The sequence below is a fragment of the Adelges cooleyi genome, unplaced genomic scaffold (genome assembly GCF_023614345.1).
Source record: "Adelges cooleyi isolate 19-005CV unplaced genomic scaffold, UGA_ACOO_1.1 ACOO_flye_CR_arks_rails_tigmint_CR_PRNA_108, whole genome shotgun sequence".
Taxonomy (NCBI): Eukaryota; Metazoa; Arthropoda; class Insecta; order Hemiptera; family Adelgidae; genus Adelges; species Adelges cooleyi.
The window spans coordinates 15,268,372-15,838,737 of NW_026095761.1; the positions used below are offsets into that span (position 1 = coordinate 15,268,372).

Here is a 570,366-nt window from a genome sequence, read left to right on the forward strand (position 1 = left end):
TTTGTTCATGGCACTTTTTATAAATAAATTAATTTTGATAGTAAAATATGTAATAGACACATAAGTAGATATTAAATAAATATCGCTGCTCTACTGTCAAAAAAAAAAATATAATTTTAATTGTTATGGTTATGACCAGATTATAAGACACAAATTTGGGAATTTGGGGCAATTTTTGACGAAATTCCATCAATGCAGCATTTTTTGCCAATGTAAAACGATTAAGCATATTACATAGCTGTTTTACAGCTATTGTTGTCAGCATACGCCCGTTATACAGTGTTATCGGTCCAGACCAGTGTAACTGGGTGCAAAGTGCCTAAATGATCTATACGATTTTTGTTTGTAGGTAGGTAGGAATCGGGCGATTAGATTAGAGTACGAGACGGGTATGCGCACGTTGAATTGGAATTGTACGTTTGTGTAACAAGAGCGAGTCTGTGTGAAATATTTAGATGGGGACAAAATATTGAACTTTGTGCACAATAAAGGCGATGACGAATAATGACGCCGTTGTATATAAATTACGAGCCCTACACACACACACACACTTGAACAGTTTAAATTATCATAATCTCTTAACAATCCTTAATTGGACGGAACTGTTTAGAGCCGACAGAGGCGACACGAAATTATTATACAGCATTGGCATACGATCTCGCGTACCCGTCGTACACACATTACTGTGGTGGTCCCTTAAAATTGTTGGTTATTATTTATTTACTTTACTCGAGTGATCGAGCGCTCAAACTAAGCGATTCGTGTGATTGTTTTTTTCTTTGTGGTCATTAATTTTACTTGAGCAAAGACGGTAGAGTACAAAAAGTAGCCCTTAATATACACAATGCTGCGCGAAATTATGCTGTTGTGTTTGTGCTACGGTTTGTTGGACCGCACGTCCGCCGAAGAGTCAACCGCGGGTTCCTTTCCTTCGGTGTACGAACACTGTGGCAATTTACAAGTACAAGAGCACATCCAATTGAGAATGGTAAGTACACTGTACAGGTAACATAAATATAGTGAGGTCGACCATGGAAAAAAAAAAATTTTAAAACAAATAACCGGCTCTAAAATTAACTAAACAAGATTACTATTCAAAGATACGATAAACTACAATGCAATGTAATATTATGCAAAATAAAAATTATGAGAAATCATATACGAAAAGTATTATATAAAGTTAAAATAACCGTGTTGGCTTTTTCAGTATTTCACAAAATTAAATTAAATTTCAAAGTATTTATAAGTATTTATAGTAACACTTTAAGACTTTTTAAGATATCAGCGGGTTTTCAACTTTTAAATTAATCAGTTACGATGAATAGATGTTTTGATAACGACAAAGTTCCAAAAAAAAATGTCGATTTTACACTGTCGTCGCCAAAAATGCGCAATTAATAAACAATTATTACTGGCAATTGCTTGGCGGATTCGAAAATACCAAATACTACTTTAGTTATTAATACTTGAACATTTTAAACGTTCATATTGTATTTTACTTACACATTTTTGTAAATTTGATCTTTTTTTTGTAACAAAAACCAAATACATTTTTTTTAAATGTTTATACTTTAGACTTTAATGAAAATTATTGTTGCCAACATGATTTGATTTTTCCCTATCATAATTCATTAACTACCATTATACTATTTCATTTAGATTGCTGGCACATGGTATGTAATCGAAATTTTACAACACAAGACGGACGTTAAGTTATACAGAGGCGACACGATAGACATGGAGTCGTGTCCCCACGTGTACATGGAGTTCGATGGACTGGCCACTGAACTAAAAATGTTTTGGTATGAAGAAGCAGTCGACGTAGAATATACATTTAAAATATATGACAGAATGGCATCTCCCGGTTACTGGGTATCTGCCGGAGCCCAAAACGGTAAAAAATAATTATTTTATAATTAAACATAGCGATTTAAAGAAGTACAAAATACTAGACAAATATTGTATATACAATTAAAAAAACGTATGAGAGAGCGCCAAGAAAGGTGTTTTGGACAGTACTGGTAAAAACAGTTCCCCAAGAATGTATGTAAAAAATAATAAATGTTTGTGTGAAGGAACGAATATGAGTATAAAGAGTGTATGTGATGGAACAGAAGAATTTTCAGTGATTTAGAGTTTAACAAGGGTCAACATTAAGCCCATTTTCTTTTTTTACTTAGTAATTGGACTTAAACGAGTTAAGAAATATTGACTGATAGGGATTTGTGAAAAGAGATGATTTATATGTTATGTATGTAGTATGATATATGTTTTATATCGTAATACTATCTTATATAACATAACATTATATGAAAAACTTTAAATGTTTAAAATGTCTATGTTTTGCTTCATTCTATTACTAAGGTACACAATTACCTATTGAAATATTTCCAATTATTACTATAAGATATTAAAAAAACAGCGTAAAACTTAACATTTTGAACAACTGCCGTTTACTCTTTGTTTATATGAACCAAACTGCCGAATTAACTAGATAAATCCGTCTTAACGCATTGACGACTCCACTAAAACGTGGTTGTAGTTATGTTGATTTTTGACCACCCAGACTCAGCATAATTTATTATTAATCTATATTGTTGATTGTCAAAAACGGGTTTTAAAATGTTATTTAACGCAATAATATCATTAAAAATTATGATCAATGTGACTTTTATACGATTATCTATATGAACTACAATAGGTGCCTATAACATTTGTATTATTCAAGTTTTTTGATATAAAGATATCTAGAGATGGGCGAAAACTAGGTACCTATAAAATACAAAATAGCATGATGACACATACCTGAGTAGGTACAAACTACAAAATACACAATACCCAACTATTTAAATAAAAATTATAAAATACGTATACAATACAAAAAAAAATTTAAGTAAATTTCTTCAAACTAAATTGTTTTTATTATATTCCAAATATTTTACTCTTAACGGTAAACCCGAATGAATTTCAAACTGCACATATAACTTATCTACATAATTTTGATGTATATAATATTTTCAGTGTCTCTAAAAGAAAACGGAAAATACAACCAGTTTGCAGGGTCGGTCCACGTCAGGAAAGCAGTTAGCGACCACTTGGTTTTGACCTTTTGTTCGCCCAACAGTGAACTGTACAGTGTGATCTTGGCCAGAGAAAAATGGCTGCACATCAACGACCTGAGAAGTATTACAAACCAAATGAACAGACTTAAGCTGCCAATCACACAGACAAAGAGAGCTTGCCGCAACTCCTCTTCGACAATTCAAAGTGCATTCTGGCTAATGGCGGCTTTTGGTTTAGGTCATTTCCTCATTAACCGCTTCAAACAACTCGTCTGAATTTTTTTCTTTAATTTTACAACAACAATAAAAATAGTTTGTCAGTTATTTTTCTTATGATATAAAAAGTCTTCATATCCTACTTAACGATAACATAAAACTCTTAGGTTTATAATATTGTCGACTGCAACCTATGTTTTGGTTTAAACATGAGCAATAATCGAATAATTCAATAAAAATAATCGAAAAAGGATAACTTTATGTGCTTGTCCATTATTCAAGGCTTTTTTCTTAACCTTCTATCAGTCGCACGGTTTCCAGCCACTCTTAAATTAAGTGTATTTTTCACGTGAGTCACACAAACTACATAATGTGACTGGTGTAGTGTGTACACTTTTACCTCAATTAAAGATTAAACCACCCAAGTATTCTTGGTAGCCTGCCGGGTCTTCAGTATTCTTTAGAAGAAATTTAAGTACATTTTGATGAGGAAAAAATTAATTTCAACAATATTTCGTGTTCTACAATCAAAAACCACCTAGAAAAACAATGTCGCTTACTTTTTTTGGCCTAGTATCATCAAAATGAACCGTTCACGTATGTCATTTTTACACGAGTATAACTTCTTATGTTTCCATTTCTTTGAACGGCCAATGCAGACAAGCAAATATCGTTACCTATCTTTAAGAATATGCGATTATGTTTTATTACCAACCCAGCAATAATACATAATTATTTTTGGAAAAGCTTTTGTTTTTTAATTTCCCCTTACCAAAACAACAAATTTTCTCTTAAACAATTTAGATTTTAAGTACCTACCTAACTGATTTATTTTTTTCGAATATAATTTTATTGTATACCTATGTATGTATAGAGAACAAAATATATACTTTTGCTTAATTTTCTAGATCTCTGTAATTTTTAAATAGCAATAACGCTATATCGCATAATATGCAATTATTGTTCATACTCAAAATAGTTTTACGTTAGAACGATGGCGTGATTTTCGCATGTTCGTTTTAAAAAAAATGTCTTATCTTTTTAAATGTATAAAACAATGATTAAGCCTAAGGAAAAAATCAAAATGTGTATTGTATTATAATAATATATTATTGTTTGTGTGTTTTGAAACAAACCTACTTTATAAAATCATAAATCTATTTTTGCAAATATACTTATAATTTCTTTAATAACACTTATGTGTAAATGGCTGCAATGGTTTCTCGTGATCAAATCAAAACTTACATAAATTTATGTACGCTAAATAAATATAGCAGGTAAAATTCGTTTTAATTAGGTACATCTTCAAAATTAATTTTAGAATTTTTTTGCTACACATGTATGAAAATGGCCTAATCCTAATTATTAAAATAATTTATTTTAGTTCTCGTTAAAAAATATTGTTATATTGTAATTATTGACATTAGACCCATTATTTACCTTCAAATTCATCTACAGCAAAACGTCAAGGTATCTACAGTTAGATCTAAAATAATTTGTAACACAAAAATATCTACCTACTCGTATGATGTAGGATCTTAAAATGCGCGTAAAGACGATATTTCAAAAAATACTTCAATTAACTTTAATGGTAAGATCTAGTTGATATTTTATAGACATTTAGTAAGTATACTACTATTATAAACGGTAAAACAAAAAATAAATTCCCCTTTCAAAAATAAGAAAATTGACGGTTTTTTGTGTTTAGGTCTGAAATTTGCACTTGTGGTATAACTTATTTAAACATAATATTATGTACAATAGTATTTAGGATATTTGGAATTATTAGGTCCCCTTTCCTTTGCAAGACTCTAGGCAACTGGGTAAAATATATATAATTAAATAACGAATAACAATTGAAAACATTTCAACAACAAATTTCTTGAAATTAAAAGATCAATTTTTTTTCTAATAACTTGTTTTTGATAGTTATGAGATAAATTCTTTTACATCTCCGCCATACACTTCCAACTACATGGGGTCATCCATAGTAATCAGATAAAATTATTCGAAATGTATAAGTTCCTAGAAATAAAAGTTCCATAACAACAATCATTTAAAAGTTATCAGAAATAAAATTCCTGTTCGAATTTGCATTTTCTTATAATTAAGATAATTGTTTACCAAAATCTAGGCATTTAAATAATAAATTATTTTAAACAGTTCATTATTTATAATTTCAAATCATCTTTTATATAAATACATTTTTATTTGACTATTTTAAATAATTTTTAAAATAAAAATCGTTTTTATTTGTATTTAAATACAAAACTGTTTTAAGTATTATTAAATTTAAAATGTGTCTAAATTGATTTTAACCTTTTTTTTTACATATTTGTTTAAGTAAAAATAGAATTGTATTTATTATTCGAGTTCATATTTAAATAAAAAAACATTCGAACAGAAAGTTAATACAAAAATAAATTATTTGAATAAAAAAATAATTTGAAGAATTCGAGTTTAATTAAATGTTTACCTAACATCTTTTTAAGTGCTTTTATTGTTATAATATATCTAATTATTAACCAATAGGAAATGGTGAAATTTAAAATTTCTAAGTTACAATTTAAATTTATCGAATAACATTGTTAGAGATTTATTTGTATAATTTATAATATTTTTAATAGCGAATAGGCAATATTTTAATTGAATAATTCATTAAAATAACACACAACTCTAAAACTCGACTGTACAATAGTTAGGTGCATACAATTAGTATAATTCATATTACAAAATCAGTTTGTGAAAATAATCATTTCTATATATTTTTTTTATAATTTACAAAATTAACTATACCAATCAAAAACAATTTACAGTTATAATATATTATTAAATAATGTTATACTGATTAATAATGAGCTTGGCGAGCTCGGTAGGTACTTAGTCTTTGTATTGCCTGACCAGGGGTGGTACGACAATGGCGATGAGATAACTGATTAACGCCCATATGGGCACGAACACGTAGTGCATGGGCAAATTGAGATGCGGGTTTTCTAGTTTGTAGCATAACGTTTTAATGGCGATGATTTTCATCAGGCAAATGACGAATATTATGCATCTCCTGCTGCCGCAGAACACAGGCATTTCCGTCATGGACTGACAGGATTTGCTGCTCACGCACGAGCACATTATGAACAGGGCGGTGAGCAGGTCATCCAGCCAGATGGGCATGAATATCAGATACCAGTTCTGTTTGGTTCTGGTCTGGAGCTGAATGGTTAGCAGCACCAGAAAAATCACCATGGAAGCCCAAGTGGTTAACGCCCTCTGAGTCAACGCCATTCTAAAAAACAAATAAACAAACATAACTGTCGTAACTGTTAATGTACAAATAAATGTCAGCGTTTTTTAACAAAAATAGAGCGACCTTCCCATTCGAGTAAACATTCTACATTGTTTCTAGACAATTAACACTTAATTTTACAAGGGCAACTTTTAAATATTAAAAAAATAAGAAACAAAAATAATCACACTTATTTAGTTGGTCGTGAAAAATTATGTTTAAACGTAGGTATGTATCTTAAAGTATACGCTGTCAAGTTTAGGGTAATAGGTCAAAAAATCCGACCATACTATAAAAAAAAATTAACTTTTTTTAAAATATCAATATTTTATAATAACGACGTTTTGGGACGAAATTTAATGTTTTATTAACGTTATGAAAATATTGAAATTTATTTACTGTGTGGGAAACTTAGGTACGAACTGCTTACACTAATGATACGTAAAACGTGCATAGCACTTATAAAACCGTACAATTTTGCTGTCATATTAGCTTTAGTATAATAAACATTTATGATAACTGTTGCATTAATACAATGCTTCATTTTGCAGTCATTAATAGAGTCACTTATATGTTTTCTTTGCCTATTAAAAAGACCACTAGTACAGCTATATTAGTATGTCTATTTCCAATCACCTTAAGGCGAGTGTCATTAGTAATTGTTTTTTAACAAGACTCATGGGCCAAGTCTATAAAAACGGACATGATCCTGAGTCGATTACCGCGCAAATGTTGCCACGAGTAGGACATTAAGAACGACTTTTCAAATGTATAAATAAACTTTAATATTACAGTATAAAAAACGAATAAAAAAAAAGTACAAAAAATAAAATATAATACAAATGACAAACAAGTTCAATTGAATAGGAAAACAATAAGGACCAGAACTTAAAAAAACGCTTATTAAATTAAAGGACATTTATAATGGTGACCGTCCTTGCAGCAATACTCTCGACCAGCTGACAGATTAGTGTTGACCCATAAGTCGTTGCAGTTTTTCACAAAGAGATGGGCCTGAAATTATAATTTTTTATTATAAAAATAATAAGGTATTTTATTTTATAATAATGATTCAAATAATATTATATAACTCACTCTTTCTTTGTACACGTCGCGGTCGACCGAACCGCAAATGATAGCCGAGCTGTTAGGCAAGTACTTGGCAATCTTAAACGAAAAAAAGCAACATTAATTTATTTTCTATACAAACCAGTCGCTTACATTTAAATAATTTTGAAGTCAAAACATCCATAGCCTCCCTCGCGCTTATGATATTAAGTATCGCAAAACTTGGTAAACTGGTTGTAATATTTACAATAATAATTTGAAAATAATTTGGAACGCACATTTTATACTACAAGTGATCCATTTCATATAAGACACTCATTTCTTCTCAAAATAATTGCTATTTTAAGATTTCTTTTTAAAAGAAAGGTTTGTTACATAAAATTACTAAATATTTCCGTTTTTTACTTTTTTGGAAAGCTTTAGTAACTTTTGAAACTAAAATGATAACGTAACTGGTCGATAACCAGTTTTGGATAATTACTTTTTAAGTTAATAAAGCTTAAAATAATTTTCCAAAACTTCAAAAGGAAAAGTATATTATTTTTTCCAAAAAGTATAACATATAGAGCTTATAAAAAATATTTTAATAACAATTTTTCGTAAAATTAAAAAAAAAATATTATTATTTATTGTTTATTGTTATTTTTTAAAAAGTGGCTTCTTAAAAGAATTAAATTAAACTTTATGTAAAATATTACACTTTACAATAAATTAATAACTTTACGTTTCTGAATGTTTTACATTTACATTTTGCATCTATACATACTGTATTTATTTACAGGTTTACAAGGTTTTATTATTCAAATACTTTGAATTAAGGGGCTTGGTGCTTTAACCCGATTTCACAATTTTGACATTTATCAGGTCAAAACAAATAAAATTCTATATTTGCTAAAAATAATGGGATTTAACTGATTGCTGCAATTGGATATAGATAATTGTTTTGTACAGACGGGTATGCGTTTTCCCCAAACGTTATTTCATGAAAAAATATTTTTTAAAACATGGATTTTTCCGGTTGTCGTTATTACTTTCTCACTTAAAAATATTTTTTCAGATTTTCTGGAAAATTTCAGAGGAGGAGTGCATATTATATACTTACAATGTCCAAACATCTGTTGGTGCAGGTCTTGATGCCCAACGCGTTGCAAGTGGCCGGCTCGTCCTGTTCGTGCATCAAGGCCGCGTATCCGCTGGGCTGTTTTCCACTGCCCTTGGTGAACTGACTGCTGAGGAACACGCCGCAAGTGCATGGAGTTATGGTGGCCGTCACGGGAACCTGAGACGAAGGTGCTTGCAGAGACTGTGCGTTTTGCCCGTGGGACAACAGGTCGTTGAGCTTTCTCGAGGATTTCGTTTCCGGCAGGTCCAACGCCGTGCTGACAATTTGTTATTTATTTTTTATACATAAATGAAGATAAAAAAAAAAACTTATGGTAGATCCACGAGTGACTTATATAGGTACTCACCACATAACGAGCGATCCGACGGCGGCGACGACGACAGCTACTGGTAACGACATGGTGGTGTATAAAACGAAAACTTTAAAAAATTAAAAAAAAATTGCTCCGAATTCGACCGTGCGGTTAAGTATAAGACGGCGTCGGTACAATAAGTCGGTCCGGGTCGGGGCCACGGTATATATACGGGCCGGCCGAGACTTCCTCAAACTAGGTTGTTTAGTAAACACAACACACGTTGTGGAATCTGCGCCGTGTCGTCGGGATGGAAGCGAAGAGTAGCTGATGTTTTCCATTTTGCTAAGAAAACCGCACGTCGGGAAACACGTTCGTTGCACTCGTTTTGTAAACACTCGAAAAAACGGTAATAAGAAATACGAAAAAACTGTTCAACAACAATACTGCCGCGAACATCGGTCGTCTCCACAATATACCTACTATATATACTTGTATACTATAAACAATACTTCCATTATTAATCGACTTGTGTTATTTATTATTAAAATAATACAATGTAGTGTATATTTGTAACAACCTCACCGAGAAACGGACATCTCGAGCGATCTCGGTATAATTGCCGCCGAATAGAAAATGCATATGATTTAGATTTTAGAGTATGATAAACAAGAACTGTGCGTGCTACGAGGAAATATCCGATTACCGATCAACTGTAATTGATATTTACCCAGACTATGTACAAAGTTTAAATTTAATCAGGATTTGAAATGGGGCAGAACTTCTTTAAAATCTTAAATTTTAATAGTTATTCAAGAAAACGAACGGAAAGAGCTAAATTAGAATAAAAATGCGTTGTCACTTATCACGATATCTACCAAACCACCGATTTCAAAACATTGTACCTAATTTTCTAGAAAATTTGTTTGGTTTTAGTTTCAAAAAATTAACCAGAAAATTACTTCTATCAAATTTTTGTCATCTTAAAAATAAATTTCAAAATAATGTAACACATGTCTAATATGTTTATTTACTACAAATATTCTATACTTATACGGTATACTTCAATTGGATGAATTAGATGTAGAATTAAATAATTTATTAATAAGAATGATTATAATTTATAAAAAAATATATTAATTATAAAATTTTACAATATATTTTATATATCGTAACATAAAATGGTTAACCTCCTTCTTAAAGGAGGCAGCATTTGCCATAAATGGTTGTTAAACTAATAAACCAAATATGTATATGTTTTTAAATATACACATAATACTAGATTATTCTATAATTTAAATAAAAATGATATAATAAAAGAGATTGAGAGATTAAGACAAAATATAATGTTCATAGGAATTATGAGTAATGATTGCGGCTGCAGCGGGTAATAAAATATGAAGAGGACGACATGTGAAAGCTTAAAGATAGCTACAATAAAAATTAAAAACCTTTATTAGGTATCAATTTTAAAGTTTATATTTAAGTAAATTTTACATTTTTTATACTATTTTAATTAAATTTTTTTTTTACTAAATAATCTAACATAATTCAAATTTAAATTTAAACACAGCACATAACGGCAATAAGTTTATCATAGTTTAATTCAAGACTTATTCTTGTAGACAACATTGGCCGTTCCTTCCATAACTATTCTTTCGCCGACAGAACACCAAAAACCGCAAGTTATCAATTTTCTAATACTTTGAATTTCAACTTCGATTTTAACCTCGTCGTTGGCGTAACACGCGTTTGGAAACCTTAAGGTCTTAGATACTAGCAGCGTACCATATCCCGGTAATCGGGTTCCGATAACTCCAGACACTAAGCCCGCCAAATAAATACCATGGACTAAAGGACGTTCGCTAAAATGTACAGGGTTAATGTCCCCAGACAAACGAGCAAAATCTATAATGTCGGTTGTGGCAATTTTTTTTGTGATAACAACACGGTCGCCAACTTTTAAGATATTGGAAGAGAACATTCTACTTAAAACTAACATTATGATGGTAATAAGTGATATATTATTTATTATTTACTAGGTTTTCAGGTGGGCAAAGGTATGCTGTATGTGTTAGCTGTTTGTATATCTTTTTCAGTGCAAAAGTCTTCTAAAAATATTTTAGCCACATTTCTCAGTCTCGGATTTTCGCTTTGTGCATAATGCAAAACACAGCCAACAATTGATGGATTTATGATATCTGAAAAACGATACAACAAAATAATAATAAAAAAATATAATAAACTAATTCCTAGATATATTATTAAGATGTGATAATAATAAATTTTAATTAAGAAATACAAAGCTCAAAACAAAAGGTGGTGTGTTTTATTCAAGTACAACAATCAATAACAATCATTGGAAAAAAATTAGTTATTTATAAATACATTATTAGTAACTGTGTCAAATATATTTTTATTTAAAACAATTTAATATCAAATACAAAATTATTTCAATTTTCTTTAATTCTCTTTTTTATTAAAAAATGATTTGGAATAAAAATTTTAAAATTATTTAAATAATTTAAGTCTTATTTAAATTCGTTCAAAGAAAAATAATATACTTTTTTTTTATTTTAAATATTTATTTGAATTGTTACTTAATTAAATAATGACCAGGTTTACTTGAAATAAAATGTATATAATTTACAATTTGAAAAAAAAATGTATGGGATTTGTTGATTATGCCTCATAGTATTAGTAAGCCTATTTTCAACGCAACATTTTTTTTTATAACTATTATTAATATTAAAAACTCAATCAATATCTTCTAAAAATTAAATTGATGTACTTGAACATTTAAAGTTATTAAATGTATATTGAATAAAATTTAGATAATCTATAATAATTATAAAAAATGTTATTTGAAATAATAAAAAGAAGACAAACTGATAATAATTTTCATTTAAATAAAAAAAATATTAAATAAATTTTATCTTATTTCGTCAAATATGAAGGTGAGTGGTTTTAGATATTCTTCCTTCTAAAGAGCCAAACAATTTAAATCTATTTTTTGGTCAGTTTAGGATAAATTTGTTTCGAGCGGCCATCAAAGTAATAATATAAATACATATTTTTTCACTTATATTTCATAATAGTATACAACATTGTTAAAATAGGCAGATATTATTTTAATACATCAAAACATAAACGGCATTAAAAATACACTAACTGAATGTATCACAGAAATTTTAATCAATAAATTGAAACTATAGCAAAATGTTATGTAACATTATCTAAATATGTATCTAACATGAATTTTAAGATTGATGAATTAAAACTCATTTTAATGTTTCCACCAATTCGGTATAAAGGTTTTAAAACTGTATCCGCCGACTACTAAATTCTTGGCTTTTAAACACTCATCAATCCTCAAATTCGCTATGCCAACATTATCGCACAGCCCCCTTAATTTGCCCAATGGTCTCTTAGCATCAGGATTATCTTTATCGTAAATATCAGCATTCAACTCCAACGCCGAAGGTATTTCTTTATCAAATATGATTGGCATGATTCTTTTCCTTATCACGCCCGTATGATGTGTCCTGGCCGTTAGCTCTTGACCAATGTAGCAACCCTTATGAAAACTTATTCCGTTTAAATAATCACAGTTCATTTCCAATGGAAATGATTGGCTACTTAATAATTCTACACCTTCAGCTACTCCATTGGAATATCTCCATTTTTTATAAGAACATTTGTTTTCACCCTCGTCCAACACAATTTGTTCTTTTATGTGAGAAATGTTGTCAGATAATATTCTTTGACCTAAAATTGGCAAACGTGGATCGTCAAAAACACTTGTAGAATTATCCACCACGTTTACAGGCGATGGGCTAAATAAAACCCAAATACTGGCATCGTCGACAATATCAATTTCAATCTTTTTTCTTAACGCATAAGTTTTTAAATGTTTGCACAAACTACTTGCTGCCACTTTGTCACACTCGATTAGCAAGTGATCCTCAACTTTGTACAATAAACAGTCGTACATTACTCGGCCTTTGGAGTTCAACAAGGTTGTGTAAAGACACTTTTCCGTATTAAGACGAAATATATCATTGGTCATAAGTCTCTGGCAATAATCGAGGAGTCCTTGGCCTTTCATTTTTAATAAACATCGGTGACTAAGCAGTTCCAATTTGGGTTTGTATGACGACGTAGAAAAAAAACGCATATATTGAATTGGTACTCTCATCATTTAATCAACCTTAGGAAAAATAATTGACGTAAAAACTTTGATTTAAATAAGAAACAAAAAATGCCTTGTAGTATGCGGACTTTAATTAATTTTAAGTTTAAATTAAAGTTTTAACACACAAAACAAGACATTTTTAAACTCAAATTTGAAATAAATACATTGTTTTTTTTTTAAATAAAAAAACCAGCATACTACACAAATTGAACAATCGATGATTTCAAATTGAAATAAATTAAGTTCGAGTTAGTACAAATTAACACATATTAAAATGTTATTTATCAATTACTGTCATCATATATTGGATATAATTAAAAAATAAGTCTTAACACTAAGTTAACCTATTATGTCCTCGCGTACCCATATGGTACTATTGTTAACATTCTTGTTGCTATTGTTACTATTCTAACATTAAGTTAGAAAGAAGTCAATACTTAAAATAGGGTACAAAAAAAAAACTGAACGCATATGGGTTAAGTACGTAAAAAACATACAATTTAATAAGTATAACAATTAAAAATGTATTTGGATTATACTTAAATATCATAACAGACACATTTTCTTAAAAAGAAATTTAGTTTTTAATTTTTTCCTTTTAAAAAATGATTAATTTGAAAATGTAACAACCTAATATTAAGCATTTTGTAAAGGTTTCAAAATAAAACGTTTTCAATAAAACTACTTAGTTATTGCAGAGGTGTTTCAAATGAATTTATTTAAAGTCAATCACAATACTGTGGTATCAGATGTTTCAACATATTTTAAGTAAAATTTGTATGTAAGTAGTGCTCAAACGAAAATGTGTCTAGAAAGCAAATGTTATATAACATAGAGTGGGTTCAAAATGTACAGTAATCATTTTTCTAAAGATAATAAAAAGTATTTAAAAAAAAAACATTATTATGAATTGATTAAAATACTTATTATTAACAAAATTTTGATTTGCTCTAATAGATAAAAAATAAAACTGATTAAAGGCCGCATACAACATAGTCAAAATATTTATTTCACTTTGTTTATTATAATAAAGTCCATATTACCTGTCTTTATTTCCGGAGTGTACAAATACATAAGAGTCGTAACAACAGATAGTGTAATCTCTTCTTCACTTAGTCGCAAACACTGCTCGAGACGTTGAATACCTCCGTTTCCGATGATGTAGTCTTTGTTTGCCGGATCTTTAAACATAGACATAATATTAATAATTAATTAAAATCATCAAATTAATTACATCAAGTTGTTGTCGATGACCATACCGTTAGCTAAATTACACAGTCCAGCAGAGGCAAACCGTACTAAATCCTTTTCCGACGAATCTAGTTGTTCCAATAACAAATCAATAACCTTAGCTGACCGTATGTAAACGTAATTAACTGGATCGTAAGCAAAGTTGGCTAAGTTTGCCAACACTTGTCTCTTGGCCTCTAAAAAAAAAACATTTATGTAAAAAATAATATATAACCGCATACATTTTATTTGTTTTTAAAATATGATAAAATGTTAAAGTAAATTATATTCCAACAATTTTTTTCATTTTTTAGGTTTTGAACGTCGGAGAAATTTGAGTGATAGTGTTTTTTTTTTTAATAGTACTAACAATATAGTTTTACATATTACCTACATTATAACACCGACATCCACAGATAGAAACAATAATAAGGTCTCAACCCTTTTTGTAGCAATCAATAATTATTATTTACCAGACTTTTAGCTGACCCTAGCTAATTTTTTTGATTAATAAAGTTTTTTCTAATTTAATCTTTTTTTGTTAAATGAAATGTTGAATGGCCAGAACCCACCTTAACTGTTTGCGTTATAATAACGTTTGAAAAAAAAAAGTTTTAAAGCCATACAATTATAGATCAAAATTTTTAGATAAATTATCAAACACACATTTCGTTACAAGAAAAGTGTTACCCTTTTTTTGATTATTGTGGATATATTTAACACATTTTATCGGTAACGAGAAGTGTAGTCAAAGGCAATCGAATAATTAATAATACACTTATTTGGCAAAATGAAAAATATTTTTAAAAATTCGGACTCCAGCATACCAGCGCTGTGAGTTTTACGAAACTCCTGGACGAGCTGTTTGAGAAACTCGGGTCGGTTCACTCCATCGACCGGTGTGCGCTTGATCAACTCCTGCGGTTTGTGAAACATATAAAAACAATACTGGACGCAAAATACGAGACGAATAATTTCTTAAGTAACAGCTTTATGTGTAAACGGATGAACCGAAAGTCGAAACGGCAATATGAGATATCGTTTCAATTATTCAATCACACGATAATAAGAATCATCTGCTCGTTGTCTTATCACAGTGTTGGTATCACGCGACACCAATAGATACATAGATAGATGGCGCGACGGTCGTCCACCACTTCCGTTGCCGACGGCCAACCCGCATCGTCCATCGAAAGTTCACCGTTCATTTTCGCTACGCCGTCAGACGTGCGCACTCGCCGCACAAATTTCTAAACCGTTAAGAGTGGCACGGCTAATCCGTCTTTTCCCCTTTTTAAATATTACTTATTTTGTTTAAATCTTTATTTGTTTATTAAATCGCTTCATCTTTACGTGCTTCTTTCACACGATCGAGTGTTTTTTGTTTTAATATCATTTTTATCCATTGATTATTATGTTTTGAAATTTATTAGCATATCATATTATATTTAATTATTGTTTACTCATCCCCCTCCGATTGTCGTCGTCAAGGAGTTACTCACTAACCATCGCCATCGTCGTCGGATCGTACAGAACTGCTGCTAATGGACCCGGCAAAAACGCATCGCTACTGAGGTAGGTTTATTTTTTTTTTTTTGTAAACTGGGAAGTTCAAAGGTCGTTTTGGTATTAAAATTAACCACCGAGAACAATGATCTACTAGGCTGCCGTAAAAATGCTTAAAGGACTGAAAAAACCTGTTGCGACGATTTTGAATTATCTTAATTCGATTGCAATTGCTGTTATCGGCGACAATATTATTAGACATCCGGTGGTGGGCAGGCAAGGGTTGGTGGGCGACCGGACGGAATGGGTTATTTTTAGACGTGTCCGTACACGATCCAACCGGGTTTCACCCCTCAAGACGCCGGTGATTGTGTGTTAATATGGGCCACCGGACCGTAACTTCGGTTCGGGTAGCCGCCGCCGCGCCGGTGGACGCTTTTCGCAAAGGTCCGACACCCTCGTCGGCCACTGGCCACGACGGCCGTCGTCCGCGCGCACGTGTCCTCCGCCCGGTCGGTTCACCCTATGACGGTTTATTTTTAAACCGGCAACACTGCCAAAACGGAAGGCGACATTTTCGAAAATTTCTACAGCCAGCTAAACGTTTTTCTTTAAATCCAATCGACAATAATATAATATATTCATATATAAATGTAATGTATAATGGTAAATATTCCCTCAGTAACGTAATCAGAAATGATGGGGGGATTTGCAAGTGACGAAAAGTTACTGCCTCACTTGAAGAAGTAGGTACCTAATAGTTTTCATGATTGATTTAACAATTTGTCAACAAGTCTACTCTTGACACTAAACAGTCGCAATAACTTGGTATTTATTTTAGCAACGGTCAAACATGTACCTCGTCTGCTATTTAGGAAACCGTGGTAAATGTTATTATTATCGATGTCGTAATGGCATTCTTCCCTCGACTAGTTTTGTAATTACTATATTACATCCAAGCGAATTCGCACGCTAACGACAGTCATTATATTTTGTTTTCGGAATCGTGGACGCGCACATCCCTGGTAAACCCCCCAAGGTGGTCGACCACTTGGAAGTCGCCGGGGGCGATTCATTTAGCCCAAAACTGTGACGCGCTTGTGTCCCCAGCCCTTCGGTTCATTTCTGATGATAATTATCGCGCGTTATCGCTTTGTCCGCCTTACAGTTTACACAATAACGACAATGATAATGATTATCAATTAACGGCCTAATGACGGCCTGCGCATACCCTTAACGCGCGTGTAACGGTTTGGTGAAACGTTCACAGAAACGTGTCAGTTATCGCGCCGGACGACCTCTATCTCGTTCACTGCAATATTGCACACGAATCGGTTCTATTACTCCCCAAACGGGTAGATAAGATTACACTGTATCATATATAATATAACCTAATAAGGCGCTCGTCCGGGGGAAACGTGGCCTCAACAACGCACTTTGGACGTGTCCTTTCCGTCCATATTTTATAAAAAAAAAATCTAATATTTCTGTCCGAAACCGAACTTGTACCGTGTGACGTATTCGGTATTCAGTAACAGCAACGCCGTTATTCGTCGTGCGCCACATGAACTTGTTTTGATGGGCGGCTTGAAAGATTACCGAACGGCCGTTTTGTTCTGGTCACGGACAAACGCCCAACGAGGGGAGGGGTATAGCTCGCCCTTCCAAAATAAAAATACCCACACGTTCCAAATAAAAAACGGCCTTCTCTAGTAGGCACTTAGGCACAGTTTGCGATGTTATTCCGTTCGATCGACCCCGCACAACAATTTTTTGTTACATTTATTAGATTTTTGTTGTAAAAATTTTGATTTTCCATTAACAGTTTTTACCCGAACACAAGTGGTGCGATCGTCGTGCTGTTATCGCCTCTATGAGTATTTGATGTCTGTCTGTGTGTGTAATAGACTCAATAAAAAAAAAAATTATAATAATATTATATTATGCACTGCGTCGCCGCCATTCCCCGATAGGGCAGCGGCTGGTCAAAGTGCACGACTATTATTATTATTGTTAAATATTATTACTATTAGATATATATACGTTGTATGTATGGATGAGTATACTATAAATATACATATTACTAGATATATGCGTGAGACTTCTCTGTGTACGCACTGGTTGTGTGTTTTATATTATTATTATTATAGGGGAGAGGCTCATACGCGTTTTACCGCGTTGCCACATCGGCGTGCCCGGGCTAGCCTATTTACTATTGGACCTTGACGCTATTGCTATGTTCACAGTATTCTCGGTGTGCTTCAAAGCGACGTTCCGTGTGTGCCTGGAGCATCGCGTCACACTGTACAATGCGCCTTGCATACGCGCTGTGGGACGACGACAACGTTTTCACCGTCCCAAGTTTACTACACCCGCTTCGATCGCCCACCAAATAACAATAATGCGCACTGATAATCATTTCTGTTTCAAATAGTTTTTCAGGTATAACCCTTTTTGCCCATGTACTTACCTTCCCCTTGGGAGGTAGGGGCCTCTCCCTCCTACGGCCCCTCCTTAAACCGCTGACGTCCATCGGATCGTGACCGACAATATTACATACCGTAAAAGTCGACACGCCTCGGTTTTCAGAAATCACATACTTTTTGTGTAGTTACAGTGTAAAATTTGGGACTAACATTATAAGCTTCAAAATTATTTTTCTTGAGGAGAAAAATAGAGATGTCTAATATTACAAAATAGCTAATTTTTTTGATTATACAACCTTATAGTGTTCTACAATATATTATAGCTTTAAAGAAAATCGTAGATGTTACAATATAATAAACTGCAAAAATTACCGAACGAGTAAGTGAAGCACTTAATCATTTTTGTCAAATTGATAATATAGTGGTATATTTGCACTCTCTTTTTTGGCTCTCTAAGTGCATTTATACGAGTATCTTGTAAAATTATATGCTTGTCGTAAATTAGTATAAAACAGTATAACTCGGTTTGGAATAATTTTTTCACGGTTTGGAATAATTTTTTTTACCAAAATATTAAACGTCACGATTTATAATTTTCCATAATTTTACTATTAGGTAAATTATATTTCTAAAGCTATAAATCATCATTTTTCCCAACCTCCAAAAATGTTAAAACTCTTTAAGTATAGCTATAGCCTATACTTTGATTTAAACGTTTACATTCTAAAATGATAAATACTTGGATTGTAAATAAATAAAAATTAAATTACATTTGAAAAAACTATTTTAATAGTACTTTGTAAAAAAAAATCGGTCTTAAAGCAAAAATCAAAATTTACAAAATTTTAGGTTGGCCTTAGATATTTTGTCCTAAATTGTCTCGTTCTTCAGTGGCACCTCAAATAATATGGTTAATCGGGGGGTAAGCTGTGAACAGTGAATACTAAGTAATTATTAATGTATATTATATATTGAAGTTAATATAATATGTATCATATAAATATCAAAATCGCAACTACGTAGTAAAAATACCTGCTGGATATAACAGGAAAAATATTGATTTTTATTTCATTGATTTACAAACCTGTTTGCGAAATGCGCCGTTTTTTTACACAATTCGATTCCAGGTGTATAGAGTCCAAGCTATATGTACTGAACACTTTGGCACGTGACATGAAAAAAAATCATCATGTATTTACATATTTTTTTTTTTTATTATTTGACATTTTGCTGTCTGATCTAAATTTGAAAACGCCGTGTAATCAGTTATCAGTTATTCGAATTATTTTTAGAATACGGTTTAAAAAGCGCACGCACCTATGCTTTTCAAAATATGTTTTGTTGTTCCGTCTAACTAGTGGCAGTCTTCGGCACTTTGTCGCCATTTTTTTCTTCGAGACCGTATTGATATTTTGTATACACACTCAAGTCATCAAAATGTGTTGGAGTAAACAGTGACAAACAGGTGTGATGTTTTTCTAAAGATTTACTACTGTTATGTTTCGTATTGGATTTTTGAAGTTGCTATATCTTAAGTACGCGGTGCGTTTTATTCGTCCCTATTTATTTAAACGAAAACGTTTGTATTATTATTTGTTTTTTTTTTTTACAACAGACGTACAAAACAAAATATGTTCTGCAATCCACTCGATTTCGATAAACGCGCTACAGCCCAACGAAAATTTATAACTATTTTTTTTCTGGTCACAATAGATTCAAGGAGGAAAATAATTTTTTTTAAAGAGTGATACAAATATATATATTATATACTTCACGCCGTGTTGACTGCGGCTGTTAATTTCTAGTTAACACACTTACCGACTGTTAGCCGCATTTTTTCCCTCGAGTCGTGCTGCTATCATAATATTATAACCACTGCTAGTACTACTTGTACTTTATTCATGATTCAAGTTTTGATTTTGGCTTTTGTCCAAGTAAATGAAATCACCAGCTCTCTAATTTGAATTTGTGTAATTGTCGGTGGTATAAGAAAAAATAATAATAAAAACTCCCGCCCCGAAGTGTAGTGAACGATGGGAACCACAGGCCGTGTATAACGTGGGAACAGGTTTCTGGTGGCACCTGTTTGATGTACTGGAGGGGGTGGTGGTGGAAGCTATGCCGGACAAGGGTGGTTTTGTACTAGCGTGCGAGGTTAAAGACCCCCTTGGCTTGGACGTACACAATATGTAATAGGGTGCGCTGGCCCTCAACCAGCGGCCGCATATTGTTCCTGTATCGGAATCATCCCACCACCCGTTTCCATTGTTTAGGGTCATTTTACACCTGTTGTTTTCCCGTTTATATATTATGCATGTATTATAGTGCAACCCTAAACATCTTCCTGCTCGTGTTTGGGGGGATTTTTTTAACTGTTTCACATAGGTTGACCCTAACAGGAAACGACGCGTTCGGGGTGAATATTTTTAGCCGGTGTATGTGTGTATAATATATTTGTGTAAATCACTGGTGCTTAAAACATTTTTAATTTAACGCTTCGGAAACGCACTCCACATAAACACTTGCGTGTACAGGTAGTTGGCTACCAGGGGGAGTCGTTAATAGTTTCCCAAAAATCGCCGACTATCGTGTTCTGTTGGGATAACCTCAACGGGTATTTCACTAATTCATTCCAAACGGACAGTCACGGTTTCCTGGGCGGCCCATAGTGTCTTGACTCTATTTTGTATCTATAACACTGAATGCAACACAATACCATATAATATAGCGGCGGTATCCCGAGTCGGGGGAAAAACGAGCTGGATAATTTGCATTTCAATCGCGGTCGATAATTAACAAAAATATGCCGTTTTGTTCCCACTTCTTTCGTTCGTTGGGCCGTTCCGTGAACGCGCCTGGTCAAGAGGATAAAACACCTCCCGTGTAAAAAATATATAATATGTAAATGCACAATGTACGGTTTTTGTTTACACCGCGATTTTGTGGTGATTTCTTTTTTTTTTCCCTGCTCGTCCTCAACACCGCGGCGTCGTTGTACGGTTTACAAGCCGTAGCGCCGGCATAAGGTTATTATTATTATTATTTCTTTCCAGGGGAAAGTAGGTTTTACGGTGACGACCATATGCAGGTTGTTTTGTATGGGTGTGTGTGTGTGTGTGAGTGAAGTTCACGGTGAAGTGATGCTCGCTCAACAGGTACGCATATATACACGCACACGCAGCAGAAGCACTTGTAATTACTGGCCGCACCGAACCAACACACACAACGGCGGCGAAAGGGTGAATGCCCTATGATACGAACCAACCCCGTTTCCAATGTGTGCGGGTCATTCACCCTGTACGTACACACACATAATAATAATATAAAGTTATTCTTTCTTTCTTTCTTTCTTTTTTTTCTAAACGCCTCGCTATAGTGTGTGAGGATGGATGGGTGAGAGAGAGATGGATACCATACGGGGATAGCCCACATGCCAAACACACAATGCCACTTGTCGCGCGTTGATAATATATATATATATATATTTATTATATTGTTACCGAATTACTTTTTTTTTGTCATGGCCGAGAGTTTTATTTAAAATACAAATCTATAATAAAAGTCTTTTGGAATAATAATAATAATAATAATACATTTTATATCCCAAATATTATTATCAAAGATACGCAGATTGCAACAACAAAAAAAAAACCCAAACCCTAGCAAACGTTTGGTATTTAAAAATATACATAAGGGATAAAGAATAACCAAATTATATTCACTGGGTCGAGGTTTAAAAAAATCCACAGGTTATTGTCAACTCCGATGCTGTTCATACGGTAAACGGAAAGGCGCCGCGTACCGCTTGATGTTCTGGTTTGAACACTTGTTGTATTGCTTATTTGCGATTCAGGATTATTAATAAAAATTCATGGAAAACGTATCATCGGTACCCGCATCAGACGTGGTCCGTTGCCCATACGAGTTTCCGGTAAAATGCAGTTTCTAATAACGTTCTTGCATTTAGTTAGGTCAACGTTCTGTTGTCAATATAGATCTTGGTAATACACATTACGGTAATTTTGGGTATTGTTTTATCCAGATTTAAACCAAAATTAATTCAAATAGTATGTATTATTTTTAAAAAAACTTCGACCCGGTTAAATTGCTTAAACCCGCGCTAGGGTCTTTAGGATTTTTTTACAATTCTGGCTTAACTCCAGTTTTTGATTTACCTTACAATATAATTTTCTGTTCGATATTATACCGTTAAAAAATACTGTTGTTCAGTTTTGCAAAGGGGAAAAACGCTGCTTGGCACTGCCCTGCTTACATAATCATTTTTTTTTTTTACTGGTGCCAATGGTCTTATGGTTTTTTTTTAAATTATACTAATAACGTTAGCGTGTGTATGCAAAGCACACGGCCGTTGCGTCTATAATGTTAAAAAAAAATCTAAGCACCTCCGACAACTTATGATACTGTGGTACGCTTTAGAATTTTGTTGTCATTCCACCTGTTGCGTGTGCGTTATCAATTCGTCACGTACGTGCTATTACGGGCTATTTTGCCCGACTTATATATGCTGGCGCGCTAAAACAGTAATTATTATTATCATTTATCTACAATATACATTTTGGAAACTCGTCGGCGAGGGCAGCCGGCCGTGGTTCGGCTACGCCGAGTTCCTATGGTATACACACGACACGTTTAATTGACCAGAATAAGCCGTGAGCGCTTTCCATATAGCACAGAAAAAAGTTTTTTGTATAGTTTCAAATATTATGTTTAGGATATTTTGTTACTTCTTGTTAACTTTGAACTTTGCTACACACCGACAACGGATTATACAATTGCAGGAGTGCGAGTGAGCAAGAAGGGGAGAGGCGTAACGAAAATTAACAAATGTTGTCGAGGGCAGAAACTTGGGAACCCCGCGTCCGTTATGTTATACACATAATATGATGTATACGACATTATGATGATGATGAACATATAATATACGGGTAGGAGATTATTGTTTCATTTTTAGTGCCAAACGCCCACTCCCCCCTAATATAACAACACGCGTACGGTGCGGTATGGTGTGCTGTGAGGCCACTAAATTTTCTGAAGGGGCACCACACCCTTCTTTGCTATAACTGCATTCGTTCTCGTTTCGTTGTTGTTAAAATTTATATATAAAATATACTGGCTGCTGCGTTGCGCTGTTGCTTGGTGAACGCGTGCATTTAAAGCGTCTTCATCTGTTCTGTGCCCCAAGAATATTGGCGCCGAGCCACCGCACAATGTTATTAACTCGGGAAAATATTATCATTTCCCTTGTGTGTGTTCTTTGTTAGTTAAGTAGGTGTTAATAATAATAAAGTAAACGGAGAGTGAAGATTTTCGTTAAAATATGAGGAGAAAAAATACTGGAAAAAATATTATGTATATATATATATATAAGTATTATAAATATTCCGTGGTTTTTAAACGCTGAGATTTACAGTTATCTCTAGAACATTTATCACACAACTGAAATTACTCAACCGTCATATTATCACAGAGCGTTTGTATGCTGCTCATAATCCGGGTCTTCGACCCCGAAAGTCACAAACCACGCGAGTGGTAGCACTGAAACGTCGTCGTTTGTTCGTTTCTACCGTTGTGCCCCTTCACGACGACCGAGAGTGTGTGAGAGAGAGAAACGAAAACGGCATAGGAAAACTAACAGCACAAGATTATACAGCGCGGTTAAAAAAAAAACATGTACGCCTTAATATTAATAGTTTTTGAGTTGGCTTGACAGCAAAAACAAACCCCCCGGGTGGGTGTTTTGGTATTTAACAAAAAGTTTGGATTTTTTTTTAATTCGGGATTTTTCTTGGCAATTCAATAGTCTAGGAGTAAAACCACTTAACAGCAATTTTTCTTGTATTTTGATTTTGTAAAACATGTTATTTACTATGCTATCCTATAAACAACTTTTACTATTTAAATAAAATTTGTCCAAAGTTTTTGGTGGATAAACTTTTTAAACATTTACATAAAAACTTTTAATTTGGTATTGAAGTTTTGCTCTGGAAAGTGGTTTTGCCCCTGGACCCTTCAATTACTATTTGTCAAAAACGCAATAAATAAATGGTATTCAATCATAAGTATGAGGTATTTTTTGGGAAGGGCGGGTGGGTTATGTATTTATAAAAAAAAGGTTTTTCTCAATTCGGTTCCACGAGCAAAGGTCAGCCGTGTCCCGCATGAACATGAACGAAGTCCAAAAGAAATATAATGTATGTACCGTGTGCCGTCCGAGTGTATGCCTGTGTGTTGCTGCTATCACTAATAATAATATATACTACTACTACTACTACACCTCTCACGTTTCGGTTATGTGTGTGCCGTGGTGTGCTCTGCCCGGCGGGTCAACGTCCTCATTCCATATACTAAAAACATAATATCCACCGTATAGCCGTGGTGCGACCCGATGCGCGTATGTGTTACAGTGTTGTTTCGAAAACAATTTCAAACGAAAATTTGTAAACTTCTTGTCGTCGCTTCCCGAATGGTGCCCCGTGTGTGTATCTCCTCTGCCCGGTCAAGGGACTTTATCAACAAAACAAAAAACAAATGTCTCTATGACAATACATAAAACGCGGTAGAATTTCCGTTTGCCTAGTCATGTTTCAAGTGTGTGTTCATTTCCTTTTTAATATCACCATTATTGGCTTTATAAAATAAAGCCGTGATTAGATTTTGATTATTAAATAGCAGTTATTAGTTACCATGCCGTGATTAATTATTACTAATCGACAGCAAATCTATAATGTCTTGGACGCTTGAATTTGAACTTAATCTCAAAGCGTTTTATCATATCATTCTCTATACACTACAACAATAAAATATACTACACTATATATATATATTAATATTATGTAGTGTCGTCGGTAATACCTAATATTTTGTATATATTATGTATTACTGGTCTCCCAGGCAGTGTTCATTACCAAGACTAGTTTATTTTACATAACTAAAAAATACAGTATTTCCCTATAATTACAGCAAATTGATTACTTCTTGTACTGTAGACAATTTGAAATGTTTTATTTTCTTAAAAATGTATCTATTAAAAAGCCCTCAAACTACTTTTATTAGTTAAAAAAAACGGTCATATTATTCGTTCTGTACGATTGAACAGCACTACTGAAAGACACGCAAGCTAAAAAATGTATTTTACCCTCGAAAATAGCAGACTTCGTTTTGGCGATCACAACCACTAATCAAGCTATTCAATTGTCCTTTAATAAAAATCGGTTAACGTACAATATTATATTCTTTTTTTGTACCCCTCATAACACACGTGCCTGGGTTGGGTTTTTTTCCATTAATTGGTACAAGTAGCGAACACATAATAATATCATGAGGGTGGATTATATAAATTATTATAGGATCGGCGTCCGGAGGAGCTATTCTCTCCCGTCTACTAATAAGTATAATAAACTTTAATAGGGGTTGTGTTAAAAATAAAACTATGTATTGTGCACTCTGTTTGTCCGAAGAGAAGAGGCATGCTTTAAAAAGCTTACAATATAATAGTTTTATTAAAGGCGGGGCTCGACACCACCATAGTAGTTAATCCGGTTGGCGACACGTGTTGGCGATTTTAACGTGTACCGAACATACAAAAAAATTTTGTTTCTAATAATATACGTCTTACTTATTATATGCTTATATGTGGATCAGTTCCACAAAAGCCGAGCGCAATGGTGTGAGTGATGTTTTTATATTAGCCCATTTAAATGCTATGGGAGAACATCTGAAAAAAAGTGGTTGGTAATCTTTTAAACTCGTGTCCAATTAGCGTGTTAATCATCGTGGACCAATTTTTTAGATTAATTATAAAAAAATTATTGGCGTTATTATGTAACGTAATAAATGTTTATTTGAAAACGTACACTAAACGAGACGCGACCGCATTTACCTACTTGTTCCTTTCTCCCCCTACTTGCCCCGTCGCATCCGATAACATGTTTTTTTCCCTCTAGTTGATACCAGAGTTGCGCTTTTAAGTTTATAAACTGGTTCCAAAGATTACATTTTCTTATACATTTTTTTTTTAATAGGGTTGACATATATTTTTTTATTAATATAGAACTCGCTTACGTTTGATAAAACCATTATTCGATGGTTTAAGCGTTACGTATTGTCGGTTTAGTAGTTACTTCTTAAGTCATTATTTGCTTTTGACTATTACTTCTCGACCGTCGCACTTAAGTAGTATAAATATATTTTTGTTTTAATGTACTATAAAGGCTAAACGCTATTTATTTTAGTGTACTAATCAAACAGAATTTTAACCGTCAGAATATGTTTCAAAAATCACATAACTAATAAAAATGCCAATAATTAACACAATTGCGGACACCTATTAGTCAACTACAAGTGTGCGCATATTAGTGTTTATTATTGTTATTATTCTATACTCCTTTTGTTTGGTTTTATTTTTCGTTGTTAGAAGACGGTTATTTTTTTTTATACCAAGAAATGGCTGACGTCGTGCATTTTCTTACCTGGGGGAAAAATAAAATAAAATGCCATTATTGTCAGTATTTATTATTCAATCATGTTTTTTCGCAGTATTCCCCTCTGCCCCTATGCTGCACATATAGCTTTCTAAAAATGCCTTATCTGCCTTCACCAACATAAAAAAGATGCTACTGAAGTTTATTTTGTTTGTGTTCATTTACTATTCCAAACTTTTGGTTGTATTCTAACGTTATAGCTATATACTACATTATACCTACTTTTTTTACAGCGTTATAGTTTCTCCTATACCGCATTATCAACTCCTACCTACGAAGTGATGATAATACAAATAAGATAATGCATGTCGATGGCGTAGTACACAGGTGGTAAATATTTTTTTTATAAGAGCGGTGTTTGAAAATTCAAAATGCCGTATTGTTACTTGTATTTAAACTTCTACCAACACCAAAACTACGAATTTCTGATTTTCTATATTTGTACGCGATATGAAGGAGGTTAATACTTTTAATACAAGTACTTGTACTTTATACAACTCATTTTCTCCACAAAAAAACAATGCACTTGGACCCCCTTGGACTGTGCGCCAGCGATAATATTTGCATTTCATTATTATAATGACTTATTTAAATTGTTTAGTCAGACCTGTTCCCTGATCGCACCTTAAATAACGAAAAAATACCTAGTTTTTGTTTTATAGAAAACAATAACGTGTATTTTTTTCTATTTTACTTTGGCCGAGTGTGTGTCTGAGAGGGGGAGAGCAAAGAAAAATCGCCACTTGTTGGACGTCGGTAGGAACGACAACAAGATGTTATGAAAACACCCTGTATAAACTGACAAAGCTGAATAGGGCGGTGCGGTGACCTTGATTCAAACGCGCTGGCCGATCTGTTACGCATTGTTGCCAGTGCGTCCCCCACCCCGTGCGTACAGGCGGTTATATGCCTGTGACCGAGCGTGGCGCGTGTATGCAACGAACGTGTGTGTGTGTGTGTGTGTTTGCCGCTCCCGCGCTATTGCCACCGCCCGCCCGCCCGCACTTATTCTGTCCGTCAGGGGTAGTGGTAGCGGTGGAGGTGGTGCGTGTGTGAGTGCGCGCGCCTAATGGCGGTGGAGGGCGAGTGGCGAGGGGGTCGGAGTTAAGGACGCGTTGCGCGCGTACATCGCGGTCCGCTTCGGGAAGGCCGAACGCGGTTCCACGTGTCGCCACCAGCGCTCTCTCTCCCCTCCGCCACTGCAAGCCGCCCGCGTACCAAACCCGCCCCCCGCACCGACGCGCCCGTCCGCCTCCTCTTAGGCTGTTGTAGTCGTCGCCGACCACAGCATGACCCCAAAACTATTTAGGATATTTTCGGTGAGAAAAGAAGAAGAGCCGTTCGTCGAGCAAAGAATCGTAGAAAAAAGGGTTTGGAAGTATTTGCATAATGTAGTAGTATAGTATCATCAGCGTATATGCGCCTCGTACGATATATTTTATCGTGTTTCTCCGCAGAGAATAATAATAACGACACGCAGCTTAATAAATATACGTATAGTTATTCGTTACACGGTACTTCGGGGACGGGGCTATCCTTGTTTTTTTTTTTTTTTGTACTAAAAAAATATTGTTATGGGTGTTTGCTCCGTACTGAAGAAAAATGTAAAATATATTGTATATACATGACGAGAACTAGATAATGGTGCATTGTGCGTGCGTATGAATAGCGCGAAGGACGGAGCTTGAAAGTTGAGTGAGAAGTGGAGGGGTAAAGAGGGTACGTGAGTGTGCGCGGTGCGCGCGTGTGTGTTATCGCCGTCGCTGTTTCGATGCACCCACTTGTTGGCCTCGCACACTGTTGCCGCGGCGGCGCATCTCGATTGCACGGCGGCGGCTTTTTTTCCACCCTGTTGCAATATCATCATCGCCGGGACCCCACCCACCGTGTTGGCGGCTGCGGCCATGTGGCAAAGACAACCTCGCCGCCGACACGGGCCCCGCTTCTGCGCACAAAAACGGCTACGATAATAATAATAATAATACATAGTCGGGCGGCCGCGCGTGATTTTCACATTATGTTTTCCCCGTGAACGGTGTATTTGCGCGGCCGCCCGCCCGTCGACCACCGCGCCGGGCCAGGACGATTCATACCGTGATTCGCCGCCACCGCCGTACCGCTACAGCACTGTCGCACGGCCTTGATGTCATGTTTTACGTTCATGATCACCCCGACGGTTTTCATCATGTTTTTGTTATGCGCCTCGCCCAATGACGTTGTCGTATTGTGAAAATGGCGTTATTGCTCAATTCTGACATATTTGTCGTTTTTTTTTTATATAATTAATAATAGTACCTATTACATCCTTTTTATATGTACCACCCGGTCATAGTTTACATAGAAAGCTTGTTGGTCCATTTCTCGTGCCTCTAACAATGACCGAGTTTGTAAAACTTTCCGTTTTTTTTTTTAATTTGGTTTTGATAAGCGCGACATAGTTTGGATTTCATTTTTGTTTCAATAAAGTAAAGCAGAGTTGGTAAAAAAAGTCTGTCAAATATTTAGTGTTTACCTAAAAACCGATGGTTTATGAATGGTAAAAACGTAATAGTCAATTTTTATTTAGAAGTTCTAGGGCAGCTAGAAGCTCTATTTTGGTAGTTGATTTATTTTTTGGACTATCACAGCACCCTTGAAAGTGATTTAAAAATGTTTTTTCATCTCTACTTGTTTAACCAGACTGAAAATAACTCGCTTAATTTTGGATTTAGAGTTAAAGCACCCATTATAAAACTAAAAGAGAACAATATTTTGGAGGGCAAGAAGGTGCGTTTTTTTCATTATTCTAAGTATAGCGCTCAATACATAGTTTTGAAAAAACGACTATTTTAACATTTTTAAATGACTGTAACTTTTCAAAAAATAAATTTTTTTTTTTTTAAAAACGCACCGTCTTGCCCTCCGGAATATTTTCTATTTTAATTTTATAATGGGTGCTTTTACTCTGAAACCAAAATTAAGCGAGTTATTTTCAGTCTGGTTAAACATGTTTTTACCACTGAAAATCACCGGTGCGACGCTCTCTAAATATACAATATTCAAATACCAAAACAAACCGTTAACGCGAAAAACCGTTTATACGGTAATGTGATAATGATCTGTCTAGAATCATTAATACCGTAAATATTATTATGAATACAAACGAATTCATTTTGTCACCGATATTAATTATTTATGTATAACATTGGTGATATTTGCAGTCCTTAACTCAATAGTTGACCATTGACCATATAAATTAATATATTTTTTTATGCAATTTTTAAAATTTGGTTCTTTACCTTGCAAGTATTTACTATAGCTAAGTATAAAGTTAAATTTTTAAATACAAATATTGTTTCTATTTGTGGCAAAAGCGACTGAGTAGTCGGCTAATATGTATAGAATAGTTGACGCGTTGTTGTTATTATGTAATTTTTCTGGCTGTTCTGAGTGCCGAGCAGTATCTCAAAATAATTTATCCATAAACTAAGAGTCCATAGATCCATTTACGCCTTCAAATAATCGTACGTCCTATCTAAGGGCGTTAAAATGTGTGTATAATTTACACACGATCGAAAACATTTTACTTTGGAGTAGCGCGATAACGGTAGCGGAAATGTCCTCATAATAATAATATTTTATAATATTAATTTTTGGTACACACAAGCGAAAAAAACTAAATTATTACACTGGTTCGTGACTAAGAAACCACTCGAATGTGTGTGCTTAATCGGCGAAAACCTTAAGCCAACCAATAACTATATGTATTTGTATTATAATTGTTATAGTTATTGTTAACCTAAATAAAATGAAAATAAAGTATCAACCAAAATAGATAACAACAATTTTCTTCCGCGGTTACAAATAAAATAATAATATGCGGAAAATTTTAAATCGCCACCACGTTCACAATAATAATTTCCATTGTTAATTATAATTTATAATAATATGGTCAATGTTGTTTATTAAGAGCAACGTAGTTAATATTACCTAATCAATCGCAAAACCTTAGCGCAAGCAATAGCTTATGCATCTCTTCGACTATAACAAATATGTTCATAAGAATTTTTTTTAAATGTACCTCAATATATTTGTTTACAATGTATTTTAATGAACCTGTACAATTTTCATTGACCGCATCGATGCAAACATGCGCGCTGAAAAATAATGGCATGCATATTCTATAAACAAATATGCTGTGTATTATATTATACTTTAACCCTTGGAGATTATCGGTAATCCATTCTAAATGGCGTGTATTATTATTATTAGTATTATTATTATTCAGTAGATACGCCATTACTTATAATATTAGGTGCGCAGTGTGAATTTATTTATGAAATCGTATTCCACACAAACATCTACAACTGTAGTGCTGCCTAGATAGGAAAGCTTTCGGTCAAAAATAAGAATCACCAAATATATATCAAATTCATTACAATTTAATGCAGCTAATTTATTAATTGTAAAAAAAAATGTTAGTATTAAAATTAAGTTTAAACAATTTAGTTACTCTAATTATGATTATAATTCAATAGTAATTTTATTAAAATAATAAACTATTAACTATTTTATTCAATATCTATACAATATCTTTTTCATAAATTTGTAAGGTTTTATGATGTTATATACAAATTGTGTACAATTTTAAATTATAGTTATCTAATTTTATTATTTACCGTTAAAAAATAGTACGTTATATTTAAATTGTAGATATTTAAATAAAATCGTGTTATCGAAAATTAACATGTTATATTTCATTTCATAATAAATAATTGAGGGAGACGTTTTTTTTAGATGTAAGGTTTTTGTATGGAATGTCCCAAGGGTCTTTATTTAAACGCAATTTTAAACGGTTTTCACATTTTAGACTGTATAGTAGTGCTTGTTTTAGAAATTGATAATCTAATAGAGTGTACAGTTCTAAAACTTCAATGTATTTTAATTCCTTATATACCTTTTGAATTTTTTTTTTTATAGTTATTAAATCCCAAAGCATTAAATACTGCGCGCGCTAGCGTGTACGGGTGTAATTTAGGTCACATGCTTGTGTATAAATTGTATTTTACCCCGGCCTGGAAGTTCATATCGACTACCTCTACATAGTTATAGTAAATCGCATTCATTTGCAACTGGTCAAACAGAGAATTTTTTTTTTTTGCAATTGTTTATTAGTCATTACCTTTTTTTCTTTTTGTAAAAAAAAACCTTACTTGTTTATTATGACGTTAATTGTCTGACATTAAAAACAAAGTAGTAGGCACTCTTCGAAGAATAAATTACATTTTAAAACGGAAGGATTATGAAATTTCTTTAAACGCTTTTTAATGTTTATTACTCCATATATATATATATATATATATATATATATACTTACCTTGTATACCCGACAGTTAAGTTATAAAACTTCTGTAAGTTTTTGAAATTTGTGTTTTATCCGGCTTAATTTTGCTTGATAATATATATTACTTAATATAATATACTTAATACATGTACTTAATATATTACTTAATTAAATATATCTTGTTATACTTAGAACTTTTCCAATTATTTTTGAATCTTATTTAGATTTTCACACAGAACTATTACCAACATTAATTTTTATTGATTTTTTCAGTTATAGCTACTAAATAATTATCAGATTTCTTTAGGAAAACGGCTTTACACTACTAATAATATTTTTTTTAAATCTAAGTTTGTTGTAAAATTTATAAAATGAGCATTACTTAAAAAAGTGAACTAACTAAATAATTAACAGTTACATTACGGTTAAATTATGAGGAAGGGTTAAAAAAAATACAATTAAAATCCCATACAACACTTTGATTCTTATCAGTTTAAAAACATATACTAATTACACCATTATATAAGTTAATATTTATACATGGTAACTAAATTATTACTACGATAATGGCCCTAGTAAATACATTACTGTTATAAATCGTTGAATGATAAAATTTAAACTATATCTTATGTCATTAATAGTATGACTACGGACATTTAACAAAGAATCTTTTTAAATATTCACTTAGATTAATAATCTAAATTTTCAGATAAAATCTTACATATATTTACATGTAAAACACATGTCTCAGAAGATAAACTTTTCAGAGGAACTTAGTATTTTTATCGTACAAAAGTATGTTTCTCCTAAATTAAAGATCAACAATTAAGACTTGTCAGTACTTGTTAAAAAGCTTCTAGTATATTACAAAACTGTCTGTTTTATTTAAAAAAACTCATTCGTATTTACTTTATTTGTTTACCCATAGTTGTCTTATAGAAATTCTACCTATCTTAAAAGTAACTTGTGTTGTTTTTATCCCACCTAAAATATATAATCTCTTCGTGTTAATGTAGTGCACTAAAGCAAGTTAAGGATTTTATATTATGTCTGTTTAATAGTTTCTTTTTATGGAAAATCGAACATACAGGCTTGTGAAGACCTACACTATTTTATTATGTAATAAATTGTTGTAGGTAATAATGGGCTTGTGTAGCACTAACAACATTGTACTCTCGGCCGCCTTTTTATCTTTATTTTGGTGACTTTTTAGCTGCCAAAAGCGCTTTAAAACAAGAACCTTAAATGTTTTGAAAATTACTTTATCCGTTCGGGTTACAGAAAGGAACTCTAAACAACGTCGTTGTTGTGTTTGACTAGGATAGTGCGTGTTTTGCCCTTCCTTAATGCAATCTCAGATATTTTCTTAGTAACACATGTATTTATTTGTTGTTTACTCTGCTCCGCTTAAACACATGCAAAATAATTGTTTTATTACTATTATACAATAACATTCTGCTGAGTACTCGCGATACATCTTCTCGCAAAGCAAATGTTCGTTTCGTTTTACACCACACGATTGAAAATATTATAACTTTGATTAAATTAATTAGGATTAAATTCAGTTTAGATTGTATTACTATAATATATACATACTTAATACTGCTGTACACTTTGTTTGGGAAAATTGACCCTTTACTACTGATTGCATTTTTTTTAAAAAAACATGTTAATGTAGGTACATTAAAAATATGTACACACTACATAATAAACTTTCAGTAAAACGTTAAGGCTCAATTCTAAAAACAACACCTAACGAACAGAATGTTTTCACCCCTTCTGAGGGAAAATATTACTGATATTTTTTTTGTAATCTCCATTTAGTAGTTAAAATTTAAAATGTGGATTTTACAACAATATTTTTTCTTACTAAAGCCAATAACTTATTTTTCCATTGCAACGCTGCTGCGCTCGCTGATTTCTTATAGGCACAATCTAATTTAAAAAACCTGTGGTGTTATCGGCCACCCTCTTGGTTTAATTCGGGAATATTTGTATACCAAGTAGAGTATACATACAATAATGCCTAGATATTTTACAAACCTCCGTCGTTTTTCTTCAAATCGTTAAAGAGCAGCACACGAGTAACGATATTTATGCCGGGGTTAAGTATCTGAGTTGACTTAAAACCCAGCTGTTTTTTTTTTGTTTAAGCCCAGGAAATCTGTTGACCCAAAAAAAAATTATTTAATCATAATCAAAAAAAAAAACTGCGTCGTAGTTATTTTAAACCCCGTTTTTACCAACTGTAAACTATGGTCGATATTTGACACATTTTAATTTTATACATTTGTTTAACTATGTAAATTTATTTAAAAGCAAGTGGATATTATTATTGTTTTTTTTTTCAAAACATTTGTAACCAACACCAAAACTTTTGTTTTTTTTTTATAAATTTTACATACGGTTGAAACTGTGTGTAGTTTATTATTGACTAAAACAATTAGTACAGCGGTTTGCCCATTGGGTGGAACACTGTGATGGTGTGTGTGAAGGCGCAGGTAAAGCGGTGTATTCAGCCATTTTGTCGTCGGGCTTAGGGTGGGTTGTAGTTGAAAAGGGTATACCGCAAAAATATGTGGTGTGTAAAAACAGACCCACTCGGTGAGCACCCAGCTGTCGGCCAATGGGAAGGGCTCGTCATGGGATTCGCCTAAAGGGTGCGACGGCGCAGATCAGCATGTCCACAACCCTTATTCGCGTTAACGCCTCCTTTTTCGCATCGTTGTTGTACGGTTTTATCATTCACACCTCCCAAGGTGCTAGCCTAGGTACTTTCAATGAAATGTAAATTCCAAAAGAGTGAACAACTTTTTCAAAATCTAGTTCTTGATCATCATATGTATAGTTTGTCGAAAATACCCTTTTCTATCAGTATTTATTTTATAATTTTTCTTAACAAATTTTGTAAATCAACACATTGCTCTCCTTCTTCCGCAGTCGAGTTAAAAAGTTATTGTTGAGTAAAACAGTTTGTATTTTGCCTGTATCCTTTTAGTTGTATAACTGGAAATATCGGATACAAGTTGAAACTAGAATATAATTTGTTCAACCAATGTGTAGATAATATTTTTCTTTTTGTGTAAAGCTGATGAGAGAATTATTTTTCACTCTACCCTGTTTAATCAATATATTAGACCGTCCATACTTGTTATCACTGTTTCCCAGTTATCCTTATGCAAAACAGAAGCTTTATATATATATATATTTTTTTTTTTTTTAGATAATAATAGAGGATTGCGTTCTTACACGTGTAGTACTGTGGTGTTTCTCGTTATCGCCCGTTTTCTGCTTAAATATATCATTATTTATATGCATTGAGTAACTGTAAAGAATATTATCACAGACGAGGCGCACATAATGTTATAATCGTGCAGCAGAATTTCGCATTTCACTCGAATTCGTTTGGTTGAGTGCGACCAGTGTGTGTGTGTGTGTGTATGTAGTAATATAATTACTGATAAATCGCGCCCACCCCACTAGTTGTTTTATGAGTTATTTACCAGCCATTAAAAGAGAGAAGTACATAATACAATAATAATACATAAAACGGTTTTAAACACTTCAACGGAGACTATGTTGCGAAAGTCGCGTTATGGCCGGCACCTAACGTTTTGTAAAATATATTCTAATATATTATATATCACAAAAACATGTACATATACACAAATGGGTGTAGGCAAATGTGTAGGTACAACGCCGAGATGACTGATAACCGGTGTCGCGCTTCATTAATGGATATTTTTTTTTACATATTCATTTTGAAGTTTTAAATCTCCTTTGAAGAAACGGATGATTTTTAAGGGAAGGGCTCGTATAAAAATATATTACACTTGTTAACCGGTAAAATATATTTTTTTATTATACAGCAAAACGACGTCGCCCCACACATTTACTCCTCTACCCCTCCTTGTTGCACATATTTATGTATAGTTAAATCCGCACCTGCGGTAATCCACCAAATGTGCACTTTAGGAACCCTGGGCTTTCCAAGGTTTTTTTTTATACCATTATGATTTTGCCCACCGCATATTATTATTATTTTCCTGATGCATGTATGTTCTCCACTCAATTACACGGTTTGTGTCGGTACAGTGGAAATGTATTTCCCATGGAAAGATCCTCAAACGGAAAACGGGCGTTGAGAAATATTTCTTTTTTTCTTAAACAAAGTCTGTCCCTAAGTCCCAAAATATAATGTGTCTTGAATTTCCAATAAATATTTAGGTCATATTCCGCCTCGTGCGATATTAATGTAAAATTATTATTTTTGTTATTGTTATTATTATTCTTGTGTTTTGCGATCGGTGCCCTTGTAATGTACAGAAATGTAAAAAAAAAAAAGACAATATTCCAACAATTGTTTAAACAGTTCAGACGCGTTCAAGCGTAGATGTTGTGCCAATGTTTCAATACGTTATTTTTGTTTTCGGCTACTTAAAATGTCTTAAATTTTTGACAATTTTATGCATTTACAAGAACTAAAAATTACACGATTCTTGCCTTGTGTATATTGAGCTACTTTCATTTACTGTAATGGGCAGTTTAGAATTGCCTTGAATTTAGTTTTAAGCCTTATAAAAAATAACACTTTAAATCTATTTGGCCTAAAGACCCAAAGTGCATGCACTCGTTCGTTCTAATAGTATCCAACAATTTCACTGATCCTAGTAGTGATCGGTTGTGGGTTTTGATTGTAATTTTTTTTTATAAAAAAAAAAACCGTTAAACGTTTTCTTTAAAGTAACAAATTCGAAAAATACATATTTTTTAGGCGTCTACTCAATAACGTATGTCGTTTGTGTTTGATTAAAGCCGTTATTATTATTTTCCAGTCTACTAAAAATTATAAAGACAATTTTTCGTCGAATACTTAACCAATCGTTCTGGGACTTGTTTTTAAATATTATTGACGCCTGTGCTTGTAGAAAACATAACGTTTTAACGCAACGGTAACGCGGGCCTGTCGAGTGTCGACTGCGGCTGCGGACAACTATCATACCACCTATGTGAATACTTTTCCACATCATACCACCTACAGTGACATACACCGTTATGGGCTTACGATGATTTTTTTTTTAGTGGATTCCCTCAGGGGGAGATGGCATATGAACGTGGTCGTTGCTATATAGCGGTGCGGCTACAAAGCCGTTGTTTTACAATGTACACCAAGAATTCCTTCATCGGGTCCACCCATTTTTTTTTTGTTGTTTAAGGCCATCGAATAGAGGCTTTACCTACCCCTTTGCTGCTGCTAGAATAAACTGTGATACTATCGTTGACCTCGTTTCGGTTTGATAATGAAAAAAAAAACATCCTGTACAAAATAATAATAATAACAATGTTTTCTGTCGGAAAACTCCTGGGAAACGTTTCTACGTACAGGCGAGGCCATTTAGATGTAATCCAACGGAAACGCACAATATTATTGTTTAAAATTGTGTGTTTTCTATGTACATTTTTTATCAAGACGTAATAAGTCTAGGTTCGGAAAAGAACATTTTTGTATAGAAAAAAAACGAGTTGTTAACTACGTCATGTGTGTGGAATAATATTATTGTTTACGGTAAAAACTTAAATTAAATATTTACTACTAAATACTGAAAAATCTAACCATTAATTGCTTACAACTGTGATTACTTTTTGTGATCACCTTGAAATCTGAACTGTCCATCGTTTGTGAATTGGGCCCACGTCGGTTAAAATACATAATATTGTGTTTAAAATTAAATTACCTATATTATATTGATAATAATATGTATTATTTGAAGTTTCATAAAATAATAATAAAACAAACTGATCTATATGTTAATATATTTCAACAACATAACAGTCAATATCATTATGTTTCCAGCTATAAAGTTATAACTAATTGTCGACTAATAATTTGATCACTAATATTGTTATAAGAACTTTCATTAATTTAACCATTTCAGTCATTGTATTTTCATACATGGGACGTCTACTTTTTGTTTTTACTTTATTGATAAGATTTTTATTTATTTTAAAATTTTAAATTTAGTTGCCGAAAGGGTTAAATCATCATTAAACTGGCCAGATAAAGTTTTTTTGTATTATATTGTTTTATATTATGCATAAAATTGCAGTTTTACAACCAAAAAAAAATCAGGTGTTTCTGAGTAAGTTTTTCATCCGGAAAATGTTTGACAGATGGTTCGATTTTTCCTGTACCCAATGCATAATATAACATACAATTATTGTTGTGTTGTGCGATGTGACGGTCAGATGGTATATTATTACATGTTTACTATTATACTATCATATTGTACTATAGTACAGAAATCATACGGAAAGGGCCCACACTCGTACGGGCTGGCGGCTTGCACTCGCGCGTGCGTGAGTTGTGCGCGAGGGTAACACGTGTGCCCATTTCGCCATCAGAGTCATTTGACGTTTGTTAACTCGTTAGCGGGTCCCGCGGTGAGCTCCGGCCGTCGCCGCCGTGTATACAAAGCAGACGTTCCCCTCAGTTGAAAGGGGTGGGGGACGCCGCCGCACCCTTCCCCTTCGCCGTTTGTATTCGCCACGCCGCTGCCCTAGCGAGCCCCACCACCACCACCGCCGCCGCCGAGCCAAGCCCACGGGAAGGCGCGCGTATACAGTTCCGTGGCGGCGGAGTGCGGGGGCTAAACGCTCTCAACGTGGCCGCCGCCGTCGCCACTTCACTCTGCGACCACCAGTGTGTACTGTACGCCGCCGCCGTACGTATACCAGCCAGTCATGGCCGCCACCTGACCACAACCCCACCGCGCGCGCGTTCGGTTCAGTGAAAAAATCAAAAAAATATATATGTATATTTATTTTAAAAAATTAATCGTCGTTAAGTTGAGTTTTTGGTTTTTTTTTTTTTAAAGTTAAAACTACCGTATATTACCACCGCGCAGTGTACGTCAGATGCGATTTGCTCGGCCACCGGATACACGGATTAACCGCCGCGGCGCATGTATAATAATAAACGTAAGTCGCTCTCGCACACCAACGGGGTCGATGACTCTGCAGCTCCTTTAACCCCTTTTTCTTAAATTTAATTCTTCTTCCGTACGGCCGCATTAAAATAATATACATGCTCAATCAAATTCCACCTTCGGTTATTTTTACATGCAACCGGAGAAGTTTTAAATGGGTGGAAATTGATGGAGAGATTTTTTTTTATTGCCGCCTTCAAGAAAAGAGAAGAGGCCTTAAAGCAAAAAATCGGAGTTGGCATTAAAACCTAGCGGGTTACAGCAAATGATTTTGGTATTCACCCAAAAATATATAGGAGGGTTTAGCATACCCTATAAAAAACGGGCTATTGCCAACTCTAAAAAAAATTATAATACCTCCTCCGATTTTAGCAGCCACCGTGATGAAGAGGAGGGTGCGGGGGAAGGGAGAGACCCGCCCGGTCGTGGAGGGGCGGCAACGCTTTAAGGGAAAAAAATGGCAACACTGCCGGTGCAGAATGTGTTTCGCCACAATATTATTAATAAATACAGCATAATATTTTACAGTACACTTCCCCGTGGGCAATTTTTCCCCCTTCGGGGAGTCTAGCATGTGTCATTGGTGAAAAAAAAATTATTTATATTTTTGTACAGATTATTCCCAACAACCACGACACAACCCATAAATAGTGTATAGTGTAATGTACATTTTTTTAATATATTATTTAACGGTACTCGGCTCGACTGTTGGGAACAACCTCCACGCATACACACACACATACAATATTATAATAGGCTCTTGGTGTAGTAGTACGATATTGTATACTTAAAATATAATGTATACACGGTTGTGGTTTTTACGGCGAACGACGATATGATAATACACACTCACACGGTGTATTATTATAGTGTCTATTGAACGCCATCGAATTGACGCCCAAATCGGAAGCAGCAGCAACGTTTGGCAATTAAAAAAATATATATATATTTATAATAACAGTTATCATGACTCTTAAACCAGTCAGATAATATAATGCAAATGCGACTTAATATTATTATTGTTGTTAAATTTAATATAAAAATCATCATCAAATCCAAATGGCATATTATATATTTCATACCACATATTATTATAAAGATTATATTTGCCGTTTCCGCATTTAGCCTACTTGTTAAGTGTTTTTTACCCTGAGTTGGCCAAAACCGGGATCGGTTTTATTTTATTTTAGTAAAGCCTAAGTATGATAACGTTAGTCTGACTGTCGAACACCAAACATTGGCTAATTCCGGTTAAAACTCTCGGTAAGCAAGTCGTCAGAAATTCGGCTTTTTTCCAGGCCTATATTCGTTTGTGGTGTAAGTTTTTAAAATGCTAACAAAATTCAAGGGGATTTTTCAAACAGCACAATGGCTGTGTATAGTTGTCCGTCAACAACCGTTTTTTATTTTGTTGTTTAAACAAAACGCTTAGAAAACGCAAAACATTATCATTTACACTATTCACTATTGTTATTATTATTGTTGTTGTTAAATGTATATGATTTCGTTGAGCGAAGTTGTTTGATTTTTTTTAACTTCTGTTTTCCATTTAATATTTTAGCGTGTTGTTCCCGGAATTAATTGCGTTTTTTATTTTATATTTTTAACATTAAACAATGACGATTATCCCAGGTCTAAAAGAATTATAATATAATATAATAACATTATATTACACTGCTTTAGAGCGTATCCTAAGCTCAACCTGTCACCCCAAACCAGTTTGAGAGATTGCGATTTTTGTGTCCTAAACTTGTATAATGAAAAATAATTCTTCCTTCAAATAAACGCATCGTCTTTTCGAAAAATGTTATTTATTGTATGCTCGTTATTAAATCATGTTTACCCATTGCTTAAAATCGTGGTCAATCGTTAATGTTCGTATTTGATTGGTCTGGAAGTGAAATATCACCGTTACTGGTCAAAGAGAAACTTGTGTTTTTAAATAAAGACTTTTCATTGGCACTTTAAATGTCCCCTGAAATACGTGCAAAACGTTCTATAATAATATGTTTTGTGGTAAAAATGAAAAATAATAATAAAAATATGTGGTAACATGGGTATGACTTTTGGACTTTTAGTGTAAGTGTGTAAATAACAATGCTAACATTAATAACGTAAGGCTAATCCTGGTATGGATAATAATAATGTCATTGTCCTGTTGCTTATCTAAGCGGTGGTGGATAGTACATAGATAAAATAATTTATTTATGAGATATATGTGGTATTTAATAGGGAAAAAACTGTCACGTCTCTGTGATGTGTAACCGGGAACGGGCTAGTAATTAGTATTCTATCCTCTCCTAAGCACAGAAATATTATTATAAATTATAATGGTATACTCGGTGCGGGTATTAATTGGATATATATTTTAATAGGATAAAACCTTTGTGGAATAAATCGTATAGTGGTTTGTCGTATCTATTTTTTTTTTTTTGTGTTCGTTCTGAGGGTTTCTGTGATGAGATAAGACCCGACGGGTTTCGTGGTCTCTGGCAAACCAGCCGAAATGCAGTTCTCATTCCTTTTTTATCTACTCTATGAACTTTGAATGGACCGGTCTGGTCGCCTTATCGGTCGGGTTACATAATCACATGTATAATATATAAATAATAATACTGTAATATAGTATGTGTTAGATTACATGTTTTATTATTATAATTTCATTATTCGAAAACCGCCACTTGCGGCCGACTGGATTTCGCCCATCCCCGCGATAAGTCCTTATCTTGAGTGGCCCAGATAAGATATAATATATATATGTATAAATTAACGTCGTTTCTCAGCAGCAGCCGATCCCCACCCCTCTTATTCAAATTGTATCGGACAGAAGATGTATGTACATCCACATAATATAATACATACAATATGCCTCTTAACTTAGCGAGAGGTATCAAAAAATCATTAACACTAATATAATATCATCGGTATCAGCTGTTGATGATAAATTAATCTGTTATTAGAATTCGAATATTTAAATCGTCGGATTCATAATGGTTGTCAACATATTATTTTGTTTTTCAATGTTAAAAAAAGCGAATTAATTCTCCGTCAAACTGTCGACGGTCATCAACGTGGTGGTATAATTTAAAGGCTATTATATTATATTATAATCGGATAGTGTAAAATGAAAACTAATGCCGATAAAATTTTTTTTTAAAAATGAACGCATTATTTTTGGTTTTGTTTCAGAGTTCACCTACCCCGTTAATCGCTTTGTTTAGACTAGTTGTTTTGTCTTTGTCTTACTCCGAGTATGTAAAATACTGTCACCGTTTTTAAATTATAAATTAACGAGAGAAAAAATATCAACAAAACTTAGTTCTTTACTCGAGTTGGCCAGTTACCAAAAACGCATTTCGCGTTAAAATCGTAAAAGATTATATGTTTTCCGTTTAAATCTACACATACCATCTCCGTGGATTCCGGTCGGTAATTTTAATTTAAAAAATAGGGTTAAGGCCAGGAGGTCCACAATAAAAATGCCAATACGTTGTACAAAATAAATATAATATATTATAATGTCTACCTTATCTACAAATAATAAGTCTATCATTGAAAATACCTCCTTAAAAAAAATTTATATGAAATAAACTAACATTTTTTTCAATGTATATTTTCAGTCCATGGACAATTTCTTATAAATATTATATAATTTCTCCTCTTTCTTTATATGACTGGTAATTATCAACCATTCTCGCTGAATTGAGATAATTTTGACTGCCTACGATTTTTTACTCTATTGTAGTATTCGTAGAAGAACTTGCATTTCTGGCATCAATACAATCTTAGTTTCTTACTGCGGCCTATCCTTCTTGCACGATTGCCGTGGCTGGTGGTAGTTTATTAGGAAATTCAGCCGACTGTTTATTAATTATTAATACAAGAGCCGAGGCTCTTCTTACTTCAACTCCTGCTTGTGGATTTTGATGGGACCTTTTCGTTATATGTACCGAATAATTACAGACATACAAGTAGACTTAAACAATTATAGCCTTATTAAAGTAGATCTACTGTCTGTCAGTAGACCTCATAACCGTGTACCACAAAATTATATAAATAAATATAGCGTGAAAACAATATTAATAATAATCTATGTCAAACAAATTCTCTATAAAATAGTAGTAGAAACCTATGAAACCAAACCACCATCGTACAGTGGTTTTTTTATTTATTGCGTTTTAAATAATTATATTTTAATTTTTATCAATACTAATAAGGGTCATTAACCCACTTGCTCTGCCCAGCTATAACAATACAAATATTTTTTCTTATTTTCACATTTTTTTCCTCCTTTATAGTTTCTTGTTATCACCGCCGCAGCTGTTGTGGCCGTTGTTAAAAAAATGTTTTAAAAAGTTAACCTACTCAAGTCTTATTCTATTATACGTCTTGCGTATAACTATAATATATTCTACACGTTTTTTGTATACGCTTATCGTGAATTTTTAATTGAATTCTACACTTTTTTATAGACTCTTGCGTTGCCCTGGCAATGCTCGATCGGACCTTAGATTATTATAATAAAACGTTTAATAGTTAAAATGTGTTTTGTTTATTTTCAAAATATAATCGTAAATTAATTGTATCCTGTTTTTTCTTTAATACCAGATTCGTCACAAGTATAGAACTACTCGCTCGTTTGGTTTGTACGTTTAACTTTATTCTTTATAGTGAAAACTTTAATTTAAGACTAATGGATCTAATTTCTAAATCCCTTTTAAAATAACCTTAACAATCTAAACTTCAACTAATTATGCACTATATATTATAAACATCGTAGTATACATTTATCATTTATGTATATTAGACATTTTTTCAGCCTTCCATTGATTAGCTGTATTTTTGTTTTGTATCTCGATATTATATATATCGTTAGCTTAAACAAAATATGTAGCTAGTACATACAATATAATCATTTTATAGGAGAGCAGCTAAACGTTTTTCCTTTACAATTAATGTATGTTAACGCCGCCTTCTGGCGGTTGGAATTTAGACTATTTAATTTACCTCGTTTTTTCAAAGAAGATCTATTCTATTCTTTATCTGATTATACGATAAAGTCATTTTGGCCAAAATAGTATTTATGATATCTTTTTGTGCACTTTCCATATTCTTGTGTATACAATTTTGGTCAAACGCACCTTGAGCTTGTTTACAAAACTAACACTTGTACACAACATCTATAATGTAAATTATAATATATTATACCATTTTGTAAAAATGACGACGGGTCCGTTTTTTCTGAGGCATATTTGTGCAACGCTATAGTTTAAACGAGTGGTTAATGTTTATTATCGGTGTTTAAGTAAACTACTCTGCTACTAGGCCGGTACCCTCTGAGTAGTTAACGAGGGTTTGATGACCCGGTATAAATTATACAATTATTACAAACTGAATTCCCTATCGCGGTGTACTTGCCCTATGTACCTACCGTGTTATTATTCAATAAAATATGCACTGTAACGATGCTCTATTAGTGTGTGCAATTGTACAGTAGTAGTATTACTTGTACTTGTACCAATAATTAATAATAACAATAATAGTTTTAAACGTTTAATATCCTATTTCGTAACTGTATACTCGGTCGCCTCGTGCGATATAAGGTTACTCTTGCTTATTATTTGCTTATAAAATTATATTGTACTTAGTAACCGTCAAAACATGACGAAGGTGAATAATTTTTGCAAATGATCCGATTGCCACGCGAGTCACGACTCGTCTATTCGCCGAATATTCGGTATTCGTGTATATTCGCCATGATTCGTGTGTACTCGTTATTCGGTATCCGTCCTTTTCCCGCGGATTATCGGTAAATGCGACACGAGTCAAAGGGATACCAAATGTACTCGCTATACATTCGGCGAATACACGAGTCGTGGGAATCCGGCTTGACGGCTTAGGGTATCATAATAACTATAATTTTATTTCATATAATCGAAAAAAGACCTAAGTTAATTAACGGTAGTATAACACACATATTAATAAGTGAGATCTCTTGTTATATTAAGGATAAAAACGTTTTCTCTTAAATTACTCGCTCCGTTAATCACACCACGTGTACATTTATTTGGTCTATGTAAAATCGTTCTCGTTGGTTGCATTTTGAATTATTTTCTTCAATTATAGAAGGTATCTATCGATTTATGACGATCCTTTTTTGGAATTCGAAAACATAATTCTGAATATTTTTTGGAGTTATTTTTAACCTTGACTTCATTCATCATGTTCAATCAAACGAATGAAAGATTTTATAAAAATTTTCACAGATGCTTACATATTTTATGACATTTTCCTGTAAAGTATTACAACAAAAATTTAAAATCCAATTATGAAAATGTATTTTTTTATTACATAATAATTGTTTTAAAGGTATTGAGCAGAGCTATGGATTAAAGCGCGTAAGATAGATAGTATTCGACATAATTTAATTTGATCCAGCAGGTATTTTCTAGTATGACAACGAATTAAATGGAAGTTACTGTAATTTTTTTTGTTTTACATTATTTTTAATTAATTTTTTTATGAGTTATAGCGAACGTTTGTCAGAAGCCGTTTCCCGGTGTATTCTAAATGGAAAACTTAAAACTTACATTGTCTGTATTTTTTTATGAAAATAATAACTTGTTTTGCATTTATACCTAACATTTTTTTTTTTTTATTAGACGTTGTTTAGGAAACAACTTCCTAGTCTCTTCTTAGTGATTATGTTGTGTAAGACGTGAAGTAGAATTTTTTTTTAACTGCATCAGGATGCGATAATTAGAGAAAAAGTTTTACGGCATTAGCGTGTGAGTGAAGTGTAAACCCATTTTAAGAAATGTATCAAGCATCATTAATACTTGAGCAGTTAACCGTAACTAGGCCAAACGCATGGAAAGAGCTTCGTTGTTTACGGACATTACTCATAATAATTAGGGATTGGATTAGAGATTTGAACTAAACCAAAATACACCGAGATCCTTATATTGGAGGGTGGGCGACCGTGTGATGTTTTTAGTTTATTGTTAAATTGTTATTTGAATTATGTTTCCTAAAAAAAACCTCTAGGAGGGAAAAACACTTGTTGTAGGCCCCTCTATGTAATGTGCGTTTAAGTCGATAATGACATAAAGCTATAAAACAAACACATATGGGGGTTGAAAACTGTCAAAATTATTTTTAATTTATTATTAAACGTTTCCCCTATATCTGTTACGACTGATATGTGAATAGAGTAAGACTAAAAAAACAATTCAAATAAAGCATGTTCTCTCCTCGACGTTTTATTATGGGGTTTTTTTTACGGTCGTCAACGACGCCGTTAATTGCATTAAATATATATTTTTTTTTACCTCTTTAGGTGGATGGGGGAATAAAGTTCAGGCCGAGAAATTACATTTAATCCAGAACATTAAAAATAGTTTTGATTTAAACTAAAACTTTAAAGATAAAAATAAGTTTTAAGATAATAAATTTTTGTGTTGTCAAATTTGATTAATAAACGATGCATTATAACTATGTGAGATATTAAATGTACTCTGCATAAGTGATATGGGCAAGTTATTGTTTTATACCATTTTATTTTTAACACAAAATATGTGTATTATGTAGGTCAATAAGTTATTTAGCTTTATGCCACAAGAACCAAAGATTTGTATTTTTCGCTAAACCCGAAAGTGGCATCTTAATATTAATCCCTCAATTTCGGATTCAACATACAAAAAAGGAATATACAACATAAAATATATTAACATTTTATACTTTAATATTGAGTCAACTAAAAACTAAAAATGTTACAAACTTATTTGTTATAAGTCAGTTTGAGCGGCGTATCAATTAAAATTTCCCCAACCCTATTTTAATGACCACTCTTAATGTATATATGCATGTTAACAGTTGTAATATTAACGTTATTTTTTTTGTTTTTGTCCTATTCAGATGATACTTCATGTTATGATGAAATTCTGATACGCTAACGTGAAGACTACCCCCAGTTAGATACTGTTGAAGAACAGCACCTTATATAACTGCTGCCGTTGTTTACATACTATCGCAAACATGTCTCAGAACAACGGACAATCGCAGAGGTTCTGTCTCAGATGGAACAACCATCAATCCAACTTGCTGGCCGTTTTCGATCAGCTGCTGACCAGCGAAGCGTTTGTAGATGTCACGTTGGCCGTCGAAGGGCAAATGCTTCGAGCACACAAAATGGTCCTTTCGGCGTGTAGCCCATATTTTCAAGTACTAGTCTTTTTATACCTATCTGTAGCTTTTAGATCTCCTCACTTTAAAAAAAAAAAAATGATCCTTTAGTAACTTTTTTCGTTCATGGTAACCTATCTCACTTTTTTGAAATCATTGGAAGCCTTTTTGTGGCTAAAAAAATATTTAGAAAAATCTGCGATGCTAACATCAAATTGTAGTTCTCTTTGGTAAGAGGTACCAATTATCATTTATGTTATATACATATATAATAATTTATAGTTTATTAAGGTATTTTTGGTTAATTATTTAATTTTAAAAATTTTGATATTACAATAAAAAAAGAACTTGTTTTTTTTTTTTTTTTTTCTTATTAATGAAATTAACATAAAATTTGGTCACTATCTGGCCAGTGATAATAACCGAGTGCTGATTATTTATACATTTCCCTTGTTTAATATTGTTTTTTATTTTGTTTTTCCCCGTATAGACCCTCTTTGTTGGACATCCCGACAGACATCCGATTGTGATACTCAAAGATGTACCTTTGGTCGATATGAGATCTCTGTTAGACTTTATGTACAGAGGCGAAGTAAGTAACCGAGTTTTTCTACACAATGGACTAATTTAGACTAATATTATTTTTATTCTTCAGGTCAGCGTCGATCAAGACCGATTGGCCGCCTTTCTCAAAGTTGCTGAATCATTACGGATCAAAGGGCTAACCGAAGTGAACGAAGACCGCGGTGACCTGCCTTCGTTGGCTTCTTCTCTACTGCAATCTCACTCGTCCTCTCCGTCCTCTTCGCCCAGCCACAACAACCAGATGGGTCACGTGCCCCAACTGCAACGCATCCACAACCTCAACCCCATGTCGTTGAAAAGGCCTCTGCCGTCACATCCCCTACACGATCAACAGCGTCAACAACTTTCATACCCGATGAACCCGCTGTTAGGGTCAGCGTTGACGGCTCCAAAAAGAAAACGTGGACGTCCCAGGAAACTGTCTACAGGAAGCAATTCACCTTCTCGACCTAATGATAACAACAACGACGATAGCAGAGCATCCACACCAATTGGCACCAGTGCAGGTGAGTCTATCCAACATAATCTATATTCAGTGGCGCCGTAGTGAAAAATACTGTTTTACAACATGAACAGATAAATGTCCTGTAAACGGGTTGGCTTTATCGATCTTACATTTTTGTTAAATACAAATTATTCATGCGTCTTATTCATGAATAATTGTTTCATTAGTCTTTGTTATTGTTCATTCGGTTGGCCATGATTAAAAAACGAATAATTAGTTATTTAAGACTTTTAATTCATTATTGGATTGGTTTTTGCACATCTCTGCTCGTAGAAAATTAAACTACGGCGCCGCCTTGCTACTTGTAAGTTCTCGATGTAGAATGGTTAGTTAAGTAAAAGTATTAGATAATTTAGGAAGTGGCCGTGATCCACCAGATTTACTGGAATTGAATATGTCGGAAGAATCGGAATCAGCTGCGGCTGCACCAAAATATTATGACTCTCCCAAAGAAGAAAACACACTAGAGGGCGAAGACTTGGAAGAGGAATATGCAGAAACAGAAAACGGAGTGGAGATCAAACAAGAACCTTGTGATCCGATGCCAGGCACTTCCCAAGGTAGACTTTCTGTTTATCCTTAGAAATAATTTGTAAGTCACGTTAATGTTTTAATTTACAGATTTAAGTACATCAAAGACAGACCACGATTCTAGTATGCAGTTAGACCAAAGCGCATTTGGTGAGTTTTTTTAATTTTTCAAAGATTTCCACCAAAATCATTGTTGTTTGAATTTTCATAGCTTAAAGCTTTTGACGAAAAAGTTAAAATTTTAGTCGAACATATTAATATCGGCCATAATGTAATGTTCGGTTCGAATAACGTGTGATAATTTAGCGCTAGTAAATTAACAATCAGATGGGACACCTTCCTCTTTGTTTTTAAAATATTAATTTTCAACTTCATGATAATATTTATTAAAATTTATTTTATGTTTTTAAATCAAATTTCTTTTGGTGGATAAAAAAAATAATGTTTTGCAAGAGAAAGGTTTCGCATCTGGTTTTTCTGGTCTGTGCGTTAAAATGTATTTTTTGTTATCTACTGTGAGAGTAATAAATTTTAAAGAAATTTTCTTAAAAAGGACATTAATTTTGAGTGACAAGCAGGTAAGTAGTATTTCCTTAAATATATATATTTTTTTTAAGTAGTTTTTAAATAATGGAGGAAAGTGACCCATCATTTTGTTAAGTTTCTTTTCAGGATGGGAAGATAAAAATGTTTTATGATTTTTATTAACAATTTTAAATCATATTTTTGCAGTTCAATTAAAATTTATTTTTAACTGAAGTACAAAATCATTAATTTTTTTTTTCATTGTTTGTTCATTAATTAATTACATTGAACTATATTCACAAAACTAAACTTTTGATCCGCCCATCCTTTTTTTTTCTAAAGCTTAAAATTAGAGTTAACACCAAGGGTCCAAAGTTAATGCCTATTCGACTGCTATCTCCAGTAATGTTCTGGGACAATAAAAATGTATTCATTCCTAAAGTTAATCATTTTGAAACAAATAAATATTATTTGTTTATTTTTAAATATTAAAATATTTTATTTGCTTCTGAATGGGAAAAAATTGTTTCAGAACAACTAATTTAAGGAATAAATAGATTTTTATTGCCTTGGATATTTTGTTTTGTTCAAAACGAAAAGTCAAATAGGCATCAACTCTGTAACACTAGTAAACATTATTAACTCTGCAGAACACTTTTCTAGGTATAATAAAAACCGATCAAACTCCACGTAGACTTTCGATCGACACGAATGGGAAAAGCGACTCTGACAACACGGTCATAAGCGCCAGTAGACCGATAATGGACAAATATTCTGTGCGCCAATTTTGCACCCAAGAATCCAGCAATCTTTTCAGATGTAATTTGTGCCGTAAAACATACACGCACATCAGTAATTTCTGTCGGCACTTCCTGTCATCTCATCACGGAGTGAGGCAAGAGATCCCGTGTCCCGTCTGCTTCAGAATGTTCACCCGAAGGGACAACATGTTGACACACATGAAACAAGTGCACAGAGTGACCACTCCAAAAGTGTACACAACAAACAACAACGGAGGGCCCAGATTCGAGTTTAACAGCTTGTGATATTTATGGACACACGCACGCTATACTTTTGTTATTTAATATATATATATATTTTTATCACGCCGACTGTTTAATCAGTATTGGAGAAGAGAATTGATTATACTGAAAGAATAAAAGCAAGCAAATGTCTGTTTCCCATATGTATATAAAAATTATTCATCATGTGCCAAAGTGAAGAAACTCAAGTGGAATAGTATATTATAAACGTCATTAATGTTCGAAAGAAAATATATATTTGATTTTTATGTACTTAAGACTTAAGTCATTAATAACTAAACCGGTAGATTAACAAACATTGTTATGGAGTTTGTTTTGTTGTATACAGTTTTTATTTTGTTGTCATTCTTAATATGTATTAATTTTTTTTTTTTGCCTCTGTTGAACTCCTTCCACACTAACCCGTCCAATTTTATCTTATTTAAAACTTAAACTATTATTTTGGGTTGTTATAATAGTTTTTAATTTTTAATTGTTATTGTTTTTTTTTTCTTATAATAATAAAGGGTGGAAACTGATCAGTGAGAGTTTTTGGCCTTTTCGACTGTATGAAAATAATTTTAAAAAAATATATATTATTTCTTTTAAAGAATGGCCAAAAACTAATTTTTCCCCTTAGCGATCTTTATCGAGTTACTTGTGAATGACGCTAAAAATGTATTTGGATAAAAAGTTTAAGGTTGTGTTTGAAAGCTCCGTTATTTGCTTGCAATTTTGTAATCTTAATTTTCATTATTAGATTTTATTCATTCAAGGCCATCGAAATTTGCTGTGTTATATTTTATCGGTAATATTTACTGTGCGGAATTAATTATTGAAAACTTTACAAGGGAAAAACTTGCAAGAAACTATTAAATAATTTTTAAAAAAAATTGTACATTGTTGTTTTTGTTGATACCTAATTTTTAAGTCGGGCTGTGTGTTTTCTTAGTCAATTTGTTATTCATTATGCCTTGCCATTATGTATAGTTAGGTTTTTTAAGAATATTTAAATTGTTGTTACTTTTGAACTTGATAATAAATTGTTAACGTTTATACACACATATTATTATATTTACTATTTATTATTTATATAATTATAATTATTATTATTTTTATCCATATAGACTGCTAGACAGGGTGTATTTAGCAATTAAATTAGTTTAGTGAACAATGGTGCTTTGTTTAACTTTTTGGGGAAATAACGAGTATTTATTATTTTTTTTTTTAGTAATATCAAAAACGCCCATTACTAATTTCGAATCGGCTGTGAAGGCTAAAATTTTAGTTACATTTTTTGTTTTATTTGTTTTTTTTTTTGGTTTGTTACATCGAATTTAATAAATGACTGAATTTAATTAAGTACCTAACTTCAAATATTAGAATTGTTTTTTTTTTTTTTTCGTTAACTCATTAATTACAGACACACATAGTACATTAAATGATTTTTTTCAAGGTATACAATTTATAGATGGCGTTTTTTCTAATTATTTAATGTGCCAATGTTTTGTTAGATATTTTGGTGATATTAATTTATGTAATAATATGTGAAATTTTCTGAAATAAAAAAAGTGATATTTAATTATTTGTTTTTTTGTCTTAGAAATCTTACTAATATATTACTAATAAATTTTTTTTATTATTATTAATCTTTCTTTAAGCATGTCTTTTAAATCCGAATGTTGTCTTAGGAACGACAAAAATCTACTGAAATGGTGGCTGTAACAGGTGATACACTGTACTTATATTTAAGTAACATAAAAAGCATGATGTGATATTTGATGGTATTTTTTGTTAGTTTTGATGTTGAATCTCATTTTGGGTAACATTTAGCTTAATTTTATTATACTGTTCATGTTTGATATTATAGATATTAGATAGTATTAGATATTTTGTTAGCTTATATTTTAGTTTCAATTAATAATTATAATTGGGTTTTCTATTCGATTAATAGAAATAATAATTCTTGTTTTCATTGAAAAATAATTGTATTTCAAATGTTTTTAAAACAAACTTACTGTAAATTTATGTCGAATATTACCTAATTTTCTCTAAAACTTAAATAATTAAAATTAAATAAAAACATTTATTTTGCATGCAAAACACTACAGTATTCCAGTGGCATATTTACAGAGGGTAGATCCCCCTTGATCTGTAGTCTTCTCGTTGACTATAGATCAATGAAATATTTGCTAATAATTAAATCCTAATTACGTCACTTCGGTAGTCAGTAGTGTATGATGTTTGTTGAAGCACATAATGTACTCATAGTTCTTTTAGCAACAGTCGAAAGTATAATGTAACGTGAACACACAATTTTTTATAATTATTACTTTATAAGGTATATAATGAGGTTGAGATAATTTGTGAGCGTTCCAACTCGCCTCTTCCCTCTTATACAATTGCCATCCAGCTGTACACAGACAACCTAATCGCCTATATCATAATATCCTTGTTACACCTATGCTCGATTGAGCATCTGTACCTTTATTATTCTACAAGCAACTTGGTCCTATCTATGTATTTGTGTATGTTAATCTAGTAGCCAACTGCCAAAGAGAAAACAATGAGGAAATCGCTTCATGACTCGTGACTATTATCCATGGTTAATTTTTAATTAAATTTTTACTGCCACCGTCTAAAATTAATCTAAGTAGCATTAAATTGACCATAAGTTTGAGAAGTTTGATCAAGTTTAAAAGCTCGGTAATGTGTAGGAATTTTTTTTTGTATTAAATAAAACACGGTAACTAAAAGATAAATTTGTCATGATTAAACATTTATTTTTTACACATGATTAAAAATAAAACCGATAAACTTTTAATTTTAATATAATATATTACCCGACATTGGATTGCTGTATGGATAATATTTTATACTCGTGACGTTGTCATGAAAAATCAAATAATTTATTCAGCGACCATCTCGGTTTTAAATTCAAAATCATAGCCATCACGTCTAAGTGAAGGCGGTCGGTCTTAAAAAGGATAGGTAATGTAATATATCACATAATCCTTTTCCCTCAAGCACAAGCGTTCGCTTTTGGACACAAAAAAAACCTTGACCGATCATCAGAGTAGTAGTACATCATTTTTATAATCACCATAACGTATTTAAGACAATGTTCTCACCGTTTTTCAAATATATATATGTATTATTGTTATTATTTTTAGAATAATGGCACAAAATTAGACGCTATCAATTGTATGTTTGTGTGTATACAGCGGGTTTCGAAAAACGCCATATTCAATTATATTTGCATGATTAGTCACGCTACTCTAGTGGCGTGTTGTGACCTAAAAAAAGCCAACCCAAATTAAACCCTTTTACCACCACCCTCTCGTTGTCTCGGGGCTTATTGATGAGTAATTAAACCGATAAGCGCCTCGACAACTTTAGTATAGATATTGCATCACCTCAACCGCACATGTTGCACGTCACACCTATGATGACACCTCAATCCTTCCTGTCCGCCACCAAAGCTCTAGAACACACAGTTTCCTTTTTCCTAACAAGGGCGTTTGCAGAACAAAAAAAAATTTATGAAACGTTGAAAAAACAAACTATAAATCATGAGCTACGTGGGAGCTAAATTTCGGGTAGGGTAGAGCGGGGATACATTTGTTTTTTTTTGTGAACGCCCTTGTTACCACGTGTAAAGTTGACTCTCTAACCAGTGACGTATCCAAAAAGATTAAGCGCCCATCCCTTTCCGGACTTTTTAAAAAGTAATATTAAACATGACTACTTTGTTTGGTTTTTCGTAATTAACTCGACTTAAACTATTTGTTTTTAAAGTTTTTGATACTTAAAAATTAGTTTCTCTAATTTTTAGTATTATAATTTATAATGAATGTTCGGCCTCTGTCAGCTTGGTAATTCGGTATACAAATTAATGCTTGACCCAAAAATTAGAAATGGTTTTAAATGTATACTTGAAAATTTGTATAAGTCCACACAAATACATAATACGTTGGAAATTCTAATAAATTACTTAAATATTTTTTTTAATGTATTAAAGAAGTATTTTATTTATTTAAAAATAGAAAAAATTAATATGAATCAATTAACCAACTTAAGCTGTTAGAGAGATATTAACAAAAACCGCTACATATTATGTACGTTGTATAATAGAGTTATCAAAAACGTGCAGCCTCTACAAAGAAAAACCATTTAAGAAATAGCTAGTTTTTACTTTTAACACACAAAATTACATCCTTTTAATAATAATAAAATATTAAACATTTAATATAGTATATCATCCAAAAAAAATATTCCTGGATACGCCACTGTGCCTTTTAGTATACCCTCACCTTCTCTGCCGACAATTTGCACCTGTCTCGTTTCCAGGAACTTGTTTATTATATTAGTTGCGCCTATGCTCATTGAAATCGTTAAAAAAAAACCTAAACAAAATTTGCTTTAATCAATCTAATATTGTCATTGAAAATATTTTCAGACATTCACAACGCCAACATGCTTAAGTTGTTAACACGTACCGTTCACGACCAGGCGGACGGCGACCGAGACAACAACAACGACGCTAGACTGACGTTGGCCAACTGGACGGCAGCCGCTATGGCCGATCAAAAGTCCAAGTTCTCGTTGGTCGTGTCCCAGCACACGTCCAGTTACAAATTACAGTTACAGACGGCACTGGACGAAGAAAAACGACAGATACACGAATCCTCTCAAAACCAACAACAACAGCAGCAGCATCAACAACAACAACAGTCGTCCGCGTCAACAAGGGCGCCGGTGAAGAGGCGGATACGTCGAAGGGCAACGTCGTCGAGCGATCCGGCAGAACAGTTGACGGAGATGTCCGTCCGCGGTCTCAACCTGTTTCGGTACGCCACTGTGTCTGAAGGCATTTACAAGTGCCTGGAGTGCGCCAAGACGGACATATTGAAAACGTTCAAAAACAAGTACAGCTTCCAGAGGCACGCGTTCCTGTACCATGAAGGCCATCAGCGCAAAGTGTTCCCGTGTCCTGTGTGCGCCAAGGAGTTCTCCAGGCCGGACAAGATGAAGAACCACATGAAGACTGTGCACGAGTGTTATATGCCCAAAGCGATAGACTATCCACAGGTGCCGTTCTTATTGCCACCCTGATCGTGCATGGTTCATCGGTCGTCGATCGCCCTAGCAGCCCTGTTACCGTTTAACCACCACCACCGTCGTTGATTGTTGCCACCAAAAAAATCGTGTTTATAGTGACCAATAAAATTCCTTAATGTTACTTACTTATTGTCCATCCACGATATTGCGGTTAAAAAGTTTGGCGTTTATATATAAAAATATTTTGTATATCAAGTAGAATTTGTTGTGCAATGGCTGTCGGTCTCTTCTAAAAGTCTTCCAAATAATAATAATAATAAAAAATAACAACCGATGGACGTAACCTATGGGATATTTTATTTCATTCTTTATTAAAACTTGTTGACCAATTTACTACGTTATTTCATTATATTTTTATAACTTGGCAGATAATGAAGTCATGTTTGATTACCTGTTCATTTTTATGTATCGTTTATATCTGTTGACTTTTAGTTTTTTTTTTCTTAATAAAATACTATTATACTGTACATTTGATTAATAACAAGTTATTCAAATTTATATCTATGTATATATACCTATTATATATATTACAAATTTAAAAATATTTACTTACGAGGTGTCAATTTAAAGCAAATAAATTACTATAATAAGTCAAATACCTCAAAACATGGAGTATTGTTGACAGTAATTGGTAGGAAAACATTTTATTTCTTTAAAAAAAAAATCTAAAATATCCAGCATTTTTAACTTCAATTGGTTTTCATTATTTATTTGCAAATTAATAATAATAAAAAAAATTTCGGTGCTGATTAATTAATTTGATTTAGATAAATATTTAAATGAGATTTTTTTTTGGTAAGTAGATAATTGGATTGTTTAGGTAGGCGGTATTGTGCAATATGTTTCCAGAAATTAACCAATTAAAAAAAAAACACGCTAATGGTTTTTTACCAAAATATTATTTTATAGATTTTTAAAGAAAATTAAAATAATGGTCTGCAAAATCATGCAATTAATTGAAAACGATCACGACTGAAAAAGTTAATTATTATTATATTTTTTAACTCCATAAAGGCCAGTTAGTTATTGAGACTGAATATATACTATAGTAATAATAATAAAAAGAAAGAACATAGGTTAAACTCTCGTCGTTCTAAATAATAACTGCGATTTATTTATTTTCTATTGTAAAATAAATATTAAATTATGTGTACGAATTGAAATACAATAATTATCAAAATATTAATATTATTATTGTTTACTTTATTGTAATTATACTTGCTTCAGTTTTGTGTAAAAAAAATACAAAATTAAAAGATTATTTATTGAAACATTACTCGATTTTTACTAAATAAAAAAAAAAAAAATAAGTAATACTTTACAATAATATTGTATAATTTGTACAAAATATATTAACGTTTTGATTTTAATATTTATGTAAAAATATATTATATACAAACACACATAAATGTGTGTGTGTGTGTGTTAATAATTATTTATTTTTGTTATATATACATAGAAGGGTACAATGTAGACAATTAGTTATTATTATTAATTTTTTTATTATTATTTTGATTAATTTTATTCAACCGTGCAATTCACACATATTATATTATTATGTTTATAATTTAATTAATTTAAAAAAATATATTTATAATTAATTATTCATGATTAAATCAATTAACCACGTTTTTTTTTGTGGATTATTAATTAAACATATTCGTTATTTTACCATTTTTAAACAAATATATATTTATATTCTTTTTTTTTTTCTTAGATTATTTTAATAAATGATGTTTAAACATGTAACATTGTATATTACATATTATTTAAATTTGTTAATATTGATTAACCACTGTTAGACATAGAGCTATTAATTATTTATACATAATAATTTAAATGTTTTATTTTAGTTTATAAATACGTGTTTAAACAATTTTTTACAAATTCATCTCAAAAACAAAAAAAAAACAAAAATTGTTGCGTTATGTTGTTTCCATTATTTCATAATATATTAGTTTAAAAATTATTACAATAATTATTTGTAATATGTCTTCGAAATTTAAAAATAATTTTGTGTTGACATTTTGTTGTTGCTTTTATAGTAGATGTATATTAATGCTGTGTGTATTTTTCTATTAGTCATTTTGATTTTGTTATGTTTTCCTAAGCAATAACACTTTTTTATTATTTTTTTTTTCATTCCTATATTATGTTCTGTTTTTTATCTAAAGTCACTAAGAAGTTATATTTTTTTTCTTTTTTTAAGGTGAGGGATTAGGCAAATATTTCAATAATATATGTCTGTAAAAGCAAAATCACACAACTTTTGTAAAATTATTAGTTAATTAAAACTTAATAATAAAATAAAAATCATTAATTTATGTAATAACTGAATATGTTAATTTTAATTCAATAAGCAATAAATTAACGATATTTGTAAATTTGTTTTTTTTTTCTGGATCCATTTTAGTTACTATCATTGATCTTACCCCTAAGTCTACTCAGGTTAATTGTAATATTTTTACAGTTGAAAAAAAAATTGTTGTTTTTATACATATAATCAAGAAAAAACGCCAACAACTTTTTCAGTAATTTATTGACTTGACAAATAAAGAAAGTATAATAAGAATATAATTGTCAATTTCTTTTTAAAATATTTAATAATATTGTATACAGATAAACAAAAATTATGTTCGAATTAAAAATAGAAAAAAAAACTTGTTACATAACTGCTTAGAAACATAACAATTAAACTTAATAAAAACAAAAACTGCTTTTCAAAACCGTGTTTACTTAAAAAAAAAAAAAATAAGGCAAATGAATAAAAGTATCCATTTTTTCTTGTTATTAAAAAAAAAAAGTATAAATTATAATGATAGGTCACCTTCACTATCAATAAAAACAATACTTGCCATCGACGGTTCTTGTACAGAACCACTTTCTACAAATGTAGAATCTAACAAAACTGACGGCTCCTAATATATAAAAAAAATGTATATTTATGATTTATAAAAAATATTTTTATGTGGTTGTTTATATAATCACTTACTATATTTGTTGTAGAGATAATCGTTTTTTTAATGGCCTAAAACAAACATAAATTAATTTAGCTAAGACTATAATAACATAGCAGTAACACATACTTGAAAATATTGGAGCAACTAAATAAACATCAAGAAATACTGTATAAAACAAACCGAATAAATAAATAATTTATTCATTCAAAATCAATTTTTTTTTTCAATCATAATTTATTTAAGTAGAAAAAAATCATTACTTTTGTTTTTACACATGGTATTAATAAAAATAACCCAAAAAGCAAAAAATTAAAATATAAAAATGTGATTTAGTTATTACAGATATGTTCAAAACATTTATACGATATTTCATAAATAACATTTTTGGAACATTGAAACAATATTACAACATAATATTAAAAAAATTTAAAAACATAATTGACAGAATTTTGAAAATATGGAAAATAATTACTTATTTTTATCGCCCAACAAAATGTACAACTATATAACATATCAAAATTGTCAAAGTTAAAAAAAAAATTGAACCTTATTTTGAGATGCCAACATATTTTCAAAACAAGCATTTTGATCGATCAAGTCTTGCTTTAGACGTTCTTGACTTTCGATTAAATACATTTTGAGATCGATATCTGTACAAGACTTCATCCATCTCTGAAATATATCTTAACAGGATTAATTATTGAAAAATATGATTACATACCAGTAGATTTATTGACCACTTATATTTATACATAGTTAAACACAAGGAAACTCACATCTCTATCCATAGTGACAGGTTCGTTTGTATACCATAAATCATTCAACGCATTATTAGTCTTCATAATAATGGCTTTTTGTTCAATAACTTCATCTATTAGCTGTTTATTGTTTGACACCATCTCAGTTACTTCATTTATCGAGTTGTTTATAATGTCTTCTAATTTTGAAATACGCTCAAATAACGAGTTAACTAAATCCTAAAAAATATTTATAAGTAATAAATTATAAATTTACTATCAAAAACAATAAGTCGTAGCCGAATGAAACATTCAAAATATTTAGAATTTATTTTGTGTTGTAACAAATGTAAACAATAATGATGTTAATTATTTAAATATTTTGAGTTTAAATTTTCAATTACAACAGCAACAAACTATTGAAATTCTAAATAAAAATTATAGCACAATAATAAAATAATTGTAAAACAACCTGAGAAACATATTGTTTCAAATTGGTTTTTGAATTTTCTTCCAATATAGTTGAAGCGCACATGCAGTCATTTTTATGGATAAAACGGATAGGACGACTCTTTCCATATATCTACTCGATAGTAAATTTTAACAGCTTGAATATAAAATAAATAATAATAATTTAAATATATATATTACCTCCTTATATCTATTTCCATAAACAAATTCATATTTAGTGTTGCATTTTACATTCTTCATCTCAATAGCATAAAAAATAGTGTAATATAAACCGTTTTTAGTCGGCGAGTGACTTTGTAAATCCATTTCAATGGCAACAAAGTCTTCTATATTTGTTTCCTTACTAGACGCGTACAATCCAATCCAATCTGTATACTTTGGTTTCAAAGACTGGAAAAATGATAAATATGTCTATTTAATGTCCCTATTGTACCTAATTAAAACTGAATATCAAACATTTGTTTATAGCACAGGCTTTTACCCGTTAGGTTCATTTTTTTTTTCAAACATTTTTAGGTGCATACATTTTTAAAATATGAACAAACAAAGTTGTTTTTAAAAAAGTTAGACTATTTTTTTACTTACCTTATTATTAAATTTGTAGAAAACCTCAATATTATCTTCTAAAAAATACTTTTTATTCATTATAAATGAAACACAATCGTCTTTAGTTTCCATATTAAACATCCAATAGATGACACACTGGAAACCATATGAAATATATTATTCCTCAAAACACAAGGGTACAATTTATTTTTATGCTTTCAGGTTAATATTTTTAAAATATATTAAATTAAATAAACATTAAGTATTAAGTTGAGATAAACATTAGTTTATAGTCATTCAAGATAGTTTTATCAAATTTTCTTAAAACATAATCGCTTAAGTGTATAAAACATTTGACAAAAATAACTATTTTAAATAGTGTAAAAAGAAGTATTGATAAACGAAACAAGTTCTGTTATACTTATACAATAAAAGAATCAACTGCGACATCGTTATTGTATATGAAATATGTAAAAACTAATAATGGTGTTAGAGAATTTGATACACTTTAGTATCATATTTTTAACATTCATTTTAGTTTTTAGTTTTTATTCTATTAATACATCATTGATGACAAACTAATTATTTACTTCATGTAAAGACTACAAAAAGGAATTGATCTTGAGCTTCAATTTTGAACAACTCTATCTTACTATTTCAACCTTATTAAGAAAATGTCTTGTAAATAGGGTTTCTAAATTTTCAAAATTGAATTGTACTATTTATAGCATCAAAATGATTTATCATTTATCATAAATCATAATCATTATATTATTTTAAGGCAATTTTTGCATATTAATGATAAATAAATAATGATAATTTTTTAGTTCCTATATTGTCTTGTTTATTTGCAAAGGCAAGACTTATAAATGAGGGCTCAATTAATATTGAATACATGATAGACTGAGAATTATTAAGCCTACAATAAAAGAGGAGGGCCTTCGATTCATAATAAAAAATTTATTAAAGATTTGTGAAAAGCGTTATTAAAAATAAAAATTTACCTTTGTATTTTACAACTATATAAATGTGAATTGACGTTATCAAATCTTAATTAAATTCTTTAAATCAAATTTAACTAGTTAGTTTAAGTTGCAGCTTATGAACTTAACATACAAATTATCATTATGTAATTTAAGAATTACACAACACACATTATTTAAAAATTATAAATTGTTTAAGCTTTATTGTTTGTGTGATTTGTCAACCAAGAAGCGTTCAGACTTGGAAAGTATGTCAGCTTATCAAAAATTTAACGGATATGAACAAAAATATCCTTGCTTGAGAAACATTAACCAGTTACATGGTCTATGGTAAAGTATAAATTTTTTTTTTTTATTATTTTGTAATTTGTATTATACATTTTTTTTTTGATTTTCGTTGATAGACTACAGTTTAGTGTTTACACTTTACTGTTAAATGTTTATAACGTAATACCTACGTTTAGAGCGTTGGCCGTTGATCATTTTGCAACAATTCTCACACGTATTCTTGTCTATAACTTAAATGATAAAACTCATAAAAAATATTTATTTAAATTTTAAACTGGTAATCGACCTGTCATTATTTCTTTATTGTTTAAATATGTAGTTTGTATAACTATTTACATACATGTTATACATAATGATTTTATAAGTTACCCTTTTGTCTGCTCTTCATAATTTTTTATTAAATTTCAAACTTTAATCTAAGCAACTCCGGGGTCTGCAAAAAATACCAAGTATAAAGTATTGACTATCATCGAGTTAAAAAATTTTTGTTCTGGTCAGCAAAACCGATTACCCAAAAATTGGATAGTATTTTAAAATTGACAAGACGTTTCTAAAAAAACCAAAAAGTCCCTATAGGTAGTTTTATACTTCAAGAAAAAAAAATGATTTTATAACATATATTTGAATTAAAATTTTTTAATTATTGAAAACGTTTATGTCAGGACACGCCATTCATCTTTCCTGTTTTTCTAATATAAAATCTTCTGTTTCCTACAAAATTGTGTCATACCTTTCAATAAATTCAATCAATTATAAACAAATTCAGGATATACTGACCATGCGCCAAAAATATTGATGCATATCTTTTTTTTTTTTTAGATTAAGTATTGTATATTTGAACAGGTTAAGTTAGGTAACAATGTTGTGAATAAAAATAACTTTTTTTTTTCATTAGGTACATAATAATAATACTATATTTGAACTAAAATGTAAAATCAGTAACAGGAACCATAACTAAGTCGATAAAAAACAGGTAGATACAACAAAAAAACATTAACCATAACAATCACTAGCAGTTTTTTTTAAATTAGTATAATCGACAAATTTAACTAATGGCGCAGGAGTAGATTGAATATTAAACTTTTTCACATGAATAATAGCTTTCACATCGTCAGTTTCACAGGTCTCGTTTTCATGCTTTTTAATTGGTTCTTCCTTTAAAAAAAATATACTACTTAATATATGAAAAATAAAGACTTGAATAATATTCAATAACATCATTTTTGATTATGTTAAATAAAATAGATTTCAAACTCACATTATATAGTGTAAGTTGTGTTCTTAATTCATTATTGACGTTTTGTAATTTTTGCAACGCTTGTTCTTGTGTATTAATTATTGCTGTCAAGTAAACATCATTTCTGACAGTTTTAGTTGATATCATATGGTCTCTGATTTCGTTACTACGCATGCGTTTAATCCAGCGCTATAAAACAGAATAACATGTTAGTTATAAAATTATGTTTAAAATATATTTACCAATTATAAATAAATAATGTTGACATTGGATGAATAAATACATTTTATAAATATTAATGACTCATAAAGTTGTTTAAAAACAACAAAAAAATAAATTTTAGGCCATATTTGTATAGTAGCTTTGTTTAAATAAATGACCATTTCCATAAAGTCATTTCCAAAAATGACTTTAAGGAACTCAAAACGTTATGTAATTTTTAATGGCTAATAATTATCTGACAAGATAACTTAATTTTAAAAACTAATATGCTACTTTAAGTAAGTGATAGAATAAAATTAATATATACCAAAACTTTAAAACTTACAGCGTATCCATTAGAGTTTGTTAGTTTAACAGGTTTTCCTTGATCAAGCGCACTATATAAGCCATCAATGAACTTTTCACCCCTTGATCGTAGCATTTCACATTCCTTTAATTTTTCTACCAACTGCTCATTTAATAGCATTACGTTCTTTTTTCCTTCTTCATAATCACGTAGTCGAGCTTCTAGACATTTTAATTGTTGGTATACTGAATCCACGTCCTAAATTAGTAACATATTATAATTTGACTAACAAGTCAAAAAAACAAAGTAAAAATTGTATCAAACCTGTCCAATTTTTAATTGTTCCATCAAGTTTGTAGGAGTTAGTGCAATGTTACAACTACAATCATTTTTATGGACAAACTCAACGGGGTTACTGGTGGCAATAATCTGTAAATCATAATAAATGTACGTCAATTTCATTAACCTAATATAGTAAAAAAACCATTTTCTAAGATGTAGTAGATAACATAAAATTAGTTTTAACTTTACCTTGAAATAAGAATTGACATAGATAAAACGATATTTGCCAGAACAATGTATGTACTTAGCGAATAGTTGCGAGACAAATTTGATTTTAAAACATTCTCCTTCTATTCTCCGGTGATCCATGACATATTCGAACATCAACGGTTCGTCGAGTTGTACATTTTCATCGCATGGGTATAATCCAACCCAATCTCTGAGCATTGGCCTTATTCTCTAATAAAAAAATTAATATAATTTTATGCGTGAAGGGGTAGTATTATACATTAATTCAATATGACCACATTAAGACCTAAGAAGCAGAGACTGCTACTGTATTTCGAGTAAGAACTAAAACATATAACATAATAATAAATCATCATCATGTAGCTTAACGGGCCTAGTAGGCTCAACGCTGCCATCATGAGAAATGGTCTCATAAAATATACCTTATGGTCAAAGATACAGTCAACGAATAGAAACTTGTCTTCGATGAAATAACGCTTGTTTGTCGCCAATATTACGGTCGGTGTTTCCATATTGACTTTAAAAATAATCCACTATTAATTACACAAAAATTGTTTACAAAACAGAAACGCTATATAGGTAAATAAAACAAAAAAAAAAGATGTTGGAAGAAAAATAAATGGGTTAATAATTAGAACGGACTAGAAGAGCTATCAACACATTTCAGCGTTCAAATGGGTTCAACTCGACTGACGGAAATCATAGTTTAATATTTTTAACAGTATCGACTGAAGATGCAAACAGCAACGGACTCACACAAATCACAATAAATTCTTTTAGCGCTAAAAGCAATGTCATATATATAGAAATATGATATATATATATATATATGGCATATACCTAGTATTTTAAACTATGATAATAAACGCTAACGGTTTATATCTTATCTCGGAAAACGGACAAATGACAATATTCTTTTTTTATCCACGTTATTACTCATTATGGATAAATTAACGCTACAAAACGACTAATATCTTTTATAGTGTTTCAAATTGTTCATTGTCGTTATTTTGATAAGTAGGCAGTAGGCATAGTGTCGAAATTCGAATTTCGATCATTACGGTATTGTATTTTAATGTGGTACGACTTCTGTACTTATCATCTCCATAATCTTTATTATTATAAATTATAATATTATATCCCCTGGTTTTACATTTTTGCGCTATTAGGTTTACAATTTAAAGTTATCGTTTATCGGATTATGCATAGCAATTATTAATGTATTAATGCACTAAATCGAATTTGATTATTAAATCTATTCTGTGTACTTAGTACGGAAACGACAAGTGATAACGACATAATATTATTGTTATGAAATAATTTTATAACACACAACAAAATATTATTTAGGTATTGGTGTATGAACACTACACTGTATTATACAAATTATAAATTTTAGTTAATTAATCATAATATTTAAATTTTAATACTGATACTTACTAGTTTATTATAATGCACTGGGACGCTTAGCGAATGATATTTTTAATAACATTAGTAGTTTATAAAATGCTTATTCTGGCAGTCAAAGGAAGCCGCCATTAAATAAAAATCCATTATAAATTTGATCAGGACACAAAAAACCTTAACAGTTCAAACCAGCACAGTCCAAACCAAGTACAGTATAAATCAAGAGAAACATTCTGTAGAGAAGAAGTTAGCAAAATTGGGTCAATGCAATAATTAAATCTAAAAGCGATTCCATCACAGTCAAACGCTTTGATGCGATTCTGCGAATACAGTAATATAATACAGCATAACCTATAAGTTTAAGCCAGCACATTAAGAAGTAACAAAAGTTGGGCAAAGTTATCCACAGCGGTACGCCACAGGAAGACAATTATTGTGTTTCTTGTCACAAAAAGCACATTGCTATAAAACCAATACGGAATACCCTACACAGGTCTGCATGGAAGCAAAAACAATATAGGTACGTTTTATAATAATCCTTTAAATTCAATGAATTGTGTTAACACCTGACGAGGCGAGCCGCGAGGTAGACGGATAAAATAATATATCATTTAGCAATGACGTATATAGGTATAGGAGAAGATTTTGGGGGTTCAACCCCCTCCCCTCGAAATTTATGGTTGATAGGACACACGTGCGAATTAATTTAATCTATGTAGAAAGTAAAACCCAACGGCGCAGCACAGGAAAAATTTAAATTTCAGGCATATAATAAATTTTTTTTTCACGTGTTTAAGTTATTTGTGTGTGTGTATGTATTATTATTATAGTCGGGATTTCTATGAAGTTGGTTAACACTTAACGAGTAACGACGGACCGTCGTCGATGGTCGTTTAAACGGTCAGTTAAATTATCGATAAAAACATAATACCTTTATAAAATAAAATAATTTGATTGGCTGACCCTTACGCTGCCATTTTATTTTTATCATAGAAAATTTCGATGGAGAGAGGTAGAGATGCAAAACTTTTACAATATTAACTAGTTGCCCGCCACGAGTTTCGTACTCGATGTGGTTTGTTCAAATACAAAATTTGGATTTTGGTACTCAGGTTAGTGCGTGTCGCGTGTGTATTATTACGAAAGATATAATTTATCTGAATGTTGTAAAAACGATACAAATTGTATACAACTCTTATCTTCTTACTACATAAATGCAAAAAGCAAAAATATAATTGTGTGGCTGGTACTATACAAATTGCAAAATAATCTCTTCGTTAGCCTATGTGATACGAATGTCTCAATCCCACCCTGCGAAAGCGCAAGTATGTAAAGTCAACGTGACGTAATTGGAATATTCAATATATCCATTTGTAGTTCCTTTACTCGACTTAAAACTGTAAGATAACTTTGAGTCCATGGGCACAAAACGTTCACTGCTGCGGTGCCCATCCAAAATAACCACCAAGATATAATGACACAAAATATTAACGCCTTCGTTCAATTAGTAAATGTGCTTTAGCATTACAATTTGCTTATAATTTAAGTATTCATTTTTCAGAAACCATTCAGTATAAATAGTTAGAAAAAGACCTTTTTTTTTTATTTATTTAATACCAAACACATTTTTTTTTCTTCTTGACAAGTATGTTTTTCTCTTTTTTCCCGAAAAAAAATGTTAGTGACAAAAAATGTTTAAATTAAATAATATTCGATATGTAAACTTAGTATAAACTATAAGCTCAGTATATAAATTAAATTGCAAATTATTTTATCTATAATTGGCTTAAAAATGTATAATTTTTTACTTTCTAGAAGTTTTTAAAATTAAAAAAAAACATTTACAAAATAATATATTTCACTGTGACTAGTCTCTGGCACGCCTGTGACAATTATTTTATGCTTTTTTTTTTTGTAATTGATTTAACAATAACTTTAACGATCGACCTTTATGAACATTTCATTGTGTTTTTTTTTAATTTTTCAATGTAGTTAACCATAATTATATAATTTTAAATATGTTTACAGTTTTTACATTATAATTAATATTTATTATATATATGGATAATAATTTATCTATGGTGTGTAAACGTTTATTTCCGTTAATATATGCGTACGCGTTTAAACACAAATAATTACTGTTATTGAAATTTAAAATTTCAACTATTACAATGTAAAACTCAGTGTAGGTACATTTCTTTATTACCAATATCTATTACTACGTCGTAGTGTAATTCCCTGAGATTGCGTATATAAATACACATCTCGTCTTCTCCGGGTTTGTTTTGATTTTCAATATCCTTGTTGTACAGTATCCACTTTCTGAGATGGGTGGCAAAGACGTATATAGAAGTTTTCAATAACATTGCTGTAGCAATTACTTCATTTTCGGTTCCCCATTGACCTAAAAAATAGCCGTTATACAATAACAGCTAGTCATATTAAGGTGCTATAAAATAATAGGTAATATCGTCGACAATGCCCGAATTTCACTTCAGTTATTTGGATAAGTAAATAGTTTCGCCGTTATAAAAACTACAGAGGAGGACTTTATTTTGAAAAAAAATATTTATGCTTTTATATTTTTAGCTGGTTTTATTACATCAATAACCAAATTTAGTTCGATTCCAGAAAGTAAAATAGAACTTGAAAAAATAACATACCACCTTTAGCCATCATAGTTTCACTTAAATACCTGTCCCTTTTGGTAGGTCCATTAAAATATTTTTTTATTCTTTTGTTCGTTTTCATAAACTGAAAAAAGTTATTGAACTATTAAAAAGTGCAAAAATTAGTAACTAAAAAGACTAAAATCAAGCTTTTAATTAACTATATATTTTCGTAGCCAGTGCCTAGTAAATGTTTGATTTTAGAAAATATTTTTCATTTTTTGTTTAAGTAATTAGATATGAATTTATTACATCAACTATAAGCTTCCGCATTTTCCTGTGATGGACTTCCGAGCCGGTAACCCAATAGGATAGCGACCTGAACAAACAGTTGCCGTCACCTGCGATAGTTTTGATGATAGGATAAGAATTGAGCTTTTTTTTCTCAATGATATCGTGTGGTTCAAAATGTTTAAAGGGTAATTTTAATTTAATGATCCACTTTTGCTGCCAGTTGGCGTTCACAGGATTGAACCATCTGTCTGTTTCGATATCCTCTGCACTTGTTTCGGTCGACACATCACTCTTATCATGGCAGATGGCTCGACTATAACTGCAGAGGGCAGGATTTTTAAAATACTCCACCTCGCTAAGTTCCTTAGTGCCGCTATTGCTCGTTTTTTCCACATTTGTCGATAACTGCTTCCCTGGTTCTTTGTACGGACTATCAGGCAAGTAACTCATAATATCATCTTGTATGTGCATTCGTTTAAAACTGTCCGTTCTATCAATTTCATAAATCTAATTGCAAAACACCACAAAGTATAAATTTATTTATGCTATATGATTCATATTATGAGCCGGTACTAATTTTCTAGAGATTTTCTTAGGGTCTGAAAGTGGGACTGTTAATATAACCAATATTTATTTTTTTCCTATGAAATTAAAATTAAGGACTTACAATTTTTTTTTAAGGATAAACTAAAAAATATAATAGTGGAACTATAATAATAATATGCATTTGACTTGCTTTTCGAATAAATAAATTAAATGAAAGTAGATATAAATAAATGGGATTAAACGTATTTTTATTTTTTATTGCAGCAAGTTTCGTCAAAAGATAAGTAGGACTTTCATACATATATGAGACACATAACGTTAGAAAAGCTTAACCTACAAAGAAATACATTTCGTTTTATTATAGTAAAAATTTTAGCATAACCAAACTGACCCAAACCTAAAAAAATATGATCAACTAAATGACAGAACTTAAATTGTTTGGACTTTTTGATTTTTTTCAACTACACATCGTTATTTTAATTCATGACACAAATAGTTAAAACATTAAACATTGTAGGACAAAATAAATATTATAATTATGAAAACTGAATAAGGTACATTGTGTTATATTTTGGATGCTCTACAAGTGTTTTGTAATATATTTTTATTTTTTTAATTTAAATTTAACATATTTGACGTAAATACGTTTATTACTATAATACATTGCATAAAACAAATATGATAACGAAATCTGCTAATACAGTTTCACATTGTAGTTAAAAAAGTATTGGTTATGCTGTAATTCTACCAGAAAAAAAGATTTGAGCTTTTCAATTTTCACTTGGCAGGAATTGTAATGTCACGCGCTTCGAATTTAGGATTTACGTTTCGGGTTCATTTTATTATATCGTTTATTGTATAAAACATTTGCAGTTGTGGTTCCTTTTTAAAGAATGGATGTTTAAAATAAACGAATTTCAATTAACCTATGGAATAAACATTTGATATGTAAATACTTTTAATTGTTATATAATATAAAATGTATGAATAGACCCATTGTCACCTTATATTCGTGAAAGAACCAAGTGAAAATACACAGAGCATCAAAACCATAATCAAGTGATGTCCTTCAAACTCTTTTTGGGAGAGTTCAGCGATGTTTCGGAACAAAAGATACCCCCCCCCCCCCCCGAGACAGGAGACTTAGGGTATTTTTATAACTTACGTCTCTCTTAGGACTAAGATATTTGTACACACAATCCACCAACACTATTATACTTACTTTTTCTGTAAAATTAAATCGACCGTCTTCATGCCACAAGCTTTTGCTCAACCATGGATCATGAGTGTTTATTTTATCAGCCTGTAATGGACCCACCGCGGACCATTTTATCTCCCGTGGATCTATCGGTTTTTTTTTCGGTAGATCCACCGTCATAGCTATTTGTATGCATAATAAAATAATAAAAGCACTCATCATAAAAATTAAAAAAATTGTAAAATGTAAAATCGAATGCAACTATAAAACAACCATATGGAATAAATCTACTGTAAAAGACACATTACACTAAGCACACTGTACATACAGTGCAAAATTCGTATAAAACAACAGTAAGTTGCCATATTTTTAGGTGTGCTTCAATTGTTTATGTTAAATTATGTCTATTATTTGCAACCGAATGTATATTAGTATTTCACAAACAATACGTAGACTAAATAGGTTTTATAGATAAAGCATAATATGTCGTAAATTCCTTTTGTTAGTACGACACAGGCAACCAAAAATACTTTTTGTTCAAAACAATCTTATATTTATGGTAATATATTTTTAAAAAAATGTGCATAAATATAATAAAACAAATATTTGAATTAAAGAAGTTTCATATTTTGTTCCTTTCTTCGTACTGTTCTGCAACAACATATTTGATAGCAACACCGCCGAAACTATTTCTTCTTTTTCTCGATTTTACGCCCATACAATAAAGATTCGAATTTAAAACACAACTGTGTGTTACATCTTATAAACGCTTAAATTAAAATTTTCTCTTCAACTATAAGAGATAGAAAATTGATTTTAAGCTTATTAGAAAAGAGCTTGTCAAGAAGATACAAAATATGAATTGAACAATTCAAGTCCAAATAAAATTATGAAATATATGTAACACATTATGACAGGACTATGCATACGGGCATTATGTAGTATTAATTGTATTAAGTGTAGAGTTAGACACAGTCTAGCCACCCGTTTGTTAGGATACACTGATTTAACTCTATCTTCAGCTTAGCCTAGCCAACAAGCGAAGCAGACACATTACGAGTATACCTAACGTTGTTGTATTATTATTATAATATTATGTGAATAAGTTTGACATTCTCAAACTACCAGCATATGATTGTAGAAGTAAGCTAGGTTAGTCGATAAATAATAATTTCACCGTTTATTATTTATTATTAATTTTCTTAACAAGTGGTTTTAATAATGACAATGGACAAATAAACGAAATAATCGCACGATACAGCAGGAAGTCGTCGACAGGTCAACTAACACAGTGAACAGCAATAATTCATAAAATAATACAGGTATAATGTACACACACAAACAGCGAGCGGCCGCAGACACACTTATAGTACTTAATAGGTATAGATATTACAACTGTATTCTGAAAATATAATGATGTGTTGTACACACGAAATCGGAGAAAAATTAAATATTACCACATGGTTCTGTGTAAAATGTTAAAATACAGTAGTCGTTATTACAATTTTAAATACATATTTTTGACTACTTTAAATTTCCTAAAAGAACATCTTTATCTTGAACGTCAATTACTACGTCGTAGTGTGACTGATACCAATTGCGTATATAAAGACACATCTCATCTTCCCCGGCATCGTCTAGAATTGTAAAATCCTTTTTGTACAGTGTCCACTCATGACGAGGGGTGAATACGTATATTGAAGTTTCTAGGAGAGCTGCTGCGGCAATAATTTCTCTGTCGGTTCCCCATTGACCTAAAAAAAAATAGCAATTATAATATAGGTAAGTAAACAGTTTTACCGACATAAAAACTATAAAGGAGGACTTTCTTATAAAAAAAAAATTTGGTAAACAGTTTTACCGACATAAAAAATGCAAAGGAGAACTTTCTTTTAAAAAAAAAATTTGAAGTTAATTGCGCCACTAGACTTTACAAAAAATAAACTCTCAAGTAGAATTTGCCTAAGCAAATCCTAAGCCCGGCTTAGGACGCTAAAACGTAAAAACCTAAAAACTTAAAATTAGTGTTTTTCAAAATACCTACATTTATTTTTTAGTGAGCGATTTGTTGAAATAGGAAAAAATGTTGATAAATTTTAAGGTTTTTAGAAGCCCAAGTCCCGCCGCCAAATCTCCGCCCGTGTATGGGAAGAACGCTGAGCTGACATAATATTTTCAGAATTGAGTCTGCACATTAATGTTGTATTTCTAATAACTAACCCAAGCTCGGTGTTGGTGAATTGCGGCCACATAATAATTACCACTTTTTATTAAATGTTTTATGAAGCTGAATTGGTAAACTTCGTAGATAATAAGTGGCTTCGATCAGTGGCGTAATTTGGTTTATTTTTTTGTATGTATACCATTGTGATATATATATATATATATATAACGTCAAGGGGGGGATACGACACCCAAATCCCCCCCGTAATTACGCCACTGGCTTCGATGTTTTAGTATTAACCAAATTCATTATCATGTGAGCAAGTACAATGTTGTCTTAGACCTGACAGTGAAAATGTAAAATATATAATAAATATTTTGCGTCCGAACTATCGTGTAATAATTAATTAATAATATCCGTTTGCTGTTTCATTTTATCAGACACCAGCGTTTTAGTGTGGTGGTCTTTAAATAATTATGCACATTATAATAATACAACCACAGAATAGATGAATCAGAATTACTCAACATATTAGGCTTGATATATCAAGGCACTCTAGCATAGGCAATGGGAAAAATTACTCCGCCATACTTCTTTATAGTGTAATTATTGTAATTTATTATATCATTAACTTACCATTTTCAGCCATCATAGTTTCATTTAAATAGGCGTCGACTTTCTCAGCACCAAGAGCAAATTCCATTTGTGTGTCATTCTTCATAAACTTTAAAAGTAAAATAATTATTAAAAGTTGTCCTTCTCGAGTTATTAAATTATTATAATTCTGTGTAATAAAACGATTTTTATTGCTTCCTCGAAGAGTTATCTACGTTTCTCTGGGGGAAAAAAATTCTTGGGATTGGATTAAGACCATAATATGTATCTTTATCAAAAATTGAATAACTTTGTGTTTTGTCCGTGTGTTATGTGCCCGTATTCTGTACAACATATTTCTTATGATTTGTACTGTACTTGGTTTAAACGGTTCCGTTTTTTTTATTTTTGTGTCTGGACACCCACGATTACCTCCTAAGCTACTAAACCGATTTTTTCATACCAGAAATCGTACCTAAAACGTGCTTTATTGAGCAAAAATTTCAAAAATTAATTTCTTCTAATTAAAGATTTAGACAAACACCCTGAATATTATTTTTATTTTATGTATATAAATAATTAAATATGTATTTCAATAAAATACACCATTTTTTCTCAATTAAAATGGGAACGCAATACTAACTAATAACTAAAAAGTTCTTTATTTCTGTGTCACGGTGTGCGTGTGTGTGTGTGTGCAAAAATTAAATAAGTAACCCACTCTTTGACACTATTTTTACTTTGTGTGGCCTATAACTTTTTATTCACCTAGGTTAAATAAGAACTTTGTAAAATTATTTATAAACTACCTTTTTGCGTCCATCAGTTTTCCACCCAATTTAAAATTGCAAAAATTAAGGGGTAAAATGAAGACTACAAAAAATAAAAAATAAGTTTAAAAATCACGCTTTTATTTAACTCTCCCCTATATTTTTTCGTGGCCAATAACGAGCAAAAGCGTGATTTTAGGAAATATTTTTTATAATTTGGTTTATTACTTAAAAATGTGTTTATTACATCAACTATACACTTCCGCATTATGTTGTAATGTTCTTCCGAGCCGGTAACCCAATAGGATAGCGCCCTGAACAAACAGTTTCCATCACCTCTAATACTCTTGGTGATAATATAAGGATTGAGGTTTTTTTTGCCTACTTCATCGCGTACTTTTGTTAAAGGTATTTTTAATTTATTGGTCATCCTTATTTGCCAGTCAGAATTTACAGGATAGAACCATTTGTTTGTTTCGAAATCCTCTGGTGACGGATTTATACTTTTGGGTATCAATTTATTTTTCATCATATTATCGTATTCATAGGAAGATGCCTCCCACCTCTCTTTTCTTTTACCGTTAAGGCCTGGCATATTTTCCGAATAACGTTCTCCCCATACTTTTTCTCCAAAAGGTCGTTGACCAAAATTCGACCGTTCGTGCATTTCCATTTCAAAATTAAATTCCATTTCTTCTTTCTAAGTGCAAAATGTAATAATTAAAATTTGCAATACTATGTTTTTAGACGTAGTAGCTACTGATTTAAATAGTTTGTTATAAATCTTTTTTTTAATCATATATTATCAATCATTAATTTTGCGCTTAATTTATATGTGTTTGGTAAAATACTGGTATATATAAAATGATCGGTAATCTTGGTATTTTTTTTTTTTAGTTTATTTTTTTTAAAAATATATTATATTTTAGCTTGCTGATAAGACTGATAACAAACTATCCTACATCAATATTTTTTGCGGTTTACACCGGACGAAGTATTCGTTTTTTTTTATCAGTATTGCCAATATATTCAAACGTTAGGTATTGGATAATGTCATTCCCTAGGCTCAATAAATTTAAACAATATACTTACTACGTCCACCACTATTTCAAAATGCGTCTCATTATCAAGTCTTAAATAAATACAGTGCTCTTTGTCTCCAATTATCTTTTTATTTACATTTTTATAGTACGCCTTCCAAATACTCCCAAATTGATCGACCAAATTGAACACCATTATAGTAGTTCTTAGAAAAAATGCTGCGCATTGTAACTCTTTCTTGACTATATTCATGGCATAATCATCTTAAACGTATAATAATATTGTGAATAACAAGGTAAATTTCAAATAGAATACTAAGTTACTAACGGAGGCAAGCATGAAGAACAGACGCGTATATTTAATTTTAGGTAAACGCTGGTATTGAAACTAAATGGTGACATGGTGATTGTAATATTAATAGTCAGATTTTCGGTGATTTTAAAAAATAAAAAAGATTTATTTAGAATTATTTTTTATTGGAATTGAAAGTAAAAATGGGTCGAGTACGTTTATTATTATGTATTATCGGGAATAGTAAAAAATACGTTTTCATGATTAGTGTACATTTTTTTGGGGGCCAATACTTGTTTTTTGAAGGCAAAGAAAAACACTAAACAATTTAAGAAACTTGAGTCTTACATTGGTCAGCTTTTTCTCTATCGTCTAGAAAGGACTTGCGTTTTTTCTCAGTTTTAAAATATCTCCCCACATCTGCATCGACTTCTATAAACTTGAAAAATAAAAACAGCACAATTTGTAATGATAATGATACTTCAGTCAAACATTATTTTTATATTGGAATTTTCACTGTTTGACTGTGATCAAAAATGTAATTACTTTTTTGAATATTTCCCTTAATTTTTTGTCATAGATTTCCGAGCCAGTCACCCACCATGACAACGTCTTGAACAAAGATTCGGTGTCCTCACCAACGAAACCTTTGCATGCGACTTCTTCGGTCAGTGGTTTCCCCATTACTTCAGACCAATTGTGTTTTTCTACAATCTTAATCACATCACATATATTATTGGTCGATAAATTTGGTTCTTCTTCAATCTTAACGTCATCACATATCTTATTGGTAGATAAATTGGATTCTTCTTCAATCTTAACGTCATCACATATCTTATTGGTAGATAAATTGGATTCTTCTTCAATCTTAACGTCATCACATATCTTATTGGTAGATAAATTGTGTTCTTCTTCATCTTAACCTCGTCACATATATTATTGGTCGATAAATTGTGTTCTTCTTCGATCTTAACTTCGTCACATATATTATTGGTCGATAAATTGTGTTCTTCTTCGATCTTAACCTCATCTCTTATATTATTGGTCGATTCTTCCTGCGTCGTGGAATATTCGAGTGTTAAGCTATCGTTATGAAACATATCACGATATTCTTCACATAACCGTTTGGTAGTTGTTTCCTGCCACGTTGAATCAACGGGTAAGAATTGCGTACCTTCAAAAAGGTCCACTTCGACAGAGCCCGACGAGTCCGACGAGTCATACATAACATCATCAGAATCTTCGAAAACATCTTCGTCCTGTGAGTAAACAACACCATTGTTATTAAATCAACAGCATAAACAACCAAAACATTATTTAAAGTCGCAAAAGCAGCTTTTTGCGCTCGGAGATATACTAAGGGGACACTAAAAATAAAAATTAAATATACCACAACAAACTTTTTACATTAATATCAAATGTCTGTTTGTAATGTACCCTATTTGCCAATAGCTTATTGATTGTTTTATACGACTAACTAGTCATAAGTCATTAAACATACATAAGTACTAACGTTAAAATAATTACTCTTATTGTTTATGGTAAAATTTGTCGATCAATATTATGAAACTTACACTTGAAGGTACAAAAAACCGTCGTTTCTTCAATAATGATTCTTTTAGCATTGAGTTCTTCAATTTGTAATCACTGTAATTGTAATCGATCATAGACGCATCTGTCATCTCACTCGGCGAAGTATGAGTTTTTAATAGATCCTGCGGGTAAACAACACTAGTGTAATCAAATCAAAAGCATAAACAACTTAAACATAATTTAAAGTCGAAAATCCTATATTTTAACCATCGGAGATGTAGGTACTATGAGAAAGCACTACAACTAAAATTTGTTTAATCAATTATTTTTTTAGTTGTTCTCAAAAAAAAATATAAGTAATAACGAACATGTTAAAATAACATCGTAATTACATTTACTTAGATTTTGAACAATTATACACGTTAAAGCCTCTATGCTTGAATACAGCTTTGACTATCTTGAGAAACATATTTTAATGCGAAAAATACCAATTAGGTAATAATAAAATATTTTTAATAGAATATAATATTATATTACTTTTTTTAGCTTCGATGCGGAGCTGAGAAGGTATTGTTTTTACAATGATGTGTTTTTTTTATTTTTATTTATTTTTTTTTTTGTCTGGACCCACGATATCTCGTAAATCGCTGAACCGATTTCTTCGTGTAGCAACTCTATAGATCAGAAATCGTACCTGGAAGGTACTTTAACAGGCCAAAAATTTTAAAAAGTCACCACTTCCCCATCAAAATCGAGAAAAACACTTAAAAAATGTACAAATTTTTCAACTTAAAATTACGATGTTCTATAACTTTTTTAAAAATAGTCGAAAATATTCCAAATTTATATGAATTGTTCTTCAAACACAGTACTATCGATAAACATTAACAAACCAAAAGAAATATCATAAACCCTTTTCCTTAGAAGGGATAGAATTTTTTTCTTTATTTCACTTTTTCAAGAAAAGTTTTAGAGATTTAGATCTGAAAATTAGATCAAAGGTAGATCTAAAATGGAACTATAACATATACAATTTTCTCAAAAATCTGTAGTCAAGTTTTTTTTTATTAAGGAAAAACCCCAAAAATAGGGTAAATTTACACTTTAACCGTAGTCAGTTTGTAGGTTGCTATGTGTGTGTGACACAACAGTCAACAGGTAATGAAAATATTTTCATTATATTGTTAATTACGATACATAGGTAACTATGACAGAACATTTTTATAGACAGACGATCAACCCTTATCGTATCCATCCTGCACAAGACTAAATATTAAATTTTAAGTACATTTTTGCTGGTCCCACGATATCTTCTAAACCACTATAACTAGTTTGAACATACTATCCACAGATTCGCATCGAAGCGTTAATTTAAAAGTGATTTAATCACTTTCAGTTATAATAAAATCTGTAGACCTGTGACCTCTCCGTCCACACTATGCCCCGACCCCACTGTACTGGCTTTTTTTATATTTTTGGCCATGTTTCCAATTTTCAAAAATCTAGTTCAAAACCTAGTTTAAAAATTAAAAAGTAAATGTGATATTTTATGTATTATCATTTATCACACATACCTAAAAAAGAAAATACAATAATATACATACAATATTGTACGTACATTTTGGTATACTAATAAACATTTGTTGCCAATGGGTAAATAAAAATGTGATTTAATGCGATATTTTTTTACGTCTACCTACGTAGCTAATATTAAAATCAATACTGTTGAAACATTTGAATAGATTTGTAGACAATAAATAACATTTCAGATTAATATAGTATGTATCAAAATGTTTATTATATATTATTTAGAAGGAAAATTTAAATGTAGTTAGGATCAAGTATCAACATGAAAGTTCTGCCAAGTATTAATTATTTATTCAAAGTATATTTTACACGTTATAACTACCCTGTTCGCCAATAAATAATTGATTGCTCTATACGACCTACGAGTCATAAATCATTGTACTTAAACTAACGTTAGTATACTTTTACTCATTTGTTATGTAAAGTTTGAGAACCCATATTTATTATCTTACGTTTTTTGGATAATTAAAAAAATTATTTTCCATCCATAACATATCTTTTAGGTTTGTAACCGCCAAATGCTTGTTTGCCGCATCGGTCATTTCACTTAACGTTGTATTATCTGTTTGCGATAAATCCATCCCACAAGAATTCGTCTCCTGTAGATCCGTTGAATCACTAGTCGTTAAATCTTCTTGTGATACATCTATCGTCCACAATTTCTTTCCAGGTAGATCCGTCGAATCACTCGGCGGTTGATCTTTCGGTGATGGATCTGTCATCCAAAAATCTGTCTCCGGTAGAACCATTGGCTCATTCAGTAGTAGATCTTTTTGTAATAAATCTGTTGCCCCCGAATCCGGTGGAACCATTGGATCACTATTTTGTGATGAATCAATCGCACATAAATCCGGTGTCTTGATTTGCTCAGTCGGTGAAGAAACTGGCTGCGGTAAATTCATCGCTATTGCGGAAAGACGAATTTGAATACATAAACACATAATAAGAATACATAGTTTTGAACTCATCTTGAAAATTAAAAAAAATAATCGTATGAAACTATAATACAACTATACGGAAGGAAATCTACTGTTAAACTATTTGACATTATATTTAGTACACTGTAAAATGTATGTTATAATTTACAGTATAGTCAGTTACCATGTTTTTACTTGTTTTTTAACTATTTTTGTTTAAGTATGCTATATGTATTTTATTTGCATTAATCGCAACCAAATATGTTATTCAAAATAACTAAAAAATAACACGTAAACCAATTGTATTTTTTGAATCAAACCTAATTCCCTTAGTACGACGTCAGAAAAACACACTTTTTGTGAAAAACAACAATCTGTTTTATGGCAAAGTTTCTTAGAACAAATTCTGTAAATAAAATAAAAAACGATTTCGGATTGTATGCTCTGTTTAATACATTTTTCAGCAGCAAAACAATTTTCCTAAAATGACTATTTTAATCCCCTTAAAATATTTATAATAATTCTATAAATATTTTGTTTTTCAACCGCTATTATTATGACAACTTGTAGCCTAAAAAAATATTAGTTTTTTATAACTGTATCCTTTTAGAATAGGTACAGTTTGAGAACTCCAAAATTTAGGACCGGATGTTAAAGAACCGCGAGCCTCTCCAACTATAACAAAAAACTAATACCTATTGATTATGGGTTAGTGAACATATTACAAAAACAATAAATTAGACAATTAAAAAAAGTATTTAAAATTATAAATGTATTTCATAACTGTAATAATGTTTAATTGTTTTCTCCGGGAAGTCATCGGTAGGCGGTTTCTTACTTAAATAAAAAATGCTATTGTAAATAACAATATCAAATATACTACTATGTAAATATAGATTGTATATATCAAATAAAAATACAATTTTTTTCCCCCACATAATTGTCTAAATAATACATCATTTATTAATTAATATTGAAGCGCATATCATTTAAACATTTAAAAAGGTAATATATTTAATATAATATAAAACTAATACTTCATATTTATTTATATTATATAGTAATATAAAAACCTGCTCCCTTGTTTTTTTAAAATTATTTTAATTCAATTAATTTATTTTAATTATAATTTTATTTCTATCCTATTCCTATCAACTCTAATACCAAAAATACATTTTTGAGCACATTATTGTTAATAGGTACAATTATATTTTCGATATTTGTATTTCTACAAATTCGCATTTAAGCGTTTTATTAAAAGTGGTTTTATCAGTTGTAATAATATAGACTTGTGACCTCCCCCGTCCCAACATGCTCTGTCCCCGTTCTCCCCCCGACTTCACTGTACTAGTTTTTTAATGTAAAATTATATTTTAATTCTGATTTTAATTTTGAGAAACAATTCTTTACTAGTGTAGTCTTAAAATACCTAACAAGTTAATCTTTGGTTTTATGTAGAATATCTTAATTATAACCTTAATATCTATATTATGTTTATTCAAATCAATATTACATTTTTTTTTTAAGTTTACATATAAGATTATACAACATACATTTACAATAGCATTAGCCATTAGATAAACTGCATTGTTCACAAATTTAGAATCGATTTATAAAAAATGTGTTATGCAAAATCTTAGCTAGATTTGGAATTGGCAAAAAACCTACAATTGTATTTTGATCCAGGTTCCAATAAAGGAATAATTTAGCTACTTAACACAAAAATTAAAATACATATTTATTTCGCTAAATTCGAATCATTCTAGCATTTCTAGTTATTTTTTCTATCGCCTATAAAAATTGTAAAAAAAACATCGATTTGTGGTATTTTCATCTTATTCTGTACGTTTGAATATTTGTTTAAGTCTACCTTCTAAAATCTAAATATCAAGTATCTTATGTTTTTCAAAAATAGTTAAAGTTTTAATGCCCACTTTTGTTTATAAAATACCTACTATATTACTGTATAGTCAAACCTCAATATAGATTAATCAATCCACTTTATGTACAATATTAAATAAGATAATTTATAAGAATTAAGATGAAATCATTTAATATTAACTTGTTATTATGTTAAGCCTATAACAAATAAAAAACGCTCAGGTTTCAATTTCCAAACCAGACCGTTTTGAAATCATGCTTAAGTCATCAGAATCTATATCATTATCACGATATTTTACAAGACGGTGGTCTTATATTATGTCCATGGTAAGGTGGATTCACAAATCTATCTCGGCCACAGCTTGATCCAAGATGATTACCTTAATTGATAATTCAAGGTTCACCGTTCAAGATTTGATTAAAATTGATAACAGGCACCAGCTGATATGAACAGTAATCAATGCAGCTGCGGTTGCAGTGTCTGAACGCGTTTCTCATGAGAGAAGCGAGAGAAATTTTTGTCGCTCACGGATGGCTAACCTGCACTCCAATGTTTATCTGCTATTGCCAGTGTGCTGTGGCGAGCGCCGTGATCCTTTTTCGAAACGTCGCTATTCGAACTCGTCCGGCATAGTGTGAAAACAAAATGGTAAGTTTTCATCCGTTTTAATCCGCTTTTCCAAGTGGTTAACTCATAATTTTATTAATGCATTTGTATTCCTTAGGGTATCGACATCGATCATAAACGAGGGCACAAGGCCAAGCGGACTGCGCCTAAGTCCAAAGATGTGTATCTGTTATTGTTGGTTAAGGTATGTACGAATAAGTGTTGATTTTACCTTTTGGATGTATCAAATGCGGAGTTGACCATAACTTGTTTTGTTTTGAAACCCCCGACCCATATAATTTTTTTTCATTTCTGTATATCCAAAACTATATTTTTGGGTAAATACTTAACGTTTTCTGGGCTGGAAACCACTGGGATTTTTGGGATTGGGTTCTTACTGCCAACCCGTTCATTACAAATTAAAATATTTGGTGTGTTAATAATGTAAATTATACAATTTTAGTTGTACCGTTACTTGGCTCGCCGTACCCGTTCTCATTTCAATAAAATCATATTGAGACGTCTGTTTATGTCGCGTATCAACAGGCCACCAATATCATTGACAGCTATCGCAAAGAAGATGAACAAGATCAATGATGAAAAGCGTATTGTTGTTGTGGTCGGCACCATCGTTGATGACAAGCGATTAATGAAAACACCTAAACTCACAGTATGTGTCATGACAAAATAAGTAGGCCTGATTGCTAGATTACAAAATTTTCCTATCGTCGCACATTTGCCTCAGTCATAGAATATTTTATAAATTGTAATCAGAAATTAACATTAAAAAAATACTTATTTTTTCAAGTGCGGGGCAATTTTCTTGCACAATATTATCTAGCAATCGTGCTTGTTTATTTTAATCACAGTATGTGTTATAATTGCATACATTCAAACACTACGCAATTGTTTTTGGTAATTGTAGAAAATATGTCTTATTTGTTGTTTAGGTTTGTGCACTACGTGTCACGGCTGGAGCTAGAGCTCGTATTTTGAAAGCTGGTGGTAAAATCATGACTTTCGATCAATTAGCTTTGAAAGCCCCTACTGGAAAAAATACAGTTTTGTTACAAGGTGAATATTCATTTTTAATTTTAATTTTGTAATTGCTAAGAGAAGGCTACACATACGTAATAAACTATTTTTTAGTAATTAAAAAAATTTAATTAGGTATAGGCAATTTTTTTTTTTAAAAACCTTAATTTAAAACTTAAACTGTAATGTGTAAATATTAGTTTAGTAATTAGGACTCACGTTGTTAGTTAATTTATTTTTCAAACTATCCCAGCATCCTGAACAGTAATTTTTTCTATCTAAAACATATCTGTGAAAATGCATTATACTAGGTCCATGGTTGTTTTAAAACAAAAAACGTAATATGAAATTTTAAAATAACAACATTTTGGAGGCAATGTGATATCCGATTTTAAATAATATAACATGAAAAAAGTTACAGATATTAAAAAAAAAAAAAAAGCGGTTAATCTTAAAAATGATATGACATTGTCTCCAAAATAAATGTTTTCTTCATAGGTCTTTTTTTTCAAAAATCATAATGCAAAAACGCATCTTGTATGGACATATTTTTACACTGAAAAATTGTGTGTATAACGTCCTCTTAAACTTAGTCTGAAATTAGATTGGTGCTTACACAGCTATATTGTTGCTTATTAATACTTATTGTACAAGTGTTTGGGTGTACTTGAATTAATTGTGCTTTCAACGCATTTTTGAATAAATTAAAACTAGTTATTATTGATGTGATCTGCCTTTTTTTGAACAGAACTTGATGCTTACGTCCTTTTGCCTTTGAAGCTATAATATAAACTAAAATAAATGACTTGGGTGTTATCTTTAAAAACTACTATTTAATTATTTTAAATTTAAATTCTTGTTATAAATTTACTCACTTGATTTTATATAATTCATGCAGTAAAAATTATAGACAAATGATTATTTAAAATTAAGATGTATTTAAATCATTTATTAATAAATAGCTAAAATAACTTATACATATAGTAATAAATGATCAAGTAAACTAATTTGTTTTTAATAAATCATTTTATTTAACAAATTTTTTGAATCTATAAATAATAATATATTTCAAATAAATATAAATGTTTTCGATGAATTTTATTTCTAGTAGTAAAAAAATGTTCAAGTGAAACCTAGGTATTATTAGCTTTGCAAGGTTTTTAGTTTCTTTTAAAGATAACTAGTTGCTTGTTATCTATTTTCTTTATTTTTAGTTTTAACCTGTCGTTCGTCACATTCTTTTTTTTCTATGTCAGTGGTGACGTGTGGTGAGATTCTCACTCTTTTTTTACATGCAACCTTAAATTTTAATAATTACCCAAAGATATATACTATAAACATATTCTATATATTATTCAAAATGTATATTCATGCGAAATCAGTAGTAAAATAAAAATAAAAAGTTGCTTAGTTTTGAATAGAGAACTCTCACGTATTGTGCACAAACTGAAGATTATTACTAATCAGTTCAACGGTTACTGACAATAAATGGTTAATTTTTTTTTGTATATATAATTCTTTACTTAGACTAAATTGTATTGATAAGGTTAGGGATAAAACAAGACAATAATAAAACATAATAGCCTATAGTGATGAACATTATCTTATGGTGAGAAAGTCTCACCATGCGACCAACGGCGGGTTAAAGGGGTTGGACATGATGATTAGTTGGGAATGGACGGGTTACTGAATGAATACACAGACCAACTTTTATAGTGTCTCACTCCCAAAGGTGAGCCTTAAAAATGATATGATATTCTAAATTATAAACAATTAATTTCTTTCCAAATTATTATTAATTATATTATTTGAATACGTTTTTAAAGACCCCGTCAAACGAACTGGCAGTTGGTGACACCGCCCACAGACTCCACTAATCAATCAAAAGGATATATTTTAGGTTTTATCTAAATATGTACCCTTTCGATTGCTTTGTGGTGTCTGGGGGGTTCGAGTGACCACCGACCGCCAGTTAGTTTAAAGTGGACTCTAGTGGAACGTTTGGTTGATTAGGGTAGCAGTATTTCCCTTACTTAGTATTCAGCTATAATGTTTTTAATATTAATATTATAATGATTTGTTTTTATAGGAAAACGCAACTCTCGTGAATCATGCAGACACTTTGGTCCAGCTCCAGGTGTACCTCACAGTCACACTAAGCCTTACGTTCGCTCTAAAGGACGCAAGTTTGAACGTGCTCGTGGTAGAAGGCGTGGTTGTGGTTTCAAGAAATGATCACCCTATCTTTTTACTCTATTATATTTTTATTATATACTGTGAAAATAAAGGGACTTTTGTTGTCGACAAATACACTTTACGAGATGCAATTTAAATTTTATTTTGAAAACAAAAAATAGTATTCTAAAATGGTATTTAAAAAGTTCACAAAAACTGAGAAAACCACAATAATTATAATACAATAGGAAAAGAAATTACAATAGGAGGAAACACCACAATAAGCTTAAATTTAAAAACAAACATATTATAAGCAACATTATTCATTCATAAAAACACCTTTACAATGAATGCGTATTAAATATAGACTAGAATAAAAATAGTAAAACCGACATGTTTAATTTAAAATTAGTAAATACAATTATTACAGCTTAGCAACCAATTTGATCACAATTTCTTCAATTTAAACTTTGAAGTCTGGCCAATAATTGATTTGATAACGTGTAGTGCTACCCTCGAACAACCTATCCAACCACATGGGTAATCCGTCTAGTAAATTTTCAAGATGTATGTCTTCTTCCTTTTCCTAGTCCAAGTACATAAATAACATTAATTATACACATATAATATAGTAATATCAACCGACAACCACTGAATAATACTTTAATTTTTAGTACCTTTAAAATTGGTTTAAATCCAACTGCACTTTCTTCGTCTTCATCAAAACTTAAAGGTTCCTCTTCGGATTGTTCGTCGAAACCCCAAAACTCTTTACCATTTTTTGGTGGTCTCATTCCAACTCTTCTCCACTTATCGTTTTTCTGAGTAGAAAATAAATATATATTTTTTAAAAATGTTCTATTATTCATTTGTTATGTTAAGCATTATAATGAAATAAAATGGTTCGCCTTATATATAATATTAAACTTAATTACACAAAAAAAAAAACCAAAACTATTGTTTGCTTTTATATATTGCTTAATTTTCCAGTAAGTTATAAACGAATAGAAAATTTTTCTAAATTCCTTTTTAGAAATTAAAGATTAAAAACATGTGTTATCACTTATCATAATATAATGGGATTTTCAGAAATAATGTTTTTTTTTTTAACAGTTGATTAATAAAAAATATTTGGCTCAACAACTAATGTAAAGTTACATTATTAGTAATAATATGATTTTAAGTGACAATATAAAATACGAGAAAACAAAACAATAAGAAAAAAAACAATCGGAGAGTGCGTAAAACTAAATAACATTGATATAAACTTAAAACTTAAATTAAATTGAGAAGCTCTTTAGAAAGGAAAGAATTTGAAAAAATGGATGTAATTTAGAAGAAAAGGATATATTTAAGTAAGGAATAAAAAAGGAACAGCCTGCCAAATTGGCTGATACCGAACCGACTGTGTTTATAATACGTGTATTAGAAAACGAAGAGGAGATATAATCGGAAAAGAGATTGTGAAAGGGGGGAGAGAACATAGGTTTTTAACGTGGAGGCCGAGAAAACTAGTGTTGAAGAAAACAATGGGTTTAAAAGTGAGGGAATTAAATGGGCACATATGTTTGGGGATATAATATTTATATTGTTATTTTACTTTTAAAAGTTATCTTTAAAAACAATATTTGAATTGGAACATTGGTTATAAATTATTTTTGATTATTTAACTTAAAAGTAATTATTTCAATTGGAATTACTTTTATCTAAAATAAATATGTCATCAATAATTGTGAACTACTATACACACAGTGACAATTTTAAAATTAAGTACAACTACTTACATGTCGTGAAGATTCTGGATGTTTAGCGTGATACATGCAATAGTATTTTTTCAAAGAACACAAAGATAGAACTGTGCCGACACAGTTTTTCGTATTAATATGAATACGTTTATCTGTCTCTGCGAGACTTAGTGACAGTAACTCACGATACCATTCTCTGGACGGCAAGCGATCCAAATTTAAATATCCAAACATCAGCGATTTATTCCTTTTAAACAATAAAAGTCAAATTTGAATTGTACATACATATTAATAATATACTAAATTAAAACTTACTTTCTATAAGGCCAGACTATACCGTAAAACTGTCTAACTAATACTGTAGCACTGTTGGAGTCTATCAACAGTATAATTGTACGACATCCTGGCTTGATTAAACGTACCAACCCGTTATAGGTTTCGGCTCTTAATTCGTGAAGTTTGAGTTCGCGGTGTTTGGACACTTGACTCGATTTCTGTTTGGCTTGTTTACCAAACTTTTCATTAACATCTTTTATTTCTTTTTCACTATAATAAAATGAAATTAAAATTATAAATATAATACATTGATGGTAGGGTGGAGAAATAAAATTAGATATTTTATACAAACACATAATCATACAAGTAGAAGGAAAACCACGTCACTGTAATCATTATCAAAGCTGTGATCATAAAAGAAACGCCGTTGTTTAGAATTGCATTAGTAATAACGAAAAAAATTGTATTGATGTGCTGATGAGCTCTGGCAATAATGCGCATCAAAAGACTCTGACTGTGTTCGTCTAACACGGCACCGATATGAGCTTCACTACTTAAAGTCCACGTGGTTTCACTATCGAGCAACGCGTTCAATACTCCCGTCAATCTCTCCTATAAAGAAAACATTATTTTAGCCTTGCAAATTCCAAATAAGTGAATAATTTTTTAAAATTTCACTTCTTACTTTGGTCAGCTCATAGTTAGCCCAGTCATTGAAATTTTCTCCCAACAACCATTTATAGCTGACCATAATTTCGTTAAGACGAGTTAATAATACAATGTGCAATAATGGTTCACTCGGACTCTCGTCACCTTGTATCAGTGAATTAATAAAATGCGGTTGCCTTTCTCTAAAGATGTACATAAATGCAAGCCGATCATCATCAGGATATAATGTTCTAGCTTCTTGCGCAAAACGTCTAATGGATTGTCTATGAGCATCGTGATTTGGTGAGTTACGGGATACTAGTACGACACAAAAACGATTTTGATCGACGGGGCAAAGGGTGTCAAATACGTCTTGCGAGGAAAGCCTAGGCAATATCAAATACTTATTGCTTTCTATAAGAGTACGCAATCCAACTATCGGTATACTAGTCATAGACATATGAGCGGCGGGGAGCCTAATATTTTCTTTTAAGATCAACAGTGTATCTTGATTGTGCGATACTTTGTATCGATCACGTGTTGAAAGGCACTCGTATAGGCCGATATTCATAAAACTGTAAAAAAATCCAACAATTAAAAACTGATGAAATACACATAACTATGATAATACACGTTTCTATTACCCAAAATTTATGTGGTCTCTATACTCGAGGGCAATTATAGCGTAACGCAACTTCAGCGGTGATTTTGGTTGCATGACTAATGCTCGTACGCGGTTATCAGATGACCAAGCATTTAAGAACTTATCTATATTGATGTCATTAAATTCAGGAACGAGATTAACTGGAAAGCTTTTGCGAACAAAATCTAAAAAAAAAAAAAAAAATTAAGAACTTTTTTTAACTATTCCTTATAACTTCAATATTTACCGATAATACTGTCAGAACTTAGAATATTTTCTCGGAAAACCATAACATTTGCATCTACAATAGAGACTAAGTGCGGAACAGAAACTCCACTGGTCTTCCAGTAAGCATAAGTTTCCACATCTTTATTCATTGTTTTAAAATCAACACCTGAATACAAAACAAGTAAATTATGATTTTGCTCTAAAACTGTCATAGACATAGTAAATAAATTAAAGAATATAACTTATTTAAAACAAAGTTTCTGACTTACCAATAAGTGTTAAGTCTTCAATTACTTTTTTAAGCATTGACTGTACTTTTAAAAAATTTAAAGAAAACTCTGAATAAAATAATATCAGAGTAAGTTTTTTGCTTTTTTCTGTATCCTTTAATAAATTGAATTCACTAAAATAATTACAATTTTAACATTATAAATTTGAATAAAATATTTTTTTTATGTGCTATTTTTTTACTGTTACTCACTCAACGTTGATCTGGAGTTTACGAAAAAAATCGAAATTATGTCGTTGGTGCATGTTGTCAAAGAAGTTATCCATATCAAAGTCGAAAAATTGATTAAAACTACTTGTGTAACTATTTGTTTGGGCCTGTTTATCTTTATTTGTTAACATCTAAATTATAAAAATTGATCATTAGCAATATCATCTACTATAGTTTTTAGTAATTTATAAAACATAATACAAATTTGTAAACTTTAAGGCTAGTATTTATCGCATTATAATCGACAATAAATATGCATTTTTAATTCACTTTTAGCTTCTTGATAACCTTTCACTTTCTTTTAAAATTTTTAGCTTTTACATAAAATTATTTACTTCATAAGCTCTAGTGATTTCGATAAATTTTGTGGCAGCTTCGGGATTGTCATTTTTATCCGGGTGCCTGAAATACAACATGAGCAACATTTATTATGTAAAAATAACTATACCTCTTAAATAAATATAAATAGTACCATTTCTTCACTAAACTACGGTAAGCCGATTTTATATCGTTTATTGAAGCCGTTCTCGGAATGCCAAGAACCGAATACGGGTCCTGGGCGGAAAGCTCCACCGTAAGAATAATCACAAACAGCACGGTTGAAATCAACCGCCATTTCATTTTTACGGAGATTTCTTTGACATAGACTCAAGACATGTTGTAAATCACCACGAAATACACATACTTAATCTTGTTTGTTACATTGCTAATTGTTTTAGAAATTAATAAATATTACAAATTTTGTTCTAAATAATTATTTCTCTGCATACCTAGTATATTATCATATAAGAGTGTAAACGTATTGATAAAAAATATTAACAATGTTGGCCAACCTGATAATAATAACCTGAGTATTTAAACTGTTGGTACAATACACAGATATATAAATCATATAATATAATATGAAACATTGTTTTCTACGTCTGTGGTACAATATTATTAATGTCATAGGCCATAGCCACAAAATGATAAGGTCAACCTAACAAGTTTACTTCTATTTAGTAATGGTCATTTATAAAAAGATAAATCACAGAATAGATTAAATCTAGTCAGACTCATGACAAAATAAATCTATTTTGTCATGGTTAGACTAAACCTTGTTGTATTGGTGGTCAATGGTCATGGTCTACGGATTACGCAGCAATCGGTATTTTCTTACAGAAGATTAAAGAACTTAGAACGATACACCTATAAAGAAAGGGACTGCGCCTTCCACACTCCCTACCCATTTGGCCGCGAAATAATGTTTGAAAAAGACAGAGCATTGTAATTAGCATGGTTATTAGATAAAATTGTATTATCATACTTTATCAAAAATAACCACAGATCCCCGGATATTTTATGCGAAGCTGAGAAGGTATTGTATTTACAATGATGTTTTAATTTTTGTGTCTAGACCCACGGTATCTTATAAACCGCTGCTCTGATTTATTTTTATATAGCAACTGTATAGATCAGAAATCGTACCTAAAAGGTACTTAAGTGGGCCAAAAATTAAAAAATTCACCCCTTTCCCTTCAAAATCGAGAAAAACATCCAAAAAATGTACATGTTTTTCATCTTAAAATTACGATAGTCTATAACTTTTTTTTAAAAATAGTAGAATTAGTTCCAAATTTGTATGGAACATTCTTTAAACATAGTGCCACCGATAAATATTGACAAACCGAAAAAAATCATTAACCCTTAACCCCTAGAAGGGGCAGAAATAATAATTTAAATTGTCTTGAAATTCTGATGAAGCATTAAGAGTTTTTATAGAAACTAAACTTCCCCGCCTCTTCTTCTTTCCCTCTAGTTGTGCCAATCAACTACTTAATTATATTAACTAATTTTACTATAAAATTCTGTAACTAGATGTTGACAAAATTTTTCGAACATTTCTTTAATTTTAATTGTTTTAAATCATAATAGGTATGAGAGTGCAGAAGTCAAATTAATAGTGCAACTATACTTTAGCCCATCTATATTCATGGTTTTGTCAAAACTTATAGTGGTAAAAAATGAGCTGAACGACCAGAACTTCACGAACGAAATTCTTTAACAATAAACAACACGTTGATCATATAGTTATTTTGTAATTAAAATTAATAACAATAAATTCATAAAGATGTGGCAAATTACATAATAACATAAATAATAGAATATAGCACGACGTATTAATAGCTAAAAGTATACATATTAAAAAGCTAAAAAAGAGATACAATAATTCGTTTACAAGAGAAGTACAACAAGACATAAATAGAAAAGTATTAGATATTTTACAATATTTATCTCTACAGATTATATAGGAGGTATACTATTTATATTTCAATGTAGACACTAATTTTTACCTGACTAGAACATAGTACATACTATCATTTTAATTATAAATGTGTTCGCTATTATTTTTTACATCAATCTACTATTCAAATACGTTATAATATTTTACTGTTTATATATTTAGCAAGTGAGGTACAGAAGTCCATTTCCATATTTTTTTAAATAAATTAAAATAAAAGCAAATTGTTTAACGATGTATTGTTCTAACAAAGATGTATTGTTTTAAAATTAAAAAGTATGAGTATAGTTAAATAAAATGGGGTGGGTCGGTTTTGTAGACAAACCATAGTTGACTGAATTATTTGTACTTTACATTGGATACACCCACAATAGTCATCATAAATTAAATATATAAACTGTGGTAGCTACTTCTCTACCTATTATGCGCTTATATGTATGAAAAATAAATTAAAATAATATGGTAATTTGAGAATTCGTTACATTTTTTTGGAAGTAATTACATATACACGCGTATAGATTATATACATATACAGTTAAATATATTATATTAATTATATTAATATTAAAAAAATTAAACCATCTTAATTAAAACTAAATAAAGTACAAATAATTTTATAAATAGACAATAGTACCCATCACCAAAAATTGACACGAGTAACGCGATTGTTACAATAACTTGTAAGTTGTACTTAAAAAAACCTAAGCGTAATGTAATTACTATTTGTACATTTTAGTTGGCCACTACTGGAACTTTTTATTTTGACATTTCAACGAGCGATATCATTTTATAAACGCTACACAAATCGAATCGAAAGCGTTTAAAATATGATTTAGGAATTTTATTCTGTTTTATGTATTTTGGGAAAATTAAATTATTTTATTTTCGATTTAGTCGAGTATAATTTAATTTTTTATTGGGTTTATTTATCTATTAAACAAATTTAAATACAGCAAGGTCAGATAAGTCAAATTTAAAAATATGTAAAAAATATTTATATTTTTATAAATGCGACTAATAGGGGAATTATTAACCTTTTTTTAAAATTTAAATTGAAAAAAGAAAGTAAGGATACCTATGTACCAATTTAAATATAAACCTGTGCATGATGATATTAGACGTGTAGTATTATACGTTATATTATAATTATTAAATTATTTAAACTTTTAGAACACGATAAAGGATAACGAGTGGTTATAATTATTTTTAATATCCATTTAAATAATATTATAAAAACTTAATACAAATAGGTATTATAGAGAGACACAAGCAGAGTTAGGTAAATAAATAATAATTATATCATAGAAATTAGAATTACTAAAAATCTCATCACTCAGAACATAATATAAAAAGTAATTTTGGAAAATTCCCACTAAGGCCATAATTTTATGTATAATTATACGTAATTGGCATTATGACAAAAAAATGTCATATTTAATGGACCTTTTATTATATCTATTAATGTAGTTTTTCGAAATGGTTTAGAATAAGTTTGTACCTACGAAGCTCATAGGCGTGCGCAACATATTTGATACTGGTGCTAACATAGTGTAACATCGTATAGGTAACTTCAGATTAGAGTTATTTCGGCTCTTTAAAATATATTCATCTTGCCTAAATATTAAAATATAATCGTTATCTTATTAATATTACATATTCGGTCATTTCAACAGCTGATTTGTGATATATATAGATAATATGTATTTTGAGTTATGATTGACCAATTCGATTTAACACTCGAATGGCCATCATAATTTGTTATGAATGCAAATTTGTGTTTTTTGTGAAGTAAATAACAAAACAAAAACCGTTACATATTTAGGCAAGAGCGCACGCCTATGAACTTGGGGTTCTTTCGGATCAGGTTTTGTCAGACCCCACTAGATCGCTGGATCCAATGGAGCTGATTGTCGAGCTGGAGCCGTGGTGCGTACCCGAACTCTGCATCGACATAGTCCTTTCGGTCGTCACCGTGCCAATTGTGCTGCTGATACCCATAAGCCCATGAATGTTACCCATTCTCAAGGCCCTCTTCAGTTTGTCGGGATCGACACAGGAGGGGTCTGCCTAGAACAATAACATCATGAGCACTCGCTCCAGAGACTAAAAATGTTATGGTATTCAAATTGAGCTCTTCCGAACGTGCGAAGTGTATAATGTAATATTGTAATATGTTCAGTACTTATTGGAATTATCTGTCGCACCTGATATGCTAACGAAGTCATGATCACCTCGTATGGTACTATTTTCAGAGGTTCTACTTCGTTCATTAACACGTTGGCCGGTATTTTATGATACTGAATGGACGACATGAAGTTCTCAACGAACACTTCCTTCCAGTCGACGTTTGAGTTTGTATCTCCGTACTTCATTGTCCACATGAGGGCAGCCTGTGTGTAATGTATATATATATATATATAAGATATTAATGTTCGAGGTATCGATATGTTGTAGGTTCAATTAAAAATTTTCACCTGGAATTTGGTGAATTCGTCGGCTTTTAGCTCGTCTCTGCTCAGTATCAATCGGACAACGTGCAGCGGCAACAAAGCGAACGAGCCCAAGTTCAGCACTTCGTTACCGTGTTCGTCGACAAACTCCAACACCTATAACACGAGTTAAATTTATTTGTGATACACTGATATTTACATAAAGAGTAGCCGTTAATTTTCAACCTTTTGAACAAGGCTTTTGGTGCACTTGTATTGTATGTAACGTTCGGCCGACGAAAGCAAGGCGCAAACCGTGTCCACGTTTATGCAACATTGAACAAAACCTGTGCACGCTTTTCGGAGATCTTCCAACCCGTAGTAATCAGCTGCATTTAACACGCCTATGGCAAAACAACCAAATAAGCTTAGTTAAGTTTCCCGCTAAACCTAATCTGTGGGTATACTATACTATAACGTCCCGTCTCTTCTCTCCGGTGTCATTTTTCGCGTTCCCTATCGATCGATTCTCTCTCCTACCCCTCACTTATGTCCCTAATGTATTGACAACAAAATGCCCCCGTTGTAATCATCTTATGGATAGAATGAGGTCACTTGCTAACAAGGATCCTTCACTTAATTTTTTATTTAACACGCACATTGTATTTCTTTGAGAAATTACTGTATTGTCCTACATGTATGTAATATTTAGACTTAACAATAAACAGTTACCATTCAGCAGCATCCATTGAAACCTAAGGACAAAGGAGAGGAATTTAAGAAAATCCTTCCTTAGTGTGCCTGGGCGTCCTCAAAAGCCATTAAATACCAAATTTAAACTTCCTGTGTATAGTGGTCTAGGCTGTGCGTTGATAAAGCATTTATAAGACACTTTCTTTTGTATACAGATTAATCGTTTTTGATATTACCCTACTATACTCTAGGGGTTTACCCGTGATGGGGTTTAAGTAAACGTAGAGCATGAATCGATTTATTATTTTTCTAAAAAGTTTTTCGCTCACCCAACAAAGTCCTAGGTTGCAAAGTAACACAACCGGTGTGTATGTATTCGATTAGTTGACGGAACACGTCAGGCTCGAATTCGTCGACCACGACAGTTTGATGCTGATTGGCCTGTGTCTGCACAAACAAACCAAAACGGGAATAAATATTGTAAACAAACATATCCCCGGCTCCTTAATAAATTTCCAATGCAACGACATGTACTTGTGTGTTGGCATTTTTCACGTTCAATAGCGGTTCGCTGCTCCGCTTCAGGAACGTCGGCCGTCTGAGTTTAGTCGTCTCTTTCGGCACCGTTTCTTTCTTTCTTTGCGGACTCGGCGGTTGATATAGCATCTTATGAAACACCCTGCCGCCGTAAAAGAACAACAATGTAAGTTATAGTGTATCCCGAGAAGCGACCATCTCTGGGTAGGTATAATTTTACCTGCTTCTGGCGGCCAAAACGGCTTTCACAGCGCACACTGGTTCTCGGGTTTCGCCGACCAAAAACGTGACGTCACAAAGCTCCGGCATGCTGGCCAAGAACGCCATGTCTTCGGCGAGGCCATTTTTGTTTTCAAATACGCTCTGGTCAAGCTCGTCGTCAGTGGATTCCATTTCTCCTTGAAGGCGCATCACTCAGCACATCCCTGCTGAAAACACAAGCCTTAAAATGTGTTCACCTAGCATGATCCAGCTATTTATTCTAAAGACTAATAATAAACAAATTTGTTGATGGTTTGTATACTCGTTGGCAGATTTGAATCAAATTTTCAATTCAGTACTCCTTTTATTTAGCTTCAATAAGGAGTTAAAATGATTTTAGTTTTACAATGCTGTGTTTTTTTTAATATTTTTGTGGGTGGACCAACGATATTTTTTAAACCACTGGACCTAATTACTATTAATAGTAGCAAGTTTATAAATAAAAAACAACGTGCTTAAAAAATACTTTAAAGAGCGAAAAATGAAAAAAAATACTCCCTCTCTTAAGAATTGTGAAAAACACCATAAAGTTTTACACGTTTCAAACTTAAAATAACGCAACATAAACTTTTTGAAAAATAGTCGATTCTTAGGTACAATTTTTTCAAAAATCTGTACTCACTTTATTATCAAGGAAAAACTAAAACCGTGATTACAAAAACATTTTAATTCTTATAAAGTTTAATATTTTTATCTGTTGATATTTAATTATTGCTTATAATTACTTGTTGCGACACTGGGCCATTTTATTTTTCGGAAATACCAAATAGTAATTTTGCAGATTTATTTATTGGTTTTGTATTAATCTTACGTGAATACATGATCAAAACATAATAATAAAATGTAATTTTTCTAGACCGCGTGGGCCATTTTCTGCTTACAGACAAATCTTTCCTTTGCGGCATTGTCGTATTTTATATTATTTTACACCGAAACCTATTGTTTATTTTTATCTTCTTTTCCTTTTCGCTATTATAGGTAATGCGTTTTTTTTATCTCATTCGTTGGACGTGAAATAAAATATGCCTTTGTCATTATATCTATCTTGCAATAATGCTCCTTTACAATCCCAAAAGCAAACACGATTCGCTATCTTTTAAAAGTTTTCTCTGTACCCGCTCAAAAGCTTAAAGGATTTAGAAAGCCACATCCACACTAATATAATACATGTTTGCAGCAATCGTACAATCAAACTTGGTAAGTATTCCCATTTCGGCACCAATATAATATCCACATTCCTAGATTGTCGAAATTCGATAGGAACTAGCAAATAAATCATTAACGTTCCATTCTATTTAATCATTATAGTCTGTAGACTATTTGATTTATATATTATTATTTATTATGATTTAATCTCACAAAGTTGACAAACGACTAATGCATGAAATACAAATTACAAACTAAGAAGTAACAACTATACATTCGAATAACTTTTGGTTACTGATTGAAACGTTAATATTATGATGAAACTTTAACAATCAGCACAACACCTGGGGGAGCACGTGAATTTCGTATTGTAAATAATTAATACGTTCGTCTTTGAATGGTTGCAATTATTATTCTTGTAAAAATATACCTGCCTAACATAAGCATGAAGATTAATTAATTACCCACTATTTGTTTATACTTGAACACGGTTATATCATTTAATTGACATTATAACAAATAACAATTTACCGTTACCTAGTTTACATTTTGTTCAAACCTCTCATTTACCGTTTCGACAAACTTAATCAATTCTACGCTAACGACTATTAAGTGTTTACCATTATTCTTGTCACTTCCTCCCGTAAGACTTCCCTACTAGCTACATAATACATTAATTCAGTCTTGGGCTTCCTATTATAGCATAGTATACATAGTGTACATATTATAGCAATTAAATTACTTTGGAGTAAATCGTAATGAACTAAAACTGAAGTCTAGGAAAGTTGGGGTTTTCTTAGTATCCTCATAATGTAACAAAAAACAATTATTTCACGATATTTCTTGCTAAATTTTTTTGCAAAATTATACACACCGACACACGTCATTTAAAATTTAGGTATTTCCAAAAATGTTGCACCTTTCAAGCAATTTTTAAATTTCAAATTTCTTTTTACCAAATAATATTTTGTACTGCGCAATAAAAAAATGTAATTTTTACATATTTCTTGTTTGTTAATATGGTCACACTGTATATTTCAAACAAGAATGATACCATGATTTGACAACTCCTACGATACGGTAGTTGATAAGTATTATGAATAATATTCCTATCATATTTACTATTATTGTTGTTGATTACTTGAATGTCGTCGTTAGTCATCAGACAAATATTACATTGTTGTTAATCGCATCGTCTATGGACTGTGTTAGATAGGTGGACACGGTTATTTATTTTCCTTCAAAAAATGTCTATAATATAATATACTTCCTACTGCTATACATGAATACATTGAGTAAGTAAAAAAATTAAGCATTATTATTTATTGCAAATTAGGTCATTGAAATTGATTAAAATGTAATTTTTGTTAACGCTATTTGTTAAATTTGTCTAAAACAATTATTAACTGCCTATATTATGCATGATGTAAAAAAAATATATAGGTGTATTCGTATACCTATATAATAATATATTTAATGTTGACATGATATTATTACATTGTTTTGTATTTTATTCCTATACAAAAACACTAACTTAAAAATTAAATGCCCTCACATTTGGTTTGGTTATGGCTGTTTGCACCAGCTGTTCTTAAATTTCAAGCATAAGTAGTTGAAGCAAATGGTCATTAAAGGATTAATTTAATAATTATTTTATTAGAGCCTACTTGAGTAGCTGTTTTAATTGAACTTGTTTAAATATAATTTTTTTAAACTATTTTATTGATTTGGTAAGGTTTTTTTTTTATTGCATATTGGTACTTTTGTTTTATAAGTGAATTCAATTTTCACAAAATCATAAGGGATATTCATTAAATGTTAATCTGTTTAAAATATTTTTAACAAGTGTCCGTTTGAAAATTTTAATTGCTTAACCAGATACGGATATTATGACCAATTGAATTCCTCATTTTAAATTTCCTTTTGAACTTTACTCTAGATATTTATATCAGCATGAATGCTTTTATCAGTTAATTATTGTAAAATAACATTAAAATAATAACATCCTAATTCTTGTTATTCCATAAATTTTAACGTTTGCTTATGGTTTTTTTTTTAATGATAATTCATTGGCATTTTAATTGTTTAGTACTTCTAATCTTGTATGAAATGTATTGAAAGGTTTTAAGTATATAAATATATTTCTCCCCACCTTTTACAATAATTATGTTGTAATATCTATGTGTACTTATTATAAAAATTATTTTGTTCTTGCAGCTCATATTTACCACAACTATGGCACAAACTACTACAGTAGAAACTATTACCATCACAAGACCATTAAAAGTAAGTTCTTATTTTTATATGCTGTAGTCGGGATGAGTCTAACGCTGCCCTCACACGATCATTATTATTGATAGTATTTTAGATACTGACAGTAATATTGATTGTGTAATAATCATACTAATGGTTTTTTTTTAAAGTAAATGTGTTAGTAATAATAATAATAAGTATGTAGGATGGCTTGAATGGCTTGATGAGGGAGTGATCCGTTGGCCACACCTCTAACTGATGGAGTTACAGTATACAAATTTGATATTGATAACTGATGAAAAAACTGGATATCGAGCCTTCAGTATTTATTTACTGATAGTGATATTGACCGTGTGTAGAAGATAATGACAATTCATTAGTATAATTTTCGCAGCCATGGGTAACGAAAGCTGAAATAAGGGTACGCAAGATAGACAAATTCTGCACGATTTTATTGTTGAATATAAACAGTTACCGGAATTATGGGATGTGCGTAGTAAAGATACTCTCTAGCATGTTGATGTTCATTTTAGTGCTCAATGATGCAACCATACTTAAAAGTTGATTTTGTAGTTATCAATAAATTTCGGAAATAATTATGGAAGCTTTTGGGTCTAAAAGTCGCACCTTGTTTAAAAGATTTAAATGAGTATACTATCTTCGTTTAGCAATCCACTCTATCACCCATCTTTTTCATTTTTTTGAAACTCGTTTATTTCAAATGGAAGAAGGTAATATAATTGCCAAACATGCTTTTTGATAATCATCTATATTCAAATATAATTATTTTATTAAATAAAATAAAAATATTAAAAAACGTAGATCAACAGTTTAACAATCAAACAAAAGTGTCAACATTTGAGTTGACACTATTTGTATTGATCATATTGTCAATAAGAATGATCGTGTGAGGGCTGCATTATACTTCAATATTTGTGTACAAGTCTTATCCATTATAATATATATTAAAAAAAAGTTTATAGACATTGTTTTATTGCCTCCTAAGTTGCTTAGCCACTATTTAAAAATATGTTGGTTATAATTTCTTAGGATAAAATTTAACCATTCAATTTAAAAGATTCTTTCAGATGTTTCTATTTACTCATTTTAAAATTAAGTTTTATCTTTTTGTAATGCATTGGAATTATTTCAGCTAAACAGAAATACATTAGGTAAAATTTAAAAAAATGGATACTTAAAAGGACATTATTTTATTCAGCTGTAAAAGTAAATAGATAAAATGTAAAATATTGTTATTGCTTTATTATTAATTCTTTTATAACCTTACTACAAAATGGTTTTCTTGTTTTGAAAATTAGAATTATTATGAAATTAAAGATAATTAAATAATTATTTAAGTAATGTAAGAAGTAAATATTTTGTCGGAATTTTTTTTTTTTTTAGTTAAAAAAATTTATTTGATTTTAGTGAACTGTATTTCACGTTTCCTTTTAAAAGCTTTAAAACATTTTGAAGGTTTTGAATATTCGAAAAACCCTCGAGTAAATCGTAAATAGAAGAAAAAACCCAATACTAGCAGAAACTCTTAACTTCAAAACTTGTTGAATTGTTTAAAATTATGCAAAATATGTATTTTTAATTAATGAATTTTAGCTTTAGATGTTTTAAAAAAATATGTATGTCAATGTTATTGTACAAAAGAACATAATATTTATAGTAACACATATTGTACATCAATATTAGTGTAGTGTAATCTAGTGTAGTTTAACTATTAATCAGTATAATAGTATATTGTTGTGAGCTTTCTTTCCTTATCCCCCTCCTCTTGGCTTTTTATAGCTGAATTCATAAAGGGGCCTACTGGGATAATCCTGATTTCTTGGTGGTCATGGCCATTTTTATGCTTATTATATTAACTAATGTATTTTTTTAATTAGAAAAAGCTTAGTAACATTTAAAAAACAAATAACTAATGTTTCATTAAATATTAGTTACATTCTAAAGTAATCTTTAGTAAGCTCGACGTTGGTTTTAATTTACAAATATTGTTATTATTCGCAGACCGCAGTTGAACTTTTAACTAGAATCATTTATTAACTAACTATGGTTACTTAACTCGTGAATCAAGAATGTTTATGCAATAAACTGTGACGTTGCACATTTGCGTTTAGTTGCTAGTTAATGCGTATACGAAAACTGCGTTAAGAATTATTTTTTTCATTTAGTTTTTATCTATCAATATTTTATTTATATTATCCATCAAATGATCGATGATATTTTTTTTGTTAGTGCATAGTACGAATTTGTTATGTATTAAATACAACGAAGCTATGACGTGGTCTATATAAGTCGTATTCATTCAGACATTTATTTCTGATATAAACATTTATACTCATTGTATTAATATTGTAATATTGTATTGTAATCAGTAGCAAAATGGTCAAACTGGTATTTATTTTTAACTAATACCCCATAAAAAATAAAACGATTTAAAACACTTCTTTTTTTAAAGATTTGTTCCAATAATAATGAAATGTTATAGTGCCATGCTAAATCTACCTTCAGTTTTTAGACGTTAAGAACTAAAATCAAAAGCATATTGTAAAAACAATAGCTTCTCAGCTCCGCATTGAACCTATAATTAAAACAACATACACACTTACAAAATGTATATACTATTTATATATGAACTTATATAGCCGTTCAGCATTAATGACAACATGGAAAAAAATATTATTTGTCTAAACGCTATGATATTGGACTGAAATTTAAATAAATTCATACAATTTTTTGTGTGAGTATGGTTTGCGGTACGCGCCCATGCGCTCATTCAACTGGTCGCCGCCGTCTGGCCACTAACGCATGCATATACAATATACATATGCACAATACCGTAAAATATAACGTTACCAGACACCAATAAAATATATTTAAATGAAATAAGGTTTGAAGTATTTTCAAACGGGACACTGCAGACGGCAAGATTGATTCATAAGTATTTTATAAATTAATGAGAATATATTATAGAAAGCATCGAAATCTGTATTCATTTAGTGAGATTTTTTCCAATGTGTGATTTTATACCAACTATAAAATACTCAAGATTCAGTCTTTAACCGCTATCTCCTCGTACACAAAACAATGACGTGTCGGCGCTTATGCGATAGCTGTACATACGTTAATATAATAGTTAGTATATAATATACTTTACTAACTTTTGTAACACCAAACTATTGTTTTTCTTCCCGTGGACGACGAACGCCTCCAAACTGTTGAATTTTTTAGACGGATTTTCTCGCGTTTACTCGGATACTGCTGAGCTCTTCTGTGGGCGAAGTGGCGGGCTTTGGGCGTGAAAACTATTGCAATTTAATAACACTCGGTGTGTGGTGTTTGTGAGGAGACGTCGCTGTAGGTTCTCTCTCGAGTGGTAAAGCGCACAATAGAGGGTCGGTCTGTGTGTGTGTTGAAGTTTCGGCGGCGCTTAAAAATGTCAGGCGCGACCATCATCGATCGGAGTCCGCCCACACCGCCACCAAACCTACATTGAGAACTTTAAGGGCTGGTGGCTGTAGAGGGTGGGAGATAAGGGTTTTCGGATAGCCCCGGATGCGCGTGCGGCAAAACGTGACGGCGTAGTACTGTGCAGGAACTGTATAATATACTACTGGTGGTGTATCGACAGCGAACGACGACCGCGATCGGGCAGCATAGTGCGTTTTTCCTCTGTTCGTGTATACAACACCGTATTATCAATTAATAACGAGACTAAATCGTATCGCTTCTGTGCCCGTTAAGAAAAACAAGTTCCTTTTTTTTTCGTTTCCCAATTGAGTTCGTCGCTTGAATAACATAAGTACTTATAATATACATATCTCCTACCGGCGGCAAGCCAAGTACACTGTCGACACTTCAAAACGGCGGCGGTTTCAGCAAATTTCGTCGGCGCAGTGGGTGGACGGTACGCCGGCAAACTGATTCAGACACGGGCGTCCACAGACGCCTGGCAGCGGCGCCAAGAACTGTCGCTTTATCCGGCGACAGGCGCCACAGCCGCTGTCGGTGGAGTCGTGGACGCTGAAGATTGGAGAGGACAGGGCGGTAGATCGCAAACCATGCATCCAGACAAAGGGTCGGGAGCCCAGGTAACAGCTATGGCTTTGTATAGTAGGTTCAGAGGAGACATGCCAAAGAAAAGACGCTCATGTCGATTATTTTAGAAAGGTTTATAAGCTGTGATTCTCAATAGCAGGTTCAAGTGGCAATTCATTGTATAGAAACTCGAATCAGCTGACAAAAAGAGAAAATTGTCGGACTCGGAAAGTGTCTACTATCGATCATAGACACTATTTGGGAGAGTTTAGCGCACCTTTAGTTTAGGGATTAACACCCTCGAAATGATTTGTGTTCTATACCTTAAGCTGTTTAAAACATTCTGAAGCTCCTCTGATTTTTTTTTAGTAAAATCGTGCCCTCGCTATGAATAATAAGAGAATAGACCATGCGTCCAAAGAAAATGATGAATGTTAAATTATTAAAATAAACGAGGAACCGTCTTTTTCTCTCTTTACCGTATCACGTTTTACAACTGTCAAATACACATTTGTTTTCGATGAAATACGATTTCAGCGTTTTAAAGGCTGTTCGTGTTTTCGCGGTATCATTTATTATGTTAAACGGATAGCGTAACCGCCAAATCAAATCTGACATATTATATTATTAATGTGTTGTTTGGGTAAAAAATGGATGTCTTATCATTTTTCTCGTCAGCTTGACTTAGCGTTTAATAGTATAGATAGTCTATAATTTCAATATTGATAAATTATAAAGTTTTTATTTTTAAGCTGAACTATTTAGAACGGACATAAAAAAATGACTTTTGTAAAATTGAATTAATTAAAGCCATTAAGACTTTTGAAACTCGTAATCAAGTACAAACAACATAATAAACAATTAATAATAATGCTAATTTTTACCAAACCATTTTTTAAATTAAAACCTCAGGTTTCGATTTATTCTTAATATAAGATAAAATATATATTTGATTTTCCGTTTTTGAAATGTCTAATACACAAAAAGGGCAAATAAAGGGGTGAAGTAGATGGGTAAAGTGGGATAAAAGAGCAATGTTTTTTTACTAGGTTAACAAAGTAAAATTAAATTGCTTCTATACCGCCCTCTTATTCGTTGATAGTAATTACTAATTACAATAATACCAAAACCATTCGAATAGAAAACAATTTTTGAACGCAATCAATTTACTAAAAAAAAACTATATTATAATATATTACTTATTACAAGTGCATAATATTTTATTTTTAACTACTGCCACTGGATTTGTCTTCTGTATTTTTATTTTTGTTTTATGATTAAACTGATATTTGTTTAAAGTTTATAAACGTTAAGCTCTTACATTCCTCCAGTGTATCCAATCGTAAAACTCGCCGATTACATTATACATAAATCGGGTATTATGTTGATTTTGTTCGTAGGATAGACAATAGTATTTTTAAAGTTATAAGGTGGGCCTGAAGCATAGACTTATGTGGGCTGATTGTATCAAGAGCTTAATTAATATTGTTTGTGTTTTGATATTTAATTCGCGAGTATTTGCATTTCCGTCGAAAGTTAGTTTAAATTATTTTGACATTTTATAAATATAAATAGATTAATTAATATCACTTTTTATGCTATTAAACAAAGTCTGAAAAGTTCTCATTATTCTTAGCAAATAAAAGAACAAAAACTTGATTTAAAATGTAATGCCTGTTCGTAGTATGTATACTAAAATATTTTTATGGTTTTTCATTAATTATAAGTACTTTTAAGTGTCCACAGCATAATAATACAATGAAGTCTTGTCTGAACAAAGCAACAGCGGTCGATGTAATAATTTAAAAGTCATTATAAACCAATGGCGTCAATCGGTCAATGATATACATTGTTTTTTTTATCGTGACTTTAAATATGTTAATATAGACCTTGCTGGTATAGATATTAAAAAAAAGTTATATTATACGTTTAAAGTAGACGCGTTATTTTGCCGACGCTATTTTGTATCCTTTTCGAGCTGGGAGGCTAACTGCTAAGGCTAAAGCATGTTCCATGCTAAAATCGTATTATTTAAACAATGTTAACTCTGGTCTATTATTTTTAACTTGGTTTATATTTAAAATTTAAACTAATATTACACTATAGTTTTAAAAAACAGATTTATTTAAATACTTGCTTAACGCATTGATCAAAGTACTTTTTTAATTTGCGTCATTGTTAACATGATAAAATCTTTAAAATTTGCAATTTTCAAAAATGAATACATAATTATTCAACAAAAAACTATTTTAAAATTGTGACACGAACGATGCCTTGTATATGTTTTAAGGAATTCATTATTAAAATGTTCTTCAAAACTTAAATGGAGTATTCTTAGAACCGTACTGTTAGAATTAGAATCCTATGTTTTAGAACTGTTATACATTTTTCAACGCGTGACTACTCTTGTTATAGCAAATAGTGCGTCCGATGAAAATAATAAAACGTATTCTTTTTAAAGCATCCTATAAATCTATTTCACATATTTTTTTTTAACACACAATTTGTTTTAATAGGTTTATTTAATTTTTTTTTTTTTATTATTATATAGATATTAATTATTATAGATTAATTATAAAGATGTGCCTTGAAAATATGTAACCGACAATTTTTAGTTCGAGTATATTTTGTTGTCTACTACTAGCAGTTTCTTGTCATCACAACTTTTTTGGATTTGTTCCAAAAAGTAATTACATTTCTACTGGTGTTCTTGTTCTTAAGGGTTTGTTCTTATCCAGCTCTGCCTTTAATTAAAAATAATTACCTTAGTTTTTCTTATTATTTTAAGTTGTAATTCAAGTTTTTATCAATAAAAGTTGGCAAAAACAATTTGAGCTTGGGTTTCTTTTGCCAACGTTAATTAATAAGTAATTGGGTGTTATGTAAATAAATAAATATTAAAGATAATAAATTATAATATTTAATACTTATTTTTAACTATTGATTTGCAGGTTATTGCATTCATATGTGGCCTAATAGTAATTGTCTTGATGCTGTTGGCTTTGACCTCCACTGATTGGCTATTATCTGCTGGCTGGCGACAAGGCTTGTTCTCACATTGCATAGCTCCCGGTGCTCCAACGCCATTACCCTTTAATGTGCCTAATAATGGTCCAGATTGTTATCCAACACGAGAAGTCGGTAAGTTACATGTTTATCACTATTGTATTTAACATTTTGTATTCTTTAGTTAATTACATTTTTTGCACTTAATATTACAGGTTACATACGAGTAGCTGCAGCATTGTGCATAGTAACATTAATAGCGGACATAGTAGCTACGCTATTGACCGGGCTAGGACTAAGAAGCAAAGACCAGCGAAACAAGTACAAGTTTTACAGAGTGGCGGTTTATGTCATGTTACTAGCGTGTACGTATTACAGAACGCAAATTAAAATGGGGTTAAATTTGGAGAAAAATTATTGTTTAGTATTATTAAATTTTAAAACATTATTTGGATTTAACATTTAACGTTATTAATTTTTAAAATGTTATTTAATTTTATTGTCCCAATGTTGATAGGTAACATTATTTACAAAAAATGTTGTTGAGTAAAAACGAGATTTTGGAACAATTTGGTTCCTTTTGTTTTTGTTATTTATTCATTTATCATTGATAAGATATAAAAGGGGGGATTGGCACATTTGTGGTCATTTTCTTTTTGGTGGCACTTGCAGTCACTTGTTTTTTTTTATTACTTAAACACTGGTTTTACAGGTTGGGATGGTCTGAATAAAAAAAAAAAGTTATTTTAAGGGTCGTATGAGAACCAAAAATGGTGAAATTACTGATTTCTGTTCCATTATAATAACAAAAATATAAATTTTTTTTTTATTTAATACATTTTGAGTTTTTTGCATTTTTAAAAATAAATAATGACGTAAATAAAAATACTCCTGGATATTTCCTGCAAAACCTCGAACATTAAGATGGCAAAAAAAATGTTGATTTTTTTAGATGTTAATTGACATATTAATTTGTAAGAAGATTTTGGAGCAAATATCGTGGAATAATTGATTTTTTTGTCAAAATCAAAATTAATACTGATATTTTGTTGGGTGGTCTATTTTTTATTCTCTGAACCAATTTGGGGGTTGCACCCAATAAAATTTCACTTAACTCAATAAATAAGGACTACTCAGTATAATGTGTTTTAGGTTTACTGATACTTTAAGATTTTTAAAAATTTATATTTATGTTTTTCTGATTTTCAATTTCCTTTCATTTGGACAAATTTTCGTTTTAAATTTTATCAATAACGTAATCAAGCCCTGATTAATGAAAATATCACTAAATAAAATTAATTGCAAATATGTGTTTATCTTTTTTTTACAGTACTCTCTTTGCTAATAGCGTTGATCGTGTACCCAGTATGTTTTGCCGCTGAACTCAATTTAGGTATAGAAAACTACTTTATTTGTATACTATCTTACAACTATTATTATTATTTTTACTTATTATTTCTAATATTTGTATTTTTTTTGTTATTTAGGAAACCGCAACGTTTGGGAGTTTGGTTGGGCGTACGGTATCGGATGGGGTGCGGGAATATTCTTGTTTGGAGCTGTGGTGTTGTTGTTGTGCAACAAGGAATCAGAAGAAATTTATTATAAAGAACGAAAAGTGACATCGTCTGCCTAGTGTGCGGCGCCCCTGCCCGACGTAGTACTATAGTGACCTTCTGCCGTTGGCCGACGACGGGTAGGGTGCTCTTATTATTGTAACGTTATGATAAGGCAAACTTAATTTATAATTATTAACGTACACGTCACAATTATGTTGATACACAATGTTGGTCGACTAAGAACTAAAACTACAAGGTGGGGGAAATATTTGCATAGCGCACAGTAAATAAAAATCCTTTCATTAAATTGTAATCAAATATTAGGATTAGGTGTTTATATAGTGTTAGGTCGATTCGTTTGTGTATTTTGTTATTCATGGGTTAGTTGACAGATTGAAATCAATCAAACATGTCGAAAAGATACTTCCATTTTGTATAGTTCAACTATCATAGACAAATGGTATCTACTATAACAAAATATTGTTTACAACACAAATATGTAATCTAAATCTATGTGTCTTGTCGTCGAACATTTTTGTAAACTGTTTTTCATTTCTCAAACGTTCCCAGGTTGTGTATAATACTTGTCTAACGAAAATTCATATCTATAATATTAACTATATATATAAATTTAGAATGTAATAGATAAATACTAAATAATAATTATTATGTACGCGTGTAAATAATAGTATAAAATATTAAACTTTTTGTGATCAGTGATTTTTTCCCACCCAAAGAAAAGAAAATCTTGCCCCTCTGAAACATACATTCCTATTCAGGTATTTTTTTTTGTATATATAATAATATAGTTGATTTTTCTTTAGACATTCCTATTCTTGTTGAATACTATCCCGTTATTAATTTATCAATATTTATTTTCACGTTAGTATTTTGGATATATTATTATTATTTATTATTCTTACCCTATAGTTATTGATTTTTATTCATTAGTTTAACTGTTAGCACCACTGCAGATTTTATAACTGAACATTTTGTGCTTATTTGATACCTATGTGAAAAATCTCGTAAACAATTGTTATTATTATTTTGATTTTTATACTTAACATTTTTTAACTATATTAATATTAAAATAGATATAAATTGTAATTATAATTGAACTTTTGAAAATTTTTATAGTTATCTGACATAACATATCTTAAGCAACCAGCGCTTGATAGTGCACGTTTTACTTTATTTATTTGTTTAATTGTAAGTTTAAACAGTGAAACCGTCCAACTAAAAATATGTTTGCCATCAGCATACAATTTTTTTCATAAGTGTTTGTTATTGGTTACTATGTGGATAACTTTCTGTAATTATTATTATTACATTTCTTTATATACATTAGTCTTATTTTTAATTTACCCAAACACAATTATTATCTATTAATACACTGTCTGTATTTCAAACTCCAATATTTGTCTTATAATATTAACACTTATTCTCTTCCAAGATAAATTTGTATATATAATTATAATAAAGTAAATATAAAACCTATTAATAAATTAGTTTTGCTTTTATTATTTTGTACGTACAATGATTAATATATTTTTTATAACTGAAGTGGTCAAAACATTTGAGTTTATTTCGATTCATTGACGATTTTTTAAACATAGTTATAAACGTATTATGTATTGGTATTTAATTAAGATTTTGTATACTTTTTCTAACGGTTATTTGGGGAAGTCCCCAAGTGGTGTGTCAATTAATGACTTATTACGTATGAAAATGTTAAACTAATTTATGCTATTAACTGCACATCGGTTTCATTGTTATGGATAGAATCTAATCATCAATTTGTCATAACTCATATCACTGATTAATTAATCAGCAATAAATTAAAGATAATATGGTAATAGGAAATGACTATTTATAATTCAATTTATGAAGAAACATTACTTTTCTGAAAGTCTGAAAGATTGTCGTGAGCATTATGTTATTTCAAATGTCATCAGTTCATTTAGTATCAATTTTAATTATATATATATATATATATATATATATATAATTTTTATATATTCTTAATTTATTTAATTACTAATACATTGATTATATTCGATTATGTCTGTTTAGATATTAAACTTGATTACATTTGTAACATACTTTCACGCACTCGACGATTGTGCGTTTATTGAATTATTATCTGACGATTAAAAATATAATAATATATGTCATATACATCAACGGTGGTAATTACTTATTGGCGTTTTGAGCTGGCTTAATTGCTAATATATTGGGTCGGAAATTTCACAACTATCCTCGTACTCACGTCGATAGGAATTTTTACAATTTCTGATTAGGAAACAAAAAAAATGTGGACACTATAAATGCGAAAATGAATTACTTATTTTATTATTTACACCAAAAGTTAACATTTAATACATACATACATTTATGTATATTTGGTTAATTAATCAACGACGCGACATGCCCAGCTAATTATTGTAGCTTGTATCTGCCGCTTTTGAATTTGAGGGAATTATTTCACAGTAATACATAATCAGTACATATAAGTAAAACATGGTGTAATATAATTAATGTTAAACATATATTATACATAACACACTATATATCATAACAAAAACTATTTAAGAGAAGAATAACTTGGTGGTTTCACGTTGTGATGTATATGTGCAGCTGACGCAACGAGTCCCAGAAGACCATACTCAACATTAAATGTGGCCCGAGCCTCATGTAACACGGCAGGATTCCTTTGTAGAGTCCTTGGACGCCTTCTTGTGTGAATGTTTTGGTCATACAGTCTAAGTACGAATGGTACATGAGCCCTCGACCTTTGACGTCGACGGCTAATGGACAATAGAAAAACGATGTTAGCAGAGCTTACGATAATACAACAAAAGTACAAAATATGAATATTAGTTATTGGTAAATTATTAGTCTGTCATACACAATTATTACACAGATATGCAGATATATAGTTATTACACAATCTGTCATTGATTCTCAAAGCTATTCTATATTATGATTTTGATAACCTAATTTAAATTGAAAAACACATTGTAAAATATTTGTCTTTTTAGTTCCACGTCGAAAAAAGTTACAGTCTACTTAAAGCCTAACGGCTAAAAATTATAAAACATGGAACATGCTTTAGCCTGCTGGCTCCTGAAGACCACGGTCCACTGGGTGTGTGAGATAGACTATTTCGTGTCGTTTTCGAGCTGGAAGGCTGAAGCATGTTCCATGCTAAAATTAAATTCCTCCTAGGAGACTTACTTATCTCCTTACATAGTACTAGACTTCTAGTAGTAAGTCCTGCTGAGTCCGGACGTCACTAGGACTATTCATTTTTTATTTGTTTAAAGATTTTTTTTTTTTTTTTTTATTACATAATCTATACAATTTTTATGCACAATAAGCGTAAATGATAAAATAGACATAATATAATTTTTCACTTGATGGCTTGATAGGAGAAGACACCCAGTGGTGGTACTCCGGTTATTTAAAGATTAGAGCTTTAATAAGCAAAATCAACGAGGTTTTTCATAGGGTAGAAAGGTTAATAGGTACAGGAATGAATTATTATCACAGTAAGTCGTACTAACGAACCATGACTCCAGTTCAACATTTGCCAATTAGGATTTTTCGCAATTTGGGATTCCTCCGGATAGTCATTCGACTACTACAGGGGAAACAAAGTAGGACTTCCCAAGGACATTATGTAGTGTCCAGAGACGATGTTGTCAACTGGACGGTCGAAGGACTCTCAGTGCTTTTAAGGTGAAGTACCAGAGGATTATCTAAAACATTTTATTGGACATCTGTAACTGGGGGAGTCTCTGCATTCCCAATTCAGACTCCTGATAATGTTTTCTTGGAGTATTGGTGCTGTTACGGTTACCGTGTAATGGTAAGTCGGGAACTCACTATCGTTTAGGAATCTCTAACCGCGATAACCCTCAGCATGAGGAGTCACTCTCACCTTGATTGTAGAGTCGCGTCGACACCAGATCGAACGGCGCCATCACAAAGGCAATGAACACGCCACCCAGCATGCTTGATATGAACGTGGCCATAATTTTCTGTTCTTTCCTGAGTATTTCGTTTTTGACAAACGCTTCGGTCAACAGGCTCATCGTGCTCAGTTGGACCGACGAACCGACGCTTATGCGCACCATCGCCCCGGTCGCGCCACGCCACAGCCCTCGGACCACCCCGTAGTCTTTGTATATTGACCAGAGGCCGCTCAGAGTGCCTCTGGTTTTGTGCTGGTGTCCCACCGCAATGCTCTTGGCCGACAACGATTGCAAATGGACTTTGACCTGTCGAAAGCCATATGATCGACTATTATACCTAAATATCATTTGCATGATCAATGCAGTGTGGTTCCCAAACGATTTTTACAATATCCCTCTCCCGTCCCAAAACAAATAATTGTTGTTATTCCATGTTTGATGTATACATTTTTGAAAACGAAAAATGGTCATACTTACTTTGAAAGTTTCGGATCTAAAATAAATATTTAAATAAAAAATAAATGTTTAGTACTTATTTTGGTATATTTTATTAAATTTTTTGAGCATGCGAATGCATGACGTATATTGCAGTTGTCTTAAGAACTTCTGGGTTCTAGTAATAATATTTTTGTAAAACTAGCGAAAATGTAATAGGCGTTTGATTATACGTTATAATTTAAAAGTAAGTACGATTTTCAATTTTTGTCTAAAAATTGATATATTGAAGTCAATTCCGCCAGACTAAATCTGACTTAACTATAGTTTGTTATCAAAAAAATTTACATATAATTGAAAAAATCGCTTGGGAGCCAAACGGCATTTGTTTCATAATGCTTTACCAGGAATAAGGGGCTGCCCACGAAGCCCCCCAATGTGCCGGCCGCCGCACCGATACCCACAGACTTGGCCAACGATACCGAGCCGTCTTCTTTGAGCAACCACTTGCGCTTCTCGGCCACGTCGTAAATACCGAACCTGGTGCCGTTCAACAACACCTGGTGTCCCATGGCCGGCAGCAGCCCCTTTTGTAGGGCAATGAACCCTTCGTTTTTGGCCACCACATAGAATGCATGGAAGAAGTTTCGGTAGTGCACCGTGTATTTTCCAGCTTTCATAAGCTCTCCCTGCAACTGGAATCTGGTTTTGATCACTTCCAACGGGTTGGTAAAGCATACGGCACAGCTTGCGGCCGTCGCGCCAAGTATGAATTCCATCTTATGTCATACCTAGATTCACAGACAAATACACCAGAATACGCCGTCAGACATGATTCGCAGTAGCGGTGGAACTTTCAAAATCCACATTTACAAAAAAAAAACAACAAGATAAACGCTACTGTTATTTTGAATTTTGAAAAAAATGCAGCATTACAAAAAAAAAAAAGTGTAAAATGGGTATGTAGTTTTTATATGACCAGAAAAGTAGATTCAGTTTTTAACGATCTAGTTTTTTTACGTGTGAGTATTGAGTAATTAATATTAAAATTCTTACCAGAGTTGGGCAAAGTATAGCATGTAGTAGATATAATTGATGAAAGTAAAATGACAAAGGAAGAAAGGCTCTTTATGTGTATCTAATGATGAGTAATAATTCGGTATCAAAATTTGATAATACTAACGAAAAGATCTAATATTTTATAGCATAATTGTGACTTAAATGAGTATAATACTATTGGTATTATATACATTAATACATCGTTGTTCGACATTTGTAAAGATAAGGGTTTCACTATCGTAAGACATTTAATCAAAATTATTAGCCAATAATTCTAAATATGCAACTTAAAATGTAAATTAAAATTTTTTTTTTAGTGAATTTGTAATCTCTTTGTAATAATGATGTGCTATCTTTCGACAATTAGACAAATTAACTGGCGATAATATTCATTATAGATGTTTGGTATAGATATTATTATAAATGATTTTGTTTAATTTAATAATACAAAATTATAGATATTTTGTTAGGTCAACCTAATCTAACCCGATTTTAAGATTTTTGCCAAGAACATGTATTTTAACTAGAGGTGCATTATAAATGTGCATCATGTAAAATTTAGTGTCTCGTTTAATTTCTGATTTTTTTTTTTTGTACAACCAAGCTGTTGCTATGTTTCTATGTGTATATGTACTTCTATACATCAATCTGACTACCTTTTTTATCGTTTTCGATATCTTAATTGACCTCCTCACACTATACATTATTTTCTACAGTAAAAGAATATGATTTTATTATTTTCGTTGTTATATTTATTTGAATAATTTTATAATGTAACATTGTGGAGATTAACTTAAGTATTTATTATGAGCTAATTTATAATGGTGTTTAATACTCGAGACTTTGAGATAAACATTTGGTATTGAACTGTAAAAATAAGGCAAAAAAAATTATTGTATGTAGTAAATCAATTTTGCGAGCATGATTTCTTTTCGTATGTCACTTATGACCGCGAACTGCCCTTTTTAGGCTTAATAAACAAAAATTTGGGCTTTTTTTTATTCTGTCTATTTTCAAAATTTTTTAACAACTGGATTTTTCTTATGCAACAAGAATTTTCGAACATAAAAATATGGCACGCTTTATCTTTCCGAATTTACAACTAAAATAATTCTGAAATTATTTGAAGTATCCTTCCGATCAAAAGCGAAAAAATATCTTTATACAACCCTTTTATTTTAAGAATTGTTGGAAACTATTACTTTATGTAGTTTTTTGAAATAGTTTTAAGACTCGAATAGGAACAATTTATGTAGTCTATACTTTAAATAGGCAAACGGGTTTTTTTGGTCATAATTTATTTAAATTTTAAACGTATCTTATATAATGGTATTTATATAATACTCAATAGTTGGCTTGTTTGGAACATTCATAATCAGATAAGATTATGAATTAATTATTAAATTAATACAGTATACATATTACATACGTCAATGTAAACTGTAATAGATTTAATATAACTTTAAAATATGTCGGATTACCATAAGTAGATATTTTTTAATAATGTATTGTTTAATATAATGCTGTAAATATGTATTATTGATAAAAAGCTTTCATTAATGACTTAATAAAGATATTATTAATATATTAAGATTATCTACATAATACATTATTTGGTAATTTTTAATTCTATCCTTGTCGTTAAGTTAAGTAGGTACGTTCATAAGGGTCCATAATAAAAGTCGAGTTCTGCTATAATAACTCAGATTGTTAATAAAACAAATTAGAAATATTTACATGGGGTTTGACTTTTAAGCCACATTTTAGTTTGGTGTTCTGTAATCGTTGGATAAGCCCCTTAGTCTTTCTTAAAAAAAAATATTATGTAAGTTTATTAGGTGTATTAAAGTGTACGTGATACAACTGAAATTTATTTTAATAGATAGATTTGTTTTAGTTATTATAGAAAAAACACATCGGGTGTTGTTTGCAAAGTAATAAAACTATAAAATTACAAATTTATTAATTATTGTAGATATAAGTTAAACAGTTCTTATTTTAATTTTCAAGCAGTATTGACCTCATATACAGGGTGATCAACTTATCACGAACCACTCAATATCTTATTTGGTTTAATTAATAATTAAATTTTTTTTTCCCATTATGTTTTTATACAATGTGATCAAGACACGTAGTTGTATAATATAATATGTTAATTGACATTTTTAATTTGGCAATCATTATTAAAATATTTGTATTACCCTATTATCTTTTATAATATATATTAGATGGTTCGTTATTCGTTGGTAGAAATTTGAGGTGGGAATCTTCAAACATTTTACTTGTGTAATTAAACAAAATAAAAAAAAATTACTCATAATATAATACCTAAATACTGAATTTAGTAGTATAAATTTATTTTTTATAACCACGATCGTCCTCTGTTTTTTTTTGTGTCTGTAAATTATTGTATATACTACTCTCACAAGGTTTTTTTAATTGTTTAAGTAGGTTCTTTTTTATAATTTCTTTCAAAATTACCAATTTTATGAATATTGTCAAACACAATTTTAATAATATGTTTAATTACCATTATTAAATAGAATAGGTAGTTAGAATTCATTGTATTTGTATTCAGTGTTTAGTTCCAAGAGTAATTTAAATACAAACAAATTATGACTATTATTATCATGTATAGTTAAATGGAGTAATTTTTTTATTAAAACAACTTTTATACCGTTTTGTAACATTCAGCGTGACTCCGATGGATGTGGCCACTAACACCGCGTACGAGACCGTTGACGAAAACTCATTCACTCACTCACTTACTGCGACTGTCGTTAACAGTCATTGACGGATATTACTAGAGGCTAGAGCCCGGACTGCGGACACGAGGCTATCGCACATTTACAGTGGCAGCCAGTGAGAAGCTCCGATCAGCTGTTAATAGTGATTCGGGCGGTCCCGCATAATATTATAGTAACCTTCAAACGCCGTGTTTTATTCTCAGAATAACATCTTACATTATAATATTTACATGGTTCATTTTAAATTGTATTTACAGTAAACACACGCCATTCACGGTAGTTTAAAGGAATCATTAACAGTACCGGTGTCTCATTTTTTTGCCAGGAGAGAATATTCTTCGTTTATTATTGTTCACTGATTATATTACCTACATTTGTGGGTCCAGTACTTAACGAGGGTCAATTTTTTTGCAAAGTTTACGAAGTAGTTTTATGTGCAGACTTTTTTTCGTTCGTCATAACGCTCATTTTCTACAATTTTATAGTTTTTCTTTTTGAAAAACGTTTTACTTACGTTATCGTAAAACATTCTAAAATTAACAAATGCATTTTTTTGATAATTTCCAGATTACCACGATTTCGCAACAAAAAAAAAACCCTTTTATCTATTCTTTGACAAATTATATAGCAGACACATTTTTGCCAAACATTTACTCATAAGATATTTATTAAGCCATCGTTTTATTGAATCTATTATTCGCACGCGGTGTACGGCTAACGCTGAACACCGAACAGGTATCCGATACGGAAATAAGATCAAACTAGAATACGAGTATAAACTAGAATACATTATACATATTATGGCTGATATCCTTCATACTATGAACACCAATTGAATTGTAAAAAAAAAAAACTAATTGCTGTTAAGCTTATAGACACGTGATTCGTGAACACGTTTTCTGTCCAATGAACTTTATCTCTCGGTAATGTCTAATGATAGTGTCAAAATGATTATTCTACGTGCGACGTTGTTCGCGTTGTGCAGTAACGGTTTTGACAATTACTTATTTTACTTAGGTATTTATTATTTATCCTAAGAAATTGTAGTTTATTTTTTAACACAAAAAAAAAAATACTTCAGAATTTTGTCGTGTAAGTTTTTTACTTTAGCGATTTAAACCAAAGATCAGATGCAAAAAAAAAATGTATGCGCTTTTATTCTACCAAAAATATCAAATTGTGTTGTTCAGTGTAATAACCAGTTAAATAATTTATATAGATAGGTATTAAAGGCTGTACATATTAAATATTGCTACAAACTTTTATATTCGTTCTGCAAACAACAATAGGATCTTGTACAGAATCAATAGCGGAAATCGAAAAACGGCCGAGTCCTCTCAAAATATTAATTATTTACGTACAGATTCTTTTTTGAAATTTTGTGATCGGGTTAATAATATTCTTTTTACGCTCCGTTAAAACATAACGTGTACATAACTACTTATAGTTTTTTTTTAAACCCACCCAAATACGTTTTTTTTTTTGGTATACCCAAACACAATAAAACCCATATATTTGGTTAAATACTAAAAAGGTATATTGAGCATAAATATAAAAAAAAGCGCTGAATTTTTGTCAACTCCGATTTGAAAAAATTCTTAGACCGCATCGACGTCGTTTAATGACTCAGTTAATTGTTAGAGTTACAATTATTGGATATTGATAGCGCCAGAAAAAATGATTAGAGTATAGCTGACGATCTTAGATTATAGGTCTGTATCAATGTTTGATAAATGATAATCATTTAGGTTGCGACAAATGGAATTTGAAGTAGCTGTGTATTAGGACAGTTATTTAATTATCCCGGTCCCTATTCAACATATCCCAAGTATATGTGCATTAATTACATTAACCGAAAATAATTGGCTAACGCGATAGTTGGATTATTTTTTTAATTGGATATTCTAAGAATTCTAAGATCACAAGTAAAAATTCAGTTCAGTGGAACACACCTTTGACTAGTTTTTCCCTCTTTCAAATACTTCGGATTACAAGATTTCATTAAAAAATTATTAGTTTTTCTTGTTCGTTATTAAAACAAATAACTTTTCATATTTTGAAAATAACGTTATTTGAAGTTATTTATTATTTATTTACTTCAAATAATCTTCTTCTCCTTTGTCTCATTTATCGTATTTGTCCACACCATTTATAACTTCAAATTTTATTTTATTTAAATGTATTTTTATTCGACTGTTACAAATAACCTGTTATTTTTCTTCTTCTAACACCGACTTCCGAGGAAGGTTGGCGAACATATTGGCTATTCTTAATTTAAATATGCTGGTCAGTTTATGTTGTATTATACAATTTTCTTTTACGATTCCCAACTATAATATCTATCCGTCTTCTGCCAACGCTTCTCATTCCTTGAATATTTCCCCATATTATTAGTAAGGTTATAAATGATATTTATCGCTTCTCAGGTATTTTAGTTTTCGACATTTTACTGTACATCATTGATCTTTATCCCGTCTGTTTAAGGAATAGGAACGAAGCATTCGCCGGTATATCCACATTTTGAACGACTGTCTTTTTATAGTCTTTTCAGTCATAGCATCGAACTACGCAGACCCGCAATTTGAGGCCTAAATGTGAGCTTTTTCATTTTAATGATGACAGTCCTGGCTTACTATATTTTTGCTGGTGATCTACTTGATTGTTGACCAACTATCCAAGCACTTAAAATGATTTAGGTACTTGCTGTATTGGTGCATTATTGTCTATTGAGCGTAATATTAGCTTGTTTTCAGGTTCTGTTAATAACCGTCACTGTAATTTTTAATAAATATTTATTTAAATTTATTATTTAACATTTTCATTTTATTTTAGTTATTATTTTAATTTAAATGTTTTTATTCAAATTCTATAAAATAAAAATGTATTAGAAATTATTATTCAGAAAATCTAGTTGTTCAAGTATAAAGTTATTAAAGATTTATTATTGGAGATTTTATTAAAACACAGTTTTAGTTTAAATAATTGTTTAAGATTTTATTTAAATAGAAAAATTAATTAAATGATTGTCAAATCTAGGTGAAAAAAATTGCAACAGATAAAATTGAAATACTTTATATTAACACATACTTACACAATAAATTTGTATACTTATAAAAACATTACAATTTACATATTTACAAAATAAATTTATTGACATACATATTTTTATTCTTAAATGGTAAGACAGTAATTTTCATATTCTTTGTACATTATTCATTGTTTGTTTTAATTTTTTTGTTGGTATTTTTGCAAAAGACTTTTTACATAAGTGCATTGCATAAGTTATTTTAAAATTGTATTAAAACTTAATAATATAGGTAGGTACTTGGTATTTTATTGCTTTTTCTGAAAGACGGCCACCATTTTTTAAGAAGTCTCAATATTACAAAATACGAATTTAAGAGTAATATTAGTAGCCACGAGCACAATCAAAACATAACATAAATTAATTTTTTACTAATACACTTGATTAGAGTTATTTGCAACGAATACATAGAATTAAAATTTTAAAAACAATAAGTATCAAAATAATATCTTATGACATAAATAACGGCAAGGACTACAACATAATATAAATATAATTTTTTTAAAAAGATTGCTATGGTTTAAATTTTTAATAATTTTTCACAATGGGTATTTTTATTAATGTTTTAACAAACGCATTTATTCTAATGTTTCATACAAATTGTGATATTAATAATATTTATTAACCCATAATAAATTATTAAGTTAATTATGACAATATAATTTATTTACTGTTGGACAAACAATTACTTGTTTTAAAAATTACTACAGAAATTACTAGTAATTAAAATACTTCTTGTTGAAGTAACAAAATAACTTTTATTGAACTTTGGTTATTATTTAATTTTATAGTTATAGTAAAACGTATATTATCAGAGTATTTAAATCACAGTTTGTTGGCATTGAATTTACATTAAGTACAAAACGATAATATTATTATTTAATCATTGACATATATGTTAGAATGTAACACATTTTCAAACTTATCAGTTTACAATTTATTACTTTTACATGAATTTATAAAAAAACTTTTGAAATTTATTTCAACCATCTATTTTAGAGATAAATACAAAAACTTCAAGGCGATAATAATGTATTGTGGATCATGCTTTTTTCATATACCGTTATTGTTATTAACGAAAATACCAATTAAAAATAAAAGTAATTCGGTTTTAATCAAATTGAATAAGTTAAAAAGTATCTAAAGTATGACTTTTGAATACAATTTAATGGAAAACAATTGAATAGTAAGTTGGATGCCCTCAGTCTGTCCATTATAAAATCCAACAAAAAAACAAAAGTTTCTTGATGATATTAAGACTTAAGTTTTGTTAAGCAATTTTTAACTCAAAACAAAAACAGATCTTCTATACGCTATTAGTGCTACAGTGGCATTAAGATAAAGTGGTAGGGTAAATGGTGTGTCAACTTCTACATTTCTGAGTACAGTACTTTGAAAATCTGCAGATACCATACATACATAGACGAGTGGAAAGTGAGTACACACAGCATATACCCTCACGACCAAACCACCTGAACTAATCCTCATCGAACAATAATATGCAAGTATTGGAGGAAAAAAAACATAATTAATAACAATCATTTCTTAGATTAAATAAAGTTATTTATATAATAGTAGGACAATCATCCTGGTTGTATTTGTCTATTTTATACAAATGTAAAATTGACTTGATTAATTTTTTACATTGGTAAAACAGAGCTACACTAAACGTACCGTAACATTAACATTTTCAGTACATCTTAAGTAATATACCTTACTCTACTAAAGTGTTAGTATTGCAAAGTACATATTACTGATAACAGCGACTAGAACCTTACAAGATTAGTTTTTACGTATCTATAAAAAGTAAAAACACAAAAAGAGTAATCATCGTTTTTATAGACATAGTAAGTCTATAAACTTAAATTAAAATGTTCTCTCTTTTTTTTTTTTAACAATATTTAGTTTACAATTACATAAATTTGTCTCACAACACTCAGGAAAAAAATTGTATTACCGTTTACAAAATGAAAGAAAATTAATTTATTATTAAATTACAAATATCTTAAGTCAATTTGGATGTATTATTTTTTCGTATATATATATGACTGAAAAAGTGAAAAAGGTCAAAAACTATTTATCGAAAAGAAATTTTCTAGTGTGTTACCGACACGATCATTGCCACATATTGTGGTTGTGTAAATTTCTACTAAGAACACTACGCACATCGTCCGTGAACCGTAACGCATCTAACATGGGTAAAAGGTTCAACAATGCCGTGTCTGACGTATCCGAGAACCACGATTTAATTGGAATTGCATTGTCTAAAAAAACCAGTGTTATTATTTTATAAACAACTTGAAAAAATGTAAATAAATGAGTAATATTACCAGGAAATGCTCGATACGCTGCGGGTGAATTGTCAAGAATGAATACACTAGATAGATCACTAGAAACCGACGTCAGATCTTTAGTATAGGAACCCATCTCGGGTGTGCAGTGTTGTCTGTAAAATCGTCTTTTTAATATTCCTCTACGGTTGTCTAGCTTATCGGCAACTGCTGCGCCATATATTTGCATACTAGCCGTAAATACTACCAACTCGTACCATTTTGAAACCTACATTTAATAAGACACACAAATAGAAATTCAAACAGTTATACAAGATTATAATAGCTAAATATCATTCAAACATAACTTTTTGATTAAATTTATGTATAAAATAATAATTAAATTAAATTATAATAATATTTGAATGAGTTAATTAATTCTTCTTCTTCTTTATCTTCGCCTTACACTCCCAACTACATGGGGTTGGCCACCCTAGTCCTATACCTCCATAGAGCTCGATCTTCTACATCTCGTTCAATCACCCCCGCTATCATCATATCACTCTGTATTCCGTCCACCCATCTTTTCTTTGGTTTTCCTCTTCCCCTTTTCCCCTCTACATTCATCTTCATTACACCTCTCACTGTCTCTGCCTCATCTCTTCTCATAACATGACCAATGAGTTAATTAATTAATAAGCTAATTAAAAAAAAAAAATTAAAATACTTACAACATCTAAGAAAAAATCTACATGCGGCCTTTTGTGAACATAAAATCGTACTGGATGCCGCTCAATGGTAACTTTTAAAATAAAATCTGGTGGCATTTCAGGTTTGGACGGATGTCGTAAAACACCTTCGTGGTGAGAATGAATTAATGTTTCGTCTAAATCTAGCACCAAAACTTTTCGTTTAACCATACCTGAAACAATAATAAAAAAAAGATTTTGTAATGAAAATCCTAAATTCTAAACATAATGGTTTTCATTACATTTAGAAATTCAAAAATAGGTAACGAGAAAAAAAATTATATTAAAAACTATTTCTTTTCTTAATAGTATAACACAATACTTTATACATCAAAGCCAGTTACGAAAACTAATACGTTTCGAAAAGTAGTATGCTTTGTTTTAATGCCAATCAAGATATTTGTGTCTGTAATGACGAGAACAAATGAGTTTTAATTTTGGGCTTCAAAGTAATATTTTTCAGCCATTTAAACCCATGTGAAACCGAATGTATTTATATTTATTTTGGTTACAAACAGTGAAAAATATTAGTCTGTAACGGTCATCAATATAATGTCAGGTATTTTTTTAGTTGTCACTTACTTAATCTATGCCTGGACAATGGCAAAAGAGGAAATACTCCATATTTAACCGGCTGATATTGTCGAACCTGTAGAACAAATATTATTAATGAATAATTATTGATTTCATTTTAAATTAAGTTGAGTATAGATTTTTTGTTTCTCTAGCTATTCGAAGATCATAGACTATAAAAACATTTATTTATCTTGTTATTGTTGTTACAAATTTTACTACTTTTACTATATGTAAAGGCCGAAGACTTAAGTCAAAATGAAAATTATTAAGTAATGTAATTTGTTAATAACAAAATGTATTTTACAAAGTAGCTTTCTAATTGAATTTTTAGAGTTATATTTATAATTGCTGTACGCTTATTAAATGTTCGTTTAAACAAGATAAACATAGAATTGTTTATTGGTAGTTTACATCTATATACGACGTAATAATATAATCAGTGTAAGTAAAGCATATTTTTTATTTAACTATGGGTATTTATTATCGTTTTCTCATTGTAAATTATAAATTTTGATTTAGATAGACGTATAAATGTTCAAGTGTTTTTACTTAATTTATATTATGTGAGAATCAACAAATTTTTTTTTATAATAATATAATTTACCAGTACAAAATGTAAAATTCACTTTTGCAATTTGATTAAAATTTTAAATCTTTACAAATTATAAAAAGTGACACTTACAGTTTTTATTTGACGTTTGATGAGGAAACATATACAAGCCCACACCTTCGAAGCTAAAGCCATAAAAGCTTGAATGCTCATCTGTATGACTTTCAACATTTGTGTGGTGATATCTATTGCTGCTGCCACATAACTTAATAGGCCCGAGTTGATAATTGGCAAATTTAACTGCAACTCGTAAGTCTACAAACCATTTCAAATTGTCATATATGTAAGGTATCCCGTATCCTTGAGTATGAAAAAACGTTTTTAATACTTACCAAATATGCATTTAGTAAAACTTTAGGATTACATTAAGCGTTTCGACAAATGTATTTTGCCATGAAAACGATATTTCGTTAAGGTGATAATTATTATTGATTCTTGTTAATGGTGTTTTATTAATATTCAATACTATAAAATTAACAAGGAGATCAAATTGAATACAGAAGAAATAACTTTTTAAAATTATTTGTCTACTTTGATTTTATTACACCTGTAATCAATTATTTCTAAACAACAACACTCTGTGATAAGAATGTCACGCCATCATGGACGATTCCAAAGAGATTACACAAACGAACGTATAAGCTTCGAAACGAATCCGAGAGAGTGTACTGTCCGGTCTTATAATTTGTATTTTCTTTAGGCTGGTTGAGCAATAAGTTTGTATATTAGAAATAATAATAATATGATAAATGATTATTCGTTATAATTTATATAGTATACATTTCAATAAAAAAATTAAATTTCACTCCCAATATCCCGACAGAAACTGATGTCTGATTATTATTAAAAAATGCCATGAATTTTACAAGCCCAAAACTGGTGTAATTATTATTTAAGTTGTATAATAATAGTTAGCTTGAAATAACAAAATTCGTTTATGCCTAACTAGGTTCTTTGCATTGAAAATAGATAATTGAGTCTATTTTTAATTTAGCCAGTAACCGGTATTTCTAATTAAGAATTTACGAGGCATCGATCGTAGAATTCTAATTAAAGGCTTAAGCCATCGATAACATATTATTATAATTTTTACCTAGTCTCTACTTAATCACTATTCTGGGATTTCCAAAATCCAGATTTACAATAAATCGATACAAGTATTGTAAAAATGCTACATTAATAAACAACGTCCAAGTATAAATATATAGGTAGTACAAACAAAATATTTAAAAACAATACCGAATAAGCAAATCGATTTAATTCTCGAATTATTTTGATGTTATCGATTTTTTCAGCAAATATTTATAATTTGTGAGTCAAATTACTCAAGACCTTTTGTAGCTACAACGGTTTTTGTGAAAATTCGAATTTTTGTGGTGCCACCCACACATGTCTACAGTTGGACAAAATTGAAATAAGATAACGGATAACATATTTATCGGCGAATATTAGCTAATATTTTGTAATTTGTGAACAACGTTATTTGTAATTCAAGAAGTCAAGTATAATTCGTCTATTTATTATTTATACATAAGTTATTAACGCAGGTTTCAAATTTATTTCAAATACATTTTTATAAATAAAAAAATGTGTATATATTTAATTATTATTGTTTGCCTTAGAATGTTTAAGAATTAATTATTTGAAGAAATACAATTATCCGTATAGTGCCAAACTCTAGTTCTAATAATTATGGCTCGCGTTGGTGCAAAGGCATGGACTGCATAAACCGTACCCACGCCCATGAGTGTAATATTTTCAGTGGTACAGTATATTATATGCAAATCAGTAAACATCGAATTCGACATGTTTTGTGCCCAGATATAGCCTACCGGCCTTATCTTGTAGCTACCACAGATAACAAAATGTCGACAATACCATCCAAACTAAAAGCAGACTAGATAGCAGCCGTGAGCCGTCACAGCTCACAACAAACAGGCGACATCAACTACTCAAATAATACAGCGCAAAAAATCATACATATAGTTTACCCAAATATATCCAAATTTATGTTGTCTGAAGAATATAATGTATCTTTTTAAACCCTCGCATTAATGTCAAAATCCAAACAAACTTTTAACATTTAAATATCATATTATGATGTCGTCGGCGTGTATTCCAATCAAATTTCATATCTATGTTGGTGGTCCTTTCATACGTCTAAATTAGATTACTCTGTGTTCCATGTTTGGTTGTTAACCTATACCAATATAAATGTCACATTTGGCGCGACGTTAGATTAATCGATAATCCGACCTCAGCAAATTTTCAGTTGCAGTTGATTATATTCGTGCTGAAAATAGCATGCGCGAACACTTCAAGCGCCGGTATAAGCTAGAATATAGCTTATATATTATATTATATTAGTCCATTTTAATATTAATTTACAACTTTTTTAAAAAAAATATATACATTTACCAACGTAATGTATTACAAAACAGTTTGACAAAAGTCCGACAAGCACGGACATCCTTGACTAATGTGCAGAATCAAATGATCAAATCCTCTATCTATATAACTTGTAATGTGTCCCTACTGTATGCTGACTCGGCCAGAGGCGCCATTTTAACCCATGAATATAACTATTTTTTTTAAAATTTTATATATAGTGCGGACTCAAATTACTCAATTGTGTTTCATTTTAATAACAACTAATAAGTAGACGGTGAAAAAAAATGCTGGGTTGTCCGATCGATTGTCTAATCTTGCGACCGATATAATACATGAATAGCAGTTCTTAGGTATGACGAATTATCTAACCTCCGGCATTGTTTTTTTTCTTTTGCCGCTGAAAATCATTACTTTGTAAGTCATGTATGCACATTTTGTAAACCATTACAAGGTTAATTGCCGCATTTATATACATCGTCGCGGCCGCAGAACGTATATATTATACCGTTACACTTATCTATCATCTGTGTGCCCATCATCTATCTAATGTGTAATTATTTCGAGATAGTAGACTCAAAAGAAAACGTATACTACTTAAGTGTGATTTGATGTTTACACACGATAATAACGACCGTTTTAATTGCAAGCCAATTGGCGACAGGGGCGGCCAACATTAAGTGATGCTAAAACAACGCAAATAAGCGTTGTTTACCTATACCTACTCTAAACGTTAGCCATTTATTACTTGTTATCGTTTGTTGGTACACATTCCAGACTTACAGGATTTACAGGTGCATTTTGGTTTCGTTCACCGCGCGTACCCTTGACCCAGACATGTCGGCTGCATCCGAAAAGGTCACTTAATGGCTACACAGCATAATACAGCAAACGGTGGTCATAAATCACGGGTCGAGCCACCGACGCCGACGGTCATTAGGTTTGGGAAAGAAAAAAGAAGTGTCATAGAAAGCACCATCGCCGGGGCTATGCCGGTGTCCGCGCAACAAGAACTCTATAGTTGGTGGCGGGGACCAACATAAAAAAAGTGAAAATAAACAAAATGAAAAAAATATATATAATATCAAAGGGGAGAGACGCGCACAATACGTGGGCTCCACTTGTTGAAACCATCGTCATTTATTATCGTCGTGAATTTCGGTTAGGAGAGAAGGCCGGCCGGGAGTTGATCCATTCATGTGTTTGGTCGTTCCCTTTAATTATTTGTTCCAAGGTGTTAGATTTTTTTTCTCTCCCGCCGTGGAATTACGGCGTATAGACTTCCCATTCATGCGGTATCCGTGTGCTGAGCATAGGGCCAAATACCTATATGTACGCTATACCGTGTTCTAACGTGTGTCCGGATGCGACTGATGACGATTTCATTTGGAACCATAAATCAGCACATCGGGTTTATTATGGTAATCCTCCGTTTTCACGTCAACAAAGCCGAGACGTGGGAAATTCACTCTGGTACTTGGAAATTGTTTTCTACCCTCAAACACGTCTTCGTATAAAACGACATAATCCTATAAGACCACTGCTTAGATAAAGAATAATGCGCGCAATGATAAAACTAACAGCCGTTTTGTAAAAAAATTGTAACTGTAAACTTAAAAGCAGCACCGTATTTATTTACCCAGGCGCTATTGGTAAAAATAGTATTTTTTAAAATAAAATAGCTTCTAAAAAATTACTGTTAGTCAAAAAGTAAAAAATTTGTACGAAATTAAAATGAACTCAAATAAATATAATTAGTACTAATGAAAATCGGCAATGTTCATCACAAGCATAACTTTACAAGAACATTATGATAGGTCTTTGTTTGCGAAAATTTGAACACAAACATGGAATTAACAATATTCTGTACACTCGTTTGTATGCATAAAGTCGCGAAGAAGAAAAACTAGTGTTTATTGTTATACATAAAAAAAAAAACAATTTATAATATGCTTATGATTGTACTTTTAGTGAGAAGTAGATACTTTTAGGGTTAATCGTATGTCTATAAAAATGTGTTGCCGTTGTTTCCATACAACGTAGTTAACAACATTCTATAGGTCATATAATGAGGGGAATATTATAGACGTTAATTGTATAAGTCAATAGATACTTATTACACCGAATTCACGGGTTATCAATAGTTATAACACTATTTTAGTCTATTAAATAAATGTCGGCGCTGAAATTACCTTCTCGGCCACTTGAATAGATATTACAGTGACCTAAGGCGTAGACCCCGAAATTCCTGTACAGTCGCCGCGGCCATCGCGTCGCGTTGGCCGGCTTGCTTGAAAAAATCCATTCTTTCACTGCGAGTGCGTTTAAACGGTTTTTCTTATATTTTGTATTATTGTTATTATTATTTTTTATTATTATCGTGGTAAATACATATACATGAGTAATACAAGTAGCCAATACACAATCGGATAGCGTTGAGAACAAAAGACCCTGGCGTTGACCTGCGGCTTATTAACGGGCGCGGCGGCGGCGGCGGCGGCTTGCAAAGAGGCGCATACTCTGGGCCTATATCTGCTGCTGTTGCCGCCGCTGCCATTTGCCGGGTTTCCATAAATGGTCGGGTTTTATTATTATGCTCTCGGCCGAGGTTAAAATGTCACCAGTTATATGTAAATTGCGCAGGGGGCATATTATATTATATATGCGAGGACGAATATGTGCTGTGTTCACGTGCTCATTATAGAGTGAACCTCTACCGCAACTATTGGTCCCCGTCAAGGGCGCGGTGGACTTGCATCTTCACACACGCGGAGGTGCACATACGTATAAATGCACTCTATAAGACACTAGCACAACAAAACAAAACCCGCGTCGCATCTTTGTGTACAATCTTTAAATACCGCCGGTCATTTTATTCACTCGCAATGTAACACAGCAGCCGCTTTGCTATTTTACCTATACAGTACCTATGTATAAAGGTGTATACATTAGTTATAAATCGTTTTGCATTTTAAATGGTAATACTAATGACTAATAATAAGTGTTAGGCCGCAGGCGACTGTATTCAAATTTACAAGCGTCCCTACTAAAAGTATAGCGAGTTGTGAAGTGGTTTGACCGTCAAGAAGATCACTTGTAACAATTATTAACAGTTTTACGTGCTTTAAATATATAAAATACATTATATACATTGTATGATCCCTAAAATCAAAAAGTCCACACCGAAAATTGCATGCATGTGCTCTAATATAAATAGGCAATTTAAATTATATGTAATATTTTAACTGCGCGCATTATTCAACAGCACTCCACCTTCCATCCTATAATTTCAATTCTTATAACTTTGTAATGTTTTATCATTACAAAGTTTACAATTATTAAATTATAACTAAAATAATGATTCAAAACTGGTTATCGACCAATCAACATTTTCTGCAAGTTATTCTTAACTTAGAAAACGAATTAAATGTATACATTGCCGTTTAAGCTTCACAAGTTACCACCTCAGTCTAGCTTCCAATTGAAAAGAATACAAAAGCTTTAAATTATTATTGTTTAATTTTATTAAATGTAATTTTTTCAACATTTAAAAAAATTAGGCGTTACGTATAATTCTGAATATATTGAATAGTTTTCCATTGTTAATTTTAATCAATGTTTCTCCATTTTTATTACAGTAGTACTTAAGCAAAACAAATTACATAATTATTCAAGTAATACTAAACCATATATCTTTAATTTACCTGAAACCAGAGTTGTGCATTATTCGAATAAAATCTAAATAACATATTATTCAAGTAAAATTTATTTGAATTATTCAAATATTTGTTTTATTAATATAACATATCTAGAAAAAACTTAGAAATACTTGTGGTTTTATATATATATATATATATATATATATATATAACGTGAAATAATTATTCGAATAAGAATTTGCACAACTCTTCTTGCAACATACCAACAAGTTTGTTTTACAAATAAAAGTTTGTTAGATAATACTCGGTAAATTAATAAATAATAAATCGTGTTACTCAATTATATAATATTAAATATAATTAATCAAAATACGGTCCAGTCCTAGAAGCTAGAAGCTACTCCCAAACTAGAAATCAAATAAGCTCAGCTCTATAATTAGAATTAAGTATTTAAAGACAAATTGAAATTATCTCACATTGCTCGATGTCTGGTTCCATGTATTTTGTTAACATTAGAAGTTTGAATCAAATTACTTAATAAAAATATAGAACACGAACTCGTGATTTTTAATTTATGAAGACGCTTTAAATTGTTTAAAGCCACTAAATATAATTAATATATTGATTTCAGATCAATTTTTGATTTACCCTGTAACAAACTATACATTATAGCTTTATGTAGGATTTTAATTATTTGCCTTAGGTATTATCTGTAACAACTGTGAATAAGTGTGTAAGTCAATTTCAGTGATTTTACAGGGGAGCGATTTTAAACTTTGACCAGCTGCCATAAATCTCTACTTAGCCAATAACTCACATCTCTCTCAAGGTTTTCTTGTTGGTCCAACGAGTTAGACATTTATTCAAGGTTTGCTAGATGCCCTGGACTACATCCTAGCGTACTTAGTCAAATGTGACCAAAATTCAACTTACACACTTATTCACAGTTGTTACAGATATTATAATAATTGGGGTTTTAAGTCATAAAATTTGTAAGTTGGCTGTTATAATATAGGTTTATATAATGAAGTATTTGGTAGCTTATTAGCTAAGTGAATAGTAGGATATATTCCATCTTTATTTTCGTTTAGAAAAGAGATTTTGTACGAATAGCTGTGTTGTGATTAACATATTTATGTAAATTGCAACCACAACATAATGCTATTGTGGTATGAAAAATAAAAAAGGTTAGCCCCGTGTATCAACTTTGATCAGTATAGATGAGTACAGGTATTGTGTCTATCGCGAGTGGTCACAAAAACAAATTGTTGTATCGATTATCAGAATTGACCTTACGGCGAATATCATTCCAGAAGAGGCAATTTTTTTTAACAATTTATCATACCTGGGAAAACTTTAACATTGTGTCTATATGTGTATGTTACTCATGTATTATTATAATAAAGGTTGTCAGTATTTCTTTATATCGTGTATTGGTTGCGTTTAATTTCGGTTAGTCAGCAATTCTTTGTACTCTGACAAAATTACATTCCTTCACGGTGGCGGGTGAACAAAAATCCATCCTCGGTTACTGTTTATTAACCGGAGTCGTTTTCGAACCACACAGCCGATCATAGGAATTAAAATTAAAAATTGTGTGTGTTTGACTTGTTTTTATTCGTTCAATATCTCGGCAGACACTAATCAAAACAGAAACGTTGCAACAAAATCATTTCGTTTAAAAACGTTGTCGACCACTCAATAGCGGATTCATGGCTATATATTATAAGTATAGTCAACATAATACTAATACCGTTTTGATGATAAAAGGTGCAATTCCCTGGTACCCCCTCTCCCAAAGGAATTATGAACAAACTGTTATTATACTCGCACGTTTGACGTTGATCAAAAAAAGCGTTTTGAATTTAAGTGCTAATTACCGATTATAATAAAATATAATGCACAGGGATCGCGCCACGCGATTGACAAGTAGCTTAAGACAACCGTGCTGTGCTCTGAACTTCGAGAGAGGGCGTCGCACTTGTGATTTTCAGTGGTAAAAACATGTTTACGCCAGCTGAAAATAACTCGCTTAATTTTGGTTTTAGAGTAAAAGCACCCATTATAAAATTAAAAGAAAACAATATTCTGGAGGGCACCAAGGTGCGTTTTTTAAAAAAAAATGAATTTTTTGAAAAGTTACAGTCATTTAAAAATGTTGAAATAGTTGTTATTTCTAAACGATGTATTGAGCGTTATACTTGAAATAATGTAAAAAACGCACCGCGGTGCTCTCCGTAATATTGTTCTTTTTTAATTTTATTATGGGTGGTTTTACTTTAAAACCAAAATTAAGCGAGTTATTTTCAGTCTGCTTAAACATGTAGAGATTAAAAAACATTTTTAAATCACTTTCAAGGATACTGTGATAGTCCGAAAAATAAATTAACTACCAAAACAGAGTCCTAGTTATTGAACTAATAATTACTGCACATCAAAGTTTAACCTTTAAATTAAGATTTTGTAAAAAATGGGCGGCGCGACGCCCTCTTTAGCCGATATTTATGACTTCTGTACCTCGTTGGGAGAGTAAATAGTAATCATTTTGAGGTGTGCATTCGTGGCTGTAACAATAACAGAAAAATCCACCATTTGTCGTATCGTGTAAACTGTGATCCATGAATGTAACGTAACTATTTAGTAAGCTCTGTAGCTTCAGTATACATACCAAACACGGGACATTGACCTTCGTGATCGCGCAAAATAATTAATAAATATACAAACCTCCATGCACATCATATATTTTATGCAATAAACGTCTTGTGTAATAATTTCATATTTGTATCATAATTATTATCCCCATAATATATACTTACAGCTTAGTCGGTACGTGTCGACTTTCGCAATTTAATATTGTTAAGTGGTTAATCACACTGCGGGGGCTCAGTACAAATTATATTATAATCGTAAATAGTTAGTTTTCCAGTTAAAATCAAAAGCCATTTACATTTTTTTTGTTGTTTAAGATTTATAATGTAGTCAATTGGGGAATGTTATTCATATTTTAAGAAATATAATCATTATTATTAACATTATAATATTAGCTCTGTGTCATTTTAAAAATTAATCAATGGGATGGAAAAACGTATTTACAACGGAAAATTGGCAATGATGAAACCTGAAGTAAATTACATTATATCTACCGTTCTTCTGATTTCCGACAATTAATAGGGCGTTTTTACCGATGATGTGTTATTAAGTAATAACACACTTATAAGGAAACTCAAATTACCAAATTTCACAAAAATAAAAGAAAAACAACATACGACGTTGAAAGACCTCTGTGTTGAGTATTGAACAAGAAAGATAAAAGGAAAACTGAAGTAACTAAAATGAGAATGTTGATGAAATGTGCGTGGCAAAACAAAATGCGGTTAGTTTTGGACTGTAGTAGAATTCTATAAAAGTCACAACCTTTTTGGACTTTATTTTTCAGTATTGCTGGATGCAGTTATAGCATTGATAGCTATAACATTTATTAAAGTACACTAAATTTAATACTTAAAATAGGTAATTATTAGGAAATTTCCTATTACAGCACATTGTACATAGTGGTTGACGTAAAAATACGTGAGTTCATAATAGATATTTTTTGTCCTAATGTACTTTTTAACGTATTCTACTTAGACATAAATATGAATTTTCGTAAGAATGGTCTTTTGAGGACAACGCAGACATTCGAAATGCGATCGTGACTTCAAAACTGCACGGTTGTCGTCGAGTATTGCACACTTGTTTGATATAAATTAGTATTAACTTGTGTTGAGGGGAAAAAAACGATATTTTGTTATTATTTCTCGTTTGTAGACATAGTCCGGGTGAAAGTATTTAGGCGTGCTAAAAGGCGTGACCGATCCGGATTAGGTGTTCGATATTTACCTTCTTTTTCATTCCTAGCACGCGTGCTTCATCCTACAAAAATGATGCGGTTCGCGTTTTGCAATTTTCTATTTTTTTTTCTCATTTTATTCTTTCTTTTGTTACAAACCTACGTGGCGCGTGTACAACGTTGTATATTGTCCGACCTATTATAGTTTCAGTAGTTAGGGAAATTAAGTAAATTGACTATGGTGTATGGTAAAAATTAACAATTACAAATATTTAATCTGTATTTACATTCGTCCAAAGCTTAGAAATTATTTACTACAAAATAAGTCAAATATATTATTATTTACATAGTGTATACTGATTATAACTTATATGTGTAGAACTGTAGCCAAATTATAACACCATGATATTCACGAATGACGCCGAAGCTTACTAGACAATAATCATGAAATACGATTTAGGTAGATGGGATTCGGTTACACTTATACTTACATATTGGCTTTAATATTCTTTACCATGGGTCTACAAGCAGCAGTAAAACGAACATCGTAACCAGCGCGCAACACTCGGCTACAGTCCTGAAGATGAAGGGCTTCCAAATCGTTGGCAAAGCCAGTATGGAAATATAGGTGTAACAGAAAACCATGTAAATATTTCAAACATCATACCATACACAAACTTTAACCAATTTATAACCTATGAAAACAAAGGTACATAATATTAGGTTTTCCTCTTCGTCTTGGTAGGGCTAAAGTATCAGCAAAATTGTATGATTCATAGACCTATCATAATCATCATCAGCTTAACAGGCCTTTAAATGAGATGATGGTTTCTAGATGAACTCGCTGTCCGGGACGGGTCGTTAGTCCATCGCCGACCTTTATCTACAAGCATTGTTTTTACTATTGTTATACAAGCTAAAAAAATGGTATAGAGTGTTAAGCACTATCGGGACTGCATAGCATACGGTATTATAAAAGTTGTAAATTCTATTTTACAATTGTGTTGTAAATAATGCCAACTTTTAAATGTTCTTAATGATTTGTCAAATCCAGTTCAATAAATAAATATAAATAACATAAAAAATATAATTATATTTTATATTTGGACTTGTGCAACTTAAAAAAAACACGTGTTACCTTTATAGTAGATATAGGTTATAATATATTCGTGGTTTTGTGGTTTAAATTTTGTACTTTTCAACACGTACTTATTATTGTTTTGGTCTGCTGTCGCGGTTCCACTGCTCATAGATGTCGTGACCACCTACGAAAACGTTCTTAAAAGAGCAGAAGGTATATTTTATGCGCACCATTGTTTTACTTACCACCGGATGGCCCAAAGACAATAAACAATGTACTTGCGCATAATTTACGCTAATGATCTACGTTAGCGAGACCAATTTTGTTTTTCCATCGCCAAATTGTAAAAAACCTAAGAAGTACAAAATTATGTTAGCATAATAAAAGCATGGTACATGTAGTTACACATGACTAGCTATTGATAAAAATTACAGTACAACTTGAATACATTATAATATATAGAATTCGTTACCGTGAACTTTTAATTATTCTTTCGGTAAGGTCAAATGTTAATTTTGGTTAGGTATAGGTGAAAAAGTATTCTTTGCGAAATGCCCAAAATCCAAAGCTCACACATAGTATTATATTATCGATATATTTGGTCCATTATACAAACGCTACCCAACTATGAAATAGTCCAAAAGAAAAATGTTCTCGAAAGTACAAATCTTCAATATTGTCAAACTATAATTATTGTCAAATTGGTAAACAAATAAATTATATTTAGTCTAAGGTTGTACATTCTGTAGGTGTCAGCTTGCTATCTCCTCTGTCCGACCCTGGGCTTAGTGCTAACAATTTTATCTACTTACACTAACTATTAAGCTCTCTAACTAAACGCAGTATTATGGAGTTTCCAGTTAAATGGAGACTTACGATTAATAAATAAGATAAATAAGTTTTTGTTCACTCGCACTCGGTATTACTAACCCTTAATACTATTTTTACACGTTTTGGTATTAGTGTGAGTAGTGAATACTAATGGGCAATGGCTGGCATTAAGCTCGTGTAAACAAGGTTTGTGTAGCTATTGTTTATCTGCGATTAGTAATGGAATGAATTTCTATTGACCCGCACTCACAATTTTACTATTGCGCAGTACTTGTCATTCAGTGAGTAACGGTATTACTGCGAGTAACAAACCCTAAGTTGTATAAATTTATATTTCGATTTTCTATTTCCAGTCATTGGTGGAGTAATTAGTAGACACAACGCCTATGGGACTTAGGAAAAGACACAAGGCTTACGATTAACCACGGCCCAAGGTTTTCTCCAAAGACAAAATAAAAAACACTTGACATATATTTTTATATGTACATGCTTTTAATGTAACTATGTATTTAATTTTTTTTAAATTAAACATTTTTTTTTATTTAAAAATATATTTACTATCTGTAATATTAGATAAAATGAGTAAATTTGAAGAAAATTATACAATGACAGGCTGACATGATAGAAGGAGGTGTCCAATAACACTACTTCAAATAGATTTAATTACATAGTTAAATAATTATTGAAGGGCTGCGGGGAAAAAAGATCAATGTGAATTTTTTTTGAAAATGAGATTTTGGTATCAAATTATTTGTATTAATGTATTGTATCTTTTATGCGCTCGAACCAAGGAAAAAAATAGATTAGTCGAGAGTAACGACCGCCGGAAGTTTAGGCATACAGGCAAAATGTATTACGTTTTGAAATTAAAAACATGATTTTCTCAGATTGTTAAATAATTGACATTGATCTTTTTCCCCCGCAGCCCTTCAATTGTTATAAAATTGCTTAGTTTGTTTTGTTTTTTTTTTAGTTATTAAAAAGGTCGCGTGACCAATTTTGTTTTAAACGACGAGGTGGATTGTTTAGAAGACTAATAGAAGAAATATTGGATATTAGTGGATTCGGGTGATTAATAGTGTTAGAGTGGAATTTGTTATAGTGAGTGGATGCAAGAACAAGAATAGTAGGAATATTGAGGTCGTGGTGAAGTGTACGATTACTTACATACCACGGCGAGTTAGTTAAGAGACGGAGATTAATTGATTGAAAGGATTGAGATAAATTTAGATTTGAGGTTTTTGTCGATCCCCAAATTTGGATGCCGTAAGTCATTGTAGGGCGAATAAGTTGTTTGTATAGGAGGATTTTATTGTTAAGAGAAATGTTTGAACGGAGAAGATGTCTTAAGCTATGGAGTTTTAATTATCTTGCCTATGTATTCAACGGAGTTTTCTATTGGGATTATATTATTATTAAGAGTTAATGGAGGACTAACTTTGAGGCTTAAGGTGAAGGTTATATGTGATGATTTATTTTCGTTTACTTTAATTTTCCATTGGTTAAACCAAGTTTCTAGCTCATTTAGATGAATTTGAAGGTTATCAATGGCTGATTTAGATTAACCTTTTATAGGCATGTTTAAAACAAATAGTGTCTGCAGTGCCACTGTACCCAGAGTCTACAAAAGGCTTAACCCGATCTTGAAACTTCAGCCTAACAAAGACGGACACCAGACCTCGTACGGGTTAAAAACGTATGGGTACGGTACCACTATGGTGTTCCAACTATTTCATGTACCGTTCTCTTTACGACAAAGTAAAAACGGTAAATGGTAGTATATTAAATATATAATAGGGGAATCGGACTAGCCTTTGGTATGTTTAAATATCATACATATTTTTGGCCAAAATCCTTCGCTCTGTTAACATAATACATCATAGGCGATTTAATTTCCCACCGAGAACTGAAGATATCTCATCCACTGTAAAGTCAATCGATTCTCACCGACGCGACGAATGCCGTTCGTAAGACAATGTTATTATTTTCAGAGGATTTCACGCATTCCAAACGTCTGATGTCCGTGTAAGTCCATACACATGCACATGTGTTATCTTGGCATTGCCTGAAACGTCGTATGGGCACCTATTTAATATTATATACACTATTCCGTCAGCTGGCCACACAACTGCCGGTGGTCACGTATCGAGGCCAATACGTGGAACACCGACGACGTGCAAGGGCTTCTGTGGCGGAGGAGATAGATAGGTGAAAAATAATCGACCGTCATTTGTGAGTGTGTGTGTGTGTGTCGGGAGACAAAAATATCGTTATTATCCGTGGCCGTCACAGGTCATTGGTTTTGTTGTGCCGATCGTGTAGACGGTGGTGGTGGTGGTGAAAAAAAAAATAATAATAACAATAATATACCAGAGGCCATTGTAACTGTTGGAGTGAGAAAAAAAGGTGTAATATTCCATGCTCTTAATAATAAACACAAGAACTATAATAGGCGCAATAGGTTGACGATGACGATGGAACGCCCACAATAGACAACGTCGTCATGGGAAGCGAATTACACACAACACACGAGAGATGACACCCCGCTGGAGGATTCTCTGCCTCGATCGAGTGTTTTCTACAACAATGTGTACGTGATTGACGGCCAAATTGGCATCAGAAGGATAGTCGGATAAAAGAAAAAAAAAATACATCGGGTACGTATTTATTTGAAATTATTAGAAAATATTCCGCGATCGAAAATAGATAGGAAAAAAGTTGTATTTCATTTTAGTTTTTTTGTTCCTTTATACGTTCACGATGCAGAACAAATTGGACGGTTTCGAAGTCTTCAGGTCAAGTACATCGAATTATCGAAACGTGGTTCACTTTTTTCATTCGATCCGATTTAAAATCCATTACCTAAACCTTTTTAAAACTACCTTCGTTCTTTATATAAACAATATGTAAAGTAGTATATCTATATGCTCCGTTGTACGTTTTGATAACATAAAAGTTTAAATTGCAGTAGCTTTAATTTATATACTTTGCATAATAACTAGTGGCACACTCTTAGAAGCAATATTCCTCATTTATGTCATTATGCAAAAATAGGATAATTCTTAAGTTTTTTTATTTTTTAACAGCACTCAGTGCTGTCGCCCATCCAAAGTCACGTTGGAAAACATTTTTTGGGCATAGTTTTAAAAAAGTTGTTAGAATATTATAATCATATTTTAAGAACATTTTTTAAAACTACAGTCAAAACACATCGTTTAGTTATTAAGGCTAATGCACTCACCCAATAGAAATTTTAATTTGTTTTGTTCACAATGTTATTACGACTAAACCGCTTGTGCGCTGCGAAGCGCTATCGCAATAGTTTCCTAAAAGTTCTAACATTGAAGCGTCGTATAAACGTAACCTTAAACAAATCAACGTCATCACTTGAATTCAATTTTAATTATCTGAATCGCATCACATACAAATATCGCAGTTGAGATAGTCTTTTCTCGGTGATCTTAAATATTACAATGAATCGTTAGACGTGTAAAGTGTTTTTTAACGTCAATAACCATAAAGATGAAAACATATTTTAACCATGTGGTTGAAAACGGCTGTACATAATTATTTTCAAAAGTTCATTTATAATTAGCACTGACCAGTGCTGAGTAATTCGACTAGAACATAATATCTTGTACCGGGGTTTTTCAAGGTGCAGTAAGGGTAATAGTAATATTAAAAATGTCGCTCGAATATTATAGTGAAACATATCGGTGTGTAGCTGCGTCAATTTGGTCGACGAATATGTGGTTCATATTTTTAAACTCATTTATTCTGGCATTTAATGTTAATCGTACAGCACTTAATGCGCGTTTGTGTAACGATCTCCATATACTAATCGGGCCGGCATATGAGCTAATCTGTTTTAAAACAGCAAAAATACAGTGTACATTTATATGTGTATATGTATAATTATTGTGCTTAGTCTTCAAACCCGTTTCGTCGTAATCGCGCTTACATTCGAATATTATGCACGTCGCAATAATGTGCTTAATTTTATAAATATATATATAATATATTGCATGCGACTACATTCTCATTATGTTATCAATGGTGGACGGTTATTATAAAGGTCGAATGTCAACGACAGTGTGCGTAATGTCAAATGCCAGCGACTCAAAGGTCGGCAAGGCGCGGCTCACGGCTGTTCCAATAATAAGCGCGGTGGCTTCCTGTGAGAGGAGTTCAGTACCAACCGTCATCGTTTACAAGTAGGTAAAATGCTCATATGTACCGAAACAATAAATATTTGACAAAAGTTTTATGAAAAAAAAAAAACTGAAAGGGCAAGTACCTAGCTTTTGGAGTTCGGTTTTTCTAATTTCAACAATTTATTCGTTTTGTTTTTAAACATATTGTATTGGTAAAATATTTGAAATTAATAATCTAATCAATACTGCACTCTTTCAAGAGCAAAATAGGATCTATTATTTTTGGCGAATCCGCATGTTTTGAAGTCCGTCACTAGTAGTCTACACAAGTAAAATATAATTTTTGAGACACCATAGCGTAAATGCATATTAACATAAAAAACAGTACGTGACTATTTTTTCAAAAACGAGTTTCTAACCATACATTATTTGTCAAAGATATATTTTATCTACTTGCAATTATTTTAAAACGTTTCTTGAAATGTTTAGGGAGAAATGGAAATGAACATCGCCCTTAAGAACACAACGGATAAGCAATTTTTATTTTACTCTGCTGTATTATATTTTTTAAAATCACGTGAATTTTTTATTTTTATTTGAATTACCAATTTACACTATAGTTGAAAAAGATAAAGGCTTTATGGTATTAGCTTTTCCTTGACTCCTCGCTCGTCGTAGTAAAACGTTCTCGCTTGTTGTTGTTTTTGTGCATATTATCTCAGTCGGTGGTCGGCAGTGGCGTTTCAAATTTTACATATACACTCGCCTAAGTACATGTGTATATGAGAATATAAATAATAAATAAAAAACTACACTGCTCGTACGTTCGTCGGTGTCAGGATCTGCATAAATCTCGGAATCGCGGTCGACTCACAATGCTTGCCGCGGTTATTAGCGACGATTACAATGCACGGGCGTTTCTAATGGCCTCTACTGCAGCTATACAGGCGTCATTGTGTTCCAAGGAACTGTAATGGCTCTTCGCCCTCTAGTGTTTTCCATAATTTTTCTGTTTAGAATAATACCGCACCGCATAGACAATTGTCGCGCGCGTGCATGTGCATGTGTGTAAAATGATGCCACATGATGTACATTTACAAGGAAGTCGAATATTGGAAAAAAACATACCATTGCAAGTTGCCGTTGTTGTCAATAGTTGTTATTAAATACTTGAGCGACAGCCGTAATTGTAGTAAGTTTAATAATACAGTAAATATAGTGATGTTTGGTCGCCAGCAAAGGGCTCTTAAAGCAGTTCAAAAGAATCTCGAGCATAACTGTTGTGTTGTATAAGCGGTTATGTATAAACTCGTTTTGGATAGGTAAACGAGTAAACGACGATTCGGGTTCTTAGAAATAATGAACTTCAAAATAAGTAGTATGTACATATTATAGCATATAATAGAGTTGTATAATGATTTTTGTATGTACATAAAAATGATGGGTTTCTCGCTATTAGTTGATCTTTGCTTCGAAAACGATTTTCCTTTACCTAGTAGATAAAAAACCTTCCCGTACACTGTATATTAAAACGATAAATTTTTTCTTCGAGGTATTATATTATATTTTTTTAATCGTTTATTTTGCCCTATATGTAATTCTGTGAAACTTCATACGTTAAAACGCTGACTGATTACTTGAGTTGGCCTATAAGAAAGTATTTTTAATTTACAAACGGGTATACACAATTCGCTATACCTGTTCAATGTTCATGCAATATTTTAATGATTATAATAATACACGGTTCGTACCGACGAGTGTAAACAGTTAATTTCAGACGATACATGGGTCATCTCTGACATTTTGCATCTTTATAATACTCATATTGAAGCATAGCGAATAAGTATATATTCCGCGATGGGCGTTTACTAACTAATATGTTATTGATGACATCCGAGTATTACTTGGGTGTTCTATCACGTTTTCGTTTCATATAATATTATATTTTAATGAAATTTCTCGTAGCAGTTCTTTTGGCCGGCCCACGTGACATTTAAGTTTCTTCCGCAGATATAATTGAATTTTCGTGTAATACACATAGGTATATATATATATATTATACAGTTAAAAACTAAATAAATGAGTTGAGTGATTTGCCGACCAATACAATAATATTCTCATAAGGACACGATTATTTTCGTTTCATTTTATAAAAAAACAGTTAAGATATAAAGTAACAAAGAGATGGCGGAAAATTATTTATGTTGAAATGGGTCATAACTGACATTTCAGTGATCGTACGTATACGTTACCCGTTTTTACTTTTAACGCCATTTGTACTGGTGCTCTTAGTATTACTAAAATAAGTACCTACTAAGAAATAATATTTACTCATTATGATTTAAAATTTTAGCCTCTTTTCACTCACTATGCGAACCTTAACATTTTTATTAAATTTCTATAGAAAAAGTTGTGTTTACTTAAATAAAACCTATCAATTTTAAAATATATGCATTCAGTCTTTATGAAGTTAATTTAAAAACCATAACATTTGTTAAGTTTACACATAAAACGAATGAAGAACTTAGAATGGCCCTATAAACCTGTGAACCATATTTGATATCGCTGCTTTTAAATGAACGACCATGATATTTAAAAATAATACAAAAACGAGTTGATATTAAAATTTATTTTGTAATATTTTGCTAATGTGATTTAAATAATAGTTATATTCCACAACTTTGTATGGTTTCTGTTTAACATAATTTTTCATACATTTCTTACAATAATTTTTTTACCATAGGTATCATTTTTTCATACCATTTAAATAGTTTTTTAATTTACATGTAATTTAATATGCTAAACACAAATACATAACAATTAATAACTACCTATAAAATTATTAGACTCTATTAAGAGTGAAAAAATTAGTAAACGCTTATTAAACCATAATAGTTTAGCCACAGTCTATATGAAAATATAGTCTGTTGCTTAGCGTGTAGTTGTCGCTGCAATGTGGCAAAAAACTCAGTTATAATATTATAATGTTAAAAAAAATGTCTTTTTATTCGTGTATCATCATTATAATATTATTATTTTACTTTGCTGGCACAACACATTGCGGTGGCGGTGGCGATGTCCATTATTATATAGTATGTACATTATAATATTGCTATTACCACATTATTATTACAACGCATCTTGTGTTTATAATATAAATTCGACAGAGTTTAGAGTCGGGCACAGCTTTTGGGGTATTTATTACCGCAGAGGCCTGGCTCGTCTAGTCTTTTGTTAAAAACCGTCCCTATTATCATACTTATTATTTTACCTTCAGCTAGATTTTTGGCAAATTTTCCTTCGATTTAAAATTGATTTAATAGCGATTTATTTGAATAATGTTCTACTCTGCATTATGGTGTTATAACAAATGGCCCTTTGCGTTGTCAACACCAACGTGTGTTGCTCCGGCTGGGAAAGCGTAATTGTTACAAGCAAATCGCTTGTCCCATCTTAAGAGCTATTTATTTTTTATTCCTATCCGTTTTCAAAAGAAAATAATAACACGTCTCGCATAGACCTCCCAAATTAATAATCAACCGATTTCGTTCCGTTTAAAATCGATTAAACACAGGCACTATACTACTATACATTTTCTTCCCGCTCTCGATCAGTCACGACGTCGCTACTATAGCGTTGCAGTGTAATACACACAATCACAATATACGCACATTCATTGTCAGTATTTTTTTTTTCAATATTTTTATTCTTGACATTATATACGTCTGTGTGTGAGTTTTTAGGACCATAGAAAACGTACTTGTTCACATGGGAAATTTCGCGTTGGCCACGGTGGAAGGTCGATAGGTTAATAGGCAATATCGAACGGCAAACCAGTTAATATAACATCAACAAAACGAACGCTAATGGTGTTGTAAATATAAAAGACCAGAACAAATATACCTATATGTACTCGGCAGAAAAAGAAATAGGTAAATAATAAGTAAATAAACACATACTATCTGCCGGTACATCACCTTCGAAATGGAAAAAAAAATACATGTCTCATCGTCGATTAACAATACAGCGTTCGGTTCCTCGTCTAGTTCACACTGTGTCTTCGCAATCATCTTGAGTGAAACTGCATGTATTGTTTTTAAATTAGACGAATTAGGCGGGAACCGTTTGCAATATTTTTTTTACTGCAGATATATTTTACAGATGATTGAGTGTGGGAAACTAGAAAACCACCCTTAAGGGTAGTTTAATACAAAATAAGAAAGAATAATAAATTACAATTTTACAAAGTATTCATAATATGATTTGATTTTGAAAATACTCAGAGTATTTTAAACGCGCACTTCCATTTTCCCAAATTTATTTTTTAATAAATATAAATATTATAGTCAATCATAGCCCATAGGATATTCAATTATAATGTAATAAAAATTACCACTCAATCTGAATTACGTACCTTATAAATAATGGAGACTTATGTTAATTATAGATGTAATGGAAATGGTGTTTTTTTGTACATTTTTACACTTAACCTCGATACACTTTTTTTTACAAGTAACGAGTGCCTATTAATACAGTCTGCAGTCTGGCGGTAGTATCAAATGTCGAAAAGATAATCTGAAAGCTAACAAGTTTTTCTTGGTGTCATTAGCCTCAAACCTACCCGATTGATTACCTAACGTGTATGGAATTATTTTAATAATATTTTTAAAGACATTTTTACATTGAATTAACTAGTATAACTTGATGATATCTTAAATGAATATTCATAGGCGAATGTTCAAAGATTTAGTATTTTTTTTCTTTTTGATAACTGTATATATTATACATATAATATACTATATAAATTTGTTATTTAAATTTGATAAAATATTGGTATCTTAGTATTTTTATGACGGATTTTATACAAATAATTAATAATGTTACAACTTATTTATAACTGTATTTATTAGTAGATATAATTTACAATAAAAGTCTACTTCATTATTTGTGTTACAGTAGTTCTCAAAATGTTTTAACGGCGAAATAATGTTAAGAATAGTACATAGTACGTTAAATAAAATAAAATATGCGTAGCTGCCAGATGCCTACTTAAATTACATAATATTATTTAATAATACTCGGTTTTTATACAATGTCATTTTGAGTTTCATATTAAAAACTTGGCCACAGGAGTGTTTGAACATATATACTAGATATGTTATTTAACGTTCAAAAGACAAATTAAATTAAAATTGGACATAGAAATTAATATCATTAAACAAATTGTAATATACAATCAGGTTTTTTTACTAATTTTAGCTTTGACGTGGAGTTGAGAAGGTATTGGTTTTAAAATTATGTTTTACTTTTTTGTCTGGACCCACGATATCTCTTTAACCACTATGTTGATTTGTAGCAAGTCTATAGATAACAAAAACCTTCCTGACAGTTATTTTATAAGGACAAAAATGAAAAAATGATTAACCGTACACATTTGCTTGTTAATTTTACGATTTACGGCTTGCTATGATACTTTCGGACAAATGATAAAATCAGTTACAAACTCGTTTGGAATATTCTTTAGATATACTACATCGATTCATACTGAGAAATCAAAGAAAAATCATTAAATTTATCCTCTAAAGAGGAAATATTTCTCTTTAAATCGCTTTTTAAGCGTAATTTTTGGACTTGTCTTAAAATTAGACTGAAGGTAGATTTAGTGTGAGCCTATAACATTTTTATTATTATTACAACATTATCAGTACAGTAATTTTTTTTTAGTTAGTAGCTAATGCTTTTATTCCATTAAACTTCTGACGACTGGGCGACCTTAATAAACTTGACTCGACCCAAGTACTTAATAAGTTACTTATTTTTGTCGACACTAAAAACCACATTGTGCTCGTGAGCGAGTTTCAAGTAAATGATCACAAGTCGTTTGTCACTCGTAGGTTATATAATAATAATAATAATACCTATACTTACAAATTTTATGTTAAACGCTTGCTTAACGCTTATAGTCAACGTGGGTAAGTATCTCTTTATAGTGTCTGAGTGTGTGTGAGATGTATTCCGGGACCGGTTTCGGCACATATCAAATGAGTGAGATGTCCATAATATAACAGCTGTTGTGCACCGGGACCGGGTTATGTGTTTCGAATAAGGATTTTGCATCCCTCTATGGAGTATAAAATATAGATCTACATATATATAGTATAGGTGATTTGTTGCCGTCCGGTGCGTTTCGAAAACGAAGTAGGTACACGAAATTCCGGGACTAGACTAATATTTGGCACGTACTCGGGTTGCGGGACCTTTGTGCCACGTGCTTGTGAAGTTGCCGGTCACAACAATATTTTCTTCCAACCTCGATGAACGGTGGTGTGCGCAAACCGAAATAAAATATTACCGCGGTTGTGATACGATATCGGTCGTTCACATAAGTCATGTGCCGGGAGAAAGTTTTATTAGTATTTATTTTTTACCGAACGTGAAAAATGGCCGGACAAACGGGCCGTCGTTCGGATGTGTGCAGGACTTTGAGCTGCATCTTCATTATATGTACACATGAGTGCATAATGGGCACCGGTATACGACCCACAGGAATGCTGACTTATTTATCGTTGTCGCACTCACCCTCGATTTCATGTGTATCGCAAGAATAAATAATGTACGTGCGGTGTCGACATCAGTGGACGGCAGCCAAGACCCTGAAATTATATTATAATCAAAGGACTTGTGTAATTAATTCAACTCGATATCGGTCCACGCCTATCATTGGGTTATGTGTGTATTTGTATATATAAAAAAAAAATCTGTCCAAAACCGGTAGATGCATTGGCATTATCCAAAACATAGTAATCATCCGTAATCGAGATGTCGTGGTCAACGCTACCGGCGATGCAGTTTCGTTGGAGAGATAATATTATTTTGGAATTTAATTATCGATTAGACATCTTATTGATTTTTTTTGTAAATTTTATGTTACTACTCTCTAATAATCTCGTTTTAGTCGCTATTGAGCCAAGCACATAGTTACGAAAATACCACCTCATCAGAGGGTGGTTAATTTTCTAATTTGGTGCTACGCCTGATTTTCGAATTATCGCGGTATTTCATAGCAACTGTTACAATACATTCAAAGTCCGACAACAGCTTTGGAAAATGCAGCACATTAAGTACTGTATGGATAATTCGTATAATATATTATTTTCATTAATCCCCGAGAAACAGGTTTGAGGATCGTTATAATTGTACGAAGATGGATTAACTAGTCGCGAGCAAACCCCGACATGTGATATAATTTTTTATTTCAATGCGACTCTGACTGTTTTTTTTTTTTTACATTATTAAGATTATTATTTGTTAAAACCTACCTTGTGTATCTGACACAGTGATCTTTTCGGGAAGGCACGCGTTTTTTTCGGATGTCCCGTCACTGATTATAAAAGAAGTCGAAGACTCGTTTTGTTGACAAATATATCATCTTAACGTGTAAAAGCCGTTTAACGTTTATATTCATTATTCTTTTTCGCGTTTACAATAATAATATATCATTTAAAGCGTTAATACCACAGCCGGTGCATTCATAATTTTATCAATTACAACGTATTCCACTGGGTGGCCAAAAATTGATCTACGACTCAATGGAGTCTCCCAGCAAGAGCTCATAACAGAGCGTTACGCGTTTGATAATAGTCGGTTTTTGTCACATCATTCTTCGGGGGCCCATTTGTCAACGAGTCAGTCAACAGATAACAATCGTTACCGCGGGAGTGTTCGGCCGAAATTAAGTGATTATTTAATTTCCACATACCTACATTACGGCCGTTTAGATGGAAATTACCGAGAGACAACTTGCCGCAATACGTGTGAGCATCAGTTTGTTTGCGGTGTTTAAGTCTATAGGCTATAAAGGACGTGAGAACCTTTCTTCACGCGCATCCGTCGAGACAAATCGTGTTTGGTCAAAAATACACATTATACACACACTTCATGACCGCACCTTATTTTCATTCATTCGGTAGTTTCCTTTTTTTTTTTTTTTCGAGAATAAAGAACTCTCCGAAAGAGTATATGCACGATTGTTGCGCAAAACTGGAATAGTACCGAATGGTTATGAAGCTGTATCGCATTTGGATGTATATTGTCGGCGCACGTTATATTTTCACCTGTTTATGTTAAAAATAAAACTACTCTAAAAGTTCTGATTGACATGTACTCGTAGTACCGAATGATGAAATCGTGCGATACTTTTCAAGTGCAAGAACTCGAAGCTCCGTGCTCCACTTAAATATTGTTAACGATTGAAAACTTTCGAGGCTATCTATCTATGTTGATAATCATATACAACGGCGAGATCATAAAATATATATTTTAGTACTAAAGTAGGACACATTTAAAATACACAGGCTGTTTGATCGTTTTGCTTTCACAAAACCGAATACATCAAAATATATAATATAATAAACATATAATTCGATATTTTTCGTTACCAAAATTGCACTTGTGATAGTTCTGTTTACAATCGTTACTATTTTATATAGTTACATTAAAAATATTTATTTTTCGTATCTTGATTTATAGATTGAAAAAAATCAATAATTTTAAAGTAAACTGAAAAATGTTGGTTTAACTGTTTAATAATGTAATTATTTTAGGGTTATACTATTTGCCTAAGTGCTGCATATTTCTCACCGCACAACTATACTTTAAGGCCTCAATGTCTGTTGATCGTTAAGAGACGGATAATCTAGTTTTTTTTGTCTAAGTTAATATCAGGCTAAGTTTTTTAAAATGAATATTCATGTATCAGGTCGCCACATCGATATATGTATGCATTATTTCTGTCTTCCATTCTGTGTAATTGACCTGAGAATAGTCTAATGGCCCGTCATTTTATTTTTAGTGGATTTTTATTATAATTACTTATGTGTCTATATTTTTTTTAGTACGTAACATCGTTATTTATTTAAAATATATTTTTATTGTTAAATTACCCTAACTGGGCTTGCCTGTCTTTATTTCTATAAAGAAAAATTATTATGTATTTTATGTAGAAATGAAAGGTGAAATGTTAACAAGGTGTAATATGTTAAATGTTCAACATAATCATGCTTGAAAGTAGTCATGAAAAAAGTAGTTGATTGAGTTTAGCACTACAGTATTTCCCTTCTCTATAAAATTGTGATGTTATGTTCAATAAATTATGTTTTAAGTTCAATCTAAATCACACAAGCTAACCAGTTAAACCTAAATTCATATCTAATTTAGTCTTGTGTCGTCATAATTATACCACTAATGCAATAATGTAATAATCATTAAGCATACATAAATTACACCAACTGTTAAAAGTCATTAAGTTAACAGAACACTTATAAAATTAAGTTATTAAATTGAATTTAAAACTTGTTAGTCGTACACAATTGTTCTACAAATAGTAATATGTGTAAACTTATGACAATAGTGGTACGTTGTCCATTATGATTTAAGGAAGTTTCCAAAAAATCAAAACAATTTTAAAACTAATATGTCTATTACTAATGTACATTTGGAAATTATCTTTCTTTAATATTAGTTCCATGGACTATAGACGTGAAAAATGTATAATTAATTTCATTCGAGGTCTGATAGAGGGTGGAATTGATACCCCGGGACTTCTTGAACGACTTACTGCCTGCCTTTCCAGCAATAACTTAAAAAACGTCTTCAAGAATTATGCTCAATCCGAACTTATTATGAAATTTTCTGTACATTCTACTTTCATAATTCCAACATCCAATTATATTTATATATTTGTACATTAATTACATTTATTTTTATTGTCACTGTTATTACATCTATATATATACTTTTATGTTATCTTGTGCAAAGCCGTTTGGTGTTAATTCTAATAAATAAATAATCTTTAATAAATTGTTTTTTTGATTGTGAGATAATAATTTATGAATAGCATCCGAAAACGTATAGCACATAACATAATTTGTCAAATAAAAACTAAATCGTTTAAGTAATTTTACTGTTTATGTTAAAAATAAACACAAAAATGTATGTGTTACACCCTTGGCGGATTTCCACGGATAAATTTCCCACTTTTTTCAATTTTAATTGAAATTATCCGGTATAATTAATTAAAAAAGTAAAAAAATATAATATCTAACAAAGAATTACCAACAAACCTAATTATTATTTTGTCTACAAAATTAGTCTTAAACGGTAGTATTTAAATCTTTCTATAGTTGCTGAGGCTTATTTTTTTATGTTTAAAGATAACATTTCGTTCTTTACTGTAGTATATCATTATAAAAAACAGAAAAAAAAACGTTACTACACAGTATTTTATTGACAGACTGAGATCAATGTCGAAGGTAAATTACGGGATGGTGCGATTAAACGATAGGACGGGACGACCTGAAATTCTTTAACAACTTATACAGCGACCCGTCGCCGTCTGTCCGCACCGGACAATTATCATCATCATCATCATCACCGAGGTGTTATCCAAATAATTACTGTCGGTGCGGTTGCTGCTGTTGTTGTTGTTGATGTTGTCGTCATACGTTTAGAAATCATTAAAAAACATAAATATAAATCCATTGCCGGTGTTCCTTCCGAAGGTACCCCGGCCAATGTGTATAGGTACACCTCACGGCATTTGTATATGTAATATTGTTTGTGTGGTTGTCTATAGGAACACGGCAGACCATGACTGCACATGTTCGACACACGGAGGCGGGGACTGACCCCTAGAGGTCAACTCTGGGATGTGTCGGTTGCCGCCGCCGTTGTGTTTGCGTTCGGAAAACGTCCATTGTGCCGTGATGAGTCTGCAACAATGTGTGGTGTTCCCCTCAGAAAAAGAGTTCATCACGAAATACTCTTCATGTACTTACACGAGATTTCTCGTTGGTGTTGTTCGTAATATGGTGTTTTTCGAGACGGTTCACACGACCACCTCGTCATATATATATGTACACTGTAAAAGCTCTCTTTTCTTTTTTTTTCGGCTTACTGTCTCTTCTATAATATTTGTTTATTGTATTATTATTTTTGCACGGATAAGCCTAGTTGTTATCACGCCTCGATGCGGACTATATCGGTGAAAGGTATTAAACAGCTTCTTTGGCCGCCTCTGTCGTCGTCCGTCTCAAGTGTGATGGATTCGTGCGGTCGATTTTTTTTCGTCCTTATTTATTTATTTCATACCGCTTGTCTGTGTGTGGTTTGCTCATCATCATCACCATCATCATCCTCTCGTCCATCTTCGCCAGAATATATTATTATAATGTAGAACGTTTTGTAATGTTTATTACGTGACACGCTATTTCGTACACCATCCTAATTCGCGTTTTAAGTATTTCACGATTTCGGTACAGGCTCGTACAAGACAAATAGCGCGCCGGTAGAGAGTCTCTGTTTGATTTTTATATTGTTAAACGCTTATCCAAGGAAGGCTAACCGAAAATGTATCGATACTTGATAAATTGTATCAACCAATGTTGATATCGATACACGTATCGAGTATGTTGCAACTGTATCAAATGTCCAATTCTGACCAAGTTAATCTTTTAACCATAGACGGTCGATGGTACATTTGAAATCAAAAATTAATCTAAAGAAACAGAATCTGTGCCATTTGACAAATAACCTTATTTTTTGGATCAGCGGTTATGCATATAATAATCAAAGAAACCCTTTACCGACGACGGTCTTGTACGTATTAAAAAGTGTTTCAAATATATTTTTTACAAGTGTTTAAACTTTAAGCATTATGAAAGTATTTCATATTTAAAATCTTATTTTCTATGTTTCAATAATATTTAAACAACAGTTTATTTGATATTATTTTTTAAGCTTTAATCTTTTGTCAAAACATGTTTTAAAATACTAACAAACTTTTTTACATTATTTTTGAAAGTATAAATACTTGTTTGCTAAATGCTGTATGCCTGTATGGGTATAAGACACGGATGTGTTTATATTGAGCTACCGAATGAGTAAAATATATTAGATCCTAGTATCCTATTTAATGAGTACCTAATAGCTGTAAAACCGTTGTTTGTAAATCCCAATTTAAATGTTTCAATAATTATTTACAATTTAACTCTGTAAATTTAATGGTGTGTGTTTATATTTAATGACGTTCATTAAACTTAGCCCCGATACACAAGAATTATTGTTGGGCCATTCCCAAAAAAAAACATTGGACAAAAATACCGGAAAAACACGGTAGTGATGCAATCATCTAGTTTTTAAAATAATAAATTTATCATAAGAAAGGTTAAATTTGTATTTATTAATTTACACCGCATACCTGGAAATACTAAATACATACATGAATTATTGCTGTAAATTAGGTATTAATTTTCTTTTACCCTAAAAAAACCTAAAACAATATAATATTGGCTACCGTCTGAGATCAGTTTTAAATTCAGCACAAAAAAAAAGCTAATTGATAAAAACATTACATCAAATTTCAAAGAACTGTCTCTATTTAAATTATAAAATAATTGTACTGACCATTCAGCATTTTCCTAGAACCCGCTTAATGAGAAACAGTACTTGAGGATTGAGTTGTAATAATATTAAAAAATGCAATTATAACGATGTTTGTTTGACGTTAGACTATGACTGGGTAACAAACCATAAAATTGAAAAATGTTTCAAGCAAAGTCAAAATGAAACCGATTACGCTGATGTATTGAATTATCATTGTTTATTATGAGACACCTTTTAACAATAAGGTGCAGCGACAAAGATCTATCACTGTCAACGCATGAATTATCGTTACAATGTGCTTTCTATTTATGTACTTGCATATATAATACGTATATCAGTGGTTCGGTTGAGTGATAATGTATGGTTTGGTCTCAAGATATGCAGAACTAGAGTTGGCTACTGTTTTTTTTTCTATAGTAATAATTATTGAAATATGAAAAAAACTCACGATAATAATATAGTATAGTTTTGAAATTAATATGACATAGACGATAGATGTTTCGAGTAAAGGCTACAGAAGTTATAACAAGATTTATTTAAGGAGTATCGTAAATGAATGTTAGTTAATATTACTTTTATAATACACAAACACTTGTACAACATATTTGTAATACATTTAATCTCCTGACAGAAAGTGATTTTAAACATTTAAAAAATGTAAAAGTAACTATCTTTTTGAAGACAGTTTAGAAACATAAATATTTTTTTTGTGGGTACTGAAGTAAGATAAATTTGGATTATTTATAAATTTCAGAAGGTTTTTTGACTTATGTATCAGTAGAAGGTACATTTAATTTTATAGGTGATATGTTTTTGAATTTTAGAAATAAATAATGTTTTTCGTTTACAGCTGCCAAAGAAAGAGTAACGATACAAGATGATAAAGGAGGATTTGTTGGTAAGAAAGGATAAGTTGTTTGGGGATGATTTCGTTGCGACACATCTTCGTGACATGTGATGTTTTTTTTTAAGATTGGAGGGTGGGGTTATGTTGGGTGCTTAGTTAAAACATATTCTATATTAAAGTGTGTATAGTTTTATTATGTTAAACGGCTCGACACAAATGATCAGTCTACAGTTGCGTAGGTTATTAATATTTTTAATTTTTATAATGTTGAGTTAAACCTAACCAGAAGTAATGTTTTTCAAATTACAGTTTTCTTTTCGAGTTTACGTATTATATTAAAATTAAAAATACTTAATTAGCGTACAGCGTTTTTGAGCATTAATGAAAAGTTTATTATAGTTGTTAATGAGTTAATGGGTTTTTCGTAGTTCCTTTAAATACCATTAGGTGGGTCTGTTATAATTATTAAAATTTAATTTGACCTCAACCGTCGTACACATCTAGTATTTTAAAACGTATACCATCCAAATGATAACATCGGTCATGGATCCGGGATTACCGGTAGGTACAGTAATTAAATTTTCTCTAAGCATAACAGTTACCAGACCTAATGAGAGATTTAACGTTGGAAAAAACTGTAAAATGTCGCGACGTAAACTTAAATACGATGATACCGTGATAACACTCGTATATATATATATATTTTTTTTTTTTTCATGAAAACGGTCCAGTGATTTTGACTCGTCCAAGTAGTGCAGACCAATGCACACACATGGCGTTCTACTTGTTTATTTTTCTAACGTGTTCTTGTTACATGCACGCATACAATTATGAGCACTCTAGACGCGGTGTCGGTCGTTTTAATTGTTATCTTCTCCCTTTTTGTAAGCGCGTACATCAAAACGTGCATTTATCAGGTCGGTGTACATGGAAAATTGAGATTCTCGGCGCAAGTATAATAATAATTACTTATCCCGCAATTAGCCGAACGACGCAGACGTCTCATTTACAAATCTCATTAGGCGCAGTGTGTGTGTCTAGGTTTGTGTATAGGGTACGCGCGTACCACACCGCATATTATTATTCATGTTTGTGTTTTTTTTTTTTGTTACCGGTAATCTTAATTAATACACACGAGGTGTGGGTGTGGTCGCTTTCTGTTGTATTTATTTACTTTCATTAATTAATAGTATCCCATAACCGCGTATACTATATGCACGTCTTTTGAACGATTGCACTATAGAGTAGGTCGAAAACTGAGTAGGGACACCAAGAATAAGGCGTTTCCAGAGATAGGTAAAAAGTGTCAAAGTATAACGAATAAGTCTTCTCAAATTGTCTATTTCACATTGATTGATTTTCCAACTCATCGACAGATTTTGCCATAGCAAAAGTAATTATTGATATCTTATAGATACATCCTAATGTAATTCTATGCACTAAGACTTAATATGTATGTATGTTGCACCAACGTCAACCTCTGGATATTTCTCCAATCTGATTTTTCTATTTTCTTCGGACCATTCAAGTCTTATTTGATGTTATTTTAATTTATACGGTTTGGACTCTAAGTCAAGTGAAAAATAACATATTTTGAGTAAAATATATTTGCTGAACACCAAGACGCGAGGTTTGATTTTCGTCCGTTGGGTGTGTCGCGTGAACTAACTGGAGCAGAACTTAAACGATGCCATTCGCCATGTTGTCACGTATCCCGCAGAAGCTACAATTTTTGCAAACCAGGAAACCAGGTGTTGTCTTTCAGCTAATAAATTGATCTAGAACAAATGGAAATCGAGAAGCATAATAATATTTAATGGGCTTAGCGTGTACTACTATAAGTATTTACTTATGTTACAAGAAATAACACGACTTGCGTTTCCAGACCATAAATAATAAATTGCAATGAAATACATTATAATATACCATATAAATGATAGGTATGTATGAACACAGTGTATTATTACTATATATAATATAATTACTATAATATATTATATGATAAGGGTTGTCGAAATGTTTAAATTTGTAACACGATTTTATAAAATCGGATATTGTGTATTTTATATTGGCGAGACCGAGGTGCAATAAAATTGAACAGCCTTGTAATTTATATTTATAGGGAAGCTAAATAATGTTTTACAATAATTGAACAATGTAATTACAACAAACTAAAGCTGAATTGTATTGCTATGCAATATTTAGGTACTCTATAGTAATTTTCTGTTATATTTTCTATAAATGTAAACTAAATAAATCCGATAAATAATAAACCGATCTTTTAATTAATTTTACACAAAACTTTCAACTACAAATTATATGCAAAATTCTCCGATCAATATTTTAATGTCTGCAGAGAACTTTGTAAAAAATATTGATTTTTTAGTAAATCTTTAGATGTTTTTATGGAAAATGTTCTAAGATATACATAATAAATAACTAGAAGCATAATGAATATCTCATTTTTATTTTACTTGTTTTTTCCTTTATAAATTTAAATATATTGTATGATATTGATAGTTGATACCTATTTGTTTTATTATTTTTTAAATTGTTGTTATTATTATTATTGTTATATTTAAATTACTGATAATGTATGAAAAAAAAAAATTTTGTAATTGGAATTTATTTCCGTAATAAAGAATTATTATTATTATTATTATTAAAAAAAACGGACATCTGCTAAAACGTTTTGTAATTTGTTTAACATTTATTTTATGATTACAGCATACGCATCAGTCACGAAAGCAATGTAATATGTGTTAAGTAATCCGAGAGAAATGATTTGCAAAATTTACGAAAATCCACGTGACTAAGATGATTTGATTTTTGTGATTGCCTTCTTGTTGCAAACTATTTTTGAAGTTATAAGAGTTTAAGAGTTAGGATGTGTGTAGTGGAGTGTTTTTTTTATTGCGCGCATTTCCTAACCGCACTTCTCCTCCCATCCTAACTTTTAAACTCTTATAACTTCAAAAATAGTTATCCGAAACTGGTTATCGACCATTAAAAATTTGTAATACATTGTTCTCTATTTAAAAAGGTCAAGTATATACGTTACCATTTAAGTTTCAAAAGTCGCTATCAAAAAACTAAGTTTGAAGGGGGGGGGGAGTAAAAACAAAAAAAATTGTGAAAAATTGAGATCACATCGTATAAAAACAATATGAAAAAAAAATTTAATTATTAATTAAATCCAGTGATATATTGAGTGGTTCATGATAAAAGAATTACCCTGTAGAATATTAAATATATTATTTAAAAGTGTGTAATATTTGTTTAGAACGACCTTCGCTACACAAATATTGCGATTACTATCTTATAAACAAACTCGCCTATCCGGTGTATTACATGCATTCTGTTTAACATACTTGTCATCGACTTTTTTCCATACCAATTATGAAGTCGTAGACTCGTTTGTGCGATTAATAACAGTATAATATGAACATACGGATTTTGATTTATGTATAAACATATTTGTACAAAACTGCAACAAGATGTTAATTAATCATACAAATATGCATTGACTTTTAACTGCCATACTTAAAACCATATTATATTAGTTCGTTTTTACAGTTTCGCAAGAAATAGTAACGTCGTCTCATTATAAAGTGTCATAAATTCTAGTCAGGTTGAGAACATAGACATAATAATATGTAACGGTCCCGCTTAACACTTTTTTTTTATGACAAATTCATTTGGTAACAATTAAATATGGACATTTTCCTGAGAATGTAAAGCAAAAACTACACTCAACTTGAGTGTATTTAATTTTGTTTTAATAAAACATTTAATCTCGAGTAACGCGTTATATATTGTAATTTATTTTGGCATCATAGATTGCATATATAATGTTAACAAGTTATTATATTTCATGGAAACTTTGGGGGTGAAGGGGGCGAATACCCCTCGAGTTTGTGACCACTTGATAAATTTATATCCACTCCCAAAACAAAAACCTAAATACGCCACTGCACTCAAGTTACACTTTGCTGGATATCACTAACAATACAACTATTTTTTACTGAGTTATGACTATTGTTTATAGTATTTAGAAGTACTTATGTCGTTGAAGTGGCTTTTATACTGAACGGATTACCGGCGCCGGAAAAGTCATTATTGTTCAGTGTGACCTTCTTTGGTTGTAAGCTTAGGCGGAGTTAATTATACGGCGGCCGAGAGAGAAAGAGACATAACGTATCATATGTATATAATATATTGTAAAGGGAGAGAAGCCAGTGTAAAACACACAACGACTTTTAAGCCGTTTGACCTGTGAACCTTTTCCGGTTACACTATGCACGTTTTAGAAACGTCAGTCTGTTATAATATTATACACTTGACAGCTGACTGCTATCGTGGATGATGCGAAAACTTAATCAGTAGTGTGTGTGTGTGTGTGTTTGTACTATGTATTAGGACAGATGAGATATCAAAATAGAATTTTGTACGATATCACGTACCTACTTTATATAACTACTTAATCAATTAAAAAGAGGTTGAGATGTTACTGTAGGTACATGTGAAACACCGCTGCCGTCTTAGAGGTCCTCCCCGTGGAGATTTTAATATGCAAGTAAATCAATTCTAGTTTCTATATAATTTTCCTGTTGAGACAAGAGCAAAAACGTCGAGGGCGTACTTTTAATATAGCATACCTACTTATTCGATATATGTATTCATCATATAAGAACGCATAAAAAGTGTAGTTTTTAATTATTTTTCAACAAAATGTTTAAATATATATATTTGGTATACGGTGATGTAACCGTAGACAGACAACAATTTTCTTAATTACATACAATTTTTTGTACTTCTAGGAAATAGTTATCTCAACAATTGAACATTATAGTTCAAATAAAAAAAAAAAAAATACAAATTACTTCAAACGAAATAGCGCATTACTCACAAAAAGAGCTGTGTAAAATCCGAATTTTCAAATTAGGATACTGAAAATTTAAACCTTTTTTCACAACTAAAAATTTTACAATAATATTTAACAAATGGATTTTAAATTTTGGTTTTCTTTAACAATTATTACAAACATAGATTTAACTAGGAATAAAAAAAGCCAAACGAATGTACGAAGGAAAGTGAATAGTTGAAAAACTATTAACTTGGAATGTTCTAGCGAACTTCGATAATTTATTGTTGATATAATGATTATTGGGGCAAATGTAAATGCAATTGTTTCATTAAAAAAACCGAAAAAATGTGTTTTATTTTATTATTTGAAAACGTACATAATAATCTTATATAATCTTTTAATCAAAAAAATTACACTAAAAATAAAAAAAACCAATTATTTTGTTTAAAAAATTTGTTTTTTTTTACCCAATAGTTTCAATTACTTAACTTAAATCTATTGCATATTTGTATTTGATAAGAATCTTTATTTCACGTGTTACAAGTATAAAATAAAACCATTATATGTAGTTTAAGGTCGTCTAAACTGTCAGTTACTAATCAACAGTCTATAAACATACAAATCCTCTTGTATTTGTACAGGTGAAATGTTTAAATTACTTAATCTTATCTATGTATTTCTCACGAGTAATAATATTATTTAAACAACACATAAGTTAGATTTCTTAACCAGGCGGATAATACAAATACCATACAAAGAAAATACATACACACCCAAAAGTAAATCTTTGTCAATTCTGTTTAGTCCTAAATGATAATTTCAAACTTACTCCATCTTTAAAGGATTTGTCTTTAAGTTGTCATTATAGTATTTAAAGTTACAGTTCTACATTTTATCCTATTAGCCTTAGAGTGTAAACTCAAATTCAGAAGTAAATCAATTATTGTTCCAATGAAAATTCCCAAAAGTCGTCTAAGGAAAATTTAAGCTTTCGGGATCTTTCAAGTATCTAACTTGAACAAAATGTGCATAATATTTTTATTATTTCTGCGACTGGGGTCGAAAAGGGCCAATCTACTTTTGGTGACTATTAGAATATGTGCTTTTTATTTTTATAAGGCTCTGTGTTATTTTTTTTACACATAACTACTTTTAATTTGTATCTCATGCCTCGGGAGTGCCATTTTATAATTAATATATTTTATTTTGCCTAAACAATGGCAGTTGACTCTTCATGACGCAAGCCATAGGTTTGTTTTTATTATATATTGTGGACAGCTTGTAAGACTACGAAAAGTCAGTGCGGTCCCTAGACAAACAGAAAAGAATATAGTTTCTCAAGTATACCAATGCAGTGCTCCAGTTTCTAATTTCCATTTCTCCGCTATTAATGGAGCAAGATATAAATACAAATTACAATATAATAAGTATAATATCGTATAATCGTGACCTTTTCTGTCATGGATCGTGAATTAGCTAATTAAAATATCCTATTGATAGTGAATACCCAACGACAATGATCACTTGAAATTAGTACATATATTACACTTTCTCTTCTATACACACATGCACAAACTATGGAACAGAACATAAATAAAGAAATTATATAGAAATGAACTATTCGTACGAATTCAATGAATCCTTATTGTGAAACCGCTTATAATGATCCACTGCATATGCCACCGTTTTAGAAAAATCCACATTGCTAACGTTACAAGACCCAAAGAAAACGCTTATTGAAACGCATTGTAACCATTGTTTTTATTTTTTTTTAAATACTTAAATATTCATTGTGTTCACGTGAGTGAAGTCTGAGGAGTGATTTATTAATGTTTATCCATAAGCAAATAAAGAGTAATAATAATCTCGAGAGCATAATATGGTAATGTCTGCATATATTACAAGTGGAGATTTATTAGAGCGAATAATTATGTTCGACTTTCAGCATAAAAAGACCAAGAGATAACATTAACATTATCCGGATACTATGCATAATTATTTAAGCGTTTGAACTTAAATAATATGTAGGTATCTAAGTATTTATTTTGAAAAATAAATGAATTAAAAGATATTTAATAAGGCTATGCGTTTGAAAACGGACGTCGAATAAATTATAAAATTAGCATTTTAGCATTTTAACATGTAAATCTGTAAAGAACTAAATTTCTTCGGCTTTATGCTCTTTATCAGTACAATTAATTGAGTATCGTTAATCGTTATATCGTATGCCATGTGTATTAACAACTGACCCTGTAAAAAGGCGTTCATAATAATGTATTCAACTTATGAGTTATAATTTGTATGTATTTAGTGTACGCATTACGTATTAAATTGTATATATCTATTAGTAAATTCAAAATTCATAAATAACAAGTAAGAAATGCAGTTTTAGATTTCAAAAAATATAATTTTTTTGATAAAAAAATATAAATTAAGGCAAGTAAAGACCTTTTAACTGAATTGATTAAATATTTTAACAATATTTAGCCGACAACAGCTAACATCGACTTTCCTAGCTTTGATTTAGCTGTATTTCGGTAATGTATTTAAATGAAGTGTTATTATATTAGTGATATGAAAGCTTTATATATTTCAACAAGTCTAATCCAGAATCCCCATATAAAAGGGGGCCTTTTCATTGTCTCCAATAAAGTAAGGTAAGACGTGTTTCCTTTCATTAAATTTAATCTGTTATAACTTATATGTTTTTTCCAACATAGGTAATAATAATTGAACAATTTTTATCGTTTTCTATCCACTGTGCGACGCTTTAAATTGCATTCTTTTAAAATGCGTTTTCATTCACACAGAACAGCAGCTATGCGCTTTCAATATGTACTCGCTATAGTATTCCGTGCACATTTAACGCTTTATTGGGATTGTACTATACTAAATCCGGTGCTCATTAATAACCGCGTTCCTCCATTAATAATTTTCTAACAACCATTTTATTCGTTTCTAATCGATAAGCCTCGAACCAAACGGACACACGTAAAAATCGACATTAATAGTTTCATAATGAATAACCGTTTGTACTAATCGCTGGGTACATACAAAAATCTAGAAAGTCACAAGCGCAGGTACAGTAGAACGCGCAGGCCAATCCGACAGTAACGTTTTTTCAAGAGTCTTCGGCCGCAGCAGACGAATAAGAATACAACAACGGTAGCGGTCAAAGAAAAATATTCATTTGTTACCGCCGTGGCCTGATTGTAATGAGCGTTGACATACCACGTAACCGCACACCGTTACTAATATTTTCGTTGAAAAGGAAAAAAAAAATCTACGACCATGATGATGATAAAAACGATAATACCACGTATAAAATAATTAAAGAAACAATAGCTCAAACGGACCGTGTAAAAGTTTTTTTTTAGACGACGCTACATTTGCTGTGATGGAAATTCCCTTATTTTAAGGGTGAACCGGTTAAACCAGGTTAGTGTTTTATTTTGTCCATACACCATCCCGGCCAAGACATTTGACACAACTCGAATTGGTCGCCTCGCCGACAAAAATTCGGTCATTAGCCGTAAACGTATAAACCGGTTGAAGGGTATTTAACGTAGTCGGTGTTGTATAATACACGACCGCTGTGCCACACCGACCCCAATTAAAACCATTAAACTATACTTTAAAACGAAACGATAGTAATAATAACGATAACAACATAATAGTAATAGTAATTTCGTAATTCGTCACGAAATTTGTCGAATGTGATTAACCAAATTTTATATCTTAATAGTTCACGGAATCCGTCGCGAACCGTACCAGCCGTGTCCAATATATAACAGGTGTCGTATATGTCAGCGCATTCTAATTCCGTTGTGATGGCTGTACATTTGGAAGGCCCATAAAAAATAGCAATAAACATACAGGTGATTTTTTTTAATCATGGGCCACTCAATATCTCACTGGGCTTAACCAATAATTGAATTTTTAGCTTCGATGCGGAGCCCCTCCCAAACTAATTAATTTTATGTTAACTTTTGAAACTTAAATGGTAACGCATACATTTCATTAACTTTTAAAATTGACAATAATGTACTTAACATTTTGGCTGATCGATAACCAGTTTTGGATAACTAATTTTGAAGTTATGTATAAGTTTCAAGTTTAGAGTGGAAGGAAAGGTGGAGGGTAGTATTATTTTTATCTGCATGCACTTCCTCTCCTGTCATAACTTTTAAATCTTAAAACATTAAAATTAGTGTTCAAAATTGGTTATCAACCAGTCAAAATTTTTAGTAAAATATTCTTAATTTAAAAAGTTAATAAAATATTTACGTTACCATTAAGTTTCAAAAGTTGCTATAAAAAATACTAATTTGGGAGTGGGTAGAAACATAACAAAGTGTGGAAAATTGAGATCAAATTATGTAAAAACACAATAAAAAAAAATGTAATTACTAATTAATCCCAGTAAGATATTGAGTGGCCTACGATGAAAAAATCACCCTGTATATGTATATCGGCCAATGAACAATGACCATGTATTTCAATTCAATAGCAATATTGGGCGTTTGGAATTTTTTAAGAGAAGGGAAATTGCAAAATTAACTATAATTTATTATTTGTTTTAAAATTATAAAATAATTCTTCCTATTACATCTCATAATAATTATTTAAAGTTGTTTTACCTATGACCATAGATCGAACAGAGTCCAATGATAACATTTTTATAATTGTACAATAAAATGACCAAGTAAGAACATTGAAATTGGTATTTACCATAAAGCTCTTATATCAATTTGTACTTGTTAAATTTATAATATAATACTAATATTGCGTTGAGTTTATCAGTTAGCTTTTTAATTGATAAATATGAAAACTGTTTATTGTGTAACGAAGTGCGACTTTTTTATTAATTAATCTATATTCAAATAAACGTTTATGATTTTGTTTTAAGAAGAATGGGCATTCAATTTTAATGTATCGCATCGTTATTATATATTTTCATAATAGGTACAGTGTATAAGTAGGTAAATAATGATTATAAAAAAAAATCAGTCTTCTTTAATGCCCTTCTCTTGCTATAAATATGTCGTTATGTTGGTCATCGTCGACTAAACAGAAAACTAATAAAATTGCTTCATTTTACATCCAAGTCGACGAGAATTTAGTTTATACCTCTTACTTTATGTTGTATGCGTGTGATATTATAATTACATGGTCCGCCTTTTGGTCTATTGACTATCTACTCCGGATTAGTAAATAAATTAACACTCTGTGTACCTGACATAACGTTTTGTACTTGGATCAATAGACATTCCTAAATGGACAACATTGAACTTCGACGCGATATCGTGAATAACAGCCGTGACATATTTGAGTTATTATATTTTGATGTTTAAACCGTTCGACCCGTTATTATATTTTATATAGTTCAATTGTATTTCTTACTGCATTCACTCTACAAAATTGAGCTGATCAATTTTTCCATCTACACCGTGTTATTAACACTGACTCAAAGTAAATTCTTTTTTTCACGCTTCTTGTTTTCTTTACGCTACTTTACTTTTGGTAAAATGTTTATCGAATCCAAGTCGTATAATATACTCACTTAATCTTGTGTAATAGCAAATTATCATGTAAACATCACTGGGTACCTATTGTAGTCGCACACCGTCATCTTTTCTTCCAGTGATTTCATTCTAAGTGTATAATAGTAAATTAACACTTTACATGTTTGGTGTTTTGCTTATTGTTAGTCCAAAGCGCTATTTGTAATCAATTAATATTGTTAAGCCATTCAATTCGTTTGGAGCGGTTCAACCCGAAAATAAATTAGGTAAAACAAATTACACAATCTCTATACGGACATGTCAATTTCGCTAAGATCACTATTTACTAACCATCTTGATTATAAGCTCTTGGCTTAGAGTGTTAAAATACGGGAAACTCGACTAATATTGTCTGGAAAAGTTAATTAATTAAAATATCAAGTAGGTTTTGATGGTCGTTCGTTTAAGCGTAAAAAATAGCTATAAAAGTAGTGTGCACGCACTTCTGTGTGCTTTAACACAGTATTATTTGTCTTCACTTTTATGGATTTTCCTATAATATTCCTTATTGAATATACAGACAGATCGGTGATAAATCGAATTAAGGATTATGGTAGAAGGACCTTTTTGGTATTTTTTCATAGAAGTATCTTTGGATTTAATCTGTTAAACAATACAAACATTATTACTATTCCTACACACCAAATACACATGTATTGTAAAAACGGCATAAGAATACTAATTGGCAAATATCATTTTATTTCAATAAAAAATAAAACGAAAGTAAAAACAATCTCAGCAGTAAAATTATACCTTACGTCATTTCTCACGTTTTCAAAACTGATAATCAATTTAAACGCAATTTTTGACGAATGTAAGTATAATCATTTGTAAGGTATATATTTTGCCAAGGAAACTCTCTTGTGAAATTACGGTTAAGCTAATATGTGTAATTAGTGTAGTGTCTAGTGAACATGTGTCCAATTACTTTAATTACAAACATAAAGCAATTTACACATATCTTTGAAAGAAGTTAACTGTTAACTCAATGTCGGTGTAGGAGTTTACCTAAATTTGTAGGAGCTTACGAGTATCTGATGTATATACATATAACTGTACATACATAGAACTCGTATGAGTTCTTTAGCTATTTTATTAAGCTAAAACCAATATGTAAATAATAAAATGAAATAATACATTATTTTAAACAACAGGTTATTTAAAACAGTAAAATAAAATAACCAGTAGAGTCCAAACTAGTAAAGTATAACGTTATTAACGTTTTAATATTCAGTCGTGGTGAGGCGGAGAAGGGAAATGCAGTGGTGTAATGTGTACTGGTATAAATAATATTGCACAACACATAAGTCACCAAAAGTAATAGTATAGTTTTAGGTAAACCTGTATTAATACAACATGTTTTTACAGTAACTTTAGAAACAACAAATTATAACACAAAATATAATGACCGCTTCCAAGGTGTAATAGTTAAAACATTTTTTTTAACGAGTTAACAAATGCTTTTACTTCCCTTTTCCACGTTCGTTGTGATTTGTAAACTTATTCTTTAAACAAATTTAAACTACCTTTGGTTTTATTCAATTTTATCACTATTATTTATAATAATTCCTGTTGACCTATTACCTCTCCGTCCCCTCTATGCTTAGATTCCATTATGCCTATACTCTTCTGTACTAGTCCTCTCGAATAAAATCACTTTCAAATTAACGCTTTGACGCCTATATTTTGTAAATACAGCTCCTCAATTTTACACTTTCTAACTTTGCTGGTTTACACTGTGCTTGGTTTGGACTGTACTGGCTTGGAAATACTAACTACTTATTTACATCGAAGCGTTTTTTCGAAAGTGAATCTATCACTTTCAGATTTAAAAATTCCCGTAAACCTGTGACCTACCCGTCCCCACTATGCCCCAACACCACTATACTGGTTTTTAAAAAAATTCAAGAGCCATTTTATTAAGAATATTTTGCTTAAAATTTTGACTGGTTGATAACCAGATTTGAATAATTACTTTTCAAGTTACTAAAGGTTAAAAAAGGGTAGGATAGGAGGTGGAGTGCGGTAGATTAATGAGTGCAAATAATTATAGCTCTATGCGCATACTTTACCGTACTCCACCTCCCATCCTACCCTTTAACCTTTAGTAACTTAAAAATTAATTATCCAAATTTGGTTATCGACCAGTCAACATTTTCAACAAAATATTCTTAATAAAATAGTTGACTTGAATTTTTAAAAATAAAATAATTTAAAAAAGTAAAATAGTTAAGTGCAATAAAAAGCATGGTGCTGCTATTTGCGCTATGCAAATAAATATAAATTAATTAAAAACATTTTTGGCATTTTTTTTTTAAATATTCACTAGAACAAAAGTTATTTTATTTGTCGAATCATTGTGAAACACCCTATATATTTATATATATAACATGTGTACATGTTATAGATATAGATTAGACTTTTCTCCAGTCTAGTTTTTAACTGTTAAATCTCAAAATTGCGTCCAAAAAATAAACAAAAAGTTTTACCCACAAAGGAGGGTGGATGTTTATCGAAATGTGTGATTGGAATAGGAACTTTCCTTATAAAATATATTCTATATTATAAATTTTGACTAGATCCGACCGTTTTTCGAGAAGTTATAGCGTGTCAAAGTTGAAACTTGAAAACCGGCAAATTCTGTTTCGGTTTTTGGTGTGAAGAAACACTGTAAACTGTGCATTGTATTTTTTCAACTTTTCACTCACCGAGTACCAATCGCATACAATTTCGGATATACATATACATATTATGCACGTTACTCGAGTAAATCGGTGCAGAGGAAAAAACTTTTTGTGTCACAAAAAAACAACACAACTTATTGTATCGCCGGTCCGCATAAATGGTAAAATATGTATTTACAAGACAAATGTGTTTGGCCGTCTTTTTCGTGCCTGTCAAGGGCAGGGGCGGAAAAAACGGGGCGCTCGTTTCGTAACTATACAGTGGCGGCGGCGGCGGCGGCAGTGGCATCCGATTATCGCCACCTGATGACCACTGCTGCAGTCGCAACGGACGCGCAGGCGCAAGGCCGCTTTTCCGTGTACAGGTGCCGGCTGCCCGTGTGCGTGTATGTCGCTACCGACGCTGACGTTGCCCCTGCTGTCTGTGCCCCCAGCCGGCGCGCGCGTCGTCAACGGTCAAACGTCCTTGCCGCGCTCCAGTTCGTCCGCGACCCACCGCGCACGCAGTTCGTCGACGCGCCGGTAGGCTCCGGTTAGTTTGTTTATTTGTTTTTTTTTTTGTTATTGGTTTTGTTATTTTCTCCAAATTTATCGCTTCGAAAAAAAGAAAAACATTTTTTTTTTCACACTCGTCTTGTTTGCCCCGTCAAAATCTATTTTTTGTGTTTGTGCGTGTGTATGTGTAATATATATATATATATTTTAAGGGTGCGCCGAGAAACGGTTTGATTTGACAGTAATATTTTGAACAAATCGGTTTGATTGAAAAACAAATATTTGAACATTTTTTTTATATTTTTGATACCATTCTGTTGTCAACGATCAGTTTTTACATTTCGAGTGCAACGTGGACTAACATGACGGTGGTAACATGATGCGGGATTTGGACGCGTCCAGCCCCGTCGTCTGGCCTCCATGGTGTTATTCAGGTAAACACGCGTTAATTATTCCTATTAGTAAGCATAATATTATTACGGTTGGTTGACGCGCGGCCGATATAGGGGTTTCTGAAAAACAATTTCAAAATAATTGCACACTACATGCAGCTGAATAACTACTTAATACATTTATCAAAGAAGCCGAACTTGATATAAATACAGGGTTGCACGAGTATGAGGGTATTTTACAATGTTGATGTATTCAAAAAAGCGTATAAATCGAACAATTGACTGGTAATGATGTTAAAAACGTTAAAAAACCAATTTGTGTTGTATTACTTTTTAGAGTTTGACGCATAGAAAACCCATGTGAGATATAACCCTTGGTTCTTAATAAATTTAAGAAAAGCATGCGATTTTTTATAACTTTATATATTAAAGAAATTAAAAAAAAAACTGTACACTGCTAAAAGTGGCGTTTTCTAAAGATTACATTTGGACACTTTGAAATAGTTAAAGCAATTTCTTTACACGAGCCCCGGAGACTTGAGTACTATTCGTTGCTGAGGTATAGTGTAGTGATCATATTTTTTTACATAGACATTTTTGAAACAAAATGTTTATGACTGATATAATATGGTTTATTTACGACAGTGGTTGTAATGTATTGCGGTTTGAACACTAAAATATTGAAATCTGACTTATACCCTTTTGACCGCGCAGTAAGCGAGTTTTATTTACCTACATGAAGTATACTTACAATTTATAAATTTTTTCGCTTGACCGAAGTACGCAAAACGATCAGAGTTCTTGATAATTAATGCGATCGCCGGTCACGAGTAGGAAATGAAATCTATATTTTAAATATACATTCATATACTGTTTTGGAAAACAGTATATGAAAACAACGCAGTTTTTGAGTTCAACGATATTATTTGAGATCAGGAGGACAGGACCTTTGCAAATTAATCGACTCGCTTACTCGGAGTAATATCATTGTATTTAAATTAAAACGCGCTTTCAGGTTGGTTAAAATTCATGACCTTTTTGGTTTTTGACGAACGTTCCGGATTGGATGGGATTATTTGATTTTTAATGTTGAAAAAAACGAAAAAAAAAAATCTAAATTAGAAACATTATTTTATTATTATTATCTTTAGACCCGTCGACTGACAATTATTATTATTATTATTATTATTATTGTTATTACGGTTACGATGGGTCATTAGTTCAACGGCCTTTCAATCCCATTAGCTATTTAGATATCGTTCGCCATATTGGTGTGTGCTGTGTATATATTTTCATATTGATCATCGGGCCAATTGGTTATCGAGTACACGCTACTTTACGAGCAATTATAATTTAAATGCTGTGCACAGTATACATTGTACGCATCGAATTAAGATCCACAGTGACTGTTAAAGATTTACCCCCGACATCGCTTAACACGAAACGCACAAAGTAACATTTTAGTGTTTTATCCCCTCGAAATAAACTTAATTTAACTGTTTTATACAAAAATTGAGAGAGAGACAAAAATGTTTTGCACGTAGGAATTTAAAGGTATTTGAAGAGTTAATAAGTAAAAAATCTCATGTACAACTCGTAAGACATTAAAATATGTGCGATTACCAGTGTACGAGATAGCCACACATTGACTAATAAAACTAAAAAACGTATTTTTTCTTAGGCCAATGGTTCGAAACACTTGTTTGATACACTGATAATAACGACAACCTAAATTTGTTGTTGAGTTTTCCAAGTACGGTTGACTGGAAATTCATTTGAGTCAACTGACTTAAGGCCTAACTTACTTAGGACCGAGTATCCGCGTATTTACCCGAAAATATGAGTCTTGCGCGCAATCAGAAAAACTCAGGTTTTGTCAACTCTGGATGATTTACTGTTCTATATTAAAAAAAAAAAAAAAACAATTTCGAATTTGAATATTTCCTTAATGTTCCATTGAGTTTCCGCGGAGGATATTATATAAGTTACGTTCGAGGCTTTGTATGTAATTTATGCGCGTACAATTATTATTATAAAACATGTTATAATATTTATGGAAATTTCTCATCGTCACGTCGATCGTCTGTTACTAATACCTAGTATCGAGCTGCTGACAAAATACTATGTAAAATCATATTAAGGATATCTTAGAGTGTACGTTACACGTTTGAAATGATTAAAAATATGTTTTATACAACTATAATTATTATTGCTGTGTGGGACGGTGTGCATGCGTTACAACATGAAACGTCGGTTGTTATAAATTCGTAGCGTGCAGGATCTTCGCGTGAACGTTGAGTTTATTGGAGTTATCGAGGATTAGGTCGTGAGCTTCAGATAAGCCGGAATACGAGTGCGTTCAATTTTCGACGATATAGTAAATTGCATCAGTTGATTTTGACCTTTTAACGTCTCCGGCACATGTATGGAGTTAAAAAAAAAAATAAAAAATAAAACAAAAAGCATACGGCCGAAAGGCGAACACATACGCACAATCCTTGACCTCGGAGACTTTTTAGACCATCACCCGGGTGACACATGACCCACTTGACCCGGCGCTCTTATCGGCACACATACCCCCTGTGCGCGATGACGCAAAACACATTTAATTAGAGTAATTAATAATAGACACGATAACTGTTAAAGACCGACCGCCGAGAGAAAAAACGCACATACGCATAAACACTCACAGAAAAAAAAAAAAATGAACGTTCAAACGAAAAACGACATTTGAAAATAAAAATAATGTATAATATGTGTTCAACTGAGAAACGTTTCACAACAAATCGCAATAATCAACCGTAACTACAAAGTATTTTGTCCATACATCAATTATATCGCACGAGTTAACAACCCATATGCACAGTAATTTGTTGGTTTTCCGTCTACTTTGGCTATCACAGTTTTGCCAGTTTTGGCAACCGTATACCACGCTATAGCTGCTTATGCAATATATTTCCGTTTTATTTTAACACTACACTATATCTTTTAAAAATTACGTTTTTTTTTTTGACAAACAAATGTCTTTTGTTTATGTTGTAGCTGGCAAATTAGAAGACAATTATTTACGTTTAACCGATATAATAACGATTACCAACATGCAACTGAAAAATCGGTTTTATTAGAAATTGGGTATGAAAATAACCCCCGAAAAAAGCTGGGGGGTAGTACGTAAGGGTTAATGCTCTGTTTAGTGTATATTAACATTTTTACATGATTTAAAAATTCGTATCCGGTTTTAGACAATGTATTCCATCTAAAAAATGTATTAATTGTTATCATAATTTTTATTGAAATACGACCGGGTAACTCATTTTACTATAAAAGCCAGAACGACCTCCCTAATAGTAAACCTGGTTTTATTCATTTTTTTTTTTTAAGAGATCGAACTGAGTTCAGATGAAGTCGGCTGATACTACTAATAACACTTGAGGCCCGTCCGGAATGATCACAACATTAGACACATTTTCGCAGTGTCATCATTTGTAAGCATTACGATATGTGTATTTAGTGTATTATACATATCATATGCTATTTGTTTAAGTTGCCCATTTCCAATTGTCAGAACTATTTCTTATTACACAGAGTGGGTTTTAAATTATAATAACGTTTTTCATAGTTAATATTATTAATTACATATATATGATCTCGCGTAAAACAGTGATGTATTTGAACAATTTTTTTTTTTTATGAGAAATAGCCATAATAATTATCAAACGCCGCGACCTCACTGCCGGATAAATTTAGGGCACACTATGTGTATATAGATAACCTTTAAAGACTAAGCCACTGTTTTTAGTGCCACGTCGGTTATATTCGTGTGCACAGCTATTGCACAACAGACGTCCTGCAGATTGCATGCGAACTACAAGCGCAGAATAATAATGAACCGTCGTCGTGACCTGTGACAAAATCGAATTCGCGTCTGCCCATTTCTGGAAACAATGTGTACAGACGACACTGCCCCCACATATAACACTATATCTGTACAACATGTAATATACATAATATTGTACATACATTATGGGCTATGCACCATTTCGGCCACAACCTCTGCACATTTCGGTGTAGGTTTCGACACAAACGGGCACTCGAGGGCAATTAAAAATGATTGTAAAGTCATTTTTTGCCGGTGCCAAAAACGCACGGATGATGAATTTACCGCCGTCAAGGTGAAATAATCGCACAGCTAATTAGTCCTGTACAGTATGAGGGTATCTATACACACATTATAATGTATATACGGTTCGGTGTTTACTTTGTATTAACTAATTTATTTGATTTGTTATGATTGCAAATAAGGTAACGAGCATATATCCTCGTGACAGAACACTCGGGGCGGTTTTACCATTATTTTACGACGTCATGTCTGTCAAGACGCGCTTCTTAAGCACAACTAGTTCCACACAACTGCACAACTGGTACGCGGTCTCGAAGGGTTTTAAAAGCCCAACCCCAAAAATAATAGCACTTAAACCTAAGGTATTTTCCGAGTCAGCCTTGAATTTCACTCGGGATTGACGCGATGAAATGGAATCTTATATTAAATCAACTGCTACGGCCTACTAAACGACTGTGCGAGTCTAAAAATAGTCTTCTAGCCCAGCAATGGTCGTATGTGGATCACATACCTACATACGCCGACACGTTTAAAAGAAATTCTATCTTATTGCTTTGTGAAATTGTTATATTTTTGTAATAATATAATATAATGTGACTCGACAGGCCCGACCGTCTTTTGGTTGCTAATTTCCTACTTCTACGAGGACATTCCTGCGACAGTTGTTAATAATCCCGTGCAAACAAGTTCAAGTTATAATATTATTTTAAATAACTGTATAGTTGAGTAACCAAATTTGTGAAAACTAGCTTATTAGTGTGTTAGTGCTCATGTTAGAATACAATAATTAGGACAAGTTATATAATTACTTCTGAAACGCTCTCAACTAGTTTTTGATAGAGTTAGACATTTTTTTTTTCATCAAATAGCTTGATGAACCGGATTAAACGGGATTGACGTTATTGTTTTACATCGGAGATCAACGGAATATATTAATAGTTACATAACGAATATGCATATAATATGTACATATAGGGCGAGAAATATTATCACTGATCGACGGTAGTGCCCGGTGCCCCTTTGCCTGTCGACATTCTGTGATTATCTTATTTGGTAAATGTGACGGTGGACAAAAATAAAAGAAACATATACATAACGTAGCAAATCGGAGCACCATCGCGGCCGAGGCCAACAGCGATGATTTTGTATGATAAAAAAAAATATAATATATATATTATACTTGTGTTTACACTTAATAGACACTTATAATAAAATATAACGAAAAGAAGATACGGTGTATAAGAATATAGTGTATGCATTATTATAATTTAAAAATATAAAAGTGTTAGTGGTACAGCTGGTGGGTTAGGAACCAATACACACTATACACAGGCTAAACTGGATTACACACACGGTGCCTTGGCTAAACTGGTCCGCCGGTAAACGGCAATAAATATTCCATCCGATGGCATTTCTTCTACTGTATCGGCTACTTGCCACTTTTAATTACGTTGACCCCCCTGAGTATAAAAACGTGGTTATAGTCGTACCTACGTCATAACAATGATAATTATATGTTTTGTGCACAACTGTGAACTGCACTAGCCCACCGGACACGTTGTACAGCTCGTGTAGTGTCTTTTTGGTTTTAACGTTTCGCGTACAGGTCAACGCGATAATACTGTAGTATAATATACTGCGCAGAGGTCACTGTGCTAGTGTTCAAACGACCGGCGAACTATGTGTCATAAGTCATAAACCGTTTGAAAAACTAAATATGGAAATATTATACTTGTAGGTGCTTTATAAAAAAAAAAAAAAAAACCTAATCCGTTTAAATCGGCTTAACACTAATTGAACGTGGTCAATGATGATCTGTATAATAGTAAAATTAACGTCGTAGATAATAGAACATAATACTATTATAAACATTTGAGAGTCAACGTAATTATATTTATATTAGTTCGAAAATATTATTATTAAATCGTTTGATTTCCTGCAAAACTTGATAGGTGTAAAAATATGTTTTACAACTTTACAAAAATGTTAAAAAAAGTTACAAATGATGTAAGAAGTTAGTTAATCACTAACTTACGCGATAAACCGTTGAATACTTAAAAAATAATATTAAATAAAATGTTTGTCGAAATATTATAAAAATATAAAAAATGATTGCTGTAGTTATTACTTTAAAAACATTTCGTCTCCTGACAAAACACGATTTTCAATATTAACAAATTTGTTGACAACGTTTTGAAAATATTAATAATTTTTTTAGCTCTTGCTGTCCAAGTATAATGCAAAATATATTTATACATATTTATTTGTAAGTACATTATTATTAGAATATCGTTTACAGTGCACCACACCGTGGACGCATTGAGCAATAGCTTCAAGTTAAAAATATGCAACCATACAAATATTTGATTAATATTTTTACAGCTGTTATGCGTAAGCCAATTGATCAACAAATCTGAAAACAGCCAAACGAAAGATTTATCATTACTGGGTAGCTACCAGGAACGAATGCCAAATGAGATAATAATATTTGTATAGAAAATCAGCATTAATAATATTTATTTTTAAGAAGACTCCAATGGACCGAAAGTTAACCAGTCAAATAAAACAATATTATTTTAATTTTTTAATACACATATGTTGTATAATTGAGTATATATTTTTACTACTTTAATCGAGTGCGCATGATCGTTAACTATGAATAGTGTTAGAAGCACCTGTTAGGTTAGATTAATTATTGGTTTTGTTTGGATTTTTTTAAAAATACTTCAGCAAAGGGTGCACTTACAGGTGCACCTGTAATTGGAAAAATTCCAATTTTTCCCCTATCGAAACCGCTTTACCCGAGACAAACATATATCAATATTCATAGTGGCTTTACTAAATTTACACAATACATAGAACAGAACTTTATCTGTGTCGTAGTTTTTTTTTTATTGTGTTTAAGTTATTGAAAACCGAATCGTGTAAAGTTCTTATCAGTGTGGTGTAAAAATTGTGTAATTCTACCACGGATACAACCCGAAAAACCTTGTAAAACGAGATTTTCAACAGAAATACAAGGGCCCTCTTAATAATAATATTATAATTATTATAAGCAAAACGGGCTTCTCTAAACAACCGTGAAAAGCGTTTTAAATATTTAAACGTTTGGCGGCTGCATATCTAAATAAAATGTATATATTACCCATAAGGAAATACAATATTGTGATAGTTTAATGATCCGTGGTCAATTGGACGCGCATACATAATTTATATTATATAGGGAATCGGGAAAAGATACACGAATAATGGTGGTGTATAATTATATAGGAGTCTGTTTGTCGTCACGGCTGTTTGCCCGGGAAATTGCTTTGATATTGACTTTAAAATACTCAAAACGATCTTGGCGGGCAAATGTGATTTGAATAATCGTGCGGTGTCATTGAGTGTGGAGGTGGTCGGCGTCGGAGATCAAGACGCCGGCGCTGTCTTTGCTGATGATTGATTTAATTGAAAAGCGTCTAGCAAATAAACCGGTAACGTGTAAATGCCATTGCAATAACAAAAAGGAAACCTGTAATATCATTATCTAGTTTAGATCTCAAATCGACCAATTCAACACCGTCGTCGCGCCACAACGGGTGTTAACAATAATAATAATACATACATAATAGTGTCGGACAGGAAGCTGCGTGTACCTACCTATTATGCATAAATGGGTAATACACAAGCTGTGGTATAACGACCCGTTAAAAATAATGCGCTTTTAGACACAATACAGAGAGCTCGGGTGGAGGTTAGATATAATGATTCAGAGAGAACACATACAAATAGAAAAATGTGTTTAAAGTTCTAAATTAACGTTAATATTGGTACTTCCCAACAATATTTAATAAATCTTTAATATTAAAAAAAATATATATTAACGAATAATTAATACTACAAAAAGCTCAATAATTAATGATTAATTTCTATCTATATCGTGGTATCTATTTAAGATAAATATAATTTGGGGTAGATTTAGTCTTAGGCTGGAACTAGTTTAGAAAATCATATAAGTTCACCACATCTTATGTTTATCGAAAGTATTGTCATTTGTCTGTCAAATTAAAAACCCTGCTAATTAAATAGCCACTTTATACATTTCGGTGTATTAACAAGCTTAAAATAAAATCATCGGTCATATTTTTCCTTCATTAATTTCTAGTACTAATCCCCTCTTACTGGATATTATGTTTATGCTTTATATTCATTATTAAAAATAATTAAAACCGACCCGTCCTACCGTTGGGCGTTGGTTTTTTGTTGTTTATATATATATTTTTTTCTCTATACAACCGACCATATCGGCCCGTGTCGTACGTTAGGGAATAGTCTTCTCGCTTAACAATTTGATTGCATACGAGTATATAAAAGAAAAAATTGTATTGTTCTGCAAAACGTCAGACGTTGGAAACTCGTGATTTCACGGACCCGGGAAAACTGCACAAGATTTGTTTGCCCCGTTTCTGTAATTGAGCATAATATTTAAGTGGTTTAAAAAGAAAATCAAAATCGTTTTTATATTATTCTCTCGATATCGTATGTTTTTTTCTTCTTCTTTAGACCTAACCGATAATACGTACATTTTTTTTTTTATCTAGTCGAAGACGAATCGCGCTATTATTTGTGAAAGCGTATCGGTGGCCGCCGCGGTTCATTGACAACGCGCAAAGAACAAACGTGAAACTATTTAAAAAAGGAGATCTCGAAATCAAAACTAAATACACATACGGATAGACACATATAAGTTTCAACAACGCGCGTTATACATTTCATACTTACCACACACCTCTTCTTCTACCGTATTATGTTTAACCTCCGGTCTGAGGTATGCCAGTGCGGTGTAAATGACGGTCGTGTACGGGCCGGACAGGATATAAGGTTTTGTATATTGTTTCTCATTCGGTAGCGACGACCGCGTGATTGTCTGGTATTATTTTCTATACATGTTGTAGTATTTTTTATTATTATTATTATTGTTATTGATTTATCTCCACGCTCTCTGATTACGCGCAACCACGTACGCGCGTAGGCGTGACTAATATCCGTCTGTGCTGTTAACTGTTGTACCTACTTAAAAAATATTATACACTTGAACATTTTTTATACTTTGATTATTATGCCGTAGTATAATATGTATAACACAATTATTATGACACACGAAGGAGTCCCCGCAAAAACCGTTTTGCTATTGTTAATTTTTCATTTTTTCGCTCTAGTTCAAATTCAAAACTGATAATAACTCCGGCCATATCTTTGACGGACGCGGCGGGGTCAATCGACGACAACGCTATAGTTTTTAACGTGTACGAGTGAGCCAATAATACAATATAGTTTATACATATAGATGACCGAAAGGGTCAAAGCGGCGAGAGGTCACGAAAAAACCAAACGTGTAAACCTGTCTGTGTGGTAGTGCAGTTTTCTCTCTCTTTCATTCTACTACTCCGTTTTGGAAGTCGTGTGTGTTATATGTCTAAGGTCGTGTGACATTTAACACTCTAGGATCTGACCCGAAACACTACCGCCGCAACCGCAGTGTTATGTACGAAATAATCCAATAATATAATCAGTATTGTGAGTAAAAAAAATTCTATGTATATTATAGTTGGTCGAATAATCCGCGTTCGTGTTGTTAAAAAAATTATTAAAAAGGAATGACGACGGAGCTACTAATCCGCCTGTTTATTAATACCCAAGTACACTGCACGCTAATCGTTTAATCATAGACTATGTCTGAAGTTTGATGTTGTACAGCAAATCAGTGGATATGTACACAAAGGGAACGAAGAAGCGACAGGCGATTGCGTATTGTAACATTTAACACGGTTCTGCTTACTCGCTATATCCACTGACAATTGGGTATTATTAGTGGGAATACCTATAATGTGAAAAACGAAAATGTGCTATAACGTTACAATAGGTCGTTTGCCTTAAAAAAAAAAGTTTGTTTTTGTAAAGTAATCCAATTACAACTGAAAAGACATATTAGATTCGGTTCAGTAAACTCGCACATATTTTTGTGTATCCAATATTTAGCATCTCTTCTACATACTACTAATTTGTCATTTCTCTGACCTAGTTATTCATGAGCATGAAAACATATTTTACATACTTTAAACTTCCCCAATCATTACTAATATTGATTGGTCTTGTTGTTTTTATGCATTTTTATTTGAAAATAAGCAAACTATATACTATACTGGCTGTCTGCTGATAAAATATATCAACTAAGGTAGTTTCACTATTTGTCATTAATGAGAAATCTCAAATCTAGTTTATTACCCACGTCTGTGCTAAATACAAACGTGTAGGTGAAGTTCAGTATAATATACATACCTAACACGTTGTAACTGCAGACACTAATTAAAGGTTGGTCCACATTTTATTACCGCTGCAACATAATGATGAATATATCCTAGTGACTTGCCGTGTTGTAACGTATTATTATATTGTATATTTCCTAATCTTCTTAATGTACATACATCATAATAGGTATATCTTATTTCCATATTGACGGCTCAGCGACACAGCGTCTTATCCCCCAAGTAGATTAAGTCAGAGAAGTCAATGCAGTATGAAAGCTTATGCACACTTTTCTCCGGTATACGATAAAAGTGGTTCAAAGCGAAATACGATATTATTGTACCTTACACAATATATTACTATTAAAAAATATAGTGTGCGCTGTTTAAACGATAAGGTTTTTTATCTCCCGTTATTACTGTTATCGGTAGGATGCCGGCCTATTAAACAAACACTATTATCGTTATCAACGGTGGTTATAATATATTTATGTACGAACGCTTGTATTAGCGGCTATATTAATATACCTACTTATGCGGTAATAATGCTAAGACATAATGTCTAATCTTAGCGAAAACGGTTTAACGTTCGGCTACCGTTTTAGTCAATCGCCTTCCGATTAAATACCGGTAGGCTGTAGGGGTGGTCATTTATTCAAAATTATAACCCGGCACATTTACAAGTTGTACCCCTTTGGATTTTTTTTTAAATTAAACATATTTTCAGTTGTTCAAAAAACGGCCGGTACTGGCCGCGATTTGCAAAAGAGACCGGCAGCAAGGGCGGCCACGGTGGAAAACTCAGGGGGGATGGCCTAAGATTTTGTAATGGATTTTGGGAATTTTAGATATCGGATATAATTTTTTTTTAACTCGCAGAGGAGCTAGAAGGGTTGTCCCCCTGCCCCTCCCAATTTTTCATTTTTATTTTCAAGTGTGTTCCTATACGCACTGCTCGGGGGTAAAGGGCGTAAATTGAGAACGACTCGATGCGACGAACAGCGGAGTCGATCCCGAAGGACTCGCCTTGAAACTGTTCTAATATAATAATAATATAATATATTAATAACGATAATATTACTGTTGTTGTTATGCTCTCTTTGAGTCAGTCGCAGCCTGTGGTGCCGCCACGCGAAAACCACTGTCGGTCGACCGGTCTCTTCTCTTTCCAACTCGCATACAAACACACACACACACACCACTCTCTCTCTGTCTAATGGTTCACCGTGTCTGGTATAATTGATTGCGCTTATTAGCGTGTCATAGTTCAAGCGCACCATAATCACGTGTGTACGATATTTATGTGGCAGTCAACACGTCATTGCCGTGACGCTAATTTGCCGGGCACGAAATCATGCGGTATTATAATAATGTATAGTATTATACTGAATACAATATTATTACCGACCGATACTGTCCGGCAGCGATATTGTCGCCTCTATACGTTAAAAAAAGTCAATGACAACAATTATTATTGTGGTAAAAAAAAAAAAAAAATAGAAGAAGCAACAACAACGACCACAACAGCTACGAGAAATCATAACGTGAAGACGTTTGCGCGTCAACTATTATGTATTATATACGCACGCTATTGACTGACTATCCTGTTGCCATATATCCTTGTACACGTAATAATAATAATAATAGTAATTATGTATTGTTCGAAAAAGTTGCGCACACCGTGAACGATCGAAGGGAATGCCGCCGGGACAAATGGGTAGAAGAATAACTTGCCGGTGTCCGTGTATTTTTATATTACATGTATGCGCTTGTTGTGTGACCGCTACTGAATGACAATCGACAAGGACACAGATTTCTCACGTGTCCAATAGAGAAAAAAAACATAATATAATGTACTTTTTGACGTCCATTGTTCTTTGCGCTCATGTACCGCCGCACCTTCCCCTCTAACCTCTGGCGTACAAATCACCACCACCACCACCACCACCGTGACTACTGGATAATAATAATATAATATACCGATTATAAATATATTGCGTGTAATAATATCGTACTGGATAATAATGTACCACTATAATCGCGTTTCGGGGTCACCGCCGCAGGGTTGTATGCAATCCCCGATTCGGAATTGACTTTACAAAATAGAATATCTAGAAAAACGGTCTAGACACGAGCCAACACCTATACGTATCGTCGGATTACAAGTAAAACACTGAGTCAAGGGCGACGAGAAAGCGTTGTTGTTAGAGCGGACAAGTATCCAAATTCTGCCAAGTTTGTGGACGGCGGAGGTGCGAACGAATGTTTAGAATAATAATATGATATTCCGCATAATTTATATTATTATTGACGGACTGCGTTAACTGTTGAGAAAGTCTGTGGCGCAATATCCCCTCCCAATGTAATGCAAAAGTAAAAAAGTTCATCCTGCGCCTGTTCACTAACTAAACAATATCCAGTTTTTTACATAAATTAAAACAGTTCTTCGTGACCAACGTGAGTCAGTTTTGTCACCTTTTTTTTAAATCAATAAACCCGTTTCATTGTTTAATGGTATTGATTATGCTTGTGTGCTTTGACAGAGGGAAGTTGTAGATTATGGTAAACGTCAGTTTAAGTGTGTTTACTGCCAAGCCTATAGCGAGTGTCATCGGCTACCCATTATAAATACTAACAAACTTTTCGATAACATTTTGAAACACTAATAGGTAAGCTTTTGCTGTATCGGTATGACACTATGATGGCTGGCGTTAAAATATTTCCATGTCATTGTTATTTAATTATATTATAGGCATTACATTCGCTTTTAACTGTTGTATTATAATTTATGACCAATAATAAAACAATTACACGACTGTTTATTATTGTGATGAGTATAAATAGACTGTTATAGTGTCAATGATAAGAAAGGTAATTTGAAACCAATAATAACAATAATATTATACTGTAACGGTATTGGCACGGTTTCGATTAATTCTAGCGGTGTTATTTCAGCGAACCTAACTATTTTTTTTTTCACTATTTAAGTCGTTTGATACGCTCCACTATTCTATTTAGATATGCATGCGCGTTATCTGTAGACTGTATTATAATACAGCGTTATAATAGGGTGTTCGGCATAAACGACGATCGGTTGGCCCAAATCCAATGTAGAAAATCGCCAGAGCAGGCGAAAGAGCGTGAACAGACGAAAAACCGTTGGTGTATAGCTAAGGCGTAGGTGGTAGATAATAGACACACTATAACAGACTGGTAGGGTTTTCGTCATAGTGTTCACACACGAACGCGGTGCCAAAAAAAATAATAATAAATTAATATACTCTATCGACGTTCGTGTGAACCGATCAAAATCATAAGACAACATGACACAAGCTACATCTTGCACGGGAACCGAACGACGTGCGTGTCGCCCCTGTCAACGGCTGTCGTATTTCAGAACCAATCTGACCCAAACAAAAAAAAAAAGTTATCCACAAAATCTCGGAACTTATTTTTTTTTTTTGAAGTGATATTTAAAAAATATATAATTAGCTTTTTCTTGAAATAGTGAATCTGTGGGTTAAGATTTGCAGGCACTATGCGCTTAATTGAGTGCCGGGCACCATATTATATAAACATCTGCAGCGTTCCAAGATGAATTCGGACAAAAATTGTGACAATACATTGTCGAGTTGATCACTCTCATTTAATACACATCAGATCTTCCCCCGAGATAAAAATACATCATTACATCAATAATAATTGTAAAAAAGGGTCAATAAAATAGGCGCTAGTAAACGTTAAAATGTTAAACAACAATGTGATCATATTCGATTAGCGGATATTCGACTTTGTGTTAAAATATGAAACATGAATACAGTTTTTGAGAAACTCAGTTATGTATATCGATAGATATCTACATACACATTATGCATAAAGATGTGTAAGCCAAAAATCAACATTTTTTCTCTACAGGAGACCGTGTTAATTGTTTATCAAATCAAAAATTCATGTTCATAAAAAATATACTTGTTACACTACCGCATAACTATGCAATAGATTATGACTTGACTCCCTTTAAAAGTGTTATAAGTTTAGATTTCTATTATTGGCTTCTGTCAAAGGGTCGTCAATATGGCGTTATTTTTTGCGATGGGTTAAGGCGAAAAAGTCAAGTTAAATAGTTTGATTTCTGTGCATTTATAACAAAAAATAAACATATAGCTATGAAAGTCTTTAATGGTTTTTGATTGTTATTGTTTGTTTACAGTGGACATCAAAAGAGACATCGACGCGTTCGGTTTGTCGAAGAGCCGCCGTCCGGGGATCGCCGGTATGCAGATCGAACACCCCGTCAACAACAACACGTCTAACACTAACAACAACAACAATAAAGTGGCGGCCGCCGACGTGAAAACGGAGAGGTTGAGTCCGGCGGCGGCGGGCGACTCGGCGTCGTCCCGCAGCGGCACGCCGTCGTCTTCGTATCCCGGCACGCCGCCCGGTTCGGCGGCCGCCGCCGACCGTGTGGCCAGTCCAGCGCCAAACCCGCTTAACCGAAACTGCAGCGACCTGATACGCAGCCTGGCCGCCAAATATCAAAACGCCAATCCCAACGAGTGAGTCCATCTCGAACTTATATTGTGTGCATATTATATAATATCATAATTTATGCATATCACCCTGTATAAATCACGAATCTAAAAAATACTAAAAAACATGTATTATTTTATACTTAAAAGAAAAGTGAAATGAAATCTAGTATGGACTTGTAATCAGAGTTTGGCGTTATTCTAATAATTAGTGCGGTAATCGATTTGTTTTGGTTGTCAATGATCGATCGTCTTTTGATTACATTTTGCTCAAGTCTTGCTTGTAATGCTTTTTGGAAAATCGTGTACTTGTTCAATTGTACATTACGCCATCGCCAAGTTGTTTTTAAAAATATAAGTTTATAATAGCTTATTATAATGGTTGTATTACACTGTATTATAGAAATTGAAGGTTAACTAGGTTTTTAATGTAGAGTAGAATATAGGCGGATAGAAAAAAACCTATACACTGAATATTATCCGTAATAATAAATGTACCGATATATATGTATTAAATGTATTTATGTATTTACTCGAATTTGCGGTTAACAATCGAACATTAAAAGTAATAGGCAATTTTCGCATCGGTTTAACTCGCACGACGCCTATGGTATAGTGGAAAGCACGAGCTATGGTAATTAAACGATGTTTACGAGCAAATAAACGCTTGATGAACAAAACTGATAAGCATAATATATTTTCCCGCGGCAATGAAATAGGTTTATTCGAGTAAAACTTGTAAAGAAAAAAAAATACTGTTGGCGTACATACTCACTATTTTTGTACATCAACCGCAAGTGTAATAGTCGGTGTTGTAAAAATTGTAAAAACACAAGTTTTCCAAGTATTGCATAATATTCGTGAGATTTAATTTAAGAGCGAGCGGAGTGTTTTTTTTTTAAATGAATAAACATAATTACAAAATACAAAAATGACTCCGTCAGCCTTCAATCCGTAGTTTATGCTTAATGTCAAATGCCCAACTTTAATATATACTATTGTCCTATATCACAGGCCATTTAAACGGGGGATTGTCATGTGAATAGCGCATACTTATATGTGTATGGCTATTGAAATTAACTCGGAGTTCCTATCATAGCGCACAAAAATACAATATGCATTGTTTATGGGCAGGATGACATTCATATTCAGTACGGTAGCTGTTGCACCATAGTGAAATAACACATAACTACAGCGAAGACGACAGGAAAGCGGTTGTATTGCCCAGACAATTACACGGTAGACAATATCCTGCGCGAAATTGGGCAAAAAATTAACTTTCACGCTGACATTTTGCCTGGCTATCGAAACGCATTGTAACATCGTACAATAATAACAGTAGGTATTATTATTATTATTGCGATGGGAGCCAAGTGGTACCGTAAGCCGCCGTGGGTTTGGCCGAACAGTGGCCGCTTCCTGGGTACGTGAAATCCGCAAAGGTTTGCCCGTGTGAACTTGTGCCTAATTGGCCGGTTGTGTGCGTTTAAGGCGCCGCCGCCGCTGCTGTACGCGATGTCCGGCTCATTAGACAAAGTAAAAAAATAATAATAATAAAATAAAATATAATAATATTGTTATTATTACCGTACTGTCACGACCTCGTGCGCTTCGTATGGCGGCGTAATAATATAATTTACCATCTTATTTACTCCGGCGACCATGCATTTAATATCGGCCATTCTCAGCGGTCAGCTGAGCAAGATTTAATAATAATAATAATAATAATAACAAGAACGCGTTCATTCCGCGACGGCGTTTAAGTCGGTGCATATTATAACGACCCAAGAAAGGCATGGTGGTACACTTCGGGTCCGACCAAGTACACACGTGCAGCTTATCATAGATGGGCCGTTCCAACCTCTGGAGAGAAACCTGGTTTCACGTAAAAGCTTCTTTTTGCACGTGTAATTCTACATTTGTCATCTCGGCTGTCCAAGAGACAAAACCGAAAACTACAGAATACAAATTGAGCATAACCGATGGTTTGGCGGTTAGAAAACAGTTCACGTATTGTTCCCTTTTTGTTGAGAAATATTTAGGTGTAACGACTAAACGTTTAATATTTTTTAAATAGTTCATGCATTAAGTTGTATGTGTTTGGGAAAGTATTAGTAGACATTTTTTCATAAACGATATTATGTTGAAAACTATCTTTTTTATATGTTTTTGCTGTGTATACTGGTCTTGTAATTTTTTACAGAAAGTAAAATAATGATTATTTCACGATTTCATTTATTGTCTTTACGTTTTTTTTTTTTTTTTGTATGATAAGCGCACTTTTCATAATAAATTATCCTATGATTCTATGGCTTCGTTATTATTTATCATTAAGAACCTAGTTAAATTTATCAATATATTTAAGTATTTGCTTACCGTGTGATACATGTCGGACCAAATACCCCATTATTGTCAACCGTCAATATACATGTATTTCGCATTTCGCTAATAACTATAAAGAAAGTTAAAAAGCTCGTTTACGGCCTAGCTTGGCTTGGCGTATTGATCAGTTTTACTGCAGTTCTTAATAAATTGACGGCGTGACGTCCACACTCAGTAATTACGCTTTTAAGTCTTACCACACAACGCACACACGTGGTGCGTACCCTAAGTACTCGTACCGCGGAGACTTGGCAGTGGCATTCTCACGAAATGGCTGTGGCACGTCTCGTTGTATATGGAGAATAATTTTGCCCCCGTGTGATTATCGTCGCCTATATCATTATAACACTTCCATGCCGCCTTGTAATCACGCGCTCGCGAGCGCGAGGTACACACCTGTTCCGTGTACACATAAGACGTATTGGCTGTATAATGTAACGCGACGGCTATAATAATGCTCACGGAATAAAAAATAGATATATATAGATATATAATCGCTTCGGACATATTGGCCGCCGTTTAAACGGTAATCGTTATTCATTAAACGCGTGTGATCGCGGACAAATAAAAAAATTATATATATATATATGTATATTATAATATATTTATCCATAACTTCTTATAAATAACTTGATTTAAAACCATCGATTTAAAAAGAGCGGTCGTGATTTTTATATATTTTTTTTTCACGCCAAGCTAAGAAGAAGATGTACACGACCGTGAACCCAAAGCTTAGACCGATGCTCGCTATTTAATTATATAAAGATAAATTAAAAAAAAACAAATCGACGCCTCGGCGGAATTCTCTAACGGGTCTTCACATCAAATCATTTCATTTCGACCGTCATATTAGCGATTCCCCCGTCTATTAAAAGGCACAACAAACAATGTGATTTAGTCGCCCATACGTTTTAATCTTCTTCACTTGCATAACATATCCCGAATAAATTTCTCAATTAATTTTACCACTTGGCCTCCGAAAATAACTGGTTTTCCGTATCCGACTTTAGCCCTAGCTCATTATCAAAACGCAAACAGCTCTAAGTATATGATTCGTTTTCTACTTACTCACCTACCTGATCTCGATTCATTTCTCTTCAATGCGTTTCACTACATATTAGGTTTTAATTTACTCTTAACGCGCTTTTATACTCTTATCCACTAAACTACATATATATATATATATATCCTCTGCAAACGCCGCATTAAACTTTCACTTTTTGCATGCCTCTTGTATAATTTTGTACATTACTAGAAAACATCAGTATCAAGTTATGTTTTATCTTATTCCATACAAATGTGACGTGAGCTAAGAAAAAACAAAATTAACTTTATTAATTAAGTCACTTTTGATGTAATATTTTTAAATGTTTCACTTCATTGAAATGCCATTAAAAATATATTGTAATTTGTATTAAAAAAAATGTGTTCGATACCTGTAAAAATTCGGTCACAGTGGATTTGTTAAAATTCTAATGAAATATTTTCTTTGTAGATACTTGCCTTCGCGGAACGGCCTGCATCTAGGCCTACTCTCGGCGACCGGCAAAGATCACGGTGACAGCCTGCTGAATCCGGGATTCCCGTTCGTCACACCCACTATTCCGGGCACCAACGTGCCAATGTTTCCGCCAATGATGGACATGTCGTCCACCCAAGCCCTATTGTCCATGGTGCGTTCGTCGCAGTTCGACGCGTTCATGAGCAAAACTGGTGGCGGCGGTGGTGGCACGAAGCGACCGTGCTCGTCGTCGTCTTCGTCGTCCAACCATCAAGCTGCCTCGGAACAGAATCCGCTGGACTTGTCGTCGTCGTCCAGTCCTTGCAAAAAGTCTCGGAAGACCATCGTTCCCGGCATGGGTCCATGGGACGGTGCCGGTACGTTCGCCGACACGTTTCTCAACATACCCGCATTCAACCTGGCGCTGCAAAAATCCCGGGAAAAGGCGGCCGGCGGCAATGGAAAGCGGCTGGGTAGCGTGTCACCCAAACCGGTCAAGCCCGCGGCCAAACCGCCATCGGCCGCGTGCCAGGCAGCCGCCAACCGGACGCTGCCGTGCGTCTCGTCCTGTTCCGCGGCCGCGGCCACGACAACCACGGCGTCGTCCACGGACAGGCAGACGTGCCCGAACGCAGCCGAAAAGTCAACAGTGTCCGCCTGGACAGTGGACGACGTGTGCGACTTTGTGGGAACCATCGATCTGTGCGCCGAATACACGCAGGTAAATTTAGTTTGTATTAATAATACAAAAAATATTAATTATATTGATGCCTAAATAAAGCGTCATCGATAAGTGATTAATTATTTAGTATCTAAGTCGTTTTTCTCTTAATAACTAGATAAAGTATAAAAATATGATTTTGAGTCTTAAGAGTAAAAAAACTAAATGCAAAAAAATATGCCTCAAAAATAATTTCCAATTTAACAATATTAATTAAAATTTTAAACCCAATAACCATTTTTTTCTCACGACATTGTAACATCCTATATTACACAATCCTATATTTTTCAAAATGCTCAATATTAGGTACAGTATTATTGAAAAATTAGCCGTATATAATTCAGTGGCGTCGATAGTATTTGGATTTAGATAGGGTTATTGGAAAGGGTAATTGTAAACATTTTTATTTTTTAGAAAAAACAAACGAGTATTTAAATTATAACACATTTACGTTTCATATAATTAAAAACTTCCAAATTAAGTAAAAATATGTGTACTAATGTATTCTTCTTCTTCTTTATCTTCGCCTTACCTTCCAACTACATGGGGTCGGCCACCCTAGTCCTACACCTCGATAGAGCTAGTACTAATGTATTAAAAACGTAATTTTGTATGATATGCTCCATTTGTTTCCTATTATTGATCCAGTATAAGCAAACGATTATTCTACCCCAACGCATCTTCTCTAAACCAAAAACCGTCGCGTTCAGTCGATATTAAGTATACAATCTCGGATTTATTCTAAGTCTTTGCCTTTCTGATAAACTCTATCGACATTTAACACAATATCGGTGTATTTTCTTTTGAGTCATAGATTGTTTGCAGTGTGTCGTTCCGCATTCGTTTAAAACCCACGCTTATGATATGGTAGTAAATACCGGATCACTGCAACAGACCGATTTACAACTTAATCCGGTCTCTGCTATGTTATACGTAAATAGCGCGTGGGACGCATCGTTATAGGTTTTCCATAAACATCTAATTTGTAGCAGGTACGACATTTTTGCCACGCGAACGCCATCAATTTATCTAGTGTATACATTATGAAATCGAACGCCGGAACACACCTCATATTATTTATTAAGTCGTCTGGCGTTGGCAAATTTCCTGGAATGATCAATTTAAAGCCGTACAGTGTACATGGTATCATAATATCTATCTATTATTGACACGGAGGAACATTTTTATGGGCACTATCGAGAGTTAAGTGCTTCGTGTACATTCGGTCTTGGCCGGTGTTGATAATAAGGTCATTGAAAATAGTTTTTATATTATAATCAACACAGCTCTCACTCGAGTTTCTAGAAAAGCTAAAGTTATTTGTTGGTAAACTTTTTATTGACTTATGTAATAATCAAACCGAAATGTGAATATTAGTCCTTCCTTGAAGTATTCGATGACTTAACAAATTTATAATTGTGGTGTTATTCGGGTTTGGTGTTCTTTTATTAAAATATTAATTGTACTGTTCATCTGTCTTCATACCAACAAGTATTATAGTATAACTTTTGTAGTTAAACACACCTAGTAGTTAGTACCTACCATGACTATTACCAGGTGTTTGCGAATCTTAACAAATCTCAGTCGTACAACAAAAACGGAATAAATCGTGTGTGTGTGTTTTTTTTTGTTGCCCAAGATACGCTCATTATCATAATAATAATATAGAGTTCACGTTGAACGTTGACGAGTTTCGAGTCCATGTACCGTGACTCGTCTGAAGACGGCCTACAATAATTATTAGATAGGCAGAGACTTATGATATTATACATGTTATATAGTACCTAGGTAGGCGCTATGACTTATAATATAGTCGTTGCACAACGATCCGGTAGGGTTTCGCAAAAAACGTGGACGACCGCAGTGTTGTACTTTTGATATACTTACACAGGCCACGGGCATATTATTATTATTAAATGATGACACGTTCATGCGGCCAATGAAGATTTAACAACCGCGATATAGTGATCCACATATTATTATTATCATAACGAGCACAATATAATAAACTTTTCTTTTTTTTTTTTACGAGACCGTCACGACGGTTGTTACACTATTATTATTACTTGAAACGGCCGTGTGTCGCCTACAGAAGAAGTCTAACCTGGAGACAGTTGCCAGTTGCAAAACGGTCGATTTTCGTGCTCCGATAGGCCCAGCTGTTTGTGTTGCTCCAGATTTACACGAGCTGCAGTCGGTCGGACTCGTCTGTTGCAGGCACGCATGTATTTTTTTTTAATAAATGCCCAGTGAAAGGTCACCGTACCGCGTTACAGTATAAATTATATATATATATATATAGGGCGCGAGGTCAATCGGCTAGAGAAAACTATTAAAAAGTCTATGATAATAATACAACCTAGTTTTGCCACTTTTTCTTCGACCGCGGTTGACAAGGACGGTGACGCGAAGCCGGTGACATTCCCAACACTTAAGAGGCGGCGTCTGTACATTTACACGTATATTTATAATCTACATTCTAAATAAGATGGCCCAGATCACTTGTTTGTACAGGTATATACATACTTGTATATATACATACTTGTATGTACAGATTATTTCCAAAACCGTATAACAGTATTAGGAATATGGTAACTGTAATTTCAAAGTCCGAAATTGAATAATTTTGATACGATTATTTTGAATAATAGTGAATGTAATTACAGAGCCTTAAATTTTATATATATACATTTCTTCTGTCCGTGTGTAAGTATTCAAACTCCTCCTGAACGGCTGGACAGATTTTTATGAAATTTTGTGTGCGCGAAAGTTGATTCGAGAAAGATTTAGATTCACAATTTGATCAGATAGAAAATTATTTTAATTTTTAATTAATTTATATGATTATCAATAGTTATCCATGAGCTATGGTATCATTTTTCATACCACAGGGATACAGTGATCCGAACAGCTTGTAATTGTAAATTTTCATCATCTAATTACTAGTTTTGGAAAACTTGAAATGGTAAAATACTTGTATGGTAATGCGATTGACTAGTTTAACTTTTAACTGGGCCTTAGGATAATGAAGTAAACATAGATAATTTGGTAGCGCCAGTCAGAGGCTTAATAATATAATATTAGTATAACACGTCTGCTAATCAACAAATTAGCGGTTCGGTGGGAAACGGAATTTGTTATTATTTATCCGGTTGGTCCGCAATTTAACAACCAGTTTTAATTAGTAGAAATAAGGAGATCTACCCTAACTAAACAATTTAAAGAAATTACTGCCCTAGATACAAACATCATATAAACATAATGAAATGAATAATTTCATGACGGCCTCGTATATAAAAATGTTTTGTTCTCAACGAGTCTACTATTCTGTTCCGGCGGCGAGTATTGACCTACTATTATTATTATTATTATTTAACTAGTCCTATAAATTCCTATACTTGGGAATATAGTCAGTTTGTTGAAATTATACACCTACTTGTATGATCCCTTAATAATCGCACGGACGCCGCCGTGATGTCACGTTCGAGTTTTGGTTGGGTTGTTAATGTAGTCATTAAATATTTTGGATTCGTAATGGTATAAGAAACGGACTCACTGTAGTACAGGTGCACCTCTTTGTGTTGCTCGCGCCATCGAAGTCACGACGGAAATAAAAACGTTTGCCGACTTCCAAAACGGCTTCACACAGTACACACGACATCAGCTAATATATTATTCGGCCATAGTGCATTAACATTCCTTAGACTTGACCGTGCAACAATGAAAAGACTATAATAAATCGTGCATGTATACAATATTGACACTGCCGACGGAATTCGAGTGCACCCGTGATGCTTATTTGGCACCCATCATCGAAGTTGGTTTCTCGAGTTATACACTTTGATGTTCATGATCTTATGTTAATATACGAGCGAAAGATTTTATTGGAATATAAAACCTCGAAAAGCTCAGAGAGAGAAATGAACTTTGTCCGTCTTCAAAATCTACCACAGCAAAGAATAACGATTTCTTGGATAATACATTTTTACACGAGAGAAAAACGAAAAATGTATGTTTAATGCGTTTTTATGGTCAATGAAAAAAAAATGTAATTTATGGAAAAATATGTAAAACTAATGCAGGTATATAGAAAAAAGTTACATTCATAAAAGATACTGTATCAAAAAACAAAAATGGTATTTTAACAATTTTTTTTTGTACCCTCTTGGTGGCTCGCATCACTTCGTTTCAACTAGGTTATACTTTTTGAGTGGTATAATTGATTAGATATTCATAAAAGTCTAAGGATAGAGAATTTACCTTGTACTATAACTCTCATCTATTTGGAGTCGGCCACTCTAAACTCTACTATGATTGTTTTTGATGCACATTAATTATTTCCATAATTTAATAATTGTATTACCCATATTTACACACTTACATTATAACCGTCCGTTTTTGAGCCTCTTACACGTCTCGACTCCATTCCTCCGGTATAGCGTACTCATAAACCACTTAAACCAATTTTCTCTGGTTGTTTTTTTTTTTTTTACACATTTTATCTGTTTCCGTCACGCCACACGTGTCCACCTTAACATTTTCATTTGGTTCGACAGTATTTATTGAACACCATCGAACGAGTGTTTTTACATTCACTGACAACATAATTATGGCAATAAAAATAATTAATGTTCGGCTTGTCGTGCTGATGCAGGCCAGTAACGTGCCATACCGTTGAAGTCGTCCAAACCGTCAGATCCACATCGACAAGAAGGTGTACCTACTTAAGTCGCTCATCTCGACGGTCCATGCACAGCTAATTATTAATGCGTGTTGTATGCTCAAGATAAGACGAGGGGGGACCCGGTTCGTGATCGGAGATAATTGCCGGTCGCATCGTGTCGTAAATCCAATATCCGCCGGTCGGGTGCGAAAAAAAAATTATTATAAGAAAACAATATTAATTGCCAATTACCCGCAGCGGTTGTAAATTCGCGTCATAGTAGTTGTCGTTATCATCATCGTATTGGCCGGATACAGCTCAATCGCGCGGGTTAGGTCAGCGTTGGTTTTTTTGTATTCGGCGGGTGGGATAGTAGGGGGCTTCCTGGTCGGTCGGCTGCGGGGGGTCATAGCCGGCGCGACATCGACCATCTTACCCGTGTAATAACATCATCGTTTGCCCGAGGATTTCACCGCCTCCACCGCCGCCGTTGATGTATCTGTTTATAATTTCAAATCCCGTCGCGGTATATTGATTAATTGACAACTTTATACAGGCGGCCCACCGTTAATTTGGCGTACCTACACATGCACAATGTATAATAACTTTGCACTGGACCGACAACTGAGAGAAAACTGCGAGGCTGTAGGCGAGACGATAATAAATTATTATCGTACGAAAACCGAACGCCAACGGCCAAACGATTTAATCATCGTTATAATGTGATCAAATGTATTCGAATAATATACTATCACTATTTGGGGTTTTTACTATTCGGGTGTGTTAACACCGTATGTTATTGAGAAAATTGTAATAGTAGTTATAAAAATTACAATTTATGTTAATATTTTTACTCTTATAACTTATTCATGTGCCAATTGTTTATTTACAATTATTATAAGTAAATTATTAATTTTCACGAAGGCTTCTTAATTATAAACGATTAACAATAACGATTAACATACTTTGGTTGAATATATTATAAGAAATATTAAACACCGACTTGTAATATTATGTAGATTAATTTAACGTGCCCTCGATTAGTTAAAACAATTGTATGAATACAATGTACACCTATGGAGTATTATATTATACTTTCGAGTTGGTTTAAGACGAACACGGTATTTTTTTTTTGTTATAACGAAACGTTGTTGTAATATAAATTTATAGTTTTTTTTTTTACCATAAACTCGATATTTAAATACATATTTTTCTAAACTTATTTGCCTGGCTACTTAAATAAAAGACCCATGTCTGCCAGAACCTCTTATTTGAATAATGTAATAATAAAAAAAATTATAAAAAAATAAAACAAGTATGTGTAATGTGTATATTGTGTTAAAACAAAATTCAAGTTTTTTTGCGTAATTTGCTAGTCTCGACTTACTAATGTATGCTAATTATTTATACACCACCTGTTTTGTGTGTACAAATCTGTTTAGTTATATTGTTTTATTCTTTTTTTTTAAATTATATAATTTCAATTTATGTTATATTGCGTATTGTTATAAATGGGTTATCTTGGACGTACATCAATTACCTTCTATAATAAGGCGTTTGGCTCTTTTCTCTTTGTCTCTGTCCTCGGCGTGGCACTCTTTTCGTGTAAAAATTAATTTAAAAATCCCGACGTTTACGGCCATTGTTAAAATATGATTAAATAAATCATCATGTCGACTACGGCAACAATACACGATAACGATTAATTCGTTACATCTTAAATTATACCTTCCAAGTGTTGAAAATCATAATGTTATTTTTCTGTTTGTGTCGGCACGCTTAATATAAAAAGATCAAAGATACTCTGTCGCCTCAGTCCCTACCGCATTGTTATTGGAAAATGATTGAAAGTGTCGAGCGAGGAATGAGTAAAAGGTAGTAATTGAAAAATTGTGCCAACAGCATGCCAAATGAGCGAAATTAGATGGTGATCTGATTTCTCAATTAGATGGCGATGGTTTGGGAATGTTGGAATTATGGATGAAAGTGAAATAGTAAAACAAGTATAAGGGAGTTTGCGTGTTGAATGAACGAAGAAATCGAGACGGGTAGCCACTCGTGGGGAGATAATGCTTGGTCGGACGATTTATAACTTGTATCGGATAAGTCGAAGAAGATCGCGGGCTGTACAACGTCGTCCAACTAATTTACCTAATGATTCGATCGACCGCCGGATCACATTACTTCAGATATGTGATGGTATCTAACTCTTGAGTATCGACCGCGACGACAAAGTCTTAGGAGACACGATCGCTCGGCAGTACACTTGACTTGGGAGTTCATGGCGACCACCTAATAATATAATATACATATTATAACACACTGCGGTCAGGGTGGTCTTCGCCGCGTGCCGTTCGCCGCCTACCCCAAACGAAAATCCAAAACTATTCAATTACACCGTTACGCCGGTAATTTCGCAGAACGCGCTCAGATAACATATTATCCCGGACGATTAACGTTCTAATGGCCCGACAAGACAGTGTATATTATAATGGACTACACGAGAAATCTGGATCATAAAGTTAAAACGCACACTGGAGCGAGAGAGAGGCTTATTTTGCGGACACGAGGCATGTATAAAATATTGTGTACTATAATGTACACCGCCGTATGTGGAGCACACATATTATTACATGTGCCGCGGTATAAGTTTAGGTCACGAACCGCGAGGAGACGGCCGCGGCCGTGTGTATATACGGTCATCATTATCGTGGTTATGTTATTTAGTGTAGGTAATTATCCCGGGCCGACGCGACGGACAGATTGGAAAACTGATTTTTCAATTAAAATAAACAATTTTAAAAAAGAGTCTTCGGTTCTCCGCGGGTGGTGTGCCAGTCGCGGTTGATTATGTTGTGTACGACCGCCGAACACTGCGGGAACGAATTATCACCGTCGACTGCACGTCTAAATATTATCATTATTAATTATTGTTGTTGGCTTGTAGAAAGTGTTGCGAAAAGCCGGCCGGTTTTCAGACGTCCAAAAACAAGAAGCTATCGTCCTTCTGATCTTAATTCAAGCGACACGTTGTCGGGTCACACATAAAATATGTAGAATATATAGTAATAAACGACATTATATTATGGACTAACGTGGAAAATCGATAGAATCTGCATGGCAACCCGAGATAACGAGAGTCAGATAAAGTATACTTTGGTATAGGATTGGAAACTAAAACAAGAGTACAGAAAAATCAACTTGGATACACGCCAATAGGATCAAATGCCACTCATATTTTATGCAATAACTTGACAACGTTTCTAATTTCAAATACATAAAGAATAGATTAAACGAAACTTACATTATTATAGACATGGAAAAGCCCATAACAGATTATTGGTGACACCAATTATTGTAGACAGCTCAATATTACAAAGGTCAATATCACAAATTATTACAAAATGCTTATGACATACGGAGAGCTTGGATACTTGGATGCTAGTAGTTGATGCAATTTTGAATTCGAGTAGATTGATTCACAAAATAAACATCTCGAAATGTCTGACCCATGGAGTAACCATATTGAATAGAGCTAGAAATGAGTAGGTATAGTAAATATTATATTATTCGTGAGTTGTGTCAATAATATAAAGCAAAGGAAATAAGCCGGGATGATAAGGGCCGTATTGAAAGAGAGAGTCAGCGATTACATACTTGTAGGGTTGGTGGAAACAAAAAAAGAAAAGTTTCGAAAGAGATGATTTCTGCATTAGTGATAGACTTTTCGTTCTTACTTAGGTTCTACCTTGACTTGGTAAATACGATCGAGTAACATTCGAACACTGCGGCTATTACTATATTATTTTTATTGTTCGTAGCGACCTTAAGTTGTCGCTATCATTACCACTCTTATTATTCAAACCAATATATTATACAAAAACAATACTGCAAGTATTATTAGCAGGCAACATAATATATCCGATTGCTTACGATTACAGCTGATATAAGCCAGCTTTCTTTCGCAGCATATATTTAATTACATATTATATTATTATCTATATTATATATTATTGTATCGGGGCGTTTGATTTGTAAGTCGTTTTGAGGTCTACATTTTGTGTGACACATTGTATTTTTAACAACAAAGTGTAGTAGACAAAAAAACCTTGCCCGACTCCGATTCGGTCGGGCGAGCGACGGCCGGTGAAAAAAGAAATTTGGCAATAGGCGTGCAACATTAATTTTAGCCGGCGACAGACTGCACCGGACGTTTTGGCATAAGCGGTTTCTGTGTTAAGGTCATCGACGATACAATAATAACAATAACACCAATACAATGCATGTTTTACAATCTCACCTATTCCGACGGACTGGTATGTGCGGCCGAACCGTTTCGAAACCAAATCGGCTGCTGATGGACATCAATGGAAAACAAAACCCGGTAGTAACAGAAATCCACTACAGTCGTTGAACTCTCCCCCATTGGCGCTGGTGCGTCGTTTGGCTCGTGAAAGAATATTAAATCTCTGCATTTTAAGAAATAAGTAGGATGACGTGAATAGCCGACAAAATATCGTGTAAACGTTTGATGACCGCTCGGAGGCGTATAATAGGAATGATAATTTATTTTATTGCCGAAACAAATTGCGTTTTAAGTAGGCAACAATCATTTTACGCATTTACACTTTCCCAAAAGTGCAGTAATAGGCTCGCGCTACGACTGATAGTTCTCGGTCGTCAATCTTGCAATTCGACTTTTCCCTTGTAACACAAATAACAATACTTGTGGAATACGCTTACGCTTAACTTTCTGTGTTACGACCAGAAGCACCGATCCCGTATTTCTAAAGAAAATTGTAATATGTATGGCATGTGGTTAAAGCTTGAGATTTTTTTTTTAATGTAAATTTGTTCAAAAAACATATAAATGAAAAAATCGTATACAAGACGTGCAACGTGACGCTATTCGTTCGGGAGCGGATCAAATCTCTGGCAGCAACTTCTCAGAATTCTATTTTATCATTTTTTTCATTCTCCGTGACCTTTTTCACCAACTATATATACTTACGTATATATGTATATATAATACAATACCAGACACTATAGTTTTACTACACATGAATTTTAAATATAATATTGGTGCAAACTTGCTTACGTTCTAAGCCAGATTTAATTTGCAATATTAAAATAAAAATGAAATACCGTTTGTCACGACCAACAAGGGAGCATATCAATCGTCCCTCAACTGAATATGCATTTTTTCTTTGTTCAATCCCCATGATAACGTTTAAATAAAATTAGTAAAACAGTATACTCGGCAATGATTGGTCATCCATAGATGAGAATAAATTAAAAAAACCATCGTACGCTGTAGAGTATTATTTTTGTGGTTAAGGGTTTATTTAAATATTTCACTATAACAAACATTATAAGTTTAACGGTAATTTTTTTAACGAACGGTGTTTTGACTAAATCGTATGACCATCCATAATAATTAAACATCCAGAACACCGCAAATGCTTCTGTAGTCCTACACGCGACTTTAGTTTTGTTCACGATCAACGGAAAGCTATCTATCGGATCTATTTATAAATGCACTTTCATGTGGTCGTTTTCGCATTGCTGTACGGCCAGTCCAAACGGGAGGGGGGGGGTTTCTCTGTCGACGTTTTCTGCACGATCTCCCTATTGTCGCTTGTCAATAGACAAGCATAACACACGACAGTTACAGCGAATATTATGACATAATGATAAAGGGCAAGGGGGGCGGGGGAGTTTACAGATGAAATACTGGCGGTCGCGTGCAAAACGGCGATGGCGTGTGACTCCCTCGGGGGACGGTTCGCCTTAAGACGCGATCGTAAACGCACACGGTCGGGTCGGGCACACCTGTTGGCCCACATTAACAAACACTACAAAAGCTGCTTTAATCCAGATCGCTGCTGCAGTCGTCAACTCCCGGTCGTCCTCGGCGTTGCCGGTGAACGGGAAGGAGCTCAGGATAGGATAAGATAAGATAAGAGGGGCCGGGCCGAAGCGAGTCAGGTGTGCGGGTCGTTAACTATACACAAACGGTCGCCCACCGTAGCGCAAGGTCGTTTACGGGTCACAAGTCATCGCGGCGTTTTGCCATGTTATTATTAAACAAGTAACGAGCACTGCGCCTTAAAAAAAAATAAAAATTAATTTTTTATTATTATTGTCATTTTCATTGCGGCGTCCGTTCCACACCTGCTTCGGTGCCAAATCATTCATTCACACACAGGCCGCAGCGTACAATGTGTTCGTTGTACTGTCCTCTTTAGTATACACGTACATAGCATGTATGGCATCCATATGGCTATTAAAATACATAATAGGTTTTGCACCACTACTCCCTCTCCATCGACATTTTTAACGATAAAAATAAAATGGCAGCACTAGGGTCAGCCAATCAAATTTATGTATATATTTATCAATAGAACTATGATGTATGCCCCTAGTTTTTAGAATATTCTTGACTCCTTTAAAGATTAATTTCAGACTTTAAATGCACTAAACATAGTTGAATTATATTGTCTTTTGATAAATACATAAATTAATAGTATACAGCTGTTAGTTTCAAGTGTTTATTTACACTTGAAACCAGTGTCGTACTGATCATGACAAGTTTCCAAACCTCTTTTTGTAACGCCTCCGAAACTTCTTCTATATCTTCTAAAATTGGCACCCGACGTAGGCTATCCCATTTGCCCCCACACCTAGGGTGTATCAGTTTGAAATTAATCGTTGATTGTTAATTTTTAATTTAAATTATTCAAATTGAACTGTAGTATGATGCATCACTAAGGTCACCCAATAAATGGGCAATTCGCTCTGTTGTGTTTCGCAATAAAGTTTTTAATATATTTATAGGATCATATTGTACTAATATAATATTTATTAGAATATATTATGATATAAATTTAATAAAATGCGACAGGTCGAATTATTGAATTATTTTTTTCTTCGGTTGGCCAAGCACTATGATCCAATCGCACTCTCGTTAGTCGCAGCCCTCGTGTTTTCTCCTATAATAAGCGCATTACTTAATCCAACCATGGTGGTAATAATTAACATAATGACAACTTGTCTTCTATAGTTAAGTTATTATTTTTCCGCATGGTAGTTGGAACTAAAAAGTTTTTTTTCTTGTCTTGATGACATACCTATTTTAACCGCATGCGTGTCTTTTTATACTTTTTTAAATTATATTATTTAGTATAGGATAAAAGTGAAAATAGTTTTCCAACATACTCTGTACCTAGATACAGGATATATTAAAATTTAATCAGACGTAACAGGAGTTTAACTAGTTGGTACATATGGATGTGTTTTAAATAAATGTTGTACCTATGTCTTGGCACGCAGAACTTTATTAGAAAAGCAATAAAAAATTATAATGAAAAATCCTCGCAGCACAGTGGAACGAAATAATATAGTTTTATTGCGACAAAAATACATGTTATAGAATATATTATTACAATACTATAAGACCATGATATTGTAGAATAAACTATAATTAGTATGTTTCCTAAAACATATTAATGAAAAAAAGGTAGCTTAAAATTAAATAATAATATATTTTGGTCTATACAGTTTTAACAAATTTTCGTATAAATTACAGTACTAGTACATACATAAGATATTAATACGTACTTGTTTCACGATAAATAGCCAATAATTAATAGGTAAGTGTTTACTGGGTACCTAATTATCATGTTGATATTGTTTTTTATACTACGAGTATTTTATATAATATTATAGTCTATTCTTGTTATTGTGCGCCGGACATTAGATGTGCCTAGATGTACATTTTCGTTTTACTTTCAAGTCTGTTCTAACAGTCAAACCTCGAGTACGTGTTATCCAATATTTATACACTATAAATGTATAAATGTATATACAGCTATTATAGGTATATATATCTAAACAAAACTCGACTCCCAACAAAGTGCACTTATAACACAGTGGTTATACAGTGGTTTTCCGACATATTTCGTGCGGTATACTCTAAAGACACTGTTAATTTAATGATGTAGTGCCTAGTGGTATATGATAATAAAAATACATGTAAAACAACGCATATAGTGGGCTGCCGGCTGCCCCGAGTGACCGGATCGTGTCGGTGTGCCCGCGGAGGTCGTCGGCGGCGGCGGTAGAACCAGATCTCGGGTCAACGGGGTCGGCGAGGAGAGATAATTTTTTTCTTTTTCTTATTTTTTTAATCATAACTGACGCCCACAGGGTTGAGCTATGCCCACGCTTTTTCTCGATACCGCTTTTCGAGTATTTCGACCTCGACCCTCGCTGTAACCCTCCTGGCGAACAAGGTTTGACACCGTTGAGTGTACCATTGGCGCTTATCCGTTCTGTTTTACCTCGTTGTGTGGTTTTTGCTCTTCACGTGCGGGTAATTCGAGACGAATAAAACATAATATTACTACATCCGTTGCGGCCAGCAGCGTTAAGACGAATATAATAATATTATATTATGTGTACTCGACGTGATCGGTGCTCGGTTACCGGTGTGTGCTATGTATGTATGTATTTGTCCGGATAACATGTAAAAAATGTCGCAATCCCCAGTCCTATATGTACCTACATACACACACACGCACGCACAAGACGAATGCGAGCAAACGTCGCCCCACCAAAGGATTCGTCAAGGTCCGTTGCGATTTGTGAAAAAAATGTTTGTATGTATATAAATAATAATAGTAAAAAAAAAAAATTGACCAAAGCGTGTAATAATATAGTAATGCACGAGGAACACGTGAAAAACATCATTGGAAACGTAACAATACATAAATCGTCCACCGCGTGGAACTCGGTAGCAAGCAGATGACGGACACACAAAGAGCCCGAGATTACTATATTATTATTATTATTATTATTTGCTGCTCGAAGGTTACCACACCGTGAAAAACTCTGACTATCAGAACCTTGAACCCCTTGGCCGTAAAAAACCTACTACTACTGCTGCTAATAATAATAATAATTATCGTAGTATATTAGTTGGATAATATAATATTATAATGTACTATCCGCGCGCGCAAGTGAGCGTGTGTATACATAATTTTAAAATAATAATATTATAGATTCCCGTCACACTGCAATGTGTACGTACGCCGTTTTTCCTTAAATGGGCACGACGCTATAATTTTTGTCTTTGCGTTCAAACGATAACACGGCTCGGTATGATGAATTCAGCTGCAAGTTCTGACCCTGAAAATATAGAACATGGCGAAATCATTGATGGTTCTTGCCAACATGATTATATTTTAATGATACTGTAGTAAGCTATTTTCTTACCATACGATGAGTATCGAACCGTGCAACGTTCCTACTTGGGCCCAAATGGTCAACCATGTTAGCAGAAGGTAATTGTCATCCGACAGTGCCAATTTCCTCCGTATAACTGGACCGATTCTTGTCTGTATATTAAATTATCTTTTTTCTATTAATTGAACCAAATTCGCGTTCACGCCCCGCGGACCGTTTCTCCGGTCAATTAATAGTGTTTTTATTATGAGGTTGAACAGAAAACGTCTTATAAACGTATAATAATATTATATAAGACGGAAGAAAACCACTTCTCGAGCGATCGATCGCGTTGGCGGTGTATCCGGGGAAATTCGAATAAATTATTATTGTTGTTCCAAAACAAAATGGACATTTATATTATCGAACAGACCGAAGTTGGACATTATTATAATAGCGCAATACGGTTATAATATATTACGGTATATTTGTGGCCACACCAGAAGATAATAATATTATAATTTCGTGCCGTTGATCGAGATTTACGTTGTCTCCGGGGCACTGAAAACCACCTGATCGGTAAACGTCGAAGAAACTACAACGGTAGATGCCGTCGCCCGTCATACACACACTGCACACAGCTTCAAAGTGTATACCACGCAATACCCAAGGATAATATGATTTGAAAAAAGTAAAAAAAAAATCACAGAATTACATTAGCTTACGGGCGATCCGTCTCCTACCCGGTCGGATTTTCGGTAGACGATAAAAAAATATATACAATATAAAAAAAGCTGTTGGGGCTGCTGTCACGCGGACAAAATCGTGCTGGAAAATAACAGTTACCGAAAATTACACGGTCCAAGCCGGTACGGCAATAGCTTCAGGGCCGGCACGCGATCATCCGAACCGTCCAAGCATATTACAATATACTTACATATACATACAGGTGCGGCGACGGTCGTTATGGTTGTGCGTTGTTTGTACTCGGTTTGCTTCGGGGTGACGAGGCGATAGTCGGCGGTAATCTGTCGGGGAGTACGACGGCGACGACCAGGAGGAGTCGGCGGGTACACCGGCAGTGTAATTACGTGCCGTCGGGGTCGTTCTGGGGTCACGAAGAAAAATTATTATTATGTAGAAGAAGGGAAGATAGAGGTACTGTATTATAAGATAGCTGTGTATGAAAAATTCTCAGTCGTCACTGTCCGGTGGATTCACGGGTTGTTGCGCGCGTCCTGGCATTTCCTGCTGACCGTGTCCGTCTTGTAACGTCGTTAGAAAAAAAAAAAAATAACAACAATGTAACTTTAAAAAAAAAAAAAATAATAATAAGAATATAAAGAAACCGAAATAATCGTATAGTGCCCGACTCGGATATATATATATATATAAAATAGATAATAATAAAACAAGGGGAAACGTCATGGAACGTTAAAAAAAAGTTGACCACAACCCAGGCGGTCGTGCGTGGTACACAACACCGTAGACCGTGAAAAACGTCGGATTTGATTTTAACGTCTAACGTGCAAAGACCAACAGCTATTGTTGTTAATTGTCGAGAGTGACAATACGTTATTTTTTGGGAGTGACTGTTTAGTATATTATTTTATTTATTATAAAAAAAAAAAAAAAAAATATGCAATTCATTAGGAATTCGATTTAATCAGTTTATATTAACTAATAAGTCAAACTTAAAATATTATAGGATATTATTATTTACCTGTGCCAAAATTCAATTAACACATTTTCCAACTAGTTTATTTAAACATTAAATAAAAAAATGAGTATTCCCGGAATTAATGATCGAATAATTTGTCCTTCTGTTCTCTGAATACCGTTAGGATATTTTTTATTATGGCTAATTTTTTTTTTATCGACAGATGTAAATTATCATATTATTGTGTTGCGAGTAAAATATACAATAATAATTATAGGAAAATCGCCAAAGTCTTTCAGCGGTGTTCGTTTTACTGCGCGCCCTCTTCGGGGTGACAATAATTTACAGTCCATTGTTTAAGACACTGTATTACACCGTGTTTATTACCACGACCGCCCACTCGAATTTAGATATATCCTACTGTAATAATATTATTATTATTATACAACAGCTTTATGTACCGACATTGTCGGACAGGCACCACAAACCATCATATATGTACCTATTCCGACAACCTACGGTTTCCCGTCAAACTTTGTCTGAGCGAACCGCGACCAAGACTAAAAAATGTTTAAACAATAATCATAATTGTATAATTACTATAATTTAATCATAATTTATGATAATTATTATCGAGCAAAATTAAGGCTGACCTACCTTAAAAAACTTATATAACTCATTTACAATGATAAGCGCGAACTATTTCTCCAAAAAGTAATTGATAAACAGAAAAATTGGAATAATAACTGAATTTTATCAGTTAACATCTGTGTTATATCAATACAAAATAAACGAAACTATAACAACAAAAAACGAGTGGTAGGAAATAAAAAAATCTCCTAAAATATTTATTACTCCGTAATATTTTTTTCACTAATTTGTTTGTAAAAAATAATTACTGTTTAAGGGTAAAACGTTAAACACACACTTTCCCCAACTGTAAACCCTGTTTATGTACAGTAATTTTTTGGGTGTGTGAAAAACACGAATACCTATAATACGACTCGTATTTAAATACTTTTAGTGCGTTGCTAACATTTTGATATTATCCGGAGTCGATAAAATACTGGTATTTTTTTTTATGTTCTATACGAAATTATCATTTTATTTATTACATAGTATAGTGTGATGGAAAAATAATAATTGGGAAAAAAATCCGGTTTTTGATATCTTCATGTCAACGTTCACGCTTCTGAATAATATTGAACCTCTACAGCGGAAAAAGTTACTACCGCGGTAACTGTATTGATATATAATATTATTAAAGTGGTAGCAAGCGACGTCCAAATTTATAGGTGATGCCAAAACGGTGGGAGCGCCGCTGCTGCATAAGAATATTATATACAGGTGGTATGTAATGCCAACGCGGTTATGGCGAAGACTAGTATTACAACAACCAGTTGATGATCTGGTTTTGATTGGGACGACCGCGGCAACAAGCGGCTGCGGCGGCGGCGGCGGCAGCCGTGGCCCTCGGGGCCCCGCGGGCTGAACCAAGAATGTGGCCTCCACCTTTTCGCCTCCTCCGCCGCCTCCGTACGGGCGCGCACGTCCGACTTTGAGGAAAACACACGACACACAACGGCCACGCACGCCCGGTCGGCAGTCCTTGATCCCGGCGAGGTCAGTGTTAAAGGTCAGACTTGACGGTTTCACCGGCGCGTGAGAGACGTGGCCGTCGCAGCGGCAGCAACCGCCGCCGCGCCGCCAACGTCGACGAGGAAGCGACCGCGCTCCGCCGCCACTTGCAAACCAAACAAACAATAATAATAATAATAATAATAATAATAATAAACGGTGAGCTACGCTATTCCTGTGACCGCGGCGACCGATCATCGTCGTATTATATGTGTTTATAGTGGCGTGCATTGTGCCTGGACACGTCTGCAGATGTAATAATAGATAAATAGAGCACGGACGTCGTGCCCGCCTATCAGATTGAAATCTCAAAACATAATTCGTCGTACAAATTCACCTCGATATCCTTGCCTTAGCTCCTTAACTCCCCCCCCCCTAACCATTTTGAGTTCATGTAAGATTTGCGTTTTTCTAAACCATAAAAAATACTATACTTAAAATTCATTGGTAATCGTAAGGCATACGAGGTCGGTTACTGAAATAAGTTACTCTGTGACACAAATTTAAAAATATCCAAAAGATTTCTTTTATTTGTTTTTAGAATATTTTTTGTGTTTTAACCGTAACGATTTGTATGTATGTCGTCATTAGATTTAAACTCTACACACTAACCAGAAACGGGCAAATTATTTTTGTTAAATTACGTTTGTCATGTTAAATCAACTCTCTTCAAACAAATCGTAACCTATTTTAAACAGTATTGTAAAAAATATGTTGTGAAAAATATTGAGGTAGTAAAATCAATATTTTATTTGTAATTAACAAAAAAAAACCAAGTATAATACATTTTTGAGTTGTACAACAAAAGAATAGTTTATCTGTCTATGCATGAACGTTCTAAATAGTTGTCTTGGGACGTGTTGTCATAATGGTCAACTTAAACAAGACAGGAATCTTTGGCTATTATATTTGTTAAAAAACAGTGTTATGTACTCATTTTCTGAGATTAATACTTTTTAAAAACGCTGTTTTGGAACACTGAAATTTATAAATATTGTATGCAATTAGGTTACCGATATTTGAACACGTTACGATCCAGATAGCCAAGACCCCTATGCTCCTCTTAGTCTTTCTGTTTGCATATATAAATATGTAAATGATAACACTTAACGATATTTGAATGCTACATCGCTTACGTAAGGTTGGCTAGTTCATTATAAACTATGTGTCGCACGTGGGAACGTACAATTATTTAGAGAAAATTATGAACAAAAATAAGGTCACGGGTTTCTTACATCGATGACATTTATACTATAATGGGCAATTTAATAATAATATAATGTCAAAAGGAGAAGAGTGGAAATCAAATGATCCGGATCTCTCTCGTCGTGCTGTAATGGATAGAACAACTGCACTATAACATTATTTTGATTGCAAGCGGACTGAAACGATTTAAAAGGGAAACTCGTTCAATTTAGAGACAGTTTGCAGACATAGTACTCTAATAACATATTATACGACAGATTTAAGACCTTTTCCGTTACGTTCTAGCTGTTTGTGGTCTTATTTTATTTTTCTCACGATAGATCATCTTAAGTAACGCAAAAAGCTACATTTTCATCATTATTATTTTTTTATCAATAATTTTATGTTATATAATCGATTTGCTCTTAAGACCAGAATTATAATATATTTTGTATCCACACACGATGGGAAAATATGTTTAAAATAATTTTATGTAAATTGTATACAGCGAGTGTTTAATTAAAAAATAATTGGTACATGTGTGTTCCATACATTGTTTATATTAAACTAATTTTTGCGTTCACAAGATATACATTGAAAGCGTTAGGTGTATTATGATCATTACATATTATAATGTACCCGCATAGAATAAAATACACGACATCAAAATAATTAACATGTTTTTGTTTTGTTTTTGCAGTGTTTTCGAGATCAGTCGATCGACGGCACAGCACTGCCGCTGCTCAGCGAGGATCACCTGACCGGCACCATGAACATGAAGTTGGGTCCGGCTCTCAAGTTCAGGGCGGTTTTGGCTCAAAAACTTGGAAACTGCGCCGTCTGCATGCACTGCGCTCACTGTCACGGGGCCCAACCACACGTCCGCAGAGCCACCCCGAGCCCTATGGGAGGACACTCGTCTTAGTTTTGTTGTTGTTGTGTTGTTGTTATTATTGTTGAATTTCATCAAACGTCCGTCCACTAACAGTATTTTAACGTTGGATCGTGATAAACAGCCGATGTTGTTATGGATCCTGACGCGGCTACAGCATTGGCGACGACATTAGTTTATATTATTTGTTTGAACCAGCGAATTCGATTGATAAGTAAACGATTATTATTCAAAACGCCAACGTTTGTAGGCCGAGTCTGACATCATATTAATAGCTCTATTTTGAAGTCTTTGGCCGTCAACAAGACGACACCTCTAAACGTCTTCCCGAAGTCGTCGTTCGCGTTCAATCGGACCGCATTTTTGTCGTACGAACAGTATTGTTATGTCTTTAAGTCGATACTACAAACACAATATGATAATATTATACGTGGTGTATCGAGACGATTTATTCGTTTTGTTATGATATAATATAAATTGTACATAATACACGGCGTCTTAACTCGAGCTCAAGACAAACAACTAAAATGTGTTAAATCGTCGACGGACACTCGGTATGATATTGTTAACATGATTCCATATTTTTTCTCGCGTATGTTATTCATTTGTATTAGTTCTTTTTTTTGTTGTTGTAAGAATTTATTATAATATAATATTATTAATGTATCTCGTAAACGTTAAGGGTTATTTTGTAATTTATGTATGTAAATTCATTGTTATTATGAATACATTAAATATATTTTATATTAAATTGAATAAATAGAAATAAATGATAAAATATGGTAATATTTTGGTCGGCCGATGCTCAATGTTACGCGTTTACGAAATATTATGTTTTACTATACATTTACATCCAGTGCCTTATAATAATTTTAGCAGTTATCATTTCACGTATTTGGTTTTTTTTTCTATATATGATTCTGTGTTATCTTTCATTAGTTTGTTTGCTGCAGTAATGCGATTTAAAAATATTGTTGAAATTTTATTTAATTTAATTAGAATTTATTGACGTTTCTAGCTTACCAATTTTTTAAACAATTAGTTCTACTCAAAAGACATAATATTTTGTCCGTATTTATTTTTGTTCGTATTATATTACATATTATATAAATTATTAATTATTATATAGTTTATCATCTATGGACTGTTGATGTTGAAAGCGATTTGTTAGTACATATATAAATGTAAATGTATTTTTTTATATAATTATTAAGGAATTATAGGGGAAAATGAAAATTTTCTCGGATAATCTGGGCTGACTAAGTGCAATTTTAAATGCAAATCGCATGATTTATTGATTTTGTTATCATTAAGACGATATTTTTGCGTTCTGTGTAAGGCATTTTTCGTTTGATTTTCTTTTCTTTTTAATAATATGTAAAATGTATAAAAAAAAACTATTATACAGCTGCTTACGAGCAATAATTTATATACCTGCACTTTTTTATTCCATAATATTATCTGATTCTCCTTAAAATAATCCTATCTTTATCAAAGGTGCAATTAAAATATAATACCAAAATATATAATGTATTTTCTTATTATTACTTCTTATTACATATTGAACTCGGTTTTACAATTTACAGTAGGTACTGTATTTTTAAGCCACTTTAAAAATACACTTTTTAGGATACAAAAATACTATTTAGTCCAGAGAGTAAAAATTAAGTAAACGTTGACTTATTTCAATTAATACTTAAAAAAAAAAAGAGTAACAACAATTATAATAATGGTATTGCTTTTTACCAAACAAATTAGTCTAAAAGTATGATGTACTTATTTATTTGCCCTGAGATGTATATGAATGTTCAGTAAATTATGCTTAATTAAAAAATTTAATTAAATATGTACGTTACTGGCTAGCTAAAGCTTATAGTGTTCTGAAAAATACTAAAGAAAGTAATTATTTGGTCCTAATATTATAATTTTGTGAAATAAGACAAACAAAATTCTTGAAAAAAAAACACGAAAATATAATTAATTTTCATAAAAAAAATAGATCACCCTGTACATTAACATTTTAATTTAGAAGTAATTCTTCGGAGGACATAAACATGTAAGCTTATGTTGATTATACCGGCCGTAAAAATTATGATAACGTCGTTATTGTTAGGATATTAGCAAAGTCATTTTGAGTTGTTGCTTTTTTTTTCTGTAAAACTTACACGTAACGTTAATGTGAACAGTTAACAGTACAAGCCATACAAGTACCTACACATAGTGAGGAAATTGAAAAAAAAAATATATATATATATTTTAGTATTATATTTGCACGAGTACAACTTCAGGTGATCCGTCGATTTCAGTTAGAGGTAATGATTTCAGCGTGTTTTGGATATTGTACAAAACTTACGACGACTATGTGTAACCACTGTACTTGGGGGGCAAGTCGACCGTGTAGAAAATGCGTTGCTCAAGTACTTTTATACGGCAAGTGTTAGAGGATCTGGCGGTGTTCGAGAAAGAGGATTTTCATTGGTATTTACAGATGTTTACACTGCCGTCGATGTCGCATGTACAATGCTAAAATATATATAGCCGCTAAACGCGGATGCGCACTCTACGGGAATATAATATATAGAGCAAAGATTTGTAATACTGTCTACCAAAGAGTATTATAATGAAAACGCTTGACCCCGATACACTGGCAGCAACCTCTTGAACGTCAAACAAACCAGCGTGTGGAGTTAATATGCTATATATACCTATACCGATTACAACCGAATCGTCGTTATATCGGTTCACCGGCGGATTCACGGTCGATTGCAACGTAACGATAATAGATAATGAGCGTTTTTTTTTAATTGGATCGAGTCGACGAGTCAGTTGTATTGCGATTGAAGTGCCGGATCAATATATAAGCCTATAGAGATGGTACTACCGCCGCGGGTACACGGCAAACGCGGCACACAAATGTCACCGATTCGGGTTTGTACAGCTATTATCGCGCTCGATCAATAAATTTATATAAAACGCAATCCACAAGCCGAGTTCTTCGAGTGTCGCACACAGAGTCACTGTGGTAAGTTGCGCAATTCCCGTAGTTGGAATACCGATTGGGGCGATAGGGCAGGAGTGAACATGTATTCTTTTATTAGCCAGCATCTTGTTCGCCGCAGTCGAAGACTTAGTATAAAATAAAAAAATGATTTGGAATCTAAGTGAATTTTAGAATTAGACTAACTTTATTTCAATAATGCACACAATTCTGCGTGAAAAAAAAATTATAATTAATTCTATTCAACAGACCAGTTATCCGGATAAATGTAAAATGTATTCGATTAAAAGTTGGATTCGAGTTAGAAAAAATATGAAAAACAAATTGATATAACTATCCTTAATATCTTTTTATATGTATACAAATTTTAAATACTATTAAATAATTTATATATTTTGTTTGCCAACTATAGGTATGCACTCCCACATAACATTGACAATTTCCTAATAAAAAAATCGATTTTTTACTTCAATCTAAACGCTATTCGATTAGTTTTAGTTATTCGTTATTGGAACGAAGTTCCTTATTTAATTAAATTTTGCGCAACTCTGCTTTTTATGATTTTTAGCACTACCGGATCACTGCTGAAATTTTGTTTTTCTTCAAGTGTTTTACTGCCCTGTTGATATATTTTATCAGCGGTCATTAAAAGCTTCGTTGACGGTTGACCCCTAAAAAGAAACACAATACCGATAATCGCGTACTTGCCGTTTTGTATGTGTAAATATATATTATAGTATGTGACCTATCTAGTACACATTGTCCGTGCGATTCTTTCAAGGACGACACGCGTGTAAGGTCGGTACTTTACTAACTATAAGTAATAATGCACTAGATACTCATTGACATAAGTACTTTTATGACCCTAAAGAAACGTTTGCAAAAATACATCTCTGCCCAAACAGAAACATCAATACCTATAAATGTTTCGTCACGAGAGACTGGATTCGTTGACGACAGGTACAACGCCGATATAGGGTGGATACTGGATAGCATCATGAAAATACTTAATCTTATCAATGGTATAAATAATAATAATTAGATAAAATTGAATTCAGAGTCGATTGCCGCACTTCGCGACAATAATTATTATTGAATGCGTTTTCTCTACGTTATTATACTATCTTATTTTAATCTAGTTAAGTGTTCGTTTGTCTCGTGACGCAAGATCTGTTTCGCTGATTACATATTTTACCTCTCGTTAACTGTCCTTTTACTCTACATATTCCTTATCAAAAACATTGTTTCTCGTTATTGTTGGCTTGCATGAATACAATATGATAATCATAAACTACATACAGAGTATCGAGGCCGTGGCAGCTCGGAGCTCCAGAGAAGATAAAAATTGGTGCTCCCCTAGAAAGCGCATTCAATCGGTATTCTTTTTTAAATTGGTTGGACATTATTTTCGATTTGGACGTCTTAAATTTTGTTTTATGCAATTTATGTCCAATTCGTTTCCAATAATTATTTTTATTTACATATCTGTTTTGTCGTTAATAATACATTAAACCAATTATTAATTAATTATGAAAAAAATATTTTTGGGTCTTCTATGATTTAAAAAATATTGTTTAATATTAGTATCCAAAAATGTCATGATGAGATATGTAAATTAGGTACCATTATAGTGTAAAAACAATATATATTCTGGTGATAATAAAAAAAAAATTATTTCATTTACTGTATCAAATACACTCATACAATAATGTACAAATAATGTAAATTTGGTTATTATCGCGTCATAAAATCTTCACAAACTACCGTAGCAATACAATAGAAAATAATAGAAATGCGCTCTTCAAAAAATACCAACAATATTGCAAAAATATAAAAACAGCACGTAGTACTGATAGGATGTACTACAGTTTAATAGACACAAAAATAAAAAACACGCATAATCGTAATATTAATAGCTTCTCAGCTCCGTGTCAAAACTAAACGTGAGAAACAAATAGAAAAACAACAATAAATGTGTAAAAAAAAAATTGTAATTAAACGATACGTCTTTAAAGGGAAAGAAACATTGAACAATGTAAAAAATAAATGTAAGCAAATAACGGAGAACGTTAATCGTCGTATATGACTTTTAAGTTACCCTATTCTCCATACAAATATTTTTTTTTTAACGACAACGCTTGTATTTTATCAACTATTTAATTTTAGAATAATTTACTGATCAAAATGTTCAGTAAATGTTGGTTGTTACTGATTGATTTGTAAATTTGAAATATAAAAAAAAAAACTAATAAAACTATTATCAAAGAAAATAAGAAAAACTAAAGTACTACTATTATTAAACAAATAATAATGTGTCTATGTTGATCACTCTGTGGAAATACAAAAATATCAACACATTTTAAAATAGGTAAATATCACCGGTAACAATATTAAATTTTATTCAAACTGTTATTTATTAGTTTATTTTTTGTTTTTTTGCAAACAAAAATAATTGGACTGTATATTTTTGTGAAATTTATAAGGTACACTAGTTATAGCTTCTGTCTAAATTTCAAAGCTACACCTAAGGCAAGTGAAATAAAGGAAAAGTTTCTACCTCTTCTTGGAGAAAGAGTTGGTGATATTTCTTTTTCTTTTTTAAGAGCGCGTCGCGCCGCCCATTTTTAAGGAGTAAAGTATAGGCAATTTTTTACAAAATCTTAATTTAAAGGTTAAACTGCAATGTGTAATTATTAGTTCAATGACTAGGACTCTATTTTGGCAGTAATTTATTTTTCGGACTTTCACAGCATCTTTGAAAGTGATTTAAAAATGTTTTTTCATCTCTACATGTTTAAACAGGCTGAAAATAATTCGCTTAAGTTTGGTTTTAGAGTAAAAGCACTCACGGTGCGGTTTTTTTATTATTCCAAGTATAACGCTCAATTCATCATTTAGAAATAACGACTATTTTAACATGTTTAAATGACTGTAACTTTAAAAAAATGATTTTTTTTTTAAAAACGCACCGTGGTGCCCTCCGTAATATTGTTTTCTTTTAATTTTATAATGGGTGGTTTTACTTTAGCGAGTTATTTTCAGTTGGCGTAAACATGTTTTTATCATCGAAAATCACCGGTGCGACCCTCTTTTAACCTTAACACAATAGTAGTAGTATATCTCACACAGTTTTGTAGCCATAATTCGACCGTTTTTTAAAAGTTATCGCTTGTAATTTTTATTAAAAATTGTACCTACATTTTTTCAATTTTGAATTGGAAAGGGTAATTTGTTTTATTTTAGGCCATGGAAAGTATATTCTCGGTACAAGTCCGATCTAAAGAAATCGGTCTGGCGTTTTTGAAAATATCTTGTGATTCGGCACAAAAATAAAAAATGTCTTTGGAAAAACTACAGAGCTAAAAGAAAACTTGTTAGAGCAATTAATAAATGGACTTTAAAACTTCAGAAGCAAAATCACCGAGTGATTTAAGACGTCAGCACACAACTTCCCCCGCCCTTTGCCATAAACATATTATATTGTACGTGTGTGTTCATTTGATGTTGTCTCCTAGTTGCGGTCCTGATATGAAACGACTTTACCCAGCGCGATCGGAACAGAGATTATTAAATGGCCCAAGCGGTCTCCTTGATCAAATGACATTCAGACTGAACAGTTGCCAATGGAAGATTTTCTTCGTCATTATCCTCTAAGAAAATTGTCTCGTCCTCACAGCTGTGTTGCAGTACTTCGGGGAAGCCAATTCATCCGGAGTGCTCGGGTCGTCGGCTATCAAAGGTGAAATAACAGGAAATGCAGAAAGGACACAAACAACGAAACCGAACTGAATGGAATTATACAAAATTTGTCAGAACATACTAAAATAAAAAAAAATGTACATATTATTCAACCTTAATACATGATATGGCACACTTTGACTTTTCGAGTTTGAGTATTGAAAATCTGTCTGTAAAATTGAAAATCTATAACACTAAAAATCTTTCGTTTCTCATTATTAGCATTTACTTATTTTTCCAAACTAGTTTTTATGTGTAATAATTTTATACACTGGATTTGAAAAAGAAAAATATGATATTCTATTGCGGTTGCACTAACGATAAACTAGGTCTAAATAATTAAACGACGAGCGACGTTCATTAAAATAACTTAATAAGGTTAAACGACTTGTTTGGAATTCTAAAGAGAATCGTGAGTGTATAAATATAATACATTATACTATATTAGTTATTACATTTCACTAACGCGGCATATGTAAATGATTAAACCGCCAACGGTAATATTAAGTTATTATGTAGAGTATATATTAGATTGCATTAGTATTGAATCATATAACCCTTACAATGTTATTATTTTGACAGCATCAACAGCTGGAAGCCCGGAGTCGCTGCCCGACTATATGTGTAAAGCTGCAACCACAAACGGTCACTGACTTTAAGTGGGTATCTACCACCGATCGAATTTTTAAAGCTAAAAGCATAGCCGTTTTACCAGATTAGGTTAGGTTAGCCCAATGTGGAAACAACTTGGTCCTTTTTTGTCTTTTAAACCCTGTTCAGGAAGTCTGCTCACGCGGATATATTATAATATTATCATAATGTATACTTACCATTTTGTATCATGTACAACTATATTTCGTTTTTTGTTTGAACCAAACTATAAATTAACGTTATTGCCCATTAATAACAATATTTATTATTATTCTCGAGCCGATGTATCACAATTTATGAACACTCCCGACGGCCAACGGTGGGCAGCCATAATGTTGTGGATTAGAATGCATTTGTTGTTTTGCTTTGCAAGTATTTTGTTATTATAATATTTAAATTTGCGTGTGTATATACCTACATAATATCTACCTGCTCCGGTAAATGAATACTCCAAATGCAAGTTTTGGTTTTGTGAAATAAAATACGGCCTGTGTGAGTGTACGAGTTTACAATGTTTACATACGAGTTCCTTTTTTTTCACAACATTCGTTATGTAGGGTCTGAGGTCGTTAGCAGCGTTAAATGTCAAATACGACGGTTTAATTTCGCTTTACTAAAACTACGTGCCGAGTGTATTATGAATGTATATCGCAGCAGTATCTAAATAATTAGTTTGTTATTATTTTTGATTTACGATCTGAAAAGTCTAGATTCTAAACGATCGTATCCAGTTTAAGAGGCTAAATCTAACGCCGGTGTTCGTTATATTATACATGTATATAATATGTATATATATATATATATATATATATATATATATAATGTTAAAAATATTCACTATGTAGTGTTGTAGATGATAAACACGACAAAACGTACTATGTTAGGGCGTATGTCTGACCCAACACACCTGTTAGAGTATGATTTACATAATAACTGATTGGCATATTGTAATATACTAGGTATTTAATAATAACTCGACAAAATTCACTGTTCCTTGAAGATATTAGATACAAACTGTTAAATTAAAATTTGACAACTAACAGTTGTATTATATCATATGTAACATGTAAATTTATAATATTCTATTTGAACGTAAATTTACACAACTTGTACATTAATTGTATTACAATGGTTCGAACTGCAGTGCATTTGCTTTAAAAGTATCTGTGGAACAATTAATACCAAAACGTCTACGTTATGTATGGATTCTATCACCGAGTCCGAATCTGAACTCATCATTTCTCTAGTGCGTTAATTTATTTTTCAAAACGCCTCCCAAGTTGTAAGCAAAACAAAATAACAAAAATACTTATTTATCACAACATTTTCTTTTGTGATAAAAAAGTAAACATTAATCTACATTAATTCTGAAACCAGTTATGAATTCCGTAAAAAATTTCACATTATTTTAATATAAAATTTGACAGTGTCAACCACACCTGGTTAGAAATATTACAGTATATGTTGAGATTCATAAACTTTTACCTATTGTTTTTCAACAAAGTCTTTAATAATATATTAAATTTAAATTATATGTTTTAAAATAATATTGAATAACCCTTTACGAAATAATTTTAATCAGATATTTAAATACATAATAATAGACAAATGTATCGTATATTACATATATTATAATAAAATAATATTATTATGAAAAAAACAAATGACATTTTCGTTTATTTTAAAACACAAACTGTCCAAAGTTCAAACACAAAAATATAATAAGTATAATTAATATATTTAATAAAATCAAACAAAATATAAATATTTTTTATATTTTTAATTTAACAAACATAATGACTCTTAGAAAAAAAAACTATTATATTATTTTAATAAAAGTACGAATTTACATTAGTAAAAAATAAGTAAAGAAAAACAAGTGTAGCTTAATAATAATTATAATAATAAGTATTATATACTCGCATATAAAAAGGTATAGAAAAATGTTTTATAATCTAGAAGAAACAACAAGATTTTTATTATTGTAATTAATATAATTATATAATTATTATTGAAGTAATAAAACATTTATTGCTGTATTTACTGTAGCACGATGCCGGACAAAAGGGCGTCTTTACACATATAACAACAAAGATCTAATGTAATAAAAAATTCTTTGTCAAAAAATGTTTGTGGTGTTAAATTATTTATTTGCCATCCGATGGTTTAAATGGAAGAATGTAGAAACGAAAACTAGAAGAAATGTATTTAATAATAATAATAATAATAAATAGGAAAGTGGACCCATAGTTATCACGACAAATGGTTTAAGTTTTAAGAACAAATTATACTACCGACTTGTTCATAAAATAGTAAGATCGTTTTATACAGCTGTTAGTGCCAGTGTTGTGTTTAATATACAGTAATGCAATGCAGGCTAGGCTTTTTCAGTAACGTAATTATATGGTAACTTGGTTGTATTAAAGTATGAAGTATTATTAAATATTAACTAAGTGACTTTAGGACAGGCTTAATATTTGCGAAATAACATCTTCATAATTGTTCGTTGTACATACATTAATATAACACCTACGAGACACTATACGATCTTCCCAATCCTGCATACAAATTTAGTATTCTGCATTAAAATAATATTAAACCTGCCAAAAGAATTTTGGAAAGATCTTAGGCTTATCATACATATTTGCAAAAAAAAAAAATAAGTTTGGATCATAGTAATTACAGTTTTAAGATTAAAAATATTTTATATTAAAAACGTATATAATGCGGTTTACATAACGACAACGTTAACATATCGTTGTATAAAAAAAATAATATTATTTTGTACGGTTTTTAATTTCATAAATCCAGAATAACTTGTTAGTTTGCTCATTTCCTAATTAAAGAGTAATATGCTAATAAAAAGTGACTACTTACCCAACACTGCACTGCATCAGCACACTAACAATCGTTATTATAATATTTTAAAATAGACTAGATAATATTATGCTAGTGCCTATCAAGACGATTACGAAATATCAACGTGAACGTACGACGTCGATTATGTGTTTTTTAATAGCATATATATTTTGAAGTTATTTACATTAACATACTTAAAACGCAAAGTCCGCAGTTTCAAAGGTTTTCGAAATGAAATTATGAATTAAACATTCTTTTAAAACTTCCACTTACTTATTTTTAACTTACTTATAATTTGAACAAAACATTGACAGTAGTTTGGGAGAAAGGAGTGACTAAAAACCTTGTAAGTTTAAATTAGAATTGTTGAATCGGTTTTAATCAAAACCTCTCACTAAATAAATTAAATATAAAAAAGTAGGTATTCTGAACAGCAATAACTCTATGTATAAATACAATTTTAAATGATGGTTTGAATGAGTAAAAAAATACAACTCGGCGCTGTCTGAACTGTTCAAATATATCAAATATATTTTGAGAACGCCAAAAGTATAGACAGGCACTGTTTTGTTAAAAAAATTAAGCGGTAAGGATCAATAGGGTATAATTGATGTTTATAAAATATTACAAATGAGCGAAATTAAAGCAATAAAAGTTTTTATAGGTTACGTTCAATAGTTGGTTTGTTCAATATCGTTTTCAAAAATGTATGAAAAATTATGACACATACACATATAGAAAAATGTTGCATTGGTAAACGCTGTATGATCCATAATGTGTTTTTGAAAAAGTTGTAACTTATACCTACTATTTTTGTTTCTGTTACTTTCAAAAGAAATATGTTTTTTAATAAAATTCCTACCGACGATACTTTCTTCTACGTAATAATATTATACATCTAATACAATAAAACACAATTTAAACTTTTTATAGTTAAATGACTTTTTTCAGAAATTTTAAGTACTTATAATGGTGTTATGACGACATCTCTTTGGTTTACAGCCGCCTATGAGTAAAATTAAATACAACGTTATTATATCCGCAATGATATAGTTACCATCAAAATAATAATATAATGTGGACAAGGATTAATAAAATGATATTCACTGTACTTTGATAAGTACATTTATAATATATTATGTTAATCGTCGTGTTTATCGAATCTACGATATTTACATTGAACGATTCAAATGTTTTATTGCAATAATATTATTTTTATATTTTATTTTGTTCAGCCGCCCGCCCATGATTATCATTTATCACTATGTACAGTCTCTGATTGTCCTGACATTTTTGTGCACGCGTTTACAATATTTATAGAGAATAACATAAAACTTAACTACTCCGACGTATCCTTCAACCCTGTATGTATATATAAGCACGGCTAATCGTTCGCGGGAAAATATACAAAGGTAAGGTTTTCTGTGGCTCGTTTGTTTTTTGTTTTTTGTACACTTTGTAACACAAATTTGGCAAAAACAAAGGGATTTTTCCAAACACATTTATAACGACCCGGCAGTGAACGAGGGTCAGTGAAGACATTTTTCTTAGGTTCTCCTGGGCTCCAGTTTTTGCGACATGCTCATCAGCGTCCTTTCGTTGTTTATGCATCGCAGACAACTCACGTACGCTTTGACGTCGGCTTCGTTTTTGGAAATTGGAGGTTCGAGCACTGGAAATGTTAAAAAAAAAAAAAGAAATAAGTATTAACGAATGTGTCAAGAGATGAACTCCTATGAAAGGCATGGCCAGTGTTTGGTTACACGGATATTGTTTGTGATGATATGGTGTACTAATTAGGAAGACTCGTGGAGGTATCATGCATTTTAAAACTACCCCTCTCAAATCTCACAAAAAAAAAAAGATACTACGGTAGGAAATGTTCATAGATTTTTTATTATTTGTTTATATTCTTCTTTTATTTATGTATTTATTCTTTTCGAACGCTAATAGTCAACATTATTATTAATTCAATTTTGGAAAATTCGTATTTTTTTTTATATTGGCGGGGGATAGAGGGAGCCAAAAAAAATAAATACATTGTTTCGTTAATTGTATTATTTACTTTAGAAGTCATTGTAATTAAACCATGTCATTGACGTAGGTACTTCATTTCCCCTCAAACAATGTTAAGTTTGTGTGTATGTATAATATGTGTTTGTAGGTATGTCTCTTCAAATAAATCGGTATTCCATGTATTGGGTCTGACACCGAGACGAACTCGAGACTTAAATTTTCAAAATTTTGGATTCGAAAAAATGGCAAGAACAAATTTTAGACTTGTCTCATAATCTAACAGAATGTGTCTAAAAGTACTTGAAAAATACGTTTTATTTTTTGAAACCTCAAATGACAAATGCTATGAACTGTAATTATAATTCATGAACATTTTCAGAAATGACCACCCAAACGTTCATTGACTACCGCAAATGTCTCCGATTGTCATTATTTTTGGACGCAGATTCATATTGGCGTGACACTAAAATTGTCTTTATTACCATCAATGATTACTCTAGTTAACACTATACATTAAGTTGCTAACACTAAACACGGTGACTCGTATAGGTGTAATAATATTTACCCAAATGTCTCGCACGGCAATATCGCAAAGTCCGCATAGTCTGCGCCAACATGTGCATTTTTTCAAAATTTACCAATCCGTCCACATGGGTCTTGTTACCGTCGTGAGTGAATTTCATATCTGAAAGTCAATACTATGTGTAGTACACGTTGCTGTACCGTTTTCAAATTGCATAGTACATTATAAATTTATTTCAAATGACTCGCAATAAACATAATAATATATACACTATTGGAACTAAATCCATAACCGCTCCAGTATGCATAAATCAAAGCCTCGATGATTTATTGCTATTTTTGAAATGTTTATACCTCCTAAATATACTACAAGTACAAACATTTTTACATAATTCCGGTTTTGGCTGTTGCGTACTTATTTGGTCGACCGCTTTAAGAACGGTCGGCGATACTTAACCGATATTATAGTACTCGTATATTTATACATGAATGTTGTATTTACTGACAAAATGCATTCGTACCTTTGATAAGTAAAGGCATAAACGGTATCATGGGCGATGGCAGTTTGCCCACGGTAATCCTGTAAGCTCGGTGATTTCTGCTCGGATCGATTAGCGCCTCGTATTCGGTGAACTGTTTCCGCGACTTAGACGGCAACTTATCCCACGTGGTTGACAACCGGCTGACAGCCACGTCACTGAGTCCCATCAAAATAGCGAAGAAAGCGTTGAAATTGTAATATTCTTTGCAACTGGAACCAAAAAACAATCGTGTTGTGTTGAAAAAAAAAAAGAGTTGAATGACGTGATGAGAACAAACTTATATACTTGATGGGTTAAAAACAATAAATGAAACAGCACATAAAAATATCGTTTTTATTGAATTAATTTTAACTTAAAGGTGTCTTTTCAAACATTTAACACTTAAAACATTTATACTAAAAAAGGGCCATTTATAAAATGTAAAAATGTTTAGACAAAAAGTTTAAAAAAAGTTTCGACTATTAGTTTTTTGCATTCTAAACCATAGACAACGATCTAAAACAATTTTACACATTTATACATATAATAGATCGTACTAATTTATATATCATTACTTAATGTTATAATTTTTTAAAACTTTGATTTATGAACCCTTTTTGAATATTATTTTCCAAAAGATAACATAATTATTATTTATTACGTCTATGACAGTCGGCAATATTACACGCCTCTTTGTTAGTTTAGTGTTCTATGCATACCCCTTGAAACCGATAAATGTTGCATGGTTTAAAGTGTTTACTGAGTTTTCTGTTTGTTTTTTTTATAATCTTTATTTACAACGGTTTTATTATGTAGTTAATTACGAATCTGTAGTTAGTATATTCATGCCAGAACAGTATTTTTATAATATTCTTCTTTAAATAGAAAACAACTTTATGCATTGTGTTGAACGGCAGATAGCGCCATACGTATGTATTTGGTCGTGTGAATTAGTTTCCGAGTTATAAAAGCTGTTTACAGTTTTCTATTAATTGTTTAATGAATAAATACACTTAATTATAATTAATAACTTGAAGTTAATGTCATTGAACATATTCAAAGATATTAATTTAATGCTATATTCTAAATGATTTTAAAACATTTTTATAATTGTTTTTAAAATTTAAAATCGATAACTATTAAACTCAAATGGTTTATACTTTATAATTAGTTACATTTCAATTACCACCTTAGTTATAATATGAATCATTTTTTTTGAGAGACAAAGCTCTAGTAATTTATTCTGAATATAGTACAAGAAATGGGTGTAGTAGTAAGTAACGGCTGACTGAATTTTTATCAGGAAAAAAATTGAATATGTTAAATGAATTCAAATTATAAACACCAGTGGGTGTGTTTACTCACTAAGTAGCTAGTTTGATCATTTTCTTTAGTATGTTTGTTCTTTTTGAAATATTTTGAGACATACATATTTCAGTGATGACCCAATACTGAATTTCGTTGAACCGTCTTAGGAACACGTCCAAGTTGGCTGTGATTTGTTGGAAACGATGTCGTCCGAAAGTTAAATAAATTAGTTCGTACTAGAACCGAACAAACAAACGGTAAGAATAATTGTTTTATATAATATTTATTATTCTACAGTATTTTTAAGATGACTTTTATTTAATTATACTTCGTGAACGTTCCAAAACAGATCCCAATCGAAAAGTGTCATATGATACGCAAGTTCTTTGGTGCTTAGCGAATCGAAATCTGCTGATATCTCGGCCCCTTCAGATTTCTCTTGTTCCGGTACACAAGTCTGAAATTAACACATATAACATGGTTTAGGTTAACTTCATTGTTCGTTTTCAGCTTTAATTATATATTGATACATTGCGGCGACGGCAATAAAATACTTAATCAAATACCAATAAGTTATTAACGGTTAAAAAAAAAATCTTTAGCAGTAAGTTGAAAAAAATATGGCACGTGGGTAAAAAATGTTTTATATTACGTTTTATTTTAAATTATGATACCATAATTAGGTGCAACAAAATATATTCGTTATTTTATTTTAATATAATATTGCTCGTATAAAAAACGATTGGATTGTTCTTTCTTTAGAAAATACGTTAAAATAATAACGTTATCGTTTATTTTGCTTCAGATTTATTTTTTAATTTAAATGAAATATTGGACACAGGGTGTGATTCTTGAATTTAAAAGTAATTTATTATAGTCTTAATCGAAAAAGTTTCTGACGAAAACAAATTCAATGTATAATAGAGTTATCAAACAAAACTGGAGGTCATATATTCACATACAAATTTGTTATAGGTTTTTTATATTTTTATTAGAATTTTATTTTATTTGAGATAAGAAAAAATTATTTTGTTTTTGGTTACTCGCTCCGGCTACCATTGGTGCCACCATCATAATATATTTTTATAGATTACCAAAGCGTCCATGTGATCTTTGGGCGTTAAAAATATACAGCTGTTAAGCCCAACGGTCGTGGGTATCGAGTGTTCGCTATCTCTGAAAGGCACTCTCTCGCCCGTGGACTTGACCTCGACAATTCTCAGATCCTGCACGGGATGCCGAAGACTACACTTTTCGTAAGCCCCTACTTTAATAGTTTCAGCACTGGCGTTGATGGGTAATCGCAACGTGCAAAACGTATGGTCTGCACAGTAGACCCGGAATATAACTGTTTACACACAATAAGTATCATGTAACAATGCATATATAATATTATAATCATAGAGTTATATTTTTTCCGCTTAATTGAGTTGTGCAACAATTATACAGTTTATAGAGTTCATGCTTACTGTCGTCGTTCGGTCGAATGATCGGTCTGGAGTTTTTCGACGGGTTGCTAAGTGCCGAGAACAGACAGATGGGCTGTCCTCCGGGTGGTAACTTCCATTTCAAGCCCGAAAACTCTAGCCTCTCGTCCTGGTATCTTCTCAGCCGAGACATGATATGGTGCATAAGGCTGGCTTCTTCTTGCAGAGCTTGGCTGTTGCCGCCCAACAGTTGACAGTCAGCTTCTACGTCGCTGGCCAATTCCTGTGCAAGGAACAAGTTAATATGACCTTTTCCGGTCGATAAACAATTAGGTAATTTGGATTTACTTCGAGAAACGACATTGAGACGACGTCGTCAAACACCGGATGTCTAATGGTCACCACCCAGCGATATACAAACTGTACGACTTTTCTCTTACAGCTGATTGTGTACTCTTTGTCTTGTGCGGGATTCTCCATATGATAAGTAAACACGTTGGTTAAGGAACAATTCAAATGCATAATAATATATTGTTAATAAAATAAAAATAACCGCCCATTGACGCCTTTAACACGTATATGTCGTTTAAAAGGATATTATTTGTTCAGTTCCGATACTAACGTCCGAGTGGGCATAAACACTATGTGCGTCAATAGAAAATCATCTAAGCAAGGATCGTTTCTGGACCCTGCAACGTTGGTGGCGCTTAATCGGTGTTCTAAAAGATGTTCCATTATCTTTTGAGGCGTTCCAGCGATTATCATGTACCTTAAATTATAAAAGTATACATATTATACCGAGTTTATATGAATGACGTTATGTCGTAAGCAACCAACCCACAAAAAAAAATCGAGATTTTAGTTTAAATAGTGTAGTATACACTATACCACACTAGTTAAACTAAAATTTCGATTTTTTTTTTGTGGGTTGGTTGCTTTCTGCATAACGCCATTCATATGATCTATACATGCAGCGTTAATTTTTCGCGGTAACATTTTGATACATTGTGATAGCATCGTCTATTTTAATAAACATATTAAACATGACATTTTTTTTTTGTTAACAAAATGAATAACTGTCAATAAAAAACTCTTATTGATGTGGCCAGCGCTAAGTATTTTATTAAAAAAAATATTGTTACTTCATACTTGTGTAATCTAGGTGACTTTTCCAATATCAAAACGTCGTTACCGATTTCTTTCAGTCTGATCGTGTTGGCCTCGACGTCTCTAAGAATTTTATTGTAGTTATCTTTGTCGACTCGTAACAAATGGGTGCTGTCCTCTTTGACGGTTATCGTGGCCGATCTGTAGCGAAAGGAAAGACGGGGTAAATTAATTAATCTATTTCGCTTGATGGTGACTTATCGTTTAGTTGATTGTATTTCAAACGGCTTAGCTACATACCTGGGGACATTGTGTATGATCGCCAAACCGCCAAAGTCTTCACCGTCGTACAGCGTTTCCACCGCACCCTTGGAGTACGTTTCTACGGTTACGGCACCCTGCATGATTATGTACCACGCTTTGCCTTCGTCCCCTTGACGAAACACTGTCGAAATAACATGTATAATCAGTATGGTGTATTACTGTTGTTGAGCATATTGATGGATTTTCGACGGAATCCGATTGTTTACAGTGCCACGCTATTGTTTTCACGTTTACGGTTTGTCGAATACTCGTGAATAATCGAAGGAGAAATTTCAAACGCAAACCTTGTTTCCAGTTGAATAAATCCCCCCGGGCCCGGAAGGACTTATACGCATAACAAACCCGGCGCGTCTCCAGCCCTCCTTCCCTTTCCCTTTTATTAGATTTAGCACGTGACTTTTTCAACTTACACACATGACCGGCTCTCGGATGAGCCTCGAATACCACCACGGACGCCAGTTCGCGTTTCACCGTGTTGGGTAGGTGAGCGAGAGCCCGTTGCACGCACAGTTCTTCGTAGATCAGTTCCAAGTCTTCGGGAGTTCGTTCCGAGCTTCTACAAAGTCACACACACACAATGGCCGTGCTTAGATTTAAACATTTTAACTATATTATATAACGGCGATCAGCTGAAAGCACTACTCACGGCGACCGCAAAATCATCCGAAGGTGCGCGTCCGGACCTCGCGACACTAAATCTTGCAGAGCGTCGTCGAGATGCTCTTCGGCTTCGGCCACGTCCTGTATGTTGGGCGTGTTCAACGCGCCCTCCCTGTCCTGCCAGAAATTGTAGAATAGACATTTATCCTTGAACGGATGTTCCCCCGTGGCTAGATATGATGGACATTCAACAGTACAATACAAATTATTGTCATTTAACATACGCACGGGTGCTACGACCTGGTCGAGTGTTTTGTACTTATATACTCACCGTGGAAGATGACTCCTTCCTCGAGCAGCGCCTGCCACATACCCACGACGTCGTGCCTACTGAAGGAATCGTGGTCGGTGGACACAAGGTTCATCAGCCAGTCGATGAGCTCGCTACCGGAAGCGCATCTCCGGACCACGGATCTCCCGCCGCCGGTCTTTCTGTCCCTGAGCACGGTGTTCTGGTCGCTCAGCAACAGCGTGCGCAACACCCAACCCGCCCTGGCCATCGGCATGCTGGGATTCTACGCAAATACGATATAGGCTTTACATCATAGGTTATATTCTGTACACAATACCGTGCTGTTATTATTGATACACGACTACGGGCATGGCGGTTACGACCAAAACTAAAAATTAGTCAACGTTTTGTGTGTTTGTGTGTTTATCGCCGACACGGTGTCGTGAACTCGCTCAGAGAAATCTTATCTGGTGACGTTGCACAATAAACGACTGCGCCATCCGTCTCTCTGTCAAAATTCACTATACCTACTCATAATTTAGCGCGACCAACTATAACGTTTTATAATTATCTATAAAAGTTTGTTGTTCCTTGAAAAGTTCGAATATTATTAATACTGAAATAGATAAGTTTCGACTAGGGTAAAGCGTATCTAGAGATAACACTATAGCGGTTTAATCATTTGGTAAATATTTATATTTAAAACAACCGTAATTAAAAAAAAAAAACAACGAACAAAAGTAAAATACATTTTTCATCTTATCTACGCTCGAAATAGGCCATTGTAATTTAATGAACTCGTAGAGATTAATATTTGACTACCTAGTGTTTAACTAGATAGAAGAATATCATATAAAGATATGATAATTTCTTAAGAAACAATTAATTATATTGAGCAAAACAAAAGACATGATATTAAATATTAGTTTTCGGATCAAAATATTATAATTTAATGTTATAATTGTTTTTTTAGTATTCTTTGTAAGTCAGCTTGTAAATTACCGTAGTCTTTTCGACCATTTATATAAATGCTCATTAATGTTTCATGAAAATAATAAAAAAGTAGTAATAAATAATACAATAAAAAAATAATGCATTACACGAAAGAAAAATATCACAAGATAAATCAAATTATTTTTTTAGGCGAACAAAAAAAAAAACAAATTATTACCAATGAGTTAATAAAAACTATGATACTAAACGTTGCAATAAAAATAAGTAACTTAAACACTATGAACTAAATGTATAAACTAATGTTCTAATAACAGGTAGGTATGCCATAAATGTGCTTAGTTTTAGCATAGTTTTATAGTTATATTATGTGAAGAGAAACATATGCGTTGTTGGTTTGAAAACTTTAAAATGAATTTGGATAGTTTATTAATTATTCCCAGACCCAAGTTTAGTTTATATATTTGATTATAAAATATAAATAATGTACCCAATGGTATGTCGTACGAACAATGTTTGGAGAGCATACAAATTAATTACTTATGTACTATTCTATTCAAATTTTTTTATTTGTTAGACAACCGACATTTTTACACTTTTATTTATTATTTTATATCAATTAACTAATAACTGCTATAATTAGTGCACTACGTAACATTATTCAAGTTTTAGGTGGTCTTATTGTCTTAGAGTTTAAACAATGGTAAATTATATGAATAAAAATATTATTATTAGGAATCTACTATGTCTGCTTTGTCAGGTGTTCACGCCGAGGAAGGGAACGTGGTGGTATTGAGGACCATAATTCCCTTTTTTTTTTATTCTTATTTATGGTCAATCTAAAAGCAATTATGTCGGGAAACAAGTCTAAGCAGTTTTCAATTGCACAGTTCGGTCTTTTGCAAAACGTTAACGGCAAGGTAAATAGTAACAATAATTAATGATCGTGATATCGTGCAGTAGAAGAAATGTATTAATAGAATTCTAGTGACAAAGTTCTGGTTTCCGGGTTTAAAAACACAAATGATGATGATGCGATAGATGTACCATCGCTTTGGGCGATAAATATTTTCATATTTTATTTTACTCGTGTTAGATGTTACAAATTAACGCGTACAAAAACCGCCGTACATTTGTGTTTAATATTCTTATTTTTTTATTTCGTAATCTGTAGTATATACTTTTCTTTTGTTTGTAACATGTTAATTTTATTATTCCCTTATTATACAGATATTGAAATTAATATAACTAGTAAAAATGTGGTATCGTATCTCATTTGATATCTACATTAAAAAATTGGCACTCGCATATTTAAAATAAACCTCACAACTAATATGTTACAACAGAATCACAGTGAGTGAGCGATAAACAAATAATACCTAAGTAAGTAGTAATAAGTTAAGGTAATTGTGAAAAGTTTTTGAAATAAATAATATCATGTCCTACACAGAGATTAGAAAATATTAATGTTTCGTTAAAGTTTGGTGAAAAATGTAATAAGCATAATCTTTTTTTAGAATACAATTTTATTTACACTTTATTAACGTTTTCTGGTGTCGAATGTAATATTAATCAAGTATTTGTTCGTGATGTACAGAAACATTTAATTATTTTCCAAGGAATTTTAGCTTTATTCTATTAAAATTAAACAATGCCACTATGGATTGTTAGGGTCCGCAATGGCTTATCAAATATATGACCTTACACAAAAGCTTGTGTTATAAAACTGAATCGACTTTCAGAATCCATTCCCTAAGAATAGGTAGTAGCAAACTATATAAATATATATATATATTTATTTATTTATTTGGTGTTCAGAAAAATCCTATTTATTTTCTATCACATTTTTATGATACCGGGAGGTTCGAGATTGTCGATGCCCTATTGACGTTCAGTACTAGTCCAATCCGTCTCGAGACCGATAAAAAAACTAAAAAGCGACGATCCGTTTTTACCTCTACAATAGTTTAAATCAAAATCACTTTTGACACATTTTTTTGAGAATATATTCGTTTTTCTCTCTTTGAACCTTTGAAACTTTTTTTTTTTTGTTATACGACGTCATGAAAACGAATGATAATTATTATTGTTTATATTGCGGTTGCTAGTGGCAAAATAGGATATTATGTCAAAGGTCAATAATAATTATTATAAAATGAATCTAATTACCATTGTCTATTAAAATCAATAATTATTAATTATAATGACAATAGTATAGTATTCTTTAATGTTTGTGAACCCAAAATTAGACTAATGGTATTGTTATAAATACAAACATGCATCGTTAAGACAAAAGCATTTACTCCAATTTAATATATTATGTACATAAAATCGAGTGAGATGACGAAATAATAAGTCAGATCGTTAGTTATTTTGAATAATGAAGTATATTTATTAGTATGGTAAGTGATAATAACGCGTAGATATCGAATATTTATTTCTTTTATGATTTTCTGATAATGTTTTTTAGTGATTTTATCACTTACAGTTATAATAATTCCTAAAGACCAATGACCCCTTGTATGTTATATCCTCACTATTATTTGATTTTTTTTTTGTTATTTGGTGTAATATAAAAATATACAATACTATGATACCAAGAAGAAGACGAAAAAAATATGATTGCAATGTTGTCTGCTGGGCATTCCTCAAAAACGCTTGGCAGAAAAAAAAATGTCATATCCCCAACCGCGCAGCAGAATCTGGTCTTAAAGAAAAAAACCCAAAACTACTATAACGTATTTTATTGTTTAATATTGAATTTATTTGATGTATTATATTATATTGTTTGGTTGAAATTCAACATAGTAAGTAAAAGTTATACTTATTTTCGCAGATTAATATCAAGTTCGAAGAAACTACTCTAATAATAAAAAAGAAAACTACGTAAATAAAATTAGTTATAGATTTTATTGTTACACATTGACTGATATTGGTGTATTTTATTTTAGTTAAGTCGTCCAAACAATTAACCGTGTTGAGCTATGAATAGGTATATAATGTCTATAAGTTTTGACTTAAATGCGAATTATCGACTTTATAAAGATTATATTTGGTATAAGACGAGGTATGTTGGTATTAGCAAAATTCAAAATTTATAATTAAATTTTTCTCTATGTTACCTCTGTAATTATTTCTGCCGGATCAGGATTATCTGGGGTAACCGTTCTTCGAATTGGGTTCATTACCGGTGGAGGAGATTGACACTTGGTTAAATTTCCACTAGCTAAGCCTGAAACAAATAAATAATATTTCAAAGGAAATTGTATATTTTGTACGTGTTCAAAGTAAAACACTCGTTAATAGCAACAACAAGCATATTTTCGAGCAATATTTTATTTGGTTATTGGAATGGGTTATGCGCACAGTTTAAATTATCTTAAGAATACACATAATGAACACACGCACTCACGATATAGATCTTTTTTTTTTTTTAATAACTGCATTAAGTAAATATAATAAATTATATTGTCGAAATAATACAGTTTTATTCATTTGAGGGAAACAAAAATTGTTTTTTAAGCCTTAAGTGATAACGGCAATGTTTGGCAAAAATTGATAGAGTCTTATAGCATAAATATAGGAAAGGTTATACAATTTTCTCTATTGATGGATAAATATTATTGCTTTATTACAGTTATATCTGAATATAATTTGTATAATTCAATTTAAGAAACAAAAATAAAAATTGGCCTTTTTGTCTTTGCTGTTATTTGATAAAATACAATGATTTATTTGAAAACCATTAAATGCAAAGTTAAAATGGTATTTTTTTAATAACCAAATAAGTTAACATTAATTAGACGAAAAATTAGTAAAAAATTAGTTTTATTTACCGATGGCTTAGCACAAAAGTGCCATAGGTGAATTTCTTTGTCATTTTTAATACGTTATTCGGTTTTATTTTTAATAGTTTTTGTTCATTATTTAATTCATTTTTTATTAATTCTGTATTCGTTTGATGTTATCGTTTGAGCAATACTTTCAAAACGAACTAACCCCCACTGGTTTTGTTCATTTAAAAATACCTACAAAAATTCAAAACGAGATTGATACTGAGTATTTTTTTTCCAGCTTTGCAAAACTTAATATAACTTCAAAAACAAATGCGCTCGAGGCTACGTTATAAATTAAAGGATTTTTATTCGTGTCCTTTCTTTAATTTATTCTTGTCTGAAAGATTTTTTTTTAACAAATATATACATTGTGTTTTGTTTTAAAGTCTTGCCGAGAACAACTGCCGGCTACAGGGACAAGGAGAGGGATTAACAAAACCGTCACGAAATTAAGGGATAATGCGGTGAACTCGCCGAGGTCAACGCAACAATTGCTCAGTGGTCGTCCCGCAGGGTAGCTTTACACGGTATGGGCGTCGCAGGGTCATAGCCAGGTCTCATCGAGGACGCGAGTCGCAACTTTTGAAAATAACAGTAATAATAATAATTTACAACTGTCTCACAGGCCGACCGCATTTACTTTATCCGATTGTCAGTTCACCACTGTTGAACGTCTTACCTGAACCTATAAAATATATTCAGGTAAAACTACGCTCCGGACGAAAGTCATTAAAACAATTCTGTAAACACCGTTGAAAACAACTACTAACCGCGTCCGAGCTGAATTGGGTTTTGAATACATTAACAATTAAGAGCCGCCGTGAACACCATTATTGAGAATAGGCCATCGTTTACTCGGTCTTCCCGTTTGCAATTCGTTTGGATTCAATAAAATAACATAATTACACACAGCATAATATATATATATAAATGTATATTTATATATATATATATGTATGATGTGTGTACATCGGATATCACTCGGTGCGCTGCTGGTTTCGACCGCTCGTTAGCCGAACAAGTGCTAAACTAATAGTAGGTAAGTACGCTTACCGTTTTTTAGTTTGTTGGTGACCACCAGATCTTTCATCAAACTCGAATGTTTCTGTAATCAAAAACAACAACGAATTAACAGAATTAATGAGACTCGTGAAGTAATGAGTAAATAGTAATAATTTCATTTGCAATACCGTAACTTGTATGGTATAACGTTATTGTTTATAGAATAATAATTTTTGACCATTTGTTCCTATTTGTAACACTATCCGGGGATAGGCAAAATAACCATTAATATAAGTCTCAATCACATGAATAAGTGTTAATTATATACAACTGATCGGTCGTCTAAATTATTTCTAGACATTATCATTGTAAATGTGTATTATGAAAACATCTAGTTATACTTATAAGTAGATTTATAATATAGTATAATTCAATTGTTACATTATAATTTATGTAGATAGACTGAAATAAATATTTCTACTATTTTTCAACGAAACTCAAACACTATTTAGTGGCTAAATGCATAATCATGTCTTAAAATATACACAAGAACCTCAGGTTTATAGCCACTAAAATAACAGTAAAATCTAGTTGATAAAATTAATTTGAATATCTCATCATTCAATTTGTTTACACAAAACATTTAAACGGACAAAAAAACATATCCACATTCAACGAAAAACTACAGTAATATCATTTTTTAAAACTGTTTAAAATGAAAGATATTTATTGTTCATAAAATCAATTATTACTGTGATGATTTTACAATTCGATATTAATAAAAATCTTAATTTGTAATTAAAAAATGTTTGCTACTTTATCAATTTTGCATAATCATTTTTATTAATATAATGAATAACGTTTTTTTGCTTTTACATTTATAATGTCACAGTCTTAAAAACAATATTATAAATTTTATAAAATATTTATTAATGACTAAATAATGTTAAATGGTTTTATCAAATATAGGTATAATATTTTGTTAATCGAAACAATTAACAATAGTTTGCTTTATAATAATGATATAATTTTTAAAGCGGTAAACCAATGATGATGTTTTCATGTCAAACGCGATATTTAACTAGATTGCTATTCTTGGTTGAATACAGTTAGCATATTTTAAATGATGAGGTTTAGGGATGCCACTTTACCCAGAAAGTAACATTTTTAAAGTACGAGTAGATATTTCTTTTATAACTAAACAAAAAAAATAAAAATTTCTTAGGAACGATTAAACTCCTACAACCGAATTTAGGCTATGTATAAAAACAAATTCTCAGGCTCTCATCGAAACTAAAATAATATTACATCTAAATTATGTGTGATCTTATATACAGGAGTAAAGGTACTCAGGTATATAAAGTCTTAACGTATATTTTCATTTGTCCTCAAATCAATATTTCATATGTTTAAAAATTGATGCAAGTTTGACACGTTAAGGAGATAGAGAGACGGTCAGATTTTCAAGTATTGCAAACCAAAAAGTAAATCCCACCCTCTGAATTATTAACTCAACAGTTGTATACTTTTTCTTCTTTCTGAAAAGTGGTGAATAGTTTCCCATTTAAGATTTCCAAGGTTAATTTATTATTACATATTTTTCAAGCTCATAAATAATAATTTACTATAGAGTTATATATAAGTCTGGTAAGTTATAATTCAACCATTACTAATCTCTACATTTTTTGAAAATAGCCCCAGGGTACCAATTTTTGTAATTTAGATGTACAGTTCTTATTAATTATTATTAGTATTAAAATGCGTTTACCGTCATTACCGCGATGGACCATCACAACGTCTTACAACTTTATTTAAACGTTAGTTGAAATAGTTATGAAACTATCTTTAACAACTTTATTATGTATTGGATTTGATTATTCCTTATTATGAAAAACTATACAAGGACAATGCACGACTATAATATGTTATTCTTATATTGGCTGTACTTTGATTTGTTCTAATTAAGTAATCACGTATTATTCTTATAACTATACGATTATATGTACAAATTTTAGTATGGAATATTAAATAAAACTATTCATGAGTTGTTTTACATATTTTGATGCTCAGAAATTCACATCACTATCTAGTATAAGCTCAACTAATTTAGTTACTTTAAGTGGTAGCATAACCATTATCTATATATTTGCTGAAATTAACTTATATTATGTTTATTTTTTCGCTTAAATTTAATTATTATTTAATAGGTACTAATTACTTTCATTTTATTGAAATACCAACAAATAATTTAAAATAGTGTATGTTCTTTGCAGTTAACTTGTACACAATAGTAAGTTATGTAATAATGATTCCCAACTTTTTTGCTACTTTAGTAACAGAAATTAAAATGTATTTTTGGCACAAATATTATAAAAATGTCAAACTAAAATGGGAAAATAATAGGAAATTTGTAATTACAAAAAATGTAAAATTACTTAACAAATAAAGCATTAAATATATAAACGAAATATGTATATTGCAATGGCCAGTGTAGCATGCAAATTGTATATAAAGATTTTTAAAATACATTTCCTTTTTGTTGCTTGCGAAAATTTAATATTCCAGAGTTAATTAAACATTAAATTACTCAAAGGTACAGTTGTATTTAATAGCTACAGACAGAGTTTGCTTACTTACGGAAAGTCAGTTCATTTGGTATAACTTTGGTGAAAAAATATATTAAGAGTAACAATTAAAATATTATCATTTTTAATTACAGTATTGTTTAGATTCAAATTACGGTTGGATATTTACAAAATCCACAAGAAAAAATATAATTATGATTATAAAAGACGTTGTGTAATGTATACGATCTTTCATTTATTTACATAATAAAACTACTGTCTGTACAAAATGCTATAATATTATTTCGTATTAGCGACACATAACACCATTATGTTCCATCTTCGTAAAGTCTTGGCTAGTGGCGAGTCTCGGTTTAAGTACATTATACAATCGTTATAACTCATAAAAATGTAAATTATGCATATTTATTTTGGAGATGTTTAGAATTGAAAGACAAATAGTTTTGGCAAACTAACTCGTTTGTTATTAGACAAAAATTTCTATTGCTAACCAATTGAATACAATTTACTGTGTGAAATTTACTGTGTACTTTTAGTATAAAATAAATAATAGATTGTAATAGCAATAAGTATCTTCAGAAACCCAATTGTTCTCTATGTTAAACGTTTGCAAATTGATTCGTAGAATTTGTAAGTACATATTTGTCATAAACGAAAAAATAAACTGAAAAGAAGAAAATTCACTGCGAGGTGGATAAATGAACTAAAAGGTTTTCTTTGCACTAGGTATATTATATTGTTCTTTAATGCTTGAATATTTTATTTATATTCTTGTTTCGTTCTTTTTAACATGAGCGAAAAAAAATAAGATATTTCAAAAACGGTGATCTGAGAAAATATTTTTCACCTAAAACCTATACACCGACTGAAAGGTTTTTGTTATAAACCTTTTGAACGACATTACATGGGTCCAATGGCTTGTACGTTGTTCTATTTGGCAGGTCTTTATTGTTAGAACGGTGACCGTAGACAACAGACTCGGCTATTTGCGCTACACTAGACTGATAAACGTTTTAATATTAATAATGATAATAACAATAACGGTTTGGCCGCGTTTTCTTTTGCAATTCCCTTCGGCCGATCGATCCATCATTAATCGACTTCAAAGGATAAGTTTACAGCTGGGTTATCTCATTATATACCGTGCGGCAACGCGTTTTACCTCACTGGGGAAATAATGTAACGTTAAAATTAACAAAGCGGCGTCGACGCTGTAATCATTTTTAAGTAGGATGAGCAGAACGAGTCGCCTATATACAACATTATTTTTTTTTCAAATTACTGTTACTATACCGCAGTGTAAACATTAAACACCAAGCCGGTTATTTTCTACCGCACAGTAATTTTTAATGGTTAACAAATTTGGCTTTCACATATTATTATTATTTCAACGCCATTTCGTCGGTGAAACCTTTACAGTACAGTGTAAATATTTCAGAAATCAGCCATTAGCCCTGGCATACCAAAATAAGAAATATTTTATTTATAATAAACAACTTGAATATTTTATAATTTTATAATCGACTTAAATTTATTTATTCGACCGAATAATTGAGTTAGGTTTCTCGCTTGAAAAAATATCCATTTTTTTATCGCCTGTCTTAGACCTTATATTTGAAGTTCTATAATCGTTAAAGTATTTAAAAAATCCGTTCTCCAAACGGGCCAACGTTATGTTATGTCCTATCGCTAGCATTTTTCTTACTATTTGCGATTTCGTGGCCTCAATCTAACGAATATACGCAGAAATTGTCTCTATTAACCATTTAAAGTTTGATTAAAGTATTTTACCCGCCCACCTTTTTTTCTAATGAATCTATGTTAAGTCTGACCTAATATGAAATACTTGTTATATTTGCAAATTGTTTAGTATTATTTTTTTGTATTCTATCTATTTTTTCTACTTGAGCTTAAATTTAATAATACTGTACATATAAAAAAATAACTGTAACAATGATATAATATTTTATTATCACTTTTTTGTTTCATCATAATGTAATCAATTGTTATCAAAAAAATATTGACGGTAATGAAAACAATTTTATTACTGTAGAAGTAATAATTAATCGCATTTCACGCGAATATTTAAATTTATAATTATTATTGCTTTTCATTGTTTGTCTTTTATATGTACGGTTTTCACTATAACTAATTAATTACTTTTGTATTTTATTACTTCTCATTGTTTTTATTTTTTTGAACATGGTTGTTAATACGTTTTTTATTTTTCATGTATTTGTAAATGAGTTTCTCTAGAATTTAAATAAATAAAATAATATTTTTTTATTTTGCCTATATAGAGTACTTATAAATTGAAATGACAGCTGTGCAAAATAAAAATTATATTATATTATTAATTGTATTTTTTGTAACTGGCGGCTATAAATTCTAGAAAATACCAACCATAACAAGAATTTTGCGCTATTAGAGGTGTCATCAAGCCAGTGATTTCATTTATTTGTAAGGCATTTAAATTCCTTCTTTAATTTTATAATATTATAGTAGCTAACGAAAGTATTCTGCTTGAATGTTTTATTTTTGTAATATGTTTTGAGTTTGTATTTTTTTTAATTTCGTTTATAATGATGTAAACAAGAAAATTATAAAAGTATTCATTATTTCGGCGAATAAGTATTTTCGAAGATGATTATAATATAACCAGCCATAATTTCACTTCATGTCTAGACTTATAATGAAGGTAAATAAAAAAAAACTAAAAATTTCATAAATTATGCATAGTTTTCTAAAGAACTACACATATAACGAGACATGGTAAATGTCATTTACAATTGACATGTACGTTTTGCAAGCACCATAGCAATACCTTATTACTTGTCTCGTATAATAAATTAAGCAATGCTGTTGGGACTCATGATACACTGTTTATATTGTAAACTGTTTAGGAGATATACAAACATTTAATGAATGGAGGCCGTGAACAAGTTTTTACCAATTATAGACACACTTTTATCAATTAGACGTTTCGATAAAGGATTGGTAGTAATATAAAATAAACATTTGATGTGCAAAATAAAACAGAAAAAGTTACGCAATCAATAATACTATTCAAGTATTAGCTATATAATAAAACAAAAAAAAACAAAAATAATAACATATCAGGTATATTAACAATTGAGCCGGTCTAGTCACATGTACTTATTTTGACTTTTTTTGATCGCATATACCAATATAACAAATTATAAAGGAACACAATAAACTTATTTTATTTCCTTTTTCGGAGAGGTTTCCAAGTTAATCTATTGATTGTTAACCGCAACTTGTCAGAGCCGCGTTCAATACAATGAACTGTTTTTGGAGTTTTTTTGAAAAGTTCTATTGTGTCAAAGTTAAAATAAAAAATTCTGTACATTTTTAGAGATTATCCTTGATTTGAGAAGAAAAGAAATAACTGTTCTAAAGCAAATATCATTTGGAAAATTTAGTATTTCACTTCTTCTTATAACTTATTTATGTGAAACTGAACATATGTTTATCTCTGCATTGGAGTAATAATTTAATATATAATTTGATTACATTGTTTTTTTAACAGTCCATGGAATAAAATATTTTGACACAAACAAAGGTATGGTTAAAAGTGTAAATTATAAAGGAATAAAGTCATGTTTAATTTTTTTCGGTTAAAAATATTATTTACAAAATTATTGGACTTAAAACTAAGCAATAACTATAAATACTGTGTATTACAGTACCGTACTTATAATACGCCTTTATCCGTCCGCATTTGATCCTTGCCACGAGTTTCTCGTGTCTTCACTGCTTTTCGCACGGCCGACGATATTGTATTGTTCTGTGTATTATTTTCAATCGGGAAATTCGAGTTTTCCGCCACATGAATTATTCAACGATTCCGTAAATTCCATTATTATATTTATGATGACCGATTCTATGACTGCCGATCCGGGCACGGGATTGGCTCGTGAAAGAATTACCTAATAATACGTTTCAAATGCCCGTTTCCGTTTTTCATCGTCCCCTTAGAAGTCTTATAATACAAATTGATAATGTATGTCACAAATACATGTGGCGGTGTGCTGGTCTAGTCGACCACGTGTAAATCATTAGCTATTATTAATATCAAGCGTCAACACGCGATGTGATTTATAATTCCCGAACGATATTATACTGACCCGATTGTGTATAGAGGCGGCAACGAAATTATCTTTACGGCCAACATAACTTTGACCCAACAAATTACTAAAAAACATTATTCATTTCTAATTCTGGAATTTTCCCACATTATAGTAGTAATAATGTTCAAAAATCAGTACACAAATATACCTTACTTGATAAGTTAACGAAAACTTTTGACTTATCAAATGTTAACTTACTTATATATAGCATTTTTAAAACAACGTAGTGCTCTTCAGAAGATAATGACTTTTTTCAAGTTCAAGGCTAAATTATTTTTGTCGAGGACTTAAATGTTGACGAGTATATATTTTTCAATTTGGGAGCCTGAGAAATATTACTTCCAAGTTGGATGGCAAACACTTGATCATTTTCGGATCTATCATTGTTGTTACCATAGTTATACCTAACGTTTTGAACCCACTGCAGGGTCCATCTTCAAGGGCGCCCACAGAGGGGGGCAGGGGGGACAACTCCCCTCTAGCTTCTCTGCTAGTTAAAAAAACGTATGTCCAATATATATCGCAAATTTGTGAAATCTATTACAAAATCATAGGGGGCCCTTCCTGAATTTTCACAAGCGGGGCCCAGACCAGAGACATAGTCACCGTATGATTTACCACGTGCAAATGTATTAAACACTTTTTAAATTTAATTAGATAGTTACTATATATATATATATATATATATATATATATAATGGCCTATTACAGGTAAGATAATACTCGATTTGACTGTCTACGTCGATATTCCAGATACGTTAGGTTAGGTGAACAAAAGTGAAAATTCGGTATGAACTATAAAGACGACTGTTTGCGCGGCGAAAGCACAAACAAATTATCACAACGTTCAAACACAACAACGGTAAATCACGGTGACAACTATAGCAGGGCATAGGCATAATCATGTCGGCGGTGTCGCGGCTAATTGCAATTTGCGGTCCGTAACCAGCAAACGGATAATTACCGTGTCCGAAAGTGCTACAGCCGCTCCGCCCCGGCCGGATGCAATGACAGTTGCTGCTGTTCCTGTCGGCGCCGTTACTGCACGTTGTCCGACGTTGATGGCGCACACAAGTGATTTATTCCATTCAACTGTTGTATAACATAAATTGATTACAGTTTCGGTCGGTTAGCTCGTGTTATCACGGCAGCGTACAGTAACAAGTCGCATCAGCTTAATTACAAAATTAGACGGAAACAATGATGTAGTCATGCGTGTGCAAACTACATGATTTCGTCGTGTACCATCTCTATAGTTTAGAAATCGTCTCTAAACACAGTACTTTATTAAAATTATTTAAAAAATACTGTCGATAAACGTTAACAAACCAAAAAAATATCTTCAACGCTTTCACCTAGAAGGAGTAAAAACTTTTTCTTTAGCTATCTGTTTCGAGCCAAGTTTTGGCCTACAAAATATAATTATAAGCACATTAGAGTTTTTACATAAACAATGTGCAGTTCTTTTTTTCTTGTTATTTTATTTTACGTGGCCTTAATATAATGTTTAAACAAGTATCAATGATTTAATCATACAGTTGAAGGTACACAGATTTAAAATGTATAGGATGTTAAATAAATAAGTAGAGTCAAGTAGAGCAATGTTAAACAAATGAGGTAAATGTTTACCTCTTTAAATATTAAATAAATTTTTTTAATTAAAAAAACTAATCATAAATTGTATTTTTTTTTTGTACATTTTTATTTATTATAAAATAAATGTTATTAACCACAAACATAGTGGCTTTTAGCGACCAATATCAATACGACCAACTCCAATAATAATTGAGAAACGTTAGCAGTGTTAGAAAGACAATTTTTAAGGCAAATATAATGTTCAGAGAAGTATGAAGAAAAGTGTATGAAATAAAATCATACGCTGTGATAAAGAACTTTTTGTCGAAGTATCCATGATAGATATATATTAATTAATGGCAAAGAATAAGTTGGCTGGGAGTTAGGACTTTTTTGAGATCGAATACATAGCTATTGATGTTCTTGTGCATAAGTAAGAAGTTAAAACACCACTATGAAGACCGAGAAATATTATGGCTTTTGTATGGACTCTGAAGGAAGAAGTCTGATTGCAATTAACAAGTTTTATGGGTCATCCTTGAGTTTTCATGTAAACTATTAATAGGACCAAAGTAATAATATTCAGAAATGGTTTCATGGTCTAATTTTTATTATGTTCTTGCTCAACTTGAATGGTGGATAATATTTAACTCACTTCTGGTTGCTAGTAGGTTAACTGTTTTTTCGAGTTTATCGTCTTACAAGAGAAAAATTTAATGGAAGTCTTGATCTTCAAACAATAAATAATATAGTTTATAAAAAATGGCCAACGGGAATGATTAATTTAAATCACATTTACTTAATATTTCTAAATATGCTTTTCAAAATAATATTAGAGACAACAACAATTCTTAGTACCCTATTACTTTTTAATACCATCATTCTAAACGGATTTTCTTCTCTACGTTCTCATTTTAATTATACAGAGTGTATCTTAAGTACTTCAAACCGTGGTTTTATGGTGTACAAATTTATATATAACATAAATCGGCCTAATAAATTATCATTGGCCCTAAAGTAAAATAACACATAAACCATTTTTTACTTTGCGTCGAAACTAAAAATATTGTATTATACTTATTATACACTTTATTGTCCCTTATTATTTTGTTTGTCTTGTATAATAGAAAATTGTCAATTCAATATACCTAAGCAACGTATTATGGACAGTGTTTGCCTATTAATAATACCTCATAAGATATCATATGTATAGAAACCTTTATAATTATATTATACTACCATTGTAAATAACCGAGAAGTATAGGAATAATAACTAAATAGTATATACTTAGATCTGAGCTCACGGCAGTGCGCCAGGCCAAGTTCCAGCAATGCCAGTGTATTTGTACACGAACCAATTCACCCAGTTTATCTAACCCACTTATCTCTGTTTCCTCTTAAGATGAGCTTTTAAAATATGTAACATAGATTAAGCTTGAGTAGCTTAGGAAATTGTAAAAATTTGAGCCCTTAATAATAAGCTATTTCAAAATTTTCATTTTTGTTACTGACTCACTCATCATCAAAATTATAAAACACTTCCCGTATAGGTAGAAACGTCAAATTTGACACAAAGGCAGGTTTTATAGTTTAACTAAAGAGAAAAATCTGAACGTTGCAATTTTCTTAAAATTAATGCCGTTTTAGGGAGTGTATTACTAAATGCATGATGTGACGCGCATGAATATTGCTTGATTAGATTAGCCGGGTTTTTATTAATTAACCACAGATTCCAGAGTCGTCGAAACACACGTTCTCATTTAGTGTTACAATATGGTAATAAGCAATTGTTTATAATTGACAGTAAATTCTTATCAAACATTAGTTTTCGTAATTTTATTTCATTTATCGGTCATCAAATACAGAATATTTTAATAACCGTAATAATATCATTATTTAATTAAGTCTATATACTCTATACCCGTGTTATTTTTCGTCGGAGAATTCGTTCGTTCGTTTTAAGTATAAAAAAAATAGCAAGTGCCGCTTTTCTAAGAAAAATTGTGTTAAGCAAAATCTTCGAGGCGGCCGCGTGAATGAAACGGCTTTCTGTTACCAATTTTCAAAAATGATCCCACCAATGCTTTGTAAAAATTAACACGACGCCCACAACGCTGAAGCCAGCAAAAATGAATGATATCTTCAACAAAAACCTAACAGTGTTGCTCATGAAAGTAGGAGTGAAGTGAGGTTATCAACTAAAGAAATAGCAGACTTGGCCACATTATAGACATCACTACTTTGATAGGCTGACTATTTTGGGAAGTTATCTAGAACTTGGCCCTTTTTCACTGTTAGGTTTTTGTTGGAGATATTTATTTCTTAGATTAATCCGAGACACGCGTTCTTAAGAGCTCATCGAGTAGACAATCCTGAAAGGCTGTATTTAATATTCAATTATTACACAAGAGTACTCGAAATTAGAAGGTAGAGTTTTGTTCAAGTTAGCTATTCAATTGTATACATATATATACACATTATACACCGCATTATCTTGAGACCCAATATCAAATTCCTCTGAGCTCTTTCCAAGACACGTTTAAATAATTAAACACCAATGAATGGAAACCTCTTGTGTTGGATTAAATTTACATTTTCATTGAAACGTATTGTTAATTATTGATGATATTACCCTTTAATTAATTTAAAAGGTATAAACGGTACAAGAGTTAAGACGTTTTCTGAATAATATCTGAAAATAAATTTGAAAACCCACAATTGCAATCCTAATAAAATAAAAACAAGCTTATTAAATTTGTGTTATCATTCATGTGCCTAAAAATAAGTATACAAAATTGTAGGATAATAATATACTCTTGCTGGTAATACAATTATATTGGACGAATACAAATATTAAAACTTTTTTTCATTTTCCTTTGACTTCGTCAATAAAAGGATTACCGGAAAAGGGCTAGAAGAATAGTAACGTTATTCTTCGCCAGAAATTAAAGTCATGAACCTTTAATCAATAATCAACAAAGCGTAATGACTGTAATCCGTTAACACCAGCGTGCAATGATTACATTTCAGTTGTAAAATTCATCATTTTATAGATTTTCAGTAACAAGTTGGCCAGAGAAAATGTATTAAAAACTACTCTCAGGGAAATCTATTCGACGTTTACTATCATCTTGTTCTTTATTTTACTCGCTTTTAACGATACTTTTTATTTGAAATGTATTTCTTTTGTACCGCGTTTATCAAATTTCATGTTACAGACCAATCCTTGACAATATACTATGCACATTTTAACAATGTTATCCCTATTCCCTTCGCTGTACAATGTTCCATGTTTGGAACAAATCAAAATTTGGTGTTTTCCGGGAAACTAAAACTCAAATAATTTTTTTTTAAGTAGTATTATATACATTCAAAGCACATATTTTTTTCGAACAAAAAAAAAATTATGCAGTGAAGAGAGTAATTAATGAAAGAAAAACTAAAACTCCAAAGTCTTTATACAAATAATGGAAAAAAACTCCTTTGATTATATAATAAATTATTAAAAGTAGATAATTAAATTGAAACTAAAAAAAAGATGTCTTGTATTCAGTGTCAAAAAACACATTATTGTAAAACTAATTTTAAAAAAGCAAGTGAAAACTTCCTATTTTCTATACTTCTATTTTATTATGCAAGTATTAAATTAAGATGGAAATTAAAATCTATAATACTAATATTAATTTGAAATTTTAATACATTGAAATGTGTTTAACTGTTAAGTTAACTTTACAAATAACCAAATAATGTAATTTGGTTATTAAATAACCGACCTACGGTAATTTTAATGTTAAGGGAAATACATTGTTCTTAAAAAAAGACAATCCACGAGAAATTTAATATGAAAAAGTCCTTAAGTATACTAAAATGATTATTAATGATGAAAAAATCAGCTCTCTGCACAAGTCCATCAACTATTGGACCATTGAAACATATCTGATTTTTGAATCCATTTATTTAAAGTCTTTAATACAATTCACAGTAAAATATATAACAACATTAAGAGGTTGTTAATTTTCAAAGCTAATCTTTGTTAACACTTTTATTTTTTCCTAAACATAAAAAATAAATAACACAAACACTAGTAAGACTATGTTTTATATATTTTGTTGTGTGTAATCGGCAATTTTTATCCTCTTAAAAATACATTGTTATGGTAACACATGAAATTTAAAATTAATGCAACATGAAAAAACCTGTAATCTGATTTTCTCATAACTCCTTATACCTACATAGATGAAACGGTTTTCTTCTCCCCTCTTTAAAATAAAAACAAGTTAATCATAGCAGGCTCACTGCAATGAGTTTCTGTATAATAATTACAAATGTATTGTTCTATCGAAACAACGCGACCCATTCAGACACAATTCACAGTTCATCGTCAATTTTTAACTATAATATTTATGTATATATTTGTCTGCAGTTCAACGTTTACAATAATAACAAGAAGTTTGCAAAGTGAAGATTAAACAACATTCATCAAGAAAACAGACCTTTTTTGAAAAATAAAATCGAATAGAATGTAAAAAAAAAGTTATTTTTCAGAAACACGGTTCCAGAATATAATGCAAACAACAAACAGGCGACAGTATGGGCACAGTTACTGCGACAAATGAAGCATGATAACAGTTCATTCAAATGTTCAACAGGCAGTGCCATAAGTAAAATGTTATTGTATAATATTATAAAAGGTTTACGGACTGAGGTACTTTAAGGTCGGAAAACAGAAATTTTAATTTTTCAGATTTCATACCGCATTAGAAACATGTGCAATAAAAATATAGCTATGTTAGGCACGAAGACTTAAGTGTACCACAATTGCCTATTCGACGCGCCGTCTTATATTAATATTCAACCTAATACATTTTATGATTATACTATGGTTACAATATTGGCTTTATTTGGTTAAAAAAAGTGTACTTACGTCCCAAATTTTTTTGAAATCATTTTGGTGTATTCTCAGTAGTTCGCAAGTAGTTTTCGTGCATACCGTCATATCCCTTGGCATGTCGTGCACTATTGATTCGCCGAAAGTCGCACCGACGTCCAAAGTGACAACGGCCTGCGGGGGACAGGTGAATGATAATTAATTATAAAATAAAGTTGTAACAAAAACTAACAGTAATATTGCAGTAATAACTTAAACAACGTATATTAAAATTATTATTTCGACATTTTCTGCTTAAAATATTAATTATTCTTGAAACTTAATAAAACCCAATCGATTGTTTTTCATTATTACTCTCTTATTCTTTGTGTTTTATACTACTTATAACAATTTTATCATTAAAAATAACAAGCCACTTAACTTATTTAATAAATTAGTCGTTACAGATATTTTAGGTAGTAATTTGATATTTTAAAGTGTAGTACTCGAATCTCATTATTTTCAATATAATAATTAGATTTTGAAATATACGTTTTTATAAAATATTTAATATAATTATCCTAATGTTTTTTTTTTAATACTATTATATTATGAACCTTTGATAATCTAAATAGTGTAGGATGACAGAATATACCGTATAGAAATCATAATAATATATGCCAAGTGTCCAAAAATTATTAACGTTAAAAATAATTTATCACTCAAACGCAATACATAAACAATTATTAATAACGTTTTATTAATTAAACTGTATGAACCCTTTGCCAATGTTTTTATAATTAAGTTTAAACGCAGATTTCGTAGTTATAAAATTATTCAAATAGTAGCTTGTTAATGCTCATAGTTCTTTTGAATATAAATAAGGTACACCATAAGAATTGCGTTTATTCAATTTTTTAAAGTAACCGTTTCATTATTCTTTTTATAAAAAATAAGTACATACCACTCAGTTTTACAGTTATTAATGTGAAGGATGAAATAAATTATTATTACTAATGGCTGTCGTGAATGATTTATTTATTTTGAAACTCTGTTTAATCTATCTTATTTTAAACATTTTTAATAAATAATAATAAAAACGCTGGAATTTAGTAACTTTTGTTATCAGTAAAAAACGAATTATGAACTCTATCTTTATCTTTTAATAAACCCCAGATCTTCCACAAACTACCCTTCATGACCTATTTTATGTGATGATTTTACTCGACCATCAATAGTGACTTTGAATTTACACAAAACAGGGTTTCAACTTTCATTACTTATCACTACCGAAGTATCGCAAGAACCTTTTAAAAACGTTATAGGAAGTTACATATTTTTTAAAAGTAATTTATTTAAACTAAATTATAAAAAATAAATTAAGCATAATAAATTGGTTTTGGATTCCGGAATTTTGGATTTTAACAAACCCGAAATCCAAAAGCAATTTATCATTTTAGTGTTGTGTTTTATTTTTACTTTGTCATAAGAAATATTTAATGCTTATAAGATTTTTAAGTGGATTAAATAAGGTTTTTTTTTATGAAAATCTGGGAAATTCCCATCACTAATTTATACAAATGGTATATTGTAAATATTGCTGCTCCCGAAGAACAACTTCTTTAAAGCAATAGTTTTCAACAAATTTTTGGCATTAGGAAAAATTAATTTAATTATTTACAGCCGATAGTTTATATTGCATATAGGACATGTTTTTTAGATACTGAAAAACCAATGATATTAATTATAATTTATAGATGTACACATTTTGTGGTATAAAAACTTTATATTATACCTCAGTGTAGTAGTGTTGAGTATAGTGATAGTGCAATTATATACTCAATTACAAGCCTAGTAATGGTATACTGATTGTAATAAATTACAAAACATGGTCAAAGCTATTAAATTAATTGTATAGAACATTTTTAGAAAAAAACGATTAAATGTAATGCTTTCAGAGAACTTGTACCGAATCACAGGTCAAATTGCCACCCTTATACTACAGTCAGATCTAATACTTCATTTCAAACCATTTGCTGAACATGTTTTATCTCTAAAAAGTTATTTTTCATTAATTCACACGTTTTGAGTTTTCGAGCACGCTATAAATTATTGCATTTGACCAATCACTACTTTATTTCCATCTGTACCCGAAAGTTTTCTATCGCCGTTGTAATTTATTGAAGCATTTGCATAATTTACAGAACTCGAATCGGTGCTTAGCGTTTTCGTCTGATTTGCATCCCAGTGTATGCTTGCCGAGTGCTTAGGGATGGATAATGTAGGAAATGCATGGCATTTCCTATAGGGGCGTTTTTAAAACCGTTTATTTTTCGCGGCGAATATATATTTAAAATAATACTTGACGGGCTTAACAAATGAAATTGAAAAAAATCACTAGAGGCTTTCCGGTTTGTTATATACGCAGCTTTTTGGTTATTCGCAATGCCATTCTCTATTATAATAATAATAATAATAATAATATTATTTTAATCAAACCGCCACCGGCAGCAGACCCACGTGAATGTGGTCGACCTAATTTGACCTCCACGGGTTATCCCGCCCCACAAATAGGGGTGTGACGACGCATCGGACGAGTGTGTATTACTATATAATAATTATTTCTGTTACGATAATATTCAATGTTTCAAAAGCAACACAGTTCGTTTAATTGCACGAGCACACAACCACATCACCGCGGTAACCGCGTCCAATTTATTTTCATATATGGAACATCTACCCGGTTATAGGTTATACGCGCTGTGTCGACCTTATTCGCTGTTTTGTTCGGTCCGTCCGCGCCGGGATCTCGCTTTATCATCCGCTTTTAACTGCCAAAGTAGTAAAAAGGTCGGCCACGCAATAATATAACCTGCACTGTGACTACCGCACACCTATTATTCGTCATGTCGCTGTGCAAACGACCAATATACTCTATAACAATAACACTGGTATTGTGTATTATCATTGGTGTTGCGACGCTGGCTGCAGCCGTTTGTTGTTTGTGTTATGAGACAAACTTGAAGTCGTTATGAGATTTGCTCGGGGCACACATTAGTCTTGTGGTCGACATTTTGCCGCAATAAAATCCGCCTTGGCCTTATTCAACTCGGTCTTACAAAATAATACTCAACTTACGCGCATCGCCGAGTACGATTAAAAACTTTTAAATATTACCCCGGATGACTGACGCATACATATGTGTTTACTGAGGCAGATATTATGGCTTTTGCCGCTCAACCCCGCACAAGCAAGAAAAAATATGTATAATTATATGGCTGTACGCCAAGACTTGGAATTTACCATTATTGGTTTTCATTTTTTACTTAAAGTGGCTCATGCTTTGTGGAACTATATTATAAAAAGGGTCAAGGAAACGTAAAAAATTCGTTTTGAAGTCGAAACTCACTTGAGGCACTCGAAAGCAGTACGATTTTTTCATTAAAAACATGCCTTACGGAAAAATACTTGTGGAGTGATCGGATTTTCTGTGCACTGTATCACAATAGCGTTTAAGTTTTCTCTTTTTCTTTTCTTTTTTTACCTTTAGTTATAGTGGTTCTTGATGATTAAATAAAAAATCAAATGTTAATAGGATGTCTTCTTCATAAAAAAACAAATCATCAAAACCTGATCACCTTATCAGTAAGTCGTTCCTATTCCCGTAAAAATCATTTTTGACTACCACCAGTTTAACTCATAAACGCAACACAGGTAGATTATACAAATTTACCTTGAAGCTAATATAAATTGATATAAATTGACATGACCAAAGTTTATTTTCGTTAGTAATATACGATACTTGTTTTGCATTATATTCTCATAATTTGGCCAATAGAAACGGCTACACATTTAATCATAACTTGATATCGTAGCACGATTTTTGACCATTGTGTCTGCAGGCCTATGAAAATATTTCTCTCATAATTTGACGGATTCCCTCGTATTTACAAACTATTCATCAAACTCGCATGCCCTTTTGCATTATTTTGACATACAGAAAATTCATCGATTTTTCCTCTAGCCTAACCCAACCCGTCAAGTTTGTCTCGACCCCTCTATGTGACACATAGCGATTATAACTGAGCTTAATATATAATATTAGTATTGTTTCAATACGTGTAAATCAACGATACCACTTCGTACTCACCTTAACTTTTGGAATATATGCTTGACTTTAAAATGTTCGTCTAAATTTTGTTTTATTTATAAATATAATATAATATGAAAACTTAACTTCTAAAGATTCATATTATTAAAAACCCTATCTACTATAAAAATTTCTTTTTTAAAAGTAAATTTTTATTGTAAATAGAGTTTTTCAAAAATTTAATATATTTCCAACTTAAATTTTATTTCTAAACATGAATTTTAGTAATTTATTATTGAAGTATAAAAATATTTAGCTTTTCTTAATATCTTTACACATTTAAATAAATCTGTATAAATGTAGAATTTTTGCCATTATAAACCGTTTATTACAAAATAAGTGTCTCAATTTGTATATATGGTCTTATGAAAAATATTGAATTTATAAACTCATAAATGCTGTTCCATAACAATTTTAATATTAGAATATTTTCATAATATTATTATGTCAGTGATTTGATTTGCGTTTAAACAAACATTGTTAAACATTTATTATACATTTATTGAGTACCAAAACTTAAGAAAACTAATCGTACTTTAATTACCATAACCTTAAAAATTATGTATTTAAATTCAGATAACAAATTCCTAGTATTCTTGTCATATAGTACTTGAACTTAATTGTGGCTTAAAAAAAATGACAGCTTCTAAGTAAATTTTAATCTCATAACATCATATATTTTTTTAAGGTATTCCACAGATGTTTTAAACCAACATTTTTTATTCATAAATGATATGCTTAATACGTTTATTGTACAGTAAAAAACAACCAACCGTCGTCACTTTTTTTTTAAAAGTTACGACAGCACTGTATCTATACATATTATTTATTTACAGTTGTATATGACCATAATTTATGTGCATATTTTTACATTAAGTTTCTAAAAGCAAAAGCTTGTAAACAAAATATCTTTGGAAACGTTAATTTCCGAGGTGCCTTCTGAGAATTATACTTGCATTTATTATAAATTTGTATATGTGTACATTGTGTGCATATATAATAGCTGTAAGTTGCTACTGAGTTGGTATAAATTGTTTTTAAATTTACTTTGTGTACCGAAAAACCTAAAGGCAACCCCTCCGTTTCAAATAGAATTCTAATTTTATTTAACATACAAGTTTTTTTTAGTTCAAACTTAAATATCGTATCGAGTATCAATTCTCGACAGTTGTCATATCAATTATAAACTTATTGTGCAAATGTTTGCTTTTTTACAAAAATATTATAATTTTATCGCATTATATTATTTTTAATTTATTATCTTATTTTTTAAGAAAAACTGTAGAGTGGTTTTAACTTTTACCATTTGTAATAATTACTTAACAGGGTTGATGTTTGTCTTGTCTAAATTATAATAAACTATCTAAAGTAGATATTATTATTTATTAAGGATGGTCCAAAGATAAATGTAGTAATAATACAACTTAAATGCGTTAAACCCAATAATATAGTATCCTGCAAATTTGGCTTGGCCATTCGATCATATTAATTCAGGAAAGGAAGAAAAAAGAGACAACTGTTAAGAAGAGGCAATTGCAATCCACAAATAATTTTTCAATTAGGTATACCCATTTCAATATTTGATATGATTGATTTATAAGTCGATTATAATAGCTATAAATACCTGACACTACTGCTTACCTTGGTCAAACTATAACGTTTCTTGTAAAATATAATAAATATTTCATTAATTTAATATTTTATTATTCAAAAACTCAATATCGAATTGTAAGCTTAAGTTCAACAATTTTCTTTGACGGTTTTGCCGGATAAAGTCTTTCGAATTTTTACAAATACTTTGTAGTCAGTTTTTAATGTAAGTATATACATAAAAAATAATAAATAATTACAATATGATATGAATAGTACACGTGTATGCAAGATTTGCGTGCTGAATAGAATAAAATACATATTTTCAATTTCGCGATGTACAGATTATTTTTACCAAACAGATTTGTGTAAACTAGTGCCCCTTTATATAAATACATACCCTGCTTCACCTTACTTGTTTTCAATACTATAAACGTATTGCCAGAAATAAAGCTGTTCGCGTACTGCTTGAGCACCAATGTAAACTGTAACTGTTGTTTTGTATTGAAGAAATCTGAATCTTATTATTCTGGGCACGTTCGAGTTAATGGCGATAGAAGAAGGGTTGAATACACCGATATCAAAGAAAGCACAGTACTTGCATCTCAAAACATAATATAATACATTATTATGCCAACACAGGTCCTACGATGGATTTGACGTTAAAAATACCCGTTTGTGCGCATATTATTAATATCTCATGAACAGAATAAAAATTTTAAAAAGCAAATATTTTTATATGACGGTGTATTTATTCCGATATAAAATATTATGTATTCTGATTAATGAATCAATAATTATTCAGGAAATTACTGTTAACTTGTGCAACTCATAAATTCTAAATAAAAATAAAATAATTTATGTTTCACAAAGTCACCCATTCTCCGTTTCCCAATCGCCTTTACCCTAGAAATTATAAAACTTTTATTTTGAGTACTATTTTTTAAAACTGTTTTCAAAAAAAAAAAAAAAAGTATACCTAAAACTAGTGCTTAAAACTTCTTATCCAATGCCACGGTCGAGCTAAGTATACAAAAAAGTGAGTTCCGTATAATATCTGGAATCAGAGTTTGCCCATTTAAACAGTGCAAACTAACGAACCATATAACTGATTTACATAAAAAATTAGTCAAATATCAGAAAAATTGTGCGTGTTAGTATAGTTTTGTAAAAGTTATATAAATAATGAAAATTGATGTAGCGCTATGAAGCAAAATATACTAACGTTTTCAGATAAAAATCTAGTCTAAAATACTTTCGGTGTTGCGCGGTGGCTGGGCTTCTTAAACGGAGCACCGATATTGCCTATCGTCGCAAAAAGTATCATCTGGTAAAAATATCTAGTTTGTACTAGAGCTCTCGATTTGTTACATGCTCATGTTTTTTTGTATCCGTGTGTAATGTTATATTATTTATACTACTATAGTAATATTATAATTAATTGAGAAAATTCACGAACGTTAACACCAACTACATGAATATTTATGTAGTTCGTACTTGGAGAACTTAAAAACAAACCAACGAATCATGTGGTTAAAGAGGAAGTAAATGCATCGTCAATAAAATAATTTTACTGCCGAGCAGACTTATACTATTCTCTTTAAAAATGTGATAATGCGTAAAATACATTTCGAGGTAAGGCTGCATATTATTTACGGTTGTGTACTAAAACGGTTTAGGATAGCTACGAATAAAAGTGTGTCATATCATATATATATATATAGCTTTATAAATAAATATATAAATATTATGAGCCCGTCGTTTTTACAAAACACATAAACAAAGCGTATATTGCTAAGACTATTTTTACCAAGAAAATATAAATTATTCTCAGAAACATCAAATTCAGGTTGGTGACACAAACAAATAAAATAACAATATAGCGTGGGAAAAAAACCTACATTAAAAACTATAGTGTCTGGTTTTCAATTTTATATGTATTTTTGAGTATTTTCCATTGCCCTTTATCGATCATTAATTATTAATTCTATAATTCCTGTCATCGCAAAACAAGTCTTATATATTATATAGAGTAGAATATTTAACTTAACAGGATACAAATGGTTTTGTGGGGGACAAGAATGTAACCGTATACAATTTTTACAATGGATATCGAAGAACTTTATTTACGAGGTAGCGTTTTTAGTTTTTTGGTAAGTAACCAAATTTTCCTAATTAGACCTAATCTAATAGAACAGTCGCAAAGCTGGTGCCCTAGGTTAAAATAATCATTTTCGAACATTACAAGTTCAAAGCGCTCGGGAATCGTTAAACGTGTTTCTATGTCCCTATAACAATGTACGGCTAAAGGCATAGACTTAGTAGAAGGCCTTAAACACTTTCAAAAAATCGCTCATTTTCTCTACTACAAGGAAAAACAATTATCATCATGGATATGTTTTTGGTTATTTCGTTGTTGTAGCTAAATAAACAGCATGTTATCAATGAATCGCAATCTATATACATTGTTGTTAGTATTGAAAAGAAATCATTTTAGTTTATAATTCGAGAATAATCTGTCGTAAAAAATGCAAAAAGTTTAGTTTTACGGCCGGGATTGAACCGTGTACCGGTCGTAGCAAAAAATATATATAATTTAAAAGGCGATTACTGTGATATTAGTGTAGATATAGTAGTTTTAGGTTAATACAACATATACAACAACAATAATATGTATTATTACAGGCATACTAATAGTGTTTGAGAGATAAATAAAATTGGTTGCTAACTCCACTTGTCCAAACGACGGACATGTCTTAAGTCGTGAATATTTACAATCGTGTTAGTGTTAAATAGTTGGTGTTGATTAGAACGAAGCAAAGAAATGTCTGCGCCGAATTTCTATACAATTTAAAGATAATTATGTAGAAATACTTAAAATAATTAGGTAACCGGAAACACCAATGAATAAAACGCTGTCAGGAACGTAGCCAAAAAAAAGTAAACCCATTTAAATTATTTATGTTCTGGAATTTAATACCTTTTAACTTCCACGATAAACAAGAATAACAATAATTAAAAGTTTTATACATATATATTATATTTAAAATAGGTGCCACGTCTAAACAAAGTGTACTGAGTTTGGAGAGTCACGTAATTGAGAAAGTTTTGAAATAGTCTTTTAAAGAGTAAACTTGTTTTTGTAAAATGTATTTTTGATGTAAAAACTAAACGATCACATTGATGTTATATTATTTTAAGCAAAAGAAATTATCAACCAGTTGAATGATAATACTGATATACCTCTATTCGTAATACATCATATGTGAGCATTATCAATATTCACTGTTTTGTGTCAATAAAATTAAAAAATATAGGAATTGTCTAAAATAAAGTAGCAATTGTTTAAATTACTACAAATGTATGTGTAAAGTGTAAATTTAAATATTTACTCGTAACTGGTTAATACTGTAAATAAATATAGAATTAAAAATTGTATGAAGAACCCTTCGAATGTACTTATTTTGAAAACCTAATGTAATAACCGTCATTAAATAAAACGACTAATTAGTAATTTTTTACAAACTAAAAGCAAACGTTATTCGGTTTCATTAATAAAACCAACCCTACTTAAATTTATTTAAGAGTGAAAATAATTTGGTTATTAAAGTCATTGCAGAAAAAAACTAAAATATATCCTAAAAAAGAAATGTTTTTTGACACGCTGTATGGTTACATTATTAATTAGTTGATATTTTAATTTGAAAAAGAATCGTATTGTTAATTAATTCATTTTTAGTATTTTAATTTGGTTTTAAGCAACTTTTTATACGTACCTATGTAATTAACAATAAGATACGTGAACTGCCAGTATTTGTATAATTGATATCGAAAATGCATGTTGAACTATTTGACTTTTATACATTATTCTAAACTCCATACTATACTTACTGTAAAACTTAAAAAATATATTTCTAATGAAAAACCTATGGATTTTTACTAATAATTTTAAGGAAGTAAAAAAAGAAACAATTGTGTAGTTAATACAATAACACATATATTAGTATTATTACTAGTAAAATTGTTTTTCATAAAACCATGTTTGTGTATTCGGGTTGTAGAGAATTGTGTAATAATTCAAAAATTGCAATGAAAATAACATTAGGATATCTACTAAAGTACGGAAAACGTTTTCTAAAGTTTCTAGTTTGTTTACGTTGTACATAGCGTTAAAGTGTCCCCTAAGTTTTCTACAAATAATTAATTTCACTAAAAAATGCATTACTAGTTTTCATGACAACAGTTGCAGCTTTACAGCCGATTTTAGCTTGTCTTATGTAAATATTCTGTACAGTTTTTTTAGATTGTCTTGATTTTATGGTAATTATAGCAAATAAGTAAAACTTTAACCCCGGCGACGTTAAAAATGACAACAAAATAAAATTACATTTAACGCAGTCCGTCGGTGATTTTGTACAAATCAATTTTGCTTGGTATATTAAACTCATTAGTTAAGGTATTACCTACGATTACTAATTGTGAAATATAAACTATAATTTGCAGTTTTCATAAAAAAAAAAAATGTGTACGAATAAAACAGCCACATAAATAATTATACACACCGTTTAGATAATGGAAATTAATGTTTTAATTAAAGACTACCATTATAATATGTCTGGTCATCGCATTGAACTGTATATTATAATATATATTTTATTCGCGTGGGTCGCTCCTACATATAAAAGTGTCCATTCGATTAGTGAAAAGTTGTTTCGCCCAAATGCGATAATAAATGTAATATGTGTTATGTATTTTGCAAATGAATAAAATGGCACTTTTATGTTATTTAATGGGTCTATATATTATTGATATCGTGCAAATTTATTTATCATAATATAACGTCAAATACTTGTATATGTATGCGTGTTAAATGTTTTATTCGAGTTACATTTTTGCGCGACAACGGAAAATTGAATTTAAATTTAAACATATGGCAACGCATCTATCAGCCGACAGCTCTATTTGTAAGTGTATAAACGCGTTTATTGTATAAAATAAATAATAAGAGAAATAAGTGTAAGCTCAGCGGGGAAATATATGGGATAAGTCTAGGTTACATGTACTATAGTATTCTCGGTACAATTTGAAATTTCTATTAACCATCGTAGGTATTCCTACCCTGTAAACGTCGCAATCAATAACTAAATGGTTTTGGATTTTTCATTACATTCGTAGACAACAACCGTACCCTCACGCGATATTCAACAAATTCAGTCCAGGAACCGTAGTATTCACCAACTCTTTCCCAAGAACAAGTCGTCTATGTATCTCCACGCGAATGGTGTGCTGCCCAGTGGTTATTGATGAGACCAATTGTTTAAATGCGGACACACAAACTTACATACCGAACGAGTGCTCAGGCAAGTGTCGGCGGCTGTATGGAGTTCGATAAATTATTATTGTAATCAAACACGATACGACAGACCCGTTTTGACGGTTTTACCGCAATCCTTCCGCGAAATCTTACTTAACAACAAACAACTGCAACTGTGGCCTCCTGTTCCTTTTCAAAAGTTCACCGTAAAACATCTTAAGGCCACCGTAGTTCGCGAAAGCGTCTACGCAAAACCGGCTTGGACCATACTATTGAAATCCTTTAGAAGTTATAACGGATAGAGGGGAGGGAGGGGAAAATTCCCTTAAAATTATTATCTGAATGAGAAATATTTCGGATTTGTGTCGTAAAATAAAGATCTTTAATGAGATATTGTAGTTCATTTTAACTACATTTTCAGAGTCTTAAAGCGCAGTATTTAGCAGCTGTATAAGATACCGTCATACCGACCACTAGAACCCTTTTTTTATTATTATAACGTTTTTATGAACTCACAATCTTGTTTGTCGTTCCGGGTGGAATCTTGCAATTCAAAAAGACTTATTTCTCACCCGCCAGCAAAAATTATGCGTGGTGCGTTTGGGCGTGAACGGTGCTCAGATATGAGAGGTACACCAGGTTCAAACCCGTTCCCATCATTACACTTTTTTGCATTTTCTTACAACTTTTATTCAACTTTTATGATCATTTATACAGTAATAAATCTAAAATTATAAGCTTTTAAATTGATTACTAATTCTTATGATAATCCTTCTGACCATGCAGCAATAACATTGTACATTTAAATGTATAGATACGTACATACGAAAACAAAAAAGAACAAAATAACTAAAGTAGATTAAAAAATTAATCTAAAAATAACGTTTTTATGCGCTTTCAAAAGTATAAAATAACCCTCCGGGGGTCTTGATAACCAAATAGGACAGATGAACTAGAAAAACGTGGGTCGCATCTTTACTACTTCACACGTCTGAATATAAAATACACATTCTCTTCTCATTAATAACTACCTTAACTCATAATTCATGCACAATCATCTTTTCTCTTCTAAATAAAATAAAAGTTTATGACATGTCATGTAAAATTGAGCACCACATTACTTTAAATGTTAAGCAAGTAGGTAGTTAACAAAAAAATTGAAACAACCTACATAAAAAACAAACTTTTGAGAGAATAGCAATTAATTCTTTTTAATTTGCAATGAAATTTAAAGCAAGTGGCACGGAAATCCATTAAATTTCATTTTCGATAAAATGTCATATTATCACTTTCTGATCCGTTCGGTTAGAGAGACAGCATTATGAGAGACAACTTAATGCATTAGCATAAAAGCTTAGGTTTTATTATCTAAGTAGAAAGATGCGCCCCACGTTTTTCTAGTTCACCTGTCCTATTTGGTTATCAAGACTCCCGGAGGGTTATTTTATACTTTTGAAGGCGCATAAAAACGTTATTTTTAGATTAATTTCTTAATCTACTTTATTCCTTACTGATGTTGTCAGCGTGATAGTAGCAGTACCGAAAAATTACTTTCAAGTTCTATAAGCACTATAATATATTAAGGGCTTGTACTCAAGCAATGTATTTCAATACCATAGTGTAAACGAAAATACACATAAATCAAAATTCAAAAGTATTAGTTGATACATAATTTCAAACTAAAAAATTTATTATTTTCATTTTGAAATTTTTAATTACTGCCATAAAAACAATCTTCAAAGATTTGTAAATAATTAGAATTCTATTTAATAATTTATATAACCGGTGTAACTTTCACGTAAATATCCGGAGTCAATTTCAAACTGAAGGGAAATATAAATTCGATTATCTCGTTATAATAATAACTATAGTTATACCGGTTTGTCAACAGTTCTTATACGTGCAAGTATAATAATAGAATAATGATTGATCTTCCAACGTTTTCTAATCACAAAATACACATACGCACTACAAAACGTCAATATAATTGATTATCTCATGAATTTACAATATAATAAAAGAAAGTGTCTTTACTTTTTGCAAAAAAAATTGTGTATCGAACGTAGTAGGCGCGTGGAATAAATCGATATTAGGATATTCTTGTCTCCTTGGGGTATTATTTGGGAGAAATAATTGTGTGTGCTATTATAATAATGTATTTGTAAGCCGTAACATAGGCATGTAACGTTTTTACAGATTTTAACATTGCTAATTATTTATCAATGAAGTTTAATAGAAATTCTATTATATATAATATAAACACGTGTATTGCTATAAATTACTGACAGTTCATACCTAGAATTTTTTTGCTTACAATGGCACTCTCGTGATAAGAATTAAATTTCAATCCCCTTCCATGTTGGCGACTACTTGAAAATAAAAGGGTAAGAATTGAAAAACTTATAATGAGTTTTGTAAAAAAAACTAACCCAAGCCTCGTGGAAAATAAAAACTCAAAAGCTCATTTTACAAACGTTACAAAAGGTGAGAATGCCACTTTCAGACCCAAGGTTCATTTACATCATATAAAATTATTGCACAAGTTCATATTTTAATATTATAATTAAAAAGTAAACAAAAAATTGACATAGTTTTTAAGATGCTGCAACCATATACAATGAGAGACAAAGCTGTAGTAGAATTGCATAAGCAAAGCGCCGGAATTTAAAATTATTATCTCCCTACTTCTATAAAAATGATACTTAATAGAGGTCAATTTCAATATTCCAACTATAGATTTATACAGATGAGTTTGGTGAAAGAATTAGTCATTCCTTTTTACGGATCCCAAAATCATTTGACCCGCACTAAGCTGGCAACAAACTGTAAGCCTAGCTCAATAAATCAAACCCGTTTAATTCCGGCTATTAACAATGAAATACCGAACTTAAACGCACGAACAGTTAAAATAAATAGCTTTGTTGACTGGTAAACTATATAGTTTTTTATTTTTTCCCTTTGGATACAAAAATTGTTTCCAGACTTAATAAACGGCCAGAAATCTTATGAGTCTAAAACATTGAATAATGTATTAAGTTAAAACAAAAAACAATACAATTTTGAATTTGAAACAAAAATAACTTTTAAAAAACCTATTCATCTTTTTTTGTGATTCCGGAAAAATTCCACTCCTTCAAAGAGAAAAAGTGTACGGAAATTGTTTTGGTTGTTAACGTTTGTCGGTAGTACTATGTATTAAGAATATTCTATACAAATTTTTATTATCATTATAAACAATACACGTTGTCCTTGGTTATTAATTAAACTAATAACCAAGAGAATATTATAAGTAATTTCAACATTTTTAAGTGAATGTGATATCTACTATTTATTTATGTTCATTACGAAGCGCAATTAATTATTCGAGTACATTTTTAAATATTATTTAATAATATTAAGTCAACTGTAAAAAAAAATAAAAATTAATAACGCAGACATAAAATATGTCATTATGGTCGTCTCGTGAAAAATATCATTAAGTAAACTGAGAAATATTAGATAATTTCATGTCCTCTTATTAACCAGCAAGATGTAATATCATTATTTTTGTTTTGTATTTCTTCCTTACGAGTATTAATTATTATTTAATACGTATATAATACTACGTGTATTCGAGTAAGTAATATATTTTATGTCAAAACAAAATCTGCCACGATTAACTCAATCTCGTTCGTATTTTATTTGTCAGAATAATAATGATCCTAAGCAAATTCACAGCAGAGTTCAACCAATTAAAACAATTTTGTAGAGGAGAAAAAATCGGCTTAGTTGACCAATACTATGCAGTACTCCTGATAAATTAAAAAGCCATTTCGTTTAATTAAAAAAAATAACGGTTTTATTTCATTAAGTGTATTGAGAACGAATCGTGTTAGAGAGCGTTGGGCACAGATGTCTTCTATTTCCGAGAAATTGCTCGAATCGTTCGAAAACAGTAAAACAAAACAGATTCAATTATTTCTCGTTAGGTTTTTTCCTGATGTTTTCCCGACCGTATTATTATCTGTTTTCAGAAATAAACTACATAGATGTACACAATAAAAAAAGTGCTCATGTCGAAAACATATTTCTCTATTTTATTATTATTTATAGTGCCTACGCAAGTTGCATAGTAATTGAAAATAACAATATCCTGCATCAGTTTCATACTTAAACAGACCCAGAAATTAGGGTCGAAAATTCCACTTTCTAACCAGCTTATTTCCCGAATATATTTGCATGAGGTTAACATATCGTAAACCAAAGTAATTTACTTGGAAATGCTTTGTCTTTGCAAACATACATACACACATAACATAATATTTGTATTCGCTTTAACTGCATTTTAAAACAACCACTAGTATGCTTTTAGTTTTTATCACATTCTACATGGTGCTTGTATGTTAGAACATAGATTAAATGTACTATAGATAAACAATGCCCATGTTATGATAGAAAACGCACAAAACAAAACATTTTTAGCGTGGATTTGGGACACTGGGAGCGCTCACTCGTAGGAAGGGTGGTGGAAACGTGTGGCATAGCTAAAGACAGAATAAAGCACATGTGATCCACCGGTAAGCATATGTTTGAAATCGATTCTGAGACTTATTGATAGAAAAACTAACTACAAAAAGAGCTTCCAGCCGTTCCATATGCTTTGTTTATCTATAGTTAGACTAAAAAACAGAAGTGGGCTAATCGGTATCTAAATAGCACCGGTACAGTAAACAATACATATAAAGTATACTAACTAAAATACCTACACTAGAAATTAGCCATATTATATAGAACGTGTTTTGTCAATGAAGTCTGAAAATACTCATGGGTAAGTCTATAATTTACTACAATATATTTTCATAATGTAGTAGAATTAAAATGCAAATCAGAGTGCAAATAATGTAAATTAAATATATTAGTTTTGTATCCCAACGTAGATAATATTATATTATTATTGTGATTGTACAGTAAGTATGAAGGTATATCACTAAGAGTATTACAAATTTAATATTAGTTGCAGTTCAAGTTGAATTAGGATTATGATATTGCTGGCACGTGCATGTGCACAAGCGATAAGCACGTCCTGTCATAAAATATTACAATAATTATAATAGTCACACATTGTAATGATCATAATAAAACCATGCATACGTTATCACAGTTCATCAGCAGGCGATAAAACTATATTGTATTGTCTAAAAGCGAAACATTACTTATTAATAATGAACAGCTCGAATATTTTATTAGCTTCGTTGTTGTTTTTACAATGATGTGTTTTTTTTTTGTGTCTGGACCTATCTCGTAAGGCGATGAACCGATTTCTTCATGTAGCAACTCTATAGATCAGTAATCATACCTGAAAGGTACATTATAAGGCCAAAAATTTAAAAAAGTAACCCCTTCCCCATCAAAATTGAGAAAAACACCCAAAAAAATTACAAATTTTTCGACTTAAATTACGATGCTCTATATCTATTTAACAAATAGTCGAAAAAGTTCCAAATTTATGTGAATTGTTCTTCAACCGTAGTACTATCGATAAACATTAACAAACCAAAAAAAATATCATAAACCCTTTCCCCTAGAAGGAATAGAATTTTTTCTTTATTTCACTTTTTCAAGCAAAGTTTTAGAGATTTTATATCTGAAAATTAGACCGATGGTAGATCTAAAATGGAACTATAACATATACAATTTTCTCAAAAGTCTGTAGTCAAATTTGTTTTTATTAAGGAAAAACAACAAAATAGGGTAAACTTATACTTTGGCCGTAGTCAGTTTCTAGGTTACTATGTGTGAGTGAATCAACAGTCTACAGGTAATGAAAATATTTTAATTATATTGTTAATTACGAAGTATGACAGTACATTTTTATAGACAGACGATCAACCCTTATTGTATCCACCCTGTACAAGACTAAATATTAAAGTTTAAGTACGTTATTGCAGGTCCCGCGATATCTTCTAAACCGCTATAACTGGTTTGAACATACTATCCACAGATTCGCATCGTGCGTTTATTTAAAAGTAACTTTATCACTTTCGGTTATAATAAAATCTGTAGACCTGTGACCTCTCCGTCTCCACTATGCTCGACCCCACTGTACTGGCTTTTTTTATATTATTGTTTTAGTTTTAACTGTAACAATTTGAGTTAACATTTCATAGAACTTAAAAAAGAACCTCTAAATCCGATTACAAATATTAAATACTAAACAAATTGTTAGCGCATGAACTATAGGTTCTTATTCATTCTTGGAAAAGCATTTGTTATTTTTAAGTTCAACGTTAAAAACATCTACATTATCCTAATAAGTACATAATAATAATAATTAAGTTGTTTTCAACAATAATAATTTAGAAACGGAGAGACTACCAGCATAATGCGTTCATTATTCAAAACAGCCCGTGTTACTCCGGAAGTACACAGTGATTATTATCTTTAATTAAATGATGCACATTTTGAGTAACCAGATTTTAAGTAAAATTCTCTTGTAGTGTGTTACTCCATTTTTTATTTATTAAAAATAAAAATAAATTCACAATTTAGTTATAAAAAAAAAATCATTCGTAGTTATCTAGACAATCTGAACGAAGTTTATGTAACAAATGTCTTGTGGAAGAAATTAGTAGTAAAAGTAATAGTTGGCTATACAAGTTTTTAAATTGAACTCTCATTGGAACAATAAATGCATGTTTGAAAACAAAGTTTTAGTATCTCTGTTATAATATTATATAATCTAAGCAATACTATTAAAATTCACTCGCAATCAGCACTTAGTTGAACTGAATGCTTGTCTATATACCTTCGCTAAGGTGAAGCAGTAATAATGGCTTGTAAAACTATTATCAAGCCAAATAATTGTTTGTCATGTATACTTGAATTACGATCACGATTCACGGGGACTTTATTTTAATTTAGTGTTAACCTAGCTACAAATGTAAAACGAAACATGTAATTATAATACCATAAACGAGTATTGTTTGTGACTCGTGTGTTTAACATCGGCCAACGTGCATGCATAAATTATTAATAATAAATAAAATATCTCAATGGAGAGGATCTGGTTGAAAGTGTACGTTTTTGAGCCTATTGTGTTAGTATCGTCTGTAAAACATAATAATATACAAATTTATTGCACAAGACCACCCGTAGAGGCTATGAATTATTATTGGTCAAATTTATTTATTTTGCCCTTCCCTGCGGGAATTGACCGAAATAACACTGTGACCTAATAAATACCGACACATTGAATTACATAATAATTTTACCTGGTTGTTACTTTTTATTATCGGCATCCCTTTCGGCGGTGCAAACCGTAAACACATTCGGATGTCAATAAAATAAGAGCGAAAGGCCATAGGTTAGGTTTATTATTGTCTTTATTTTTCAATATAATTTACAAAATGTTTTTAACTAATATCTTGTGAAATCTACAACATATAAAATGTCAACAAAACTTGATAAATAGTAAAAAAAATTAACTCATTCGTTTTTATAAAAAGTCAGGACAGTGGCGTCAGAGCGTTGCGGGGACGGAGCATAATAGAAAGGGGGAGGTCACACGTCTGCAGGAATTATTATAACTCAATGTGATAGAATCACGTTCAAATTAACGCTTCGGTGCGAATATGTAGACGCAGAAATAAAAAAAATTATAAAAGCTATAATTTTGAGTATTAGGGAGGATATAATTAGGTTTTCCGTAAGTCGATAATAATTTATCACTACCGTTGCAGTGGCGCAACTGACTTCGGTCAAAGTGTAATTTTACAAAGTGTAGTTTTTTCTTTACAAAAAAAAATTTGACTGCGGATTTTCCAGAAAATTGTATATGTTATGGACCCATTCTAGTTTTACTTACTTCAGTCTAATTTTCATACTTTTAAGTCCTTATATTTTTTGCTTAAAAAATGAAATAAAGGAACAGTCTCCACCCCTTATTGGGTGAAGAGTTATTGAATTTTTTTAATTTGTAAGTGTACATCAATACTACTATAACTAAAAAATATTCCTTACAAATTTGGAAATAATTTGGTTACTTTTAAAATGTTATAACGCGCCGTATATTTAAGTTGAAGTATATGTAATTTGTTTGGGTGTTTTTCTCGGTTTTGATGGGAAAGGGGTAATTTTTTTAAAAATGTTTTGACCAGTAAAGTACATAATTAAAGCACAATTTCTGTTCTATAGACGTGCTCTTGAAGAAATCGTTTCAGTGGTTTAGTAAATATCGTGGTGGATATCGTAGTGAATATCGTGGGCTGAATAATAAATTATAATTCATGCAATTCATTCAGTTATGGTATTTTTAGACTAAATTACATATATAGTTACTAGTTATATAGTTAGGTATACATTAATAATGAACGTGGATTGAGCTAATAAATATTATTTTCTACATACTAATATGCCTCGAGTTTTGCGTTTTAAAGTTTTATTCTATCTTTCTTCTCTTGATTTCTGTCAAAGTGTATTCGTTTCTGTATTTAAACTGAATCAAGCTAACCCAGGAACTTAATGTCGAAAATGATATTATTATGAAATATGATTTCAAAAAAAAATATGATCAAAAAAATAAATTTTATCTAGTTGGTAATTTTAATGAACTTCGTTACAACTTACTAACGTGTAAGCGCTCATACTTAGCGCTCCAATACATTTGACAATACAATGACAATATGTAGCGACAAAAGTATAAAACACATTTTAAATGTGTGTGTGTGATTGCCATTCAAACGTTTAAATAAAATTTAATGGATATTAAAACGTGCGTAGGATATGTTGTCTAAACATAACAACCTCTTACATATATGCATAATATTCACAGACATTACATGAGTGATGTTGTCAGTTGTTTCCTCGGCACGTCTACTACACATGTGCCATGTATTCCACGAAGAAAACCATTGCACTCAATTCATTTCGGTATTTTATTGAGTGATAACAACCACTATCAAGAGAGAAACGACAAGGCGCGTCATTCGGAATTTAACACATAAACTATACAGGCATACCTACTTGAATATTCTATTCAAATAACGTGCTAGTAAGCCATGACGCATATATTCGTTTTAAAAGCTATTGCATTTTTAATATTTTGCCGACTGCCGCGTTCATTATGTTTTAGCATTGATTTTCAAAATCAATCAAAACATTACGTGGCTATCAAATTTAAACAATTTTTGCAGGAAATTTAGGTCAAGATGGCAGTTAGAAGCTTAAATTTTAATACTATACTACTTGATTTGTTTAAAAAACATTTTTTTTAACGTTAAACTACTACTTTTATTCACTTGCTCCTTCCTTCTTACATAATATGTTATCTGTCAAGTTTAAGTAATAATAACTTTAATATAACATGTTTAGTTAGTTGAATATTTTATAAATGCATTCCAAATTTAGTCGATTTCCGTTGACAATGGATAGCTTAAATGCTGTTTGTATGTATCCAACAGTGTTAAAATAACCGAAAAAAGTTTGTTGCAGATAACTATCCGATTACATATCGGGTACGTCAAAAATGGCACAGCCATGTTTGAAAGTGTCAAAAAATATATTATTATGTAAAGGATATTCCGAACTGTGTAAACAAACATATTTTATACACCTCGATGCGTTACTCTGGTGGATTGTATCGAAAATCATACAGCTGTTTTTTTACACGTACTTGTTTACTTTTGCACGTTTTTTTTTTTTTGATTAGTTTGCCTAAAAAGAAAACGCTGTTTTCAGCTCGTCGATGGGATTTGTGTATACTTTGGTACACTGGCAGTTTTGCACGTGCCTTTTGTTACACGCATACGCGCCTTTGGATTTTTTTAAATGTATTTCAATTGGTTTATGAGTTTATGCAATAAACAGTGCACACGCCAGATTTTGAAAAGGCTGCATTGTGGTTTTTAATAAACACTCGCTCAACATTTTGTATTATTAATCATTTCCTGCGTTTGATTTATGATTGCCAAATGCGATCTAGAGTTCACTTTGGATAAACCAAAATTCTCTGAATTCTCAAAATTATTTGTTATATTATTTGACACAACATTCTCAGTCGCATTCATGCGCTCAAAATCTCATGTGTATAAAATATAAATGTATACTACTTTTGTTATTATATAAGTCGAGTGATTTACGTTGTACCCAGAACCTTCAACAGGAAGTCAATAATTAAAAAACATTTTTCAAGTATTTTTTTCCACAGGACATAATATACTTTAAAAGGAAGCTGCTAATTATTTAAAATATTAAAGCGGTACAGCGCAATTGAATTTTTAGTATATTTTTTGTATCTAAATAAAAATTTTACATTTTAATAGAGTTATACCAAACGATGACACCGAGATGTTCATTGCACTTTAAAATGGCCTTACAGTAAATAAACTTTGTAAAATACATTTAAAAAAAATTAATACATTTATTTATATTAAAACGGTTTTCAGTTTTAAGGAAGATATGACGCTCTGTAGGTGCCATATCAATTAATTTACATTTTTATTTACAGATAATATGTTCATATCTGTATTTTAATTAAAAAAAAAGAATAATTTTGTTGATTATACGTATAAGTAAGTTCACATTCGATCAATGTGACTTGGTATAATTCTCTCAAGTGGTTATGAGGCAGTTTTTATAATATTCAATAACTATTTTTCTTTTCCTTTCCTAATTCTCTATCCCTGACCATTGCACAATCCGAACTAACATCTTTTACGGGGTTAAGATTCTCTCCCACTGGAAAAAACAGAGATTAGTCCGTAACACCAATAAAATTGTTAAAATAATCAAATAAACGTGAGTATTCTTATGAGTTTGCAACCTTTGAGTTTTTATACATAATAAAACTATGCCGTAAAAAAATAATTAAGCCAAAGTGTTTTCCGCTAAAACCTTGTAAAAAAATAAAGCTAATTAAAATTTCGGAAAAATATGCTATACATATAGATATATGGTAAATCATCTCGTTGCGTTTATTAAAACCCTACCTAACCTTGAAATTGATCAAATGTTTAGTAGCCGCTACTGTTGTGCTCTTAACAATTACTTTAGACGTAATTTTAAGCCAGACACAAAGAAAAATGTCTTTTGTTTCTATGCATGTTTGTATACTGTATAGAATATAAATATATGAGTAAAATATACTCTCGCCTTTTTGGGACTGGACATACCTAAATGGGAAAAAAACCTACCGAAAAGTGTTTAAGGATTAAAAGCTTTCGATTAATTGTGTTATCGACTGTTAAACAAAACAATTAGTAAAGTAACAAGGGTTTATAATAAGGTTATTTTGTATGCCCTGTTCCCGTATTTAGTAATTGATGGGCACGAGTTTGCCATAATATTTTAAAATGATTACACCGAAGCCTGAATGGAGGCTAAAACAAAGTGGAAACCCGGCGAGTAATTACGGAAGGGATATTAACAATATTATCAACCAGCAACGACCAGGTGATAATATAAAAGTAATTTTTTTATTGCGCAGAGGTACTTGTTTTCAATTACAGTGGTAATTACTAGTGTGATTATTATTTTAACGGTGCCTGAGCTGCAATCGGTTGTCGTAACGAGATCTATTAGGGTAAATAAACCGAAGTTTTCCGGTATCTTCGAATAGTCGGTTTTCTGGAATAAATAGTAAACTGTACAAAACCATTTGAGTAGGTTTCTAAAGGATAATGATTTTTTAATTAATATGTATATAATTTTTTTGGAAAAAAGTTTTCTATACAAAATTATTTGTTGGCCGTATTTAAATATGGTATTGAAATTGTCTTGACTTAAAAGCCATATTAATAGAAACCGCAACGAGAAAATCAAAATGTTCTTAAACACATATTAAAGTTTATTTCCCCCAAAAAAATGGTTTTCTTTATTGTAACTTGTTAGCACCGTGACCATTCCGATTTTATTCATTGTGTTCCAAAACACTTATTTATTTTCGAAGTAAAATAATTTATCCCTTGAACATAATATTCTGTTGAAAGCATATTACATTCCAACTTATGTTTAGAGGTGAGAGCCGGCCATTCAAATAAGTACCTTACCGGATGGAACACATTTTCCGAGAGAATGGCCGGCAACGACGGTAAACAGGATAAAAGCGACAAAAGGAAAATTGCCCCCCAAAGCTGAGATGTATAGCGGCTTGTTTTCACGGAACAATGCGAAGGACATACTTATAATTCGGTGAATGCATTGAGGCGTTTCGAGTATTGTAAACGAGATGTATACACAAAGTCCTCGCAAAACGTCGGCGATACAACGTTTGTGGGAAAATTATTATTAAACAAAAAAACATATTTATAACATCATATTATTATCATTATTATAAAAATTAAATTAAAACCTTGACAAAGGAAGTTAATGTCTATACAAAACTAGCAGGTTTATAGTTTATTAACATCACGGCGACGACAACAACGACGACGAAGACGATGACGAGCGCCTAATAACAGTTTCAAGTCTACAAGACAGAAACATTCGTTTGACACGTAAGCTTAAAGTGCTTTTGCTCCACTGGTCCATATTATATACCTAATGGCGTGTTGCGCTAACGCTTATTAAAACTAATTGTAGTGTACTTAAATGCTATACATATGCGTGCCCGACACAGTGTGTAAGCTTCAGGTTGTCAACATTCATAATAGGATAAAGTATGTAAAGACGCCGCGAAAATTAAGTTATACAACGACTTCAACACGAATTATAGCGTACGACGTTTTCCCTCTTAACATGACGGTTTTATTTTGTAATCATTTTAAATAACGTGATTTCGATTTCGTTGGTCCGAGGAAAAATAGTTTACTATACGTCATAAAAGAGCATAAAACGATAAACGGTTAACGTTTTTCTGCATATTATCAAGTATAATAATATACCAAATATGTGTATCTGAAACTTGTTTGATATTACAAAGGAAAATATTGCGAAAGAGGTTTCAATAAAGTACGCCAGTAAAGGATATGGAAACGAAAAAAAGAAATAACATAGAGCTGGAAGCAATGTATAGAGAAAGGATATAATATTATAGGATATTATTGAAGGGGACTAACGTGGGTCGGCGTTCAACAAACCCTGTCAGGATAAAACCGCTTGGTGAATTAAAACTTAAAAATGAGATGAAAGGATGTAGTAAAAAAGGATGTGGGCAATCTGTATTGCGTTAGACAAATCTAGTCCTGTATATAATACATTACAAACAAGTTGAAGGAAAGCAAAAAAAAAAAAGCTGGGCAAAGTTACTTTTCTCAAAATTGTTTAACTAAAAAAAAAACTTTGTCAGTTAACAGCTGATCAATGATCATTAATATGCGATTTCGATTCTATATCACCCTTTTATATTCTAACATATTCTATGTCTTTCTTTATATTATTATGTAGAACCCATCGAAACAAATACCCGCTTAGATCCTTGTTCCGTTAGCGATGATAAGACGTATACATTTGTATTTTTTGTGTAACATCAGATAGAAAATATTGGCTACTCTAAACGTTTTCAAATTACGTTTTACCATGTCATTTTGGGAGACTTAGCTGTTGTCGGTAATGATCGTGTTCTTTATATTATGTAAATACGGTACGGTGTTAAATTTCTGGATAAATTAATATGTAGAGATTCCCGGGCAAACATTATGTAAATTGCTATGCCGCCCACGTCTTTTGAGTATAGCACACAAGACCAAGGCTTCAGCTTGTTTTAACCTAATTTCATGTGCCATCATCCTAAAAGTCTCTATAACTTCACTTCCGTTCAAATTGTATGGAGCTTTTTCGTTTATCTCATAAAAAAAACAACACAATATATAGGTATACTCAATTTGTGCACACAAATAAATAATTTATTTTACCATAAAATAACAATTAAATATATTTACTGTTCTATTTGGACGTTTCTCATTAATTTAATTACCTATTGATGGTGGTTTAGGCAGCACAATTAACTCCAGATTTTACATTCATTCAGTTGTCTAGTGTATCTCGTCTACAACTGGTACATTATTCGACACTTTTTTTGGAGTAATAATTTGAGATTTTTTAAAATTGATTAAGTACCTATTTATCATACAATCAGTAGGTTTTTGGAAAAACTATAAGTAAATGTACCTTATCAGTTCCGGACGATGTAGTTTGAGCTGTATGAGCTAGCTTGGCTTCCAAACTGCCACCCAATACTGCGTACCAACTGGAACCGATTTCGCCTTGCCTGAACACTGAAAAAAAAAACGTTAAAGCGTTTGAATTAAACCGACACATTTTAAGGGGTTTTAAATATATTTTCTAATAATATTTAAGATGGGCATAGTAATGGGATTTTTAAATTCCTCTTGCGAATATAATAAAACGACAATAAATAAACTTGTGATGCCCTATCGCATTACTATTATGGGGAAAAATGAATCACTGAATCTGTTAATACAATAGTAGCGCGAGCTCCTTAATATTGTGTTCATTTAGCAGTCAGTGAGACGGTAAGTATTATGTTTAATCGGGCAAAGCATTACCGCTATAAGCCCACGACTCTTACTTAAACAACTAATATAATTAAAATCTACCTCCAGAACAAAGTAAATGGGCATCTTAACTTTAAATAATAATTTTCTCGCCATTGAGAATATAGTAAATAAAAATTAAAAGTATTGATTATAAATATTATTAAATTTATAATCAACGATAAAGGTCAATATCGTTTTGCGTTAATTCCAGTCCGCAAAGTTGATATTTATCTTAAAGAATATTTAAATTTAAAAAAAACGAGCATAATGCTAATACCTTTGTTATTTAAACTCCGTATTGTTGTATAAGTGAATTATCCAAAATTAAACGATTAATATAGATAATAATTTAGCATGCATCTGGGATTCTTGGAACTCTTTGGCCTTTGGAATTTAGCGAATATACTTAAACGAACGTACAAACCTTATAATATCCTTAACATCTAATACCCCTCAACATAATATGTTAAACACAAAATGTAAATGTTTTATATAATATTTGACCGTTGCTGCAATATCTCATTTGTTGTACCTGCATTACATTTTACTATTATGATAACTTCGTTATTTTTTTCAAACGCAAAGCGGAGGTTTTAGCTTTTTCGTTTTTTTAATAAAAGGATACGTTTGGTACGTTCCCAGAAATACGGCGTTTCGATAGAATCCGTAACTAGAGGCTCGTATGTATATAAAAAAAATATTCCACGCGCTTGCATTTATTCTATAAGTATATCGCAAAACATATTATATTGTACACCTACAGGCGGTAAGATACAAAAACACTAAATAAATAAATGCACATTATTTATGCGCGCACATGCGTGCAAAACAAGTATATAGTAAACGATATTTTATGTAGTTATTTTCATGTTCTTAGAATCAGTTATTCTTTTTCTTTCGAACATCTGTTGGAAAACAACTGGAAATGGCCGTTTGCCGTATGCGATAAGTAGCAACGACTAGCAACGGATATCCATAATAAAGCTCGCTAAAGTTAATATTCTCGACGTGATATGAGCCGGAACGAAAAGAAATTACCCGGAATTGCACGTACGAGTTACAAAATCGTAATGCCTATGTAATTTATTTTAACTTTTAATATATCATTTCAAAAGGTCCCTCACAGTCGGTTGTTAAGTATTTAAAAATAAACCTTGCCGCTTGATCTATTAAAGTATACCCGGTGGTCTGACAGAATTTACATTCATTTCATACTTCAACTATTGAAGTATCTACAATGGAAAATATTGAGATTTTTTAAATCAATTTTTCTAAATAAAATGTAGACAAAAAATATTTTTAAGTATAAACAAAATACACATTGAAAAAATGTAAATAGTTTATTTTTAGTTTTTTAACTTTATTAAAAGTTCGATAAAAGGCTGTAAATTTATTCGTCGAAATTCTACGACCTTAGTAATATACCTTATACGCGTTGGTGTGTGGTAAAGGAGGTGTGGATTATTGTACACAAATTAAGTTGCAACTAGCGTCCATGATATATTGATTAAACAATAGGTTGTACTGGTATTTGTAGTGGGTTCATAATTCTCCAGTAGTAGCATATAATAGTATCTGTTTAATAGTAATTTGTGTTAACTATTGTTTACCTAAAATACAAGAAGGTTTAAAAGAAAATTGGCATACATTTAATGTGTGATTTAGATTATATTAAACACATGAATAAGAAATTGCTAATTATTGATAATCTCCGCTGTTCGTGGCTGTGTAAATATTACATAATGTAGGTAAATATGGAGGACATTTATAAGAAGGAAACCAGTTTACATGCAACTTGATCTGAATAAAGTGAGGTCAAAGTTAAATTTTGACTGTTAATCTAAATGCCTTCAAATAAGTGTCGTGTCTATTTTTCACAAACATAATTCTATTTTGCGTATTTTCCATCCTAAAATATATTCTGGTTATAGTCCTAACCGGAACTGCTCTTAACTGATGTTTCATAATATTGTACACTGGATCCCTTCTGATAGATTCTGTCTATATGTATCAAATAAATTATGTTAATAAGTCACTCAAAGGAAGGAAATTGTAATTCACTAAACTTTAGAATGTATGAAAAAAAAGAAAACTATACAAAAATTCAGTATCTGACATTTTCAATTTCCATAGGGAATATACTCAGTAGCTCTAAATATTACTGTTGTAAAATATTATTACTTTTTTTTTCGTGCGTCAATCATGAAAATAAATATTCTAAAGATGAATTTAGGTACGTCGAACTGTAGCAGCTAGTTTTGTAAAGAAAAGTTATTTTTTCTTTAATAAATTTAATTTATGAATTTTGTTTTTATTATTAAAATGTATATATTATATCGTATGATTCAGAGAAACATTTTACAAGCTACTATAATAACACGTTTACGTGTAAAGTTTAAACGACAACTTTATGAGCTACGGTAATGCAGTCGTTTTTAAATTACCCACATTTTAAATAGTAATTTTAATCAAATGTTCTGTGTACTGGTCTTGCAATATTAATCAAAATATTTTCATCATTGTAAAGTATATTAAGTCCAAATTAAAATAGAAATTCGACTTTAGATTGATAATAAACTCGTTTGGCCGTTCTAAGAAATGTCTAAAAATGCGAATCTTCACTCTGTACCTAATTCCTAAAATTCATAACTCATAATTTACTCTGTATTATGTGAAAAATGCAAAGCTGCAGTATATTATCAATATAAAAAAAAAAACATTTATAAATGTATTATTTAAAAAAAAACTTGTAGTCAAACAATTATGAATAAATAATTTTAGAGTTTCGATAGAGTGTAAGTATAATTAAAATTATGTATCTAATGCTAATTGGCATTAAAATAACTTTATTTTAAGTCTGCTATAAAAATGTGCCATGTTTTAGTAAATAATAATTACAACTACTCTAGTGTATACAGATCCAAATAACTTCAGTTTTCAAATCATCTTTATCTTTTAGTTATTTTAAAATTATTTGTGTGTTTATTTTAAATACTTTCCGTATATTTTTGCTTTTAGCTTCGATGCGATAGCAAGAAGCTATTTGTTTAAATAACAATGTGTTTTTTTAGTGTCTGTAGATAAGATAACTTTTTTTCTGTAAACTGAATTACTAATGTAGCACTTCTGTAGATCCGTATCGTGTGCAGATGGTACTTTGGTGGGTCAAAAGTAAAAATGTCATCTTCTTCATTCCTCACAACCGGAAAAAACCAAAGAAAAATTTGATCGATTTTTTAACTATCAACTTTGGTTTGCTATAGCTTTGAAAAACCGGTCGGATCGAGTCGAAATTTGTATAAAACATTGATTAGGCATGCCTATATATACTGTACTTTGGACTGTGCTAGTTTACACTTAACTAGTTTAGACTGTAATTGGTTTGAACTGTGATTGGTTTTTTTTTGTGTACCTGTAATTGCTACGACAGCAATAAAACATCGCTGTTAAAAACAAAAATATACCTTTGAAATGTATAAATTAATTGATCTTATAGTGTATTCATGCAAAAATACTAAATGCCATTTTATAAAAGTTAAATGCCAAGGAAGTCATACGGTTGTGGTAAGGCTACATTATATGAACCCAAAAATTGTGTAATTAATTTTGCAATATAAACAATTTAATATCTGGCATACAACATGTAACACATATATGGTAGTTATTATTTTTTATCGAAATTCATTTTTTTTTTTTTTAAACCTTTTTAATAATAGTCTTAAGATTAGGGCTTTTACCGAAATATTTGAACTATTTTTCGACATGGTACCCTTACACCTATAGTTTAAGATTACAAATTTTAGCTTAAAATATCCGTATATTTTATAATATTGTGATATTCTTCATTCGTAGTATTATAAAATATTCGAGTACTTTACGTATTGTAAATACTTATCAATATTTTTATGAATAACGACAAATGTATAGCTTTTCCTCCAGCCAATTTCTCAAACTGCCAACAATTCCATAAATATTTGTTCAAAACTTGTTATCGACGAGCTAATTATTAATAACTGGATTCGTGATATAATAAATACATAAAAAACATAAAATACATTTTTTTTTGGGGGGGGGGGAATTTTAACGAGTAGAACTGTTTTTTAGCGTGTACAGAACTTTGTTAACCAGAGGCCTAAATGTGGAGTTCCAATCCATAATGTATTAGATTTTATATTGTACTCTGAATTTTCGTTGTATGAAACGCGCTAGTAGGTATAATATTATAATAATAAAAGATAAAGTGTGTAAACAACACAGTTTGTAATATTTTTTTTGCGTCTTATTTACCTTAAATTCGTATCAATATGAAACAACATGGTCTATGTACCCAGATTTTTCGTACTATTAAATGCGTTAGTACGTATATAAAAGACCTTAAGCTATTGTGTGTAAAAACACAATTATTTTTCATTGTTGTTAGTGCCTTATTTTTTTAGTTTCGTATCGATGTGAATATGGGTCCACACAAAGCACTTCTCTAAATCAATACACAACCACAAAAACAATTTTACAAATTGGAAATTTAGGACACAACAGTGTATTAAAAAATAGCTTGAAATCGACGTGCCTTTCATTTTTAAATATGTAGGAATAATTTTTGTACTTTGAATTTATTGTTCTTATATAAATCGTATTTAAGACAATCCAATACCAATGTGGTTGACCAGCCAGGAGATTTTTTTTACAACTCTCGTTATAAAAATATACAAGGTGATCAACTTATCATGAACGACTCAATATCTCACTGGGTTTAATTAATATTTTTTTTTTTTCCATAATACTTTTATACAATGTGATCTCAATTTCTCACAATTTTTGTTTTCTTTTTATCCTCCTCCCAACTTACAATTAGTTTTTTTGATAGTAACTTTTGAAACTTAAATGGTAATGCACACATTTCATTAACTTTTTATTTTAAAAATAGTATACTAAACATTTTGACTGGTCGATATCCAGTTTTGGATAACTATTTTTAAAGTTATAAGAGTTTAAAAGTTATGATGGGAGGGGAAGTGCGGTGGGAAATGTGCGCGGGTAAAAATAATACTACACTACTAAACCTTTCCTCCTGCCCTGAACTTGAAACTTCAAATAATACAAAAATAATTGTTAAATATGTTAGGAAATATATCTAACTATAAAATAACAATATTTGTTATAAAATATGTGTCAGAATAGTATATTATTTCAATAAAAAAATTAATTTTTATAACATGTTACTTCTAAATATTTTCATTTAGTCGTTAATGAAGCTTTTAAAACATATAATTTTTTTCAAATTGTTGCATGGTAAATATATCTTGTGCAGCCAACATAAGTCTATGCATTTCATCATAGGTGTTTAAATCATTATTGTGATTGTATACCTTTACATAACCAACCATGTTACCGTACCGCTTTGTAAACTCATTACACGCAGGCTCGAAGTCTTCTTTTTCAAAGATTTTCTTTACCCTTGCCTTTTCGAACACAGCAGATTGTATCTTATAAAAGGGTTTTGTCGATATGAAAACGTATTGAAATATCTGCTTCATGGTAACCATCAGACTTCTGAATTGTTCAAAGCTGTGTTGGCTATTTGTCAACTTGCTCGTCCATGACTTAGACAATAATTGACAGACTCTATGTAGAACCGAAAAACCTGCGCTTTCCACTGCGTTCATCATCGGGCCAAGCCTTCCGAGTATGCCTCGCGACGGTAGTTATAAACCAATACATCAGTTAATTTTACCCCGTGAGTTTTTTCAGCTGAATTGTTTTCATCCAGTATAACAGCCGTAAAAAAAGCTGCTTTAGCCTGTTGCTCGGTTTTGGGAATAGGATTATTTGAACTTCTGTACGGCACTGTATTAATGTAGCTTCCAATTATGTCATCAATCGAATTCTCACAAACATCCACCGTGGTAATGCATTCTATAATTGTATCCGTGTAACACGTACCATCCTGCAAATCGTAATTCAGTATGCTCCAATTGTTTACAGCCGCTTCGTTTATAATATCCTTAGCCTTCCAGTCAATGTATTCCATGATTTCTGGCAGTTGGTAAGATTGATCGAACGACAGTACACGCGATCACACATAATTTCAAAAGTATAGACATTTTTTCACGTTCTTAGCAAATTTCCCAAAAAAATTATTACACCCAACTCTATTTCACTCGAAGAGTATTTATACTGTGCCGACACGTATGCGATTTGAATTATATAGTAACATATTTTACATTAAGTCGTGAGGTTAGTTTTTACAAGCGCAAACTCATATACAGATATAAATTACATTTCGCAAAACTATCACCTAAATCAATAATCCGTTATAGTAAAATTAATATGCACTACAACGTGTATGAGGCATTATTATTGTTTTCGTTTTCGCATTATTGATAGTTTTCGAACATTATAATATTATAAACTTTTTTATTAGTAAAAAGTACCATCATTTGTCAGAATTTTCATGTAATATTGGTATTTTAAAGGACCAAAAGTTATCAAAACTTCTCGTACCCTCGTCTCCCCTCCCTTCAAAAAAAAAAAAAAGGAAATATTCCAACAAAAAAAAACTGAGGTTTTAATTTTAACTCGCAATAAATTTTCTACTCAATAAAAATAACTCGGGTGTAATAACTATAAAAAAACTGATAACATATTAAACAATCCAACAAAGGCATGATACTGTGATCGGGTCACCCAGTTTCGTTTAGTCTCTGTCAAATAAAACTAGAAAGAAAATAAGCATTCGGTCGTTTTTGTCAATGGACCTTGTTTACGGAGAACGTCATCTTTGAAATTCAATTAAATCCATGCAATTATATTTATTATAGTCTGTAGGCAAGAGTAGAGAGAGCGACGTAACGTCAACAGCTATAGGTTTTGTGTTTTTTATTTTTGAATTTTGATTTATAAAAATAATACAGAGGAGGCATTGATATTAGGTTATGGCGGATTTTTTTTTATTCAATAAGTCACCTTCGTCTTGTCTATAGGAGTCAGTTTTATTCTATACAAAACGGTAATATAATTCCAAAGTCAATTTTCTCTGTAACCAAGGGACAACGGTATTAACGGCCACATACATCAATATCTACGACCGACTTTCACACGGTGAAATACTTAAAGTTGGTTTTTAAATTTTACCATTTAAGAAAAACACTTTTAATGTAGCTATTTATTTTATAGCTATAATGATGTCAACGAATACACTTATCATTTTATTAAATAAATATATTTTATCTTAGTCCTCCTGTTTTTAGCTAAGATTTTTTAACTGGTTTTAGCTTTTTATCGGCTTGGTTTTTACTTGATTATACTTTTTAAATAACGTTTAAAGGTTTAACTTACTAACACTAACTAATACTTTACTACTACTAGATTTTTTTTTGTCATATCATCTAACCATGAGTTACATTTAATTTTTAATTTTTATATTTTAGTAATATATATATTGTTTCACATAGTTTAGGACACTATCGTTTTCAGTTTGATTTTTAAAAGCTGCTTTTGAATAATATCGATTTGGTTTATGTTCAATACCGTTAATTGGTTTCTATTGATTTCGCTTCTGTTTTTAAAACCGGTTTAGAAATTCTGGTTGGTTACTCGATCAAAATCTATTAGCTAAAGGAAGGCAGCATTATAAGCTATTGTTACAAATTATTTCATTAACAGTGTGTTTATTTTTTAAAATGTCGCAAACTAATTTATACTGTCTTGGACATATTTTTAATATCAAATGTCATTATCTCTGTATAAGTACTGCTGATATCGCTTTGTATTTTATATTAATCATCGAGTCAACATTTACTGGAATGTAGAAATATTAAATTCTTCTTCTGTTATATATAATTCAACGCATTTCGCGTTGAAGAATTCTGGAATGCATAGATTAACTGCATTATTAAATGCATTTTTATAGTGCTTTTCATTTTTGGTTCATGATATTATTCATATTATTCCAAGATGCTTTGTGGTACCTAGTGCCATTTTATAAATGTGGAAAAAAAAGCTTGAATTATACCATGGATCTAATATCCTAATATTAATATTGAAAATTGTATTTGGAAAAAAGACCAAAATGTGTTGAAATATATAAAATAGGTACTTACAAAATTACATACACAATCCGTCACAAATGTTTTAAGACAAATTATTGTTTAATTTTCTTACATATTTACTCTACATAACTTTCTAAGGCGTGTAGAATTTTTAAAATAATCAGTCTTAAAACTTTTATGGTGTAAAATAACAATCCGTCAGAAAATTTTTAACTTTGAAATTTGTAATATAATGTATACCCACATTGAATTCGGAAATTATCTGCCTAAATATTATACTTATTATTTTGTGTTTTGTTGTAATAATTAAATCCAGCTAATGTTCTAAATAATTTTTAATAATCTAATATTTCGAATAAGAGTCAAACAATAAACTTACAGATAACGAAAGATTATTGAGGAACCATAATTGACTTTAAGTAATACAAAGATAAACACTTAACATTATATAAAACAATATAATGCACCAACTTTTAATTTTTGTTTTATTTAAGACTATTGTTATACGTTAATATAATATTGAATTGATTATCATTCATATTAATTAATAGGTACCTATAAGAAAAAAAACAGATGGTCATTTTTTTCCAAAATGGCGAATCTGGTATTATACAATTATTTTGGACGTGCTGCATTTGAAAACATTTTTTACATGATTTAAACATGTTTGTATTAGATTCAAAGAAAATTACTTTTCTGGTTTCATTTGTAAAGATCTCTAAATAATAATAACTGATGAGATACTCGATCGTATGACTTTTATTCGTTTCTAACAAAAGTTACAATTATTTCCCACTGTAAACACTGAATTGTTTACCTACTAAATAAATTAACGTTCGCTCCCATTGGTATTGGGTACAAAGTTAAAATTTGAATTTAACACGAAATATGTATCACGTTGTTTTTAATTAAATACTCAACTAAACATATTTATTTCGTATTCGAAGAAATACAATTTTTTTAAATATTTTGTTGTATACATTTATAATTAATTAATACAACTTTTTTTTATGTAAAAATACACCACTAAAAATTACAACAGCTACACATAATATATGAGCTCTCAATGGAAATGTTTACATAAATATATCAAATTAAACTGTAAGCATAATGGATTAAATTTTTTTTCTGTTAAAAATAAAAATGTTTAGATATTATAATCTGTATACTGTTTTAAAAATAATTGACATTTAAAGTCTTTAGGCTATCCTTATTTTCTAAATGTTTTTTTTTATTCAGGGAAAAATTCGCAATCATATTTCATAAAAATAATTTTTAAATTAAAAAAACTAGTACAGTGGGTTCGGGGCATAGTGGGGACGGGTAGGTCACAGGTTTACAAGTATTTTTAAATCTAAAAATGATAAAATCACTTTCAAATAAATTTAATATTCGATGCAAATCAGTAGTTAGTATTTTTAAGCCAGTACAGTCCAAACCAAGCATAGTATAAACCAGCAATGTTAGAAAGTATTAAATTGAGGTGCTGTATTTACAAATAAGCATCAAAGCATTAATTTAATAGTGATTTTATCCTAGAGGACTAGTACAGTAGAGTATAGGTATAATTGAATCAAAGCATAGAGGCGACGGAGAGGTCACAGGTCTATAGGAATTGTTATAAATAAAAGTGAACAACATCACTTTCAAATAAACGATTTGATGCTTATTTCATATTTGTAAATACAGCACCTCAATTTAATACTTTCTAATTTTGCTGGTTTATACTGTGATTGGTTTGGACTGTACTGTCTTGAAAATACTAACTACTGATTTGCATCAAAGCGTTTATTCGAAAGTGATTTTATCACTTTCAGATTTAAAAATTCCTTAAACATGTGACCTCCCCGTCCCCACCATGCTCCGTCCCAATTATGGCCCAACCCCACTGTACTGGTTATTTTTCTCATCAATTATTTGCCCTTGCAGTACAATAATTAAATTAAAATAGGAAAATTGCAGGTATTTTAAACGGAAAACTTCTCCTCCTTACAGAGAATGGTTAGGATCGGAATAGACAATTTTTTATTTTCTTAATCGATTAGGGGGCGGCATAATTGAAATTCAGAAATCGTGCAAATAAGAAACACCTTAAATTCTTTTATATAAAAATCTTTTTATTTACCTATTAAATTTAATAGGTAAAATAATTTTATAACAACAATAATGTAATCAGAAATTATCATGCCAACCAAAACTATATTTGTGCAAGACGTGGGTACCAGGAGATTTTGCGCAAGAAGGTAAATGACCCTGCTGCTGTTCGGTTAAATAAATCACATTGACATGGAAACAAAAGTAAAATAAAAAAGACCCATCCCCGGAGTTTTCTGAATATTTAAGTCGAAAGAAACATAAATACCTGTCTGCAAACAGAGAAATTATTTTTGCGATAAGTAAAGAGGTCGTAAATTATTTTTGCTCTCTTCAGCCTGCTAGCAGAGGTCAGTTTAGGAACAACGCCTATGTGTGATGTGACACAGTTGCGACATGCTTGTACAAAGTATAAGCAAACAACCAACAACAAACGCTTGCTGACGAATTTTCGTGATAGTCTGTAAGCCGCTTATTGTACTGGCCAATAAATCTGTTGAATGTGGTTGAAGCGTTTGTGTATTTGCTAGTGAATATGTACAATACCGAAACGAACATTAATCTTTTGCTAATTGATATTTTAGTTTGTGTGTTTGCTTAAATAAACAGTCGAACAACATAGGAGGTAATCCACTTTGATGCAGACACGTAGTTTACAATTTAAGCACTCGCTCAGTAAGCTTCAGTGTGACTTTAAATCGCTGAAGTTTTAATAATTTGTTCACACGCCAGACTAAAATAATATTAAATCTTGACAGTATATTAATATCGCTTCCGCACGTTTGTAATATAATTTTGAGTTTAAAAACATTACTCAGGCAATATTTTGTATCCACACCAACTAATTGATGTTTCAATTAAATTTCTTTAAAAATACCAACCAAAAAACTGCGAAAACCTTTAATTTTTCATTTAATAGGCCTCTACATTTGCCTATTTTTGATCACAATTTTAAATTTGCGCCACGATCAATACCTTGTAAATGTTATGTTTTTCGAGCACTTAAATCGGAGTATTTTTAGAAACATAGAGTGAACAAAGAATAGAAACATGTGTTTTATTGTACAAAAATAGGATCTGTATGCGCAATAAAAGTTGAAAAAAATGTAATATCAAAATAAATACCTGTGCTACCTGTTTTAAAATAAGAGTTTACAATTAATTATAGATTAATGTTAAGTTTTAGTGAAAAATTGCCTATACAACGCGCCGTAATAACTGCTCTAGTTTAGAGGACCCTTAATATTTAAATAGATAACCAATAAATATTTACTATACCTACCAATAAAACCCAATTAAAATTAATTCGACTACAAAAACAAAGTTTCGGTCAAATCGACATTTTATTGTCACGGGACATACTGTGTATAATATATGTAGGATGTAATATTTGTATGTTATATTATGCTTGTGCGTATCCCACTGGAGTTCCTAGAAATACATAATCTACATGTATATTGAGTGCTTTCCGGTACGTTAGCTTCGCATAGTTTACCTTTTATGTAGGAAGTATTCAAAATTGTCTTTCTAGGTATTTGTAATCAACCTTGTATACATCAATTTCTGAATAAAACTTATCGATATACCTATAGGCTATATTACATGTTGTCAAACGGTTTAGGTGGGTACTAAACTTTAAAGCCGAATTTCAAGTGAAGTAAAATACAGTTTACATTTTATTAAACTTATTTATAATACGGTTCAGCTAATGTTCAAAAATCAATAAAAAATACAAAAGAACGTAATGCTTATATTCTACGTATACGGGACGACGTATAAAAGGCGTGTAGGACAAACGTTTGCATTTCTCATATGTAATTTATCTAAGCATAAGTTAAAACAATTTTACTTTTCTAACTATCTAGGATGATAAGTTTATTACCTCTAGTAGTTATTAAGTATTCGATTATTTGTTCAAATGATCGATTATACTTCTACATAATAACTATGCAGTGTTTTAGTATAACAAAGTTAGCCTGACTTCTAGTTTGTAGGATGTGTTTTAGTTAAACTATTTATACGCGACTGGTTTGAAAGATGTTAATTGCATATGTAACCATGGCCACGTTTTGTTTAGTAATTTAGTTTATACTATATGTTTATACTATGTATAAGTATTATACGATGATATAATATTTTACTTAAGAATAATTAATCACGTAGAAGCACCCATTACTATAAATTACTATTTTGGTAACAATAATATTAGTTCTGGCGCTTTCTTTTAAGAAGATATTTAATTCATTAAATGTTATCTTAAATTAAAATTAATATTTAAGTTTCCGACTAATGCGTTATTTGGGCTTTTATCTTTATAACAGTTTAAAATCCGACCAGTAGATATTAATCATTTTAGTTTTTAATTTTATTGTCAATAATATTGTTTAGTAATTTTATAAAATTTGAAAAACACTTGCGGCAAGTTAAAACTTTCTAAACAGTTAAATGGTCTCGACTTTAGAGCTTCTTTTGTTGTTTGATATAATAACAACTAGTTTTTAAACTTAATAAATCAGTTAAAAGTTAGTTTAGAGCTAAAGCTTAAACAAAAATTATCGTAGGGATTTTGTAAGTTCAATGTTCACATACTTAACCTTTGTAGAAACGGTAATACCGCACGTGTTCGACAGGCAGCTTATTGTATTTCAAACTTTATGATATCCGCTTAGTTCAATTTAAGATGTCTTAAGAGTATTATAATTTTGATTAGTGAAAAGGGAAAATATAAAAAGATGTATAAAGTATACCAAGAGACTGGAAACACCAAAGGAAAATAATTTAAAGACTGAATACAGCGAGAGTTAGTTGCAATGAAATCTTTAGTTTTTGACATTTTACGGAAGTGTAATATTCTTAGAAAAGTTTTTAAAAATATGTTAAAATGTAAACGAACTAGATAAAAAATAAAAATACTTGTCAGTGCGGTAATAAAATCGGTAAATAGGAAATTTACTGTAGGAAAAAAGGAGCGGATAAATATTATAAGTAAATGGTGAGATGCTATAATAGTTAGTGTCACAAAGAGTGCATTCAAGAATCATGTGAAAGGCGGCAATTGAATTTGCGAACGTGTGTAATGAAAAAACGCAGAAATCAATAAGACTGGATTTGTTTTCATCCCGTCAATGACTAAATAGTAAATAAATTAAATTAGAAAGTGAGTGTGACACGAAAGTTTTATTATAAATGTTCAGTTAACCAATGAGCATTTTTGTTAATTATTTCTCGTAAACAATTGCAGTCATATATTTTTTTCCATTTATTAATAATTACTCCACACATCTCAACAATTATCAGAAGTAAACCAGTCTTATTGAGATCACTTTAGTCCATTAATCATATTCGTGACTATTTAATGATCATATGAACGCAGAATGTGTAGTATTTATTTTAGCATTATCATTATTGCACTATTCAAAACATATACCATTACTACATTATATTGATTACACGCTTAGAAAAGTGTAAACGTGTAAGATCGTATACATATACTAGAGTTACTATAGTTTAATAATGTATTCACTTGTAAAACTATATTCGCAAATCGCATACATAATTTGCATGTGTCATTTGGTTCTGAAATTAAAAGAACTGAAACCGTATTTATGTAACTGTCAAAAACATTAACATGTTGAAATAATAACATTCATATTTGTCTCATATCGTCCCGGCGAAAGTTTTTAAATTAAAGTCAGTAGGAATTCCGAAAATGTTTTTAAGAGAAAAGAAATTTGCAATCTTAAGCGTCGTTGAATTGTTTTACAAATGTTCAAATATTTGTGTTACAACGATTTATATTATAATACAATAACTTTTAATTAACCCTTAAAAACCGGGGGCCATTAACGATGTAGTTGGTGTGTTTAACAATAGTGTAGCTGTTTAATTAATAAACACAAGTCGGATGTTGAATTAAAAGCTATTGTTAATTTTGAAATAAAGATTTTTATTTTTCGTAGAAACATATTAACCAACGTTTTAATGTAGTTATGTGTAATTGTGGTTTGTAATATGGTTACCATTTCCCAAAATCGCTACAGAGTTATTATTTTTTTTGCTACAAATGTAGCTTAAAAATCAATATTGATAGCACTCTGTATTTTCCTCTTTTGCTCTACCTCCCCTTTTCCATTACTTTCAAAGTCGTTATCCGCGCATTTCTCATATTAAATAAGATGAGTTCGTTATATTACGGTAAAGGCCGTAAACTTGGAGTGCTGGTCCACGCCCTCTTGATCAGACCCCCATTGAATTGAGGCGTGATAAAACTCCCAATTAGTACAGCTGTACTCGGATTCAAACAGCATGGAAGGGTTTTTGGTTGGGTTTTTTTTACAACTAGCATTTACCATTAAAATTTCGCATTCTTTTTTTGTCTTTTCAATATATTCTTTATCGCACGTGTGTCAACACACAAAACTTGTCATCCTCCTCTACGCGGGAGTTGATATTAAAAATAATAATTTCGCAAAAAAAAAAAACAGAAACCTAGCCAGGTCATGCATTTTTATAGCAATAGGTTTTTCTAGCTTATTACGTAAGTTCTATAGATTTTAACTTATATCTTACTATTTACTAAAAAGAACTCGAAAAGATTCATTTTTTTTACAGCGAAATTGTTGTTGTTAACTTACGTTTTTTATTTAACAATAATTCGTTAAGTACTTATAATAAGAACTTACCAATATTATGTATATAAAAATTATAAAATTTAATAGCTTGTATGTATTTTATGTAATAATATGTTATCAATTATGATATATACATACATAACATATTATATGTACCGCATAAAAAAATTCAAATAATTATTCTTTTGGACCTTAAAAAATGCAAACTTTACTATCGGTTTGGCATTTTCTGTAAGTTACAAAATAAGACCTTGCTTATAAAATATAATAATTTTTTGTAAAATTATAACATTTTGAACACCACTCAAATGTCTAATTATTTAATACTAGGGGGGACCACAATAATATAAATTTTCACTTAAGCCGTATTAATACTAATTTTAAATACAATGTGTAGATAATATATGTAATTATAAAAAATGTATACATATTAAAATGTTTGATAAAATATTTACAATACTAAAGAGTTAAACAGTCGTGTTAAGTTAAATAAAAATACCTATAACATTTAAAAACTTCAAAACATTTGAATTTCATTGATTTTTTTGTTTAGTATAATAAACAATTCTATTAGAAGCCGGCTAGTAAATTTTACTATGGATTATATTTACGATATAATCGCATTGCGTGGATACAAAATCAGATTAATAACAATTATTAACTACATACTTACATACATTAAACCCCATACATTGAAAACCTTACAAATCCAAAATTTAAACTATGTACAACAAAAGTTGTATAAAATTATAACTGTATGATATGCTAATAGCTTAACTGAATATAAACTTAATAAAAAGTTCAATTAAAAACATCTTAGACTTAAGTTTTGCATTTTGAAACATTATAAAATATTGTTCCTGGAACAAAACTTTCATATCTTTTCAATGTTTCTATTGACTTTTTTTTTTTACACGTTCAAAATCGGTTTAGCTATCAGAATACCGTACTATATTAATAATTGCTAATCAATCTTACATCATACCGTTTATTTTGAGATCATTCTTCCATCCTTATTGTTTTGGATTCCTGTAAGAAAATTGGGTATTCTCGTGTATTGTACTTGTTGCCACGGGAAGTCTGTATTTCGAAACTACCGAGCAAAATTACCCGGAATCGATTGAGGGAATAAATAAAGTAATAAACATAACAAAAATGTTTCAACGAAGAAGAGAAGAGTGTTCTTATCATTTTTTTAAATTAAGAGATATATCCGAACATCAAACGGCACTAAATGTAAGTACTCCCAAGAGAACAAACTGGGATAACGATAAGTAACCCGTCAGTCGTTTGCAACCCTTATGCCATTTATTCAGCAACATGGTAGGTCTTTCACGAGCCAGGGGGATACATATTACGAATAAATAAAAAAAATGTATATACTGCCCACCTGTAGTTTGCAAAAACGGAAATGCCAATTAAAAGAAAAAGGCTCATGTGTTTTTAGCTCATTATTATCTTGTGTACAAACCATTAATGAAATTAGCGTTGGTTAATCATTTAAAAATATTTTTACCGCGATAAAAATTAGATTAAAACGTTAGGTTTAAACATTTTGCAAATTAGTTAAAATGTTTAAAACATAACAACTATACAACATTATGTAATATTATTATAACAATATTTATCATTACAACCGCCGTCTACCATACTATGATAAGATCAATCTTATTTTTATTCGAACCATTTGTGAAATGAGCATCAATTTTTATAGTTGATCATTGTAATGCGACGGAAAAGAAATAATATTTGAAAAATAAAAATAAATGTTTTAGACCCTAATAAATCATAAACGCAGTACTGAAGATGACAATGATAAAATATTACTAAGAAAAAGTTAGTGTAAAAAATATTTTTAGCTAATTCCTAACAACGCCAATTTGTAATTTACTAAATTTTAAATAATAATTGCGTTAAAGTCATAAATTAGTCTTAAAGTTTAGCATATCACTACTTTAAATAACTTATATCATTATTTTTTTAATATGTATTACTATACACTATACAATAAATTACAACAAAATTCACAACTTTTATTTTAAGCTTTTCTATCATACTATAATGCATAATGTTGTTACTTGGGACGGAAAAAGGTCGTCGGGTTAACTAAAAATTAGTTTTCACGGGTAGTTTTTTTTAGTCACTTCGACTATCGAACCATATCAAATTTTACGGCATCGTTTGCCAGAAGAAAACCCGCCTTTTTTCTATAAAAGGGTACTGAACGAGTTACCTGTTTTACTCGTAAATCGAAAAAGTCCTAAAAGTTTACCATCAGTATTCAAAATAATATTATTATCTTTTCTCAAAAGTTCTAACAGAAAAAAAATTATACCTACGCATAAAGCAAGTTTAAATGCAGAGAATGAAATTAATTGTTCAAACATTTTACACGTTAAGAAAACTTTATCAAATAATTGTTTTAGTTTAACGACTATAAATGGTAGTCATTTGTCTTTTTTTCTTTATTTGAAACTATTACACAGTTTTACACGGCCGTTTAAACCATAACTACTTTTAACTGTAGCTACAACATTACAATTTCATATAAAAAGCGCAATAGATAGAAAACATAATTTTTTACAGCAAACTATTTTTTATGAAAAATGATTTACCTTACAATGCTCTTTTCGATTCCTTTTATAATAATTGTATGATCTTCCTTCGAACCTTGATCACCTGACTTTACGGTATTGCCCTAACTCATGTTTTACTACATTTTTACTGCGGGGGTAGGGTTTAATGAAATCGGTCTTCAGCACCTTTTTCCACCTTTTCAAACGTTTTAACGCCCGATAGCATTATTTACGCACTTGCCAACAGGTATACCAATCTAAGCTGTTTTATCTTGGGTCGTATCTAATAGGCGAGAACTTTTTAATAATAAAATAGTCAGTAAGAAACTGTTCTTGTTCAATACTTCTTGGTGGGCACACTCGCCTCTGGTTTTATGTATTTATTCACGATAATATTATGTAAAACAGCCATTCAACTTTGTAATCCAATCAAGGGTCACCAAATTGTAATTTTATTATAAATCATGTTACTGTTTTGTCGTTTAAAGCGGAACCGTGTTAAATTACAAACCATCAGGAGCAGAGACTGCTTCTGTCTTCATTTCTTCTCCTTTCTTGTCTAGACAAGATAAGAAGTAAGAAGTAATAGTATGATCGAAGTATATGCTACTAAAATTTTGACAATAGGTACCTATTTATTTTGTCATATATGATACACCGTTAGTTTTTAGTTAATATTTCTGATAGCTTCTACGTTTTTAAAATACATTTTTTTATTTGGCTGTTTTTAAATATTGTTTTTCAAAAAACCATACAAGTTTTAATATATTTGGCCAATACAGACTAAGTAGAAAATGTTTTAAAGATGATCAATAACAATAAAGACAAATAGTGGAACATTTTTATTGTAGTCGCAATGATGTTCTAATAAAAATTAAAAAATACCAATAAAAATATAAGGCTTTATTACTATAACACAGTTTAGCGTGCACTATAACTAATAAAGTACACTCAAGTTTTAATTTCAAATTCATATTCATTGTATAATTTGCTCTGATTCGATATCAGAAAATATAAAAAACCGTGTTACAACATCGTAATCAATACGTGTTTATGAACATAGCGAGTAAGAGTTCAGACGGCCCAATCTACATTATGTAGTACTAAAATTGTTAAATTAAATCATATGTGAACATAATTCGACAAATTCTTGAAACGACACGAACTTGAGCAGACTTCGCGAATGTAAACAATATATGTTATAATTAATAATTTTCGCATACTAAGAAAATGGATGACTTAACTGTTTATAAAAAGTACACCATACTACATTTTAAGAATAATAATTTGCTATACTGTTTACACCATAAATAACCATATTAACCTTAAATATTTATAAATTGAGATTTTATAAAATGTTAAATAAATAGGTAATGTCAATAAATATTAATATACATTCTAATGGAGTTTTGACTTTTGAACTGGCCTACTTTATAATCTTCAAACGTTTTTCGTTTTAGTTTTACTCAACTAAAATGTCGACTAATATTTTTTTTAAACATTATACACAACGTAATGGCATGTTATTCGAAAGTCGTGGTTTAATTTTTTAGCCTTATAACGTAAACAGAAACAAGAAGACACAGGGTGGAATATTGTTCTCGCTGAGTCGGAAATACACTGTTAGTAATTTAATATAATGTGTGAAAAATGATTCTATGTGAACTTAAGATTTTTTTATAAGTAAATTACAAAAATCGATTGGCTATTATTTTATCACAAAAAAAAACCTTGCTGGAAAATGTTGGAAGAGAAAAATAAGTAACAGATCAAAAAATGTCATATTTATATTCACTACACACAAGTATGATGGATTACGGTATACCTTGTGTAACTTTCACGAGTACAACAAGTGTTTGAAAAAATTCTTATTTAATTTTCTACTAAGAATTAATTAATTATTATTTAAAAAAACCTTACAACCGTGACGATGCCTCGGGACTCACATAGACGATTAAAACGTAAGTGGTGCCATGATTTGCTTTATAATAATAATAGCAATGAAAATATTTAAAAAATAAGTTAATTCAAATATAAAAATTTAAATCATGGAAAGTGTCACTAGTAAATGGTTTCTTTCTTTAAAATTTTATTTACATACTTATTAGTTATTCATACACTTACATATTATATGCTTAATGTCCTTTTTGTACAGATTTTATATTCCTTCTTATGAATAAAAAAATTTGACTCAATTTTAATTAAAACCTAACCAATTATTATTAATACCGCCAACAATGTGCATCTAATATAATCCAACTAGAGTCGTTAAACAAACTATACTTAACCTCCGAAATCCCCGACGACGATTATATACTACTTAGATCCGGTGTAGGGTATGATTTTTTTTCCAGCAACCCTACACGATTACTATATCTATCCGCGCACTTGACAAATAATTAGGATCACGGATGCCGGAAAGCTTTTGTGCATCTTCCTGTGAGAAAGGCATCGTAGGCGTTTGTCGTAGTTGTAAAGCACAACATACAAAAACAATGAAGCGTTGACCTTTCTCCGGCTTAACGAATTATTACCAGACGACCGACAGAGCATAATAACATCAGTGGGGACCGTATAATTAAAATAGATGCCGAAAAGATAATTAATTTTTTGTAGCTCAGTTGAGCACTGTTCAACTAATTTAAAAACGTTAAAAAAAATACACAAAATTATAAAACATGCGTTATGTTTTACGTCTACGGGCTTAAGAAAAGTTTTTATTTACATTATAATATACCGCCCACTTTAACAGAGACCCAAACAAAAGTCTTCCACAAAAATATTCTTTATGTGATACATTAAGAGGAAATGTGTATGTTATATAATATAAAATGTCTTATTTATATTTTAAATGAGAACCTTTTCGTTTTTATTTTTACCAACATTTTTCACAGTAATTAAGTACGATACAGAATACTAAATATAATAGCACTAACATTTACTATTTAATATAAAGTTGTTTTAAGATTTAATTCTAAGTACAATTTAATAAACGGAGAAAAAGTTTTTTTTTTATTGAATAATGTATAATAGTACCAATTTACAATGGTGCCTTTTAACTAAACTTTAAATTGATAAAAAAAAGTTATACTATATTGTATGACTTTTTCAAACTTAAGAGGTTTTTATAATAGTTCTTGAAAATTGCATTCGACGGCCTTGTTTGTTTTCTATGTTTAATGATAACAATACCATGACTTTATTACATGGAATTCAACTTAAAGTACTTATTTTATAATTTAATAAGCTTGAAAATTACATTGTTATTAATATTTAACAAATATCAAGAGTCTCTTAAAATGAAACAATTGCTTAACTTTAGAGCTTGGGAATTAATAGGACTACATTTCAAGATGTTCGGACCGTATTTAATAAAATTTTAAGTTTTGTAATATTTTTCTACAGGTTTGTTTGGAAGTCTTTTGATTCTCTTAAAATATGTAAGTATAATTCTCGGAAAATAGAAGTAAAATAATTTATTACGTTGATGATGCGCTGTTGATGTTCAGTTTATAAATAACATGAATTTTATAAACATTTAGAAGACTAATAATAAACTATACTATTAAAATTTTGATTAAAATTCAACCCGACCAGAGCAAACTCGCTAAATAATAAACACGTGTAAGATAAGCAAAAAATATGGTTTTAATAAAGAAACGGTGTTTAAAGTGTTTTTTTTTCAAGCTTGCAGTATTTCTTCATCATAACCATTAATAACATAAGCTGATTAACATCTTTCATTTAGACGTGTCTAGCGAACAAAAGTCTGCTTTACTATATTTTATTAAAATATTAAGGCTTAATACTATAAACTAAGTTCTAAAAACTGCAGTAGGAACATGAACGAGATCGTTAACTTTTATATTTAAATGTCATATTTCTTTGAAATTCCCAGTTGCTATCAAAACTATTCAAGATGACTATTCAAGAAAACTATTCACAGTAGCTTTTATCTAGCTTTTATCGTAAAATGTACATATTTAGCATGTATGAGGATTTATATGTATACACAATGATGAATTTGAATATCCAATAAATTGTGTTTTGGTGAATGATTTCACTTTCATTTGTACTTCCAACATGGTATGTCAGCTGTATAAGGTTAAAAAAAAAGTGGACGCTTTCTTGAGAGACATTTGCATTAACATTTATCCATTCTAATAAAGCTTCTTCAAGAAAGGCACGGCATTTTCTTTCTATTAGATGAGATTCTAAAAGTTCGTACCTCGAATGTGACAGCTGTTCCTGTAGTTTATTAAGTAATTCTTCATGCCAAACCCGATCAGGCTTGAACTTCGAGAAGAAAACACCACAGTAACAGTTTTTTCTTCAATAGCTCGGTTAATCACGTTAATAACGCGGTATATGGTGAAATTTCTTGTTCTAAATTCTAACTGACGGTTGGACTGACAAGCTTGCAATACTGAAAGTAATTTATTTTATGAATGATATATGATCCAAAGAAAACACTTTGGAGCATACAAATAATAATAATAAAGAATTAAAATTAGATTTATATTTAAAGGGGTCATTATGTAAATGGTTAAGCGTGAGATATGATAGTTTAAACATATTATACAAATTTTTGAAGTATCAAATAGAGAGGTCATAAGAGAAAAGCAGAGCTTCTATATACATCAAATGGTTGCCTTTAAAAACAAAAATAAAATGTACCTAGAAATTATTTTATAAAATGAAAATATCCATATATTTTCAGAAAAGGACTTCTTCAGCCACTATAAAAATATTAACAAGTATCCGAAAATTGTAATGTAAATATTAATTTATTAAAAAAATATAAAACTTAGTAGCTTCAAAGAGACGCTTGTTGAATTTAAAAAACAAACGCATTTTTTATATCACCTAGCTGTATAATGTGTTTTGTTTTATTTATTTGAGGACATACGCAATTGGGTTGAAAACACGAATATATATAGTTATAGTTATACGGGACAAATGTATTACTATGTTATTCTTGTTACTATGTATATAATATACATATGTATTATGATGACAAAAGAGACATCATTAATTATCAAGAGAAACCTCGTCGAAATTACCATTTGGGTGCTGTACATATTTTGTCGGGATAATAACGTCGTTTCACATGTTATTACGGTTGTACACTTGTTACTTTTAATTATATAAATGTCATCATAGATGTGGTTAGTTATATTGTTAATATCCAGGCCGGAATTCCGTCCGGAACCGAAGGTTTCACTGTCTTTGGTGGCCAGATAATATCGGCTTAGCAAAAACTATTCCGTTGCACGTTGGGTCTTAACCTCAAGCCCAGGAAATTAATCTGCGGCAGGTTGCGGCCGTAAAGAATAAATGAGGATTTTGTGAACCATTAGCAGTGCCCCAAAATATATGGACTGGCCCGAGTAAACGAATTATCTGGGGAGAAAAAAAACCATTTAAAAGATTTAGTGGGTATACATGATTAATGAGTGAGCTCGAATTTTCCATCGGAACGTCTCAGCGGCGAGTGTATAGTATTGCAGGTTGTACTTTACACAGTATACACATTACACAGTTTCATAACAGTATACCCAATACTCTATTTGAATAAAAGCTTTTCAGCTTTTTTATAGCGTTTATCGATTCAATTTAATTACTTAACGGGTTTCTACCCCAATTTTATTATAAAAAAAAAAAAATAATTATTTAAATTGATATACATATATATTATTTTGTTTTTTAATGCTTATACGCGTTCACCATGCATAACATTTGCAGTCGAAAGCTGTGTGGAATAATATTATTCCTGTTATATTATACATGACCGATAGCTGAAAGCTTACAGTACTTATCTACCCTACACTGTATCTGTATTTATACAATAGGTACGCTTGACAACATTTTGAATTTGGACGGAACGTTTATCGATCTACCAAATGACAGTGTCAAAAAGTTTCATACATACACAAGTACCTTGAATATTATTTATTTAACCTCTGGGCACAACACTTGTTTATGTGGAAAGCTCTTTTGTTCGCCAACGGGCGTTGCAGCTTCAACTTTTGTTGTAGGTATCTAACAAAACAAAAAGTTTTCATCGTCAAACTAAGTACTCACCGCGTCCTGTATCACCCAAAAAACATGCTTTACCACCGTACTACGGTGTTATGTGTGGTTGCAAACGTTCTTGTCCGCTCTTCACCGCAAAACATACGGCCAATAACTGAACAAGTCAAATGCTACCAAGTACGTTTGCCAACATTTTCATCACGGCGGTAATGTTTTGACCCGATCTCGTTAAACCCGACTATCACCCGGCACCCCAAAAGTCCCCAAAAAACAAAAGTCATAAAAAAAAATATTAAAAACAATCGTGTGCCAACAAATGTCGCCACGGTTTTTGGTCTTGTTAATTGTGGGTTACCCTGGTAAAACTAAATGTCGCTTTATCCGAGTTGTTTTTCAAATTAAACTTGAAATTATTGTATTAATACAATATAAACCCAACCCTTAGTTTCCAGAACGTGTAATACTTGTTTTGTCGACCGAGTATAAAAAACGGCTGCTACATAATCTATATTTTTATACGAATAATTGTATCCTACGGTAAATCTGGGTATGTTTTAATTAAATCAGTAAATAATAATTTGTGTTTATACCATTATACCATTATTACGCCGACTACTCACATTAAAAATGAATCATATTCTTTATGTTATACTTTTATAAATGATGTTTTAAACTAGTAATTTTATACTTTACTCTCTGAGATACCATACAACATGAAGTATAATAAGTTTATGATTATGATGAAGTAAAATGTCGTTTTGTGATGTAATTTTGATCCGACAAAATCACTTAAAAAAATTTTTTTTTCGAGTTTCGGCTGTTTCCGACTAATTATAAATTATCAGAAGTAAAAAGATCATGAGCATGTATATCTAATATATATTGTGTTTATTATTAAATTATCATTCATTATTCCATTTGGTTATATATTTTATTTTCTTATATACGATTTGGCGACCATACGTTTACCATTCGAGATATTTTACTTTTAATAATATAGGTTACCGTTTGAGCGTTATAAATCACTTTTCTACTTGAACGACTTCTCTTTATACATTCAAATGCGTTCGGATGTTCGTTTTGAACACATTCTAAATCATGGCCCCTTGGAAATTATACGCACTGCCTTTGAATAACTATCATTGTAATACCCACCGAACCGTTTTTTACATTAAATTCATTCAATCTTCGTTACTTTTTCTCGAGACACCTATATTGGAAGTAGCTTTACTTGAATTTCCTCAAATTTGTTGTGTTTAGAAACGTTTTCTGTTATTCGCATCTAAACTACAATGCTCCAATTTGTTTTCTTTTTTGAATTTAGTCTAAGTGAAAGTAGATAAAATACTATACTTCTTCTGTCGGTGTACCGTCGTAGATACCAAATACTTAAAAAATATTTACATTTTCATATGTATATATTTATGTTATATATAAAATAAATATAAATACAGACGGATAGAAAACTTAAGTAAATCCGAATAAAAAACGAATACCGATCGAATGTCGGTAAGGATTAAGTAACGCAATACCTACATAATGGATGATAAGGGATGAGCACCTACATAAAAAAAAACGCATTATTCAACGTCCGCCCGATAATGACCTTACCTTTTGGGTTTTTTTTTATTCGGACAGATTATATTTCATTGTCAATACCCCAGCACTACTCTATTGTATGACCACACCGTCGGTCAACCAAACACATAAAAAGTCGGTTCATACGTGCAAAACAATACGAACTTTACACTCCATTAAGTTCGAAACGTAATACCAACTAAAATTACATCAGCCCGAAAAATCGATTGCGTTTTTTTAATAAAACTAGTTTTCTCCCCTAATAGGGGAAGGAAATAGGTAATTGATTCAGAACAACATTTTCACATTGTTTGTGGTAAAATATTAAACAATATTAGTTTAATTTTCAATTATTACATTTTTGTGTTTAACTGTTTAAGTAAAACAAATGCAACAGCGTTACGCGAATGTTGAAAAATATTAGGATTACACGGTAAACACTTGATTTACATTTTTTCTACATAAATCTCATGACAAAAAAAAAGATTAAATTTGAATACATTAGGAAAAAGATTTTCTTATGGCCACGTTGCGCGGTGAAATCTTATAGGATTCTACAGCGGTTATTTTATTTTGTTCAAAACTAATATTATAAAACTCTGCTATCGGATAATAATTGTTCAAAAATAAAACAGCTATAATATAGCTCCAATGTGTTTAACATAGGATAATACAATTTTTTCCAAAATGTCTTTATTTTCTCGATCTGTTAGCTTTGATAGAATATAAACCCAACAATACTATAATAATGGTAAATAATAGGTACATTGTTATATTGTTCGATGGCAGTTAAACCAATACAAAGTATTGTTTTCACGCATAAACGTAGAAGTTAAAACTCGAGCCAAATTGGCATGGCGGATAAGCTGGAAAAAAACCAAAAACGTTAGTTTCAATTTATGAGCTAGATGAGTATAAAATTAGTTTAGATAGTCGGCCATTGTCGTCAATAATGGGTAATAAGAGTTCGGCCGTCACCGCGATTGCACGGTGTAGCTGGTCACGTTGTACAAAGTCAAGGTTAAATTAATATCAATAATAATTTAGTAATTTTTGCTCAAAATACAATGGAAAAAAAACTTGATGATCACAGAACTTAAAACATCATATGGGAAAATAATTTCTTCAATAAATTCTCATATTGAAAAATTCAACTGACTAGACAAAAGGTTTGATGATTTATTTAAAAACTTCTCTGTTATATAACGGTGGAAAATCGAAATCTTTTATTAAAAATTTTAAATATTGAAGAACGAATATTATTTATAGAAAAAATAAAACTCAATTGCAACATTCTTCGTCTGAACACGATGTTATCGAAGTGTTAATGGATAGACTAGTAAGATCGAATATTTAACTCTTGAGCAGCAGTCCTTGTAGTGTCATCTACCCAGCATAGTTTGACTGTTTTCAAAGTTGATTAAAATGCAAATTAGTAAAATGAAAATGACACGCTGTCCTTTTATCTGTAAATGTTTTGGTGAATATCAGTTACTATACTGAAGTCGTGTCATCTCGGTAAGCTTAAATGACAAGCAAAGTTTGCGTTTAAATTAAAGGATATCGATCCAGGAATTAAAGCTTAATTTTCTCGATACAGAAAATGGTTAAATTGCGTAGAAAGTGAAATTTAATTTATTGTGACTTCCGTGACATTATCCAAATTATATACACGCCGAATGAAATTGATAAGACTAAACTTTAACAAAGTCAATATAAATTATAAACCATTAATTTTCTATGCCTATAGCGGAGAAAATATATAACTGTTATTGATTTGTATTACTAAGGCAAAACGTAATAATAAGATATAAACTTTACACATGACTTCTTGAAAAACATTACAAATTTAAAAAAAAATGTAATATTCGTAAAGCCGTACAAAAATAAATCATTCACTCGTTTCCTTCATTTAAGTTATTTTTTATTCTGATAAATTATAAAGGTACATTAAATATCCATCAATGTTAATTAGGTCGTCGAACTCTGAATTCTTCGAAATCTAAATTAAATTCTAAAACCTTTCAAAAAGTGCAAGAGCAATAATGTTTATATTTGTATTTTAATAATGTTTATTATTGTTGCGGAAGTGTTTACAATGGATATTAAGCCCGTTATCGTTAGAGTTGAACTAAAGGCTTTGTGTTTTTTATATTTTTATTACTACTATTCACAGTGTAATTTTTGTTTTCATACATAGTAAACACTTTACCTCGTCCTTCTTTTTCTTAGAAACCAATTTTTTCAATTTACACTATCGACCTTTCTTTGGTGCTTTTCTACGAAAACTGATATCTTCTAGTCTTGCATACGGGAAAACACTTTAAATTCAATTACCCCTTTGCTGGGGTTTAATAGTCTCGCAGGAACAAGCGAATAGCATAAGTGCACTTTATCCGTATTTATACATGTCAGTGGTTTTAGAAGGAGGTTTAGTAGAGACTGAGCTGTTTTACAGATGAACGAATTAAAGTTATAACCTAAGGTTATTTGTTGTCAGCAACAGCAGCTAATCTATTTTAGTGAGTACATAGGTAACACATATAATTTACCAACACTTAAACCCATATTACACGTATAAACCTACTTTAGTAATTGTAACTTATAATTAAATACATTTTCATTTTGATTTAGACGAGCCGTAAAAATCTAACGACATAATTTTAGTTTAATGCACATGCAACATCAACATAAATGGTAAAATTCTTATTATCATAATAACAAATGTAAACATTTGTTTTACAATATAAAGTTTAATTTTTTCTCTGCAAAAAAATTGTTATTTAACTTAAGAAATCAAAATCAATATTTAAACGAGTTATACAAAAATATAATTTCATTTAAAATGCAATTCGTTAATTTTCAGCTATACTGTTGTAAAAAGTACTTTTTAAACGATTTAATTAAATATTCGCATATTTAAGTAGTTGAAATTCTACTCAAATTTATTTTCGAATTTTTTACTTGATTGCCACTTCAATACTTTTCTTAAGCATTATAAGAACTTGGAAAAAAATTAACTTTCAAATAAATTGAAACAACATTAAATATGTCATATTCTTTAATTAATAGTAAATACCAAACAAATGTTTAAAATATTTAAAAATGATTATAAGCTCAAAATGTTTGTCAGTCATGTTAGTTTTATTTTTAGTAAGCTTTCAGAGTCGACGAAAAAAAAAACCAAAAGCACCCGGTGGGGTTTTTATTGTTAAAGTTCAGAAATGTTTGGGAATTATGCTTATGACATGTCTACACTTAACGCTAGCTCTACAGATCTAAGATTTTTTTGCACAGCCTTTAATCGCTAAAACATCGTTTTTCAATAACCAAACCAATTTGGTTTGTACTTTACAAAACAAAATTACGGTAGGTTTAATTAAAATTGTTTTTGATGTACAGAAATAAAATACTTATAAAACATTAATTAAACAGGTGCTCATGAAAAACAAAAATAAATGAATATTTTCTCACCATTCAGTATCATAAAATGGACTTGAACACTTATATTCAAATACTTGGCATTTTACAACATTGACAATAATACTCTCGTCGTGTCTTTTATAATAAAATTATCAAGAGAAGTATTATTTATCCTCGATTTCGCAGCCTATGCAAATGATAACATAATCATTTAACTTAAAACGACGGAATTATAAAATTGCCAATAACATATTATTCGAATAAAAATTGGAATTGATAAAAATAAATTGCAAATATACAATTATTCTAATAAATTTTCATACGAATAATGATGGTGGCTTATTTGAGTAATAATCCATTATTTTTTCGGGTGAATAATATTCTTTTCGAATAATGGACAACTCCGACTTTACTTATAAGATTCTGGCAGTTTAAAAAAAGCGTATTACGTTCATGTCAGCCAGCGGTTAACGGTGTATTGACGGCGATAAACGAAACGATTGGCCCGCGTAATAGATGAAACCGACCTCGCTTGTCTCATACACTACACAGGACAAGTTCGCCCGTAATATTATACCGACTTTATCGGATGGGTAATATGATAGGTTTCTGTCTCGCATGTGTGCTGGGCTTGTGCGGCAGTCGTCTGGGCTAACGTTTAATAAATGGCGAATGATGTCCGGGGAAGTGTTTGTGAACGGTGCTCGTTTATGAAAAGCTCGGTACGCGCGTTAGGTATACCGGCGTTGTCTGAAGGGGCCGTGCGGCGTGATTGATAGCACCGAATAGCCGGTATGGACCGGGGCCATTTTTTCGCCGTTCCCGCGGGTCTTACGTCCCCGTTTAGTACGCTTAAAAACTCTCCGACCGACCCGACCAGCGGTTTATGTGTATCGATAACTCCACGTGTGCTTTTCGCCGACCACCGCGAGAGGGTTCATATAGTGGCATACACTAACAGGTGGCAGCCGTCCCCACGGGTTCAATTAGGCCGAGTCTCTAGACGAGCGGATTTTACACCGGAGCGAAGCGTATCAAATTTGGGGCCGGGTGATTATTCAAATTTTTAGTAATCTATCAACGAATTGAACTGAATAATTCGAATCGAAACTGCCATTAATTCCAGTTGTTTATTCAAAACAATTTAATAAAATTAATAATGAAAAAATAAATTTTTTTTTCGATACATAACTTGGAATTCTATCCAAGTTTTTCCAATCCTCAATGTTGTAATCTAGTTCCATTGGAATAATTAGTGGGTGTATCATATAAAGTACATAATATGTTTAGGTTAATGCAAAACAAAAATCAAACCTACAAGGGGCTTGGCTTGGCTTGACAAAAAGTATTTGCTGCTTTATTTAGGTTAAAATTAATACGGTTCGGTTTAAGACTTAAAATCGTGTATTTTATTACAAATAATGAATTCAAATTATTATTAACCTTCTAAAGTCAACATAGGCTCGTCCATTTTAATCATTGAGTAGATAAATAATAAACAACAAATAATACAACGATTCTATTATCGTTTTGTTATTTATACAACAGATAAATTATTCAATTAATTTTCAGAATTGAACACTTTGTTCAATGCAACTCAATTCATCATTATTCGCACACCCCTAATATCAATCGATGACCTCCACTCCACACCTCCGACCGATAGCAGTTCTAGCTCTATCACCATGTAAACCGCGTGTGCCCTGATTAGGCACCGAACACTTTTCGCCAGATATTTCCAATTATTATATTTTGTTTGTCGTGACGGTGTTATCGAAGAGTTTTTTGCACAAACTTTTTTTTGCTTTCCAAAGACATTGAACGTATTTTTGTTGAAAACTAACAGGGTTTCGGATAAAAGATACCGAGTTGATGGCCCTGAAAAAGTTTGTACTTTCTTTTTTTTAAGATAAATTAGATAAAGCAACGCACAAAAGGATACGTTACAAGAGAAAACACAAAGATTTCATCAAGAAAATTGTATGAAATGGAGTTAGAAAACGTTTTTTTAAAAAATATATACATAAGAAAAAAAATGAACGTACCTAACCGAGAGAAAATCAGAAAAAAGCCTAAGTTATAATTTACACTATTTGCAAGTAGAATATTATTTTTGGTCCAACTAGGATAACCGACATTTTTTTATTGGTGTCGTTTTATAATTAATATGATGAAAATCCAAATCTTTATGTGTAGGTTACAGCCATCAGGCGGTGAGAACCAAAAGGGTACCTACATATTAAGTAAAATTTACAAGAGAACAAAGCTAATGCAATTATTCTTTCAATGTAATTCTGACAGTGTTAATTAGTTTTCTTCAATATCTCTTTGTAAAATTCATGAAAAATTATAAAACAAATGCAGATAGAAAAAGGTCCAATTGAAAAATATTGTATGGTAAAGTCTCGTTTTTAATCAATTCATTCAATAGTTCATTTTTAAATTATCAATCGTAACTGTCATGTCTAACTACGGTATTTTCACGGAAGTTATATAATATGTGTTTACTTCGAGTGGTCAACTTAAAGTCACATTAATGATCTAACAGGAAATTTACTTATTTTGAAAACATGCGTTTACACATTTAAAAAATATAAAACTCGCCAAAAAAAAAAACGATTAAGTTAAAACTTGTTTAACAAATATCTCTTTAGTTCAGAGTATGAAGTAAAATTATTTGAATTTTTGTTTTTTTGTAAACACACATAATTGACAACTATAATTAAAACAGCTCGTAAATTGTGTGCTCTTCCAACGTGTACACTTGGCTAAGTTTAATATAACTTTGCATAGTGTAAAGTTGTATAAACTTGACGATGAGAAATTATTGACGTATCAAGTTATTGCACATTAATATATTATATACAATGCAAAAATTAGCGTGTCTGGTACAGACTTGTGTTATAGGTACGGCGTAACATGATTTCTAGTTTTGTCTTTATTCACCTTTAAACTCGAGATACTGCACAAATAAAGATCACAAAAAATAGTACAATATTATATTTTCAATACGTCATCGAGTTCTTAAGCAAATTAATTGGCAATGGACACATCTATAGAAGTTAAGTTTTCATTTTAGTTAACATAATATTTATAGTTAAACATATGAATTATACAAAATGTCGTAAATGTCGTTTTTTTCAAATTAAACTAAATTTTTGTCAAATATTGTTGTTTTTGTTAAAAAAACTATAAATTCAGTTAAACTGTGCTTATTAGTATTGGCAGTTTATTATCGAAATTAATAATTTTTACACCTTCCAATTGAAATATTATAAATTACTCGTACTAATATGATTATTATTTATGAATTTGTTTTTTTCTATTGAGAAGCTACGTTTTTATAAAACACGAAAAATACAAAAAAATAAGCAAAAGCTTTTGACAAACACGCAAAAGTTACCATATCAAGTTATGCCACATTAAAATATCGATCGGTGCCGTAATATATGAAAAGGCTAATGAGTGGTCAACAGAAACAACACCCTAGTTTGGTGTAAACCACAAAACGTTTGGAACACACAGATACATTACAAATATATCATCCAATTATTATGAAGCAGTGTAAATATTAACTTACTAACGCCTTTTAATGAATTTAATGTCATACCAAACCGTATAATAACTGGATTAAAACTTTATTGTCGTTGGAAGTTAATACTATTTACGCTTTCGCAACTAAACTCTTATACTGCTAGGTAAAAAAAAAAAAACTCAACTACATTTCTTACCAAGCTGACTAAATAAAATGTTCATTGTAACAAACAAAAATGTCCCTGACGCTTTTTTAACATGCTGCGTAATTGAAAGTAATAACAACAACACTAGTATTGCATTTTAAACGCTTCGCTCTCATTCGATATCGGTTATTTTTATCAAAATAAAACAATGCGCCTCGAAAATTGTTAATAAACTATAAGTTCTCATTGTTCCCTTTATTTTATACGACAAAGCATTTAGTTTATAAAACAAGTCGACCGTCGGGTAGAGAAAAATAAAGTCAACTTCTTATCGTTATTTTTCGTTGCTGCTTTGAATCATTGTTTTCGTTCAGATTTTATCAAGCACAACAAAGAGAAACTCCAACCAGCATCGCATCAACAAAATAAAATAATGAGTAAGTTTCAATAGAATGCATTCGTTGAAGTGATCGTTAATTGTATAACTTATAACAAAAACTGTACAAATGTAGTGTTTTCTAAATAAATAGAAATTAATCTAAAAATAATATCTATAAAATACGATTAACTTTATTTAAAACCATAACGTTAAAAGTAAGTTATTCAAAACTAGTTACCGACCTGTCAACATTTTCAGAAAATTATTCTTAATTTAAATAGATAATATATACGTTACAGTTTAAAAATCTTCAAAAGTTTTTAACACATAACTCATAGGGAAGTTGTATTGTTAAAAATATATACAATTTTGGCTAACTAATAACTATGAATATATGACAAAAAAAATAATCTTAAAAATGTAACATCATATTACTGGGTCATAGTTAAAAAATCACCCTGTACGGTCATTTTAAATATTATATTACATTATTTATCATTTTAAGTTTAAAAATAGTTTTAAGCTACTAACATTAAAAATACGGTACAAAACTTGAATTTAAAAAAAAACTGATTTATAATATTATTATGTGGGTCTAAAATGTTAATTTTTATGACCTGTTTCAAATTTTAGCGTTACTTGTCAACAATATATATATTATACGTGACAAATAGTGTTCACAAAACTCAGTTAAAAATGTAGCCACACAAAACGCAAAAATAATAAAAAAAGTAATTTATTTGAATTTGGATATCTCCAGCCGTATAATAACTAATACATGATAACCATTTTCCCTTTCAATGAAATGACAGTGTATTGCAGTATATAGGCTATTCTTGCGGCAAATGTCTACTACTCTCTCGGGTGTTGTGCAAAAGTTAACCATTCTATGGAATACAGTAGTATTTTTTTATATTCCCCTAGGTTATATCCTCTCTCTTGTTTTCTATAACCGACTGTTTTTTTTCTTTAATCGACATTGCATTGAAGAAAAAAGAAAACCAAGCCTCATAACGCTAATAGAACTCGTTGGGGAAAATGTCACAAATAAAACGATATACTGACTCTAAAATTACCGATATATCTTAGGAATTCAATAAATTAAAAAACACTCAAACATTGAACTTAGAATTTGAATGAACAATATATTTTAAAATGCTAACACTGGATAAACTTGATTTGCTCACAGACTTATTTTCACACTCTTTACAGTACAATACGTCACTCTGATTACAAGACGCTCCCGAGAGATATATTGTATTTGTTTTGACAAGAAATACATTTTTATTTCCATTTTTACAACCAAAAACAATTTCTGTCTGCCAGTGTTATTTTTCCATTGCCATAAATAATGACAATACTGACGTACAAACTAAACGACAGTTTATTACTACCAAAATGTATTATCTTTTAGTATTTTAAATTTTGTAACTTTAATGTAGTATTTTTTATTAATTTAATGAGCGTTACTTAATATTAACATTTTTCAAAAATAATAATAACACTCGAGAAAGTACCTACTGACGGGAAATCACCATTTTTAAGATCAGTTAATTACAAACTATCCTAATTATTTATAATTTTGATTAATTAAATTTTGTATGTTGTATATAACATGTACAATAAAGCCATTATCATTGTGTTTAGGTTTTTAATAAAACACTTTAATTTATTTCAATTTTAAGCATTTAATATTTTTCATGATTTCCATTTGTCTCTTAGTAGTAATATAATTATGAGAGTTGTAACTTGTAAATAAAATAACTATAAAGATTTTAGAAGTAGCTTAATACTTTTCATTTAAAAATACTGGACAGTTTGAAGAATTTTTGTCAACATTTTAGAAAGAGAATATAAACTTTTTTAATTCTTGAAACAATTATAATTTACAAAAATTATCAAAGTTCCGATGATACAAAAACGATTTTATGTACTTAGGAATAACAGGAGCTTAAGCCTAGAACTTTAGTCCAAAATTTCAATACAAGACCAACATTTAGCATTAATAAATATTTTCAAAATTAATTCTGTCAGTGTTTGCAATAAAAGTTTTATACAAAAAGTTCGGTACGGTGCTATAGTTTATAAAAATCATTGAACTCTAAATGATTACGATCGGCTGTTTGATTTTGCCATGGCATAAAAAAGTTTTTGTATCGATACATAAATACAAATTAACTTATTGTTGACATTATTAATATTTAATGTATAGTTTAGATAGGTAGTAAAAGCAAACATTAAGAACAAATACTCGTGAATAATAACATAACGTGGCGATAAAACAGAAAAGAAATGTTATTTGTCTTTAGAAAAAAAAAACATGTTAAAAGTTTTTTACGACGGTGGACGTAATAAACGAAATAGAAACTTAAACGCGACTTTTGGAATACATATTTTTTTTTTGTCAAGCATGTCTCGTTTGAAAACGTATACACACTGTAAAATAATAATAATCTAAAATGTAAGTCTCCTCGCGCTTGTCGTTGTTGTCGTTTATCGACATTATTTAGTCTTGATTTACGAACTCGTTGTAGATAACACATTCGTATAATAGTGTTTGCTTGGCGACGTTTCGTTATTTGAATCTACACACATACTATAATGTAAAATGTACGTACATATGTGAAGTATATTGAAATGCATACGAGTCGTGGAAAACAGTGGAATGACCTCTCGCCGAAGCCCGTGTATAAGACCTCGATAAATTTGGCGCTCAGGACGTAGTAATACGCATTTACCGCAGTATATATACCGACACCATATTATGTGCCATTTATAAAAAGACAGGATCATTAGGAGTGGCGTTAGGATTTGTTACTGTAAATAAATTCAGTGGGGATTTTAAACGAGTACGGGTTAGTTCTTCCCGTCTTCTCCGAGCACACCCAACGCCGCATTAAGTTAATCCCTTGCCTGTCCCTTTTTTTTCAATCCCTGAGAACGTTTTCCACCCAGAGCCGGATGTTCGCTTCGTACGTGTTACAAGAACGCCGGCCTATACGCCACCCTTGCATCTAACGTCCTATGCTAATCAGCGCCTGCCTACCTAACCGTGTATCGCCATCGCGTCCGTTGTCGCACAGCTGTCGTTAATGTTTTTATACATATAGTAAATCGCAACCGTCCATTACCACCCGAGAGGCTACACTGAGCGCATTAAAAAAAAAAAAAAACTATTTCCTCCATTACACAGCAACCGAAAAGAGAGTACGGTACAAGAACCCAAACAGATACAGGTCAATTTGTGTGTTCATTAATCATTAACAACCGCAAATCATTTGCGATACGCTAATCCTCTGTCAAGGATCCGAAAAGAGAAAGGAGTTGCACACCGGTAAAAAGCGGAACGAACAATGATAAAAATCGTTTGTAAAAAGTTTAAATCTTTCGAATATATTCTTTTTACCGCTCGTCTAAAAAGTCTTTCGACAAAAAAGTCTCGGAGATTATCCACTTGGGTAAAACAGTCCAAATGGGAAAAAAGAAATCGAAATTCCCGCGAAAACTTTTTTCTTACGTGTTACACAATGTGGTTGGTAATTTTTCATTGCATACCTAAATTGACATTTCCTTTAAACAAATAGTATATAGCACTTTAAGTTCGCTTAAAGATTTTTCGTAAATTTTACTACTGTTTTTGCATAAATTATATAGTACGGTTAAATTAGTGTTTACCACACGATTTACTTGAAAAACTTTTACTTACAGTTGGTATGTTAAGTTTAAAACTTATCAACACAAATTTGTTTCATTGTTATATATGCAAATAAGAAAATATTTGCAACTGTGAAGTTACAGAAATAGTTACCCTCACCCAAAACGTTACGTTAACAACGGATGAAAATAGAAAACATTAAGACCCGATGACCCTATTCGGCATACACCTCTTCACGAGGAATTAATAATAATGTTGAAAATCACAACGGACCAGGGGCGAGACAAACCCGACTTAAATTGTGCGGGGCTCAATTCATGGAAATCTTAGGGGAGAAGGTAATACCTATTTAATCGGTGGCTTCGGTCGAAATGGCCAAGGCCAATTTTGGGCATAAACGAGTGAGTCCACTAAATACAAGAATTCAAACATCCTTTATGTATTCTGAAAAAAGGACACTATGAGGTTCTACGCAAATAAAGTTATTTAATAAAATAAAATGATGTATGATATAAATTAATACCTAAATTGATGATTACATAACTTTTCTAACATAACTGTTTTTTTTTCTTGGATAAATATTACATTAAGTTTGCAAAGTATTTTTTTGTTTATAAAAATAAATCGTTCAATTATGTTTACATACAGACTTGTGTAAAAAATATTCGAAAAAAAAATAAAAGCTTTAAACTAATGGTTATTCGGCAAACAATAAATAATACTTTATATTTAAATATTTTTATAATGTTTTATATTCGTGAATAAATAAGTCACAAATGAAAAAAATATCATAATACAAAAAAATGCCCATTGATAAAAATAGTTACATTATGAATAAACAAATAATGAAAAACATTATTTATTAAAATACAGTATGAATTTGTTTTATTCTTAATAATTGTTCGAATGAAAATGTATTGAATAATGTCAACTTTGTACACATGTATTAATGAGGGCGCACTTAAGTATGATCATACAAATGAATAATACTGAAATATTTAAAAAAAACCGCCATAGTTGTTTAATTTATTATAAGGATGACAATTTGTTAAGCTCGCTGTAGTATAGTCAATGACAAGACTCAGAGTATATTACACATCTCCGAAAATAAAATATACTTCGTTTTTATATCATAATACGTATATACGGTGCAAAAATGTAAATCGTTTCATATATATTTTCTGTGATCAAGGTAAGACGTGACGTTTTCAAAGAACCGTTAAGCTTTGGTATTTCATCACTGATGTAGTAATTCGCTTTGCCGTGTGCTACTGCTTCCAATGACATATTCGAAAATCCATATCAATTTCCTCTAAGCAATCCCGAACGTATGTGTTCTCAAATAACGTGCATAAGTCTAAAAATTGTTTGCCAAATAATCGCTTACTTGGGACGAGTATGCACCTACATATTTTACTAAATCGAATTTTACAAGCGGTTTATTATAAATAATTTTTGGAAGGTGATCCTGTTGAAGTGGAAAAGCGAAAAATGTCGAATACTTACGCATTACGCCACGTTCCAGGTCTTCGTAGTAACCGACAAATGCCAATTGCTGCAACACAGTGTTAGGCAGACGGTTCAGTGTGTCAACCCGGCGTAGACGGGACGCTATGGCCTCAACGTCTTTTGCGCTTCGGTCGGATGGTCTGCAAAGGAACAATTTCAAAGTTAAATTAATTTTGCAAATCAAAAACATGCCTTAATTAATTACATATATCGGCTATGGGCCAGCTATTTCATTCAAAGTACAATATAAACAATACAATAGACCATACTTCTTCTATTTTGTTGGTTAGTTGCCTTGGATCGAAAAAAGACAAACCTATTATTATTGAACCGTTTGATAAATTAGATTCAAAATGTTTCATTTCCGTAAGCTCTACGATATTTTGTTTAATACTATAATGTGCGAAAAAAACATCCACAACTTAGGTACTTGGTTGCTAAGAACTTTCAGAATAGCATTTATCACGGATTTTCAAAATCCACCATAATAAATTGTCGGTGAACTTAACGACGGGTTTAAATTGAGTAATGTTATCTATAAAAAGACTATAATATATGTGTATCTCCTGATTTATTATACCTAGTATTAATGTAACAAAAGATAAGAAAAAATGCACTCTCAAATGTACATAAATAAACTCAAAATCAATATAATTATGTTTCTAAAAAGCACTCACATATTATTACAATACTACGGAAAAGTATCCACTTTATCTATGATGATGTTATAGTGTAGTATTTACGATAACAAAGACATAGTTTTTTATTGACTATTCAAATCCCAACAATGATAATATATTATGAAGGGCACAGGGGAAAAACGGTAGTAGTCACATTATGAACATTTTTTTTAAAATAGTTTTTTTTCAATTTATGCCATTAGTTTGAACAATCAGTAAAACTATTTAATTTGGTCTTTTTAGTGGAAAAATAGTATAATTAGAGTTCTTTTAAGTTTATTTGATAAGTTTTCAAATAAAACGTCTTTAAAATAAACTTTTCATTGTATTCGGTTTTTTCGAATGAAATGAATTTAAAGTGATTAGCTAAATTACCCAGCAAATGTTTTAAAATGTTAAACATAATTGACTTTCTAATAAATATCAAAAATATCATTTTATTCGTATTTGGATCTTTGTGTTATTAAAGTTGAAAGTAAAACTGAGTATCTATCTATTTATATTATAAATTATATTTTATAACTTACATATTTTCAATTTGTATTTTATATGTATTTTTTCCATTTGAAATAAATGCTGTGCAAATAAACTGTTTTCATTTTTTTAGATTGTCAAATTGTTCTTTTACCATGTGTTTTTTGTTTGACTGCTTTAAAAAAAAAATTACAACCAACGTATGATCGACCGAATTCTCTAACATACCTTTCAAAAACTATCTGAAATTTATACTGCTGTATAAAATTGGAAAAATGATAAAACCTTACGTCAAACGAATAAATGCATGTATAAACAATAGCATTCAGCATAACAGAATAATTTATATTAAAAACTTAGATATGTCCCCAGTTGTTTCATCAGGGAAACTACTTGCGTTTTAACATAGATGTAAAAATAGAAAAATTAACGTTTTTTTTACATATATATTACTTGTTATTATTATTCTACTGCTATTTGTTTAAATAATTATTGAACGTCCTCAGGTTTTATTTTTGTTTGCAAATATGTGATTATAGCGACGGGCTCACTACGATCAACTCGCGATTAGTTAAATTAAGTTGTTACTATAACAATTTTTACTACTTGTGCGTTCCAGTATAAGCAACTATAGTTTAAGTAGACACTTCTTAGGTGGGGTCATAATACCGTTCAAGTCTAATTATGTTTTAAAGTAACCGTACTAACCAACCACAACACGGTCATTTCACTAAAATTGCCTAAACCGAGTTCAAAACCATTATATAACATGACCAAAGCTCGAGCACGACCATACTGAACTAAAAAGGTATTCTGTTATATAATGCATTTAGTTAGTTAGCAATGTTAAATTGTGTACATTGTTATCCAATTATAATAATTCAAATACTATCGTATTCATCTCTGGTTATACTAAATAATTATTGTTTCGTGCACGAGTCTCGACGATATTATTATTATTGCGTTACCCCAGAAACTAACCAGAACCGAACGGTGAAACCACGTGGTTATATTGTTATAGGTATCTGACAGTGCGGTTTTACAACTATACTATATAGTAGTTCTATACTTATAGGTTTAACACAAGGCAGGCAATCCTAGTCCGTCAATAATTGGCACTCAACACTACTTTTAAGTAAATAGAGAGAGGGAGAGATAGAAGAGCAGAGAAGAGAAAACAATAATGTATATAGTTGAGTTCCCTATGTTTATTCTGTCCACTGAACTTAAATGATTTTTTTTTTGCTTCGGCCGCGGTAATAAAACTACCGAATTGTTCGCCATTTCGATTAAACCCTACATCGTGTGCAATCTGACCACGTCATAAATCAACAGAAGAAAGGCGTCTCAATAACTGCGTGCTCGCGGTATATATTATGTTGTTACGCCAGAGAAGTTTTGTTCTTTGTTTGCTTTTACTAAGAGCCAATATACATAGTATCGAATACGCAGAGTATTAGCTAATATAACCATTAAAACAGCGTGTTTAATCACTAAACGAACGTATCAATAAATATTGCTTTCTGCCTTGAGATTATATTATACGTTTCATCGGCAATGCTTTTGTCCTAAACTAACACAACAACATAATTAATATGATCGCCTTACAGCGGTACAATTTAACCAAAGCCTAAAAGTATTACACGGCAGTTAATCTCACGCTAACACTAAACCGTCTGTTGGACCGATGATTTTTTTCCTTCGACAGCATCAACACATCAAAGCTGCACATAAAAGTTTATTCATATTGATTATATTTTTTTTGGTTAAGTTTAGGCGGAGAGTTGTTATTTTTTCCCCGATAAAGTATAAATGAGTCAACCTTTGTTGTTGTTTTTTTTAATATTAATTAACTCGACACTCGTTTGGGTATTGAACCGTCGTTGATGCATCATAATATATACATATGAAGATAACCTTACTATTTTATGTATAATGTTTAATGTAATTCACTGAAGACCACACCGATAAGAATATAGAAAACAAGCAAATAATTAATAAAAAACAAACCACGCTCTAAGTTTTCAGTGATATTTTAAAAATTAAACTCTTACATTTCAAATTCTTAATGGTTTTAAATAAACCAGGTGCACTTCAATAATTACTAGGTCTTATAATTTAGGTCTGAGGTCAGACCTCATTAGGGGAGAAGCAGCTGTAACGGTCACATTTAGCCGCCCGTTTCCACTCGCCACCAAATATGCATTATTAGCAGTTTACCCCGATTAGCATGTAAGCCATTATAGGTAGGGAAGACAACAGACACACGAGACAATGCCAGGGGCACCGATGCCCAGTTAGTTGACTTACTACCATCTTCGGACCGCGACCTAGTTATTCTAAAGCCATTATTTATTATTTCACGTTACCTTACTATTTTTTATTTCTTTTAACTTTACCCGCACGTCCGTTCAACTCCGCCATTACCTGGACTAACTACAGAGAACGCTTTAGGATCCAGGTAGAGGTGTAATATATATATACATAGCTTTACTTATTTAATAAACCTGTTTTCGTTTCGTTGCACACTAGAGAGTTAAGTTATTTAGAGGTACGATCGCCTGTTAAGCTCCTCAGGCGATATAGCAAATATACAAAGGAGAGTTTAGGGATATTTAAGTGTAGATACGGCCTAGCCATCCGTACCGTCTTCGGGTCCTCTAATTTAACCCTATCAACTGCCGTTTCGGCCTAGCTTAGCCAACTAGCCAAACAGACACGTTACACTATTGCCAAGGATGATAATTATAATGACACTCGAAATTGAATTTTTGTATTTTTTTTTTGTAAAATAAACTTTGAGCTCCATTCTTTGAGTGATTATATTTTCATGTTACAATTTACCATTTTTTTTCACAATCACTTTTATTGTTACTTAGTCCTTTTTAATTTATATTTTATCGCTCATTTTTCTCTGCTCGGTTAAATAAACTCAATATAATATTAAATGTATAATGTATTACATCATAGTAATAAATAATAATTAAGTAATAAGTATAAATTATTAAATATAGTCTATAGAGTACACTTACATTTACACATAATATGCGCGATTAATTAAACATAAAATGAATAAAAATTAGAGAAAAAGATAGGAAGAGAGTTTTCAAAATTGTGTCATCTCACAACTTATATCATTTGTATCACGTTAATTTTTTTTTACAACGCCACTGATTTTGAATACAGTTTAAGAAAAAAAAACATCTTTAATCTTAATCCAAAGACAATAATATATTATATACTGTAGAAATAATTTTTTTCTTTAGTAGTCTCAAAGAATCTACAAAAAAAAAATTAATTAAAAGATTCCTTGGATAAATCAACTGTATAGCCCATACTCAATATTATATATTATATAATGTTTTATACTTATTATATATTAGATTTTTAGATTTTAAACTTTAAAATAATTTCAAACAATTATTTCCTTTTAACATAAATAAGCACAATAATAAATTAAGTTATTGTACTTCTTCCTAGTCCTTTGTTGTACACCGGATTATAGGTAATACGAATAAATAAAAAAGGATCAAAGGAATTTCTAGGAAATAAAACAGATAGTTTGAAACGAGTTTGTCTCTTTTAATAAGCTAAAGTTTTTTTATTATGAAATTGAATAGTTTATTAATTAAATAATAATGTCACCGAAAGTTTTTCTTTAAAATAAAATAATTTTCACGCTACACTTCTTCGTAGCATGTTTAAACATATTTTTTGGGCATCCGTTGTTTATAATAACAAACATTTCAATAATTCACATTTTTCTTATTGATTTTTGTTTAAAGTTAACTCCCGACTTGACAGTACATATATTTATATATTGAATATTGTAAATAGAACAAATAATTTTGATGAATTCGATGTCTTTAAAAATAAATACATTGTTCGCATCAAATACATGATTTTTTCTTCCAGGTCTTACTGATCATAGGGACCCTTTGCTCCCATGCAAACTTGCCGCTATACTTTCCAGGTGACTTCTGGAATGCTTTCGTTTTTTGGTGCTTACCATTATTACTTAACAGTTTTTTTTTATTTGTTCCATACTTCCAACATGTCCAATTCATTTATTCTTTCACGACTCGATAATTTCACAATATTTTCAATTTGGTTGCTTTTTCTGATCCTTAAATGATTAGTTGCACCATAGATTCAACCTAACATTCGTGTTGATAAATGATACGTCATCTAATTACACTAAAGAGTATACACTACAAAAGACTACAGCCAAGTCAATAGAAAGCCTACTACGACACATTAGACAAATGTACAACATTTATAAGTATTAAAAGTTTTATTTGATTTCCTACACTATTTTTGATATTTTATAATATCTACCTGTATTTTAATTTTGAATGTCTAAAATTGTTAAAAACTATGTTTTCCACGGTAACCCTTTTTAAAAGCATTAAAAAAACTTGTCGATATAGCACTGTCCGCGGTTTAATAACCGAATAAAAAAATACAATAATAGGTATTAATGCAGGATCTTCCAAGTATAACTTAGTAACGAGACATTTATTTATAATTACCAATTGGAGATTTTTCGTGGACTAGTAAAAGATGAACAGATTTTACTTGGTTTGTGCTGTAACAATAGTTACTTAAGAGACTTTTAGCTCCTAAATAATTTCCGAGTACGAATAGGTCACGCAGTAGTCAACGACATAAACTTTTGAAAAAAGGCCTAAGGGACACACAGAGGATTTCGTGCCGATAACGCGTCTCACAAGCTTACAGCTCATTGAGTTGTATTCACCAGATTCGGTGTTGGGGACTAGACGTATGATTTGGCCACGAATCGCAGCTAACAAAAAAAAAAGGGATAAGGGTGAAATATAAAACGTGTTTCCAACGAATTTGGATGACTGTATAAGCTTTTATGGTGTACAAATTAGCAGCATATTGTTACCACCGACATGACGTGTATACGACAGCTCTGCAAGTAAGCTGTTTTTAATTGAGACTTATATTCTTAGGCCGTCGTTGTCAATAGTAACCATATAGCAAATGCACGTGTCTCGGCTACACCGCGAACAACCGACGCGACGTCGTAAAAATTAGAAATAGCTATCAGAGTGAGGACGAAGGAAGTGTTGGGCAATGCTGCCTTCCAGAATTATTATAACTTAATGTGACAAAATCACCTTCAAACAAACGCTTCGATCGGAACTGCGTGGATTAAAAAAAAACTAATAAACTTAGAAAACATTAGAAGACAATAAATGTATTAGTAATCGCGTCATTTGATTTTTTTGCTATTCCTCGATACAACTAAATAAATGGCTACAGATTTCTTGAATACTTTAAAAGAAAATGCATTATATTACTTTCCTAAGTGAATAATAATCTACTCTGACCATTTTTGACTTTTGCGAATATTGTAAAAAAACTTTCGACAATATTTCCAAACAACTTACTCGCCTTACGTTAATTTAATTAATTACCGTGTATACACGAATACACCATTAAGTATCAACATGTAACTATATTAAATCGTTTACAAATAATTGTATTTGTAATAGAATTTTTATTTTTTTAAATAAACAAAACAAAATATTCAACTATTAAGCATTAAAGTTTAAAATGTACGGTAGGTGGAGTGTAGTATTATTTTAATCTGTGCGTATTACTCAACCACACTCCACCTCCTGTCCTAATTTTTAAACTTAAGTAATTTAAAAGTAATTATTTAAAACTCCCTATCGACTAGTCAATATTTTCAGCAAATTATTTTTAATTTAAAAAGTTAATTAAATATTTACGTTACCATTAAAGTTTCAAAAGTTAGTAGAGCTCTAAAAGAGAATATTGAAAATTAAATTATTAATTAGATGTAGAATTGTAAAACAACCATTTTTTCTAAAAACAAGACTACAGAATTGCAATTATTTGAAGAGATAATAAGTGTCTTCCGGTAAATGGATCATTCTGTATATTTATCCCACATTCGTCGAAAAAAAACCCTAATGCAAAACGACCTCCCATCAAACTGAAACCCTTTTTAGACAAATTGATCGTCCGATATTCATTTAAATAAGCCTAGGTATTATCCATTGTACATATATACCAGAGCGATGTTAATTCTACAACCACCATTATTATATCTCCATTTGCATATGTACGGATAATGTGCGTGTACATTTTTAATTAAAACAAACCTTAGAGGTATTTAATTTTTTATGGAAAACTAGATTTAAATTCTGTTATAACAGTGTTTTAACTTTTATAATATTTTCAACGGGTTAGGTTAGTTAAGCCTAGGAAAATAGTTCTTCAAATTGAACTATTAAAATTCAGTGCTAGTTCAGTAATCATTTGATTTTTTGTTATTTTTTAACGTAAAAAATAATTTGGAAATTCTGGTTAATAATTTTTTTATTGAAAGAGCATTAATTTTAAATTACACTAAAATATTTATTTAACCAATAAAGAGGGCGATAAAGACACAGTATGTAATACCTATTACAAGCTATTTATTTGTGTGTAAAAGCACTCTATGTTTTTAAAACTAAAAAAATACACTTTATATTTATAACATAACATTTATAAATATAGGTACAGTCTCTTTCATATAAAATCAGAATTAATTGTATAACAACTAGAGACCAGTTTTGAATTCAATAAAACAAATCTATACTATGTAAACTATTTTTAGAAATATTTTCAAGCATAAACAAATACAAATATCCTTAAACATTTTTTTTTTACTAGAAGCGATTTAAAAAAAAGATATTACACAAAATCTGAAACCAAAAATCAGCAAGAAAAATCGAATGAAATCTTTGTTCCAAAACTCGTGTTGTATAAACCGTATATTACATCAAACGCCTGTTTGATTACTTATTACGTTTTCTAATAAAAGTAAAGGGCGGCTGTAAAGTAATGCTCAGAATGAGCTGAACGGGTTAAACAGTATTCTAGTCTTGTCAAAATAAAGTTAACGGTTTTTAGATTCAGGATGATTTCGATTAAATTAGTTTCTAATTTATTTGACCTCTGTAAACCCTAACACGCGTAAAACTAGTAAATATTAAACGAAGGCTTGGCACGTGACACCAAATCAAATCTATGCGGACGTGCAATTTATTCAAAACATTTGAATCGATAATTTTAGTAACCCCATAATTCACTTTTTTAGCTAAAATGCCTTTTTTAGTCGATTCTACAAGTGTACCAAGACACACATTTTATGGAGAAACGCCTCTGTCACGGAGTTTTCTTTCGATCTAAACAGTAATTCGGATTTGCTGTTCACAAAAGAAACACCATTAGTATGAAGTTTTTTCTTATCTTGTATAATTTAGATTTTGTGACTAATGACGTTTCTTAATTGACCGATTTATTTCATCTTTAATACGTTGTTCAGTAATTTGAGTACTAAAGAACTTTAAATTTTATGATTTAAACAGGGTTTTTTTTCTTACGACACCATAATAAAATCATGTTGTTTCTTCTGAGTTTTCTTAGGCTGTAAAGCCTGTGTGACGCAAAAGCCTAACTTTGAAACAAATAATTAAAAACAACCATACTTAAGTCAAACACTGGCCCTAACATTCGGCGTTCCTGTTGATCTTTTCCTTTTTTCTTTATTTATCATCACGCTTCAAACAACAACAGCAGATTTGAATCAGAAAATTAAATTTCTCGTTTACCTTATCTATAAATTACAGACCATAAATAATACTAATATTACACATGTTTTTTTTTTTTTTGGTAAATTATCGTAAAAAAGTATAAGTTTGTACTCAGAATATAATATACAGCGTAAGTACGCTCAAGTCGTATATATTATTCTTATTTATTTGAATACTACTAAATTTCTAGAATGCTGTTGCTGAGATATTACACTAAGCTAAAATGTAACAACATAATTAGGTTTTTGCCGATAGTTAAAAACAAAAATGAAATTGTTTTTTTGTTATATTATATTAATGGAAGCCAACATTTGCCTTAATTCTCATTAGTTATAATTTAAAAAAATAAACAAAAAACAGTTCAACCTAAACCAAACGGATAATGTTGAGGATTACTAATAGTTGTCATCTAATCAACGGTATAATTTAAAACGAAATCTAGAAAGCCATAACATAGCCTATAATAATATTGACATAACTGACAAACAATTTTAACCATTTATTACTTTGTGATATGAAATATATATTTTTCACTTAATAAAATAATAATAATAATAGCCGTTTGTCATAGACCATAGATAAAAATTAAGTCATGCCACAAGGACATAACGATACTTCAGCACATATACAAAGACCTCGAGAACAGCTGTTACTCTCATCATTTCCGTCTCTCCGCTTTAATAATTTTGCCTACACGTCTGATATTATACGTACGACTGTGCTTCGAGTCTAAAGAGACCAATCTCGATTTGGACTAAATCGACTTATAAGTTTATCACATAATGCATACCGTCATTCGTTTTATATTTTTTCTAAAAAAATAAAATCATATCTCAACGTTTATTAACCACTACATTTTTATGGAAAACTTTAATGCTCATCGACCAATGTTACTATAATTAGTTTATTACAATATATATATAAATATATATATATATAAGATTGAGTCGTTTTAAAGATAAGTAAGAAAAGTATTCAAGATCCGGACGTGCGGTTAAATTGTAGTCAGTTTGTACTTATAATAATATAAGCTGAACCAATTAAGCGGTTGACATTTTTGTAGGACTGTTTATCGGCCATTTTATCGAGTCGGAGAATTCAATTAAACTCTCGTCCGGTCTAAGACTGCGCTAATATCGTTCTAACGTCCGTTGGATTCAAAATTTAGTAGCGTCGCTAACGTCGACGACTAATGGCCGTAATCGGTATTGCGAGGAATATAAAATTCAACAGCCGGAAAACTACTTCGAGACTGTATCAACAATCGGAAACGCAGTACATATATAAATAAATTAAAAATAAATGAGATTAAACGAGAGCCTTGGTGCACCAACTGAGACTGTACAAACTTTCCAGTGCTCGCAATTTAAACGGTATCGTATTGTTGCTGTAATAAAAATATATTATAACGATGTTGGTAAACACGATTAAAAACTTATTGAGCCCGCGTGGAACTCCTTCGAGAGCTTACTGACACGGCTATACATTGTCGTCGCACATATTATTCCAATCGGTGGTGGCATTTCCATTTACTCTTGAGCAGTGTGCGCGTGTAAAGGGTACGTGACACACTCACACAGATAGGATATTGTTTCATATTTTTCATCTCCTTGTACTCTCCGGCGGTGGTTGTGTTTTTATTATCGTTACCGTCACGACCGCCTCAGCCACCACGTTATTATAGCTGCACAATATTATTCGGCGCACGTAAAAACGCGTATCTAGAAGACTGAAGATCTTCGCTAGGTAGGTGGCTTAGATCAAATTGATAACAACAACACAAAAGGTTAACCCGACCTATGGATATTATTATATTATTTCATTCCAAAGTGGTCTTTTATTACAAATTGTATAAAAACAAATGCGCGTTGTAAATAATAGTCAACAGACAACGTAAAGTAAAAAAAAAAAAGACACCTTCTCAGTACATATATTTTACATTGTATACCAGGAGATGATTTAAGAAAATAAACTAAATAAAATCCCTACTCCCCAAAGGCGTCGATTCTTTGGTTTATTTTCACTATAATGATAATCTGTCAAACAAAAATCGTCCTTTTCTGACTAAACTTGAGAAAATCAATAAAATCCAATTATTTTTTTACAAACTAGCATTGGAAAATTGTTCAAAGCAAAAATATACATTATTGGTGACAACTACAACAAATATTTATAAAAACTATTAATAATGTGATATTGTGCTGGTAGTTTAACTGATTAAGAAAAAAGTTATAAAAACATTTTAAAGTTATATTTAGTTAGTCTTTTGGAACGATATAAACATTTCGTTCAGGAACAATATTTTATATCATGTAAAAAGTATATATTTAATTTACTTTTTTTGGGTTATTATCAATTTTTCGTTTTCAATTCTTGATTATAAATGCTCAATATTACAATATAAGTCTCAACTTAAAACTGTTCAAAATCAATTTTTAAAAGTATTTCTAGCTAAATTATTAACATGTACTTATAAACATAATATTCTGAACCGCAAAAAATAGTTTAACGTTTTCAAAATATTGCACAAATTACAAACTATTTAGTAATAAAACAATTAATCTTCAACTGTAATAGTTATTATTAACTCTTGGGAAATAGGATGTGATAAAGTTTAAGTATATAATTCAGCGCAAATTTAGTTATAGTAAACGGAATGAATAAGTCGATATTACATGTATGTTCTTAACCATACATTTTATGAATACAGAATACTCAAATGTTAAATTATCATAAGCCGGATAATATTATAAAAGTCTTGAAATTTAATATATTTCTAATACCAGAAAAAAAGAATATGTGTATAGTTTCTTCTATCCTATTCTCTATGTTATACATGAAAATCTGAAATAAGCGCAGAGTCCCCAAGGTAGCATTCAATTATGTCTTGCGTCTTACTAGACTATAAGCCTATTTTATTAAGGATATATAGTATATAGTGAGATGCGTAGGAGCGATTCAAATAAGCAATACAAACATAAAAAAGTAATTTTTTATAAGTATTATTGTATAATAATATCGTTAATGATTATATCACATTATATTATATTAATATAGTGTGAAATAATATATAAATACATTATAGGAAACCTATTCGATTTAAATTGTCAACTCATGTTCACCCTTCTACTTAAACAAATTACATCGTTAGAACGTAGTCGAATTTCCGAGTACAAAATAATGCCCTAATGACATTCTTAAACACGTCCACGTATTTATTTTAAGAGAAACAAACATTATTTTTTGTGGGTAACCGTTCCCTGTTTCCAAAGATAAATTCCCTCAACGTGTATTATTGCAAACATATGAGATTATTTAGGTTTCACCGGAAACTGATTTCCATGAAAGTTTTATAAAATAATATTTTTCGACTTTCTTCCCATTAAAATCGCAAAAGTTTTTATTTACGAGCGCCAAAATGTCTCATTTATATAACTTTGTATTTTGCTTTGGTCGTTACTTCAAGAATTATAAAAAAATCGTTCTTTAAAGTTCAGACTCGTTAAAATTAGACTCGTTGTCGAGTTCATTACATTGACATAAGTAATAATATTTTTCAACGGGATTAAAATACAACAAAACTATGTTATATGACATTTCTAATCGTTATTTATATTAACCAAATAACTGAATATACATATTACAAATTGTGTGTTTTATGTATTCTCTGCTTCGCTTTATTTCAAATTAATGTGATTAATACTACAAAGTATATACATTAAAATAAGCTGTTAATTTTTTCATTATTAATAGAATTTTCAGATACTCTTATGTTGTTAAGATTTAATTGTTTAGACGACGGAAAAAAACCGTAATATTTTTTTTATAATTAAGCTATCAACTTCATCATACTTTTCTTCAATTCTTAACTTTTTATTCTGTTAGCTTTAAATCTGATTATAGGCTGGTCGTTATTTTATTAGTTAATTTTCTTTTCCTTACATGCCATAGATTGTATATTTATTAAACTAACCTTTAAATTTTTTACAAATAGCTAATATATTTTGTAGACGAAAAAAACAGAATATTGATGTAGACTGGTATTTCACATTAACATTCAGTTTAATTTGTTTATCTTCTTCTTAATTATTTTCTTAGGAAAAAAAAAAGTTGTATTACATTTTCATTAAAAAAACAGTTTTTATACTACCAAAAAAAAACATTTTCTAATTTACTCCAATATATTTAATTTTACTTTTTACTTTGTATTCGTATAATCATTGTATACCATTTTATGTTAAATAACTAAAAAGCTAGCAAACTAAATTAAAATTTAGTGATACCTTTAATATGTGTATTTTATAAATAAGTAATAACCTGACAAAATGTTTAACAGTTAGTAGGTTTCGAACATTTTCAATTTATTTTAATACATAAATAAATATTTAAAAATAAAAACAAATCTAGTTATTTTCTCCGATCCATCGAAAACCACTGAACTCAATATATGGAACGCGTATTGCCTATAGTCAGTAGGCTTAAATTTTGTGTACTTTTATTGTTTTATCCATGATATTTATTGTTTTTTTATGATTTATCATATATATATATATATTTGACGGTGTTATCATCACCTAACCTAACATTTAAAGACATATCATGGAAAAATGACGTATCATTTTTACTTTCTATGAAAATGTACACAAAATGACTGCCTCCCAGGTGGGGACATTTTTCAATCTGAATACGCGTTCCATATATTGAGTTCAGTGCAGAAAACATATGGATATGTTATCTCTTATTACGTATTTCTTAACACTTATCTTTTGTCTCTTACAACTTATTTTTTATCTGTAACTGAAATTAAAGTGTAAAGCGAAAACGCCAAACGGCGACATGAAATTTCTTGGATCCAGTCCAATAACATATGCATGTTAAAAATAATATACGTTAAATGTAGATTTATTTCCAATATACAAAAAAAAATTGTTTTTATGACATGCTTTATCGCAGTTACACCAATGTTTGCTTTTGTTATGAACCCAAAATAAAACGTAGGTGCATACTACATGTGTGCAACAAAAAACCTCTTGATATTCATAAAATCGATAGAAGAACATTGCATTCGAATAACATCAAACATTATGTGTTTAAGCATGCAAATAGCCGTTATAATATTTACCTTTCAGTTACAACTATCATAGAATCAAAGGAGTATTTAAACACCCGCAACAATTTTCTAAATACCATAATAGGTTCTAAATCAGGATAGTGGTCTCATTTGTAATTACGATGCCACGGTGTTAACACCTTAAAAAATTGCACATAGCCGGGTCGGCAACCTAAAGTTGTTACCTATAGCATTTTTTTTAAATGACCAAAAATATATATTTTTTAAACATGTTCTTTTTTTGTTGTTCTTTAACACGGTACAGCTGACTTTATCAACGGCCGTGTCGTTTTAATCTCGTCACACTCCGCTTCCCCATGCGATAACCGATGGACGAACATCGCCTCACCTGTGCGACCAGAGTCACAAACGAACCTATTATGAGAACTTTTAAAATATATAATTAACTTTATAGTATTATGCAAAAATAAAAATTGTGCGTGCATGAATTGTGGAATTTTACTTAAAGGAAATCAGAGTATTATTTGTATGATTAATCTTCTAATATATAAAATGTCAATTCAAATAGCCGACTCCCGCCAGTCGCCTAATCGTCTCTTCCATGGGATTCATATAATACATCTCGCTCATAGACAAGCATCTGAGGCGGCTTGGGCAGCGCGTGGCGTTGGCGCGCGTTTTTATCATGTCACAACGTTATCGTATCAAATAATAACGGTGACGGCGTGTGTTGTTTTTTTTGCCGAGTTTGTACTTTCCTTAAATTAAATTAAACGTAAAATTGTTATTATTATTATTAATTACACTGTTGTTCATTGTCATACGTGGTTTTTTATTCAATAGTGTTTCCCGGTGTGTCAAACGTTATCATATATATAATAATAAAAATTAAAAACGGCGAACGGCGTGTTTTGTTTTTTTTGGTGAATTTTTGTCTTTGTAGTTTGTTATATTATATACGTACAATTATATATTAAACGTATAATAGTTATTATTAATTACATATTTGTCCGTAATTCGCTAACGGTTTTCGTTCAAGAGAAATCGACGTGTTTCCCGGTGTGCAAACATTACCTATTAATATGCATCGTTGGATGTTGGTACGTTTTTTAGATTTAGAATATATATAATAATATATAGTATAGTAGTATATTACATTTTGCTTAAACCAAATTATCAAATTAATTAGATGTACAAAATTCTTATCTTTTTCAAACCGCTGTGTATGGCGATAACGATACATTTCATATTTTTTGTTGAAAAATTTGTTGACGTATATATCTACTATTTATTTTCAATTAAATAACTTACTGACTTATTTTATATATATAGTAAATTATTTGTTTTAGGCCAATACTATAGTGAAATCATAACCGACGCGTGTCCGTTTAGAAGATTGATTGCTACTTCTATCTACTCTGTGACCTCCCCGAAAATACTTTACAGCGAGGGGACGTGAGCGTGCCCGGCGTAGCCGGGTACAGTACCAGGAATCTGTGACCTACCCGCCCGACTCGGGGGCCTGGGGGCGGAGTCCCCAGCTAGAGCAAAGCTCTAGTAAAATAGATAAAGTAGTAAAATAGCGACTTGGTTTTTAAAGCCCTTGTGTCGATAAACTTATTTCGAGTAAGTACATAATATTTTAGCTTAAGTGTTTCGACACCAAGGAAATTGCCCCGAGTTCCCTAACATATTAAACAACAACATCCGTATTAACACAGTATATATTAATTAGGTGATCATTAATTAAGTGTATTAGTATCACTAAGGTTTTCACGAGAAAGGGAATAACTAATAATTTACAAAACTTAGTCGACGGCCACGGCGAGGATGGCTGAGACGGCGGCCAACAAAATGAATGCGACCACAGGGATGACAGCTTGAATAGATAGAGAGAAAAAACCACGTGATGGGTTCAAACACGGCGGCCGTAGACAACTAATAATTGTAGTGGTCTCCAACAAGATAGTACGGCCGTTTTTCCACACCTGAAAGTCTGTAGATATGAGTTCAGTAGAGTCAAACAAGTTAAATATACCTGGGTTCAATATTAACAGAGAGAAAAAAAAGGAGACTGACAAAGAAATATTATCAACGCGTTGCAGTATGTTGCTTTTTGTGGAAACTAATGAATGTGTTACCTCAGTGTATGGCCCTAAAGCCACACGGTGCTCGGCAGTTCACCGCCTCCGGACCGAACCGTCGATGGTATATGCAGTATGGTACGGGCTCCCCTATGCCGTACTCCTGCACTCCTGCAAATCCACACGGCAGTATGCAGTTTACTGCATCCGCGCCGTGTCGCCTGTGGTACACACACGGTGGCTCCGGCTGTCCTGCCTCAGTTGGCCTGTAGCCGCACGGAGGACGACATCTGTGCGCCGCCGACCCGTATCTGTCGTGGTAGTAACACGCAGGTACTACCGGCGCAAGTTCTACCGGAGCGGGTTCTACAGGTTGAAGTTCTACCGATGCGGGTTCTACCGGTGCAGGTTCTACAGGTGCCAGTTGTACCGGTGCGGGTTCAGCCGATGCAAGTTCTACCGGTGCGGGTTCTACAGGTTCAAGTTCTACCGATGCGGAGTTCAGCCCGTGCAAGTTCTACCGATGCGCCGGTGCGTTCACCGGTGCAAGCCGGTGAAGTTCTACCGGTGCAAGTTCTACCGATGCGGGTTCTACCGGTGCGGATTCAGCCGTGCAAGTTCTACCGGTGCGGGTTCTACCGGTGCCGTGTCCCACCATTTCTTTTTGGCCTTGAACACGAGAACAATTTTTATTTAAACTAATAACTATTGTGCTGACACTGACAAAACAGCGAGCCCTGGTCGAAGGTGTGTCGTTGAACATGTCATCAAACAATATGTATGTTCATACGCGTACCTTATAGAGCAGGTAACCGCCGCCAGTCACCGTTAGAACGGCGCCGCCAGCCCACAAAATCTTCTCCATAGAGCACATATTTCAGAATATTAGATATAATACTTGAAACGCAAAAACTGTATTTCCAACAAAAATGTCGTTTGCTCGTGAAAAGCTGAAAAACAACTGAAGTCTGAGACGGTTGTTATCGCAGCCGTTTCAGCATAGTAACACACATTTCAGCCAGCAACCATCTAAGTACATAAAATAGGATATCCGATAGCCGTATACTTAAGTTGCAGGAGGCTGGTCTCACACCCGTTCACTTTTCAAAGTTTAGAAATTGTCTTACTTCCACACGCAATATCTATCAATCCACTTCACACGTCCAAACTTTAAGTCATTATATTTTCGAGACTGTTACGTTAACATTTCGTAATGATACTCCAAAACGAATGGACGTTATCAACACTAACGGTCCACTTCACTATCAAGTATAGTCGAACTAGAATTGGATATTATTCGAATAATTTTTTATTTAAATAACAATTATTTTGTAACAATTTATTTGAATAAGCCACTAATAATATTATTCAAGCACAAATGTATTCAAATAATTTGTTGTTAGTAAATTCGATTATATTTTTATTCGTATAATGTTATTTGTGATTTTAAAATTGCACTGTTATAAGTTACATAATTATGTAATTATCATAAAAAACACTTAAAAAATTAATTGATCACTCTGTATACACGATCAAAAACCATTTCTAAAATGCACCATTCCAACTTTTCTAGAACATGCTTTACGGTTATAAACTAAAATCAAATATGTATTTATAATTTAGAAACATTTGTATTATTTATCAGTAAATATTTTTGTATTATTTATTTTTTGTAATATTTGTAATATGTATCAGTTAATAATCGTTACCATTTAACTATTTTTTTCACCTCCAAATAATCGCTAACCTGAGAGGGATCTGTTTGCACACTATATATTAATTATATTTGGTTATAGAAAATAATTTTTTTAAATAATTTACAAAACATGATATTGGAGTTCTATAGCGATTAACGTTAATTATTCAGTAGCCGAGCAGTAATTTTAATAAAAGTTATACTCAGTATGGTATAAAAGAAAATGTATAAACAACAAACATTATAATGAAATTCTTTGTCTTCGTGGCAAGATCGTTATTGACGCTTTATATAAATTCGAGTGAAGACAAAAAAGGATTTAACGGAATTATTGAAGCAATTTTGTATAAATGTCTACTTTGACAAATGAAGAGGGCTTAAACTTTTCAACATCATTTAGAACAACAAAATATACATTATATAAGATATATTTGTTTAGAGTGACAAAATTAATGGATGACGAATTTATATTTTTAAGAGCAGTCATTTTTTTTCTCTAAGTTGAGATTAAAATGGCGTAAATGTATAAGACTGACAATCTTGTGTACACACCTTGTGTAAACGATATAACGAATATTTATCAAAAGTAAAACATTTGTTTGAACACAAGTTTTTTTAAGTGGTTTCTTCGTTAACAGTGCTTGAAAACGGTATAATGTATACAAAAACTATTAAAGCTATAATTAGCCCATCTTTTTTAGATAATAAAAGATAGGATTTAATTTATCTGGTTGAGAATATAGAAGAAAAAATCGACTGTACTTAGATGTATACTAAGTGTTAAAATGTAATTGTGGTATTATTAACAATTACCCTTATGGTTATTCCCTAATCAGTCATGTACATTATTCGTACATGTTGTACAAAGTCATATGAACATTATTTGGATAATCATCCTGTATTATACTTACAGCCTGGTTACGAGTAAACATAATATACATTACTTAACTGATCGAACGATTTTTTAACAATTTCATAAAAAAAAATTCTTATCCAAAGATCTGAAGAAAAAATATTAAAATCAGTGATACAAATTAATTATTTTAATTATAAAAAAAACAATTTATATGAGTAATATAAAGTTTATAACACTAAAACATTATTTTCAGATCACCTTTGAATTGAATTAAAAATTCTGCCTCTATTTTGTTTTTAAACACATGCGTATAACTGAAGTGTATATACAATTATAGCCATAAAAACAAAGTACATAGTCTTATAACTTATTAGTAAAACGCTCAACGGGTCGACCTTCGGCGCATCATTCCAATGACATCGTTACTAGGGTCTGTAAATGTCTGCGACTACGTTATCATTTATAATATGCATTTATGTATTGCATGGTTCATCAATCTAACGCTATAGTACCAACTGGATTCATGGATAATCAATATCCATAACAATATTATTATGTCTAACTTGATAATATTACTATAATATACATCTAATCATCTAATACTATATCCTTCATGACGGCAATACAATATAAGCATGTAACTATCTTAACGGTTAGGTTAGGTTTTAGAACAAAGAAATTCGTATTAGAGAGCTACGCCAGTTTGGTTGCTAAAATTTGATTTTTGAGCCTAAAGAAGTTTTATACTGTCCAAGCCCCCTCGCCCTCTCTAGTTATGCTTAAGAATATAATGTCAGTATAAATGTTTGATGGTATTTTTTACTGGCGTTATATTTCAAAATGTTCGTAATCTGATCACAATGTTCATGGAATGCATGACACCATCAAAACGAATCACAAAGCTTTTACGGTTCAACTGATGAAACTGATCATATAGAAGTTAGCCACGGTAGCAATAAAGCGTTGTACAAAACAGTAATGCAAAATTGGGAATCCTGACCATTACCTGAGAGGCCTAGTCGTCCCGTGTCAGTTTTCCGAGCTTGAACATATAGGTTAATTTCATATTATAGATATATTTTATAAAGCCATTTAGACATGATCCATAATATTATGTGAATACAGAATTATTGTCATTATTATCACTATTATTATGAAACGGTAAACGTATTCATTATCTAACCCCAGTCTATCTTTTGTTGACACACATTGCATTTGCTTTTGACATAAATCAAAATCTCGCATATGCTGATGGGAAAACGATTTAATCTCTATGTTCGAAGAGTATACCTCCTACGTAGTAAATTTTGCACAATATTTGAAATCCAAGCGAAATCCCATCCCAGTAGAAAAATGAAAAAACACATAAATTACTAAATAATAATTAATAACATACAGTACTCTTAATATTTCATAAATAATATACTTCAGCTTGTGAATTATGATGTGAGTAAACTAAACTTGAATTCAAATAACTGTTACCTAAGTGCTTTTGTATTTTTAAACAAATAATTTCTACAAAACTAACAACGACATAGTCGAAAATATTAGTATTTTCTTAAGTTAAGATTCACCGGCCGGGTAATGAATGACAACATAAATACGTACAATATGATACATACGTAACACCTAAACACGTTACCCTCCTTCTTTGACAGTCAGATGAAAAGTTTGCCCTTTCGGCGTATTAAAAACAAATAACAAATGCTAGAACTATAGAAGTGAATAAAGCGATGATAAAAAAGATGAAAGTAATGTTTATAATAGGTCTCAGAAAACGCCGGGAGACAATGTAAAAATAAAGGTCTTTTAAAGGGCATTACATTATTTTTGAAATTATAATTATTTAATTATAAATAACAATTACCCGTTGCAGCGGAAACAAACAAAAAAGTATTATTCAGTTTTTTTATTAATTCATATTTTTAATTTAGTTCTATAACAATGTCGGTGTTGTATAATTTAAACTGTGCGCTGGACGAACGTGGGTCCGTTACAACGAATTGCTCGTGACTATATACATTAAAAATAATCATATTCTATTTGTACGGTTGTATATTTTATTCTGCTTTCGCGTCTTTCTGTGATGCTAGAAGGAGCACATACCCTGTCCGGCTTTTCAGCATTTTCCAAACGTTTCGGGTTCATGTCCTCGCCTTATATCAAAGCCAGAGTAGAAGACATCCCCTTCCTATAAACATTTATATTTCTATTGTGTACACCGTGTATGAGCTAGTGCTGAATGTACTTCGTGCTTGTCGGGCAAGAAAAATGACTATAACAAACGACCGTTTTGCCATGTCAAGACGTGATACGTAGAAAGGTTTAAAAACTTATGATGGAAAATTATTTTTCATTTTTGTCATAATACGAACTGACAGAAATACAAGTTAGGCGTATCGTTTTTATATAAAAGTTGTACCGTTTCAGTCTCCGGTTAAAATTATACATTGATTATTAGATGATAGTGTATGAAAAGTTTTAAGTTCGACGCGCATATTTCTGTAACCACATTTTTCAGGGTTCTTGAAAAAGTTGTGTATTTAACTGGGCTGATGAGATTCGACAACCGGTTGTGAACGACGACAAAATGGGCTAGCTATAATTCAAACAATATTGCGGCTAAGAATGAAATGTGTGTTTTGCCCTTGGCCGTTCATTTATTTGAAGAGCCGTAACTAAAATTGTCGTCATCGTCGTCGGAGTGCCAATTAAACCGTCAAGAGAGGACGACTACTGGACCGCATTATGTGTATATAATATAGTGCTGTTATAATTCTACTGCTGCTGTTGTTGCTGCGGCAACGATTATTATTATTACTATAGTGTGTTTATAGCCTCGCCTGAAATTAAACACGTCACTTTGCCGGCCGCCGACAGCCCGGCAATACATCAACATCGTTTTGGCTCAATAGTATTTATTTTGATGTCCCAAGTTTATGCACCGTCCGCCGCTTTGGGAGACTCGTCCAAGGATCCTGCCTAATTTTGATTGTCTGAAAACGACATTCTGAAAGCTGTCTAATATACTACTTTGGCGGCCGGTAGCTGTTAACTTTCTTGTTCGCAAGCAAAGTTTGTAGAGAAGTTGTAAGCTTAACGATCAACCCCAGCGTGTTCAACAATGCTTTATCCGTAAGTTCGACCGTCGTGAGGAATTACTATGCTGCATAATGTACGTTGCGTAGGAAAAAGTACGGTTTGCTTATTCAAAACTCGATTGGATTATAACATTTACATTTCGGTTTTCATGTTACTGTATAATGTAGGTTTGTAGGGTGGCCCCTGGGGACTAACTCGCTGTAAGTTCTTCCGAATAAAATTAATATTTTAATATTAAAATTTTCCACAAAAAAAAACTAGTACAGCGGGGTCGGCCGTCAGGACAAAGTGGAGACGAAGCATATTGCGGCGGAGATGCCGCAGAACTACATGAATTATTATTACTGAAAGTGATAAAATCACTTTCAAATAAACGCTTCGATTCGAATCTGTAAATGGCAGAAAAATAAATATCGATAAAATCAATGTAATGACAATAATGTGCTTAAAATTGTAATTTTGTGTAATAGAATGGATACGATTAGCCGGCTATCTATAATAATTTCATTCGTTTCTTACCATATATCAACATATACACAATAAAATGAAAATATTTTTTAGGTACCCGTTGACCTGGTTCACTCACACGTGTAACAATCTATAAATTTACTCGTACTACAATCAAAGTGTAATTTTCCTCTTTTTTTTTGGTTTTTTGGTAAAAAAAAGAAGTTTGACTACAGATCTTTGAGAAAATTGTATATGTTTGAAAGCCCTACTGTAGATCTCCCCTCAGTCTAATTTTTTAAACTATAAGCCCTAAAACTAAATAATACATTATGCGGTTACGGCAAAACCAACATTTCTAAATTTTAAGTAATCTAAAACCGAATAACCTTTACTGGTTATTTAATAGACACTATGGCGGATGAGTAAATAATATTCGTAGAGTACCCTATGTACTCGTAGTACGCTGGAAAATAAATAACAAAAGAGTTGTTTGATATTTTTTTATTTTTATAATATGTTAATCCGGAAGAATTCACAGTATATAACACTCCGCAAACAAATCTCGTCAAAAGACATTCGACACTTCGCTCGGGACACGCTACTGCAGAGGAAAAGCAGATTTTCATACTATGTGTTATAATAATATTATTCTTCCACCGCGTTATATTTATTGATTTTTTTTCTCGATAACCATTTTACACGCCAATGATCTGTTGCTCTAACTATGTACAAACGACCCGCTAATGGTTATGGAGCGTACCTACCTCGCGCCCTGTTATTGTGCAATTCGTTCTGAACGTTATTTCTCGGCAACAATAATAATGTCGTTACGTTTAAAATTTTGCTTGTCCGAGAACTTGGAAAAAACCCCGAAGATGGTTATGGAATTCGATTTGTATGCGTTACAGTTAAGAATCCATCGCAATGAAGTAAAATAATAAATTGTACACAAATAATTCTACGCAATGCTGAGACTTGCCGACTTGCCGATTTGATACAGACAAAACTGTTCAGTGAAGTTATGGGGTTTCTGAAATTTAATTTTTGAACAAAAACAATTAATTCTAAATTGTGGCGAGGAAAACTTGAAATTATTTGCTACTTGTTAAGTAATCCTTAATAATAAAACAAAAATATATGTTATTATTAATTTAATGTTACAAATATACTGTAAACATAATTTACTTACTTACTTTTAAATTTATTTATTTTTCGCTGTCATTTAGAACGTATTGCTTTTGTCCTCAAATTATTTTATTGCAATCCGATAACTTTCATATATTTTAGTATAAAAACCTTAAATTGTTAAAATTACAAATCAATAGATATAAACAAATCGCGCATTTTTCAAAAAAAACAAAAAAAAGGGTATATTAGCTCTACATTATTGACGAGGTGTTGAGAATATTTCTACATTCGCAGTAAATAATATAGTGCGTGACAATAGCAATTAAGTAGTGAGTTAATAATGGCCTGTTGCTAACGCACTTTGGGTTGAACCATTACAGGGCAACACGCAACCACACACGCAACAGTTTTCCACCGCAACCCGGTAGAGGCTGTACCTATCCTACGAATAATGCAATATTATTATTTCAAAACGCTTTTGTTTTGGGTAACTATTTTTCAATTTGAAAGTGTATTTCATTATCTTATAAATACATACAAACAAAACTAGTACTAAGTTCTTATAGTAATATCAAACACTGAAACCGGCAAGGACGACAAAAACATCTCGACCAAAAGCCATAACAAAAAAAAGAATACTATGAAATAGTATATCAAGTTTAGGGAGTACACGGTAAAGGAATTTATAGGCAGAAGTAGGCGGAGAAATAAATTGGTGGATGTGTTATTATAAATAATAAGGATATGTACGGTATTTGATGCTTTCCGCCGTTGAGATGGCGTTGAATTAATTTTCTCTCTTAACCAAACCCCTCTTTTTTTCTTACATTTATCGTTCGTATGTGCATATTATAATTATACGGTTGTACATCCCTTTCCGGTCAAAACAAAGCCATGCAAGTGAGACATGACCAGGTATTTAAGCACCGGTGTAAGGTATACGAACCCCCCAGAACTATATCGATCTGTCCGCGGTCTGCCGTGCAAAAATTCCCTGGATTAAAAAGGACCAAGTCGTAAAGTTTAACATACATAAAAGTATGTTGACATCACCGTAAATAGATTACATTACTCACACTTAGCATACGGCAGCAAGCCACATAATTTTGGTTTTAAATAATGTTCCATCGCGACGAATCTAAATCGAAATCTAAAGTATATTGTCAACGCTTTACAAAAAAAAGAAAGCAAAACATTGAAATATCCTATGTCCTATATTATGTAGTAAAATAGTATACGAATATCTCCGCCGTTTGTAGTTATTATTTCAAACACTTTTACACGCAATGATTGGAATTTCGAGAAAAATAACATTATATTTAAAGTATACGAACCAGCCATGTACTCTGAGGGTAATACCTCTGATGAAAAAATACCTCTCACGCGCCATTAGTCGTCTGATGTAGCACGAATGCTTTTATGACAACTTGAGTAAAAGCACGACACGCTATTTCTATTTGCTTTTACATGGCGTATAATGTTTTTCGTATTTAGTCCTATCATTTAATTCGTAACAACAGAAACGCATTCACCTATCCACTACCTGTTTTATTTACTTATTAACAAACCATAAATGAGCTAATTATTTTTGTGTATTTTAAAATTATACACTTAAGAGTTTAGTTATTAGATTATAATAAATAATATATAAATATTTTATATAACGATTTGTGAATATATTATGAAAGGCGTTTAGCGATAAATGGTTAGGTAAGGTGGATTTGTGTGGTTAAGTAATGAACGAGTATTGTCAACGCAGTTAAAAATACAAAAACAAAAGAAATATTGATCTAAACGTCCTAAAAATAAATATATATTAATAATTACAGACTTTTTTAATCGATTGACTTTGTATATTAAAAAGATACATCAAACGACAACTAATGAACATTGTAGAATGTAAGTAACAACAAGAAAGAAAAAGGTTATTTTGAAATTACCTTGTCCTTATATTTTAATGTTGCAGCTGTCAAAAGCGACAAAACTATTATCAAAATTAAATTTTTTGAAACAGCTGAGTAAAAATCACTTATCGGCCAAGACGTGCGATCTTGTAGAAAAACATTTTTGCAAAATCATTAGTCATTTTTTTTTAATAAATATTATCATTTATCCCTTGTCTAAAAAAAAAATTGTCAAAAATAACATTACTTACAGTGATTTATGGAATGTATGCTGTAGGTATACAGTAAAGAGTTAATAAACACTTCTTATACTATAATAATTGTAAATAAACACCCTGTGCATTCAAAATATGTTTTCTGTTTATAATAAACTTGATTATTGCAAAATAAAAAAAACAGAAATATTTACAATCCTAAATTATTGAATCATAAACAATGATTTATTGGACACTTGAATCCAGAAATATCTGCAAAATATTTGAGGCAAAAAGGGAAAAACGACCTCTAATTACAAATTTCAAATTTTGAGTTACTTGTTATTTAAAATTCTGCACTAATTCTGAACATATTTGGACTACAATCGTTCTCATATCTTGAAAAATGGCCTCGTTATATTTATTTTCGGAAAATGGGTTTTTTTATATAAAACGCTTTGAAGTTTTTAAATATTGTCAACTTTTTATCTTACAGGAATAAAAAGTTAATCAATAATTAAAATAAAGTGTCCTAAAGCAGATAACATTATTTTGTTTTGTTAAATCTGTTTCCAACCCTGATCGATGTTTTGTCTCTCCTGCGATTTGAATTCTCGCGACAAGAGGTCCCTTTGCCCTTTTTCGCCTCACATATAAGAAACATTTTGTTGAAAAACCCTAACACGGATATGTTATGAACAATACAACATAGTTAATATTACATTGTACAAAACGAAGTACTTAGATTCTTAGTTTTTAAATTACAAAACTTAAACCCTCTTTTGTACTTATTTTCTTCTTTTTTTTTTTACAATAATTTCGTTTACCTTGTTGGTCATTTTCCGGTAGGATCTCTTAAGTATAGATTTTGAAATGAATATGAATACAAAAACGTGAAACCACGCGTGCTATAATATTGTCATAAGATTAAAAATACCATACAACTCTACAGGCCGTCGACGTTAAGAAATCAGTCTAAAAGGAGATGGCAGTTAAAACAAAGTTTCCGTAGTAGAAGGAATGATTTTTACGGTCTCCTGCATAACACCTTACGGCGACGCACCCGTCAAAATTGCCAACAGTTCATGTTTGCTAAAACAAAAGGCTGGCTGTAAAAAGTTTTTATTTGTACTCCGTTGCGCAAAAATAGCATGGAATGCGAAATGCTGTCGTCGAAAGTACACAACGAGATCCATCCGCTCAAGTGGTAAAAATCTCGTAAGTTTTCTTAAGAAACTACAGAGAGAAAAAAAACAACAACGTCATCAAACTTCTAATGTCAACGAGCATAAACACAAGGGCTGCGTTTTATTTTCTTAGGCGTGCCACCTTTCGGAAGTCTAATAGCCAAAATAGATTAACATTTATACATCACATACAATTGTTAAGACTTGAGTACGTACTCAGAAATTATAAGTTATAGCTAAACATATTATTGAAAATATATATTTAACGGCTATGCTTGTTGACGGATCTACTCGAATTTGCCAGACCTTCGTTACGCAATTGAGGCACTCTGCCGCCGTCGTATCCCGAGGGGTTATAAATTAAATCATTATCATCATCTAGTACACGTGTTTAGTGCATAAAGTTTGTAAACCTTGTATTTGTTTCCTTAATTAATACAATATTTATCATTGCATTTTATACAGCGTTATTGTTTACAAGAGGCGGCGACATAAGCCGACCAAGATTTCAAACTCACACCCACAACCCTTGTTCGTAGTTCGTACATTACAATAATGATGTTAACTGAATGTGTAATTATCAGTACAATATCAAACGTTTACCGATATTGGAATTGAAATAAAAATGTCATTGCACTTCGAATAAAAAGTTAAACATCAACACGCGCTTTCAAATCAGTCTGAAACATAGATTTTATGTAGAATCTAAGAATATCATATTAGAGAAATGGCAACTATAAAACATATGCTGCACTATATTTATAAATCAAAACCACTAAGGATAACATTTGAAGAATTAAATTTGTTTTTATTGTGAAAAAAATGATAATACCAACCAAATGCTTTATCTGTCACATGGTGAAGTTTTTAATGTATCTCTAAACATTTGTTAAGCTGTACTTTTATAAAATTATTAAAAAAATATAGCACTACAAATGTATCATCGGTTGAATTAGTACGAAACCAGTGAAATGTCATATTCTTAGACAAATTACTTGTACGAAACTCCTAAACATTAGAGGTAATGGTCCCTCCCAAACGCTAAGAATGGTTTTATTTTATTTGTGAGTAAGAATAATGCTACAGTATATTTGTTAAAATGCAACTGAAATCTAGGTCATAAAGAATATTATAAAGAAAGAACCAAGCATTCTCTAAACCAAGTACAGTATAGTTCAGTAGAGAAGAAGTTAAATAAATTAAGTCAAAGCATTGTTAAATTTAAAAATAATTTGATCACTATCAAACGCTTCGATGCGAATCTGTGCCAAAACAGTGAAACATAAGCAGTGAAAGAAAAAACAACTAGGTACTTAAGTTCAACAAAACATGTTTGGAGTAGATAAAAAAAGCGTACGATGAAAATGGCGTTTATTCAGAAACATATTTATCGGTTGGTTGAATACAAATTAAATTAACTAAAAAAAATGTCCAGGGCCCATGCAATATTTTTTCAATTAAGAAAAAACAATGACCCGTCAACTGTCTAAAACATAAAAGAAAAATTGAGGAGAAATAGCTTTTGAAATAAAAAAGTTGATAAAAGATTTAACATAACAGAATTAACAAACCATTTATTTATCTTTTTAACTTATAACTTAATCATTATTATTTAGTTTAATTTCAACGCATGATAATGAAGTTTATAGTACTAATAAATTATTTTATTCTACCTTAAAATATCAGATAATAATCGGCTTTCAGTAATGACTTAATAAGAAGTTATTTTACTTATTAGTAACACTACTATTAGTAAAAACTAAAAATAAACTTTACTGTTTTATCAATGAGAAAATCAACACAAAATGATCTTGAAATACACTTCTACATACACAACATAACTTACATTCATTGCGGTAATAAATAAAGATTTGAAGACAATTTCATTTTATACATTAAAAACCTTAACCGCTCAAATGATTAATCTTTCAAGTTCTATTAAGGATTTTCGATTTCTTAGTGTTTGCATAATTTATCTGCTGTTTTTACAATATTCACTTAGACACTGTATAATGAACCTTTTCGTGTTGTTGAACCTCAATCTATTTTATGTTAACTTTGCATCGAAACTAAAATTACTGTTTTGTTAATTTCCATAATAATTATTTCATAGATGTAAAAAAAAGCTATACAAATGGGCAAAACGTGGTGCTTATGTAATTTATTTTATTTTCAATATCTTTAAAGCATAATTTTGTTTTCCTCTAATTATAAAGATAATACACTTCGAGCATTTTCAATTAACCATAATTATTAATTGTAGTACACACCGTGTACTGATTTACAAACATTAACTGTTAATAATAAATTACTATTAAGGGACTGTTTGAACGTGTCGATAAATTACCATCGATTGCATGTAATGTGTTGTTCACTTTGATTTAAACCACACTGAAAGCTTTATTAATGCGTTGCAGCTGTTAGAATTGTATTAGTTAAGTAACGTGTATAGTTTATAGTGTATACTGTGTATATTATAGAAAGAATAAAATATTAAGAAGGAACTTTCATATTTAGGTACAAGTAATTTTTATTTAACACCCGTAAATATTATATTTTATTATTTTTCTATACAATCCAAAATGGTAGTATGAAAATGTTTAATTTAAATGTTTTTTAGATGCGTTCATTATAGATTTTTATATGTTGGTTTAAAAAAACATGGATCTGAAGTAAGTAACCAAGAGAAATACGCGCTTTTATTATATTAAATAGTAAATGTTAAAAGTAAATGTATACTAATATTAACTTGTTAACAGTGTATGGCGGGTTTAGTATATAAAATGTATCATGTATGCACAATTCGTAATATTTCCTTAGGACCGAAATTATTTAAGCTGTACGCCATAGACATTTCAACTAAAATGTAACAAATAATTTAACTAGGTGATTAATATTGAATTACGATACTTAAATAAAAGGCACAGCTGACAACTCCATTGACCTTTATAGATTGTAACAAAATTATACTATAGGTTATTCGAATAATGTTGTACTTCTATGAACGGTCGCCCGTCCAAAGCGGAAACCATCCTAATGGCGGATACATTTAAAGTCTCCGGAAGAAGCGGATACACGTGTAAAATAAAGGAAACAACCTTTTAATAATGTACACCTCTCAATAGCCGACATTTAATTGCGTCCGTTGTTAGAGAGGTTTTATTGGACCAAGACACATGTATATTTTTTTGTATTATAATATTGTTTAAACACAAAGGAGATTTGATTAATTTAACGGTTTATGAAAATCGATTGGCCCATTGGTTTTATATCTAAAGCACTGCTATAATATTAGACATTTCGTAAAATAGTAATTTATGCGATCGGCTTAGATTATTTTAGTTTCAATGCAAAAGTATTGGTTTTATAAAACCTACGGTAACTCTTTAACTACTCGATCGATTTCTTTATGTATTTTTATAGTCTTTGATTAGAAATCTAACACCGAAGACACCTTATGTAGTAACAATTTTTAAGTCGAAAAAAGTCCACCCCTTCAAAATCAAGAAAACACCCAAAAAATAATTGCCAATTTGATTGATGTCTTTAGACATTATACCAATGAGCAAACCCGAAAACATTTTTTTGCCATCTTTTTACCTCCAAAAGAGTTACAACATTTTCTTTATCTCTCTTTTTCAGACTTATGTTCTGACTATTAGACTTAAAGTATACAATATTATCTTGCGTGTAACTATTACATGTACAACGTTTTTTTCAAAAATCTGTAGTGCATAATTTGTTTTAATTATTGTCTATAAAGTACCGGTACTTAATATTGGCCATCAACACATTCACGTAATATATTTAAATTTAAGAGGTTTCCACCATCTGCATTTTGGGGCATCAAAGCGGTTTTGTCAGAGTGATTTTATCGCTTTCAGCTATTCCTGTGCCGTTCCCGCTGTGCCGGATTTTTATTTCACCACGTACTGTTGTAAAGAGGCCCAGACTCCCGATGCTAAAACAACGTTTTTAGAACCAATTTCGACACGTACCTTTTGTCGATCGCGGTAATCCACTCGGTGGCTGCCATGTTATCCTTACGGCGGTTTTGATTTTTTTTTGCAAAACGATTTTTTTTTTTTTAAATCACATACACACAAAATACACTCGGACGGAGACTCGTACGCCGGTAGACTCGCGACACTGTCCGGGTAATATAACTACGCGAAAACGGCGAATTTCCCGAAAACGCTTTTCATGAAAACTCTGCCGGCGGTTGAAAAGTCATCGCGGCCAAATGGCACTATTCCGGCGGCGTCTACTTGTTGAACGGACGCGACACACGTGCGACTGCGAACCGCCGGCTCGATCGGTCTGTGCCGTGTCCACGTCAAATGAGCGCTCGGGGCGGCGGACCACAGTGTGCCACATCCTTCGCCTGTACCGCCGCCGCCGCCGCCGCCAGGACACAAGCAAACGGGCCGCGATATCTGGCGGACGTCCCGTAATGTTTCACCGTGTATGCGCTTGTATTGCCGATCGCACAATTGTGCACAACATCAAACCTTTTGGACCGACGACGCTTGTAGACGAGTCACTCGAGTGCTCGGCATGATCGAGGACATGAAATCGTTTAAACGAATCAATTGAAATCGCAGTATATATAAGTACTTAACGTAGCGGCAGAAGATGGCGAACAATTATTCATCTCAAATGTAAATAAATACGCATAATTCGTGTATAATATTTAGTATAATTAGATGTGGGCATTGATGACTGTATCAATGGATACAGTGACACAGCTAGTGGGTAAGTTGGAGAAGTGAAAGTTTGAGGATCACAAAAGGCAAGTGGTCGTCCAGGGTACAAGCAATAAAAATTAGCAAACATTCTGTAACACTATTATCAACGCCGTATTCTTATATAGGGTATTGAGTATTCCACGTCAAATCGTACCCCACTTGACTTTTGCATTGCGAATTTTTTTTTATGCTCTAGACTGATTTTTCAATATTTATCTCGACCCGTTCTTGAGCTATGGACTTTTGAAAAATATATGTTATTTTTTATGGATCTTTCAACCAAATCGCATGATAGACCTTTTTAAGTCAGACTAACACCGATAACAATTAATTTAAACAACGCAGCAGGGGATCTAGTCAAAGTTTAAATTTTCCAGACGGTATTATCCGGTTATCAACTGTTATTTAAGTCGTTTTATACTATGTTTCTAAAAGATCTCTTACTAAGTGAAAACCAACTTTAATATATATTTTTATTTTAAATTTGAAAGTGGTTTTTTACACTAAATTTCATATTTGGTAAAAATAACGAAAATTTTAGTTTTTCGAGTCATAGGCTGTTTAAAAGAACTTTTTTTGAAAATATGTTCAAAATATTTCACCAAATTTCGATTTAGTAATTAGATTAGTATGTGTGGAAATAAAATTATATGTAAATTGGTACATTATTATTATTTTTCATTCATTCATTCATTTATTTAATATGATAGAGTCTATCAGTACGGGCGCGTGACGGAGTGAGATAAGGCAGCAGTGTATGTTCCTCCGGGCGGGCACTGTTTGGGGGAAGAAATAGCCACCTGCATCTCTCTCTCTGGGGCCAAATTGTTTGATAGCGTTAGGTCGGCAGCCAGCTATAAGCCCAAAAATGCCAAATCTAAACCGTCGAAGCCCCGATCGGTGGGAATAACGGACGTTAAACGTAAGAGAGACAGATAGAGAGATGATTGAGTCTATCAAATATACGATCGAAAGCAAAAGGTTTTATCGAGGAAACTCCGTAGCAGAATTAAATGGTAAAGTTTTTAACGAGACAAGAAGAGAATGAAAGATAAAAATAACGGAAATAGTAGAAGTCACATTTATTGTATTGATATTTGGTTAAGTCGACATATTAACGTTAAAATCGTCGTTAATTTTTAATAAAATCATTTAAATAACAATCAATGTTTGTGTTCCATGAAACAAATGTCTGAACAGCAAAAACCAGTTCTAAACAGAAATCTAAACAACAAACAAAGAACAGATACTACCGAATAATTGTTAGTTTTAAAGGTGGTACAGTTTACAGATAATGGAGTCGTTTTAAAATATCTGAGACAACATTTGACCGAAGAGAAACGAAAAAAGTAAATTACTTATTTTTTTTAATTAGAAAGCGCCAGTTTACGGTAGAAACAAGTAAACAGAACTAATAACTTTATAATTACTATTTTTATTCCGAACTAACTCCAATTTCCTTCCATTACTTTAGACATTAACATTTTGTCCTCTCGAAATTATCAAAAACAAATATGGCACAAGTAAACTTATAATAAACAATTTTCAAACTGTGTTAACTAATAAAACATAGCCGCTAGGTTTGGCAAGGATGCATCTATATAATTCGTCATTAATCATCCTTTATTCTTGCGGTTAGCAATCTAATATCCCATTCCTAGTTATTGTCGAACAACTTAAACTACCAAATATTTTTTTCGTTAACCTACCTACAAAATGCATCGTTTAGTGATAATGTAATTATAATTTTAATTTTTTTTTTTCCTTTAGTCCAGTGTAACGGATTTTGGAGGTTAGAATATACCGTTATAACGTTCAAATGAACGTATAGTTGTTGAACAAATGTTTATATTATGTTACATTCGGTTCATTATTACCTAGTGAACTGGACGTTTTTATTTTAACCCTTCATATTCGTAACGTTACGGAACCCTGTAATTAAATAATTAAAGCCAAACAAAGAATATATAGTACAAGGAATTTATGATTTTTTATAGACTTCATAATATCACCGAATGCGCTGTACGAAACAAAACTTGTTATTTTTAGAACGCCTTGCAGTTTGTGTGCACTTTGTTCTTCTTGTTTTATTCAATTACTAGATCGCGAATTCAGTAAAACTATTCAAATCTCCAAAAACTATACGAAGTTACACACTTATGTTAATACTACGAAATTCGTGGTGTACTAAAAACTACTAAATTTAGTCTTGACGATAAAACTTTCTGAAATTGCAACAATCTCTTACAGACATTTTATTATCTTTTTGCCAAAATGATCAAATTCTCTATTATCTTTTATTCTATATTGAGTTACTTCGACAAATCCTCTAGAACTGTTAAATCAAAGTGGTTGGAAATCTAAGTTCTCAAAAAGAACTATTATTATATTCATGTTTTCCAATTTGACGAAATCGGCACATGAGCAAAATATATCTATTAGTAACTGTGGTTTAAATCGAATATTAAATAAGTACATTAAGTTTCAATATAAATTCAAATAACCCATTATATAAAATAATTTATAATGTTTTGATACTAGTATCATAGCATGCAATAAGATACATGCAATACAATTTATTTATTTACGTTTTTATTATTGTTTTCGTAGAATATTAAAAAAACATTTTAAATAAAAGTAATATTTAAAAAAAGGATGCAGTGATGTATCAAAATTGCATAACCTTAGTGCCGTGTTATACGTATTTGTTGATCCTTCGTTTTCAATTCTAAAAACTTAACGATTTTAAAAACACATTTTTTTCAAAATTAATTATATTTATACAAACGTTAAATTATCTGTCTGATTTTTTATTTATTTTGTCTATTAGGTCTGTGCAATTTTAGAATACAGCATAAAAAATATTTGTATTTTAGAAATATAGGAAACATGGTAACTAAACATTTTAAGATTCACGATATTTTTTATTAAAATGTTAAATACATACTATGTTAATATATTATTATACAAGAGGCTATGTGTTTTTTTTAATAAAAAAAAACTTACTTATACGAAGGGTTATAGATTGAAAAGTTTGAATTTTATAAATATTTGATTTTTTGGCTGCTCCCCATAATTGAATGCCGTATGTCCAGATAGTCATCAATAGGGTTTTATAAAGGAGTAGTTTGTTTTTTATACTGAGTTTGGAATGTTTACCTAGCAAGAAGTAAAGAGATTTCCGCCTCGAGTTGAGAAGGATTCGTTTACTTTTTGTATGGTTTGCCCAGGTTAAGCGTTGGTCTAAATATTAAACCTAAGTAGTGAGAGCTAGTGGATTTCGGGATATTATGAGACTATTTAAGGTGACGGGCGATACTATAGTACGCCTTACGGTGAAAGTCAAATGTGAAGATTTCTCATTATTCATTTTTATTTTCCATTTAGTGTACCAGGATTACATGAGGTCTAAATGATTTTGTAGGTTATTACTGGCAGATATTGGGTTCTTGTGTGAGGAATAGATTATTTTGTCGTCAGCGAAATCCGCAATGGAAGTGTGATGGGTCGTCGGTTGATCTGCCGAGTATAGATTTAACAGAATTGGAGAGAAAATGGCACCTTGGAGGACTCCTGCTGCTATTGGGGCTAAAGTCGAGATTTCGGCCCCTAATTTTATTGTAAAGTAACCGTTTTCGTGGTAAGCATCCTATTAAGCTATTAACTAACGATATTACTATTTCAAATCTCCAGTAGTCAAACAACTTTCCTTATTAAGTTTAAATCAAAATTAAGTCACGAAAATTACCATAACACTGTTAGTTTCGAATCATCACTCAAACAGAAAGTTTTTAAAAGAGTGTTTTAAATAACTAATTACAACGGTGATTCGTTTCACATTTGTTTAGTTTATCCGATTAAACGCAGAACACATAATACAAACATCGCACATAATCGTACTTACATCTGTTTTAAATCCTGTTGGTTTGGTTTCGTTGGTGGCAGTTTTTTTACAGTTTTTTTATTTCTCAAACACTTTATAATGAGTTTTGTCACTGCCAACTAAATTACAAAAGTTCCAAAAACTCATGCGCAAGTCTCCAAAACTAAAGTTTTTGAAGTCGACTGTCAACAAAATTATTATTATGATAATAACATAATATACTGGATTGTTGCTGTGCCTTATGACAGGTAATGGCATTTACTAGCGTAGCTAATTTAGTTTAGCCGGCTCTAAAATAAAGAAATTGTCCAAAAAAACTATTATAACAATTTTACTAATAGTATTCCATGTATTATTTACGTATACGTATTTATTTAAAAGCAAAACAATAAGTAGCACATTTTTATAAAGCTTGACGAATATACGAGTATATCATTTAAAATGTTAAAATGATAAAAATATTGAAACAACATCACATAAATTCCCTATCAACTAAACTTTATTATTCTAGAACAATAAATTATATTTGTTCTAACAAGCATAAGAAGTGACAAAGTTTAAATTTTAATATTTTACATAAAAATAAATTTAACTTTAAAAAAAACATATTTTTCATCATACTGGTATACATAATACTTTTTTTTAAGTAAAACATTTAATAATAATAATAGTAAGTTATACATTTTGGATAGAATATTTTCCAGTCCATTGATTTAAAATTTAAAGTTTCTCAAGGTATTTTGAAAAGTCTCAAAAAATATGTATTATGCAGTTGCGTTTAATTTTATTTTAACTTCGATTATTTTATTTTTATCTGGACCCACAATATCTTCTAAAGCGATTTCTTCATGTAGCAACTCAATATATCAGAAATCGTATCTAAAAGGTACGTTTTTAAACCTAAAATTTTAAATATCAACCCCCTTCCCTTCAAAATCGAGAAAAGCATCCAAAAATGTTACATATTTTTAAACTTCTAAATACGGCGGTCTAAACATTTTTTAAAACTAGTCGAATAAGTTATGAATTTATGTAAGTTATTTCTTAGAGATACCTATTCTTATCAATAACGTGGACAAACTAGATACATTAAAAAAATATATCCCCCAGAAAGAGATGTGATAAATATTGTTTTATTTGTTGCTATGCGAGAGTGAATTAACACGTGAACATGAAGGTAGATTATCTAAAAAATATTTTGATCATGTTATTAATTACCTACGATATATGGGCAACAACGACAACAAATGATTATAAACAGAATACCAACTATAATCGTATTCTCCTTACCTAATACTAACAATTTTGGGCACATTATATCTTATAATGCTTTTCTCTATAAAGCTCTTTACAATAGAGTTTTGTAATTAAACCATAGACGTAATAGAATTAATATTATTATGTCTATACTTCTATTCTTTTTAAAGTGATTTTATCACTTTCAGCTATAATTTCTATAGACCTGTGACCTCCCGCGTACCCACTAAGTTCCAACCCCACTATACTACTGGGCTTCTTAACATTATATTTTGTTTTAGGTTATTTGCCGGGCCCGGCTGATAACGCTTATCAAAAAGAAACAATCACAATATTTGTATCTCGTTATGACAGAAATAAACAAAATATATTATTATATATTTTGTCGTTTTACTAATGTACATGACTAAAAAACTAAAAAGTTACTTTATAGTTACATTTTGTAAATATTAGTTACAATATATTGAATAAACTCGTTTTCACTAAAAATAAAGCTAATTTGATATAATTTTGTTTATGGTTTAGTTATTACGTTTTTCTATTCTACACTATGAGCCTAATATCGCAGTTGCATCCTCACAACCATAAAACTACATTCGTTGTAGACCACACTCCTTACTTCGGTCTCGCCAGCAATGCACACGTCAAAATGGATTTCACTAAACGTCCACCGGGTGCTATACCGCCTTCTCCGGTTTTCAAATCAATGTGGACGTGTAGTATTGAAGCAGTACTAGAATATTGCCGTATTGTTTGGGATCTCTTTCCAGAAGGTAAACTCATACGTGTTATCAGCAGTGATATGCAAGCACGTAACCTCAATACTTGGGCAACTACTCATCAAAATGTTAATTATATGCTTCACCATTTATCGGCACTTGGTCCGCCCGCTAAACTTTCACCAAATCCTTCACGGGACTACAGCATAGTCTATGGATTTCGTTCGGCAGCCGAAGCCATGTCTGAATGTACACCCGCACAATTAGAACAAATGTCTAAGAAAAATTGTTCGGAATTGTTAAACAAGTAAATTGTTTTATTTTATCACATTTATCTCATCTTCTATAAAATATTAAACTACCCGTCATATGTTTTTTGTTTAGGTGTAGAACTGTTATTATAACATCAGCTAGAGACAATCCATCGATTGATAATCTTACGTCTATGTTCCACAACGATTTAATTAAAATCAACAAATATAGTGGAACACAGACAGGTACGCTAATCGTGAATTCCTGCGAATTAGTCATTATCAACACGTATCCTGACTCAATCACGTGTGAAGTCACCGATCGCCAGTTGTATTCAATATCTCCTATTTTAGATTTAGAAGTGCACTGTATTCCAGCATCCAAGATTGGAGCCAAAGTGTCGCATCTTTTATTAAAACATTACGCTTTAGCTAGTACAACAGTCACTGGCATCCCGATGAAAGAAGAACAAAACGCTAGTTCTTCTGCAAATTATGATGTAGAAATATACCATTCGGTTACTGCACATACTCCTATTTTAAATGTACATGTTGCTGACGTACAAGCTGTAGTAGCAAAAAAGGAGGGAGCATATTATGAAACTGTTAAGCTAAAGTGGTGCACACCCAGAGCAAATAATAATTTGCCCGATATCCATAGTTGTACGACCCTAAGTAGGATCACGCCAGTCGATATAAATAGTCGTCCGAGTGCATGTTTGATTACATTTTTACTTAACGGTCGTTCGGTTTTACTTGAAATGATTAAACAAAGTGGTAATAAAAGTATGTCGCATGTTCTTAAATCGTACAATGGAGAAATATTTATACATACAGTATCGGCTGGACGTACCGTATTAGAAGACCCACCAGCTATTAGTGAGGGTCCGGGAGGCAAAGTCACTCAATACAGAGTAGCTGATTTTGGTATGTTCATGAAATCAAATTTACTACAACCGATCAAACGAAAACCATCTGACAATGAAAATTATACGGAAAAAGCAAAAGAAAAACTTAGGAAACAGACATCGTATTGGCCACTTACAACGTCTTCAACTATAATTTTTAATTTAAAACATTATACGGAACCTTTATTGTTTTTGATGGGCAAGGAGACCATCAATGATCAAGAAGTCATCCACTGCAAACAATGTATTTACACTTTAATGACAGCTGAATCCAAAAATGAACCACTCGTTACACCTAATTTGTCTAATCCTCGAAAAACATTAAAAAAAGATGATCAGTACAAACCATTATGGTCAGAATTGGAAACATTTTTAAAATCAAATCTTCACTCAGAAAATCATTGTAAAGTATTACAATGTTTATTTGAATGTCGGGGTAAGACTGATGAAGAGAAAATACTCGAAAAATCTTTAATGCGTTTCAAACAATTTGCATCGGAAAGACCTAGTGTTATAAGAGCAACTACTGATTCGCCAATGTCTCCTCCTTTAACCCAACAAACCGGAGTAAAACATGTAGCGCTCAACGATGCCAATACAAACCCTAATAGTGTCATGTATCTTCAGATCGTTCAGGAACATGATAATCATAAACCAAATCCACCGTCTAGACCACAATTTGCAGGAAGACTAAAATCTGTCCAATTGAGAAGTGGCAATTTGTTTACTAAACTATACCAACACTTAGACGAAAACGGAGAGAGAGTACAAAAGTAAAAGGTGAAATCTAAATAATTTTCTAACTAACGTATTTTTTGTATGTATTATAATAATGATTTATTTGTATCAAACATTTTAATTAAAAAAAATTGATTTTCTTTTTAAAATAAAAGTATTAAATTTTTGTTATAAAAGATTATATTTTAAAATCTAATATAAAAACATTTCCTAAATGTGCAGAATAATGTTTTCTAAAATTGTTAGTTTCGTAGCTAAGCTAATAAGGGAATTTGATTTTATCTATTGAAGATCTTACCAATGGCGGAAGCATCAAAGAAGCCATTGAGACGATATTTTCCCACTATTATTATTTTTTTAAATATGTAATAAAATATATTAGCATATTTTAATTTTTTTATGTATTTAATGATTAGTTGCAGTATAACTATTTCTATATTTTCAGTTATAATTTGCAAAATTTTGATATATCTTTTTAAATTGGTTTTTATCAAAAATTATTAAAACTAAGAATGACTCATAGACAAATGAAGGGCACAGGTAAATAAGGGTAGTTGTCAATTTTTTTCAATTTCTAGATAATTTCTCAAATCAATGGTACATTGAAAGAGAGGTTATAGTGGGGCCAACTTAGCGCTTTAAAAACGGTTGATATCTAGATTTGTACACATAAACTAACTTTGTTTTTGCTCTCCTGAAAAATTGCGATAATTGGACTACTACCCTTCTTCCCCTGTGCCCTTCAAATGTAATGCATGTACTTGAAATACATTTACAAAGTATTTGAAAATAAAAACACATTTCTGAAAATTATCATATTAGTAAGTTGTCATTTGTGGTTTTATTGCGAAAATCTCTTAAAAAATTGTTAATTAAAAAATAATAGTACAAACAAACGTTACCAATTTGTGTGTCATCATACATAAAATATCTCCTAAATCTATTTATGTCAGTGTTTGAATTTAGGAGGGGGGGAGAAATTATAGCATGCCCCTACTTATTTGTAAGTGATGGTTATTTAGGGGCAAAAACGTTCCCCTACTTTTATTTTAAACAACGCTTTCTAGTTCTCAAGCCAAATAATGTATTTTCAGTCTTGTGTAGTGCCTAACGTAACAAAAGTAGCGTTACAAATTTTTATTTAATTCTGTAATAGAAAAATATATGTATTGACTACTTTTTATAAATAATTTGACGATATATTAACGTCTCTGTAAAAAAATCGTAGTACAACAAGTTTAGTGTTTTCTAATTTCTATGTACCTAGTAGGTACATCTGACGAGATACGTCGTATTGCATGTAAATCTAAAATCACATAATTCGAATAAATATTAAATTATGATTTGTGACTACATATATTGTAGCCTGTAGGTGTAATATAAAATTATTGACCACGAACCAATCCCACCGCATACACTAATCACTGTACAGGTCAAATCATGTTATCACTTATCGTATCGAAATGGTACGATGTAGTTTTGATAAGCCGAGTTGTAGCACAAAAAAAAACTCTAGGTAATGTCGATAATTCTGTCGGATAAATCCAATTGACGCATTTTTTGAACGAACACATCGAATTGGCCAATGTTCAGCAGTGACGTAGCTTTGGCCCGTATTTCATTTACGTTTTACACGTGTATAGCTTATGATCTAACAGTATTTTGTGAATCACAAAAATATCAGCGTACCGCGTCCTGTTGGACAGTGTACTGTTAAAGAAAAATTGGAGTTTTTGGAAAATCGCATCATGTAAGTTCGTTGTAAGAAACAACAGTGATTTTTCATAGGCTTTTAGTTATAATTAAAAAACAATCATAGAAATATGGATACGATGGACAACTACGACATGCCCGGAGATTTTGACATTGCTGGTCTCGACGGTTAGTAGCTACATATAAAATGTTGTATAAAATACTGTTTGTTGTTGGTCTGTAAAAAATTGAATGTCGTTTCAATATAATTTTAGATCTTTTACAAGACTATAATGTGGATATGCCTGAAGTGAATACCAAATTGTTTACGGACGACAACATATTATCCGAGTTTGACGATCAAATGGATTTGTCTCTACCGATGGGAGATTTTCCTTCGCTTACCTTGCCTGCAACTGATCAACACTATCAGTTATCTCCACCACAAGTGACAGCTTCGCCAATAACGAATAACCAAACAATACCTACAGTTGGGATTAAACAATGTCCAAAGATAGTACAGATAAACAAGCCTAATCGCAAATTAACTGAAAAACCAATTCAACCAAATTACCAGGTTATTGAACCAAATGGTACTACAAAGATTCAATACATACATAAAGCCGGAACAAACACTTTTGTACCGGTTCAAAGCGTGAACCAAATTCACTTGCCTGCAGATCAAATGAAACAAGTTAGTAAGACAAGTAATAATTATTATTACCATTTGTAAAAAATTGTAGTGTAAAACTAAAAGTACAAACTTTTAAAAATTGTGTATAGGTATTCATAAATGCACCACTGAATACGCAGCCCACAGTGATGTATACATCAACAACCGCTCAAGGCCAGCCTATAATTTTAAACAATGCAGCATTTGTTACGACAAGTAAAACATTATTTTATTATTCTTAATAAAGACAACAAACAACTATTTATATATTTTAGGTATACCCGTTATGAATATGATTGATTCAGAAAATATTTCAATTAACGGTAATAGCGAAAAGGGTTTCTTTAAAGACGGTAAGCCAAGAAGTTCACATAATGTTATTGAAAGAAGATATCGAACAAGTATAAATGACAAAATTATGGAGTTGAAAAACATGATTCTCGGACCAGAAGCTAAAGTAATAATAAAATCATCTATATTTAAATACATCTAATGCTCATTACAAAACGTTTCACTCTTTGCCTTGAAAAAGTATTACGTTAGGCTCCGTGTAGGTTATAAATGGGTGAAAAGTATTATTTTACATAGCAAAAATGAAAGATTAAATATGTTTGTCATTACAGAGGCCTCAAATATACTACTCTTCGTGACAAAGAAACAAAACACACTACTTTTGATATGAAAAATTAAACATTACTTTTCGTAATGGGCGTTGTAATGTAACTACAATTAGCTACCAATAGTTTGTTAAATTAAAATCTCATATATTTTTTTAGCTTAACAAGTCAGCAATACTCAAAAAATCTATAGATTATATTAAGTATCTGGAAATGGCGAACAAAAGATTAAAAGATGAAAACCGATTATTGAAATTAGCGGTTTCCAAAAGTCAGCCTGTAGTTCATAGTCCTTGTTCTACTATTTCACATGAAGAATACAATATTCCTGGTTCGTTGACTCCTCCGCAATCTTATGTGTCTGTTTCATCTCCAGAAAGATCAGACGGTGCCTCTTCGCCTCCAACGTCGCCCGAAATTGTTATGAATACTCATCAAAACTTGGTAAAAACAATTAGCAGTTTTGATAATACATAATTATTATTTTTCAAATAAAAATAATTTATATTGTACATATAAATAGAAAAAAGGCATGACTGACCATTCGAGGTTAGCCCTTTGTGTCTTCATGTTTGCAGTTATCGCTTTTAATCCATTTGGAAATCTATGGTCTAACAATATGCCAAATGTTCAGACATCGTGGGCTGATAAAATAGATGGAAGAACTATATTAAATGCTAAAATGGGTATGTAATAGACTTTTTTTTAAGCTAAAATAGTTAAACAATTATTTGTTTTAAGATTCTAAACCAGACATGGGTCAAAATTACATGTTAACAATTGCTATTTGGGCATTAAATATCCTTGGTACGGTTATATGCTTAATTTTTCTACTTAACAACGATCCAGTTGTATATTCAGACTCGGAAATATACAGAGATTATATACAAAGACGAAAACTTGCAGAGAACTATTTAAGTAAAGTGAGCTAACAACTGATGTTTCTGTCTTTAATAAACAATTAGTTAATATATTTTTTTAGTTGGTAAAAATAAGTGACATAATTAATTTGAATAAAATAAATATTTTTTAGGGCAATAGAAAATTGGCCGTGCATGAACTCATAAAATGTTTAGATATTTTTGGTCGACCTTTATGGACAAGTCGAAAAAAACTCTGGGCATCTCTAGTATGGCAAATTATTAGACAATTTTTACACCAATTCAAAGGAGTTCTGCTGTTGAAAAAATTTAATACTTCAATATTTGGAAACTCGTAAGATATTTTAACCTAATTTTTCGCTAAGAGATGTTTGATAACATATTTTTTTTTCTTTATAGAAACAAGAAACATGATATGCTAAATACAGCCAAACAACTAAGTGAAGTCTATCATTTACTGCACAATTTGTATTTAATTGGTGGGCTCGATTATCAAATACCCAATATTCATTTGGGTACTGGACTGTACTTGGGCCTTTGCTCGATTAATATGGCTGAAGCTGCCGGACGGCAAGTGGTGTCGGCTGAAACTCGTGTGCGTTTGTACTCTACAATGGCTTTGAATTTTAAAACAATAACGTTTAAAGGCGCTGGATTTTTTACGAGGTACACAACCATAATATTATAAAATCAGTGATATAGTCGTAAAAGTATACATTGTGAGTACCTGCTTACCACTTATCTATGTACAAGTTTAATCGTAACAAAAACAGTGTACTCTGTACGTGGGTAAATGCACACATTGTAAAGTAGGTGATGAGTAGGTGGAAAGATCATAATTTACTCTATGGCTATATCAATATCACAGTATAAAGGACTAAAAACAACTATGTATATTGTCATGCATTTTTTTTTAGATATTATTTACATAAAGGCCAAAACCAAGAAGTAAACTATAACAGATTGCCAGCAAATTTAAACTGGCTTACAACAGACTATGGATCAAGGTTTTTTTTCGATCATACTTGGAAATTTACTCCGAACGCAGCCGAATCATCTTTTACAACTCTATCAGATTTAAATGATCCTTTGGCATATGTCACTAGAGTAAGTTGGTTGTTTTTTTTTTGTTTTCTCAAACGATTGTGGAATTTAATTCTGTTTTACATTTATTAGACTTTTAGAGATAAAACATTGGAAAAGGCGTTACAAACATTAATATCACCGGGTACTCGACATATTGTTCAAGCTGAGGGTCACACTAAACAGCCAACAGTTACTTCTGACGTTCTTGTTTATGTTCAAAGAATTGTAGAGTCCAATTTCATTACAGTCAAACCCAGAGTAATTGGAAGTTCGGAAATAAATGGTATTTACCTGTTTAAATAAACATATATAAACAAAAAGTTTTGATTCACAAGAAAAATTATGTTGAAAAATATTAGTGGTTGAAGACGAGAAGGCGGCATGGTGGGCTACGTTGTTTGCGGCTGGAACATATTGGATTTTAGGTGAAGACAACCGTACAGAGTTGCTTGATAAACATATTTCCACTGTTCCCCAAAGCTTGTTGGTCGATCCTCTAGCTCAAGCTACTCTTGCTGCCTACAAGTATATACTTTAAAATTTCATCAAAATATTTATATTAATAATGTGATAATTTTAGATGTCGAAGCAAAGTCCAAACAACCAAGCCTAGAATTTTGGAGCACCACTGCCAAGAGGCCAGTAAAATGCTATCGGAGACATTGATCTTACTACAAACTAATAAACCGCCAGCTAGTGTTATTGTAAGATATTATATTCAATGCGTAGTGGTGTAGTGGTACACGACTACACCACTGATATTTAATAATCTAAAAGTGCTGACTATTTATTAATTAATGACCAATTATTTGTATAATTACGTTAAATAGATGACTCTACTGTTGGCGAGTGACTGGTTGTTGGAAACGAGAATGTTATCATGGCAAGAAGAATGCAAGAAAATGCCAGCGGGCTTTGTAAATGTGGACTTTATGAACTTAAAGAGTTTTCAAGAAGATTTGACATCGTTGAGAAAAATTGCACAATTTGTTAGAGTATGTTTAAGTGTTTTTTCTGCTTTTATAATATGACAGATTTATAATATTGTATGTTTCTCCTAAGTTTGCCACAGCCAAAGTTTTCTTGTACGAGGCAACAGCTCGTTTAATGGCAGGCGCATCACCCACGAAAACACAACAATTATTTGACCGAAGTCTTAGGCACAGATCAACGCGACATTTCATGATTTGTACAAAAAGTATATAGAAAATCATACAAAAATACCATCCATCATTAATTCTGAAGTAATTATTTTTATTAACAGGTAAAGGCGAAAAACGTCCAATCGGTTTAAGAGAACACGCAACGGCACTTTTCATGGCGTGTAAACATTTGCCCATGTCTCTATTGTCGCCACCAGGTATCCGAGCCGGTATGTTAGCTGAGGCAGCACGAACATTAGAAAAAATTGGTGACCGCAAAAATCTTTTGCAGTGTTACAAGTTATTAAAATCCATTACGACCAACTCGTCTGTAACCGACTGACTCCTGTTTCTAAATTTGTTAATAAAATGATTTGTATTTTTTTTAAATGTTAAGTTACCACATGATGTCAAAATAACATTCATATTATTATGTATTTATATTGTTTATTTTAAAATTAGTCCGACTATACCCTATTATGTTTATCTACTTTTTTATCTAAGACAAATACATTATAAGTATTTTATACATTTAAATAAATATTCAAAATAGCCATTCTAAAGGTTTTACTAGACATTTTCAATGGTCAGTAAAAAGTTTAAAATACTTTGGGATTTTAGTAATTAAATGTTTTGCCCAGAGATACAATAAAAATAATACTTTGTTGCCACGTTCAACTTTTTTATTTACCAGTTTTTAAGAAAATACATAATCAGAATTTTCTAACAGCCTTGTCGGATATTTTTACCAATTAATAATTTTAAACCAATTTTTATCCTTTATTTATCAACATTATCTAAACGTATGTAACAAATAGTAAGAGAATTTCCATTTTGGTCAGTCATAAATCAATTATTACGAGGGAAACTTCTTTTTTTCTTTTAAATAAATATATCTTTTTTTAACTGTTTGTTTTGGAAATACTCAATATGTGGACAGTGCACATTGTTTATATATTATAAATGGCTGAAAATTACATAATAGTATGACTTAAATTTACTACATGTTCAAACATCAATTTTAAGTAGTTTTTTTTTTAGATTTAAAGGAAATAAAGAGCAACAACTCAACAGTTGTCATAGTATGACAAATATATTTAATTACAATAATTAATTATTTAATGTGTTTTTTTAAAACTTTTATAAATAAAATTAAAACTATATAGTATATACAATAGATTTTAAAGATGTCAGGTTTTTGAAATAATAAATATAATAAAATAATTTCCATCATAGTCTATATAAATATTATATATGGTACAAATTTTTTTTTTTTTTTTGGTTTTTTTTTAACTGTTATTAAAACTATTTTTTACGCTGTTATTACCAAAAACCCCAAAAAAAAATTAGTATTATTGTAAACTAGTTAAATATAATTTAAAATAAAGATCGGTGAGTGCTATGCTTTATGGCCGGAATGGTGTGATTTTGGTTGTGGGTTGTTCATAACCACCATCGTGCTCGGCTTGACTAAAAGATGGCCATTGGACAACTGTGGAATTGGTTGGTTTGGAATTGTCACCGCCTAAAAATAAAAAAAACTAATTAAAATCTGCATTCGTTTTTTATTTTCAAATAATTACCTTAGAAGAAGCTGTAGATAGTACTAGATGAGCCGGAGAAGTGTTAGCGTGGTGTGTTAGAAGTAGTGGCCGAGTTATAACATGATTTGGAGTCGCCTGCCCTCTATTCACAACTGTAAGCAGTAAAACAAAAACAATTATTATACACCTCATAATTAATTAATAGATAAAAAATATTTTTATATTTACCTGAAGCTTGGGTTGCTAATATATTGTTCTGCAACAGTCTGATTGGAGCAGACGCTGTGTTGTTGGAATGATCAATCATACTTGGGCTAATCTTAATGCCTGAAAAACGATTTTAAAAAAAATTACAATTATAACTCAGTTGTATATTGGTGGTTTTTATGAGATTTTGGGTATTGATAAATCCTTGTGACACTTGACTGTATAATATACAATTGATGTTTCCATTTTATATTTCATAACAATTATATCCCTATGAAATATAGAAATAGAAAAAATATTGGGAGAAGTCAAATAGATTGTGAAAAGGAATCGAAAATAGCATTCCGTGTTACAAACACCACTCCATGTTAAACCAGTGAATCTTTTAAAAGAATACATTTAATTTTTGGAAGAACATGAAGTGAACTATTCATTTAGGGAATTAAATACCGATTATTCCCTTCTTTGTCTATCTCACGCACAACATAGGAATTTAGACGCATATTTTGTCCATCGTAACAATCTACCTAGAGTTGCGACAAGGAATCTGAACACAGAATTGAATTTGTCATAACATTTACTTAATATCCTACAGAGTACTGTTTTGATATATTTTTCCTACTACGAATAAGAAACGTTAAAATATCATATAAAAATTCAAATTTTAACAACAAAATTTGGAAAAGGTAAAAATTCAAAATTAGAATAAAATACTTTGTAGGATTTTGAGTTAACTTCATGACAAATTCAAATATGTTTTCAGATTTTTTATTGCATTACTACGTAGATCAGTACAATACACAAAATATACGTCTATATATTATTTTGTAACACGTGAGAGATCGAAAGAGACAGGAGTAATTGATATCCAATCCTTTAAACATTCAACATATAATTCTTTAATGAAATTATTAAATGTTTTTATTTTGTTTTAAATTAAAATATGATTAATGGTTGTTTCAATAAATTGAAATTTCAAATGAAGTTAAGAATATATATTGTGTAAGCATTTGAACAATATAATATATTTTTTTAACAAAATAAGTATAAGTATGTCAGCAAGCAATCATATTGAATCAATATTAATGATAAAAATTAATGACCAAATAACTGTCTTTTTTCGAGCATTTTTTTGTATTAAAGCAACAGCCATATTGTGAACATTATCAAATGATAGGAAAATTTGCTACGATACTTTTCTTAGTAGTAGTACTTTACTTTAGTTTGATTATTTTAGTCCTGAAGGTTATTTAAAAAAAATATATTTTTGATTCATTTTATACTGCTTATTTATTGAGTAGTGTGGCTTACTAAGTTTGAAAGGTAATTTTTACTAACCTGAAATAGACATTTTTGAACGATTGGTCGCGATCTTTGGGTCGCCGTACAAAGTAAATGAGCCATTTGGCTGAACTTTGGTAAGTACAGCTTGAGTGGTACCTTCATGTTGGTCTAGAGGAATATTAAAATTAATTAAATAGGTAAGGAAAATAAATTGAATACACTTATATGTGCATTTACATACTCAGAGCGTCTTTGTGATGAACAAATGTGAGAGTTTGTGGTTGTAAAGCATTGGGTAACGAAGACGAGTTTCTGGTCTGAGGAACTATATGAATGGTGCTTCCCATCATTGGTGATGTACTCACCACTTGCAACTGATGGGGAGTGGTTTCAGAGACGAGCGGCAAGGTGGGCGGAGAGGAACTTGACAGTGAAGAAGTACTACTGTATAGAGCACTGAATTTGCTGTCATCCGCATCACTAGTAACCATACTAGCATCTCTTTCCGTTTCTAAGTCTTCATTTATACTTGTGGCAACTAAATGAAAACAATAATTAGTCAAAATTACAAGAACAAAGCAAACCAATAATAATTGAATCATTACTTGTAGTTTTTCTAGTAACTACATCAGGCGGTAAGTCTGGCAACAGCTTGCTGAAATCTATGTGATCCCATTTGGCAGCCAACTCCTTTTTGAGAGAAGCGTGCCTTTGTTGAGCCCATATTTTTTCTCTGGCCAGTCTTTCCATCTCGTGTTCCAGCTCTCTTTCTCTTCGTCTCAACACCTTAAAAGCAAAACATCTACAAGTTAGTAAAAAACATTGGACAAGTTATTTGTCTATTAACCATAATGAATATGGACCTTCCAACGATCATAATAACGTATCATTAAACCAAAAATGAATACAAAAACAAGAAGAATAATGGTTGACTAATTATTTAAGAGAAGTAATTTATTCCATAACATTTGGGGTATTTGTCAAAATTCTTATAGACCCCTCAATAGTAGATACTAACAAAACAAAATATTTAGAGCTGCTTTAGTCAAAGTTTTGGGAAAATTGATATTCTATTTTATTTGTTCAATTAGATATTATGTGGTTTGTTGTAGCCAGTTTTATTTTCCTATTTTTATGGCTAGATGGTAACTTTTTAACTGTTGGACAGATTTCTTCATGCGTAGCTAGTCTATAAATTGTACACAAAATGTACATTATTATGGTAAAAGTTAAGTTCAGAAACTAGAAAAACGCCAAAAAATGTACATATTTGTTAACTTAAAAATGCTACAAATTTTTGGAAAATTTTAGAACGATTTCCATTATATGGATTTAGTTAATCTATATAGATTGTACTCAATTTAAAGGAAATATAATACATACATTACAGAAGTTTAAAAAATTAATAGGGCTCTAAAAAACATTAAAAATAAAGTGTTTGGAGAACTTCAGATTACTGTAAAATATTATCACTAAAAAAATAAAAGCAAACGGTAAACAAAAATGAGCGTCTTAGAAAAATCGACTTTTATTAATTTTCCTATAAAAATAAAAAAATATTACGATGTATGTTTTGGCACACTTGAAAAACCAACTACACGCAATTCAAAAATTCTTAAAAAACAAATTTTTGACTTGGAGTATTCCAACGCTTTTTTCTTTATGCTCGGCTCATTATATAATTAATACATAGGTAATTGTATTTAATTGTCGATTTCCATAACTTTTGTGTTTTATAAATAATTTTATCGAGAGACTTTTATGTCTAGACCTTTGAAAAAAGGAAGGGGCAACGGCTGGGAGGGGAATGTATACAAGATACCGCGCGCAAAGCCATGTACGAAAAATAAATTGCAAATTTTACCTTCGACCGTCATAGTGTAATAATAAAACGAGCCTTTCCACGCGGGTTTTTGACGACGATTATTATCGATGATTAGGTGCGGCATGCGTGCATTGCAAAATAGTCTGTAGGTCACGGCTATAGTCGGCATAATATAACAAACGCCGCCAACCGTCGACGAATGACATTGTCAATAATTGCGGTAGAAGAAAAAAATCGTCATCGCGCCAGAAAGAATCCACGTGGGCGACAATTTAAAATTAAAGAATCCAAATGTTACAATAAATTGTATACACCAATGCACGAAATAGTCGAGGTTGGTACGCCACGTGTAAGCGCCAACGTCGCAACAGCAGCAGCAGCAGACATGTCGACGCCAAACGAACTGCCGAATTCGAAACGCCAACATAATTTTTTTTGTGAAACATAGTAAAACGCAAGATTCGATCTCGGCCAACAAACGCCTAACCTCGTGTTCAAATAAAAAATTTAAAAAACATAAAACCCAGTATTTGCCCATTGTTTCATCTCAGCCAAAGCAGATTGCAAAGAGATATATATTAATAAAAGCCGTGAAAAACTAGGTAGGTACATAATATAGCATATAGAAAAGTATTTCGACGTGGATATGTCTTACCGCTGGGGTCGTCCTAAAAACTATGTCCGAAACGTAACGCGATGTGTCACACTCGTCGGGGCGGTGCTGGATGGACGGTGGAGGTGAAGAGGGAGGCGGCGGCGGTGGTTTTTTTGCATACAGGTGTGCGTGCGTGCATTTTACTTTTGTCGCGTACGTGTATATAGATATAATATATATTAAATAATAATATATTATTGATATACGACATGTGTGAGGGTCGTTCAACCGCCGCACAGTGGGTTGAAATGAAAATTACCTCGCATAAATTAATACATTTTAACCATTTTTTTAAAATTTTATGCATCGATTTATAAGTTTTAAAGACCGTTGCACTTAAACTTAAATTCTGTAAAAAAAATTAGGAATATTAAAGGGAGAAATACATTTTAAAACTTGAATTTACATTTTATTATTCGAATTCATATTTACTTTGAGTTAAACAAAAATGGTTAAAATGTAATTAATTTATGGTATTAATTTATGCGAGCTAATTTTCATTTCAGCTTACTGTGTGGTTATTTTTTTGCCCAAAAACAATATACGAGAATTCGACAACTGCTCGAATGACAGTGTTGGGCAAATTTTAGTGAAATAAACAAACGTATTGATTCGTTAATTAATTCTCTAATCTAACATTACCTGTTAGAATACGGTTTAATATTATTAACGAAGGTAATAGGTAATATAAAAAATAACTGCATTTATTTCGAACAAAGAATAAAATCGTTTACTTTAAAAAATTAAAAAAAAACCAAATATAATTTTATTCGAATAATTTCAGTAATGAATAGCTGATTTTACACGGAAAAGTGATTGATAAGTGCGACTTTCCGGTTTTTTAATGAAAATTCAATTCTATGTACCGTTTAGGTTTTTTTGCAATTTGAAAAAAATTGTTTGAAACTTTATAAAGTATTTTTTGTCTAATGTTACCAATATTTTATCCCTGAAAACGACTACGTGCAAATCCCTCATGTGTGGTAAGCCAACAAAATATATTAATTACAAACAAATATTCACATTAATATTTGTTTTTGAAATAAATTTACACGTTTTGTTCTTATGTTTCATCAATATACAATTTATTTATAAAAAGTGTAAGTCTGGGATTTCGCATTTTCAAAATGGTCAAAAACATGATTTTTATAAAGTAGACATGAACCACCAACGGCGTAGAAATAGGTAATAAGTATTATCAGCTATTTTCATCAAAAAATTGTATTACTTTTCACGATTGTTCGTAAACAATTGGGCGGTCCTGTTTACGCAATTTTTGGCTCCTTGTAAAAACAAACATCCTGTTCTAATACAACAGTACATGATTTAAAACTGGCAACGGATTATGATTAATGGCGTTTACGGTTTAACGAATGACAATGGAGCGATGTAACGAGTGTTATTGATTGGCCGCGCATCAACGTCTAGGGCAAAGATATTTTTATAAGCCGCTTACGAGTAATAACAAAAAGGAGGAAGGTGTACTTTCCTCTGGCACGTCTAGTGTGCTGTGTAGAGAATATATTATTTGCATGATACAGTAAACGTAAATCGTTTTAACAGTTTTACATCACTACAGAAGTGAACACCGAAAGTCCATAGATGTAAAAAAAAAAAAAAAACGGTAACCACGGCATTGAGCTAGCAACATTTTTTTTCGGCAGCGACGGGAGAAGTTGACCTCAGGTGTTAAGCGTATTCAAACAGCATTTCAGGTGGCGGTATACACACATATACACCAACCAAGTACCTCTACTATACAGTCACACGCATTCAAGGGCGTATTGCGATAAGGTCATGCGCATTTCACGAAAAGTAAAATATGTCTACATATTCGGTTCACAAGTGCAACGGCGGCGCTTTGCTCGACCGCCGTAGATTAATCGAATACACAAGTGGTAGACTCATCTCGAATAAAAATACAAATATGCACTATACAATTTTAAGCGCGATCGGAGAGACGAATAGAGATAATTCAAAATATAAATAAATAAATATATATATATATATATATATATGTGTGTGTGTGTGTGTATGTGTGTGTGTGTATTAAAAAAATATGCATAGCATTATTGTTAATAAAGCAAACGTGCGCTTTTTTATTCCACTTTTGTTTTTGTTTTCGAGCAACAGTAGGCTGTAGCAACCTATACCTACCGTTGAATTATTGCGAGTTGGGCCAACACGCGAAAAACAACCGAGGCCGTTGGCGCGCGCGTCTGTGCTTGTTCAGCGATTGACCTCCCACAAACGAACAAACAATACATATTATATGTATATATAATACATAAATGTGTGCCAATCTACTAAATACAAGACCGCGAACAGGGCACGGAGGAAGCGTGCATATTTTACAACAACGACGACGGGTGAAAAAAATATGTTTTCTTTTTTTTTTTACTTATACTACTATAAAAAAAAAAAAAAACAGAAAATAATCGGTCGTGTTACCCGGGTCTTACCTGAATATACCGGATGGCGCTTCTGAGTATACTCAGGTTCGACGTCTTTTTCTCGTCCTGAGATGCCGGTACTTGTTTTTTGAGCAGCTCGAAGCATTCTTTCAAATGCGCTCTTCGGTTTTTCTCCAATTTGTTGTGCACCTCCCTTGTACCGGATCTAAAAGACGAGATAAACACACGTTGGATCAAGGACATAATGGGCGCCGGCAACAAACAAATATTATTTTCTAATCGGTTAAAATGTTATAAATGGTGGTAATAACAGCTGGCATTTCTAACGGGCAAAATCGTTTCATATCATTCCGTGAAAAACGCAACAATTTTCTAATGAAAATATTAGAAATACCACCCCCCCCCCCCCCGGAGATGACACCGTTATATGTTGGAAATGTTTCGCGTTAGAACGTGGACAGCCATCTACAGTGTGCAAATGATGTATGCGCTTACCCTGTCCGTCGTTTGAGTTCTTGAGCCAACGACAACGCGCCATTGTCGTCAGAGTTGGAGACGGCGTTGGCTACAACGGTATTAGGTGTAACGACGACGTTTGTTGTAGCGACGACAGACTTGTAAGACGGGTGATGGTGGTGCTGTTGTAATAGGACGGTATTAGCTTGCTGCTGTTGTGGTTGTCTTTGAGGTTGTTGCAGCTGCTGCTGCTGTTGCTGTTGTTGTTGTTGTTGTTGTTGCTGCTGCTGTTGTTGTTGTTTCTGCTGCTGCTGCTGCTGAGGGGGTGTAGACGGTGGTTCGATGTGATTCAACGAAGCCGGAAGATCGGAACTGGGTAGTGTCACAGAGGAGGGATGATAACCGATATCTTTGTCGTTGGACAAAGGCTCTTCTGTAAAAAGAAAAACAAATGGTTAATCTTGCGAAACAATAATATTATATCATCGAAACGAATAATTAAATAAATACAATAATATTATTAGGTGGTTCGTTGGCGTTATGTAATTCGGACGGTGTGAGTGTAGGTATACCTAAAAAATAGTGTCTGATCCATTTCTTTTTCGGCGGCGGATTCACCCATGCGTCCACGTTCAAAATTAACACGCCCATCGCTGGTGGTTTACGTAAGAGACAATTACGATGATGTTGAGTAAGATACGGACCGAACGCCGACGGTTTTACATGGCGTTATCGTAAGATGATACGCGAACAGACGACGATGTATTAAACGAAAAGCAATGTATAATATATGAAAACAGGTGTAAATATATTATAATAATTACAACTAGGTGGTGCACTGTATGGCACTGTGCGGGGCACGCGGCGTTACAACCGAACCGATTTGAAAAACAACAATGTACGGGTGAATGACGCGCTTTGGTTGCGGCGACGGATGCCGAAACGGTTTTGAGAGGATCGCGACTGACTGGCTCGGTATACCGGGTACGTCGAAACGCTGTGACGTCACGCCAACATCATCTCTCCTACCGCCACGCGCCGGCCCACAGACGAAGAGCGTGTTCGCCGCGCGAACCCTGCACTCATCTATGCACGTTATATTAATATTATTATTATTAGTATTATATGCTAAATTTTTTTTTTTTTTTTTATTACACAAACATTACAGATACATTTATAATATTTAATAATACTAAAGCACACACACGGTGCGAGTGTGTTATGTACACAAAAATATTCGACTACAATATAGGACTTGTTCACGTGCGCGGCAACGGATGGCTCTCGAATTAGTTGTATAATTGTATTATATTTTTATTTTTTTCGTTACCTATAGTCCCGTTTTATACGTGTCATACGTGTTTTACATAATATTATGTATTATTATTATTATTATGATTTTTACCATTTAGTACGCATTATTATAAACACTACATATTACGGTAATTATCTAGACACAACCTGCGACGAAAAATGAACGATATAATATTATATTATGCCTATGACATTTGTATACACACGTGGTTGTTGAAACGATGATGAAAATATAATAATAAATTATTGTAATAACTTTATTTGCACAATCATCGAATATATACGGAGGAAGGCACACAAAAACAAAACTACACCCAAACGTACGTCTACCCAGCTATGACGTCCGGGCGAAACAAGTTGATAAAAAAATAATAATAATAATAACAGTTATATATATTATTATTTATTATCAAAACAATAATAACGTTGCCGTAGAATAGCACGTGTAAATTCCGAACGCGTGGACAACGCAATCGCATCACGGACAATACAACCATTGAGAACTGTGGTGCTTAAAAAAATACATACCATTCTCAAGTACACTCTAGTTCACTTTGCCGGTAACTGCAGCCCCTAATCACTAATGGTTTCACCTGTGGCTCAAACAGAACAGTGTGAATATCTCACCCCTCCCCTAAAATGATTCTCTAAGACTTTCATTTTTTACTAAATAAATTGTTTTTTAACCGCTTGACCGGTTTATAATACAAATGTACAGTTTTGAGAGTTAAGTGATCGAAAACCATATTCGAAAAAATTCATCCCTTACCTTATTTCGACCAAACAATTTAACTATTATTCACGAACACTATTTTTTTCGTTATTTATTACCTTTCTATTATTTGTTTGAATATCTAATTATTTTAGTTTGAATAACTATTATTTCTATCACTATAGTAATAAATGTGTTGAAATATTCAACAGAACTACATGCTCCTTTAAGTCATAACTCATTTTTAGTTAAAATTTGATTGTTTTTACTTAACAAGTCGTTATAATTATTAATTACATTTAAAATCATTTTCATATTCAGAAACAAATTCAAATTGACAAACTAGATAATATGTTTCCTATAAATAATAAATAAACAGATTATCTATATTATTCGAAAAATAATTTAATTTTTTTTTATCGAAATTGGGTTCAATACACTGCCCTCATCCCACAAATGTTGACAAAAAAAACTTTAGCTTTGCCTCCTAATCCAAAGAGGTTCTTTTGTTTTAAACCCAGAAAACGTTTATTAGCAAATTTAACCAAACATATGGGTTTATACACCCCAAGAACCCGGGTTTTTCGACACTGACATTGTTCATAGATTGTAGTGTACAAGATCTAGTGATTATTAAAACAGGGTATAAATTTTTAATTTTTAATAGAGAAACCCAATCTAAAAATAATTATTTAGTCATATTGAATGCACACATTTTTTAAGGCAACATTTTAAAATGCAAACCCACTCGAGGAAATCCGATAACAGTCGTATTGATCTAACGAGTTATTCATCTTTTACATACATAACTTTTTTTTACAAAAATTTCGCAAAAATTATAATACAGTTTACCAAGTTTCCAAGTATAGATTTGCAGGCTCGTTCGAGCACACGTCCTCGAATTATACCTACGCCAGTGGTCACCATTAATGGTCAAATTACTGAGTAAGTTATGTCATATTACTCTTATGAACCCGGTAACAACGACATGGAGAAACAAATAACAAGCTAAAGGTCTTCGCCGATAAATCCTACATACCGTCGTCGACTAGTTAGTATAAGGTCAATTTCCGTACTATACACACGAGAGCTACATATCAGAAGAAAACGGCCAATAGGTTATATAAAGAAGAGGTATAACAAATAAAGGAACATCCAGAATTTTGATATTATTATTTAATGAGTAACATTTATCGATAATTTTAAATCTGACTATCCTGGACGACATGTACCGATCTACGCGATCTTGGTTAAAATCGGATTCCGTTTTGCCAGTATAATAAAATTATAAGTTATAACTTGGAACATTCTGGTTGTTCCACTGTAAAACCGAAATCAATTGTTACGTAGAACAATCATTTTTGATTTTGGTCAAAGAACACTATCAATGACTTATAAAATATATTTATAAATGAGCCGACGTCTTTCATTTGTGAGCGTTTTGAAAGTAACAAAGCAAATGAAGAATTTAAAACGTTGATGTGTTCAAAATGATCGGTCAAACGACGAATACTGTACAATTTGTGTAGTTTGCAAGACGATTTTACAAAAGATGGACCACATTTGATAAAATTTAATCCATACACGGTATGATCGTCGTCCATAATAATTTAGTTATAGATTTTATTCCATTTACGATGTAGTTCGCTTACCTACATGTGGTATTTGTGTATTTAATTTGGCTTTACATAATATATTGACCAACTTATGGATGGTATATTATACATAAACGCTACCTCAATTCGACGATATTTTATTTGCCTTCTTCGTTTTTAAACCAACAAACAACAAGACAAGCGTTACATTTTTTTAACTTCTGGTTCATCATTTATCATCGTCGTTGTCATCATCATCAACAAAGGTTGATCTTTCTTTCGCTGTTGAATCAATAACAATAATTATTGTTGAAATTTCGTCTTTCATGAATATAACATCAGCAACGCGGGTATAGGTGTATGAATGTTTTAAAATATTAGATCAGCTAACATAATACAGACGAGTGTCAACAACCTTATGCGGCAGGTATGCAATTACAATAAACAAGAGTCACTTGTAGTTAGGTACGCGAGAAAAACAAAAATTTCAAATGCAAAAAAAAAAAAATCATATACTTATGGCAAAAAAACCACACGTGTTCGAGGCGCGTTCACTTATCGCATAATATTATGATTTCGCGCTTCTATTAATTATGCACATCAATAAAGATGTAGCGCACTACAATTATTATTATTATTTATTCTGTAATACGTGTTACACAACACAACTGACTCTGCCTTCGTATGGAATGTATGTTCTTATTTTATTATATTGCAGTACGAGAAAAAATATGCACACAATAAATTATACACCATTATAACTGCTGAACAAAATGAATAGTGAAAATACCAAACATAAAATAATCGGCGATGTAGTAGTTCAACAATTTGAGCAATGCCAATAGTTAAAAATAGTAAACATTACATTGTACAATTTCTATCCATACGCAATTTACAAATGAGAATTTTTTTTTTTCAATAGGTAAAACCAAAATAAAACTTCAAAAGTCCATTAGCTAGCTTTGATTTAGGTTTAGTCATTTTCCACTTTACTATAAATTGATTAAACCAACCAGGGAAGCAGGCGTGTCAAAATAGATACATAAAGAATGTAAATTGATTTTTTACCACCCTTTGGAGATTGCTTGGTGTTTGTAGTAGCTAACGTGTGCAATTAACTTTTTTTCATATTAACGGTGAGCTGAAAAAAAATAGAGCTACACAAATGGTAAATATATAATTTCTGTTATGGCGGAGCTGCACGAAAAACAAATGTGTTTGGCACATGTTTTGACGGAAATTTGGTGGCGTAAACAAATAATTTCATGATTGCGCCCGCAAGTTTTCGATAAATATACTTCGATTAATGACTAATGCTCAACACAATCACACTGATAAGAAAATGGATAATAATACAAAATTCGAGCGAAAATGTTAGCATTAGTTCGATCATATTATTAGCATTAACGCAATTATAATTTTAGTGCTAGCTAGTTTACACAATTAAGATTTAGCTGAAAAATGTATGGTGTTTCGTGAAATTGCCTATCCATAATCCCTTAAGTATAAGGGGTGTATTCGGCCTCTAAAAAACAGCTACCAACGACACTATTACTGTTTGGTGTACGGTCCAAGTCAATTTCTGTATGATGGATTTGCCAAATTCCTCAACAACGACGTTTCGTATAAAAACTCGGACGAATGTCAAATGGAAGAGGAGATAGAGCGCTGTAGGGTTGTAGAGAACAAAAAAATTATTTTGGAAGCCTGCCCCGTCCCGGTGATCTTACATGCCAAAATATTCTCTTGGATTATTTTTGTTGTAATCGAGTTAATAGACTAACCGCGCGTGCTACGGCCAACAAAATAGTGATTTTTCCGCCTAGGCGAACTCAAATATGAAACGAGAACAACCATCTTAAAAAAAAAAACAAGAGCTTGTCTTCTCTTCATATCACCTTGTGGCGATAATGTGTATTTATAAATAGAAAACACATACGCGACAGGCCATGGATCATTTATCGGTATGCCTACTTGTGTAAATAATCGTTACACAATACGGAATAGGTGTACAAATAAATTTGTAAAAAAAAATCGAGCAGAGCAATAATAATTATAGTAAAAATTTTAAATTGGTATAAATGTGTGCCGCCTACTAGTTATTGTATATTCTGCTCCGTACACGGTAGTAAATAATTAGTATTCGCACTTAGATAACACTCCTGTTGATGTGTTATTGAATTCACCACATTTATTGAGAACAGTCAACAGACCGTGAAAGGATACGTCCCGAAAGTTTGATAACTAATAGCGTCAGCTATTACTACAATGATGTGTGCATACACATATAATTTGTGTCAAATAAAAATTAAAAATACATTTTACCCAGGATCGACGAATATTATACATAAAAAATAAATTTTGAACTGCAACGTTAGTGGCGGCTGTTCACACTACCGCCCGCTGAATTCAGGAACCTTTAAAATTCCATTTATCGAAAAGCGTAACAAGAACCGTTTTATTTAGGAATCAAACGTTTTGAGGACATTTAAATATACTAATTTAATAATTAGTCCATTTTGTTATTCCAATTAATTAACCATAATTAAAACAGTAACAATGTTTGACCCGATTAAAAATATGTTCATAATAATACAAACGAATCAGTGATAACGTTCCAAATTTTATGTTTTGCCAAATTAATCTTTAAATGTGTCTAGTTTTACAAAATATGTATTGGGGATGGGGATTCGAAGAAATTTTATTTTGAAACAGACTAGTTTTTAAACATATAAAAAACATTTAAAATGTTGAGTAGTTTTATGGTTGTAACTCAAAAAAAGTCCGTAGATTCGATTTGTACAGCTAACCATGAAATTGGTAATTACAACGAATGTCTGTGAGGACATATCTTACTTATACATACGAATTGTTTAAAGTTCTTTCGTGAAAACTAATTAAATTAATTAATTAAACAAGTCAAATAATTAATAACCGCTGGTATTTTTTTTTACTTTGGTGCAAACTGAAAAGTATTTATTATAACGAGATAAATTAAGTTTATATTATTTTATGTTGGCGATTACAGCCGTCGTCAAACGTCGAAGGAACTTTTGTTTTCGGTTGGTCATTAGACCCAAATATTAAAATACAATTTTTTAGGACCGTTTAAACCAACCGCTAGTAAAGCACGTGCGCGTACTTGGCGATTGACGGCGATGTTGTACACGCGACGCCATCTGTTGATTCACAATGGACCCAAACCGAGGACGAACAACGGTAGCACTATTCGAAGAACGGTATTACACGCAATGGCCATGGGAAAACGATTTGGACTCGACACTGTTGGAATAGGAGGGGGAGGGGGGCAAGTGAAATCATAAATCCCAACACTCCACCCTACATCTTTTTTCTCATATCAAGTTTCTATCGTTGCATGGACATCAATTCGCCAATCGTTGTCGGTTGACGTAGACTCGCACGCGGTCGTCAATACACCGCTCATTAACGCTATATTGTTATTGACAAATTAAAGTGATGATGATTCTGAAGACTATACAGCACCGTCCCTCACCCAGGACGGTTATTGTCCCTTACTGTTCTAGGAGTTGTACACACTTCCTGTGATCATCAAATTCATCAATGTACCCATATAATAATAAAATACGAGCACTATTATTATTCGCTTACGACACTCAGCAGCGGTCGATTATGACGATCCCCAGTGTATTATTACTCACGACGACAGTTGACACCGAAATAACATGGTAGGTAGATATATAGTTTTGACGTACCGCGTTGCAGTATAGTAGGTACCAAACTATATTGGGGCGTTGGATCGCGGTCAAGAAAATTCGCAGTGGTTTTTCTTACATGGGAAAACGTGTCGGCGCTTCGTCAAATTTCGATTCGCAAGCCAACTGGCGACACGCCGAAAACCTGTGTCCCATACTACGTACCGTCGGAATGCAAAAATCAACAGCCCGCCAACGAATTAAGGAAGGAAAACCCGTGACTTTTATCGAGTTCAATTAGCTGAAATATTATTATACAACGGTATTATTGTGTACAGCGAAATCAGTTGTAACTTCCCGCCATCCACCTGTCCATATTTACAACGTGTATTTCCCCTCCTCCCAACCCTTGTGTCTTGCTTTCGCCCATGTGGTCACGCCGCTTCCACGAGTCATCTAGTGAAGAAAATAAAAAAAGACTATTACGCACGCACCGCCGCCGCCGTTCACTCTATCTCAGTCGAAATAACAATAATAAAAACAACAGCAAGAAACGGGTTGGCGGACACGCATATATCATTATTGTATATACCTATAGTTGAAAAACGGTCACGACTCAACGGTTGCCGATTTTGTTCGCGGCAGTGGGCGGCCGTGGCGCACTTTCCGGCAACGTCGCATTGATTACTCAAAATCCCGGCGACGACCCGGTGTGTTCATGCGTGCGTGCCGGGCGCGCTGCTCGTCGCTCGGGCCTCGGCGGCACCATTGCCGCCGCCACTGCCAGCAGACAACAACGTGTTGTGTACGCGCTCGGAGTAACGTTGCGGAGTTGTTGTCGGCCTGGCGGCGGTACATGCGCAACACGGCTATAGCCGAGCCCATGTGCTTCGTCGTGCGCGGGCCACCGCCTCCCCTCCTCTTGCCTACCCGCGCCATCCGTTGAATAATGTTGTTTCCTTCGACCGAAACAGCTCGCGTAACTGCGTTCATTAGCTTTCTAATATTATTTACTTGTGAAAAAACAACGGTTCAATCACATTTTATTTGTACGGCTCATTGTTTTAGTCGTTAACGAACAATGCTTGTACGTAGCAGCGGCGGTGGCAAACAAACCTATAACGATAGAACACACTTTTTTCTATTTAGCTGTCCAAAACAACATTATAATATGAGCGTTTAGCGGCGATGGGCATTTGAAAATTTGCTAAAAAGCAACTGTCGTCCGTGACGTTGGCGAAACGGTAATGTATGGCCATCGATAGATTATTACGGTTGCCAAACGGCCATCGTATAAAAAATACTGCCGCCGAAGCACACATTTAACCCAAATGCTAACCTACCACTCGATAAAGATCAAACGCCATACACTTTTGAAAAGAACATTTCTCAGTTGCTTCGGATACAATTTTCAGACACTACACTAAACCCGTATCGATGACAAAAATCTAACCCGCTGACTGTGGGACGATTTTCTAGGAATAGTCAGGCTTTCGCCAAACGCGAAAGCCGCCATCGCGTTTTTAATTCAAATTAATATCCCACAGATAATGTTTCATTGATTTTCATAACGTCGAACCGTTGATTATAACTATAGATAATAATGTCTACCTTCAATTAATTACTATGTAAATGTCGTGCGCCGAATAAAAATTCTCACTGCCGGTTTATTGTATTGTAAAACAAAAGCTATACATACCCTTCGGGATTTTCGTGGTTAAATTAAAAAATAAAATTATGATATCTCGATAACAAAATATGTTCAACAATATATCTTGCGATAATTTATCTGCTATCGCCGCACGTTTTCGCACGATATTATAAATATTATGTACAACAAATAAAGGTTTCTTATTACGTGAAGATTCAACAAAGATAATAACTATAGTGGCACATTACAGTGGATATTCCTTATATTGTTTATTAAGTTATAAAACTAACGGAAAAGCTGTCAGAATACAATGTAATATGACTACTGCTAGTCACTACCTGCTGTCTATGGATTAGTATGATTTAAACGATACTACGCCGAAGGTGTAATAAAAACTGTAAACTAAGATATCAACGAAAACAATAAGAAGAAACTCGAATCCATTTCGTTCAATAAATATAAATCACACGCGGCATTGTTTATAAAAATGTCAACAAACATATTAACAAAGTCAAGTTTTACTAGAAATATTAAGAAGTACGATAAGTTGTCAATAGAGCGATTAAAGATATTTAATGGGTCTGTTGTTAATATAATGGTTGATAACGGAACAGAAAAAAAGGAATAGCCCGGAGCGAGACACGGCCAGAGCGCTCTTCAAAGGTCACTTATATACCTGTAATGTCAATTGTCATGCGCCAGGAAACTCATAGAAATTTAATTTACTCAAGTACACAAGCGTGTAAATAAGTCGCTTGGGGAAATACTAGTTGCGGCAATGGATGTTCAACGATTTATGTTGACGGAAACCCGTGTTTCATTTAGCGTCATCATTTTACGAATATTATGTATTTTGACACCCGTAATGGACACACGCATATTTCGAAGCGATATATTAACAGGAAAGTTAATAAAATGTTTTTCATTTAAGTATATAATATTTGAACTCGCTTGTATATCAGCCGTATTGTGTTAAAACAAAAAAAAAAAAATTGTAACAATACAACGATGTTTTAGGAACCGTGTTGGTTGTATTGTGAATCCGACTGTCAAAACATATTATCGTATTATCAATATTTGTTTTCGAAAACCAATGTACTAAGACAAACACACGAAATAGCTGGTAATTTTTGTCACACAAATGCGCAATCATTATTCCAGTGTAAATTAATTCGAAAAAACGATGATTGTACGAAAGAGTAAAATAAATATTATTAAACCGGTTTACGGGATTTGGCCAAAAACAAAACATAAAAAATGAATTCAATCGAGACAATCGTAAACAAAAATCATTTCATAATCGGTAACGGTAATTTTTGTTTAGTTGTTGTTCCAAAATGTTGTGACCAATACATTCTTTTCGAACAAGATAATTAAAATAAATAGTAGTTGTCAGTCACCACAATCGCTTACCAAACACGATAGTAAAACTATCAAATGTATTATTAAAAACCAATATTGTCTACGAATACATTACTAAATAATATTATTATCGCACGATAACCAATAAACACGACGTGGAACGTTTGTCATGACGCGTTACATATAAATAAACGAATTAACATGAGATAAAAAATATTTTCCCCGTGTTATACATGCGCATGAATCTTAGTAGCAATTATACAATTTCAGTATTAAGACGAGATCGGTTGAATAACCGTATCCAATAATATTAAAGCTGCTGCAATTAGTTTTCTCCCCAGACAAATGATAAATACTAGAACAAGACCGCTCTAGTATGAGGAAAACACACGTTGACCGAAAAATATTATACATGAAACCGAAGACGGACGATCACGAGATTGGTCACAGTTGTCGGACACCATCTCCTCGATCGCTACCGTCGTGGGGAAATGTGGCCACCAAGGGAAACTCAGGCTCGCCAACCGCTGCGTTGCGCTTGCAAAATTAGTAGCTCTGTTGTTGTGGCGGCCACAACCAGAGTTCGCCATTCACCTTACGGTCAAATTTGCGTAATGAAAAAAAAAAAAAGAGGCCTTGCCGAAATAGTCTCCTACCCAGTAGCTACAGAAGAAAAACGAGTCACCTACGGTAAGACTTTATAAAAAAAAAAAACAAAACAACCTAATTACCGCCATCCTAATCGATCAGTCGGCATAGCGCGCGTGTACGTAAGGTTTAAACACATAACACACTTTGCCCGCACGCACATGGCAAGCTTACGGCAGGCCGCGTGCGGTTAAAAAATGAAACACTACGTAAAAAAAAAAAAAATCGCGTATCTGCGGCGGAGGGGAGAAAGTACATACTCCACGTGGTCGGCCGTGTGCCGACGGCAGGATGGCCAACTTCGCGGACTAGTAAAAACGTCGTTTATGTCGCTGCCCCGCCCGGCACCTATATTATTATTATTATACAAATTTGACGAATAAAAAATAATAACATAAAATTTAATTAATTCGACTCGTTTCGGAACAGTCGAAGGGGAGGGGGGGGTGTAGTAAAAGTCTTGTAACCGTCGAACCGAGGTTCCGACTGGAGGGGAGACAGCCATGTGGCAAATGTTTACACGCTTACACACTCATGCTGTGGCGAGTGGGCCGTCGGGAGGTGGGTCGGTGGCATTGGCGGCGGGGCGGAGAGAGGTAGGGCGAGTTTTCCCGCAGCACGTGACCTTCAGGATACTGGTATCTTCGAGCGCGCACATAGGAATCCACGCTATAGCAACGGCGGCGGCGAGCCACCACACCACAGCACACGTTGCGAGAGAGGACAACGAAGGTCATTCCACAAATACAGTGTGCGCCCTGCCACGCCCGCTCTCTATCCGTTCACGGAATCTTCTCACTCCCTCCCCCGCCCTTTCTTCGACCACCAGCCGAATCAACGTTACTGCCACACCGCGACCCGCCTGCCTGGCCGGCACGACACGGCAAAACGCGGTGTATCCCCCCGGCGGAGTAACCTACACACAAGGGTGACCCGTGTTTTTTCCCGGCCGTTTGGATACCTACGTGCGCTGTGTTGTTGGTTTGTATGTAATAAACGGGTAATTATTGTAGTACTATAACGACTAATTACCAGCTGCGTGTAAAGTGACCAACTGTTGTTTCTCGAACTCTTCTTGTAACTCGACGAATCGGGCGGCCTCAAGCAGTGTCTGCAGCCCGCATCTCATGCTCATGCTGGCCCGGGCAAGCCACCTCCTCCGTCGTCGTCCACGTGTCAACCGCAAACATATCACAGTGCCCTGGACGCAAACAACATTTACATAATCGCGGGACGCCCAGCCGTGCGGAGTCACGCTCGCCGAGGACGCTTCATGTTCGTACGATTTTTAAAAAAAAACGATACGCGCCAACGAGCGGCTGCTAATTATTGCTCGACGAATGAAAAGCACCGTGAGAAAAAACCGTTTGAAAAATACGCAGACGCGAACACGTTACAGCTGTTGGCACTACCGCCAAACGCAAATTTACAAATACCGATAATGAATAATAAACGTATCAACCGTTGCGTTGAAACTCACGCGTGTCCGTCATCGGCGGCGGTCGGTGCTTACTAGTCGTGTGTGCGGTGCCGGGTGCGCGGCGACGGGCTACGTGGTGTGCGTAGGATTTTCGCGAGCCGAAATGATCGGCGGGGCCCGGGCGCTGCACGCTGGCCGTTGCTCACGTGTCCGGGCTGCCGTCCAATCCTACTCGTACAAGTCCGCCGGGTGGGCGTGGCGTAACTGCAGCGCGGCGGTGGCCGTATCGAGTCGTGCGTGTACGAAGTACCAGCAGGCAGCACTCCGAGCTGATCGCCGCACACGCACAAGCCTGTCGGGCTGCGCGCGCGCGGCAAAACTCGCAGCTAGCAGACTATTATTGTTATTGTATACACAATAGTAGATAATAATATATTATTATTATTGCGCTATTAGTCTAGCGCACGTTGCCGCTCGCCACAGCCTGTTTTTAAATACGCACCGTAAGTCGTAACGAACGTACGTAAGACCGTAAATCGTCGAAGACATTTTCCCTACCTGATCTGTTTTTTTCTCTCTCCCGGCCTGGACTAGTTCTCACTCCTGGACTCCTCACTACTTCACTCCCGTTTCACTCCAACGTAGACGCAACACACGATATGGCTAAACGCAACCGTACATTTATAATGTTTTTTTTTTCGAAGCGATTGCGGAGAGCAAGCAATTTGGCAACGTTTAATAATTTGTTTTTGCGCTTGCGCACTTGAAATTGGCAATACAATGTGTGCGGCACGCTCGTAATGGTTGAATGCCTATAGTAGGTATATGCTACATAGTATCATGTATATCATATGTTCATCATAGATCATGAAAGAGGGAGGGAACACGGCGTCCCAGACCAAGCTCATTGGAGTTACGGCGGGTACAATGCAGGAGACTCAATTTAAGGGGAGACCCAGGGAGGTGAAAAAAAAGTACACCAATCGTGTCGTTGACCGACAATCGGGTCAAGGGGACTTTGGTAAGAGAAACGGATTTGAATTATATGCAAAATTATTTTTCTAGCCGTAAAAAATAGAAATACCGTGTACTTGCATTGATGAAATTTAAAAAACCGGCGCTTTTAAGAAAGAAATTGGATAGGTTAAGTATCAGTACGTAATTGGCAATTTGTTTCGTTCAGTCAAATGACTGATAAAGCTATTATTTATATTTAATTGAATGAAATAATCATCGTTTTAGCATGATAAATATGAAATAATCTCTTGAAAAGTTGTCGTTTCGCTATCGCTATAAAAAAAATAAAACATTAAAGTTCTAATAAAAAATAATAATAATAATAATACCAATATACACAGAGTAAAGAAGAATAGACTATAGTAATAACATAACTCTATATAGGGATCTACACGTAAGACGCATATTTAATTTAAATAGGTAGGCAAATTAATTAAAACTTTCGATTTTTTAGTTTTCTTTGGTGCTGAATCTAAGTGAATAGCTGTAAGATAGTCAGATATCGGGTTAAATATAGAATGTTCTAAACATCTTTTGCTCCAAATAACAAATTTCTTTTCAAAGCTATGCATTCATAATTTTTGTTATAAGTATTAATATTATTATGTATTATGTATTATTATTATATTATTATTGTAGACTGTAGTTTTTATGAATATTTTACAAATAAAAATTAGAATATGAAGTAGTAAATTCTATATATTAATTTATTAAAATTATTATTATATTATTTGAATTTATAACGTTAATACATTTATTTTTCAAACCCGGGTTTTTAATCATACATTATCTGAAAACTTCTATTTGTGTTCTTTAAAAATAAGTATTAAGACATTTTAAAAAAACTACTAAACATTACAAATAAAAACACATTAAAAATATAATTTTCATTTTTTCTTCTGTAAATTGATATAAAAACTAAACAACTTTTTACTTTACTTTAAATACCCTTTTGGGTCCAACCACTTATTTAAAAATTGTGAGTACAGTATACACTAATGCATTTTATTTTGTAGTTTTGCTATGTTATATTATAACAATGCTATGTTATAACATTAAAGACATTTTACATATGAATATGAATTTAAATTTAAATTTTCATCTTTTATTGATGTTTTTGTAGCAATTCAGTTGTAAGCAATTTTTAGCTATTTAACACGGCATTAGCTGCGGTACTAATCTAAGTTTTAATTATAAGATCTTCATTTATTTTAACTCCCCATTTGGTTGTTTTTAGTTTTTAGATACTGACTGACATACAACAGATTCTAATAAAACACAGTTTCTTTATAAAATACATTTATACTAATCAAAATGTATGCCAAAATAAGTTTTATTTGATTTTCTTAAATTAAAAAAGAAATATTTAAAATGTACTAATGTAGAAATTATCATTTGTGTAAAACTATAAAATCAATATGGAAGACTTACTTATTTAATTGATAAATACATATAATTTTTATGTGATTTAAAATATAACTAAATTTTTCAAAAAAGTTAAAAAATGTATGACATTATTCTATAACTAATTGACTAGTACTTTAAAGTTAAATTTTAAAACATCTAACATCAATAATACAGAAAACACATACATAATAATTTTACTTGGAAGGCACTAGCAGCATTGAATTTCAATCATAATACCTTGTAAGCTTCTTTTTTATAAAAGAAGATACTACAAAACGTTAAAATGATTTTGAATACCAATCTACAAAGATGGCGATAAATTACTCATGTATATCACTTTCAGTTCAGTCTTGTGAGTATTTTCAAAGAGAGCTGCCCTGTTTTGACCTTCGCCCTTCTTTATCCAATGGCCGTAAACTCTGAACGCCATCGCATCAATAAGCTAAAATACAAACAAAAAAAAAATTAAAATTTTTTTTTTTAAATTGAACAGTTATTCTATTAACTCACTTTTCTCAAGACTTTGTGCCTATAAGGATCTTGTTTGGCCAAACTCACGGATATTTTTCCAGTCGAACACGGCAACAAATGTAATAGTCGTACCATAACTCGAACTACTAATATTGCGTATAGGAACTTCTTTCGAGCGTTAAAAGGCCGAACCTTAATTTGTTTAGCTAATATAGAGATTTGGTTAAACTTCGTCGATTTCATGCTAAGTGTTCTCTTGAGCGGAGCAATATCCTGATCGAACATCTGAAATGTGTTATACATTTTAAGAATTTTACAGTTAGGTACATATCAATTTTACCGATCCCTTTTTTATTTTATTTGTCAAATAGAAAAGTTACATGAAAAAATGTATTTTTGAGTGAGTTTTGTTTTTAATTTTGAAGTAATTTTTTTAAAAACCATGTTTTACAGTGTCAGTCAAAACATCTTACCATTTACTTTAAAACGGCTACTAAACAAATAAGAACGAAAATGTATAGTACAATAAAAAAGGCAGCATTACAACTTTTTTAAACCTAAAAAACTAAAAAATGGTTTGTAACAGTAAAAAATATAGTTTTACGATATTTTTTGAGCACTTCTTGACTCTTTTTGGATGATTTCTCTGATTAATATAATTTTTACTCATATTTATTGAACCATAATTTATTACTGAATTATTAGTTATTTAAAGTTTATAGTGAATTTAACATTTTAACAAAATAAGAAACTAAATACAGACAATACATCAACTATCAAAAAGAATTATTCAATTTTATTACTATGTAAAAAAATGCCGATCTAAACCAATTACAACTGAAAAGGTCACATATTATTTGTTTGATTTTGGTTTTTTTTTAAAGATAGTTCAGATATATATAATTATTACTTAACAGTTTATGCAAACTGCAACATTATTTTCAAATGTTTTAGTCACTCAATAATAATAGTTTAAAATTCTCACCTGAACCATTAATATATATGTCCTAGACTTAAAAATAATGATAACAAGGATAAAAAAAAAATTATACCAGTTATCACATTAGAGGGAACATTTTAACTGTTAATATAAAATTATATTATGATTCTTTTTTTTTTTTGATAAGAATATCTTTGGTGTTTAGAATTTGGGAAATAGTTTTAATTGAGTTTGTGCCGCCCATTGTAATTAATTGCATCACCCCTTATTATTTTCCCTCCTGTTGTAATTCTTTAAACGCGGCCCTGATCAACATTGTATAATGTAAATCAACTGAATAAAATATAATTACTTTGACTTTGAAAAATGGATGGTCTAATGCTTCATCAACAGTAAGTCGCTCGTGTGGGTTCAGAACTAAAAGCTTCCGAATTAAGTCTTTTGGAGATTCTAAAAATATTTTTAAACATTATTTTTTATTATTTTTTTAGAGTACAAAAAATTCCTGACCCATTTAAATTTTTTTGGGTATACATAAACTATATTTTTGGATAAATACCAAACATTTTCCGGGCTTCAGCATAAAAAAAAAACAATGGGTTTTATTTTCCATGTGAACTTTTCTATTACTTATAAATAAAAATCATAGAATTCATCAAAATAATTCTAATGTGGACTAACTATGTTACTTTTTACCAGAAATATCTTGCCATTCAGGAGAATCAAATGAATATTTTCCTTCCATAATGTTTCTCAGCATAATCATTTGTTTACGATGCCAAAATGGAGGACAACCAATTAATCTGTATAGGAACAAATCTTTTAAAAATTTAAATTTATGCAAATACTTTTTAGTGTATTACGAAGGTAATACTTACAATGTGTACATTACCACGCCACATGCCCACCTGGAATCAGAAAAATACATAATATAAATTAAATCTAATAAATATTTATTGACAAATTCCTAACCTAACCAGTTTAGCTGGAAATTAGTGCAGTTACAATAAATTGTTAATCAAATTATTTCTTGAGGTAAGGTTTACTATTTTATGCTTTTATTTAATTAAATTGTGCCAATAAATTAAATTTAAAAACTGTTTATATGAAAAAATGTATAATTAATAAAAATGTATTTGTACGCTTGATAATTCTAATAGAATAATTTAATACTATTATACTACTGAAACTCAGTACCGAGGTGTAAGTTTTTAAAATGGGGATACAATTCAACAAAATATTGTAAGAACATTTATTTTATTATAATTAAATACAAGTAGGTAGACGTTATTTCCAATGACAACTGAATCTGCTCTCTGTTTATGTCATTCTGTGTAAAGAATTACTATTAAATTAATAAATTTAATAGTCAGGTTAGATGATTACCCCTATGTAATAACTTGATGATATATCTATTATCAGCATTCGATTGATATGAAAGTATTTTACTACAATTTAGTTAAACTAGTAATAAATGATAACAATTAGGTACTTACAAGTCGCATGAAAAACCATATCCTTCAGCATTGTCATACATATTAACTTTTAGCACTTCTGGAGCTAAATAATTTGGTGTCCCGCATAGATCTTGTAAAAAAAATTAAAATGTAGCAATAATTTAAAGAAATCAGGAATACTAATTTAAATTAGTAGTCACCTCTGAGTAATTGCCCTTGTTTCAGAACACTAGCGAATCCAAAATCAGTAAGTTTTATATCCATGGCATCGTCTAATAATATATTTTCCGGCTTAATATCTCTATGTACAACACCTTGATTATGAACGTGTTGCAAAGCTTCGAATAATTGTCTCATGATGTACCTAGTTTTTTTCTCAGACAATGTAACGACATTGGTTAAATAGTCAAATAACTCTCCCTTTCTGCAAAGTTCAAATACTAAAAATATGAATGTCTCGGACTCGAACACGTCATGCAAATGAACTGAAATGTATAATACATTTGAGTTTATTTAGAATTTTACTGCTCAATGGTGTTTTATCTAATGTATAAATTAAATTAAATGTAATAGTTGGTGAAATCTAACACCTTAATAAAGTACCTACTTATATACTGGTGTCCAATGACCATTCGTAAAATGTTTATTTCTTCCATAGTAGCTTCTCTGTTTTCGGGATCGTTACTAAGATCGATTATTTTAGCCGCAAACTCCATTCCAGTTTCTTTTTCAATACATCGTCTAACTGTTGAGCTGACACCTCTAAAATACAAATTTATACGATTTATGAATGGATAAAACTACCCACGTCCACACTGACCATGCTTTTAGAAATTATTATTAAAAAACCCAACCTTCCGAGTATTTCTTTGGGTTCGTATCTTGCATAAAACTCTTTTGCTGCATCTTTATCGGGTAATTCGTCGTCTTTATTGTCCATTTTAATAAATTGGAAACCCGTTACGCTTGCAGACAATTACAGAAGTTAATGTAAATAATAATTACAATTTACTTTGTACAGGCATCGGAAAACAGCTAACAAAAAAAAACTTAATGAAAGGGTTCAAAGGTAAAACAAAGATATTTAAAAATACACTCCGAAGTTGTGTAATCATAAGGAGTAACGAGATAAGAGTGATTATTATTTTTCATATAATAAACAATGAAAATGATAAAAAGTTCACCGAATGAACCACGGTTGTGTATAGTTAGATAACAGATAACTTCACTTTCAATTAATCGTTATTTTGTTATGTAATCCATAACGTAGGCCGTAGATCATGAGTCATTCTGTCATGGTCAAGGTAGATTTATAAGTTGTGATTTTATAATTCCACCTTGATCATGATTAAATTGACTATAATAAACACTAAACAGGCGTGATTGTTGGGTTATAGCAATGATTATAAATACATTGTGTTTATACAACAAATAGTGTTTATAATTAATGGTTACACCACAGAGTAATTACTATGGGGGTTACATTGCGTAGGATAGTTCTTTCGTGGACTTTAAAAACATGTATTATCGTGTAATTATTCATTAAAACATCTTCCATGACTGATGGGAATGTGTGCACTGTGCATATTCGCAGATAGAAAAGTTCGTAATCTAGCTAGCAATCATGCCTGTTAATTTATATTTGGTAATGGCGTGTGACAACATAGATTTTTATGTATGCAGTATGTTTATACTTCTATTTATATATATTTTCTAACGTTATGGCGTAGTAACCGTGCAAGTGAGTAAGCAATTGCATCGGGTGCATTTACTGGGCATGAGCGCAATAGAGACTTAATAATTTTATGATAAAATTAGTGCGATGTACTTTACACTATTAAGTATTAACTAACAATCATCACAATTTACAAACATAAAGTCTGTAGGTAATAACTGTTAAGTATTATGGTGGTCCTTATTTTTGGTCTGGTCGAATTTGTATACAACAACTCCTAAAACTTCAGCATAATATATACATTTTTAGTCCCGTATTTTACACGGTACAATTTTATTTTTAATAGAAAACTAGTTAAAGTTGCTTTTTTAATTTAAATCATTTTTTCGGAATGGAATATCGATGTGTATAGTATAAAATCTAAAACTATTTATTAAAAAAAAATTATTAGTAGATTTCCTATTGAATTAACTTATTTTTCTCCTTAAATATTCCCATTAAACAGTGACTTAAGAATAAAGGTAGGTACAGGCAATTTTCGGCAAATATTAGTTTTAATCTATAACTTTAATGTTTAGTATGTAAATGAGAATTTTTCATTGGTAATTTATTTTCTTTATCAGATTATCACCGCTACCATAATAACGTTTAAAATTATTTTTTTAACCTAAACATACCATATCCATATTTCTCAAACCATATTGAATTTATAGCAAAACTATTATCAAATCCGTTAAAAATAATATAATATCTGGGTACCGTATGTTGGTGGATTTTCGATTAATGGAGACAATTTTCTATTATTTTACGAACAAAAACCTACTTTTTATAAATTTTTCATTAGCTAAAACTCCGTTACTATTTACAAAATCCACCAACGTACAGTGATTAGAAATATTACATACGTCATGTTTGACTATTTACTCTAAAACTACTACTATTTAGTCATCGAGTTAACTTTTAACTTAAGTAGAAAAAAGCCCATCTCTGTCAACAACTCACTACTACTGACTTTGAGAACACATTTAGCCTTCGGAGTTCGAATAATGCAATACTCAATTTTATTAAATCAACTGACAATGAAAGTTACAACACAAAGTTATAATATACATAATTTTATAATCATTAACATATTTTGAACTAATATAAATATTAGTATAATAGGGCGTAGGTTTTATTTCATACATTTAGCAGATTGCACACACAAATCAATAAAATTATTCATATCTTTTCCTAAAAGCCAATGACTAACGTTGTTGCAAAGTTTTATTGGATTTTGTATTTCTATCCTACTAGAACATCCAAAATTCGTGTCTACGATTGTCTTTGTTCTTCCAAACATTTCTCTTTGGTAACGAAAGTTTTTTTCCGAGCTAGATTTCGTTAAGAAATCTTTGTAGAATGTTGACTTTGGAATTAACTGGCCGAGCACGGGACACAGTACATAATTTTTTAGCGTGGTAGTATCCGAGTAAAACTCGAACACACTACGGAGCAGATCCCATTTAGATGTATGCAAATTAACCGTTGTCAATGTAGGCACACGTATTTCTTGAACACAAATACTCGTATCCCAACCTGAAATTTGAATAAAACAATAATACAAATCATTTTTGTAAAAACAACTTGCGATTTGTGTATTACGAATAATTATAATTTATAACTAGTTAGTATTTTGTTTAACAGTAATTTTGTGAAAGCACAAGCTGAACATTAAACATTCGATCAGAAATTGTTTTATTTTAAAATGATTAAACTTCCCATTTCAAGGCAGGCGTGGGGCTGATAAGAGATGAGGCGGTAGTGTTATTTCGCACGGTCGCCGAGCCGGTTCGAACTTCGAATCTCGGCCACTAGCGGTATGTATCTCCGGGCAGGCGACTGTCTGGAGGGAGGAATAGCCACCTGTTTCTTGGGATAAGCGTTAGGTTAGCAGACAACTGCAAAAACCCCAAAAAACTGCCAAATCTATGACCGTCTGAGTATAGATGAAACGTGAAAATTAAGCTTTTCATATTTTACTAAATTAGATACAACAAAGATATTTTATTTATAATGCTTAAAAATTGGTGTGGTGAGTGGACAAATCAAATTTCGCAGTTGGTTCATCAGGTCAGGTGTATTTTATTAAGGAATGGATGAACCTACAAGAGCAACGTACCTTAGTGTCTATATGAGTGGAATACGTAGTCTAAGTAGATGAAAGTTCACAAGTGTATGAAATTAAATTAAAACAATAAAGGGAGGCATTTTATAAGAACGGCTCTAGAATAAGCAGATTTAAAACAAATTACTTGAGTTTAAATTTAGTAATATAGTGTAACTTATTAGCGATTATTATGTACCTTCAACAAAATTTGGTTCGTGTTTTGTAGACATTTTCCAAAACTCTATTGTTGGCGGTACGACTTTTTGACGGATTAGAACAAACAATACTAACCAAATAATTGCAAAACTCGACAAATTGTCGTTTATAAGTTCGTGAGTTAGAGCCCATTGTTTGACAATAACACATACAACCCATTGTACTCTTTTGTCCAAAGATAAATATAATCTGAAAATCATAAAATTAAATAAAATGATGGTCAGGGTCAGGCCTGAAAAGTGAAGACTCCATTTATAGCCATTTTGGTGGTGAAAAACGACCTTACAGGAAAATCTCTTACACTTCGTAGAGGTGGCCTATTTCAATAATTTTAGTTTCATTAAAAAAGTAGACTTGCTACAGTACGCTTTGAACTACGATTTTTGTCTACATTACCAAAACAAAACATTTTCGTTTTGTTTTTCTTAACCCATTTTCTGGTTAAGAAACTTGTACAAATTGATCATACTTAAACTCTTATTATAGCGTTCGGAAATTTGATTTTTGAAACTTAAAGTTCAATACATCCTGGATGCCTGTAGGAAGTCTTCTTCTTGTTCTTCAAAAAAAAAAAAAATGATTTAAATCGGACTACTCTACGAGACGAAGGTTTCACCCGTAGTTTGTAAAATTGTATTTTTCAGCAATAAACAAACACACACTTGAATTGTGCTTTGGAAGCACGAATACAAATACTTTCATTCGTGCTTACAACTCTTCAGGGATAAATAAAATCAGTGGCGTACTCTGAGCTTTTTTTTTTAAGAGAAGAAGGTCGGTGTATCTTGACAATATATAAAATATCTACATTTACTCTTGCAACTATTGTACCCCCAACATCCCATACCCCTCCCCCCCCCAAATCTCAACCCCACTCTGTAAGAAAAAAAATATTAAGAGGCACATGTTTAAATATTACCCGACATATGCATATTATATACAACTGAGTTCATGCACATCGAGACTAATTCTGTCAGTGTGTTTGTGCAGAAACAGTAGAGCTGTAACAGTATCAAGCAACTATATAAGAGTACTTACTTTACAAGACTACTGTTCCGCACAGTAAGGCCACTTCTAAAAGATAGATCGCATTTCAGATTGGTAGGCTTATGTCGAAATCGTACTATAGGTACTCGTGCGTCCTTAAGAGTTACTATATTAATAAAATCTTCTGATTTTTCGAAAGATTCAATAAACAAGTCTACTAGCTGAAGTTGCTTTATTCGAGAGTCAGCAATTTTCCCTGTAAAACAACCACCTCCAAAGCAAAAACAACTATTATTATACTAAGTCCAGGAGAACATATTTCAAAAAACTTCAATTATTAACTACAGATTTAGTATATTTAATAAAACTTGTAGTTGAAATTCGAAATATTAATAATTAAAAGTGAATACTATGAATACGTTTATTAGTCATTACATTAAATTTAAGGCTTCCAGCCTTAAATAAGTACGTGTTTTAAATAAATATAAGGAATTTAGTGCTTCAATCTAGTTAGTGTTTAGAACTTTAAAATAATAAATACGTATTTTTGAACATGTATAGTCTGCAGGGGCGTACACGCAGCAGGGGACCCACATAAAGTTCCGATCAAAAATTATATATTACTCTTACAAACATTTTTTTAGAAAATTATGTTTTTCTGAATCAACAAACAATTTTTATAATTCAAAAAACATTTAAAGCACTTTTTTTCGAAAGTTATTTTTTCCGGAACTTTATCGGAACAAATAGATTTTATCCCTCTTAAATCATAATTATGTCATATATCTTTTATATAAAAAAGCAAACTAAAAATCACCTAATATAATATTTATAACTATTTCATTCATTATTAATTATCGTTTAAATTAAAAATAGCCTATTTTATAACCATAATATCCATTTTTAACATTTAACATAGTTTGTAATACTAAATATATATTACCAACGTCAAAGTATAAATCTAAATCACTATCGGTTGTAGCCAACTTATAGACTCGAGATCCGAAAACGTAAACAAATCCAGAATTTATTTTCATACGATCTTGAATGGTTAATTTTATTGCATCGATGCGTTGTTTAAGTTCATTATCGTTGTAGGTCTGGTCCATTATTACCATTAAGTTATCGATTTGTCGGCATAACTTTTGTTTGGTCATTCCAAATATTTCTGTAATTTAAAAATGATTTTCCTATACCTCAATCCTTAATAAATAAAAGATATCACGACCTCTTAAAGAAGAGATAGATAAATGAATTTATCCAGGACTTGGAGAAATTAGGGATTAATTAAGTTGATAATTTGTTTGTAAATTAAGTTGGTACAAATTGTAACGTTCGTCTTTAATCATTTTTTAAAATTAAGAATCGTTTGCTGAACATTTTAACTGATCGATTATCAGTTTTGATTTCTTATTTTATAAGTTTTTTAAGTTAAAAATGTATAACGAGAGGAAGGATGGAGCGTATTAGTTTTTTTATTCTGTCCGCATTATTTAACCACTTATTTTTTAAGTATAGATAGGAACATTAAAATTATTTATTCAAAACTGGTAATCGACCAGTCAAAATATTCAGTAAATTATTTTTCATTTAAAAAGTTAATTTATTAATTACTTATATTATAATACGTTACCAATAAAAACTTCAAAAATGTATAGAGCTCTAGAAAATACTCAAAAAGGGTAAATATTTAGTAATTTTACCACATTGTAAAATAACATAAACAAAAATATTTATTGTAAAAAATGTTGTTATATTTATTTTGGAAAAATATCAATATTCAGAAAAATGAGCGTCTTGCGTTAAATGGAACACTCTGTATTTCAGTATTTGATTATTTTACAAGTAAACTGAAATTATAAGGTTGTTGACGGGAACAACCTTATGCCCTTATGCCAAATTTTGGATTTTGTAAAGCGGTAATCCTGGACCCAGAAAAAAATAAGCTATAATAAATGAAAAAATCTCCTATGTGCTAGCTTCATTGTAGAATAAATAACAAAACCCATCATAATATATTGAATATGTTATAATACACACGTTTATTCCCGTCAGCGATTATATTACAATATTAATACAATTACGCAGTAACCTCGGGTTTCTCCCACTCCTCTTCCTAATGATTTTTCCAAAATGTTAAACTTGCATATTTAATAGCGAACTGATAACATGATTGATAAATATTTAAACTGACAGATTATTGGACAGTATTACTTACAGGCTACATCACGATCTTATATCGTGGTTAACAGTTTATTGCTTTTAATAATTTACTCGAAAGCAAGTACTTTTCCAATAAATAAATAATTTTAAATCAGAAATATTATACTTATCAATATAAAACCTTTTCCTATGACTTACCACAAAATGTGTCTGTATTCGTGATCATTATTCAGACTTTCTAGTTTCTATACCTATTATTATGAGTTATGATAAAAGATGTACAAGTGCAATGTATTATTACGAATAAGGAAAACTACAATCCAGACGACCAATCGGTAGACGGTATACCTACAAACTACTTAATAGTTAATACTTAAACTTATGAGTTATGCTACAGACTACTATAAAATAACTTATAACGTCGATATAGATAGGGAACAAAGTTAAAATATTTAATCAGTGTCACCACATCTTTAAAGCAAAATATTGAAACATAGCAAGTCCCTGCACATTATTTAAATTAGTACTGAAATTGTATTAATCATATTACACTTGTTTATAATACGCGTTGATTCACCAGGATATTGATGGTCAGTGTAATTTCTTCCTTTTTTGGGGTTTTTCATAAATAAATAAATAAATTACAGATTTTTGAGAAAATTGTATATTAAGTTATAGTTCCATTCTAGATCTACCTTCGGTCTAATTTTTAGATCTAAATCCCTAAAACTTTGCTTGAATAAGTGAATTAAAGAAAATATTTCTGTTCCTTCTAATCTATGATTTTTTTTTAGTTTATCAATGTTTATTGGTGGTACTATGTTTAAAAAATATTCCATACAAATTTGGAACTATTCGACTATATTTAAAAAAGTTATAAAGCATCGTAGTTATGTTAAAAAACATGTTAATTTTTTATTTTTGGCCCTTTAAATTACCTTTCATGTACGATTTCTGATCTATTGAGTTACTCTACTACACGAAGAAAACGGTTCAGGGGTTTAAAAAATATTGTGGGTCTAAATACAAAAAATAAAATAAAAACACATCATTGTAAATACAATATCCATTCAGCTCCGCATAAAAGTTAAAAATTGTTATTTTAAAATGGCACTCTTTGTCCAGAAAGTCTGCCCACACATTCTAAAACTATCGAGTATTATTCTTGGGTATATAATAGTATAATTGAAGAACAGTGGACAAATTGTAAGCTTTTAAAATAATTACAGTATATTAATATTGAATAAATATATAAGTAAAACAATATGTTGTGAGTTGTAACGTATTATTAAATATATAGAGATATACATACGTTAGTAAAATATTTAATATAAACAATTACACAGTCTTATTTAATATTACATAAAGTGCTGATGTCAGTTCCATTTTAAATATAAAAGGAAATGTAATTTATTGGTAGTAAGGTTGATCAATTTCATTATAATTACAATTACACATTACACAAGAAAAAAATGGTAGGTCTATCTTTTAACAATGGCAGACAGTGCTCTACTATTAGTTAAATTTTTTTTCGATACCTTTTTGAGTAATTTACGTTGTTTAGCATCATCCAATAGATTACACCAAACCCGGTCTCCCTAAAATATAACAAAACAGCTCGGTAATATTAGATTTAAGCAAAACAATTTGAGTGTAGGTGGTTGTGAAATATTTAGACTGTATCACTTAAGTATAAGAACTTACTTTTAAGGACATAAAATTTCCACAGACTAATAACGATTGTTTCGCTCGAGTTAATGCAACATTTAAACGAGAGGTATCGTCCAAAAAGCCTATTCCAGTAGTGCGTACTGTTGATATTAAAAGTATGTCACATTCGCTACCTTGGAATGAATCTATAGTATTAACGTTCAGGGAGATTTGTCTAAAATACAAAACTAGTAAATTTCACAAAAAAAATAAATGGTCAAAATATTTAAATATTTAAAAAAAAATACTTTATTTCTAATAATGTGTTAATTTGTTCTCTTTGTTTGTGATATGGTGTTAGAACGGCAATTGACAATCTTTGGCATCCATCTATGTTGAGTAAAATTTCTACTAAGCTCACAATTAAATTTGCTTCACCCATATTTGCTTCACTGAAATTTTTTTTTTTTTTACTAACTATAGACTTAATATAACAAAAATATGTTTTACCCAGTATTATCTTGTTGACTATCATGTTCTATTATTAAATATGGATGAATCGGTAACATTTTTCTATCGTGTACCGAAGATGCGGTTTTAATAACACCTTTATAAAAGTATTTTGACGGAAATGAACAAATTTCTTTATGCATTCTATATTGAGTGTCCAGTAGATTAACAGGGATTGAATCCTGTTGATGTTCAGTATTATTATGTTCTAACCAAGACTTAAGTCGCTTGAACAATGAAATTCCAAAACCATGATCCTTAGCTGCCTAAAAATAAAAATAAAAGTGCACATAAATATCTGAATTTATGCATAACTTATAAGGCTTGTAACTTACTTTACTCTTTACTATTGGCTGAAGTTGTTTATCATCCCCAACTAATATGAGTTTATTGATTCCAAGTAAAATGGGTACATAATTAAGAGGTTCAACACTCTGACCTGCTTCATCTACTATACACACTGTAAATGGACACTTGCTCAGCATGCCTCTTAAAATACAAACCAATTTTGTAAACATCACAATTTTACAGAAAACAACATTTTAAAATATAATTATATAAATTAACAGTTACTTATTTGAAGACGACAGGAAAGCATCTTCCATTGCTTTAGAATAGCACGAGTTTAAAGTTGTAACAATAACATCAATATTCTGAAGTATATCTTTTTCAACATCTTTTCTATTGGAATACATGGTTAACGTACTTGGTCTTCCTTTATTCTGATAAATACAATAAAACAGTTATTAAATGTAAAATTATAGAACGATCATTGATATGTTTATGCTAGTAAAATATAATTTAAAATGTTTACAGTGTATTTAATCTAAAAGAAGAAAAAAAATCTAAATGAGGAGAACAGATAATTGAGTGGATAAGGCAGCAATGTGCTGTGCTCATTTAAAACTTGGCCACTACCTAAAGTTTGTTGGTTGGCAACAGACAACATTTTTTAGCTTGGATAGCGAATAGTGTTAAGGGTATTGCTACGGTCTGTTTTTAAGGAGTGCTGTATAAGCAATATTTAAGAGAAATATGAATTTTCACAAATAAATAATATAAAAATGTAGGAACCATTAATAAATTGTATAACTAAATTTATGCTAAATTGTGTAACAGTTATGTAATTTCTAACAGGTTTTTAAAATATATTTTTAGGCTTACATCATTTTCATTAAAAGATCCATCCATTTTTTTTTTAACTAAATTATCTAGAGTCACATTAGAAATAAGTGGATCCATTTTCTGGCCTCCTCCAACTCTTACTACACTGAATTCTATTGGAACTAAAAAACATAATTATAAATTACATTAAAACACAGTACAAATTTAAATATAACCAATAATTACTTGTGTTATTATTTTTTATTTCAACTAGACGTCTAACTAAAACATCAACAGCTTCATTGGAAGGAGCACACACAAGTATTTTATGTTTAGCATTAATCTTGGGTTGAGAATTTAACTTGAGCAGCGTAGTTACTATACTACATATCACACTCGATTTTCCTGTACCAGGCGGTCCAATAATAAGACCAATATTTGGATTTGTGGACAAACAAATTGATACAGCCATAATAACCGCTTTTTTCTGGCTATTGTTTAATCCATCCTTAATATATAGTATAAAATATAAATTAATAATTAAAATTAGAATTATAAATAACTAAAACTTGCATTCAATACATTACATTTATACTTATGTTGTAATTCTTCAAATTGATAGTTGGATACGAATAATTATGCAATTGTGGTGTTATGAGCGCATTGCAAAGAGATGACACAGCAACACAGTTGATCGCTTGAAATAAACGCAACTCTGATCGAATGTAATGAATTCCCTTAAAAACAACAACATAAATTCAAAGACTGGTGAGTGGAGTAGTTTTAATTTTAGTTTGATGGAGGGTGGGCCCAGAAAGTGCCATGCACTCAGACCTGTTGTAAGTCATTGTTTCTTAATGGGTGAAGTACAACGGTCACAAAAACTGTTAAGGGGATTCGATACCGGCCGTTTTTTCAGTCAAAACACATCATTTTTTGTCCATTGCACAGGCCAAACCAGTAATTTGAAAACAGATTTGAATTTGATATGAAGTTTACTCAATATCCTACTAGGCACTTTTTTCAATTTTGAATTTTAACTTTTTACAAATTTGATTTTAAAATTTTTAATTTTATAAAATGTTCAAACGTTTCTTATTCATAGTAAGAAAAAAATATCAAAAAAGTACTTCGTAGGATCCCAAGTAATTTTCATAACAAATTCAAATTTGTTTTCAGATTACTAATCGATTACTAGTTCGGCCTGTGTGATAGACAAAAAATGTACAAATATATTAACTAAAATGGCTTCAACTCATAGACAAAATTATTTAAATTAAAATAATACCATGAAGCTTAAAAAAATTAACCGGTAAATTAATTGGCATGGTCGAAATTTATTTAAACCACTTTTTTTTTTAAACATTGCCTATACAAAACTCCATATAAATGTTCGGTATCAAATCCCCTTAACTTGTATATTTAGGTCAACCTGGTATCGAGTTGAGTAGAGGAAATAATGCAAAATAGCAATATGGATGAAGTAAGAAGATAATGCAAAATACATAGAGAAGAGATGTTATTAACTTTTTAAGGACGACCAAATTATATATCCATCAAGCAATAGTTGTGCCTACTAGCCAGTTGACCTATTATTCCGTTTTCTTTAATTTTCAAGGCTAGCCGGTCTGTCTACTACTCTCCGCATTTTGGTACAAAAAGGTTAATAATACGTAGAAACAGAATATATATACATATAAAAGGGAATTACTAGGATTTAAAAATGGATCATCATGCTTGTGTTGGATAAGGCGAACAATAAAATCTCTTTAACTAATAAAAAAAAGTTTTCTGGTATATACATACTAGTAATTGAATAGGTGTTTCACTAGGAATATTTACAGTCTTTCTAGTAACTATTAATTCTACACACCACTGTGGGTTGTTGTTATAAATTCCTAAAGGACAATGCAAAACGTATAAATTTAGGTACGTATATTTTTATCAGAAATGGGTACCAAATAACTCTCAAAACAAAACAAAATTTATTTTTTTATTTAATTGTATAAAAAAATATTTCAAGTTATTATATTAATAAATATTGAATATATTAGAAATTATTTGATAAAAATAAATACATATATTTGAACCTTAATAATTTTGCCAATTAATATCTTTCAAAGTTAAACTTTACTTGGTCATATTTTGAAAGTTATTTCATTGCCATGCTTAAATTCTATTAGAACTTAGATAAACAAAATTACCTGTTTTTTTAGCAGAAAGAACGTAAGCAAAAAATATATTTCTAGATTTTGTAGGTTTTTTTATTTGAGTTGCATTTAGTTCAAAATTATCTGATTGGATAACAGCTATACATAAAAATCCACTTTGCGGATAGCCTGCTGAATTAGTTGTATGTTGGTTTGTTCCTATAATATTATTTTAGTATGTAATAAGGCATAATAAAATACACACTAATAAACATCTATGGTCACGTAAAATAACAGTAATATAAAAAATGTATTAAAAATAAAACTATTAATGAATTACACTTAAGAGAAAAACAGAAATATTGAAACATTTAAATAGATAAATCACTCACCTAAGCATTTTAAACACCAAAGAGGTTCACTAATTGGTTTTAACATTGGGTTCGCCGTAGAAAATTGTTTATTAACAGAATTAATAGAGAAAGTAAAAAGTGGAGAGTTCCTGTAAAATAAAAAAATATATTAAATCTATATAAAAGGATTTATGTTATAAGTGAACAAATAAAATAATTTTAAAATTTAATAAAAATAAAAATAAATTAAATTTTTAACTAAATAAAAAATATTTTATGATATTATTTAAATAATCATACTTGGTTGATCGTTTTCCAAAAATTGATTGTTCCAAACTAGGATTTTTGTTTGTCATCATATTGTACATTTCGGTTATTTTAGACCAGTTTTCGTACATCAACAATGGTTTTATTACAGTAGAATAGTCTGATGGATCATCAAATTGTCCTTTCATTTTATATAAATGGCTCGTTAACGGTGGGGTCTCGTCCATTAATTTCTGTTCCTAAGTATTAAAATAAATTTAACAGTTATTTAATATTATAAATTAAAAGGAAAGTTTTATCTATGACATATGAAGTATCTTCTCTTTTTTTTATCTTTGCCTTACACTCCCAACTACATGGCGTCGGCCACCTTAGTCTTACACCTCCATAGAGCTCCGATTTACTACATCTTGTTCAATCAACCCAGCTATCCTCATATGACTCTCTATTTCGTCTATTTATCTTTTCTTCGGTCTTCCTCTTCCTCTCTTTCCCTCTACATTCATTTTCATAACACCTCTCGCTGCCTCTGCATCATCTCTTCTCATAACATGACCGAAACATCTCTACTTATTCTCTTTCATTTTCCCCACAACTGATGCAACACCTAAACTCCCCTTTATGTATTAATTTCTAATTCTATCTTCCCTAGTCACTCTATTCATCCATCTTAGCATTCTTAAATTCGCTAAACTCATTTTCTGTTCAGTTTTCTTGTCATGACATATGAAGTATATAAGAGCGTCATTGTAAAAACTGAATTGACTCACCCTACAAAAACTAATTAATTTCAGTTCACCAGATAAAAAGAAACACATTTCATTTTGATTTACAAATATTATGAAATTTTATAATTTTAACGCATACATTTCATTAACATACATTACATTTCATTGAGACTAATGTACTAAAAAATGTTGACTAGTCGATAACCCGCTTTGGATAACTATTTTTAAAGTTATATGAGTTTAAAAGTTAGTATGGGAGGGGAAGTGCAGTTGAATAAAGCGCGCAGATAAAAATAATACTACACTCCACCTTTCCCCCTGCCTTGAACTCGATTTAAAAATAAAATAAAATGTATTGAGATCACAATGTATTATAAAAACACTGTAAAGAAAAAAGTAAATTTCTTCCAGTGAGATATTGAGTGGTTCACGATAAGTTGATCACCCTGTATATATATTTTGATATAAAACAAAAAAGCTTTTTTTTTTTGCCAACTAGGATGTTTTTTTTTACGGCAAAACAAACAAATGTAATAGTTACAATTAATACATACGTAAAGCCATACTGCATTCCATTTGCATATTTTGCTAATTATGTCAAATAAGGCAAAATATTTTGAACTTGTTACTTTGTCAACCGAATTATTGATATTTAAGACACGTGTTTCCAGATTTTTGAAAGTTACTTTTCTTTTAGAACGGGTTAATTCAGATTCCGTTTTTTTATCATGAGTAATCTGATTACACTTAGATGTAGACGGGATGTTCCTATAATCATCGTCAATCAGGCATGGTTGCACTCTAGAAACTCTCGTCTTCTTCTTTAATATATCTGTTGTTGATGGTTTATCTATAAATTTATCGTTAGTAATTAAATCAGTTTCATTATCGACTGATGCAGAACTATCTTTAATTTTAATTAATTTCTGCAGTTTAATTTTTCTTTCTTGAGCAATTTTTTTATTTTGCTCTGCTATTTCGAGTTCAGTTTTTTTTTTAATTTTAGTTTTTCTTTGGCACTTAGCTCGAGTTTTCATTATATTTTCATTTTCGACTAATGCTTTAGGAGGTCTTCCTTTTGTTCTCAGTTTCATTGGAAGAGGATCAATGATTTGAGGACATTTATAATGATCACCGTTATCATCACAATCATTATCAGTATCATGTTCATCTGAACTAATTAAGATACTCGAATTTTTTGATTTATTCGGCAACTCTAATAATAAATCTTCTTCATCATCACTTGTCAACATTTGATTTGCATTATGCCAATCACTTAAAACTGGTTTTATTTCATTATCCAGTTGAGGTAAATTAATGGTATTCACATTTTTTATATCAGTGATATTATAATGGTTCAAAGATATATTTTGCTCACCCTCTTTGATATTATCTTCTTCGTCAGAAGAAGCCAATATTACAATACTGTCTTCCTCTTTACTATATGTACCTTGACTGGATGTCATAAAGTTTACAGTCTCTGGTTCTGCCTTTATATTTTTAATTAAAGTATACATATTTTTATCTTGTGCAAATATTTCATTAGGAGGGTTTGTATCATTAGACATTTGTAGTGTAGTATTAATAGTTGAAATTGAAGTAGTCGCCTTATAAATATCAGCACATTCTAGTTTATTAAAAATAACTCTTGAACATTTTTCATCATTTGAATCAGGAACGACTCCATTTGAGCTTGGTATTTTAAATACATTCTGACTTTGACAATCTGTATCCATAAAATAAAAAAATTAAAAATTAATATATCAGATTATAAAATATTATGCCACCAGACAAAGAAGCTCCTACATTGATACCAAATGACAAATATCTTAATCTGTTAGCATAATATTCAACTACTGTTAATTTATATCTATTATAAATTGTATTACATGTTATCTCATTACATTACTCTATAATATATATTACATGTAACGACAAATCATACAAATAAGTAAATAATATCGAACAGAAATACAAAATTTAAGTGTAATAAATATAGAAAAATAGTTTCATCAAGCTTTATTATTTAATAAAAATTGGAATTCAAGTTAAAATAAATAATAATAATTTACGTTACCGTTTGTGATTGGTCCGGATACAATTTCATTTTTAGAAAAATGTTTTTCCTCTGAATGCACAAAATGTACAGCATTTACCGGCTCTAAAAAATGTATATAATAAAACAAATGTAAAAAAGTAATAATAATAAAAATAAAAAAATCTTTAAAACAAGTAGTATAATTTTTTTTTTATTGCTCTCGATTCTGAAGGCTAATATGTTGCAATAGCCGACGAACGATCCTACGGTCTTAAGCAGCACTTTTCACTTGGTTTTTGGTAGTAGTGTACTACCAATCTCCGTTAAGTAAGGAAACATGTATGTGGATGTCACTTCCAGTGGAGTGACTTCCCTAGTGGGGAACACGGTGTAGTACAATTAGAAAACAAGATTTGTAGTCTTGGAGTATATGAGGATCTTATATACAGGAATTGAACAGCTGACCGTATGTATGATAGCTGTATGACCACTGCTACACCGACACCATATAATGTAAATTAGTATGTACAAACTTGTTGTATAAATATGGATGATAAAATAAACTTAACATTTTCAAGTTTAAAAATATTAATGTAGTTTACCAAGTTTGGGCATTTTAAGTAACGTAGCAGTTGGTTCTTCATTTTCCGTACATAAAACTTTTCTTTTATTGCTTAATTGAACATTTTCCTAAAAAAAAAAAAAACTAATTTTTTTATATGCTTGTATATTTTAGGGAAGTTAATTTATAATTACATTTAAAGGTGGCAAAATAGTGGTTCGATCTATTTTAATGAACTGTAGGACAACTCCTTGATCGCCACTTGCTAAAGCAATCATGTCTAAATCGTTTAGCTTGTGTTTTTTATCTTTTACTAAATCTGTGTTTCCAACAATAGTGCCATTTGATGTCTAAACATATTAAATTTTATTTTTTTATTTTTAGTTAAACAATAGTATTACTATTAATAATACACTTGTCAAGAAAAAAACTTCAAACAACACATTTTTTTAAAAATAACTATACTAACAATTATTAGTTACATGATAATCCGCAAACAGCAACATAATACTTACACCTAAATCTATAATGAAGGCAACATCAATTGAATCATTTTTTTCAACATATAAATGACAGTGAGTTCTTGACACATTTAAATTTTTAAGCACAATGTCATTATTTAATCCTCTTCCAATGGTATTCTAGGAAAAATAAATAAAATCGTCCCATTATAGAATTAAAATATCATACACATATTGAGTCATCTTGAGAAAACCAGCACGTTTTACTTTACTTATTAAGAACAACATTTTTAAGAAAGAAAAGAAGCAAATTTTAATTTGAACATAAGAGTAAAGGTAATTTGATAACAGTGGAGGAAACTAAACGGAGATTAACACATTTTTTTTATTGAACAATAACAATAGTAGAATTATTAAACTTTTCATTGTAATAACTAAATTATGTCAGTGTTGTGAGTGAAAAATTGTAAAATTTGTTAGTTTTTTTGGAGGTTACTAGAAACGTAGGACTTTTCAACATTACTAAAGCTAATGAATAATTTTTTGTAAGAAAAATAAGATGTTTTGAACTAGCGCATTTTGTGTTACAAGTATTTTGCTTAACAAGATAATTGACAAAATGTTTTGTACAAATTCAAATTATGGAAAATCAATATTGAGAAATCTAGTACTAAATTACTTAAAAAACTACAACTTCATCCAATAACACAAACTCCACTAGATAATTATTTAAGAATATATAATATAATATTTGTTGTTGGTAAACTAATACATACACAAGTTTAAATACAAGATGACCCTGTATCTGTATATTCAAATTATAACAAATGAAATTGATACATTATTATTATACAATATATTTAACTAAAAATCATACCATTCCATATTTTAAAGGATGTACTCGCTGTGTAGCATCTTCAATATTACGAAGGCATTTAAGAGCACAATTTGGTTTATCTTCTATAGTATCCATTATGATTTAACTATTACCTAGACAGAGAAGAAAACATATTGTAAATATCTACGTCTTACTATAAGCGGTATACATTTAAATGGTATAAACAGTCTGAAAAATAAATAAAAACCTACTCTTATGTCACTTAAATAAAATAAAAATTAATGCATACAGCATTGGGCTGTACAGCTATGAACTGTAGTATTATTCGTTAACATTATTTTAAATAAATTGTAATTTAATTTTATAATTTATATTAGAGGGTCGATGGAAGTTCTTTCAAAAACAATACAACTACTTTAACTGTTAAAACGAATAACGATGGTAACTGATAAGCAGTACAGGCATAGCATGCTTAGATAAGGACATACGAAACTCGGTTTTTATTATGGGTACCGGGTAGGCGATAGGTGTAATACTCTAGTCGGCAGCCGACTGTAATACTAATAACTGTTGTATTAATTTAATTGGCAGTTAAACCACGAAATAAATTATAATGGCCGATTAATCCGTGGTTTTACGAGGTAAATGACCAATGTGCCGTTGATTATGGTACAAATTTTCTCGACTATGATCGGTGGAATTCGTCGTCTCCGGTCTCAGTGATTACTGATTAGCGTTAAGCGGTGTGTATTTTATATAGTTTAAATGAAAACATTAAAATAATTCTGTCTAAAGTTTGTAAAATGAAAATAGTATTTGAACAAAATTATTTGACCACAGATGTTTCGAGGATACTATATGTTATTGTACCATTCTAGATCTACCCTTAGACTAATTTTTTAGACCTTAATCCTCGAAACTTCAAACCTGAAATTCAAAAATACAGGAAAAAGTTTCACCTCTTCTAAGGTAAAGAGTTTACAATACTTTTTTGGTCTGTCAACGTTTATCGATAGTACTATATTTAAAGAATATTCTTTTCAAATTTAAAACCAGTTTGACTATTTTTGAAAAAAATTACAGTGTGTCGCAATTTTCAATTTAAAAATATGTACATTTATTAGTTTTTTTTCACAGATCAATAGAGTGGCTAATTGAGTGATTCGATCGTTCCTCAGGAGAAAAAGTTATATAGACTTTAGAAACAAAAAAAAAATACATCATTGCAAAACTAATACCATTAGTATATATCACAGTATGTATAAACAATGTTCTTACTGTCTAGGCTAACGCATTGAACCTTTAAAAACGTACAAAAACTAAATGAGATCACTCTAAATAGGTGTCCATAAAAATATTACCATAACTTTTTATTTTTTGTCGAAGTTATTAAGTGTTTGTTAATAATTTTATTGAGTTGTAATGCTTGTTAAATACCATACGATAATAATAATAATAATAATGTGTTTGTAATAAAATTTACAAAATCTGCTAAAAGACAGTTTTTCCAGCAATTAAAAAAAAACTACTCTTGCTTTTTTTCTCTGTTCAATATGTTACTATTTATTAAATAAAAGGTCTAATTTTGCATTAAGCTATATTAACAGAAGGCCATTAAGAACTCTGCTAATATACCTATGTATACTTATTCTTCTTTTCGTTTTTATGCTATCCTGACAAATGTTGCCTTAAGTTTTTTGGGTTCTGAGGTACAGGTATTTAAAGTATCAATATTGACAAAAGTATTTAAAGCACTCAAATACTTTACAACATTGCTATTACTATAAACGAAATATTAACAGGCCACTAAATGAAGGGGGAAAGCGCCTAATATAGTTTTTAGCTTTGATGCAAAACTAAAAAGGAATTGATTATAAAAACTAATTTATTTAAGTAGCATCTTTTAATATGCTTAGAATATTTTCAACTGAGTTTTCAATACAAATATTTTATATTAATATTACAAATTTATTAACAGAAAATAACAATTTATAGAATAATATTATACTCTCTAAGTAGACATTATCAAAAAAGTTAAAGTTTTATTACATTATGTAAGTCATCCAAGTTATACATAGTTTTTTCATAAATACGTCTTACTAAGTTTCGCTCTTGAGCATCTGCTACTAAATGTTTCCAAAACGGATTTGTCTATAAAATAAAAAAAATTAATATTTAAACATAATTAAAAATTAAATAATCTTATAAACTACCTGAAAATGTTTAAAATTTCCACATATAAATAAAGAATGACGTGCTCGTGTTAAAGCAGTGCACGAAATAGCTTCATCAATGAACAGTTTATAATTGCATGCAGTAGACATAATTAGTACATCACACTCGGTGTCATACAGACAATTAGTAGATAAAATCTGAAACGTCATTCTTTCATTTAAACTGCTTGGCAAACTATAATTTACAAAGTAAATTACTTATTAAACAGTTATAAAAGCTTAGATAGTTCTATTTTATTAACAGTACTTGAAGTATTAATATTATACAATTTTATTGTGATATACACATTAGATAGGCCGAGAAAATATATTCTCGGAACATCTACATAAATAACAGTTATCACCAAAAAAATTTCAAAATAACTAAAAACTATTAATAAATTATGAAAAAATATAATTACATTTTTTTAAATATAATTTTTGTAGTTTTATGTTGGTTCTCACTCAATACTGCAATTGTTATACTTAAATTCTGAATTCTTGTAATTAATACTTTTACTATATTTGCAATAAGTTTTGCTTCATTCTCGTTTATATCACTGTGTTCAAATTAAATTGTAATGAATTAATTTTTTTTTTATAAAAACTAATTAATTATTGCCCCAGTAGATACTTAGACCACTAATAGACATCTATTAGATTAAATCAATAACACCAGCTATTAACTAAATGTCTTACTGAGGAAAATGAATATTACATGCCATTATATATGCATTATACACATATACCTTCAATAGATGTCTACTAGATTATAAATGTTTACTTGGTTGTTCTGTGCTTACTCTGCAATGTTATGTGAAAATGTGTGATCTAATAACAGGTAAGGTTGTAAAGGTGGTCGATTGGATTTTAGTACAGTCGCAGAGTTCTTGATTGCATTGTTATAAAAGTACCGAGATGGAAAATTACTAATTTCCTTATGCATTCTATACTGCATATCCAACGTAATTACTGGTATTTTCGAAATATCTGACTCAATATTTTTATTATGCCATGAAATTAAACGTTTTATTAGTGAATGATTCAAGCCATTTTCATTAGTAGTCTAAATAAAAAAAAAAATTCAAATTAGTTGATGAACATGTTATAGAACACATTACACCCTCAGCCAAATCCTCTCATTCCACAAATATCTCAATCCATTATTATTTCCTTGTTTACTCATCACATTCCCATGACTTTATTTATAACTTTCCTCAATAAAAATATAAAAATATTGGTACTCAATTGTTGACCTTCCTAGCAACTAGCAAGTAGCATACATCTAAATTTATTTTTCAATACCTTGGTTCTATTTCTCAATTTTTTTGTACTTCATTTTTAAACAACCAATTTATTACACTATAAAAATTAACATTAAGAAAATTAACAATTTAAAATTATAAAACTATACTTGCTTCACTTCGTTCTATTGGATTTTGAAGTTTACAATTTCCGACTAAAATTATCTTATTGATTCCAAATAATACAGGTAATAAACTTAATGGTTCAAAACTCAGCTCAGTCTCTTCCACAATGCATGTAAAATAATCATGATTTTTATTTTGTCTAAATATAAATATCATAAAAAAAAAATTATGCTTTTAAGACGGTATTAAGATATTTCTTGGATATTAATCGGTATTAAGATATTTCATTTAATATATTGGTTAATGTCTCTTACAGTAAATATGAAGGCATAAATAAATTTTCCATTGGTTTTGTTAAACATGAATTTAAAGTTGCAATAATGACATTCGCAGAGCTAAGGATTTCAGTTTCAAGATATTTTTTTATAAGCATCTTCTTCAATGGGTGTTTTTCCTAAAAAAAACATAGTAAAAAGTATTAAATACAACTTTGCAAAAATAATACCACTGACTTTAAAACATACAGATAAGCAAAGCTATATACAAGAACAGCCACCAATTTTATGTAAGATTCCCACAATCAACAGAGGTTTGCTCATCATAGTTTATAGACGGGCAGATGATAAACTACATACTTACTACTCTCTGTGTATTTTTTAATCAATGGTAGTATTTTTTTTTTTTTAATGTGTATATACATATAAATGTATTAGAAATAAAATAAAAACCAAAACTATCCAAAATCACTGTGATTTGTAAATATGATTATACTTTATACTTACAGAAGATAAGCATTGTATGTAAGATTCTGTTTTTTTAATTTCGTTTTCTAATAAGCTATCCACTATTGATTCATTTTGACATTTTATTATGTTCATTTCTCTTAAAGTATTATTCAAATTTTCAAGTAACTTTTTGACCTGGGAAAAAACATTTGAAAGTTTTCAAATAATGAATCGTAACTAAAATACAGTTTTTATTTATTTTATGGTGTTTTCTCTGTAATAGGACACTTGAAGTATTAATATATTATTTGTAAAATAAAAATTAAGCAAAATAACAAACATAAACTTTTTCATCCAATTTGTCCATTTTTTGTTTAACTAACGCACTCAAGGATATCGAAGAATGTTTTTGTCCAATTTTAACAAAGTTTAAATCTGTAACATTAAAAAACACGCATATACATTACAACAAAACATTTTCAAGAAAAGCCAAATCATTTTAAATTTAAATGTACCGGGATTTTTTTCTTTAATGTCTAAAAGTCGTTGAGCCAATTCGTCAACAGCACTGTTTGAATAAGTACATAGAAGTAGTTTTGTATATTTACTGCATTGTTTTGTTGTCATGATACATCGTATTATATTTATGATTACATGAGTTTTTCCAGTTCCTTAAAATTTCTAATTTTTATAAAAAAAATATACAGAATTTTTATGTACTTAGCTATCTATGTATTTCCTTACCAGGATATCCGTTGATTAAACAAATATTTGGATTATCTGATAACGCTAGCCTAGTACATAGTGATACTGCTCCTTTTTGATTGAAATCCAAATTATTCTAAAAAACAAAATACATCTAATATGTTCATTTTACAGATATTTCGGACTTGATGAATACAGTTATTTAAATATGCATGCATATAATATTTTGACTTATACTGTATGGGATAAAAGAAAAAAGTGTATATCTATATATAATAATTATTAATAATAAAACATACTGGGTTATTTAATAAACTAGATACGGGGAAATTGTTTATTGAATTTTTGTATAAAGCTGGCATAACAATTGCATCACATAACGGTGATGTCTTCATACTACATATTGCTTGAAACAGGCGAAGTTCAGGACACACATGAAATAAACACTAAACAGAGAAAATTATTAATAATGTATTTTTTAAATTCATTGATTTTGTAAGTGACATTATAGCAAGGCAGTAGTTAATAATGTAAATATATTTTAGGTAATATGCCATAGTTATACTTCACAGCTTAAAAAATTTGAAAATAATTTTTTTTTTTATATATATAATGTATCAACAACCCCTTTAAAAAATATTGCATTTCATTGACTGCCCCAAAACCAACATTTTTCACAAGTGCCCTAGGTAAAATAACACTTTTTGCAGTTCCCATATTATATAATTAAAAATTAAGTATATAATTGTTTAGTATGCAGAATATTTTATAATAAAATGCAATTTTAATATGCAACAATAACTTACCAAAAAATTTATAAATGTATTATTAGGGATAGAATGTGACTTCTCAGTAATTAGTAATTTAAATAAAATCTGAGTTTTTTTTGCTTCTGTAAAAAAAATCACAAATATGTACTATATTATAAATAAATAAAAATGAATAAAAAAAATACCTTTATTTTGAAATGTATTTGAAATAACTGCATCCGTGTAAGCAAAAAATACAGTTTTTTTTCTTTTATCTGAAGTTTTTGAATCATTTGTATTTATAATTAGTTTGTCATCAGATGTCATTGTAAGTAAAAGTAAATCGCCGACATCAGGAAGTCTTAAGTTGTTTGGGCCATGTCGTATATTTTTTTTATCAAATTCTCCTAAAATAAATTGTAAATTTATAAAGATAATTATGTAATACTAACTTATGATACAATTCACTTCAACACACCAACACATGATAAACACCATAATGGTGCATTGTTTGAATCCAAAAGATTGCTTGAAGTTGTAAATTCTTTATCCAAACATTTAACTTTTATTGAAAACAATGGCGTGTTACTACAACATATATTATTATACTCATAAAACATAATTTTTATAATTGTATTTTCCCCATGTATGATTTATAAACATTTTTAACTAAAAACAGCTTTTTATTGTTATTTTATTAATATTTGAAAGTAGGAAAGTAACGTAAACTAATTTAATTACAATGATGAATCAGACTAAAACTATGGATACATTTTGTTCTTAAAATTAAAAAAATTGAATAAAAATGCCTTAACAAACATAAAATAATAAGAATATTTACCTAGATGATTCATAAAAGATGCAAGAGCTTAAATTTGAAATTTGGCTTTTATATATATTGTAGGACTGAGTTATTTTTATCCAAATTTCATACAGAAATAATGGTTTAAAAGTTGACAGATAATCTTGAACACTATCAAAGTGATCTTTAACTTTTGGCAATGGTTTTGTCAGTCTATCTTTATCTTTAAAATCTGTACTCTCCTGATAAAATAAAAGTCTTGATATAAGTTATGAATTATAATAAGGTATTATTGTTATTTTGTTTATAGATGGAGTATCACACTTAAACTAATTCACCATTTTGACTTTTGAATTTCGCTAAATTTGTTTACTCTTAGTGCGGTTACTAAAACTAATTTCCTCAATTTTTACAATTTAATCTATAAGTGGTATGGTGCGGATTCACAGACCGGCTTATCAATGTATATCTTAAAAATAAGGTTTTTGTAAACGAGTAAATATGTAAAATATATTGAAAAGGAGGACAACCGGTCAACACATTGGTTTTGTCAAGTTTATTGTTTTGACTAAGAGTAAACAAAATGTAACAGTCAAATGGTGAATGATTAAGGAATACTCCACATATATATATAAATATATAATTATAATGCTATTTTACATGTAACCAATTGGTATTCCATTCACAAATACTGCTAATAGCTTCAAGAAAATACTTGTAGTTTACAGTGTATAATGAATCAGGACCATACATTTTATGAGCGCATTGAACATTTTCCTTTAGTAAAAAATCTTTTTTCATTGTAGAATTGATTTCATAAGTATCTTCAGCCTCTTGATCTTCGGTTATAATACCTGTAGTATTTTTAATTGTTTCGGAGAATGGTGCTGAAGTCTCTAAACAGATATTCAGTTTATTAGTTAAATGTTTTAAAGTATTTTATCACTATTTAAGATTTTTACTAATTAACTTATAATGAAAAAAATAAATGTTAGTAAAATTATACCTCTACTACTATAGTGTAAGCCTTGACTTCAACCTCTATCAATTACCTAACCTACTTAATTTAAATATATACGTTGATTGATTACGTAAGCATTACTAGAGTTTTTGATAATACCTATAATATATAAAGTAATAATAATAGTTTTAATGCCATTTTCAAATTTTTTATGCTTAGTTGTGGATTGATTAAATTTTTTTTTTATGTTTTAATTTTAGTTACTAGCTCATACACGCGTGATTTAACACAATTTAAAAAAAATACATAACTGAATATTAAGAGCTGACAGCAGCTATTTCCAAGGATAGGTAAAACTAGTAGTCTATTCCAACGCTTCCTTCCAACTTAAAAATTCAAACTATTGACTAACTTTAAACTAAGCAAATAGCATAGTAATATTATAGTATACTGAATATTCAATATTTTTACAAAAATGAATTAATGTACTAGACCCTAGTACGTCAAAAAAGTTTATCAAGCTTAAGCAGATTTTATATTACAACAATATGATTTCGTTAAATTTTTAAAATAAAATAAGTTTTTTTTTTAATAGTAAACTTTATTATTATTTTATTATTTATTTCTTTAATCTGAAAAATATCATTTCATACCATATTCTGTTTTAACATTTAAAATTTTTAATTATAATTTCTATAAAGTATAGTACAGGTTGTTAGACTTGCTACATGAACCAATTATATCAGCGGTTTAAGAGATATTGTGGATCCAGTAAAAAAAAAAAAACAAATCTGAAAACTAGGGATTACTCAAATTAATTTAATCTAATTTTCCAATTAATCCCAGATTACGAGTAATCGGTAATCCTATTGTAATCCATTTTACCATCTCTAAATTTAATATTATTATAAAGTTTCATTCAAAATAACTTTTATAATACTGAATATATGAATATACTGACTAATGTGTGCATCTAACAATTCAATATTTTGTAAATTGAGGAAAAATAAAAGAACTGCCTTATCTTCCTTAAGAAAAATTAATAAAGTAATAATGGTAAATACTGACTACTTACCCATTACAACTGCTTCGTCCTGAACTATTTTAGGAGTTAGTACCTGAAACACAAAATATTTATGTGTAAATCAGAATTGAGTTACTATACTAGAAACATAAAAGAAAAATAAACATGTTGCTAGTTATTTGTTTCTAAATTAAATATTTAGTACCAATTTTTTCTCTTCTTGTACGTTACAACTTTCTTCTATACTATCAGCCACAGAGCTGTTTTCTAATACAATATCGCTGTCGGAATCAGGAGTATTTAAAATTTCCATAAATTTTAGAGCCCATTCAGTTGCCAAACGTTCTCTATCTTTATAGTATTGTTCATCTTTAATGTTGTTGCGTTTGTTTTCCTTAGTAATTATATGGGCAGAACTTAAGTCGGTACAAAATTCTTCATTATTTCTTGAAACTATTAAATTGTTTTTTGAGGAAGATTCTAAAAAAACAAAAAAACTAAATAAATAAATAACAATATTATTGTTTACTGACCACTAATATAAATTATATATATTTTATAAGAAACTTTTAATGAGAGCTATACATTTATATAGTAACAAAAAAGACTAGATTATTCAGATTTTACTACTATTTAAATTTGAAAATCCATATATTATACCTAATTACGATTAAAAGTTTGACCTTTATTCAAGAACTTTCTTTATGATAATACAGAAATTAAAACAATCAAATGTAATAAATAAATGATATCAGTTACAACAATTTGTTATGTTATGTTATGTTTGTTATGCTGATATTAATTTTAGTTAAATTTACATACCGGCCACTAACTTTGGCTTCTTTGATACAGTATTATTCATTTCTGACAATAGGTGCACAGGTTTAACTTCTTCCTAAAAATCATAATACATTTAAGATTATTAAAGATACTAATTAATATTTTTTTTAAATAATTTAAAATACTTCTTCAATTGAACAAATTTCAAGAGTCACGCCTCTTTGAATATTTGAAAGAATTATATGGTCTGAGTCTTTTAATTTATATTCTTCAAGTCTTTCTAATCTTGTATTTTGTATAAAAGTTCCATTTGGAGACTAAAAAATGACATTGGTATTTGGTATTAAATATGTCGTTAAAAAATAAGTTTTAATTTGATTCTACAAGCTTTTAAAAAAAGGTAAGCCAATAATCAAAAATGTTGCTATATATATATAACTAATTTTTGAAGATTTATACTTTATAAAAGCTCGTAGAATTGAAATTTCACTTAAGACCCCACACAATCTAACCACTTGTCAAGCACTGATGTTTACACAAAAAATTTTAATCCAACCAATATTTGTTTTAAACCATTGTGCACTACTCAAACTTAAACTATCAAAATGTTTGCATAAACAGTCGTTGCGCTGCAATTGCTGGATTGTGTATTGGAGGCTTAAGAGTCTATACTTAATAAGACAGTTTATTTTATTGTCTATAATGTTTGGTATTCAGTGTACATAATTGTTGGACGTCAAATTCAAGAATTTATAGCAATTGGAATCATTTTGGGTAATCAAAGAAAATTATTATAATTTGTAAAACATAATTTTTAACTAACACCCAAATCTTTTATAACTGGCATTTCATTATTCTCTATCCATATCTGACAATGGTTCCTAGATATATTCTCATTTGCTATCACAATATCACTGGTTAAAGATCTGCCTATTATATTCTGAAAATATAAACATACAATTCAAAATTTAGAATTTGTTGTGTTCACACATCTTTTTTTTTTAAATGATATTCTATATTAATGTGCTTTAAAACACATCTAGTATATTAAAAAACTAAATACATACCGGGCCAGATTTTAAATTATATGTAATTAAAGTTACATTTTTGCAATTTTTAAGACATTTTAATACCCATGATGTTGGCTTTCCAATTTCCATTTTAATTTGTTGAAAGTACACATTTAAAATAACTTAAATTAAATAAAAATATTGTATGAAAAATCAGGAACCAATTCTTGAGATTAAAAAAACGTGTTTTTAAACATAAATCAGAGAAGAGCGTTCATAGTATATTTTGTTACTATTCTAAAATTTATCAAAAACTTGGATAGAACGTAAATTAAGTAATAGTAAATACTTAGTTAATAAAATATTAAATAAATCATGATACCGTATGATGTGGACTAATTTAGTTTATCAGATGTAGATACATTTAGATTTTAGTTTTGCCTCAATGTTTATTGTTTATCTAATTCATAATAATAAACAGTTTATAAACTAAAGACAGATGAATTTTAATCTGTTATTGTTATTTGTTGGAGTGATAACACAAGATTACAAAAAAAAAATTCAAAATAATATCACATTGTATCACAGATTATCTTATCTGTGATAATATCACAATAACACTATAGTATTGCCTCGTAACAATCACATTTTTATTACCCGTTTTACGTTACATACGGTCATACTGATCAACTAAATTTTCTATTTACAAAATAGACAACTTGCTTTTAATGTATAACGCGTATTGCACCCATTACGGTCGAGGCATGAGACCGCGCTATTTTCGTCTCTCCGACCAATCCAGTGTAATACAGTATAATAGCAATTGTTTTTCTCCTACGTAAAATTGTTTATAAATTATAATATTCAATACAAATAGTTTTATTGTTATTGACATGCAATGTGAGCAATGTGTTCAATATCTAATTGACTAGAACCAACTCCAATAGCTGTGCATGAACCGCGGCTAAACTCATCAGCTTTCCATCGAGTGCTATTGAAAAATAAGCGAATGAGTAACTTCGTATTAAGCATAAATTTAAATCATGGTCAATCTGAACTCAAGAGTCAAGACTACTTTCCACAAACATTTTGCCGGAAACGGTACGCAAGAATCTTTTAAGAATATTCATACGATTTCTGTGCATTTATCTCCAATAGTCTTGTCGTCCTAACTTCCCAGCTCGATGAGGTCAATATCTAGCATGCTATGGCATCCGGTAATACACGACTTTCTTTACAATTAACAGTTGAAAATCAATCGCTGTAGTTTACGAGTGTTGGCATTTTGTACTTTGTCCAAGTAAATTGCGATTTCTAGTTCAACATGCTCGCCGACACTATAAATACCAGGAGGTAGATGAAGGCACCAGTAAAGTAATCTTCACATCGTTGTAAAAAACACGTAATATATGCTCCATAAGTTTCCTAAAAAAAAAAAAAAAATATGTTAATACGGGGCGTACGCAAAAACATGAAAAATACTAAAATATTATAATAACATTTCACATCTATGCTTATGAACCATATGAAATGCGATGGTGTGAAATATGCCTAAATTAATCAATCAAAAGACATACTTGTAATAACGAAAATGGAATCCTTGATCCATTTGTTGTTGACGCAATAATACTTGGCATTTTAGGACGATGAGTAATATCCACTAGTCTGTTGGCCATAGCATAGTGAATCCAATTAGCGCCGAATTCGACTTGTTGATCATTTACATATAAAGTAAAAAAAAAAATTGCTTAGGTTAATCAACTATATACAATTAAGAAATGGTATTTTTAAAGAAATTACAAAATTAAATTATTTTAAATCAATCTATCCAGTCAGACTATAGTTAGTAATTTATTTTGGTAATTTATTAAGTGATATAAAACTATAATTTCTAAAGAATAAATTACAATTTTTTTCCCATCAAAACAGTTTACGCGGATTCATTTTTCTCAGGCTTCATACATAGTAAAGGAAAAAAATTCATAATTATTATATATGACAACAGACAAAATTATCTTTAACCGAATGCCTCAAGTACGAACAAGACAGACAAAGGATAGGAATCGACGCGACACTTGACACTTCACTAGGACCAGAACCCGAGGACAATGCCAAGATGATCGACTTCCTAAAATCAACTAACTTATATAACTCAATTTAAAAATTACACATACTCTTCCTTTGTTCTTAATTATTAGAATTCGCAAACATAATGTATACCTATTGTAAATGACTTTTGTTACACCTCATCTGAAACTAATGGCCATAGATGCCGGGTTGTATGTTATTACTAGATCAATAAAAAAAAAAATAAAAAAATAATCTATGCTCCACCGTCCGTATTTTTTCGATGTACCTAATACTATAATACTGTTGTTATAAAACAACCGACGCTATATTCTTTTTTTAAAAAGTAAAAAAAAGTTCATTCTTAATTAAATAATTATTCATTAACTGGATGAAATATTTAAATAATGGTCTGGCCATGGTAGAGCACAGACAACGTTGTTGTCAATATAATATGAACATTTGGTTTCTCAGTTTTGATTACAGCCTTTGTAAAATGAATATGCGCAAGGCGGGTTTTTTGAAGAAAATAACGGGTCACGGGTGTGTGTCGTGTGACGTCCTCACAAAATATTTTTAGTAGGTATGTACATTTTAACATAACAGCTGACTCTATCCAACAGCTGACAACAACAATAATACGTATAATACGGAGAAACACTGAAATCGACAATATTTGGCTTCCGCCCATCGGCCTTGAACGTTCACTTTCGTAAGCCACTTTTTTTTATAGTAGGTAATAGCCCATCGCAACGATAATAATAAAAAAGGGACAAGATGTAATGAAGTAGTAGCAAGGAACTCTCATAGGCCTTTAAAATCCGGCTTTATGATTTATTCTAAATATGTATCTATCTCGTACCTTTTGTTCAAAATTTATTCGAGCAGACTCAAAAGGATTGTTAGCAGCTCCTTGGTGTTTCCAGTTTCACCTTCATTCTCTGACCATTATGCACCCGTTGTTCGTGTTTACGGCGATAAACATCAAATGAAAGGTACAGGGAATAAACCAGCATAGTCACTTTTTTTTAATCTAAGAAAAACATGTTTAATTAATGCTAAAAAATGTTTTAAAATGTTAAAAAAATACTTATAAACTTTTAGAAAAATTTTTGTTTATAATCGTGCTTAAAAATTAAGAACAGATACGAATTTTATAACAAAAAAATTAGCTGCGTACCTTTTAAACCATATTCTATCTATGATAATATGAATATCGCATGAAAGAAAAAAAGAAACGGCATTAAATAAGACGCGTTGGATTTTTTCACGGCTTGCCGGTATTTATTTTTAAGCTTCGCCTTGGAGCAAGCAGTACAGTGAACATTTATAATGTATATAATACTGTATGATACAATTGTATACTGCTGACAACAGTAATGGGCTTGATTATATCAAGAGTATAAAAAACGAGTGAATACGGATAAAAGCATAGCACAGTGATCCCGGCAGAGTTGACGTACCATTTCGCGTCATCTTACTACTTTTTAGTAATAACTAATAATAATAATAATTCTATTTCATTATTACACCTTCTGTGTTATTACTAATTAATCATAAAATAAATAATAAAATACAGTTTGTTTTTATTATTCGTTCGTTATCTAATATGTGCGGCGAACGTGTTGGAGCGGTTGGAGGGGAAAACTGGCTGCGGCGGCGCGGCGGTTTTAAGTACCTGTTAAGTGTGTTTACTATATTCGTGTGACATGGGCCATGTCATGGGTCATTTCGTTCAGCAATCAGTGTTCAATTAACACGCTATGTGTACTGACATATAATTGGCTTTAACATGTTACGTCGACGGTAAAATGTACGGCTGATTGGATGGTCATAATTGAATCAAATTCATATTTATCATTGAACAAAATACAGAAATTGTGGTTGTATTCGTTATTGTACGAGGTAAGAAAAATATTTTTTGATCATAAATAGATAATAAAAACACCATAGAAAATGCACACAAATTAAAATATTTTAATGGATTTTTGTTTCAAGTTAACACGTACAAAATAAGTTGGCGGGCTTGTTCTCTTATCATTTTCGCTATTTTATTTTATTAGCACTCATGTTTGGGCTCTGCGTTATACGATTAGATAATATGGAAATGTACAATAATAATATATTTCCTTAAAATTATAAATTATAATATTTGATTACAGACAATTTTGTAATTAAATACGTATTTTCACGATTACATTTTTATCAAGTGCAGTTATTATGTACTATAATGTATTATGCGTTTATCTATTATTTTAACACTCGAGCTGTCTTATGTAGATATAGATAAGAGCCGTCCGAAGTGTTTTTAGTATGAACAAATACTTATTTGTCAAAAGGTATACAGCTGGAGGTCTATTTTCAACGCCCTACGAACGATTCCGTACCTATAAGTACCTCATATAAATGCGTAATGCATTTGATTGTTCGTACGATGTTCAAATTTAGCCTCCCCCCGGGATGTCTGTTTTGTACAGCAACTGTCTAAACTTTAATTCTGGTATTATTTTGAAAACGTTATGTATTTAGTATTATTAAAACTAATAACGAGGTATAAAAAAAATTGGTTTTCTACCACGACTACCTCAAGTAACGTTAAATTCATTAGGTGTAAAAAACAACTTGTAATTTAAAATGTAACTGTACAATGTATTAAGTATATTATGCTCACGATGGTGAATGAATAGTTTATCTGAAGGGCATATCACTTAAATACTGGTATGATACTATAATGCATTAAAATTAACTCAATGTACCAAGTGCTAGAAAATTGTGTAACAAAATTATTTTGTAATATAATATATAACCTATATGAAGTTATGAAATATTATTAAATTATAATGTAAAAGTTTTCTTTATTATGGTGTGTAGATATTTATATCTTTAACTCATGACACGTGTGGGTATAAACGCTTAATAATAATAGACTCATGAAATGTTCACCGCATTTAAATTATATATTAATATAACGCGCATGGAACTCAATTTTTTGGACGATCCACATATTCTAAAAGCGAACTTAAGTTCCGAATTCTAAAAAAAGAATTACATTGCGAACAAAGCAAACTACTCGAATGAATAACTAATATGGAATAGAGTAATTTTGTTAGCAGAAAAAAAAACAGTTTTACAGCCAATTTTGTGTTATTGAAAAGATACAATTATGTACAAAAAAAATAGTGAATCTAATATAAATACTTATTAAATACTGTTTTTTTACAAAATAAATAATATATAATAAAATATTTTATTAACATGCATGAGTTATATCATACAATTTTATTGTATGTTTGCAATATAAGATAAGTTACGGCGTTTTACTCGGCATTCATATTTTATGTCACATCTTTTAATACTGTTCAAACACTTCTATTTTTTTCTTATTGACACAAATTTGACATAGTGTTTTTGTTGGTGTATGTTCTTAAAAATACAGTTCTGACCACGAGATTTGACAATTTTGTAAACAAATGTGGAATCGATGTAAATACGTCGAATTCATGTCACTCGCACTATCTTTTTTTTTATATTACATTTTTTATGAGTAGAAAATGGACATTTATTACTATTTGGAGGTTTCCAGCGTTTTTCAAGCAGTTGTTAACCAACTCATTAGTTTGAGATTTTGAATTTTAAAAAAAATGTTATTCTATTGGTTTATTTCAATAATTAAATTCACTATTCAGACGATTTTTGGCGAGAGCTTAAAATATTTAATTCATTATCAATATTTTTTCTTTAAATATTGAAACTTGTGCTTGGTTTATCGTGGCCAATAGCTTCTTAATTTTGCTTCTCTAACTACAAAACAAACTGCACTAAAACTAAAATAGGTAAATAGTAAAAACAAAGATACAGCCAATGAGGGCGGCTATCCTTACAGCCTGAGGGTTTAATTATTCCGGCGAGGATCCAGGGAGGGCCCAAGATAGAATTAAAGCCAAAAAGTTGGCAATTTAACTTTAAGGTAGTTATAAAATATGATGTATACATTTTGCGACTATCTGCTTCTTTACCGATAATTTTTTTTTAATTGTATTATTAGGCTATTTAAAATAACTATAAATATTTATATAATATATTGTAACAAAGGGAAAATTGAATTGAATTGAATTTAACTAAAATAAAGCTTATACATCCTGGTAATACGGAATACCGCATTAAAGGTGCGGATGCTGTCGTTTAAACCAAATAGCTGCAATTCTATAGTGTCTGGCTGTACACAGTAGGGTCGAGCACATTTACTACACATAGGATTTTAAGTGTTTGATTGATAAGTTCGGAGGTCATTAACATAGATCTATTTGAGTTTTAACATGAAAATTCAATTTGAACAGAAACAATCTACATCATACCTATACAATTTTTATTTTACACAATGTGTAAAACCATACTGGTAGTAGAAAGGTTATTTTATTTATTATATTAGGGGCAAATTATTATGTATTAACGATTTAAAAAAAAAATACAGTGTAAGCCAGCACAGTTCAAACCAAGCTAAGTTTAAAACCAGCACATAAGAAGTTAGTAAAATTTGTTTGTAGCTATTATTAAATCTGAATGTAATTTTATCACAATCGTTGCGAATCTGGAAATAATGAGAATCCAGCACAGTTTAACCAAGTATAGTCTAAACCAGCACAGCCTGATTAATACTCTACTGGTTAATACGATGTTTGGTTTTAATGTACACAGTTTCAATGGTAATGTTTTCTACTGCACTATTGTCCTTAACTAGTTCTTTTACTGGGCTAGTTTCTTAATATACCTACACAGATTCGCATTAAAAAGTTTGATCGGATTAAATTACTTTCAGGTTAATAATTTTATTTACTCTTCTTACCTTACTTCATACTGTACCTGTTTATGCTTTCGATCTATACTGATTTGTATTGAACTGTGCTAGTTTTTTAACTGATCTAATTGTCTACTTTTATTTAGCTATTTAATTTTTACTTTACAGGATTTATATAATAACGATAACATTGTATTCTTTTTTTTTGCATTATAAAAATTAATAAAAATATTGTAACAATAAGTTACTTTAGTTTAGCATTAAACTTTAAATTCATACAGATTACATTATTCTCACTAAAATAGACCTAATAAAAACAATTTTGAAAACAAATTTAATACATAACATTGTTAAGTATTGACAATACACAATAAACGTTAATACGTTTGATTTAATTCCGTTTGAACTAGAATCGGTGAGTTTTTATAAAATTATATGGTAATCGCGTTTTGTGTTCGGTCGGTGGTTCGTGTTATTCACATTAAATTTTTTCTTGTTGCCGTGGAAAATTTATTTTTTGACCACCAAGACAGACAAGACATTGGCTTTTACTCGATTTTATAATTATTGTTTGTCGATTCCGGTCTAATAGTGGTGCTACACGAGTAATTCGGTCAACGGGAAAGTTATCGTGTTTACAGACACAAAAAACATCTTTATAAAACCAATAGATTCTTGCTATCGCATCGAAGCTCAAACGATTACGGAAATTTCTTGACCGGTGGAACTTACATTTTACGTGTTTACAGTATACACCTATAATACTATGTAATACGTACGTCGAACTTACATAATATTATCCTTTAAATACCCATGCAGCGGTGTCAATGTTCACTAAAATAGAATGGGCAAAAAACAAAAATTTAATTTAACATGGATATGTTGTTAAGCTGGCGTATACACGACCGGTCTACGGTGCAATTCCCGGCCATGAATCTAAACATTTTGCATTTTATTTGACCTGTTATTATTGAATTATAAACTATGATAATGATTTCTTATAAATTCTAACAACATTGAACGTGGATTGCGAATCATTGATTACGTGGCGTTTATTTAGAAAGGTAGCTACATCAAAGTAGTAACCAAAAACACATACATAATTCAATGTTTTCTGTGTAGCGGAGAAAAGGAGCGATTTTTTTTGAGAATGGCGTACATTTTATAGGATGAAAAAATTGAAATATAATAGTTAATATTTATATTACTGATTCGAGTAGATTTACTTCCGAAGTGTGGCTGATACGATGTACACATATGTTTATCAGTTTTTAGGTTGAAATATACTTAACATATAGATAAAGCTGGTATATAAAACACTATTTTTATGTACCTAATGATTAATACAAGTTATCGAGTCATTATTAGGAAATTAAAAAGATAAAGGTAAAAACGATCACAGTCAAATTTTCAAAATTAAATTTTATAAATTTCAACCTTTAATTAAAAATAATTGGATTTGTTTTTTTAAAATTTAAACTCAGCAATTTATAGTTTAATCACAATTATATATTCAATTTTTGTGGTTGAATATCTGCTGTTACACAGTGCGTTGTCTAAAAGAAGGTAAGTAACAATTAAGTTTAAGCGAATTGGAGAAATTCTGGGACTCGAGTCACTCAGTAATAGGTACAAATAGAACTTTGACCGTATTTTATAAGTACCTACTACGATAACATTATTTATTACTGTGTTGTATGCAAAAAACTAAAACACGTGGTAATTTTAAAAAAGTGTTGTGGTTTATATTATTCTTACAAAAGTAATAATTTACACTTATTGTGATTATAAACTGTATGATACGATATTAAAAGTATGTTTTTAAAATTGATATTTCAACATTCATGCAATTATAATTCGACCATTATGCAGGTCCGATTTGATTTGGACTTCGAATGCATGGTTCATTCATGGTGATCAGTAATGACCCATCCAAGAACAAACTGCGGGCTATGTTATAATTATCAGACATTTTTGTCAAAGCGTTTATTACTTTTGCTCTTTGCCTTACCTCCAGACATTGACCTTGCTAGTCGATAATAATATGTATTCAATATTTCAATGTAGGTACTATTGAAATTAAAAACGTTTAGTCTACACTCTATATTCATTTAATAATGATGCTGATGTCAAAAACTATATTATCGTTACCCAATTAAAATGTTTCGTATATAAAAATATGTTATTTTTATTTACTGAAGACTACTCTGACTACATTGTATACCTTTGTCGATTCTAATGTAGAATTTTCAAGTAACAAATATTGAATTCAGTGATCTGGTTCTTGAGGTTATAACTTGTAAACAATATATTATATATCAAAGAATAAATATATCACTCGGAACTTGTAGATACAAATATACAATTGTAGCTATTGATTCAAGTATATTAATTTATATATTTATAGAAAATAACCTTTAAATACAGAAATTCTAAAGCTAAAGTAAATCATCTTATTGCCATTACAGTTGTATTTAATTTAGTGAAAGATAGCTGCGTTTTATTTAATTTTAATCCGCTATAATCGATTTCCAAAAGTATACTGACACATGAGAGAAAATATGTTGAGGTGGTTTGGTCATGGTATGAGAAGAGATGAGACAGAGGCAGTGAGAGGTATTATGAAGATGAATGTAGAGAGAAAAAGAGGAAGAGGTAGGCCAAATAAAAGATGGATGGACGGAATACAGTGATATGATGATAGCAGGGGTGATTGAACGAGATGTAGAAGACCGAGCTCTATGGAGGTGTAGGACATGGGTGTCCGACACCATGTAGTTGGGAGTGTAAGGCGAAGAAGAAGAAGATACTGACACATACGTCTCGTCATCGCCTATATATACCCTTCTGAGCTGGAACGTATCCCCATCACAACAGGATTATGGACCATTCGAGAATGTTCCAGAAGATTCTGGACTTCCGTTTCCGGTTTTACTATAACATTCTGTCACTCTTTTAACACCCATATCTCCGAACTCAACCCCTGCAGTTCCAAACCGAAACCATCTTTGTCGATGGAGGACTACCATACCATACAGGGTAGAATACGTTGCTTTTCGGCGGTACCTTTTTCATAACCGGATTCCGTACGTTATTTTTGTGCAACGTTGCCACGCTGGAAAACCACACTATATACGGGTAGAATATGATTAGAATAAAGGATAATTGTCTTCTTTTTTTTATTAAAATAAGACAATATTTACAATCTGCGTACAAAATAATACAATAGGTAAATGAGCTGAGTATAGAACTAGACAAAACGACGTGTAGGAAGGGAACGTCCATTAACACTACTTCCAAATAGGAATTAAAATTTTTTGTTTAAGAGATAAGAACTTTTTTTTTTTTTTTGTTAAGTGTTAAGTAGATCACGTGGCCAGTTCCGTTTTAGTCGACGAGGAGGATTGTCGGAAATTGTGAGAGAAGCTAGCTTAGATATGAGAGGATTAGTGGTTGAGAGCGTTCGTATGGGATTTTTTATAGTGATAGGAAGCAAGGGTTGTCTTAAGTTTAAAAATGAAAAATTTGTCCATGCGCCAGACAATTTGAATTTTTTTTTGCATTACAACGAAGACAAATATTAATATATTGATACAGCGTGAAGACATATTTGTAGATGGTACATTTGAATACGCACCCAAACACTTTATTCAACTTTATACGATACACTGATTAAAAAACGGTTATTATTGACCTTTGGCCTTTTTATTTTTTTAAGTGATAAATGAAAAGAAACTTATACTCAAATGTGGACATATTTAATTTAATTATGCTCAAAATATTCATCAGAATTACTAAATCCAAAAAAAATTGTAATTGAAGCTGCATAAAACGATGTTTTCTAAAATAAAGATTATTATTTTTTTTAATTTTATGTACTTTTTACAATTACCTACCTATTATACAAAAAAAAAATTATTTTTAATTCATTAACTAAATTATATTTATTAAGTAATATTTAAAAATTATTTTAATGTTAATTTTTAACTTTAAAATAGATTTTTTTTGGAAAATTGTATAATTCGAAATTTGACAATGTTTCGTTCGCAATCGTGACGTTTTACGGGTTTTCATTGTTAAACAACCAACATACGCAATCGTGTTTCCAAAAAGGTAAATCGTACGGAATCGGGTTCTACCCACCATATAACCCCCATGAAGCTGCAGGGGTGGGTTGCGGAGTTATAGCGGCACATACGGACAAACATGCTTACATTTATTTTATATAAAAAAATGATAAAAATCAGTTTCTTATGTAAAATAATCTGTTTTTTAAAAAAAAAAATTTTTTCGACTAACAGAAAATCATTAAAAGTGAGTTTATAATCTAAAAAGTTGATTTTTTTGTATTGCACAAAATTTGAGAATTTTTCTAATACTTTTTTCAGAAAGCTTTCAAATTTTCAAAAATTTTTAAAACTCAATTTAAATTCAAAAGTCGAATTACAAAGCACCCTGTTCGAAGTCTTCCTCTTTCAAAAAAAAAAAATATATATATATATATTGTAATCACACTACTCTAAGAGGTGTAAGAGTTATCTGGGAAGAATGTTTTCACCACCAAAATAATTATTATTCATGTAAAAATAAAAAAAATTCGTTAAAAATGTACCTAGTTGACCGTTGGTAATTAAACTGTGTTATATTGCGTCTTTCAATTTTAATGAGCAGGACACTTAATTAAAACCAATTAATTTTTAAAAAAATGTATTATTATTACTAAATTCTGTTAACAGAAATGTATTTTTATGTTTCAGAGTTGTCATCATGTCGGCTAAACAAATTTTACGTTCATTTAATCCCATTCAAGTATACTTAGTCATCTTTCTCACTCTAAGTTATTTTTTGATTCAATTAATATTCAGTCATATCACTCACGCTTTAACATTACTCGTCGATTCGTATCATGTGCTCTGCAAGTTAATTTATTTATTTGGATCCATCATATGTGTCAAGGTATATATTTTGTTTATTTAGTAATGCGGGGACATATAGCGTCTCGCAATACAAAAAAAATATTCCCGGTATCGATTCCACAATTTGGTAGAATCGTAAACTTAAATATCGTTTTGAGGAGTTCTGTTTTAGAAGAGTATTTACGAATGCTATCCTAATAAATTTTAATTATATTCTGTAAATGTGCCATGCCATTTGTTGATTTAAAAAACCCTTTTTATGAAAAGTTCCATCGAATCGCTGTTTCGTGTTATACTTGATATAACAACGTTGCATCACACCTACAATAATAGTTATAGGTACAGAATTCCCTAGTTATGGAGTTAAAATTTGAAAAATTAATGTGAAATGCTTCGCTAAATAAGGATTTTCAAGGTCCACAATAATTTTGTGGTAAGTTTGATTTTAAATTTTAAGACCCAAGGTTAAAATTCAGTAGTATATAACTTACCTTCGTCGGAGTCTGATTTAATGAAATTTGGGCTTCATTTATAGTTTGATGAACGCTACACCTATATCATAATGGTTATAGTTTACTCTTTCGTTCGACATGTCAATATGTGTGTTGTTGCAGCATAACGACGACGACGAAATATGTTTGAACGAAGAGTGCCAAGAGAAAGCGGTTAGCGGGGAAGAAGTTCAAATGCTGGAGTTGGAATTTAATAAAGCATCTTCTACGGTAGGTGTACAATAATAATAATTATTTTCTTCTACGCGGTATTTGACCGTTAAGACCATCCTGAGGCAAATCAAATTCCTTCCCCTACTTTTTATCCATTGGAACTGTTCTCCAAACAACTTCTGATTACATTGTCTTAATATATTTTTTAACTCTATCCTCTTACAAAATTCATGGTCAACCTAGATGCCGCTTTCTTTGAGGTGAATCATAGTTGCACCAATCGTATTAATGTTTCTTAACTGCATTCCGTGTTTCCATTGGGCGCATTCCAACGCATTTCATCATTGATTTTTTCTTCGTCATTTCTTCCGCGATACTTGGGCTTAAGTAGTTATTTGAGAACTCGCCCGTTCTCTCATCGAAACGTGGTCCGAATATTTTAAGCTTTTACATTTTTGGTTAAAAATTAGTTGATGGCCATAAATGTTATGGCTTTATATATTAAAGTACATTTAACAGGAAGACGGAAGTCCCTATGAATGAAGGCATAGGCTTTCTTAAAGTCGATTAATAACGACTAAATTATATAACAATAAAAATTTACCTTGTAGTTTTAACCTACAAGCGCTCGTGTACGCGGCTTTCACTTTGCGATTTTTTGGTACTTTTAATAAAATATAGAAATTTAATGGCAGTATAAACAACGCCAACGAGATTTTTTAAGATGGCCGCTTGAAGGACGAAGGTTAGAGCAAAAGTGAACCAATTCCATCACAGCCGATTTCCAGTAATTGGCTTTAAATTGTTTTTCGCATAGTCTACTCTGTGGCAATACATGTTGCCATTTTGCGGCATTGAGATGAACTATGGACTTGGTTCACTTTGCACTGAGCCCTCCAACAACAAAATAGAATGTTGTGGATTGCAGTGTACACATCCCCATCTCGAGAGGAAACTGAAAAATACCTTTGGCTGGGCCAGGATCGAGGTTGTCGTTATGCTTTGCGGGTGCGTTTTTCTAGCCTCGCTAAGTTTCTCATTAGTCGTAGAAGCCGTCCAGACACTTATACACATCGACCACCAAGATCCAATCCATCAACCCTTTTCGGTGTTTATCATCGGCATGGCCGGCTTTGTGATACACGGGTTGTGTTATTTACTATTGGGAGGAAACCAAACAAGTAATATGCCACATGCCGTTTTGTTCTATTAACTAAGTTGTAATTTTTTTTCTTTGCAGACATAACACCACAAAACGGCATTGGGGTGGTCGACAAAGGCGAGGCTGTGCCTTTGAGTTCTAGTCAACTAATGAAACAGAAAATTCAAACAAGGAATTGTAGCTTTCGAGAAATTTCTCGAGACATAGTTGGTAGAAAATATTTCCTTTAGTCTTAGAGACCTAACCTAGTAAGGTTTTATATGTTTGCCATAACAATTTTGCAGGTTGTACGATGGTGATGATTTGTTCGGTAATCGTCAATTTCACAGACCCTCAAATAGGCAAGTACGTTGATCCAGGTCTATCGATCGTGTCGGCGGTATTGTTGCTCTACCTCAAGTTCCCAAGCAGTAAGCTTCACAACTTTACTTTGTTTAGTGTGGTCATTCGTTCTATATTAAAAGACAAGGGGGATGGTGAAAATAGTTCATATATTATGTATAGAATACAGAGAAGATATTTAGATTATGCATGTTTTAAGAAAATAAAAAATAATGGTAAAATGGTGTGGAAAAAGTTTTGTTAAAATCTGGGCGACTAGGTGCAAACACATTTTGAAGGCATATTTTGTTTTAACTAAAAACTAACATTTGGGGTAACTGTGAGTTGTATAAAGACTAAAGAGGCCCTGCATCTCACCACCCAGTTAAATGTTATACTATTCAATTAAAAGGTACCTACTACTAATTTTAAATTTCAAGTGTATGTATGAGAAAAAAATATAATTCTTAGGTTTGAATTATAATAATAACACGGTACAACAATACTTTAGAACAAAACGAGAAATATGTACATCGTAATTCGTATAGGATTTTGGTTTTAATCCGAATCTAGGCTCAGACTTGTGCTAGTAATTCGTTTTGACAAACCTACTTCCCTATTGTAAACATTAAAATAATTTTTCTTTTGTGTATAACAAAACTAAAAAATCTACATTAACTTTAATATCAATTCTGAATTCAGTAAAGATAATATTAATACCAAATGTATTTGAAATAAATGTTTAAAAAGACATCCAAACATACAAAATACCTCAAAACCGTTATTTTGGCAACTCTGTAGTCATTTTAAAATTAACTTGATGTACTTGAATAATTTTGAAGCCAGATAAGAACTCAACGAAAATATAAAAAAAAAAATTAATTCTAAAATAGTGTTGTACAGTGATAATTAATATAATTAACTATACATATTACTTCTTTACATGACTTAATCTATAAAACAATTATTACTTTCTATTGATATATTAGTAAATTATTCAGTAATAAATAAGTATTGTACATATTTTATATTTAATATATATGTGTTCCCTATCAATACTTTTTACATGCTTTTCTTTCACTCGTCGTACACAGGGTCATATGTGGGGGTCATTTCACTTCAATTTCATGTTTTTTCAAATCTTCCAAAATTAATTTATCGTAGAAGGCTGAAATTTAAGCCAGACACTCAATTTGGATGACAATACAATGGTCCGGCATAATATTGGGATCCGGACATCCAGGTCGCAAATGCCGGGGAGTCATTTCAATAAAATTTCACGTTTTTACAAATCTTCCAAAATGAGTTTTTTTTTTAAAGTCAATTAATTTGAAAACAACCGAAAATTAACTACAATTTTAAATAATGTAAAACATCTTAAATTTTTGACTAAAAAGAAAAGCGTTGGCCCTATTCAACAAAGTCCCTAATAAATTTATCATATAAAATTTCAGACAATGTTTTATATTGTAAGGTTATAGTTTTTATTTGCACCAACTGGTTATTAAAGTGAACAAATTAATTATTATCGCATATAATTACAATTTTTAGTGAAAGAATCGTGTTTAATTCTTCTACAAACAATACCAGATCACATGAATATTGACATGATTTGTAAAGAACTAATGCTGTCATTCCCAGACATTGTAAACGTACACGAACTTCATATATGGCAACTTACAGAACATAAAATTATATCTACAGCACATATAATATTTTTAAACCCTAAAGTAAGTACAAAAACAATACAGGACACCAGTATACCTTAGTAAAGGTTAAATATGTGTAAATACTTCATTATAGTACGGATGAACAACACCCTTTTTTAGTATTTCATAACAGTTATAAACAATGGTAAGTATCCAAAAATGTGGGTAAAATAGTGCTGACAGTTCCTTAAATAGCAGTGCTTTAATTTTTGGCTCCACTTAAATTTTTATTTTGAATATCTACCATTTTTTTAGGACTATTTGAGAATTAACAAGGCAGTAATTAACTTCTTCCGCGATAATGGCATTGGAGAAGTAACGATACAGCCAGAATTTTTCAAAGACGATCAAAACATACAAATGATACCCGAATATGGTATGGGTCAATGTTTGGTGCAGTGTAATCAAGTTGAATGCTTAGAACGAAATTGCTGTGAACCAAATGAATTAAATGTGAGTAGATAGAATATAAAAACCTTATTGTACTCTAAATAATATTCTTTGATGTTATGCACTCAAAAATTGTGCGGGATCTCATTAAAACAAACAATAAAAAATATTATATAAATTGAGTCCATTAAAAGTAAAATATTGTAACACACTTTTTTTTAAATGTTTATTTAACTAAATATTTATTAAGATATTTTAGTTATCGTTTTCATTTGTATTCAACTATTTTTTACACAATTATTTAGTTATGATTGAAAATCCAAATCATTATTTTTATTCATTAATGAATTATAATTAATTAATTAATTTTAATTAGTTCAATTAAACAATTATTTAAAATCATTACTTGGATATTTAAATAAAAACAAAATTGTGTTTATTATTTAAATAAGTTTTAATTATTAATATTTTATGTGCTTTTGACCACTTGTTCGGTTATAGTTTTTTTGGAGGAATATTAAGTTGTGTAACAATTTAAACCTATATAAGATACATGACGACACTTCCCAGAATTTTTTTAGTGCACATACTCAATTAGTGTGAAAATCCATCAAACTCATTAATACAATTTTGTTTTGTTTAATACTATAAATTGTATAGATTGGTTTTGACATGTTATTCAGACCAAACCTTCCAATTGATTTTATAATATGAAAGTTTGTACAAACACAAAACTAAAGTGGTTTTAATACATTTTTTTTCTTTCTAGGAATTCCCAACAAATGTTACAACCTCTAATCTACGAGATGTTTGTTGTAAACATTCGGGAACTAATATCTCCCAGATGTCTGATACAAATGTAATGGTTTAATGTAAAACAAATGTATAACTAATTAATGTTGACTATGTGTTCCTAAATACTCATAACTGTATCAAAGTAAATGTGATTTTTTACTTATTTATTGTTATTTTAATTTAAGCTTAAATTTTTGTTTTTAGTTATAATTTTATTCAAATAATACAAAATTGTGTGACAAATGTTTAACCCATAAATACAAGTATAAACCAATTATGAATTCATTTTTCTTATGAATACTTTATTACACATTTAAAATATAATAAAAATATATGTAATAGTATTTTTAATAATATCAACAATAATGGTGTTATGGTTTTTGAAGGTCACATTTAGCATACATAACTAATACGCGATTATGTTCATTATTAGCTATCGAGTATGGAAATGAATCAAAGCCATAGCAAGCAGCTCCATGTTGTCCCAATTTATTAACTACAACAATAGCACCTTTAAACTCCGGATAGTACTCTGCAATTGTGTGCATGGCTAGAATAGCTGCTCCTCCTGGACTATAGCCGTATTTCATGGCTTGCACGGCAAGAAAACTTGAAAAAAATAATTGTATTAATTATTTTTCTAGTCATATTGTTAACACGTTTACTGCAGATGTATGTATCATACGATCATATATACGTGAGAGCCTTATTTTTTATTGAAGCCAATTCTTCCCCCAATAGATAAAATATATTATAAAAATAATAGTATCCATGTATGACATGCTTATGTTAAATAATATTTATAGATAACGCTGACAAAAAACAATTTATTTAATTGTAACTGAGTTATAGTACATAAAAAACGAGGTTATCAATGATGCCTTTGGCGTCATCCGCAAATATAAGCTATGCTAATAGATGCCAATTGGCGTTATCCGCATATATAAGCTATATTAAATATTTAAATGATACAAAATGGCGTTATCAGCAGTGAACGTGTTAAAAAGGAAATCAATGAAGTATATAAAAATTACTATTATTTTTTACTAAAGGTAAATTTTGTTTACTGTTTAGTTTTACTAAAATCAGTGTAGCATGCGTACATCTAAATCCAGTTCCTAGTGACTAGTCTGTTGAGCCAACATTGGCCCCTAGTGGTACTACACTAGTCGTATAGGTTTTACTTGTACAATTGTTGGTCACTGAATTGTACTAGTCGATAAACTTATCACAAGTTTAATGAACCTTAATGGTAGCCAAATAGACTAGTCATGTGGAACTGACTCTAGACAAAAATCTTTAAAACTATTTTTTTTTAGTTACCTCGGTAAGAATCGCATTAGTATATCTCCATCTCCTGTAGCTGCAGCAGCACCTATAGTATTCATAGCATAAGCCCCGGAACCAGGAATAGGAGAATCGCCTACTCTCCTACACATAAAGAGTTCTAATTAAATAATGGTGAAAAAATATATAAACATACAAATTTTAAATTACCCTGGAATTTTGAATTTTGCTCCATTTGTAGATGTGCCAGCAGCTATATTACCTTCTTTGTCTATTGCTACTACTCCAATGGTATCATGGTTATACTGGTTTGCAAAACTAGCTCGAGGTTTTGATTGGGATTTCTTAGTAGATGGTTTGTATGGCCCACAACTCATTCCAGGATCTGGACTAACATTCTGTAAAAAAAAAAGGGGGAATCATTATACTCAAAAATATATTACCAAAAAATGTTATTTTTACTGTTAAAAAAAAATTATGTTTGTCTAAATGATTTAACATTTGTTCAACAAATGAAAAAATATATAATTTTTTTTACCCAAATAGCACTTTTTGACTTCATCAGGATACACAGTTAAAAATTGTCCATTTAAATATTTTTTTTATTAACCAAAAGATCAAAAGATGTTTAAACATTTAGACGGACATATTAAATAAATAGTAGCGTATACAATTTTTTTGGTTATAGTAAAAAAAATAAATGTCGGAAAAAATGCTTTCCAAACACCTTATTTTGTTTTTTATATTTTTAAATGTTGTTTAGCTATAAAATCTTATTTTAAAAATGTTTTTCAGCTATTTACGAGGGCTAATGCCATCATGATCTATAAATTTAGGGTCATTGTTCCCTTCTTCTAAGGAGAAAAAATGTTTTCTAAACAATTCGCTTCTGACTGCTTGTCAGACTGTTACTAGAGAAGAGGACGGCTGTTATTTTTTACTAGACGTATTGTGACAAGTTTCATACCTGTAACAGTGAGCGCTAACACACTGCCACCTTACCAACTTGTCCTCGAAAATAAAAATAAAGCTGAATTATTTTTTTCACCATAATAATATAATATATCTATTATTCATAATATATTAATGGTTTTTAGTCAGAATTTTTCTAGAAGGGAATTACAAATGTCCTTCCACTATAATTTTTCCTGATTATTAAAAAAAAAAACTACTTTTTATAAGTAAAAGTAAAAAAAAATTGTTTATAGAATAGTTTACAAACAGTCCAAAAATTTGGTTGACACGCTCTGGTTTTCCAATCTTTCCACATGTATGCAGAAGAATTTGTACCAAGATCTGTTTGTTTAAAGCCCATTTCAACTGCAAACTGTGTAGCTCCATCACCAACCAATAAAGTGTGTTTAGTATTTTCCATAACATGCCGTGCGACTTTAGACGCTTGTTTGATACGCTTCATACTGCCTACTGCACCCATATTCATTGTTGCTCTATAAATAAAGCAGTATATTTTAGTTTGCTTATTTTGATTTAATAAATACTAAATAACTAACCCATCAATTATAAGAGCATCTAGTGTGGTTTCTCCATTCTCATCAGGACTACCGCCATAACCAACTGTACCATCACATTGAGCTATTTCACATACACTGCATCCGGCAACAACAGCATCAACAGCTGTACCATTTGTATTTAATATTTCCCAACCTAATTGAACAAATATAAAACCATTTTAGAATGTCAATAAAATATATTCAGATACATCTTATGTCAAAATTATTTTGTTATAAATGACTAAAGTTGATATACAGCCTAATTTATTACTTCTTAAAGTAGAAGCCGTGAACGCCCAAGTGTTGATGACTATTGGAGTGCCAGGTTTGGTAGAAAATATTTCAAATATATGGTAACCGACTATAATTGCTACGAGAGTCAAAAAGACCAAAAAAATATAGGATAGACATCTTGAAATATTTATTAAACAAGCACAGAGATTTGCTGCGCAGGACATATTGACAACAACAGACAATCAATATAGATGCAGAGCATTTGATTAATTAATTTGAATACTGACAAAGTAAGAATAATATTGTTAATTTCCATAAAATAAGTAATCAGTTAACTGATAATTGTCAACTCCGGATCATAGGGTCGTCGACATAACACAGTACACTACTATCAGTTTACCATAAATCTTATAATATAATATTAAGCCACAATGTCACACACTAATCAGTAATTACTGAACATCAATCAATAACCAAAACCCGAACGGCCGGAAATTTCCAAATGGTAAATATCCATCATCAATATCACAGAATAAAATATAAATAAAATTTAATACGGTTGACGGTTCATATCAGTTTTTTTATCAGTTATTCTGTGTTATCACTCTACGGTCGACTGCCCGTTGCCGTTACCAACATGATGTCAACAATGTCCTCCTCACCACTCCCTCCAAAAACGAGCTCGTATATAAAGGATGTTTCATAAAGATTATATTATATTATTATTATTATTATATACATGCGTCATGCATGTCCTTACTCCTTGCTGAATTACTATTTCATCTTCATAGGTAGTTCGTACCTACCTAGTCAGGATAACGTTTTTTGCTTGACCTGAACGACTGTTACATTTTGTTTCATAATATAATTTCACGTATTATACAAGGTTGTAACTTGTATTTAATACTGGAAAACAACTGTTAGAATTAAAATACTTTATTTCAGTCATCGTCCATCGACCATTCGTTTCGCGGTAAAAACGTTGAAATGTCTGCTACGACCAGAAGCGTTCGCCATCAAACACTCGAACAACAGGTTTTACAGATTTCATTTCCTCCTCTATATGTTTTTAATATTTACTTGATCGTTTATGTTTTCAGAAACAACTGTTGGAAATGAAAATGAGGCAAGTAAGACACTCTCCTCAGATAATTAAAACGTCTGACAACGTTATACCTAGTGCGAGGATACGGCCAAAATCTGGAAGACCGATAGAAGTCAACTGTAAGTGTGACAATTTTTTAAACGTTAAGTATAAAACTATATTGGTAGAATTATACAAAAATAAATTTGTGTCACCTAAAAGTCTACTTTGTATCCACGAGAAGATCTATGATATTCTGTATTCAAGACTTCTTCTGGTATTCAACCCCAAGATTGGTTTTGTAATTTCCAATATTCTTTCCACTCTTCTCTTATTATTTTCACCTCTTCGTCACCTTGATATGTACTGCTTTACTAAGAATTTAATGTGGTGGTGTCCTGCTCCCACATCACAGTTGTTGAGCGCATTTGGAGTATGTCCAGTCTATCATCAAATCTTTCCATCACTATTAGTTGTGCTACTGAAATCGTCAATGGTCGGTAGTATCGGTTATTGCTGCCCTCCGCTACCTCCTTTTACGATAAGCATGAGTAACTGTAGGTCTACTCTAATTCCCAGCTCATAAGGGCTATATTCAAGACAGTAGACTACAAATACAGATGATAAACTTTACATAACATTTCGCAACCTTGCAGTTTTTCTTTTTCAAGTCATTTTTAGAAGAACATGAAAATTATTTTGAAAAGTATTATTAAAATACTTTTATTTTATACATATAAATATTTTTAACAATTGATAGAGTAATTATTTGTCTGCTATGTTGAATTAGTACATCATTCTTAACACATCATTTTAATGTTTATTATGAAACTATATTGTATCATTTCTCTTTGTTTTTTTGCCACGAAAAGTTGTATGTTTGCGAACATAATGGTGTAACCTAATACGTTTTTGTCTTAAAATGTAGTACTTACTTTTTGCGCATTTTAAAAACTTATGTGAAGCTTAAGTCTAAACATATTACTTTTCGGGTAAAAAATAGAACATATTAGTTTTTGATATTTGAGGTGCAAACGTTTTAGTATTCAATATAATTTTTGGAATATATTACTAGTTTTCATAATGAAACTAATACTTTTGGTAATAAGCGTAGATATAGACATTCATTTTGGATACATTTTTGTTAATTTTATAACAATTTAACTTAAAATATATACTATAGTTTAAATACCAATATCCATTGCATTAATGTATCATCAATTGCATCATAACCTGTTTGATCATTATTCCTCTACAATATGATTTTAATTTAGATTCAAAATAAAAGTTACTTGTTTCATGAAAAGAACAAATGACAATATATATATATATATTATAATACGTTTTAATCTGATTCAATATTAATGTTATTAGGTTATGATGGACCGTTAGCATACGCTATGGTGAATAGTAGTCCTGATTCCAGTGATATATTAGGTGTATCAAGAAATTCCACTAACCGGGATATCATTGAAGGTTTGTTAATGCTATATGAATAAATGTATTATTTAAATTCAAAAAAAAATGTATTGAATTTTTATTTAACTATTTTAGATATGAGAAAAGAAGTAGCAGAAATGACTGTTGATGAACGAAGGATATCTATAGATACGGAAGACGAAGAATCTAGTTCAATTTCTCCTGTTAAAAATATTAGCTCTATACATATTAAAGAAAGTAGTCCATTCATTTATCCTTCTTCTACTATAACCGATGTAAGTTGATCTAATTTTAAATAACTCTAAAAATACTTACATTTAAGACATAACCACTGGTGTAGTCAAGGGTTACACACAGCATATACCGTTACTACACAATTAGTCGTATCACTGAATTAAATTGTTTTCTACATTTGTTTGCAGACTAACGAGTTGGAAGGAGATGTATTTGGTAATTTAGAATCGTTTGTTTTGGAGCCTGCCTCACAGGGAGTTCATTTTAAATGTCGTATTACTAGAGACAAAAAAGGCATGGATCGAGGGTTGTATCCTACGTATTACTTACACTTGGATAAAGGCAACGGATCAAAAGTAAAAAAAAAAAAATGCATTATATGAATGGCGATTTTTTTTAACAATTTATTTTCTAGGTTTTTTTATTAGCGGCTCGTAAACGAAAAAAAAGTAGAACATCAAATTATCTAATTTCAACTGACCCTACAGATTTGTCAAGAGGAGGAGATTCTTTTATAGGGAAGTTGAGATCAAACTTGATCGGAACACAATTTACAGTGTACGATAACGGAACTTCCCCATATAAACCAACTATTGATGGAATTCGAGAAAGACAAGAACTGGCTGCTATTGTATATGTACGTCAAGTGTGCTATATTATGTTGATTTTGAAATTTCTTCAAAACATAACATTCAGCTTACATTTTATACTTTTATCTGTCATAAACATCAGTGCTTTTTGTTAAAGGAAACCAACGTACTTGGATTTAAAGGACCACGAAAAATGACTGTAGTTATACCAGGCATGAACAAAAATCATCAACGTGTTAAAATAGCAACTACAGATAATAATACATCACTCTTAGGTATTGATTGGTAATCTTTAGCCTATGTCTAACATTTTATGAGCTTACCTAAAATATTAATAGAATTTTACTAATAAATGTGTAAGTTTACAGTTTTCTTGAGGCATTAAAATTAAATTTATTATTTTTCGTGACAAAATTGTAACATATATGCAAAAATTGATTAACTAGCTTTAATAATTTCTCTAATAATCTAAGCTAAAATATATTTTTGTAAGAATATATAGTGGTACAGTTGAAGAATTTACAGTGTGTAACCCTTACAACGACACTACTGAATATATGCTTTTATTTACTTTGATCTGTAGAATCATACCGGACTAAGAATATGGATGACCTGATAGAACTCCATAATAAAACTCCTCAATGGAATGAAGAGACGCAATCGTACGTGCTTAATTTCCACGGAAGAGTAACACAAGCTTCAGTTAAAAATTTTCAAATAGTTCACGATAACGATAGTGAGTCATGGTTATTTTGTTGTTTTTAACATATTGAAAATAAAAATAAAAATACTATTCATAATTAAATACATTTTTCTTTGTTTTTAGTTGATTATATTGTTCTTCAATTTGGACGTATTTCCGATGATCTCTTTACGATGGATTATAGATACCCGTTGTGTGCGATGCAGGCATTTGCTGTTGCTCTTAGTAGTTTTGATAGCAAATTAGCTTGTGAATAGCAAAGGTGATTTTTTCACAATTGATATTAAATATTTATTATATCTCATTACACTGAGTTAGGTGTGAGCATAACTAATAATTATTATTTTATATATTTTGCACCAAATATGTATATTTATTCTAGTCTTTTTTTTATATATACAACTTTCCTATGTTAAATTTAAATGTTTTCACTTGAACAAGTATTACTATTTTTAACTCATTTAGCGTTTTTGCTATGTGGAACTTCATTATTTCATTTAAAATTATTTGTAGAACACTGCCACTATTTAACTGCCTTTATTTTTTAATGCTGTCTGTTAAAAAATAAAAATACATATGACAAAAATATAACTTCTTGAAAAAGAAAAATATGATGTGTTGTAACATGTTTTTGTTGTATAATTTCTAACAAAAAACTATAACATTGTTTTATATTTTCTTTTAAATGTTAAATTGTTACATTTGACAATGACAAATGTATACACATTTATTAGTTAAAGAATTATTATCATTTTTTGATAATATAATTAGTAATCTCTGTGTATAACAGTTAAATATTTGATTCATGTTTTTCTTGTTGACATTTTTTTACAGTCAAAATATCTAAAACAAATAATGTAATATATAAGTATATTTTTTGATCACAAGAGACTAAGCACACTTAAATATGTTGCACCAACTATGTTGTAAGTTAAAATTCAAATCCTAAGTGCCTTACACATGTGCCTTATATTTATAAATATATATTTTATGTTTATTAACAATGTGTTGAATTTATTTCTTAAAGTTAAAACGGATTTTAATAGTTGTTATGTGCAGATTTTACAGTTGGCATTTGTGGTGGAAACCATTTGGAAGCGACCAGTAAAAACTAAGTATATTTTAATGTTATAATGAATAAAACATATTTTTATAATATTTTGCAAAATAAAAGAAATCGGGGGGAGGGGGTGGCTATGGTATGGCTCAGTAGTCACTCCGTACCTGAAGTTAGGCTTTGTTGTCAGTTATTACTTGAATCAACTGATCGGGTGGGTGACCATCTGGGGTTTTAGTGGTAGCCCATGCCATCTCCCTACTGCTAATGTTATATACCTACACAAACTCAATCAACACAAGCTATAATGGCTATAGATGCCGATAGATTTTAACAAGGCACCTCTAAATTCAAATTATATACAATTAATTATTTGAAAACCAAATGAGAGTTTTATTCCTAATATATTTACTTAATGGTTGATTAATTTAGGATGTTTTTATTTGCGGGAGAACCATAGATATATGCAGACCTATATTAAACAATTATCAGGCCAGCGAGTAACCCACAAAATTAAAAAAAAACTGTTATTTTGTTTAGAATGGAACGCTAAACATACCAGACTTAAAAGATGAATACAAAAGCTGCCCTGTAGACATTTAATTGCTAGCCTCTCACACAGTCTGCTATTTGATACGTATAGGTGGTACCCAAACACATAGAAATCTCTCTACTCGCCCACTTAGATAGACATGTCAAAAATAAACTTAATAGTTATGCTGGTTACTATATACAAATGCTTATTATTATAATTTAATGTGTAGTTATTTGACACATAGTAGTTTATTAGCCTATCGTAAGAAGTGTGCGTTATTCGTTAAGGGGATTGCATGCGCGCTGTTATTTTGACGTTTTAGACCAAAAAGCCAGACAAAATTTCGACTACTTAAGATGGTCTGATTTAAATTCTGTAAAAAACGTAAGAGTTTTTGGCAACTTTACTAGGTTATGTAGGAAACTGAATTTTTACTTTTTTTTATGTAAAAAAATTTGGGTTTTAAATTGAAAAAATTTCAAATTAAATTTATTTTATTACAAGAAACTGAAATTTTAAAACGAAAATCGACTTCCTACATAACATAGTAAAGTAACCAAAGAACACGAATCCTTTACAGATTTGAAATTGGACCATCCTATGTAGTGGACATTTTGTCTGGCTTTTTGGTCTAAAATAATTGTTTTAATTATGTGTTGTTTTCACAACTAACAAACTTGAATGAATGTTTTGCCAATAAATCGATTGAGGCCAATTATTAAAAAACTTTTGGCCACAACATAAAATGAATCATCACCTACCATTCGACTACCGTGGTTACCATTGTTACAAACCAAGTGTTTATTTTGGATTAGCAACAAAAATATTTCGAATGATATCAAGGCGGGAAAAAAGGAGAGCACGACGACATTTTTATGTGGGCGGACGTACGCGGAACGAGACATAAAAATGAATTATGTGGTTGCGGACTCGTACGCAAGCTGTTAAAATATAATAATATGTAATACCCATGTGAAAACCGTTTTTTTTTATTATTAGATAAATTGAGCGTGACGACAGATTTTGCTAATTATTATAACAATTACCAATATAACTTTTCTTAAATATTTTGCCTATACAAAACTCCTTAAAAACAAACCGCATGTAATTCCCTTAACAAATAAAATATATAAGCTACTATTACTGCGAGTACAAACTATACGGCACTGCACTGGCATAGACAATAATAGTATACTTCAGGCACTGTTATAGGAGGTTTGGAAACATAAATCAACCATCCTAATAACTATCATTTTTATTTTTCGCTTACTGGCATCTACTCCGTAGCCTAGGGGCACAATGGATACATATGCCTTACCCTCCGAAGCACGCTAAAAAACTAATGAATTAATGTATTGTAGAACTATAAAAAAAATAGAAGTTAGAACCTATGTGAACATGGCCGCGTTGTGACCTATCTATACTTCCACTTTTCCCCTCAAGCCGAAATATGTTTCATATAACGGTACTGAATAACCACTCTAGATTAGCCGACAAAGTCCCTCGACTCGATTTCTATATACGTCATGGAGAAATGGTATTATTGTACGTGTAATTAATTTACCTCGTTACTTGGATCTTTAAGAAGTTCTACTATTTCTCGAGTAAAATTCTCCATTTCAATGCCGTTGGCGGCATACGGTGGTATAGAACGTTGTAATAATGCTTCAGTAACGGATTCTACTACCTGTGCCAGAATTTTTTCGCCTTTCGGATCTTGGGACAATCCACGTGCGCTGGTACTCATCCTAAAGTTAGGTAAATTCGAATTTCTTGAACCGCCCGTGAAGCGGTTGACTAACTGATTATTACCGTACATTCCGTTGTTCGACATGGTGTTGGTTGGCAACCGACCACCATTCCCTAACGATACTCCATTCGTCATTCCCTGCTGTCCCTAAGCAAAATAAAAGTATTACAAAGTAAAATATGTCTTAAAACCCACATCAGCCTAATCGGGAAGTTGAAAAACTAATGGGTAGTTCCCATCATGAGATAGTAATCCAATAGTACTACCCCACGTATGTCGAACGTCTATGTTTGGACAATGCCCAAGTATGGACATTTGGCACGTGTATGGAAACCTATCGATCAGCTTCCTATATAACAATGGGAACTTCCCGTTAGCTTCCTAACTTCCCGATACTATATTATCCCGGTGTACTTACATTTACCGAGTACGAACTCTTCATCGCATTCTGGAGACCTGTACTTATGGATTGTCCGACAGTTAATAACAAATTCATTTGATCGGACAACTGAGAATTGGGGAAATTCGTGGTTATCACATTGAATATTCTCTGAAGACCATTCAAGTTGCAGTTAACCATGCGCGAAATTCTAGATAAAACGCAGTTCATCATTTTGGGGTTAATGTTATTCTGTAAATTACCCAAGAACGGTGGTAACAGTGCAGAAGATGGGGTCGGCGGTCGCTCTATTTGTGTTTCCATATTATAATTGTTGGGTATTTGTTGAGACCAGCTGGGAGCGTAATTTGGATATTGGTTGGTTTGTTGTGGATACCGATTAAAACCGTTGTTAGTGTTTTGTCCGGCTTGTTGATACGAACCAGACCCGTAAATTGGGTTTTTTCCGGGTGGTTGTTGCTGATTTAACCCGTAGTTTGGGGTTTGAACGGCTTGATAATTTTGGTTTCCATCGAGACCGAAATTCGTTTCGGATGGCAATGAATACGAGGTACCACCTTTAGGAGACTTGTTCAGGTCGACTATAACATTAGATGATTCCAATATCCCATTTTTATCGGCGTACTCGGTTATTAGGACATCGTTGGGATTAGCCATCATTAAGCCATCCGAATTTATTTTATGTCCTTTCAGCTGTCCGTTTGGCATATCTTGGCGATAATGGTTTTCCGGTTGTCCATTGATATCCGAAAGAACATTGAACCGATTTTGGGGCATTTGGATTTTGTTTTGTTTTTGTCCGGTATTAGTTGACATTTGGTGATTACTACCCGGTTGCTCATTCGTATCCCAAAGATCACTGAACTGATTTTGGAGGATTGGGATTTTATCGATTTGTCCAATATTAGTTGACATTTGTTGATTATTACCCGATTGCACTCCAGGTACCAATGTTTCGTAAAATTGGTCTAAGGGTCTTTGGGCTTGATCGGCATTGGTTGAAAGTTGAACTCCGTCAGTTAGGAATCCTTGTTCGCCGTTTACCGAAGGTAATAGTTTTCTAGGCATATCTGATAAATCAAATTCAGATTGTACAACCTGTTGTAATCCTATTCCTTCCAATTTATTTGGATATTTCGACTGATATTCTACTTCTTGGAGTTTATTTGGATAATTTTGTTGAATTTCTACTCCTTGAAGTCCAGCCTGATTCTGTTTCGCGTATTTACCGGAACCATCCAGTTGCATAGAAAATTGTTGGGTATCGAATAAATTTACTTTTTCCTGTTGGTTGGACTGTTGATTAGGGTTAATTTTAGAGTTCAATGATGGATTTTCATTAAGCCGCCATTGTGACGACGGTTGTAAATTAATACCAGATTGTGATTGAAATTTATTATAATTGGTATCCAATGCATTCATATCTGATTGCGTTTGTTGCATTAGCTGTAAATCTACGGAAGGGATTTGTTGACCGATATTTGATTGAAATTGAGAATTCTGTTGTTCTTGAATATTATTATCAGATGCTAATTGTGCTTGTTTCTTTTGTTGCATTTGAAGGTCTGGATACTGTCCTCCCACTGCATTCATTAGTGAAGAAACTTGTGGGTTCATCTGTCCCGATTGATAAGAAAGAGACGAACCGGCATTTAGATTTGCTGCACTTGGTAACATTTGTTGTAACGAGTTCGTGGCTTCTGCTGGATATCTTTGAGTACCCGAGAACCCAAATTGTTCATTAATACCATTTAACAATCGATTAGGATATAGTTGGTTAGTTATACCGCCGGATAGACCATTATTGGGAAACAATTGACTATTGACTCCAACAGCTAATAGCTAAAAAAATAATTGTCGATTACATATTTGCAACTTCTATGTAATGTATCACTTGTTTTAAACAAGAATTGTCTTTTGGGATTTAAATATAAATTAAAAATGACTACATTAAATTTGAGGCCAGTTCTAAATTTAGCTAAGAAAATAGAATAAAAAAGTATATTTAAAGTACATTTTATAAAATTATTCATGTACAATGTACAAAACACTCTGAAAAATGAAAATATCATGTTTTTTTTAAATATTGGAGGTGTTTTAAAAAATGACTAGTCGTGTTACAGAAAATCTGTGGTCAGATTATAAAAAAAAAAGATGTGTAAATAGTGTAGTTATTGTTTTTGTTCTAAATAAGTCATAATTAGTTCTTTTTAAAATCTAAAAACTATAGTTTACTTTAGTGATGTGACATAAATCCGGATTTCGGATTCTGAATTTCAAAATTCAAAAACCCGAATTCCGGATTTCAGAATGCGAAAATCCGAATTCTGGATTTCAAAATCCAAATTTCGAATTTCAAAATTCAAACAACCAAATTTTGTTTTTCACAAAGCTAATTTATATTTTTTGTATCTATAAATAAGATTTTTAAGTTTTTATCTAAATTGAAATGTATATATCAAATATTTTTTTCATGTAAATTTTAAGATATTTTATTTTTAATTTAAAATGTGTTTGTATAATTTATTTTCCCAGTATACATTTTTGGTATCGATAAGCTGTAGTTTGATATAGGGGAATTTATTAGAAATAAACTCTCATTTTCTCTCGAAAATTATAATTGCAATATTCTTGTTTTTCTTTATGGACACTTACAACACCTAAGATTATGATTTTTAGAATATTAGAAAACATTCAAAAGATTATCTTTTATCGTAATTCCCAGAGCTCTGCCAACTTTAGAAATTCAAATAGAAACATATATATTTAATTAATTTTTTTTAATTGCGAATAATTTGCTGAATATATTGCTTATTAACTGGTTGATAACTGTTTTTGGATGTATTCTTTTAAAGTTATTAAAGTTTATTACTTAGAATGGGAGATGAAGTGCAATAACTTGTCGTTAATAACATCGTTCCTCTATCGATAATTTTAAACTTTAATAACTAAAAATAATTATCAAAAACTGTTTATCGACCGGTCAAAAGTTTCAGAAAATTATTCTTAATTTATAAAATGTATTAAATATTTATGTTACCATTTGAGTTTCTAAAGTTAGTAAAGTTAAAGAAAAATTAAAAAATGTAAATTATATAATGTTGTACAAAAACATAAATCAAAGTGTTTTTAAAAAGAAAATCCTAAAAATTGTATCTAATTATTTGCCGAAAACGTGTGACATACATTATATTGACCACCCTGTAAAAAAAATATTTTTATACCTACAACTATCTGATAATAAGAAAACCGGCTTATTTGTAAGGCATGTGGACTTTGCTAGATTGTTCCTAACTTTAACTTTTGCGATAACATAGAACTTACAGTTACACAACATCTAGCCTACTACGTAACAAATATATTAAATATAATACAAACAAGTTTTAGTTATAATAATTTTTATTATAAGAAATTTTTAAACACAACGAAAAGCAGTTTTAAAATCTGATTTCCGGAATTACAATAAATGTCTGATATTGGATTCCAAAACCCAGTAGTCTACATGCATAATTTACTAATAAGCTGGTTTTCATACTATCCTTGATAGTCAAGTAATTACCGATATCGGATACAGCTAAACTGGTTTATCAATTATACAAATACATTTTAAGATAAAAATTAATTAATGGTCTAAACAACAGAAATCAGCATTACGAAACATTAAATTAAAATTTTTAGATTTCGGATTCCAAAATCCGGATTTCGAATTTCAAAATCCGGATTCTCGAACTTCGGTAAAACTCTGTAGACTGTAGCGCTTTGAGATGTTAAACTTTATTTTTTTTTTTTTTAATATTTAATATTCTTTATTTTTAATTGATATTTCTTTATTTAAAACCAATGGCTTATAGTCACCCTACTCCCGCCTTAGAAAATTATCAATACATAGATATTCTCAAACTGAGATGTAACCGTTCTGTTTCATTATACATTAAAAAAATGTAAAACATTTATTTTTTTTTACTTTAGGAATCTAGAATGATTTATTCCAAATAAATAAATTAGTAACAATTGTAAATTATTACTAAAAAATATTTAAACATTTTTTTTTATATGTTAATGATATGACAACTGCCTTCATTGTCAGTATTTTAGGATACAATTATACCTAATACATCAACAAAGTATAAAGGAACCGTTATGATTTTTTAACAAATGGTTTGATTTAATTACTACAAAATGACTAAATATTTTTCGTTCAAAAACGTTAACGTTATCCGTTATTGTTATTTAAACTATATTTTTTTAAAACATGGTAGTAGGAAAGTGGTAATTTATACCTTAAAAATGAACACTTTATAAAAAAATAGAAAGCAAAAATGTATTCCAATTATGTTATGTTACATATATTATTAAAGGTAAAATTGTTCTCAAAGCGATCCGGAGTTATTTATATGGGAATTACACATAAGAATTAAAATGTTTTAAAAAGAATAGGTATATTTTTCATTTTAATATAAAATTCGTACCGAGTACGAATATGACTTCATTATAATAAACGTGTTTATAAGTACTACTCAATATAAAATGATCTACTTACTTTTTTAAATATAAACCCTATTTAGGTAAGATACAGTCTTAACATGATATAATACATCATTAAATTCATAAGCATGTCTACGGTCATGCGGTTGCATGACGTGCAATCTGTAATTTCTAAGTTAAAACTCAAAAGTATCCTGTTTTTTATGTTTGGAGCTATAATATCAATATAGCAAAGGTAAAATAAATTGTAGAAAATACTATAATATTAAACAGTCTGTTGCTATCTGTAATATTGATTAGCTAATATACCTTAAAACCCTAAAAGTACGGGACTGGGGAATATTCGTTTATAATAAATGTTTATAAAATGTATCTAGTTTGTGTAAGTTCTTTGATAAAGTATCGGTTATCTTTAATAACATAATAATGATTTGAATGTTTTTCAACGACAGATTTCGTTATACTATATTTTTAAATGTAAATTCGATGGTCTCCTGGTTAAAGGGATTAAGTCAAAAGTGTTTATAGTATCTCTTTTTACCCATTTGTAAATTGTAAAGAATTAAAATTCTACTTTTATTGTGAAATAATAGCACCGACAAAAATGGAAATAACCGCTATCACCAGGAGATCCTTGAATTATAAGTTGGTATTTATCATTTTTAATTAATAATAATTGTAACTATTACCTGCGATAGAAAAAATATAAGTCCATATTTAATAGCCGCCATTCTTCGTACGTATTATGTTTTTGTGAACTAAGTTATACTTACGCGCTAATAATAATGAACGTTGACATTGTGCCTCTTTATAATATATGTAGTTTTTTTTTAATACTATTTACACATGTGTTTTTAACTGCAGTATATTATGTACTACGTAATCCATAATAGAAAATGATTAATATAAAAGAAACGTAGTTAGTATTTGTTCGTGAACATGTTAAATAATATTTAAATGTGCGCACTCCATTTGATTCAATGTAGATAGGTACCTGTTCAATTATATTAATGCCATTTTATTATTTTAATGATTCTTTCACATATATATGTGTACAGTTTTTTTTATAAGTTGGCAGATAATAACTTTTTTTTAAACTAAAACATATAAACATATTTGTACTTTATAAAACAAACAAGTACTTAGGCAACTTTGGTACAATGTTTCTAATGAGAAAAACAAAAACATTAATTATTTGAATTATACTCATGTTATTAAATATATCGAAATGTTTTTTAATGTTACAATTTTTTTTTTGTAAATATAAGTAACCTATTTAAATTATGTTTATTTGCATATAAGTAATTGTATAATTTTACTCTCTACTTCAAATGTCAACTTTACACAGTGGAAATTGACATAGCCCTATATTTTGCGATCTCATGACCTAAATCATAGGGATCTTATAATTAAATAATTAATCCTATGTTTAAAAGACTCCAAGCTTTAAAACCATTAAACTTCAGCTCTAATTTAGGAGTAGGAAAAAAGTTATGCATTGATTTGTGCACAAGTGTCGAAATCCTATGTTAAATCCCATTTAAACTTCAACCCTCGTGGAGCACGGGTTAAATTAATATTTTTCAAATTTTTTTTTAATCTTATTTTTATTGTATTTAGAAACTTCTTAGGTGGCGTCTAGGTTAAAATTCGAGAATCTACTTTCTTAGGATCACCCTAATATTCACTGTATTTTATGATATTTCTATCTTGCCCTTAATGCGTATAAATAATTAATAACTAAATCTAAGCTAATAATAAATTTACCATCCAGTGAGCTTTACTCAGAATCGTTTTTTCTAAATGCAATGATTTTTCATTACATTCAAATTTTAAAATACCATACAACTAAATGGTCGTAAGCCAGGTAATCCCATCATAGAAATATACTACCTAAAGTACTACAACTCCACCCATCACATTTATCTTGTCGAAGGATCAAAGCGACGAAGGACAAACTTCCATCATCATTATCTTATCGGCTTTTTTAAAGTTTCATTTCAGTATTTTCGCTATACCGTTTCAAACCGGTATTGAAATCAATACTGTACTACCGGCATTCATTTTCAATGCCATATGCCGTCAGCCCTAGGGATATCTACTAGACTTCTTTTGGACTCGGGGCTCCAGTGCGCTATCTGGATTGTGTGCTCTGTGGAAAATAATATTAAAATCAGTGACGCACTTAAAGGCTAAGCCCTTTAAAAATGCTAATTTTGTATTAGTTCTATACTCTATAGTATAGGGATTAAGCTAATTCCCCTAAGGGGATATTGACATTTTTTTTGAAGGCCTTTAAGACCATCTTGTCATATTACAGAACCTCTTCCATTCTTCTTTATTCTCCGCTGTCAGCTTTCAGTCCCGGTCTTCATAATTTTCTCCTCTGGTATTAAGGAAATCTTTACCATCCACTCAACGTAATCTTGGCCTACCCAACAGCCTTTTATTCCTTGGATTTTCTTGGAGCACTCTTTGTATCATAGAATTTTATTTTCTACACACGGCCTGCCCATTTTAACTTACTCCGTTTAATCTCGTTCAAAATACTTGGTCTATAGAATATATCCACCAGTTCTTGGTTGTGTCTTTTCCTTAACACTCTAATGCCTTGATCCTTGATAGGTCCATATATTTTTTGTAGTACCTTCCTCTCGAACACGTGTAGTATGTCTTCCTCTGTTTTTCGTAACGTCCAACAATGTGATCCAATTTGTTAGGTCAGGTAGTCAAATTTGTCAATTTGTTAGGTTAGGTTTTAGTACAAACAATTTTTTTATATAAATAAATACTACCTAATGATACCTATGTTTGAATATATTTGTTTAATGTGTTTCAAATAGTTATTTTTATATTATACGATTATATTAGTAGCTACCATTTGTTGAAAGTGCAAATTTTTTATTATTATTACAAATGTATATTAAACATACAGCTGATCAGACATAAATACGGCTTTAAATAACTAAATAAATTAAAAATTGGGATTTGGGAATTATTTTTTATTTTATTAATGATATATTACAACATACATTGGATGTGTACGCCGTACGGTGAAAGCAAATAATGGCTGTTGCCTGTTTCCCAGTTGTCAGTGTCGTATTTGTGAATTTTGTACGTATCCGGTTTCATACTTTCGTGAAAACTATAACAATAATATACCATACTATTTGTTTAACTGGTAAATTCTGTTATAAACAATTAGTTTTATTTGATATATTATGTTAAAACGCCTATTTTGTGTGTACGTGATTCGCATAATTCAATTATAAGACGCATATAATAATTAATAAATTACTATGGACTATGTGTAAATATTTTTCATGGAGTGATCGTGAACGTAATTTAACTTTGTCGAGTGACAAGGACAAAAATTACTCAAAAATAAAATGACTATGGCGTATAAATATATATATATATATATATATATATTAATGTATATACTATATAAGGCTTAAATCTAGTGAGAGAGAGGGAGCTGAAGAAGTGGGGGAACTCGTACTATATCGTATACGAAGATCCGCACAACAGAGAATCAAAGAAAGCCAGGCGTTACTGTATATCTATATTATATATCTGCGTTCCCTCGTTTTCTCGTTTCACGGGTTAACTACCCATACGACGCGCCTAAAGAAGTTTCACTTCAAAAAGTTGCGGAAACGCTTAGTTTTTAAGTAACAGCTACTTGAACTTAGAGAATTATCATGCAGCAGTCGACGACGTGAATCCGTAGTTTGTTACAAATTCGTTATCAGTTAACTACTAGGGTTGGTTAGGTTAGGTCGCTGCCGCTTCCAGGGAAGTATCAGGTTAGGTTTTTTTATTCCCTTTAGGTGAGCTATTTTTACCTCTGGCGGTTTGGGGGCGTGAGCCCTTAGGGGCTCGAAGTCGGCTCCTAGAGCCGGCAGGCGTAGAGAGTCGCTTTATATTATAGTTGTACGTTTTTTTTTTAAATTAACTAAATTAAAGATATCAATTGCATTAGCCCACGAAAAAGGGGTTTTCACGACAAATGTAGTGGTTATCAACGCAACTAGGCCCCGCCCTTAGTGTTTTTTTTTGTCGGGTACGTGACACGGCTTTGAGAGCCTGCATCCACGGCGGCCGCGTCGTCTCCCGCAACGATAATTTTCTAAGTTCAAGTAGCTGTAACTTAAAAACTAAGTGTTTCCTCAACTTTTGCATCATCGTTTTCAGCGTTCAAAAACAAATCGATTGAAAAAAAAAAATTGAAATTCGGGTCTGGGGTGGTAAAGTCGATTTGTTCCATAAAATATGTTTGTAATACACAATGTGTACTACAGAAATACATAAATAACCTATAAATGTAGTATAATTTATATATTACATACCTATTAGCAAACATTGAAGGGCTATTGCAGTTTGGTTGCTAACTTCCTTATTGGGATAAACAACTGTTTATTAAAAAAATAGCTCTATACGAGTGACATAGGTAGTATACTACTCAGTGTAAATATAAAAAAATCAAAGTAACAATTATATAAAATTTAAATAATTATATAAATTAAATAAAATTGTATAAAATAATAAATAAATAAAGAATAATAATAATAACGGTAAAAATAAAAACATAATATTATAATATAGTTGGCATCAACTATTGGAAAAATATTTATATCAACAAAATAATTTACATACAAATTAACAAATAAAGATTTACTTTTTTTAGTAATTTTTAATGTAATGACTAATGAGTTACTTTTGAAAACAACATATTACTCCAAAAATGAATTCAAAGAAATTTTAGAATAATCTTTTTAACTGTTAACTTAACATCAGTTAATTCATTTTCAAGTAACTTTTAACTTTACTAAGTTTAAATTAACAAACTAGTTTAAAACGTTCAGCGCCAGTTGATATCAAAATCTGTTTTAGTTTAATCCTGTCTGCCTGAAATCTGATAAGTGATACCTAAGTAAAAATTTAAGGCTAAATCTACCCTGATAGTATTATAAAATTATGAGCATAGCATCAAAAAAACATTTTTGTCTGCTGTAGCGCTGAACCTGTCAATAAAAAATAATGTTTTGCCAGATTTGCTAATTTAATTATAATTTTGTTTTATGATATATTAAATAAATCTATTTCAAACAACAGTATTAATAACTTTTATTAAAAAAATTCGGATAATTTACACTAAAACGTAAACAATTTAAAAACTCTAAAGCTATCAAGTCTTTTAAATTACCTATTTGTTGACCAAGATTGATATGAAACACTCAACTAGTATTAAATACTTCATAGCTATATAGCACGTGTTGATCACATAATATGACCCAAATGCTTATTTTCGTTGGCACACTACACATTGCACAACGTTCGTTTGATGTCGTATACAGACTGTATGAAACGAATGTCCACATTTGAATAGCACTAAACCATTATTTTTCCCTCGTATTAAGGGGTCCGAGTTCAACGGCAATGAACACCAAATACAAAAATCATTTTTCAAGTCTATCCTTGCGCCCCAATGCGATTTTTTAGTACATAAATCTTCATATTTCAAATTTGCACCTTTATCTTCTTCCAAAGCTGCCATAACAATTTTACAATTCTAATAAAACAGATTGGGCAACATTAATATACTTTAGTAAATTCTCAATATTATTTTACAAAATAACTAACAACCTTTGTTCCAATGGCTGAAATGTTATTATTGCTTTTCACTGTCTCAACCACTGAAGTTTTTAAACGGGCGTCCACTAATGACATTAAAACATAGCTTTGATAAAACCTATAAAATAGAATTGTTCAGCTGTAAATTATAATTTAAAAATTAAACTTATTAATAATTACCAAGTATCAATATCTCCAAGTGGTATTTTCTTTTTGTGTTTCGTAAGTAAATTTCTTACTATTTCCATGTCTAAATGTTTCAAAGCCAAGCCGGCTAAGTCAGTCCAAGAAATTCCTTTATTTTTTTCTCCCACAGAACCACAACTTAAACACACTCCATTTTTAAAGTAATAATTCAATGTGAACATTTTATCAAATAATTCTTCACTCTTATTGTTAAGATGCAACTCTAGTTGATCAATTGAGTTTAAATGAATCGACAAAATAACCTTTGAATACTTTGGGCTATGCAGCCTAAAATCCGACTCTAATACTATTGGCCATAGGTGTGGTACTTCTTTACAAAAACATTTTATCACATCTTCTAAACAGTTCATGGTTAAATTTTCATTTACTAACTTGGCAAATATTTTATTTAATTGATCAAAATCAATATTTGCTGTCGATAAATATTCAACAATCATTTTGCCAAGTTTTTTAAATTTACCATTTTCATTACTTAATGGAAAACCACATTTACACAACGGGCTTTTGTTATTACTCGTAACAATAAAACTATAAATAGTATAATATAGTATGTTACAATCATCAAATACATTCTTGTCCAGATCAGATAAATAATATAAAAATATTGTATTGCATTTGTTTAATATATCCGACTTCAGATGTGCAGAAAATTTCATTAGTAAATAAAATACAAATAGTGGTTTGATGTTTTTCTCATACCCAAGCGTACAGAAAGATTCAATTTGATCTAGTTTCAAAAACACGTACATAGAGTTCAAGTACATTAGAAGTGGTATTTCTATTTTGCAGGCGTTATTAGAATTCAGCTTCAGGATCTTACTGAATATAGTGTAAGAGCATTTCAATTTGTTTTTTAGTAAAAACTCTAACAGATTATCGACTTCCAAAATGCCTGCAAACAGTGTGATGAATGTACTAAGCTTAATATCTATTTTGAAATCTTCTTCCGTCATATAGTGAGTTAAAAATTCAGGATAGTCATATAAATCAACACTCAGAGTATCTTTGACATAGGTATTGGCCCATTTGGCTACTAATTGTTTTTCGAAACTATCATTCACCGCTTTTTTAAGAGTGTTAAAATGTTTTTCTTTTAAATATTGTTTAAATGGGAAATTTAATTGTTTCGCTTGTAAAACATTTTCCAAACTTGTTTTTACCTCCAGCACCCCGTCGACCAGACTTTGTAAGCATTCTATGTCTAGTTCTTGACCGGTCTGCAATTTTTTGCACACGCTCAGAATAGGAAATATATTTAGTTTTTCCCTATGCTCAAGATCTAATTTATAACTAGTAACGTCCACTTCATTCTCATTCATTGGTATAGGTTCGGAATAAATTGTAGCATCATTTACTTCGTACGGTACCAAATTATTTTTATTAGAAGTGGTTAAACTATTTATAGTGTCTTTAAGTGTCTTACTACTCTGAACAATTTTATTGGTTACATTTGATCCAAGTTCCATGAGCGTATCGTGGAAGACGTCGGACGTAGCCAGTGAAACAAAAGGCATTCCTGGAACATTCATTTCCATGTACATTTGATTTATGCTAAACCTTTCCTCGGTACTAGAATAGTTAACAGGTTGAGATTGTTGACACTTTGTTATTTTTTCTAAATTGAATGATATATTTGGTAATGACTTGGAACGCGGCAAGGTTTTTGATGTCTTTGATTTGATTGTCATTATTAAACTATTACTTTTCAATAACTTATAAGGTTTTTTGACGTAAACATTTTTTTTCAATGTGTAAATACCTGAAGGTGATATCGAGAACTTCTGTTTCAGATAATTAATTCGCTTTATTTTTGATATCACAGTTTTCGTATTGCTTGGTAAATTTATTTTCTGATCAATTTCAACGAGTGGGTATAAATTATCAATTATACGGTTGGTTTTTAATATTCTAGGATAATAATGTTCTATTAAATCTATACATGTATTATAACATTCAGATTCATAACAACTGATTAAAAAATCTTCAAGACGAATAATCTTATCAACAATCAGTTCACCGTTAGAAGATAAAACGTATATGCAATTATCAACACACTTTAAATTTTGTATATTACTGTAACCGTCATACCATAAAACAATGTTAATGGTTAACATGTTAATTATAAATATACTATTTGATGTAAACGTAAGAATACAATTGTTCCAAATATCACAGAGTTTCTTGAAATTTAATGATTGAGGTGGCCAATTTTCACTAGAAACCCTCGAAAAATCAATTGTCATAGAGTCATGAACGTTAAGAGTTGGTGGTATAGCTAAACAATATTTAAGTTGATGAGTACTTTGTACAGTACCGTTTATTTCCACTTCCCAAATTCTTGAGCCCGGCCTCGCTGAAAATATTTTTTTCTCCTTCCATTCGACTATACAACAGCCGTAATCGCCGTCTCTGGGTTTTTGTCCAATTTGTTTATACTGTTCCTTAACAATGTCACAAACATAACACCGTGTTAACGTGGATACTACCAACAAGTCATCCGAACTGTTCATTTGTACTACTTTTGAATCTAATTGTATCATGGTGTACGGAGGAGTTTGGAATATAGCTTTACGCTGTAAATACGTTAACAAAACTCCAATTTATTATCTTTGAACAAGTAACTTTTTGGTTAGCATACAATTTTATAGTACTCACGACAAACAGAGAAACACAAATCGACGTAACTTTGCCACTGTTGTCCCCAAAATATAATTGATTTTTCGAAGTCCATTCCATAGCAGTAATTTCATGTCCTAAATGCTCAGTTGACTTATTTAACATCTTTGCGCCTATTCCGTTATCATTCCTTTGTAAAATGCACACAATGCCTTTTTGAGTTCCAAAACCTATTAGTTCTTCGTCTTTCGATAATAATACTTGAGTAACTGAACCTTCCTAAAAAAATTAAAAACAAGTATTTATTTGATTAACAAAGACTTCTTTAATTTGTTTACCCGACTAAAAGACGAAGAGTAAAGTATTTAAGTTTAATTAATAGTTTTAATACATTACTTTGTTGGGCAGTAATTGAATGAATTCGCATGGTTGTCTTTGAAATACGTATAAACCTCCACTTGAAGCACCAAATATTATAAAGTTTTGTGAAACGTCAAAACTTGTATACTGAAAGTAAAGAACAAATTATTTTATTTTGGCTTTTTAGACTTCAGCTTGATCAACACATTTAACGATTCTTTTTTAAGCAATATACCTACATGTATTTTATATCTTCTTTATGTTTTGCTCAATCAAAATCTGATCATAAATTTTTTATATCAAATACTATACATTTTTTTGCTTCTTAAAAGAATGCTTTTAAATGAATTTAAATTAAATACTGTAGTCAAAACTGGCTGACAAAACTATAACTAAACGATAAATAACTTCATACAAAATTCAGTGGACAACTCGAATAGACGAGGAAGTGAGGTTTTTATTTCAGTTCCGTTTCCAAATATAATACTCACAGCCAGACTTGACTCGTTGTTTATGTCATAATGCTTTTGCGTTATGTTACAAATTTACAAATAAATTCATTTGATAATAATCAAATGAATCGTTTCAATCATCAAATCAATAATTTTGAATTAGTTAAAATCAGCTAGCTTAGTTCCCAATAAGTTTAAACGTATTTATATAAATAAATGACTTACCCTTATTCTTTGGGTAGCCTTTAAAGGAGATTTGAAAACATTTGCACAATCGATTCTATTCAGTATCAATATATGATCCGACGACTTATCTCCATCCATTTTAGAAAATCGTAATAAATTAATAATATGACATCAAAGGTAACAAAATAATATCATAATGATTTTCAGATTAAAACTTATAATAATTATTATAAAAAATGTATTGATCACATTTCTATTTTCTGTGGTCTTAGATTTTAATGTTTTCAATTTTACAAAACTGGTCCTCTCTTTTACTAACTACAGATGATAACTGCAATCAGCAATGTCTTTAATTGGCGGTTGGTCTATGAGACCCATAAAGATCTTATAGATAGGTCTATGGTTTGTCTGTTTTGGAATATTATCAGCTCTTATTAGTTATCACTCTTGTATTGATATCACAATTCACAAAAAATTGTATTACATAATAGCATCAAATACATTTTTATTTAATCTGTGATAATAGCATAACAAAATAATAATAATATTAATATGTCTATGCATAATAATATACAAATTGGATTGATCCTTTTGAAATCTTGATAGTAGCAATTAGCAATACAATTCTGTTAAATGTCGACTAATGATGGGAATCATTATCATTTTTATATTTTCATCAAAAATATTTTACTTGGGTACACGTTTTATATTGCAATAATATTATAATATAATACCTATTCAATAAAGTAGCTTAATTAGGGTTTTTTTTGGGAAAATCCAGATACAAATTGTAATATAAGAAATAATAAAGAAATACATCTTAACTTTCATTTATACTAAATATTTATTACAGAAAATTGTTGATTATTAAATATTAACGATATATTACTCATCATTCTGTATACGCCATAATTATATTCATACAATATTATGAAAAGATAATTTCTAAGTACATTAATATGATCACTGTACATCACCCTTTAGTCTTTAGAAAAGGAACTAAAATCCACCTTTTTGTTTACTGAATCGAAATCTGGTCTCAGAATTATTCTAGCACATCTATAGTTATTCTTGAAAACGTCTCCAGTCGCTAAAAAAAACGTTCGTCATATTTTGTTGTAAAAGGTTTTTAAATTAAATGATCTATTTATTATTGGGCAAAGAGTTGGGAATATTCCATTTAACTTTTGCTACAATTTGTATAACATGTAAAGAAAATGCTATATTTTAAAAATGTATTTACAAGTGCCACAACGCGGTCTAGAGACACTTTTTAGAATATAAAAGCTTTAGAATGCTGAATTTTAGGTAATACTGCATAAAATTATAACAAATATTAAAAAAAAAATAAACACATTTTAAAATAATTTTTAAATTACAGTTCAATCGAAAAAATTTCTTTGATATTTTCAAATAGGTACTCAAGATTATTAGTACTTAATATGTGCATGTTGTAATTTTTATAAATTTAAAAAATACGACTCGAGAGATTAATTTTTCTGATCAACATTTTTAACATATAAATTGTTTATTTCATTTAGTAAAAAAATTTTTTATAGGACATGGCATTTAAAAAAAATGTCATTGATTTATAATTTTTATTTTGAAAATCTGCTGAAATTTTGAATTTTGTACAACACACGCAGTAAATAGTTTCTTACAAAGCTGACATTACTTAGGTTGTGGTTTTATTCAATTGTTTTAACCATACTTAAACCGTATTTCAAAACAAAATAGCTATTCTTCACAGAGCAAATATAAGTTTTAGTACTCATTAAAATAAGTAACAAATTATAATTCGGGTTTTATAGTAAATAAACTATTTTAATTAGAAAAATCAATAGGGTAAAATAATAATTTTAACATTAAGCTGGCTTTGTTTTTCCAAATCAAATGCCATAAACCATATTATGTTATAATTAAATTGGGAAATTAAATATCTACAAAATTTTTCTTGGCTATTCAATAAGCAATTGAGTTGATGCACACAGCGAATTACTTAAACAAAATTATTTAACCCAAATTTTAAATTAAAATTACGCTAAAATAACAGTAATTTAGTAGTCCACAATAAAAATAATGGCAACTTTGTAATATTGGATAAGTTACATTCATTCATACCATGCTAATATTTTTAATACTTTTTAAATAAAATAAAATACTTTTAAGTAAGCCTAACGTGGTAACGTTTACAAAATCTGTGGTAGGTTGGCAGAAGTTGATATTTTACTTTTTTCAACTCCAAAGAAAATAATCTACTCTACGTATTAATTTCCACATTAGCAGCAATCTACAATACTGAAAGCACCCACCCATACAATACAATATTCTTTTACTTTACCCATTAAAAAACATATCAGTGTAATTATCCCAAAATACACAAGTGCTATATCAGCTTGTCATCCTACCAAAAAAATGTAGGTCAGATATTTCAACAATTATTTTCAGTCTACTATCATTAAAGATAAATATATATTATTTTGATAGAAATCGAGTTTAGTAGGTAGTTTTTTATCATTTTGTGCTATACTTAACAAAATAGAAACAAGACAAATATACATAACAAGTCACCAATTCTTCTTGTTCCATTACACATATTTTAATGAAACAACATATTAGCTCAATAATGATTCAATTATCACTGAAAAACTAAATACCTAAAATTAAAATAAATAAAAAAATTATTTACAATACATTATGTACAAACGGACAAAGTTTGACAAATAACTGTAACATTTCCACGACAAAAAAAAAGTAAAAAAGTAAAAAAAAAAACAATTATTTTGTTTTAATTTATATATTTTTAACTTTTAAGTTTTGATATATATTTTATTCGTTTTTTTTTCTTTAAAAAAGCACACATTTGTATTTGATGTTTGCGCACTCAGATGAAAATAATTGAAATTAAACTTATTTCTCTTATAACCTAATGAACAGACACATAGCAATCGGGGCCACATTTCAATATAAGGTTTTATTTCAATAAAAGGTTCAACCTATATTATTTTTTTCTCTTTGTACTTCTATTCTAAGGAATATAATACCTAAAATGTGGTAACATTGAAAAAATCCCTTTCTCAAATTATATTTCTATATTAAATATTATACATGTATATAATATTTAATATAAAAATGTATTAATTATATATAAATATGTGCGTGTGTGTATTTATATAAAACGTTTTAATTAGCCATTTAAAATATTTTAAGATCTCTTTACTAAAAAAGAGGGGTAATTTTAAAATATTTTCTCGATTACTATGATAAGTCATCTAATTACTAGATTAATCTAAAATAAATAAAATAGCAATCTCTTGAGGTCTGAACAATTTAAGTAGAAACCAGTAAGATATAAATAATAATTTAGGACAAAAAAATAATAATAATCTCAATTCTTTTAAAGTATGTAAAAAAAACTGAAAAACTTACTGAAAATGCCATAGGCATTACCAATGTAGGGATTAAGTTCTAAACATAGACCTTACGATAACTAATTGTATAAAAGTCCTTAACAAGATACAAATATGATATACAAAAAGAATATAAGCATGTATTTACATTATTATAGACCTCAATATTAGACCTGCTCATTTAGGCTTGTTGTTTTGTTACAAATTATAACAAACTATTGTATAATAATAATAATATATATATATATATAACATATAATATTGTTATGTTTTTTTTCCGGTAGTAAATATTTTAATATACAGATGTGCAATGAAAAATGAATAATAACAACACAGTCTTTATGTGTCCGCCATGATTATTCGTCAAACGTTATACTTGCGTCTCATTATCAGTAAGGCGCGTGTCGAGGATATGTAGTTTCTCGATATTTGCCACCTCCATAAGCTTGTGCTGAATAGCCACCTCCATAACCAATTGTGGAATAATCATATCCTCCATATGCACCATAGGCATCATAAGCATTAGCTGCATAACCGTAGTCAGCGGCTGCACCATAAGGTGCGGCGGCCGCTGGGGCCATGTAACCAGGATAAGCTGGTCTCATACCAAAAGTAGTGGCAGCTCTAGCACCAGTCGGACCTCTTGCACCAGGAGCGGTCATTGTTTCAGGGTTGAATTTCACTTTTTTCACATCAACTTCTTTGCCATTAATTACTTGTTTTGGGTTCTTCAACACCTGGTTAACTACTTCAGAATCTTCAAATGTTATAAAGCAAAAACCTTTCTTTTGGTTTTTCATTTTATCAAATGGCTGTTGATATTCAGCTATTTGCCCAAACTGAACAAAGTAATTTCGTACATCCTGTTCAGTCATTTCTGACGTAAGGCCACCGACAAAAATTTTACAACGCAATGGGTTCACTTTCTTCGTCACCTAAAAATAAAAACATGTATTATTTCATAATATCCAATGCCTTGAACATGTGTTAATGTATTTATCTGGTTAAATAACCAAAAACTTAATTCATAGGAAAGGCTATTAAAGTTCTTAATATCAAAGTATGAGAATTTTTTCTTATTTTTTTAATAGCCTTTAGTATTATTTCAGTACTCAATTAAATAATTCATATTTTAAATATGACTTAATATGTTATATAATATAGAAAACGTTTTTTAGTAGCATAATGCTACAATTCCATAATTTCAAATTAGTCATAACATTAGCCGACTCTACCATTACTATCCCTCACAATTTGTGATTGAATAGAAAGCTAAAAACCTTTAAGAATTGATCAAATGAAAACTTATAATACAGTGAGGAAAATTATTTTTTAAAATAATATAAAATTAAGTTCAATAATTTTTTCCAATATATATATATATTTTTTTTTTTTGATAAATTGATTTGTCGAATATAAAAAAAAAAACTTAGTTAGTTAGTTAGTTAGTTTTAATATCAGTTTCACCAATTTATGAGAGTTATATTACTCTTATATTAGAAACCTGTCATTATTTGTTTCAGTGGTTATAGTTTTAAAGCGTGTTATGACTTAAATGTTTGAACATTTTATTGCTAATACAAATATTAACTAACTAAATATTAAACTTTTTAAAAATATACAGATTTGTTGCTTTTTTTGTTGAACTAATGAAAAAAATATATTTTAAACCTACACTCAAATTGTATTTTTAAATAAGAAACAATATTTAAAAAAAAAAAAGTAAAATTGCCTGTAACAATCCAGCGCTTAAATATCAGTCTTCGTCTACTTCTTCATCTTCACCTTACACTCCCAACTACATAGGGGTCGGCCTCCTAGTCCTACACCTCCATAGAGTTTGATCTTTTACATCTCGTTCAATCATCCAAGATATCCTCATATCACTCTCTATTCCATCTATCCATCTTTTCTTTCTCTATTCCTCTTTTCCCCTCTACATCCATCTTCATAACACTTTAGACCATAAACAGTAAAACAAAAATTCATGTATTTTGGTTTTTATATAAAGTAGTCCTGTTGTTACAAAAATATTTATGCCATACATATAAATTAATTTAGGTATAAATTTACTTTAGCAGACACCCTTTTTCCCTTCATATTTAAGTGTTTTTTTACACTGATTACGAATCTGTAGTCAGAATTAGGCGGACTCATCTAGTTCAAAAGTTATAGCTAATTAAAATTTGGATATTTTTTCGTGTATAATAATAGGCAGAGGTGGTTAGCAGCAGCAGCGGATGTTTCCAGAGCGGTATTAGGTATTTTTTCCACTGAGGGTTTGGGGGCGTGAGCGCCATTCAACAAAGAATCCCGATGGGGATTCGAGTTTTATATAGTTTATGATTTACCAAAGATTTACTAACTTAAAGCTTTAATACTTAAGAAAATTATATTGATGTTCAATAATAATATTATTATAATAATAATATTGATATTATTATAACGATCAACTATAAAAATAAAAATAAATAATTAATAATACTGTAGCAGCGCGCTCGTGTCGTCGACAAATGTATGATGTAGCGCCGGGCGCCCACCGCCTGTTATTATACATGCGGAAATATGAAAATTTCAAGTAGCTATAACTTTTGAACTACAAAAGTGACATTTTTGTTATTTAGTTGAATTACATTACGACTTAGATTCGTAATCAGCGTAAAAAACACTATAATATGGCAAAAAAATCTTAAAAAAAAGTGTCCTATATAATAAATTTGTTCCTAAATTTAAATAATAATGATGACATATTTAAGTGACAACTTAATATAGTAATGTAGTAGGTAATGTAGGTAGTTAATGTAGTAGGTAAAACAAACATGATAACCCTAATATTAAAACTGCTAAAACAATGCAACACAAATAAACTATGTAACACAATTAGAGGTATACAAAAGTTATATTTTATCAACTCACCCTTTTGGGGTCTACTTTTTTGTTAGCGATAAAGTGATCTCCGGCCGCCAGCAGATCGTCAACAGTTTTGGCACTTACGAACTGCACAAATGCAAACCCTCTAGACTGTCCAGAAAACGGGTCTGTTTTAATGTTAACGTTTTCGATTTCACCGTATTGACTGAAGTACTCCCGTATCTCTTTTTCGCTGATCGTCCTGCCCAGACCACCAACGAATAGTTTCTTGTCATCATCGCGGCCAGGACCCGTGGCTCGACCATTAGCGTTCGGTTGCTGAGCCATGTCCTAAATAGTGAAAATACCGTAACGGATTAACGAACTGAAATTTGTAAAAAGCTGACAACAGCGTAAACCACGCTCTCTGCTCTTAACACTAATAGATGTTGACTAACGGTGGCGGCATGAGGCAGTAAGGTGAACTTTGCCGGCAATCGGTCACTTACCATTAAAACAACGACGTGAGCCTGGATGGCGTGGAAACAGTTGTAACGACTGGACCTCGTGAATTAAAGTCCGTGTTTCGTAGACTAGGCAAAGCAATGAAAAATTAAAAACTGCTACTATTTACACACAAAACAAGACACACACACATACAAACGGCAGCCGACGCTTAGTGGTAAACGCTATTTATCTCTCTCTCTACCGGGTTTGTTGTCTGCCAACAACGGGTGAAACGAGTGTGGAGGAATAAAACAAAATGGAGGGAACCTTACGGCAGTGTTACCAATATGATAATCGTTACAGATATATTTGGCGGCAAAACGTTTTCAAATCTTAATTTTTAACATTTACAAATTATTTACTTACAAAATGCGGAATTGCATTGTTATGCATCTAATAAAACTATAATTTTTTGTTATAATAAAATACCTATGTTAAAAAAAACCCTATCTAATTTCTTCGCTCCACGGAAAAACTGTAAATTATGGATATTGCTTTATCCTTGCGCCAGACGTTTCGATGTTCATCTGCACATTGCACATTTTACGCATAGGACCCTAGTACTGTTAGTGGCTCACTTTTAGGTTTAAGACACTATAGAAGTTACAGTGCTGTCTGTGTCCGTCCGTCCGTCCTCTCCATCTCCATCACCATCACACATAAACATATTGACCGACAGTCTATGATGCGAAATTTCCACGCAAATTTTGAAATGACAATGATGAGTTTTACCGCTGGGGTAAAACAATTTCGAGTTTCCATTAAAATGATTTCTGTTATCATATTATATTTGTGTGACTACAAACTACGAACTAATCTTAGTTCGTGCTACAGACTAATAATACCATAGAGTGGGATAAATATTACTCTATGGACTACAGTATATCCACTGAACTATTCGTCATTATCGATTTCAGATTTGTTTTATATAATGCTATAATAAACTAATAGACTTATCTAACACTAGATTTAAAGTATGAAGGCTGTATATAATTTTAAAAACGTTTTATTTAGCATTTAGGTAATTCCTACTAAATGTAACTTAATTATTACAGCAGCTACAGGAAAAAAATGTTTTATACGTACTTAAGAATATATTCGGCAGGTATGTTGTTGGACAATAACATTGGTATTCAATGTAAAAAACGGAGATTATAATAATATTTACTATATTAATTTATTTTGTTTGTATTAAGGAGGAGATAACAGATAAATGACAATAATAAGCGACTAAGGGCAAGTACCTAAATAAGAATACAATTTTGAATATTGGTAGTATAATACCAGAGAATACTGGACTGTCTGTAGATTATAAAACTTTAATCTCTTATTTAAGATCACTTGTTGTGCCGTGAGATAGTTGTACGGATATGTTTCGAAAACCATGAAAGGTTTAACATTCAATAATTCAATTTTGTTTGTAGATAACTGCTATATTTGCTAATATTGAAAAAATATAATTGCGTAACACAATAATTACAAAGTTCAATAATGAATGTGTCTAATTGTAAATACATGTCTCGCCGTAAAATTACTTTGTTAGTATAGATATTAGATATAGTTCGTATTTGATTAACGGTCGAATCTAAATATTATTTTAATATAAACATTGTACAGATTTGTGCAATTATATGTTTGACATTATAGCAAATTTTTAAAACACGTAATATTTAAGTAAAATAAACAACAATTATACTTATTCTAAGGCCTAAGGGCCGTGCTAAAGAGAGGTAAAACAAAAGGAGTAATTTACGTAGGCCGGCAGGCAGCGTTAATTAGTTTATTATAAGTTGTATATAATTGACGGAGAATAAGTAATTAAAAAATTCTGCTTACAGCTCTCCAATTCTTTTAAACATTTTTCTGGTAGCATTAAAGTTTAATTTTTAAAAAGACAATAGACAACAGCTATAATAGTAATACTATATAAGAGCACCTATTTAATATTTTAAGTGATGCCTATCAACAATTCTGAAGTTGAAGTAAACTATTTACTATAAAAATTACGTAATAATAATAACATGCATACCTAACCATTACATGTTTAATGTTAATAATAGTAATAGCATATAATAGTACTTATGGAACTACCTATCCAGATCTTAAATCCAAATTATCTTGGAATACATTTTTCGCTTTTCCCTAATGGTGTTAGTTAAGCATTTACAATTTCTATATACGTCTATACTATTAATATATGATTTCTAATCGATTTGCTATATTTTGTTATTATGATACTGGAAATTGCATACAAATTATTATAGATAATAAATTTACGATGGCTAAAATATATATTTTATGAATTTAGATCTATTTATAAGTAGGACCTTGGTCACTGAAAGTTCAATATTGTACTACGATAATGACAAGTAGTATATTGCTTAGTTTATAATATTCATTTAATTTATTAATATTTTATGGACAATTATTGTTAACCTTTAGCTCCGTGGTAGGTGCCCCATTAGCTAGATACGTCTTATTGATAATGTCCAAAAGGTAGAATATCGGAGTTCCTTGTTTTAGTGATAGGTAGAATTATGAATAAACCCTAACCACAATAAAAAATATACTGAGCGTATATGTATTACGATTTACGGCGACTATGTTGCCATCATCAGCGCTAATCGCAGATAATGTCTAAGAGTAATTGTCATAAGCAAAGTTAATAGTTGTAGGTATTAAAATCATTGTTCTACTGAATTACTTAACATATTCGCATAATATTATTTAGTATCAAGCGATATTAATGGTTTACAAACGATTTTAAGTTTACGGTTTACCTCTAAATACATAGTAGTATCTATAGTTAGTACCTTCTTTAGGTAATAACATACCCGTTATTAAAAATTAAATATATTATATATATATATATATATATGTATATATACATAAATGTCAACGTATAGTGTGGGTAATATGTACGGAAAGCCGATTGTAGATTATTATCTTCTAATTTTTTAAATACAACAAACAAATGCAACCGAAGCGATAAAGAAAATATATTTATTAATACCTTATACACTAACATATTATTTCAAGTACGAAAATTTAAAATATTTTAATTACAAAATTATTAGCCTACTAATTGAAGTTCGAATTTTAAGTACTATATAACTAGCCTACTACAGTACTACCATAAATTATCTATTGTTCATTTATCATTTGACCTTGTGGTTAAAGAAAACATATGATAATATTGGGAAACAAACACCGAACACGAAATGTGTTGATAAGGCTAAAACACTCATCACTGATCACAAATCACAATAATGATGTCATACCTTCATAGCAGGACGAAGGAGTAAATATAATAGTTTTATTCAAGTTTTTATAATTATAATTTTAGTGAACATCTTCAATCATGAAGTGGCTAAGATGTGGGAAGAAATAATATATAAATGATAGCATAGATAACTGTAGAGTTAGTTGATTTTATTAAAACTTTTATCAAGATGTCCAATCCAAATGAGAGTTCTGGATCGAATCTGGCAAACAATGGTAATGTTAATGCGTACAAATTAGACAGGTGTTGTTTACTTGGTCTTAATTAAATTGGTATCTATATTTAAATTTACTGTAGACTCTAGAGTCGCCGCAACTGTGCCAAGTCGTCGAATGAGTCTCGCAGCTGATCTTATGATGCACATAGAACGTAGAGCGGCTGAAAGTTCTGCAATGTTTCGCAGTAACGTCCATAATGTGGTTGAAGAATTAAGACCAATTATAACAGTAGCACGCCATCCTGACCCCGGTTCACCATTACCCCTAGGACCTGGATCTTCAGTACGTTTAAGCTTACCTACGTGGCTGAACCTTAATTCAAACAATGTACACGCACCGCTTTCGCCCCCTAGTTCATCAGAAACTGATGATAGAAACCCCATTGCTCAAGGTATTTATTTTGGTCGTATTACTTTATGATTATTTTCAATGATAATTTTTTAATTATTGACTTTATAGGTGACAACGGTGTATCTGAAACATCACCAGTTGCACTGAGACTTCCTTTATCTGATATTAGGCCACCTACAAATGAGCAGCCAAATAATGATGTTTCAATAAATATGAATTTGCCTAATTTGGAAGAAAATCCTGAACACGGACCTCAAAGTTCAGGTGCAACATCTCCAAACGGATCTAATAACAATAATGAGAATCGTAAGTGTTATGATAGCAATTATTGAATATTTAATGGTCTAGTATGGCAAATCTTGGAAACAAAATATATTTCATCATTCCTATTATAATAAAAAAATACCATAATTGATTTGTCATGGATTCGTGGATTAGGCTACATACTATATAAATAATATACAACTCGTAATGTTCCATTTAACTGTTTTAATTTTTATATAAATCTCTTATCTATAATTTGACAAAACAATAAAATAGGACTTAGAGAAAGATTTTAAAACTATGAACGAGATGTTGAACCTCTTAAAAGAAAATCCTGCCTTATTAATTTAGACGAACATAAACTGAGAATGTAAAATTATTACATAACGAATAATCACAATGAGATTAATTAACTAAAAAATAAATTTATGAGCAATAATAATTATTTTATAATATTATAGTTATTTTTGTATAATAATTATTATATTATTTGAATTTAATAAAAAGGAAATAAGTTCAGCTTATGTCATGTTGTTTCGACATATTTTTTAAAATTCATTAAGAGTTGTATAGAAATGCAAACCTAGCTATTAAAAATTATAATTAATTTGAAAATAGTAAGGTATGGGAAGTTTAGTTTTATGTAGCACACCAAACATTTTTGTTTTAAATAAATTTGTATTTATGATTATTTCCAATAATCATACAAAAACATTTTTATTAACAGTTTTAAATTGACGCCCCGTACAAAAAGTAGCACCGTTCAAGTTCTTACAAAGACTAGCACCATTCGTGCTATTGGTGCCAACGGTTTTCGGAATAAATTTCGCAAACGGTGCTACTTTTCGTAAGGTCATCGCCAACGGTGCTAGTTTTCATAAGAAGCTTCGAACGGTGTTAGTTTTCGCTAGAACTTGAACAGTGTTACTTTTCGTACGACGCGTCGAAATAACCTGTTAAAAAATTGTATTTTATTATCAAAACTTTAATTTGTATACATTTTCAATTTGAATTATTATTTACACTTTTATTTAAATACAAGATTATTTAGTGTTAAGATTGAAAATTAATTTTAAAAACATTATTTTGGTTTAATATAAGCCATTTAGGTTCTTTGCCACAACCACAACATTCTTTAATTTATCTATATCAGCAGCTACCTCATCTCCAATGTGCATTCCTAAAATGTCCATATAGTTCTTGACTCTGTCCACCCATCTTTGCCTTTGACTGCCAAGCGGTCTTTTGCACACTGTGCTCTCCAAACATGACCTACCCAACTCAGCCTTTTACTTTACAGTGTCATAATTATTACAGCATCTTCTAGTAAATTTCTTATATCTTGATTAGTCCTCCGTTCCAATTCTTTTAAAAAAAAATTTCAACTTGGAATAAAGTTTTATTTAAAAATATAACTGGAAATAATAACATATTTGCCAGATTTGAAGAAAAAAATGTGACTTCAATTTCTTTCTATAAAATTGTAGAAATAATATTAATGTAATAAAATGTATATATAAAAATAACATTATTTATAACTTATATTTTAATTTTTTCTAGAAAGCGAAGAAGATGTTCTTCGGCATAATCCAGAAATAGCTCAAGTTTTTGGTATTGCTCTAAAATACATTCCATTTATTCTGATATTGCTTTCAAAAGCCATTTTCGATCATATTCCAGGTAAAGTTTCTTATTTTAAAATATTTTGAAAGCATAACTAAAAGACAATTTTGGCCTCAAGGTTCGACTAACGAACGTGCTTGTATATATTTTGTGTTTTTAGCTATACTACTCTTCTTGGTGCTCTTTGTGTCTTTCCGGTACTTCAATAACGTTGTAAAGCGCGAAGTAGCCAAGCAATCTCAACGTAGCATTGGATTTCTACTTTTTGCTATATGTCATATGATTATGTCGGTGTTTTTGTTCTACTATTTCTACAGTGACATGAATTTACATTTTGGGTAAGAACATATTTTTTAACATTATAAACAAGCTGAGGTAGCTAAGTGGGTAAGACAGGTGGCTCCGTTTACTGGGCGATGAGCCATGTAGTGAAAAGGTTCCACCATACACCTTTTCTTTCGAAGATTGACTAGAAACAACTCTTAGAAACCTTCTTGGAGAAAGGAGTTGTAGCAGTTAATGAGCTGTTAAATTACAACTACCTCAAAATACTAAAATAGAGAAACGTTATTATCATCTCTTTAGTTAGGCTGTTTTAAACCTTAGTGTTATATCCAAAGATTTCTTTAAACCAATTAGACTATTTTTTTTTTTTTTTAATTTTTGCGTGGTGTTAATATAATTGTATTATAATTTCAAAATGAACACGGCAGCAGTCCACAGTATTTTTATAAATTGTTAAGTATAATAAATATGGAACATAATAATTAATAAATTATACTTCTCATCTAAACATTATGTATTTGTATTATATAAAGCCAGCACTTTTGTTAGACTAGAGATGACCTATATTACATTCACAGATTATAAAGAAAAGGCGAAGTTAAATATTTATTAAATTAAACAATTAATATTGTGTTTTTTGACCTAGGTAGTTTTTTTATCAACCAAGTGCACATATTTCTTTTTGTTCACAGTCAAAATCCAAAATATAACCCATTATTGTATTTAAAAATAATTATATTTTAATTTTAAAATATGTTTTGAAAACATTTTTTTTAGTATTTAAAATTTATGCGGTTTGCCAAAAATAGGTTTATATCCTAAACTTAACATACAGTTTGTAATATCATGTACATTTTTTAAAAAAATACGGCCTGTTCCTTCAATCATCACCTACCATTCGTTCGAGTACCATGGTTACAAACAAAGTGTTTATTTTGGGTTAGCAACAAAAAATATTTCTTATTTAAAATACAAAATTCGTGTTTGAGTCCACCCTTAGGGGTGGAATTTTCAAAAAGTTCTATGCCAGTTATCTTCACGGGAGTGTACTCAACAACTTCCCAAAGTTTCATAGCGATCGGATGAATGGTGTACTAATGTATAAAGGACAAACAAACATACATTAATTTTTATACATAAAGAAGATTATAGAATCTATTATAATATAATATATAATATTACAAGGTATATTCCTTAATATAAAATATCAAATCAAATATATTCCACCATCGCACAAAGCAATAGAATGCTTTGTGGAAAAAAGCAATAGAAAGACTGCTTATAATGAAACAAAGCTATTACATATTAAACTAATTCAAATAATGTATTTTTTTTTTTTAGGTTAATATTCATTCCTCCTTACATACAACCTTTAACGATAAGTAATTTGCTATGGTCTATAGCCGTAGATGATTACATCTTAAAACTAATTACAATAATCTTCAAAATAATCATAATCATGTTACCTATAAAGTTTTTGCCAATTATAAAAAGAGTGAGTATATTTATTAATCCAAATATACTTTATAATAATTACAGTAATTTTCATTACATAATTAATAATGATATAATTGATGATTTAGGGAAAAGTTTACTTGTTTATCGAAGCTACATCTCAGTTATATCGATGCTGTGTGCCGATTCAGCCTTGGCTGTATTATTTATTAGAATCGTATCAGGGTCCAAAAAAAGTTGTCGGAGTTTTTTTATCAGCTGCTTACATGGTATCAAAAGGAACTGATTTAATGGGTTGTGTGAAATTATGGTGGACGGCTTCATATAAATTACTTCAGAACGTCGTAAGTAAACTAAAATAAATTCTGTCTGCTTCATTTGTCCAGTTTGTTCTGAATGGTTTCACTGTGCATAGATAAAAAACAAGTTATAATAGGTTATATATTAATTTAAACCTGTGTTTGGAAAGAACAAATTTTTTTTTAATAAATGAATGTGTAAGAACCTATGTTCAGATACTTGGCTCGTTCATTTAACATTCATTCTCATGGTGAAAAAACAGTTTAACTTTGTCAAAACATTTTTTAAAAATATTTTTGTAAATTGAGAATGTTTCGAAATGTTGTTGTATAGTTGGAAATATTGTAACAACATTTTTAAACCTTAACCAAATTTGCATATTTCTATTTCTTTTTATTATTGATATTAATGTAAGATATTTCTTTATTATCAATAATATTATTTTGTTACCATTTAAGCCTAACAATTACAAGTATAAAAGTGTACTTAATAATTTACTTAATCAATTTTTCTAAATAAAAAAAATGAACTAAACAATTTCAAAAATTTTTACGAATAAATGTGGAGCAACACTTGTTAGTTTATTTTGACATTGGTTAAGAATGCAAAAAAGTTTTTCCTATTAGTGAATTTTCTAAACTCTGCTTAAAACTAAGTGGCTAAATGTAATTTATGTAAAATCTTAACATGACATTTTTATATTCAGTGTATGATAATTAAGTAATATTAATTTTTTGTATTTTTGTTTTAATTTATATTTGAATATATGTGTAAACAATTAATAACAAAATAAAAACAAATTTTTAGGCTCTAGGAACGGTTCCTAGCAAGGATCAACTAACCACTGCAGGCAAGAACTGTCCAATTTGTCACGATGAGTACGCAACACCTGTGTTGTTACAGTGCCACCATATATTTTGCGAAGGTTGTGTCGCTAAATGGTTTGACCGTGAACAAACATGCCCTTTGTGTCGAGCTAAACTCGTCGATGATCCAGCCTGGCGAGATGGATCGACCACTAACTTTATACAGCTTTTTTAATACTCTCTAATATATTATTTTAAGCTTACTTACCTTTTTTTTTCTTTATTGATGTATTTTTACTATCAATAATATTTTTACATGTGTTACATGTTATGTGTTGATTACTATTACATTTTTTTTTTTTAATTTTATTGTTAATAATTCTTTGTGGACCTCGAGATCGTAGAAGTGATGTTAGTCATTCAATTTTTTTGTATTTTATTTTATTGTTAACACATACAAATATTTGTCTGTGATAGATATTTATTATAATCATTATAATTTGAGGATATAAACGCAAATTCTTTTGTTAAGCCTTAAATGTATGCAAGTAAGTTCTTATTTATAAAAGTATCCATATTTTAACTTAATTAGGCAAAAAAAAAAGGTTCAATAATCTTTATCTGACTTGCCATTGTTATACTGTATGATTTTCTATTGATATCTTATTCATATTAATTATAAAAGTTACCCGAGAAATAAAATGTATAAATGAGCTATCGTGTTAGTTTAATGATAGAAATTTTAAACGATTGTTTGCTAATTATTGTCTCAATTTAATAACAGCTTATTGTTATAATTTGGTGTTACATTACATAGTATGACAAAAAATAGTTTTGTAATCTGTTTTCCAGTGTTGTACATTCATGTTTGATGACTGCCTAGAGGTGTCAAACCACTATATTTTAAAATAATTTTAGATATATACACACCCACTACATGGTTCTATACATTTTCTTGGAAAATAATTAACTTTTTGTTGGTTTTCTTTTTGAAAACATTTTTGTTTATACTGTTTTACAATATTATAAATTTAATAAGTACTGTCAACTTAAGTAACTTAGATGGTAACATATATATTTATTGATTGACTTTATGAAATAATAATAATTTGCTAACTTTTTAACTGAAAGTTAATGCTGTTCAAAATACCTACATTTTTAGATTTTATTTTTTTAATGACAGATTTGTTAAGTACGACCAATTTAACAACCCTAATTGAAGCTTACAGTATTTTGAATATAGTTTATAATTAACTTCCCCCCCCCTTAAATTTTCACTAATCACACTCATCCACAAACAATAGACTAAAGATGACAATAAGTCCAATTTAATGCTGCAATAGGGTTTTTCGAGTGCTAGTATCTAAGTATAAATCTGATGGTACTATACTTAAGTCTTTTATTGTATGAACTCTGCACTATTTTGTCATGGTTGTTCGCAATAGCTAAACATAATTTTTTAATTTATCACACGTTCTTGAGTAGCAAAATTAACGACATACGCAGGTATTTCACATTTCATTATACATAAAGTCGTTTTTTTATGGCTTCTGTGAGATAAAATGTGTTTTTTTTTTTTGGTTACAAAGAACAGTTAGATGTTTTGTATGTCCAAGTGAGAGGATGTCGCGTGTCCTGTGCATTTATCTATGTATTCACTATTCAGTATCGACCACATGGCCTCGCAAAGGACAATGATCACAAATTGAACACGTTTCATTCGAATGTCTAATACTGTGATCGTTGTTATCACGTGTCGTAGGTTATGATGTCCGAACTGTAACTTTTAATCAACAAAACAAACTGTTATCCCAACTTTGTTACCTATACATCTGAATTTGTCATTCGGTAGACGTCTAACCTGGTCTAATTTAGGTCATAACTCATAAAAATACAATTAAAAAAAAAAAAAATATATGCGAATTTCGTCGATAGGTAATTTTTATAATTTTGAAATTATTACCAAATTATACTTATTTGGTAGCTTAGGTACTTTGCTGACATCGAAGAATAATGGCACATTAATTTTTGCAATAATGTAATACAAAACGGAAGTGGGCAAAATTGGTTGTTATTTTGGAGGTTTTCAAAGAAAGTGATGGATTTTTATAGTGCTATAGGTTTTTCCCGTATATAATTTCTAATCGGTACCTAGATTTATAAATAAAATAATTGGCCAAGCGCCTATAGAGATATCCAAGAACTATCTAGAAAATTTGATTTCCTACTAAGCGCAGTTGTGAAAATTAAATTTTTAGTTTTTTTTATTACATTATAGTCCAAAATGTCGACTACTTAGGATGGTCCGTTTATAATTATGTACAAGATATACGAGTTATTTGGCTACTTTACTGGTCATACAGGAAATGGATTTTTGATTTTTAATACTGAAAATGTTCAAATTTAATTTATTTAATTAAAAAAAAACTGAATTTTTTTCAATGAAAATCGAGTTCCTACATAACCTAGCAAAATAGTCAAACTAGAATCTCTTTACAGAATTTAAATAGGATCTAAAGTAGGCGTAATTTTTTCAGGCTTTTTGGTCTAAAATGGCATTTACTCATTGAAAAAACTTTACAAGGTAATCTGTTAATAAGCTGTCAAAATGGTCACATGGTCGAAATTGATTAAAACGTTGTTTTCTTAAATATTGCCTATATGAAACTTCTTAAAACCTGTCTGCATGCAATCATCTTAATGGAATACAAAAAAAATATGACTTTTGTATTTAAATAAAGCATACAAAAATCAAAATATAATATATGTCTATGCCCTACAGTAATGGAATCGCCTAATAGTCTCGATCGAAGTTGGAAACTTTTCGTCGCAAAATATTTAGATCGGCTGTAAATTACAACAAAATATATTTTTTGTGGTTGCTTATTTAGAATTTACACCAAGGATCGAATTTAGTAATTAATTTTCATTGTAAAACTATTCTGGAGAACCTTTTATTATTATTAAAAAACAAAAAATTATAAAAACGTATTGAATACAAGTTTTTAGATACAACTTTTGTTTTTAAGAACTTATCCCAGTCCTCGGGTATAATCTAATTGGAGTATCTACAATTATTAAAAATCGTCTTTCCACTTACTACACACGCTGTGGTACTATTGAAAAATGGACGTTTTCTTTGAAAAAATATTATGAACACACTATTGCAATAGGAAGTAAGCGATACCTATCGATAGACTATACACACCGTAAAACGCAGTATACGGTTATTATTACACTACAGTGGTACGAGTAGTATACAAATGTTAATTGTGAATATTGTTTTTTTTTTTTTAAACAAATCTGCCTTTTGTTGAAGGGTCGCTGTACATAGAATTTGTAGTACGACAGTGCGAGAAACCGATGGGATGCAGTGTGCATCCGGCATGTATAGCTGTTGCTTGCTATTGTTTTAGGATAACATAACGCGAGTATAAAACCACAAGTGTTCGTATTGTGGTAGGCCGGTATGGGAAGTATAGACGCTCGCCTAGCCCACAACACAAAGACAAAGATAAACGCAACGATGACTGACATTGAATTGCGGTGTACACCTCGTTTCGACACTTATTACAAAGGTGCAATTAAGGGATTATGGTTTCCCACAGACCAAGACAAAACATCCCCGGGTACTCCTATAATACCTACAGGATAATGCTGCGTATTTAAAAGTGAATTTATAAGTCTAGACTCCTTCATTTAGCTGCACACTTGTTGAACTACCTACGATGACGAAAATTGACAATACCCGAATGGATGAATATCGAGAAAAACTAATCTCTAGATTGAATAATCTCGGGACGAGAAGTCAATTGAAATAAATTGTATTCGAATGAAAAATTTAAAATTGCATCTGCCTTATTTGGATTATCGTACCAACACGTTTTTAAAAATATACTGTGATATAATAAAATCATTATTATACTACTTAAGACGAATTTACAACGAGTCCGTGTCCTTTAAATAGACTACTTGGGTTTGCTCCTTAATTTATTCTTACTGGCTACAATTTATACACGGTGCTGTTCAGTCGGTCGTTCGAATTGAAAGCGAGCTGTTTTTAAGGAGTTTTATATAGGCAATATTAAGGGGAAAAGTTAATAAATTTCGACCATGTCAATTTATTTTCAGGTTAATTTGTATAAGCTTCAGGGTATAAATTATAGTTTTTAACTTATATAATTTTTTCAATGATTAAAAGACATTTTATTCATACAAGGAACCAATTTAGATCTAAAGGCAAGACAAATTAACGCCCTTATAATGATCGGATTTTAACTCTGTACAAATATTTGAGCTCATCTATCTTTTATCCAGGTTATTGTGGAAGTCGATATTTGAGTAACTGTTTATAATTAAAATAACAAGGTAGTTAAAACTAAACATTTAAAAGATTTGAGAAATCGAAATAGATTTATACATATGAGAACTTAGACTTGAGACTTTAAGTCCGTGTATTGAAGAAAATTATCCAGACATCATAACCTAATGAAAATTGGGCGTTTATGCAAAAGTATAGTATATTTACTTATAAAAAAATACATCTCGTTACAACTTTATGTACTCATAAATTACAAATACATTATTATACAAAATACAATATATATTTAATTGGTAATTTATTAATATAATATAATTGATACTTATAACTTGTTGTTACTTTTTACTCATCTTTAATCTAAGTACAGTTTTGTGTATTGTAATTGGCGATTGGAGTGTGACGTTGTTTAGTTTAGCTTGAACTTATTTTATTATTTGATAGTTTACTGAGAAATCTGTACGTACTATAATTAGTAAATTTATGTGTAATTAGCACTGAACTGTGCCGAAACTGTGTTTACAGGTTGGGAGCTGAGCCTGTAGGGCGTCCACGCTGTTTTAATTATATTCTTACCCGACTGCTTAAAACAAATACAATCGACTCCGACCGTTTTGTGTCGTTTTTCGTGTAATTATACATAGGTACCAAATCAAATAATAATACAGCTAGTCCACACCGAATAAATCGGTTGTATTCCCGTTATGTCCGACTTCCTCCGGTCGATATCAACGCGTTCCCGGGTTTCTTGTACATGATTATACTGGGTACTTGGTAGAAATTTGTAAATACAAAATATTATTCAACCGGAGGAAATCACCCCGTGCGCTGGTTACTTATAAATACCGAATAGAGGACTTTGTGCTTGTACATAATGAGGCAATGAGCACCGGATGTCTGCACTGTGCGCCGATACGTTCTCTCGGCGGCACGCATTAGCATTAATGCACTTGATATAACCAAAACACGCACTAAAATATAAATAAATATATATATATATAGTATGTATTTACTTCTACAGAATATGTAGGTACCCTATGTAAAGAGTGTTTTTTTTTAGCTTGACGTAAAAAATTACCATAGCTATAGATAGACTCCATTGATCGGGTAATCGGCCGTGTGTGTGTGGTTTTTTTTTTCAAGTGCGCCTTAAAACATAAAAACGACCGCGAAAAAAAATCACCTTTTTGGTATTTGACTAAAACCATTATACCCCTATTTATAACAACACTATTAATAATAATAATAAAACCTTGTTGTTAATACTCACAGAAAGATGTACTTACTACTTTTAAGTGAGCGTATACTATCCCAGGGATCGGGGTGTTTCATCTCGGGATCGATCAGTCTCTTAACAACACGAGCTAGAACACAAATTATAACGTGTGCTAATAGGCGTGTGTCTGGCTATTTGGTTTGATGTATAGTGTATTTTTTAGAAAAAATTATATGTATATATTTCAATTATACACCAATCATTATTATTTACATTAAAATGTATCGTTGTGCCGATATTAAATAAGTCATAGAAATAGACTAACGAATGTATTAACATAAAATATTATAACGGATACATAATATGTGGGCTTTTGTTAATTGTTAACCCCCGGCTAGGTCTAACCCAGACAAAACTGGTTTAACTAGCATTTTATAAGATGCTACAGCCGAGTAAAGCTCGGTCTCCCGACTCCCGGAACTAATTTGTATTTGTTGTTTAAATAAGACCAAGGTTGAATCTATACCTATTGAACAAAAAAAAAAATTAATTTACTTATATAATCAGCATAATCTTAGAAAAATAGAATAATACTTTTGATCATTATTTATTTAATTTGATTATTTGAACTTTTGTTTAAATATTTCTATTTTAATAATTTTTTCCATTGTTATTTTAGTTACAAATTATATCGAGCTACAATTAAAAATGTATTCAAATAATTTTTTTTATTAATTCGTCGATAAAAATGTGTTATTATTGTAAGTTTTTATTTTTAACATTTATTTGAAGACGTATTTAAATCATTTCCAGGTTGGCTAAATTAATTTATTTTTATTAATAATTGTTATTTGTAATAATATTGAATTTTTACCCAACAACGGAGTTGGAAGATTCGTAGAAAATAGTTAATACTTTATTATTAAAACTCCACCAATTATTGCAGTAATTTTATAGATATATTATAAGTAAACAAATTATTTACATAAAGACAATTGCTTTTTTGTTAATTAGAACGTTTATTAATTATAAACATTTGACATTTCATTCTTTCATACTTACATTATAAATACTGTGCGAGGTTAATAATAATAATGGCGTATCCACCATATGCATGTATATTTATGGGACTTTAATCAAACACAATTAAATTCACCCTTAATTGCAATCACTCAGCTATGGAAAACGTGTTACTGTTTATATTTGCTACTTGCTAGAACCTTTAGTTTTTTTTTATATATTCCTACAGACCAATTAGTGAAATTATGTGTTTTAATGAAACAATAAGCATAAAATAAATAATAATAGGTATCATTAGCGTTTTAAATTAATTAATAATTAACAAAGTTTTAAAAGTGAGGTTTCGTGAAGTGAGTAGAATATATTCATAAAGTATTTTTTTTTCAAACGTTCTGTAATATTTTATATTACCTAATCATCGACACCGACAGAGCACAGTGTTTTATTTTAATTAACATCAAAATTAACTGCAATACTTTTATTCCTAATATGTTAGTTTTTTATGTAACCGGGAATCTAATAAGCGTACTATTTTTACTAAATACTTAATATCTACTCTTTTTTTACATTCCAAAAAATAAATTGAATTAACAATGTTATTTGAAACGAGCCTTTAAAATTAAGAAAAATGTATTGTACATATATTTTTTGAAAACTGCAAATTGTATAAAAATAACATGTGTTATTACGGTATTCGTTAGCCACAGGTCTTGCCATCTGCTTTAATACTTAGCAGTGGTTACTATGTACACCGTACAAATTACAATATGTTTTTAAACATATAATATTTAGAGTTAAAGCCATCGTTTTTGATCAACTGTAGAAAATGTCTTACTGTATGTTTTTATTTAAAATGTTAAATATTTTTACTTGTTAAAAACCCTTGGTAGGTATAATAACCAAAAATGAACACCGTACAAATTCAATTAATTATTAAAAATAAAAACTAAAACAATAAATGAAACTTTTTATTTATTTAAACAAATACTAATGAATAATAATTTTAAGTACACCATCTTTTGAACGAATAATAAATTACCAGGTTTAATTACAACTTTCTTGATAAAATATAAACCATATGCATCAGATTAGTGATCAGTATGTATTTGTGGTACACCTTTTTGAATTTTACATGTTAATATTATTGCACTAATAAACGGTTTTACACGTCATTGTATAATTACTTGTTACGAATAAAAAAATTAATACGATTACTATTATTAATTACTATTAATTTTAATATTTAAAAACAAAGAATAAAACATTTATATACTCTAAACAATGTAATAAAAAAAAAATCGATTTCTGATAACATATTTTTAAAATCCAACCCCGTTACTGTTCAATAGTACTTATTCCGCTTAAACCTTTTCCGACCTAGAGTAAAAGCGTCACTATTTTATTTTTTCAAGCAAATAAACTTATATATTATTGTTAAATATTTAAGTAATAGAAATATCCGAGGCCTGCATACTTATCTGAAAGTGTTTTAAGTCAAAGGGCAGCCGTGTGGTTTTCCTCCTGCAGCGTTTCTGTTTATATGCGCACGTATATATATTATGTTTATTATACGTATGTGCATTAGCGTATATTCAGTCTCCACATTTTTTTTTTTTTTATATACGTCGGCGAAGGGTATACAAAATAATAATAATACTTTTTCTCTCTCTCTCTCTAAAAACAGCATCCACCACCATACATCATCATCTCTATATTATATTGTACGTACATGTATAACCGAACGGACCAGACACTCGACAACAGTTAACCGGAACACGTCGCCACGGCCGAGTTCAAGGTTAAAGTGTTTTTTTTTTACCACATGGCCAATGCCTACTTATTTCTCCATCCTCTCCGTTCTCCTCCCGTCGTCGTTAAAAAAATCTATTTTTTAGACTTTCGCTTCTGTTGCCGTTAGATTCGTCGCTGTTGTTGTTTTCCCCTCCTCGAGCGGCTCGGTCGGATTTTTTCGTTCTTTGTACACCGGTGTCGTCTGCCTACGCCTATTTTGTCTGTTGAAAAAAACGCATCTCGAAAAGAAATTAAAAGAACCTTGAAACCGCAGTGCAGCTCGGCGATCGGTCCTGTCCGTTAGCCGAAGGTTTCTGCGGTACAACAGTCGAGACCATAATATTATTTTCTTTCATACACGGCTCGGTTGCCAAGACCTTGGCCATCACCTTGACACTGAACTCTAGTTTCTCGTCTAGTCGCCGTCTGTAACGGTACACATATTATAGTTTTACAACATACGGTTGTATAATAAATAGTAACTGCCTACAAAGTGTACAAACACCGTATACACATTAATAAATAATATATTATATATTTATGAATTATGATTATAGAAACAAATCGTCGTAGAGTTTTTTTTATTCGTTTCTCTATGCTGATAGTTAAAGACAATTTTAAATGCAGTACATTTTAAGCGGTATATTTATTTTGTTATATAAATACATGTTCATAGATAATTTTTTTTTTACACTTGAACACGCTGTGTTCATTCCATACATGATGTTTTATACTATAGTAGTTTTTAACGGTATATACATAGCTAATTTTTATGTCATTTGTTCAAAACTAAGAGGCGTTTATAATTTTACTTGTTCATAGTTTTTTTTTAGTAAATCTAATTTATTGATTACTAGCTAAAATTCTACTTTTTAAACCCTTTAAAAATTAGTAAACTTTCCATAAAAAAAAAATATTGAGATCCGTCCAATAGAATAGCCAAAAAAGAATAGATATAGATAAAGAATAGAATAGATGCCAAAAAGTGACCTCTACAGTATAGAAAAAATAATTTTTGTCAAACTAAATTTTTATCATACCATAGAAAAAAAATAGCTTATAAAGATTGGAAAAACATAATATTCATTCGGCCTAAAATTATTTGACGTAAGGAATCTAGATCAATCGTTTTAAATATTGCCTACCTTTTGCCCTTTATGGAATGTCCGTTACCGTTATAATTAAACATTGAACCGTATCTTTTACAATAATTCCGACCAAAGTTTTAGAGGACATATTGTAATGATATATGCAAAATGGTTAAATGCATTTGTACTAGTACTATTGGTTATTACCAATATTTTTAATATTCTGAGCACATTAAATGTGTGTTTATTTATTAATAATTTGGGTTGACTCTTATGATTACAAAAATAAATACATAGTACGTAAAATATGTTTTATCAATAAATATTTTCATTTGACTTAAATAAAAAGTTATTACTTTTTTGGTTTTTTTATACGGAAATTCACAATGAAATATCAAATAACAATTGTTTTTAAGTTAATTATAGTTTTTTTTAGATTTTGTATTATATATATTAGTCTAGTAGTTGTTTACATTATTAATTAAAGCTATTTTAAGAAATTCGATGGTTATTTTGTTTTATCTTTTATGCGAAATTGAGAAGTTTTTAAATTTTGAAAGCATGAATTTTATCTCCCAATTAAAGTTACAACTTTCGTGACATTTCGGGCGGGTACAGTAAGTGCTGGAAAAAATACACGGCACTGTTTACAATAACCTTTTTCTATCATATAAGGGATATAAATAATATGTGTAACGTTTTGTTGTTTTAAGTCTGCATTATACTCGAGCACGGTTTATAGGTACACAGGGCCTTAATAATCGGACTTTTGCAAAAGCTGCGCTATCCGTCTTGCGACCATTAGGTATATTCAATATTAAACTGTTCGGTACTTAGTTTGTTTTTGAATTTTGGATCCTGTCGCGCGGTTTTATTCACCCTCCGAAAATGCGGACGTCGTCGTGTACAATAAGCAATAATATTATTTATGAGACGGCATAGCGCATCGTGGTGTTTATCCTAAATTGAATAATTGAACGCCCGCATAATGTAACCAATTGTAATTTTGTCCTTGTTAACAGTGGCATTGAACGCGTTGTCGGCGGTCTTAGGGTTACGGCGAAATAGCCTAATAACGAAGGGACAGCGCGGGATAGGAAGGTGATAATTTGTCCGGATGGCGAGCACAAAGTGAACCATGTGTAAGCACTGAGAAATACACGTTAAATACTGTAGCTCCGTTAAAGGTTCAAAGGTCGCAGGATTAAAACGTTTATAATAGAAATAAATCCTAAATAACATTGCACCGGTGACCAGAGCCGAGCAATTGTTGTAAAATGTATTGTACCTGAACGGAAATTTAGATTGTAGCTTACCCGGCGACAACTTTTTCCCCTTGTAGTTATAATTTTTTTGCCGATGAGTCTACCCCGTCATCAAAACACAATTGCCGTTTTTCATCGATAATTTATGGGGTTTTTCGATGTACCCATATGGAAGATCTTGAAAGATTTTTGAAAACTATTACCTAATACATTTGACTTTAAAAACATAAATTTCATAAATGCACATTACACAAGTTCACATTCTATTGTAGAATCTAAAACTTAGAACAAATCAACATGACTACGATTGATTTGCAAAATAGTTCTTATATGTAGCTAATAAAACCTAAAAATGCGGTTTCTAGGGTGTGGGGAAATATGAATTCAAGTAAATAACAAGCATAAAAAAATATTAAGGTAAATATATTCACTAGTAAAAACCAATATCGAATAATGGAATTGATAAGAATTTTAAAAAATGTCTACAACTAGAAAGAATTAATAAATAATAGGCTTTAATAGCAAAACAAAATTACTGCTAGAATTATATGTGTAAAATGTCAAACTGAAGGAAAAATGCACAAAAAAAAATATAGCAAGATTATTGAAAAGAATGAGAATAAATTGGCTAAAAAGAAGTAACACGGAAGAAAACTAAAGTATTTAAGTTTTTAAAGATCTAATGAAAGGATTCGAGTAAAACAAAATTATTTATACTACTATACTAACAGAACTATGTTTAAAGTTTAAAGAAATATAACTCCAATAATACATTAACAATAGGTAATACACAATAAAATATTAGAATATCTATTCAATCTGTTTAATACCATATAAATCTACTATAAGTGTTGTTATTATTATTGTATATTTTAATGTTATGACTTATGTGATATATACTTAAAATTGTAAGAAACATTTTATTCTTTCAAGCTAGAATTTATTAATTGACTAAAAATGGATTAGGTAATTTTTAAATTAACAAAATATATTATTATTTTAATAATTGTATCATAATGCGTTTCCTTTTCGAATTTATATTTGATAAATCCCCACGAGGCAAGCTCAATTATTGCACGTGTTCTAATAAAAAAACCATTTGAGTTTATTAACAAATAACAGCTATGACTTTTAACAATACCCCGTGGCTTCGGGTTCAAGGCCATTATCAGCGACTTTGTTTAATATCAAATATTAGAAAGTTTAAGTACTATGAAAAGTCATTTTTGGTTAAAAAAATGGTCAAATATAAATAATATAGATTTTTATAAAATTGATTTTATTCTTTAAATAGTCGTATGAGTCATTATCATTAAATAATGAATACAACACTTATTAATTCAATTTAGTAATTTAAAGTATTAATATATTAATCAGTATATACTATACAGGGTTGAAATAAGTTTATTAATAATTGCAGCGGATCGCACATAATCATAATAATTTTATTACAATTGGGTGACATTGGTAGACTCCACGGGTTATCAGGAAATTGCCAATTGTATAGGTTAAACAAATTAATAGAACATGTGCCCGCATTTGTTGTAACCAGCATACGAGGGTTTTGATCAATTGTAATAAGTATTTTTGACTTTTTTAATGTGATAGAACGATTTTGAAAACGGTGCAGACTTCACGTACCAGGTACATTGTACCCAGCTACCATATTTTCTATATTTAAACTTGTTCAATATTGTAAATTGTACCTACACAAATAATATAAGCATGCTTGGGCTCTGTAGCCAGACATAAATTATTGAACATTTTTACTAATATGAAAACACAAGTTGTACGATTATTTTAGGTCATTATGTGAATTAAGATGCAATTATATTTTTTATATTATTTGCAATTTCAACAAGATAAACTAATATAGGTTTATGAAAAATGTTACTACTTGCTATTGACATGTCGATTAACCCGTGACTTAGTTTGGTAAATACCTACTTTTGGGGCACAAAAATGAATTACAGCTCACAGACCAATCAACCTACTCAAGTTTCCTCCAAGATTATTTTCTACAAACCCCTTGAACACTATTGGTGGACAAAATATAATAATATAACCAGTAAAAAATATTAACAATATGTTTTTTTGCAAGAAATGTCAAGTAAACAAAAAAAATATATACATATAATGAATAAAAAATATTGTGTAGCAGCTGCCTATAAATAAACTTTGTATGATACTAGTTAATGATACTGCATACTATGTGCGATAACTAATATTAGCCCCCTACATCTCAAAAGTAAATTGTATGATAATTAACCCTTAATATATAATAATCCATAGTAACCAGATGGATTACACTTAATCCCATCCGCCGTACGTTTTTAGACAAACTCAATTTTTGGGATACACTTCTATTGAAACTTGGGCGCCACTCATTTGTTGTGGGTTGTAATAATAATTAGCGTTATGCAAGATAAGTCAACCGCATATGGTTTTGGTGACAGCGTTCTTTCTTTCCGACAGATTGTCTCAACCCTACCCACAAAACAAAAAAAATGTCTGTTTTCGATTTGTATATCTAACGAACGGTTAGGTTTACAAATTGATATCCAGCAACAAATAAACACCCAAACAAAAACCGGTAATTTTGTCTTTTCCAATTAAATGTTGGCGCAGTTTTCAGCGACACGTGTTTCGTATAATATAATATTGTGATCATAACGCATAATGTGACGACTGACGCACATAACATTATTTTATCCTTTGAGACAACCGCTCGGTGTTAGTGGAGTAGGTATATGGGGAGCGCGTTCAACTTACAAGTTTTGACCTTCGCGGCAAATACGAGAATCGTGTTGGACTCGGTTGTGTATACACGTGTAGGTATATATTTTATTTCGACCCGTCTGACCACGCACACGGCAACAACAATAATAATAAGCATTAGCCGCGTTAAGCTTAAATGAGCTAAAAAAAAAAACCCACTAGTGATGGCGATGGGATGAAAAAAATGGTCCCACCTCCGCGTCGGTCTTTCATGAATAATATAATCCGAAACGCAACAAAGATTACATCGTCGCCGTAAGATAGGAAAAGAAGAAGAAGAAGAATAAAAAAAAAAAAAGGGGGTAAGATGACGGATTACAAGAGGGCGGCGGCGGACGTAAGGAGTGGCGGAGCGGAGGACCACGGCGCAGCATTGTGTGCGAGAGTCGGTGTCGGCCGCCGGTCTAGCGGAGTCATTGACCACCCTATCCCGCGGGGTGGGACGAACCAAAATATTCGGTAATTTGGGACGCCGCCGCCGCCGCCGTGGACGCGGCCAAAACGAAGAACCGGAGGATGAAAATAATAATACAATAATAATGGTAAAAAGACCGGGGCTGGACGGTGGTGGTGGTGGTGGATAAGGAGCGACAGGAAGTGGGGAGAACACTGTGGCGAGGTGTGTATGTACGCTGGGGCAACCGGTTTAAGTCATATCGCGTTGCGTTAGTATTTTGTGCCTCGCACGCATATAATATATGCATGTTCACGGTGCGGCGCGTATACAATGTATACATATATCTGTGTGAGTGATTATGGAGTGAGAGAGGGGTGTGTATAGGGTGTATATTTTTTTTTTTTTGTGCGAGGGGCCGGCGGGGAACGGCGATGCAGTGGAGGCTCCAACAAGTGTTGTGGACCGCGCCGCCGCCGCCGCCGCCGAAACGTAATGCGGTGACTGCCATCGTGGTGGTGGTGTCCGCCCGACGCACGACGGCGGGTTCAAGGATAACCCGGCGCGCATTTCGTATATTGTGGCGGCGGCGGCCGTGCGCGAGAGTAGGTTGATGACCTGCGGTAACGCGGCGTTTGTGAGAAGGGTTGGCCACACGGTGAGTTGCGGCGGCGGCGGCGGCGTTCACCGACAGCACGCAATCCTGGACAGCCGCCTCCTATTTTTTTTTTTTCTACATAAGTCACGATAGGAGAAAAAAATTGACCGACAACGCTGACCTATATTAATGCATTTTACGATACCGATTTGGCGCAATGTGTCACTCGGACATCGCGCAAACCACTATTAAAGTCTACGAAGAGTCCCATATGGTCAATATGGCCCATATGCAAGTTTTCGTTTACGTGGACGACGGATAGCATTATATTTTTATTGGATTCGTAGGTATACATCAGCAAAAACGCGAATAAAACTTGCAAAAAATATGAGAATAGGGCCAGGTGTGGCGTAATCGATGACGAACATCCCCAACTGGACAAATATAAATTACATTTATTTTTTTAATAGAAACAAAAAAATCGTAAGACTAAGTTTAATTTGAGTAGATAATTCAAAAATATACTTAAAAAGCAGAGTTTGGCTCTTAAAAAACTTACTAAAAAGGTACTTAGCAGAGTTATAGGCTGAAAAACACTTCACAAAACGTTCCCATCGATCATCAAAAACGAAAACCATTTTTGGTCATTAACACGCTAAAGCCTGCGAAGAATTGTCGAAATAATTCCAAATTTTTGGTTGTATTATTTATTTATAAGACTTACAATAAAATGGCACAAGTCAACAAATTCCCCGGAAGAGGTGAAGGTTTTTAGTTTTTACATTATTTGATATTTAGACCTTAAGTCTAACAATTATTAGTTTCTGGTGTATACCTAGAACGGAGAAGATTTAAAAAAGGCTTTTTATCATGGGAGGAGGGAATCATTAAAATTGCTGTACTTAAAAAACTAAAAACAATATTTAAAACATTCATTGAAAGTGATTTTATGACTTTCAAAAAAACTGCGACAGACTAAAAAATATACACCCCCTCTAATGTTTGATCGATAAGGTAAGAAAATTAATATTTTTTTGAACGCACCTTTTTTATACTATACTGCGTTCCTTATTGTATTTTTCAATTTAGGCACTGTGTACACACCCACGCTACCCACCCCAAATAAATACGTTTTAATAATAATATTATGTACATACCATAGTATTATTAAAAAAAATAATAACTAGGTATGGACTTATGTATGACCGGGAAAGGCCCTGTTTGCGCCTAGTTCGGTCGCCGAGGTGGATGGCTCATATTGAATGACAAACGTTCTCTCACCTGAGTACAGCTTCCCACCATTTCGCTCCAGTCCTCCGGATACTTCCTCACTAAATTTTTCAGGGAACAAGACAAGTATGTAATAATATCATTGAGTATAACTTATAAGTTATAACTAATGAGTATTTGTCGAGTTATGAGCATGTATGGGTCAATAGTAACAAACACAGCCTAAATATCCATTAGACGGTATATTGTTAAATTTAGTCTTCTGTCAATATTCTATTTGTATTTATTGATATTAGATACTAATCGTACATACATACGTCATACCTGCAAAAGCCAAAACTATGATGTAAAAAATATTATTTTGTGAAATTAAAATTAACAATAACCTTTAAATTTATCGCATAGATCATAAATATTAAAATAAATAAACAAAACCCATTCACTGTTGTCAAAATCAACAATGTACTAATACAGACTATTTAATCTAAAGAAAGCAATACCTCAGCTACTTGAAGTTTGTATTATATCGATTGGTGATTCATTGTTCGAGTATAATAATTGTATTAATAAGAATACATAATAGCTTAAAACTAATTGATCACATTTGATCACACATTTGATCTGGGGTTTGCTGTGGACTAAGGTATCAATATAATAAAGCCCTAAGCAAGATAGTTTAGTAGACAAAAGTGATAAAACCCAGTAGCCTTTCTCTACACGTGAATAATGTAATTGTTTTTAATACATACGAGATTGGTTCCTTTTAAGGAACTATGTTGTTCGATTTAGAGAGACTATGATTACATATTATTTTATTTATGTACGTCATCAAGTTGGTGATTATCTTAAGTCACATCAATTAATTGTAGTATGCGAATGTCTGTTAGCTGAATAGATTCGTCTCTCAGAAATGATCTATAGTTTTGCTATAGTCTCTAAAAATCGAAATTCATAATGATCCTAAAAAAGTCCTAAGCAAATATTGGATACGAAATCATCCTTTTCATTCGTGCGTTTCCTTAGACGTCGTCACGAGAAAGAACTGCGCGGTATTTGACTTAGAACCAAGAGAAAGCTACGTTGGGAAACTTACTTTTGAACTGTAATTATAAGAAATACCCGATAATATCGCAGCTTTGTTCTTGAATAAATTCCAAAGTGACAGTTGTCTGCCAACGCGATCTGGAAATGTCTACAAGGGGTCACCGGGTCGTCAATCTATAAATATCGTACTACAGTTTCGATTGTGCCTGCCCTTGTCAATCGGTTGTACCTAATAATAATACTATTACGTTGTTGCAAACGCATATTTGAATTTCCAAGTCCTCAGATTGCTATCGGACACCGATCATATGAATTCCGGAAATTTGAAATTCATACCCACCCGCTTTATTATGCAGCAAACCGATATTATCATTTATATGCCTAGTCGTCTTTATATATTCAACATTCTGTAATTGGAATTCAAATCGATTTTGTGTTATGAGTATTGGCAACACAACAGTATTCGGAATATTTTTAAGTACGTTTGTTTTTAAAAACAATCGATTCGAATGACAAAAATGTCGTTTTAATGTAAACACTATCCGTAAAATTGTTAATTAACATCATTTGCGAAGGTATACTTTCTATACTAAATTCAAAACTATTCTCAACAAGTCAGTATTAAATATTAATGTACCATTTTTGGGGTTTTTAAGCAAAACAAACTTATGAATTTTGTATTGTGAGTATTTTACAACTCCGGAGACAGTTAAATAAATAACCAGATGTGCTGGGAAAAATCTAAAGCTACAATACAAAAATGTATATGTTGATAAACAATATTTCTTTAGTATTTTAAACCTAATAACTCAAAACAACAACAAAATTTTACATTGTTTTTAATTTGTAATTAAATATCATAAATTGTTATAATTAGTAATTTATAACTGAATATATTTTTTTGAGAAATTTGCCTATCCATCGCTGTAAGTATACAGATTTACCCAAAAAGTGCACTTTTGAGTTTTTGTGTATTGTAATGTATGTTTGGCTGTTAGCCGAACGCGTTTTACTCAGTTTTTATTCTCGGTCGGTTTGATAATAATAATTATTTTTCGGAACTTGGCCACGTCACACAGGTAAAATGTTGTGCTTTGGTCTGAATAATATTATAGTATTTATTTTTATCGTACCATCCGTAATCCCGAATCTCGTTTCTCCTGCCTCGCGTTACATAAAAAGTATATATATATATATATATAAATACTTATATATAGATATAGAGTCTTACGATAGAGTCTGTTGTTTACGTGTACACTGCACATATATAAAACGTACACCCAAAACGATATTTCAGGTTTATCTACTTAACATGAACGCCACCCCGGACCTTCCCTGTCGCACGGGTCCGGTGCACTTGGTAAACGCATTGCGCGGACCAGCCGTCGCCAGCAATGACCAATGATCTCATCCGTGCCACAGACACAGGCAACGGTCCAAAGAAAACCAACATAATAACAATATATTTTTTATTATTATTATTATTATTAGTATTATGTATTCGGCGACTAAGCACCCGGCGATAAGCAAACAAAAATATTGAGTGCTTTATTCGGACACTCTGTCCATAATAATAGGCACACCGAGACAATAATATTATGTAGAACAATTAATGATGCATTGTCAATGGGGATACGCGACTAAAAAAAAAAAAAACATCCAAATATTGAGTTTTAATTTTTAAACGACAACACAATAATACCTCAATCGCCGTTATATAGACACGCGTGCCGTTATACTGTTACAGTTTTAATCATTTGACCCATTTACATATTTTAAATATATTGTATAAAAGGATAAAATACAGCTAGCTTATTGTAGTTGCTGGCTGTAGCGTGGACAGTGGACCCTGGACATATTTATACATTCATTTAGATTCATAATTAAATAATCAAAATTAAAATTAAATTTTTATAGGTTCTAGTTTTTTTTTAATTTCAATGTTTATTCGAAAACTATTTCGACTCGTCTTCTCCTGAGCTTCACCATTCCCCTTCTTTACCCTTAGTTATATATTTACCATTTCTTATAACTTGTTCTAAAGAACTCCAGGTTTTTTTGGACACAGTCTACTCATCTCGTTGCTTCAATCGACCTCTTAGTTGAGTTTGTTTGGTTTTCATTTTGCTACTTTATCATTTAGCAGGGTCTGATTTTGAAGTGGTTGTTCTTGTTCGTTTTTTCAATGTATTTTTTTTATCTACACTGATTTATTTCACGATGATTAGCCAACTATGATCTAGCAAATGTATTTTAAAATTCTACTAAGATTTGTTTTTTAATTTTTGTTGAATTTTGAAAAGCCTTTAATTTAAAAATAATTGTTCAAAACTGGTTATCGGCCAGTTATAATTTGAGAGGGGGGGGGGGGTAAAAAGGGCACAATTATTTAAAATTCAAGTTATGATTAAATGAAAAAAAAATACTTCAAAAGTTTTTATTGGTTAACTATTTTATACAAAACAATAGTTTTGGTTTTTAGATTTTACAATAGATTATTAATATTATTAGAGTAATAATATTATTATTATCACGGTAGATTATGAAGGAAAAAAATGTCGTTTATCCTTTAACTTTTTGTATGGGTTTAAATTTTTATTTGATTGTGATCTTTAAATATCTTTGTATACTTTTCATTTTAAATATGATACAAAAAAAAAATAGCAATTTTAGTGGTGTTAAGCCTAAATAATGGATTCGAATTTCATATTACTTATTTATATCTCTGGTAACGCACATGTGGCGCTGAGGCCTGAGATGTTTTTTCGTATTATTTAATTATAAACTAAAAAGTGTAAAAAAAAAGCGCTCTGTGATTCCCGCGATTGCTGCAGTTGCTACTATGTGTATAAAAACAAACAATTGCACATGGGCGAGTCGGTCCCTTAAGAACACATATTAAAAAAAAAAGCTTCTAATTATAGAGTATCAAGGGGTATGTGTATGGCGTCGTCCTATGTGTTATTGGAATGGTTATTTTCAGCAATGGCGAATGTAAACTCACTGCGTTTTCCACCAACTTGAATACGTTTTCTAAATTTAATGCATTCGAAGGGTCGAGACACTCGCTAGATCCAGTTACACTCGGATAAAACGAGCTTATACTTGACGTCTTTGCCAAGTTTTCTTAAACATGATTTGACTAAAAATATTAAATTATTAAAAACTATCTTGCGTAAAAATTTAAGAAAATAATCTGAAACTCCTGTTTTTTTTTTTGAGAATGGTAAAGCTGTTCTCGACACAGTGAGACGCTATAGTTTTAGAAACATTTTTGAGTAAAAGTTGTGATAATCTAATAGTATAAAGTTAAACGTCAATAAAAAATTCTAAGTTCTAACTACATTAATATTAAAAATCAACAAACTAATTTGCCATGTAAAGTTGGTTACACGGTACACTTAATCTCATTAAAAATGGTATATGGGCGTTCTATTCATTAGTTCATGATTTTTTTTTTTTTTGAAAAGTCGCGTTTTACGATATAGTTTTTTTTAAATATAATACAAATACACAAAGATCCCGAAAACCTGTTATACCCGAATGTCAAAACCCAACATCGGTATAGATTATAGCAACATCACTTAGACGAATACACAATGGCCGTATGGTGCGACGGAGTTAATACGAATAAACTATTAGTTGTCTTTCCTGTTAACCGTAAGTCCCTAAAATCGTATCAAAGCACATTATTACTATTATTATTGTCAATTAATTACCGCGCACTCTGATACCATTTTGAGTAACACACTCGAAAACTTGGGTTCTTTGACCCTCTAAAGATACTCTTAGAGCCCATCCCTAATAAACACGTGTTTAACATATTATTATTATTATTACTTAAAATATATGGGCGCGTTTATGCGCTAGTCTCGCGCAGTGTGTACCACTTGAGTATAAAGGCAACGTGCCGTGATTGATGCGTTTGGAAAATTCGACTCACCTCCACTCGGTCGCATGTAATTTTACCCTTGGTGAAATTACCAAATAAATCACGGAAACGAAACAAGCTAAACATGACAACCAAATCATTTTGGAATTCACCTGAAAACAACATAAGTATGCGCATGGTTTTCAGAGACGGGTTATCATAGTAAAACGCCATCAAATAACGTCGTGGGTATTTTCTGAGTAGACTTTTTGTTCCCCATGTGACTCCAAATCCGATTTCTTCACACGTTATTGACGTTAATGATCATTTTTCACTTCACGCGGCTAGAACAAACATAAATGAAAAAATAAGGGTTAAAAAAAAATCGTTTTCACGATACTAAATTTGACAAACTATAGTGTTAAAGCATATTAAACAAATGGATTTTGGTTTAAACAAATAGATACATCTACACCAAGTGTCAAGACTGAATTTTTAGAATTTTTATTTGTTATTTTAACTATTTTTTTTATGTATCCAAATAGTGCGAAAACATTAGAACATAAAACCAAATGTAAGCCACTTGAAACCTTGAAAACAGGCAATTTAAATACTAAGTAAATTTTATTAGGACATCAAAAATATAACTCTTTATTCAATTTACTACGATGGCTCTAACACAATCAAATACCATAATATTTGAGCGAATAGTTAATATAGGTACTAGCGAATGATAATACATACATTTTCTGCCAAATTGTATGATAAAATGAAACTGTAAACTCAAAAAGTAATTGTCTAAAATAACTGATGAGACATTTTCTCTAGCAGATGATTTATAAGCTAATAAGTATTTAAAATGTTTAGGTTGCCATTTAAATTTTAAAAGATTATAAGTTTTAAAAATCAAAATACTAGATTATTTCGAGGGTTGTCGGAGAAGAAGACAGACTGGCAGGAAAAAACACAATAATACTTGTGCACATGCACATTGCATTTCCGACAATATTTATTTCTATCACATTCAGTTTTCACTATTTTTACCGGATTCCGCATATTGTTGCTTGAATGTTTATATACCTAGTATAGTTCGAATAACTTAATTATTTATACTAACATGTTTTTACTTATAAACAATTCGATTTTAATAAGAATTGACGAATAAAACATTTTTACATTTTTTTGTTGTTCTATTATTAATTTTCTCTTTACATTGTATCGGAAACGCTAAACAACACGAATATTACAATATTAGACAAAAGCATTAAGCGGGGAAAAAATTCCTCAAACGTCATTTTACGCGTTTTCTTCGAGTAGGTCGTGTTTGATTTGTGCCAGTTCACAATATGCATACTTAACCGAATCCTTTCAATTAACAAAGTCGGGGTTTCTATTTTGTTTTTTTTTTTTTAAATAAGACACTCGATGGTGTGTATGGTTAAACGTTTTCCAAAGTGATCGATAACTACGAGGTCCTTTCGGGCTGGCACACGCTGTACATTACAATATACTTTGGCCGGCTTGCACAGGTACGTTTTAGAAAAGTCGTGACGTTGCACATGCAACCACGAAGACGTGCATTGCCGGCACAACAAGAACCCGCTATGTGTACAGACTACAGACAGCAGCGGCAAGCGTCCGGTAGACCGTGTCGGCGGAGTAACCAACAGATCGCCGCGTTGACCTTGGCCGTCGGTCGGGCCGGTTGCCACCAAATGTAATGTTGAGTCAGCACACGGGGCCATATACGCGTATGTGTATATATATATATATATATATATATATTATACACTTACATACTTACACCAATTCGGTTTCTTCCTTCACCACCATCACCGCCACCTCCACCAATCTCCTGCCCAGTTCGTCCACTGCATTATGCATTGCGCCGCCGTCGTGTTTAGACACTGGAAATATACGTGCAGTCGTTCCGGTTAGGTGGGACGAAAATGGATTTTTTTAATAATTTATTTAATTTTTATTTTTTTATTTTTATTATTCACCACCACCGCCGCCGACACACTCGACCGACCGTGGACCACGTCTCCGTCTTGACTTTTTTACTTAATCTTTTTTCTCCTCCGTCAACGTGCCGGGTATTATGTGGTGGTGCACAACACTAAAAAAAAAAAACAAAATAATTGAAAACAAAACGCACGCTTTGGGATGAGACACAATATTACATACGACGATACCGAAAGGCACGAAACCAACAGTAGTTAGATAGGCGTGATCGTATAGAAAACCTTATTCGAACTAGCGCGCCAAACGTCCTAATGCATTATTAGTTGCGTTTTCCACGAACGTAGGTAAACGCTCCTATTTCTTCGTAAACCTAAGTAGTTCAAAAATAACAAAAAACGGCCGTAAACACATCTCGAAACCGTTACTAGTTTTATATTTTAAGTATTTAATTTTAGTGTATTAAAATTCAGTTCCATCTTTACCCTAAGGACACGTGGGACATGAGCCCAGGGCCGCCGGCTTGACGGGGACCCCGAATAATACAGTTTACATCTTTATGTTTTTTTTTTGGGGGGTTTCTTAAAGGGCCCCCAAACTCTGTGTGCCCAAAAGCCTCTTCATAGTCTAACAAAATGTTGACCACATGTATAAACCAAACGCAGATATAGAAAAAAGCGTCATTAACAATTATCGTATAGTCAAAAACTTGTTTTGAGTGTTACTAATACCTTTTTGGTTCGCGTTACTTAAATTATAAAATATAACTCATTTAATACCATGAATTGTAAAATACATTATTAAATTACAATAATAATATTATAAATATAATAATTATATTAATTTTTAAATATTACATTTTCTAAAAAGTTCTTTAAATTTGTATCCTTGTGGGTTCGTATTGTTGTGTAAATAAATATTCAATATCAATTAATCTATAATAAATGTTCTAAAATTATAAATAATCTATTCATTTATTTGGTACACAGAATTCAGAAATCAGTACCAATACAAAAATACACGAAATCAAACCAAATACTACGCATTATACTGGAAAGTAAATTTCACAAATTGGCAATACATTTAAAAAAATTAAACCATTTTAATAAACGAAATCGGCTTACTATCAAGATGACAAACAGCAAAATTCAAGTAAAAACTTGTCGGCGAAATTGTCTAAAAATATCACCAACTTTCAACCGCAAGTGAACTTTCTAGCTTCGACCAAAATTTAAAGTTAATGTTTTTTTGGACAATTTCGCCAACAAGGTTATACTTACACTTAAATACTTATCCTCTTAATAGTTAACCAAATTCACCTTAAAAAATATATAGAAATTAAAAAAGACATTGCCAATTAAATTATTTGTTACATGTAGTGTAAAATATTATTTCTACATTATTATATTTATTTTTGCTATTAACGCTTCATATAATACAAAATATTATTTAAATTGCTGTTGCAGTATAATTTGTATAGTGAACATTTTTGTTTTATTTGGTTTAAGTGTTTATAAGGCACATTTACAAACTCATTTTGTTTATTTATCAAATGCATATATCGTTAGAGGGATAAAAGTAATTACATAGGTACTCAGTCAATTATGTTCCGAAGTCCCTTGTAGTTTGACATGGGTTTCAAGTTATCGTTTAAATGAGTTTTAATCGAGCAAACACCATACATCTTCACAACGGCCTGTAAATATTTGATTACACATAGTTATTAAGTTAAAGATACTAGGGATACGATATTATATCTACATTGATACTATATTATAGTTATAATATAGGATATTAGATACTATATCCGCTCATTCCCTAAGTAACTGAGATTTTTCATACGGACAATATTTTGATTTTAAAGCAATAAAATAACTAATGTATTAAATTAAAATATTTAACTAAACTGCTTTTATTTACTAATATCAAATTTTCAATTTATATATAATCGCATTACTTTACCTTGTTATAAAATACTAAATATTGTGCATCGATCCTCTAACACTTATCAATTATTTTAATATTTGTTAAAAAATATAAATTAAAATATATTAAGTATGTGTTAGGTACATTATATCTATACAAATATGTTTGCTTTGTTATCTTTCGTGGGAAAAAAATAATAGCTAAGTTAGTATAAAATTGGATTTTATTGCATGTGTGAACTGCAATAATGGTATGACCTTTATATAACCCTCCTAAAAATCTACTGTAAGCCGCATTAAAAGAAGATTAAGTTTTAACACGTCGCTATACTTTAACGATTACTGTCATTTCGTGAAAAAATGAAAACCTTAGAGCCAAGCACAATATACTATAATAACAATAAAATAAAAACAAATTTTTTTTTACCTGGTGTATTACATTTTTACCAACAACGGTTATACAACTGTTGCACACTCGTTAAGTTTATAGTAAGCCAAATATTTGTCAACACACTGATAATTTATTGCCCGATTAGGTACAAATGCGTCTATAACACATTAATGTTTATTGCAAATTGTGATTTTTACTGAAATAACTCAAAATTGAACTATTTGGATTTTGTTTGATGTGAATCACAACAATTTACAAGGGGTGTTTAAAAAGGGTCCTATTGTGAATATTTCTATTTTACATAATGGTTCTTTGGAAATAATAAAACTCTAAGAAAGGACTATAGTTTCAAGGTTTAGGGATCAGTGGAATCGGACCTTCGGCGATATGCCGATCATATTTTTTTAGCCCTTTGAAAAAATAATGAAAAGGCCAATCCATGGACCAACTTCAATATGAAGGTCGAATAAGGTACGCAACAAACATACACAATAAAAGGCATTCTATTCCATACTGAGTATTCATAATAAAACGTCCGATGTTGGTAGTATATTAATATTAGACACCGACATGGGGACAATTCGGAAAGAAGAAAATGCTTGGATATAACTATTGTTTTGAAATTAGAGCCCTTAAAATTGTTTATATTTTATACTTACAACGAACGTGCTCAAGTGGTTTAGGTAAGCTTAACTTTTTAAATTATCTTTTCGATGATATTCTATGCTTGGTACCAAAATTAAAAAAATAATCATTATAATTGTTAGTCCAGTTCAACTTAAAATCAGTACCGCAAAAAGAGGGGTTTAACGGGCCTTAGAAACTTTAAAAACTCCTTCAAGGCCCCCTTACTCCCTAAAAATTAAGATTTGCTGATACAATAGATAATAACCGTTTTCTTTACAATGAACTTCATATCCTCTAAAAATATTACTGTACGACAACCGTAGTATTTTCGAAAAGAGATTGAAATCCTAGCGCAGTTTATAATTATATGTTATGTACATAATACACAAGTCCGAATGAATAGGTTCTAAGTGTACGATTCGAAAATATGCTCTCATCCGGGAAATTACAATCGTTCGGGTTGTCCGCGAGTTCAGCATCGGATCCCATGAGAAAATGACTCGTTATTTACTTATCTTTTTATTTTTTACCTAACCTTACGCTAGCATGGCTGTTCAATTAGATTTACAAATGCCCGACGTACAAGCGCACGCCCAATTCAAGACCCTCGTGTGTGTGTTTTAATTCAGTTGTTATTTCGTACTAGTATAATCATAGTTATCGGTACGGTTTCTTTCAAAACTCTAAGCTATACTGTTAACTCTGTAATTTTAAAAATGAAAAAGATATCTTATTTTTGTGCTCTTGTAATATAGTGCATTATAATCGTCTGGAGTATATTTGTCTCCATCGCCCGCTTTTATAGAATACACATTATTTAGTTATCCTTATTTTAGCTAGAACTATATCCAGAGCAGTCGAACAACAAAGCATAATATACCTACCCTCGCGTTTTGTTATCTACCAACATATGTACCAAACGACTAAACTGCACCGTGTACGTGTTATATGAGTTAAATGAACTTGGTTTAAATATTCTGTACGAGTATTCCACCCTACGACATCCTTTCTGTTTTTCGACAATAGGCAATAAACGCACTATAGACATATAACGCCTGCATAATCTCGTGCCCGTCTTGTACAAATAACATTCCGTTGAGTATTCTCAACGTTATAAAAAACCGTGGTTTAAAATCGAAGTGAGCATGTACTCGTAATTAACGCTGTGGAGTTGTAAAACTATTGGGATACCTTGCCTACACTGTTATAGGCAACATTGACTGGCTGTCGATTGTCCAAAAAATGTTGATCACCCAAAATATGGAAACTGACCAGATCGATTTCAAGAATTTGTAATCAATTAATTGTTTTTATAATTTCACCGTTGATCATACTGAATTTATTGTAATTTTATTTTATTATAACAACATTTTTTTATAAAAAAAATAACTAAATTCGTGGATTTATAAATAAATTAAATAGTTAATACCAGTACATCCTTCTAGGATTTGTGTTGTTTAAATCCTAATACTTAACAATCAATAATTATTATACTACTTTATTATAAATTAATTTTAAATACCTAGAAAATTTTAATAAAAAGGAGCTAGAAAAAACGGTTTTTTTAATGAAATAGAATTTGCCAGTTCAATTAACCTTAGAGATTTCGAATAGTCAAAAAATCGATCCTAATATAAGGTACACGTTATCGCTCTGTTTTTAGTCAAATTTCCAGACTACACGTTGAGACAGTGTTGAATAAAAAAAAAATCCACAAAATATAGTTTAAAAGCATACTTATGACTTTGCCTATTTGTAGTATTGTTTTGCCCAATGCTGCACAGAAATAAAAAATAATTTTTAGAGAAAATAAGTTAATCTCCAACCGAATTTTAGTAAATAATCATGCAACGAGGAAACGTATTAGATGTTTTCAAGCATTTATTGATACTATTGAAGTATAATATTATTCTCGGGGTCAGTGCCGAGCTTAGCGAGGGTTAGGACAAAGTGTAAATAACGTGTATAAATGTATAAACCGGTAGAGGAACGTTTGATATTTTGTAATAGTTCACAAGACCGCCATGTCGGTCTCGCGTATAATTTTTTTCATTATTGTTAAATCGTTTATTTATTATTTACACACTTAAACAGCTTAAAACGAATGTTTTAGTAAGCAATGCAATACATAATGTTGTTACGTTTTAAAAATGATATTCCATTTTCTAATACCACGATATTAACCTGGCGTTATGTACTCAATAGTGTACAATTTCTACAGCCAATAAATAACACTCATTTTTTTAATTCGGATCAGTAAAAGTTAATTTAAAAAACTGCTAATGTAGTGTAGTTATAAGTCAGTATAATTATACAATTATAGCAAAATTGTGCCGGGCAAAAAAAAAAATTATTAATATAGGTAATTAGGCGATATACCTACATAATATTTGAAATTCTTTGTTCTGTTCAAACTTCCTTCATTCAAGTTTAACCACGTCAGCCTTGCTGTAATTTCAATATGCATTAATAACCTCATTAAACTCGATACACGGTATAATGTTACATACAGATGTTTTTTTTCTGCTGTTCAAACAAACTAAAATTAGAGTTAATAATTCTTTTGTTAAATCGTGAAGAGCGTTTAGGTTTTCGTGTCTATAATATGTAATAATTGGAGAAAAAAGTTTAAAAAAGGGTTTCGCAAATTGCCTCAGACAACGGCACTAAAAAGACCTTTTAGGCGACTACGATGACGGAGACTAATGACCGTAGCTATTAAAATAAATACACTCTATAATCAGGAGAAGTAATTGTGGGTAGTTGGCCAAAAAACTATTTTCTTTAAACTCGCATTAAATGACTTACGTTTATCAAACAAAAACCGGCATATAATTATATATTTACATTGTTTATTTTGTTCTGAAATTGAAAAGATCTAATAGCGTGATTGCAAATGTTCTGAAAGAATATACATCACACAAACCCTTCATATGAGTTTTTTTAACTATATACGAATTTATACAATCTTGAACTGAATGTATACAAATAATACTATAAAAAATCTATGGTTATTGGTTAAGTTTTATAGGAAAATATTATATTGAATATTATTATTATCTAAGGCTTGAGCGTTATTCAGTTTTCTAAAAACAAAGCCCCATCAAATTTGCTTGAACTTAGTATAAAGTAAAACCTCCTTTTTAAAAGTTAGTTTTTGATAGAATGACTTTAAAATGTTGTTTATTGACAAAAACATATTAAAAACAAAATTAATAATTTGGATATTTTAGACAATTTTTTTAAACTAAAAAGATTACCAAGAAAATTTAACCATCAAATTATTTTGGTATAAGATTTTGTTTAGGCTGTTTCAAATGTCGGTTCTAGATACAATTATAATATTTAATCAGTTCCATTTTTACCATTAGGGCACGAGCTTATGCCCCCAGTCTGATGGAGCCCCGAATAATATAATTCACATCTTTATGTTTTTTTTTTGGTTTCCCTTCAGGGCTCCCAAACTATGTCTGCCCAAGGGCCCTGCATTTAATGTCTAAAAATTATACTGAAGGTACATCTAATGTTCCTCTATCAAACAATAGATAAAATAAACAATATCCCTACGATCAAAATTGATTAATTGTGAGAATTATTTACTAATTACTGTCCAAACTATATAACAATTATGTTTTCTATCTTTAATGAAGGAGCAAACGTGTTATGACTTATTCGCTTATGGGAAACAAAATGATTTTTTCGAGGAACTGTAGATATTTTATTCGTATTATATTGTTTTGATTTCCGGATGTATCACAGTGGTATGGGGATATTAGCTTTGTTGTGTAATAATAATTACAGATGTAAAACACGTTTCGATTTAAATACATAACATATAATAATTGCTGTTAATAACATTTCTGCACCATCTGGTTACCGTACCGGGTTTCCGGATAACTGTAAAGGTGTATCCACTGGAATGGCGCAAGCACCGTGGCATCCTTTCAAAAAGTAAAAACACAACATACAAATTTCCGGGTTTATACCTGAATAAAACGCGAAACGCAGGGTTAATATTCATCATTGTTGTAAGCGAACAGACAGGAGAGGGGAGGAGTTGGAAAAATGCACCTGTTTGCCCGCCACTAATTTACCTAAGTCCCCAGACGTGAGTGTGTGTATTTTTTTTCCGTCATCTCGGGTGTATAATATGGAAGGGAAAATTTTGAATTGGCGGGTCCCAAGATATTATTATAATATTACGACATACGCATACACAGAACCCGTTTTACCTCTCAATTGTCATGTTTGGCCATCTCTCGGGCATATAATATGCACTGCGAGCCCCTCTTCGCTCATCTCGGGGGGTGTGGGAAAAATTCTTCAGTCGTAAAAAAAAAAAGGGTTGATTGCGATGCAAGAAAGAACAGGTGGCAATCATTACTACCCACCGCCGCCGTCGCCGATGACTTACCTCGCCACCGTCGGTCGTATAGAGTTTTTGGCCTTGAACCCTTGTGCCCTCTCGATGCGAGAGAGAAAGATATACTTACAAGGAGGGAAGAAACCACTGATACCGCCCCCGCCTACTACTCCGGCGATAAAATATTCATCGGCCGTCAAAAATGTATTATGTGTGTGCTGTTGTTGAGAGATACACAGCTAGCGGTTAGCGCAATACAAATACAAATGAAAACATAATAAAAGTATTTTAGTGAATAAAAAGCCAGCCTCAGCAATACGGTAGATCTATAATCATCGAGAGTGAAGTCATGGTGCGACACGTTTTATTATTGAACACTACAATTATTACCGTATAATATTTATAATTATTATTAATGGTAATTATTTAGGTAACATAATTATTTAATAAAATAACAGTTTGGCATATTCTGTAATTTGTATTCTTTACCATTATAGACTGGGTCATCACATGGGCCGCAGGCGTGAAAGATAACTTCGGTAACTTGGACAAACCTAGTTAGCCTAGTAGATGGATACAATAATGTTCGATAAAATAACTGATACATTTTTCAAATTTTAACCAACAGAATTGAGATGTGTCAATAACATGTACAACATAACCTAATAAAAATCTGCTGAAGTGTGACATGTCGTCAATATAATGTATAAAATAATTTTAATACTAAATCATTTTATGAATATCTCATGACGTAATTTTCTTGACAATCGAACAATTATTATTTAAAAAAACAATACTTTATGCGTATATGATATAAAATGCCAATCGAATAATTTTGTGTCGTACAGCAAGCAATACTAATTGTAAATGTAAAATAGTGTATTGATTAAAATGTTATTCGTGAATTTTTAGGATGATACTGATATATTAGGTACTTTACAATGTACACAACTAATGTAATAAATACTTGTAAATCTACACACAACGACAATTATGTTAAACTTAATCAAGAGTTTACTAAAACTTAACCAGTCCTTTTGGAAGATGATGACTTAATATATAAACATGTTTTTATGCTATTTAATCTTTGACGTAATTAAATAAATAATCTATGCCTATTTTAATATACTTTACATAACATTACATTACGCGAAACACTCATTTTCTCTGAAAACAATTACAATTATGTAGTTTTCCATTTTGGGAGACAATTTAGTTAATGTTATTTTACAGTATTTAAAAATATTAAAATGTTGATATCATTTTAACTTAACTTTATTAAACTTAGTTAAGAAGTTTTATTAACTATTACAACTTCAGTAATACCGTGCATATTTAATTAACTTTAAAAAATTAAGAATAATTCATTAAAATGTAGACTTGTGAATAACCAGTGTTAAATAATAATTGTGTTCAAAGTTATTCAAGTTTTAATTTTTGTACAGGAGGACGAATAGGAGGTAGGTGGAGGTGGGTGGGAGGAAAAGGTTTTTTTATTAAAGCTGCGACCAAAATCAGCGAAGCTAAATAAAATAAAAAATGATTACCAAAACGTTCAGAAGTTATAAATCAGATTATAAACAGAAAAGAATTATTATTATAAAAATCATAAAGAATAATATATAAAGTAAATCAATTTATATTTGACTACATTTTTTTTTTTGCATCATCTGAAATTATATTATTCACTTTAATTGTGCAAATTTAATTGTTATCATTTGTTATAGTAAATTATATTAAGGAATTTTAGTCTAAGCTCATTGTAAAATATTTAATGAATGTTATTATTTGACGTTGGTCTGCAAATTAAATAATTTGCAAAATCAAACTATAAATAAAATCTATGAAATTGTTATCTACAAATTAAATATGATATGCCTAATTATAAATGCTGAATCACATAAATTGCGGCGTATCTAAATAGATTAATGCTGATTTGCCCAACATTTTAATGGTTCATCAAACCGTGTCATAATAATAAACCATTCACAGTGCTTTATGGAGAGTTTATAAAACTAATATAGTTTTGTGTAGCCCAGCATATACATAATATTTGTATCTTTGTTTTAAAGGCATTTCCATTTTTAATTAAGATTTTAATCAACGGCGTGGGAGCACTGTTACACATCACATTATTATATCATATTTTTATCGCGATTTTGTGTATATAATTATTACCGGCCTGTATTGGATTTCCACCATATTAAAAGGGATGGTCTTGCTATAGGGCGGGTTAACATGAATGTATTTATTGCTACAAGGTATAAACAGAATGCAACCAATAAGTTTTTTTAATTTAAAAAAATAATGACGAGTCTTGAAGACGAAGCGTCTTGTTTGTGCCAGAGCCCCTTGGCAACAGAAACTGACCAGACCTACGAACAAGTTTAGGTAATATGTATAATGTGATTTAAAGTGTATAAAAAAAGATAATGTGTTGTTAATCTTGGGGTCTCTTCTTCAGTATAATTTATCAAGCAGCAATGGCGTACACGTCAAACGAATGGATAATATAGGTAATAACAGTATGAAACCGAACAATACCGACATTGATTATTCCTTTTCTACGACTCATTGCGAGTTAAACCGATTTGGGAGACGCTATGGACTCCCCCTTTTCATTCAATTTTCCCTTTTCAATTCAAAAAAATTAACTATCTACTATTATTTAAACTGTTTAAAATATTATGGGCTATTTTGGCCCTCCCTGTCTTCTGAGATTTAAAGCTATTCTCGCTTCTAAATTCTTTGCCTCCAAGACAATAATTCATAGAAAAAAAATTACAGTTGTAGGTACCAACTAAAATTATGGTTAATATAGGAACACAATAAATGTATAGCTAGAATAACTAAATAAATACTAGGGCCAACTGAATGTTTAGTTAAAGCAACTATATACTTAGTTCGGCCAACCAATTATTACTGAATATAAGTTATAACAATAATGAGTAAAAGTGATAAAATGCATTTTAAAGTCTAATCGAATTTTTAAACAAATTGTTTAAAAAGAAAAAAATTTAAATGATTGTTGAAATTAACTTATAAAATTCATTATTCAAAGGTGCTTAACTTATAGGGACTGATAATTACTTTAAGTATATACATACGTAACACAATAATGAAGTCATAAGCGTGAGGTGTCCCTCTTAAGAACTTAATGAATATACCTCTAAAACAATGTATGTTTTTATGGATTGTTTTTTTTTTCGCAATAATTATATTTTATTAATATTTATTTTTTTGGTTAGTTATAAATTAGGTATATCAGTTGGCCGATGGGCCCTTAGACGGTTTTTGTTCATTGCAAAATATATGATATGTTAATAAAAAATTAAGCAACAACATGTTACATAGTATATAAAACATGCTACAAATTTTAAAAATGATTCATATTGTTAACTTAAAGGACTGAACATACGTTATAGTGTTAATAATTGAAAAAACATTTGTTTGCCCTATTACCATTTTACCATCTTTGAAAATATATACTTCTTTTCGTGTTTCAGCAAATATAGAGCGGAATATTTCTCTTAAGTCATATTACTTTCCAAATTTAGAAGCTTATTTCTTTAAAATCTTTATTTTTTTAGTTTTTTTTAGCTAAACATTCATGGGGTGGAATGTGAATCCAAATTTTTAAGCGAATATGTGCGTGCACATGTCTTTTAGGCCATAATACATATTTTTATCTATTGACCAGCAGGGCTTAACCTAAAACCCGGGTAGAGGTTATCACTAATGCGCAGAGACTACTTCGAAAAAAAATGCTATCTCCTTCGATAACTCGGTGCGCGGATGGTGCAGTAATGAAACACATCAACATTTTCGGACTAAACCGGCCATGTAGAAAAATATGTTGAATACACGGTATTAATAATAAATAATTTAGGTTTTTATTATAAATAATACATATCTATATCACGAATCGCGATAAAAAAAAACGAACCAAAGTATCATAATATTATAAATCTACGTCCAAAGGTCGGTTGCTTATCTTCGGTGTACGGTAATGATTTCGGCGTTTTTTACACAACACACTAGTGTCTGCATAAAACGCATGTTTTATACTCCAAAAAAAATTATTTCTCTCCGGTTGGCTACAATTTAAACACTAGGGTCTAAAATGAAAAAACATAAGTTGTTGTCATAAACATTTTGCCTGTGGAATATAATTACAATATTGTAATACAAATTAAAGCTATCGCATTAGATAAATCTACAAATACAAATACAGGTCTACGACTAATAAAGCCAGAGCTCAGAGGTATATAATATTAATTTTTATAGTAGTGCCGTCTACCATATAGTGATGTATCTAGCAATTATTTATAATTAGGGGAGGGGGCTATTAAATAAGAGAGGGGCGATGGGACCACAAAATGTTACAAACTGTATTATGTCTTACGAATGCTAAATAAAATGTTACAAAACTACAATATAAAACTATTAAAGTTTTTGGCAAATAATAATACTTCCGGGTTTTCTGATTTTAACGATCAATTTTTTTGTTTTAGAAAGTAATTTCTATTTATATATTTGCATACCTACCCATATATACTCAATATTCAATATATGATGTATAATATCTCAATATATACATAATACCCAACAAAGTTTTAGAGTCAACAATTTTATTGAAGGGTCCAATTTCTGTGTCCAATCAAATTGGAATAACAAAATAAAGTTTTATATTCGAGGTTTGTACGTTTATTACTATCGTTCTAAACTGAAAAAAATATTTAGTTAAAGCTGTCGTTTGTCATAGTGTCACAATTTAGCTCGACATTAATTTCTATCATACCTACTAATTGTCTTTATTGTATTTGATGTACATATATACCATACTGTATTGAGTGTGTATAGTATGCTGTGTCAACCCTGTCGAGCTAAGGTTTTTAGGCACTCGCTTGATTATTATTATTATTTTAATGAAATCGTTTTATAAACACATTATATATCCCTATAACATTATAAATACGTAGATAGCGAAAAGCAATCGTACACCAGCAGTATATACTATTATAATACCGTACAAATTGTTATTAATTCATTGCTTTCACGCGGTAAACGACTGACAAATATTAATCGTATTAAATAAGTTATTATTTGAACGTTACACGTAGTAGGCCACCGTAAGTGTCAGTAACTTAGTAAGTAAATAAGTACATCACACTAACCACAAGTATAACAAGGTTAGAGCGTGGACGAAGATAGGACGCGATGAAAACGCATTGTTCTCGGGAGAGACGTACGACCGACGTAACAACAATATTGTAAATTATCTTTGGAACAGTTTTTGAAACCGACGAAAGTCGATATTTCGGAAAATTATAATTTATGATCCTCCCCGGGTAATGCATACCGCGTGAAGAATAAAGAATATTACTACAGACAGTTTTTGTGGGGAGAACAAGAATTATATAGAACCCCCGTGTCTCATTAGCAAACGGCGCGGTGGTTTGTTCCACGACCCCTGAGCCAAATATGCACGGTTACAGTTTAAACACCTGTACCCGCCAACACCGTAGGTTAGCGCTAGTATTCTTTCTGTGTTTTTGTCTGATGCTATTATTTCCTTAAAAAAAAAAAAAAAAAAAGTACATACATACTAAAACGGCGGCAGCTGCCGGCGACCTTATACTTAAGAAACGAGATAAAGGTAAAGGATTGTGTGCCGTATAAACAAAACAAAACAACAACAACAAATGCGCGTATACGCGGCCGAGGCGTTGAGATGGATAATTGATATAAATCGACTTAGCCTCCACCGCCGCAGCCGTCTGGCAAATTCCCCATTGTTTGGTTCGATTCGTTCCGTCTTGTACCCTGTAAATGAGACTGCCGCGGAGGACACCGTGAGAATTATTCGGAATCGCGTAAAAAAAAAGTGAAAAAAAAAAAAATTGAAAATTAGGCGATATCCTTTTTTTTTTTTTCACCATCGTCGCTAACCCTTTAAATTGCTGTGTCTCCCCATGTCGTAAAAAACACACCGTGTTTGTGTATTGTTTGTGCATGTGTGTGAAAGGTGTGCTGTTACACCCCCGCGCAATTATCCTACGGCTGCGTACCACATGTACACTGTCGGCCGCCGAGTATACGGTTTTTCGATTGATGCGATGAATTATACTATTATTATTTATTATGATAATGCGATATGTTTATCGCTACGTATTCGAATTCGGTCCAACGCTTTGGCTTCCAAACGACAGCGATAACAAGCACTGTAAGTATGTACCAACACATTAGTTGAGCGCGGTGCTCGTGATTTCCACGCAGACCGGTTTCGCTCGCGAATGTATGTTGAGTTGCCGTTTTTGTACTAGACAAGGCTCTGACGATAAACATCCCATATCCTCGCGTAAAATATACTATATTTGGGTAGGTTTTTTTGTTTTGAACGGCTATCGATTTTATTTTTCCAACCATAATATAATATTGTATTTTGTATTCATTTTGTTCACAAATGTCCATTACATTTACGATACGCTTGCAATAAATAATAGTGTTTTGTCGAAATGTCATGTCGGATCTTTCTTAATTATTATTCCATTTTGTAACTCCGACACCGTCGGTGCGAACACGGGGCAATTGCTTGGGTATTATGTTTTAAATAGAACACGCAATACAGTGCCGTATTTCTTTATGTGTTACAAACAGCGTAAGTGCTTTGTTTGTTTAACAGTAATACGCGTAGTGGCTGAAATAGAATTTTTATAATAAAAATTCAAATGTAAAACAATATTTTTAGGTGTATAAATACTGTACAAACACGGCGTGGAGTTTTTAAATACATATTGTACATTATTTTGTCAAATATCGTGTGTGTGCGTGTTTTTTTTTTTTTTTTGCTTTACTCATGGTTTTTATTTTGTACACTAATAGATGGAGTGACAGTGCGTTTATGGGCTCATAATATTATAACAACTACGCCTATGCGTTTTTTTATTTACTTTTTTTCCTTGACAATAACGAGTAGGTACGAAATAGATCAAGCGTTATATTTAGAATTCTACCACTCATTGCCAATCAGAATTGGCACTCCCGTCTGTTTTCATATTTTAATATTAACCTAACTTATTACACATACCACTCACCAACTACAGCGTCCATGGCCAATAAAATAATTGTAAAACGAATTGATCTGATTTAGTATATTTTCTTACTATTGTATTAAACCAAATATTCCGTTATTGAGTTAAAAATGTATCAAAATAATAATTTTTTTGTAATCAGCACTAATTAATACATATTAATTGTAAGCGCGTGTCAGTACTAATAACGAATATTACTTATTTCCATTAGATAAATGATTATGCCAAAAATATATTAAATACTAAAATTTTAAGTTATAGTTAATAAATAAAAAAAAGTTATTTATTTATCATAGCATCGGCTTACGGTTATAATTTATATTGGCCTCAAAGCCTAATAACAACAAGTAGCCCGATGGAAATTTGTCCACTAACCTGTGGCTCAGTCTATCCTCGGTTTAAAGTCAAAGTCCGTCTCCCGAGTTGAGCTATTTTTATATTATTGTTCTACCAAAGAATCAATTTAAGTTATTGCGCCACTGCATTAGCATAAACATTACTTTGAGAATTTAAGATATTTTTACTGTTTTACATCCAACCAATCTTATATTATATCATATCATTATAACAAAATCAATACACAATATCGTTATCATTATACACAATAATTTGAGAGCACTTTTAGCCGGCCGTATGAAGTTAAATTTGTATAAGAAAAGAGAATTTAAGGAATAACGATTTAGCTTGTAAATGCATAAAAACACGTACAACTTTAAACTATGCCCCAAACTGTATGTAGGTATATTACCATTCGACCGAACTGAATAAATAATAAAAATAATTATATTTTGTAAACCATATACTTGGTATTTTTTATATTTTACCATCAGCCTTGATTTCAAGTGGGGCAACGTTCACATTCGGTTGTCTTAACGGATAAAGATTTATTATTTATGCAAATATATCGACTGCATTTTCACAATAATTGTCGACGGTCAAATATAAAAAATAAAAATGGCCTCCATAACAATTATTTTTAGACTATACTATGCGAATTGCGTTCATTAAACGTCTAACGTATTTATCTTGTCCGTTCGAAAATCACCTGGCTGAACTAATTTAAGACGGTGATTATTAAAACCCGAACATAAGGTAGGCACATTTTAGGCGCCTTATAATTATTCATGGTTTGATCTAGACACCACAATACATTACACACACTTTTTTTTTTTTAATCGTCAAAACCGCAAGAATCTGTCGTCTTAGGTTTTATGTAAAATATAATTCAGGCTTGTTATTTTTGAATTTTGACATCCAGCAGGAAATCGTATGTATTATAGTCTTTAAGAAACAATGTAAAACTATTTAATTGTAGACCTCTTCGTAACAACGCGGGTTTGTGTCGCACATTATGTTGCGTTGAAAAATATAAATGGTAAAATGTAAATATCAATTTTATCACATTGTTTTATCGTTGCAATTTGTTTGTATCATCAAAGTACATACAATTAGTAGTTTAAGCTACGTATGTACATGTGATGTATATGACACAGTAGAATATTATATTTTGTACTTCAGATACTGCAGTATAGATATTGATATATTATACAGATAGGTTAAGTCAACTTTAAATTAGTAGATTTAGCTAAATGTTTAGTTTAAAGAACTTTATTATTATTATTATTATGCAAATAAAGCCGCAGTAACTATACATAAATTTGCCCACTGGGCCAAGGCCTGCCCAGTCCGCCTCTGATCATTGTCAATATGATTAATACCTTCACATGTGTGTTATACAAACCCTAGAGTTAAATTAATAATGAATGAATAGTGATTTTTTTTACATGTGCTTACAAAATTGAAGAACATTTAAATATTATTTTTTAATTATTACTGATATTTGATACACATTTTTATTTACCGAACGACAATGTAGTGTTATTTTTGTTTGTATCGATTTTTAATACCTCATGTTCAACTAAATCGCTGCGTTACGACGATAAGGCAGTATGCCCTTTCATATTATCAAACCTATACCGTTTTTTTTTTTCTGTCAAATGTCCCGTAACAAAATGGTGTTGTACGTTTTTAACGGCGTTTGGTTTACTTCGACGATTTCACACTCCTTGACCAACAAAATAATAGCAAATGCGATCAGTGCACTTGTCCATTGATAAAATATGTAATATTATCACGTGACGGGTATGACCATTAAGGTACGTTTCTTTTCCAGTATATAATAATATGGTTGTCTCCTAACGATTGTCACACAACATAATAATAATGTTATTTGTATAATGTGCATTATAATATTATTATTTGAAAAAAATCCATGATCGTCCATATCAATTTTTTTTAACACGCACAAAAAAATATTACTCAATTCTATTTTAACAACAAAACGGTCTAGACACTAGAGCGTTTGGCTAATAAAACACCAATACTGCAGACAATATGAGTAACTAGTGTTCAAAACATTTTATATTATGTACCGAATATGAACTATACGTCCGGATGCGCTCGGATTGTTTTATTCCAGAAAAAAGCATTCGTTAAACACATGTTTTTTTTTTTTTTTTGACAAAAGAGTCCGTCCTGACTCTTGTACTAATGAACGACCATCATCAACCCGTTTTCTACTTGTGCTCATCTCGCATTTTTAACCCTATTAAAATTGTCCATAAAAAACAGTAGTGACATTTACACGATACATATCATAATATATCGGTTATTACAACATTCTACCCCGTGTATAATGTTTACTCACAGAAATGAAAACATTATAATTGTCAACTAACCGTCGGTCGGGACTCGGCAGTAAATCACCTTTTAAGGGAAAAAAAGACACACGTGAATTAAGTACGGCTAAATGCGGGTCTTTTGTCAGTGCAATTTCCCCATACACATACTATATACGGGATCGCAATAAATCTTTTCGGGCCACTAGGACACGGACCATTTCTGGGCGGTTTCTTTCTCCATATTATTCCTTCCGTCAATATTTAGGCAAACCCCGGGGAAATATTATGACGATCAATTTATAGGACACGGTCTGCATCACGGGATGACCAAGGTTTAGTGGTCCATGAAGGAACACGTATAAAACGTTGTGTGCAGTGTAGAAAAAGTAAGCAGGAGAAAAATTAGAGGTACTCTTGTGCTAATGACTGGGCGCGAGGGGTCGCCGCTCCGTGTGTTGTAACCCTTCCGCCGTCGCCACCGCCGTCTTCAGACTGTTTTTTTTTTTGTCCGTCTTATTATTTCTTTTTACGCAATGACCTTGAAATATTCGGTTCTCCGGGCACACACACACACAGCACTTGTCTGGATGTACTGCCTTGCCATATAATAATAATAATAAAACCAGTTCTACTACATCCCAAACAAACCAGTCACACACACACACACAAAATCCTATAGCTATTTTCTCTCCCTTCTAGGTTTTTGACAGCCTACACACACTCAACGTACACACACACACACACACACGCACACGCAACGAGTGAGAAGGAAAAAAAACACACCCTTTTTTAAACTTTTTTTATTCATGATGCGAGGAGATTTGCTGCACGATGATTCGTCTGTAACGCGGTGGTAAGATAAATAATAAGTATTTTTATGCACGGGCAGCGGAATGTTAATGGTCGGCCGAAGATAAACACCCGAAAACCGTCATCCGTATAATATTATTATCTTTCTCCTCGGTTACCGAACGGCCAGACACGCATAATGAATATCGGTTTAACAATGGTGTCTGCGAGCAAAAATATCGTATAATAATATCAATTGATTATGATATGCTAAAAACGGTCCACAGTCCATCCCCTGTGTATAGTGGTGGTGTTCGCGGTGAGTGGTGGGTGTCGATTTTCTACGGACAATCGTCCCACACCCGAAAAATTATAAACCAACGTTTTTATTACGTACAGCCCTCTTATAATATATCTTATATAGTTTTACACATACTATATCGGCCGTTTGTTAGCAGTCCGTCATTTGTCATAGACCGTTAAACACAAAACTGGAATTTCGCTTTTTTTTTTTTTTTAAATGTTTCAACGGAATTTATTGCTGTATGATATTGCCATAAGATTATTAAAAGCGCTCTCTTTATAGCTGTTCATTATTCAACAAAAAAAAGTAATGCTATTACATACATATTATTATTATATTTATGCATATACCGAATTGTTACACGATCCAACGTACAAATAGAAATAAATTTCACATTTTTATTACACCAGGTCATAATTTATACAATTACATCTGACCAATGATTTTCTGCCACATGTCCTCTTCTGAAGTAACAAAATTTAGTAAATTACTTTATATGTGTTATATACGAACCTAACTTAGGTTCGTTATTTATTTTAAAAAAATATTAAAATTTTTTTTAAACCAAAGGTGTTTTCTTTAGTTGTAAAACTTATTTCAGAAACAGGAGATAATCCAATTTACATTACATAAATAAACCCTAAAATTAGGTAATAACAATGTAAAATACTAACATTAGTCGTAAGTTCAGAAAAATAAATCACTAAAAATCTATAAGTAATTAAATAAATTGTTTTTAATTTATTCCGTTTTTACAACATTATAAAAGCTAATATAATATTGCACTATGTTAAACTATGTTAAACGGTAATAATTTATAACAGTGAATGTTGTGAATATGTAAACTAAATTACCTACGAACAGTTACAATTACCTACAGTTTATTTGATAATAATCCAAACTTATAAAAAAACGCATAGATAATATTATGCGCTTTTTCACATTAGTTTACGGTAATGGTTCGTTTATTGAATGTTCATTAAATTGTAAAAGTGATTTATATGAGACAAAAAATCATAGTCTTTTTCATAACTAAAAAATTGACCACCAGTTAGGTTTTATGTAGATTGAAATTATAAATTTAGATGGTTTTTTTTTTGATGCCGCATATTTTTGTAATGGAAAGCAACTAGAAAATAAGATTCGACTAGGCGTGTAACGTTTTATCCACGGGATCTACGCGCGTGGCTGAGGTCACCTACAGTTATTTTTTTTTCGCATTTGGCCATATCACTCTTGACTGACCTACTTTCGAACAAAAAATTAACAAAAAGCAACATTCGTATGCGAATATCAGAGTTTCACCTCCGGATCGAAAATTACGCAACGGTTATGTAACACTTAAACAAAACAAGCGTGTCGGCGGAGTAAAAGGTTGCGGCCAAAAAGATTTGTTCCGATTAAGTTTATTAGAGTTAAGTCGTTATAATATTTACAAAGAAAAACTTTAATATAACCATTAACACAACACTCATTGAAACGTGCATAATACAAAATAACGATAGCTAATTATAAGTAGATATTAGATGTTCTAAAAATATTGTAATCTGTAATTTTGTAAACAGCAAACCTGGGGGGCCTAATTTGCACTCCCAGCAAACGTTCCCGTACATAATATGAATCCCTCATACATTTGGAAGTTATATTGGAGGTAATAAGTTGCCCCCGCTTGTTTTTAATAAAAAGGCAAAAAATCGTTGTGCTCCCATTGTAATAAAAACTCATTTTGTTTCAGTGGTTAGGTATCACTGCGAGATGCATAATATTTTATTAATTAAATATTAATAAACTACAAATAAAATCAACCATTTACTGTTATTAATAAAGTTAAACATATTTTTTTTACACGATTATGTTTTAAGACTGGCGGTCAACCGAGAAAATTTGTGAGATTTTTGCGTCAAGCTAAATAGTGCTATACTTAAGAGCCTATAACTTTTTATGACATGAACCAAACATTTTTAAAGCACTTACCTATATGTATGTAGACTTTTTTTTATTAGGAGCCGTAAGACATTGAATTTCTTAAATTTTGTATTGTAGGACTACGAATAACATTTTTTTTTTGTTTCAGTAATAATAACAATTTATTTAATACTACTGCTATATGATATATCAGGTGTTCCTTGTCTTATGTGGTTGTTGTTAAACACTCAAAATGTATTCTTAAGCCAATTACTTGCTGGTCTTCATCAGACAAATTTTTAATCATAAATTATATTGTATTTACAGCGCCGATGTCGAAAAAGGTATTATGACACTATTATTACGACTGAGAAATTCAAGAATACTATTAAAATATTGAAGATTAATTTTGTTTCTTAATGTTTATAGAATTCTTTATCTTGAAAATAATTGAATGATTTTGGCGTGTTGTGTGAACTTTTTATACAATATTTTTTTTTTGTAAAGTGAAATCAGCTTAACCACAGTGACCAAAAAATTCATCTAAGTAATTGATCAATTAGATTATGTGTAAATAAAATATCTATGCACTTCTACCAATTAGCAAATAATAATTATTATTTTATATAAAAAACGCATTAAATTAAATCTCCAATTAAAAAAAAATATGTGAATTGCATTTTTTTAAATGTGATAAGTGGTATTTACTTTAAATGTTACGATGTGTATAGTTTAATATTTTGCTGTTTGCAACAAATGTGTAAAAAAAAACTTAGGAACTACTACTTTAGAATAAATAATAACAGTTTTTTTTTTATAAATAAATTAGTCTATGACTCAAACTGTAGAATTAAATATTTTAACTTTTATTTTGTGTATATTTATATTCGGTTATACTTGAATTCTATATAGTATTAATATGCGACGCAAGATTTTAATATTGATATTTACATACAAAAGACAATACTCGATACCATACAACATATACAATACTCGATACCTACACACCAACGACTGCAAAGATCAACTGTCGATAAGGATTAATTTATTTCTTCATCGATGATCACAAATTATGTGTTTTTAATATTTTTTTAATAAACTGTTACTTAGGGCAAACCTTACCATTTATACAAGTAACTGATTCGGCTATTGTTTTATGCAATATCTTTAATTATACCTACATCATAATAAAATACACGGTATCTAACACACAAAGAAAACACAAGCTTATAGTATATTTATAATCTCTCATGGAGCACCAATGTGTTGTACTTTTTAAAAACAAATTTGAATTTCTAGACAAGTTTCATATTTGTTTAATATAGTTACTAGTTACGGGTAACCGTTTAGTAACGACTATTGAGTTGTATTTGAATTACTATATTCATGTTATTATGAAATTGATGTATCAGATTTTCAGTTACTTGGTGACAATCTGTTGTTTGTACGTTTTAATAAGTATTATAACTTAAATAAATGGTTTTCAGTCTATTGGGATTTAAGTTGCCAGAGGTATAGTGTTTCAATTATTTTTCAGTTCGGTAAGTTTTTTTTTGTGGCACATACGATAGTCGGTAAGGTAACCCTCCTAAAATCGTATATACTTCCAGAGTATTTAATTACCTACTTTGGATCGATACTTGACAAAACTTCCGCGAAGAGACTTTTTATGGCAAGAGTTCTAAAAGTTAATATCATAGTATTATACTGCTACCTTATAATTATTAACAATACAAGGTTTAGTGGAGTTTTCCAAGAAACAAAACCTACATATAATCGCATTTGTGCATATTAATGATTTATGATATACAAACCCCATAAAATAATTATTATCTAATACATAAAAAAGCGATGATATTTAAAAAAAAATTAATGATACAGGGTTTACAATGATTTTTATATTAATATATTTGTTCTACCTTATCATAGTCCAGTAAACCTGCGTATGAGTAGAATAATAAAAAATGAAAGTTATAAAACATATTGAACTATTAAACATTATCTTAGCGTTAAATATAGTTAGCCTGTTGATCGTATCAAATAGCTAGTATAGTACTATAGTTTAAAAGTGAATTCATTACTTATTTATGAAAAAACGCCATTTATGATAATAATTTATGTGTTATAATTATTTAGATAATATAGCCCAATAATTAGCAGATAAGTACCTATTTATAGGTCAAACCCAGACAGATATGCAGCTAAATGATTAAAGAATGAATAAATATTACAAAGCAGTCGAACAAAATTTATGTAAAATTTTATGTTAAATGATATATTATGCAAATGTATTATCTATAGGTTCTTTTTTTTTTTTATTACTGTTATTTTTAACTGTTGTTTAACACCTTGAGCGGTGGTGGTGCGCTCAAGGCGAAGAAAAGGCAATCAGCAAACCCTTTTTCCACTATATTGTTGTCATTCAAATGTACCTATATGTACGCGCGTGGGCGGGATGAAATCCAAAAACAGGTGCCGCCACTACGACCATTGTTGAGATAGTCCTGTAGAAAAGATGAAAAAAAAAAAAATCAGTAAACCATTACACATAATAATACAACAATATAATACCTGCGCATGGGAATAATGATGATAATCGTAATAACACAACGGTGAAAAAAATGGGTGTTTTTAATGAACCCCAGGTTTTTTGGCTCGCAGACCTCATCATCGTGTCTGTCTGGCTGGTGCAGATCGTGTATTTAATGTACACTGATTGAATCTGGTAGGGTTAATGGTTGTACAAAGTAACGGTACAAGGTCGGCGATAGGTAAAAAGGGTTGTGCGCGGGCGAAAAAAATCGTATTTTGATAATGTACGGTTGTGCCCCGAAGGGACGGGTTGAGCAAAATTGTATGTGGATAAGGTTGAAAAAAAGAATACATACAACGGTACATTCGCCGGTTCTCACGAACGTCGACCACCTTCGCATCCTTTCTTTTTCTTTCAGGTGCGCGCTGCTGTTGATCTGATGAACGCGGATGGTTTTTTATTTCCGCAGGAAAGGCCGTACGGAAATCGCAATACAAGTTCTTTTACTTCCGACGCACCTTTTCGGGGAGTGTCCGACGAGGCTTTTCTTAATATCCGTATGCTAGTCACGTTTATTGTCAAGAGTTAGTGGAGGTTAACCTAATGCTGAACACAGTTAAACTACTTGAGTCTACTTCCCAGCTCAGCGTTGGTCTTATCCTCGATTTTAATACTGCACAATAAGCTCCTTATTTACAAGCTATGTATACAGAAATAAGTAATAACACAATTCAACGTATTATAACGCGGATAAATGAGTAAATGTCACTTTTTGACAAATATTAATTAGTCTACTACACACGTTAGTTTTAACGCCATTTAAAGCGTGTAAAAAATGACACTCCTAAGAACAAAAAATGAAAAATTTAGTGAAAAATTAAAAAATAAATACTGAACTGTATTATAGAAAATAAAAACGTTAATGATCGTTTGCCAAATGGTGCACAAGTAAGGTTGTCACCCACGTACTAACAAGAAAATGGCCAATTTTGTATACAAAAAAAATGTTTGTAATGTATTTTATACATTTTTAACTACCTATAAAATATAATATAGTAATATTTATACCATTTCCAGGAGTCAAAACATTCCTTGCTAGTTGCTACGATACATTTTTTAGTGCTTTTTTTGTTGTTATGAAAATATTATTGCCACAATCATTCATATTTTACATTATCGTTTGATATTATTGAACAGCTCTACCTTTATTCACTGTATAATACTGTACCCAGATAATATCCACTCCGAAAAGATATTAAATAACTAGATAAACACGACACACACACATTATAGGGTACAGTTTCGAGGAGGAAGATTATGATTTTGTGCCGAGTGAACAAATAATACGCACCTTAACTTCTTAAGCATGTAATATATAAGTGTAGCGGATAAAATAAAATATGCGACCATAAGCTTAACAGAAACTTATTTTCAGGTGTTTTTACAAGTAGTAAACGTTATAAAAACAAGTAAAATATTGCCAAAATTACAAAAAAAAAATGTCATTCTTTTCTATTGGAAATGAAGAGGTAAAGAAATTATTAAAAAAGACTACCTTCAGTTCTTAAAATAATTTGCTATAATAAAACTGTATAGTTCGCCGATCCTTTTTCGGTAGGTATTACTGTCACACACCGAGTACCGACTATAGAAAAAAAAAGGTTGGAATTATCGTTATTATACTCCTATAAAACTATGTGTATAGGTAAGTATAAAAAAAATGTAATTAAATTGCACATATTGTGAGGCGTATTAACAATTAAACAATAAAACTGCACACGATTTTATGGGTCGTAAAATAGAAATAAAACATCCGTTTCATATATTTATATATATTTAAACCATAAAAGTACCTACTTTCGTTTTCGGTTTTATTTATTTTAAATCTTTTATGTTGCCTCGATCTTCGTGTATTAGGCTGACCCTACTAAAAGTGCACACATCAACGTTCAATATAATTTTTATGGGCTCTCAATGTTAACTTATTTGTAGTAAATCAACCAAAACGGCAAACACCAGGAGAGTTTTCAGACATCTTTATTCGCCCTTTAGTTTTGCCTTAAACACATGCGCTAAAATAAAACCCCTTCGTTTAATATTGAACAGCTGCAAAACATTTATTATTTAATGCGTTCATCTGTCTTCGTTGTCTTAACGCATAATATACATGTACATGTATGATATATTCGTATGAGAAAGACAATTATGCCGGAGACGTATTTTCACACAACAATTTGTTTAATTCTATACACGACAGGCAGCGCTGTGGGTGTTAATTAAAAACCGACTAAAAAAAAACTTATTTCCAAAATTAACTCCCTACGTCGAGTGGAATATTCGTGATGCACTATATTTTATTATAACACTTGTATAATGAGTTGATATAATATTGAATTCAAAACGTCAAAACGACGTAGTAGAACAACAAGTAACAAAACAAATATTAACTTTTATACATAAAATGATAGTAAAAGGTAAAAGCCAAGGTACAATGCAAAAGTTTATACGAAATATAAAGTGGAATTAGCAATGTAATACTAATAACATACTTGTAAACAATTTTAACCTCAAGAATAGTTACTCAAAATAGTGTTATTTTTATTATAACATGCGTGTAAAATTAACGAGCGCATCCGCCATTTGAACATTACAATTTGTAAAATCCATTAGAACGGAAGAAAATTGAGAGTTATGATGGCGGTATGTCACAATAAAATTAACAAATAAAAAATATAATAATTAAATTGTTAGAGAAACCCAGTCATACGATAGTTGTAGAATTGCTGTGTTTGTTTGCAGACAGTATTGAATAGTAAACGCGATTGTGGGATTTGTAATAACCGCGCGCATAATTCAAATTGTTTTATTCAACCGGAAATGATAATTATATGTTTGTACGGATGTTTTTATTGAAACCGCGATACTTTTTTTTATACATTATTATTGTTATTATTATACCCAGTTCAAAAACTACAGCAACAGTAGCAGCAGCAGCAGTCGACATTCGCCTGGCGCATTTGTTCAAATATTTAGTACAAGGCGTCTTTTTCCACCTGTGCGTGTACTTAATCGCAAAAACAAGGCAACTGTCGTCGTTGGTTAGATATATACATATGTAAGCACCACCCATGCCTTGATAATATGCATGCGTTAAAACAACAACGGATGTCACTTGAAGTGTTTTAACGCGGTTGCGATCTAGGTAGGCACACACTCGGCGTTGGGCGTTCATGAATATAAAACACTCACTCTACAGTGTAGTGTACGCCGTATACACTTGGCGGAAGTGCCAAAAAAAAAAAAAATCAAATCGAAAAATCGTCAGGGCTCAAAGAGTTATAAATTGGCAGCCGACCGTTTGCGAGTTGACCGATCGTTGTGCTCGGCCACTGACCAGTGTGACGTGCCAGCGTGGTGTATGTCAATAGTGTATATTATTGACTGATGAGTAATGACTAATTATTATAGATTCCCAAGTAGTCTGTCGCAGAGACCTCCTTGCGCATAACACTGACCTTAGCCAACTTTAAATGTTTTTGTTTTGAGCGCGGTAACCCCGGTTTGACCCACCGAATCGATTACATTGATACTATTATGGCCGTTGGTGAAAATTATCACAGAACCGTTGTTGTGTGGTATTTGTATACATTGCTGTAACATTAAATACACACCGAGGCGTGCATTCGGCCAAAGTATTATACATGATTTATGAATAACGTTACTATTATGGTCAATTTACGGACAGGTTCGATACACGAAAATAATAAAAATATATATTATCGTTTCTGAACGAACAACAAACCGTCAAACTATAGATAACGTGACGTATTATCAGCGCATATAAATTACAGCTGTTGTTGTAAGAATATTTAGGTACTTGAATTATAAGTAAAGCCCGTGTTCAATTTTTATGCACTATAGTGTTAAGTAAAAAAAAAATCAACAATTAAACTTTATATAAATCTAATCCAATAAATGTATCGATTTTACCCGGCAATCATCTTTACTCTATTTAGGTATTCCGTACTAACAACTTTAACGAGCCTACACTGTACATACATCGGGTTTTATACATATTTTTAAGTTAAAGATATTTAGTTGTACATGTATAATACTTACAATAGTCAATAATTAAAAACTTATTATTTATATAATGGGTAGGTCAACCGTTGATTTTTTTACCCTATACTAATGCGTGAACCCGGATTATTACCCCTATTTGGCCGACACCCTCCACGATAATAATCGTCTTGCATCAACACAACCACGTGTATGTTAATATAACAAGCGAATCCGTTATGGCGTATCAAAGAACATACAATATTGTTATTATATTTTTAATGTACACAGTAAACGGTGGTGTAATTTATTGCCTAGTGCGGAATTTTTCGAGGGTGGCATCTCCCGTGTTCGTTTTCACGGCAAATTAGAAATTGGTGGATTTTTTCGACCCAAAAGGGTTAAGGGATACCGCCAATAAATCACGGTCCGCCATCAAGTATTCCCGCTGCTATGGTACACGTGCAGCGATTTTGTGACATTTTTGTAAAACTGCGACGTGTAATTTACACAAACCAAGAAAAGAACCCTTTTGGTCCGGATACACAATGGGTAAGAGGAAGAGCAAGAGAGAGAAGGAAAGCCAAAGAGGACGAGCGGATTGTGGATTTATCGATTTCTGTGCGAGCGAAATCGTTGGACACACGTTGGGACAAATATATTACATAATGGACACAACAAATATAATACAGTCGGCATTGTCGGCGAAGGATGTTTTATTATTTGGGAGATATATACAACAAATTTTTTCATTGCGGACCCTGAGCGTGAGGGTCAAGCAGATTTTTTTTTTATATCCGTTGCGCCATTGTGGTAATATTGCGTCTTGCCGGTTGTGAGAAAACATCAAATCATATATACTGTTTTTGCCATTCCGTCGGACGTTCAGAGAGAAATTGGGACTTTTCACTCAGGTACACGCCGTGCTGGCCGTGCCTATGACATTTAATAGTTGTGGTCGGTTTCCAGGAAAAAAAAAATTGTCGTATATTGATCCGCTCTAGGATAGCAACAAAAATTGTTTTGTCGGTGAAATTAAACATGTTTTTGTTGTTATCACTCATAAAAGTGACGTTACAACCGGCCATCGTCGAATCGTAGTGCAATACAATCGCTTATACTAGCCCATGTAACCTACACAAAATTGTTAAATTTTTTTTAAAGTTTTTTTAGTTTTATTGTGTAGTAATTTTTAAGGGACGCGTTATTTCATACTGCGGAAACTCATAAAAAATAAGTATAACAGAACAGATAAGATTATAAGACGTGACCTAATCTAACAAGCAAATAATGCACTTTAGTCTTTAGCTAATGAAAACTAAAACACGATGTATGCCATGTACATTATGCACGTGTTAAAAACAATAAAATATTTAATTAAAAAAAGAAACACACATTATAACGCGCGATATAAAAAAGAGATAGTACAGTACATAAAGATTTTTATAATGATGTGTCGTTTGATTTCGAGATAATATGGTTCTATGTATAAAGGTCGAGGGCTCGAAGCAGGAACGCCGTTCAAGATATAATAGATGGGCCGAAATTCAAACAGGCTGCTTTTCTTCACCACTGTACCATTTTTTGTTTTATGTTTTCCTTTATATACCAATAAAAGTCCTATGTTTAATAAAGATCTACATCCCTTGTTCTCCGTCGTTAATACTATTATTTTCTGGATTCCAATATTTGTAGTTTGTACATAATTTACATTATGCGTGTATTAGGCATCTTTTAGAATACATAACTCAATTTTCGCTATAAATGGGGTTAAAACTTCAACCCATCAACAGTTTACAATGGTGTTTAACTCAGATTATTCAATTGTTTTATAATAATTAATCAAAATATATTTTTTTATTATGCAACATTAAAACTACATTTTTCATAATAAAACTTCAAAATTGGTATACGAGCAAAACAGGGAAGGAGTGGCTGAGTCGACTAAGGCGGCGGTTACAATGCGCGCACAGTCGCCAGTTCGAAACCGGTCGTCCCGCTATGAAAAACTTAGCAGAAAACAACGGGCGAACATAGCCTATTCTGCCAAGCAGGCGTCCGAACCAGGTCTTCGAGCCTATTCCTGGACATTGATGTCATATGCAAAAAAAAATATGAATACAATAATCAAATATAACATGTGAACATAACATAATGTTTACAATTTTATTTTTAATGATGCATATCATTTGCTTAACGCAGAAGTCGGACGTATTATATTATTTAAGAAAAACTAAGTGCCTATAGGCGAGTAGACGCTAAACATGTTTAAAAAGCGCTTGGAAGTAGGTATAGCATTTGTCAATTTGTTTTTATTTATAATTCTATCACGCAAAAGATGTTTAATACTTATGGGACGGTGTTTTTTGGTCCATTCAAAATTGGAATTCACTTTGTGTAAGTTTGGTAATTATAATATGCACCGTTAACGAGCTGAGTAAAACATTTTTATAATTAATATACCTACGTAAGAATCGCAAAAAAAAAATAAATAAAAAAATAGTAGGTACTCGCTGTAAGTCTGCTGTGTTTGGATGTATTTTTGAAATTAACATTTTCTCAGGCAACCGTGAAGACCAATTCGAGGGTTATTAATTGGCATAGAACCGCGCAGGTGGTGCGCAAGTCGAAAAACGTGTGAATGGAAATCCTATATGCTGGCAAACGTGATTGTTTTCACAAATTACTCTACTATTGCCAGTGTGGAAAGATAATGATACGCCGTCATTGCGTAGGAGGACAGTAAAAGTATACACACACGTATATATATTAGTTTTTAAACACAAAATATATTTCATACTCGCCGGATAAACGTTCGTGAGATAGTCGTTTCTACCGAAAAAATTATCAGATGTTTCCAACAACAACAAAAAAACCCTATAAAAAAAAACAATTAAGTATGTATTATTCTTTCGTACAATTTCGAGTATGAACTTACCTATAACCTTTATGAAGGAATATTGTAGAAAGATGTTTATCGGCAGCGTACACAAGACACATTATAACACTTATTTGCTCGCTGTACTCTAAAGTGTTTGTGTGTATATATTATTATGTATATAAACGCTAAATCATCTCGACATTATCTACACGGAGCACTAACGGCCCGAACGAGTTTTACTTTAACATTATTGTATTATCAGCGACCTGTTTTTTTTTATTTCAAGCCAAGTACTAACTTAGTTTTTCAAGTGCTCCAGGTTTTATTGCGGAGACATAACGACATTATAGTACCCAAGTGGTCGTCGTCGCCGACTTTTTGTTCAACAGGTTTTCGCGGGATTAACGATTACTGTAGCAGCTTATGTAACCAACACAAACGCCGGTAGTCGATTTGTTTCACTAAACATATTGTTGGAGAAATATAATTGAACACATATGATTTGAAAAAATAAATTATCTTAATTGCGGTAGACGGTTGTGCTTTGTGTAATTACAAAACAGCGGACCATGTGTACAAATAATAACAAATTATCCACACACAAACGTTTTAATAGCGTTCATCAGGCGTTAACAAGTTGCGATTTCAAAGGAACGTCATGTTGTAAAAGTCGAAACGTTAACACGTTTGTGCAGCGCAAAGTTCTTTAACCTCTGTGCTACACAAAAAAAAAATATAAATATATTCAAATACACTTTGAATAATTAACCATATTGATTGGGAATAATTATTGTTGTTTAGAGACCGCGCGGTGGCGCAAAATAACTAAAACAACCAAAATTATGCACAATACAATTTCGTACCCGACAATGAAACGCCATAGAAATTAGAAACTCATTTTTGTACCCAACCCAGCCGCCGCACACTCTAATACAAGTAAGTAATACATATTTATGAGAAGTTCTTGAAACCATAATGCGAAACAAGTGGTTTCTAAATGTGTTCAAACTCATAATCGTGTGAATGTTTGGCTTTTTTTTTTACGTCGTACCCAAAACAGTCATGTCCACTCGGCAATATGACTAATTTTTAACTTGTATATAATTTAGATAAAGTATTGAAATACTGACATTAAAATATTGACGTCGCCAAGTTAAAATATAGACTATATTTATAAAAATAGATTTTTTTGAGGGGGTGTATTTTTTTATATTGTGACACTTCTGGCTGTAGAGTTTCTGGTTGATAAAATGTTGATTGTTGATCAAAGTAATCGGTCAAGTAGTTTAAAAGTTATTATAATAAAGTCACAAAAAAATAATCGTAATACAAATTGAATAAAAAATACCACATTTATTTTGTATTTAAATTTGCATTCACACGTGTTGTCACTTGTCGCAGTTGTTTACAACCACCCCACCTGCGTCTAATGCCTATGCAATTTTAATTCGAATTGGTTCTGACAATCTCGTTTAGTGCTTTTCAATAGAATTCCTTACACCCATTGTGTTTAATAAATGTTAAAGTCGAAAATTGGCAACGTTGCTTTGTCCACAGCCTGTTGTCGATATCGCTTTCGCCATTCGTGAATTTAGTGAAGTTATATTGTTCGACTGCCGACATTGTAAAATATCTATGCTGAGGATGGCATCATAAATGTGTATAATAGTACACGCGTCTCTTATGTCTATATTAATATGTTGATAGCTCAGTTCATTTAAGCTTTTAAACTTAAAAACAACATTATTTTTATTTTTATTTATAATTGTATTAATTGATCGCTGGTTTAGCTCTAGGATTAATTTAATATTTAAAATTATTTTTCTTTAGAAACATAACTTTCTACTAAAAAAAAAAAAATTGAAGCAAAAACAGTTTGATGAAACTAGGGTTTTTTGAGCGCTATTTGACGACCAATCAGCATAGACTAATTTATAAGTTATATTTATTATAGTTTTCGCGAATTCGTACATTTTTGTATATAAATTTCTTCTGTCCGTGTGTAAGTATGCAAACTCCTCCTAAACGGCTGGACAGATATTTATGAAATTTTGTGTGCGCGATTAAGTTGATTCGAGAAAGGTTTAGATTCACAATTTGATCCGATAGAACATGTTTTTAATTAATTAAAATTATTAATTATGATTATCAATAGTTATCAATACACCGCAATGGTTTTTCATACCACAGGAATACAGGGATTCGATCAGCTGATTGTGTGTTTATTCTAATACACGGGCAATGCCGGGTCGGGCCAGCTTGTAGTTCGATAAAATATTAATTGTTTAGCATGATTGATCACAGTGTACATATTATACTATTTCAACCTAACCAAGCTAAATCAAGCAAAAATCGTTGGTTTTTAGTTATCAAATTTTTACAATTATTACTTACATAATATGTGTGTTGTATTATGCTGTACAGTGCACAAAATCGACAATGTTTTAGTAATTCGTCGTCAACAGTAGTAATTTCATATATTTTGTGGTAACTTGTATGTTCGGAATAATAATAATAATCTTTCTGATCATCTGATTCCGGATTGCACCGAAATCCTAGGTAGTAGGTACTCGAATTATACCTAACGTGCAGTGTCGTTGCCGGTAGATTTCAAAGAGCAATTCCATTTCAGATCACACACTGCATCAGAGCAACAGAGTGAACGGTCCCAGTCGAATAGGTAATAAACAATTATTATTGCGGTTAAAATGTACGCACAGTCCCAGCATTGTGGGTTTTCGTAACAACGTTTTGTTCCCTAAACGACCTAAACGCAATCGTAGCTACAATGTTAAGTATGCAAAGTGCAAATTTATTGTTCAGTATAATATAGCGGTAAATGTTCGATACGTTATCCACGTGTTATGGCGGATCATCCATAAAATAACACAATACATTCTGTTACAGGGTAAATGAGAATTCATTTGGATGTCTTATGTATTTGCAAATGGAATTTCGCTGAACAATAAAATTGATTGCACAGAGTATGTAGAATATGCAGCTGCTGCACACTCATTGGTTTCAGAAAGGGACCACTTAATTTTACAATAAAAAGTTTTTTAGTACTTAAATATTGGATGTATTTTAACGCGATTGAGTTGATTTGTTACAAAAAATGTGATAGCAACTACACAAAATTGATCGTATCAGTGAAAAAGTAACCAAACACTTAAAAATGACATTGTCTAAGATGTCATGTCAACTAATTGAAAGTTGACTAAACTAATATTTTAATCAACACAACTATTTATTCAGTAAAGTCAACTACAACATTTTAGTTGTCACTTTTTTTTCAGTGCAGCGTCAAAAGTAGATAATGGAACTACGTTTAAGCTTCGAAGCGATGCTGAGAAGGTATTGTTTTTACAATGTGTTTTTATTTTTGTGTCCGAACAATGAACACACGGTATCTTTAAACCACTCAAAGTAATTTTTTTGCAAATATTTTTGATAATTTTTTAACATTATAAATTCAACCAGTCGAAATATTCAACAGATTATTATCCACTCGCGACTTACATATTATTATATACGTCACCATTGTCTTAAGAAAAAACCAAAATAACGTAAATACATTTGTATTTAATTGCTTTTACTATATCTACACGGTTTTGCGTTGAAGCGTCACTCCAAAAGTGGCTTTAAGTCAAAATCATTTTTAGTTTTTACCAAAAATATCGTATATTTTGAAGTTTTTATACCGTAAACGAAAAGTTTCCCGACCACTGCAAAATATACTGTATAATATCATTATGCGTGTGGCAATTGTACGCGAGCGATTCCGCGTACGCATAGCTGCCACATCGTATTTTATAATAAGGTTTAAAAAAAAAAAAACCACTTCTTCGGGCTGTGGTTCCGTGAATCGTGGATACGTGCGCCGTTGGTTTTGCATACAGATGTTTCGCGGGTTGACCCGTCTGCAACGACCGCAAACAGGCCAGGAAAGAGAATGAGGCGGCGGTGCGGTGGTCGTTGCTGGGAGCGGGCAGAGAGCGGGAGAGTTCGGCAATGCTGCCGGCTCGTCGAAAACAACACACACACACACACACACACACACACACACACACAAGCAAACACACACCGGCATAATATATTAGTATTATTATATTTTTTTAGCGAACATAAACGAGGCCGCCATATTTTATTTTTCACTCGGTTGTCCGCGAGGCCGTTGACACCGGGTCGACCTGTGGGCTGTGCGCGCCTTCTACGCCTGCAGATACCCTCGGGCGGTCGCCAAATTATCGGTTATACGAAAATATCTGGCTGTCTATATATAATTTTTTTTTTACATTTTTAATCGCGGATCCCCCTCCATCGCCCCCGTGGTCCGACAATCGTTTAAAAACACGTTATACACGCTTAAAACAGAAACAACATAATAATAATAACAATAATAACATTATACTATAATATTGTTATACGGCGATAATAATATTATGCGCGCGGATCCGCCGGCCGAATAGGCGTGTCGCATGAACGAAAGACAGAGAGAAAAAGTACACGTATACACATGTACCCTATGTGTATATATATATATATCATGTAAATGTTTCTAAATATAATATAATATACATGTGTGTGTGTGTGTATACGAAATGCGAAAAAAAAAAATATCAACGCGTAGGCACCGGCAGCGAATGCGATCGTGTATAATTTTGGAACAGCGGCCGCGCTCCAAGTCCTGGAGCTACTTTTCTAGAGTTCTCGGTATAGGTACCTAACTATAGCCGCTGTACGCGCCGGATGTGTGTATGTTATTATAACGTGTGTTATAATGCGTTTGCGAAACAAAAAAAAAAAAGTTAATTCGACGACTCGGCGCGCGGAGAGAAAGAAAAAACTAGAACGCGTCCGTTGATTATAGGTTGCATTTTTATCCGGCAACCATGTTGACCGAAAATTGACAAAAAGAAAAAAAAAACCGAAATCAAAACGTTACACTCGTTAAGCGTACTTGTTGGCCGCAATTACAGAAAAACAACAGTTCTCATTAGGAACGTTTTTTTTTTTTTTTTTTAACGACGAAACCGCGGGTGAAAAACAAATACGAAAAAATAATAATAACCGTAACCCGAAAATATGCGCTAAAATATTTATGTAATTTTTTTTTAAAACAGCTCTATTGGTTTATTATATAGTTCTACGGGGTGATTAATTGTAGTTTAGGTACAGCCTGTAGTCAGTAAACGTACTATTACAATTTACAATACCAATTGCGAATTACTTATTATACAATAAAAAATACTTATAAAAATGATATTTTCAAAGTATTAAAATAAATTACAATGTTCAACATTATTTTAACTACTGAAACGATTTCTTCATAATATTTTAAAAAGTGTAGGTTTATGTGAAAAATTGTGTTCATACATTTATGTTTATATAAACAACTTTATTGAAAAACAAAATACAGCGAACTGCTCACGTTGTAAGTTGCTTTTAGGACACAGTATACATTGATACATTAAAATACATAATTATTATTTAAATACAGTGGTACTAATAAAATCGATTTAATTAAATTTAAAAAAACAAAGCAAAATAAAATACCAAAAATAAAAATGATTATGAGTATAAAATATGAAAATTAATACGCAATATAAAAATACTACATCATAACTTCTATCATATGTAATCTAAACTAAGAAAATATGTTGTCCCAATTCTACCAATTGAAGAGGATTTATCTGCAGATACGTATTACATTGGGAGTTAAAATGTGAAAATTAGACTTTAGTAAATTATATTTATACTTGGGTTTTACACGTAAAATTAATTTTTAATTACTAAGGAAAGACCACAAAATCATAGCCAGGTGTTTTCTTTTACTAGGGGGCGGGTGTAGTTTAAATTTGTTATCAATCTCCTCGTAAACAATTTTTTTTTTATTTTACATGTAATAGTTTTAACTTTTAAGCAAATTTGATAAGAGTTTGGACCGTGTGGGTATTTACTATTTACTGAAGAAAATCGCATAAGCAATAAAGTCATATCACATTAATGACAGTCTAGAAAAACATAATTCCTCTAATAAACATAATATTCGTACCTAACATAATTTTATCAATGTTATTTAATTTATAAAAATTAAATATCGATCAGTTTTTTTTTACACTATTAATACATTTTTTTGCATTCGGCATTATACATATTAGTACCTACGGTATGCATATTTGATTTGAAGTAAGACGCGAAATTAGGTGATAGCTGAGAAGAGGTAAGCGGTTGCCCTCGCTGTATAAAAATCTTGTCTGCGGTATTGCGCTAAAGTATTATTTTGTATGTAGGTATTTATAAATATAAATATATTATTTATAAATCAGCGAAAGCCTTGTCGACTGTAATAATCACAATTGTAGATTAAAAGTGATCCAAACAAGACAGCTAGATAAACATATAAGCGCGAACACAAATTGTGCCACCTAAACTAGTACAAGGTTTAATTAATGTTTTTCGCCTGTGTTTAATGAAATCCTTGAAATTTGAACTACTAGTGGTCCTTGCTCTTTCAAAAATTCTCCATTTTTTTTTTTTTTTTTTTACTAAAATTCCTAACCGTTAACATTTTTTACTAAATGTTAACCGATTGTTTAATTGACGTTATAATGAACCGTTTTCAATAAATAAAATTGAGCTGTTATACATTTTACACGCACTAGCCGAGAAATATCAAACGTAGAACACCGTTTTCAAATGAGCTCACATGTTACAACTGATTTAATTTGCAAACTTAGGTTAGGTTAGGTTAATGAGTGTTATAAATTCATGCAAGTACTTACTACTGTTACTTATGAAATCGAATATAGTTAGCAAATCAAGAATGTTTTAATATAACACCGGTAATTTTAATCGTTTTTTCACGGTTCGGTTTAATCGCCGTCGATATAACATAAATACGATGTCACGTTCCATACTTGTCCCTTGGCCAACCGTCACAGTTTTTTTTTTCGAAAGTCATCTATTGCCGAATAGGTACATAATAATACAATATAATAATAATATTTAATCGTCGACACCACGAACGAGCCTATATATGCTTCGCTCGTACGCGCAACTCAAACCTTCAAAATAAAAATATTTAAACATCTCAAACGCAACGTCTACATGTCCATTTAAATAAAGTGAAAAAAAAAATGCAAATCCTACGCAATGGCCCGCGATAATGTTTGTACTGCCTACCGTTAAACCTCTAGTGGCTTTTAACAATGCAAAAATAAAAACATGTACAAATATTGTTTTTAATAATAATTATAATATTTATTTTACACCCGTCATCGTACCGTATATAGAGATAGACAGAACGGATTTCGTATGTGGTAATGTTTGTAATCAGTACTTGTACACAGTTGTGTTTTGCAATTAATCGAGTGTTGTATTTTTTTCTATTATATATATATATATGTGTGTGTGTGTGTAGCGTGAGCGTATGTCTATTTATATATACGAGTACATGTAACTATTATACATGTATACGCTGTACAGAATGTGCAGATAGTCGACCGTATAAATACTATACAGGCCAAAAATTGGTTATTAACTTTTCATGCTGTCGTTGAACCCTACATGTGTATAATAATTGTTATCGCAAAATATATAGGTTCAACGAAATCATTATAAACGTTCCTTGGAAACAATTCAACGCGCTTATAATATTTTATTCATATAATAAATCACATGCGTGCATCTAGCGCCGTGATGAATTGGCAACATAATTGCACTGTATTAACCGTATAAAAATAGATTATCACAATCTCTACAACCACGTATTGTTATGTAAAATATTTGTAATCGTGTTACAGCTGTACGCCAGTGACAATGTTTTATTACTTTTTCATAATGCATAAACATTTGTCGGCGCTGAATTTTCAATCAACACAAAATTATTTGCATTTTTCCCAGGGAAGAAATACCAGCGCATTTGGATTTTTGTACATAAGCTCTATTGGGGTGCTCGAGTGTACTAGTCGAATAGAATCAACACTTTGAAACGTCTACGACAACAAAGTAGTATAGTGACACACAGATTTGTTAAAAATGGCATCTGGAAAAATAAAACGAACCGATCCGGAGGGGTTAGTTGACGAGGCGATGAAGAACACGGTGGGAACTTTCTTCATCTGTTCTCTTCCAATGTCGTTACATAAGAAACGTTGACTTAGTCTGACGGCTGATAATGTAAATGTATTAAAACCGGAAAATTAACGTTTTAAAAAAACAGCTCTCCAACAGATATTCTGAATCCGGCTGAGCCCCCACGTGTTTTGTTGCTGGTCAGTATTCTACGCAATGATCTATATCAGAGCATAGACTGCGCCTAGTTAGTCCGATACAGGTAATGTATTGTTTTTTTACTTGGCTATCGGGTGTGAAAATATAATGGTAACACGATCATGGATCGGATTACCCAACCGTTTGGACACCGCTGGGAGTATCTTTTTAAAACTGTGAATAATTTTTTTTTAAACCATTTACATTTTACGCGTCTTAAGCATCTCTCAGGTGTGCTATTGAAAAACAAAAACGACGCCATTACCGGCTTCTTACCATAGAAACCCGTACGCAGTCATTTGAATATTAGATGACCGCATATACATAAGTTACACTCAACAGAGGGAGAAAGACCATGTAAAAATTCCCGAACCCCCCTAAAACTGGCCACGGGTTGTCAAACCCAATTAGAACCGCACGAACGGACAAACCGGTTGAAATATGTATATGTAATTTTGATCAGTCGAGTGTATTATGCTTTTCTTGTGTTCCACGTTAAAAAGTAAACAATATAAGAGTTTATTGAACTCGTGTTATATCATTAGTCGGTGTATGTGTTATGTGTATACCTAATTAATTAAATGCATTCATCGTTATCACTTATCAGCGCCAATGCCAAATGATAAATATCAATTTTTTTTTTTCAAAATTATGACTAGCGGCTACCGCAGTCAATTTAATGAAATGTACATTGTACATATTATAGTTCGGTCGACAAGTTAACGTTCATATTTTTCTAGGATGAAGTATCCTATACTATACTGTACCTATACTGTATAGATAATGGAGGAACAATAACTGATACTAATTATGAGTATATTCGTGTAACGACAAAACGCCACATACCCATATGCATATACTACAAAACAGTACATGACACCAAGTATATATATATATAATATATAATAATAATAATAACAACACAAGTATCATCGACTTTGTTGAGTTATATGTGAAGTGTGAATAAACCGTAATAGTTGGAATAACTAAATAGGTAAATAAATGCTTTAAGTAAACATTTAGTTGGCCGACATTTTTATTTAATTATTTAAACTATAAATTTATTGTGTGTCTACTGTATTAACCACAATTTTATTTGGTCTAACTATGTATATTTCCCATATATATACCGAGTGATTCTTTTAACTCTCTAAACTAGTTAACTCATAAAATAATTACAATTTTGTAGTGTTTCTTTTTTAAAAAATTGTTATTTATTTTCTAGTATAATATTAGACAATATTCAATTTTTTTAATCTTTTTTAGTATTTGCTAAAGCTTTATCAACTTTTGAAACTTATATGGTAACGTACATATTTTATTAACTTTTTTAATTAAGAATAATTTGTTGAAAATGTTGACTGGTCGATAACTAGTATTAAATAAATGGTTTTAAAGTTATTAAGGTTTAAAATCTAAGACGGGAGGTGGAGTGCGGTTTAGTAATGCCACAAATAAAAATAACTCTACACTCCCCTTCCTCCCGTCCTAAGTTTATAATAAAACATATACGTCACCATTTAAGTTTCAAAAGTTAATAAAGCTCTAAAAAGATAAAAATTTGATTATTGTCTAATATTATTATATGCACAAAAAAAAATTTCTCAACAAGAAACATCACAAAATTGCAATTATTTTAAGAGTAAACTAGTTTAGAACGTTAAAAGGCTTTAAAAGAACAGTGCGTTAAAATAATCATCCGGTGTATACATATCTTTTATGCAACAACAATTTTCTCCTAAAACTCGGGACTTAACAAACGTTCTTGTGAGTATAATATAACATATATTATATAGGTACACAGAAACACATAGTAGTGTTTTGGGTTAAATATTGGTATTATAATAACGATCGGTACACGGCATAATAAGATTCCATTATAAGTATTTAGGTGTACGAGAAAGACGTGCGTTTGAATTGAGTACAAGGGCGATCGCTGGCGGTGCGGATGGAGGGGGGTAGGGGAACGGATGATGGGTTTCGGGAGAGGGGGAGGGAGCAAAGGGTTAAAAAACTTTGGACAAAAATCCCGACAGGACAATGAGGCAATACGGTTATATGCTTATGCTGCGGTGGCGGCGTAACAAATCAGCAGACAGGAAGTCCTTGAAATCGCGCTCCGCTATATAGTCCCCGGCAGTGTCACGGTCGAATCCGTTGATTTGGAGGCCACGCTGAGGATTCCGTCGGCCCATGGTGTGTGTCTGCATCGGCAGCTCACTGTTGTATGTATGTATACATATATATATATATATACCAGCCGTACTGGCATGCACAATGTGTATCACAATATGATGATGATGATGATGATGATGATGTTAATGTGCATGCGGCATTATATTATTACACCATCACACACACACTATTATTGTTCCAGTTCAATTAAACGTCTGTTGAGAAGGTCCGAACGATGTTGTAATCGGCCGTGCACGCCGAGATTTTCCACGGTCGTGTGAAAAACGGAGACGTCCTTGTGTACATCGAGACAACGGTGGCTTCCTCGATTTCGATTTCTTTGAGATCACCAGACCTTGGCGCGCAAGCGTACCGCCATTATTGGGACCTAACGAAAGTGGATTAAAAGAAATGGACGTCGTAAACGGTTATAGTTCGACAATAACGCGAAAAATGTATTTTTGTGTTTCGAACGATGCGACAGTACCGATAAAATGCTGTAGGTATATATATATATATAACTAACAGAAAGCTGTAAAGCATAAATTAAGTGATGATTATCAGCGTTGCACTGGTACGAAAATGCCCACCGTGCAATTTGCTTAAGTACCCACAAAAAAACGCGCTAAGTATAACAACGGTTTTAGTAGCTAATCAATTGATTATATGGCATACAAATCCAAACGTGCTTCTTTTAGCTTAAGCAAATACTAACGAGCTGTTTTTTGTCTAAGGCAAATGAAACGTCCTACTTGTAATCGTTTGTAATCGACAATCGTAGCACATTTTTGCCGTGAGTACCCACCATCCGGTAAGGTTAACCCACATAATACACATTGTTGATTATCGTTCTGGTATACTAAAAAGTCCGTAAACTTAGCAAATTATTTTCTAAACAGCCTGTTTAAAAAAAAGAGCGTGAGTATCATGAAATCAAATACAGTCTATTTACAATCTATTAGTAGCTTAGTGATGAAAAGTGTAAAAATATACCTAGATAATTGTAAACGTTTATGTTGTGATCTTTGGACTTCATTTATAAAATAAAATAATTATATTAATAAAAACAAATATTCCATATAGGTACTTTATGTAAAGTAAAATGTTTAATTTAAAAAAAAATAAAGAGATAAAAGACATATATTTATTTTACTAGCATACAACATAATATATGTGAATAATTCAAACTATCTGTATACCCTCTATAGAATTAAAAGTTATATTTTTGGAAATACTAATAAGCTATTACTTAACGTGTTTATGTAAGAAATTGTATTTATTATCAAACAAAGGAATCGCTCAATACATTTTGGTTTATTGTATGCAGTTTATTAATTTACCTATTAAATTATCAATATAAAATATTTGTACTCTATCATTTTGTAAACATTAGTTTTTCATTAACATTTTCAGTTTTCTAAACAGTTGAAACAAATTATTTTAGATAGTGAAAATTACCTGAAGTTTGGAGTTTTTAAACCGTCACTGTTAGAAGTTGTTGGAAGGAAAAAAAACGCCCAATAGTCAATACAGAAATATAAATCTGTTGCAGTTAACACCAGAGAAAAACAAGTATGAAGTATGAACCATTAAATAATAATATAAAAGTAAATAATAAATTGATAAAGACTTGTCCAAAATATTTAATCAGTCACTCGGAAAACATTTATTTTTGTGTCCATTATTATATATTTTTTTGTTTTAATCATAACCTGTGACACTATGACGTTTTTTTTGTTTGATATTCATAATCGCGTTTAAAACAACATTAAAATACAATTTGCATGTACTGATTTAACTGTACATTCTATAGTGGTAGTTCACAAAAATCAGAAGTCTATAACCTTTCCTTAATTGAATTTATACATTGCTGATTGCACCACAGTGAAATAAGAGATAAACTTGAATACTTCCCTGCTCATTATGCTGGAACATTGTATTTCATAAATAATACATACATTTGTTGTAATTTGTTTGTATAAATAGCTTGAGAGAAAACAAATTTGAACAATTTAAAAAAATCTATAATTTTTTACATATTTTTTTTCTTATCGCCCGCGGCTATAGCAGCCGGTTTACGATTACGTACAATACGGGTTTAACTGTTTCGCATGAACTATACAAATATTTTTAAAATTAATTACGACTTTTGTTATATTATGTAATAAAAATTCTAAATTGAAGCGCAAATAGAAAGCTGTTTAAAAAAAATAATGTTAATCTAATTAATTAATATGTAATTATTATATTTTACTCAGAATTTAAAAACAATTTTTTTAAACACGCAAATGTTAAGCTGGTCACACACGGAGCGGTTTAGCCGCGCGCGGTCGCGGATAAAAACCGCGGCGGTTTGCCGCCGTTAATTGAACCGTCGTATTTCAATGGGTTTATTCACACAGTAAAACCCGCACCGCTGATATCAGCGGTCAACCGCTAAAATTGTCCCTTGCGCGATTTTCGGCTCGACGACCGCGTCCGCCCATCATAATTAAACTGCATATTTTCAATAGACGTATTCATACATAGCGGTTTGACCGCAGCGATTTGTGAGCGGATCCTAGATTATCATATTATTATTGATATTATATTTATTATTTATACGCCAGTGCCTCAAAAACCGCAGGGGCAGTAGTTGCAATGCCCCGGTAAAAAAGGGGCCTCTTGGAGTTGGGCTAGGGGCCCCCTCTTCATCTGGGTCATTGCATTATATTCTCACATTTAAATCAAATAAATATTGTATTAAAATTGTTGAATACATTTATTTAGTGTCAGATATTGACTTAATGAAAACATTTTAATTTCTATTAATTTCTATGTAACTAAATTTTAATATAATATTAATTATATACTTTAATTAATTATGTCTTTTGACACTGAAAAATTGTATAATACTGAAAATATTTTATAAATTATAAAAACCGCATTAATAAACCGCGTTTGATCCGCTCCGTGTGTGACCAGCTTTAGTTGTTTTTTTATGGTTTGTTGTTATTATTATTAAAACCATGATGTGAGATTTTAATAAAAATAATTTCTTATCAGTCATATAAATAGTCTACATAGTTGAAGAAAATTAATTACATTTTACTCATCTAACTATTAACCAAGACAAAACGTTGAATAAAAACATGAATATGACTAAAAAATAATCAACTTTTTTTTAACAGTTAGCCAACAAATAATTTTGACTATAATATTATAATATATACCTATACTACTATGTATTGAACAGTTACCAGGTCGTCGAGTATTGTTTTTAAATTTAAAAAATATAAAACAATACTTGAACTTCATGTTTAAGTTTAAGTAGAGCGAGGAAAAGTAAACGCATTCATCTCAAATTGGAACGGAGCGAGAACATTTTTTTTTCAAATCATAGTTTATTATAATTTAAAAAAGGGCGTATACTCACGAATTTATTTACCAATACATCACACTTATAAGCGACCATTGACTGGATTTAATGACATAATCACGCATCGTTTGAAAGGAAATTATCCCTATGATATCAGTTTATAGACTTTAATCTCTGGCGATAACGGAAAATTGAACGGGCGAAATGAGTTCTTGGCAGTACCATATAGATATTGGTATTCGTATTTTTGTGCGATAACGCCGCAACCGAATGTACACAATAATTTTTTAATGGATTCAGCGCTTGTCAGTAGCTACAGTAAATTTTTTTTTACCGCTATATACTTTATAATACTCGTTTTAGAATTTTCCATCGACTTTATAATTGATACATGTTTTATAGTATAAGTTTAACGCACCTATGATGCTTTTTTATGAATAATCTATCGTTTGTCTTAGTTTAGACCGTAAAATAATACTATTAAGCTTCATCACTTACCGGCAGGCAAATGTCGAGCAATTGCTGTACATTAGCATGTCGGTATAGGCCATGCCAATCCAGAAATCTGTTTGGTGTATAAAAGAGTAAATTTAAGGTTAGATCAGAATGAATAAATTAAAAACAAGCACGCCAAGGGGTGGCTTACTTTTTTTATATATGTGTGTAAATAATAAATATATTTATACACCAGCCGACTACTTGGCTGTCACCCGCGTCGTGTGGTGAAAATTGTCATTTGATAATTGAAAATGTTTTAATATACAAAAAGGACAACAGAAGTTATATAGCAGAAACATTAAACACCTATATTATAGTAACAAACGGCTGCTGTTTCCACCGAGTAGATATGATATTACATTATAATGGGATACCATTCTGCTTCCTTCTCGTTTATTTACGTGAACATGTGGTCACTGATAACCCTGGGCACTTTATTAACGGCAGTACAGTCGAAATTGCACGTAGGCAATACGCGTGTGGGGCATGGTATTATACACTATACACAATATATAAAACATATAGAACAAAAAACAGTTGAAAGCGGTCATCGTATTGGCGTGGCGGTGGCAATTTTATTATGTAACAATAATAATTTTAAAACGTTCATCCGATCACGAAAATTATTTGATTCCCACAATTTCTTCGACTATCTTATTTTTCCCCTAAGTGATTAGGAATTGTAGTCCAGTTCGTTGAATTATATATTAATTATAATGTTATTGTAATCTGCAAGAAAATTAGTTGACGAAAAAATGTGCAAACATTACAACAAATCATATTTGATGCCGTATTATCCCAAACGCAACCCTATCCGGATTTTTATTTATGTAAACGCGTTTTGTGTATCATATTGTGTAAGTGTAAATCGGAAAACAGTCCGGGTATCACCACCTAAGTCGTTACACAATTCTTACCGTCCGTGAAATGTGTTAACAACCACAATGTTCACACTGGTCATTATGTAACTGTTGAAAAATCGCATTTGAAAATCGTTGTTCGTCGCATTGATGGATTGCTGTACAATTCAACACAGTTGAAAAAAAGAGTTGAGTATTTAAAATAATTGAAGTTACTTGGCAGACCAATAAAATAGTCGATACAACTCAGTAAAGATATACTTTTAGATAAAATTTATAAAAATATAACATTGACAAGACTAATTTATGAGGTACAAATAAAAGTTGATTTGTCATTTTTTTTATAACATTTTACCAAGTTTAATTGTACTAGAGATTAGGGAATTTGTATTTTAGAATGGTAAAAGAGTTAACTAGAACCGAAAATAATGTGACATTAACGCCATAAGTACAGGATCGGTGTGAAGGGAGAGCATCACCCAGGTCACCACAATGAAAATAAGTAATGTCCTTAAGAAACAAATAAAGTATCATTTAATTTAACGGTTTGTCAAACGAATATGGAAAAATATATTGATAATGTACTGGGGTATTCGTGTGTTGCGGCAATAACTTGCATTTCTATTCTATCCGTTGCGAACCCAAAACGAAAAACAATGCCGTTTGGGTTCAGTGGTTTTTACATGTTTTGTAAAAAAACACGTTGTACGTCCATGGTGTTTTTTTTTTTTTGCGTACCCTCGTCTATATTAAAGTCATTGCACACACGAAACGGTATATGAACTATGTATATATATGTATACATAATATAGATCATTAATACGCTTTTTGAGAGGGCACGCTGTCAGTACACGACGACCCCAAATATTGTGCCGGTGCACCAGTGGTTCGTATGAGCTTCGTGTAATAACTAATGGTTACGTGAATAGGTGTGCCTTAAACATGGGGGGTGGTAGGATAATAATATAACAACCACGAAAATATGGCAAACAACGACCACCGTCGGGTTTGCTATGACAAAAAAAAGGGGAAAACTACGGCTGTGTGTGTATGCACTAATCGAAATGACGGCGAAAAATATTAGGGGGATTTCCCCATGTACGAGGCGCCACAAGGTTGCCACTGCTTCCGCCCGCCGAGGCCGTACAAATGGCACACGACTTAAACGCGCGACTATCGGTACCTGCACAAAAAAGGTATTACATTTTTATTTAAGAGGGTAAAAAGCCAATGCCAGCCGATCGATAATATTCGTTTTGAACCGCGTGGAACTATATGGTGTGGTGTTTTTCGGCAGTTTTTTATTGTTATTATTTTACACAAAAAAAAAAATAATAATAATAATAATAAAAAACGTTTATATACCGCGCCAAAGGTGGTTCCGGATCGGTTATTATCCAGTATCATCCCTCCCCCCACAATGTTTCGGTCAGGTGGCTGCGACCGGGGTACAGGGACACGTTCAACGCAAACGTCATTTATCTATAGTCTCTGTACTCGTATAATAATAGTGTACATACACAAACGCATTGTCCCGTCCTATAAAAAATGGTAAATCTTCTATAATCATCACCGTCGCCGGCAGTTGACACATGCATTCATACTTTGCGCACCGTCGGTTCCCACGCAACTGAGTTATTATTATGGTTACGCCATTCTCGCCATCGGTGTTGGTACCTGTTATTGCGCGCATTGTCGTTGACTAAATAAATTGCTTACGTTTTATTGTAAAAAAAAAAAAAAAAAGAGTAATTATACATTATTTTTTAACAACATACCGCGTTCTGCGAGCATTATTGGCGAAAGGAAAATTTAACAATCGTATTTTGGTTTGTATATCGAAATGCCGAGCACGTGAACCCAACCTTCGTCATCGTTGCACATTCATCATTAGAATCATAATTTATAGATGTAAACAATTTTGTAAACGGTTAGGTTTTTTCGGCGAAGGAAAACGTGTAGGAACGTTATCGTCGTGCTCCAAGGTATGTGCTATAAGTATGGAAGACACTTGTCAAGTGCACGAGCGACGTCGCATAATATTTTACATTGGAGATAATTAATAATAATAAACCGCTAAAATAATCCACCGTCCAACACGTACACGGCCAGTATTAATAAACTAACTGTATTCTTGATGTGCTTTAGGCGCATATAGGAAGTCGCGTAGGTACTTTCTATACTTATTTTGGCGTAGACCCGCGAACCAACCAGATCATAGAGGTGAGGCCTCGACCCAATTTTTCTAAGTTTACAGACAGAATTGATAGCAAAACAATTTTGGATGAACCCAGCTCTATATCGCAAACCTGTGTTTCGCATTCTGGGTCTGGATTTACTTTTCAAGTTCCAACCAAACATTAAACATTATAAACAGCTTCATCCGAATTATTCGGATATATTCTTTTGTTAAACATTTGTTATCCGCAGGGCCATTTCATTTTTTTTTTTTGGTAAAGAAGGCCGAAAGCCAATCAGACAAGCTTTTCTCATAACCGCACAGTGGGAGAAATCAGACTTTTAGCCGATCAAAAATAAAAGTTCGTAATTACATAAAGCTTACAAATTTTTATTTGAATTAGGTAACTTGAATTTAAACATGTCTTAATACCAGTGGTGGGAATTGGTGCAAGATCAAAAACCTTACTCATAACGTTCAAAATAGAGTTAAAAAAACGAAAAAATGTAGTAGCCGACCTGAATTTGATTCTGAGACCACAAACTGAACTACCCTCAATGTGTTATTGTTTGCTTATTTCGGCTGTATAAGAAATTTTAGTAGAGAAGTTAAAATGTAGAAAACATAGTATTTAATGCTAGTACATAAAGAATAATTAACTATTCCAGGTATTAACTTAACTATTATTATAAGATTAAAATCGTATATTATTGTAAGCGACCACAGTAAAAAATTACAAACATAATATTTCAAATACATTTATAGGAATTTGAAAATATAAACATAATAATTATTCTAGCCCCTTCTTTTAAATAAAATCTTCTAAGTTACAAGTAAAAACTTTTTTATTGATTAGCGACTGCTAAACTGTATTATACGTAAGTAATTTTTATTTAATAAACATTAAAAATAGTAGGTAAATGAACAATTAATATGTACTTATCCATTAGTGTACACACCTAGCTATAAGAGAAAATAACACTGTCGATTTTAATCATTATTTTCAAAATGTTATGAACAAGCAAAAAGCTGTTGTTATTTGAAGACAATATTTTTGTTCGAAGTTTGCAAAAGTTATACAGTGTTTTCAATAGTTTTATTGACACTGTAACTTAATCTAAATATTCATAATACTATTATATAAACATTTACAAAATTGGTAGGTGGCTACATTTGATTTTATTTTATTTTGGATAGCCTAAAATTAAAATTTCCTATTGTTAGCTGAGTCATTTCCCTACCGTATTTTTTTCAAACTTGCCTTTTTTTTACCGAAAATCAGAAAATGATGTCATACTTAGAAACATTTTCCATACAACTGGTCGCTTTTTAACAAATTATTTGCCTCTACATTGGATTTATAACTAGTGAAGCAATAACTATTCTCAGATTTGCATGGAAATTAAAAAATATTAACAGAAATTACTATTTAAATTTAATTAATTTTTGTTTATATAAAAAAATATTTAGCAGTGCAATCTGAAAGGGCTTATTTTGTAGAGAATAAAAAAATGTGCAATAATGTCAATACACTCTGTCTCAAGACTCTTACATGTGCAGTAAGGGTAATACGCATTTAAATTTCTGTGTGAGTACAGAGAATTTGCTTGCGAGGTAGAAAATAAGAGATATTAATTTTGTATTTTTTAGCTCTTAAGTATAATATTTTAAACGCCAAAATTAATGTGTATATTTATATATAATTGTTTTAACTATAGCATAAATGTAGGAATAATAGAATAGTAGTATTATTTGAAAGAATTATACTTGAAATAAACATTATTTTTTATTAAACGAGTATTACAGATAACTTCTATTTTGTACCTACACAATTTTTTTTTCAATTTTTTTTAGATTATTTCTGTATTTTTTCAAAATTAAAACCATTGAAAAAGTATTGAATACAATTTTAAACGAACTGAGCGACAAATTATGTTTAAAAACAATGTATGCAAATTGCCTTTTTTTAAATAATTCAATTAAGAAGAAAATCAGTAGTTTATGTTGTGTAAATGAATAGGATTGTATGGAGAAATATAATTGATCTATCGACGTTTATCAGTGAACGTTCTAATTTAAACGGATTAATAGTTATGTTTTGCAATACACTTATCTTTTGATATTTAATGACGCTAATGAAACTTCAAGATCATATTTTTCAATAAAGACTATTATAAAATTAAAAAAAAAAAAATCATCATCAATAATTTACTATGATTGTTAGTCTCTTTAGATTCTGGAATAACGAACTTTACCTATTACAATGTTTTGAACTAAAATTCGATTTTAGAATTACTGTATATTTGAACTACACTTATTTTATGATAATATTGTAAATTAAAAATAAATTAATGTAGTAAATTAAAATTAAACTTTTAAAAATAGTCGTTGAAACTTTTTTTTAATCATTTTTAAATGGCATTGAAATCCCATTTTTTTCTAATTTGGTATATCGTAATCCTTGTTATGTCTCATGTATTGTCTGTGTATCCCGACAGATCGTATAGTGAACATTGTCATTTGTTATCAATTATCATCCACAACGCACACTTATTCCGTTGGTTTTTGTAAAAACACAACTTTACACGACTCGACAATTTCATAAAAAAACCAATACAGTTTAGGGCTAAAAAAACGCGACAAATCTGTTGAAAACTCGTAAACTACATACAAAAAAATAGGTTAATTTGCTTAAAATGTTAACTTATAATAATTAAGAGCGAAACATGAAAATCGCACTAACACAAAAGGCAAACTGTGGCCGAGGCTTCTTTGTTGTACACATTGCACGGCGGTGGACGATCCCGAGAGAGCAAGTGTGTGCAAAACGGTTGCCACGGGCGGACTGAAATCGGCCGGTGAATAATTTCTGCCAGTTAACCCTTTCGGTTTTTTTTTTTTTTGCCAGTCGATCGTCTGTCCCCACTCCGGTCGGTCAGTGCGAAAACCGACAATTGTGCACACATGCCATAAACACGCGGTGGGGGATATCAGCCGCTGTGTGTTTACATTGTGTGCGTATTATGCAAGGTCAGTGTTTGCAAAACGTCACGGCCGCGACCCGACGCACCGGATCCGAATTGACAACGGTCAGTTTGCGCGTGCCTTCAGTTATCGGCCGTTTCCGGTATATCCCGCGACTTGCCAGCCACGTGCTCGTCTCGGCGTGCACACGGAGCGATTCAAATGACGACAATTTCGAATATTACCACCAAAAGCGCGCGAATCGACATAAACGCGCGATTTTTTTTCACGTCCGCGCCGACAGCCCGATAACCCGTCGTTGTGCGTTGCTTGTTTGAACATGCACGCGGCGCAACTGGGAAAGCGCGAGGGCCGAGCTCCATTTATCTGCTATTTGCGACTCGGTGTCCATCATTTGTGTTGTACAATTCAGTCGGTATTGTGTCGGAGCTCAAACGAATGCCCAATGTCAGAAACAACGGCATAGATACCGACTGTAAGGAGGGTGAAAGGGTTGAAAAGTTGTAGCCACCCCGCGCGTTATGTATTCATAAATAAAACTTACTCCGCCTATAACTTATAAATGATACGAGGAGCTCTGTTTCAAACGCCTAAGGCAAATTCCAACAAAAAAAATGTGTCCACTGGGGCAAATATAATAAAAGTATTTTGTCTTTCTGGTTTTAGGTAGGGCACTTGAGCCCTTTACAGTTTTACCCCAGCCTAGAACCATCATTGAATATATTATTTTTATAAATTTTACTACACTGATCATCGACAGTTAAGTGTGGTTTCTGTTGTTTTTCTTTACAAACTACCGCAAACACCACATACTAGTCCGTGGTCTTAGTTAATATAACATTCAAATAAAATATCTCAAAAAAATCTTGACATTAACATGTTTTCGTGAGCTTATGTTTTCGCTAAAGCTTTATATATTATCGAAGGACATTGTGTAGCCTGTACATGTGTATATAGGCTTATGAATTTTCGTTAATTAAAAATCCATTTGTGCCTAAGTATTTGTTTGGTGTGCCGTGTGCACAGTTTTACCGAGACTGACAAAACAAATTATACTCGTGTTCTTGGTTTACAGTATAGACGATTTATGGCCCAATACTCACTAAACGTTTTGCGTTTCTCCAGGCGTTTACGCATATTTATGTGTGTGTTATTATTGTGTTTGTATTATACGCGAGGCGAAAAAATGTGTTTTTCCCAATAACGTCTGAATTATTTACAAGGATAAACATGCCCATCAGGAACGCCTAGTACTCGTTGTGTTATTATTAAGAAGATTATAATAAAAACAGACGTGGCCAAACCGCTGGCCGCGGGCTACGTTGTGCGTGTGTGTTGGAATTGCATCATATGTATATTATTCATTTGCCGTCCTCGAACTTGATTGCTGTTTGTTACACTACGTACAACATAATATACTGAAAAATTTAACGTCCGTCCGTAAACACATCATTGTTGTATAACATTGTACTAATAATCGAATAAGTAATATACAACTGGCGAATACGGCCCGAGCTTATCAGTTATCCATTCGTGTTTCCGGTCATCTCGTCATTGTTTTCCTTTATAATATGTTCATTAATTATACCAGTATAATTCAATACTTATCGTTTGATATCGTTAATTATATTTCGTCAAAAAATACACACACACAGTAGAATATGTTGCTATTCTATAATAATGTAATCAACGTTTAAAACGATAGTTAAATTTTGCTTTTTTCGCCATGTTAAATGTTAATGATCGTCTGATAATTTGAATCAGGACCCGGTTAGGTTTGGTTTATTTTATCAAATTATTTGGAGTTATTCCGGTTCGCCGACAAGCACTTCACTTAAAGTCGTCAGCATTCAGTTTTAAATAAATATTATAAATTTAACTAATTATTTATTTAAAAAATAATTGGTTAAGTGAATTGAGCATAATATTTAATATCTAATAATAATTAAAATATTAAAATATAATAATATTTAAATTAGATATCACTTTATATTGTCGCTTGGTAGAAATGTAACCAATAAAAAACTTGTTTAGGTAAATAACATGTTATTCTAACAATACTTTGGATACAACATTAAAATATTACATTTTTAAACTCTACTAATAATGTATTTATAAATATGAGGCTTCTAGTTTCATAACCAGCTAAAAGACATTTTCAAAACGTGTTTTTGTTAAGAAGCCACACTATATTAAATGGTATGCACAACTATTATTGAATATCAAATAAAGATTATGACTAACTCAAACTGTGTTGAGAAAATCTTGCTTAGTTTTAAAATCGCCCATTTAAAGAATTTATTTGTTGTTTGTGAACATTTTCAAAAATTGTTTTTAGCTAGTTTTGAAACTAGACGCCTCATATTATGTACAAATACCAAGCGGTGTGGTTGCACCATTGTATTTAAATATTTAAAAAAAATATATTTATTACATTTGTCAAAATCCTGGCGAGAACGGTAATAACATAATAATGAAATCGGTAAAATAACATTTTTAGTAATTTAAAGTTATCAAAAATATAATTAATATATATTTTTTTTTATATATAATTAATATTAAATACTATAAATAATTAAAACAATTGTTAACAGTATTTTAGTTATAATATTTGAACACGGTTATATAACAGAAAAAAGTTTCTGGCAAATTTCATATTTTACTGATGTCTAATATAAACAGGATGATTTTTAAAATCAAATAATCCTTTTTCAATTTACACACTTAAAAAGAAGTTTAAAAAAAACATATTTTTTTGAACCAGTTATATTTGGAACTATCGATAAAAATTCAATTTTTTTAACTAATAAAATGTTTGTTTATATTATGTGTAAACATGGTCGTTCGATACAGAATATCATATAGTTTATTTTAGATATATTTATTCGTAATATTCAAATTGGCCCGGAACCTTCTCCGAAGTCCAAACACTTGTTTTGTAAATTCTAATTATTTTGATAATTTTTTTATTATTACCTAGTAAAAATCTTTTTATCATTTGTTGATCGCTGGTTTCCACATTCCTCTGGTTTTAAGTTCAGAAAACTTGAATTTTTATACCTACAACCAGTTCGCGTGTCAGCGAGACTCCTAGATGCGTCGAGAAGTCGTCATCATTTTGTAATGAAGTGTTAAAAATTAAAATACAATATGCACGCATTATGTAGTATTGTTATTATCATCTCGACCGATCCGGTCGATTACAATAGCAGGCTCTCCGCGGAAGTGTGTGGATTTTCAATAGAACACGCATTCTGTGTACACAACGTTCTGACATTTGACATTGATATTGTACCCTCGACATGGCGATTTAATGGCATAAGGGGTGTGTATTATATAAACATATCGTAAAGACATCCCTCGTGTGCGTGCGTGTTATGTCATCACTACCTGCCGCGCGTTTGTGTAAAGGGACCCCTCGCTGTACACAATTTTATGACCGGTTTGGAGCAGAAAAAAAAAATACAAATCAACACTCATATACTCGGCGTACGGTACTTCGAACCGCAAAAAGACTTCCGCCAAAGCCAGGTAGACCGTTTGATATGCTCCGACCGACCTTAAAACTTTCACCCGAACAATAACGCATAGCACACGGCCGCGGATTAGGGATGTATTATATTAACACTTATATACGTCTGGCGGGTTTATTTTATTCTATTTTTTTTTTTTTTTGCTTATAATGTGTAACGTTTTATTATTTGACAGTTCTTCCTTTTATATTACATCACGAGGATGAATTTATTTCTTACAATATTTTATTTGAACACGATTACACAGAACTACAATAATATTGTTATTCCTTTTGCGCACTTCTCAAACACAATATGTAGGTAACTAAGACATTTCAGTCCGTTTTCAGTATACAGTGACCAGTGAATATTGTATAAACCAAGACAACGCCACCGCGGTATATTGACTATAACAATATTAAAAATAATTAATACCGCGCTGTCCTAAGTCCACGCCGGTTATGATGTACCGCGGAATACATGTAAAATACAATAAGACATATAAAATTAAATATTAGGTCGTCGTAAAGAAATTGGAAGCTTAAAGTACATGAGTAATAAGTAATAACTAATAATATCATATTATAGCAGAGCAAGAATTGTTGTATTTTTATCAGAACCGTGAATTGCCGTGAATTAGGTGGGTGTAACCGGCCTAACCGTCCAGATGAGGCCGTGGTGACTCGTGAAGTTATAGTTGATATCATGGTCTATTAGAGAGTAAACGGATGTATTGTGTATAATACGGGGACACGTTACACATTACGGTCGTTTGGCTTGGTGAATTATTACTAATTGAAAACAATATCGATGGGGGCAAAAGGATAGAAACGGCAGTATTATTATTATATTTTTATCCGAGTATATTTTTCTTTTGCCTGGCCGACCTCCTCCGGGCTCACTCGAAACCGCCCTCATTTCTATACCATTTATCTGTGCGCCACACGTACAAAACGGCACACACCTTGTAGTAATTTGTCCACATGTACAAGAGGATATTGATGTCGGATTCAACAAAGGACAACATTCATAACGCGACGACAATTTTCCCCGGTCGGTTAAACGCGGCCTGTCCTTGTATTAAATCGCGCGTTAAAATCTATTGAACAAAAAAAAAAAAAAAAACTAGTATACCGGAATCTTTATCTGCAATGACCAACGCAGCTCTCTGTATGAATGACCCTCTTGTTGAATTTTCGGACGCGCTTCCCCCCCACTTTGTGTTATTCACATATTATTTATTATACCAGACTAAACAAATACCTATTATTATAGATAAAACTATACAGTGAAATTTTAAACGAAAATAACGCTAATAATTCTGTTTGCTTAAAATACCTGCACGATAATATTTTAAAATTGAATCGGTCATTTCAAAAACAACACAAGTCACTGATTTTTCAAAAATTACTTTTTGTCAAATTTAATAACTATATACGTAGTTACGTATTCTGTGTAAAAATTACATTTTTCAAATTCATGACATTGGTCAGAAATATTTTATTTTATTTAAAAAAATTATACCGATTTGTGCAATAGTTTAATAACATTTCTGTGTTTATTTTATTTCTCGACTTAATTTCTTTATGATAAATTTTTATTCCCTGCAAAAACAACGCAAGTCAAATATGTCTTATCACAATTTAGTGAATTATGGTCAAAGTTAGACTATTTATGACTATAGACTATAAGTATCAGAAATCCTATAAATAAATTAGTAAATAGGAGTAAACGCAAAATAAGTCGAATTTCTGGAGTTAAAAAGTTTTTTGGGGCTAGTGTGAAATTTCAATTTTGTGGCTTGTGTTGTTTTTGAAATTACCGATTCAATTTTAAAATGCAGCCAAACGTGACCAGGACATTATAGGGACGGATCATATTAAGAGGGCGGGGGGGGGGGTTAACAGGTTTTCAAAAATGATTACAACTGATAATGGTCAAATACACCCTTCATTGCAAATCTGTAGATAGTAGAAATATTAAATACCGATAAAAACATTGTAAAGGCAAAAATGTGTTTAAATTTGTATTTTTGTGTTAGAGTGATTACGAATTGGATTCAAATGGTAACTATACATGTATTTGTGTTTGTAATCACGTTGTTACATTGTTTTTGTTTTCTAAAAATAAAAATAAATCTGACTACAGATTTGTCTATTATAGAGATAAGAGTACAGGATATTTTGTTTTGTTTTTAACTTTCTCAACGTTTATCAACAAAACTATGCCCAAAGAATATTTCATACAAATATGGAACTATTTTGACTATTTTTGAAAATGTATTAACGTACTGTAATTTTTAGTTGAAAAAGATCTCATTTTTTTTTCTCGATTTCAACGGGGGGAGAGGGCATTTTTTAAATTTGTATACCAAAGTGTATCTTTTTAGTACGATTTCTAATCGATAGACTTGCTACATGATAAAATTGGTTCAGCGGCATAGAAGAAGATATCGTGGATCCAGACACAAAAAAAACTCATAATTTTAAAAACAATACTTTTTCAGTTCCCCATTCAAAGCTTCAATGCTAAAGAAAATGCAGAATAAAATAGTGCGCAAATTATGATAACTTGGTCACTTTTATTTTGATTTTCAGATAAACTTGTTTGTGATGTAACATGCTGTCTACATAAGCCAACCAACAAAATTAAATAACATTCGATTTACTAAAATACAGCTCTTAGCACATTACTTATTTCCCAGGATAATATAATATTTGTTGCAATGCTTGACCACAATAAGCGACATCTATTACAATTACTGTTAAGATTTGTTTTTTTTTTTACTGTAATATGAGGTTTGACATGATTTTTGTGTTAATTGTATTTCGTTGTATTTGTCTGACTGCACCACAACTTTCAACCATAGAATTGTTTTTTTAATAAACAGTTTAATTATTAAGCATTAACCACCTAACCTAACCCTACCATGTCCTACAATATACCTTTTTTTTTTTGTCGACATACTATTTTCAAACTATACTAATGTCGCCAAGTGGGTCAGTTAGTCAGTATCGTTTTTTTTCTCAGTATCGTATCGTGTTAATTTTAATATTTCCTATAACTTGACATTAATTATGGATCGACCTAATCTAACTTTTGAAAAAAAATATAGCAAAAAGGCACGGGGCGGAGAACGCCCTATTCAACTATTACCCGCGTTCGGTTGCTATTCTTCGAAAACTATGGACACGGAAACGGCTAAGACTATAATTTTGTCCCGTTTTCTGAAAATTTAGCAAATTGCATACTTGTGGAGTATAATTTGGTGAATATTGTATAGGTAATACACAACTGCTGTTACAAAATGACACGCCGTCGCTAGGACAACGTTCATACAAACACTAGATAGAGGGAAGCCGGGACGAGTACCAAGAATGTGACAATGTAAAAAGAAACTAATAATTTACTATTACTATGGGCTGAAATAGGAAATGACGGGTATGAAGCAATTTTTTTCCCACACAGTTAAATGCGGCGTATTATTTGAACCGGTCACAAATTTGTACGGTTTTATACTTCTCATACGCTGCAGCCTGTAAACAGTCTCTAAAGTTTACACCTAAAACCAAATCAAAGAAAGAGTTTAATGTATATTTTACAATTTCCTCTAAAGAATTAACTGATTATATATACTTGTTGATCAACGGCTGAAGCTTGCCTAATACAGTAAAAACTAGCGAGCTTTCTAATATAACTTTATTACGGTAAGATTAATACGTATCGACATATGGTTGTATTCCACCAGCCCACATTTGAGTTAAACATAATTTGTTTTCAATTAATACTTAACCTTGAGTACTTCATGTTATTGTTTACGGTAGAAATTGGCATTTACACTTTTGAAATTGAAACAATACTAGACTAAAGTAATTAGCTGTAGCCGGCAATAACAATAAATAATTCGTTACTGTTTTAAATAGTGTACTTAACCACACTACTCATCGTTATTATTGAATTAATTAATAAGTTATAAAATATCAATTTATTATCGGTTCGTGACAACATAGTGTTATACAAAACGTATTTGACTCGTTATAGACCGTTTAGCGCGTTGGTCAAGCACAGGGTAGTATAGATAACATTTCAGTGGTATGATAGCAAGTTGGTATGTCCCTTAGAAATTATACTGATATATTTTAAAAATAGCATTAGGTAAAATATAGTATATTATCTGGTATTTCATTATCAAGCTATAATTGCTAATACATATGAAAACTAAAAATGATTAAAAAAAACAATTTTGCTGATATGCCCAAAGAAAATGTTGTGTTCGAATTTAAATTACTGTTATCGTAGGAAATATATTTGTATAATATTAATTGTAAAAAATCAATTTCAGAATTTTAGTATCAATTAAAAACATTTAATGTGTTTTCCCGAAAGAAACATAATATCAACTAGTGCCTTGTATCAGAGATTTGTTTTCTACCACCGACATTTACATTTATACATTTATAGATCATACTCTGAATTTTTTGACGTTCAATTTTAGTTGTTTTAAAACCCAAATTCGTTTGGTTCTTTAGAGTTTAGACGAACAACAATGTATTGTCATATTTGTGTAATATCCGTTTCACTCGATCACGGTAGATCATTGGCTTGAAAAATTATTTGCAATTGCTGTTTAACTACAGGGTTGGCTCAAGTGCTGTGCATGTCCTAATACGAAACCTATTTTTTGACATATCTATTAATGCGTGTGTATTTTGTGCGATTATTGAGTGTAATGACTTACACCACGTTGCCTCGAAGCCTATATTATTCTGACATTGAGGCTAATCTCTTTATTTGGCAACAACTAACACACTCCCCCCTTGGGCCATTATTGAACATTTTGTTCTATAAATGACTATTGTCGTCTAATAAGACACTGTGTTATACATGGAACAATTCACAAACCGGTCACCACCTATCGTTGGCTGTGGCCGCAAAGAGGTTCAAAGCTCAAAAGTAAGTAGACAAAAGTAGTATTTGTTTTTTCATAGTTTTTTCTTATGTCACTGTAACGTCAATAATAGGTATTGTCTTTTTTTATCATAACCTTTATAAAAAGTGTGGTAGGCAATTCTGTAAAAAAAAACATATTATATTGATAAATATTAGAAAAAATACATGTGAGGCCTATATATAGGACCAGAACAGCTTAACCCACAAATTCATTATTTAAATCACCAAAAACAGAAAAAAAATTATTTACATTCCAATCGTTACATTTGAAAACATTTTCAAGTAATAATTTTTTGAAAAATATTTTACATTGACAAACATTTCAAAAAAATATTTTTGAACAATAATCTAAAGATCTACTATATTCTAAAGTGCATGTCAAAATGGAGGTTACCTTTCTCTTTCTGATTAATTTTGTTATGGAAAAAATGAATGATTAGTTTACGATCAATACCAATTTAAATATAGCGTGTATGTAAACAACAACATTTTAACCGCGCGATAACGTTTACTTTTCTAACTTTTATATAACCAACAGATAACAATGAATACAAATATAGCTGTTTATAATTAGGTTTCACTGCTCTAAAGGCAATAATAAAACGGACGATGTGTTAGAGACAGTTTTCCGTGAATAAAGTTGAAGATTATTCGACTGTTGTCCGCTTATAATTTGAGACTTTACCGCTGTTGCCCATCTACCGATCAAAGTCAACTTTCTAACGCAAACGACGTGGTCCGCAAGGGCGAGCGACAAAACGTTGAACAACAAGCAATACCCAAGCACGAACAAATAACTCGGAATTTAACTTAAATTATCATTAATATATACATTTACACGGCTTTATTCGATGTACGGTATTTAGAAACAAGAAGTCGTTATCTGGACCTGGTTGGACATCAGCCCGTCGTTATCGGCTCAGTGAAATCGGAGTGTCAATAATGGTTATGGATGTTAATAAAACGCCTGTATTGTACTTAAAATGCGAACCGAAAAACCGACATAAATTGTATTATTGCGAGCCCCGATAAAGGCACTGACGTTTGTATAGGAGGTCCTGGCGGGGCTATCGCCGTCTGATAACTTCACTGCGCGCCGTTTGAATTTTATTTTTTCCTCGGGGGTCGATTACACGGTTGTATACGATAAAAATGGTTTTTCAAAAATCGTCAAATCGTCGATAAAAAGCTATTAAACCGCAAAAATCGGTTTTTAATCAGCTGTTTTATGAGTATTTACTATATTTTGAACACGCTGATCAGAAATGTATACATTATTAGTATAGGCGATCCAAGAGGAAAATTTTCTCAGCAGATATAATTGAAATTTTATTTATTTACCCAAGATAATATTATTATTGTAATGTATACATATAGATAACCGTGGGCATACAGGGTAATATCGACCCAACCCGATTTTAGTCCGGTCCGAAGTCGGGTCCGATTTAATCACACTCGAGTGGGCCTTTGACGATTTGATACACCGGATGGGATTTAAATCAAGACCTATAGCTAGTAGATAATGTACAGCTTGGTTATAATAGTACTTGAACGTATTGTTTAGTCGAAATTACAACAGCTTTTTTTTTAATTTTCAAATGTTTATTCATCGTGATTACTTAATACTTTTGTACTATTTTGTTAAAAACAAAAAAACAAATCTTATAAACCTCGCGAGTCCCCAGAATCCACTTCCGTTCCATTGTTACTCCCATAGAGTTTTAAGTGATTTTTTTTTATAGTGATAACTGATAACGTTTCATCCACATAATTGTTATAAATGGCGCATGCGCAAAATGACTGATCTGCGTTGCCTCGAATACGCTTCAAAGGTAGTAGTGTAGTCTACACGCATGTGTCATTATTTATTATACTAAATTAGTCGTATCCATTGTAAGTAATGTACTGTTTTAAAGAAATGCAGAATAGTCGTCATCATCTAGCATTAGTAAATAGTTATTCAGTAGTTTATATAGCTCGGTTTGTTTGGAATTTGCTTTGTAAACCGACCACAGATGCGTCGCATCTGTTATTGTTATCATACAATTAACAACAATGTTATACGTATATGTATCTAACGGTGGCAGACGGAAAAATTGGCGTGCAAACATCAAATATTGATTTTAGAACTGTCGACACGCGATTGTAGTATCTTATCGTTTACAAAACAAACCATTCACACTCTTAATCGTTTTCTCTCGACACACAATGTACGCGTTTCACGTGTCACTGAAATGTGCGAAAATTGTCTTTTTGGAAAATCCGTGAGTAGAGTATAGAATGCCGGTTCTGTCTACAATGGAATGTGCCTACGTCATCAAAATTTGATGCATTTGATGACGTCATCACATTCCATTCTAGACAGAATCGGCCTGCACTTTTGACCCAGGTCAGTGACCCCCCTCCCCTCTACCCCCCCCCCCCCCCCCCACCATGTAATTTTAAAATTTGATGCATTTAATGACGTCATCACATTCCATTCGGCACAGACCGTCCTGCATTGGTAACCTAGGTCAGTGACACCCCCCTCCACTCCGTCCCCAGCAACAAAGTTATTGCATGCACTTTTGACCTAGGTCAGTAGAATACCCCTCCTCTCCGATCATTATGGCCATGTTATCGTATACAGTTTGAACCTAGGGCAGTGTCTTACTCCCTCCCTTCGGCACCCCGTCCATGTGTGCATATTTGACCTAGGTCAGTGCCGTACCACACCATAACAACATGTTTGCACAGTTCACCTATACCGTACCCCCACCTCGACGGGTACGGTGTGACGGCGCCCTGTCCTCGCCCGGTGTCTGGAACATCCACGGGCTTATCAATTTAATGTATGGTTAATTGTAAGTATGGGGTATGTGTGACGTCACCACGGTTAAAAAAATTATTATACGTGTCGGTCATCTTTGATATAGTTGATATTTGTTGTCGACATAAACATCAGTTTAGTGTGAGTTCTGAATCAAGATGGACCTGGTTCGGAAAATCGATAAACAACTGGAGAGATTATTTTTAATACGTACAGATCGTGTTATGTTCAAAAGAGTGTCTAAAATGTCTAAAAAATACGCTATTTTGAAAAACTTGGCTCAGCAATATGGATCAATATCAAATAAAGATGAACAATACCCAAAATGTATTTGTAATTCCTCAGGATGGGATCAAATCGATGGTCCGTGCGCATGCTCAATCGTTAAAAGTATTTACAGTGAACTTCAAGAGGAATTAAGTAAAATTACAAGTGGGGACATTTATGATGATGATAAACGTGTACAAAATGTAGACCATTAGTCTACGACACTTGTGCAAGATGGCAAGTCACCAGAAGCAGCAACATCATCCGTCTGATTATTTAATCGATACTTCTGTGTTTTATATCGATTCTCTGACACACGTTCACATTGGATTGGATTCAAGAGATTTGTTTTGGCCTAAAATTGTGTTTGTCAACGGAATCGATCGGATACCAATAAATATTCAGTTTTTACAACGTCTATACTCAATATATCCTTACTTTTCCTCACTTTACCATGATTTGGACGGTGTTGTTATACTGCAAGATGAATACACAACGATTCGTGTACTGCAAGCGTACACTAAGAAAATATACCTAGTGATTGAGTCACTACAAACACACTTGGAAGACTCATCAACAACAATTTGTACAACAAGAAAAAAAGAAATTTGGGTATCATTTGAAGCGGCAAAGCAACTGTATAAATTAAAGAATGCAATATTCGATAATGTGTATAGAAAACTTATACTTACTCGACCACGTATTGTACGTGAAATCAAAATGTTGTTAAAACATATTGTCAACAACAATGACGATGATGATGATGTCACTGTTAAAAGTGTACAAAAAGACAAGCTGACATTGCCCAAGAACAAAGTATGTGATACACAATATATGATATATTTTCATGAGATTGTCAACACAGATTATATGTCAAAATGTTTGAACTTTGCATCAAGAGTCATTTTTGTGAAAAACAATGCTAAAATAAAGGTAAATTTCATCTCACAATCGTTAAAAAATTATTACTTTTTGTAAAAATATGTATATATTATCTACAGGGTAAATATTTCAACATATTTAACGATTTGGATTTGCTCAGAGTGTTTCCTGGCATTGAATTTGACTTACCGCAACAACAACAACAACAACAACCGGACGGTACAGAATCAGTAGATGCTATGAAGTTACAGTGGTGTGAAAATGGAGTCAAAGGAGGCAGATGGGAAATTAAATAATAACAAAGATTGTACTTATTTTCTTAAACAATAAATTTATTTATTTAAAAAAAATCTTTATTATTTAAACATAAAAAAAATATGTAATGTAAAATTACAATTTACGAACTTCTCCGCTAAATGCATTGTATTCCATCTGACAGTCGTGAATAATCACGCAGTATAATGAAGTGTTTTGTGGAAAAGCTTTGGCACATTCAAAGTCCAAACGCAAGTCAACCGTAGATGACTTAACAGTGTCATTCTGTTTCGAACAGTCAATAACTATGATTGGTCCGAGTTTCTTGTAGTGGACACGGTCGAGTAAAGGTTGAGGATTGGTACGTCCATAGTACATTGTTTGAAAACGTGCATATGAATTGTACATTGAGGTGTATTTGCCAGCTTCGAAATCGGCATTGTAGTTCTCGTACGGGTACTCGTCTGAGTTCAAGTATGCCTTGACGTTGCGCAGTGTACAGTGATGAAAGTCTGATTTTGACATTATGGAACGTTCTTTGCCCATTGCAATGAGTAGATAACGGGGTTTCTCAACGTTTGAAAATGTCCGTACCGACCATGTGTGATGAGTTGTTTGAGGCACCAAAGGGTATACAGCAATGTCCCATTGTTGATAGTCCAAAGGCAACCATCGCTTTCCATCCAGTATGCGCATTAGACTCAATTCGGTTTTAACATTAGGATCAAAATATTTGACAATCCATTTGATTTTAGTTATTTTTACGGCGGTCTGTTTGAGCAGTGCAACGTTTGCTTCAGCTAACCCTTCAGCCTTCTTGCTTTCTTCCGGTGTTACACACTCGATGGCTCCAATGTCCCGGCTCGATCGGATGAGCACAAGTGATTGTGTACAGTTGATTAGTACACGCCGAAACCGTTCGAAAAAACCCATGCATGCAGACAATGGATATTGAGCTACAAACTCGGTTTTATCCATCAGGTCCCGACTAGTTTGGTTGTCTTTCACATGTTTCCATCCGGCAGGTTGCAAACGAGCTATATCACTGGGTGTAAACGAACAGTACCCTTTGATTGTAGTCACTACTCCGACGTTTTTAACCTTGTCAATTTCCTTGCCGTTAATCTCATAGCGGATCTCGTCAAACAAATGCATGAGTCCGTTCTGTGTAAGAATCATTTCACCCGAGGCTCCTTCCGGTTTTTCCAGAGATCCTTCAATTTGCAGATAACTCTCACAGGGCACTGTAAACTTCTCCTTGTTGCGCACTTCAATGCGAATCTCATCGTTGTTTTCGTACGAGTTGTTAAAACTCTGATGTTCAAGATAGTATTCACGTTTAATACTATCGTCGTGTTGATGTTTTTCCAATACGTTCAAATATTCAGACATGTTTTGACAATGTGTTGATGACACGACAACCCAAACGTTTCAAAAATATAATACTTTTTTGAGAGAGCGGTAAGCGGTGTCGTCGGTGACGATTATTCTGTTTAGGTAAACGACGATTGTTCCGTTTGGATGTCAACGATCGATTGACTGTCTTTTTGTTCACCGGTTTCATCATTCGATTTTGATGATGCTTCCGATTGAATATCAATGGCATGTTTGATTTTTTTTGTTTTCACAGTTTGTTCCAAAATGTTGATTCGCTTTTCCAATATAAACACTTGATCGTCAAGGCCGTAAAGTTCTCTAGCAAGAGCTTCGGTACGTTCCACAACGGATGATTGTGTTATTGTACTGTTGGGTGTACAATTAACGGCAGAGCAACAATTCACAATTTGATTGCTGCTGAGTGATACAGGTTCGAATATGGTTATAGACAGCTGTAGCAAAATTTGTAAAATTGTAAATGAAATACACAACCATAGACCAGATCGCGTGGTAGTCAATTGTCTTATACGATCCCACAAGAGGGATAGTGTTGATGTAGACGATGCTGATGTTTCATCATACATTTCAACGATGTTTGATATGCAAACGTATGGTTAATTGCTCGTTCTGTAGATTGATCTTGTGTCCGTCTTGATCACGCAACAGTATGTTCAATGTGCTCAACTGTGATGTGTTTAGAGGATAGTATACAACGTGTTTGGGACACTCTATGATACGGTAACCCGGAGCAACGCTGGGAAAGAATTCGTGCAACGTGTGTGACTGACGACCGCTATGAAATGATCCTTCAATTACATTGCAATCAACTCTTATACACGTCACCCTGATTATCTTCATCGGTGAATCGGATATATGTGTCTTGTTGGCTTCGAGCACCCTCCGTCGGAATCCAAGTAGTTCACCAATCGAGTCCCGAGGAGTGAAATCCACTGGATAATCACTGGTTATTTCACAACGCATAGTGTTGTGATTGCCAATAATTTTAATCGAGTTCATTTCCTTTGGCCAATCGGATGTGATAATTTTTTTGATGTCTTCAAATTCATACGATCCCGTGGGTATTGTAACCTCATGAATAGCGATCGGTTGAGATGCACTATCGGTGTCCAGTGTACCGCCCACGATAAACTTGTTGTTTCGCTCATCAACATTCGGGATAGTGTTCCACGTGTGCAAACTCAACAATCCAATTTCACAGTGTTCACCCACTTCCAGTGGTGGGTTAAATATACATTGTAATTCGGATCCCTCACCGCTTAACGTCACTGTTGTGACCATTGTCGAGTGTGTTCAGTAGGAATTTCAAACACCAATGTCCACAATTGAACGTGTTGAACTTTTGATAACGACTGTAGTTGTAGTCAATCATGCAGTCTTTAAAATAGTTTTGTACCTCAAGCGGTGGTGTCAAGTTTCCAAAACTATCGAAATAACTAACATGATGTCCTTGCTTTCTGTAAGCTACCCAGTGTGAACCGAGATTGCGTTCCAAATCTAAATTAATAATGCCCGCTTCTGTGGTGTACGGTGCAATCGGAAGCGTATCCCTACAATACACTCCTCGAAATCCCGGTATATTGCACTTTGTTGCAAAATCTGATAATTCATAATCAAACAGTGCACGATTGGGTAGCTTCGCAATTAGTTTTTTGCACTTTTGTTTGAACGTCGTTTGACTTGACGTTTATTGTGGTTTTTCTTGTTTTTTTTTTTTTTACCAATACCTTTGCCAGCAGCAGCAGCAGCAGCAGCAGCAGTAGATGCTTTGTTGTTCACCAATTTGTAACTCGAACCCGATTTGTACGGTCGCAAATAGAATCCTCTGCCAATTTTGAATGGTTGACCACCAGCACCACCGCGACGGTTATTAATTTCACTGGCAACTTTTACCACATTTGCAGCTCCTCCGGCCAAAGCACCCAATGCCGAGAGACCGGCGAAAATCGGAATTAATGGTATTACACCACCGATTTTTGGAATTGCAATTGTCCGGGGCAAACGTACAGACATCTTTTTCTTCTTTGAACCCGTCTTCTTGTTGTTTACCTTTTTCAAAATCACACGTTTGGCTGCCAAAATCGATCGCTTCGCCGTGATCAATTCATCCGGATGGATGTCGACACGCTTTGCTGCGCCCACAACTGTACGGAATCCCATACCAAGTTTTCGTTTAACTTTCATAGCGTTTGTCACGGCCCAAGCTACGGCACGTTCCTTCATGTTTGAATCTTTCGCTTTAACTCTATCCCACGCTTGATGTTCCAAAACTTGATCGGCACGATGTCGGTCGGCGAGTGTTTTGCTCTGAGAGTATGCAATGTCGTGATCACGGCAAGCCGAATCCAAAGGATTGATTCCACGATCACCTCGAGCCAATCGCTTAGTTAATTTCGTACCGGGCCCTGCAAACTGATATCCAGGCACGTGCACTTCAAACGGAAGGTTGTCAATTACTGAATTTAATATGCCCGAGCCACTGCGGCGGTGGCGATGGCGTCTCTTCACTTTAATAGCAACCATCTTTAAAGTCCTCCAATACCAATGTCGTCACTGACGACAACAGTATTTATACTCTACTGACGTGTGTTGCTGTTGCGATTGCAGCGATGCGATTCAAAAAACAATCAGTTACACTACCTGTGGTCAACTATGACGATGACGATGCAAGTACTACATCTGCTGCGACAGTGTTAAAACACGGAAAACTTTTGCCAAGCACAATCAGGGCTTTGATTTGTGGACCATCAAACTGTGGTAAAACCAATTTAATGTTTGTACTGTTGACCGATTTGAATGGCGTGAAATTTGAAAACGTTTACATTTATTCGAAATCACTACATCAGTCCAAATACAAACTGCTTGTGGACGTGTTGAACGGAGTCAAGGGCGTGCGAGTGTTTACATATCAAGACGCCGAAGCAGTGCCTCCGGTGGACAAGGTTCTCCCAAATAGTGTGTTCATATTTGATGATGTGCTGACTCAGAAACAAAACGTGATTTGTGATTACTTTGCACGAGGTCGACACAAGCGTGTCGATGTGTTTTTCCTCGCTCAAACTCTGTCAAAAATCCAAAAACAAGTTCTCCGGGACAATGCAAACCTTATCGTTTTGTTTCGTCAAGACGATGTAAATTTACGTCACGCATACGACGAGTACGTCAGCTGTGACATGAAATACAATCAGTTTAAAGAGTTTTGTCAACAGTGTTGGCACCGCGATCGCTATGGATTCGCAGTGATATGTTTAGACTCTAAGCGTGACAACGGTCGGTACAGATACAAATTCGACACATACGTTACTATTTAGTTGAGTTTCAGTCAGTTTACACACACGCACACACAAAAACACATATGTTGACACTCAAACTATGGAAAATAAAGACAATGGTAGTGGTGGTGGTGGTGGTGGTGGCGAAGAGAGCAAACAACAAAAGCAATCGATTCTCGTTCGGTTGGCCGAGGCCCGGGAAAACGTTAAACTTAAATATCTTGCACTGCGCCGCGGTGAAGCTGAATCGCAAGCACGAGTCCAGAGGAAATTCGCTCCGATTATCGAACCACTTGATAAACTCTCATCTATACAGCAGCATCAGCAGCAGCAACCGCAATTGACCGATGGTAATCATGTAGTTCAATCCAGTGGAGGTGAACAATGGAGTGATTACATTGCACAATGGCTGACGCATTCAAACAGAGACAGACAATACGGACCGACACTGACAAATAACACTATTGTGATGGGCAGTGTCAAAGATGTGAAAATCACCGATACATCCATCATTTTAAACGAAACGGAATATCCATTGACCATGGGTCTGGTGCAATTGTTGTTTTCCAAAAACCCCGGTGTGTACAACCAAAGTGATTTGAACGTGTACAAACAAATTTTAACAGAAACCGGTGCTCATTTGAAAAGGAACAAAACATTAAAAAAGGGTGGATACAAGTTTAAACAAATTATTGATCCAATGTTTCATGTTGGTACCGGTCTGGAGTTGAGACTTAATCCAAACGCTGCTGCACACAAAGAGTACTTGTTTTGGGATAATCCTAATGAACTTGTAGATCGGTTAAGACTACTCATGGCTGCCCGATCGGCTGGCAACACTGGAGTGTCACCCGAGATTGTATCTATACTTGAAGAACTCAACGAAGCCGGGTACATTGATGGAATACCGCAGTCACTGATGACCATAGCATAAAGATGGTAGCCGAGATGAAGACAAAGATTGCATACGAGTTGCATCGACAAGCCCGCAAGGTGTACACACGTCAGCGAATCAACATCAAAGGACTCGACGACTTGTGGCATGCTGACCTCGTGGAAATGGGTACACACCCGGACCGCCGGTATCGGTACATTCTCACTTGTATCGATGGTTTTTCAAAGTATGCGTGGGCTATACCACTACTGGACAAGACTGCGGTAAAAGTTACCGCGGCAATGCGTAGCATACTGACACAGGGCCGAAAGCCGAGCTTTTTACAGACGGATGCTGGAAAAGAATTCTATAATGGAACTTTTCAAGAACTTATGCGCCAGTATGACATAAAACACTACTCGACATACTCAACTATGAAGGCTTGTCTGGTCGAACGCTTCAATCGCACTTTGAAAGGGTTAATGTGGCGTAGTTTCACCGCTCGAGGGTCGTACAAATGGGTTGCAAGTCTGCCCGCCCTAGTTTACGAATATAACAACAATCACCGGCACCGTACCATTGGTATGACTCCGGTGCAGGCTGTGGAAAATCCCGGTAGTGTTCAGTTAAAGTTGCGCAAAATATCCGACAACATTGCTGTACGATTTAAAGTTGGTGACAACGTACGAATATCCAAGGTTAAATCCGTGTTTGACAAGGGTTACTTGCCGAGCTGGAGTAGTGAGCTGTTTACTGTGGTTAAGGTATCTCGTACAGTACCACCAACATATCATCTTGAGGACTACCAAGGTAATCCGATTTCGGGAAAATTCTACACTGAAGAGCTACAGCGAACACAGTATCCTGACAGTTACTTAGTTGAGCGAGTGTTGCTCACACGAGGTGACCAGTGTTATGTAAAATGGCTGGGATTCGGTGCCGAACACAACTCGTGGATACTGAAAACAGATATTTATCCGCACTGATTGTCGACATACAAGGAGTTGTATCCGCTGCGTCCAATGATCATTCATTTTTGATCAAGGAAATGTCTGTAGTGGCCATGGATTCTACTTCTGTATATCACTGGATGTTCAAACATCCTGTCAACACAGTCGGTGACTCAAAGACCAACTATTGGTTAAAACTGTATCACCATGGAATGGATACATTGTGTGGAGACGTAGAGTATACAGAACTACCGAGAATAATCAATTTGATGCGCAGTGAAGTCGTCTACGTGAAGGGTGTGCAGAAAAAGGAAGTCATTGAACGATACTTACCCGGACAACGTGTCGTTGAAATGGAAGATTTGGGATGTCCACCGCTGAAAAATCTACACCTTGCCTCTGAACCTTGTTGTATTCGACACATGAATAACTATAGAGCATGTAGTCTATACAAAGTGTTTTGTTTGAAAAAATGGTTAACAGATTTTTCTTGATTGATTTTTTTTATTATATAAATCATTATTATCATATTTAATTATTTATAATACAACTGTAAGCTTAATATTAGTGTTGTATAAACAAAATATTGTACAGAACATACTATTCGTAAAATATATAATCACGTAAAAATTACTTAATAATATTATACAATTTTTTTTGCAATATATTTTATTTGATTTCTTCTTCAAAATATTTGATTTTATTTAATCAAGAGAAATATTATACAATTATTACAAAATAGATTATTAATTATTTTCTTTGAGTGAATAATGACCCCATGCCTTGGTGTAAATATCGGGGTATTCATCGGAACCACCGACCAGGGCCCTCTTATCGTACGAGTTGCTCAACGACAGTTTCTGTGTATCCATGGTTATGACTTCATGAAGTTTTGATCGTATGACTGAAACTTTATGTGATTGAGTCAATTTGGTCTTTAGACAATGAAGATAATCGCTCATGTTTATTTTAGTTGCGACCACACCCGATGTCACTCCTTTGAGTTTTTTAATTTCTTTAAGTCTCTTGATTGGGCAGACGATGTTTGATAATTGTTGCTGCTGTTGTTGTTCGTATTGCTTGGACAGTATGTATGCATATACCTTTGGCATGAGTGCAACAATTTCTTGCATATGTAAACCGCCAGCTTCGTCGGTGAATGTTCCAGGCACCTTTTTACGTACGTCAGTGTAACACGGATGGTCTTTAGGATAGTTTGATGTGTCAAAATATTTTAACAAATGTTCTTCAAGATCTCGGTGAAAGTTCAAAGTTTGTATTGCATATATAAAGCTATCTGTATCCATATAAATTAATGAAAGCCTATCGCCGTACATGGGCAGCATGACATCGTAGTGAAACCGGTACATGATACACTTGCTGATGTCAAGTACTGACTGTCCGATATATATGGGTTTGAAAAAATTTATCTTTTCTTTGTACATGTGTACGGCAACCAACTTATCATTGAAAATAGTCGTGTCTTTAAATGATGGTTTGGCAACGAGCTTTGATAATTTCTCACTGCAACTAACCAAATGAATGACTTGATGGTTGCGAACATTTTCCAAAGTTTTTCCTATTAAACAGTAAAGAATGAAGATTAAATATATATACATTTTTTTTAATATTATTAAATAATTATATCATACCATAACAAGAATTGTTCATAGTCTTTGGTAAAGTTTGACCAAAGACAGTAGTAGCCTTTTTCCGTAGCTCTGTGTTGAGCTCAATGTATGGAGCAAGCCAGCGAGACTGTTTAAACCTTATTACTCTGTACGTGTTTGTCACTACCAGACCGTGTTCAACAGCCTGTTTGAGCGCCCGGTAGTGAACAATGTACTTACTCTTGGTTGAGAGTGTGGTCAACAGCTTGCTGTACTTGCTCGTTTTCAGTGGCGGGCACTCGTTGACCGGTAGAAACGGTAGGTCGTTGTGCAGATCATGCAAGTGCTGCGGGTAATCGACATCAACCTCCAAGAGATAACCATAGTCGCTGTCGTCTTTCGTGCCCAAGATCACGTCCAACGGTACATCTGTCCACTCAAACTCTCCGCACGGCATAGGTTGCATCATTGCTAAATCATGTTAAATCAGTCATGTGTTATTTACACGTATGTTTGTTGTACTCACCAAATCCGTATAGATTCGTAGCATCTATGTACTGAAGGAAAGTTTGAGCTTTTGACGGGTCATATCCATGAACTTCGGGATGGTTCGCCCGGGCATGTCTTTGCACTACTGAAGTTAGGCCACCACGGATAGCAAGTTGAAACATTAAAAGCATATCGTGGTCTGTTAAAAGCTCTAGTTTCACACCGGTATACCTCAGCATTGCATCAAATGATAATCCTATGTGAAAGTTTTAAGCCAAATTGTTTTTCATGTAAAAAAAATTAATGTATAATCTAACCTGGACACGAGTAATAGTGTGCGGGGTCCAACTTGTAATTTTTCAAACACTCCACCCGAAACTTTTCAAACACATCCACTAAAACCTGAACAAAACACTCGTAAGTAAAAGAAAATATTGTGTTAAAAACAAAACAACATTTTTTTTTACCATTACGTCGACCAGCAAATAATTGTCACTATAGTCACCAATGGTCTTACATTCGAACGTGTCCCACATTGTTTTTGCATGTCCATAATCAGCCTCTGATATTGTACTGTTTGATAAACTGCTATAGAACGCACTAATGTCGGGCAGTTTTGTTTCGTCGAGCTTTTCCACACAGTCGATGTACTCGTATGGAAAAACTGATTTTCTCGTGGCCAAATCGGTGTTCTGTTTGAAAACTTTTTCCGTTTCGATAAAATCATCTCGGGTGAGTGTTTGTGCCAATTTCGCCAGACTATCCTGTAGAAAACGATACGAATCCAAGAACCGGAGTTGAAAACGATCGCCAATGGTCTTGCTGAACGAGATGTACTTTTCTTCAGACTGTGGTATTATAGTAATGTCCTCGGTGTCGTACGTCAGCTCTTGAATGATAAAATGTGAGTCATAGTTGGATAGCCCGTGAAACGCCACGGGTAAAAAAGTAGGGTACCGTCTTTGCAAATTACATCTGTTGCATAAAACAGCCCTAAACTTTCCCGTCCAGTGGTTATGATCATGTACTTTTGTACATTTATCATCAAACGACACCGAGCAAGATCCACACCGTGTTGTTTTATCGAACTTTTCCTGTTCAGTCACAGTCAAACGGTACATTTCAATATTAATCTTCATGATATCCAGAACTTGTCGACCTAAAGTCACCAGAGTGTAGACGAGATGTTTTGCCGCGTCAGGTCCACGGTATAGTACAGGTTCTTTTGGCAATGCTTTACATATGTTATCGGGTAACACTTTTGGATCTGGGCGAACGTAAAAACAATAACTCATGGGCACGTGTTCGTGTTGTATACTCGAGCTGGTTGTGATTTGCCTGTTTACCGGCTTCAATATACACTCCATATCGGCATATATAATCAGAGGAACCGGTTCTTCACGGCGAACATTATTGAATTGCAGTATAGATTTTTCAGATCCTGGTTCCGGGAGTACAGCTCGGGCCTCTTTAAACTTTTCACAAATCTCCAAATGTTCGTTCAAACCACTCAAACCCCATTTTCGTGTCAACAGTTGTACATCCCTAAATGTTTTCAAGCATCTTTTACAATGATATTCTTTATGTTCATGTTTTGTACGTTGATTGCTTACGAGTCGAGAAAAATTGGAAATGTAACAATAATGATTGTTACCATCGCTCGATGTCAACATCAACAAATCAATGTGATCAATCACATCACTGCGTTTTTTCGTAATTCTCAACGGATATACATTTTTTCTGTCATCCAACGCGAAGACGTTTACTGATATTGACGGGTTAATTCGTTCGAATTTGTTGATTTGTTGAATTGGAGTGGGGAAATCAATACCGTTAAAGTTTATTTTCATCTGTTGTTCTAAGAGTTTATAGCGTTCATTTATCAAAACTTTATTATGACTAGTATTATATTTACACAATACTGACCATTTGAAACACATGTTATCTTCGTTTTTAATATTTATTACTGCATTTCTGTTTTTTATACAATTCGGAAGTTCAATAAATGAAGATCCTGTCAATGGTTTGTACTTGTGAGTTCGAACTAACAAACCATCAATAAAAAGTAATGTCCAACCCGACGATTTCACATCTAAATTTTCTCTCTCCAACTCGAGTATCATAATAAGTTTGCTCATCAACTCAACGTAATTAGTTCCAGAATCAATACGTTTATTCCGTGTTTTGAAAGCTACGTCTTTAACTTCCCCCGTTACTGGATGGAAATACGTAGCATGTAAAACAACGTTGAATTTTACCAGTCCTGCAGATGTTGAATTTTCAAGTAACGTAATTAAATCATCACAAACATCAATCATATACTCTACAACTTGAGTTATGTCTGTGTTGTTTTTTGAGAAAAACGTATGAACATTATTGTTCAAAGCTGATTGTAGTGTAACAAAACCGGAACCAACTGAATTCATACAATGATGTTTTTTTAGTTTCTTTCCATTTCCAGTATCAATTTTTAGACGTTTTGCTTCTGACATAGCAATGAAATTTTTGTTTTTAACGATTACCGATTGTCTATGATTATGTATTAAACAATGATTAACCAGGTCACTTTTATTTGTGAAAATATCACCACATCCACATACATGTTGTTCAATATCCATTTTGTATTCTAAATTATAAACACAAAAAAAATACCAAAAAAAAATCAGTTGCTAATTCAACATTCCAAAATATTATTTTGTTGTATGAAAATTTAACCCGTACACATCAATTTATTATGACCAATATAATATTATTATTACTACACCACTTTAGTATACTATTATATTTCAATGTTTTGTTTTATTTAGTTACTTGTATATAAATCATTATTACTAAATAAAATTATAGTATAAATAAATTTCAATTATATAGTTAGTTATTGGTTTTTATTTTCATGTAAGTTTATAGTATATATGTATATAAATACACATGATATAAAATATTTTTATATATGATTACAATTCATATATTATGTTACGTAAAATAATTATTATTGGACAAAATTAAAGACATATAGTATGTTTAACAATACATCAATTCAAAATTAAACTTAATAGCATTTCCATTGAAAAATATTAATTATTATAAAAAAAAAAAAAAATGGAATACACATTTTGATATTAGATATATTGATTTATTCAAAATCAAACTTATAAGCATTTCCGTTCATGCCATGAAAAGTAAAATGTAATTTAGGTTCAGAATTATTATATAAAATAATTTCTTCAGCTGTCATTTCAATGGACTTGGGTAAAAATAAGTTCAGTTTTGAATTGTCGGCAATTTCGAGTGTTGCGACAACACAAATTCTGTACTTTGTTTCAACATTTTTAACATATAAAACTCTATAGGGATGATCAATTTGTAGTTCCATCATCTTAATATACTCTGTGGCTTTGGATTGTATTTTCAGTTTTGACTTTAAAGATTCCATTCTGATAGTTATTTCGTAAAGATTTTCTCTGAAAGTATATTAATGTGTAAATATTTAAAAACTTAATTTAAATTAATATATATCATGTTATTGATAGTTTATTATTATTATTATTATACAAAGATTATCTCTCAACATTCGATTAACAAATGTTTAAATATTACACTCATCGATTTATTATATAATATTTATAAGAAATAATTACATTTTAATTTATTTTAATATTCCCTTAAAAAGTAATTAAATACTATTCATACTACATTTATATTATTGTGTAGCATACTTATTTAACAAAAGGGATAATAACAAAAATATTATATATTTTATTTAAAATAGTCTACACCGGTCCGTCGAGGGTTCGCGCCGTCGTCCGCCGCGCTTGGCCGGCGGGGCTAACATATTAAAACAATGAATCGTTTGTTTCCATTTTTTTAAGATTAAGCAAAATTGATCTCCTATTGATTCTTGTGCAAACGATATGGTGGGGTAATATATTAGCCTGATTCAGTAATCATTAGATATCTTAATCTGTTTGCGACAACACCATCATGCCTGAACAAGATTTAGTGAGGTATCTTGAAAGAAGTAAGTTTAAATTATATAATTTTTTATAAATATTTTTTTAATTATGATTTTTTCAATAAAATTAGGATACGAATACTTCCCAGAGGGACATGAAATTATTCTTCATCGTGTTCCGGTTGTGGTTGTTTTTCGGTTAGTATTATTTATAATAACCTTTTTTTTTTTTTTTTTTAATAATAAATTAATAAGTAATTGCTTTAAATAGAGCTGTTAACAGTACAGAGAATGTAGAACAGCAACTTCCGAGTCGTCCGCCGTCACCCGCCCAATCCTCCGAAGAATAAAGTACATACAATAATATACATAAAAATTTTTTCATTAACATTTTTTTAAATTTGTATTGCTCTTTTTATAAAAATATTTTTTAAAAAAACTAATGATTAGTTTAAGTATAAAATATTAATTTTTTAAAACTAATTTACGTGTGTTATTTATTTATATCGTAGATAATCATAAATATTCAATAATTATATTACATTGGTTTTATAATGAACAAAACATGAATATTGAATTCTCAAGTGAAAACCCACATACACACATGTAAAAACCATATTTTTATATACCATCAAGTCTTTTTATTATAGAATAACTTACCTTAACAATTTATTTACGTTATGTTAAATAATTGTTGATACAGAAACTGTTCTATTATATTGAAAAAATTATTAATCAGAGATTATCTTTAGCTAATATAATAGTACATTTCTGGTTTCAAATTTTATTGGTAAAGATGATTTGATAAAAGTCAAACTATAGTATATAAGTCTAACGGTTTTTCAATAGTTTATTTTGAGTATTAAAAATAAAAAATAAAAACCTGTAAATCACTTTTTAAAAAATTATACGTTTTATTTTATAAAATTCTCGTTTTGATTCGAAATGAATGTGTTATTAATTTTTAATTACAGCTAAATCAAAAATGTATATTTCTTTTAAAGTGACTTACATGTTTTTATTCTTTCTTTTTCTTTCCTGTAGAGTTCAAGAATAATATTGTTTAAAAACATGATTCACATGTTTATTTCACGTATCGGTCCTGATTTTCTTGATAAAACTGCTTTGATAGAAGTCATACTGTAGTTTAGAAGTCTACACGTTTTTAGATAGATGAACTTGAATATTCAAATATAATACTTTAAAAATAGAATATAAAAAAAACAAACATGTCAATCACTTTTTTTACAATTTTCGTTTTGATTCGAAACGAATATCTCATACATTTTTAGTTATGAATAAAATAATAACTTATCATCCTTTTAATAATTTTAAAATACTTTTTTATATATCTATATCATTTAAATATGTATTATGATATTCTAAATTTAGAAACAATTATATACTATCAATTTTTAACAGATTCTGATTTTTGAAAACTAACTTACCTTAAAAAATTTGTAATTACTCTTATATAACAACATTGCACATTGAAAGTAAAAACCATGCAATTCACATTTTAAAAATGGTATATTTTATTTTTTTATAAAATTAACGATTCGAAATGCATTTATCAATAATTTTTAAGCATTATTAATAAATATTAAGTAAATTTTTTTTTCATACCAATTTAAATTAATTAAAAATATGTTTTGCATGGTTTTTTTCTCCTGTACCGCTCAATTTAATTGATATTTAACATAATTCAGTATCCTAAATTTTGAAATACATTAGGAAAAATAAATAATAGTACACATTTAACTCATATTAATTTACATATCATACATTTTTTTTTTTTAATTCAATATATATATATATTTTACAAAAAAAACTTAACTGTTATTACTAGTACTAATCTTAAACCTTATTACTGTCATTAATATATAGTTTTTTTTTCACCCAACAAACCATTTAAACAATTGTTTTGAGCATACCGAACAATGGGAATGTGAATTAACATTAGATAATAAAAAAAACATTAAATATTGATTAATTTTAATCGTTTCTAATTTAATTTCACAAATTTCCATTTGTTCGGTGTTTGTCATACTTAATCGATTCATACACTGTTGGGAACATACAGTTATATCACAAAAATCCGGAAAACTTAAACCGATGAACGTGAAAATTAATTTATTACTAACCCCAAATAAATTAACCATACTTCTATTTTCTAAATCTATATCATAAGAACTATAATCCTGCCTTATAGTATTCAAGACAACCTCATCTTCTGAGTACAATTGAGACCTATCTATTCCCTGATCGAATATCGAATTCTCCTTATAAGTCTCTAGTATATCGGCTACATGGTGGAATAAATATACATTAAAAGATCTTAAAAATATTATGGTTTGTTCGGTATCATGGCTATCGTTAGGGCAACACATTTTATTTTATAAAGTATAGTTAAAAATTATTATTATATTTTAAAATATATAACATACGATATTATAACTCTTGAATCTTCTGAGTATGTGTTGTAAATCAACGCCTTGGTACGCCAACGGTAGCGAACTGAAATAATATATTGTTGTGTAAATTTTTGAGATGAAAATAAAATATATTGTTGTTATAAATATTTTTACTTACTGAAAATAATTTGAACTGTTGCGATTAATAAAACAAAATTGTATTGAACTAAATTTAAAAATTTTGTTTACAAAGGCATCAGGACAAATGATGTTCTGCAAACTAATCGGGTTGTATTTATAGCCTACGAATAGGTGAAAATCTAACCCTTCTTGTTTAATTAATAAATGTTTATGTATAAAGATTTGCTTAAAATTGTATACCTAAACAATTTTTAATCAGATTATTTTACACTATACAATGTGACACAAAAATTCTATCATATATTATACATGATTAATACATTACAAATTAATTAAATTTAAAATAGTTTACCCTGTATATTATTTTTTAATTGACTAATACATAGATATGTGTTAAATAATATAAATAAAATTATCCCACGCACTTGCAAATGAACAAAAAAATTACACGTGCGAGGAAAATATAAATTAAGTCACGTATATTACAATTTTTTTCTATCAATAATCTTATAGTTTAATGATTTCATAAAACTCACATACAAAGGACTTCATCACATTACAATAATACTGGTAAGCTTACATTATATACATACAATACAATATTATAATATTTGGATATACACGTGCAAAGTTACTACGCAGTTTAAGTCATGTATGTATAGATTTTTTTTATCAATATTATTGTACTTGGGGGTTGTGATAAAACATACAATGGTCTTCAACACTGATTAACTCTGGTAAGCATATACTAAATATATATATGCAGTACAGTGTTATAATATTTTGGTTGCTAACGCAAAAATAAATCCGAGAGTTCCATATTATCATTGTGTTAAAATTATTTTTACAGCAAACTGATTTGTGATAATATTTGTACCCTACCACTGTGATAACAAACATTCCACTCAAATCTTACACGAATATTATATTATAATAACATATGACTGTTTACATTTTAAAATTATTGTCGCTCGATACCAACTCGTGTGCATTTTTTTTTTTACCCCCACGCTTGATTTTTTATACAGTTACTGTGGCATAATTTATATATATATATATGATAAGCTGAATAACAACCGACGTCGACGTAATATACATAATATTACATTGTATATTGTATAATATTTTGATATCCATCAAAGAGGCCACCGAGGGTTGTAGTATATTAAACTAGACGTTTGTTTACATTTAAAAATGAATGTCAATCGCGGCCGCCGCCCGCGCGTGGTAATTTATTTAACCGTGGTGACGTCACACATACCCCATACTTACAATTAACCATACATTAAATTGATAAGCCCGTGGATGTTCCAGACACCGGGCGAGGACAGGGCGCCGTCACACCGTACCCGTCGAGGTGGGGGTACGGTATAGGTGAACTGTGCAAACATGTTGTTATGGTGTGGTACGGCACTGACCTAGGTCAAATATGCACACATGGACGGGGTGCCGAAGGGAGGGAGTAAGACACTGCCCTAGGTTCAAACTGTATACGATAACATGGCCATAATGATCGGAGAGGAGGGGTATTCTACTGACCTAGGTCAAAAGTGCATGCAATAACTTTGTTGCTGGGGACGGAGTGGAGGGGGGTGTCACTGACCTAGGTTACCAATGCAGGACGGTCTGTGCCGAATGGAATGTGATGACGTCATTAAATGCATCAAATTTTAAAATTACATGGTGGGGGGGGGGGGTAGAGGGGAGGGGGGTCACTGACCTGGGTCAAAAGTGCAGGCCGATTCTGTCTAGAATGGAATGTGATGACGTCATCAAATGCATCAAATTTTGATGACGTAGGCACATTCCATTGTAGACAGAACCGGCATTCTATACTCTACTTCCGTGGCCAACAGCATATTAAGTAACGTTACAACATACGCAAAACGTTAACCAGAATATTATGATAATTGTGATCTTCGAGTTTGGACTTAGCTCTCTCTATACGCTCTGTGCGGGCTGCAATACTATTCCAAAAAAAAGTACCAAGGGGTATTTCACCCAACCCCCCCCCCCCCACACACACACACCCAATCTTGGTAGTCCTCGGCTATTATTTTACATAAGTCTGGCGACTAGTCTTGACCGCCGACGACGATGTTAAATTATGTTTTCTTGGGACGCCCAGCAGCTATTAATATATGTGTGCGTTCCAAGGCTGGCTGTTGTTTCTGCGTCATTAGACAAAATCATATTGATTGAGTAAGCTTTCAACGCAAATATCATTAGCGTGTAGAACCTGTATGACTGGAAATTTGGAAATGTTATTTTTGTAAACGACCGAATTCGCAAACCCCAAAATATCTACACGGCCATTACGATAGCGTTGTACAATTACTATTACCGAAAACATAATTACTTTTTCTAAAAAAAAAAAAAAAAATAATAAAACAAATTGCATATTGTCAATAATTGAGCGCTTACTTAATCCGTTATTTATAGTAACAAATTATAATAATCACAATTATTATAATTACCAATGTATTCGAATTAGTTAACAGAAATGTACCGCGGTCGAACCATGTCCGATTATTTAATATAACACGTGTACATTTTATTATATTGTATTGTACACATTATTATTCTTATTTAATACAATACGTGTATTGATTAAAAACACAGTAATAACGAAATGGATTCGCTATCTTCACTGACCGTTCTAGTGGAGTACAACGATTAGAAACCGGCCTAATAAATCTGATTTTCTCGTATATTATATGCCATTTCGTTGTGCGCGTTAGTTATCGTTGTTTGTGTCAATATATACACGATAATATTAGTATAAATAATTATATAATGCCCTCGGGCCAAAACGGCAACATCGTTATTTTGGTAAACAGTTAATTGCCATTTGTATAGTGGAATACGACCTTGGTGACTTCGCAACGATACGTCCTGTAAACACCATAATGTCCATCGCGACAAATTTGTCGAAATGTCTAACTAAATAATAAACATCTAATTTTCAAAAACAACAAAAAAAACACATTAACGTTCAGAAATCTCGCTGGAGACGTTTGTCAGCGACTCGACAGAGGGTAGGTACTTATGTATATTATGTCGAGGAACTCTGTGACAACTTGTTTTTTTTTTTTTGTAACTGACTTGAAGGTTTATCTATTAATGGTAATATTGTCACTTGTCAGCACCACAAGTAACAAAAAAATTATTTTTATTTTATTAATTACCGAAATGTTTGAGACAAATGTATTATAATTGTGTCAAATTTTCGGGAAAGCTTCGATCTCCTTAGATACACGTGATAGATATACATGATGACATTCAAAAAATAATATTTAGATTCCTAATTCGGTTTATTACAGCTTTTGGTTTCGATCGGTAATGTGAATTATAGTTTTATTAATGCTGAATGTTTGGTAAGTAAAAAACAACATTTCTGGCAAATGATGACGATGCACGCGTGTTGTCACCGTGGTGGAATTTTGTTTTGATAATTTGATTTTCCACAGACTCCAAAATCCATAGACCATGGCTGGTGCGAACTGAATACTATGTTTATTTTTAACTAACGCCGGTCTCTCGAAATAGTGGCGTACAGGAGAAAGAAACGATTCTCAACTTCCGAAAATACACTTTAAACGGCATAAGGTTGTGCTGCTTAGACGTTTGGGGAACGGTTTTGTGTTGTACACAAGATGAAGAATTTTGCTTCGTTTCAAACCCGACGAAAACCTAATACTATTATTAGAACCTAATATCTATTGTTTTGATATCGAAGGTGGAAAAAATGTTAAAAAATAATAATATTAAGTTATAAAGGGTTTAATCAGACGTGTATAATTATGTATGTATATACATTTTCGAATTTATCCTTATAACGTAGAAGACATAAGCTATAATAATTTTGCAAATATTTACTTGTTTATTTAGTTCTTTTATTTTAAGTTGCTTCCAACTTATTTACCCTTAACAATATTGACTTATAAAATTGTATTCTATAATTTAATTGTCAAGCCATAATATTCATGTATAGTGCAGAATAATTTTTTTTTTTAGTGTATACTGCAATTAAACTTACATAAAACAATTTGTGTAATAAATAATTGATCAGATTGTCGGGCTAACATAGTAACTGCAGCTAAGAGGCATACTCTCGATATTGACTCGGCCTAGAAACGTTTTTGATAACGTCGTACAGCGTGGTAAAATGTAAATTTGAAAAATCTACTATTTTCATCGAGAGGTTTTTCCCGATTTTTTGAATAAGAGGACTTTTATGACCCGTCGACAGGCGTCAGAATGTCTTATGTCGGTTTGTTTTGCCATTTGATCGAACAACGTGGAACGAGGTAGGTACGCGCCGGCGGCACGCAGTATTTGTATGCACCGGCCCCGCCGATAACGTAATTGCATATATTATATTGGTTGCGCGTTGTGCTGTGTGTGTGTGTGTATTAGAAATTGGAAAGCTGCGCGCGCGTTTAACGTTTTGGAAATAACGCATAATAATGTTGTTGCCGTCGTCGCCGCCCGTGAAACGCTTGGCGTGGGCGTGGACACTAGGCGCGAAAAGTCAAAGAACTCGACGCGCGCCTGTGTTGTTTTTTCGCTTCGGCCTCTAAAAATAGTGCACCGCCCGCTTCGGGACCGATTCGCGTTTGCGCGCTCGTCGGGTCGTCCGTCCGGATCCGCGCATACACGTGGTGCGGCGTCCCGGGCGCGCCCGCCGAGCGCGGGCCCAGCCGCGACGCCTGTGACCCCGCCGCCGCTTACATTTTGTTATTGTTATTTTTAAAGCCACGGCGGCGCGGCGTCCCTTCCCGTCCGCGCAATTTCCGCATCTCTCCGTTTCGTTCGTTGCCCGCACCGCGTTTGTTTTTCGACTATTAATAGTGCGTCATACCGAGTACTCCCTTCTCCCCATCTCCCCACACACCCAACGGACACCAATTATTATTATTATTACTCGTACATCAGTCGCTAAGGTCGCGGCGATCCGGGTAGAAAAAGAAAACGGGGCTTTGAAAAGTTCAACGAGCCGGGTGTCGGTAAATTCGATGCCAAACCCGTGTTCTCGAATATTTTGTGCTTATTAATTTGGTCTTTGTATTGAACCGATCATATTTATTTGAAACCAGAAACTATGTATAAGGGACGCAACTATAGCTGATGTAAAAAGGTCAAGTAGGTCGTGATCCGTTCTGAACCTTTTTTCGTCAGGACATGGCTCAGGTAGGTACTGAGGTAGTATGCATACTAATAGTATAGTATGCAACCGAGCCATTGCACGGTGTTTCAAGTTTGAAATCGAGTTGTGTGTATATTGATAGAGATTTAGTAATAATTGTCTAAATCAGCTTGAGGATAGGTTGGTGTTCTCTGTAAAACATACGGGTGGTTGAGACGGATTTGAATATTTATTTTGGAAGATACCACGGACCCTGTGCAATTACGAGTTTCATTTGCTGTACATACGGTTATTGTAAAAAAATGTAGGTTTTTTCATTTGAGGTATCATAAAACAATAGCCTTCGATTATTATAAACTACATTGTATATTACCTCTAAATGTGGGCGGTATGGATATTTTAATTCATTCCCATCATATTACATGTACCCAAATTGTAGAAAGTTGTTATTTTTAGAATTTTTATTATCACGGATGTAAGTGAAGTAGCATTTTGTATACATCATAAATGTGCGAATATCCGTGCAGGCCGTTTGTAGCGCCAGAACTAATAATTTCAAAGTACTTTAAACGAGGCAAAACATGAAGGTATAGTCATTGAATAAAAATACACTATGGATATCAACAAGGCTGGGTGGGTTGCATGAAAATTTATAAATTTAACGGTTCGTTAAAAAACTAGTGGGACTCACATTCAACAACGGTTGCCATTGGATGTACTTGTTATAAACTCTTAAACTAGAAGCAATAATGCGGGGTATCTGTAGGCCGTGCATTATAAATTAATAATTATACACAATACATTAATGGCACCCGGTATATTGTTCCCTTGTTCGACATTGTGTACAAATTTGAGCGCTTCAACCGAAAATCATAAAAGTGACATTTCGATTGTACTGTCAAACCGAGCGCCGACGTTTCAGTTAACAGAAAGTTTCAGAAACAATTAACAAATGTTTAAATGTTTGTGAACTTATTAGTAGTTGCGGTTTCGAGCTGGTCATTGATATCGCGACCTAAGATTCTTCGCGTTCGTTGTACCATTTTTTTCTCCTATCAACAATAATTGATTGACCATTCTGCGACCGCTCAAAATTTTGAGATTACAACAGGTCCAAGATAAACTTCTTGGCGTGGTCCACATATTTTTTTCCTAACCGATCGATTTCTTTCGGGAAAAATTATACGAACTCGTATAAATTATAACACGTCGGATTGTCCTCGGGGCGATCAATGCTATATGGTTGAGATTATCCAATAAACCCGTATTGTTGGCGTTTCATTATGTTATCTTACCGGATTAGTAGATTTTTCAGAAATATGTGTAACCGAAATAACGATTAACACACTGTAGCCGACCGCAATAGCAGTTATCGGTTCGTTGTTTGTGCGATTATCAATATATTATCAATTATCGATTATCTCTTGTTATATATTATTATAAGGCGGTCGTCGCGTTACATAATGGGGACTTCAACGAAACCCTCTGTCTGTTCGGGAACCTAAATATGTTTTCAAACGAGTACGACACTACTGCATTTTCCTAGTCTACGTGCGCGAATCATTATAATTTATGGGCAATATAGCGTAGGATGCAATTAAAAATATTAATTAACAATTGCTCTCAGATATGTTATGATTGTGAAAAGTCTCTCTGATAATGAACAAGTTTTATCGACACGGCCTGCGTATCACTTTAATGTCGAACCTGACCAAAATACACAGCTCTCTCTCCGTATGATCACGGGTCGGCAAAAATAGTCGCTATTAACAGCTATATAACGACCGGGGTGGGCACAAGGGTTGGAAAACGACGAGCTTGTCCCTGTTGCGGTGTTCGCGTTCTTAAAAACTTAACGACCGAAACGTGACTGGTGTAAAACCGGTGTTGGATTTAACATTTTAAGCACTGAAAAAGGAGCGGTGTTTGTCAACACTACACGTTCATTACTTTGAACAAGTGTGGAAGGAAAATATTCAGCACTGTATTATTATTATGTCTATAAAAGGATATTGTTCCGGCTAAAACAAGAGCAAATCCAATAGGCGTCGGTGTGCGAGAAAACATATTTTACCCAACCACTCAACTTGACACGAGCACGAGGCCAAAAAGAATTTTCAAAACTCTTATATCAACTAAATCAAATTAAGTAAACATATTGTGTTAAGTATCAATACAAATCTATGTTTAGACAATAGTCGTTGTGTTTTGTCGAAACATTATGATCTGTTTTGGCTATGTTTTCGAGTTAAGTTAAAAGCGTGTCGTGCTTGAAAGTAATGTTATACTTACTAAGGTATTTTACACGGTTCTGAAGGAGAGCTGTGAATTCGACCTTAAAATACCCAGAGTAAAATTTACCCAGGGCGAGTGTAACATTCGGACTCGACCTCACTCAATGTGCTTCCGATGCTTTTATCGCAGTTGGTCGGAATTGCAACGGCCGGGCACTCGCTGATTGCAGTTTGCACGATTACCGTTGTCCGGGTATCTCCGGGTTATTTCGATAGGCCCACAAAAAAGCACACGAGAATGATATCCGTCTGCAGCAACAGCAATAACAATAATAATACTTATGTTATATTTAGTACGAAAACCCGTTATTGGCAACAGCAAACTGGTCGACGAGCGAAATCGGCTGTGCTAACACTCCTGAGAAATCCGCTGCAACACTGATATAGCTTGTCGTTAATAACATGTACAACAAGTAACTTGTTAAAACACAGCGGTTATATTAGGTTCGCGCGAAAAAGTAATAATATCACAACCATCAATAATTGTGGCAACTACCAGAGAAGTACAAAGCGTTAAAATTTATAATTTGAATTACTAAAAAATAAGTACACAACATCGAAATGAATATTATTTATTTCTAAAATATACATCAATGTTATTTTTTTCCAATTTTATTGACTTAGCCGAGCATTATATCAATATGGTTTTTATCGTAGAACGAACACCGTTAACTCCTCTCCTTGCCGCATTTCACATTCACCTTGTCTGTTGTTAATCGCTTTATACCATTATTATTATGTATATTGAACGTTGTAACGTTTTTAAACCGCCTCAACCTTGAACTTGACATGCTCGTGAATCCTAGCTTCGCTCTTCGTTTACAAAATAACTATTTCGAGATGGACCCGTTTAAAACGTTTGAAATAAATTATGTTTGTATACGACTTTTTATGAAAATGATAATCGTATTCGGTACTTAGCTAATAAATGCCGTGACAACCAATGTTTGTTTTGTAACTTTGGGAAAATACTTTTCTCCACTTTCCGTGCCCTATCTCAAATATATTTTTGCACATAGTTACACCAGAGCCGCGCAAATGCCATTAAAACATTGTAAACGCCCAACATTATTGACCAATTGCTGATTGCAACAAATTTTGTGTGCAAACTCGGATGTAATAAACTAAATTTGTAAAGCGCGTTGCGTCTGGCCGGGACTCGTTGTTTTTTTCCCAAAAAAACTGAAAACAAGCGGATATACTCCGCTAAGAAAATAAAAACACAAAAAAACGCGTTGCTCGTGCGGTTTTGAAAAAATTTACTATTTTTTTACATATTTGTTTTCCCCCCTCGGCTTCACTCCAGTTTCAATATTGTTATCGCGTCTCGCCCGGCGTGGCGGGAGAACGGGAACAGAGCGAAATACAAAAAAAAAATAATAATATAATAATAATACATTATAGACAATGAAAAAACTTAGTACACACACGGAAAGCCATAAAAAACAGGATACTCAAACATACATGCACATGCACATGCGGGGACGTGCGTAAAACGCGTACGCGCGGTGTGTACGGGACTTAATTTTTTCGGGAGTAGGAGTAAAGCGGGCGGGAGAGTGAGAGAATGCGTGAGAGTGATGAGAGAGAGAG

At 31.5% G+C, this 570,366-nt stretch overlaps 33 protein-coding genes and 1 long non-coding RNA gene across 51 annotated transcripts; 10 read left to right on the top strand and 24 right to left on the bottom strand.

The window, feature by feature from the left end:
* The first annotated feature begins 631 nt into the window (after nt 1-631).
* LOC126842840 (uncharacterized) lies at nt 632-4,377 on the top strand. Its single transcript, XM_050580029.1, has 3 exons — nt 632-988; nt 1,660-1,894; nt 3,022-4,377. The coding sequence occupies exons 1-3, from the start codon at nt 845-847 to the stop codon at nt 3,336-3,338; spliced, it is 696 nt and encodes a 231-aa protein (XP_050435986.1). The 5' UTR covers nt 632-844; the 3' UTR covers nt 3,339-4,377.
* A 1,781-nt stretch (nt 4,378-6,158) lies between these two features.
* Nucleotides 6,159-6,560, bottom strand: LOC126841593 (transmembrane protein 60). Its single transcript, XM_050578179.1, has one exon. The coding sequence runs from the start codon at nt 6,558-6,560 to the stop codon at nt 6,159-6,161; it is 402 nt and encodes a 133-aa protein (XP_050434136.1).
* Nucleotides 6,439-15,531, bottom strand: LOC126844197 (armadillo repeat-containing protein 7). Of its 2 annotated transcripts, XM_050582177.1 has the most exons (5): nt 15,297-15,531; nt 14,499-14,666; nt 14,283-14,420; nt 11,084-11,245; nt 6,439-6,561 (listed from the first exon to the last, which is right to left on the bottom strand). In XM_050582177.1, exons 1-4 carry the CDS (start codon nt 15,403-15,405, stop codon nt 11,091-11,093), a joined length of 570 nt encoding a protein of 189 aa, XP_050438134.1. In that variant the 5' UTR covers nt 15,406-15,531; the 3' UTR covers nt 6,439-6,561; nt 11,084-11,090. The 2 variants fall into 2 exon arrangements, with proteins under 2 accessions (XP_050438134.1, XP_050438125.1); XM_050582168.1 differs by lacking the exons at nt 6,439-6,561; nt 11,084-11,245; nt 14,499-14,666; nt 15,297-15,531 and adding an exon at nt 11,621-13,254 and having other exon boundaries at nt 14,283-14,406.
* Nucleotides 6,568-10,110, bottom strand: LOC126844211 (follicle cell protein 3C-1). The gene is made up of 4 exons (XM_050582188.1): nt 9,099-10,110; nt 8,732-9,008; nt 7,657-7,728; nt 6,568-7,575 (listed from the first exon to the last, which is right to left on the bottom strand). Exons 1-4 carry the CDS (start codon nt 9,149-9,151, stop codon nt 7,465-7,467), a joined length of 513 nt encoding a protein of 170 aa, XP_050438145.1. The 5' UTR covers nt 9,152-10,110; the 3' UTR covers nt 6,568-7,464.
* Nucleotides 15,532-15,682: 151 nt separating the features above from the next.
* Nucleotides 15,683-56,931, top strand: LOC126838291 (protein tramtrack, beta isoform-like). Of its 6 annotated transcripts, none has more exons than XM_050572632.1 (7): nt 15,683-16,044; nt 47,129-47,434; nt 47,886-47,987; nt 48,051-48,486; nt 48,863-49,045; nt 49,107-49,166; nt 55,023-56,931. In XM_050572632.1, exons 2-7 carry the CDS (start codon nt 47,249-47,251, stop codon nt 55,676-55,678), a joined length of 1,623 nt encoding a protein of 540 aa, XP_050428589.1. In that variant the 5' UTR covers nt 15,683-16,044; nt 47,129-47,248; the 3' UTR covers nt 55,679-56,931. The 6 variants fall into 6 exon arrangements, with proteins under 6 accessions (XP_050428589.1, XP_050428580.1, XP_050428562.1 ...); XM_050572623.1 differs by having other exon boundaries at nt 48,842-49,045; nt 55,023-56,930; XM_050572605.1 differs by having other exon boundaries at nt 48,833-49,045; nt 55,023-56,922.
* Nucleotides 56,932-58,279: 1,348 nt separating this feature from the next.
* On the bottom strand, nt 58,280-61,612 carry LOC126844548 (uncharacterized). Of its 2 annotated transcripts, XM_050582832.1 has the most exons (8): nt 61,403-61,612; nt 60,438-60,554; nt 60,033-60,242; nt 59,854-59,964; nt 59,421-59,621; nt 59,191-59,316; nt 58,677-58,712; nt 58,283-58,602 (listed from the first exon to the last, which is right to left on the bottom strand). In XM_050582832.1, exons 2-8 carry the CDS (start codon nt 60,537-60,539, stop codon nt 58,495-58,497), a joined length of 894 nt encoding a protein of 297 aa, XP_050438789.1. In that variant the 5' UTR covers nt 60,540-60,554; nt 61,403-61,612; the 3' UTR covers nt 58,283-58,494. The 2 variants fall into 2 exon arrangements, with proteins under 2 accessions (XP_050438797.1, XP_050438789.1); XM_050582840.1 differs by lacking the exon at nt 59,854-59,964 and having other exon boundaries at nt 58,280-58,602.
* Nucleotides 61,613-62,586: 974 nt separating this feature from the next.
* LOC126843766 (uncharacterized) lies at nt 62,587-64,466 on the bottom strand. The gene is made up of 6 exons (XM_050581518.1): nt 64,368-64,466; nt 63,946-64,155; nt 63,739-63,843; nt 63,454-63,672; nt 62,928-63,095; nt 62,587-62,824 (listed from the first exon to the last, which is right to left on the bottom strand). Exons 1-6 carry the CDS (start codon nt 64,455-64,457, stop codon nt 62,663-62,665), a joined length of 954 nt encoding a protein of 317 aa, XP_050437475.1. The 5' UTR covers nt 64,458-64,466; the 3' UTR covers nt 62,587-62,662.
* A 2,770-nt stretch (nt 64,467-67,236) lies between these two features.
* Nucleotides 67,237-70,312, bottom strand: LOC126844131 (uncharacterized). Of its 2 annotated transcripts, none has more exons than XM_050582016.1 (4): nt 70,024-70,312; nt 68,607-68,762; nt 68,016-68,106; nt 67,237-67,756 (listed from the first exon to the last, which is right to left on the bottom strand). In XM_050582016.1, exons 1-4 carry the CDS (start codon nt 70,219-70,221, stop codon nt 67,533-67,535), a joined length of 669 nt encoding a protein of 222 aa, XP_050437973.1. In that variant the 5' UTR covers nt 70,222-70,312; the 3' UTR covers nt 67,237-67,532. The 2 variants fall into 2 exon arrangements, with proteins under 2 accessions (XP_050437973.1, XP_050437963.1); XM_050582006.1 differs by having other exon boundaries at nt 68,274-68,762.
* A 1,211-nt stretch (nt 70,313-71,523) lies between these two features.
* LOC126841600 (uncharacterized) lies at nt 71,524-78,881 on the bottom strand. The gene is made up of 8 exons (XM_050578189.1): nt 78,510-78,881; nt 75,783-76,118; nt 75,406-75,726; nt 75,208-75,298; nt 74,620-74,831; nt 73,775-74,227; nt 72,800-72,887; nt 71,524-71,753 (listed from the first exon to the last, which is right to left on the bottom strand). Exons 1-8 carry the CDS (start codon nt 78,879-78,881, stop codon nt 71,524-71,526), a joined length of 2,103 nt encoding a protein of 700 aa, XP_050434146.1.
* A 2,407-nt stretch (nt 78,882-81,288) lies between these two features.
* LOC126839867 (60S ribosomal protein L18) lies at nt 81,289-84,736 on the top strand. Its single transcript, XM_050575290.1, has 5 exons — nt 81,289-81,426; nt 81,503-81,589; nt 81,848-82,054; nt 82,335-82,458; nt 84,509-84,736. The coding sequence occupies exons 1-5, from the start codon at nt 81,424-81,426 to the stop codon at nt 84,652-84,654; spliced, it is 567 nt and encodes a 188-aa protein (XP_050431247.1). The 5' UTR covers nt 81,289-81,423; the 3' UTR covers nt 84,655-84,736.
* A 232-nt stretch (nt 84,737-84,968) lies between these two features.
* On the bottom strand, nt 84,969-89,402 carry LOC126839849 (dnaJ homolog subfamily C member 16). Of its 2 annotated transcripts, none has more exons than XM_050575279.1 (12): nt 89,106-89,402; nt 88,969-89,035; nt 88,616-88,764; nt 88,404-88,537; nt 88,154-88,300; nt 87,908-88,091; nt 87,301-87,838; nt 86,980-87,227; nt 86,655-86,885; nt 86,379-86,586; nt 85,272-85,415; nt 84,969-85,180 (listed from the first exon to the last, which is right to left on the bottom strand). In XM_050575279.1, exons 1-12 carry the CDS (start codon nt 89,252-89,254, stop codon nt 85,058-85,060), a joined length of 2,322 nt encoding a protein of 773 aa, XP_050431236.1. In that variant the 5' UTR covers nt 89,255-89,402; the 3' UTR covers nt 84,969-85,057. The 2 variants fall into 2 exon arrangements, with proteins under 2 accessions (XP_050431236.1, XP_050431228.1); XM_050575271.1 differs by having other exon boundaries at nt 86,968-87,227.
* Nucleotides 89,403-90,762: 1,360 nt separating this feature from the next.
* On the bottom strand, nt 90,763-101,829 carry LOC126840158 (serine-enriched protein-like). Its single transcript, XM_050575714.1, has 8 exons — nt 101,410-101,829; nt 94,794-94,998; nt 94,571-94,715; nt 94,366-94,483; nt 93,590-93,747; nt 93,389-93,520; nt 93,119-93,304; nt 90,763-92,981 (listed from the first exon to the last, which is right to left on the bottom strand). The coding sequence occupies exons 2-8, from the start codon at nt 94,982-94,984 to the stop codon at nt 92,775-92,777; spliced, it is 1,137 nt and encodes a 378-aa protein (XP_050431671.1). The 5' UTR covers nt 94,985-94,998; nt 101,410-101,829; the 3' UTR covers nt 90,763-92,774.
* On the top strand, nt 97,093-108,289 carry LOC126840165 (transmembrane protein 47). 2 transcript variants are annotated; one of them, XM_050575726.1, is made up of 6 exons: nt 97,093-97,275; nt 98,198-98,266; nt 105,238-105,427; nt 105,508-105,657; nt 106,623-106,685; nt 106,780-108,287. In XM_050575726.1, exons 2-6 carry the CDS (start codon nt 98,216-98,218, stop codon nt 106,926-106,928), a joined length of 603 nt encoding a protein of 200 aa, XP_050431683.1. In that variant the 5' UTR covers nt 97,093-97,275; nt 98,198-98,215; the 3' UTR covers nt 106,929-108,287. The 2 variants fall into 2 exon arrangements, with proteins under 2 accessions (XP_050431683.1, XP_050431693.1); XM_050575736.1 differs by lacking the exons at nt 97,093-97,275; nt 98,198-98,266 and adding an exon at nt 101,860-102,339 and having other exon boundaries at nt 106,780-108,289.
* Nucleotides 108,290-109,179: 890 nt separating this feature from the next.
* Nucleotides 109,180-115,156, bottom strand: LOC126840546 (solute carrier family 25 member 35-like). Its single transcript, XM_050576379.1, has 4 exons — nt 115,000-115,156; nt 111,668-112,054; nt 110,795-111,134; nt 109,180-109,658 (listed from the first exon to the last, which is right to left on the bottom strand). The coding sequence occupies exons 2-4, from the start codon at nt 112,040-112,042 to the stop codon at nt 109,465-109,467; spliced, it is 909 nt and encodes a 302-aa protein (XP_050432336.1). The 5' UTR covers nt 112,043-112,054; nt 115,000-115,156; the 3' UTR covers nt 109,180-109,464.
* Nucleotides 115,157-120,113: 4,957 nt separating this feature from the next.
* LOC126840917 (CTD nuclear envelope phosphatase 1) lies at nt 120,114-122,896 on the bottom strand. Its single transcript, XM_050576935.1, has 6 exons — nt 122,692-122,896; nt 122,432-122,614; nt 121,756-121,822; nt 121,156-121,346; nt 120,485-120,713; nt 120,114-120,418 (listed from the first exon to the last, which is right to left on the bottom strand). Exons 2-6 carry the CDS (start codon nt 122,528-122,530, stop codon nt 120,270-120,272), a joined length of 735 nt encoding a protein of 244 aa, XP_050432892.1. The 5' UTR covers nt 122,531-122,614; nt 122,692-122,896; the 3' UTR covers nt 120,114-120,269.
* A 42,277-nt stretch (nt 122,897-165,173) lies between these two features.
* LOC126845057 (uncharacterized) lies at nt 165,174-205,783 on the top strand. The gene is made up of 4 exons (XM_050583622.1): nt 165,174-165,633; nt 180,209-180,557; nt 184,408-185,134; nt 204,206-205,783. The coding sequence occupies exons 1-4, from the start codon at nt 165,576-165,578 to the stop codon at nt 204,428-204,430; spliced, it is 1,359 nt and encodes a 452-aa protein (XP_050439579.1). The 5' UTR covers nt 165,174-165,575; the 3' UTR covers nt 204,431-205,783.
* A 7,888-nt stretch (nt 205,784-213,671) lies between these two features.
* Nucleotides 213,672-335,628, bottom strand: LOC126846168 (rap guanine nucleotide exchange factor 4). 2 transcript variants are annotated; one of them, XM_050585394.1, is made up of 20 exons: nt 335,323-335,628; nt 304,859-305,001; nt 266,864-266,970; nt 241,785-241,922; nt 228,601-228,652; nt 226,834-226,943; nt 222,800-223,043; nt 222,515-222,698; nt 222,279-222,424; nt 221,845-221,989; nt 221,587-221,745; nt 221,036-221,206; nt 220,786-220,924; nt 220,480-220,720; nt 220,105-220,358; nt 219,339-219,467; nt 219,068-219,246; nt 217,703-217,932; nt 217,225-217,344; nt 213,672-216,315 (listed from the first exon to the last, which is right to left on the bottom strand). In XM_050585394.1, exons 1-20 carry the CDS (start codon nt 335,358-335,360, stop codon nt 216,191-216,193), a joined length of 3,054 nt encoding a protein of 1,017 aa, XP_050441351.1. In that variant the 5' UTR covers nt 335,361-335,628; the 3' UTR covers nt 213,672-216,190. The 2 variants fall into 2 exon arrangements, with proteins under 2 accessions (XP_050441351.1, XP_050441358.1); XM_050585401.1 differs by lacking the exon at nt 241,785-241,922.
* A 5,940-nt stretch (nt 335,629-341,568) lies between these two features.
* Nucleotides 341,569-344,635, top strand: LOC126847349 (integrator complex subunit 13). The gene is made up of 2 exons (XM_050587496.1): nt 341,569-342,238; nt 342,316-344,635. Exons 1-2 carry the CDS (start codon nt 341,763-341,765, stop codon nt 343,865-343,867), a joined length of 2,028 nt encoding a protein of 675 aa, XP_050443453.1. The 5' UTR covers nt 341,569-341,762; the 3' UTR covers nt 343,868-344,635.
* A 668-nt stretch (nt 344,636-345,303) lies between these two features.
* LOC126847348 (sterol regulatory element-binding protein 2-like) lies at nt 345,304-350,475 on the top strand. Its single transcript, XM_050587495.1, has 16 exons — nt 345,304-345,709; nt 345,796-346,214; nt 346,304-346,409; nt 346,469-346,650; nt 346,970-347,254; nt 347,334-347,496; nt 347,552-347,733; nt 347,844-348,025; nt 348,091-348,357; nt 348,609-348,798; nt 348,868-349,060; nt 349,137-349,302; nt 349,358-349,481; nt 349,608-349,772; nt 349,840-349,975; nt 350,042-350,475. The coding sequence occupies exons 1-16, from the start codon at nt 345,652-345,654 to the stop codon at nt 350,260-350,262; spliced, it is 3,039 nt and encodes a 1,012-aa protein (XP_050443452.1). The 5' UTR covers nt 345,304-345,651; the 3' UTR covers nt 350,263-350,475.
* A 517-nt stretch (nt 350,476-350,992) lies between these two features.
* LOC126847350 (max-binding protein MNT-like) lies at nt 350,993-370,850 on the bottom strand. 2 transcript variants are annotated; one of them, XM_050587497.1, is made up of 9 exons: nt 370,293-370,850; nt 358,344-358,737; nt 357,897-358,053; nt 353,560-353,740; nt 353,196-353,492; nt 353,009-353,122; nt 351,692-351,790; nt 351,503-351,615; nt 350,993-351,444 (listed from the first exon to the last, which is right to left on the bottom strand). In XM_050587497.1, the coding sequence occupies exons 1-9, from the start codon at nt 370,393-370,395 to the stop codon at nt 351,319-351,321; spliced, it is 1,584 nt and encodes a 527-aa protein (XP_050443454.1). In that variant the 5' UTR covers nt 370,396-370,850; the 3' UTR covers nt 350,993-351,318. The 2 variants fall into 2 exon arrangements, with proteins under 2 accessions (XP_050443454.1, XP_050443455.1); XM_050587498.1 differs by lacking the exon at nt 370,293-370,850 and adding an exon at nt 358,877-359,241.
* A 2,287-nt stretch (nt 370,851-373,137) lies between these two features.
* On the bottom strand, nt 373,138-376,946 carry LOC126840935 (phosphorylase b kinase gamma catalytic chain, skeletal muscle/heart isoform). Its single transcript, XM_050576968.1, has 9 exons — nt 376,827-376,946; nt 376,580-376,734; nt 376,173-376,457; nt 376,012-376,102; nt 375,394-375,423; nt 375,212-375,318; nt 374,868-374,965; nt 373,615-373,860; nt 373,138-373,546 (listed from the first exon to the last, which is right to left on the bottom strand). The coding sequence occupies exons 1-9, from the start codon at nt 376,910-376,912 to the stop codon at nt 373,406-373,408; spliced, it is 1,239 nt and encodes a 412-aa protein (XP_050432925.1). The 5' UTR covers nt 376,913-376,946; the 3' UTR covers nt 373,138-373,405.
* A 1,739-nt stretch (nt 376,947-378,685) lies between these two features.
* LOC126842035 (terminal uridylyltransferase Tailor-like) lies at nt 378,686-383,577 on the bottom strand. The gene is made up of 5 exons (XM_050578892.1): nt 383,361-383,577; nt 381,943-382,167; nt 381,051-381,270; nt 379,993-380,201; nt 378,686-379,225 (listed from the first exon to the last, which is right to left on the bottom strand). Exons 1-5 carry the CDS (start codon nt 383,386-383,388, stop codon nt 378,822-378,824), a joined length of 1,086 nt encoding a protein of 361 aa, XP_050434849.1. The 5' UTR covers nt 383,389-383,577; the 3' UTR covers nt 378,686-378,821.
* Nucleotides 383,578-384,417: 840 nt separating this feature from the next.
* On the bottom strand, nt 384,418-394,252 carry LOC126846617 (uncharacterized). The gene is made up of 20 exons (XM_050586290.1): nt 394,075-394,252; nt 393,863-393,975; nt 393,040-393,165; nt 392,719-392,874; nt 392,565-392,652; nt 392,002-392,085; nt 390,479-391,650; nt 389,230-389,435; nt 388,969-389,078; nt 388,631-388,795; nt 388,233-388,324; nt 387,014-387,163; nt 386,673-386,934; nt 386,487-386,608; nt 385,896-386,044; nt 385,658-385,811; nt 385,323-385,588; nt 385,121-385,264; nt 384,867-385,047; nt 384,418-384,760 (listed from the first exon to the last, which is right to left on the bottom strand). Exons 2-20 carry the CDS (start codon nt 393,956-393,958, stop codon nt 384,644-384,646), a joined length of 3,840 nt encoding a protein of 1,279 aa, XP_050442247.1. The 5' UTR covers nt 393,959-393,975; nt 394,075-394,252; the 3' UTR covers nt 384,418-384,643.
* Nucleotides 394,253-395,834: 1,582 nt separating this feature from the next.
* On the bottom strand, nt 395,835-404,685 carry LOC126846220 (probable helicase senataxin). Of its 4 annotated transcripts, XM_050585482.1 has the most exons (22): nt 404,220-404,512; nt 403,976-404,092; nt 403,338-403,469; nt 403,195-403,267; nt 402,578-402,852; nt 402,424-402,466; nt 401,048-401,283; nt 400,427-400,629; nt 400,064-400,173; nt 399,792-399,992; nt 399,643-399,728; nt 399,136-399,282; nt 398,876-398,972; nt 398,647-398,802; nt 398,472-398,566; nt 398,189-398,326; nt 397,721-397,860; nt 397,455-397,605; nt 396,840-397,102; nt 396,459-396,596; nt 396,037-396,232; nt 395,835-395,974 (listed from the first exon to the last, which is right to left on the bottom strand). In XM_050585482.1, exons 1-22 carry the CDS (start codon nt 404,310-404,312, stop codon nt 395,858-395,860), a joined length of 3,207 nt encoding a protein of 1,068 aa, XP_050441439.1. In that variant the 5' UTR covers nt 404,313-404,512; the 3' UTR covers nt 395,835-395,857. The 4 variants fall into 4 exon arrangements, with proteins under 4 accessions (XP_050441439.1, XP_050441455.1, XP_050441447.1 ...); XM_050585498.1 differs by lacking the exons at nt 403,976-404,092; nt 404,220-404,512 and adding an exon at nt 404,545-404,685; XM_050585490.1 differs by lacking the exon at nt 403,976-404,092 and having other exon boundaries at nt 404,220-404,513.
* Nucleotides 404,686-406,983: 2,298 nt separating this feature from the next.
* LOC126847443 (zinc transporter 1) lies at nt 406,984-421,263 on the top strand. 2 transcript variants are annotated; one of them, XM_050587660.1, is made up of 9 exons: nt 406,984-407,224; nt 415,782-415,980; nt 416,555-416,662; nt 417,534-417,786; nt 417,846-417,977; nt 418,052-418,177; nt 419,640-419,818; nt 420,053-420,250; nt 420,957-421,263. In XM_050587660.1, the coding sequence occupies exons 2-9, from the start codon at nt 415,792-415,794 to the stop codon at nt 421,056-421,058; spliced, it is 1,287 nt and encodes a 428-aa protein (XP_050443617.1). In that variant the 5' UTR covers nt 406,984-407,224; nt 415,782-415,791; the 3' UTR covers nt 421,059-421,263. The 2 variants fall into 2 exon arrangements, with proteins under 2 accessions (XP_050443617.1, XP_050443616.1); XM_050587659.1 differs by lacking the exon at nt 406,984-407,224 and adding an exon at nt 407,892-408,134.
* LOC126847445 (N(4)-(Beta-N-acetylglucosaminyl)-L-asparaginase-like) lies at nt 421,216-424,590 on the bottom strand. The gene is made up of 6 exons (XM_050587664.1): nt 424,052-424,590; nt 423,781-423,934; nt 423,492-423,717; nt 422,480-422,667; nt 422,306-422,413; nt 421,216-421,591 (listed from the first exon to the last, which is right to left on the bottom strand). The coding sequence occupies exons 1-6, from the start codon at nt 424,236-424,238 to the stop codon at nt 421,354-421,356; spliced, it is 1,101 nt and encodes a 366-aa protein (XP_050443621.1). The 5' UTR covers nt 424,239-424,590; the 3' UTR covers nt 421,216-421,353.
* A 144-nt stretch (nt 424,591-424,734) lies between these two features.
* Nucleotides 424,735-428,606, top strand: LOC126847444 (protein king tubby). Of its 2 annotated transcripts, XM_050587663.1 has the most exons (10): nt 424,735-424,900; nt 424,960-425,049; nt 425,115-425,238; nt 426,473-426,574; nt 426,653-426,813; nt 426,961-427,128; nt 427,188-427,409; nt 427,520-427,637; nt 427,946-428,098; nt 428,189-428,606. In XM_050587663.1, the coding sequence occupies exons 2-10, from the start codon at nt 425,002-425,004 to the stop codon at nt 428,320-428,322; spliced, it is 1,230 nt and encodes a 409-aa protein (XP_050443620.1). In that variant the 5' UTR covers nt 424,735-424,900; nt 424,960-425,001; the 3' UTR covers nt 428,323-428,606. The 2 variants fall into 2 exon arrangements, with proteins under 2 accessions (XP_050443620.1, XP_050443619.1); XM_050587662.1 differs by having other exon boundaries at nt 424,736-425,049.
* Nucleotides 428,607-428,717: 111 nt separating this feature from the next.
* Nucleotides 428,718-437,109, bottom strand: LOC126847442 (probable serine/threonine-protein kinase clkA). Its single transcript, XM_050587658.1, has 4 exons — nt 436,982-437,109; nt 431,826-433,649; nt 431,222-431,554; nt 428,718-428,908 (listed from the first exon to the last, which is right to left on the bottom strand). The coding sequence occupies exons 1-4, from the start codon at nt 437,021-437,023 to the stop codon at nt 428,900-428,902; spliced, it is 2,208 nt and encodes a 735-aa protein (XP_050443615.1). The 5' UTR covers nt 437,024-437,109; the 3' UTR covers nt 428,718-428,899.
* Nucleotides 437,110-441,397: 4,288 nt separating this feature from the next.
* Nucleotides 441,398-446,068, bottom strand: LOC126846466 (uncharacterized). Its single transcript, XM_050585885.1, has 6 exons — nt 445,790-446,068; nt 445,149-445,259; nt 444,792-445,031; nt 442,110-444,709; nt 441,942-442,047; nt 441,398-441,867 (listed from the first exon to the last, which is right to left on the bottom strand). The coding sequence occupies exons 1-6, from the start codon at nt 445,886-445,888 to the stop codon at nt 441,598-441,600; spliced, it is 3,426 nt and encodes a 1,141-aa protein (XP_050441842.1). The 5' UTR covers nt 445,889-446,068; the 3' UTR covers nt 441,398-441,597.
* Nucleotides 446,069-449,280: 3,212 nt separating this feature from the next.
* Nucleotides 449,281-452,712, bottom strand: LOC126846435 (RNA-binding protein squid-like). Its single transcript, XM_050585825.1, has 3 exons — nt 452,520-452,712; nt 452,077-452,361; nt 449,281-450,095 (listed from the first exon to the last, which is right to left on the bottom strand). Exons 1-3 carry the CDS (start codon nt 452,520-452,522, stop codon nt 449,550-449,552), a joined length of 834 nt encoding a protein of 277 aa, XP_050441782.1. The 5' UTR covers nt 452,523-452,712; the 3' UTR covers nt 449,281-449,549.
* Nucleotides 452,713-455,758: 3,046 nt separating this feature from the next.
* Nucleotides 455,759-461,750, top strand: LOC126840909 (RING finger and transmembrane domain-containing protein 2-like). Its single transcript, XM_050576923.1, has 8 exons — nt 455,759-456,015; nt 456,098-456,409; nt 456,478-456,675; nt 458,194-458,313; nt 458,417-458,594; nt 459,883-460,036; nt 460,125-460,340; nt 461,104-461,750. Exons 1-8 carry the CDS (start codon nt 455,970-455,972, stop codon nt 461,335-461,337), a joined length of 1,458 nt encoding a protein of 485 aa, XP_050432880.1. The 5' UTR covers nt 455,759-455,969; the 3' UTR covers nt 461,338-461,750.
* Nucleotides 461,751-465,797: 4,047 nt separating this feature from the next.
* Nucleotides 465,798-466,803, bottom strand: LOC126847107 (uncharacterized). The gene is made up of 3 exons (XR_007686978.1): nt 466,707-466,803; nt 466,499-466,635; nt 465,798-466,391 (listed from the first exon to the last, which is right to left on the bottom strand). It is a non-coding gene; the product is annotated as an uncharacterized LOC126847107 (long non-coding RNA).
* Nucleotides 466,804-546,368: 79,565 nt separating this feature from the next.
* Nucleotides 546,369-547,625, bottom strand: LOC126841608 (uncharacterized). Its single transcript, XM_050578195.1, has one exon. The coding sequence runs from the start codon at nt 547,623-547,625 to the stop codon at nt 546,369-546,371; it is 1,257 nt and encodes a 418-aa protein (XP_050434152.1).
* Nucleotides 547,626-553,470: 5,845 nt separating this feature from the next.
* Nucleotides 553,471-556,190, bottom strand: LOC126841685 (uncharacterized). The gene is made up of 5 exons (XM_050578280.1): nt 555,291-556,190; nt 555,141-555,225; nt 554,861-555,079; nt 554,575-554,805; nt 553,471-554,303 (listed from the first exon to the last, which is right to left on the bottom strand). Exons 1-5 carry the CDS (start codon nt 556,188-556,190, stop codon nt 553,471-553,473), a joined length of 2,268 nt encoding a protein of 755 aa, XP_050434237.1.
* Nucleotides 556,191-570,366: the final 14,176 nt, after the last annotated feature.

Coding starts and splice junctions, on each gene's coding strand:
- LOC126845057 (XM_050583622.1), top strand. CDS start 165,576: ATGATGCGGGATTTGGACGCGTCCAGCCCCGTCGTCTGGCCTCCATGG. Junction 165,634..180,208: donor GCCTCCATGGTGTTATTCAG/GTAAACACGCGT, acceptor GTTTGTTTACAG/TGGACATCAAAAGAGACATC. Junction 185,135..204,205: donor TGTGCGCCGAATACACGCAG/GTAAATTTAGTT, acceptor TTGTTTTTGCAG/TGTTTTCGAGATCAGTCGAT.
- LOC126840546 (XM_050576379.1), bottom strand. CDS start 112,042: ATGGAATTCATACTTGGCGCGACGGCCGCAAGCTGTGCCGTATGCTTT. Junction 111,135..111,667: donor TGGGCAGCCCCTTATTCCTG/GTAAAGCATTAT, acceptor GGCTTTCGACAG/GTCAAAGTCCATTTGCAATC. Junction 109,659..110,794: donor GACGCGACTCTACAATCAAG/GTGAGAGTGACT, acceptor ATTGTCCATTAG/CCGTCGACGTCAAAGGTCGA.
- LOC126847443 (XM_050587660.1), top strand. CDS start 415,792: ATGTCGGCTAAACAAATTTTACGTTCATTTAATCCCATTCAAGTATAC. Junction 417,787..417,845: donor ATTGGGAGGAAACCAAACAA/GTAATATGCCAC, acceptor TTTTCTTTGCAG/ACATAACACCACAAAACGGC. Junction 418,178..419,639: donor CTACCTCAAGTTCCCAAGCA/GTAAGCTTCACA, acceptor TACAATTTTTAG/TGAAAGAATCGTGTTTAATT.
- LOC126842035 (XM_050578892.1), bottom strand. CDS start 383,388: ATGATCACGAATACAGACACATTTTGTG. Junction 381,271..381,942: donor AGATTTATACTTTGACGTTG/GTAATATATATT, acceptor TTTGCTTTGGAG/GTGGTTGTTTTACAGGGAAA. Junction 379,226..379,992: donor CGAACCAAATTTTGTTGAAG/GTACATAATAAT, acceptor TTCAAATTTCAG/GTTGGGATACGAGTATTTGT.
- LOC126847349 (XM_050587496.1), top strand. CDS start 341,763: ATGAGCCTAATATCGCAGTTGCATCCTCACAACCATAAAACTACATTC. Junction 342,239..342,315: donor TGTTCGGAATTGTTAAACAA/GTAAATTGTTTT, acceptor TTTTTTGTTTAG/GTGTAGAACTGTTATTATAA.
- LOC126847445 (XM_050587664.1), bottom strand. CDS start 424,238: ATGTCCTGCGCAGCAAATCTCTGTGCTTGTTTAATAAATATTTCAAGA. Junction 423,935..424,051: donor CACGGCTTCTACTTTAAGAA/GTAATAAATTAG, acceptor TTGTTCAATTAG/GTTGGGAAATATTAAATACA. Junction 422,414..422,479: donor GCAAAATTCAAAATTCCAGG/GTAATTTAAAAT, acceptor CTTTATGTGTAG/GAGAGTAGGCGATTCTCCTA.
- LOC126846220 (XM_050585482.1), bottom strand. CDS start 404,312: ATGGAAATTGGAAAGCCAACATCATGGGTATTAAAATGTCTTAAAAAT. Junction 404,093..404,219: donor ATAATTTAAAATCTGGCCCG/GTATGTATTTAG, acceptor TTATATTTTCAG/AATATAATAGGCAGATCTTT. Junction 398,567..398,646: donor CATTAAAGAAAAAAATCCCG/GTACATTTAAAT, acceptor TTAATGTTACAG/ATTTAAACTTTGTTAAAATT.
- LOC126844131 (XM_050582006.1), bottom strand. CDS start 70,221: ATGATGAGTGCTTTTATTATTTTATTATGCATACAAATAGCTATGACG. Junction 68,763..70,023: donor GATTTAATTTTACAGAAAAA/GTAAGTATAATA, acceptor TTTTGCAATTAG/ATTTATGAAATTGATAGAAC. Junction 67,757..68,015: donor AACTATGATGGCTAAAGGTG/GTATGTTATTTT, acceptor GCTATTTTTTAG/GTCAATGGGGAACCGAAAAT.
- LOC126841600 (XM_050578189.1), bottom strand. CDS start 78,881: ATGAATTTACCGCAGCCAGTTTCTTCACCGACTGAGCAAATCAAGACA. Junction 76,119..78,509: donor TAAGTGAAATGACCGATGCG/GCAAACAAGCAT, acceptor GTTTACTCACAG/GACGAAGATGTTTTCGAAGA. Junction 75,299..75,405: donor TAAGGGAAATATTCAAAAAA/GTAATTACATTT, acceptor TTATTTTTCAAG/TTTATAGAAGTCGATGCAGA.
- LOC126846168 (XM_050585394.1), bottom strand. CDS start 335,360: ATGGCAGCCACCGAGTGGATTACCGCGATCGACAAAAG. Junction 241,923..266,863: donor CATCGTCCGGAACTGATAAG/GTACATTTACTT, acceptor TGTCCCCCGCAG/GCCGTTGTCACTTTGGACGT. Junction 226,944..228,600: donor CACCAACAAACTAAAAAACG/GTAAGCGTACTT, acceptor TATTTGTTTCAG/GCTTAGCTAGTGGAAATTTA.
- LOC126847442 (XM_050587658.1), bottom strand. CDS start 437,023: ATGGCGGCTATTAAATATGGACTTATATTTTTTCTATCGCAG. Junction 433,650..436,981: donor TTATATTTTTTCTATCGCAG/GTAATAGTTACA, acceptor TTATTTTTTTAG/CTATTAGCTGTTGGAGTCAA. Junction 431,555..431,825: donor AGAGTTCGTACTCGGTAAAT/GTAAGTACACCG, acceptor TATTTTGCTTAG/GGACAGCAGGGAATGACGAA.
- LOC126844197 (XM_050582168.1), bottom strand. CDS start 13,245: ATGATGAGAGTACCAATTCAATATATGCGTTTTTTTTCTACGTCGTCA.
- LOC126842840 (XM_050580029.1), top strand. CDS start 845: ATGCTGCGCGAAATTATGCTGTTGTGTTTGTGCTACGGTTTGTTGGAC. Junction 989..1,659: donor AGCACATCCAATTGAGAATG/GTAAGTACACTG, acceptor TATTTCATTTAG/ATTGCTGGCACATGGTATGT. Junction 1,895..3,021: donor ATCTGCCGGAGCCCAAAACG/GTAAAAAATAAT, acceptor TAATATTTTCAG/TGTCTCTAAAAGAAAACGGA.
- LOC126846617 (XM_050586290.1), bottom strand. CDS start 393,958: ATGGATACTATAGAAGATAAACCAAATTGTGCTCTTAAATGCCTTCGT. Junction 393,166..393,862: donor ATCCTTTAAAATATGGAATG/GTATGATTTTTA, acceptor TATTTTTCCTAG/AATACCATTGGAAGAGGATT. Junction 388,796..388,968: donor TTGGTGTTTAAAATGCTTAG/GTGAGTGATTTA, acceptor ATAATATTATAG/GAACAAACCAACATACAACT.
- LOC126846466 (XM_050585885.1), bottom strand. CDS start 445,888: ATGGATGGAGATAAGTCGTCGGATCATATATTGATACTGAATAGAATC. Junction 445,032..445,148: donor TTCAATTACTGCCCAACAAA/GTAATGTATTAA, acceptor TAATTTTTTTAG/GAAGGTTCAGTTACTCAAGT. Junction 441,868..441,941: donor TTTCAGCCATTGGAACAAAG/GTTGTTAGTTAT, acceptor CTGTTTTATTAG/AATTGTAAAATTGTTATGGC.
- LOC126840909 (XM_050576923.1), top strand. CDS start 455,970: ATGTCCAATCCAAATGAGAGTTCTGGATCGAATCTGGCAAACAATG. Junction 456,676..458,193: donor TAATAACAATAATGAGAATC/GTAAGTGTTATG, acceptor AATTTTTTCTAG/AAAGCGAAGAAGATGTTCTT. Junction 458,595..459,882: donor GACATGAATTTACATTTTGG/GTAAGAACATAT, acceptor TTTTTTTTTTAG/GTTAATATTCATTCCTCCTT.
- LOC126840165 (XM_050575726.1), top strand. CDS start 98,216: ATGGCACAAACTACTACAGTAGAAACTATTACCATCACAAGACCATTA. Junction 98,267..105,237: donor CCATCACAAGACCATTAAAA/GTAAGTTCTTAT, acceptor ATTGATTTGCAG/GTTATTGCATTCATATGTGG. Junction 105,428..105,507: donor TTATCCAACACGAGAAGTCG/GTAAGTTACATG, acceptor TTAATATTACAG/GTTACATACGAGTAGCTGCA.
- LOC126841593 (XM_050578179.1), bottom strand. CDS start 6,560: ATGGCGTTGACTCAGAGGGCGTTAACCACTTGGGCTTCCATGGTGATT.
- LOC126841685 (XM_050578280.1), bottom strand. CDS start 556,190: ATGGAGTGTATATTGAAGCCGGTAAACAGGCAAATCACAACCAGCTCG. Junction 554,806..554,860: donor TACGAATCTATACGGATTTG/GTGAGTACAACA, acceptor AACATGATTTAG/CAATGATGCAACCTATGCCG. Junction 554,304..554,574: donor GACCACACTCTCAACCAAGA/GTAAGTACATTG, acceptor ACTGTTTAATAG/GAAAAACTTTGGAAAATGTT.
- LOC126844548 (XM_050582832.1), bottom strand. CDS start 60,539: ATGTTTAATATGGAAACTAAAGACGATTGTGTTTCATTTATAATGAAT. Junction 59,965..60,032: donor ATGGAAATAGATATAAGGAG/GTAATATATATA, acceptor ACTATCGAGTAG/ATATATGGAAAGAGTCGTCC. Junction 59,622..59,853: donor TGAAACAATATGTTTCTCAG/GTTGTTTTACAA, acceptor AATATTTTTTAG/GATTTAGTTAACTCGTTATT.
- LOC126847348 (XM_050587495.1), top strand. CDS start 345,652: ATGGATACGATGGACAACTACGACATGCCCGGAGATTTTGACATTGCT. Junction 347,255..347,333: donor TGAATACTCATCAAAACTTG/GTAAAAACAATT, acceptor ACATATAAATAG/AAAAAAGGCATGACTGACCA. Junction 349,773..349,839: donor AAATTGCACAATTTGTTAGA/GTATGTTTAAGT, acceptor GTTTCTCCTAAG/TTTGCCACAGCCAAAGTTTT.
- LOC126847444 (XM_050587663.1), top strand. CDS start 425,002: ATGTCTGCTACGACCAGAAGCGTTCGCCATCAAACACTCGAACAACAG. Junction 425,239..426,472: donor AAGACCGATAGAAGTCAACT/GTAAGTGTGACA, acceptor TAATGTTATTAG/GTTATGATGGACCGTTAGCA. Junction 427,638..427,945: donor TAATAATACATCACTCTTAG/GTATTGATTGGT, acceptor TTTGATCTGTAG/AATCATACCGGACTAAGAAT.
- LOC126840917 (XM_050576935.1), bottom strand. CDS start 122,530: ATGTTGAAAGTCATACAGATGAGCATTCAAGCTTTTATGGCTTTAGCT. Junction 121,823..122,431: donor TCAAACGTCAAATAAAAACT/GTAAGTGTCACT, acceptor TTTGTTCTACAG/GTTCGACAATATCAGCCGGT. Junction 121,347..121,755: donor ATTGTCCAGGCATAGATTAA/GTAAGTGACAAC, acceptor TTATTGTTTCAG/GTATGGTTAAACGAAAAGTT.
- LOC126847350 (XM_050587497.1), bottom strand. CDS start 370,395: ATGAGCATGAGATGCGGGCTGCAGACACTGCTTGAGGCCGCCCGATTC. Junction 358,738..370,292: donor GGTCACTTTACACGCAGCTG/GTAATTAGTCGT, acceptor TTCTTTTTACAG/AAGAGCCTTTGTCCAACGAC. Junction 351,791..353,008: donor TTCAAAAATGTCTATTTCAG/GTTAGTAAAAAT, acceptor ATCGTTTTTCAG/GCATTAAGATTAGCCCAAGT.
- LOC126846435 (XM_050585825.1), bottom strand. Junction 450,096..452,076: donor AAAAAGTAGACCCCAAAAGG/GTGAGTTGATAA, acceptor TTTTATTTTTAG/GTGACGAAGAAAGTGAACCC.
- LOC126841608 (XM_050578195.1), bottom strand. CDS start 547,625: ATGTCTGAATATTTGAACGTATTGGAAAAACATCAACACGACGATAGT.
- LOC126840158 (XM_050575714.1), bottom strand. CDS start 94,984: ATGCGCCTTCAAGGAGAAATGGAATCCACTGACGACGAGCTTGACCAG. Junction 93,748..94,365: donor GCAACCTAGGACTTTGTTGG/GTGAGCGAAAAA, acceptor GTTTTGCCATAG/GCGTGTTAAATGCAGCTGAT. Junction 92,982..93,118: donor TGACTTCGTTAGCATATCAG/GTGCGACAGATA, acceptor TTATTGTTCTAG/GCAGACCCCTCCTGTGTCGA.
- LOC126843766 (XM_050581518.1), bottom strand. CDS start 64,457: ATGGAAACACCGACCGTAATATTGGCGACAAACAAGCGTTATTTCATC. Junction 63,844..63,945: donor ATGTCAATTCTTATTTCAAG/GTAAAGTTAAAA, acceptor TATGATTTACAG/ATTATTGCCACCAGTAACCC. Junction 62,825..62,927: donor CACAACTTACACTATATAAT/GTGAGTTTGAAA, acceptor TTTTTTTTAAAG/GAAGAACCAATTAAAAAGCA.
- LOC126839867 (XM_050575290.1), top strand. Junction 81,590..81,847: donor ATCTGTTATTGTTGGTTAAG/GTATGTACGAAT, acceptor ATACAATTTTAG/TTGTACCGTTACTTGGCTCG. Junction 82,459..84,508: donor AAATACAGTTTTGTTACAAG/GTGAATATTCAT, acceptor TTGTTTTTATAG/GAAAACGCAACTCTCGTGAA.
- LOC126844211 (XM_050582188.1), bottom strand. CDS start 9,151: ATGTCGTTACCAGTAGCTGTCGTCGTCGCCGCCGTCGGATCGCTCGTT. Junction 9,009..9,098: donor GTCGGATCGCTCGTTATGTG/GTGAGTACCTAT, acceptor ACAAATTGTCAG/CACGGCGTTGGACCTGCCGG. Junction 7,729..8,731: donor CCAACAGATGTTTGGACATT/GTAAGTATATAA, acceptor TTTTCGTTTAAG/ATTGCCAAGTACTTGCCTAA.
- LOC126839849 (XM_050575271.1), bottom strand. CDS start 89,254: ATGAAATGGCGGTTGATTTCAACCGTGCTGTTTGTGATTATTCTTACG. Junction 85,416..86,378: donor ATCCAGAATCTTCACGACAT/GTAAGTAGTTGT, acceptor TTTTCTACTCAG/AAAAACGATAAGTGGAGAAG. Junction 85,181..85,271: donor GATTTAAACCAATTTTAAAG/GTACTAAAAATT, acceptor TACTTGGACTAG/GAAAAGGAAGAAGACATACA.
- LOC126840935 (XM_050576968.1), bottom strand. CDS start 376,912: ATGGACAATAAAGACGACGAATTACCCGATAAAGATGCAGCAAAAGAG. Junction 376,735..376,826: donor CCCAAAGAAATACTCGGAAG/GTTGGGTTTTTT, acceptor TTTGTATTTTAG/AGGTGTCAGCTCAACAGTTA. Junction 376,458..376,579: donor CATTGGACACCAGTATATAA/GTAGGTACTTTA, acceptor TATACATTTCAG/TTCATTTGCATGACGTGTTC.
- LOC126838291 (XM_050572605.1), top strand. CDS start 47,249: ATGTCTCAGAACAACGGACAATCGCAGAGGTTCTGTCTCAGATGGAAC. Junction 48,487..48,832: donor ACCAATTGGCACCAGTGCAG/GTGAGTCTATCC, acceptor TAAAAGTATTAG/ATAATTTAGGAAGTGGCCGT. Junction 49,167..55,022: donor GTTAGACCAAAGCGCATTTG/GTGAGTTTTTTT, acceptor AAATATTTTCAG/ACATTCACAACGCCAACATG.